Source organism: Bombus pascuorum, chromosome 10 (assembly GCF_905332965.1).
Source record: "Bombus pascuorum chromosome 10, iyBomPasc1.1, whole genome shotgun sequence".
In the NCBI taxonomy this organism is placed as follows: Eukaryota; Metazoa; Arthropoda; class Insecta; order Hymenoptera; family Apidae; genus Bombus; species Bombus pascuorum.
The window spans coordinates 1159377-1736092 of NC_083497.1; the positions used below are offsets into that span (position 1 = coordinate 1159377).

The window sequence follows — 576716 nt, forward strand, 5'->3', positions numbered from 1 at the left end:
GAACAAAAATTACTTGTTACCGAATGATCTTTTTCTAAAAAATGTTTAAAGCGACTGTTTCTTTGGATCTTTGTTATAAATTTCGTCGAAATAGACGAATTACATTCAGCAGTATGATCATTTAACGAATTTTAAGAATTTTAACTTTTGATTATTATGTTAAATAGCGAAGTAAACAGTTAGATAATTATAATTGAAATTGAATGATGTACTATGTCAGTTAGAGTACATTTTTATTAAATTTATTACTTTCAAAACTATTGATATATTTCAAGCTATGTATACATTTTTCTCGATATATATTTACATCTGTGGCCATTTATTTATATCTTTGTATTATTGTATATCTTCTCATATCTTTTTCTCATTAAGGAAATGGTAGTTTTGTAGAAATTGAACGTTTCCTGCTAGTGTAGCAGTGCAAAATGCGTATAAAAGTAGATATTTATTGAAAATGAACTTTATTTGTTTAAGAACTTCACATTACGAATTACGTAATTATTCCGTAACGGAATGTAGAAATACAAATACTTACTTACACAGGTACACAAAAATATGCGAACGGTTATATTTGTGACATTTAACAAATGGAATATACAGGATTATCTACGAAACGTGATCAGCTCAGATTATTCTGTTGTTAGTGGATCGCTCGGAAACTCTTTTGTCTGGTAGGCATAACACGGCTGAAAGAGAGCTATAAGATGATTATGTATAGTAAGATTTTCTTCCAGTAAAATCAAAGAAACATTAAAAGAAAATGACAATTTCCTGATAATGAAAAAAAAAAATTTAACAGTGATTAATTTGTCGTCTATGCAATTATATTGCAACCGATAAACATCATTTTTAATATTGTCTACATTAAGATACGTTGTCTTCTACTCTTATAGAATTTTTATTAAGTACATATATATATATATATATATATATATATACAAGATGAACCGCCTAAGAATTTAAGCTGAAATATTTTCCATACTATTAGTTATATCGAAAAATGTTTGAAATGAAATTTGAGTGATTTTAAGAAGAAATATTTCGATGCTATTGGCTTTTCTATAGCTGGACACGTAAACGTTATGCGGAGGTGAACTTTGTTTCTTCCGAATGGATTCATATACGTTTTATTAAAAAAAATTATTAACCTACTTATATCGAAAAACTGGTAGTTTAATAGATATATTAATTTTTATTTTGTAAAACTTATCGTATTTGTTTTCCTGTGTTTGCATGAAAACGATAAAAAAGTTTAAGTAATGAGAATCGGAAACTGTATTTGAGATTTTGTTCAAAATCAATTAAAGTACCCTCGAGGTTGGGCAAAGTTTCTTACACGAACGAATATACGTCAATCCAAGCGATGGAGGGTGCAGTAATTCTTACCTACAACCAATCCAACAAGACATGTAGCACGGTTTACCTTGTATAAGAAGAAACATTAAACCTGTCCATTCATAAATCTATAAAAAAATATTAAAACTCACTTTATGCAATTTCCAAATGGAAAAGATTAATGTCGATTCAAGAAATTTCTCACATAATAACAAAAAGATTAAGTAATAAACACAACGTACGTTATGCACACAACGCGTACAGTACACAAATCATTGAATATTAAACATTACATAGTATAGTATTTACACGTACACTCACTTGCACGAGATGTATTGTGTATTTGACGGAAGTGAATAATGTATTCCATGCACTCGCTTATCGATCGTTTTGAATGTTTGCATCGTCGACCACCGCGATCGATGATTGGTAGATGGCGCCCGTGATTCTACGCAAGTATCGGAAGGTCATGTTATTTTCTTTCGTTCCTTCTTAGTTGATAAATGCGTCTTAGGGCCATACAGTTAGCGTTAGCGAATGAGATCGAAGCGTCGTGGTTAGGTGTGCAAGTATTTCGCTTAACAAATTAAAACATAATGTACACATGACTCTACACATGCTTCTGACGTTTATCATGCAATTTTAATTTACCTTTTGATTCACGATCCAATCTCTTCAATCTGTTGCCGAATAGTCAGCTAGCCAGCTGTAGGTAATATGTAGATGCAATTAAAGAAATTCATTAAGTACTTGGGTTTTTTAAAATATAGAAATATAATATTAACACAGGTGGAATATGTAAGAAGGTATTAAAGTTATTGAGAAAATGTTTGTACAAGTGGTTTGGTACGATAGGAAGTAATATATTGCAGACTGAGGTAATAAGTCAGAAATCAAGATAAAAGTCGAACATTATAGAAGACGCAGTTTGGAAAAGATAAAATTTGGACTGTGTTTCTTATCAGTAGATATCGAGATGACGAGGATTTCTTCCGACGTCAATGCCTTTTGCGTTAACATTTTGGGCGGTCATTTCTTTGTGGGCTCGTCTCTCTTGATTTATTTCTTTAGTTCGAAATACTTTTCGTATCCTCTGTAGGATGCTGGTTGGGACGTTATTGCTATTTTTAATTACATTTTACTTAATTACATTTAATTACATTACAACACTACATTTCACACATTACACATGTCTATATCAGTGATTGCAGCGTGACGTTGAATGACGGACTTTTCGACAATTTTTACATTGTACGTTATTTTTATTTTTGAGGGATCCCCATGAGACAATAGAATGCATACAAAATTTAATATGTCGAAGATTAGAAATATTTTCTTTTTTTTCTAAGTTATATCTTTTATGAGGTCTATTGGGTGTTTCCTTTTTAGTCTTCTTGCGATATTTGTTGTGTTGCACGTTTCAGCTGCCAGCTGGTTCGGGTGTTTTTTTTTTTTTTTTTAAATAGTTTATTTAGCCAATATTTGATTTTTTGTACATTTTTGAGATTCACAATAAACAATGAATTTGAGTATAGTGTGTTTAGGCAAAAGTACCGATACGCGTCGGTACGACGTAGCCATGGTCTAATATGTGTCGTGGATTTTCGGTTTTTGCGTTTATTTTTTTGTTTTTTGGGTTTAAGTCGCATTGGAGCGTGATTTTTGTGTATTCTTGTGTGTGTTGTATTTTGTCCTGAAACTTGGCCGCAAAACAGGACTCCTCGGTGTATTACTTTTATGCGTTGTGGGATTTGGGGGGGGATGAGAGGGAAGGGGAGGGGGGTGTTAAATTATATTATTTACAATGATTACAGTATTTACATATTTACAGTACTTACATCTAGGTTACACGGTGGTAGGAATGGTTTTTTGTCGAATTGGTAGTTTTCACTTATATTTTCTTATGGGTTTGGAATCCACCAATATTTTTTTGTGTTTTTTCTGTGTTTGTCTTTAGTGTCTTTTTGGGGGAGGGCCATGTTGTACCTCCACCTGGTGTCTGCAGTCAGTCCGTTTAAGTTTTCCTCGTAGAGTATTGTCTTTATCCCTATTTTTCTTTTTATGTGGAAAATTATCGGGATATTGTTTTGGTCTTGGAGGTAATTTTTTTCGTCTAGGTATAGGAACGCTTCTGGGGGGATGTAGCCTGTTGTCATTGTATTTTTGTAATATAGTACGTTTGGGTATAAGCCGCTGAAGATTAGGCTGTTTTCTTTTATTTTTGACGCTTGTGCGAAATGATTTCTTGCTAGTTTTAGTATGTGACAGTCAATGCGGTGAATGTTGGCTAGGTCGTAAATTTTTTTGTTTTTTATATATTTTTTGTATCCGCTCTGTTCGGATCTGTACGCATTTTGGCAAGCTCTAATGCATTTTCTTTCGAAAACGCGAATTCTCTCCATTAGCGATGCTGGTATGTTGTACCAGATTGGGCAACCGTATGTTATAATTGGCCTAATTAGAGCTTGGTAGCATAATGTTTTTACATTGCTCTTGAGATGTTTCGAGTAAAATAGTCTTTTTGCTCTTCAGAATGCTTTATTGGCCTTGGCGAGTTGGGTTTCTATGTGTTGTTTGTAATTTAGTTTGTCATCTATGTTTATACCTAGGTACTTTACGCAGTTTTTGTGCGGTATGATTGACTCTTCGGATGCCTTTTCTTTTAATTGGAAATTTTTGCAGTGTTTTCTTTCTGCTGGGCCGATTTCGCTGGTTTTGGGTTTGAACAGTATGCTTTCGCATTTGTTTGCGTTGATTCTTAGTTTCCATGTGTGGTAGTAATCGTTGATTTTGTCGAATAGTTCTTGGAGGTCTGTGTTTATTGTTTTAGTTTTGCGGCCTGTTACGTAGATGATTAGGTCGTCTGCGAAGGCTATGGAGCGTTTGTGGGTAGATTTGTTCATGTCGAACAGGTTTAATATGTCAGCTTTGCTAATGTTGATTCGGCCTTGGTGAGCGCCAGCGGCACGGTTAAATGTCCGATAGGAAAATTAACGTCCAGTCAACGCCCATACCGCGTTGAAATTACTCGTTCTCGTCCGATCACGAAAGTCAAGCAGCGCTGGGCACGGGTAGTACTTAGATGGGTGACCGCTTGGGAACTCCGTGTGGTGTTGGCTTTTTTACTTTTTTTAACACTTGGTTCGGGTGTATTCCTATTCTTGTTCTGTATCTTGTTGCGAATCTGGTAATCTCCTCCTTGACCGTTGGTATTCCGAGGTCTTTCCGTATGTCCTCGTTTCTAACGTACCATGGGGCGTTTACTATTGTTCTAAGGATTTTGGCTTGCTGCATTGTTTCTATTTTGTTTATATGGCTCATTGCTGCTGTTCCCCATAGTGGAATTCCGTATGTCCAGATTGGTTTTATGATTATTTTGTATATTTTTAGTTTGTTTTCTGTGCTTAGTTTGGATTTTCAGCTTGTTAACCAGTGCATTTGTCTCCTTGCTGTCTGTATTTTGTCTATTATTGATTTGATATGCTGTTTCCATGTGAAGTGTGTATCTATGTGAAGTCCAAGGTATTTGACTTGCCTTGTTTGTGTTATTTGCGTGCCGTTCAGGAAGATGTTTGGTGTTATCTGTTTTCTCAATGTGAATGTGATGTGGTTGCATTTGTTAGGGTTAGCTTTGATTTGTTTGTCCTGTAGCCACTTTTCTATTTTTGTGATGTGCTCTTGTAGTATTGTGGCTGCTATTACAGGGTTAGTGTGCCTGACTAGCACGGCTGTGTCGTCCGCGAATGTCAGTATTATATTTTCTTTTGACACTAACTGCACAATATATTATGTTGGGAGAAGTCTACTTTCTCGTGCTAACCATTTTGTTGAAAAACGCTGAACAGAGGAGAATTATTTTGGCGTGGTACTGTAGCTTGGATGACAAAAATTTATAGTATGTTTGATTCTAGTTGAATCTAATGCTTCGATCTAAGGGGTATTGCCTTTTTAGTCTGCGGATCTGATCCGTCGTGTCAAGTAATTGGGTAACTAATGGTTTTTGATGATTGTTAACTCTTGTATTATATCTGTTACTGAATTTGGATATTTCTTCTTTAATGTGGCTATCTTAAGGTCACGGTGTATCGTTTCGTTGGTAACGTACCAAGGTGCATCAATTAAGGATCTTAGAGTTTTTGATTGAAATCGTTGGAGAATTTCTACGTGGGAATTACTCGCTGTTCCCCATAGTTGGATCCCATAGGTCCAGAGAGGAGAATCGAACACTACCGGGTTGTACTCTCTTTAATTCTTCAAACACTACTTCAGACTCGAAATAACCGTTAAGAGCTTTAAGTAACATTTTAATCTTCATTTTTGATCTGGTATAGTTGGTTCGCTTGCGCCATCCTCGCATCCGGTTCATTTACGAACCTCTTGTGTTTCTATTTTGCGTTAGCTTCGTCCGTGTATTATAACCGTACATTATTTGTAACTGTATTTCATAAAATACTCTTGTCGGCTACCCACGCCGCTCGAGCCTCGACACATACAGTACAGTAACATTTACTAATAGCAATTTGCAATATTTAAATTTAACTAGCTTTTAAATTAATACCTTTTTTATCATAACTATAGTAGGCTACTCTATTCGTCATATTGTTCGTGTAATGAAAAGTAATAAAAAGTTTAATGAAATGTACATTGCATGACGATGAACACTAAATTCGTATAAGTCGAAGTTTTGCGTACAATTGTGTTTACTGAACTCTGAAGATAGCTATACATACTTGCGCTTGCATATTGGAAAAAGGATTATGACAATCATATATTGTGATAAGTTTTATTCCTATTATCGCTATATATAATTATAGAAGTTTGGTTACTTAATTTATAAATAATTTAATATATAAATTAAATAAAAATTTGTATCGAATAGTATTATACGGACAAAATAATTAGTTTCAGTAATAGCAGGAAACACATTTCAGCATTATTATCGAAAATGAGCGGCAGATCACGTTAAAACACGTCTTTGTGGTTGCTTTAAATCTACTATAGTTTTAATAATCGCTGACAAATATCCTATCCATCCCAATAAATAAATCATAATATATAACATAACAAATATTCGTTGCTAGAAAATAATCAGAATCTTTGAAATGAGTTGACATATTTAACGTGTTTTTATTTAGTTTCATAATAGATAACGCAATGAATTAATGTTGATTAAAATCATTGAACGCACATTCGTGTTGCTATATATATAAAACACCACTCTTCTTTTAATATTTTCAGTATGATAAATGTCTACGTGTCAACGGTTAATTGACGGATATTTTTCATTTTAACAAGCATACTGAAAAGTTAATGAACATGTTTTACTTTCACCTACGCACTTCCATCACTGTCATATACTGTCATATACTGTCATATATTGATTCAGACTTGAAGTACTTGCAGAATAATTACGAGACATTAAACTGTAAACTTTCGAGTCTCATGGTTCGTGTCTCAAACATAGCTTCGGATGTTAAAACGTATTGTGAAAACTCAAGTACAAACAGTCAACTACAAACGAATAATTTGCACAGAAATTCGGAAGATTTTATTGTTAGCGGCGTAGCGTTATTATAAATGTTTAACTAATTTTTTAGAATACATTTAGTATAAAGTTAAAGCCAGCTGGATTACACTATTCTTTGTTGTAGGATTTAGATTCCTTCAACGAAAGAAAACGGAGAGAAAACCTTTATTTTTCATTAGCATAAAATATTCTATATTAAATCCATGCTATGAATTTTTCTAATCGCCACAGGTAATGAACATTTCTTTCTCATCACTTCGATATTAGAATATTTTAATCGTATTAGGTATAATTTTGGAAGTCACTTATATACAGCGTACATCAATTGGCAGACGTCGTATTTTGGGAGATGCAACACCATGACCTGCATTCTCTCGACTTCCTTGTATAGGGTTATCTTAAACGTAAAGCATATTCGCGTCGATCCATTTACTGGAAGACGGAAGAACAAATTAAACTACATTTTTCAAACATAAACAGCGACCACTTCAACTTCGTTACGAACGAATAAAGAAACGATCTATGAGAAGCGCTTACTAAATGCATAAAGGCAGGACACTCAAACATCATCTTTAATAAAGTAAAATAAAGTAAGTACGTGACTTTGTTGTTAAATATTATAATAAATAATACTTACATACGAGTAAGAAGAGTATGTAAATCCATTTTAGAAAAATGTGCCCTAAATTTTTCGTGCGCGTATTTGCACTTACAAATATTATTACCATATTTTTCTACTTTTGCTTAAACAATCTTTTTCTGTCTCTTATCAAATTCAAGATGTAATTCGTTTCAATTGCGTGACGCATCCTGTATACGATGTATCTTGTTATCTATTTTATAGTAATGGAGTTTTTAATTCGACTATTTGACGCAATAGGTTTCCTTATATTTTCATGGTTTAAAGTATCATTAGAGGATAATAAGTACTACAATAACCTAACATGGCACAACGTTTACAGCTTACAATTCCTTTGTAATATTGCAGACTAAGTTTTTAGGTGCTAAAAAAGCCTATTTTCACTCTAATTTTATTATCCACGCAAAATGTGAGAAATACGCGTTATACGTAAAATAAGTATTATCGTGGCCTATTATTATTCAACGTCTATTAAAATTTCACTAAAAGTTAGCACAATTTCTTCCAGTTTTACATTAGTAACAAAGCACAAAGAGAAAGAAAATCCCAATAAGATGTCGTCCAAGATACCCGTATTATTTTAAAATGAACTTTGGAGAAATATATTACACTGTGGATCTTGAGTTACGTCTGTACGTATTGGGTAACGATAGATCATACGGAGTTGATTCGAATCCTACGTATTTGTTATTTTTCTGATGGAGAAATCCACCAGTTTGCGGATCTGTTTTGAAATATATTACCCTTCTAATGCCAAATGGGTCGATGTAACCAAAAGAACCGACATTTGCTCCACTCGAATCTCGTTCCTCTTCGTGATACTGCCTTTTCAAATAATATTGGAATCCGTTAGCAGTGTTGTATGTTCCATCGAATTGAGGAAATGCCGTTGGATTACTTCGTGATGTAGCTGTTGGTAATTGAAAGCTTGGCTTCGGATGTTCATCTCGAGCAACAGGAAAATTCTGATAGGTATTTCGAGAATAGTTGTTTAAATTGCCAAGATCGGACGAAGAACTTGCTCGATTTGGATTGTAGTAGTAATTGTTAGAATTAGATACAGCAGAAGAATAATCAGCTTTAGGTTTAATGGTGGTGCTGGCATAATAGCCTGAATTTATATCGTTACCAACTAAAGGAACGACGTGTTCTCTCTCTGGTTGTCTGAAAAAAGACATTAACTGACATTAGTTTTTACGGTCGATTAATTTTGCAATTAAACATTTTACCTTTTATTGCACACATTATCAATAACATTAGAAAGTGAAATTAAACAATGTGACAAATTAAAATCAACATTTTCCATGTCAAAGAAGTTGAAAGCTTACTTTGAAATATGTTCACAAGGTAACTGAACAAAGCTATTATAGTTGGATCGGATTTAGGATTGAAAGTTGACCACGTAAGACAATCCTATAGGAATACAAATCGACGGTAGACGCATATTTAACGATGCCCATTTAACGGCAAATATAACCGGAGTTAATAAAGAACTTATTATTCCATTCTTTATATAATATTAATAGCTATTAATATCTATTAATATCTAATGAAATAGCATTTTCTGGCTATCGTCGAAACACTGTCGTACTATATATAAAACATTATAGTTAATAACTATATGCCGGTAACTGCGCATAAAATTTTAATGGACCACAAATAGTGGAAAAGTTACGAGTAGTCAAAAGTAGGCGAGTATTCAAACGAGTCCTTAGAATGCCGCGATAAAAATGCGAGATAATATCGGGGGCGCATGCGTAAAAGAAATCTTTGTTACATTCAAATACGGATCTTTTCTACCGCTTTTCTACTTTTATTCTAGTAGCTAAATAGGGAATTTCAAAGAACGAGAGAAGAAAGAAAATCCCAGAAGAAGTTAAACAATTGTTAATAACGACGGCAGATACAGACAGGGCTCTTCAGGCAGATATGGATAGAGAATTTTAGAAAGCTATAGACATGCAGACAGTTTCAAAAAGAAGATGACATACTTTTTATGTGATTTCTATAAGTCGTCTTTGAATATTATTTCGTTGGTCTTGAAATTGGGTACGTGTCGTATTTGGTGTACTAATGTTAACAAAATACATATCATACGTGATGTTCAATGCGCTGACTATCTAAATAAAAATTCATAATATGAATGTCGCGTCTCGCAACCCGCGCGATCCGTAGCGCGAAAGTAGAATTGATAAATTCTCCTAAACCGAGGTAATATAAAACTTTTATTCGAAACCGTGTTTACAGTGTTTGAAGTGAAAGGCAGTTAAAGCCGCTAAAAGCTAAAACTAAAAGCTAAAGTGCGAAAACTCACCTAACTATGTTTTTATATTATGTCTTTATAACGATATTATGACGATTTAAATTGTAAACAAAGTCGGCAGTTGAAAGAAAGACCCCGACGTTTATTCATTTCCGACGGATATAAGTGTAGCGACTCAGAGAAGTCAGCATGAGAATGAGAATATTTACCGTTCGGTTATCGAGTAAATAAACTATCGTTCGTCTGTCGAATATTATAGATTAATTATTCGTCTATCGAAGAATCAGTTATCATTTTGTCTGTCGAAGAATCATCACTTGTCAACCGAAGAATTTCAAATTCGTCAGTCAATTGTCAATACCGAAATTGAATAAGATCTCGATTTATATTGATAATCTACTTTCGCACAACTTTAATCCTCTCCCGTGCCAGTATTCCCGCACATAGCAGGTTAGCCGAAAGTGGAGCTTATTACCAGTTGCATTAAACGTCAGTTGACGCTACCTTCTCGTCGGCGACTAAATAGAACGTAAACCATTGTACTACAATACCGTACAATATCGCCTTCACTTTTTACTTTTTAAAAAAAAATAACATTTCAAATAAATATTTCAAATGAGCAGGTTGCAGTACGTAGAAAAAGGAGAAAATAATTTGTTTGCAGATTTTCGCGAAACGCGCTATTGTGCGACGTGCGGTTGACGCCGGGAGTTCAGGGAGCAGAGGAAGCTCATGATACGCGGGACCAGCATTTGTATGGTTAACGCTGGGAGTCGTAGAAAGAGAGCCTTAGTTATAAGCTTTGTAATATTATTAACAAATCGACACGTCTCAAGTGGCAAAGATGTACGTTGTGGGTTCTTTGGATTAGATATTGCAATTGAACAAACGCTATATGCCGAAGAATACGTAAACATGAAAGCGGACATCAAAGAGCAGTATCAAAAAAACATTAGTGTGACGTAGTGTGCGTCAGGCTCTTCTTCAAGTGAATTTATTTAACCACTACCCTTTTTATATCGAAAAATTTGAGGGAAAGGAGCATCGGCGTAGAAGAAAGTGTGGAGACTTTTGCTTCGCGATGTTCCCGATACTTTTAGGATCCATAAGATTCTAGCGAACACAAGAACAACGTAGATAGTAATATATATGTCGGAGATGAAAGGACACCGGGCCCCCGTTGGAGTTACTTGGAAAACCTCAATACCGTAATATTTAAGAAACAACCCAACACAGTCATTCGAAACTTGTGACAATAAGCTTTTAGGCTCGAGGCCACAATCGGTCGCCGAAGCGTAACCACGGTCGCGGGATGAACGTTCCGCCTAACAGAGATATGAAGTTACATAGCTTTCCTTTAAAGAATTGGCAGTACCGACACTTGACAATAAAACATTTTAACAGCCCCGCGGCTCGCCACACACAGACCGCATTCTTTGAGTAAGATGATCGCCAGATGCCGATGCATCATTCACAGTTTATGCTCGGATAGTCTGGGAGCCGCTACAAATCTTAGGACTTAGTTAACTAAAGTCCTTCCGATCGACAAACAGTCTTTATTCTATCCGCCCGTAAATCTGTCACCTATTGCGGAAAAATATGGGAGATCAGATTTCCTCACGTGCGACGCTTCCCGCCAGGGACTCTCTCTCAAGGGCGGCTAGCGTCTTTTGCTAACCGCCAATATAGAAATTAACCAATTAACAGCAACGCCCATTTCCCTCACCCTCCGTGTGAAGGCTTTCTTTGACGAATCCGATGATCTCGTGCCCTTAGGCACGTCCCATCATAGCCTTCCTCTGCAGCGTCGTCGTGAGGGAAAGTCATTCCCTTTCTGGCAGTCTCATTAGCCATATGCCTAGTGTGTTTGTACGATCGGTGAATAATCTACGTCTCAGCAAAGAGCTAATCAACCGATCCTTGTATCACGAGTAGTAAGTCGAGTTCGACTTAGACTTCGAAGCAAAGTATATTCGTTATCCCGTGGACCGTGGATTCGCCATATCGAACCTAGGGTCATTGTCATTAGCGTCTAGTTACCACTGCCGCTTGTCAATCTTGTACCAACTATATCTGTGTAATAAACGTTTGTGTAACAACAATGAACAACCCCGGCGAAGACTCATTACACGCCCCTAACGCCAACCCGACAGATTTAATTTATGAAAAGCGGAAACACATAAGAAAGCTATAGTTTATACAAAACGAAACGCAGGGAAATAATAAGAAACCTATTGGGATATTTGGTTAAATCCAAAGACTGAGATTAACCTAACTGAAAAAATAGAATCGGTAGTATGTGAGCGAGTAATAATGGAGTCGTATCAACGCGATGAAAGGAAAGTAACCATGGAAGAGGAACTTTGTAGTTTAGTTAGGTATAAACTAGCCAAAACGTGATGGTTCATCAACTGAATCAAGAAACGAGACAAAAAATACTTTAGCACCTTATCGTTGATTGATTCTCTGATGTACGTACGTGTGTAGTGCTAACAATGTAACCGAGTATAGCATTGTATGTTACGTCTAAACTACCACAATTCGTTTCAAATTCAGGAAAAATACATCGAACATACGACGAAAGAGTTTTTAAGTATTTAGAGCATTTTTACAGCAGAATGGTGGCGTCCTTCGGTGATAACGCGATTTCTTGAAAATCGGTGAAGGAAAAGTCGATGTCTATTTCCACCGAAATAAATAAATAAAGACCGATTACGTAGCTTTAGCGAACATCGTAAAGGAGATCACGAGTATCGATACGATGCGAATACAGCAGAGACTCACAGACTCTTTTTTATAATTATTGATATCGGATTAAGAGATAGGAGGAGAAAGAGTTTCATTGATGTTCGCTAAACGAAACAGAAAAACTCGAAGAAGAGGAAGAAGGAGCAAAACAAAGTTTTATTTCAAACGAGAACTACGTTTTCCTCTTTTACCTTTTTATTTGGGATATTAAACCATTGAAGCTAAGTGGAATTGTTGCGTGCAAAAATGGTGGAGAAAATCTTGGAAGAACGAGGAGACGGGAGTCAAGAAGTTACAAGAGAAGAAGCAAGTTGTAGAAGGAGTCGTGCAGAGGAGTTTGGTTCCAGCGGAAAAGATTCACCCGCTGACAAAACGTTTCATCAGTTCGTAAGTGATAGGCAAGACGATACAACTATTTATTCGTATACCTATAGTTCCGAAGACAGTGAAGAGGAAGAAATAGAAGAAAGGGAAGAAAAGGCGCACGGTGTTTGAGTCTGTGATAGTATTTATTCAAACGATTCAGCTACGACGCGTATCATCTATCATAGTAGTAACATCGTTTGTCACTTCTATAAGTCGTTAGAGCTACAGAAATAGAGAAATAGTCTTTATATATTTATTTATATCTGTGATACCGACGCTGATATACATCGAATTATCCCGAGACAGAAACATCGAGAACGAGCGAGATAGAGAGCGAAAGCAAAAACGGGAGTACGTCGGTAAAAAGAGAAGAAAGAGGATCGAAGAAAGCAACGTACAGTGGTTTGGGAAATTGAAATAGTGGAAAAGAAGATTATATCAGTAACTTAGTGGATACGATTGACTCTTTTTTTACAGCAGAGACTCTATTCGCGAGTATGTCTATTACTCTCTTATTGAAATAAGATAACGCCTAATTATTTTATAATAGTTGTAAGACAAACTAAAGATTTAGTTTGATTAAACATAAAATTCTTTAAATACATATATTTACATAATGTACAAACTCGATATGGTATGTATATTATTCGTTGCAAGCATTAAATTTTTCTTTTTGTTCAGAGTTTTATCATTTTAGCGACGATAATCCTTTAACTTAAAAATTGTATTATTTTATGAATAAAGACGATATTTCGACGACGATAATGCGATAATTCTAGTAAAATTGTATGTTTTCATAGCCATCCTATGTTTTTAAACTTGTATGACTGGCTAGAACTATACATTATAAAGTAGTAATACTACCTGAAAGGATTTGGTGGACGTGCTGGTTGTACAAGAATTCCAGTTTGAGGAGGCACTCTTTTTGCTTCCGTTACAGCATCGTAAATAGGTCTGTTTTTACCCACATAAATCATTTTCGACCTAATACAAACATAAAAATTTTCATATAATTAATTAGATATTTTGATCAATTCGCAGCAATAATAAAAATGGTATGGAATGGCCTCGAATAGGATTGGATGGAATAGAATGGAATTGAATTAAATAAATTCAATTATACATATATTCGATTTTGGGAGTTCCTCGTCTCTTTAATTAAAAACCTGATATTGTTTAATTGTGTAAAGAATTTTATTTCATTTTTATTTCATTTCATTATGAATACAATGGTACGTAAATAACTGTGTCGTCCAGGAAGCCTCGGAAGACCGTAGAAGAATAAAACTGTCTTCTTTTCGTCTTCTCTTTCTTCTTATTGTTCTAAATGACCACGTCTATAAATCATTGCGAATTTCAAAGCACTAACGTAAGCGTAGACTCACAATGTTAATTATTAATACGTATATTGTAAAAAAATGTTCACTAGACACAGCTTGATGAGATTCTTTCGATGGACACATCTAAATTCGACTTTGCGCAGATTGTCATTAAACTTAATTAAAAGAATTAGTTTGAATTTCATATTGTTTTAATTTGAAATTTTTTCGCTATTCATAATTGATTTAACGAGTATAAATAACGTATTAGATATAGTATATAATATACAGTATTGATTTAATAAGTATAATAATCGTGATTGAATAATCATCTTTCTAATCAAGTATCTTTAATAAAGTTGGGGATCATATATTATTCGGCTATTGAGATCGTACCCAATGTCAGCGTGTACAACGTAGAAATATTACAAGAACATTGGGTGGAGGTTAGAATAAGTATGCAGAATACTTGTTTCTCTTACGCGTATGTAATCTCAAGGTTTTCAGGTTTTCAGCCACGGATGATATCCTGACTTTGTTCTGCATTTATAGAGTCCTTGGCAGAAACATCAACATATTGCACCGTGTGTAAACTTTGTTAAAATGATGGACATGAAAACTTCTTATAGATCAGAACAGGTGACGATACACGGAGTTTTATTTTATGAACTTAGCAGGAAGTTAAATTACGAGCTGCTACATATAAAAAGGTACAAAAAGTGGATTGCATCGTGTCAGTGAGGGTAAAAGTCTCACCCACTCACTTATCATCCCGCGAGTCAACTTTAGGCGATTGATTCAGAAAAACTAGCCCTGAAACGATTGGAGTAAAACTGTAGAAGCATGATTGCCTCTGCTCAAACATTTCTCAAGTGTATCGGTTGTTGAGAAATTATATGTTGCCACCAGGATAGCGTGATTCCATATACTCGGTTTTCTGAAGATTGGTAGAAAAAACATGTCGTTAGATTAACCTTGAATTTCAAAATCAAGATCAAAAGGTGAAATCTTTTATTCTATCGTATTCTACTCGTAGCGAGGATTAACTTTCCAAAAGAAACCATGGGCTTCATGAAACTCAACCGTTTCGCAGTCAAATAAAATGCAAGTAGCATGATATTAACGAGGAAACAGGAAATTATTTCTTAGCGCGTGAAATAACCGATCACAAATAGAACGATGCCAAGAGTTAAATAGCATCGAGGAGGCCACGATTTCGTATTGCTAGTCTTTTCGGGGGCATATAAGGGTCAATTACGTTTCTCTTAGAGTTACGTAGAATAGATATGATAGGTAGATGACTTTTTCACTTGAAAAAACTAATGTACTTGGTAAATAAAGGCAACATTTTTGGAGCTACTAAATATTTCCTATACACCGTAGAATAGCAAATACATACGTCTTTTGCTTTGGCTGCAAAGTAAAATCAGGTCTCACAAAATAGATCTGATCCTCTTCTCAGATTCAGAACTACCTTGACCCTTGAGCGCAAAATATTCGTTCAGGAATGCAGGTATGCAGTAAAAAATATCCTACGCTGAGATTGAATCGAGGGGAGAAGAGGTTACCGACAACCGTTAGGTCGGACCATACAACTCTGCTCTTTTCACGACGTTTAGCTCTCATATCAACGTTGAACTCTGTAACTCTGTTAAATCGATCACATACGTATATGCGAATACATCAGCAAAGAAAGTGATCAAGCCATTTTCGGCATTAATGCTTAAAATGAAGCGGAGAATACTATCGTTTAGCATCCACGAGACGTCGCCTATCACTATGCATTTGACTGCCTATTTTGAGAACGGACTATCGCAATCGGAATATCGCAGCACATTCGCGAGATATTATATTGGTGGCATTTTTTAAGTTGTATGTCGTTGATCATTTTACCAAAACGCTACTCTGCAACGAGATATCTTCCTGTTATACTTAAAATTAAAATATGTTTTAACGTCGTAAGCAAGGTTCCTCGCTAGAAAAACGCAGTCAGTCGCGTGTACACCGCCCACGCCAATAACACGAATGTTACCCCACGTCGTTAAAAATCCTACGTCCTTTGAAAATCTATGCGCTGTAAATCGTGTGAGGCGCCCATTTCTTTATCCGGCCTGTGAAACAATCGATCTGTGAGAAAACGATTCCCATTAGGACAAGGTTCTCACAAGTTTTGCTTCGAACGTTGGATTTCTATTTTCTGTGATATTAGCATTTTGTCAAATATCTGATCTACTATTTTTGACGATGAAGCACAGAGATAGCGTGCCAGGCCATGCCTTACACCGCATCCGGACCAAGCATTCATTGCTAAACTTGGAATTCAACGATATGATTTTCACCTCAGCCCTTACTGAAATTGATAAAATCGTGCAGTCGATATTAGGGAAGAGCGAGAGAATCCTAAGCCTTCTTTTGTCGAACAGTGCACCCGATCTTATGATAAACAGGAGATATTTGCAACTGGATTAACCCTAAATAACGATCAAGAAATGCATGTAATGCGATTCTTACCAGTGGTCGAAACGAAACGTTCTTTGGACGCACCTGATAGAACAAGGAAAACTTTCATAATCAATTTACAATGTTTAACAATTTACGCTTCGAAGGTCGAATTGCGCTCGTAGTTGCCTCAGCTGGGATAGTTGCAACGTTGTTAGCACTGTCTAAATTATCATCGAATATATGTTCAGATGAAAACACCGTGTGCAACATTTCAAAGCAAAGCGTTAAATCCAAGATTCTTGTTGAGAATTTTGGATCTTAATAGCCGAAATAATGATATAGGAACACTAAATTTACACTTGGAATTTATATTAGACCAGTTATATATTTATTTGATAAATAAATTTGATTTCAAAGATATTCATCGATATACTCTTGCACGCGTCTCAGTACTTTCTTCCATATCCGACTGTTAACCGACTGAACAGTTTACATTCATTCGTTTTCGAGACGCCGGGTACGCACATACTTCCACACACTGATATTCACATACAAGTATACTACTACGCATCTAATCTAGTCTAGTCTATACATAAAATTATACATATCTCGACAATTCTTTTATCATGTTCTGTGATTGCGTGGGACGAAAGTTTAATGCCTCGTAAAAGTGGAATAGAAACTTTTGGTAAAACTTTGAAGGACATTGGACATAATAATAACAGAGAGATGATAGGAAAAGTCACTGTGTGCTAGAAGACTTGGTAAACCTTGCCCGTAATATTCAAAGGTACGTGAGCTGAGTCAACGCATGCCTTAAAAGATCTTACGCGTGCTCCTCGATCGAGGAGCTTTCTCTTACCATAAACGTCTCTATGGAAGGTTTTGCAAACTATAACGGAAAGGTTCCACTCGATAACCCACTTTTCTAATATTTTTTGTAATATGGCCAAGAGCACCGAATGAATTATTCCGACTCTCCTTTTAACGCATCTCTTTTCCGCTTTCAAGAGCGAGCAATATTAGCTCCAACAAAATAAATCGGATTTCATTTTAAATAATGTTGATGCTTCTTCTCAGATTTATATCTTGATCGATATAGTAGTGGATTATCGCGTAAAGTCTCTTCATTCGTTAAATTCTACGAGCATGTCAAATTATTCTTTAAAGTTGAAGATAGTAATAGATAATAGCAAAGTAAACCTATCAAAACGATACGATGGAAGACGATGTAAATACACAATATGAACAAGTATAGTATAATAGAGATGACAGTTTTGACAGATTGCTGCTGGAGCAAAAATCATGATACGTCGGATATCAATGACTTCATCGGATCTAGCATTCTAACTTAAACGGTGGTAGTTCCTTATTAGACTTTGTTACGCTATGACTATTAATAAGACACAAGGTCAAACATTCAAAGGTGGCAATTATACGTATCCTGTCCCCATGTAAGTTCCGATAACAACCTGTACTTGCTTGTTCCGAGTGACAACACTATTAACGTCGGATATAAAGAGGCTGTGGGTTAGGTGTGAATGAAACGTGTCAACGACTAGTTTTATATAAAATTAAGCCCATTATCGTATCGCGGGGAGTAATAGAAAAATTCCAACGAGATTTACTATTTACATACATATGTAACGTAATATACGTATGTTTAGACACGCACGTTTTATAATTATCCGCGTTACCTGAGAATTCGAAATCCGTTATCGTCAGCTATGTAATCTTTAAGTCGTAAATATCCAAGAGGGTCTAGCCAGCCTTCTGTGCCGATAACTGTACCATCCAATAATCTTTTCTCCTTCCTGTATTGTCCATTTAATGTTTGGAAACGAAAGTACCTTTCAGGTCCTTCGTCGGTTTGAATATGATATTGCGTATTTGGATCAACGTTCCAACCACTTTTTTCCGCTTCTATTTCACTCGTAGACAAACACAAGATGGAAACCTGAAACGATCAAAAAATAACAATTGTTTTCCCGTAAATTGTAAATTTTATTTCATGCTATGTCGGTAAGTAAACGGAGAAATACAATAAGGTAACATCTCTTATATAAAGAATATAAGAAACTTGTATAAGATGATTTCAATATTTTCAAGGTTTTATTAGAAAATGAAAAATATAGCGTTTTATTCTTCATCGGGATCATAAGGCGAGTGATGAATCGTTTAATCGTTAGTCGTTCAACGAACAACCTGCTGCACTGTTCGAACAAAAATTTAAGATATAATTGTAATTTGAGTCTACAAAATACTACAATGAATCAGGATTAATAAATTCAAAAGGCGCTTAAAGGATACGCACACAATCAACAATAGTATTGTCAATTGTCAATATTGGAATCTTCTCTGTCACATTTGGGATACATTTCGTTTACCGTGTAATTTATATAGTATTCTGAACAGTTTGGAAATTAGTGTCCATCATGAGCTTGAATGTTCTTCGAGTTAACACCATAAATATTGATTAAAAATATGGTACCTCGATTGCATACAGTCAACATCATTGTCAATATTCCTATTATATACTGGTATTGATACTTTGTTTAATTTCGACTTTGGCGTTTTGTATTTAATTTGCAACTAAAGGACTCTGTATTGCGAGAGCCTGCAGGGTACTTAATTAATAACGCGAAGTAATAAGATATTTAATTGTACTTTAATTTATGTAATATTAATATATGACGCAGATATAACGTTCAGATTGGCACAGTAGAATTTTATTTGTCTCGTTTCGAGTGTGCATTATTTGCGATTATGTTATTGTTGTTGGCGCGTTGATCACGTCGCAGAAAAAAGGATTTCAACGTACAGAACTGTGGCGCTTAGTCACCAAACCAGTAGACGATCGTTAACAATCCTCCAATATGAATCAATCCTTCCATATGAATTGCACGTGATTAATAATATTCTCATTACTGTGTGATCATCTTTAAAATGGTTAGAAATGGAAAAAAGAAGCATATTCTGGAATTTATTCTACACATTTTTATGCATCCGAGTATCAGATATTTTTCAAATTGCCATTTGCTACAAAAAGATACTAAGATTTTGATTGTTTTAATCGATAACCAGTAACGATGGTAATTCCATTCTTTACAAAATGGTATTAAAATATTTATTTGCATCTAGTTTTGATCGTAATGTAACATGAGAAATTGTATTCAATCTATTTCTATCGATACAAAATAAGAGTATTCGAGAGTTTAGTCTGAGATATAAAAGCTTACAAATTTTTTATTATATGTTATTACTTTAAAACAGCAAAGAAATTCAATGTCATAATACGAAAAGAGTAACTGAAAAATAAAAGAATCCAAGAATCCTATATTGCGAGTTGATATATCGATATAAATAGTAGACTAACACAGATAAAGCAGAATAAACGAAACGAATGATGGTACAACTGTCTATAGGAACTGTTATGATTATAATTATAAAATTATTAATTTACAAGTTATTGTAGTTTGAAATTTGCCAAGTTATTTCAATGTTGACGCTATAATAAGTATGCGAATCATCCGCTGGTGTGATCTAATCACCTTTCTTCGTGTCGCATAACTTATATTTCGTTTGTATTTGTAACAAAACACGTTGGTAGAAATCTACATATTTAAAAGCAAATTTAAATATGTTTTGTCGCATTATTACTACCTTGAATATACGAGATATGTAAGAAATATTACAAATTCGAAGAATATGAATAATGTATATATGTTTTGTTTGTGTAAAACAAAAGGCAGAGAGGTTAGCGTTTATATTTTATTTTTTTTTACTTAGTCCGTGCCTTTCGGCTTTGGACGAGTTTTCGGTTTTACATCTTTTTTTTACCTATCACGCTTTTTACATTTTCTCATTCTTATGGAGCTATCACCTTATTGCCTCCTCCCTTATATCTATCTCTCCTCTTTATATTATGTTATATTATATTATATTATATTATATTATATTATATCATATCATATCATATCATATTATATTATATCATATATTATATTCTATTATATTATATTATATCATATCATATCATATCATATTATATTATATTATATTATATTATATTATATCATATCATATCATATCATATCATATCATATTATATTATATTATATTATATTATATTATATTATATCATATCATATCATATGATATCATATCATATCATATCATATGATATCATATCATATCATATCATATTATATTATATTATATTATATTATATTATATTATATAGGTATTATATAGGATATATAGGTTTATAGTGTTTATACGGTTATTGTAATTCTGGGGACAAAGTAGCTTATGTAAACGAAGGTTATCTGAAAGTCAGATCTTCCGAGATTTTACCGATAATACAACTGTTTTAAACAGAATGATTTATTTTTTGCTCCTCGTTAGAAAGATAAGATCAAAACGTATCTACTCATGCTCCACGCCACAACCCTCAAATGACTTGGGTCGAAAATTTCGCAAACGAATGCTAGAAGTGGAAGGTCGTTCTAGAAGCGTATCGAGTTTGAGGACAATTCTTCCATATACAAGTAGGAGAACTTATGTTCATTATGTTCATACTATCGTTATTAATAAGTAATTAATATCAATCCCAAATGTTGAAATGGATTTCTGAATAAGAACATTTCCAAGTCCATGGTTTTCATCTTTAATTTTGATTCTTTCGTTTTCTTTCGCAACACCATTTTCTGTCCAGTGATTCCAAGAACGTTAAATTTATTTTTATGATTAAAAATTACATCATTTTAACAGATGTCACTTTTTAAGATGAATTTTCTAGACTGAGACATATTATGTCTATCCTTTCTATTAGTTTCGTTTGTAGTTTTATTCCTGTAACTTTGCTATAATTGATTTCTTCTAATGCCACCCGTGTAGTGAATGTTGCTACAGATTGACGGATAATTGTAATGTACTTGACGTACGATCTTGTTTTATATTTTTTATAGTCCTTTTTCTGTCATACGCGTCTAAAGTGTATGGTTGTTCTTTTCGGGGTATGAGTTCGTACTGTTGCACTACTATAGGCATTTTGTCTATTCGGCAAAAATAGTATCAGAGAAAAACCCGTTGCAATTCATTCAACTCTTGGTAGTTGCGAATTTGATAGGTAAGTGTATCGTTGATACACTTAGTTTAGCAATAAGTCTCGGTTCAAGTGGAGCTCCGGTTCGAGTATACACTCATTATCCTGGGACAGATATATATACAGTGCTGGACAAAAGTATTGGCACAGCAAGATTGTTATGATACAAATGCTTATAACTATTAAACAAATTGATTTAAACAAAAAACTTTTTGACGTATTTATTTATTATCTATCCTAGTTTATTACATAACAAGAGCAACAATATAAATAAAATAATACGCAAAATAATAACAAAAATATATTTTTTGAACATTTTATGGGTGGACAAAAGTATTGGCACAGTAGAATATTTACGCTTATAACTAATTACATAATAAACTTCTAATATTTTGTTGGCAGTCCTTTTCTTTTAAGGACTTCCTTTAATCTTCTGGGCATCGAGTGGACTAATTTTTTAGTGAATTCAGGTACAATATTGCTCCATTCCTGCAGAAGAACTTTCTTCAGTTCAGACTTGCTTGTGATATTATGTTTCCTAATTCTTTTTTCCAATTCGTTCCACACGTGCTCAATGGGATTCATATCGGGACTTTGAGGTGGTGTGTTTAATGTGTGGGCAGTATTATATATTATCCACTGACGAACAATATATTATCCACTGACGAACATAAAACGCTTTAAAAGTGAAGAAAATCTAGAGAATCAAATTAGGAGTGGTCGCCCTTCTAAGGTAACAATTCGAGAAAAAAGGAAAATCGTAAATATTGTAAAGAAGGATCCAAAAACTAATTCGACTGAAATTGCTTCGATGTTAAAAGCTGAGTGTGAAAAAGAAGTAAGTACCAAAACTGTACGTAGGGTATTGAAGGATGCCGGTTATTCTGCCCGTGCAGCACGAAGAAAGCCCTACATCAGTAAAATAAACCAAAAGAAAAGAGTGGAATTCGCGAAAGAGTTTGTTACGAAAGATACTGATTTTTGGGAAAAGATCATGTTTTCAGATGAAAGTAAGTTTAATATTTTTAAATCTGACGGCAGAATATTAGTATGGCGAAAACCCAACACAGAGATGGACGAACTGAATCTGCAAGCCACCATGAAACATGGGGGTGGTGGTTTAATGGTGTGGGGATGTATGGCATCATCGGGTGTAGGAGAACTTATATTCATTGATGAGATAATGGATAAATATGTATATTTAAATATACTCAAGCAAAATCTTTTGAAAAGTACTCAAAAATTAAACCTCCCCAGGGATTTCTATTTTCAGCAGGATCGAGATCCTAAACATATAGCGTATATTGTTCGTCAGTGGATAATATATAATACTGCCCACACATTAAACACACCACCTCAAAGTCCCGATATGAATCCCATTGAGCACGTGTGGAACGAATTGGAAAAAAGAATTAGGAAACATAATATCACAAGCAAGTCTGAACTGAAGAAAGTTCTTCTGCAGGAATGGAGCAATATTGTACCTGAATTCACTAAAAAATTAGTCCACTCGATGCCCAGAAGATTAAAGGAAGTCCTTAAAAGAAAAGGACTGCCAACAAAATATTAGAAGTTTATTATGTAATTAGTTATAAGCGTAAATATTCTACTGTGCCAATACTTTTGTCCACCCATAAAATGTTCAAAAAATATATTTTTGTTATTATTTTGCGTATTATTTTATTTATATTGTTGCTCTTGTTATGTAATAAACTAGAATAGATAATAAATAAATACGTCAAAAAGTTTTTTGTTTAAATCAATTTGTTTAGTAGTTATAAGCATTTCTATCATAACAATCATGCTGTGCCAATACTTTTGTCCAGCACTGTATGTGACGTCGTAAATCTCGGGATAATTCAGGTGATCGAGAATCGATTTTCAACGTCCTGAGCTACCGATCCTTCTCCGTCAATCTTCAATGTTTTAAATAATTATTCTTTCTTCTGTGATCTTGTCTATCTCTGATATTGCTCTCTGTCCGTCCGTTTGGGAAATGAGTGTCTCTCAAAGTTGTCCGTAAAACAAAAGAAAGTCGTTCATCTATCCGTGAAACAAAGAACGTCGTGCTATCCGTAAACAGAGAGAGTCTCTATCGCGCGTGAACTCTAGGGAGTTTACATATATATAAAGATATCTAAATATTCTACAGAGTCGTATTGTTTTAATCTTTTAATACTATTACCTACGCTTACTTATGTTAAAAAGGTAGTAATTTCTCTGTATGATTTATTGTTTGTGTCGTGGAGAATTAAAAATAGCTAGATATACATATGTTAAAACAAGTGTTACTCTTTCATCCCAAATGGATTCAATGGATCGATTTTCGATTTTCGGAAGCTTGACATAATACACACGAATTGCAATGCTTACAATGACGAAACTAAATAGGAAGAATTTGTGGCTCTCGGCCAATATGATTTTTCTTTCGGATGATTTAGGGAAATTATATTCTAATTTTATATTGATGTAATTGTATTATATTTTAGTTTCCTTTTAATATAGAAGGTAATTTCCAATGTTCCAATGGTCTATTTTTCAAAAGTTATGAATAAACTTTTAGTTTTCCGTATACTACATCTACTTTTTTAAAAAATGTGATACATGTACAGTGCTGGACAAAAGTATTGGCACAGCATGATTGTTATGATAGAAATGCTTATAACTACTAAACAAATTGATTTAAACAAAAAACTTTTTGACGTATTTATTTATTATCTATTCTAGTTTATTACATAACAAGAGCAACAATATAAATAAAATAATACGCAAAATAATAACAAAAATATATTTTTTGAACATTTTATGGGTGGACAAAACTATTGGCACAGTAGAATATTTACGCTTATAACTAATTACATAATAAACTTCTAATATTTTGTTGGCAGTCCTTTTCTTTTAAGGACTTCCTTTAATCTTCTGGGCATCGAGTGGACTAATTTTTTAGTGAATTCAGGTACAATATTGCTCCATTCCTGCAGAAGAACTTTCTTCAGTTCAGACTTGCTTGTGATATTATGTTTCCTAATTCTTTTTTCCAATTCGTTCCACACGTGCTCAATGGGATTCATATCGGGACTTTGAGGTGGTGTGTTTAATGTGTGGGCAGTATTATATATTATCCACTGACGAACAATATACAGTAGCGGACAAAAGTTTAAGACGATGATTTGTAAACCGGATTACAAACATCTTATACGCATATTGTTCTTCTATTCGGTTTGTCTCTTTGGAATAACGTAGCTGTATGTTTGACCTTCGTAACCTCAGACAGTCAGTTGTTAAATACAAACAATGTAGGAGTTACAACAGTTAGTTACCGCCTAGCACTTGGAAACAGTGGACATTAGTTTAAGACGATCTGTGTAAAACGTGAGTACGAGTACAGTTTTTGAACATTTTGATTCTGGAATGTCAAAATCATTGTTTAGTGTACCTTTTATTGCTTAAAATTCATTTAGGTAGGAACAGACTATGGGTAAATCAAAGAATTTACTTGAAAACGAAAGGGAACAAATCGTAAGGCTGCGAAAGCAAAGTAAAACCTTCACCGAAATAGCAAATATAGTGAACAGGTCAGAAACAGCTTGTAAACAAGCTTGGTATAAATGTTTAAAGACAGGCATGTATTGCGATCAACCGAAAAACGGAAGACCACGGAAAACAACACCGAAAATGGATCGCCGGATTCATCGATTGAGCGAAAAGGATCGTTTTCGTAGTGCAAATAATATTGCTGCGGAGATAAACTATGAAAACGATACACAAATTAGTGCTAGAACTGTTAGGAGAAGATTAGAAGACTTTAACTTAAGAGGACGAAAACCCCAAAAGAAACCACTGCTGAGTTCTAGGAATCGAAAAAGACGACTTGCATTTGCTAAAGCTCATAAGCATTGGACAAGTGAAGATTGGCAAAAGGTATTGTTTTCTGACGAATCGAAATTCAGTCGCGTCTGTTCTGACGGGATACGGTACGTTAGACGTCGAATTGGCGAAAGTTTGAAAACACAGTGCGTTTTAAAAACTCTTAAACATGGTGGTGGCAACGTTATGGTGTGGGCGTGTTTTTCTCGAAGCGGCCCTGGTCCGATATGTCGTATCAATGGAATTATGGACCGTTTTCAATACAAGGACATACTCAAGAACACAATGTTACCTTTTGCACGCAACAATATGAGTGATGATTTTATTTTTCAAAATGATAATGATCCGAAGCACACGGCTCGGGTTGTGAAACAGTTTTTTCAAGAAGAAAATATCACCGTGCTGCCGTGGCCGTCCCAATCACCAGATATTAATCCAATCGAGAACTTGTGGAGCATCATAAAAAAGACAGTACAAGGTTATAAACCGAAAAATTTGAATGAACTTTACTCTACAATTGAAACAGCTTGGAGTAATATTACGGTAGATCAATGTAAAAAATTAATAGATTCAATGCCAAGAAGATGTACCGAAGTGATAAGAAATAACGGATATTGGACAAAATATTGAATTTAAACAAAAATTGTGCATATTTTTTTACCAAAACTTAATATTTTTTGTGTAGTCTTAAACTTTTGACCGACAAAATATTATACAGATTTCGTTCCTTTTTTTGTAACTTCGCTACTGAGCAAAATATCAAAATGAAATTTTTTTTGTAAGTGTATAAACAAATGCCTAATTAGTTAATACCAAATGTAGAACACTGTATTTATATTTTTTATGGAAAGTAAATCAATTATTTATTTTTTCCATTTCGTCTTAATCTTTTGTCCGCTACTGTACGCCATATGTTTAGGATCTCGATCCTGCTGAAAATAGAAATCCCTGGGGAGGTTTAATTTTTGAGTACTTTTCAAAAGATTTTGCTTGAGTATATTTAAATATACATATTTATCCATTATCTCATCAATGAATATAAGTTCTCCTACACCCGATGATGCCATACATCCCCACACCATTAAACCACCACCCCCATGTTTCATGGTGGCTTGCAGATTCAGTTCGTCCATCTCTGTGTTGGGTTTTCGCCATACTAATATTCTGCCGTCAGATTTAAAAATATTAAACTTACTTTCATCTGAAAACATGATCTTTTCCCAAAAATCAGTATCTTTCGTAACAAACTCTTTCGCGAATTCCACTCTTTTCTTTTGGTTTATTTTACTGATGTAGGGCTTTCTTCGTGCTGCACGGGCAGAATAACCGGCATCCTTCAATACCCTACGTACAGTTTTGGTACTTACTTCTTTTTCACACTCAGCTTTTAACATCGAAGCAATTTCAGTCGAATTAGTTTTTGGATCCTTCTTTACAATATTTACGATTTTCCTTTTTTCTCGAATTGTTACCTTAGAAGGGCGACCACTCCTAATTTGATTCTCTAGATTTTCTTCACTTTTAAAGCGTTTTATGACTGAACGCACAGTAAAACGACTTCTGTTTATGATTTGTGCAATTTCGTTGTAAGATTTATTCATCTTATATAAATTTAATATTATTTTTCTTTCTTCAATTGTGGTTTCTTTCGTTTTTCTAGACATTATTACTCTTTCTTGGTTTTTTGTTGTTTAATAACTGAAGTCTCCAGTTTCACTGATCGAGTGTTATAATTAAGAAGATTAAAGGAAGTCCTTAAAAGAAAAGGACTGCCAACAAAATATTAGAAGTTTATTATGTAATTAGTTATAAGCGTAAATATTCTACTGTGCCAATAGTTTTGTCCACCCATAAAATGTTCAAAAAATATATTTTTGTTATTATTTTGCGTATTATTTTATTTATATTGTTGCTCTTGTTATGTAATAAACTAGAATAGATAATAAATAAATACGTCAAAAAGTTTTTTGTTTAAATCAATTTGTTTAGTAGTTATAAGCATTTCTATCATAACAATCATGCTGTGCCAATACTTTTGTCCAGCACTGTATATGTATCTCTTGTATTTCTCCATGTAATATTGCTACTGCATGCAATATTCCTACTATACATACGTTTGTTGATATTGTTTTGATAGCATATCAATCTTTTACTTGTCAATTATTTAGGTGTTGATATATATGTTGACAAGGATAAAAATCTCGGTTAGCCGAAAATTCCCATGCTTGGTTCACTGTATCTTTTATAGTTTTATTCAAATAATATTCGAAAATAAAATTGTAAATCAATTGAATACAGTTTAGAAAAAAAATACTTTATTTTACGTATAACGTATTTATTTAATGTATCTTTTGGCCAGCGATTTTCTTTTTTATTTTGCTTATCTGTGCTTACAATTTGAGAGGGACAAGCGTTATGCGTTGTTGGGACATTGTAGTACGTTATTTGTGACATTGCGATTGTCTTATAAGACGAAATTGTCAACAGAGATGTTTTATCGTAAATATTCTGTACAAGATAAAAGAGATACGAAAATTTGAGGGATTAGGGTAATATTTGAGTACGTATGAATTGGCAACTATGAATTACTTTTATACATCGATATCGAGGCCTTTAATAACGTAGAAATATATTCAACAATGGTGAGTTTACCAATATATAATTGAGAAAAGATTTTTAATTTGAACAAGTATAACTTATACCAACATGACGCAATGATCTACAGATTCAAAATTTTGTATTTAGATAATCTATCTTAGATTTTGAAGAAGTCGGACAAATCAAAGTAACATACATTTATGTTAAAAAGCTATCATTGCTTTATTCCTTCCCAACATGATGGATTTTATTTGTTTCATCACAAATATCTCTTAAATAATCTCTTCTCGAATATCAGACTATATAATTTTACTGAATAAGCGCTTTGCATAATTTTCAAAATTACAATTTTATCAGTATATATTATTATTAAGAAAATATGGAAGCTGCAAGTAACAATTAAGTGACATTACAACCATGGTATTATTCCAGTATTTAATTATACTTTTATAACTGCTCTATTATGTCTCGATTGAATGACTATTCTTCGTTTCTTATTCGTTATGTGGCGTTCACACTATTGCTTGCGAGCTGTTATGAACAGCTGTGTGGATACGATATCAGAGTGCGCAATATCACGTTGCGAAAGGATCATAATGAGATCTGCACATGCAGTGTAATATAATCGAAAGTAAAACAATTACAAAAGCTAGCTGAAATTGTTACATATATAGTTTACAAAATTGCTCTAACCATTACGAGATTTAAGATAAAATAGGGAATCATAATTTGTTCTCAATAATAAGAGAATATGTTTCAAATAAGAATTTCAAATCAATTTCTAACATTATTTTGCTGATGACGGTAACAAGATGCTTATAGGGATACCATTTTTTTTGATTGAACATATATTCTGTCGTTCAAAAAATAAATATAATAATATATCAATCATAATTTATAGTAAAAGACCATGTCTTTGTATACCAAGTAAAATATTTTATATTTATTTGTTGTGAATTATTAGAGATGGAAATAAATTTTCATTTTTCCGACGACACGTACAAATTAAATTATGGCACAACATTTCTTCTCTTCTTTGAAAATAATGTCGATTTGAATAACTCGTTGTCGTATTTTGTATCTTGCCTTATCGTATACTTACAAGATTAGAAGAAGCCTGCCTGCCTCTATTATTATAAAACTGAAATATAATAAAATATATTCACACTAAAAGAATTATTTTTATGCTTCATCTGAGATGTCGCTATAAAATACGATTGATTAAAATTGTAATTTACTTTCAGTGGGATGGAAGATATTTTCAATATGTAAACATTATGAGACAAATGTGAAGATGTGCGTGTAATTATATTCGTTTCTTTTTGTTGAAACTTACTTCTAACAGCAAAATTATCTTTAATGTCGTATACACAGATTGTTAATGATAAAAGAAGGCAGTACAAAGAATAGTGAGATCTGCAGTATTGGGGACAACGGAAGCAAGGGAAAGGTGACGGAGAAAACAACTGACAGGGATCGTACAGACAATGCTTTACTAACAGTAATTTAGCGGTTTCAACGCTTGCTTTAGGTGCCACCATAAGATATGATTGGTTAAAATTGTAATTTGCTTTTGGTCGAACGGAATATACATCCATTTATAATAAGGAAAATTGTTTAGTATCTGTGAAAAGTTTAAGACCAAGTTATATCGGTGAGACATCGACGGTATATTTTATGGGCCTAGTTAAGGAAAAATACGAAATACGAATTGGCGCCATGAATCTATTAAGAGAATCAGTAACGCGTTTACTGAAACAAGACGAAACATAAATGAGTTGCACAGAGTGATAAATTCTAATTTCAATCGCTGTGAATCTTGTATCGTCAAAGGCAATGAATATTTTGAGATACTGGGGACAACGTATCAGTTACCTCTGGAAGTGCTAAGAATGTTACGCTATCTTTGACGATCTTAGACAATACACATGGCTCATATATGCAAGTAGATTAGAGAAAAATATATATCGTTGATTTGTTGCTACATTGTATCGCAGAAACTGCAAGTCCGTTACTATTCCCATCGTATTTCGTGTTTTTGTCATAAGGTTTTAAATAATCTGCTTTACGTTTTTTTAATTCTTTTGCCCCACGAAGTTATCAACAAAGTTTTGCCGTTAAAATCTAAGACACTCTTGATTTCAACTATTTATTGACGAAGTTCCTCTTAATTTTTCAATATGATATAACCAAACACTTTTTACAGCTACTGTATGCAATTTGTAAATTTATGAAACTTTATATATAATATATACTTTGTACGTTTTGCAAGCATTGCTTAAGGATCTAAACATATGAAAATTAATATTTAGATAAAACGAATTAATGATTAATTTCCAAAAAAAAATATGACTAATAATTTGCTTTTAAGAATTTGCTTTACGTTAGAATATACATTACTTGCTAATAGTATTCATTGTGTATTATTGGACGTTGTATGTACGTAATTAGATCAATTTTAGTTCCATACTCAAATGTATGTCACAGCAATAATCCTATTCATTAATAAAATTGACATTCATCGAGAGTCCATTCGTTTTCCATATTCAATTACGACCTTCGCAATTTCAACTTGACATGCATAACACGTTGCATTAATTATTAGTGCATTTTACTCAACAACGTTTTACCATACGTCCTAAGAATATAAGCGCGCCAAGTTATCTCTTTTATACGTTACATATTAAATATGTGTGACTTTTAATACCAAAGTAATATTTTATTATGTTTATTTTATCGGAAAATACAAAAATATTAGGTATTAATTGCAAATATTTATATGTTTGCGCTTTCAATTACATTGCTGTATCACTTAATTTTATTAAATATTATCGTGATATAAATTTTTATAAATATATTTTCTTACACAACTGGTATAAATATTCTTTTTATATTAATTTTAATCAAAGATTAAGGAAAAAATCTGTCGATATATTAAACGTCTCAATTACAAGGAATTAAAAATAAAATATAAGAAACATTGAGGAACATGTTTTCCAAAATTCATGACATTCAAATTGTAAATACTATATATTAAGAACTAATACGAGAAGAAATATTATTGCAAACGCTATAATTGTTATTGTGTATTGAAATAACGAGTAATAGTTGATGCATGTAATATAATATTTAAAGGCTCAAGTTCAAAAGTATTTATTGCTTTTACTTATTCGCGGTTTATATAAGACAGGAGAATATGTATAATGAACGATAATACTTGTAAATTACAAGAAACCCTAAACGTTAGGAAAGAAGATATATATGTACGTAGATATACATATATCGTGTATATACAGGAGGCCGAATTTATCTCTGCCACACTTAATTTGTAATAATTCTCCTATTTGTCACGATGTAAAAACTTATTTCGAGAGGAAGTTATTAAGTATTTCAGGGGAGGAATTAAGCTCTGAAGGTAAAAATCATCTGAAAGTCGTATGTCCTGAGATTTTGTTAGTAATAATGTCTTTTTTAATCGAACGACCCATTTTTTCGTTTACCATTAAAAATATCAGAGCAAAACGTATGCAACCATGTCCCGTAACATTGAAATGACGAAGATTTCTTTCATTTTGTTTCGGTAATTCATCTTCCTTGAACTTGTACTTCAATTAATTGCTCGCGCAATTTTTGACTCAAATTATTTCAAATGATATGGTATGGGACATTGTTTGCTACTAGTAAAGTCTCAGAAAATATGATCTTGAAATGACATTCTTATGTCTAATTTTCCTCTTGAAATGCATGTACAATAACTTTCTCTTGAAACATTTTTCTGTATCGTGACAAATAAGAGAGTAATTAAGGTTGCCAGAGTTAGGTGAGATCCCCTGTATACATATGTATATGTATTTATAATGTCCTTTCTTCCTTGCTAGCCAGTTTTTCACGGTCTATAAACACATGTATGTTCAACCAAACTTTGTTTACATGGCAGCGAATGTTGTGTGAAAACTTGCGTTATGTAGATAATATTGGGTAATTAAGAGTGGGCATTTATGTCATACATGGCAATATATAATATGTATTAATATAATTAGAATAATTATAATAAGATTATTATAATCGTAAGATATCTTAACATTTTCTCGATGATAATATACTATAGTAATAAACATGAAGCACTGTGTTTATAGTACAATGCATTAGAACGCGGAATTAATTAGCCGATGTTTCATTTTTAAACGCATTTAGATTTATCAATTGTGTAAACAAGAATAACAACCGATGTACATATGTGAAGAAACACATAAAGATTAGTAGATAACTAAGGTATTTAAAAATTAATCAAATTCCAGTTGAAGTATATCGAAAAGTAATTTGTTTCAAGTAGAATATTTATATAAATACGAGGATTCTAGCATACGTATACGTATTAGAAACAGTGCATTTTCACCGTTTTTGTTATTAGATATGTTCTAATTATACAATGGTTGTTTCTATTTTTGCATGTATTTTGGATACAGGATCAGTCTAGTAACTGGGCATATATGCTGGACATATATCTTCCTATCCCAAATACAAAAAAATGTAAAAGAGAATCTTGCATTGTTTATCGGGTTCTACTGCAGCGTGTTCTTTCAGAACTGCACCGGTGCAGTTGCAAAGAGTAATTGCATTTTATTAGATGGAACCCTGTGATTTTTTTGCCTTAACCGACTCTTCTTGGCAATCTGAATAAACAAGTATTAGAATACAATTTCAAAGAAATTAATATTTTGTCAGATATGTCAAATTTTATACAACGTTCGTCGAAATGTTACGTCGCGTCGTTGTGTATGTTTATTGACAGTGATATTAATAAGAATTCTCGTGTCATTTATGACGCTTCATGTTCAGACTTATCTAGACTTACCATCTTATTCAGTTATTAACTAGTGCAATATCGAAAGTTATGTCAGATCGCGTCAGTATACAGTCGCAAAGATAGGTTTTGCAAGTAACGAGAAAGTGGATGTGTTTATTGTTCTCATCAAGCGCGATAAAAATCCAAATCCTGCAGCAGAGATCATCGTCGCGAATACGCCAGTCGTGTACAACCGCGGCGAACATATTTTAGGAGAAGAGAGCACAGTTGAAGAAAGTATGGTTCGTTTGAGCAAAGAAGAAAAGATTATACACAGCCTAGTTGTAGGTACAGAATGAGAAAAAGATCCGACGCTTTGGACACCACGTTTAAACTCAAATCTCCTTCGGTTATTCTTGTGGGACTTTTTAAAAAATAGGGGAAAATATAAGAAAAACGAGTGAAAAGATGTTTAAAGTGCGATGATTAGATATTTTGGAAAGTTAGATAAAAGTTATATGTTTTGAAGAGTACTGGCAAGAGGAATTAATCAATACAAATGCACTAGCGTTTTTTTTTGTAAAAAATCGCACTGCACGGCTATAGAGCTTGGTAAACAATGAAAAATTCTCCTTTACAGTTTTCCCTTACTGCAATAAAAAAACAGTTAAGTCCAGTTCAGTTACCGGACTCGTTCTGCATTTTAAATACACTGTTTATAAAGAAACATCATTATGCTTAATCATTTGTACATGAAATATAGTTTTCAACATTTTCTGTTGGTCAGAAATAAAAGTTTCGAATAATTGTTTTAATACTATTAAACTATACTATAAAAGCTTGTTAGGCTTGTCTTTCCTACGTGTTTTAATGCGAAGAGTGCAGCCAAGAGACGCATTTGAGACGCGTTATATCTAAGGCAATTAATTATAAAAGTCTCAGAATGCAGCTTACCGTTAACAGGTTCAGGCAGCTCAATATCCACAAAAGCATAGTCGTTGCAATGATTATAAAGCTACAGTAGAATTATATCACCATGCTGTTCTTTTTTCTTCCCCTTCTTTCTGTGTTTCTTCTTCTTTTTTATAAATCACGTATAAAATTGTTCAAAATTGTTGATACTTTTTGAAAGATTGCACGTTCTCAGAGTTCAGCAAAGAAAAGTGAAATGACACGAGACTCTACTATATTTGACCAAATCATATAAAGTATTTCATAGCTCATCTTTTCTCTGATACATAAAACTTACACGAAACGGACATTTGATTTCAAACATAAAGCGTTAAAATTTAAACAACATTTCCATTTTCCTTGCAGTGGAAAAATTAAAATGGAATTTTAGTACATTTTTTTATCTGAATTTTGTTGAATATATCTCCTACTTTAAATAGCTTGTGTGATCTATTCAGATGGTTTTTTACTATTTGTAAATGAATTTATAGATAAAAGTAAAAATGAAGTAGAAAAAGGAAATCGATATATGTGTACCACAGTGAATCATCCGCACGGATTTGAACGAAGTGAGCGGAGCAGACGCGATACGGGGACTGAGACGATGTGGATGCTTTGTATTTTCAAAGCTATCGCCGACCATTCTATGGATCTCCACTCTTTCCTTTACCGACATTCCCCTACTCTTTCGAGGAACTGGCGCGGTTTTTCCTGCATAAAATCATTTTCATCTCGTTTTTTATTTAAGTGCGATAGTTGATTTTTTACATTTTATACTTGTTACTTTTTACAAAGCAGCAAAAAGATATTGTCATGTTTCGTACGATCGAACGTTGATTTAGTTCTTTTATGTTCCTTTATATTTCATATCGCTTCTTTATATTTGCCCGTATGAAATTTAAGATTTTTTAAAATTATAACTATTTTATAACTTATGCTCGATATTTCGAATTTCGAAATACGTAGTTAATATAATTAATAAATACCTCGCTTTCATATCACATTATAGATTTGTAAGTACCGTAATGGCCACGTAACGCTATCCATATTTTTGAATAACTAATTTTCTATCCGTAAGTTGTTAAATATAGGAAATTGAACATCATATTACATACTTGTTACCCTGACACTGAATGACTCATTGTTGGTATCACAAGTGTAAATCGAGCAACGTATTTGTTCTCTTACGTGTTAATTTATATTGTTCAACTGTATATTGTATTGTGTAGTTTGCGTAATATTACCTTCGTATTATCATATTCATCTGTAATGTTCATTATAATATAAAGCGTCTATCAAGGTTTACTTCGCTATTATAAAATACTATTACACGGTCTGTATCGTAACTGTATAGAAACTCAAGTTTTAGATTATAATTTTGTGTTTGATGACGACAAAAAGTAATTGTACGATATATATCACAAGAATTGAAACGATGTACAAGTATGTATGTTGAAACGACATAGTTACGTGCATCCAGCTATTACACTATATGATTGCTTTAATAGCACTGCGTTTAGTTTAGTCAGGGTCAGATGAAGTACTATAAATATTTCTGTGCAGGAAGTTCGGATTGCTGTTGAATAAAGATCGATCATGACGTGTATAATCACCGACAAGCCTACCTGACATAGGTAAATAGTACTTATACTAATGTTACATTTGATTTGAAAGATAAAATGACACTATGGTCAAGTGCAGAGCCGTACATGAACAAAAAATGTTACAATCTCGTAATTACACGATACGGTACATATGCGACGAATCAGCTCCTATTGATCCTTTATTTCAAGAAAGTTCATTGCCAATGAACGCGTTAATGAATTTATCGCAGAAAATTTCATTTTCAAAATTGTAAATTTTCGATAATAAAACGAATAATGTACAGTTTTTTAAATTTACGTACAACGAAAGAAAAAGATTCTTTCGTTTATAAAATTTCCAATAATGAAAGTCGAACAAGGTTATCAGAGCTACATGCAGGAAAGCCCAATTTATCTTTTTATAGCGATCAATTGGTCGAGTTTCACGATCATATTTTCTCCTTCGTTTGCATCGCTTTCACTTTTACGAGTTAAGACTCTTGTACACGTTGAATTGGTGCAACTGTGTGCGTATATATGAAGCGTCATCTTTGTCAGTGAAACTTTTATACGTGTATCGTGTTAATGTTGCATATGTTCTAATTTTCTCTTTTTTTCTTCCATTTGAATTTTTGCTGCTACTTTTTTTTCTTTTTTTTTTTATGACGATGTATTATTCTATAGAAAGTACAGTATTCTAATTAGTCTGTTTTTCGTTTACAAATATTTATTAGCGAGTAATGTTGGTCGATATCAACTAAATAATAGGAATTTAAGAAATTTTAAATTACTCTATATTTTATTAAAATAATTCATTTACTAACAATGATCGAAAAAAATATTTCTTAAATTATGCACACATTTACGGAAAAAATAATAACAATACGATAAAACATATTTTAAAAGGTGAATGTATAATCGAATAACTTACATGAAAAAACTTTGATCAAATAACATATATGAAAGTCATTACGCGTGCAACGTGTATGTTCTACCTAATAACCACGGTAAATATTCATAAATATTCATTAACAAAGGAGATGATATCTTTACGAAAAAATCATAAATTTTACGTGATTTTAAAAGCTGTCATTTACAGAATTTTGCATTCTTTTTGGCTTGTAACATCGCGAAATTGTCTACACGAGAGAAAACAATAGCAAATTAAAAGTATAATTTAATGTTTATTTTATAAGCAATCTTTACGCTTCTTGATTCTTGATTCTTGATAAAAATTATTATTATCGACATAATAATCCTGTCAAGCTTTTCACGAGGCGTGTAAGGATCAGCGATCAGTATTCTTTCTATTCTGTATGCCGTCTATTTATAAAGAAAACAAAAGACAACATTGAGAAAACTTCTCATTACCAGTAAGAATAAACAATTGCCAGGAAATAGATAGAATCAGAAACATAATCTCGCAGTCGGTCTTTGTGCGAAAATACATATTGTACATATTGTCCAAGATTTTAATATCCATCTGCACGATAAATTTCAGTTTGTTAACTTTGAACATTTCATAGTAGTTAAAATAAATCCAATATATCGAATAAAGTTTCTTTATTTAAAACCTCGCTTTCTAGAAAATCGAGTTTAAACATATTTAATCAAGAATTAGTCCGATACACGCGCACTCGATGAATTTTCAAATTTGATTTTCTCGAAAACAAGGCCTTAAACGAAAAGATTTTCCTCCACGCTTTTGTCTTATTCTTCGTTATTTCCACGTAAATCTGTTTTCTGGTTGTACCACGCGTCCTGACACATACTTTATTCATTTTACGTATGTGTGTAAGCATCTCTTTATCAAAATTACGACAACCTCTATTAAACCTCTCTTATAATAATAACTTTTTCTTTTGTTTGCTAATTCGATTTATTTTATATTTTATCAACGATTTTAAGAGTAATAAGGGTAATTCTTTACGATAGATTATAAATCGCTTTAAAATCTGTATTAATCGAAACAAAGTTTACAAAATTGTGAAAATGTGAAATTTTTAATTATAAGCAGACGTAAAGTAAGATACTTGCGAATAGGCAAATTGACGATTTTAATACAACGTTTACATTTTAAAGTAATATCAGAATCGCTCACTCGTATAGAGTTTAGGATGTATCATACCGTTATTTTATTGAGCTCAACCGATAAAAGTATTATCTTTATACTGGCCGGATTGGAATATTTTAAAATGATTGAAAAAACAAATTTCGATATTAAGAAATAAGCATGTATAAATGAGTATACTTCCTAATGGATACACATTACTAAATCTCTAAATTTTTTATCATAATTCCAACGATATATGTATGTTCTAAAATTAATAGAGATGAAACGTGGTGAAACAACATGTCAATAAGCTTTTACTCAGTTTAATCAGGTTTAAACTATAGTATAATTTTCATAGATACAATACAAATGCTATGATCAGCTTAGAACCGAATGTTATTTCGATTATCGCTCGTGTTGTACAGAATGTCACAGAATTGGCGGTACGGGTCGAAAAGATCTACATGAAGAGATAGGACAGGATTGTAGAGTGACATTTATTCGTACAGAGCTCCATTTTCGAGACAATCGAGTTTGGAAATCAGGTATACTTGAATATGGCTAATTCCCAACTGGACAAGAGTAAAATAGTCAATAGGAGGTTGTTCTACGTGTGAAATAAGTTCTAAGCTAATTCTTAACTAAACATGTTCATATTCTACTTTTTTGAAAATGATGCCTTAAATGAAACAATTTTATTCCACATGCTTCGTTTATTTTCGCATTTAGAATAACCTGCTGATCGTTTGCTGGTATTTAGTCGATAATTAGCCATAATTAGCCATTAGTTTTAGTTCCTAAAACCTAGGACAAATATTTTTGTGACATATTTGTCACTCTAAATTTTCGACTTTGTTTTAGATTCAATTCCTTTCTGCTTGTACTACCAGCTTGGTGACACCCTGTATATCTAATTTATCGTAACTAAATAGTTAAAACTGGAAAAAAGTCGTTAAGTGAGAAATAACTTTTTACTTACAGTTTACAAGAAACGAGAAGAAATGATTTTCGTATATTAAAATTGAGGAAAGGATATTTAAATCTAAATTGAGAAAACGACAAAAATGAATGATTTTAAATCGATATTACTAAAGTAAGAGATGTATCTAACTTGAATGAATATATAAATAAGCATATTTTCTTAATACGAATTAACGTTAACAATAGGGATAATTGAATTACAGTAGCGTAGTGTATGTTAAATATTATATAGAAAGAAAAATATCAAATCTGAAACTATATTTACGTTATATTAATATTGAAATTATGATACTTAACAAATGTTTGATATGGAAAATACTTACCACAAGTAGCAATAACAGCAGCATCCTTTGTATTTTCACTGAATAGAATGGATATCAATGAAATATGTATTAAAAATGAAATACTAGTCTTAGTCGTTATAGGTAAAAGTATAGGAAACAATCCTTTCGAGTCTAATCACAACCACTTACTGATCCACCGCAGCCAAGTTGAAGTTGAATCACAGTTAAAGGCCTACGTAAATAAACCTACGTATCCGTACTTGGGAGAGCAGACCGGACCTACGCCTTCGCAATTCTCCTTTACGGATTACAATATGATTGTGTGCTTCACATATATTCGTATTACACCGCAATACATACACGTAGTCAAACGGTACTGTACAATAGAATTTTGTTTTATTTTGTTGACTCCAATGTTACGTCGCTTATGGAGACATTATACATTTTTACGTTACATTATACATGTACATTACACTACATCACACTATAAATTGATATGCTCATTACGTCAAAATCTTCTAGTAGAAAAATATTGTAAGGAGAAAGAACATTTATGTATAAGTTCTAAATTTATTTCTATTAAATGTGATCTATTAGTGTCATTTTGTGAGAATGTCACAACTCATACGCCATATTCTCATACTCTCGCAATTAAACATGTGACAAATGACAGTATATAAATAAATTTCTATTCTCTTCTTTTATACAAGCTTTTGAAATTATTTTCTTCGATAAATGAAATTTTATTTGTAAATTATGTAAATTTTATTTTCAAATCGGGGCTAAGAATTTCGAAGAAATGCAGCGAATCTATCGTTTGCGAGTGCGAGAAAGCGATTTAATTGGATTAATTTTTTTAAAACACTCGATTATGGAAAAATTCATTTAGGGGATTAAATACCAGATTGATTTCTACGAATTAATAATGTACTCGTAATAAAATTAATCTAAGAGTTACATTTACAACTCGAACGCAAAAGCAATTTAAGAAGCAAAAATCCGGATAATAATTTATAAACTTGCAAATACAACGTCCTATTTAAGCGACGATGTTCAGGAAGAATGCTATAAGCCCAGTTCTTAATAAATATTTTATTCTATAATTATATTTTATAATTGTTATTTAGAGAATAATTTATATGCAGAAAGATAATTATATGCAAATCTGAATTAGAATCTGAAGTAATACTGATACACGTGTATTGCACATATTTTTACAATTTCAAATGATTAACAAGTTAAATTAGTAAGTTTTCCGGAAAGTTTTGTCATCGTTATTTTTTTGAAAGAAAAAACATCAATCGTTTCAATTAAAATATCAACTTGCCTTCAATATTTCCACCTATCTGTCAATTAATTTATTCCATCTAAATTTCTCGTTCTTTCGTTAAAGTATCCCTCCACTGTCTCTATAATCTGTCAAACAGTTTTATAAAAATTTGATCCAACTAAAAAAAATTTGGTAAAGCAGCCTAGGATGCATTTCATTATGGAACAATTTATTGATCATATTTTTTAACACCAATTTTCTCATTTTCATCCAGCGATACTATACCATTTCTCCACATATAGTTTAATGTTTAACGATATGTATATAGCATAGTACTTCAATTTAATATCTTTTCTCTTTGTGTAATTCAAATTAGGTTGTATTTGAATTTCTTTTAATTTGGCAAATGTCAGTAATATTGATATAATGAAAATTAGAAAAATTTTGATTTCCATTAATCGACGATTCATTTAGTATGTACGTTAGAATATTACTTTGTTTTGCAACCGGTTTGCCACGCAGGATTCAAGTGTCTCTCATTACCAAAAGTGGATCGTTTCGTGTAACGAAACCTTAATCGAGAGAAAATCATGTTACTTTATCCTACAGCACTGTAATATTTACTTCTTACGATTGAAATATCGTTTGTTTAGTAGGCAAAAAGATTTAACTACATCGTTAAATAATGCAGTATATATGATTAGAAACAGAAATTAAAAATAATTGTAAATTTACCATGTGTATACAATTTTGATTTCACTTTATTCTGAACGTAAGATGTTTTAAAGATTGCAGTAACTTTAAGATTCCAGTTTGTAACGTATAAGTATCTTCTATAGCATCAGAATGTATTTTACAAATATAGATACCTACAATTTTCTTTTCACAACAGCATTAATTTTTCAAAGTAATAATTTAATTAAATTAATCTATATAGTATGCCATTATAATAACATATACATATATATATATATATAGTGACGGATACTTTATGTTTGCCACTATTTCTATTTCTATTTCTATTTCGCTATATGTGACATAAAATTTTTACTTACAACTTCAAGTTCTCTATTCTGAAAAAAATTTTATATCATATTTCGTTACATCATATTATATAAGATTTACTATGTGAAGTTCATTCTATTGTTAGTACATTTTATTATCATTGTATAATAGTAAATAGTAACATATAACCTGAATGAGATTACGTCATTCTTATTCCAAGCACAGTGAGAATTCCATTGCCACGTTGAACATTGCCTTCACTTTGTCCTTGCTCGCATTTTACATTTACCTAGGCCTGTGTAAATCGAGGAACCTATCACGTGTGTAGTAATTATATAATTGTGTGCGTAGACACATGCCCACTTACTGTCTTCAGAATATATAACGTCTTCTAAATTGTTTCATTAACATGCAAAATATAAATATTCTATTGATAGAGCACCGATGTTTACGCAGGTATTATACACCGAGAAACGAGGAGAATCTACACATTCTATGTACATGCATAATATAAGATCATGCATCATAATACAATATCAGTCATCTATGACTGGAACGTGAAATATTTTTAAGAACGTGTTATCTATACGCGGAAATGTTCCAGAGAAGAATTAAACGATTTTAAGGAGAATACAATTTAATGTAATCAATTTTTTTTAATCAATCAAATCAAATTTGATTTTTAGCAGGATTATATATAAAAATCTACATACACCTCTGAGATGTAAAACGTTATAGTAAAAACGTCAGTTATTCAGACATTTATTGTTAAAATATAACACAATTTATTCACTACAATTTTTGTTACGAAGAAGAAAGTTTTTTTTCTATTTGGATGAATTTTATAATCAATTCTCATTGAGAATTATAAGTAAAATGAAGAAGAAAGTGAAAGAATATAAAATACAATGTTACAAAAACTACATACATCTGTTACGTCTACATGAAATCGCAAAAGTAGTAGGATTATAATATTCTGCCACTCTCTTGGCGTTGAAAAAGTTTAAAATTTGATAATCCAAACTATTTTAATTTTTTAAATTTCTGTTAGATATAAATTAATAGTAATTATATCGATTACGCTCGTCAGGATCCAACAACGATTTGAGGATGTAATTAGGTTCGAGAACGTCTAAAGAGTATGGAAAGGAGAGCGAGGTGGTATTTTATCTAAACTGTGCTTGAAGGTGGTCGCTTCGTTGATTTCGTACCGAAGATTTTTGATGGTGAATTACAGGGTTTTTATCGAATCGCGTTAGTTTGATTGGAAGGTAGGGATGACCATATTTGGTCATTTGGCGATGCACTTCGCGGTGACCTCGTGCGGCATGTGTCCCTGATTCGGACGTTCCTATGTCGCACATCCGGGCACAACATATCCCCCACCCGCCGCCCTGGAGAAAGTGCACTTGTAATTTAATCTATTATGAAATATTTATTCTTCTCTTTCTTCTTCTCCTTTTTTTTTTTTTTTTTTTTGCTTATATATATAAGTATGATAATACGCAATACACAGGATCAGTCAGTAAGAATGACCATGCTAAATAACTGGTTACTTACTGACTTTATCGAATAATATTTGAAATAAGATTTACCGTGTTTAAGAAACATGGGATATAGTTTGATTTTTTAAATACTTTATATCTTTTGAGATATTAGGGTTGCCTAGTTTATCAAAGGGTATATTTATTATAACATTAGTCGATCTAGCTGGACATCCTTCTACAAAATAATATTAACCTGTTTATGCTGGAAAACCCTCATAGTTTAGCAGATATTTTAACTTCAATTTGTGACATTTAACGTATAAGAGACAAAGACAACGTAAACACAAGAATATCGCTTCACGTCTTTCCTGGTCTTTCGTACATAAAATTTGACAAATTGAAGATAAAATATCTGCTGAATTAATGGGTTTTCGATGCAAGCAGGTTGATACTTTCTCATAGAGAATGTGCAGTTGAATCGGTTAATATTATAAAAGATTCAACTCTAGATCAACTTATCTCCAGGAACGTAAGGTATTAAAAAGTCAAGCTATATTCACCCGGTTGGGTCTCTGAAATAGAATAAATTTTATTTCAAACATTTTTTGATAAAATCAATAGGTAACGAGTTGTTTCAGTTGATCGTTTTTACTGGCCCATTCTGTATAACGTAATACATCACTTTACAAAGATAATAATCAGTTTACATAATACGTCGGTAATATACAATAGTAATAACTAGACTGCAAAAATCCGCATATAGTACATAAAAATACATAAATGTTTGAAATCAGAGCAGCTTCTATAATTTTTAGTGGATGAAACAAATTTCTATATAGATTCTATTTTTTTAATTTTGTTCAGAAAAGTATGAAATTGCATAAAATCCGCAGTCATAACATAGGCAAGTTTAAATAATAATTTTTACATGGTTTGTTTTCCGCTTAGTCCTGTACGATTATAGTTAGTGTTTATTGTCTATGAAGAATTCTATTCCATCCTCTCGATTTACGAATTATTTATTCGCTGACTCCTTGATCTCGCATTTTAATTGTGAAACGTATTTATAACTAATTACTATAATTGCAGTAAGTATAAACGTTCCGCTTATGGACAGTAACAAGATAAGACTAGTTGCACTCTGCAGATATCATATTATTATTTGCGCTTAGATTGCACGTTCCTTATAAGCACGTGCGATGCATCTTTAATGATTTTTTGAAACTTTCAGTGTTTTTGGTAAAAGTTCCTAAAAGTAGGAAATGTTGAATCGCTCGTACGATTGCTAGTAACTCTCTACTTGCAAAAACTACCGGTAAATCGTTTCCCTTTTATTTGATGCGTCGTTAGCATAAATCGTTTTACAACATCACTTTGTTGTAACAGTGGTGCTGTTGTCAATTTTTCTTTTAATATGTCAAAGGCTTCTTGTTCCTCGTCAGGCCATCTGAATACCGAAGGTTTTGGATTTGGAACCCGAATAGGTTCCACAAATGTGAAAAATGTTCTACAAGTTTCCGATAATGTCAATTCCAGAAAGAAAATTATTAATTGCTTCTAATCTTGACGGGTCTGACTTTATACCATTTTTGGTAATTATATGGCCCAGATAAATTGTTTCTTCACGCAAAAATTGACATTTATTAGGTTGCAATTTTAATCCACTGTCTATTATTCTTCCAAAAATTTGCTATAATCTTTCTTGTTGTTCCTTAAGTAAATGTCCACGAATAATTATATTAAATATTTATATTAATTATATTATAGTTGTATATAGAATAATTATATTAAAGTTGAGAAAGCATCAAGCTTTCGTCAAGGTAATATCGTTCTAATATTTGTAAAATATATTGTTTATCTTCTTGGTCTTTTATTAATAAATTATTACATTCTGATATTGGCCTGGTTTACGCCTCACTCTGCGGTATCATTAACTGTTTTCAAATCTTCAGCTTTCTTCTAAAATGAAATTTTTGATAGAGACATAGTTTTTTATATTATCCAAAACAATTGTTTTTCAGAACTAAACACCTAATGTGTACTCGAGTACTTTCCACAATATCAGCTATACATTTTTTTATACGCAAAAATAATCTTGTATCAGGTATAGTTTCAAGTATTACAATCATTGACCTTAGTCTATTTAAGAGATCAAGTTATCTTCTTCAATTTTGATTATAGTTGACGTATCGTTATGAACGATATTAAAAAGATCGTCTAATGAGTTAACAAACTCCCTCTCTTTTCTTTTTTTGTACTTTCACTTCAACGTTTCTGAAATCGTCATCAATTTTAATATAACGTTAATAGTAAGACATTAACACGCAAAACTTATTAGGAGAAAGTTTTGAGCCAATAACTCGACTTTCATCATATTGCAACAAATATACATATTTTTTCATAACTTCCAGTTTCCATTTTTTTAAATTCACCAAACCTCAACTAAGAAGGAAGAACAGACGCTTGCTATTACTCACAAAGACCCAGGTAACGGCTTTCTAACTAGCTAAGTTTAAGAAGTTGATGTTTAAGTTTAAGTTTAAGTTTAGGTTTTTTTGATTTAGATTTGGACAGCAAGAGGCTAAAGAGAGCTTTCTCGACTCTCCAAACTTGCCTACAGATAGAGTGAAAAACCACGATGGTACTGATATCTCCTAAAAAAGATAAGTTTGGTTTAGATCCTATTTACCTGTCTTGGATGGGCGACTTCGGTAAAGTTGACAGTCCCTCTTTAGTCTAACGGTTCACTCACTACATCTCCGTGCGGATCCTCCTGAATCCTGCTCGCATGACTATGACTTTCCGAACAGGATGCAAAATAATAAGTGGTCAAGGAGTGTAGTAATGCGATGACGACAGGGCACGTTAAATGGCTTGCCCATGTTTTTATATAGAAATTATAGAAAGTCCAGACAGAGAGAAGAACATTACGGTGCAGGAAATTTCGGACCCCGTAGTATCCACTGGGAGGGGGGAGAGGGGGGTTGTTGCATGAACAAATTTCCCTGCGGCGGTCATCTGACGACTGTAAAATAACTGATACGGCGAGTGAACCCCAAATTCTTCCCCGCTGTATACTAGAAGGCTGCGGCAAGACTGCTTCTTAATCTTTTGTAGGAGTCCATGCTGAAAATATGTCTCTTAAATTTACAAATATAGAGAATAATCGACGATTCAGTGAAAGAAAAATAAGCTGGCATAGCCTGGAACCTATGCTGACGACGAAGGGCGCCAGATTGGTGCAGGTGGTGATAAATTGGAGAGGAATTACAAAGGAGAACAGACATATGTGAAGAGTGGAAATTCGGAAAGAGATGTCAGGGTGCAAGTTGACAAACTTCCTCGCTAAGATTACCTGAATATATTTAAATATATTAATATATTTAAGTACATATGCATAACATTACATGTTAATATATTTAAATATATTATTAATATTAATATTAATATTCATGTATTTAAATATATTTAAATTCTTTTCCCGTTAGAAACTAAAAAAACTGCCTTACCGATATGCATTTTCGCTAGTTTGTGCTGCTATCTAAGGGATAACGAGAATATTATTATCATTTCAGGTTATGCGTTTTCCATCTTAATTATTGAAATCTCTAATTGGTCCATAATTTAATAACCTTATTGATTCCGGTTATGAAAGTGTCAAATGCGCTTAGATTAATTAAAATTGTTTATCGGTTAATTTCTAGTATGATAAAATTAATTATTATTAAAGGCTGCATTTAATGCCATTCAATTATATCCATATTAAAGTATTATTATTAGGTTGTCCGAAATGTTTCTTTCGTTTTATAAGGAAATAATAGACGCACAGTGTTTCTTTGTTTTATATTAGTTTGTTGAATTATGCACGAAGATAATAATAGAAATAGAACGAAATGGACTAATTTAATAAAATAATATAAAGCAGAAATTGTTGCTCATCTATTATCACCTTATGAAACAAAAGAAACTTTTCAGACAACTAATACATTATCATTCACCAATTCTAATTAAGCGAAGTTCGCTGTATCTTGAAACCATGCAATACATATATAATATTTGTGCAATGATCCGTGAATAATTCAATACTTAAAATATGTCTAGAAGTATGAAGTACTGAGGAATTACATGTGAATATATACATCTGTCGTGGCAGCTTCTGAACAATTCCGTATACTTAATAGTATTTATGTCAGTTGAAAGCTAAAAACCAGAAAAGAAATTCAGATAAGTATTTTCTGTCTATGAAAAATAGACTTAAGAGGAATGGACACAATACTTTGTGGTCTTTTTGACTTATCTCTTGCAGGTGGTATAATTAGGTGATATAATTAGTGTTAAACAGTTATCTACTTCAACATTATGGAGATGGAAAACTATATTGTGGAAATTATGAGATGATTATTTTTTGTGTAAGTATACATCAAATACACGATACAAGTGAATTGTTTTAATTCAACCATCATCAGGTTTTGTCTATTACGAGGAAATATGTCAGCAGTAAATAACCTCAGATTGTTTGTCTTTAAAGCTATATACATAAATTATGAAAGCTTTGGTAACTTTCCCTTACACATTATATGAAGGATGTTGTTTTATGTTGTTTGATCTAAAATTGTTGATTTATGTAAAATATAATGATAGATTTTAGAACATTCAATTTAAATGAATGTTATGAATAAATATTTTCAGACCAAGACAGTTTATTTGATAATTTGTTTAGAAAATTTTATTATCGCTAGAAAATCATATTATGTGCATTACTTTGCATTCTCTAGTTAAAGATAACTTGTCTTATGTTTTGTGATATTAGTATGTAATAATTTCATTAAATGATACATTTTGACCTGGAACTTGCACCAATTTTATTCTTTGTTGGATGGATTCTCAACATTTATAAATATATGTTTCACAGATGCAGAAAAATCCTGAGAAAGGAGCAGATTTATTTGTGTATCTGCACAATGATTGTACATACAATATTGATTATCGAAACAATTGCTTATATTGTTGTAACAGTTGCAATCTACCAAAGTATATAACTGCTTTATATATGGATGGTGACAATATTATCATAATTATTGAACATAATTACTGTGGATAAAGATATCTTACATCATACATGGTATTTAATGATATAAGAAATGAGTGGGTTCAATCTGGATACAAATATTTGATGATGTTTGTGGAAAGTATGTTTATGCTTACACATTTTACATATTTCCATATATATTTTACACATATTCCTATATATACATATACATATATATTATACAAATATTTATTTATAGATTTCCAGAGGTTGCAGCTTAATGTCTTTTTAACAACTTAAGATCAGTATTACTAGGAAAATAAGCTGGTGTAACAAGCCATAAATTGTGCAATTGTTGGATATTTTGTACAAGCGGTTACAAACGAACCAGTCTCTAGAAAATATAAAAATACATTATACAGGTTAGTAATGGCAGAGGATGCAATAATATTGTCGACTGATATTTTATTAAAAGGTTTTTATCCAAAGGTAAGGAATTGTTCCTTGATGGCATGTAGCATATGGCATAATACTACTCCTAATATTGTTCTGTGTACAACAATGTCTTTGCTTTCACTACCTGAGACGAAATTTCAGGAAAGATTATTAATTATAGAAAAAGAGGCAAATATTGTATAAAACAATTTTTCTAATATTCAAAACCAATGTTTCAAAACCAAAGTCGAGTTGAATACCAAACCATTTGCTATTAAAGAAAGAAACCTGCTATGTGCGCATGAACGATTTACACACACTCCTCAGTATGAAGAGAGACTAAGGAAGTGTTTATTAAACAGTGTTTATTAAACAGAAACTACAGAACCTGATGTATACAATCGTGTGATATAACAACGTGTGCAAAAATTGTTGATTGTTGGCCAGTTACTTTCAGACTAGACTAGATAGTAACCCATAATCCCTTAAATACTTCTGAACCCCATTCTCTATACGTGAGTATGACCTGTGTGGGTGTCTGTGTATGGGTACTTATCTCTAAGCGTGAAATATCGTTGTATTCCAACATTGTATTTAATATTAACGTTTTCCCACATAACGCTTGCCACTAGCTTGCCTGTCTCGCTGTTAATACATTCGGATAAATTGCAGATTATAAGCCACAAAAAAAAGAAAAACAGCAATGAAATGACAATGATAAGTCGATATGGAGGGAATCGATGTCTTAATTTTATTAAAAGTTGGAACAAGGTATTAGTATTTCCTTTGTAACATAAAGTTTTCCGTACGGAAAAAAATAATTTTTCTCGTCATTATAATAGGCATTATATGAAGGTTTAAATACATTAAAGATGCAATATGCGAGATAAGCCACAGGATAGTGATTCTGATGATAGTCATGATACGTATTAAAAACAAAGTCTTTTTGTCTCAGATTCAGTTGCGTTAGATATCACATGTGGAAAAAAGAGTTTCTTTTCTTAGTTATTTGCTCTTTATTTAGTTGTATTATTAGTATATATTGTTCGCTTTCTACTTCGATATCGTATCTTTGCTTATGTTTTGTATGGTTTCTTTTCTGATGTAAGTATGCGTGTTTTGTATATCTGTAACAGTTAATGTGTTTAAAAGTTCTTTACAGCTATATTGCATATTAGTTCTTACTTGCATGATAGCCGATAATATAATTAATTGTTAAGTTCATTGTTGAAGACTATTTCTGAACAGATCAATAAACGTCGATCAACAAAAAAACTTTTTCAACATTTGTATTTGTTTCAAAAAGGCTCATTAAAAATTCGATAATTATTTTTCTATCTTTTAAAGGAATACATTGAATTTCAAAATACTAACATACAATTGATAATGATATTCTACTGATAATTCTAATAATAATTCTTCCCAAGTAGTACTAAATGCAGGATATAATCAGTACATAACAACTTTGCAGTACAATTGTTGAGAAAGCAGTACTGTACTGCAAAATGGGGTACGGATGGTCACTTTGTTTAAATGGAATATTTCACGCTAAAAAAGCAAAATCTTGTCAATTGATTTAAAATGTGATTTTGAACAAATGGTGCCAACTTTAACATTTGAATATTATACGTTTATATGTATGTATTGTTATACATAACTGCGCAAGGATCGCGCGCAGGTTCCATGTATTTAGAATTGTAGCCAATCAACAAGCAGTACTAACGCTATAATAGCAGAAAATCGTTATCGTACATTCGTCCTTTCGGTTCGGGTGTGGTAAGGTGTGCATCGTGTAGAAGATATAATTTCGTATCTGTTACGCGTATATCTGTTAGTAATAAGTACTAAGTGAAGAATTACGCGGTTAATTTGTTAAATTTTCGTTGAGCACAAATACGAAAAGATGCAAAAATCATTAATTGTTTTATTTAAGGTAAATATTTTATATATGTTTATGCAACTAAGGATTGTTCTTGTTTAAGTTATTCTAATTTGGATTATGTGATTTAATCTATACTATCACACTGTATCAAAGATATAAATAGTAATATGTAGATTATACATATAGATTTAAACGTGTAATAAAAATATATTCGCGTGTAATTAGGTAATTAAAGAATACGGAATTTACGTCCTTACTTTAATTATGTTTTTCGATAACTGCGTAAGTTAATGGATCTGTACATTTTTATCTGTGTGATATTAACCCCCTCGTCTACACACTGGGTCGTTTTACAGTAATTTTAAGTGATTCTTCATTTTATCCATATTTTTATGCAAATTTTGCTTTGCTTAAGAAAATGAAAGTAGCACGTAACGATAAAAACCATTGGATAATATTCTAGAAATTTTGAAAATGAATGTTTCAAAAATTTTTGAGGATTTTTTAAAAGAAAAAAATCTAAACAAAATCTGCATAGCCTCGAAAGACCCAGCATGCAAACAACATCAATAAGAATAAGGTTGCAGATGAGAGGTTAATACACGATTAGTTAGAAATATGTATAAAAATGAAAATTAACAAAATTAAGCATGAAAATATGTGTTTGTGACTATTGTATATGGGCCCACACGATCATCGCTAATGATTAACTTTTCATAATTCAGTTTGTGACGCAATATAGGAAATTTTGTTAATTTCTATCTTTATCAATACAAAGCAATATATTTCAAAAGTTTATTTTTAAATACATGCAAAATATTTTCTTTTTTCTTCTTTTTTATTAAAAGTTATAGACTTTTTACCACATTTCACTATCCTGCACATTTATTACTTAATATAAAAAATGAATATATTAGTACAACTCGCAACACGCTAAAATCTCAATATTAATATTACAAATTTCAAATATATATATTTATTTGTTTATAAATAAATAATTATATGTAATTTCAAATATATTCAAGTAACTTCTAATCCCACAAATCAGTACCATTAGCTCTTTGCTCATGTTACAGAATAAGTAAAAGAATACACGAATACTTTTTTAAATCCATTTTAGCAGCAGTTCATGTCCTTATTGTTCATATATTACGATTACACATGAAATAATAGACACGAAATCTCTAATTTCGATACACGTTATGAACATGTGTTAAGATCACAGTCTTTCAATGCCTTAATACATGTTAAAAATCATCTTTACATTTTATTAATTACAAGGTAATTTTGATATTTTCATTTAATTTATCTAATATGTTATAATTTCTTAGGGCTTCCAAAGTTTTTGGGTCTCCAGAAACGTGCGGATTTGAAACGAGTCAATTAAACCTATTCCTCTGTAAGGCATATCGTTATATACCTACTTCTATGCTGAAAAGGTGAGTCCCTTTTATATATTAAGATACTGCGCGCATTTACAAACGATTTACAAGTTACTGTGATACTGCTTGATGCGGTAATTGCCGTATTAAAAAGATAGTTAGAACGATTAGGGCGAGATCTGTATTGATAAGCGCCGTGTGCTTGTAGGAAAGCCCGCTGTGAATTTGTCACAGGCAGCAACTGGACACCGATTTAACATTGTTTATATCACGCATCGCGACCTTGCATTCGGAGGTTGATCGCGCCGTTACGTTTAGCGCATGTTTATGTTTTTTTCTTAGACATCGCCGCTACGAAGGAAATAGAATTTAGTGAAGTAAAAAATAAGAAAGTCAATATTATTGTGCCCTTGAATATGAATGTTGTTTGAATTACAAGGTCCAAAAATAAAAAGCTATAAGTAGATTTTTATTACTGTCTCTTGTAACTTTCAGTTAGAGTTACATACCAAGGTTAATTTTTTTGTAATGTCCTTTGTTGTAAGTATATCAACACGCTTGCTATCACCTTCACGCTCGAACAGAGAAAGTTAAGTAAAGCTTTGCAAATATCTCGACATCGCTTTTAAGAATATCAAAGAAATTGGCATTAACGGAATTAGGATTAACAGAAACAATTTCTATTTTTATCTTTTTCTTACGCAGTGTATCCTGCGGTGTAGATTTGATTTGTAGAACTTATGTTTCCATGGAGCAAGAGCTCTTTACACACCGAGATACCAAATCAAAGATACCAATCAAACATGAGTATACATAACTAATTGAACTGTTAATTATGGAATTCAGTTTCATAAATCCCGAATTAAAATCAGACGATTACGAGTTTACGCATCGATGTCAGGGTAAATGTTTCTGTTATAAATTTTACGAGAAAAGTGAAACAAAATGAGCTAGAATTGCACTTTTATTCGATGAAAAATTAACAATTCATTGTTGAAAGAGGTATTGCTATTAAAAACTTAAAAATTGCCAAAAAATAATAAAATTTATAAAGAAAAGTTCAAAAAAGAATTTTTAAGAAGCTCAGTTGATTTCATTGTGGTATTTTTCAAAGCAAGGTACCACACAAAGTGGAGTTTCGTAGTGTAGCTGGTATAAAGTTGAGGAAATGAAGATAATAGCCAATTCGACAGTAAAAATATAGTTTCCCTTATTTAGAAATAAATAATGTATATTTTATTCTTTTTCATAGGCTTCTCTATTGCACATTTTCCACATACATATTTTTTACATTTGTAACAGATCTTGTTAATCTTATTGTTCTTCATTCTTGTAAATCTGTACTTATATTTGTGACTGACTTTTCTGTATCTTCTTTGCCTAACTCTTTTTGATATTCGGTAGCAAGTTATTCTCCCAATCGAAGTAAAAATTCTTACCTCGGAATTCCTTCTTTCGTGGTTTCTTTATATAAAATTCATGCATTTATCTCGATTAAGCGTAAGCCACACCTACACAGAATTTGGTACTCTTATATAATCCAATTGTTTCTGGTATACAGGCATTTTTTTTTTCTACGATGTATGCATTGAATTAAGAATTAGTACTTTTTTATTTGATTCAGTTTTGTAAATTGTCAGAGTAGAATTATTTGAGCGATATAATTTTGTCGATAAGCGTGTCATATCGTCGTTTGACTGTTTTATTAATATTGGTAGCTCTTTATTTATTTAGTAGCTATTTATATGTTTATGCTAATTTCAGAGCGATATACTCCCCAAGTGGAACTGAAGGTTCTCTCCTTTTTCCAAATATGGAAAGCAGTTTATAATATATTTGCTATATACATCGGACGCTAATCAGAATTTGATACAAATTTGTCCGGTTTATTGAGCATGTACTGAGTAGATGATTTTGTTGAAAACAATTGTTCGTCGATAATAATATGTGGAATTTACAATTAACTTCAGAAATCACAGCAAATTTATCGGTTTGTAAGAAATAGCATCTGTTCATTTTTGTTATCAAACCGAATGAATTATAATTTCTGTAAAGTTATCTTTGGTCATAGTGGTTGAGAAAAATGCCGGATCCTATTTTTTGTTCCGTAAAAGTAATACGTCTACATTGCTGGCAATATATTCACTACGTGCATACAGTTTCAGAATCGAATTTTCGAGAAACTGTTATTACAAAAAAAGATACAAATCGTTCGATCGGTTAGATAACCGGTCGCAGTAGGCGAGAAGAGGCTACTTATTCTTCTTGATCGATGGCGGTAGGTTTAGTGTTAATAAAATTACTTATCGATACAAATATACATTTCAGGAATATAGAAGATTTTACATTTTTCTAAAATATTTTCTAAAACAGTTTGAATTTTAGCAATTTGATCTGTTGGCTTTATATAACCAAAACGTTCATTGTCTTCGAAATTAAGAAATTTACATATAAATAAAAATCTACTTGAAGATATTACTTTACTAAAGAAAGAAGTACTTACTCCTCTTCTACATATACTTTCTAGAATACTTTATAGAATACTTTCTCTTGTAGAAAAATACATCTATAAAGTTGCTTTTCTGACAATACCTTGTAAAGTGCGATAAAACATTTTATCTCATTGCTATTTATTTGGTACCATTTTCTTTCAAATTCGATTCCAAATTCTGCTGGCTTTGTAAGAATTGTTGAGTGTATAAATTCGTCTGTTCAACTATAATGTTTATCAGTCCATTATCTAAATATTTTTCCATATATAATGAACACTTATGTCTGGATGTTCTAGGTATATTGAACTGATGGCCAGATTTGGCAGAAAATTCAAAAGGTACTCTGTTACTCCCTCTAATATTCCACTCAATATTTATATTTTGATTTTCCGTATCACTTTCAATGTTCTCAGAGTCACTATCATCAAATTTCGTACCTTCGGAGTCACTATCATCAGACTCGATTTCTTCATTACTAGACTCACCAGAGGACGATGAAAGTATTTGCAAACGGTTTTGCTTCCTAGTAGATAAAATGTCACAGCCGTATTCATTCATTTTGGGGATAAAATGAACTAAAAAGGAGAAAATTGTTTTTTACAAACTTTTTCTGCACAATTTGTAACGTTTACGCATTTGAAATTCGTTCATTGTGCTATACTGTACTTGATAAGAACAGCTGACGGTTTGATACAGATTAATCACTTTGCTCAATGGTGAAATAATATTTTCTCATCAATCTCACATCAATCTCTTCATATAAACTGATAATATGTTATGAGGAAATCCCACAAGGAATTATAAAACTTGAGAAAATCCGCCGACACAATGCAATTGAGCTTACTCAAAACACCCCTTTTTTATACGTGGGGAAATCCACAAGGACGCTCCCCCGCTTGGAAACGGCGGGATAGTGTCGAACTATACCCACTAAAACTCCATGGCGGACCGCCCGACGCTCAGCTGGGATGTCCGGAACCCATTTTGACACACTGGCGGTGTGTTTCTGTATCTTCTCCTGTCTGAGGGAGTTGTTCCTTGGTTAGTTCACGCATTGCTAGCGACCACTCCATTCAACGCTATCCTCTGGGCCGTCGTGTAAGTCTGAGGAGGTCCAGATTCTCCTCGGCGCGTCGGCCTCTATGACGATATTGACAGGTAGATGTGCATAGCCCATTTCGTCGGCTTATAAGGACTCTACGTGATAAACGATATTCTGCCTTTAAATGTCACCACAGATTCATTAAAAGCAATTGCCTTATCTGGTATGAAAGATTGTCTAAATTTAGAATCTATATATTCCATATGATTGCTAGCCTTTTGAATACGAGATGTAATCGTGCTATCGCTTCGCGCAGGTTTCTTCAAACGAAGCGTCCAGAAAATTTGAGGAACTCTGCTCCTACTGAATTTTTTGAGAAACAAAGAAATTTTACTATTGGAAACAGTAGATGGAGATGCAATTTTTTTCTATTTCTTTTTATACGTGACAAAATCCTCAAGGACAGCTCCCCGCTTGGACGCGACGCGGTAGTGTCGGACTATGCCGACTAAACCCCACGGTGGACAGACGTACGCTCAGCTGGGATGTCCGGGACCCATTCTTGAAGTTAAATGTCAATCCCAGTGTCTTCTCTTATCTGAGGGGGTCGTTCCTTGGTTAGTTCGGGCATTGGGAGGGTCCATCCCTCTCAACGCTATCCCCTCGGCCGTCGTGCAAATCTGTGGAGGACAGGATCCTCCGCGGCGTGTCGGCCTCTATGACTATATAGAAATGTACATATATGTGCAGCCCATTTCGACGATTATTAGGATTCCACGTAATGAACGATATTCTGCCTTTAAATGCCACCACAGATTCGTTAAAAACAATTGCCTTATCGGGTATGAAAGATTATCTAAATTTAGAATCTATATATTCCTCATAATTGCTAACATTTTGAATACGAGTTCTAATCGTGCCATGGCTTGGCACAGGTTTCTTCAAACGAAGCGTCCAGAAAATTTGAGGAACTCTGCTCCTACTGAATTTTTCGAAAAAGAAAGAAATTTTACTATTGGAAACAGTAGATGGAGATGCAATTTTTTTCTTTTTTTTTATACGTGAAAAAATCCTCAAGGACAGCTCCCCGCTTGGTAGCGACACGGCAGTGTCGGACTATACCGACTAAACCCCACGGTTGAGACCACGTACAGACCTACGCTCAGCTGGGATGTCTGGGACATATTTTATTCATTCGTCGGAATCCGATTGTCTTCTCTTCTCTGAGGGTGTCGTTCCTTGGTTAGTTTGGGCATTGGGAGGGTCCATCCCTCTCAACGCTATCCCCTCGGCCGTCGTGCAAATCTGAGGAGGACAAGATCCTCCGCGGCGTGTCGGCCTCTGTGACTATATAGAAATGTAGATATATGTATAGCCCCTTTCGTCGGTTATTAGGATTCTACGTGAAGAACGATATTCTGCCTTTAAATGCCACCACAGATTTGTTAAAAACAATTGCCTTATCTGGTATGAAAGATTATCTAAATTTAGAATCTATATATTCCTCATAATTGCTAACATTTTGAATACGAGTTCTAATCGTGCCATCGCTTGGCGCAGGTTTCTTCAAACGAAGCGTCCAGAAAATTTGAGGAACTCTGTTCCTACTGAATTTTTCGAGAAAGAAAGAAATTTTACTATTGGAAACAGTAGATGGAGATGCAATTTTTTTCTTTTTTTTTTTATACGTGACAAAATCCTCAAGGACATCTCCCCGCTTGGAAGCGGCGCGGTATTGTCGGACTTTACGTACTAAACCAATCGGTGGACAGCCCTACGCTCAGCTGGGATGTCCGGGACCCATTTTTTATATTAGTTGCCAATCCGAGTGTCTTCTCTTATCTGAGGGTGTCGTTCTTTGGTTAGTTGGGGCATTGGCAGGGTCCACCTCTCTCAATGCTATCCCCTCGGCCGTCTTGCAAATCTGTGGAGGACAAGATCCTCCGCGGCGTGTCGGCCTCTATGACCATGTAGAAATGTAGATATATGTATAGCCCCTTTCGTCGGTTATTAGGATTCTACGTGAAGAACGATATTCTGCCTTTAAATGCCACCACAGATTTGTTAAAAACAATTGCCTTATCTGGTATGAAAGATTATCTAAATTTAGAATCTATATATTCCTCATAATTGCTAACATTTTGAATACGAGTTCTAATCGTGCCATCGCTTGGCGCAGGTTTCTTCAAACGAAGCGTCCAGAAAATTTGAGGAACTCTGTTCCTACTGAATTTTTCGAGAAAGAAAGAAATTTTACTATTGGAAACAGTAGATGGAGATGAAATTTTTTTCTTTTTTTTTTTATACGTGACAAAATCTTCAAGGACAGCTCCCCGCTTGGTAGCGACACGGTAGTGTCGGACTATACCGACTAAACCCCACGGTTGAGACCACGTACAGACCTACGCTCAGCTGGGATGTCTGGGACCCATTTTTAACAAGAGTTCGCACTCCGAGTGTCTTCTCTTATCTGAGGGTGTCGTTCCTTTTTTAGTTCGGGCATTGGGAGGGTCCACCCCTCTCAACGCTATCCCCTCGGCCTTCGTGCAAATCTGAGGAGGACAAGATCCTCTGCGGCGTGTCGGCCTCTGTGACTATATAGAAATGTAGATATATGTACAGCCCATTTCGTCGGTTATTAGGATTCTATGTGATGACCGATATTCTGCCTTTAAATGTCACCACAGATTCATTAAAAGCAATTGCCTTATCTGGTATGAAAGATTATCTAAATTTAGAATCTATATATTCTTCATAATTGCTAACATTTTGAATACGAGTTCCAATCGTGTCATCGCTTGGCGCAGGTTTCTTCAAACGAAGCGTCCAGAAAATTTGAGGAACTCTGTTCCTACTGAATTTTTCGAGAAAGAAAGAAATTTTACTATTGGAAACAGTAGATGGAGATGCAATTTTTTTCCTTTTTTTTATACGTGACAAAATCCTCAAGGACAGCTCCCCGCTTGGTAGAGACACGGTAGTGTCGGACTATACCGACTAAACCCCACGGTTGAGACCACGTACAGACCTACGCTCAGCTGGGATGTCTGGGACATATTTTATTCATTCGTCGGAATCCGATTGTCTTTTCTTCTCTGAGGGTATCGTTCCTTGGTTAGTTTGCGCATTGGGAGGGTCCACACCTCTCAACGCTATCCCCTCGGCCTTCGTGCAAATCTGAGGAGGACAAGATCCTCTGCGGCGTGTCGGCCTCTGTGACTATATAGGAATGTAGATATATGTACAGCCCATTTCGTCGGTTATTAGGATTCTATGTGATGACCGATATTCTGCCTTTAAATGTCACCACAGATTCATTAAAAGCAATTGCCTTATCTGGTATGAAAAATTGTCCAAATTTAAGAACTATATATTCCACATAATTACTAACATTTTGAATACGGGTTCTAATCGTGCCATCGCTTGGCACAGGTTTCTTCAAACGAAGCGTCCAGAAAATTTGAGGAACTCTGCTCCTACTGAATTTTTCGAAAAAGAAAGAAATTTTACTATTGGAAACAGTAGATGGAGATGCAATTTTTTTCTTTTTTTTTTATACGTGACAAAATCTTCAAGGACAGCTCCCCGCTTGGTAGCGACACGGTAGTGTCGGACTATACCGACTAAACCCCACGGTTGAGACCACGTACAGACCTACGCTCAGCTGGGATGTCCGGGACCCATCTTTGTTGTCGAATGTCAATCCGAGTGTCTTCTCTTATCTGATGGTATCGCTCCTTGGTTAGTTCGGGCATTGGGAGGGTCCACCTCTCTCAACACTATCCCCTCGGCCGTCGTGCAAATCTGAGGAGGACAAGATCCTCCGCGGCGTGTCGGCCTCTGTGACTATATAGAAATGTAGATATATGTATAGCCCCTTTCGTCGGTTATTAGGATTCTACGTGAAGAACGATATTCTGCCTTTAAATGCCACCACAGATTTGTTAAAAACAATTGCCTTATCTGGTATGAAAGATTATCTAAATTTAGAATCTATATATTCCTCATAATTGCTAACATTTTGAATACGAGTTCCAATCGTGTCATCGCTTGGCGCAGGTTTCTTCAAACGAAGCGTCCAGAAAATTTGAGGAACTCTGTTCCTACTGAATTTTTCGAGAAAGAAAGAAATTTTACTATTGGAAACAGTAGATGGAGATGCAATTTTTTTCCTTTTTTTTATACGTGACAAAATCCTCAAGGACAGCTCCCCGCTTGGTAGAGACACGGTAGTGTCGGACTATACCGACTAAACCCCACGGTTGAGACCACGTACAGACCTACGCTCAGCTGGGATGTCTGGGACATATTTTATTCATTCGTCGGAATCCGATTGTCTTTTCTTCTCTGAGGGTATCGTTCCTTGGTTAGTTTGCGCATTGGGAGGGTCCACACCTCTCAACGCTATCCCCTCGGCCTTCGTGCAAATCTGAGGAGGACAAGATCCTCTGCGGCGTGTCGGCCTCTGTGACTATATAGGAATGTAGATATATGTACAGCCCATTTCGTCGGTTATTAGGATTCTATGTGATGACCGATATTCTGCCTTTAAATGTCACCACAGATTCATTAAAAGCAATTGCCTTATCTGGTATGAAAAATTGTCCAAATTTAAGAACTATATATTCCACATAATTACTAACATTTTGAATACGGGTTCTAATCGTGCCATCGCTTGGCACAGGTTTCTTCAAACGAAGCGTCCAGAAAATTTGAGGAACTCTGCTCCTACTGAATTTTTCGAAAAAGAAAGAAATTTTACTATTGGAAACAGTAGATGGAGATGCAATTTTTTTCTTTTTTTTTTATACGTGACAAAATCTTCAAGGACAGCTCCCCGCTTGGTAGAGACACGGTAGTGTCGGACTATACCGACTAAACCCCACGGTTGAGACCACGTACAGACCTACGCTCAGCTGGGATGTCTGGGACATATTTTATTCATTCGTCGGAATCCGATTGTCTTCTCTTCTCTGAGGGTGTCGTTCCTTGGTTAGTTTGGGCATTGGGAGGGTCCATCCCTCTCAACGCTATCCCCTCGGCCGTCGTGCAAATCTGAGGAGGACAAGATCCTCCGCGGCGTGTCGGCCTCTGTGACTATATAGAAATGTAGATATATGTATAGCCCCTTTCGTCGGTTATTAGGATTCTACGTGAAGAACGATATTCTGCCTTTAAATGCCACCACAGATTTGTTAAAAACAATTGCCTTATCTGGTATGAAAGATTATCTAAATTTAGAATCTATATATTCCTCATAATTGCTAACATTTTGAATACGAGTTCTAATCGTGCCATCGCTTGGCGCAGGTTTCTTCAAACGAAGCGTCCAGAAAATTTGAGGAACTCTGTTCCTACTGAATTTTTCGAGAAAGAAAGAAATTTTACTATTGGAAACAGTAGATGGAGATGCAATTTTTTTCTTTTTTTTTTTATACGTGACAAAATCTTCAAGGACAGCTCCCCGCTTGGTAGTGACACGGTAGTGTCGGACTATACCGACTAAACCCCACGGTTGAGACCACGTACAGACCTAGGCTCAGCTGGGATGTCCGGGACCCATTTTACTCACGAGTACGGCATCCGAGTGTCTTCTCTTCTCTGAGGGTGTCGTTCCTTGGTTAGTTTGGGCATTGGGAGGGTCCATCCCTCTCAACGCTATCCCCTCGGCCGTCGTGCAAATCTGAGGAGGACAAGATCCTCCGCGGCGTGTCGGCCTCTGTGACTATATAGAAATGTAGATATATGTACAGCCCATTTCGTCGGTTATTAGGATTCTACGTAATGAACGATATTCTGCCTTTAAATGCCACCACAGATTCATTAAAAACAATTGCCTTATCTGGTATGAAAGATTATCTAAATTTAGAATCTATATATTACACATAATTGCTAAAATTTGGATACGAGTTCCAATCGTGTCATCGCTTGGCGCAGGTTTCTTCAAACGAAGCGTCCAGAAAATTTGAGGAACTCTGTTCCTACTGAATTTTTCGAGAAAGAAAGAAATTTTACTATTGGAAACAGTAGATGGAGATGCAATTTTTTTCTTTTTTTTTTTATACGTGACAAAATCTTCAAGGACAGCTCCCCGCTTGGTAGCGACACGGTAGTGTCGGACTATACCGACTAAACCCCACGGTTGAGACCACGTACAGACCTACGCTCAGCTGGGATGTCCGGGACCCATTTATGAATGAAGTCGGAATCCGAGTGTCTTCTCTTCTCTGAGGGTGTCGTTCCTTGGTTAGTTCGGGCATTGGGAGGGTCCACCTCTCTCAACGCTATCCCCTCGGCCTTCGTGCAAATCTGAGGAGGACAAGATCCTCTGCGGCGTGTCGGCCTCTGTGACTATATAGAAATGTAGATATATGTACAGCCCATTTCGTCGGTTATTAGGATTCTATGTGATGACCGATATTCTGCCTTTAAATGCCACCACAGATTTGTTAAAAACAATTGCCTTATCTGGTATGAAAAATTGTCCAAATTTATGATCTATATATTCCACATAATTACTAACATTTTGAATACGAGTTCTAATCGTGCCATCCCTTGGCGCAGGTTTCTTCAAACGAAGCGTCCAGAAAATTTGAGGAACTCTGTTCCTACTGAATTTTTCGAGAAAGAAAGAAATTTTACTATTGGAAACAGTAGATGGAGATGAAATTTTTTTCTTTTTTTTTTATACGTGACAAAATCCTCAAGGACAGCTCCCCGTTTGGAAGCGACGCGGCAGTGTCGGACTATACCGACTAAACCCCACGGTGGACAGGCCGACGCTCAGCTGGCATGTCCGGTACCCATTTCATGTATTTCAGCCTGCCCAGTGTCTTTTCCTGTCTGAGGAAGTCGTTCCTTGGTTAGTTCGCGCATTGGGAGCGACCACTCCTCTCAACGCTATTACCTGGGCCGTCGTGTAAGTCTGAGGCGGTCCAGATCCTCCTCGGTGTGTTGGCCTCTATGACTACTTAGGACGGCGTAGGGCCGTCCTTCGGCGCGGAATCCTGCAAGGGTGGGATGTTCTCATCCTCTCTGTCTCTGTTCGTTGCTTTACGAGCATTACGCCTTCGCAATATGAGCGTACTGCGTGGAGCTCTTGTCAGCATCGCTTTCACAACTGATGGGAGGTCTAATCTTTCGCTAGTTGTTGGTCCGGAGTACGGCTTGAAACCTCCCACGCCGGATAAAATTTTATCGTGTGCTGGACCGTGTCCTCGCCCTCACGCCTGTGTTGACAGGCGCTTGTCACCTTTCTTTCCATCTTCCTCAGTTAGTTGCCGAATACTCTATGTATTGCGAGTACCTGCGTCATCCGGGAGGGCAGCGGAAGCCGTCCGTGGTCCCTCCAAGCCTCCCAATTTAGCAGGATCGTTGTAACGGCCTGGTGGCCACGGTCCTGCTCTTCGGTGAGTAGATCGGAGCACCACCACTCCCACATCTCTCGTCCAACTTCCCTCCGGACGTCTTGGGCCACCATGGTAGAAATTTGTGGAAGTATAAAATTTTTTACGAAAATTAAATCATATATTTATAAAAGAAATCTTGTAATTGAGATATTGTATATTGTATAATCTTATATTGAGAGATCGTACGCTATGTTATAGACTACGCTATGCATAGCACTCTTTCAGTGTTTTTGAAGAAAATTAGATATGCAGTCACATTTCATGCAGTGCCACACGATACACGAAGGGAGGTGCAATACGTAAAAATTTGACTTGCGGCTTCGTTGATTCCAAAGAAGAAATGCATCGTGTCAAGTATAATCGAAAATGATTTTGAATTAACTGTAGAAAACAACTTTTCAAAGCGCCAGAGGTTTGTTCGCGATGGACGAACAAGTTCTCGCAATGCCTGTATCATTAAAACGCGCTGTTGCCACCGAATAATTGTGAATAAAAATAATTTTGTACAGAACGTAACGATGACAATGTCGTATTAAATTTGTAATTACAGTAAAAAAGTATTTCGCACCTTTTACTACGAAAAAGTAGTAAATGTAGTAGTGCAAAGAATTTACGCAAAGTGTGAATTTAACGCCCTAGTTTGGCCAATATGGATGTTCAGTTCATCATAGTCGTGTGTTTGCTATAGTTTGTTATAAACAACCATGACAAAATGAATATCATTAATCAACTATAGTATCACTGAAAAATTTATATTTCTATATTGCTGCTGCCTAGAGTGAGAAAGTTGATTGTCAATAAGCAATTGCATATAGTAAATACATATAGAGGTATATGAACGTCGCCGTGTGATTTTACAGTCGCGAAATTTCCATAGTGGAAATTAATAGCAACAACAGATTTCTACTAAAAACTACTGTTGACTGACGAAATCATTCTGAATGATCGTCACGGTCCAATTGCTAAACTTGTTAAAATTGTTAAATGGACATATATTTTCAAGAAATTCAATGTCCCAGTAATAAAAAGTATGTGGTTATGGAATTTCTACGGAATATTGTCAAATTACTATCTTTATATGTGAAATGAATAGAATATCTTGTAGTGACATTTGAATGTTATTACTTTTATATGTGCCACAGGTTCTTGATTTTATACCTAGCTAACAAACTGCAGAATAATGAATTTTCTTTCTTCCTATAGTATTTTTTACAATTCTCTTGCAACTGAGTTATTAACGTGCATGTGATAAAAACGAAATAAATCATTTATAGCAACTGCTTACGAAACGCTACCAGCGATCAAAGCGTATCTGCATATGGAAAATTTCCTATGTACGAGTTTTTTTTGTTAAAAATATAATTTTTCTAGAAAATACCAGACTACAAGGATCAAGTTATAGAGTCGTTTCTCGTGATATTTGTGTTCCATTATCAGTGCCGAAAGATACTGTCAAAGAGTACAACAACAAATGATGTCGAATTTCGGCCGTTTAAACGTGTTGCAAATGGTTTCTATCTTTCTGCATCGGTTTCTACGGACTGAACTGTCTTTAGGGAATTTAGCTATGCGAAAATTCTGATACGAATCCAAATCTCTGATTGAAACTGATGTTGACACGGTTTTAATTGCCGAATCGAAACTCAATTTTTGTGGTTCGGAATTTATGCGAATCGCGTTATATATAAATATGGTAACGCAAATACCGTGACTTGTCACAAAAATTATCATTGTATCATTATCGATTAAATTCAAATTCCTGTACAGACGTCCAAGAAGAAGATTTGGAGATTTCGTTTGGAGATTATCGTGGAAACTGTACAGCGTAAAGAACGAAGTAAGCTTGATATGATACTTCGAAACGTACGTGTTCACCATAATATTTTCTATCGAATATAACTAGTACGAAACAAGAATTTATTAACAATTTATAAAATCCTGTCGTACTTTTTTCTACAAGAGCACCCAAAATTAGACGATGCAGAAATTTCAACCATGATCTTTGCTTCTTTGATAATTTGAAATTGAATATCTCCCATCGAATTACGATCAAAGGCAATTACTTATTGTTTAGACGAAAAAAGATGTACGATGTGGAAGAATGACACTTTGGACAAGTTGTCTCGAACGAATAAAACTAATTTTTCATGGGGATTGTCTATATTTACCTTATCGCAGATTATCGGGCAAGAAACGAAAATCACGTTTACAATGACTCTAACGTAATAACGGTAAAATTACTACATGGATTAATTGAGAAAAAATCAAAAAAAGTGAAGATAAGAAATCGAAAAACGATATGCAGCCATCAAATGTACAGTACAAGAGAAAATTAAAATGCTACGATCGAAATTACTAAGAGCAACACCCTCTACGGTACGTGAGAAACGATAACGTGGAATGTCTTGGGTATCCCATGAGTTGGACAAATGCCCAATAATGAATTACTGTATACTTGCAATACTAACAAGATTGAGTAGATATAATGTAGAGATAACGGACTGACGGTTGATACAACTCTCTATATAGCGAGGTTTTTTATAGTGTTTTTAGAAATTACCATCGGTCAAGTAACGATCAGCTACCATTGTTTATCTGGTACCATACGTTAGCTAAATTGTAAATTTTGTAGAATTTCAAAAAATGATTACAACGAATTTCAATAAAATTATCAAGATATTCATGAAATCAAAATTCATGAACCTGTACATATCTCATTTGCTTCTTTATTCTTTATTCTTGCACTCGATGCTTTGTACAAGATGATTGTTAATGAATTTTGAATTATGACGTGGAAGAAAATTTGTAAACAGTTAATGAAATATACCGAACGAAGTAAAAAAAGGGCCATGATGTTTGTAAGAATGCGTATAATGATATTGCGCATACTTCATATTTTTCAGATAAACACTATACGTCACACTAAACTCGCTCTGTGTTCACGCTTATAACAGATTAATTCTAGCGGAAACTCGTAAATGACACATAATGTCATGTTTGATTGTAGTAACAAATATACATGTAGCTTATGTTGCTATCTTCCAAAGTTAGTTAAAATGAGCCAGAAATCTCGAAGGTGCGAAAATATTAATCAACTTCAAGAGTCACGGATAATGTATAAAGCAATTAATCAATTTGAAAAGACAGATTTAGTCCGCCACAGTCCTACGAGATTCAAGAGATTTCGAATTTAAACTATAGAAGATGAGTGCGTAGTTGTGGTCCAGCGTGCCGATTTGAAAGTGGAAAATCCGAGAAACCTGTGTTGCTCTCTCTCTCCAACAGTGGTCTGTACGTTACCTCGTCCGGAAATCGGATTAACAAAACGTATTCTGAAAGTACCCTAACAAACGATATTAAAGCAGCTTAATGGGCGTTAATTAATCTTGAACGTAGAGCAGTCATTACAACAGTCGTTACAATTTTACGCATGCCGCGAACATAACATAAGAATTAAGTATTAGAAGGATCGATAATCTTATGCTACTCGGTTCTAAAAATAATTCAGCAATGATTGTTGTTTGACAGTTTGACCCTATACAATTCTGACAGAACTCCGATATCTGTCTGTGTTTCCTAATAACAATAACGGGAAATTTGGCACACACATAAGCCTAAGTCTATTACTACATGTGATTCTATCAAGGTGACGGATGATAATACCGACGTTACGAGCATCAGGTTGGATGCTACTTAAAATACTCTTGATCGACGTTGCGTCAGAGATTGCATCACTCTTAGTCAAACCAAAGGATAAGATTTTTTAACGTACTGTTCCTTTTATCGACTAGCTCTAAGATATCGCATTTCAAATTACTTTCTACACTTTTGTCAATTCTAGCTTGACTACTTTACCGTTGATATCCATCAAGGTATTGTTTAACAATTCGAAATTCGATTTAACCTTTAGCTGACGTTCCAGTTCCCTAAATTTCGAATAAAACATGTCTCGAACCCTGTCAAGCAGCGCTTTGTCTATACGTACATCAGTCATTGAAGATGCCGGAGTACCAGTGGATGTCGAACCATATAAGTAGTCTATCAGATTGTCATGAATGAGAGTGTCTATCCAAACAGGAGAATCTCGGGTGTAATACCATTCCACTGGACGTGCAAGTAATCGGATTAGCTGTTGGTACAAAGTATCCTTTGCAGATCTGTTTCTTTGGAGCTGGCATAGTCCCAAGGGAGAAATAACATCTGCTGAATGAATCTGTTAAATTTAATGATTGATAGACATCTGAAGACCCAATACATCCAAACGAATTGATATATGACACATCAATATAACTAGTGGCGGTTATAAGAAAAATGTAGAAGAGTGGATTATGTAGAAAAACGCGAAGAAGAGATTGTGCCCGGAAGATGCGCGGATCACAAAGTAACGAATACTATGCAACACAACACAGACTGTATGCAGAGGGTGTGAAGACTCATAAACGGACCTCGAAATCAAACAAGGCTATCAAGTGTGGTAGTTGTGGTTATTTTCCACTTCCTTTCTTCGAGAAAGTTATTCCATTTATCGGACAACGGAATATCATCGTCAGACATACAAATTTCTGTACCAGCATTACTATCACCATCCTTAATCAGTTAGCCTTTTAATCGACGGACCATGATAGCTGTACACACGAAATGCTCCATGAAAACGAAGACAAAAACAGAATACAAAACTAAAGTTTGAAGGTAAAACAGACGCGCGATCACTTATCCAAAGAGTGACATTCAATTGTAAATATCAAGCGAAAGACGCAAAATATTTCCATCCATTTTTCCATACATGAATTTTAGTCTAATGTGGGTACAGTGCTGGCAGGTTCAGTTACCTTGAGTTTCAAGAAAGCACAAATTTGTTCAAAATTGCCGTGTATTTTGGTAGTCAAAGTTTCACCGAATTTTATAAACTTTTTGATAAAAAGGTGCAAAAAACCAAATGCAGACGTAATGTTAGTGAGATTCTAGATAAACATCTGAATCGAGTGAGCGATGAAATTCCACACAAGTCGTATGTAGTCGAATTTGCCATTAATTTACCACAGTCTTTACAAAAAATTAACGTAGCATTTTTTATTGCTTTAGACATTTCAAATAGGAATAAGCAAATACGATTTTGAGAAGCTTCAGATCTTAAAAATAACAATCTACACGTACGATCACCCAGAATCAAAACAAACAGAACTAGGGCAAAACACGCCTGACTCGCTCAGAAGAAAAATCAGATCCTTTCCTTTGTTTTTTTTAATTTTTTCGTATACGAAAATTTGTTCCGCCTCTCAAGGGCTTTTACTTGGCTAATACAAAATGCACTTTTATACCTTGAACGTGTGGTAGACTTTAAACGTGTTGCTTTAAATGACGAAACGAGATAATACTTGTGGTAGACGGCGATCAAAATAAGTTATTTGTAAGCAAAATAAAATATGTGTCATTGATAATGTTTACCAACAACTAAAAAGATCTAGATCATTTATTTATAACATTCGCAACCAACATTTTTACATTCAAGGCACCACCTCTTATACTATAGTTTTAAAAATTTGTCTTGTAATAATTATGATGTCTGGAATTAACTAATTGTTTTAGAAAACTGTGATTCTGTGTACTGGCAATGTCATACCAGTAGTAGTACTATCATTTTATCATGGTATATATACATCGAGTAACGCTAATGCCGGTGGCACATCGAATTTTAACTCTTTGCATTCCGAGACTTTTTCTCTCATCGTCTGCCGGCAATACGAACACATTTCTCGCGAAATAATAAAGAACGAAATTATATTCACACATTTTCTTTTACATGACACGATGTCACTATCATCATCTATACTTGTTTTTTGAAGCATATCCGTATAACCATCATCTCCACTGCTGCTTATATTGTAGCTTCTGTTTTTGTTTTGCCATTATTTTACAGGCATAATGAAAGAATAAGAAATAAAAGAATAAAAAAAAGTGCTATAATTTTCTTACTTTTCGCTAAAAACTTAAGATATTTATATATGAGATATATATAGATATATTATATATATTTATATACTTAAGGTATACATTTTTGCACATTTAAAAAAATGTACGTATTTTGCATTTGAAGACAAGCAGATTTTGTAGTGTTGCAATTATATGAAAAAAATAAGTCTACTCATACACACAAATTTTATAATACAAAGGTATAAAATTTGTATATTTTGTATGTATATTTAGATATGGAAAATATATAATATGATAATAAATAAATAATAATAAATTATTTCCTCCAAAACTTCGAAACAAGATGGACATTGCTATGAAGTTTTACGATCTGCTTGATAGCCGCACGGTCCATAACGTTTTCTCTTCGGTAGAAAAGACTCCTTCAGATTTTTGTGGAGAAGGGGGCAATATGAATCTCAAAAATCTAATAATTGTTTTGTTTACATTATTAATTTTTTGCATCTGTTCGAAGATAGTTGCTCGAGGCTCTCTTTCATCGTCAATTCTTCGCGATTCCCGTTTCTATTCAGCCACTGACGAGTTTGTAATTTACATGTGTCTGTAATTTACATGTGCTTGATTAAGTACTCCAGGAACAATTATACTTGCCGTGTAAGAATGGCACAGTTGGTAAAAGACATCCGTCTCGCCTGTAGTTTCGTTATAATGTTCAAATTATTTTAGATCTTTCCTTATTCCAGTAGTATTCAAACAAATTGATGTTAGTAGGACAATTTCATATTTGGGGACGGAATAGTATATTCCATTCTTTTAAAGGAGGGCTGATACAATCGTCTACTTCTTCGATTCATTGTCTTCAATCACTACAATTCTTTCTTCTATTTCGTAAATTCGGTCAGTAATAATAAAACCATCATCAGTGAAAACGTTTGAGTTGATTGTATAAATTCTTGTAGATCTGCAATCGGAAATGGTTATGATAGCTGCCCTTACATGTGCATTATTAAAAAGTTTGGCCAAATTATAAGACGAAAAGCAAATTTTGATAGCAAATAGGATGTGACACCAAATGGCTGCGTTGTACTTCCATTTTGTTTGCATATTTCCTGTGACTCTAGTAAAACATATATAACAAGGTTACCCAATAAACTTCTTTTAGAAAATTTGAGGAAATGTTCCAGTTATCCCACCAGAGATGGCTTATCTCCACTGTCAGCCCCGCTGGACCTTTTAGACAGCCGGTGGTGGAGCTAAACCCACCTGCTGAAGGTTTGGTCCGAACTCCTCGATCTTTCGGAGGGAGATTCTTCTCTTGAGATCTTTCCTCACCCGGCTCTCCTTTTTTCGCCTCCATCTGCCTCCTTCTCTTGTGGTCGGTGCCAGTTTCCTTTCTAATTCCCTGGTTAAGCCAGTGTGAGTTCAAACACGAGGAACAGTCCTGTAAAAGTCCTGTATACAGTACTTGAATCCCTGGTTGCTGCTAGCGCCCTCTCTTTCTCCACAGCTAGTTTCTCCATCGACCTTCAAGGTTGCGAGTGTAGGCCCCTTTCAGGTTCTAGGAGGCCATCCGCTCCACCTGCTCCATCCTTCTTATAGTCTCGACCTGAATATCGGCCGTAGTCTGATCGATCACGTATGTTCCTTGTCTCTGCCACAGAGTCCAAGGTGTCCTTTTGCGTGCATCCAGCAGTCTCCAGCGGCACTGGAATCCCAAGACTATCCATTATCGGCGCTCAGTGTCAGAATCCGCCTAGACCTGCGACCTTCTGATGAAAAGGGTTTAACGTCACCCGTTTCGAGGGGACACTTTGTTGCGGTTCTTTCGTGACCGTTTATTCGTCTCGTTCGATCACCTAAACACCTGTTTCTTGACATACCGTTCTTGTCCCGAATTTATTTTGAAAGAATTTTTAATAATCCTATTAACGTATAACGTTATAAACATATGTTACCGAACTCTGATCATTGTCATTCTCATTTTCTGTGTCTTCGGTTCCTTCTGGAAATTGTCATTATCTATGCTACTTGTACCGTCCACATCACGTTCTATTGCAGTATTATCATCTGAAAATAATAATTATACAGTATGTAATATCAAAATTTTGCGGATGTTTATACGGATTCCACGTGTAGTATGCAAACTGCGTATGTAAATATGCGTGAAAAGCATGCAAATATAAATAATAAAAATAGGTGGTGTGTGAATAATGTTCAACATAGATTTGTCGCATGTAGCATTATCTAAACTATTATATAAACATATTTGCCAGTTATGTTTTAAGGAATGATTTATTTATTTCGAAAAACCATAATTTCCATTACAATAAAATATTAAAAACGTTCGTCAGTTAGTACCAAGTTTTATGCTGGGAAAGGATATTCTACGTCTCGAGAAAAGTGATACATGATTAATAATTTTACTATTTTCATAGAAGAGAAAGATGATCACACCTCTTTACTTTTATCGAAATTTTCTACATAAATTGTTGCCGCTTTAAGCTATCTCATCTTGTTAAAATCAGTTCGCGTTCACCTATTAAATATATATAATAATATATATATATAAATAATAAAATAATATACCTAGATATTTGATCTTGTTCTTGGTTCTTATTTCCGATTGGTCCCGATTTCAAGGTTACAAACTTTTGGAGCGCGATTCCCTGTCAACAGTATAATTTCGGCCTTCTCTTGTGCCAGATGAAGACCCGCGTCCGCACACCATTCCGTGACGACTTCCATGTACGACCTCCCCTGTCGCCGATGTCTTCTAGCTTTCTTCATTTTGATGATCAGGGCCAAGTCATCAACGAAGGCTTTCTTTTTTTATAACGTTTATTAAGCAAGAAAATGGTATTACATGTGTATGTTATTCACAATAAACAATGAATTTCGATTGTGGGGTAAATTAGACAGAAGTACAACATAGCGACATAGCCATACAATATTCTTATTTTTTTTCTAGTTTATTTATTTAACTTTTTACAATTAGTGAATAAAGAACAAAAAAATAAATAAATAAAGAATAAAAAAGTAAAAATAAAAATATAGCATATGGGTGGTTTCCCCCAGCGGGATACCATCTTCGTGTTTGCTAGGTTATATCTTTTATGAGATCTGTTGGGTATTTCCTTTTTAATCTTCTTTCAATGCTTGTTGTGTTGATCGTTTCCGCTGCCAGCCGGTTCGGGTGCGTTGCTATTCTTTCTCTGTAGCTTCTTGCAAATCTGGTAATCTCCTCCTTGACCGTTGGTATCCCCAGGTCTTTCCGTATGTCCTCGTTTCTAACATACCACGGGGCGTTTACTATTGTTCTAAGGATTTTGGCTTGCATTGTTTCGATTTTGGTTATATGGCTCATTGCTACTGTTCCCCATAGTGGAATTCCGTATGTCCAGATTGGTTTTATGATTATTTTGTATATTTTTAGTTTGTTTTCTGTGCTTAGTTTGAATATTCGGCTTGTTAACCAATGCATTTGTCTCCTTGCTGTCTGTATTTTATCTATTATTGATTTGATATGCTGTTTCCATGTGAAATGTGTATCTATGTGAAGTCCAAGGTATTTGACTTGCCTTGTTTGTGTTATTTGCGTGCCGTTCAGGAAGATGTTTGGTGTTATCTGTTTTCTCAGTGTGAATGTGATGTGGTTGCATTTGTTAGGGTTAGCTTTAATTTGTTTGTCTTGTAGCCACTTTTCTATTTTTGTGATGTGTTTTTGTAGTATTGTGGCTGCTGTTACAGGGTTAGTGTGCCTGACTAGTACGGCTGTGTCGTCCGTGAATGTCGATATTTTGCTATTGGTAGTTGTTGGTATGTTGGCCGTGTATAGTGTGTATAATATGGATCCTAGGACGCTTTCTTGCGGAACCCCTGCTTTGATGTCTTTGACTTCGGATGATTGATTTTTATTGTGAAGGTTCTGTTGCTTATGTACGATTTTATTAGTTGGTACATTTGTTCCGGGAATTGTTTCTTGATTGTTTGTAGTAGGTTTTCGTGGTTTATTTTGTCGAATGCTTTCTCTATGTCCATGAATAGGGCCGTACAATATTGTTTGTTTTCTATTGTGTGTATTACTTCATTTTTTCTATGGTGGAGTGTTTGTTTCTGAATTCAAATTGATGGTCCGGTATTAATTTTTCCTCCTCTATTATTGGTTTTAGTTGGGCGTATATTACTTTTTCTAGTATTTTGGAGAGCACGGGAAGTAGTGATATTGGTCTGTAAGATGTTGTTTCGTGTGGGTCTTTGCCTGGTTTGGGTAACATTATGATCTGTGTTTGTTTCCATAATTTAGGATAGTATTGGAGTCTTAGTATTGCATTGAATATTATAGTGATTAGTCGTATCGCTTTTGGAGGAAGCTTTTTCAAGATTTTCCCATTGATTAGATCGATTGCTGGTGCTTTGTTGTTTTTTGTTTTTTCGATTATGTTTCTAATTTCCTATGCTGTTGTTTTAGGTATTGCTTGTCAGTTGCGGAAATAGTGGTTAGCGCATTTCTTATTATTACTGCGGTCCCTCCGTGTGCTTTTTCTGAGGGGTGCTTGGTATCGTATATGGTATAATACAGTATTTTTATGTAGCTTTTTGTTGTGAAGTGCGTTTCTGATACGAGTAATATATCGATGTTGTTCTGATACAGGAATGTTTTAGTTTCTAGGGCCCTTTGTTGTAGGCCGTTAGAGTTCCAGGCTACTATTTTAAGCATGTCTACTCCATTTCTACTCCAACGCCAACGACTACTCAGCTATTAGTCCAAATATTCCAGTCAAATTAGCCTTTTACGCAACGTTAAATGGTATCTCGAAAAATTGTTTGCACGAGTTTACAGAAAATTATATTCAGCAACAAAACCTATACGTTTGTCTCCAAATTTTTTGCATGTAACAAAGAATCTAATAAGCGAACTGTAAAAAGTTTCGAATAAAAATCGTGGGTATTAAAAATACGTATCAAACGAGGTGTCATAAATAAATGGAAACAATCCAAAATCGCACTATCTTTTATTATCATATTTTTGATCTGAAATATAATATACGAAGTTGAAACTTTGTGAGAATATAGTTTTTGTCATTCTGAGAAAGTGTTCAAAATTTACCCACAATATTTATTAGTACAGTGAATGTCATCGGTTATCGGTAATCAATATACAAGAAGCATATAACATTTATGCACGAAAAATGTGCATATATGCACAAGAAATATGCAAATATGTACGATATTAAGTAGATATTGTATTAAATGTTAAGTGTAATATTTAGTATGAACAAACAGTTATTCTGATGCGTTGTATTCAAAATCACAGTAAAATACAGGTATTGTTTCTAAATTTGATAACGTTAATTGATGGTGTTTCTGGGTAAAAAATATTCTATACCCCGAAAATGATCGCTCCAACCCATTGCTCCTGTTAAATCCGTATAAAATTCACCTTTTTTGAACTTGTTACTTGTTTTAAATTTCTTGCTTTGAGTGTATTATCTGTTTTATCACTTTTTCTTTTGTGGATAGAAGTATTTTCGTGTTGAACTAATTGCGATTTTCGATTGCAACTTATACTTTTATTGCTCGTTTGACAATAAATACATTTTCCATTATTTTCATCAATGATGAAATTGGGATCGTCTTCGAGCCAGCTCTTCATTAATGAAGTTCTACTCTTCCGAACTTTCGAAATCCGAACATTTTAGAATTGTTGAAACACATTCTCATAAAATTCACTTTGTCGTTCCAGTAGTAAAACTGAACTGTTCGAATCCGAAATACTAACAGCTACATCGAATGTTCAATTATCAATTCAATGTTTTGAAGATATATTATTGCATATGTTTTTAAACATAAATATGCAAAAAATATGCATAAGTATACAATATGCAAAATATGTAAACTAAAAATTATATTTTTAGAACCTCCTAGTGGCAAAACAAATTTTTGTTCAGGTTCCACAAATTTACCTATTTTCTGTGAAAATATACATGTGGCGGACGATGTGAAGAGATTGGATTTAAATTATAACGATGAATATGATTGCTATTGCAACCGTCAAGTGTATTTAGAATAGATATTAATATATAGGTTTATAAATTCCGTCGATAGACGTTCGTGCAATCGTAGTGTCTAAGTTAGATAATAAAATGTTCGCGGATAACTCAAAGACTCGCTCGTATACTCTGTTAATTCGCAAATAATGACTCGGTAATATCTCAGTAACAGTTCGATGATAATAGCTGCCTGATCGCGATCGTGTCTGTTTATTTATACTGGTCGGAGGGCAGTCGGAAGATTCAAATTCGTCTTAGAACGACGGTTGCCCTCAACGGCGACATTCTTGTGCCCGAAGATTATCTAACGTTATATTTCGTGTGTCAAGGCTGTGTCCGTATTCCGAGGCACAACAACATGAGTCGCTCTCGCTTTGCCTCGTCCTATGACTCATGTGTCGCTACATACATTTGCATAAAGACCCGTTGTGTAATGATCAGTTATTAAACGAAATATTTTTCATAATGTGGCGCTCTGAGAAATCTTGATGTGGCAAATGGTCAGGTACAGCGGTCGAACAAGTGTCAATAAAATCAATGAAAAGTCAAGGTGGCCTAACTTACGATCATGGAATAACAGAAAGCGTATCGACGAAATGGATTATTTCCATCATTTCATTTGTAGAAATATGCAACGAAATGAAAGATTTTTCTAACGCTCCTTATTCGACCTGCAAACAACGCGTCGATACAAGAATTTCAGGAGTTTCAAGAGAGGCCACGGTTTTGCAGAAATGGTTAAAAATGAAATTCGAAAGATAGTAGCAATTAATCCATTATAATATTTCGAAGGATTTCTTTTAATATAAAAAGAAAAAACGACGCGAAAGAATACTTAAGATTCAAACTTGCAGCTTTATTTCTTTCTCTTTTCGAAGAAGGTGATATGCCTAAACACCAAAGTTTGTATTTTTTGACAACTTTGACATCGATAGCAGTTTTCTTCTTCATAGAGTGTAATGCTACTTACATAAAAAGAACATTGTTCAAAAAACAGTTACGTAGTTTTTGATTATTATTTTGATTGCGTTATCTCTTCCGGTACAAAATCGATTGGACTTTACGCCGTAAAATAATAAATGTTGGCCGCGAAATGAATTTCGATAAAACCATGAAAATGGTGATATCGCAAGAAAAATTTTCATCTGATTATGACACAACTAAGAGAAGATAAATTGCTATATTACGACTAGACTTGCGAAAAACTGGGTTTTAAATTAGAGCGGCAAAAGAAGATACCGATGTTTTAATTGCTAAAACAGCAATCGAACGAAAGAAGAACGAAGATCTGTTAGTAATTTTAATACAATTAACGCTAGAAAAATCAATACGTGAAACCAAGCAAAGGAAGAGTATCAGAGGAAACTTATAATGCAAATAGTTTTAAATGCGATTTGTTGAAACATTTAATTGCTTTTTTACACATTTTTACTGACTGCGATACGGCATCGTGTTTTTGAAAAATAACTTAATTAACGCGTTTCTACCGCGATCCTAAAACTAGGATCCATTTTACATATCTCTTTCGTATTTTATCCAGCCTTTCTTCTATGTTCCAGCCCCACATTTCTGCTCCAAACAGTGCCACGCTCTCTATCAGTGCTCCGAACATTTTCATTCTCCTCTTGTAGTTTTGTTTGAAAAATCTGTCTCTCACGCTCCATGTTTTCTTCATTTCTATTGTTGCTCTCATTTTCTTGTCTTGTATGTGTTTCTCGTCGCTGCCGTTTTTCTGTAGTATGTACCCTAGGTGTCTTATCTTCTCAAAGCTATAGAATAAGCGAATAAAATAACCGAAGCTCACCACTTATTAGTCTCCATATACAGGGTTATCCACTTAATTCGTAACCCGCGCTCGCGAGAACATACGAAGTGTTGTTTTCCTTTTTCCAAGAGAAAAGAAAATTCGCCCGGCAGAACTTTTAAACAGTCGAAGAAAGTGGTTGAGTGAGAAGTGTAAAGAGTTAGCAAAAATATAGTATATATTTGTTATATAGACATCTGCACGAAAAGCCATTCATTACTCAAAAAGCTCCATCATCCGATTCGTAAAATTGTGTGCAACATATATTTGCAGCGACCGATAAGCGGTCTATTTTCTGATACACAGCCCGGCGCGTATTTTTGCCACAATCGCTACACAATTGTATGTCTTTTGATCGCTATCTATGAACTGAGGTTTGGTTGTCGCCAAAAGACATTCAATTTCACGTCACAGTAAGGAGAATACGATCACTAACCTTTTCGCTGCGGAGCGCTCAGAAACGGAGATCGGCCGTGCGGATTGCACGAAGCGCGGAGCAACGAAGCGTGGATTTTGCTGAGCTTCACCTTGAGACACGCTGGCCACACAATAATATCCATAATAGTAATTTTAATAATATTTAATAATCTTAAATCCTTTCGCTACGGCGGTTCAGTCCGCGCCGAAGTTTTGAGGTAAGCAAGGCCATCCAATTCTGTACCCATACATAGATCTTTTTTTTTTTTTTTTTAATAACTGATATCTTGTACTGTACTTACCTGAGGTGTGATTGCAATGTAATTTTTTTTATTTAAAATTGCATTCCACAGCCAAAGTTGCTGGCGAATTAAAATGAAATTGTTTACATTGTTGCAGATATCATGACCCTCTTTCAATATAATTCTCGTTTTCAGCGCATTAAACATTTTCTTTTAGATCGTACTTCAAAATTTACTAAAGATTATTTTTTACAAATTAACTAATGTTACTTGAGTTTGGATTGCTCTGCCATGAATAGGTCGAATGCAACAGTAACAAACAAGAAAATACAACAAGGCACCTCACAGAATTCATATTTAGATAGACAAGTTCGGATCGGAGCCCCGTAAAGAAGCTTCGACCGCATTATCCCGGCGTACAGCCAATCCGTTACGAAATGCTGCAGGACGGTACGAGGCGCTCGAAATGAACACCGAAGGCCCAGTGCCTGTGGAGGATGAGACCCAGATATTTTATCTTCATTCATTCTCACCTTGACCACCAGTTCCCCAGTTTCAGGTGGTACCCCGTGATCTGCCCTGCTACAAAACGTGTCATCTGCGTAACACGTCAGTGCCGATTCCGGGGGTACTGTAGCCCGAAGCACTGCGTCGTACGCGAGATACCACAGGAGTAGACCTAAGAGAGGCTACGGCCCTCCTAATCATACCTCCGCCCTGGCCGGTACAAATGATACTCTGGTCCCGGAGATATGCCCGAACTACGCCTTCCACATAGGGAGGCACGCGGCGGAACTCCAGGGCCTGCCTCCTCCATCTTGCCCCAGGGCAAGCTGTTGAAGGCGTTCATGATGTCCAGTGACACCATCAACGCCACCCCTCTCCGTCGCCCGGCCTCCTCAACGAGGGAGCGAAGCCGAACGATAGTATCGGTTGTAGATCGCACCATCCGGAAACCGTATTGGCCCTTCTGCAGTCCGGGTATAACCCTCCTCCAGGCGGGCAGCTATTACTCTCTCGGGCAACTTGCCCGCCTTATCCAGAAGACACACAAGACCTAAAGGCCGAGGGTGAATCCGGAGATGGCTTCGGCTTCGGAAGAAGGTTCATTCGTCCCTGCCTGCACATACAGGCTGGGACTCCGTCGGGGCGCAGAGCTCTACGCGTTCCGATCCTCTCTGCGGCTCCGCCAAATTTTTTGACACTCCCAGTTCCGGGTTCCAGTTCTCCGCAATGCACGGGGAACCTAAGGCTCGCGCCTTCTCTCTTATTCTGGGATACAGTATCGACGATCCTCTGCAGAAACTGAGGGTCCGACGCGGTAGTGTCGGACTATACCGACTAAACCCCACGGTTGAGACCACGTACAGACCTACGCTCAGCTGGGATGTCCGGGACCCATGTTGAAGTTAAATGTCAATCCCAGTGTCTTCTCTTATCTGAGGGTATCGTTCCTTGGTTAGTTCGGGCATTGGGAGGGTCCACCTCTCTCAATGCTATCCCCTCGGCCGTCGTGCAAATCTGTGGAGGACAAGATCCTCCGCGGCATGTCGGCCTCTGTGACTATATAGAAATGTAGATATATGTACAGCCCATTTCGTCGCTTATTAGGATTCTATGTGATGAACGATATTCTGCCTTTAAATGTCATCACAGATTCATTAAAAGCAATTGCCTTATCTGGTATGAAAGATTATCTAAATTTAGAATCTATATATTCCACGTAATTGCTAACATTTTGAATACGAGTTCTAGTCGTGCCATCGCTTGGCGCAGGTTTCTTCAAACGAAGCGTCCAGAAAATTTGAAGAACTCTGTTCCTACTGAATTTTTCGAAAAAGAAAAAAATTTTACTATTGGAAACAGTAGATGGAGATGCAATTTTTTTCTTTTTTTTTTTATACGTGACAAAATCCTCAAGGACATCTCCCCGCTTGGAAGCAACACGGTAGTGTCGGACTATACCGACTAAACCCCACGGTTGAGACCACGTACAGACCTACGCTCAGCTGGGATGTCCGGGACCCATCTTTGAAGCTGAACGTCAATCCCAGTGTCTTCTCTTATCCGAGGGTATCGTTCCTTGGTTAGTTCGGGCATTGGGAGGGTCCACCTCTCTCAATGCTATCCCCTCGGCCGTCGTGCAAATCTGAGGAGGACAAGATCCTCCGCGGCGTGTCGGCCTCTGTGACTATATAGAAATGTAGATATATGTACAGCCCATTTCGTCGCTTATTAGGATCCTATGTGATGACCGATATTCTGCCTTTAAATGTCATCACAGATTCATTAAAAGCAATTGCCTTATCTGGTATGAAAGATTATCTAAATTTAGAATCTATATATTCCACGTAATTGCTAACATTTTGAATACGAGTTCTAGTCGTGCCATCGCTTGGCGCAGGTTTCTTCAAACGAAGCGTCCAGAAAATTTGAAGAACTCTGTTCCTACTGAATTTTTCGAAAAAGAAAAAAATTTTACTATTGGAAACAGTAGATGGAGATGCAATTTTTTTCTTTTTTTTTTTATACGTGACAAAATCCTCAAGGACATCTCCCCGCTTGGAAGCAACACGGTAGTGTCGGACTATACCGACTAAACCCCACGGTTGAGACCACGTACAGACCTACGCTCAGCTGGGATGTCCGGGACCCATCTTTGAAGCTGAATGTCAATCCCAGTGTCTTCTCTTATCCGAGGGTATCGTTCCTTGGTTAGTTCGGGCATTGGGAGGGTCCACCTCTCTCAATGCTATCCCCTCGGCCGTCGTGCAAATCTGTGGAGGACAAGATCCTCCGCGGCATGTCGGCCTCTGTGACTATATAGAAATGTAGATATATGTACAGCCCATTTCGTCGCTTATTAGGATTCTATGTGATGACCGATATTCTGCCTTTAAATGTCATCACAGATTCATTAAAAGCAATTGCCTTATCTGGTATGAAAGATTATCTAAATTTAGAATCTATATATTCCACGTAATTGCTAACATTTTGAATACGAGTTCTAGTCGTGCCATCGCTTGGCGCAGGTTTCTTCAAACGAAGCGTCCAGAAAATTTGAGGAACTCTGCTCCTACTGAATTTCTCGAGAAAGTAAGAAATTTTACTATTGGAAACAGTAGATGGAGATGCAATTTTTTTCTTTTTTTTTTTTTATACGTGACAAAATCCTCAAGGACATCTCCCCGCTTGGAAGCGGCGCGGTATTGTCGGACTATACGTACTAAACCAAACGGTGGACAGCCCTACGCTCAGCTGGGATGTCCGGGACCCATTTCACTCACTAGTTCGCAATCCGATTGTCTTCTCTTATCCGAGGGTATCGTTCCTTGGTTAGTTCGGGCATTGGGAGGGTCCACCTCTCTCAATGATATCCCCTCGGCCGTCGTGCAAATCTGTGGAGGACAAGATCCTCCGCGGCGTGTCGGCCTCTATGGCCATGTAGAAATGTAGATATATGTATAGCCCCTTTCGTCGGTTATTAGGATTCAACGTGAAGAACGATATTCTGCCTTTAAGTGCCACCACAGATTTGTTAAAAACAATTGCCTTATCTGGTATGAAAAATTGTCCAAATTTACGATCTATATATTCCACATAATTACTAACATTTTGAATACGAGTTCTAATCGTGCCATCGCTTGGCGCAGGTTTCTTCAAACGAAGCGTCCAGAAAATTTGAAGAACTCTGTTCCTACTGAATTTTTGGAGAAAGAAAAAAATTTTACTATTGGAAACAGTAGATGGAGATGCAATTTTTTTCTTTTTTTTTTTATACGTGACAAAATCCTCAAGGACAGCTCCCCGTTTGGAAGCGACGCGGCAGTGTCGGACTATACCGACTAAACCCCACGGTTGAGACCACGTACAGACCTACGCTCAGCTGGGATGTCCGGGACACATTTTACTCATTCGTAGGAATCCGATTGTCTTCTCTTCTCTGAGGGTATCGTTCCTTGGTTAGTTTGGGCATTGGGAGGGTCCACACCTCTCAACGCTATCCCCTCGGCCTTCGTGCAAATCTGTGGAGGACAAGATCCTCCGCGGCATGTCGGCCTCTGTGACTATATAGGAATGTAGATATATGTACAGCACCTTTCGTCGGTTATTAGGATTCTACGTGAAGAACGATGTTCTGCCTTTAAATGCCACCACAGATTTGTTAAAAACAATTGCCTTATCTGGTATGAAAGATTATCTAAATTTAGAATCTATATATTACACATAATTGCTAAAATTTGGATACGAGTTCCAATCGTGTCATCGCTTGGCGCAGGTTTCTTCAAAAGAAGCGTCCAGAAAATTTGAGGAACTCTGCTCCTACTGAATTTTTCGAAAAAGAAAAAAATTTTACTATTGGAAACAGTAGATGGATATGCAATTTTTTTCTTTTTTTTTTATACGTGACAAAGTCCTCAAGGACATCTCCCCGCTTGGAAGCGACTCGGTAGTGTCGGACTATACCGACTAAACCCCACGGTTGAGACCACGTACAGACCTACGCTCAGCTGGGATGTCCGGGACCCATGTTGAAGCTGAATGTCGATCCGAGTGTCTTCTCTTATCTGATGGTATCGTTCCTTGGTTAGTTCGGGCATTGGGAGGGTCCACCTCTCTCAATGCTATCCCCTCGGCCGTCTTGCAAATCTGTGGAGGACAAGATCCTCCGCGGCGTGTCGGCCTCTATGACCATGTAGAAATTTAGTATATGTATAGCCCCTTTCGTCGGTTATTAGGATTCTACGTGTAGAACGATATTCTGCCTTTAAATGTTATCACAGATTCATTAAAAGCAATTGCCTTATCTGGTATGAAAAATTGTCCAAATTTAAGATCTATATATTCCACATAATTACTAACATTTTGAATACGAGTTCCAATCGTGCCATCGCTTGGCGCAGGTTTCTTCAAACGAAGCGTCCAGAAAATTTGAGGAACTCTGTTCCTACTGAATTTTTCGAGAAAGAAAGAAATTTTACTATTGGAAACAGTAGATGGAGATGCAATTTTTTTCTATTTCCTTTTATACGTGACAAAATCCTCATGGATACGCCCCCGCTTGCAAGCGGCGCGGAATTGTCAGACTATACGTACTAAACCAAACGGTGGACAGACCTACGCTCAGCTGGGATGTCCGGGACCCATTTCGTCGGTAACGAATGAACCCGAGTGTCTTCGCTTATCTGAAGGTATCGTTCCTTGGTTAGTTCGGGCATTGGGAGGGTCCACCCCTATCAACACTATACCCTCGGCCGTCGTGCAAATCTGTGGAGGACAAGATCCTCCGCGGCATGTCGGCCTCTGTGACTATATAGAAATGTAGATATATGTACAGCCCATTTCGTCGGTTATTAGGATTCTATGTGATGACCGATATTCTGCCTTTAAATGTCACCACAGATTCATTAAAAGCAATTGCCTTATCTGGTATGAAAAATTGTCCAAATTTAAGAACTATATATTCCACATAATTACTAACATTTTGAATACGGCTTCTAGTCGTGCCATCGCTTCGCGCAGGTTTCTTCAAACGAAGCGTCCAGAAAATTTGAGGAACTCTGCTCCTACTGAATTTTTCGAGAAAGTAAGAAATTTTACTATTGAAAACAGTAGATGGAGATGCAATTTTTTTCTTTTTTTTTTTATACGTGACAAAATCCTCAAGGACATCTCCCCGCTTGGAAGCGGCGCGGTATTGTCGGACTATACGTACTAAACCAATCAGTGGACAGCCCTACGCTCAGCTGGGATGTCCGGGACCCATTTTTATATTAGTTGCCAATCCGAGTGTCTTCTCTTATCTGTGGGTGTCGTTCCTTGGTTAGTTCGGGCATTGGGAGGGTCCACCTCTCTCAATGCTATCCCCTCGGCCGTCTTGCAAATCTGTGGAGGACAAGATCCTCCGCGGCGTGTCGGCCTCTATGACCATGTAGAAATTTAGTATATGTATAGCCCCTTTCGTCGGTTATTAGGATTCTACGTGTAGAACGATATTCTGCCTTTAAATGTCACCACAGATTCATTAAAAGCAATTGCCTTATCTGGTATGAAAAATTGTCCAAATTTAAGAACTATATATTCCACATAATTACTAACATTTTGAATACGGGTTCTAGTCGTGTCATCGCTTCGCGCAGGTTTCTTCAAACGAAGCGTCCAGAAAATTTGAGGAACTCTGTTCCTACTGAATTTTTCGAGAAAGAAAGAAATTTTACTATTGGAAACAGTAGATGGAGATGCAATTTTTTCTATTTCCTTTTATACGTGACAAAACCCTCATGGATACACCCCCGCTTGGAAGCGACGCGGAATTGTCAGACTATACGTACTAAACCAAACGGTGGACAGACCTACGCTCAGCTGGGATGTCCGGGACCCATCTTTTATGTTGAATGTCAATCCGAGTGTCTTCTCTTATCTGATGGTATCGTTCCTTGGTTAGTTCGGGCATTGGGAGGGTCCACCTCTCTCAATGCTATCCCCTCGGCCGTCGTGCAAATCTGTGGAGGACAAGATCCTCCGCGGCGTGTCGGCCTCTATGACCATGTAGAAATGTAGATATATGTATAGCCCCTTTCGTCGGTTATTAGGATTCTACGTGAAGAACGATATTCTGCCTTTAAATGCCACCACAGATATGTTAAAAACAATTGCCTTATCTGGTATGAAAGATTATCTAAATTTAGAATCTATATATTCCTCATAATTGCTAACATTGTGAATACGAGTTCTAATCGTGTCATCGCTTGGCGCAGGTTTCTTCAAACGAAGCGTCCAGAAAATTTGAGGAACTCTGCTCCTACTGAATTTTTCGAGAAAGTAAGAAATTTTACTATTGAAAACAGTAGATGGAGATGCAATTTTTTTCTTTTTTTTTTATACGTGACAAAATCCTCAAGGACATCTCCCCGCTTGGAAGCGGCGCGGTATTGTCGGACTATACGTACTAAACCAATCGGTGGACAGCCCTACGCTCAGCTGGGATGTCCGGGACCCATTTTTCATATTAGTTGCCAATCCGAGTGTCTTCTCTTATCTGAGGGTGTCGTTCTTTGGTTAGTTGGGGCATTGGCAGGGTCCACCTCTCTCAATGCTATCCCCTCGGCCGTCTTGCAAATCTGTGGAGGACAAGATCCTCCGCGGCGTGTCGGCCTCTGTGACTATATAGAAATGTAGATATATGTACAGCCCATTTCGTCGGTTATTAGGATTCTACGTAATGAACGATATTCTGCCTTTAAATGCCACCACAGATATGTTAAAAACAATTGCCTTATCTGGTATGAAAGATTATCTAAATTTAGAATCTATATATTCCTCATAATTGCTAACATTGTGAATACGAGTTCTAATCGTGTCATCGCTTGGCGCAGGTTTCTTCAAACGAAGCGTCCAGAAAATTTGTGGAACTCTGCTCCTACTGAATTTTTCGAGAAAGTAAGAAATTTTACTATTGAAAACAGTAGATGGAGATGCAATTTTTTCTATTTCCTTTTATACGTGACAAAACCCTCATGGATACACCCCCGCTTGGAAGCGGCGCGGAATTGTCAGACTATACGTACTAAACCAAACGGTGGACAGACCTACGCTCAGCTGGGATGTCCGGGACCCATCTTTTATGTTGAATGTCAATCCGAGTGTCTTCTCTTATCTGATGGTATCGTTCCTTGGTTAGTTCGGGCATTGGGAGTGTCCACCTCTCTCAATGCTATCCCCTCGGCCGTCGTGCAAATCTGTGGAGGACAAGATCCTCCGCGGCGTGTCGGCCTCTATGACCATGTAGAAATGTAGATATATGTATAGCCCCTTTCGTCGGTTATTAGGATTCTACGTGAAGAACGATATTCTGCCTTTAAATGCCACCACAGATATGTTAAAAACAATTGCCTTATCTGGTATGAAAGATTATCTAAATTTAGAATCTATATATTCCTCATAATTGCTAACATTGTGAATACGAGTTCTAATCGTGTCATCGCTTGGCGCAGGTTTCTTCAAACGAAGCGTCCAGAAAATTTGTGGAACTCTGCTCCTACTGAATTTTTCGAGAAAGTAAGAAATTTTACTATTGAAAACAGTAGATGGAGATGCAATTTTTTCTATTTCCTTTTATACGTGACAAAACCCTCATGGATACACCCCCGCTTGGAAGCGGCGCGGAATTGTCAGACTATACGTACTAAACCAAACGGTGGACAGACCTACGCTCAGCTGGGATGTCCGGGACCCATCTTTTATGTTGAATGTCAATCCGAGTGTCTTCTCTTATCTGATGGTATCGTTCCTTGGTTAGTTCGGGCATTGGGAGGGTCCACCTCTCTCAATGCTATCCCCTCGGCCGTCGTGCAAATCTGTGGAGGACAAGATCCTCCGCGGCGTGTCGGCTTCTATGACCATGTAGAAATGTAGATATATGTATAGCCCCTTTCGTCGGTTATTAGGATTCTACGTGAAGAACGATATTCTGCCTTTAAATGCCACCACAGATATGTTAAAAACAATTGCCTTATCTGGTATGAAAGATTATCTAAATTTAGAATCTATATATTCCTCATAATTGCTAACATTGTGAATACGAGTTCTAATCGTGTCATCGCTTGGCGCAGGTTTCTTCAAACGAAGCGTCCAGAAAATTTGAGGAACTCTGCTCCTACTGAATTTTTCGAGAAAGTAAGAAATTTTACTATTGAAAACAGTAGATGGAGATGCAATTTTTTTCTTTTTTTTTTATACGTGACAAAATCCTCAAGGACATCTCCCCGCTTGGAAGCGGCGCGGTATTGTCGGACTATACGTACTAAACCAATCGGTGGACAGCCCTACGCTCAGCTGGGATGTCCGGGACCCATTTTTCATATTAGTTGCCAATCCGAGTGTCTTCTCTTATCTGAGGGTGTCGTTCTTTGGTTAGTTGGGGCATTGGCAGGGTCCACCTCTCTCAATGCTATCCCCTCGGCCGTCTTGCAAATCTGTGGAGGACAAGATCCTCCGCGGCGTGTCGGCCTCTGTGACTATATAGAAATGTAGATATATGTACAGCCCATTTCGTCGGTTATTAGGATTCTACGTAATGAACGATATTCTGCCTTTAAATGCCACCACAGATTCATTAAAAACAATTGCCTTATCTGGTATGAAAGATTATCTAAATTTAGAATCTATATATTACACATAATTGCTAAAATTTGGATACGAGTTCCAATCGTGTCATCGCTTGGCGCAGGTTTCTTCAAACGAAGCGTCCAGAAAATTTGAGGAACTCTGTTCCTACTGAATTTTTCGAGAAAGAAAGAAATTTTACTATTGGAAACAGTAGATGGAGATGCAATTTTTTTCTTTTTTTTTTTATACGTGACAAAATCTTCAAGGACAGCTCCCCGCTTGGTAGCGACACGGTAGTGTCGGACTATACCGACTAAACCCCACGGTTGAGACCACGTACAGACCTACGCTCAGCTGGGATGTCCGGGACCCATTTATGAATGAATTCGGAATCCGAGTGTCTTCTCTTCTCTGAGGGTGTCGTTCCTTGGTTAGTTCGGGCATTGGGAGGGTCCACCTCTCTCAATGCTATCCCCTCGGCCGTCGTGCAAATCTGTGGAGGACAAGATCCTCCGCGGCGTGTCGGCCTCTATGACTATGTAGAAATGTAGATATATGTATAGCCCCTTTCGTCGGTTATTAGGATTCTACGTGAAGAACGATATTCTGCCTTTAAATGCCACCACAGATTCATTAAAAACAATTGCCTTATCTGGTATGAAAAATTGTCCAAATTTATGATCTATATATTCCACATAATTACTAACATTTTGAATACGAGTTCCAATCGTGCCATCGCTTGGCGCAGGTTTCTTCAAACGAAGCGTCCAGAAAATTTGAGGAACTCTGTTCCTACTGAATTTTTCGAGAAAGAAAGAAATTTTACTATTGGAAACAGTAGATGGAGATGCAATTTTTTTCTTTTTTTTTTATACGTGACAAAATCCTCAAGGACAGCTCCCCGCTTGGAAGCGACGCGGCAGTGTCGGACTATACCGACTAAACCCCACGGTGGACAGGCCGACGCTCAGCTGGCATGTCCGGGACCCATTTCATGTATGTCAGCCTGCCCAGTGTCTTTTCCTGTCTGAGGAAGTCGTTCCTTGGTTAGTTCGCGCATTGGGAGCGACCACTCCTCTCAACGCTATTACCTGGGCCGTCGTGTAAGTCTGAGGCGGTCCAGATCCTCCTCGGTGTGTTGGCCTCTATGACCACTTAGGACGGCGTAGGGCCGTCCTTCGGCGCGGAATCCTGCAAGGGTGGGATGTTCTCATCCTCTCTGTCTCTGTTCGTTGCTTTACGAGCATTACGCCTTCGCAATATGAGCGTACTGCGTGGAGCTCTTGTCAGCATCGCTTTCACAACTGATGGGAGGTCTAATCTTTCGCTAGTTGTTGGTCCGGAGTACGGCTTGAAACCTCCCACGCCGGATAAAATTTTATCGTGTGCTGGACCGTGTCCTCGCCCTCACGCCTGTGTTGACAGGCGCTTGCCACCTCTCTTTCCATTTTCCTCACTTTGCCGCCGAATACTCCATGTATTGCTAGCACCTGCGTCATCCGGGAGGACAGCGGGAGCCGTCCGTGGTCCCTCCAAGCCTCCCAATTTAGCAGGACCGATCTAACGGCTCGGTGGCCCCTGATCTGGTCTTCTGTTAGTAGTTCAGAGCGCCTCCACAAGGTAAAGTTGTCCTTGCTCCATCATCACATCGAATTCTGCCTTTGCCGTTTCAGAGGGTTGACATCGACGCATCCAGGTTTGATAAGGGCGGGAGGTCCGAACGTGGCACTGGAGTTGTGATGCGCGTCACGTAGAAGTCTTCCTCGTCCGAAAACAAACGGATGCGTTAGGTTCGAAATTTCGGCAAAGGTGTTGGTAAATGGATTCGGCTTATGTGGCACGTCGAGTCCTCTGTGACATCCGTGGCAGAGTATTTCGGAGGCAGGTTCGATTGGTTTAAAGAGGTATTTGTTTCGTGTGACCACCAGGTGTCCGTGGTACTGCAGTAAGTCCATACCGATGACAGACGAGATGACGTCTGCCACTGTAAATTGTCATTCGAACCGCCATTTACAACCCATAATCAGGTATACCTGGATTGGCCCATACGTATCGATCCTCGTCCCGTTGGCCGCAATCATATAATAATGTTCGTCTCTGGCTCGCGTAGCATACCGGGGTATTTTACTTCGCGGAAATGTGCATCATGCGGCACCCGTGTCCATGAGGAAAGAAAACTCAATGTCTTTCACATAAATGAGGTCCGATACACGGTCGATGTCGTACGTCGTGATCACGGACGGCTGTGTCGCGTTTCCTTGGTTCTGATTCCAGTTGCAGGAGTAATAGCACTTATTCGCGCAGTCACTGAGAGTTCTATGGCAGTAGCATAGGCCAGGCTGCTACAGTCTTCCTCTCGACCGCAATCTCTGACGTTTCGAGCGTGATCTTGGTAGACAGTCGAGGGCCAGCGCACTAGTTTGCGCTTCCAACCGACTTACCCGGTCGCGTAACGTGTCTGAGATGCGGTTCGATTGTTTGCTGACTGTCGTCGTTCGCCCTGCGCTTACCGCGGCTATTCGTCCTGTTTCGAACCGTATCTCGTGGATCCGATCTGCCATTTCAGTCAAGGCATTTGCACCCATTTTCTTCACGATGTTTAGGACCCGTTGCATACTTGGTGGAAGATGATTTTTCCAGAGTATCAGAACAAGGTCGTCGGAGATCAATGTGCTGGCCAATGATCCGGTCGTAGACTGAGGTCATGACTCTCCACCACGTGATCGAATCATACACATCTCGACTTTATCAGATTTTTATTGGCTCATTTTTGGTTCGATATGATTGAAACTATTTCTGCTATAAGTTCGACTGTATTTCCGTATACTGTATTTTCTTAGCTGTTGCTATTGAAAATTGAGACTGTAGCGATTTTTCCTAAAAAATTTATTTTGACTCCTAATTGGTGTAGAAGGAAAAATTTTCTTTCAATTCATAGAAAAACGTCAACTTTCCAATGGTCAACGTGGAAATTCAAACCGATTAAAATTGCAGAAACTATTACGTTTATTTATGACAAAAAATGGTATGCAAATTTTGGCATCATTTTTGAAAAGTTTACAATTACAGAATTGATTGGTTTCGAGTTGTACATGATAGTACAATTCTTCAAGAATAGATGAAGCTATCGCTAATTGCTGTATGAATTCCGAAAATTGTAGAAATTAAGACACAGTCTTAATTGCTAAATACTTTTTGCGAAAACTAATAAATATTTGGGGATAAATTTTACGCTTCTTAAGAGCAGAAAACTACACTCTCACGTAGTTTTAACTTTGTGTACTCAAGTTTATGTGGATAATTGACAATTAAAAATAGGACGATATTGGGCGGCATTTGTTCATTTACGGCCACATGACATTGAAACATCATGCGGCCGTTGTCCTTTTTGGGTCCTATCGGACCCTTCTATAAAGATTGCTATCTCTTGTTTCAAAGTTACTACGCACCGATTCTTTCTAAGGAACCCTCTTCACCAAAGATTCGGTTTCTTCGTCGCTTGTTCGCGCTACTTCTAGCCACGATTATTTACAAGCTACAATCACCCAGTAATTTTTGGAGGGGGGATTACGGTTAAAGTAGTCAATATGTCCAATGCAAGTTTTCTATATCCGAACCTGAACAAATGATCTTATAAGAAAAATCCTTTTGGAGGATATTACAAAGGTTATTCAAAGTTTAGTCTCTGGCGTTCAGAACTACCGAAGCTGGAAATTTTCCATCTTCTCAGCTAGCAGAGAACAACCCTGATGAATGCCGAACGGTTTTCCCGGGGTTGTCCGACCAAGAAGCAGAACTAGCAGAGAACAAGACAAAAGCTCTTCGAGAAACTCCGAGAACAAGGACGGACAACACTCTACAAAGTTGAACCATTCATTCAGAATCCAGACATAAGAACCACTAACATAATTAGTGACGTGTTAATGCAAGATAGCATTTATGTATAAATATGCAATCTAAAGTATACCTTACTGAGGCTGTGTGTTTAAACCAAAGTAACCTATACATGTAGATAATTTGTAGCTTAAATTTAATTGCAATTATGCGCCTGCAGAGTCTATTGATCTACTATGAGGTTCACAGTCTATTATTTAAAAAAAAAAAGCTAGGATTGCATTCCTTTCAGAAATATCCATGTAATCCTAAACCACAAGCGCTTATATATATATAATATTATATATATATTATTATATTATATATATATATATATAATATTATATATATATATATATATATATATATATATATATATATATATCCTACTGTATAAAGTATAACAGAATGTTGTTATGCTATTTATGTATAAAAAGAAATGGAATTATTCCATTTTGCAATTTACATATGCAGAAAACTTTCACCATTTTCAAACCTTCTATATGTTTCTTTAAATATCTTAGTATATCTTTCCTTTCTTTCTTTCCCCATAACTCTCATTCGAGAGAGAGAGAGAGAGAGAGAGAGAGAGAGAGAGAGAGAGAGAGAGAGAGAGAAATAAAGAGAGTGAGAGAGAGAGAGAGAGAGAGAGAGAAATAAAGAGAGTGAGAGAGAGAGAGAGAGAGAAAGGGAGAGGTTCACACGATACGATTCTATTATTTTACCGAAATTTATTCTGCTATTTGCAGTCAGACAAGATGTAAATACATTTTTCAGTATGTTTTAGTACTACTTAGCGTCGTAGAAAAAGTATCAGCAGAAAATATTAGGTAGATCCCAAGAAGGTAGAAAAGATAGACTGGGTTCTTGTTAAATTTTCATGTCTCAATTAAGAAGTAATATTTTTTTAATTATTTTCGTATGCCAATGTTTACTTTCGATGATGTTAAAAATTCTGTTAAAAATAGCGTTAAGAAATTTAGCAAAACTATGACATTAAGTATTAGTCTCAAAAAGATTAGTGATGGCATGGTTAAGACTAATTTTTGAATTGTTATCATTACGTACAATCATTATATGCATTTTACACTTTTTAAAAATCACATCAAACACTATGTTAAACATTAAATGCTAATTTTTAGAATTACATTAAAAGCAAATTTTTAAATTAGAAATTAGTTAGATTCCAAATTTTTAATTATTGTCGATATATATTAAATACATTGTATATGTTATAATCCGATCTAAATCTTAACTTCCGACAAAATCGTTGGATTCGCATTCGCGCACCAGTCAATTGTTTGGGTGACCCGCAAAGCAACCGGTAACTATCACCTCAGCCAATACTCTGATAAGATTGCCCTCTTCTCACTCTTATTGCTGACGTTATCAAGGCAACTCAACCTCATCAAATGATCGGCGGTCAAAAGGCAATTCGTCAACGATGAATTTTTAAAAATTGTATTTGCGAACTTTACGGCGAACTCGGTGTCGAACCCGCGACCCGAGCAATTATGCATCAGCTGCCTGGGGCAACATGCAATATCCAGCTACCAATCCACAAGGTAGTACTAACGGAAGGCACCGCACGTTGTTTCATGATACCATGAGAAAATTCGACGCGCAATCAGGTTCCTTGAGTATATCACTCAGACCATGCCGTGCTTTAATCCTTAGCGCTCCGCGGTATTCTTTGATAGCTTGGCTGGAACGTAAAAGGGGTGAACATCTACACGATGTGTGCCCTTATGGAGCTCTGCTTACAGGTCTCGCTTGTCATGGAAGTACTAATCCAGTTTCTTCAGTTTCAGCAGAAGGTGCAAACAAACAACGCTCGGAGCAAGCGAATAAGGTGGCAGTCACTACTCGAAGGCGACACCTCAAGTTTCCTCCTGCACCGACTCTTCCACAGGTTGCCGAGTGAGAGCTCATTGTGTCGAAATCGACCTCGGCACACTATGATCATGTAGTCATGTCCACAACTTCGCCTCTTCAGAAGGAATTCAGCTGCTACTAGGTACTGCTTCAAGTACAAGCGAGCGTATATCCCACGATCTTCTTGCACGGTGTACATAAGCGAGGGCTACATGTCTCTGTAACACAGCGGACTATTTTCGCCTGGATCTTACACAGTCCATGGTGCCATACACAACATACGACCAACACACCGGCTATACTATCCGCACATACTTGAAGAACGACCTCTTTTCAGTAGTAAGACATGTTGAGGATTGAGTCACATCAATCCGCATACTACTCTCACTTACTACGAGTGATATCTTGCGACTATGCTAATTGTATAATGTTTATCAGTAGCTATTAATGAATTATAATGATACAGTATTATAATTTACGTGCGGACGTCGATGATATTGATTTAGAATTGTAACCAATTTTATAATAGCATTGATGAAGACAAATGCAATGCAAGAAATATTTACTTAATTGTAAAGTACCGTTGAATTTTTTAAATCGTTTTCCTCGAAAACGCTAAAAATGGATGTGCAATAATGTATTTGAACAATACATTTTCGATATACAAATATACGAAATATTATGTTTAAAAATCCGAAAAAGTAATCTATTCCTTAAAATTTAAAGTGACTCGGTAGTATTACTTACAAAGTTTATTGAATCCAAATTGCATAACGATTTAAGACGGAGGGTGAAATTTACTAGTTCTTTTTGACATCGATTTTTAAACAACTTGTGTGTAGAAATTTGACATGTTGCTAAATAAATATCAAACAAAATAATAGTATATTTCTAGATTTAAAAAAATTTTCATTTGACAATCTACAAAATAAAACTGTATTTGGTAATTCATAATTTGTGAGGAATAGGAAGAACTTTTTGCATTAAATACATAATTATTTAAGAAACTTATATTTTTATGAGTAAGAAGAAAAGAAAACCATTAACAGTTTCGGAAACTAAAAATTGTTTTGACAGTCGAAATACATAAAAGCTCGAAAAAATTAAGAGCATGATGTATTCTATTTAAAATGGTTGGCTTAGAAGATCGTTTGAGAATGAACATATAAGTACATATTAACATATTAATTAAAGTATAAAATTCCAAACTAAGTTTACGCGTATACAGTGTTCTTCTGTCCTATGCTCTATTTGTAATTTCATATTAAAATTTAATTTTAATTTCCACCGCTATGAACGCTACGATCTTATTCTGTACTGAATCGGTAACATTGGGAATGACACTAAAATAGTAAGGGAACTCTAGAGCACGATTGTATACACAGGCCTGGACATTCCAGTGGGAAAGGTCGCGATTATATAAACTGGCACAAGAAGATTCTCGTTCTGCGTATGAGTGATATGTTATAAACGTCTCTGACAAAGCAAGAGACAAGACTGTAAGAAATGTGGATCTTTGGTGCCGAAATAATGTTGAAGGAACACTGAATATACACTGGGGTGTAATATTAGAATAATTATATAATAATTAGAATAATAATATAATAATTAGAATAATATTATAGTGGTAATGAACTTCAATATGTTTAGAATTTTTGTAAAATTTCCGTACCTTGCTATACTTATCGCTCCGGAGTTATCCTCATAAATTTTTACAGGGTTATCGTTTAGATTTACATTGAAGATTTTCATAATTTCTCTAATATACATTAATTCGCTCACCGCTTCCGACAAAGCTACATACTCTGCATACGTCGAAGCTTTTGTCACACACCTTTGTTTTTTAGACTCCCATCCAATTACATTTCCATACAATCTAATTACATATCCAGAAGTCGATTTCCTATCTAAATGATCTCCTGCCCAATCAGCATCTACATAACAATCTATCGTTTCACACCTCTCGTTCCTCTTATAATTTAAACTTAAATCTCTAGTCCGGTACAAATATTTCAATATTCGCAAAGCATATTTAAAATGTGTCTCGCTACAACAGTCTTGAAATCTACTCAGGTAATTTACACTATAACTTATATCAGGCCTGGTATTTACACTAATGTACAATAGTGCGCCAATTAAATTCTTGTATCCAATGTCCTCTCTATATATCTCAGCTTTTTCAATTTTTAAGTTGCTCTCCATAGGTGTACAGTACGATTTGCTATTTTGTAATTTATATTTGTCTGCTAATGATTCAATGTATTTCTTTTGGCTTAAACTCATTTCATTTTTGAAATAATCATACTCTATATTTATTCCAAGGTATTCTTTTACTTCATCTAAGTCTTTCATTTCAAATCTATCAGTTAATAACCCTTTTACACTTTGTATCTTTCTTTTATTTTTTCTACAAATTAGTACATCGTCTACATATAAACATATAACAGATAAACAACATCTTCTCCCTTTCCGTGAGTATATAAGCACAACTCTACGTTATTCTTCTTAAAACCTAATCTCGTCACATACCTATCAAAACACTCATACCAGTCTCTCGGACTTTCTTTTAACCCATAAAGCGCTTACGATAATCTACAAACTCTATTCGTTCCGTCTGCATACCACTTTGGTTGATTTATGTATACCTCCGAAGTTACTTCACCATTTAAAAAGGCAGTTTCTACATCCATTTGCTCAATGATTAATCCATTTTGACAACAATATGATAGCAATATCTTAAAGGTCTGATTACTCGCTACTGGGGAATATATGTCATCGGCTACGTTTCTTTATTGAAATCCTCTTACCACTAATCTAGCCTTATACCTGTCATCTGATTTTCTCGTATAAACCCATTTTACATCTAATACTTCTTTGCCCTTTACCCTTTCTACCAATTTCCAAGTTTTGTTTTTATAGAGACATTCTATTTCCTTATCCATAGCCTGTTTCCAATCTTCACTATTTTCGCAACAAGTCGCCTCCTCAAATGTACGAAGGATATCTACTCTACAATAATTTGCATGAATCTCACTAGTGTTTTCCTCTTTTGGATACCTTACTGGTGTTCTCTTATTACGCGTAGATCTCCTGGGGATGTTTAAACTTTCAGAACTGTTATCATTTTCATCTTCCCTACTTTCTGACCCTTCCTTATTCATGCCGTCCCATAAATAATTATCTTTGCTGTCATCGCTATCTACATCTGATGAATTCTCCTCAAAACCGATACATTTAGTGTCTGTCTCTATGATCTCTACATGTCTAGCTATTGTTATTTTCCCACCTAATAAAACTCTGTACCCTACTTCACTATATCCTAACAGAATTCTTTTTTTTTTTTTTTTTTTAACGTGGAGAAATCCTCATGGACACTCGCCGTTGCATCGCACCGGTCGAGTAGTGTCGGACTCTTACCGACTAAAAACTCCACGATGGCCAGCCTTACGTTTTGGAGGGGAGCCCCGGGTTCTCTCGCGAATTTCTACCAGGGGCACTCCTCGTCGTGTTCTCCCCTTTTTTATCAGGAGGAAGGCGTCCATATTTGTGTTGGTCCGCTAGGAGGGGACCACATCCCTTGTGTTCCGTTTTCCTAGTCTTGTCGCTCGGGCTGGGGCGGCGGCGGTGCCACCCCCCCTGTTGCGCCTGGGCATCCTTTGTCGCTCCACTCTTACTGGGTCGCGTTTCCTTTTCCTTTCTTTCTCCGCCCGCTTTTTCAAAACTCCTTCCTTCCATGTTTGTTGTTATCGGAGGAGCCGAAGTACGCAGTTTGTGCGTCACTACTTTATACGGCCGCCCCCATGGGTCAGACTCGACCGCGTCCACGAGTTCCGTCCAGGACCGCGCTTTGGCCATCTTGATCTCCCGTTGGAGGCTACGTCTTGCCTCCCTGTATTTCTCGTATGTGTGGGAGATCTCTTCCTCGTCGCGGGTTTGTCTGCGACGCTGTGCCTGTGCGAATCTTCTGCGGGCTCTGTTGCAGCTCTCTCGTAACTCCGCGATCTCTGGTGTCCACCAGTAGACTCCTTTGTTTAAATGTCCACTGCTCGGGTAGGATCGCGGCATCGAGGCGTTGCACGCCGCGTTCATGTATTTACGGAGGTCTTCCGCTTCCTCGTCGATACTACTGGTTGCGCTCGTGCATTGGGCGTCCCAGCTCCAGGCCGAGACGATGGCTGCCGCCTGTAGCATCTGTTTGTTCCTCTCCTTCAGGCGCCATCTGGGTGGCGTTGGGCCAGGGTGGTTCGTTCCTCTTCGAGGGCTGTTGGTGTCCCCCCTGTCGATGGCCAGTTCCATCCTTATGTAGAGGTGATCGGACAGAGTCTCGACCCCCTCGGCGACTCTCCAGTTGAGAATCTTCCGGTGTAACTCGGGGGTGGCCCATGTGAGATCCACCACGGAGGCTCCCCTCCACGCCACGCAGGTCTTTGCTGAGCCCCTGTTTGCCAGAAGGAGCCCATGACCCGCGGCCCATTCGGTCAGCCATCTTCCTCGGGTGTTCGTCATGCGGTTTCCCCATTGTGTTGAGTGGGCGTTGAAATCCCCGAGGACGAGCACTTGGCGGGGAAGGCATCGTCTGACGCATTCCCCGAGTCTCTCTAAATAGTCCTCGAACGCCGACAAGCCGCTGTTGGGGGAAATGTATACCCCTACTACCGCTATTCCGGCCCACTCGATCGCGACGTAGCCGTTTCCGCGGTCGAGCAGAACTCCGGGGGGGGGGGGCCCTGCGTTGAATCCCAGGTTATGGCCGACAATCCGTCCACGTCCCCGATCCAGTTGGGAGCGTCAGGGACGCGGTACGGCTCAGCCACTATCGCGAGGGCGGCCCTGTTCTCCCGTATGGTCTGGGTGAGTAGGTCTTGCGCTCGTCTCGCTCTTCCTATATTGCATTGGAGGAGGCCCTTGAATTTACTCGTTCAAATCCATGGCCTCCTCCTTGCCATTTACCGCTGTTTCGGCGGTGCTTCCTTGTGTCGTTCCCCTGGAGGCGACGGTCGGCTCGCGGATGTGACGCTTCCTCTTGATCTTCGGAGGAGTGCATGCTTTCCCGCCCATTCTGTGATTGGCGGGTGCTCCTAGTGACTCGCACAGGAGGCATTTAGGTGTGGCGGCGGGGCATCTTCTGGCATTATGTCCGCTTTCGCCACATCTGTAGCACATGTGTCCCCTGTCCACGGTCGACTTGCATACCGCGCGTACGTGCCCCAGCTCCAGACACCTGTAGCACTGTAGTGGTCTCATGGGGACTCCTGTTACCTTGGCCTTGGACCAGCCCAGTGCTACTTTCCCTTCCTGGGTTAGTTTTCGGGCTCCTGCCACCGAGCACTTGACCCACGCAGTCTCGAAACCGCTTCTGGTTGTGCCGATCTCCCCGACCTGCACCTCCGCGTTTCCGCATCCAGCTGCCGATGCCAGCGCTCGCCGCAATTCTTCCTTCCTCATCGAGATGTCGATCCCTGCCAGCCTCAGCTCCGCCGTCTTTATTGGAGCTGCTATTTTCACCACTGTTGGGTCCAACACCTCGTTGAGTTTTGCCGCTAGACGCGACGCCTTCCCTCTGTCTTTATCGCCGGGGACTCTGATTACTATTGCCCCGGTCATTGCTTTCCGCATTTCTACGGCCTCTACGCCGATCTCCTTCAACGGGATCTTCTCCCTCGCCGTTGCGAGCACGTCGGCGTACGACATGTTCGCTCCCTCCCTTATCGTTATAGTCACCGCCGACGTTCGCGGTGTGCGGGGTAGCTTAGTCGTCCTTTGTGTTTTGGCCGCTTCCTTCCTGGTAGCGGTCGTGGTGTTGGTGCTCTGTTTCGGTGCACCTGTGTTCCTGACCTGCGTAGCCGAGGTCGCCGCCCCTTTCTTTGTTTCATCGCCGGCAGGGGCGGGCGTTTTCTTCTCTTTCCTTTTCTTCCGCGACTCCACCACCTTCCATTCATCGTTCCCCTGTTCTTTCGGGGGTGCCGACTTCTGGATGGTCTTGGGGGTGGCAGAGTGGTCTGCCTTTCTTCTGGGTTCTGGGGTGCGCGGTCGTCCGCCCCCATTTCTTTCCTCGATGGCCTCTCGTATTTTTGGGCCGAGTTCCTTGAGCTCCTTCTCGAGTGCGTCTATGCGCGCGCTCTCGCTCTTGCTTTCCCGCGAGGTGGGGTCCGGCGCGGGCCTTCGTGCTAGTTCTTGACGAAGGGCCGCATTTTCCTCCTCCAGAGCTAGCAGTCTCTCTTCCACTGTCCTCATGGTTGCGGTGCCGCCATTTGGTGCTGGACCAGTCTCCTTCATTCCCCGGTCCTTCCATGCGATGGCGATATATGCCGCTGCATCCCTGAGGACTTTTACGTACGTCCCCTTGAGGTTAGACGACGTGTTTGCCACCCTCATTATTTCCGCTATCCGCCGAGTGACCTCGGCGCTAACGTCCGCCGCTGAACTTGTTCTAACCTCCAATGTTAGTTCATCGGAGATGTCTGGAGTCATCGATATCATCCTCCTTTTCTTTCCCTTTGTCGGAGCCAGCGACGGGTGTGGCTCGGATGTAGCGGTCGAGTCCTCGAAAACCTCCTCCGACTTGCCCGTGTTGTTCCGTCTGCTCCTCGTTATGCGGGCTGGAGTTTCCTCCATCGGCGTTCCATTATTTCCTGTCGTCTCGCTAGGCGTAGACACTCGTCCTGTGGTCTGGTTGTCCACTCTTGTGTTGCCGTGGTCTTGATACGACGACGCGGTAGGGCCCATTTGGTTATCCTCGGTTGCGTCTGTATTGGAATGTCCTCCAGATTGCGCTGCTGTCGGTGGGTTAGTGTTCCGTATCTCGTGTAGCCCCTGTGGTGGCGGCGCAGTGGTCGCTTGCCCCAACATGGCGTCTGCGTATACCTAATCTTCCAAACCTCACATGCACGTTCCACGAACTCACTTCCCCCCTCCACTGATCACAACGTGCATAACCTCAAAACTCGGCTCGAGATTTTCTTCTTCACTTTGTGATTTTTTTATTTATTTCACTCTGCCTGTCCAGTTTTCTTAATGTATCAGAAGGGTCAGCACTCCGCTCCGGCACATTATTCACACTCCTAATCCCGTTTTTCCGCGAGACTGTGATTCACTTGGACGGAGCGATCCACACACGTCCTCTCTGTTCCACTGTACCAATGCGACTCCCATATCCTAACAGAATTCTGTCAGCGTCTTTACTGTGGGTGGGAAGGATGATGACAACTTCCCCTCCCGACTACTACTTCTACTTCTACTTCCGTTCCTGCTTCTTATCTTTTCTTTTTCGGCTCGCTTCTCCTTGTCCCGTTCCTTCCTATCCGCCTTCGCGGTACCTTCCTTTGATGTAGCTTGCTCTATCGGAGCCTCTTTCATTTCAATGTCTCCTTCTTCCTCCTCACCAGTCGTGATAACATGAATGGTATCCCTCCCCTGCACAACTGCTCAAACTGCACAACACACCACGGCTCGACGCTCTGTCTCTGCCACAATACGGTCATCCTTGGTTTTTTTTGAAGGCGGCATTGAGAAATAATGCACAGTTATCTTTCCATAGCAACTTATTAGGAAAATCAATCTGAAGTATAATATCGCCTTCAAAAATAATTAAATAAATTTCCACTGTATGCTCAAATAAAAATGCAACTTTGATTAACTGCAATTAAAAAACGCATCATCTAGCAAAGTAATTCTTTAAACTTTTCAAAAAGCTTCAAATCTGTTTTTACGAGTGCTTGAATATTTTCGCGAGTCAGTGTGTATGCGAAATCACAGGAAACCAAATGTTTTCGACTTTCTAAATCCGAACAAAAAATTCTTCAATCGAGAAACAGATGATATTGCCTCGCATAAAACGGAGAACATTTCGTAAACATATTATGAAGATCGTGCAAAAGTATCGCAATTTTTTGCGCAATAAAAAAGTAACGTAAAAATGGAATTGTTATTGGTTTTACCTTATTATCTAATAACGAGCAGAAAAATTAAAGAAATCTCATTTGTAGCCCAAATCTTTCTCGCGTGTAGCAAAGCTGTAACAAATTTGTATTTTATTAAATATCTTTTAAGACCGAGTCTGATAAAAGGAATGTTCCATATAAAAATTCCATTATTTAGTTAATTGCATTTTAGCGTGTTCGTATAAACCGAAAACCAATTGGAGTAGGAGACCACTTTACGCGCCGCTTACAATAGCAAACAGTGCTAGGTATCACGGGTACCTGCACGAGTCGCCAATCTACTAAATGGACGTGATTGAACGACCCACTGATATCAGTATCACGTCTCGACCAGGTCTAGTCTACCAATTATAGTCGACTCGACCGTAGTTGCTCTGACGGGATAAACGTGACATTCGGTGATTTTTCGTGTCCCACGTTTTCGAGGCCATCCAACCTCCGATACCATTTTTGTATCACGTGCGACGTTATTGATTCGGCATAGTAGTGGTTTGAATTGACTAAACTAAATTTTCCTATGGAATTACAAATAAATTACAAAATAGGACATCTAGCAAATGAAGTATAGAATTCTATACTTCCGTAACATGTACGTACTTTGTACTATATTCAACCGTATTATGGTATAACTGTTTAAAATTCCAAGTTTAATGCTCCAATTTTTATTTTGATCTCCCAATTGCAATAACTGCTCGTTTTTCACTCGATTCTATAAATGAAAGTATAAGCTTGTTGAACAGTAATTTTTTAAATGCAAATTTTTTTACTAATAGAATACTACAAATCAAATTTTACTGCAAAATTTTCCAACTGAACATTTTTGAAAATTAAAAAGATATTATATGCCTTATTAAGCTTTGCAATTAAGCCTGCAATTTACTTGGAATTTAATATTACAATTAACTATACATCTGTATACTAAATCTTACGATATGTGTTAATTCAATTCTCGATGTTCTAATAAACTATGTAATGATTTATCTGATACATCGCAGCATTACGATCATTTCTGTGTCCTCTGTCAACCAACGGTAATTATGGTAAGAAGTTTGCCCTCCTCACTGATTTCCACGATTTTTGAATATTTTGTTGCCGATATGATTCTGAACAACTTTTTCCTATGCGTGTAACCACCGGACTCTCAGTTTTCGAGATATTGGCAAAAAATTATCGGTACCATTACAGTGGCGCCGTATGCATCAGTATTAATTACTGGTTGCATAAAATAAAAGGTAAGCCGAACCTAATTCTCATCTCTTGCTTATAGTATATATGTATAAATGAGAGTTGAGCGAGCTTGAGTATACCGCCGATCCTTCTGACAAAGACTCGGTTCATTACAGTCTGCAAAAAATATTTGTTATCAGCCAATGAAAAATAAATATCATCAATGCTTTGGATTTGGGTTTGAGTTATCTTTGTCGATTCAGCTAACGCTTGTGTGAAATGGTAACAGATTAATTGTAAAAGTAATTACAAATTTAATAATGAATAATGACAAATGTTGTCGCAGTTATACACACACGAGACTGTTAGTAGCGATAGTAACAAATATATAAAAACATAAAAAATGTATATTATTCATATACTATTTACCTTGCATTGCGTCACCAGTCGGAACACTTGCATGTGCAGTTGTGAACGAGATTTTCGTAGAAGCTGTTTATTTAGATTCGAAAAGTATAATATTTAGATAAGGAGATCGATGGTTGATGGATGATAACAGATCGCCAAGCTGCGAACGAAGCGACGAACGTGTTGGCTATGCTTGCGAATCTGTCACGGATACACACACATGGGCAGGATTTAATGTCTAGCAGGCTTTTACCAATATCTCGGCAAATAAAATTGACTGCCGTTTATCTGCGCAGGAAATAATTATTCAAAATGTAAAGCTTCGCAATATATTTCAAAATCATTGAAATCGAAGAGAAAGTGGCTTTTTACAAGTTCACCTTTATTTCTTATTTACTTAATTATTGATTTATTTAATAAACGGACATATAATTTTTGAAATACGAAACAAAATATTTGGTTATATTAATACGCTTCTTTTATAGTAATTTCCTATACTTATCATTTTAATCCTTTCGATACATATGTAACAGATAAATAAATAAATTAATAACTAATAAAATAGAAATTGTATTACATAGGTTTTAGCTAGGGCCTAAGCATTTCTTATTTCGAAGAAGAAAAAGAATCAAGTGGTCAATTTTTAGGTTTTTTAGTAGTCTAATAAAACTAACGATTACGATCATTATTTTTCAAACAGTATATGCACAGTTTTATGTTAGCAATACAGTTCTAAATTATTAGATAGGAAAATATTTCGAGCGAGAAATTTAGTAAATTTTATATATAATTTTTAATGCATCATGAGTTTTCGCAAGACATATTTCTGACTTTTAAAGCTAATTTGAATTTCAGATTAAAGATCACACTTTTCCAATACGTCAATTTCAAATAGTTCTCTATTTTTCTTTCCATACATTTATTTTAAAAACCTATTATATGAAATATTCTTTCGTTTCGCTTATATCGGCCCATGTCCGCATTGACGCATTGACGTATCTGCATGTGGCTGCTATCAGATTACTCCCTCTCCAACTGCATATATTCATATTAAAATACTTCTTTGTAACTACCAACTGACAGAACAGTCACAAAAATTGACGAAAATGGATTTGTAATTTTATTCTCTTCGTATGGTTGCCGTTAGGTTTTCACTTATTAAAAGCAAAGAAGGCTTTGAAGTTACCAGAATATAATACCGTTGGAATTTTATCAACAATTTTAATATAAGATGGCAGATTGTGTACCAAAGTGAATATAAATCGATATCGTATTCCAGTACGTCGTTTTTTTAGTAATATTAATACAACTTTAAGAAATCTATATTAAGGATGCTTAGCATTTTGGACGTATGAAAATCAGTAAATTTTCCTTGCAACTTTTTTCTTTTAAATAATTCGATAGAAAATATTTTTGTGAGATTTATCATGTAAATGTCAACATGTAGAAAAAGGTACCTTTCTTAATTTATTTTCAACAAAATAACGACGTCGAAGTAGCTGCACAATGAGTTTCCTGAAATTAAGCTGTAAATCGGTTTTCCCTGTATTTCTGAACTCGTATGAACAAAAATTTTCATTTCCTACATGACAAAAGCTACCGTAGTACATAGAGATTTTTCGATTGGTTGAAAATATTTTTTACAGACATTTTCATAACAAAATTTTTCGCCAAAAAGGCATATTTCTAAAAATTCCTGTGTAAGTAGGTCCTGTTAAGATAAACGTATTTTATGGGCTAGTATTTTAGTACTATAGTATTAATATTATGGTACTTCTTAAATTACAGGACGTCTTTTTAAGCCCTCTTTTGTATCTTAATATGATAATAAGTTTTAGTTTATTTGCTATTTGCCATTATTTAAATAATAATATGTTTAAAACATAAATTTTAGTAAAGGGATATACAATCTTAGAAGCTTAAAAAAAGTAGGGTAAATCTAACATCTTTTTCGCTTTCAAGTATTTGGTAAAGGATCAAGATTTTTATAGGAGTCTTTAAGCGACATCTTAACTCTATGTTTATATTTTTTCTATTACGCAAAATCACAAAATGGCACAGTAGCACAACATTATCTGACTCCATATCCAGTGGAACCTTGTTTGCGTACATCCAACGGCAAATATGACTGGATTGTAAAAGGTACAAAAATGATGTGCAAACTTATACAAAAATAGATTGTCTCCAATGTAGCGTGTGAGTTTTCTATAATTTTGAAAAGCAAGAAAGTCGCGGCTTGTTAAGAACAATATTTTGTTTATAAAAATTCAACTGATTAAGATATCAAAACAATTGTACGCTATATTGCAGATAATGTTACGCAGAATAATGTGTAAAAATATCAAGTTAATCGGATGAAAAGTTCGGGGATCTGCAAGACCGAAAAGCAAAGTTTCGAAAAAACGCGTTTAAAGCTTAAAGTGAAGCTTTCGCTAAAATAAAAGAATGCTGTCGTCTTCAATATTATAACGTTGCCATGCTTAAAAATTTCAAAATACCATTCTACCATAGTATTCTACACACATCGAACTTTAAAAAGATGCAGAAAGACAGAATTTCGACATTTTGAAGCCGACATGGTTGCATAGCCCCTTAATATTTGTTATCTTATTTGACATGTACAATTTCGGTGAAATTGTTTCAAAGACAAGCTTCGAGATATGTTTCCTTAAATATATGTTTCCAAATATATATATATATATATATATATATATATATATATATATATATATTTGCAATAGATGAAGAAAGTATTTTTGCGCTTTTTAAAGGAGAATATCTTTTTTAATATTGGACCAAACGACTTGAATCGTTTTGAGAGGTTAGTAGGATTTGTTTATTAGATGACGCAAAAAATTTTTTTTGAAAGAATTGCAATTCAGGGGATATTCTAGTCTAGAGGCACGAATTTCGGGCGTTTTTTCGAGCTCTGTAAAAAAAAAACAAAGAATATTTTTATTATCTATTTTTTATCATTCGTTATTTAATATAATAATTATCATATCATAATTATCATTCGTTTATTTATATTTTAAGAATACATAAAAAATAAAAAAAAAATAAAAACTCCAAAATTTATCGGCTGGTAAAGTGGGCGTTCCAAAAAAGGGATGTCCTGGCGTGCATGGTTCCAACCTTCTGGTCATCTGAAACAAAAGATCCAATGGATTCTTAATCAGTAAAGGTGTCGCTATCGCTCCTACGTCGGAAAAGTCCAAAAAATTTTTTTTACAAAATGGCAACCGTTTGGGAAAAAATTTTGTTCACTTTTTTTAAGAGTTTTAAATTTTTTAAAAATAGTTAAAAAAAATAGTTAAGCGACAGAGGGATGTGTAGAGAAGGTTCATGCAAAATTTCAAATAAATCGGTTCGGTAGAAATTGAGATATCGTGTACACCAGCTTGAAAAGAGTAGTTTCGAAAGAAACGCGTTTAAAGTTTTGAGTAAAGTTCCACGCAATTATACTCAGATAATGGTACGGTATACTTAGATTATTTCAATCGGCGATTCCCGCTCCATACAATGGACCTTCCTCCACTTCAAAATGTTCATTCTCTGAAGTTCGTTCGTGTAGACGAGCAGTCCTGGCTTCCTTTGAAGCATCCGAAGCTCGGATTTCAGAGCGTTCGATCCGAGTTTCGTCCCGTTTGACAGCGAACGCGTGGGCTTCTCGACCAATCGTGATTCCCATAACGTTCAGTACTTTTAAAATGGGTATAAAACCTTCATTAAATATACTAACAGCGAGAAAAGTAGCAATTTCAATGGTCCGCGTTCCTGTATGAATGTGTTTTGGAGCAAAGGTCCATATCAAAGAATTTAACGATTCGTTATTATTCTGAGTTTCAGAACCCAAACATCGTTCTAACAAGGTATTTGCAGATAAACTTTCAGAGATTGGCTTTATAACTTTCAATACATCGTCATTTGGAGGAGGATTTTCATGGACAAATTCATCGATAGCGCCCTCAGCCACAGCTTTTTGCTTTTTGGTCGATTTGTTCCGGTCGGACCAGTTTAGTTGCCGCGTCACCAAAATCGCTGTAACTCGGTAAATAATTGGAATTGTGAAAAATCCCTTTGATGACATACTTTTGAATGTCTAAACTTTGGAAATATAACAAAAATTTTCGATTTTTTTAAATTTCTAGACTAGAGTACCCTCTTTTAATCGGAATAGCGAAGAGAAAAGCAAAGGTCATGTTTTATAATTTTTTTTATCTACGCTGGTAATGGAAATTTAAACAGCACATTTTAAAGATTTATGCCAGTTATGTAAACGCCGAAAATTTCATCGAAATCTATCGACGCCGCTATAAACTACAAACGGATACAAATGCCAAAAATACAGTCTTTCACGACTTTCAGTATATATATTTTATGTATACATATTTCCAGCATGTACAAGGCGTGACTGCTAGAATGTTACAAGCTGTCTCCTCCACAGCTGCTGTTGATATCAACACTGAAATTTTCAGCTGTAAAATGGTGAGTTAAATGATGAGTAAATAATGATAAATAACCCCAACCTAACATTTTAGGGTGTAAGATATTGTGTGCGCGAGTTTCTTAGGGGCGGAAACGGTGCCACCCCTATTTTTTCAGAATGATATTAATATTAATATATATTAATTTACTAGTAGCAGGCGTATCATTTATTCAATATTTAGACAGATCTGTAGTAGCAATGGAGATGATATGTTAATTTCAGTATTTAAATCATTTTTTACAAAATTGCGCATTGTAACACACGTGATCCAGTTTAGTTCTAAGAGGAGACGACCTATATACGCTGCATTCGTCACTAGAAGCGGAGCTTAACGCGCTTTTAATTATCTATATATCTTCAATATTGGCAGAGATACGATAGTTTGAATATTTCAATATTATTTTACAAAATTACGCGTGTATTGCAGCGCAAAACGACTTGTTTGCGCTATATTTGTCACCAAAAATAAAGCTAACAATTTTTACCTTTTTTATTTCGGTATTTTTTTTTGTTTTTTTTTTTTTTTTTTTTTGCATAGTTAAGGAGTTATGGGAGAAAATAACTTACACAAGGGAACTCCACGGAGGCGTCGAAAGATATCTAAACAAATATATTTTACTTTGAAATTTATGTCGTCGAAGAGTTGTCCATCATCTTCCGAATATGCATTTATTCTAGTGATAATAGCTGTACGAGCATGATGACATTGTTGGAGTTACGGATTTATAGGCGGTGTGAATCTTTCTTTTCATAGTCCCCTTCATAGTTGGTAACGTTGCCATCACTTTTTACTTTACGTAGCTCCATAAAAAATTATGTGGTGTTAAATCAGGTGACCTATTTGAAAAATTATTTTCAAAGTAGAATACATTTCTTTTCATATCTTTGGCATCTTCGTGGAGCTCCCATTTCGTAGAGTAATTTCCGCTATAATTCTTTAACTATGCGAAATAAAAAGGATGTTTTAGGTAAAAATTGTTAGGTTCGATAATATTTGTCCGAATATAGAACAATTAATATGCCGTCCTATTCTTAAAAAATAGAGATATCAGCCTCTTCACCCTCAAAAATTCACCCCACAATATCGTACACCGTAAATTGATAGACCCTCTACTATTTAATAGTTTAAAATTTTAAGTTCCAGTTATCTATCTCACCATGTATAATACATAACTGTTTTAATTTTATAAAAAATTAAAGAATCTGAAGATAAAGAAATAAGATAGTTGTATAAAGTATGGCAATTACAAACGCCAGTTTCGTTATTGATATTGACTTGCGCGAATCAATTTAATCGGGTTATAATATATTATTTTACGTAGCTATGATGATTATGGCGAAGAAAATCGTTGCAGATTAATTTAATTTTAGTTTCGTACCTGAAATGTCTTGTCAAAAATAAGCAAATGTCCGAATACCTTCGAATGGTATTTCTCTTAAGCGTTAAAGATAATTATTTGTTGCGCTTTATCCTCTGATATTACCTGAGAGAATCTATTTTGGAAATAATTTATTTCTCACGTAGGAGTTTGTTTATTTGCAAGAATTTTTTTTTATTTTCTAATAAACTCGTTTGCTATTTCACTTTAAATAAATATTAACTATTTGACTTCTTTACTCGTTATTTTCGTTTCAAATTGAAAATGTCCAACCTTATCGTGGATGCACTTATCCTCTTGTATTTTTGTAACGCAGTTTGAAAGTTCAAGCCGAATGAAAGGAGCAAACACAGAACGAAGGTGTTTGGCGAGTGTAAGGTAGCGTAGATATCTATATCATTGGAGAGGATAGGACTTGCGCATTGGTTGGTATTCTGTTTAGCTTCCTCGTCGGCGACGTACACCTAGTTCCATCAGTCACGTGGAGAACTTCCGCGGCTTCGCTTCGTTTTCCTGGTTCCTTTTCTTCTGACTCGGTCGGTTTGCGTTCTTTTGTGTTATGTTTGGCGGCAAGTAACATCGATTGATTCAGGAAAAGAAGAATTTGCGATACCTAACGACTGGCAGAATCTGACAAAGGTAAGAGACGATTCAAATTCCACGGCTCGTAACACGTCCACGTTTGTATTTTTCCAAAAAGACCAGAGAATACTCCAATATCTTGAATTTCTTCGTTTGATACACGTTCTTTGATATTTTTTAATCAAATATTCGCCATACATATTCCGCTATCGCTACAAGCGTAATTACTTGTATTGCAGAGAAACAATGTTCAATTAAATTACAAAGTTGTGGATTTTGTGACAATAGTTGTTTTTATATACAGAACAAATTAATTTACATTCGATAATAAATCGATGGATTTCATCATATTGTGAGCTTCCCTCCTGACAACTAGAATCTCATCTTATTTTTACAAAAGTTGCATCTCATCATCGATATTGCGCATTTTTAACGTCATTTGTCGCGTAGTTCAAAGAAGTATTTGCTTCATTTCTACAATTTTAAAGTGCAGTGGTGTAAAGTTTCACGCGATAAGAGTGCTTTGCCATACTATTAAAATGTTTGAAGAACTACCGCAACTGAAATGTACCTTTATTTTCAAATTTGATGTAACTTTGAGCTAATAATAAGAGTAACACAAAATATTTTTATATGTCATTTTATGTGCCTTTGTTTGTATGCAAACGTGCAATTTGTATCTTGATACACGTCTGCATGATTACCTATGCGAGCGACGAAAGGCAAAGAAACCTTTGAAAGAAGAGGGAAAGGAGAGCTTAATAGGGAAGGAATACAACTTGCAAGAAACGCATTCGTCTGTACATATCCATCTATAGTTGGATACTTTTATTTTCTTTAAATATCGTTGCAAGAGTTACGCACTGAATTTGTACGTTTTGATCGAAGTATTGTAGAATAAATTGAATCGAGTGACTGTTTCGATACATAAATCGAAATCTACATTCTAGACATGAAGTATTTTTTAAAGATTCGTAGTAGCAAACATTTTATTTTATTAGTAATACTAATCTCATTCCTATAATAGAAATTCTAATGAAAAGGATGTCTTGGGTAGACAGACGGAAGCGTTGGAAAATATTTATTCGTATTAACGGGTTAAAACATTTATCACAGGGTTTGCATGAAATGCTGTTATTTCTTTACTTATGAGATGTAGACATAGAGTTTCTTCTGAAAACGCCTTTTTTTTTTATTGAGCTTCTAATCAATTTTGGAAGCAAAACACATGTTTTAGAGGATAGAAATAATACAAAGAATTGGACAATGAAATTGCAATGGCTCGCGTGTGTCTATAAATATTTGAAATTACTCATTTAAAATTATTATAAAATTAAAATGAAGAAATTGTTGAAAAATTTTCTTTTAATCCAAATAGGTGTTATTAAAAACATTCTGTATAAAATTAGTGTTGTGTGTACCACAGGTATTGTAAATTCCTATATTTAGTTTTCTTATTGAACATAATAAAAAGCACATTTTCGTTTTGAATTAATTGTTTGCAATCGCGTAGTATAATAAATTATAGCTCAACTGACATCATAGGTTGATCTTTATAGCTTTTGAAAAAGATTGGTTTGCTTTAAAAATTCTAGCCGTCGCATTATTTATCTTTCATAGAAGAAGAATATCACTATATTATTTATAAATATTACGAGACATCAATTTGTAATTAATTTATTCAACGCGAAGAACATTTAGTTTCGCAGCTTTTATCAGCGATTCAGGGTTTGAGCTTCAGGGTACAAAGTCGCATTAGGGAAAAGAAGGTGTAAGGACGGTTTTGTATTTCACTGATGCTGAGAAAGTTTTTATTTCCTTAGGGAATGAGCTTTATATTCGCGATACCTTTATATTCGAATATTCTAATCTTCGAGTTTCGAGAATGTTTTGTTATATTTACATATGAATCGTGCTGTTACACATCTGTTGTAACGAGAGAAACATTATCGTGAAATTTTTCCTAAGTACGATCATCGGTGAAGATATGACAATGGAATGGTTTGATACAAGAGATCATCTTTGTTGAGGGATAAGCGGGAATAATTTTATACCAAAAAGAGTTTGTGACTTAAAATCGCACGATGCTTTATCCTTAACTATCCTGTTTTATGTTTTTTACTCATTTCTGAATGTGCAAGAACATTTTGCAGCAGTTTAAGTAAGATTCAAAAAATAGATTCTCGAAATTTAGTTTAACAGAATTTTGTCATTTTAATGGAAGGAATACAGTAGTTTTTGCACATTTATATTACATTTCGCATGGTTATTGTGCACTTTGTACGAATGTGAGCAGTCGTAATAATAAATTCTAAATAAAATTACATTTTATCGCAATATCACCTTAGAAAGTAATAATTTTTTCGATTAAATTTCGAGATAATCATTTTAAATCTCGTTAAAAATTTTTTTATTTTTGCGATTTTATGGGTTTCGTTTGATTAAGTGTTCCATGGTTGGCGAGATCTGCGTAAATTCACTGTTACTGTTTATCATAAACCAGAATCCAATGGCTTCGTTGAGATGCGTTGCAAGTCGCTTGAATAAAAGTCAGATTAGTTGGTTTCATTACATTACATGCAATTTATCCCATGTACGTACAATATTAGATGCCCTATAACGGGAAATACGTTCCGCGTTATACGATTTCCGTATCGTAACGCGATACTCTTATAATACGATTATAAAATTGCTTAAAGAGACTCTACACCTGTACAGTGCTACGAATAATTATAAGCTCACACACATTTTCTCCATTATTCGTTCAATATTTGCAAGAAACCGCTGATCGTATCTGGATATGTTAAGTGAAACTGATCTCGTAAAGGATACATCGAACGCTATAGGATATCAGGAGATGTGAGATGACGAATTATTGCCTATCATAACGCGAAATAGAAGACAGAAGAAGAATTTTTCAACAAGACAATGCTGCTATTCATGCAGTCTTCACTAGGAAAAAGTGGTTTCAGCATTTTGGAATAGAATTATTTTACCATGGTCAGCATTACGTTCTGATCTGAGTCCGATCGAGAATCGAGAAAAGTTTACGATCGCTGGAAGGCCACCAACGGAAAACGTGGCTGAACTTGAAGAAGGAATAAAATCCGCGTGGTTGAATATTCAAAATAAGACTTTTATACGTTGGTGGATGGTGCAGATTAATAAAACAGATTAATAAAAGTAATCAAATATAATGAAAAATCCAGTAAATATCGAATGAAAAAGTGACAAAATTAACATTGAATTTATCTTTTTACAGCTAAAAACACAATTTTTAAGGAAATTTTAATTTTCTCCAGACTTTAAAAGAAGCAAATTTTTGTTTGTTGTATCCTTCTTTTTTTATATTATGATGCTATTTGATTTTTTGTATTACATGGATTATATAAACAATTTTGTCAATTTTTGTTTTAATATTATGAACAAATCAAAAAATAGGGTTCAATTTATAATTATTCACGCCACTCTACGAATATGTATGAGAGTAAATTTTAGAGATACAAAAGCATATTACTGTCCGAAATGTAACAACACGATCAGTACATATTTGTATGTAACTGATTTGCTACGGTTGTTTCCTGTTCATTAATTGTCTTATTTGTGACATATCGACAAATGTTTAAGTTTTTGAATTGACTCGAAAATCATAGGTTCGCATTATCTTTGGTATGATGAGGAGAATTTTATATATTATGTGACAATTATTTCTATGTAGAACTAGTGTAGAAAAAATATGTTTTAGTTCTTGCGCTATGGATCCCATCTAACGCAGAACGTGTAGTGAGAGTCAACTGAGCATGCACTTTGCAAACAAAGGGATCGTATGTTATCGACTTACTTACAGATTTACTAACGTCTTTTTATTATCAATTTGTTTTTCTACATACTTTATATCTTTTCCATCAATTTTCAATTTATGCAACATGTGTGTAAGAGTTCTCGAATACCGATAGCCTTCGAGTATACTCATTTTCCACTATTACCGTATCTTGTGTGTTATAGAGAATTTCACACAATACATTGTACGTCAAGAACAATATTTATTGTTGAGAAAAAAAGGAATACCATTCGGTGTAGAAATTTCACCTTTTTTTTTTTCTTTTCTTTTACTTATTATTAATATTTTTTTGTTTGTAGGAAGTATAAGAAATATACTGTGTAATTTTCAGGAAGGTAAAGGTATACGATTTTAATAACACGGTTTAAAACAAAATAAAACTGAATGGCATTCATTTCCCCCGAGATATGTACGTGTATTGCTATTTTATTGTTTTGAATTTTCAATACCGTTAAAAAATAGTCTCTCTAGCATTCTAACGTAAATCAGTATTGGATATCGGGCTAACGCACATGACAGGCACAAAGGTGCAGTTATGATTTGTAGTGTATATTCTACTGTGTAAAGTGCAAAGTATAAACTAGAAAGAATCAATTGGACAAGTTGGTCGCAATTGTGTTAGTCTTTTATGAATGCTTTATAATATAACAGAAGTCGTAAATTAGTTTTCGAAAACATTTTTGCGATAAACAACTTCCTTTAGCTCGAATATACGTACTATTATTCAAAATTTAACTTTACACTAACAATAAGTTATCTTTATTGCAAAATCTAACTTTTGGTTTTCTCGTTTTACATACATAATTCATAAATATTTGTATCCATTTCAAATTTAGGATTAATTGTTTTAGCTTCTAATATCGATATGTTTTAATATGTTTTACATTTTTAAATATAAAACAATGGTGTAATGATATAAATATAAATTATTGTGTAGATACAACAGGCACTAGCGTATACTAATATATAATATACGATACAATAATATTTGTATATCAATACATTGTATATCGACAAAATTTATATCAATAATATTTATAAATCTATTTTGATCATACACCTATTGTTTATTTGTATAATTATGAGCCGTGTCGTAAGAAAGCAGCTAGTAAAAGAGTAAGGTAAAAGAAAATTAATAATTAACGATCAGTTTTACACTTTAAAGTTTAAAGAAACATCAGAGTATGATCAATATTTTAAAGCAGATGACTAATTAATTATTACATGCTTTTCCGTAACTCGATTTATTTCTAACTATATTGTGCTTATTTCAACGCACTTTTACTGGCTCGGATTTCATCTAAAAATGTGAGTCCTATTTGGATAATCTAATGGAATATATTAAAAAAGAAACTGGAGATGTAATAGAATATATCAAATTTAATGGAATATATACAGTGACTCGCGGAAATATTTATACTCCTTTTACGAACATATTACGTGTATTGTAGGAAACATTTTAAAATTTCATTAGCGCTACTGACACGCAACTATCACGATTATAGTGATAAAATTTTTAACGATTCTGAAAATGTGTACACAAGCTACAAGATATTTAGTGCAAGTATATATTTTGCAGAGATTACAAGAATATTTAAACATGCAATCGTTTATAATATTAATAGATCTTTCAAAGTGATAACAATGATATTTTAGGTTGATCTAGATTTAGATAAAACAGCCGTAAGTATTTGAGTGTTAGTGATTTGTTCTGGAGAACTTGATGAGTTTCTCTATATCCTACTTTATAAACTCTCGTAATATTAATACTATGTACTTTTTTATTTTTACGATTTATTTTGATAAATTTTCGATTATTTTTATTTGTTATAGTGCTCCGGCATATTTTTACAATATTGCAGACAGAAATTGTAATAGAGACGTGTAAAAGCAAAGAAATTGCTGCATCAAGAAGAAAATTTCTCAATTAATTTTTCGAAAGCAAAGGGCCACATACTCAAATCCTTTGGAACTGTTTCATCATCAACTTAAAGCATCAAATGCACATACACCCAACTTATTCAAGATTTCGCAATTCTCGCCATTTCCTCGTTAGTATCCAATAGCACCATCAGTATTATAAGCTGGACTGTATATCTCTTTAGATTGGATCCAAATTTTATCAATGTAATCATGGTAATCGCGTCTTATCACAGTGTTAACAAAATTTCAAAATGTTTTGTGTAACACGCATGATATACAAATAAAAACTTTCGATGTGTAGTCGAAAAATTCAATGAGATACAATCTCCACTCTAGGAGATTATAGCGCTTCCCTTGAGATTGGAGTTACCAAGGTTCGACTCTGTTATCATCATCATCATCATCATCATCATCATCATCATCATCATCATCATCATCATCATCATCATCATCATCCTCACCACCACCACCATCATCATCATCATAGCTGGAAAGGGAAAGGGATATGAAATTGGTTGAAAAACGACGAAAGATGATAGAAAACGGAAGAAATTGGGCTCATCTAATCGATACTAATTACAGAAAGATGATCTAAATGCCAGTACTTCAGCGATAATGGCTGAGCTGCCGCGACGAAAATATATGTATAGATAAGAATGAATTTGAGTGCCAACGACAGACTGGCCAATTTTCATTACCGTTTCCACGGCAATAAGCCAATAAGTAAGACTTAAACAGTGTGAAAGCGACCTAGTATTTTGTGAGAATAATCCTCGAGGTTCTGAATTTACAATTGTTAGAAGCTGTAAATCGTACGTGCCGAATGTTTTGAAAAAAGTTTGTGAAATTATTCAAAATTTATAGGAAGAATTAAAGAATATTCTATAGAAAAATTATAATGCAACAATATTGATTATTTGAAAATAATTACTTTTAATATGCCACATTTATTGAAGAGATTAAAAAATATTATATTAGTTTTATGCGTTTAATTATATATCGCGTTCGATCATGTTTGACCGCAAAAATTCGCTATTCTTTCGTTTCTCTTTTATTATCTACACAAGCAGAAAATATAAAATCTTTTTGTATTTTAGTCACTTAGAAACTATGTTGTAGCACAGCATAACAGACCTTTGTATGCTTTGTATCCTTTGTATCCTTTGTACCCTTTGTACATTTATTTGAAATACAGAATTCTACAGTCAAATCTATTTATTGCGTTGATCGAATATTTTTGTGACAAGCTGTGTAATAAACAATATGTGTGAAAGCCACCGTTGCTTGATTCTGCACTTCTGGATTAGTGGAGATTTGTAAAAAAGGTTTGTAAAAAAGGTATTTGTAAAAAATTTTTAAGATTAAACTTTCTTTTATTGCACCGTGTTCTATTCATCGTGAGAATAACAAGTCTCTGAGGAATCATCTAAGGATCGTAACTTAACCGTTAAAATTTTAATTACTCTTAAATATAATTTACTCATTGTGTGTTTACATATACATATATTCACATTTAATGAAACAGTAGTGCGCTATTTGCGAAACAGCAGGAAATTACAGATTAGCTCGCGAAATATGTCAGAATACAGGAATAATGGAAGATTTCTACGTGCAAAAGATATTCCGTAACAATGCGATTTTCAGCGTCTATGTTAACAATTCGGTGATCGAGAATTAATATTGCGTTATCCGAAAGCAGGTCAACCCTGCATGAATTGGCGCGAAGAAGAGCAGATTAATTATCGCTTTGGTCCTGTTTATTCACTGTTGGGCTTAAAATAATTCTTTAAATAAAATAAAATAAAACTAAAATAATTCGCCAAGCGGAAATCAGTCGTATAACAATCCGACGAATACGATGAGAATATATGCAATTTCATAAAATTTGCCGCGGCCAAACACTCCAGTCGCACGACAATTCCGTTCGACAAAGCTTTTTACTTTGGATGCTGCACAAGCTGCATCGTGAACCGCGCTTTTCGAAACGTGTGTTATTTAGAAATGAGAACAGTTTCTTAAGTAGTATCGTCCTTAATGAACAAAATGCCAAAATGGGCTCAGAAAAATCCATATAAAATGGTTGAAAGATTCAATGAATAATTATTGGGAATCATATTACTAGTCTCATCGGTTTGTCTTCACCGATGACGTGTAATGCTACCTATTTCGTACGTGATGATACTCCATCTCACCGTAGTCAGCCTATTCGCCAACTTGCAGTGGATTTTTCTTTAGAACAATTACCACATCCGATTGAATGTGACTTTTATCATACAAGGCCAATATATAATCTTGGAGAAAAACTTGATGAAAATGTAGAAATGCGAGTTCGAGGTTAAATAGACAGAAGAGAAAAAGAAAAAAGAAGATAAAGGATATATAATGCTAGATCTGGGATATGTACGTGCAACAACAAATGCTATTTTCCCTGCATCTAACTGCAGAATGTAAGCACATTACAAACAAAGTGAGTTCAAAAACTAGTGGAACTTTAACCAACTTTAACATTTTGTTCGAAGAGAACGGTTGAGTTGTCCATGGTTCCTTAGAGATTTTTTTATCCACATGATGAGTAGAATAGGTAGGGATAAGAAAATTTTGGCCTCTTCAAAGTTAATTTTACATGAACTTTTTGAAAATTTCCACTGATCCAGAGGTGTAGAATCACGTGATGATGATTTTTACATTTACTTTTTATATGCCCTGTACAATGGTAATATACGCTGTTTTATGAAATTTTTGTGCCTATTCTATACTGTAAGCGAATAGGGCTGCGACATTTGAAAAATAAGAATCTGGAAAATCGCGGAAGACGTCACTGTATGCCTTACGAACACGCATATAGGAACAGATATCGTAAATTTTGAAAAGATCGCATTGCTAGAAAGGATAATAAGTATCGTAGCTTTTAAGTTTGAAAAATAGAGCGAAAGACGTTAGTATCTCAATAGTGTTTTGTAAACAAATAAACACAATTCTTGGTTTCTTATGTCGAAAGATTCTCAAAGTGTGAAGATAATAGGCGAAAAATATATAAAGTTCTATCAGTTTTACGTAATAGAAGTAAACAAGTTTTTAAAATATTTTCATTTAATCTCCGTGACTATATATGACGCATTTAAATAATACGAGTCTTTCATATTGACAGTTTACATCTTCCGGTGGAGAATCCAACGCGAACGAAATTACGATAACCACGAATCTATCAGTTAGCCGGATTCTGGATGATCTAGAGTTAGGAAAAAGATGACCATGATTCCATGCGACGGAAGGTGTTTCGACTGTTCGCGGAGAGACCCGATAGCACGAGATAGCACGTCAACGAGAGTCGTAAATTCCCGTTACGATTAAATAATCGGCGCCACGAACTGATCGATCCCCTGATTTCTGTTATGATAATAGGGGTGGTTCGATTGAGCATACACTGAATTACCAGCATAAATTAAAGTTTATTCAAACAACTTATTAACTAGAAATATATAAATTGATAAAGTACAGTTAGGTTTCGATTGCTAGACAAGGTTACAGTGTAGAATACGCGACGTAAGCTTAGATGACGACGGTTCAAAAAATGTCTAAGGACTAACTTTCTGTGAAGATGATGCTGCGGAGGAAAGCTTGCGATAGGTGGATCTAAGGACACGAGAAGAACTGATTTGTTAAGGATAAGTTTTCGTTGGGAGAGTGAGGGAAATAAACTTCGCTGTCAATTGGCTAATTTTCTAGGTTGGTGGGTGAGGAAGGGTGTTAACAGTCCCCGAGAGAAAGTGGCGAGTGGGAAGTATCATACGTGAGAAAACTAACTTTTCCGTATCTTCCCGTAGTAAGCAATAAGCTTTTAGAAAACGAATTACTAAAGAGATGTTTGCTCGGTCTGAAAGACCTTAGCTAGAAATTCCTGAGATTTATAGTAGGTCCTTAAGGCTATTGAGGGTACGCAGTAAAGATGTGCGGACATCTGGTTGCCATTTTGCCCGCGGTGTGTAGCCTGGTGTAGGTAGAGTGTCGCCAGACGTAACAGAAGGTAAAGAGACTTTTTATTCAATTGTGTGCGAAATAGATACCGCACAATAAATAAATAAAGATAATGGGTCGCGGGCATCGCAGCTGAGCGTCGGGCGGTCCACCGTGGGGTTTTAGTCGGTATAGTTCGACACTACCCCGCCGCTTTCAAGCAGGGTGGGCGGGGGTGTCCATGAGGATTTCCCCACGTATAGAAAAAAAAGAAAAAAAGAAATAAATAAAGAACGAACACGATTGTTTCACGATACAACGAACGATACAAGTGCAATTACTTTTACGAATAACGCTTCAAACTTATTCCAGTGGAAATTGGTAACTCGGGAATAGGTTATTTTCGTACGAGAGATTTACAGGATTATTTGCGATCGAATCAAACGAGGACTGCTTCGCTCAATAGCAATCACACGGAGGCATGGTACAAAGATTTCAAACTCGTCGCGCCGTTGCCGACAAACATAATAAATGTTCGATTACTTGTGATTTCTAGATTACTAGATTAGATTACTAGACTAGACACATAGACATACAGTAGTTTATGAAAATATTCGAACACGTACCATAGTATCATAAAAGATATAACTTAGAAAAAACGAAGCTGGCACCCCGCTGGGGGTAGCCACCCACATGCTATATTTATTTTTATTTTATTTTATTTTTTTTCACCAACAAGATATAACACTTTACCAAATGTCCATAGGACAAATTGTAAAAAAACCAAAATAAAATGAAAAAAAAAAAACGTACCATAGTATTTTTTTATGGATATATTATGAGCATTATTAAAAAATCTTTTGAAATTTGTTGAACTCTTTTGAACTTCTTGAAGTTTCGTTGACATTGGAATAAGACACGACTATCGTTTTTTTTTTTTTTTTTTTTATTTTTATTTTGGTTATTTTACAATTTATCCTTATGGACATTTGGTAAAGTGTTATATTTTATTGGTGAAGAAAAAAAATAAAATAAAAATAAATATAGCATGTGGATGGCTATCCCCAGCGGGGTGCCAACACGACTATCGTGATTGTAAAATTTGAAAGACATTCGAAAATGTATGTACAAATTACCAGGTTTATTGCAAATGTACGGTTAGTAAAAATTTAATATATAATAAATATACGATTTATCAAAAACGAGAGGCACTTCACGAAGTATCGGTTTTTTAAACATAGGACGCTAATAATTTTTCACGCAGAATTTTCTAAAGAATTGATACTAATAAAAAAATATGCGATTCCATTAAAAAAGAGTGCATCTGCATTTTTTGGATGTATCGTTGCACTTAGAAAGAAAGTGAAATTGCAGAAAAATAAACGTTGCTATATTCAACTTTCCTCTTAACAATTTTTCTCTATCTTTTACCAAATTCAAGACGTAACTCGTCCCAAGTATTTTTATGTAACGCACCCTGTATTTGCAAACATGAAAAAGATTTAGCATGTTCCGCTTTGTACGTGCTTCCAATAAGAACTCATAATGTAGTTTAGTCACGCACAACGCGTTTCCTGTTACATTTGACAACATCTGATGCGTAACATCCTCGTATGCAGAAATGAAAAAAATATTAGGAATCGTGGAATTGTATATTTTATCAAGTTTTTGATGTAACATTGAAACGCAATATTCGGTTGCGTGATGAGGTGTAAGATGTAATGGATATTTAAACACATGTACAAGGTATCCCATAGGAAATTCGTCCTAGTTATAATTTCGGAATGGTAAAAAATGGGAAGGAATTTCATTGGAGGAAATCAGACGCTTTCGAATAATGCATGATCTGATTCGTTTTTTGCGTAATTTATCAACTAACAGTTTGTTTATTAATAATTAATTAATTGGTAAGTTAACGTTATACATAGATTTGCCTCTTATAATTTTAGGTGAATTTGTCGAAAAGCTGCTTGATCATGAATTTGAACGAGACTTTTTAATTACTTTGTTTAATTTTACATTTAATTTATTGCTGATTCTATTACTATTCCGCAGGAAAATTTACTACCAGTGCTAATTTGTGACTCGTGACTTGTCCCGACTAATAATATTAGCTTAATTGTGCAAAAGGACTCTGACACACATCCACTTCAAAAGCGTCTCTACTTTTTTAAGCTCGATATACGTAAAGACAAGGATACTGCGTCGAGTCTCTGCCTTCCAGACGATAAGTTCCATAAATTTGAATTCGAAAAATCTTTCAAATCAATTAATTTCCGAGCTAAGTATTTAAAAAATTATTCTACGTATCTCGCTCTTCAGCTTTGCTTTATTAAAATCTAATTTTAAGGATTTTCATTTCAACGTCACGTACCATCCACAGAGTCGTTTATACATTCGATTACATTTTCTGTATTTTCATCCTAAAAAGTAATGTTTTTATATAGATAATTTATGGTTAAACATAATTGTTAATTGTGAAAAGTTAATTTATTTGAATAGTTGATTGTTCTTAGTTTAAAATATAATATTATAAAAGCACTCTAGAAATATTTTGTCAACTTCCAACTACAACAAAATGACTGGTTTCAATATCCTGAAGCTTTCTATCGTCGATGGAATCTTCCTTTCGTCGATGGAATCGTTGTTTAGGTGCTATAAATGGTAAACATATTGTAATGAAGTACCTAAAACATTCTGAAAGTCATTAGAACAACTATAATTGTTAGCTGTGGTTGATGCGGAAAATAAATTTATTTATATTTTACTGGAGAATTTTCCAGAATTGTTCATTAAGCGATGGATTGGAACAAAGCACTGTACATCTCCCTAATGCAGAATTCTTACTGTTTCGTATTGTTTTGTCATTGATATCGCGTTTACAACGTAGTCATATATAGTAAAACCTTGTCCATTTTGAAACGAACCCGTGCTAAACCGTATTTTTAACTACAGATTATCTACAGTACGTCGTATAGCGAAAATTCCTTTGAAATAATTGCTAACAAATATTGAGTTTTACGAAAATAAACGAATATGAATATGAACGTCGAGCCAGAAATTGTAACAAATATTGATCTAGCGATATGTACGTTTCATAACTTTTTATTGAACTCAAGTTCCTCGCATACACATTACTTGAATCCAACATTGATCGATTCTGAAGATCAACATTATCATGAAATAATACCAGGCTTTTGCGTAACGAAAGCATTTCTGAAAATGTTTCTCTTCTGTTGAATCGTGGAAACCGGAATAATTACACATATTCTTAAAAAGAGGTAAGAGATAATTCAAAGAATTTTTTATGACATCATACGGCAATATATACATATGTAATTGGCATTTCTTTATAATGCATCCAACAAACGAGTGAAAAAATAATGTATGAACTTTTTTTACTTACAATAGTCATCGATGCCTTTATGTACGACGATTCAGTTAAATTTATATTTAATATTAAAAATTTCAAGGCACCAAAGTAAGGCCAATTGGAAACCTATTCCGTTGTCATCTTTTCCTTCTTTTACACATTTTTAGTTTTTGTGACATCTGCAATTTTAATATTCAAATAACATTATGTATTTAACTTTATTTACTTTATAATATGTACTTTACCTGATTTCTTATATTATAAATTTTCCGCTGAATTTCTTTGACGGAACATAGAAAATCCTTTGCAGTTTTATTTCTTCTTCGTTCTTCGTATCTCATAACATTGATTGTTTTTCATAAACTTGCATTAAACCGTTCGCGGAGAGACGCGTTCGCGGTAGATGGCGTCAACGGGAGTCGTAAATTCTCTTTACGATAATCGACGCCACGAAATCATCGATCCCCTATTTCGTTTAGGATAATAGAGATGGTTGGACTGATTATAACACTGAAGTAACAGGTTAAAATATACACTTTAGTCCAACAACTTTATAGACATAGACAGTTACGCTCGATACGTATAGATATAAGTTACAGTAGCGGACAAAAGTTTAAGACGAAATGGAAGAAATAAATAATTGATTTACTTTCCATAAAAAATATAAATACGGTGTTCTACTTTTGGTATTAACTAATTGTACATTTGTTTGTACACTTAGAAAAAAAATTTCATTTTGATATTTTGCTCAATAGCTAAGTTATAAAAAAGGAACGAAATCTGTATAATATTTCGTCGGTCAAAAGTTTAAGACTATACAAAAAATATTAATTTTTGGTTAAAAAATATACACAATTTTTGTTTAAATTCAATATTTTGTTCAATATCCGTTATTTCTTATCCCTTCGGTACATCTTCTTGGCATAGAATCTATTAATTTTTTATATTAATCTACCGTAATATTATTCCAGGCTGTTTCAATCGTAGAGTAAAGTTCATTTAAATTTTTCGGTTTATAACCTTGTACTGTCTTTTTTATGATGCTTCACAAATTCTCGATTGGGTTAATGTCTGGTGATTGCGACGGCCACGGCAGCACGGTGATATTTTCTTCTTGAAAAAACTGTTTCACAACCCGAGCCGTGTGCTTCGGATCATTATCATTTTGAAAAATAAAATCATCACTCATATTGTTGCGTGCAAAAGGTAACATTGTGTTCTTGAGTATGTCCTTGTATTGAAAACGGTCCATAATTCCATTGATACGACATATCGGACCAGGGCCGCTTCGAGAAAAACACGCCCACACCATAACGTTGCCACCACCATGTTTAAGAGTTTTTAAAACGCACTGTGTTTTCAAACTTTCGCCAATTCGACGTCTAACGTACCGTATCCCGTCAGAACAGACGCGATTGAATTTCGATTCGTCAGAAAACAATACCTTTTGCCAATCTTCACTTGTCCAATGCTTATGAGCTTTAGCAAATGCAAGTCGTCTTTTTCGATTCCTAGAACTCAGCAGTGGTTTCTTTTGGGGTTTTCGTCCTCTTAAGTTAAAGTCTTCTAATCTTCTCCTAACAGTTCTAGCACTAATTTGTGTATCGTTTTCATAGTTTATCTCCGCAGCAATATTATTTGCACTACGAAAACGATCCTTTTCGCTCAATCGATGAATCCGGCGATCCATTTTCGGTGTTGTTTTCCGTGGTCTTCCGTTTTTCGGTTGATCGCAATACATGCCTGTCTTTAAACATTTATACCAAGCTTGTTTACAAGCTGTTTCTGACCTGTTCACTATATTTGCTATTTCGGTGAAGGTTTTACTTTGCTTTCGCAGCCTTACGATTTGTTCCCTTTCGTTTTCAAGTAAATTCTTTGATTTACCCATAGTCTGTTCCTACCTAAATGAATTTTAAGCAATAAAAGGTACACTAAACAATGATTTTGACATTCCAGAATCAAAATGTTCAAAAACTGTACTCGTACTCACGTTTTACACAGATCGTCTTAAACTAATGTCCACTGTTTCCAAGTGCTAGGCGGTAACTAACTGTTGTAACTCCTACATTGTTTGTATTTAACAACTGACTGTCTGAGGTTACGAAGGTCAAACATACAGCTACGTTATTCCAAAGAGACAAACCGAATAGAAGAACAATATGCGTATAAGATGTTTGTAATCCGGTTTACAAATCATCGTCTTAAACTTTTGTCCGCTACTGTAAATAGGTGACTGATTTAAGTGTGGAAAACCAGTCAAGAGATGTTGACTGATCTAAAGATGGAAAATCAGTGAAGGGATGTTGACTGATCCTCGGATAATAAAGTAAAGTTCGGTGACGATGACGTCGCAGAGGAAAGCTATTGCTGGGTGTTGGTCGCCCCACCACCGGTCGCTTACGGCTGGAAATGACCGTCGAACATGGAAAAAACTTGACCTCTCCATTTTTTACCCGATTGAACAATAACCCTAAGGAATGTCTCAACTTGAGATGTTTTGTAGCAATTAAGGGCCTTAACGGTAAAGTAAAAATACTTAGTTTTATGACAGTTCCTTAGGATTATTTCAGTCCGACTGATTATATTTCCACATCTAGCGACCGCCTCGACCGAGGGATGGATTTTGGGTTACGTAAAAGTCACCGGACGTAACAAAAACAAAGATGTCAACCTTCGACCATTCCTTCCTTGACAACATTTTGATGTTTCCTTCGCGGTGGCTATTTTCGGAATACGAAATTCGTGCGTATTCCCAGAAGGGTATTATTTTGTTTCCACTTGAAGGCAATATGGAAAGCTCTCGTTCTCTGACAATTGAACGATGCTGTTAGATAGTCACCCTCAAGACAGTATCCCCTTGTGAGAAATACTCTCAAAAGTAACTGTTACTCTCAAATTTTACTCTCAAACGAACACCTGACTTTATATAACATGCATCACATCCGTCGTATTTTACTTTCGTACATCGATGGTTCACATGGATCTACAGATGGTTGTTACGTTTCTTGTATCCTTTAGGTAGTTTCTAGACAAACCCTAAAATTCAAGACTACTCTCAAATTTAAAAAAAACTATTTTGGAGTACAGGAAACCTTCCCGTAATATTTGGAATCGATTTATCGCATCGTTATGAAGGAATTGTTAAAGAAAGTGGGTGTATTTCAACACAGTGGCGTGTGGCGGATTTGGAAAATGACAGTTGTTGCTGTACTCTTTTTCAGAAACTTACAGGAAAACTACGTTCAAGGATCGTACCGAAATAGATAGAAAGTGATATCGAAATGTCATAAAGTGAATTTATTAATTTTTCTAAAACTGGCCACATAGTTCTTTTTTAAATGCTAACGAAAGCATAGGTTTATGTGCAAATTTGTAAGAAATTACGAAGAGCAGCCGACCCGTGACAACCTCCCGCTATAAATTTGCTTAGAGAGTTGAATAACGGGCAACGATTCATTGACATACGCCAATTTCTCTAATTAAATAAGAGATGTAATGTACAACTGTTTTAAGTTCAGAGATGTAAGTTATTAATTATCTGACATTAAACAAAGCACTACGAATAGCTGCTTCAATTATCTACGCCAGTCAACTAATATTCTACCTTCGTATTGCAATTATTTATATTGCCATTTAACTTTTTAAAATAAATATAAAAAATTATTATTACTGTTGAAGTGGTCATCACTTCTAAGAAAACTCTACATCTGATCTTTTAGTTTTCTCAAGCACTGAAGTCATCGACAGCGTATAGACAAAAGACTGAGTCGAAGACAGACCATAAACAGTATACAGGCAACGTTGGCTTCAGGGTTTTCAGTTTTCAGTAGGGTAACACTGCTAGCTTGCGGATCTGGACCAGCTCAATTATATTCCTTCTTGTATTTACACTTCAGTATTAAAATATATTTTCTACCTTACAATTTATCCACGCGTTACTTTGTTCACATACATCTAATAACTTCAACAATTGCTATTCCCATAATATCATACTATCTTCATAGTCATCATTTATTAAGAAATTCCAATTTGACTAACATAGGTGGCTAAAAACTATCCTTAACGATCCGTGGTATTTTCGAAACTTTCGATATGCATTGATTTCCTCAGTCACTGTGATCAAGTCCTTGTCCTAGTATTTTTCCGCTCTGCTGTTTGATAAATATTTTCAGCAGTTAGCATAACGTATTTATATAGATGAATATACATTTACAAATGTACATATCCATCCATATTATATATATATATATATATATATATATTATTATATATTATATTATATATATATATAATATATATATATAAAATATATATTATTATATATAATATATATTATATTAATATATATTATATATATATATATATATATATTATATATTGGCTGTACACATGTGTATACAGGCTGATTCACATAAAATGTGCAAAGCAGATATGTACTAATATGCACCATTTTACTCAATGGCACGAGCGGATTGATTATTTGAGGAAGAAGAGGGCAAGCCCCTTTCACTTTTCTTTAGATGAAATGCGATATTAATGTCTGTTTATTTAGACGGTTTTTACGAATTTGGATAACATTTAAGCATTTTTCTTAAGCGTTATTCTACGTAATTAGCGAGATGTAAAGAGAGGTGGAATGCAAGCTAATGGACGTAAGTAAATATTGATCAACTGATCTTCGATTGATAAAGCAAGCTTATCTGCTTCTTATTTTTGAATAATATCTTGAAACGTATCCAATTCTGTTTTTCGCCGAGACCACGAGAGTGAAATATGCAAATTAGTTCGATTAATAAAAATACATATGTCAACTAAGTAATGAATTATAGTCGATACTTGGAAAAACATATTTTCTGTAAGATTATTCTCTTCGTCCATTTTTTTTTTTTTTTTTTTTTGCGATTTAAAGAAGTAAATATAACAGAAGTTTTGGCGACGAATCCTATGAAATTACCGAATACGCTGAATGAAAAGATTTGGAAAAACATGTTTACATTCGAAGACAGAAAATGATTAATGAATATTGTCTTAAAAGATATATAAAAATAGCCATGTGTATTTGTTTTCCTAGAGCACGCAATTAAAATTTGCGATTTTATACAGAGTGAGTTATAAATGCATGTTCGTACTTTAAGGAATGAATTTGTATATTGAAAGAGTAATAATTCTCCTATCGACATATATGTCTTCCATGCTTTAGTTTTCGAAGTATGGATGAGTAAAGAAGAATAAAAATTTCAAATCTGAAGTGACCGCTTCGGTCTCAATTTACTACGCGTCTTGTTATTGAGTTCTATATTCGCTCGAAATTACGTACCAGGCATTCTTCAAATAATCTCGAATCCATCTTGAAGCTGTAGCGGTTAGCTGCGTTAGCGAAGAAAAAGCTGTCGTGTAAACGGCTAACATGGTCTATGACGTGGAAACAGCAAAACTATTTTTGAGAAAGCCGTTATTTTCAATAAACAACTTTCTACGAGGCATGAATTCCCCATCAAATGCGCTGCCGAAAATACCCAAAGTTTCCACGGAAAAAATAGTCGGAGAGGGTAGAGTATCCATCGCGTATAGACCTAACCATTTTTGATAAAAATAAAGTGCTAGAAACTGACCTCGAAATTTATTGGATACGTTTCTAACCTGCCCTTTGTGCCCTTCCTCACAGATCGCGTGCATCGTTCACTTATGTTGAATGCACAATAGATTTCAAATGATCTTAAAAAACAAAAACGTAATAGATAAATCGTACAGAATTCGTCTAATTGTTAGTTGTAGATTTCTAATTTTATTCAATCTAATTTCTATTTAACTATTTTTTTCAACGATGTCTTCACCTTAAATATGACAGCATAGTATCCTTTAGCAGTACATTGTCTTCTTTTCGACTTATTTTACAGCATCGATTTACTTTTCGTGCTTACTAACAATGTTCTTTTGTGGAATATCTCTATACCTCTTTCAGTGCTGTGTAAATGTTCATTCGTTGAGTGCAATTGAGTTTTTCTAGTTTGATTCGAATTCATTTGTCAAGTTCAGTGGACGTTTCTCCGATTCTATATGTGTAACACAAATGCCAATATGTACCAATATGTTATGTCGTGTAAACGCAAAGGATTTTTTTTCTGGTTAATGAAAACAGGTCCAGTGAAAAACATATGTTATTGGTATTGATCTAGTATCGCATCAAATAACGTTGATGTTCTCTAGTTACAATAAAGAGCGATTTCAGGAATGAGTTATGAGCGACATCAATAGTAACAAAGCAGAATTCGGCAACATTTCATTTGGATAGCAGAAAACGGATATATATGAGGAATATAATATTATTTGTTACAATCAAATCATATGCAATATGTTATATCCAGGATCAAACAAGGATTTACTCGAATAAAATGTTATTCGTATACGAACAAATATCCGTGTAAAAATATTATCTGAATAAAAATTTATTCGAATTATTTATTCATATAAAAATTTGTTTGGATATATATTTATTTATGTTATATAATATCGCAGATGAACAAAGTAAAAATATACAAACTATATCAAATATGAAATATATTTTCAAACTTTATTATCTAATTGTTGTCATACTTTTTATATCATTATACTTTTGTAATTAACCTTTTTCAATTGTCAGCAAGTTTATTGCTCTTTGGTAAGCTAGTTGGTTGATACATTAATAGTATTATATTCATATTCGAGGATTGCACTTATTATTCTATTAAATTATTCGAATAAATAAACAGAGTAGTTTATTGCAAATTATGTAAAATGAATTTATTCTGATAATTATCACGTAAATGCTTCTTGGAAACAATTCCCATAATTCCTATTTCTACGAAAAGATAGGTAAATAATATGGTCTACCTAACACGATAGCAAACATTTAAAGAGGAACGAAGACGTATCAAAAGAAGAACGTGAATTTATTGAGAAAGAATTTATGTAATATCTGCAAGCATCGATAAATCAGTGACCGTTGCAGGAAATAGTTGAATCAAGTATAATTGATGTTCTGTATTATATCTTAATGGTTGAAGTGATATAAATGAGTTAGAATTTCATTTATTTCCTTCAAAATGATTTTAATCTGAACATCGCTATTTTTATCTCTCGTGATTATTTTCTTTCTGGCATTTTTAACCCAAATATATCTAACTCAAATTCAATACCTTATACCTTGTATAGACATATAGGGTCCATGAACTGATTCTGCAACTAAATAAAAAAGTATTTCGAGCAAAAATTCACATCAAATGAAAAATTTACTCATGCGAGGAGTACTTTCAAAACTATCATGTTTTTATGAAAAAATAGAACTCATTTTGTATTTTTTAAAAAGCGTCATCTATTTTTCTTGTCATATTCTCAAAGTAAAAAGAGACAAATTCAATGATATGGTAACATACATATGCAATTACATATATAATATATACATAATTCTAAATCATAACGCTAACAATCAGTAAACAAATGAATTTCCATAATCACGTACGCTTTTAACATGAGACAAGTCATAATACATACATTTTAATAAATTTGCATGTCTGGATTCAAGCAAAAAGCGGTACATTCGTTTGTTTTGCTAACGTCGATATCACAGACCGACGATGAAATCGTAAGTGAATATTCAGAAGCAAATTAAATTATTATAGAGTCAGATAATTGAAATGAACCCAACTGATTACCTTCACTTTTACATAATAGGATTCATAGACCATAGGTTTCAGAAACCATAGAATTTGTTTTCGAGAATTTATCTACCACACAGAGATAATATAAATAATCATAAGTTTCACGATATAGTTTGAAAAATAATGTCTGGAATTGTCATGATTTTTTGCATTTTAATTTGTGGAGTGAATCAGCATACATCGCAAAATTTGTCTTTCAACTAAGTATAGGAATATGCTTTAAATACTAATGTACTTCAGAAAACACAAAACACTTCTGTTTCTACTGAAAAAATGATAGTACGAGTACTTTTACGTAGGAAAATTCTTCGTTTGATATCAATGAACTTTTATTGGAAACATATTTCCGTTCAAATGTTGGATCCATTTTAGATATCGTGGCGACCGATATCACGCATGTTCGTGGCGAATGAACAGTCACATCCGTTCGCGGATACTTGTGCAAGATATTCGAGTAATTATAATACAATCGGAGCGATGATACAAGCAAGCGACTCTATGTTGAAAAAAATTAAAAATATACATCAAAATTTTTTCATATTACGCTCCGTTTTCGGGAAAATCGACCTCGAAGTTTGGACAAGAGCGAACAGTCGATTGGAACGAAAAATCGACAGGAAATTATTCTACACGCGAAACTAAATCAAAAAATGTAGGATAAAATGTTTTCATGCTACAGAATCATCACACACATTAGGCATTCTAGCTATGGACATCGTACAATCATTCGTCATCGATGATTCATTTGGTTTTGCGAGAGTCCAGAGGTATTCAAAAGGTGTTTAAATAATTCTTATATTGTCCGATTAATCAGTTTCTCAAATTTTGTCGACATGAAAATTTGCATAAAGTTAAATGAAACGAAAGGAATAGCAATGAATGTATAATTTTCAATTATATTTAAACGCGCTTTGGAAGAACTTAAACGCAATGTTATGCGCGAGACTGCATTTTTCAATGGATCCACCCAATCCACCGATACATTTCTGCGCCAAGTGTCGCCCAACGTGGTGAAAAAAGTTTCCACTTGCATTGAACATAAAAGATATAACTTAGAAAACACAAAGCTGGCACCCCACTGGGGGTAGCCGCCCACATGCTATATTTATTTATTTTATTTTATTTTTTTTTATTTACCATTGAGATATAACACTTTACCAAATGTCCTTCAGGACAAATTGTAAAAAAAAGAAAATAAAATAAAAAATAAGAAACTTGCATTGATGCTGACGGTTAACATTTTCAGCACCTATTGTAAAGGATATTGTATTCTATTAAAAAATTATACTCAATGTCATCTAACCCCTTATCGCTAATGCATTTATGAGAAATACAATGAACCAATCGGCCGTTTTTAAGATATTTTTTGTACTAATAGACGATCGCGTTTTCCCACTTAACACTGTTAAGTGTAATCGTAATGTTGTTCCGGTTAATCTTGCTGCGTTCCACGCTGCTTGAGACTTCCGGGAAATGTTAGGAATTTGTTCCTGTGAAACGCGTTTTACTCACTGAAACCTCAAACAATGTTGAACGCAACAAGGTTAGCCAAAACAATGCCATGTCTAACAGTTTTAAGTGTGACAATCCTAACCGCAAAAGCCACAGCATCTCCTTTCTCTAATCACGTTTTCGTATTTATAGAAAGCTAACAAATAGCTGACAAATAATTTTGCTGAAAGTATCGTGCATTTTTTCACCGGTTAGGCCGAAAAGTTCGTACGTTGGCGAGCTGGTCATTCGTTCTGTCATACTAATCTCAAATAATTTCACAAACCTTGTAACGATGGTTGTTTCGATGTTTGCGATGGTTGGATCGTCTTATATATGTATATTTATATGTACATACATTGTATAGCGATGGACATTATTTTATCACTACAAGTACATTGCAACATAATGTGCAAGAAACATTCGCTTGTCTATATTCGAGTTTAATGTTTTGTGGCATGCGATTCTCTTTCGTCATTTTCATTTTGCTCGAAATAGGAAATATCTTCATAGATTTTTACAACATATTTCTATGTACCGTAAAGATTAGCATTTTGACTGCCACGTTGGTCATATATGACCAGCCACGGTTTCTCCTGTGACGCCACAGTGGTCATTGGTGACCGAAACGCTTCAACTTCTTACAATTGTAAAAATTGAATGAAAATTGACAGTTAGGACATTTTGAATATAACCGATAAATAGAAGTACTTTGAAATAAGAAATACTCCATTGAACAATTAAACATTTTTATTAGAACATCAATAAAAAAATGAGTCCAAATTTTGCATCTAACGGTGCACTATGTTAAAACACTTTAAACATAAATGTGGCTGATCGATACAATCTAGACGATAGGTGGTTACCTTCTTGGTCAGATTCTTACCAATTTTTGACCTTAACTGTTTAATATTTTTTTATAGCACTTACATATAAAATTTTCGTGTCGCAGTTAGTAGTGTGCATATACCTTACTATCATATATAGAATGAGCAAATACTATTTACTGATATCTTCTACACGTTTCAACAATATATTGTGCACGTTTTGCTTACGATGAAATAACGAATGCGAATGGTTTGTTGAAATAAACAAAGCCTCGTTATAATATGTCGCTATCAACTGTTACCAAGGCGCCACGGTGATCACCCGTGACCACTAATAAGATAAACGGTCCATTGGGGAAGAATGTTGCCTTACATCATCAATTTATTATTATTTTGCCATTATATGCCTTGAATAATAAAAATACTCCCGTGGCGTTCTGAGTGAAACATGTGATTTCGGCGTGGTAGTCAAAGTGTTAGACGACCTGTTTGGATTAAGCTGTATGTCTTTTCTTGCTTTATTACAAGTATAAAAATATACAAAATCTTGATCTTCTTTCTTTTCTAACGTATGTTACAGCCAAAATTGTATTAATATCAATAGGATGAATTCCATCCCACTATTGTTCGATGCTTTTCTGCAATTCGTGAATATGTATCAAGACGGATTCATAAGAGTCTCGTATTTCTCATTTTTAAAATCTCGACAGGTTCTCAATAGGATTGAAATCGGAACGTTATGCGGGAACCTTACTTAAAAAACATTTTTGTGGACATTTCGGATCGAATCCAATTTTTCGTCCACTTTTTTGTACTTTTTGTTATGTTGTATCTAGAGCTCCGTGTCGAAATATAATCGAAGAAGCGTTTTGTGGTTTCAACCGTATCTAATAAGCTTTTCTGTAATATATTAATATATATATGTCGGAGATGAAAGGACATCGGGGCCTTTCTTTTGGAATTTTTGGGAAGATCCCCAATACTATGGTCTAGACTATTTATTATAACTGTACTTAAATAATAAAACTTGGAAGTAGTTGTTATGATTCAATCCGATTATGTTTGCCCGAGATTTGTGACGGTGGGCTTGGGCTCGAGGTGACACAACTGGTCGCTGAACGTAGCCACGGTCACGGGATGGACGTTTTTACCTAACAGAGAAGTGTCAATATTATGAGACACACGTTGTATTAGCAATCAAACCCCGGGCAGAAGCAATGTCGCCGCTACGCGGGTTTGCCTAGCAACGGCGGCTGAAATTTTGTTGGTATCCCCGGCCAATATTCAAAAAAACGAACGCGATCGTAAGAAGAGGAAAGTTTTCATCAGTCTTTTATTCTTGCGATCACCTTGGAGGGTTTTCACATCGTCTTTACGTCCAGTATATACCGAGCGTCAGAGCGAATGTTACTTTGTGCTTAAAAATATATTCTACGTTTAACGAAGAGTTACCCCGTTGATCGTGGATTCGTTATTGAACCTAAGAACATTGTCGTGAACATCTCGAGTGTCTAATCACCACGGTTATTTGTCAAACTTTGTAAAAATCATATTTATACCAGTAAATATAATCTCTATTGTACAACAACGATAGCTAGTCCGAATCAAGAAAATCTAACTAAATCCAATCTAAATCTAACTATAATCCGACATATATATATTATAGGTAGTAGTTCAGTCTATTATACAATGATGGTCAGAAGAGAGTTTGAAATTAGAATCTGAATAGTAGTATTAGTAATATCATATTATATATTTTTCACGATATTAATAATGATTATCTATTTTACTAAAATTATAATAAAATAACTTTTAACCTTCCTTTTGTCCATTACTTTTGTCTACGATATACAGTCTATTCGATTCAACGAGTTAAAGGTCATACAACGTTGAACAAAAGTAAATCAATAAATAGTTATTATTCCTTTAGTTATTGCAAGCAATTAAAAAAACATACACGACATTAAAAAGTTGTTTAGATTAGACCCGATTATACAAAATGTTTCTGCTATTTATTTTGTATATACTGTGGTTTGTATATTCATTGGTTGAGTTATGTTCTTCGCTGAGTCACATACGATTAAGTCAAATTAGATTAAATTAAATAAGGTTTTTACTATTAGATTAAATAAGACTTTCTTGAAAAGAACTTTGTTCGTGAATTCAAACTCGCGAAGCTTGAAAAATAGTAGTTTAAAATACGGGGAACGGATAGAAAGGAAATTACGTGACTCCTCTAACTTCATCATGAGAGAAACTCTTTTAGTTTCGTCTATTTGGTTGCTTTGACGACTTCTTTACTAAAATTCAAGGTATAAAATTTTAATGGCGACATCACTCGTACCTTCCAACACAATTAATTTGATTTTTAAATTTGAAACTTTCACGTTGATTCAATGACATACATTTCTTCGGGTTTCAATTGTGTTTTTATTAGTACGTTGTTGTTTCAAACCTCTCTGAAGAAGTAAACTGCTATGTTCACGAAAACTTACCAATAAAAATATAAACACTATTGAAACTCGAAGAATCACAAATATCTATGTTAGCTATCTGTCACTCTACTTCCTCTGTGACCCTTTGGTCGTTGTCTTTTCTTTTTCATGTCCTCTTTTCTTTACAAATTCTTCTAATTTAGATAAAAATATAAAGAAACTGTTCTCAATACACAGGGCATATCTTACACGGGATTGATACGCCATGCAAGACCAAGTCGAAAATGTAAAGTGACAATTTTCGATATTAGGCTCTGTTTTCCAAAAAAATCTACTATACAGTTTAGTTCGCGTGCGCTTGAAAGCCTATTTGGTGGGACAAGCCGAAAGGGTGTGATTACCTGCACAAAGCAATTTTTAATAAAAGTTTTTTCAGAAAATCAATTATGAAGCTCCGTTCATTTGACTCTCGTTACTTTTCAAGTGCACGCGTACCTAGATGATGGAACTTCATAATTCATTTTCAATTCATAAATTTTTTTTCTCGGTGTATACGATCATAGACTATCAAAAAAAAGTATAAAAAGTTGGGAAAATAAAAAAGCTAACACCACACGGAATTCCCAAGCGGTCACCCATCTAAGTACTATCCGTGCCCAGCGTTGCTTAACTTTCGTGATCGGACGAGAACGAGTGCTTTTTTTTTTTTTTTTTTTTTTTTTTTATAACGTTTATTGTCCAAGAAGATGAGTATTACATGTGTATGTTATTCACAATAAACAATGAATTTCGGTTGTAGGGTGGATTAGGCAAAAGTACCGATACGCGTCGGTACGACGTAGCCATGGTCTAATATGTGTCGTGGGTTTTAGGTTTTTGCGTTTATTTTTTTGTTTTTTTTGGGTTTAAGTCGCATTGGTGCGTGATTTTTGTGTATTCTTGTGTGTGTTGTATTTTGTCCTGAAACTTGGCCGCAAAACAGGACTCCTCGGTGTATTACTTTTATGCGTTGTGGGATTTTGGGGGGGGGGGGATGAGTGGGAAGGGGAGGGGGGTGTTAAATTATATTATTTACAATTGTTTATAGTATTTACATATTTACAGTATTTACATCTAGGTTATACGGTGGTAGAATGGTTTTTTTTTTTTTTTTTTTTTGTCAAATTGGTAGTTTTCACTTATATTTTCTTATGGGTTTGGAATCCACCAATATTTTTTTGTGTTTCTTCTGTGTTTGTCTTTAGTGTCTTTTTGGGGAGGGCCATGTTGTACCTCCACCTGGTGTCTGCAGTCAGTCCGTTTAGGTTTTCCTCGTAGAGTATCGTTTTTATCCCTATTTTTCTTTTTATGTGGAAAATTATCGGGATATTGTTTTGGTCTTGGAGGTAATTTTTTTCGTCTAGGTATAGGAACGCTTCTGGGGGGATGTAGCCTGTTTTCATTGTGTTTTTGTAATATTGTACGTTTGGGTATAAGCCGCTGAAGATTAGGCTGTTTTCTTTTATTTTTGACGCTTGTGCGAAATGATTTCTTGCTAGTTTTAGTATGTGACAGTCAATGCGGTGAATGTTGGCTAGGTCGTAGATTTTTTTGTTTTTTATATATTTTTTGTATCCGCTCTGTTCGGATCTGTACGCATTTTGGCAAGCTCTAATGCATTTTCTTTCGAAAACGCGGATTCTCTCCATTAGCGATGCTGGTATGTTGTACCAGATTGGGCAACCGTATGTTATAATTGGTCTAATTAGAGCTTGGTAGCATAATGTTTTTACATTATTCTTGAGCTGTTTCGAGTAAAATAGTCTCTTTGATCTCCAGAATGCTTTATTGGCCTTGGCGAGTTGGGTTTCTATGTGTTGTTTGTAATTTAGTTTGTCATCTATGTTTATGCCTAGGTACTTTACGCAGTTTTTGTGTGGTATGATTGTCTCTTCGGATGACTTTTCTTTTAATTGGAAATTTTTGCAGTGTTTTCTTTCTGCTGGGCCGATTTCGCTGGTTTTGGGTTTGAACAGTATGCTTTCGCATTTGTTTGCGTTAATTCTTAGTTTCCATGTGTGGTAGTAATCATTGATTTTGTCGAATAGTTCTTGGAGGTCTGTGTTTATTGTTTTAGTTTTGCGGCCTGTTACGTAGATGATTAGGTCGTCTGCGAAGGCTATGGAGCGTTTGTGGGTAGATTTGTTCATGTCGAACAGGTTTAATATGTCACTGTTGTATATGTTGAAGAGTAGCGGGGAGTTTACAGTTCCTTGTTGGAGTCCGTTTTTTATGGTGAATTCTTTGTTCGATGTATGGGAGTCCTCGGTCATTAGGAATGTTCTGTTTGTAATCATGTCCCATATTATTTTGATTAAGTATCTCGGGAAGTTTTTTTTTATTAATTTATAAATGAGGCCTGTGGTCCAGACTGTGTCGAAGGCTTTTTCGAGATCTATTAAGCAGGCGGCTACTCGTTGTTTTGCGTTTAGTGCCCAGCAGATGTCTGACGTGAGTTTGTTTGTCGCGTGTAGTGTGGAGTGTTTGTGTCGGAAGCCAAATTGGTTTTCTGGTATAATGTTTTTTTTTTTGCAGAATGTAGTTAGGGGGTTATTGATGACTACTTCAAATACTTTGCTTATGTTGGGGAGGAGACTTATTGGTCGTAGGTTTGTGAGTGATGAGCCGTCTTTATTTTTTTTTGTGATTGCTTTATTTTGGCTTTTTTCCACTTTTTCGGGAAGTATGCGTTGTTTAGCGCATTGTTGAATATTACTGTGTAGTACCATTTTATTTTGTTTGGTAGGTGCTTAAGTGAGATGTTCGGGATGCCGTCGAAGCCGGAGGATTTTTTATTATTTAGCTTGGCGAAGATTTTGTTTAGTTGGTTATAATTTGTAAAGTAATTTATTTCTGTTTCTGGTTGTTTGGGATTGTCTGAGGTGTTTTCGTTTGAGAACGTGCAGACTGTTTTGTTTAGCGTTATGTCTTGTTCTATTTCGTTTTTGAGTTTGTTCGTTTCTGCGATGATGATTCTGTTTAATTCTTCTCGGCCCATGTGTTCGTTTTGGGTATGTGTTTTGGAGAAGTGGGTGCCTATGATGTCTAGTTTTTCTGTTGTTTTAGTTATTATGAAGTTATTCTCGGTGTCTTTGCTGGTGTTGTGTATCTCTATACCTGCTTCTTGGATGAGGGGAGCTTTCTCTGGGGGCAATTTGAGCGGAGTGCTGGGGTTTTGTTCTTTCGGTCTGAAGATTTGATTATTTGTGGGAACATGTTGGCTGAGTCGTTTTTGGAGATATTTTTTATTTTGTTTGACCAGTAGAGGTTTATAGAGTTTGCGAATTCTTGTTTCTGTTGTAATTTTATTTTGTGTAGTAGGTATTTTAGGTATTCTAATTCCTCTCTTTTGTCGTAAGAGTAGTTGTGTTTTATATTGTTTATTTTGGAGAGTATGTAGCTTTTGTCTCGTTGTAGTTCTTTTATTTTGTTGTTGATATATAGATCGCAGGAGTTTTTTTGTTTGTAGGTTGGGACGGATTTTTGGAGTGCGCTTTGTATGTGTTTTTCGATTTCGTCTATGTATGTGTCGATTTGTCTGTTTGTTAGGTTGACGTTGTTGTAGATATTTAGGTCGCATTTCTGATCGAGTAGTTTTTGGAATTTTTTCCAGTTTGTCTTTTTGTAGTTGTACTTGGGGGTTTCGGTTTGTGTTTCAAGTGTTAGGTAGTCGGATGTGTTTTTGTTTATCTGTAAGAGTATGGCTTTATGGTCGCTGTCGTAGTCTAGGGTTTTGAGCGTGTTATTTGGTCGTAAGTTTTGGATTTTTAGTCGCGCATCTGTTAGGCATATGTCGAGGTATGAGCCTCCTTTTGGGTAGGAGGGTAGCTCGGAGCTGTAAAGGTTTGTTTTGTAGTGTATGCTTTTATTGTCTAGCCAGTTTCTGATGAAGTTTCCTCTCGTATTGTTTAGTGGGTTTTTCCAGCTTGTGTGTTTTGCGTTAAGGTCGCCGGCTATTATGTGGAAGTTTTCTTGTTTGTCGAGCTGTAAAAGTTCGAAGAGGTTATTGAATTCGTCGTTAAATTCTTTTTCGTTTCCGTAGGATGCGTAGGCTGCGGTGATGAGTAAGTTTTCCTTTTTGTTTATTTTTATTTTTATGGTTGTCGTCTCCAGGGTTTTAAAATTTGTTATTTTGTCGTTTTGGATTTCTTTGAATTTCAGGGGGTTTTTTATGAGGATTGCCGTTCCTCCTCCTTGGATAGCGTTTGGTCTGTCGTGTCTTATTATGGAGTAGTTTTTGAAGGATACTTTGTGTCTTTTGTTCAGTTTTGTTTCTGAGATGAGTACGATGTCGGGGGTTTCTTTGTTTATTAGGGTTAGCATACTGTATCTTTTTTGGTTTGAGATTAGAGAGTTTGCATTTATTGCAATTATTTTCAGGTGTTTTAAATCTAATTTGGATGTTTTATGTTGTGTTTGTTGGTTTGGTGTGTTTTGGTTAATTGTCGACTTCGATATCTAAGGAGTTGAAGATGGTGTTGAACCTGTCTTCGTGCGATGATATTGCATTTTTTAATTCGTTGAGTTGTATTTGTTGTTGATTTAGTGCTTGGATGATACATTTTTTAAAATCTTCGAAGGCGTTTAATATTATTTGTTGAGGGATGATCTCGGTTGTAATTGGGATTTGGTTTGCCCGCGAATCTAGTTTTGGGTTTATTGTGTGAGGGGGGTTTTCGATTTCCTGCTTTGGTCTTGCTTGTTGTTTCACTGCGTCCGAGAACTTTAGTTCTGGGGTGTATTTTCGGCTTATCTGTTCTAGTCGTTTGTTTTTTGTTTCTTTGTCTTTTTTAATTTTTTCTGAAAGTTTTTGTCGCAGCTCTATGATTTTGGGGCACCCTTTGTATGACGCGGGGTGTCCGTAGCTTTTGCAGTTGACGCAGAATATTTTATCCTTTGTGATTGTATCGTCTTTTTTTATTTTGCACTCGCCTGGGCCATGGGGCTCGGTGCATTTTACACAGCGGTAGATTAGGTTGCAGTTTTGTGCTGTGTGGCCTAATCGTTGGCATTTGTGGCATTGGGTAATGTCATTTTTTCTTATTTTTTCCCAAGTTATTTTATAGTAGCTTAGTCTATTTATTTTTTGTAATTTCACGACGTTGCTATTGGGGGATACCTGTACTATGTATATTGGGAGCAGTCTGTTACTTTCCCTTGACTTTCTTGTCGAGAAGCGCGATACTTTCGTAAACTGTATGTCGTCTATTTTTAATGCTTGTAAGTCTTCTAGTATTTCTGTCTCTGTAAGGTTAATGTCTAGTCCTTTTAATAGGAACGTGTGATGTTTTTGTGCTTTTGGTGTGTATGTGTAGAACGTTGTGTTTGTTGATATCAGTAATTCTTTTGCTTTAACGTAGTCGCTTAGATTATGTAGGTATAGAGCGTGTTTGTTCGCGTGTATTCTGTTAATGTGAAAGTTTTTGATTTTGAGCGCGTCTTGTAAGAGAGCAATGGTGTCTTTTGGGTCTTGATGAGTTATGTTGATTGGCGGGGGCCTGTTACCTTTTGTGGGTGAGGGGGCGTCCTGTTGTTCCTGTGTGGGGTGGTTGGTGGGCTGTACCTGTTGTGCTTGTTCCATCAGTGTCTTTGTCGGTGGGGGTTGCTCTTTTGGTTTGATCAGATGAGTGTGTTGATTTTGTGGTGTCGGCGGCCTCCTAGGTGGGGCGAGGGGGCTGTTTGTTCGTGTGTTGTTTGATTTTTCTTGGGTGTGTGGTGTTCCCAATGTGGACGTAGTCCTCCTGTTTGCTTTGATTCGCATTTCATTGTTCTTCTTTCTTATGGCTTCCACGATCGCATTTTGTATTGTTGATTCTTTTGTTGATGTTGTTTGAGTGTGATTCTGTTGTTGCGGTATGGTGGTTTCCTGTGTTTGTAACACTTCAAATCTGTTTTTTGTTGGTATCACTGGTGAGGGAGGGCTTCTTGTAGTTTTCATGGTTTTGCTTTCTTTGATGGTGGGATCTTGTGTATTGTTCTCTTTTTGGATTAGAACGAGATCTTCTTCTGTGTTTTCCGGGTTGTCTGGTAGTCTTTTGGACCTTCCCACTAGGTTTGGTTGTGGGTTGAGTTTCCGCGTTTTTTGCGCGGAAAGTCTTATGCTAATGTTGTTTTCTTTGTCCGTTTTTGGCGAGATTGCTTTTCTTTTACTTGTTTTTTTTGTTGGGATTACGGAGGGTTCCGTTTTTTTGCTTTCTGCTTCATTATCGATGTCGCCTATTTTTTTATTTATTTTGTTGTTATTATTTTTTTTCCCTATTTATAGCGATGGTGTCACTAATCAATTTTCCACTTTCTGTCACTTTTTTCTCTTTTTTTTTTTTTCCACTTAGACTTTCTCTACGCGAAAGATTGTCTAGTTGGCGCGCGCACTGTTCGGGTCTGGGTCAGCTGTCCCTTTTTTTTTTTTAGGGCTGAGAGGTCCGTTTGGCTCGGAGGTTCGCAGTCGACTGACGAGAACGAGTGCTCTCAACGCGGTATGAGCGTTAGCTGACATCGGTAGTTTTGTTATTTAACATGTTGACTGTCACGCGTGTTTTCAAGGAAATCTCCGTCACGTCAGTTGACCGTGAACCTCTGAACAAGACGGACCCCTCAGCCCAAAAAGGGACATCAGGCTTAGGCCCAAACTGTGCGCGCATCAAACTAGACAATCATTCACCGAAAGAGAAAGGAAAAGTGACAAAAAGTGGAAAATATAGCAGTGACACCATCGCTATAAATAAAAATAAAATAAAACAAAATAAATAAAAAAATAGAAGACATCGATAACGAAGCCGAAAGCAAGAAAACGGAATCCACCTTAAACTCAACAAAAAAAGCCATTAACCGAACAAATAACATACAACATAATCATAACATAATTAACAAACAAATAATCACGCAAAAGCGACCAAAGAAATCAACAATAGCGTAAGACTTTCCGCACAAAAGACGCGGTAACTCAACTCACAACCAAACCTGGTGACCAGGACCAAAGGACTAGCAGGCAACCTGGAGAACACAGAAGAAGATCACTCACTAAACCAAGAAGAAAATAACACACAAGACACCACCGTCAAAAAGAACGAAAATATGAAAAAAAACAAGCTCTCCCCCATCAGCAATTCCAACAAAAAACAGACTTGAAGTACTACAACCACAGGAAACCAGTTTATCACAACGGCAGGATCACCTACAATCAATTACAACAAAAGAACCAAGAATACAAAGTACGATCGTGGAAATCATGAGAAAGAAGAACGAAGAAATGCGAAACGAAGAAATGCGAAACAAAGCAAGCAAGAAGACTACGTCCTTGGTGGGAACATCACACATCCGAAACAAAACAAAGGACATACGGATAAACACCCCCCTCCCCCCCGCCCCACCGAGGAAGCCGACAATACCTCAAAAACAATTTACTCAACCGGTCAAATTAAAAAACCTACCTCCATCGACAAAGTCACCGAGGGAACAAGCACATCATGGTCAGCCCACCAGCCACCCTACAGAGGAGCAAGCGGATGCTCCCTCACCTGCAAAAGGTAACGGGCCCCCACCAATCAACATAACTCTCTAGGACCCGAAAGACACCGTAGCACTCCTACAAGATACTCTGAAAATCAGAAATTTCCAAATCAAAAGAATACACGCAGGTAAACACGTGCTATACCTACAAAATTTAAACGACTATAACAAAGCAAAAGAAATACTGATCACAACCAACACAGCATTTTACACATATACACCCAAATCACAAAAACACACATATTTGCTAAAAGGACTAGACAATAGCTTCACAGAGACAGAAATACTAGACGACTTACAAGCTTTACAAATAGACGACATACATTTCACGAAAGTGTCACGTTTCTCGACAAGAAATTCAAGGGAGAAAAACATATTGCTCCCAATCTACATAGTAAAAGTATCCCCCAATAGCAACATAGGAAAATTACTAAAAGTCAATAGACTAAATTATTTTAAAATATCATGGGAAAAAATAAGAAAAAACGACGTTACTCAATGCCACAAATACCAACGAATAGGTCACACAGCGCAAAACTGTAAGCTAAATTGCCGCTGTGTAAAATGCACTGAGCCCCATGGTCCAGGTAAATGCAAAATAAAAAAAAGAAAACGCAGTACCCAAGGACAAAATATTCTGCGTTAACTGCAAAACCTACGGACACCCCGCGTCATACAAGGGGTGTCCCAAACTCGTAGATCTGCGCAAAAAGCTAGCCGATAAAATTAAAAAAGACAAGGAAACAAAGATAAAAAGAATTGCCCAGATAAGCCGAAAATACACCCCAGAACTAAAGTTCTCGGACTGTATTCTTCAAAAACTACTCCATGATAAGACACGACAGACCAAACGCTAGCCAAGGAGGAGGAACGGCAATCCTCGTAAAAAACCCTCTGAAGTTCAAAAAAATCGATAACGACAAAATAACAAGTTTCAAAATCCTAGAAACGACGATCATAAAAATAAAAATAAGCAATAAGGAAAACTTACTTATCACTGCAGCCTACGCAACCTACAGAAACCAAAAAGAATTTAACGATGAATTCAATAAACTCTTCGAACTTTTACAGCTCGACAAACAGGAAAACTACTATATAATAGCTGGCGACCTTAACGCAAAACATACAAGCTGGAAAAACGTACTAAACGATACGAAAGGAAACTTCATTAGAAACTGGCTAGACAATAAAAGCATACACTACAAAACAAACCTTTACAGCTCCGAGCTACCCTCTTACCCAAAGGAGGCTCATATCTGGACATATGCCTAGCAGATGTGCGAATAAAATTCTATTTTACTAAACTATTTTACAAATTACAATCAACTAAACAAAATCTTCGCAAAAGTTTACGCATCTGAATGTACGTATACAAATATCGTCTATTTTCACACACATTAGCTATCGCTAACGCGATATCAGCTAACGCTCATACCGCGTTGGGAGCACTCGTTCTCGTTGAAGCGTCCTGTTTTGCGGCCAAGTTTTCAGGACCAAAATAACAACCAAAAACAAGAACACACAAAAGCTCCGCTCCCCAACGGCTTAAATCCAAAAAAACCAACACAAGAACGAAAACAAAAAATTGTAAAGATCACGACACACAATACAGTATGGCTACGTCGTACCGTCGCGTATCGGTACTGTACGTCGGAGACACAAAAGATCGCGGAATTAACGGATCGCCGGTGATCTCCTCGCGTCGCGGTTCGAACGAAACGATTCTTTCACAAACAGGGTGAAGAAAATAGACTTCGTATGCGACAATGAGATTTATTGCAGAAATCTGACAGAGTGACGGCTACAACAGCGTGGTTCAGAATATTAAGACAGACTGACTCGAGATGCTAGAACGGACTGGTTTTGCACTGGTTAGGAAGGTCCTTCTACCGAGGGTCTAGTCCCTTTGGAGGGGCCTTTTTAGTTATTGTTTCAAGATGTGGCATGCAGGGTGTTCGGTCTATCTGGTTACTGAGCGGATGGTTTCCTTGAGCGTGTGACAGTACCTTTGCCTAATACACCTTATTCTAATTCATAGTTTATTGTGAATTACTACAATGTATTAAAAAAAACAAATCTTGGCATAAATAAACACTATTAAAAAAAAAAAGCACTCGTTCTTGTCCGATCACGAAAGTTAAGCAACGCTGGGCACGGATAGTACTTACAGTGCTGGACAAAAGTATTGGCACAGCAAGATTGTTATGATACAAATGCTTATAACTATTAAACAAATTGATTTAAACAAAAAACTTTTTGACGTATTTATTTATTATCTATCCTAGTTTATTACATAACAAGAGCAACAATATAAATAAAATAATACGCAAAATAATAACAAAAATATATTTTTTGAACATTTTATGGGTGGACAAAAGTATTGGCACAGTAGAATATTTACGCTTATAACTAATTACATAATAAACTTCTAATATTTTGTTGGCAGTCCTTTTCTTTTAAGGACTTCCTTTAATCTTCTGGGCATCGAGTGGACTAATTTTTTAGTGAATTCAGGTACAATATTGCTCCATTCCTGCAGAAGAACTTTCTTCAGTTCAGACTTGCTTGTGATATTATGTTTCCTAATTCTTTAATATTAAATTTATATAAGATGAATAAATCTTACAACGAAATTGCACAAATCATAAACAGAAGTCGTTTTACTGTGCGTTCAGTCATAAAACGCTTTAAAAGTGAAGAAAATCTAGAGAATCAAATTAGGAGTGGTCGCCCTTCTAAGGTAACAATTCGAGAAAAAAGGAAAATCGTAAATATTGTAAAGAAGGATCCAAAAACTAATTCGACTGAAATTGCTTCGATGTTAAAAGCTGAGTGTGAAAAAGAAGTAAGTACCAAAACTGTACGTAGGGTATTGAAGGATGCCGGTTATTCTGCCCGTGCAGCACGAAGAAAGCCCTACATCAGTAAAATAAACCAAAAGAAAAGAGTGGAATTCGCGAAAGAGTTTGTTACGAAAGATACTGATTTTTGGGAAAAGATCATGTTTTCAGATGAAAGTAAGTTTAATATTTTTAAATCTGACGGCAGAATATTAGTATGGCGAAAACCCAACACAGAGATGGACGAACTGAATCTGCAAGCCACCATGAAACATGGGGGTGGTGGTTTAATGGTGTGGGGATGTATGGCATCATCGGGTGTAGGAGAACTTATATTCATTGATGAGATAATGGATAAATATGTATATTTAAATATACTCAAGCAAAATCTTTTGAAAAGTACTCAAAAATTAAACCTCCCCAGGGATTTCTATTTTCAGCAGGATCGAGATCCTAAACATATGGCGTATATTGTTCGTCAGTGGATAATATATAATACTGCCCACACATTAAACACACCACCTCAAAGTCCCGATATGAATCCCATTGAGCACGTGTGGAACGAATTGGAAAAAAGAATTAGGAAACATAATATCACAAGCAAGTCTGAACTGAAGAAAGTTCTTCTGCAGGAATGGAGCAATATTGTACCTGAATTCACTAAAAAATTAGTCCACTCGATGCCCAGAAGATTAAAGGAAGTCCTTAAAAGAAAAGGACTGCCAACAAAATATTAGAAGTTTATTATGTAATTAGTTATAAGCGTAAATATTCTACTGTGCCAATACTTTTGTCCACCCATAAAATGTTCAAAAAATATATTTTTGTTATTATTTTGCGTATTATTTTATTTATATTGTTGCTCTTGTTATGTAATAAACTAGGATAGATAATAAATAAATACGTCAAAAAGTTTTTTGTTTAAATCAATTTGTTTAATAGTTATAAGCATTTGTATCATAACAATCTTGCTGTGCCAATACTTTTGTCCAGCACTGTAGATGGGCGACCGCTTGGGAACTCCGTGTGGTGTTAGCTTTTTTATTTTTCCAATTTTCTATACTTTTTTTAAATAATTTATGATAGTATAGACCGAGAAAAAAATATATTTTTAGTATTACGCGACTATTACTATACGTTGTATCAAAGATAAGTTAGTACATGTTTTAAAACTGAAAAATGTCACGTTCCTTGACATGCAGAAATTTTATAATAACAGGCTAATGTCAACAATTATTATTCTACATTTTCGATTTTCGTAATATGGGGAATTACCCCCACTCTACTTGTACCACCGGACGCAGTACCTAAGTGCGAAGAAAAAAAGTCGATTGTCGTTACCTTTCAATCGCACGCGTACTTGTCGAAACTTCATCGTCGAGTTTCTTGAGAACCATGTCTTGCATCAAAAATTATTATTCTACATTTTCGACTTGTACCAAAATTATCTATACACCTTGCGTTTTCTCGTTTCGATTTTATATTAAAAGGTGGTTCAGAGGCTTATAAAAAGTAGAAACGGTGAGAAATTTATGCAATGTGATTTAGAACGGAGTTGAAACTTCTTTCTGCAAGAATTTGATCGAACATTCCATTTTCACTTTTGATTCGATTGAGTCGCTATTTTCGACTAATTTTTCTCGTTCCAAAATGTTCCGCATTCTGAAGAATTAAAGTTTTCTTCCCAATATGCTTCCAACGCGTAATCGTCAGAAGTGGAGTGGAAATATAACTGCTTTTCGTTTTTCCTTATATTTATGGTTTATGCACAGACGGAATTTGGCACAGCAGCAAAGCTTCCTTTCAGTCGCAAGATCTCACATCCATTCTAAAGAAACGTTAAAAACTTATTTCTGCGCAAAAACTCTGGAGTCTGTGACGCGTCGGTACGCTATAACAGCGAGGGAAACAAAAGTTTGAAATTCTGAGACTGTAGACTGCCTGTTTTATATGATTGCGGTACTCAGAAAAGAAACAGCGAAGAAATCGAACTTTTTGCCAGATCAAAACAATGTTTACAAATTTCCTAAAGTTAAATTCTAGAAAAATAATATTTTAGACACACCAACTTATTATTGTACAGAGTTTGCCTGGATTTAATAGCCAAACTCTGTCAGTATTATAGATACGTATATGAGGTGGATAGGTCGTGATAGGTGCGGAAGAAATACTATATTTAACAATATATATTTATTAACATATACTTTATATGTACACTTTACGTAGAACTCGCGATTACTATTAGCGGTTTGCGATTCGAGGTTACAAGTTCGACTTTTAGTCGACGCGTTGCGATGCGCGATACAAGTTCGGATGATGATTGCTTAATATTGCATCACGATAATGTCTATATATACGCGTGTTCGAATCGGCCTGTTAACTGACCGTATGTCCCGACGGGTGAGGATACGTGCCTGGTGACTTTACATACTATAAACTCTTATAATCCAAGTTACAGTACCACGCCAAAATAATTTACTTATAATTCTCAATGAGACGGCCAGACGAACCGCATCGTCACCAGTTTTTGAGTGGCGCGTATCCCTGGATGGGAAAGTCCGTGGAGCGAATTAAATACATCGCGCCGCAAGGATTTTGGTACGTACGGTCGTACATTTCTACGTCGTGATCAGAGAAACGTATCTTTTTTAACCGTAACACGCATGTACCGGAGTTGACGATGTCGCGTAGTTCGTTGTTTTCTTGCGCGGCGGCGAGAGTTTGATGATCCACAGACTTCCCTATCGCTTCGATGCGTGATGGAGCGTCGGCTACGTTATTATCTAGCCCTTTTATGTACCGGATGTCGGTGGTGAATTGTCCGATGTAATCAAGTTGTCGGAATTGTCGCGGCCAACACTTGTGGGGATTTTAATTGAACGCGTATGATAAGGGTTTATGGTCCGTAAAGATCATGAAATTTTTCCCTTCTATGGCGTGTCGAAATCGCTTGAGCGCGGTGTACATAGCGAGTAGTTTGCGATCGTACGCGCTATACTTTCGCTGCGCGCAGTTCAAAGGTTTAGTAAGAAAGCCAACGGCTGTCAAGTGTCGACGCGTTGCTGCACGACCGCACCCCTAATGCATAGTCGGATGCGTCTACCGCGAGGATAACGGGCGCACCAGCTATCGGATGCGTTAACATCGTGGCGTTAGCGAGGGCACGTTTCGATTCGCGGAAACTAGTTTCGCCCTAGTTGCCCTTTTTCGCTCCTTTTAACAGGTCATTGAGAGATTGAAAAATTTTTACGCCCCCCGGTATGAAACGTAGTGCTTTAACGGTCACGGGAAGCGGTACTTCCACAATGGCATCAACGCCATTTATTTATTTATTCCGTTCGCATTTACGCTGTGTCTCAAAAATGTGATTTCGTTCACACCAAATTCACACTTTGCGGGGTTGATAACTACACCGTATTCGTTTAACGTTCAAACAAAATCCGCAAGTGCCCGCGGAGTTGTTCTTCGGTTACAGAGGCTATTAAAAAGTCGTCTATATGTGCGTAAACGAAATCTAAACCACGCGTGACTTCGTCGACGAATCTTTGACACGTTTGGGCGGCGTTTCGAAGCCCAAACATCACATTGGCTGCTTCGAAAAGTCCGAAAGGTGTCGTGATCGCGGTTTTCTTGACGTCTTCGGGCGCGATCGGAATTTGGTGGTAAGCACGGACGAGATCGATTTTTGAAGAGATTCGCTTACCGTACAGATGTAAATTTTCGACATGTGGTTGGAAGTACCTGTTGGGTACAGTGCGGGCATTCAACGCACGATAGTCACCACATGGTCGTAGGCTTTCGTTCTTCTTCGGTACGTCGTGCTGCAGTGATGCCCATGGACCTTTCGATGGCCGCATCGCTCCTTGCTCAATCGTCATTTCAAACTCCGCCTTAACCTGTTTCAGCCGATCAGATGCGAGCGACGGGGTTTGCTGTAGACGGATGGGGTGGATGTGGTTTCAATGTGATGTACCACACAGTGTCGAGTTTTCTCTCGTCCGAAAACCGGTGGACGAGTTAGGTCCGGAAACTCCGCCAAAAGTCGATGATAGACCGATTGACCGATTATAGTTTTTATGGATACATCGTCGGTCGTGGCAGCGTATCCCCTTGATGACAATTGGATTGTCGTGTTGAGGAGTTGTTTATTTACGAGCAGATTTATATACGAGATTTGTATACGTGATTTATATACGAGCAACTCATAATGGCTCAAAAAGTCCACGCCAATGATGGGCGTTTGAACGTCAGCTACCACTAAATGCCATTTGAGGGCTCTTAGGAACAGGTTAAGGTTAATCGCAATGGCGTCGGATGTTGCGGTCCGCGTCCCATTGACCGCGAACAGTTCGTACTCGCTTTTGTTCGCGGGTCCATGTATTTTGCTGCGGGAATATACACTTATATCGGTTCTTTTGTCCGTGATCCGGCGGAATCCCAGGCAGTCGTCGTCTGCCACCTGTATAGACGGCTGATCCCGTTTTCCTGCATCCATTTGCAAGGGGACTGGTATTTTCGTGCGCGGTTCCGGTATGTTCGGTGGTAATAACAAAGGTCTGGGTCCTGCGATCTACTATGATCTACTATGATCTACTATGTCTTCTCGTTCTCGATCGCCGACGAAGATTATGATTGAAACTCAGCGAACTAATCTGGGCTTTTATTTGATTCATATCGTCTTTTAACGCGTTGAAAGAGGCGAGCCATTCGTTCGTTCCAACGTTTTGAGCTGGTGGATCAATTATCGTCGTTACTCGAGCAGTACTCAGGTGATCCTGTCCAAATTCCTTTGCAAAAAGGTACGCTTGCCACATTACCTTTTCCGGGTTAGCTTCGTCGATTGCGGCAAGGATGCGCCTGACGCGAGAGGGTAGTCGGTACCTCGACAGCGTGAGGATGAAATTATCGAGCGTGGAGGGGCTAGCGAGTTCTTTAAGGTGCTGATAAAACTGAGATGACTTCCTATCGCCCATCTCCTCGCTTTCCACCAACTTGTTTATCCGAGCACTGTCTGTATCGATTAATATGCGAATGAAGTCGCATTTCAGTCTCTCGTAGCGCCCCGTGGCTGGGGGATTCGTCAATAGGTCTTCGACATCCTGTACGTGCCGACCGTCGAGGCATTTAGCTAGAGTCCATGATCCGCGCTACCTTGAATTGCCTCTCCAACAGGGCGAATCATGCCGTGATGTTCGTGGGCAGCAGTGGAGGCATGCTGATCATCTGACTGGCTAAACTTCCTTGGTTATTATTTTCGATCTCACAAACACACTTTTAATCGCGATGATTGGAATCTCAGTGGCACTATCACGGTCACCTCTTTTACTGTAAATCACGTCCGGTGGATAGATGGAAGAAACATTTCAATATATTTAACAATAAATATTTATTAACATATACACTATATGTACACTATGCGTAGAACTCGCGATTACTAATAGCGTTTCGAGATTCGAGGTTACAAGTTCGACTTCTGGTCGACGCGTTGCGATGCACGATACAAGATAGGATGATGATTGCTTAAGATGTCGAGAAACTCGGATAAATTATTACTACTGACTACCAACTATCGACTCGGACAGGCGTCTAAAGACTAACTTTCCGTCACGATGATGCAGCAGAGGAAAAGTATGATGGGGTGTGTCTAAGGATACGAGATCATCGGATTCGTCGAGGAAAGCCTTCGTTCGGAAAGTGAGGGAAATGGACGTTGCTGTTAATTGGTTAATTTCTATGTTGGTGGTTGGAGAAGGATGCTAACGGCCCTTGAGAGAAAGTTGCTAGCGGGAAGCATCGTACGTGAGAAAAGCAGATTTCAGCAGAAGCAGACTATTTGTTCGTCAGAAGAACCTTAGCTAAATAAATACTAAGATTTATAGCGGATCCTTAAGCTAGCTGATAATATACTGTGAGGATGTATCGACATCTGGCAATCATCTTATCCGCAGAATAGGGTCTTTGTGTGACAAGCCACTGGACAGAAACCGTTGGAAAGTTTACTGTCGAGTGCCGCTACATATACATGTATATGTAATAACGGAATAACATGTACAAGCGGGCACGAGGTGATTCCTTGTGAAAAATAAGGACAAAATATGGAATACAATTTTTTTCATTCAAGGCTTAGTTTACGAGAAAATCAAGTTTGAAAATGTATCGAATATATTCGAACATGACCAATTCCGGACTAGACAAGACTAAATAATCGACAGGAGGTCATTCTACGTGTGAAAATAAATCGAAAATGCGGAATAAAATTTTTTTCTCAAGACGCTTTGTTTCTGAAAAAGAAAATTTGAAAATCATACGCATGTAAGTATTGAATCGATTCTTAACTAAACATGTTTGAACTCTATTCTTTTTTTTTTTTTTTTTAATAAAGCCTTAAAAATGACAAATTTTATTTTACATTTTTTACTTACTTTCGCTTCTACGATAACATCCTATTGATTGTTTACTCATATCCAGTCGGTAATTATTCAAAGTTTCAAGAGAAGTTACAGAATGGCGTCTGTTATTTGCAACTGCCCTCAGGCAAGCTTGGAATAAGTTACGCAACGATGTAGACGACAACGTCACCCCGTTTGAAACCGAGCATGTTGAATTACATAATTTGGCAGACGATATTATCTGGATTTGAGAATTGTGACCAGAACGATATTCAAGAATGGTTGGGATAAATAACAAAAATCCCAGAGATGAAGAAATTATTTCATTCAATCTTGATAAAAAACATGACGACATAGATGATGACTCGGCAGGACTCTGTGTCGTCCACTACATTGCGCAGCTAAAAGTGCACTAGGTACTCTATCAAGATGGGCAATAGAACGGAAAATAACAGATACGGTGCAAATATTTACAGTAGCGGACAAAAGTTTAAGACGAAATGGAAGAAATAAATAATTGATTTACTTTCCATAAAAAATATAAATACGGTGTTCTACTTTTGGTATTAACTAATTGTACATTTGTTTGTACACTTAGAAAAAAAATTTCATTTTGATATTTTGCTCAATAGCTAAGTTATAAAAAAGGAACGAAATCTGTATAATATTTCGTCGGTCAAAAGTTTAAGACTATACAAAAAATATTAATTTTTGGTTAAAAAATATACACAATTTTTGTTTAAATTCAATATTTTGTTCAATATCCGTTATTTCTTATCCCTTCGGTACATCTTCTTGGCATAGAATCTATTAATTTTTTATATTAATCTACCGTAATATTATTCCAGGCTGTTTCAATCGTAGAGTAAAGTTCATTTAAATTTTTCGGTTTATAACCTTGTACTGTCTTTTTTATGATGCTTCACAAATTCTCGATTGGGTTAATGTCTGGTGATTGCGACGGCCACGGCAGCACGGTGATATTTTCTTCTTGAAAAAACTGTTTCACAACCCGAGCCGTGTGCTTCGGATCATTATCATTTTGAAAAATAAAATCATCACTCATATTGTTGCGTGCAAAAGGTAACATTGTGTTCTTGAGTATGTCCTTGTATTGAAAACGGTCCATAATTCCATTGATACGACATATCGGACCAGGGCCGCTTCGAGAAAAACACGCCCACACCATAACGTTGCCACCACCATGTTTAAGAGTTTTTAAAACGCACTGTGTTTTCAAACTTTCGCCAATTCGACGTCTAACGTACCGTATCCCGTCAGAACAGACGCGATTGAATTTCGATTCGTCAGAAAACAATACCTTTTGCCAATCTTCACTTGTCCAATGCTTATGAGCTTTAGCAAATGCAAGTCGTCTTTTTCGATTCCTAGAACTCAGCAGTGGTTTCTTTTGGGGTTTTCGTCCTCTTAAGTTAAAGTCTTCTAATCTTCTCCTAACAGTTCTAGCACTAATTTGTGTATCGTTTTCATAGTTTATCTCCGCAGCAATATTATTTGCACTACGAAAACGATCCTTTTCGCTCAATCGATGAATCCGGCGATCCATTTTCGGTGTTGTTTTCCGTGGTCTTCCGTTTTTCGGTTGATCGCAATACATGCCTGTCTTTAAACATTTATACCAAGCTTGTTTACAAGCTGTTTCTGACCTGTTCACTATATTTGCTATTTCGGTGAAGGTTTTACTTTGCTTTCGCAGCCTTACGATTTGTTCCCTTTCGTTTTCAAGTAAATTCTTTGATTTACCCATAGTCTGTTCCTACCTAAATGAATTTTAAGCAATAAAAGGTACACTAAACAATGATTTTGACATTCCAGAATCAAAATGTTCAAAAACTGTACTCGTACTCACGTTTTACACAGATCGTCTTAAACTAATGTCCACTGTTTCCAAGTGCTAGGCGGTAACTAACTGTTGTAACTCCTACATTGTTTGTATTTAACAACTGACTGTCTGAGGTTACGAAGGTCAAACATACAGCTACGTTATTCCAAAGAGACAAACCGAATAGAAGAACAATATGCGTATAAGATGTTTGTAATCCGGTTTACAAATCATCGTCTTAAACTTTTGTCCGCTACTGTATCTTAGGAGGAATAAGACACGAACCAAATTGCAATATCAAAGCATGATTAATTTAGTTTTTATATTATGCTTTTTCTAATTTTTTCTTTAACTTAAAGTTAGTGTAAGTTTACGTTTATCATTGCGTTTTATTTTCAGTCGTTTTACGACATATCTGCAAATTTTGTTTCTCTAGTCCGATTATTCGAAAAATTGGTTACCGAAACCAGTTTGTCTTCCTATTAATATCGACGTTCTACGGTATAAAATGGTTCAGTATAAGAGGAGGCTTGATAATTAAATAAAAATGAGAAAGTATGGTACAATATACCCAGCGTGAAATAGTGCAATTGTAAAAAATCTAGAGCATTTATTTCACCCAGAATTTTTTTTGCAATAACATCTGATAAAACATTTAATAAAAAAAATATGAATCAAGTGGCTAATGTGCGAATTCTAGGCACGTGGCGAATGTTTTGGTGCAGAGCTCAACATTTCGATGTGTGACTGTTGCAAATAGCTATTTTTAAAAATGTGATTTTATATCTAAAATGCCATATTTAACTATATTTGCAGATTCCATATTAGGTAGAGAGTTTTTAATGTCAGTTGAATATTGAAAATTATTCATACCGTTAGAAATACGTTCAAGACTGCCGTTAAATTGTGCATAAATATATGATCGAATATCCATAAAAACCTTTATTTATTTCGACTGATTCTTTAAGAATAACATTTCAAAAACAAAATCTTACTGCATATTGCTACTTTGCATAAAACTAAATAATAAAAAATATGTATATATAAACAGTTTCTACCGAACATAAAATTTCAATTAGCGTAAAACTGATACAAAAATCGATTCTAGAACTGTTTTGAAATTGATAATATTTTGCAAATAAATGATCTGAAAGCGATATAAGAATCAATATCGAAATTGTAGCTTAAACAGAAACTTTGGTAAATTTCGGTTCCTTACAAGAACTGAATTTCATATCTTTTAAGGAGCGAAGATGATATCATAACCGTTTTCAACTTCTATTTTACATATGTGGACACATATATTTCTCCCTTTAGACTGAAGCATTAGATTCAACTAGAATCAAATATACTGTAAACTCTTATAATCCAAGTTACAGTACCACGCCAAAATAATTTACTTATAATTCTCTATGAGAATTGATTGTAAATAGTCTATTAAAAAAAAAACATATATTTCTGTTCTTATATCTATCTGAACAACGAAACACGAAATATGCCATATACGGAATAATTACATCATAATTTTTGCGTTATGGCGTTTCCAATTAATTAATGTTCTTAAATAAATAATATATGCCTGAAAAAAATGGAAATATTTCATTAAATATAACAAGTAAAGAATGAAATTTGTAAGTTATTAACACGTTGTATAGTGAATATTCATAGAGTACGTGGTGCGTGAAAAATTACGTAGAGCAAGATTATGAGAACTACGCACTCAAAAGATTAAGTGGAAAAAAGGATCTAAAAATGTTTTTCTAGCAGGTAGAATCAGAAGGAGGAATAGTATTTTTAGCATAATTAGTCGAAATTGCTTTGCTCGCAATTTTGAAATCTGAAATGCACTTAGCGAAGGTAAGTGCATTTCAAAGTGTAAAGTTAAACAGTCTAGATTGGAGCTTACAAGATTGTACGCAGTTCTGCCAAAGCTTCGTGTTTACACTTAGCGCAAGATATATACATATGTATTTACTTGCTACATAGTACGTGTTTCACTTCAATTTCAGCTGATTATCTACATTCTCTCCTGTGCACTCATTGTAAACGAAAGAATAGTGATGTTTGTATGATTTACATTGAAAGTGAGTCGAATCAATTTCTAATTTTTGGGAGTAGAGATTATCTTGGCGTAAGTACGTACTACGGTGAAACGAAAAAATCAAAATTAATTGAAAATTAATAACCAGATTGCGGATCTGTATTCATTTATAGGAAGTTTCAAAGCGCAAAATTGCTCAAAATGTACATGATATGGACTGTTTATCTCGAAAATGGTCTGTTTTAGTTTGATTTGAGATACTGAAGTGTTTGTACCGATTAAAAAATCCTGATAAAGCCTTGATTTGTCCATGTCGCTATGTGTTTGAGTAGATGTAAATTCGTTATACAATGTTTTTTAAGAATCAATTAGACCAATATCTTTTTTCAGCGTCATGAATGGACTTGTATCAATTTCAAAAATATAAATCATACAATTTATTAAATTTTAATTATTTAAAGCGTATGTTTTATGTTTTAATCCACTTTTCTTTGTAAGTAAGAACAGAGAAAACAGTATACTACTATTTCATTTCTTTTTGGATTGTTATCTGCAAGTGGTCTGAAATACTCATGATACACGGAAGGTATATTATGCCATAATCGCATCATATTTTATCACATCGTACATATATATTTCAATTATTGTAAAGCGTAAATATTGTAACAATTTTAACGTAATTCCTTGCGTCAAGATCAAGAATCTAAAGTACATAAAATTTACTGCAGATTCGCGTTAAAGCGTAAAATAAATAAATCTTCAATCTTAAGTTTACACTTTTATAACAATCCGATATTAATGTAAACCTAATATTAATTTAATAATATTAATATTATTACTAATAATTGTAATAATGTATTTTAAACGTAATAATAATTTACGAGTATATTATTGAGAGGGATTTAAACAACTTGTTCATAGCCGCACATACGATATTATATTTAATAGAGAGGATAGCATTACATTCATTATCATTTGTTTTTCGTTATTAGTAACCCGACTACAGATTACAGGAAATGTATCTACATCACTTTCTAAATAAATGATTATGCAATATCATTAATTAATGAAATTTCAATTGATTAAAACAGACAAATATTTTAAAATTTTAATTAGAAATTATGTGCAGATGAAAAGATAACACTAAAGTATATGTAAATTTAACGTTTTCTCAATTTCAGAACATCCAAAGATGTACTTGTACCACTTTCAAAATAAACGGATGAAAAAAATATATAAAAAATCCAAATTATAGTACCTTTTATAGCGTTTAACAGCTAAAGTAATTTTCTATCGACGTCTTATTTTTTTAATTATATTTTCAAAAATATAAATCTACACAAAAATTCGCAAACTATCAATAACGCGCTATGAAATTTCATAGAAATTGTAATTACGTTTTTTATTTATTACCTGAGCAGAATTTGGTATAAACTCAGGCCAAAGTTTGAAAAATACTAATTTGCATATCTCGGGAAGTAACACCAGTTATATTACGTATAAGTGTGTAGAGGACTTGTTTAGGATGTTTGATCGTGAGATTTATTAAATGTTATTGCTTGTTGTTGAAATCGTCGAATATATTTAAAATAATAAATTGGTATACAGGCCATATTCGCTGAGACGCTCGTACAGTGTATAAATCGTAAAATATCGCTAATGACTCGTTAATTAGATCGCTGATAATTCGTTGATAACTGATTGATAACTGAGCGTCCGCTTATTTATACTGGTCGGAGGAGAGTCGGAAAATTCAAATTCGTCTTTGTTCGACGGTTGTACGTAGCAGCAACATTGTTTTGCCCGGAGTTTATTTATCGTTACGTTTCGTGCGTCAAGGCGGTGTCAATGTCTCGAGGCAAAATAACAACATGAGTCGTTCTCGATTCGCATCGTCCTTTGACTCGTGTGCCGCTACGAGTGAAATTACATTACACGCAAAGGTTTCAAGTGTGCTATTATTTTGCCTCGCCCGATTTTAGCTTGTGTCTGTATTTCTTTCTATAATTCCTGTAAACCAAAAACTTTCGTCTTCAAACCGGGAAGGATGTTGAGTGGGCTATCATTTTATTGCACAGTCTATCGATTTCAATGAAATTGACCAGCTATGTTCCCTTTTACTCTTCTTTCAATTTTAACACACCTCAAATTCAAAGAATTCAATAGCTGCCAACATATAATTACAATATTTTAAAATTCTTGTAAATAATTTTCGCAACTGTTAGAAATATACAGTGGTTACTGTATGCGTATCGTTGTGTTTATTGTAGAATTTACATACTAATTAATTAGATCCTGTATAATAATTTCACTTGGCTGACTATAAAAGTTTAATATTACGAAAATGAAATATATAGATCTCTGTAAAAAACAAAATGTTTCATTGGAAGATATTTCCTGGATAATTTTAAGAGCTGTTCTCTTCCTGAACGAAAATGATGGTTGGTAAAAAAAATAAAAGTAGAATATTTTTAGCTGGATTATGAATTTTCAATGTTTTATTAAAAATCACATATAATTGGTTGATGTGTCTTATTGCTTAAAATGTATTATATACATGTATGTATATGTAAAATTTATAACCTAATATTTCTATTCTATAATACGTTTACTATGTTTTTTAATGAAGTTGACATATTTATTAGCGAATTACGAATGTTCTGCCTCTCACGTTTGATGTGTGAATATCTATGAATAGCATTCGTCAGATATATTCTTTAATCAACGCGATGTATCTACTTCAAGTACAACATCGAATCTGTAGAATAAATCAAAGTGTTTGTGTTTTTAGCGATTTTATTAAAGAATTAAATAAATCTAAATAAATCTAAATGTTTTGATAGATTAAACGTTAGATGAAAATACGCGAACAGTATCCTTAAGTAAAATTTTTAAAACGTTAAGGAAAGCAATTAAAATGTTTTGTATAATTATTTCAGAGCGTAAAGTGGAACCCAAAACTGGGTCCTTGGGTGGCTATAAAAATAATTTTCCTAATCTAACCTAAAGAAGTTTAAGGTAAATTTGATGTGATTTATTGGTATATCAAATACTAGTCAATGTTTTTCCCTTTGTGTATGTTAAATTTTGTTTGTGATTATTATTCGCGTTAAAATACTTTAACGTGACCGGCGATTTTCGAAAAGTTTTCCATCTTCTCGATGGTCTTTGCCATCGTCTGAACCACAGCTACGTTCTGAAAAACTGCCATCTCTTGAATCTCTAGCATATATATCGGGTGGACAATCAGACAAAATATCTGCATAAAATTCATGGGACAGTTCTTATTCACTAAAAAATTCGCGATGCTCCATTTTTAAAGTGACGCGAGTCTCCGTTATTTCTGTTCTGGATGGGTTGTGACATACGACCACCCGAAGTTTTTTAAAGCTGCGCATTTTCTATTATTCTGTCTTCGGTTTACGAGTTTTATCTCATTTCCTTCTCCTACAAAGCCATATTAAAACCTGTTTGGACCTATGGGATCCAACTATGGGGAACAGCGAGCAACTCCAACGTAGAAATTCTCCAACGATTCCAATCAAAAACTCTAAGATCCTTAATAGATGTACCTTGGTACGTTACCAACGAAGCGATACATCGCGACCTTAAGATACCCACAGTCAACGAAGAAATATCCAAGTTCGGAAACAGATATAATATAAGAATTAACAAAACCCATTAGTTACCCAATTACTTGACACGACGGATCAGATCCGCAGACTAAAAAGGCAATACTCCTTAAATTGAAGCATTAGATTCAACTAGAATCAAACATACTATAAACTTTTATAATCCAAGTTACAGTACCACGCCAAAATAATTTAATTAAAATTCTGTATGAGAATTTATTGTAAATAATCTACTAAATAAAAAAAAATTTCCTTCTCCTTTGTAGGTAGACCTTTATTTTTTACAGCATATCTTTTCGTGGCTACATTAGCCTTGAATGGTCGAAGGGACAAAGCGTAACTTTTACAGTTCCAACAACTTTCCTATATTTTTCCAAGTTACGTACATTACAGTATAGTTGATTGTTACTGTTGTGCGGCTTGTTATAATTACTTTAGTTTCCTCTGTTTATAATTTAGTTAACTTAGCATGTTGATGGGTCTCTCACCGGAATACCCTCATGCGCCAGAAAATTCCCTTTGGGAAGAAGCAAAATGTAAAAAGTAAAATAAATATAACGAAATAGAATGTGAATATGTACTTTTCATAATGAATATATTATCGATGTAACGCTCTAAAAATATTATACGGTGATTTTGATTACATTAGCTTCTAATAACGTGTAAACACGTCGCCGGTTAATAACGTTCAATTTACAACAGACGTCTTAAGACGTTCCCGGTCATTAAAGCTTCAACATTCTGAAAGTCTTATCGTACTTGCTTTGCATCGTACACGTTTGTTTAGAGGAAGTATGACACCATTTCTGATTAATGTTTAACAATAAACGGAAGGAGTTGTCGCAATATACATAAATATAAAATGCGTGTTAGTTTGTGGTGTACATATAACGCTTTGAAGTAGATTACTTGATTTATATAAGCTTGAACGCGCCACTATTCGTCCGTAGAAGTTGTGTGCTATCGATTTTATTGTGTGAGGTGATAGCTACTTGTTGTTGCTGACGGTAGGGGAGATCTATCGATAAAGCAGGCTCGTTGACATTTTGTAGCTACTTCCTGAATCGAGTACACTCGCAGAGATGAGCAAGCCAGACAATCAGTTCGAAAGTCTTTTATTACAAACGGACTAAACGATTTACGGGTGATAAATGAGACAATTGAAAATCCATTTACATGCAACGCTCTCAGAACAAAGTACCTGCAGACTTTTGACGTTACTTGCAGTTCACAAAATTATTGAAATTATTCTAGCACTTGCCACAGAAAATTTTTATGAATATATTGAGCGAAGTACACAAAACTTTTTGGAATTTCGTTAACATTATAATGGAACACGACTATCGCAAAATTTGAAACCGATTGGAAAATGTAAAAGTTACAATATGTTTATTGTAAAGATATATTGTAAACATATTGTAAACACTTAGTGAAAAACTAAACATTTTGCTAATTAATGCTAATTATATGCACAATTAATGTTAAAGATGTTCCCACAAATATTGTGACTTATTAATTTAATCTTTGGTGATCTTTGCCAATATAATTCCAATAAATATTCCGTAACTTCTATATACATCTCCAAATTCAAAGCTTGCCAATGTAATCATGATAGTCGTGTCTCGTTGCAGTACTAACAAAATTTCAAAATGTTTTATATAATATGTAGATAAAAAGTTTCCAAGGCTGTTTAAATATTTTCGTGAGCTGCTGTGTTATGTGTATTATATGAAATGTTTAAAAATTTCATTAGCACTGTAGCGAGTACCGACTATCATGACTAACATGATAAAGTTTGAAATAAATCTAAGAATGAATGTACATAGAAGTTACAATGTATTTAATGCAAGTACATATGATGATAGTTATTGATACAAATGTGATTGTTACAGAATTTAACAAGCAATAACAGTGATTAGATAATCGAGATGTTGATGACAGTGGATTTAGGTTCGATAACGAATCCACGGTCAACGGGATGAAGAATGCGATTTCTTTCACAGTCTAAGTAGACCTCAACTTACTGATCCACGATTCGGGTATGATTCAACGTACTTGTCCATGGTGAAAGTAGAACTTATCTGACTGACCCTCGGTCCAAGTGGAACTGCCCTTATATACTCCTCTCCGTACCTCTCTGCACCCGTCGGCACAATCTTTGTTTTTAAGGAGAGCTATTTAATTACTCCATACCTCTGTTAGGTAAACGTCCCTCCCATGACCGTGGCTACGTACAGTGACCCGTTATGTCACATCGAGTCCAAGTCCACTGTCATAAATCTCGGGCAAACATAATTGGATTAAATCGTAAACAGCTATTTCTCAATTTTATTATTTGAGTACGACTATAATAAAAAGTCTGGATTAAAGTATTGGGGACCTTCCTAAACATTCCAAAAGAAAGGCCCCGATGTCCTTTCATCTCCGACATTTAATAAGCATCGATACTGTATAAAACAATTTTTAACACTTACTATATGTTTAAGATGACTATTCATACCGTGTACTAATTTTGTAATAAATATTTGCACTAAATTTTGTAGCTACTATATGTATATATATTTTCAAATTGATTTCAAATGTTTGCGATGTAATCATGACAGTCGTACTTTATTACAGTGCGAACAAAATCTCCCTGCGAGCATAATATTATACACATATATGTAACACGAACAATAAATTCGTAAAATTTTTAGTAAAAGTTTGCACTATGAGTATTTTATTTACTTAATTACTTTTTACTTTATTTAAAGAGTAGATTGATCTCCGAGGATTAGTAAAAAGGTTATTAGCTTTTCATTTTGACTTGGATGAATATGAAGATCACAGGGAAAGAACAGGATATGTAAAATTTTGTTGACCTTTTTATTTCAATGTTACATTATAACTAAAAAGGAATATTGTAATATAAAGTGTACTAGCTAAAAATAGAAAGAAATTGTTAGGCGTAAAAGTATAATTAATGGAGTTTTTTAATTGTTATGACAGGCAGCTATTTGGAATAGAGAATATTTCTTTCGATGGCTTTGAAATATAGTGTCGACGCATTGAAATATGTTTGATAAATTACTTTTTACAATTTTTTCTTAGCACACATGTAACGTTCAGTTTACATATATAGAAAATCTTCTTCTCGTTTTCTTCGTACGATTTATATCAAAATCTTTACCTAGTCTTTTTAAGATCTTCCAAAATTATTTGTTTGCTTAAACTTTACTGCGATATACGAAAAATTGTTTAATATTAGCCTTTAGTAATTTATTTTTCACTCATCTTTCATTTATATCGAATTTTGACCTTATATCAGATAAAATTTATTTCAACGTCTTTTCACTGACAAAGGAACGCCTGTGACTGATTCACGCTGATTTTGATAAAATTTTGCACAACTATTCGTTAGAGCTACCTAATTCGTTCGAGCCCGTTTTTTATTTTAAGGGATAAATCAACCCTTTTATCCAAATGTGTCAAATCCTCTATGTAGTTGTTTATAAATCATAAATAACAAAAGATATCAAAAGTGTGCGAGACATTTTTTTAAAAAGTCACTTTTTTACGAGAATCAAATTGCCTTTCTTCTTTTTTCCAGAAATTTTAATCTTATTCTGATGTACGACGTCTATCTGAAAGGTAATGAGGATTATTTCTTAAAATAATATTTATTGAAAATATTCACAAAGTTATGTTATCTCCTTCAAAGTATGTTCCTTGAGGACACACGCGATTCTCTGCCATTCTTCGTAGCCGCAACCTTAAGATACCCACAGCCAAAGAAGAAATAGCCAAGTTCAGAAAAAGATATAATTTAAGAGTTAACAATCACCAAAACCCATTAGTTACTCAATTATTTAACACGACAGATCAGATCAGCAGACTAGAAAGGAAATACCCCTTAGATCGAAACATTAGATTCAACCAAACTCAAACATACTATAAACTTTTATAATCCAAGTTACAGTTACAAAAAAATTTACTTAAAATTCTGTATGAGAATTGATTGTAAATAGTCTACTAAAAAAAAAAAAAAAAAAAAAAAAAAAATATTCTTCGTAGCAACGCTTGAAGTCTTCCTCGGTTGTCATGTGCAGCACTTACGTCACACATTTTTGGACGTTTTCCACGGAACCGAAATGGCGACCTCTTAATTTAGTTTTTAATTTGGGGGACAAAAAGTAGTCGCACAATGCCAGGACGAGACTGTAGAGTGGGTGTGGAAGGACTGCAATGAATTTTTTAATCGGGGACTTTCTCAGAGTTATGGATGAATGGCTTGGTGTATTATCGTGATATTCACGACAATACTCGGTATTATTTTATTAAATTCTTTAAAAAGCGGAACTAACTTTCCGAGCGACCAATATTTTATCTAATATATTGATAACTGTTGAAGTGGTCACCACTTCTTTTTCTCAAACACTGAAGCCATCGATAGCGTATAGACAAAAGACTAGGACGAAGGCAGACCATAGACAGTAGACAGGCGACGATTGTGTCACGGATCGAGTTTCTGCCTGGCACGTGTTACGCCAAATGCGATGGTCCTTGCGAGGTTCTTCACGGTCTGGCCGCCAAGGCCTACACATTGTTACACCGACCCGCAACAAACCTAAGGAGATACCATAAACCGAATCTGTTTAGTTTCATTTCTCTTCACATAAGTATTTTCGGTTTACGGATAGTCCTTATGTTTGTTGTACGCTCTTACCTATTACGGAGAAAGCGGGTACCTGGCGAAATAGCAGGCTTTTCCCATGAACAAGGATGCCCATGAATCACATCTGCTTTTCTTTGTCTTCATAGTTTCATTTGTTAACCAATGGGCATCGCGGATCGTTACCCTTACTTTTCTACCGAAAAGTGTGAACGACGAATCCGCGTTCTAAGTTCAAAAGGGCACACCCACACCGCACTTTCCTGATGGTACGAGACGGGTCCAGGTCTTGTAATCTTTTTGTACGAAAAACTTAACTGTGCTACTAATAAAGCCAGCCATTTACTGAACTAATTTGTTATCATTTAAAATTACGTGACAATGTATTCGGGGCTTTCAGTTATAAGGTAACACTGCTGGCGTGTGGATCTGTACCAGCTCAAATTATATTCCTTCTTGTATTTACACTTCTGTATTAAAATATATTTTCTACTTTACAATTTATTCACGCGTTCCTCTGTTCACACATCTAATAACTTCAACAATAACGGTTTCGTACTATTCAAGTATGTAATGTTAAAACACATTTATAACATTTTGTTTGCAGCATCCATTGCACTTTTCACTGTTTTATTTAACAATGGTTAACATTTTCATAGGATAGCGCGTGAAGTATGTAAGTCACCACCAGTCGAAAAATGAAAGACATCCGAAAGGCGTCTCCAGTCCGGAAGGTGATGTTATAGGGGAGAATCGCGCAGTACCGACCGCTCCAAGTCTTTTTATTATATTAGGTTGTCCGAAAAATGTCTTTCTTTCGCAAACGTGTTTTTTACAACAGTGCACCTTCGTACAAACGTAAAACTAAGTCTGTGAAATGACGCGATGTTTATTTCAACAGAACAAAATGGATCGTAATTCTATAAAATAACATAAAACAATAAACGTTGTGCACCTATTATTTCCTCATAAAACGAAAGAAACTTTTCGGGCCAATGTCAGTAAACATCAAAATTTAAGAACTGAGTTCGCAGTACAAATAAAACTCGATAAAAGGAGAGAAATCAATTTGTGAAATTCAATAATAACAATTGATAATTTGCAAGGATAAAAATGCTGTAATTTGTAGTAACAAAAAGTTGCTGTCCAGCAGCGATCAATTATTTAATTAGTAGCTATTTCGGTGTAAATGATTAATAACGTAAAGAAAGGATTTAAATGTTATAACACACTTTTTTATTCAAATTTTATTTTTACATATATCACATAGAAAATAAATAATACATAGAAAATAAAAAATCTTGGTCTGTGCAAACGACGTGTGCCCGGCCTTCGATTCGTCGTTTTTGGAACATTGGAATGCCTCAGGCCTGTCTCTGAGACATTTTATTTTCGAGGAGTAGCTTCAAAGCCGCATTCTTGCTCTCCTGTGTCCATTTTCTCTTCTTCTGCTTTGGAATTTCAGAGGTTTCTTTGTGGGAAAAGGTAGAGGATAGGTTAAATGAACATTTTCTAACTTAATTTCAGTTGCCGACAAATTGAACTTAGAGATAAAAAAGTTTGATTTGTACTGGTCGACGGCAATCAGCTTGATTGCTACTGGATGTCTGGTATACAAAAAAATTGCAAAAATGGTAATTACTCTCAATAGACTATATATAGTATACATAATAGGAGAAAATCATTTACTTTGTTGAAAAACCAAATATCAGCTCTAGAAAATAACTTTTGACACTCGGAATATCAACCTGTACGTTTAACGTGTCAGTGAAATAAACAATGTGGATCCGAAATATGTTACATAGAACTGTTATATTCATTTGTTTATTTAAATAAAGCGCTAATATCTGGTGGAAAGAGCTAGGATTAATTTTGGTCAGTGCTTCACGACTCTCTTCTGATATTATGTATATGTATAGTATATATAGGAAAAGATTAAATTTCACCTTCTGCAACTTTTTAATCTGAGTATGTAATGAAAATTGAAGTACAGAAGTTTGAAAGCTTATGTCAATCATATGCTGGAAATTTCATCGAAATTGGTTAACGTTGCTATGATAGTGCAAACGATCAAACTGTAATAACTATCATTTTTCCATACGTTTTACGTAACACGTACATCACCATAAGATTAATTTCATCATAATGCAATGAAGTTCATTTACTTTGTTCGCTTTCTACGATATATGTATATGTACAAAAAGGGAAGCACTATGGAAATCATGATCGAGATATTATATTATAATATATGATATTGTAAATTAGTTGTGCAGCACATATCAAAATTAATTCTGGCTTTTAATTATAATAATTATATACATAATGTAATATAATATATAATGTTGTAAAACGTGTGGAAAAATGATTGTTATTACAGTTTGATCGTTTATAGTATCATAGCAAAGTTAACCAATTTCAATGAAATTTTCAGCATATGACTGGCACAAGTCTTCAAAAGATGTTTAAATTTTTATTATGGACCCAGATAAAAGGTTACAGAAAGTGACTTTTACTCTTTCCTAGGGATCGAAATAAGCAGATGTCCTCGGTATTTTTTAAATTTCTGCTCGAACTTACACGTTTCGTTTAAAAAAATATTTCTTCCTTTGGGATTATTAGAGAAAGGAATGTTACCTTTAGGAACTTCTTTGAAAAGTGTTCTCGTGGAACAGATATTCTAGAATTTCTATAATAAATGCTCCATGGAAATAAGTTATTTTAGAACGTGTATTAAAAAAGGTTTCACAGAATGAATAAACGTATCAAGTAGTAATATTATTTAACAATATAATGTCATATTGTTCTTACGTTTATTGATCAAAAGGTATGAAAACCATAAATAATTAATTGTTTTGTAAGAAATATTGAATAGAAAGGAAAATTTGTCAAGAATAATATCTAAATAACTTTTTTTATAATTTAAATTAACTGAGATACGTACCAATTCTACAATATAATATGTAGAATAATATAGACACATAAATATCATATGTGTATTCAGTAACGCCCTTACCTTCCTAACTAATCATTTCAAAGACAAATAAACAACATATTCAGAATATCAATTTAACTGCAATAATTATTTAATACTAGTAGTAGTACTATTCATTAAATACTATTGGGTATTTGCTAGAATAATTGAGAAAAGTTTTTATTTTTATATTTTATGAGTTCTATTCAAACTAAATTTTTTATTTTCCAGAACTTTCCTTCTCATCGAAAGTTATAATGTGAGAACGTTTTCTAAAAAAAATTGCACTTACCATGTTTTAAGTAGAACTCATTAAAAAGTTCCATAACTCTTTCGATCCTCGCTTCTTTCACGATTCTGACCAATTGCAATCTTTTCAAAATGTTTCTCACACGCCACCTAGTAAATTAATCCTTCTACGTAACTTCTTAGAAAGAATCAAATCGTTTCGTTGAATTTTCAGAAAGTTTTATTATAAAAGGTGTCCGAATATTAATGGGAGTAACTGTACATGCTGTATACACAAGGTGTTTCCATTTTATGCCGATCAACTACCATGAGAACATAATCTAAAAAGGAATTTTATATGAAATTTCGTTAGAGACTCTATTACAAAGCTATAGGTCTGTTACAAAGTATTGAACCTACAGGGCTCAAATTAACCCTTCTATACTGTAGCTGCAAGGTCATATACCATACTATCACTGACAATATGTTTTCAATTAAACGAATTTTTGAGATATAAAATGTTACGGTATACACAGGCTCACCAAAGTAGTCAAACACTATACTTGTATGTAACATATTGCGTGTGTCATACGAAACATTTTGAAATTTCATCGGCATTGTTATGGGAGTCGATTATAGTGATTGTATTGCTTTGGAACGAATCTGAAAATATATATAGAAATTACAATATATTTAGTATAAATATACGTGATAAAACAAATCGAAAACCGGGCGAATAGTCGATAGCAGGTTATTTTACGTGTAAAAATAAGTTAGAAATATAGAATAAACTTTTGTCGTAGGATGTTTCGTTTCTGAGAAAATGAAATTTAAAAATTGATCAACGTACACGTGTACCGAGCCAATTCTTAACTAAACCTTGTTTTCTTGAAAACGTGATCTTAAAAGGAAAAATATTATTCTACACTTTTCACTTATTTTCGTACATAGAGTACATAGAATAACTTTCTGCTGGCGGTTTACTTATACCCAATGGAAAACTCGTCAAATTCACATATACCGAAGAAAAGTCGGTTTTCTTCGAAGATAGCGACCCAACTGATAAAAGCTCTGTTGTTATTTCTATATTCAGAGGTAGAATCACAATAGTTATTACTATATTGTATGGATAAATCTATCACACCGTTCTGAGTCGAAAAACCTTTATTGCACACACTTACATGGACTAGGGAAAAAAAGAGAGAAACAAAAGAACATCCTAAAACTATCGATTGAGTCTATCGATTGTATCTAGAAGAATCTTCTAGTTACTGTTTTTTTCAACTAGCGCATCTGCATATGGCGGGCGAGCACGAACTCACGTTGTCATTTATATATATTTTCGACGTATATCTTCACGTAGAATCTCCTCGATTGTACCATGTTGCAAGATAACGCTGGAGCCAGTTCGCGAATGTAGATTCCAGCGGCAAAAGCCAGAGGACAAACGAACGGGTGAAAGTACACGAGATACAAATTCATAGATCGCTTTAAAATAAATATCCAAACTGGATATTGATTCCTTCTCTCCAAGAGAGGAGTTTAAGAAGAACAGAACAACGAATAAGTTAACACTTCCGACCTCGTTTCATAATTAGTATGAACACCTTTGCTGATGAGCGGATGGTCAAAATAGAATATTCTGATCATCCCTGGATTGTTGTAGATAACCAGAAACTAAGTTCTAGAAATTGATCCGAGATTGGACTGCCTTGATCCAAGTACCTTGATTGAGTTTGGTAATGAGATTTTCTTGAATGATACAAACTGAATAAATTAAAGCTGACAATGAATTTCTCGATAATTGAATGATTAAATTTGCACTAAGTAGACGATTCCATTAAATTAAATCCTTTCTGACTAAAGCTAAGCTGAATAAAAGCTAGTGACATCAATTTACGTCCCCCTTAAATCCATTTAATTTTTCTTGGAAACATCTTCCGATATCACGAATAGTTTCGAAAATCTTCGCAGGAATTGCGAAATCTTCGATGTGACACTCTGTATATTATAACTTATTGTTAATATATGGGAACGTGTTCACCATATTGTTTACTTTAAAATAGCTTATTACTAGTGTAAACAGACGAAAGTTACGGAAGAAGAGCAGTGGCCATGCAACAATATTAATATTAATAATGGAATTAAAATTAACAATTAATGATTAATGTTTTTTTTTTACACCATATATAAACCATATATATACATGGTTTATAAGGATAGAATCTATCAAAGACACGAGACTGATGAAATATTTTATGTCATACGGCGTAGCCCATGAATCGGCTGCCACGATATTTGAGCCGGCTCTGATAGTTTGACAATAATTATGCGAATAATTACCCGGACTTTGTTTTAGAAACAGCTCCATAAACTTGTTTAGAGGTATTAGTGGGCACATGCACTTGATTTAACGTACTTCATTGGTCGTAGCGTCCAACTGCTCGCTGCGGCCAGTTTCTCGTGCTTTCATGGTCGTTGACAACTCACTGGTTGCCATGACCACGCACGTGAGAGCTCATATATTCTCAGGAATCCAGTGGTCACTGACAACCTGGTTCCTGGCGACACTGCTGTTTTTCACTCAATGGGCAAAAATGAAACACTTGAGCGTAAGATCTAAAAGATTTTATATCCTGCTGTATTAATAATATTCGTAATATTACAAATTGTAATTCACAATTACTTTTATTGTGCATTGGAGTTTTTAATATTATAACTTTCATTGAATTTACCAATATGTTGTCAAAACTAAACCGTGAAATTCAATGCAAAAATCAATGCACTTTTTCAAACACGAGCCATTAGAGGAATATCTGTTTCTTATTTTAATTTTTAAAAGCCTAGTTCAATAATGCAAAGTCACTTTTAAAACTATCGAGTAACTTTAAAGTATAATAATAATGAATTTCTTTTTTTATATATTTATCAACTTGGAAGTTGATAAATATATAAAATATATAATACCAGAAATACCAAGAAATAGTTCTGGATATATTTAACTTTACGCTGTCAGTTTCTTCTTCTTCTGCGTTTTACGCTGCTTTACTCGATAAAATATCGATTGGGATTTGAATCCTCCCAGCCGATTTTCGACCGACACCTCTGCAACGAGATTTATTCGTAGTTGTATAGCGCTTATCTCAACGCGATTTCTAGTAATTCAGAAACCTCCTAAAATTATAGGTCAGTCATTTTCTCTCACGTTCATAGTCACAAAAACTAACTGTACCAATACCAATCGCCAATAACGCCGGCACTTGACGCGATTCAAAATAATTAAAGAGGATCAAACGATAAAAAATAGTCGAGATTCTTATTAACGTAAGTAATAGTCCTAATTCCTATGCCACTTGCAATGTACTCTGCGTACCAACGAAAGTGAAATAGATTCGCGAAAAAATACACGAAAGGATTCATGAACGAATAATATGATTATTGAGAATAATTTTAGGTCATGTTTGTGTGTAGGTTATTTTTTTTTATTAATTACAGATAATAGTTCGAATGTGATAAAGTTTGTTGTGCTCATATTATGTTACGTGTTGAAACGCGAACAAGATTGTTACAAATTTCCATTTTTTAAAGAAACAAATGAAAACTTAAAAATTTGTAACTTGTAACTTATTTCCAGAATAGCAAAGCGCAAAGAGATAATAATTACACGCTTGATTGAACGTTGAATGAGAACTGAAACTCTCTATTGATTTCTTTGGCGCTTTTATACATATGGTGTATCGGGCAGTTGCTATGTCAGAGAATCAATCGATTGGATTTGGACAGTTACCACGCTAATCATGAATATCGAGCTCTTGTGACAAAATACGGGTGGTCTGAATTGATACTGTGTGATCGCGGTTTCTATGCCGAATAAAAATGTTATGCTGCTATGCCAAAACTGACAAGACATTGATAATAATGAAATTAATATTCAAACAGATAAAACAATAAAAATCTTCTTTTTATAAATTAAACCTGGCCAAGCCTGAGCGTGCTTGAAGGTTAAGCAGATACGTAAACTAATTTATTATTTCTATTTTCAAAATAATTTGTGTGCAAAATAAATTGTATTTTATATAAAAATCAGATTAACTATTTTCAGATAATACCTCACGTTATTGATAAAATAATGGATAATTTTTGGGTTTTGGATGCTATATTTCGTATAAATTTTAATCGCAAACAGTGAAAGTACAATATTTGATATAATCGTACGAGAATAGTTGAATAAAATATTTGGCTCATATTCATTATCCCACTATTTTGAAATAATCATGCGTTAAATTACGTAAATACGGAAAATTATTTACCTCTGATTGTAAGTTATTGAAATACAGAAAATAAATAAATAGCGTCGCGATACGAGATATATGTTACGGGAATCGTATCTCACCTCATCCTAATGTGCAATCATTATCCACGTATCGTGATACACGTATCCGCGTGACGAATTAGTCTAATGGACTCTGCTCGCACGAGTATCTGTGTGTTAGGACGCGTATCATGATATATGTACTTATGTATATAGAGTGGCTAGAAAAAATATTTGCGCATAGCTTTATATTTCAGTGAAGCGTTTTTTGTCAGTTTCCATATTTCATTTTCATAGAAATTTGTTAACTCATATGAAAATACTATTGAGAGATACCGAATTTAATATACTTGGACCTAATTGATTAGTATATGCAGTGGCTCGTAAAAATATTCCTAGATGCACTTGCCACAGAAAACTTTTCCTTTATATGATGCATAGCATATAAAATATTTTGAACTGATATGAGCATATTTGCAAAATTGGAACTCAAACTGACAATATAACACAAGCTACAAGATAGTGCAAACTTATATTTAACAAAAAAATTAATGTACGGTATGAGCAGACATCTTAAGCATATAATAAATGTTAAAAATAGTCTTTTGTGATTCTTCTATAATTGCTCGTTTAGATATTTTTATGGTCTCTGCAAAGTATTATATGTACTTGTATTAAATATCTTGCAACTTTTGCATACACTTTCGAAATTGTTCAAAATTTTACCACTATAATTGTGATAGTTGAATGTCGTTACAGCGTTAATAAAATTTTTTAATGTTTCATATAATAATAATGTTTAATATAATTGCTTTCGCGAGCTACTGTAAACGCTACAATAAATATAATGGAATGAAAATATCTTTTGTAGCCATTGTATCTCTGTGTAAAACTAACCGTAGAAATTGAGACTTCGTAGGTTTATGATACGTCAATTACTATTGAGATACAGGAAAAATCTCGGAATTCTTTGTTTCCTTGAAAATTGAGATGCTCTCCTAATTTTCAATACAGTTTCATGCGTTTATTACATGCTCAAGGATAACTGAAATGAGAGCAATTTTGAGAATAAATGTTGGATAGGTAACTTTATTTTTTTACTCTTCGGTCTTGAAAAGTGGTTAACACGTCTATAGAGTCAGGATTCATATACATATTATTATAATTTACTTATTTAATCATTATAATTGCTGTACTTGAAATATTAAAAAGACTCCGAATACTTTTGATACTTTAGCGAACTTTCTTCTTTTTTCTATTTTCTTCACCCATCTCTTTCCTTCCTCTTGTGCTCACATGAGCATTCTTTTGCTTAATTCTTGTTCTCTTTCAATTTCTGCACTCTTCAATAAAAATTTCCATTGTCTCTTCTCCTGGTCCACGTAATCTACAGTTCTTCTCCTCTGATTTTAGCCTGAATTTATTGACTCTTTTCTCATTACCGCATTTGAATCTCGCTATCATAGCTTGATCCCTTTCCCTGTACTTCTTCTTTGGATACTCTGCACTGCTTCCCTCTCTTGATTCTCTGTTCTTCCTATTATATCTTTCTTTTATTATTCTTTCATATTGTGCTTGTCTCTGCTCTGCCTATCTGTACTAGGGCTTTTGCCAAGTTGATCTTCCGTACCCGATGTCCTGAATTCTCTTACGCGTATGCTCTTCGTAATTCATGCCCTTCGTTCTCTTTCCTCTTCCCATCTCCAAGTCCATTTCTTTCCAACATTCGGGCATGAGAATAAATGCCGTTAGGTTGTTAAATAATGCGGTTTTATTGTTCACGATTAGAATACATATACTTACAGGTATTTGCAAAATATAGCATTTAAAATTGATATTAATAAAAGTATTTTTATCTGAAATTTAGCTAAAATAGAATATTATTGGGGGATTTATTCGTCCTTGATATAAAATAAAATTACACAAGTTGCACGTACAGTTTATAAGCTGCTCTTAAAATAAAAACAAGAAATTAGTTCAAATTATTGTTACTTCATTTTTATTTCAAACAAAATTAGCCAATGTTTGATACAGAAGAATACTATTTGCTTACTGAATGGTCCCCACTTCAATTACGTTTGAATAATAAATGTGCAGGGCTGTGTATACATGAGGCAATCCGAGAAAATCTTTACTGCAGACGTAGTTGACGTAGTCGAAATAGAAGTTATTTCGGAGAATATTTATTCAAAAAACAAATAAAATGAAAAATGTATTATTACGGTGGAGTCTCGGTTCTCGTAGTCCCGTTTAACCAAAGTTCCATATTATCCGAGGTGCTTTGAACTTTATCATAACTTCGTTTTTTTTCGAAATTTTTCTCGGAAACGTAAATCGTCAGGTACTGTGAAGGCAATTAATCAAATTTTCAGCCGATTAAATAATGAATTAAACCTAGAAACATGTACAGTACATTACCAAATGTTTCTTATGATTTAGACCTTTCCGTATTATACGAGTTTTCGATTATAAGAATTGTGTTCTTATTTCTAGTTTTCTACACTATGTTAGATTCTTATATCGAATTCTTAATTCCATAAAATGAAAAATTATTTCATAATTAAGAAACAATTAAGAAAAAAAATCATTTTCTCGTTCATACAATACTACTACAAAATTAATATGATTACAAGATCCACTTAAAGCGATATATTACTGAAATAACCATTTCTTCAAATACTTTATTTAAGTGATGTCCACTTTTCCTCTGCAATGCTTCGCGAGGTTTCGCGAGGATGTGCTTTTTCTATTTAAAGCGAAAATGACGCACAAAAAAGATAAATAATTGCATCAAATGAAACAACAGATAAATTGAGAGAATCACGCACTGAAGAATCACAAATAATCTAATCTTCGAAAAGTTTAAAATCTAAGAAGCAAATTAATTTTTATTTTAAAATAAATTCCAAAACCTTATTTGATAATTTGAAAATAATTTGTTTGTCAAATATTTGATTATTTCAAACAGTAACAGAAAGACAACGGGATATCAAGTAATTGCTTTTTTTCTAGAAGAAATCGTAGATCTATCAGCCCTAGAAACAATTTATCAGGTCGGGAAGCAAAAAACTTAAGAGGTACGGAGAGGAAGATATGAAAATAATTCAGTAAATAAAGACCGACCTCTGTTGGGTAGTTTTGGGTGAGATCATCCACCCTATAATGCGGGCCTTGCTCCGAACGATCTTCATCTTTTCCATAAGAGCGGTTACAGGCGGGTCGACTAAATCGGTCGTCTAGAATTGGTCGAATCGACTAGTCGACCGTCGACAAACCTAGTCAACCATATTTTCGCCTTCACACACTGAGCGACTTACTAAAATATCTTGCTATATCGGCCCTTTAGTCGACCCGTCTCACAGTGAGAAATTTTGTCGAAATCCTGGTCGAAAGTAGTATCTTTAAATCTAAGATAGATTGTTGGAATAAATTGCAGATATGATTCTAAAATAACAATAATAATATACTTTTTAATGTTAAATATTAGGCTAATTTACTTAAAATTCTGCATGGGAATTGATTGTAGTCTACTAAATAAAAAAAAAAAGATATTAGGTATAATAATAATTTTGATAAAATATAAAAAATAGAAACGTTGATAATTACCTACAAGTATAAAAATGTAAAATACATTCTGATGTATATTTAATAGTTTCTCAATGTTTACTATATGATGTTAATTCTTCTTCTTCTTCTCGTTCTCATCCCCCTGCTACAAAATCAATTTTCGATAATTTTTGGCAAATTTGGCAAATTGAGGATGCCAAGTATTATATCAAAAAACTGAATGACATGTTTGGGATATTTTTTCGCCTTTGTGGGATATATTCCTCTTATACTGCTTGCATTATATCGATTCAAGGATACAAGAAAATTATGGAAAATAACTTCTATTGTTTTCTTTATCTTTCTTGCGGTTCTCTCGTGCTTTTCTTCTGCTTCTTCTCCCAGTTATCCAATTGGAAGAAATGAATCAATATTTTATGTACAGCCGTTGGCAGGTTATATCACCCATATAGCTTCATAAATTTCTTCGCAGTCTCTAAGCAGTGTATGTGAAAAAAGATCTATTTTTATTAGGTGGATGCTCATCATGAAGATTATGTGAACAATCAGCGAGCGATATTTCCATCATTACTTGTACCGAATCCTGCATTCAGATTTATCTACAAGCAAACCCATCTCAATTCCGAAAGATTTTTGTCTTCTTTACTTATTCTCCGCTACTTTCCTCTTTGTGTGTTACCTCGAACTAGCCACTGGCTATAAGATAGATGCAGTAAGCATTCGAAACATTTTATCTGCTCGTGTAATGGCGATATTCCAAATCTCAATTTTGATTCGTCCTCGATATTTTGTTTCATGGTCAAATCGATATTATCGAGGTCACTCGGCAAAGGTAACATCTTCAACATGTCGCGGAATTTTTCATATCGTATTACGTACCTTCCCATCGATCATCGTAAACATGCAGCAATGCGTAACTGGTGGTATATTGTGTATCCTCAATTTTCACTGTTGTCGAACTTCAAAGTTTTACATAATTTTCAATCTGTCGTACCTCTTGTATCATCAAATTTGCTGTCTCGTGTACGTAATGAATTCGAATACGTCTATAAAATCTTGGCGAGGATGTTTGGAAATTCTACCATAACAGGATTTGCTTTGCACTGTTTGGGTCATCTAATATAAACTGCAATGAAACAAATATGCTTTAGTCGCAAACAGCGGAGTTTACAAATCCTCGCTCAAACTCGCTTATTCCGGATGTTCCATCACGTCTCCATTTAACTATTGAATTAAGATTATTTAAATCATTAGCGTTCATGGTACTGATCTCCTCTTGAAATCGAACTATCCTCAGAACCGTGTGATCCAATAAGTTTTGTTACGCTTCAGTGATAATGTTATTTTTGGCATAACAGTCCTTTCAAGCTTCCATAATGATTTTAAGTTTCAAGATCCATAATGCGGGTACTGTTGTGCATTTTCGCTAAATCTCTTACAATATTATATCGATGTTTTGTTAATTTTGCCTTCGTTATTGCGTGAGTATAGCTTTATAGGGAGACTAACTTTCCTCTGTGCACTCTTATATTCGGTAACACGTTCTGACGGGAGAATTACGTCTTTTATAACGTTAACAATATCTAATTTATGGTGTTTTTGAACTGCGTTTAAACAGCGTAAGAGAGTTCCCTGGAATTAATACTTGCTCGTACATAGTTCTTCAGTCTTTCTTCTTTTGAATCATTTTTCACTGACTTTAGTAAAATCAATCGATGGTTTTCCAAAATTAAAACAATATGTTTTATAGCACATTCGTTTCACTTACAAAATGTCGTAAACATTGCGTGCTTTCCTTTGACAGCCAATAACCTTTTTACATAACAGTTACTCTTGCCTTTAAAACTGGTTGAAGGACAATTTTTGGGAGAACCTACAAGCTCATTTCTGGATAATGAAGTGTACGTTGCTTGAGAAGTTCAAGCTGCTGGCTTCATAATGTTTTTCAATGCACTATCATTCGATAAATAAAGTACAAAATGTCGCAACTGCACAAACTGCACAATCAAATCGTACAAGTTGCACGAACGAGCTGCACCACCGAAATGCTTTATAAAATCGTTTTGAAGATCTATGTAAATATAAAGTTTGAGAGATGTCTATCGTTTTAGTAATCCTTTGATACATAGAATGACTTTGGCCCGTTTTTATTGGCCAAGTTCATATTTAATATGAACTTGGATTTAATAAAATTTGGTTAATTGGTTCTAACAATGTGCAAAATTTGCAATTTCATACCTAACACTGACCAGAATGTATTCTTCTTCTTCAACGAATCCCCGGTTTATAATGGTCAACAAACGTTAAGATATAGAACTATAAAGATATAGAAGCATTAGATATAGAAATAGGCATACTAATCAAGCAAAACACAATATTCCGATCCTATGCCATAAATGTGCATCGCATAAACGATGCTTTTTTCTTTTTCTTTTTTTTTTTTTTTTTTTTTTTTTGTAGATTATTTACAATCAATTCTCATAGAGAATTATAAGTAAATTATTTTGGCGTGGTACTGTAACTTGGATTATAGGAGTTTATAGTATGTTTGATTCTAGTTGAATCTAATGCTTCAATCTAAAGGGTAACGAATATGTTAGGAAAGAATTTGGAGCGATTTAACTTAGGAATCAGATTTTAGGAAGAAATGTAGAACTGGAAAACCATGCTATTATAATAGCATATATATTATATATGTATATTTATATATATATATAAAACGTAGTGAGGGTAAAAAGAGTATGGAGCAACACAAATTCTTTTTTTATTTAGTAGATTATTTACAATCAATTCTCATACAGAATTTTAAGTAAATTTCTTTGGTACTGTAACTTGGATTATAAAAGTTTATAGTGTGTTTGATTCTAGTTGAATCTGATGCTTCAATCTAAAGGGTATTGTCTTTTTAGTCTGCGGATTTGATTCGTCGTATCAAGTAATTGGGTAACTAGTGGGTTGTGGTGGTTGTTAACTCTTATATTATATCTGTTTTTAAACTTGGATATTAATTCTTTGACTGTGGGTATCTTAAGGTCGCGATGTATTGGCATAAAATTGGTTCTGACGGCAAAGAAATAACAGCTCATAATATCGTAATTTATCTCAAGAAAATGCAACGGATCTTTTTTCAGTAAGCTTCAAAGTTTATTTTTTAGAAAATGGCTTCTGATCTCGCTTTATACATAATTATTTCCTTGGGACAAAGGAAAAAATATATGGATCTTGTATTCTCCTTTATCTCAAGTATAGATAGTGGAATAAAGAAAATAAATTAGATCAGAATATATATAAATTTAGAGCACGTCAGACAGCTACCAACATTGAAAGAAAAGGATTACAAATCGATACTGAAACAAAAAGTTCTTTTCAATTTTGGTTTAAAAATTTCACGTTATGAACCCAACAATTTTGATTTACCGTACCTCCGGGGATTGTACAAAGAAAGCTGATGCTAAGGAAAAATCATGCTTTGATAATTCATAAATGAAACGCAATGCAAAGATCTTTAAAATTAAAAAAAAAATTTGTTCCGTTTTGGCCAGCATTTCCGTAAAATTTGCCGTCTATAGCCGTCCTGAGCTTGAACAGTTCCTTTAATAGTAATAATATAACATAATGTTGTGCAAAAATTAAATGTTTATTTATTGCAGTTTCAATGGCAAAACATGTAATATTCGCGTAATACTCATCGTGTTAAATGGTCTGGCAGTGAACGACTACAGCAAGAGGATTTTAAAACTTGTGAACTATGATAAATGTTTAAATTTAAAGGGTAGTTATGTGGAGGGACAGACTAAGGTACTGTATGTTCAAAAAGATATAAAATTAAACAATAAAACGTTTTCATAATTTTTTAAAACTAAACAATCTTTACTATGTGTATTATCCTTATGCCTAAGCTTAAATATCACTTCTCAATAAAATTAAAGCAAATAAAAATTGTTGGGAATGTAATTGTACCATAGATATATATATGTATCTTTATATTTTACAATAAAATATTAAAATAATGTAAATATAGAACCTCATATAACAAAGCAAAAACTAAAATAAATACTTTTTTGAAGTAATGCAACTAACTCTGTGTGTATATATGTCGAGTTATCGTTGGAATTCGGGGCGCGTAACGAATCTGCATGCGAATTAGCCATCGTTGTTGTATACTATAGAAGATATTTATTGATACGAATGTGAGTATTACAGGATGTAACAAGTAATAGCGGCGATTGGATAATCGAGAAGTCGATGACAATGAGTTTAGGTTCGATAACGAATCCACGGTCAACGGGATGACGAATGCGACTTGATACACGATTCTGGTGTCACTCAACGTACTTGTCGCCATACGAGTAGAACTTATCAGACTGAATCTCAGTCCAACTGGAACTGCTCTTATATACTCCTCTCCGTACCTCCCTGTACCCCTCGATCTTTGTTTTCACGAAGAGCTATTTAATTACTCTATACCTCTGTTAGGTACACGTCCCTCCCATGACCGCGGCTACCTTCAGCGACCCGTTATGTCACTTCAAGCCCAAGTCCACTGTCATAAATCTCGGGCAAACATAATTGGATTAAATCATAAACAGCTACTTCTCTGTTTTATTATTTGAGTACAGCTATAATAAAAAGTCTGGATTAAAGTATTGGGGACCTTCCCAAATATTCCAAAAGAAAGGCCTCGATGTCCTTTCATCTCCGACATATATATGTTGTAGTATCGACGAAAGGCCTAAGAGATATCGAGCGAACAATAAACTATATCGCGAGGAAGCCGAAGTGCCGACAGGCCCAACAATGTATCGTCGATCCTTCAATCGAATAGTTTCGTGGAAGAGGTCTGCGTGACCCTGACCACGAGCGGTTGCGGAACACGTGCGTGGTGGGAGTAAGACAGAAGACATGGGGCTAAGACAAGAGACAAGGGGTTGCTAAGGGACAAAGACAAATTAACAATCAGTGTGAGTTGAGAAGCCAGAGATTGTGAGTTGAAAAGTCAGAGAGTGTGGTCCGCGTGAGAGAGAGCGTTGGATCCGTGGTGACGGGAGTTGCAAATTATCTATCTAGTTGTCTTAATTATAATACGTTATTGTGATTAGTTCACGTTAAATAATCATCGTTCCCTGTTTAACCAACATCTGTTTAATCCATTTATTGTAAATAAACTAATTGTAGTAAAGATCCTACAATATACATATGTCAGGTTATAGTTTTAGTATAGGTTTAGGGGCGTGTAACGAATCTTGATTCGGACTAGCCATCGTTCTTGTACAATAGAGATTATATTTACTCGTATAAATATGATTTTTACAAAGTTTGACAAATAACCGTGGTGATTAGACACTCGAGATGTTAACGATAATGTTCTTAGGTTCAATAACGAATCCACGGTCAACGGGGTAACTCTTCGTTAAACGTAGAATATATTTTTAAGCACAAAGTAACGTTCGCTGTGACGCTCGGTATATACTGGACGTAAAGACGATGTGAAAACCTTCCAAGATGATCGCAAGAATAAAAGACTGATGAAAACTTTCCTCTCTTTACGATCGCGTTCGTTTTGTTGTAAATTTGCCGGGGATACCAACAAAATTCCAGCCGCCGTTGCTAGGTAGACCCGAGTAGCAGCGACATTGCTCCTGCTGAGGGTTTGATTGGTAATACAACGTGTGTCTCATAATATTGACACTTATCTGTTAAGTAAAAACGTCCATCCCGTGATCGTAGCTACGTCATAAATAGTCTAGATTATAGTATTGGGGATCCTCCCAAAAACCCCAAAAGAAAGGCCCCGATGTCCTTTCATATATATTTCATATATATATGAAATAACTATCACATGATACATAAAATCCTTCTTATCGTACACAAGTTAATGCATAACTATAATGGTCGAATCAGTTTAGAAACGCTTACATACATTTGCATGTCATGAATGAGTCCAGCCTCCAACAAAACATAGGAAGCAAACGCGGCAACTCAATTACAAATATTGCTCTTGTTCGTTTACCTTGCATATTTAAGGCAATGATATGCTTTTGAAATAGAAAACTTTTATGTTCATATTATATGTTATATATAAAACATTTTGGAATTTCATTAGCATTATAATGAGACACGGTTATTATGATCACAATGATAAAATTTGAAACCAATCGAACAATATATTTCTAAACGATTTTGCAATCGAGTTATACGAGGAAGTGGTAACAACTTTCCGATCTCGTTATAGGCCGTACCATAGCCGTATATTATTATTTACATCATCATTTAAAATCAAGTAACAAAGCAAATAACAAATAAATAAAAATTTAAATAAATATTGATTTCTATAATGCTCGATCCTGACCTATCGATACATCAGATAGTTTTACATTGTAGTATCATTAGTTACCATTAATTACCAACTCACGAAGTAATGCTTCTATGAATTACTCTTTCTTGATTAATACTCTAAAAATGTCGTCATCGTAACGGCATATTATTGTTGATAACGTTATTGCCATTGTTACTGTTGCGATGTTCAGGAAAACTTTTACAATTAACACCTTAACACTCATGTCTCTGTGAGACATGTGAACAGTCATCCGCCCATTTGTTATACTAATAAACAGTCACGTTTTCGTATCTTCAAAAATACTTGCTTTCTTTCTCTTTAGGTTTTGCGTCTTATTGTATTAAAAACGAATATACAGCTTTAAAATTACGAAAAATATATTGTTATGTAGCCGAGAATCAATTATACTAAAAGCAAAATTGTGCGTTTAAGTTAGGACGGGAAAAAATTGTACGCTAAGGAGCCAAGCGTTTCGTCCTCGAGACTTCAATTTTTTTTATAATCTGGATCATCGACGTGAGAATGTCCCATCTTCTTCAAAGTTTTTCATCGACACAGACAAAAGGTAATTCGAAACTTAATACTTTAGTTTCTATTATTCGTAAGTAACTGTATTTTTACGACAGAGATTCGTGTGGAATATCGCCACACTTTCGATAATTATCACGAATCTTTTAACACGTACCAAAGCGCCAACAACTAGTATTTGGATAGGGACAACGATGCATCTACTCCATTGTTGGAGACCAAACACACACAGCTGACTACCGACCATTATTCACTTACTCTCCGTTTACAACCAGCTGCCCAATATTAGTTTGGCAGGCAACATTCGTGATAGAATTGTGTAGTAGCAAGGTCAGCTCGAGATTTACAACCTTGAGAAGGAAGCAATTTGCACGATTCGATCATGGAGGTCACAGATAACGGCAGAAGTTTAGCATTTCTGTAGGACAACGGCTATCAAGCAATCTAGTATATCAATGGAGACTCTGACTCGAGGTTTCTATACAATTATTAAGTCGTATACCGATACGCGAGTATGAATCAGACTTGGCAAATTGTATTTGGAATTAAAATAAGAAATTACTATCTGAAACGTTTCATCTTGTCCCGTATCATAGTATTTTTAATATTATTATTTGAAAATATAAATAATACCGATTCGTTTGAACAAACAGCAATTTAAAATAAGGAATTATTTTGGTATCTCTTTTTTTTTTATTACTATTTCAAATGTGGCATAAGAAATAATCGTCAAAATCATGCAAGAAGGAGAAACTGTGATATTTTATGGTATGAACAGTAAAAATGAGAATATATGTCAGACCGGGGCATCTCTGAAATATTACTTGAAATATACTTTCAAAGAATTTCATAATTATTTCAAATAGTTGACCCAGCATCGTTGCTAATGTCTCGCCTCGTTGTTGATGCGACGTAAAACGTAAAGGAAGAAGAAGAAGAAGTATGAAATAAAACAACACGTTTTAATTATTTGAAGTGATAATTCAAATAATGTAATTTAAAATTAAGAATACCTTTTTCTTGGCAAACGGAAAACGTGGAAAACTTTCCCACGTTTTTATTTTTTTTAATACGTTTTATACGTTTGTATAAACTTTTACGGAAAATTAGTATCATACATGCATACAACTTTCAGATTATAATATCGATTAATTTTGTGAGAAGAATAGGAGAAAGGTTAAGCGGAATGAAATGTGAGCTTTTTGCGCTACCGGGGGACCAATATTTTCATGTTAATTTCGTTAAATTTTTATTGACATTACTACACACGGTTTTTTCAAGAAAAGTTTACAAAAATTTCGTGCTGAATATTTTTTAGAACAATAATAAAAAATCTTCTTAAAAATATCTTCCTTTTATAGTTACTTTTTCTGTTCAAAATACTTTTTTAAAACAGTAAAATACCTTAAATACTTTTCATACAACCTTGCTGTATAGTATCTACTGTGTAATTTCTTTAATTGTATTGGCACGAAGTCAACTCTCCAATCGTTTTAATGAAAAGCCGATCGATCGGCTTTCTTTTTCAATTAAAGTAAGTAGTTAGTACTTATCACTAACCTTTAAGCAAAATAAGGATGATTAAAGATTATACGTGGATTACGGAAACTTTTAATTTACAGCTGGCAGAATAAATGACGTAAATTTTAGTTGGATAATAAATAAATAAAGTGATATTGCAAAGGCATTAAATGTATCAAAATTTATTATTTTAATTAACAACATTCAAAACTTTTTGCATATGAAAGCTATTTTTATGTGAAGCTCGTACATATTTTATAAGTTTTATATCTTAAATTTAAATACTTGAAAGTAGAATTTGCCATTTTTATTTAATTTAATTACTTATCTTGTATTATTTTCACAATAATGCACATTTGCAATAGCTTTTAAAAAATACTTCATGAATACGATATATTTGATTAATCTTTAATTAATTATTAAATGTAAGTTATTACTTACCGCAAGAAAAACATTAGTAAAATGTTCTGTGATCTACAACCTGCAATGTTCACTGATCCAAAAGCTCAAAAACACTAGATACCGCGGTATCAGCATCCGGACGCTTCTAACCTCGTTTCAAAGCTGCGTTAAGTAGCATTCCGCAAGCTTAGCAAAACCTCGCTTCTATTGCTAGCCACCGTTTCGAAACACATATTAAAGACTGACATAAAACCATCGCGTGACCGCTGGGAAAAGTTTGTTCATTCACGAACCATCGAACATCGTGTAATTCATACTCATCAAACATAGTAGAGTATATGTATAACTTGCATATTGTTTGTCAAGTACCAAATTTGTTAAGAATATACGTTTAATCTCTTAGGTATTTTTTGCTGAATTTTGCGCGGAGCTGTTTCTTTGCACGGCAGAGTTTGACGTGAATTACGTGTAAACGATACAGCACTGTAATGCGTGACGGATAATGCTGTTTTCCGCGCAAGCACACTGAGATAAAGTTTTTGATAATTAAATTATAATTTTTCTTAAAGATATGACGCATATACTTAAACTTTAATCATTTATTTTAATAATTAATAATACAATTGAGATATATTTTAAAGCACGGTACGACACGTACAATTTTCACACTCATAGTGCGATAGTGTTTTTCAAATTGCTCTTTGTTTTCTATTTTGAAGCGACATTTTGAGACTGAAGATTCTAAAAAATTAGAAGAATACGGATCGGCATGTTAAAAAGAGCATGTAACAATGACATATTTATATTAACGAAAAGCAACAATTGATACCTGACACTGGAGTATCAAAACAGAGACTATATATTCTGTCTGCATATTGTTAACACTGTTATAAAATGTTGTTACAGAAAAAGTCTGAAACAAGACAAATGGAAAAAGATCATTTAGTTCAAACGGTGAGCGAATGAGTCGGTAGAGTCAGCCACTATAGTGGCGCGTCGTACCTAAGAGGTTAAGAACTGAGATCGGAAATTCTCAACCATTGTTTTCGTTACTCTTAACCCATTTGCACCATGGCCCTACTTAAGAGGACTGGTCCCTATCACCGCGCGCAGTCGGTCGTAGGTGCGGTAAATGACATCCGAATTCTTCATGGAGTTTATCGAAAATTTACTGTTCAAAACGATTGGTAGACAATGTCACTTCGCAAACATCGCATCTTACATTCTTTACAACAGAGAAAAAAAGTAAAAATTATTTATTTAAAAAAAAATTATTTAGATTAAAATGGAAATAAGAGGAGCAGTCGCAGCGCGCCTAATAATCCGCGTTTGGATGCAAATGGGTTAAGATAAGGAATCTTCACATCTTCCGCTATTTCTGCTAATAAGCAATAACATAACAGTAAACTTGATAATAACACTGGTCTACAAAATTTTACTTCCTTTTATCACGTAAAATTTAATATGTGTTTCCAGTAGCAATTTGTATGCGGAACTCATACATGGAATCTCTGTTCCTATCACGTCTGATTTTTGTGTGCCATACAGCATCATTATTTAGTAACTCATATAATTCTACACATCTGAAAATCGCGGAACATTGCGTAAAATGTCGGAATTGCTGATTTCCCGGAATATGTTGCTCGAAAGACATCCCATTTGAGTATCCAGCTACAATCAACCAGCATAACAGCATCCACTTGATGTGGTATCGTTTCTCCATATATGAAATGTTCTGATGAAATCGCTCAACATGTTTGTCAGTTACAACACCAAGATTTTCCGGGAAAAACCCAGACGAGAGTCCGGGAAATGGATTTTTAAGGACATGTGAACACGGAATGCCCTCTTGGATTTTACACTGTCATATTATACGCGCGCAGACATCTCTCGAACGATCGCAAGATCAGTCCCGGGCAATTAAATAAAATTATTATTTGGGTTATTAGGATTTCATTCTTCTGAATATATTAAGCACAAATTAGATTCACCCTATATATTTATACTACTGTTGACAAGTAATACAAAGCATTATTACATAGAAGGTACGAGTGATGGAACAAACCTGATTGCATCATCGAAAAATACGTAAGAATCAATGTAAATGTTCCGTGTGACAAAAATCGTGTAATCATATTCGATGTACTTTATTTTACAGAAATACATTATAATATTGTATTTTTTAAAACTAATCTTAATTTTACTTTTAGATTATAGAAATGATGAAACTGCCATTACTGATTTTTTAAATTTACAATATAAAATGAATGAAATATGAAAAGAGCTATTTCTGTGCACTTGTTTAATATTTAGCACGATTTTAAAAATCTCAATTATTACGATATTTAATTTCGCTCCTTAATTTTTAAGCCGCAACGTACGCATGTGCTAGTAAATATTTCTTAAGTAGATCAACACACTAGCATAAATTTCCATGCGAATACCTTCCTATTATGTGCACATGTACTTTCCTACAGTCTTAAGCCTCGTCTACATTGATAGACATTGTCTGCAGATATTGTCCGCCAACAGTCGCCAGATGTTCTAGTAGACTGTCTGCAGGTAATGTCGTTTGTCCAGCAGGAGTAGTCTGAGTACCAGGCGTGTTATTGAGTTAGAGATGCGCTGGAGATGAAATTTATGAATGTTGAAATTTAGGAATCTTTGTAGGGTACATACCTTAAACTTCTTAAATCCTGATTTTTAAAGCATAAATACATACATTCGTTTGCGGAGTCGCATATCATATAAATAATTAACATTGTAATGACGAAAAAAATCTTTTACCATGAAATACTAGCCCAGGATTTAATGGCTTTTATTTATGTTTTTCAACCATCTCAAAGGTAACAGTTTTTCGACATAAATACATAGGAACATAAATACATATATAAATAAATACATAAATACTTTTTATAGGGAATGTCATGACTGATTAATGTATTAAAAAATAATTCTATTAAAAAGAAACGAAGTTGACCTTTGTATTTTGCAGTGATTTCGACGAACGACATGCGTTTTCAAACTTTTTACTTTCGCTTTTCCTTGTCTTGATAACAAATACCGTATCATAGATCTCACCACCGTACAACGAAATTTTTGCTTCCCAAACGGGATAAAAAGCACATTCCATTTACATTCCACCCGCAGACATTGTCTCGTGTTTTCCATTGGAATGAAAAACTAAATAAATGTGTTCACGGACTTTTCTTCGAATAACGTATGTCTGCCAACTTTTGTCTTTCAGTATGGACTCAGCATTTGTTATCACATGTAACGTCATCGAGTCGACGCAAGAAAGAAAATTGCACGGCTGGTCCCGTTTCCCTGCTTCCACTTGCACGGAGAACGACACTTTAGCGCGCGTTCGTGGAACTGCACGTGGTAAAAACGTAGTCCGTCTCGCCGTGGCGAATCTCTCGAGCTCGAACGGCGGAATTGTGTACGCGAGCGTGAGCGTGGTCGACGATGTTTGTCGCTTGCCAGCGCGTCTATTCGCATCTCCAAACGGTTAAACTGTTCGCTCAAACTGTTGATGGCGGCGGCCAACGGGTCGCTCATTGCCGAGTTTTGTACCAGCGGCTTGGTAATGGCAGTCATTCTGTTTGCGCGCTGTCTATTCTGCGAAAACGCCTCCTGTATCCTGTCCGCGGCCCGCGTTAACTTTTCTACGTTCGTGTCAACCATCACGATCAGGATTTCCCTGAGGCGATCCGGCAGACGATTCCTCCACAGGATGAGGATGAACTGCTCGGACGCGAATGGACTGGCGAGTATTTTTAGATCATGATAGAATTGAAACGGCTTCCGGTCGACCATCACCTCGTCTTCTATCAACCTCTGCACTCGATCGCTGTCTGATTCTGCCAGGATGCGAATTAGCTCGGCCTTCAGTTTTTCGTATTGACCCGTGGCCGGAGGGTTCATCACTATGTCCTCAATTCGCTCCAGATACTGAGGCTCGAGGCACGATATGAGAGCTGTGGATTTTTCTTCGTCGTCGGTGATGCCCACGATCGCGAATTGTCTCTCCAGTATGGAGAACCACAGCCTGATCTTCATGGGCATTAAGGGCGGTACGTAAAGCGCTTGATTGGCCTACTTCGTTTGCTATCGGTTGCCATTTCGTTTCAGATCACGTCGGGGTCACCAATGTGGCGGATAATGAGAGGATCGGTGTTACTAAATAATGAAAAAGATTGCTGCTGCAACCGTCAAGTATATTTAGAATAAATAATATAAATATAAACATAATAAATACCATCGATAGATGTTTGCATAGATAAAGTAAGAACGCTCGATAACTCGTAAGACTATGTTAATCGCAGATAATAGCGCGGATAAATAGCTTGTGTAATCACTCGTATAACTCGGATAATAACTCGGTAATCTGCCGATATTTACAATATGTTGTTTATCATAACACCATAAGTTTTTATTTCTTCAGATATTGCAGATTATCTTTGAAGTATGATACAAAAATAAACTTTTTAGATGCCAGTTTCTCGTGAAAAAAATGCTAGACAAAAATTCATTATCAATGACGAAGAAATTTGAGTATTTTTAGATTCCTGATTAACGAATTGTGAATGAAAAATTTACGATCACTTATAATTGCAATGCTTTTTATATTTGGGCAATTATTAATAAATTATAAAATTTGAATTATTTTCTAAGAAAGTAATTAAATCGTTTAATGGTAGAATGTTATTTTGGATCCACTTGAAGTTTGAAACACTCACTAAGAAAAAGATGGTGCGTTAATTTTAGAATATTAATATCGTTCTTTTAATATCGTTCCCAGAGGAGCAAACTAAAATTTTCATTTAGGATATTATTTAAATCTTTTTTAACAAACCTGAATTTTTAAGTAATTGGAAAAATGTTAATGTCATTCTAAAATCACTAACCACGATGAAATCTTTGCCAATTAAGAGTTGAAGTGTTTTCCTGTTTCCATGATTGGTCATAGTTAATGCTTTTTTATTTCGCCCTTTGTTTCTCGGTCTGGTTCGTTAAGAAGATCAGACTCATTTCCAATAAAAACTACGAAAGTAGCAGAACTTTTTGGTTCAGAGAAAGTTGACTGAAGTTGTTCTAATTCTGTAATACAAGATCAAAATTTATCTCAAATCTACAATACGTTAAAACAAGAACAGAGATATAAGTACGCAAGATCAGGTTGAATAACATATACAAGCGGGTATGAGGTAATTTCTTATGAAAAAATAAGAAGAAGATATACAATAAAATTGTCTCGTATAACGCTTCGTTTTCGAGAAAATCGAGTTCAAAAATTTGTCGAGTAGGTATATTTGAATATATCTAATTCCAGACTAAATAGAAGTAAACAGAAGTAAATAACCAACAGGAAGTTATATTATATACGAAAATAGATCGAAAATGTCGAATAAAATTTGTTCACAAGATTTGTTACCAAGAAAATCATGTTTAAAAATTTATCACATACGTGTACTAGTTTTATTCTTAATAAAAACATGTTCAAACTCTGTTCACGGCCAATCTTCTTTAAATGAAGCCTTAAACGGACAGAGTTTATTCCACATTTTTTACTTATTTTTGCATGTTAACTAACCTTTTGCTGATTGTTTATTCACCTTCAGTCCATAATTAGTCAGGTTCAAGTATACTTGACAAATTTTCAGACTCGATTGTTTTGATAACTAAGCGTCGAACAGAAAAATGTATTCCATAGGATGCCTTGAAATGTTTGGCACAAACTTTGGGAGTAGGTAATACTCATCAAAACAAGCAAAAAGTAAACTCTGAATAAACGTGGGTCGAAAAACTACTACTTCCGAAGTTACGTTCTTATTTACGGAAGCGTTGCTGGTGTCACATAGGAGACACAAGAAATCACGAAATTGACAGATCACCGACGATTTCTCGCATCACAGTTTAAACGTTTCACAAATAAGGTAAAAAATTGAACTTTAGATATTTTGTTTTTTTATTTAGTAGACTATTTACAATCAATTCTCATAGAGAATTTTATGTAAATTATTTTGGCGTGGTACTGTAACTTGGATTATAAGAGTTTAGAGTATGTTTGATTCTAGTTGAATCTAATGCTTCAATCTAAAGGGTGTTGTCTTTTTAGTCTGCGGATCGGATCCGTCGCGTCAAGTAATTGAGTAACTAATGGGTTTTGGTAGTTGTTAACTCTTGTATTATATCTATTACTGAATCTGAATATTTCTTCTTTGACTGTGGCTATCTTAAGGTCGCGGTGTATCGTTTCGTTGATAACATACCAAAGTGCATCTATTAAGGATCTTAGAGTTTCTGATTGGAATCGTTGGAGAATTTCTACGTTGGAGTTGCTCGTTGTTCCCCATAGTTGTTCCTCATAGGTTCAAACAGGTTTTAATATGGCTTTGCATAACATTATTTTATTCTGCATGTTTAAGCTGCAGCGTCTGCCAATGAGCCAATGGAATTTATTTAGTTTTGTTTTCAGTTCTTTGAATTTATCTGCGATGTGCCGTTTCCATGTCATTCTTCTGTCTAGAATCATATCCAGATATCTGACTGTATCTTTGTTTGGAATTGGAATATTATTTATGGTCATCTGTGGGCAGGATGCTTTAGATATAGTAGTAAAATTTATTGTACGAATCCAACAGAGTCACGGTTCAGAGTATTATAACAAAAGGGTTTGGATTTGGGAGGGTTCTTATACTGAGGTTTTAGTCCCTCTGGAGGGGTTATCGTCGAGTGTATATCAGAAGCGGTTATTTCGTTAATATCTGGTTATTGTTTCGATAGCTGTGGCATGCAGGATGTTTTGTCTACCCTATTACTGCTTCTGAGCGTATGACACTGGCCACCTCACGGCGGTTGGATTGGAAAAACTAGCCCAAACACAAGCCTGATACATCGACGATATTCACTTTTAATTGAATTATAACAGATATTTCTTACAATCGCGAATATGCACGTTGTGCATGGACCTTTAAGTTCGCCCGAATCTCCGTTTATAAACGGAAAATAAGCGGCCGGCAGTCAGTAGCCGATACTGATGTATACCCTGCCATAACCGCAAAACTATAGACACGATTCACTGTCCGGTATTAGCATTTCTTCGCGAATATCTCTACCTACCTATTAGTATAGGAAAATATTATTCAAAATGTTTATTTATAGTACATAGAAAAATCACCGAAATAGGAGCGTAGTTAGCTTTTCTACTGTTTCACGCTTTAAAATTTGTTAAATTTTGTATTTTTCAAAAGCGGCAGTATGTTTACATTGTCTTCATCTTTCATACATTAAATTCGACAAATTAAAATTAAAATGTCTGCTAAATTAACGGATTTTCGATACAGATAGGTTAATACTTGTTTGTAGAAAATATCCAGCTGGATCGACTAATATTATAAAAAATATTCATTTCAGGTAGCTGAGTCAGACGCTACGCTTTGCACGTAGAGTTCAACCGAATAACACGTACGGGCCAGCATAATGCGATTGCTTATGAAAACATAAGAAGAAAACATGGAATAATATTTGTTCACGCGAGGCTTAATTCTCGAGAAAATCGAGTTTGAAAATTGGTCAAGTATACTTGGCTAATTACCGACTAGATACGACCAGAAAATTAGCAGTATACAATTAGTGGTATACAATTTTTTCGTTGAAAACTTTATTTTCAAGAAAATAATGCCTGATCGTATTTAAATTGAGAATTGGCCCAGTACACAATTTTCAAATCTATTTCTTTCAGAAACGAAGGGTCTTTTTCTTGAAAAAATTTCAAGTGCGGGTAGACGTAATATTTTCTCTACCCGTTAGTTAATTACACAAATTTATAATTTTTGCAGTAAGATTAACTATGAATCAACAATCATTATTGCGTGTTAAATAAATATAAAATAGCGTAAGAATTATAAATTAATTATACTTTTATTATAATTATAATTGCATTCACAGCAGTTTGGAACTTTTCAGTTAATTGCTATAATTAAAAAAATTGTTGTCCACTAAGGATAATTTGTTGTTTCAAATTCACTTCTTATTGCATGTGCATATATATTATTTAAGCATAAATTCCTAAGGAAAAATGTTTTGCGAATGTTTTCATTTAAGATGGAAAAAGGTAGTTTTATGTAACAAAATTTGCACTCAACGTGTAGTTCAGTTTAAGCCTGTTTAAAATGCCCAACACAATATAATTTCCTAAATTGACTTCACCATTTTTCGCAAGAAAAGATATCAAGTAAAAAAGAAACGTTCCCATTCTGGTGGATAAAGAAGGATATAGGAGAGATGGAAGAAGCTGACGATGCCTTGATGTTAATTATCTTCGTTTTATCCTTCTTCTACACAGATTTCCAGCCTTTTATCCACTGTCTATCGAGCTTTTAGTGGTAAGCGAGCCCTCGTTCCAGAAATACGAGACTGTGATTCACTAGACGTTTCCTTTCTCACGGTTAAGTGGGTTGTCTAAACTCTTGTCGAAATAAAGAAACGAGTACGATTATTATATTATATTATAGATTATTATATAAGAGACGAAGATTCTAACAAAGAAGTTGTTATAAGATATTTGAAAAGAGTGTATTTTTTTTTCTTTCTCTCCAAGCAGACAGGCTGCAGATTTCGCTTCAGTAAGAACAATTACAGTGAATTATATGTTTACGATAGCTCGGAAAGGTACTCGTACGCTTACCGTAAAAATCTTTTACGTGTTACATAAACATTTTGAAATTTTATTTACATTATAATGACACGCGATTGCGATGGTTATACTGGCAAAATGCGAACCCGATCTGACAATATTGTTGAAGTGGTCACCACTTCTAGGAAAACTCTACATCTGGTCTTTTTAGTTTCCTCAAGCACTGAAGCCATCGACAGCGTATAGACAATCGACTGGGACGAAGGCAGATCATAAACAGTAGACAGGCGACGATGGCTTCAGGGCTTTCAGCTCAATTATATTCCGATTTGTATTTACACTTCCGTATTTAAAATTTATTTTCTACCCTACAAATTATCCACGCGTTCCTTTGTTCACACATCAAATAACCTCAACAAATATATATACCAGTTGCAAGATGTTTACTGCAAACTTACGACTAGTAAAAAAGTACCTTTTTAATATCATAATATCAGTACCTTTTTACATCATATATATTCATATTCTATAGTAATGATACTTTATTTTTATTTTCATTTTTCTATATTTTTCCTTCTGACTCTTTTCAACGATCCTAGTAGATGAGTGTGAACATATGTTTACTATTTTCCATTTATTTCATAAAAATGTTTTATTCTACGTACCCGTGTATTACATCATATTCGAAATACACTTGATAACGATCGTTAATATCAGAATTCATAAAAACATTAAAATTCATAGAAAACTATAAAAACATGGAAAAACATTTTCTTTATATTTTATGGTATTTTTTAATGTCAAGGACAGTTGCTAGATTTTGTTGAAAAAATAAACAAATTATTAAACACATTGTTCAGTCACGTTATTTAGTTCACTAAACTTTTGTATAAGCCCCTTACATTCATTAAGTCTTTTTTGCGGTTACAGAGAAACGTAGAAATCTCCCGATCGTCAGTGTGGAGGGAAGAAATCGATCTGAAGAACATGACACAGTATCATCTGACACGAATCTGGACGTTAATCGCAGTGGTATGTATACACATACAATTGAAAGTTGTAAATATAAAGAAATGAAATTGAAGTTTTTAATGAATTTAATTATAACTTTAACAACCTGTTAAATTTTGTTTTATCACATGCTTTATATCATTCTTTGTATAGTAGTTAGATGAATAAATTTAAACATTAATATTAACAATCACCCTCTTTATTCAATTGCGTTTCTTGCACGCTTCACAATCATAGTTTAACCAATTAGAAAGCACTCATGATGCGCGCACACACACACCCTTACTACTACCTCTGCAATAAATTTAATCGACATACTTGATAATAATTATCAATATCTTTCTACGCATTAAAATCTTCCTTAAAAATTGAATAATTATTTCAACAAAATTATCAACTTCATTTTTAAATTTATGTAATATCATTTTATGGTTTGTACTAAATCTTTATGAAACGAACAGTTATCACGAAAACTCTAACAATTGTATAACGTAATAAAAATGTCTTTTGTATTTTGAACAAGAATGAATGAATTTGAACAAGATAGAAATGCAAATTTAAAAATGAATAACATAGTGGTAAAGAGTATCTTAACTGCAAGTTTACATTGTAGCAACACGAAAAGTTCAATGCAGTGAAATAGAATACACTTACTTTGTAGTAGTTTCCACCACTGATAATTTTAGACAGGTATTTAAAAAGATATTTAAGACATGACAAGACATATAAAATGTAATAAGGAAAAGGAGAAATATCAGATCATTAGAAATACCTAATCATAGGAGAATTTTGTAAATACTTTTATGCAAAAACTCATGAGAGGGGTCGAAAATGTAAATAATAAGAGCCATAAAATATTGTTCAACAAATATTTATATTATGCTTATAAAATTTAATACTATTATTTATAGAGTTTACAATACTGATTGTTTATTTTTATTCAAGTATAGCAATCTTCTACATTTTCTCACAGCATTATTAACATTTAATCGGTTTAAGAACAAAATTTCGAAGAGGAGCAACGAAAGTAAATGAACGATGCTTGAAAAATATTCCAGTTTTCAAATTGATTAGTAAGTTCTTTCCTTTAACGTGTCGTCTCTAAACCAAAACCGTCTTCCTTCGTCTTCCTTCGTTCAATTAAAAATATTTAGTTATAATTTCATAATAGACTGCACATTATAACATTACTCTAAAGGTAAACAACAGTTCAAATATTTCAACGTATTTTGAAAAATGAGAAAATGATTGATGAGGACATTTAGATAGAACCTTTTTTAAGGGGGCGGGGGGCAGTTACGTGTTTCAATGGGGTCATCATACAAAGGATAATACCGCGACGAACTAAATAAAAAGCAAGAATACAAGCTAGAAAACAATAAATTAAATGAATTAATAATTGTACCTATATATACAGAGTGTTGCACGTAATTTGAACAATTCACTATCACTCTGAAACAGATGAAAAGATAAAAAGGAATTTCATTAGACGAAATTAAGGAGTATCATGTAATATATGGTTTAGTGTACGTGATAATTCCGTAAGTGCCTTTCGAATACCTTCAGATTATCTACATTCTTCAAATAGAATTGTTAAATTTTTATACACCAATCGATCTTTTGTTCTCCATAAGAAAAGAATGAAAGGCGATTAGTTTAAAAGATATCTCAATATAAATTTTATAAGACTTTGCACTATGGTGGTTACGAAAAGACGCGGAGAAATACTCTTGTGTTCATGTTTTCCTTGTCTTTCGTACACTAAATTTGACAAAATTAAAATTGCAATACTTCTTTAAACTAAGCGCCAACCGTGGATAATCAAAAAACCCATCGATTTACCTATAAAAAACATTAGAATTCTATTTAGAAAGGTATAAGCGACGTACAAATTTTTAAAACACTACATCTTTGGCATAAACACTTTGTCAACACATTTAATTCTGTTTTATGAAACCTTTTTCCATCTTTCATCGTTTCAGAATCTCGTGGTCACAATTGTGTAAGACACTCTGCATATCTAAAGAAGAAATTTAAATTATCGTTCTGAATATGTATAACTCTTTGAATATTTCATTCCTGTTGCATCATCAATAAAATAAATATAGGCGACAAGTTTAGAGACTATTTTGTTTGCTTAACGGTCTTCTTCGGGAAATACTGAAAACCTACGTTTATTGCAAACCATCTACGATAGTAAAATTCATGTAAAAAAATATTAACTCAATGTGTACCACTACCGTCCCATCTTTACGAATGTCACGTTGTACACACACGTCGCACCAGTCGTTAAGGGAATAATATAATTTTAATGCGAAGCATTTAAGCATTACTTGCAAACAAATTTTATTACGAGTCTTCTACTCGCTATTAACCATCGATGTCAACTATTTTGTGGTTACTTACAACATACTTTCATATGTATATTTTAGTATTTTTACACGTTCAGATTTTAATGCATTTTCTCTCTGTTCATTTTTTTAAATATAGCACGATGTTTTTATTAATGAAGCACGCTACATTTATCGGAAGAACATTTTATAAAAATAATATAACTGAATATTAGATTTCAAGCTTTTACGATGGTAGGATGTCATGTATTGAAACCAGTTTCAGGTCTGCTCCAAAGAAGTAGAGTGCAATGTTTACGAAACGTTGGCGCAAAGTGCAAGTGTAATATTGACACGACTGCTCCCGTGAAAGCAATAACATGACAATATGACTAAATAGGGTGCAAATTTTTCCAATATAATCATGACAGTCGCGCCAAATTATAGCGCTGATATAATGTCAAAGTGTTTTATATAACACGCGCAATATACACATTAAAGTTTCTTGCGGTCACTGTATGCAGTTCACTAGTCAGATAATAAAGTAAGTTGGAATGTTCATAAAAGCAATGTGCAATGTTCGGGCCAAAGCACAACATACTAATAAAAACATAATTGAAATCCGAACAACCTGAGAAATGTCACCCAAGAATCGTAAAAGTTTGATCTAAAAGCTTACTTCGTTAACGATTGTACACATATCTTATCGTGTTGGTTTGTTTAGGGCACGTGATAAAAATCGAACTAGAGCTGAAGGAAGCTCCGGACGACATGATCGTCGGATCGACACCATTCAAATTGGACGTGACCGATGAAATCAATTCGACCTATCCAGATGGTGAGTTCAAAAACCCAAGAGACAAACCCTCGTTATTTGTACATAATTCGAAAATCACGCTTGGTCCTCGATTCACTTCGCTATTTCAAATTGAGAAATTGCAGAAGATCGAAGAGACAAGCGTACATATCTTTAAATTTTACCGTGGGGAAATCGACTTTTTCACGTTTTATTGAACCAGCACATTTAAATAAGCGAATGTGTCCCTATACGTGAATGTGTAGACAGGTGTGTATCTATTGTACAGAAAATCTTAGCGATTGAAGTATCTTTTGTTTCTTTTTAACGCTTGATGCGCGTGTCCTCTTTCGTTTTATTCTATACCAGACACTAATGCGCACAGTATTGTTTTCATGCTAAAATAAATAAATAAAATAGGAAAAATATGAAATTACAGAAAGGACATGTCGACGTGTGTTAGAAAAACTAGCACATTTCATTTGTCTTGCGACGACTAGCAGATTTCAATTTACTACGAAGAAAAGTACGTGCCATCGTTTTCACCGATAATCAGCATGTGTGTAATGAATCGCTGTGCGATTCGGCAGATATACGTTTCTAATCATGCAATGCACACGAGTGACATTACACGATTAGAAACATATAAATACGTACGCTGCAATGTCGTTCATATGCATCGATTTCCAACACTCTTGACATCCACGATGATTATCGGTAACTCAAGTAATTTTTTTAGAATGGTTACCGTGAAATAAATTTCATGGGCTAAAAAATGTTCAACACTGGATAATTTAAATAATATCCGAAGAAAGAGATGTCCTGGTGTGCATGTTTCCAATCCTTCTGGTCATCTGAAACAAGGAATCCAACGGATTCTTAATCAGTAAAGATGTCGCTATCGCCCCTACGTCGGAGAAGTAAAAAAAATTTTTTTTACAAAATGGTGGCCGTTTTTTTTAACAGTTCCACAGTTTTTAAAAATAGTTAAAAATTAAAATTTTTGACTTTAATCTAGTAAGCGACAGAGGGACATATAGAGAAGATTCATGCAAAATTTCAAATAAATCGGTTCGGTAGAACTTGAGATATCGTGCACGCCAGCTTGAAAAAAGTAGTTTCCAGAAAAACGCGTTTAAAGTTTTGAGTATAGTTTCACGCAGTTTTACTCACATAATGGTATGGTATACTTAGATTATTTCAATCGGCGATTCCCGCTCCATACAATGGACCTTCCTCCACTTCAAAATGTTCATTCTTTGAAGTTCGTTCGTGTAGACGAGCAGTCCTGGCTTCCTTTGAAGCATCCGAAGCTCGGATTTCAGAGCGTTCGATCCGAGTTTCGTCCCGTTTGACAGCGAACGCGTGGGCTTCTCGACCAATCGTGATTCCCATAACGTTCAGTACTTTTAAAATGGATATAAAACCTTCATTAAATATACTAACAGCGAGAAAAGTAGCAATTTCAATGGTCCGCGTTCCTGCATGAATGTGTTTCGGAGCAAAAGTCCATATCAAGGAATTTAACGATTCGTTATTATTCTGAGTTTCAGAACACAAACATCGTTCTAACAAGGTATTTGCAGATAAACTTTCAGAGATTGGCTTTATAACTTTCAATACATCGTCATTTGGAGGAGGATTTTCATGGACAAATTCATCGATAGCGCCCTCAGCCACAGCTTTTTGCTTTTTGGTCGATTTGTTCCGGTCAGACCAGTTTAGTTGCCGCGTCACCAAAATCGCTGTAACTCGGTAAATAATTGGAATTGTGAAAAATCCCTTTGATGACATACTTTTGAATGTCTAAACTTTGGAAATATAAAAAGAAAAAAATTTCGATTTTATCAAATTTCTAGACTAGAATATCCCCTTAATTCTTCAAAGATTCGTCCTTCTGTGTGGCTACATTACGTTCGCATCACATAATTTTCTTTCTTAGCGTAGATTATGGAAAATTCAGGACCAATGCGAAGCAAAAATCTTTGGCACGAAAATTTCGCGCAGGACACAGGCTCCTTCTATCCGCCGGTTTTGCCATGAGAAATCGCTGCAAGGTCGGCTATCGAAATTCCTGTCGTGTTCGCTTGAGTAACCAGTACGTCGCATTACTGTCAGACATTCATTAGAATCTTAGATCTTGCTTCGTTAGAATTGAAATTTAATTAACTCAATTTGATATTCCACATAAGAAAACATTCGAAAAGCGTCAAGTTACGTACCTTAGCTTTCGAGTTATAGAAGCAAATTAAAGAAAATGTTTCGAGTTTTCGCCTCGTTTCCTTAAAGGAAGCCTGTTCCTTAAAGCACCATCGTAAATCGCTAGGATGGATCCATTGTATGATCACCATGATCTATATCCAAGTTTTTGTTTTTGGGGTCACTTGTAATCTACCGCGAACTCAACGTAAGCGAACAATATACACGACGGTGAGGAAAGATGCAAAATGGATTTGAGATTATTCGAAGAACACCTGGTATTTTCGAGTGAATACGTGCATGAATACGAAATTAAGGCATAGAGCAGCGTGTGTGAGGTACGAGATAGACACGTTGAACGTTTTCTTTAAACATTCATAACTTGAAGAGTGAATCATGCAAGACATATGTATATTCATAAGATGTTTCTTAGTTATTTATTATATAAACACTTTTTTCACGATCGCAGGATAATAGGAAGAAAGAAACTTGAAATGCAAATTCGAAAAGGATAAAAAATGGTAGAAAAAATGAAAATACGAATGTTCTAATAATCATTCTACAATATCTATATTTTTTTCGCGTGGAAATTCTTTAAATATACTTTTCGAAAAAAAGATGAAATATTAAAAGAAAAAAGGTAGGAAGTGGCACAAATGAACAAATATGAAGACAAAGTTAGTACATTTTTCAAGTAGCGTTATATCGTGCACGCTATATTCGAGCTCGAGTATTGTTGGAATTACAGGAAATAAGTAAGGCTCAAGTGTACAAAGTGTACAAAGTGTACAAAGAACCGAAGCTTACTGGATTTTGAGTGATTTAGCAAGTAGGTTTTTATTGCTGTCTCTTGCACCCTTCATGTGGATTCGCACACTACGATTCACTTTTGTATAGTCTCCCTTCGTAGACACTCTCCGTGCTTTCATTACCTTTGTGATTAGAAGAAGGAGTTTTACAGAGCTGGGTAAAATTTCGAGAAAAAATATTTTCAATAGTGTTTTAAGTAGTAATTATGCTATGATTCGAAGAAAATAGTATTTTAAATAGAAAGTGAGATATTGGTAAATAAAGTATATTCATTTTGTCGAGTTAAAGAATATGATAAAATATTTGAATATTTTATTATATTCTGAACGAGTATTTAAAATATATTTTATTCCTTGAAAATAAAAATAAATTGAGTACAGAAATAATAATATTAAGACGTATACATATATATAGACACTTTCCTTAGACTGCCCATTAATATACATACTTGTACGAAGAGCATTATATATGCACATATGGATACCTTCTCACACAACATTAGCATATGCGAAATTTTGCTGACAAAAACACATTAACAGTTTTACTAAATTGATACAAGGTGGGACAAAAATTCCTGGGTGTTTTCTATTGTAGTAACTATAATAACAGTGAAGTGGTCACTACTTCTGAGAAAACTCTACATCTGGTCTTTTTAGTTTTCTCAAACACTGAAGCCATCGACAGTATAAAACAGTATATTAACAGTACTATAAACAGTAGACAGGCAACGATGGTGTCGCGTAATTTTAAATGACAACCAATTAATTCAGTAAATGGCTGCCTTTATTGGTAACACAGTTAAGTTTTTCGTACGAAAAGATTACATGAACTGTCGCAGACCCGTCTCGTACCATCAAGGAGGAAAGCTCGGTGTGGGTGTGCCCTTTTGAACTAAGAACGTGGATTCGTCGTTCACACTTTTCGGTAGAAAAGTGAGGGTAATGATCCGCGATGCCCATTGGTTAATAAATGAAACTGTAAAGACAAAGAGGAGCCGATGCGGCTCGTGGGCATCCTTGTTCATGGGAAAAGCCTGTTATTTCGCTAGACACCCGCTTTCTCCGTAATTGGTAAAAGCGTGCAAAAACATAAGAACCATCCGTAAACCGAAAATACTTATATGAATAGAAATGAAACTGAACAGATTCGGTTTATGGTATTTCCTTAGGTTTGTTGCGGGTCGGTGTAACAATGCGTAGGTCTTGGCGGCCAGACCGCGAGGAACCTCGCAAGGACCATCGCATTTGGCGTAACACGTGGAAAGCAGAACTCGATCCGTAACAATAGCTTCGGGGCTTTCAGTCATAGGGTAACACTGTCAGCGTGCGGATCTGGACCAGCTCAAATTATATTCCTACGTGTACTTACACTTCTATATTCAAATATATTTTCTACTTTACAATTCATCCACGCGTTTTACGTTATACGTATGCGATAAAGTAACATAGCAGCAGTGAAATTGAGACTCAAATCGCGTTGACAAGTGTTGAAACAGTTTTCCATGTACAGTTATTTATTGGTTGCTATGTAACGTGTAAATAGCGTGACCAAATCCGATATCGATAACTTACCGCACAGATACCGTATGTTCACTTTTTGTAAAATTTGAGCTTCCATATACAACAAATAATTATTGACTGGCTTTTTATGGTATATAAAAGTCACATAAATTTGTGCAAAATAATATTTTTATTTATCATATGTTCCTCGATCTGTTAACAATTTACTGAATTTTTAAAACTGTTTTTCTCGAGAACACTGCAAGTGGACACACAATATTTGTGCATTTAGCCATCGATACGATCTTCTGTTAGAGCGAACCACGATTAAAAAGGATTAAAACGCACGCAGAAACTATAACATTTGTCAACTAAATGTATTTTCTTTTTAAATCTGGCTATCTCCTGCAAAGTTTGACAAATCTCTGAGAACCGCATAGATTCTCGATATTTGGTGTCGATTTTAGTGTTTGATTTCTACGTGTGACCATCGTCGCGCCGCTCAGATTATCCTCACAAACGCGCAATTTCAAACATAGCACTCGCTCTAACTCTACTTATCTACCTCTCAAGACACAGCAGCTGTATGCATTGACCAAATTAGATAGTTTGCCAATAGAGTCAGCAACATCGAAATTTACGATTTATTTGAAGTAATTCACAGTATTGCCGCTAGAATACTGCGTGTATTTGGACCAAGTTATAGCTTTCAAACGGTAGAAGATAAGAAGAAATTTATTAGGTAAAATTAGATGAGTTTAAATCACTCTGAAAGAGGAAGCACTTTGAAGATTTTAAAAACATCCCTATTTTTAGCGAATTATAAGCTTATTGTCTTCCTCGTTTCATACTATTTTTTATTGAGAAACGTTACTGTTTCTGATAACTTGGGATGGCTTTCATTGGATATATGACGTGTTTATGAAATATCTTTATTTATTTACAGAAAATATAGAAAACGATAAGTCCAATAATAATAATAAGCATGAAGATTATATTTTCGGCTATAACTTGATTTATTAAAGTTTATTGCTATGAAACGAAAGGGTATTATTTCATACATTTTGAAACTCGTTTTCGTATGCTGGAGAAGGTGGGAATGTACAAAATTGCAATCTTACAAAGATTCTCGAGTTATAGAGGTTCAATTTACTAAGGTCCAACTGTACCTTATACATTATACGTACGCGCTACTGATCAAAAATATGTGGACATATTATTATTTCAATATTAAAAATATGAAGACCTATTGTTGGGATTTTTTATCCAAATGGCACGATATTCGATTCAATTTTCTTTTAAAGATTAATACGCGATAAAAATATCGTCATCTTAATATCGGCGTCTGATTAAGTGTCAAATTATACATATATAGATACGATGAAGAAAATCTTTCCAAATTAGTCAAGAGTCTATCGTGATTCTGGCAATTATATCTGAGATTAGTCAGCATTTCAACGAATTATGTATTTTATTTTTGTTACGTCGAGTAACACTCTCCTCCACCGGATCGCGTGCCGCGGGCAGGCTGGCAAGCAGAAGTCCATACATTGTCACGGTGCGCCTTCAATGTCGTGTTTTTTAACCGTCGCCAGCGGCCCGCGGTATGTGATCCGGTGTCGTATATCAATACAATGCATCGACGAGCGTATGGTTACCGTCTGGCCGCGAGTTCCAGAAACTTCGATTCGGATCTGTTTGATTTTACGTGTTCATTGGCGCGTGCGGTGGCGTGATCCTAGGGTGGTGGGGGTTGTCTCCCCGAAAGACAAAGGAATCGGTCCAAGACAGTTTTTTCCTCTATCAAGCTTTCCAACTCATCAGTAGCATTCGAACAGTCAAACTCATCAGTCGCATTCGAACAGTCAAACTCATCATTAGCATTCGAACAGTCATACAAATCAGTCGTATTTCACAAGATCTCGCTAGAACATTCTATCCGTAACTTCAAACACGATTAGAACCAATACTTTCTGTATAAGTTATAAGTGTTAATCTGATACATATATATATATATATATATATATTAGAATAAGTTGCATTCATTGAATCACCCCTGTTATCCTAATCGAAACACGGGGAGCGACCAGTTCGCGGCGTCGATTAGCCGAATCGTAGCGAGAATTTACGCCTCTCGCTGACGCGTTCCTTCAAGACCGCGTCTCTCCGCGAACGGTCGTAACAATTTTAATATACCATCGATAAGATTTTAACTAAACAATTTATATTTCATATGACATTTACATTGACTCCAGAAGAAGATAAAAAGTAGTGCTATTAATTTATATATCTTAATGATATTCGTTATAAATGATAATATTGTTATTATAAACCGACCAAGGTTTCCACATACTTATAAGCAGCAGTATATATACTTAATGGTAGGTTAAGTGCTAATGTAAGTTCGTAAACTAGATCGTATCGTGACTGATACATTAATGAACATGCAAAGCTTTGGGGATGCTCTTCTAAGGTGCAAAACTATGCTGACCAGTTTAGTAATGCACTATCTGGTTCTGTGATGCAGAGATCAGATGGGAATTGAGACTTGCAAGAGAAGGTTATAACATAAATGAGCGCTTTCTAAATGAAATTAGAAATTTAAAGTTTATAGATCGGTTAACGTAATCACATCCTAAAATACTGTCATTTATTTTCATAAAGAAATAGCTTTTCTTGTGTTTTTAATCGTTCTATGAATATATACCCATAGCACACGAATTATTATTACACGGAGCCTGCACGACGTATCTTTTTGCCAAAAATTGCAAGTGTATTGCAACATAAAACAAAGCGTAACTCAAATCAAAGTTATATTCAGCATGTAGTTGTACATGAAAGTATTTGAACACTCCTAGAAACTTTTTATATATATTACACAAAACATTTTTGTTGAGGTTATTAGATGTATGAACAGAGGAACGCGTAGATAAATTGTAAAGTAGAAAATATATTTTAATACAGAAGTGTAAATACAAGTAATAATATAATTTGAGCTGGTCCAGATTCGCACGCTAGCAGTGTTACTCTTAAGGGCATCAACTATAAAAAATGCTAAAATTTATAATGGGTTTTCAAGATTATTGAGGAAACGTAATAAGGGTGTTTAGACATCTGGTGGCCATCTTACCCGAGGGATGGAATCTGGTTTATATAGAGAGTCACGGGACGTAACAATATCAAAGAGCTAAAGGAAAACCTTTCGATATTCTTCTTTTTTATTTAATTTGTACTCTATAATTTGTCCAGAGTTTGTCTATTTTATTCCTTTAGTGAGGTCAGTGGGGTGTTTTCTCTTTAGTCTTCTTTTTATGAGGGTTTTGCTCTTTTCACCTCAAGCTGGTTTAGATGTATTGCCATTCTATCCTTGCATTATTTTTTTTATTATTTGCGTTTATTTTACAATCAATTCTCGTTAGAGAATTTTAAGTAAATTTATCTGGCGTGGTACTATATGTTTGATTCTATTTGAATCTAGTGCTTAGGTTTAAGGTATAATGTCTTTTTAGTCTGCGGATCTGTTCCGACGTGTCGAGTAGTTGAGTAATTAGAGGGTTTTGGTGGTTGTTAACTCTTGTGCTGTGTCTGTTGCTGAATTTGGATAATTCTTCTTTGACTGTGGGCATCTTGAGGTCGTGATGTATCGTTTCGTTGGTGACGTACCAAGGTGCGTCTATTAGGGATCTTAAGGTTTTCGATTGGAATCGTTGAAGAATTTCTATGTTGGAATTACTTGCTGTTCCCCATAGTTGGGGAACAGCATATTCCATAGGTCCAAACAGGTTTTAATATGGCTTTGTATAGTGTAATTTTACTTTGTATGTTTAAGTTGGAACATCGGCCGATGAGCCAGTAGAATTTTTAAAATTTTGCTTTGAGTTGTTTGGTTTTATCTAAAATATGTTGTTTCCATATCAATCTTCTGTCCAGAATCATGTTCAGATATCTGACTGATTCTTTATCTGGAATAGGTATATTATTTATTTTGCGTATCTCCCGATTTCTTCTTTGACCGCTGGTATTTTTAGGTCTTTGCATATATCCTCGTTTCTAACATACCATAGGGCTGATACCACGGGGATATTTTCCATGCTGAGTTTAGAGTTTCGACTTCTTAGCCTAGTTACCCAGTACCTTCTTTTTATCGGTATTCTGTATACGCTGTCGATGGCTTCAGTGCTTGAGAAAACTAAAAAGACCAGATGTAGAATTTTCTTAAAAGTGGTGACCACTTGAACAATTGTGAAGTTCATTAGCATTGTAACGATTATTGTCGTTATATTGGAAAATTTGTAATGGATCTGAAAATATATATAGAAGTTACATGATAGTTATTTGGAGCATTCATTCTGCAAAGAGCACCAACGAATTTGCACAGTCAATTATTTACTATATTAATAAACCACAAAGTATACCTAGTAATACCACCTTTGGCACTAATTGTATACTTAAAACTGTTATTCATATAAAAAAAACATACAAAAATATACAACAAAAGTTTTTCCTCCGAATCTTACTTTTCGAGAAATTCAAGTTCGCAAGTATGTTAAGTATATTTGAATTTGTCTGATTACGGACTGGGTATGAGTAAATCATCAATGGGGTGTTATAATAGATGCGAAAATAACTAAGAAACGAAGAATAAAATTTTTCTGTTTAAAGTTTCATTTTCAAGAAAATAGAGTTTGAACATGTTTTGTTACGAATCGGCCTGATACACGCGTATGATAAATTTTCAAAATTATTTTTCTCATAAACACACCGTCTTATGAAAAATTTTTATTCCACATTTGCAACTTATTTTCACGTAGAATAACCTCCTGTCGATTATTTAGTCCTGCCCAGTTCGAAATTAACCATGTTCAAGTATATTTGATAAATTTTTAAACTCGATTTTTTTCAAATACTAAGCTCCGAACGAAGATATTCTCTTCCCGCTTGTACATAATTTTCGGCCACACCTTGTATATTTTTTCGGACACGGTTATATAAGACCATATACACATGTAATTCGAAATTTTTGCTGTTATAATTACGAGAGACGTGTTTCATTACAGTGCTAAGCTAACACCGCTAATGAAATTTTAACAAGTTTCATATAATGCACAAAATACCTATTCATAAAAAATTCTGTGATAAGTCTATAAATATTTTCATGAGCCACTGTACATTTAAAATATGGATATATCCTGTTTAAATTGTCAATGTGTAAAAAATGTATACAGAACTTGTGAATTTTACGAATCGACATGACGAGAAAGCTTGTTACATTTTAGACTGATTTTCTTAAAAAGTTATTGAAGATATACAACTTTGTGCGATGTGCTCAAATTTGTCTCGTTACTGCCTTTAACAGCAAATAAGATCATATGATCTCATTTAGAAAAGTTATGATCACCTTGATCGTTAGTGTCCCATCAATTAATTGTCAGCTGCCACAATAGTTCCTTTTTCTCTAAAATAACAATAACTGCTTATAAGTTAGCTAAAATTATGTTCTAAAGATCTATCCTTTCTCTAAAATTTGTTTACTCTAATTTTAAATCAGCAGCAGAAACGTTGTGTGTGTAGCATAGTTTATATTGTAACATGAAGCTGCATACTGATTGCTGCTTGACTGGAATATTATCTATACTAATACGTATTTAAATATATGTATGTATATGATAACCAGATTGCAAATGTTTATGCAAACTCATATTTCTATGAACATGACAAAATGTAAACAATAGAACCTAAGCAGAAAATTCTCTCATTTATTAAATCTTGTTATAAATATTATACTTTGGATATTTTATACATTTTTGCATATTTAGTGCATTCTTTAAATTTTCTATAAATGCATAAACAGTCTAATAACCTTATCGTTTGAATCGTATATAAATGAAAACTGCAAAACTATAATAAATCATTGCGAAATAAATATAATAACCTTTCCATATAAGGTTTTCATTACCAATTGTAATCAACTAAATATCATTGTTATCTTTAATTTGTATCGATCGTCTAACGATAAATTAGTTTACCATCGGAAGTTGAATTATTCAGGGAAGCACAGATGTTCTATACAGTACACCTTTGTTATCTCCTGTGCCATGAAATTACATGCTGATTTAGCAAGGTCTTTGTTAACAGAAGCATCACGGCGCACCACGGTACATACTACAATATATATGAAGATATACCATTTCAAACCACTGCATGTAATTCGATAGTATTTTCCATGATGAGAAGAAATATTTATTTCCTTTGGTATCAAGTATTTGTGAATAAACCTCGTGTGAGGTTTGTTTCGGTTTAAGCATCGAAAGAATTATGGAATTTTTTAATAGGTGTTTCGACCGTTCGCGAAGAGACGCGATCACTTGGTAGCACGTCAACGAGAGTCGTAAATTCCCGTTACGATTAAACAATCGACGCCACGAACTGATCGATCCTCTTATTTCTATCAGGATAATAAGGGTGGTTCAATAGAATATACACTGAATTAACAGCATAAATTAAAGTTTATTCAACAACTTATTGACTAGAGATATATAAATTGATAAAGCATAGTTAAGTTTCGATTACTAGACAAAATTACAATGTTGAGTATGCGACGTAAGCTTAGATGACGACGGTTCAAAAAATTCAGTCTTTCAATGATATTGTTAGACGAATCAGCAAGCTTTTTACATATTTTATATATTTTTTATAATACCTTATACACGATGTCTAAAAAGTCCAGGAAGGACATGTTCGATAGTGATAGTAGTAGTGAAGAATATTATTTTGAACCTGACAAGATAGAAGACGACGACAGTGCTTCAAACAGTGGAAGCGAACTCCGTTCAACAAGGAATCGGCTCAGACGTTTCAATATTTCTAGCGATAGTGATAGTGATTATGAACTGAATATCGATGAAAATAATACAAGAATCGACGATGAATAACGCAAACGTTCAACGTGTATATTTTCTCAACTACGCGCGCCAGTACGTTTCGTCCGCAGCGACGCTGCATTTGGTTGATTTATTTATCTTATGAAATCCTTCTTACACGTTCTAAAGTACCTTATTTTCATGCAACTTTTATTATACAGATTCTAAAAATTCTGTTCCATGAGAACACTTTTTAAAGAAATCCCTAAAGATAAACGATATTTTTTTAATTGAAACATATAAATTCGAACAGAACTCTTTTAAAATCCAGAGAGAATTCCTTTTCTCAATCCCCCTTTCAGTTATATAAATGTTTACAATAGGATAAACTCAGGAGAGACGCCACTGGCGTAAAGGCGTCTCACTCGTAATATCTTTTGATCGAAGAAAGAGAGCTGTACATATTACGTTTTGTCATAACCTTGTTTCTGTGCTTGAGAAAAATACTGCCTTATATACACAGGGTGAAATAACGGAAGGTTGACTTCACGTTACATAATACTTGCTAAATGATGAAAAAAGTCTTAATAAACATGGGTTACTTAGACGCTATAACCGCAACATTCCCAATAGAAGCCGGCATACCCCAAGGCAGTGTTTTCAGACCTCTGCTGTTCACCATCTACACTGCCGATTTACCAACGTTAACAGAGGTAACCACAGCGACATTTGCTGATGACACAGCTTTATTAGCATCCCACTTAGACCCGATAATTGCCTCCAGCGAGGTCTCGACTCTATGGAAAAATGGTTCCACAAATGGCGCTTCAAAATAAATAAAAATAAATCCAGTCGTATAACTTTCACGCTACGAGAACAATCCTGCCCACAGGTGACCATAAATAATATTACAATTCTAAACAAAGATACAATCAGATATCTGGGCATGATACTAGACAGAAAAATGACATGGAAACGGCACATCCTAGATAAATCCAAAGAATTAAAAACAAAACTAAAAAAATTCTACTGGCTCATTGGCAGACGCTCCAACTAAAACATGCAGAGTAAAATGCTATATAAAGCCATATTAAAACCTGTTTGGACTTATGGGATCCAACTATGGGGAACAGCGAGCAACTTCAACGTAGAAATTCTCCAACGATTCCAATCAAAAACTTTAAGGTTCTTAATAGATGCACCTTGGTACGTTACCAACGAAACAATATATCGCCACCTTAAGATACCCACAGTCAAAGAAAAAATAGTTCAGAAACAGACATAATATAAGAGTTAACAGCCACCAAAATCCATTAGTTACCCAATTACTTGACACGACAGATCAGATCCGCAGACTAAAAAGACAATACCCCTTAAATTGAAGCATTAGATTCAACTAGAATCAAACATGCTATAAACTTTTATAATTCAAGTTACAGTACCACGCCAAAATAATTTACTTAAAATTCTGTATGAGAATTGATTGTAAATAGTCTACCAAATAAAAATAAATAAATAAATAAACATGGATCGAGAACTTAATAGTTCCAAAGTTATGAACAATATTTTGTTTCGACTTGAGCGGGTAAATTTCTCGCCTTGGAAGCTATCATATGGAAACGCTGGATTTTCTGTCTTAATATAAAATGCGAGTGAAATAGTTAGCGCACGTCTATACAATTCTCTGATACGAGAGAGCCAAGCGTGCGTGGAAATGGAAGGAGGACGTGTAGAAAACCTTCTGCAACCAGGAAAAAAAATGACAATAGAAGGTAGTCCATTGTTTCCATATTCCATTTCTGATAGTTTCCGAAGTGAGAAATTTACTCGCTTCAACTGAAACGAAAAAATATTTATAACTTTGCAGTTAATAATTTTTTGATTTATGTTAGTAAGGACATATTTTCTTCACTTAGCAAGTACTATCTACCCTAAAAGTTATAAATTCTTCTTCTGTGTCGCTCCGTATATTACAGAAAACATTTTAAAGTTCATCGCAACGGGCATTGTAACACGGCCCGTATCGAGACACGGCTATCGTCGTTGGTGCTTTTCCGTTAGTATATTAAATTTTTAAAGTTTGCAACTTTTTAGAAATTTGTCAATATATGGATAAAGTTAAAGCAATATATTTGGTTGGATGATTACAGTTTCATAGTTATACAGATAAAAAATAGATAAATTTTGTCTGTAATATCTTCAATAGTTGGAGAGATTGCAGTTTTTGAAAAAATTATAAATACATAAACATGGCAATGTATTTGATCGGACGATTAAAGGGTCTATACAGGATATTTAGCTATGGATTTTCCACGATTTAAAATGCGGTTCTTGACGCCGAAATAAGACGAAAATTAAGAATAAAAAAAATTGCGTTTTCAGCTTCGTTTTTTAGTTATTGATAATTAAACATCGGCCAAAGTACCCCGCCACGCGAGCAAACCTCCTTACGAACATAAAGAGGTCAGTCTAAGCAGCGGGGCGCACAGCGATCCTCAATTCGAACGACGCATGGGTGGCAGCTTACCTCGTACAAGTTGTAGAGAAAAAAGCCATGGTATTCAGAGACGTAAACTACCCCGAGCATTGTTTTGCAGAACAAATGGTATGTTAAAGATTAAACCTGCTTATTCGTGGAAATCCATAAGAGCATATGGAAAACCCCGCCCTGTGAAATTTCCGAGTAGAGAGGATTAATGTTTCCTCTGATCCTTTGTCTCTGCGAGTGTCCACAGCAAAATCACACACGTACCGCAATTGTCCCGACCGCGAATGTCCACCTGTTTCCAAAACAGTCAAATTGGTTAAGTGCTTTTGCACCGCGTTGATAGAATGTGGTGGTGCACATTTTCTTGAATACGATGCAGTATTATATCTCCCAGGATCGTCGTACTGAACTCGTCTGCCAAATTTCGCAGGTTTTAACGCACCGGTATCCCGTGATCGTTGGTCCATTTTGCAAAATATCTTTGCGCTGGGTATAGTCCTATTGGGATATTTTTTGGCATATAAACTTTGTGCTTTTGTGCTACTGCCATCCGCCGCATCGTAGCAAAGGCGCTTGTCCGAAAGTTCTCCAAATGTATACTTATTGTAATAAATATGACCACAGTATAAATACTGCTGCACTGCATATAACACTCGCTACGCACACTGCACACTCAACACACCCAAGTAACATTATCTTAATATTTTCAGTTCTTTGAAAGTTCCTCGTCGACCATCGGAATTATTCTGTTCTTCCAAAACTGTTCCAGTCTGTTGCTTCAAAACGTCTAAAACATGGCAATGTAGGGTTGGAGTGATCGTTCCGAAAGAAAAATTTACGATACAAGGGTATAGTATTGAAGAAGAGAGCAGGCTGTGCACCAGATAATATTTAAAAAAGCCCAAAACTATTTTGCACAATCTTCGAACTTTATATAGCTAGATATTTATTAGAGATGGTTATTTAAAAAATGGACTTTCTGTTCACCAGATAAATTTCGGAAATATCTCAATTCTTCAAGCCTTATTATCTTCACTTTTGTGACCGAAACGTGCTTCAAGCGTGGAAAGAAAAAGATTAGAAGAATGCTTTAAGAAAACTCTAACATGGAAAAAAGAAGCACAATTATCGCATTTATTATTTATTTTGAAGCACACACTTTGACTATATTCGTGGAATAATATAAAATATTGATTTGACATTTTGTAGGAATCGTTGAAAGACAGACTATAAGTTTTTCGGTAAATATTCACTTTTCATCACAAAATGGTTTCACCACTGTCTATTTCTTACATCACTATATTTAGAGGCAAGTAATATTTAATTTCAAAGGGTTGCCTAATTAACTTTGATCGCTGTGAGTTATATGAGCGAGTCAAATAATATTATTTCTATCTTAAACTGCATTTTGACATTCGCATTTTGAGTCGTTGATAAAATTTATAAGAAAAAATGATATGGTTAGGTTATAATGACGTTTTACTATAATTGTTAGTAATAATAAACATACGAGAAAGTCTTTTACGTATATCAAACGCTATTGATTTATCACTACGACACTTGCGAAATTAATATTGGACTTTATTAAGTCTCTGTTGATAGAAGTAAATCCTTTCCTTAATCATAGTGCTGCAGTGTTTCGTCTTGGATATATAGTGGAACTTTCAATATACACAGGTTTTACTATCGGAATATTCTATTATATAAACGTTCTATCAAGCAAAGGAAATACACTTTCCTTCTGTGTTTTGCTGTTGTATTGTTTGAAAGAACAAAAAACATGAAGATTTTCGTAGGCAATTTTACGACACACGCTTTCGAAGACACGAGGCAATTTTTGAGTCAGGACGTTAGCACTTAAAACAATTTCTTTCGAGAACCGTAACAATGCTTGCAATTTTCCATAGCCACAGTGTTCCCAACAGCCGAACGTGTCATAAATGCGGTTATTTTCGAAAGGTCGTTAGCGTATTGTAATGGCCTGATTCGTCGAGGGTCATTCGCAGGAATTTCCGTGACACTTACCTAATTGTTTCGAATTGAAGCCTCACATTCGTCCAGGTATCGATTATCCGCTTCCCGCCGTGAGCTTCCCGCCGTGAGCTTCCCGCCGCGAGCCTCGCCAACAGTTGTCCACGCTTCGGACGCATAGACATCAACTGTATGTGTGGCATTTAACGAGTATGCCGATTGGACCTTTCTCGTGTAACCAATCAATCAACATACATGTTTTTTGGGATTTCACTCCGGCCTTGCCGAACTATCGGTCAAATCGAGCAACGCAGGATCGCTCGGGTTTCTGAGCCGTCCGCATCTCTCAGTTTTTGGAGAAAATTTAGAATCGCTTCGACAGTCAACTTGTTAACATCGCTTTATCATTCGGAGAATACAGTATTCAGCAACGCTTATATTATATTTGAGCATCATCAACAAAAGCAATCGGTTCGTACTTCCGTTTCTTTGTTACGACGCTCGAGTCAAGAGCTTTTCCGGAGCGACATCGCTTTCAATCGGACACATCGCACGATCTTCGTAGATAATCCATCGCTTCGGGGCTAATCCACTTCTTTTAATCTGTTGGTAAATATTAATTTGGCAGATAACAGGTGTAATGTAACGAGCAAACAACACAAACACGCACACATACTATAATTATCAAGATAAATACAAATGTATGTATGTAGTATATAGTAAGTACATAGATTATAGTACACCCTTCGGTGAAACTGTAAAAAAGGCACAACTTCGTCGATTTGGATATCGACGGTCGTTGGATATAATGTAGAAATTAATATTTTGAACAACTCCTTCCTTAGTTTTCCAAATATTTGCAACAAACTAACTATGTAACTACGATATGCGTTAGTTTGGTTACCAGCTGTCTTATCTTTTGTTTGTGGTACATATAAACGAAACTCGGGCGAGATTGGGTAAAGCTCCGTACATAACAGCATACGCAAGATTATATTTAACAAATATCTGTTATAATTTAATTAAAAATGAATATCATCGATGCATTGGGTTTCACAATTATTCTTTTCGTAAAATAATACCAATTATTCATTCACCTATTATTTTTGTAACTAACCTCTTAGACACGATGCGCCACTATAGTGGCTAACTCTACTGACTCATTCGCTCACCGTTTGAACTAAATGATCTTTTTCATTTGTCTTGCACCAACCTTAACAGAGATAATCACAGCAACATTTGCTGATGACACAGCTTTATTAGCATCCCACTCAAACCCGATAATTGCCACCTCAACTCTCCAGCGAGGTCTCGACTCTATGGAAGAATGATTCTACAAATGGCGCTTCAAAATATATGAAAACAAATCCAGTCATATAACTTTAACACTGCGAAAACAATCCTGCCCTCAGGTGACCATAAATAATATTCCAATACCAAAGATTCAGTCAGACATCTGGGCATGATTCTAGACAGAAGAATGACATGGAAACGGCACATCCTAGATAAATCCAAAGAACTAAAAACAAAACTAAAAAAATTCTACTTACAACTTAAACATGCAGAGTAAAATAATGCTATACAAAGCCATATTAAAACCTGTTTGGACTTATGGGATCCAACTATGGGGAACAGCGAGCAACTCCAATGTAGAAATTCTCCAACAATTCCAATCAAAAACTTTAAGGTCCTTAATATATGCACCTTGGTACGTTACCAACGAAACAATATATCGCGACCTTAAGATACCCACAGTCAAAGAAGAAATAGTTTAGAAACAGACATAATATAAGAGTTAACAACCACCAAAATCCATTAGTTACCCAATTACTTGACACGACGGATCAGATCCGCAGACTAAAAAGACAATACCCTTTAGATTGAAGCATTAGAGTCAACTAGAATCAAACACACTATAAACTTTTATAATCCAAGTCACAGTACCAAAGAAATTTACTTAAATTTCTGTATGAGAATTGATTGTAAATAATCTACTAAATAAAAAAAGAATTTGTGTTGCTCCATACTCTTTTTGCCCTCACTACGTTTTATAACATTGTTAACAATATACAGACAGAATATATAGTCTGTGTTTTTGATATGCCAGTGTCGGCTTTTCGTTAAAATAAATATATCATTATTCGATGCTTTTTTTTAACATGCTGATCCGTATCCTCATAATTTCTTAGAATCCTCAAACTCAAAATGTCGCTTCAAAATAGAAAACAAAGAGCAATTTGACAGACACTAATGCCCTATGGGTGTGAAAATTGTAACATGGGTCTATGTATCGTACTGTGCTTTAAAATATATCATACTTAATTGCATTATTAATTATTAAAGTGAATTATTAATCATATTTTTAAGAAAAATTATAATTTAGTTATCAAAAACTTCATTCCAATGTGCTTGTGTAGAGAACAGGAATGCAGTGCTATATCGTTTACGCGTAATTCGCGTCAAACTCTGCCGTACATAAAAACAGCCTCGTGCAAAATTCAGCCGTTCCTAAGGGATTAATTTATTAGGAAAAAGGGTAGTAGCATGGTTTTCCAGTTCTACATTTCTTCCTAAAATCTGATTCCTAAGTTAAATCGCTCCAAATTCTTTCCTAACATATTCGTTACCCTTTAGATTGAAGCATTAGATTCAATTAGAATCAAAGATACTATAAACTCTCATAACCCAAGTTACAGTACCACCCCAAAATAATTTACTTATAATTCTCAATGAGAATTGATTGTAAAAAGTCTACCAAATAAAAAAAAAAGAAAACATATTCGTAAACTAATAAGGGTATCTGTGATGAAAGGCGAAAGCAAAAGAAAAACAATTTAATTGAGTTTCACATATTTTATAAAAATAAAATTATTTTTGGAACTTATACAAAAGTAATGGTAATATGGTCTGACGAAAATCATAAAAATCATTTTTTGGTAACATTTTGAGATCGAAAGTAAACAGATAAAACAAATTCTTCTGTTTATACACAAAAATGACACGCATTCTTTCTTTTCGCACTTCGTGCACTCACTATGAGTTCGCTGTGAGGCAAACTGACGTCGCCTTACGACCTTCTTTCCGTTTCCTTCTCTCAGACTGTAAAACCATAATTTTCTTTGATCTCGGATAAATATTTCTCCGAAGCATGTCTATACGATTATAACTGTTACGGCGCGCTAGACGGTCAGTGCGACGTACCTTTCGGTCTGACCGCCGACGCCTATCTCTCGTCAAAACTGACCTGCAGTAACCTAAGGAACCACCATAAACCGAATCTTTTCAACTCAATTTCGATTCATACAAATATTATTCGGTTTATGGATGGTCATTTGAACAGTCATTAGGTTTATTGCACTCTCTTGCTAATTACGAGGAAAGCAGATGTGTCCCGCTAAATGGCGGGTTTTTCCCAAGACCAAGGCCACCCATGAGCCAAATATGCAGGAGACTTTCTCCTCGCATTATGTTTATTAACTTCGGCTATAACCAATGGGCATCGCGGATCGTGTGAACAACAAATCCGGGTCCTTGGTTCAGCAAGGGTACACCCACACCGAGCTTTCCTCCTGAATAAGACGAGATGGGTCACTCACTGCTCTTCTACTAAGCAGACAGTCAAGTACAATTCTAGCCACCGAGGCAGTAACTTCAATTCACGCCAACGAGACAGTCGATTCTTGGCGTCAACATACTTCGGACGGTTCTTGCACTCATTCGGCAAGCTAGTCTAATAGTTTCACACGATATCGGGATTCATCGCGTTAACCGATATCAATTTCAACATATTTCTATATACGTCCCAAGTGTTGTGAAAAGTGCGGAATAAATAAAAATATATAACTGGAGACTACAGTTATTTCAATATAACCACCCCTATTGTCGTAACTGAAATCAGGGGATCGCCCTGCTCGCGGTGTCGATTCTTAGATCGTAACGGGAATTTACGACTCCCGTTGACGCGCCTAACGGAGACGCGTCTCCCCGCGACTGGACGAACTTAACATTGGTCCTTCGAGCCGGATACACGTGCCAGCAAAAAGTGCTCCAAACAGTGAACATACAGTGCCACGTGATCCCACCGCCATTCTACCTCACGCTTGGACGTCAGAAAGCAAAACGTGAGAAGTTTCAATTTTAACTACGTCAATAATAATGCCGACCATCGCCAAAACCAATAACGTAAGAAAAAGGCGCGATAAGCAGTTTGAAGTTGCCCTCAAGCACCTAAGGGAAAGCATCGAGGATTCTGATCAACCCACCGCATCACACATCACGTCTGTGAGTGTACTTCAATCCCAGCTTCAGTATGCGTGGCAGAGATTTCAATCCTGCCAACAAGAATTAGACGATCTGGATGACGAGGACCTCGCGCAGGAAGCGCAGGCCTGGAAGGATTACACTGAGCTGGGCTTGCGACTCCAAAACATCGCAGACAAAAGGCAACTATCAACATGTCGGATGCCATCTAATCATGAATTAGATAACAAGTCATCCACTACCGCCGAGCCGGTGACGACTAAGCTGTCAGAGTCTCAACGACCAAATTCAACGGCACCAAACGCCTTGAATCCGAAAACTTCGAATACCCGAGACTCATCGTCTACACGTAATTTGAAGACTAACTCTCACGAGCCTCTGGATCAGAAGGAACTGAATCCCGTCCAGGACAACTATGGTCATACTCCGCCGACGGAGAATATCTTATCAAATCCAGTGACGATTCCGTTGCATGATACACGGAACTCAACGCACGACACTCTTCAGGAAAAGTATAACTGCCACCGCCAGGTGTGCATGCGACATTGGGAATTAATTCTCAATTGTCCAAAAGTAAACGAAGAAACACCCGACGCATTGGACGATTTATTAGAAACGTTCAAAATAAATCTTAAGGTCTTAGAAAAACTAGGTCAACCAGTCACCTCAGACGTAGTTCTGATCAGCTTGATTACATCGAAGCTACCAGCACATACCATACGCAAATGGCACGGCACCCTGCTTGATAAAAAAATGCCGTCGTATACACACCTTATGGACTTTTTAAAGACAAAGGTGAACGGCGATCGAGCAATTTCAACAACAAACGGGAGAAAAAATCGGGCGTACGAGAAACACAATCGTCAGCGACAAAGGGCGCCGCGAACACACACATTTACCACTACAAATAGGACGTTGGTGTGTCCAGCTTGCCGAGGATCACACGAACTTTGGCATTGCAAGGTTTTCAAGTCGATGTCGGTCAAGAATCGCCTTGAAACCGTCAAAAGGGGTGCCCTCTGCACTAATTGTTTAGGTCAAGGGCATTCTGTGGCTCAATGTACCGCCGGTTCCTGTCGCGTATGTGAACGACGACATCATACGAACCTACATCAAGCTCAATATCACGGCAAATCACGACCATCGAGCGGTCAATCACCAAGCAATTGATCATCAAGCAGCCGATCATCGAACGATCGGTCTTCGAGCGACCGATCATCAGGTAGACGATCGATACCTAGTTCACCGACACCGCAGGCACCACCTCACGCGAGACGATCAGACACGTCTCGTACATCACCTCGCCGATCATCTCCTCGAGCATCTCAACAATCATCACGCCAATCATCTCGCCGGGCATATCACCAAACGTCTCGCCGAACGTCTCCCAAACGCGAGGCTCACTCGACACGAACAAATGTACACGAATCAGATCTATCGATGAGTCCTCAACGACAAGGAAAACAATGACTATCTCAAACGACGTTATTCGGGACCGAACCACATACAACAGATTCAAGCAACTCACGTCCTGCCAAACCATCGTATCACGATCTGTTAGTGACAGCACAGGTACACATTTTGAATGCTCAAAATCAACCATTCCGTTGTAGAGCGCTGCTAGACACGGGCTCTAGCATGAACTTCATCACCGAGAAACTTACCAAATCGTTGAAACTCGATCAACGGAAATGTTCGGTCCCAATCGGAGCTCTAAACGCGTTATCGACTTCATCGAAACGTTATATTACGGCTACAATCACCTCAATCGACGGCACATACGAAACACTTTAACTGTATTTTTGAAAATATGAAAGATCAAGTGATCGCTCTTGTGCATATCGATTCTACGTACCTTTTATCAAATATATTCCACGCACAGCACTAAAACTCGCTTAATTTGTAAGAAATATTTTGGTAAATGTACAGGTCCAACTCAATCTCTCCGATTTTTATGATTTTTTAATTTCTGCTCAAGGGCATTATTTCAAATAACTTTTTCTCAGACATACGACCAGTCTCGCGTAGTTTTCGACATATTTGCAAAAAACTACAATGTATTTTTGCCTATCTTGTTTTGTGGTTGTGTATCTGTGAAAACGCGTGTGTCAGTATTGCTTGCCAATCGCTGGCCGCTCATCTTTTGTTTATAAACAAGGGTCAGACAAGCAAGGCACAACGTGCGAGACTGCAAGAAATGTTTGTTATAACTCAATTAAAAGCGGGTATCGTCAATATATTGGCCTTGGGTTTGGGTGAGACTCGTCAAACTCAGTCGCCGTGATATAAAGACAATAAACAAGAACACAGTTTGTTATCACTTCACGGATGCGTTGTCGACCGGATTTGAGGAAGCTAACTCAAACCCATACGCAATACATTGGCGATATTCGCTCTCCGTTGAATTATAAGTTGTAACAGACGTTTCTTGCAGCTTCGCATTGTGCACGAGGCCTTTAAGTTCGCCCAATTCTCGTTTGTAAACAGAAAATCAGCAGCCGGCAGCCTTATGTATACCCTGGTACAGTTGCACAACTATAGGCAGAATTCATTTTAGTGGTATCGACAGTTTTATCTATATTTATCGATAGTTTAGATAGTTGGATGTACAGGAAAAAGATGTTCCAGAATGTTGATCTTTACGACACATTTAAAAATTATCAAGACCGAAGAAGACATATGTTTTCTATAGTTTCGCTCACCCTTCTTTTTTTTTTTCATCCAGATACAGTTGCGTACATTTGGATACGCGCATACAGATATTGTTCATCTTGGCATGAATTCGTGTTTCTTAAATATTTGTCTGTAATATCAGCAATATGAAATAATAAAATTACTTAGATACTTAGATGACTGACCGCTTGGCTTCTCTTTTATCTTTTTCATTTCTTTTACTTTTCTTAATGATCTATGGTCATATACATCGAATCAGAAATATATTTTTAGTATTACACGATAATTATCATACATTATATCATTTTCTTATACATTACGGTTCTTGATACACAGAAACCTTATGATAATACACTGAATGAAATTTTGTTTAAATTTAGTGAAATTTGATATTGTTTAAATTTTCATTAAACAGTCAGATAGAAACATTGTAAAAAGTTTTATTATTATTTCTTTCGGAATTACGAACAATTGCAATTTTCTCAAAATTTCTTACGCATCATCCAGTAAACTAATCTTTCTAACTTCTCAAAAAAAGAAAAAAAAAAGAAAACTGTCTTTTGCTTCAATTTCAAAAAAGTTATTCTCAAAGGGTGTTTAAATACTTTCGTGAACCATTACATCTCTTTCATCACTAGTACATCTAATTTTGGAAGATTTTCCATTCTATTTGTCATGCATGAGTTTTAGAAATAAGTTTGCAAGTGAGATTCGACATTTTTAAGATTTTACCGAGTTTTCTGACGCGTTAATAATTTTCTTAATAATGTTTAGAGAAGCTTTAAAACTTATGAAGGAAAGTTTTGGAATGGTGGATGACCTTGTGTATACATTGTATTCGAATATACTTGAAAAATTTTTACGTCGCTATGATCACAAAAATATTCAGACACTTGTGGAAACGTTTTATGCACAGGATATAAAGAGGATCGCAACGTGATTCTACATCTTTGAAAGATGTTTCACTCCCTTTACACAATAGGATATCTTTGTCGTAAATGTAGTAGGTGTGTTCGTGCGTGCGTGCATGCGTGCGTGATGAATTGCGAGTGAAATGATCGTGAAGCGTGCGTCTAGAACGAGTAATAAAGAGCGTAACTGGAAATATCAAAATCTACGTTTATTTCTGCAATCCATCTGCAAAAAGCGAGCGAAAGGACATGGTGGAATATGGAGCGGTCGGTGAAAGGCAGAAATTAACGTATTTCAGAAAAATAATTACAACATAATAAATGCATAAAAACATACGTGCATAAACGTGTGCTAATAAGAAAACAAACAGTAATATAGAAGAAGAGAAGAATAATAATAAGGAAAAAGTAAATAAAAGGGATAGAAAAGGAAGAGAAAATAAATAAATGAATACTGCTGCCGGAAAAAGCAAAGAAAAGCCGAAATAAGGCAAACCTAATCGCAAAATAGGAAACATAGAAAGCATAGTGACCATTAAGGAATAAGAGGGTGTACTCGTCACAGAAGTAGCCGTGGATGATATAAATAAACCTGAACACTCCTCTAAGGAGGAAATATAGCAGAAAGCTGGGGAAAATTTGAAAGAGATTTTGACTTATTCAGGATAGTGAGAGGGAGGCGAACAAAAGCCATAACGACACAGGCAGCAACATTGCTCTACCTAATAGAGTGCGAGTAAATGGAAGCATTTGAAATCTTTAACCTACAAGAAAGTGACAAAGAAGAACCTGAGAAAATAAAAGCTTTCTCTAATAAGAGATTTCTCTTTAATAGCGAAGAAATAGAAAAAGGATAGTTACTGCAGCACTATATGTGACTTAACCAAAAAAGGTGGGGATAACTATAATTATGGCATGCTAATAAACTCGATGATAAGAGACAATATAATTTATCACACGACAGACAGCGCTGCAACAGCCGGTATTAAAATGTCAGGGTCTAAAACTGGGAACCTTAATTAAGTACATTGAAATGTAAAAAAAAAGAGGAGGTAACTCGCAGAAGATATACGCAACACAAAAAAATCACTACACAAATGAGAGATGTAATAAAAGAAGAAAAGAGGAAGAGATCAGTTACGGAAGAGGAAGCTTTAGAGAGCAACGAGTAAGCAGTAGGTTAGAGACACGAGTTCGAGATAAAACAGATGCAATGGGATACATGGCCGCGGCAGTGTCCAACATATGGAGAAAAAGTGGAAAATGTGGAAAATACAACCATTCCGCGCAGGCATGCAGAACAAGCGTGACAACAGTAAAGATAAACAATAGAAATCAAGCGAGCAGTGACAGCGAAAGTAACTTTACCATAAGCAGTTTAAACATAAATAATGTAAAGTAGAAGACTGATTAGAAGAAATACAAATAAAAGACAGACAGATTACATTTAGGATAGATACCAAACAAATAAGTGCACATTGGAATTTACAGTAACAAAAGAGAAAGTAGAACACTTGTTAGGATTAGGAACATACAAACAGCTAGGTATACTAAATGCAGTGCATAACATAAAGGGAAGAAACAGTGGTATAGAACAATTTATTTAAAAAACGAACACGTTTTCATAGACATAGGAGAATTTCCACGGACCTATTTTAACGCAAGGCAGGGAGCGTATCTTAAAACTACGAGCAAAGGTATCAAAAGTTATAAAAGATAAACTTCGACAGCATTTAAAAGAGCTAGAAAATAAGAAAGTACTACGCGCATACGACAATGGAAGTAGCAAGGGAAGCAATCTAATTATTAGGAAAAAATCAGATGGAAGTCTGAAAATTTGACAAGAGATTCCAAGAATCTAAATGAAGAAATACACCGTCCATATTATGAAATAATCACAACAGAAGCAGTAGATGAAAAGTTAACTAGGAAGAATTATTGTGCTATACCTGGTATCAAAAATGGGTTTTGACAAATCAAGTAATCAGAAAAGAGCCAAAAAGTCAAATATGTACTTTTTCAACGCCAGTGGGTTGCTACAGATTAAATAGACTTCTATTTGAGCTGAACCGTGCACCAGAAGTATTTCAAGGAAAAAATGAAGAAATACATTTGGTCACATACCTGGTATCGTAATATATTTTGATGATGTACTGATGCTAGACACAGTCGTAGAAGAACATGACAAAAGTTTGCAACGGGTAATTGAAGCAGCGCAAAGGAGTAATATAAAATTCGATAAAACAAAAGTCCAATATAGAAAAGATGTAGTAGCTTATGTAGGTTATATATCTTCAAAGAAGAGTAAAACCATCGCTAAGGATAAAATACAGGCGACAAAAACGCCTAAGATCGCAGATAATAAAAAAGAATTGCAAAGTTATATTAGTCGCAGTTAATTATCTAAGAGAGTACATCAGACAGAGTTTAATAATATAAAAGAAGAAATAAGTAAATTTTCCTTATTGCAAACATCTAATGACAAAAAACAAACTACAATACTGAGAGATGCATCATTCAGAGGATTAGGGTGTTGCCTGTTACAGAAAAATAAATAGCATTCGTATCCAAAAGTCTGACAGAGATAGAGAAAAACTAAGCACAGGTAGAGAAGAAGCTACTTTACATAGTCTTTGCAACTAGAAAATTCCATTATGATATCTACGCCAGGAAAGGAAGAATTCACACAGATCCTAATATACATAAACCGTTACATAAACTGTTAACTTATATGTTAATAGCTGATACATTGTCAAGAGGCTATTTAGACTTGACTCATAGTGTATGTAGCATTTACAAACAAATGACAGGAAGTGGAAGACAAATAGAATACAACAAAACATTAATAATGACAAAATGTGAAAGGACAATCTATATGCAGTCAATGATTTAATATTGAATGGAGCCAAAGTAGTCATATCAAATAATTTAAGAAAAGAGGTGTTAAACAGATTACAAGGAGATCATTTAGGAATAAGCGAAATGAAAATAAGAGACAGTAAGCTATTTTACTGACCGGGTATAAATAAAGATATTGAAAATACTGGGGCGAAATGTGAAGCATGTAGAAATATGCAAATGAGAAAACCAAGAAACATCGATACTTCACTCTCTTTCTCAGTTATCGTGTAAGAAGGTAGTCACAGATATTTTACTCTAGAGAGGGAAAAATTACCTACACTTCTCTAAGTAAATTGACATTGAGCGATTAAAGTCTAAAACTATGAATAGTGTAATGAATATATTAAAACCTATATTTGCGATACATAAAATACCAGAAGATTTAATTGCGGACGACATGCCATTCTCGTCATGTAAAATGCAGAATTTCGTGCAAAAATAGAATTGGAATTGTTAGCATGTAAAACGCGCCAATTTGTAGTTACAAAACATCTGACACCAGGGATACTTGTTGATATTTATAAAAGACTACAAGAGCGAAACAAAATTGTAAAACAATATTATAATAAGAGCGCAAACAAGTGTCATTTTTAAGTTCCACTTTTATACGAGCGGAAAATTTGGGAAAAATTGTAGAAATGTTGCAGACTCCAACGTCTTACATGATGGAAGACGAGATAAGTAGTCAAGTAAGACAACACACAAAGACTGCTTTACAATCGATGAATAAAAGGATTGGTGTTTAGAGATAGTATAAGGCGCGTGTGTGTGTGCGCGTGATAAGTGTCTTCTAGCTGCGAGTGATAGTGGAGTGCGATTGCGAATACCTAAATATATATTTATCTATCCATTTCATTTAAAGAAAGACCGATCAAAAGAATCTAATAAAACAATAATTACGTTCGGAAAAAGTTTCGTGGGAATACAGCTCTCAGCGACTAAGTTTTTTTGGTAATCAGGAATTAATATTACGACATTTAAATCCATGTTCATGCTATATATATTTTTATTTTATTTTTTTTTCTTCACCAATAAGATATAACACTTTACCAAATGTCCATAAGGACAAATTGTAAAATAACCAAAATAAAAAAAAAAAAAAAAAAAATTTAAATCCATGTTGAAGATGAAATGGGTCCCGTGTTCCTAGAGAAAAACAGCCCTTAATTATTGCCCTTGTCATGTATGTTTACTAACGAGCTTACATAGAACGTAACTTTGGGGAGAAACTTGACTGAAGCGAGAAGTGCGAGTTCGGAATTGTTGACATAGCGAGAAAAAAAAAAAGAAAGAAAATGTCAGAGAGAAAACAAAGAAGAAAAGAGAATATCCGATTTGGAAATTTCAAAAAGTTTCATAATATATTCATACAAATTTTCTGTGATAAATGTTCGAATACTTTCGTAACGCATTGTACATTTATAACTTGAATACATTCTGTTTAAATAGACAGTATATATAAAAACAATGATAAACTTAAAATAATACTATATAATATTGCAACAGGCATTCCGGAAGCAAACGCTGTTATAGTCAGAGCTGAAGAGGCTTTGATTGTCGTTTTGGTCCTCCTCCTTTGGGCTGCTGCGATTGCGCTATTTTTCAATCGATGGGGCAAGATTAGAATGTTGGAGCCGTATCAACCGAAATTTCAGCAACACAGACAAAGTTGCACTACGATTGAACAAAATCAACTCCAGGTAACACATATTTTACTTGTAAACTATAAGGGAAGGGTATTATAAGTTACAGCTTATCATTATCTTATTAACCAATTACATATTACCAAAATTTAGTTTTATTCGAATTTTTTTGCGACGTACTCTTGGAAATTATCTACGTGAAAAGTATTTTATTTGAAATAAAATAAAAAGCAGTAATTATTATGAACAATTTCAACCAATTTATTATTTCTATCTTAGAAATAACATAGAGGAAGCAATTTTGTTTTGTGTAAAATTCCAATAAATCGCTTTCAAATAATTCCTTATTTGAGATAATTAAATCATTTAAATAAAGTAATAAATAACTTGACATAAGAGATTGTTATGGCATTTCCTCGTATTTTATTTGAACGAACTATCCTCTACTTGGTCACAATAAATCCTTATACGTAGAATTTCCTTACACGAGTCGCACACAGTAGCATAATATTACATTTAACAAAAATTTTGATAGTTTTGCAACATTTCTATTTTCCTACTTTCTATTTATAATTTTTTAAATTGTTTAAATATTAAATGATTTGTGTGAGTTGTTGCAACAAAATCTATATTTGTAACGCAGTCCGAAATATTCATATATAAAAGGATCAGAAAATATTTAGAAAAGTATTTAGTTAAAAATTTATTCAAGTACAAAATTAAAAAAAGATAATTATTTCATTTGATAGCCAAGTGATGAAATAATCTAGGGAAAATTACTTCATATTTAAATAAACTAACGCACAATTATTTGAAAATAACAACTAACCAAATAAGATAATATATCTATTATTCAAATAATCATTGTTCAGATATATTATTTGAATAATATCCAAATTTTATTTTAACTCTCTGGAAAAATACTGATTTCATCCGGGTTTGAGTACTTTTTATTTGAGAAAATGTAACAAACACGAAACTAAAGTTATTAATAAATTTCAAAATCTTATTTGAGAAATGGTTTATTATCAAATAATTTGTTTGTCAAGTATTTCATTATTTTAAATAATAGGAGAAGATGAAGGATAACAAATGTTTCTCCTGTGTAACCCCTTGGCCTATAACCACGAGCGAGACTCGTGGTAAGGGATTTGTGCCATAAGCGAAAACCACGAGTCTGACTCGTGGTAATTTACAAATTGCTAGTGATTCATTATCCACTTTGAAATAATAAATTGTTTTTATTAACTGATCAATTGATCATGATTACGCCCTAAACGTCTTAAAAACAGTATTTGTCCTCAAACGTTTATTCCTTTTGTAGCACCTTAATATACATGTCATAAGAAGTATGCATTTTGCGCCAGTTCGGCCACACGGCTGAACAGATGAATGGCACGGCGCGCGACCGAACTTCTTGGTTACTATGGCTCGCGTGATCGGCAGATAGCGTGTAGGCCAAGGGGTTAATAAATATATTAATGTGAACTTTGGTGAACTTAGGTCAGTAGAATCATTAAGATCGCGTCAGAAATGACTAGGATCAGTAGGAGTCGTATAAACACTCGTTGCACTGCATAAATCGTTTTAAAAAACGTCTTACGTATACTTGCATTCACAAGTATTAAGGCACTTATAGAAAACAAGACACACTGAAAAAGTCATTAGAAATTCATTAGAGCCTCTGTAATTATTATCTTATTTAAAACATTGTAATATAAAAAATATAGCATATTTTGTATTACGATAAAAATCGCATTTCATTAATTATAAATAATACAATTAAAATTTTGTCGTATCTGCTTTCCTCTATCTATTGGTGATACATTTTGATAACTATATTGTTAGATCTCTCACTGTACTTGTCATTTTTTAATATTTCATAAATGAACTTACGAATCTTCTACCAATTCCATCTAACTCATCTAAAACTTCCTCAGTGATATGTAAATCAAAGGACTGTAAAAATCTTTAGGCTTTCATGGCTCGGATTGTCACATCTAACGCTAACATGTTTCAATACGACCTTCGATGGACACAACTGCAATTTCAGCGAAACGTCGAGAATTTTTTCCTCTTGAACACGGCTCATTTCCAGATGTCTAAATGTTCAACACGTCAATATTAACCACAACAATACTAACGTTTTCTCAATAACGTCACTAATTCCTAATAACAACACTACGTTTCATGGCGTTAAGTGCAAACAATTATGAACATTAACATACGTGCAATTGCTAATCCATTATTTTCCTATAGCAGTATTTTGAATAGTTATTTTGTATGATTATATAATTTTAACCTATTCGTCGGTTGCTTGAGATTCTGGATCATTTATCATGTTTACTATAAAGTCAGAATTATCCAATAAACGTCAATAGAATAAAGATTTGAATAAGCGTAAGAAAGCAATCGCTTCCCGTGGCAAAGTGATTTTCGAAGAAGCAAAATGTTTTGCTGAGGGAATATGTCAAAGTTCAGAGTGCGCTGCTTTTAAAGTGCGTTGGGAGCACTTTAGATTTTAGACCAAGCAAGCAAATGCTTCTCCCTATTTTAGTCAAATTTAGCAAAATGAAGGCATAGACAAGTATTCTTTCGCCGTTTGACGATTGCTCGTCGAATCTAAAATCGAATATTCGAATGCTTTAAGAACGCTTAAAATATGCTCTGCCTCTTTCTTGTAACATTAGAAAGAGTAAGCGAATGATTGCAAACGAGCGTTCTTGCAAATATTCCGTTCAGTTTAACACTTTAGCTACCATGCAAATTTTATTTTGTCTAAAGAAGAAAGAGAAAGAGTATCATTTAATGCTTGAAGAAGATATATTGTATTTGCTCACTTTTTTTTTTGTCTACGTTAACTAAATCATTCACATTCTTAACAATTTTTTAATCCATAAAATTTATCCTATTTTAATAATTCTACAAAATTTAGCATAGATCGCCGTGGATCGCCGATGATCGCCGTGGCAGTCAACGTGTAACACGAGGGAAAGATTACATTTCTGCGTAAATATAAATTAATTCGTTTTATTCTTACTTTATCACTAGACTAGGAGCTTTCATGCATTTTTATATTTTTACGAATATAGCTAACGAGATGGAATCTGAATAAAAATTAGTTTCATCTACTAAATATCGCAATAAATACTCTTCTCGAAATATTTTATGTATTTTCGCAGACTGTGTACATTACGTTGATCTTTACGTCTTCGAATTTCTCATAAATGCATAAAAATCCACTTATCATTAACAACTTATCATTAGCCTCTTTGATTGATCGCTACAAAATGAAACATTCCATGTCCATAATAACAATGTACCAGCTATGTCGGGTTAGGATTAAACGATGAATCCTTTATGAAGCCCTTGTGTGCGTGTTACCATATTGGCATTTATGATTAATCAATTAACTTGATACAGTTCATACAGCTTGAATTATATCCGAGATTACGATCTCTTATTCGTTATAGGCAGAAGTAAAGCCAAATCAATCAGTTATATTAAATTATGCAAGCGATTTGGTGATTAGTTGTGCCTAATTGGTGAGATATTTATATTTGTTAAATATTTATATTATTTCAATATTTATTAAATATCAATTTAAAGCTTGAATGATCGATGTTTTGTAAATGGGCAAGTAACTAGTAGAAATCATAGCCAGATTCACGTTTATTCAAGCAAAAGATCAGAGATCACATCTTTAAATACAATAGAACTTCTTATTACGCAGGAGATACGCTTCGCGTTATATGAATTCCGTGTTATCGAGACTGATGACGAAGAAATTAAAATAAATTTTTTTTCGAAGCAATAAAATTAATTAATTAATTCTGTGTATCATACATAAGATAATGCATAACTATGATTTCCGGATTAATTGAGGAACTCATACATTTGCATGTTACGAATGAGGCAAGCTTGCGACAAAAGCATCGGACGTGTGCGAATTTGTGAAATTGGTAATTGTTGGGAAAAGAGGGGACCTCGTCGGTTTCAATAGCCTTGGATTATGTTATCAAAGTGAACAATTTTTTCCTACACATATGTACGTATAACAGTCGCTCTTACATATTTCTTTCCCAAAGTATTTGAAATATGCATATGTATATATGAATTTAGACTACAAATAAGAACAGAACTATCACCTAATACGATGAAATGGGAAACTTTTAGTAGAAATGAAAAAGCATATATGCATACAAAATTAACTTATTTAATTTTGGATATTATCTATACTTTATACTCGCATATATTATATTATATGCCGATAAAAAAAAGTAAGTCAAAATCTTCGCTCAAATTCAACGCAAATAGGAATTGATACATTCTCGGTCTTTAGATTTGGCAATGGTATATTTTATCGTATAGATTGTTCTTTAGATTTGTCGTCTTTTTTTTTACGTGTTTCATTTTCAATAGATGCATGCTTCCGGAATATTTTTGTTGCTACTATCTTCGATACAACCACCAAAAAGTGCAAGCAAGAAGTATTACGCAGTAACATAGGGGCGGTCACCTGATTCTATTTCACGCTAGAAAAGGCAGGATCATTTTAGACAATCCCGAAAGAATTGAGACATCATATAGCTACATTGAGGCATCATAGGCTGCAACGATACAGCTGGGCAAAGAGTGATTCCTCGTGAAAAATAAATCGGGAATATTACAGAATAACATTTTTTCACATGTTGCTCTGTTTTCTAAAAAAATCATTTTGTCCTATACACGTTCAGTGGCTCGCGAAAGTATAACGCTTGGCACAAAATTTTTCATGAATATATAATGTGCAATGTATGAAACTTTTTAAAATTTCCTTAGTACTATAATGAAATACGACTATCCTGATTATAATATTAAAATTTGAGGCCATTCAGTAAATGTATGTGGAAGTGACAAGACGTTTATTGCGAGCATACACTGAGTGAAAAATTAATATACAGCATGAATAATAGTCTTAAACATAGAATTAGTACTAACGACTAGTCTCGCTACAAATTGTGGCTTATTAATATAGTAAATAATCGGTTATTCGTATAATATTCAATAAATGATATCTTGTAACTTCTATTATATTTCTATGTCCATTTCAAATTTTACTAATCGCAATTACAGTTGTGTTTCGTTGCGGTGTTAATGAGATTCCAAAATGTTTTGCAATATATATATATATATAGATAAAATAATAATATATATTGTCAATTAATATAATACATCTATTTAACTATAGAAGTTACAAAATATTTAGTAGAAGTATATATTTTAGAAAGAGAATAAAAATACTTAAACAGAAAATTAATAATTTTCGGTGCTCAGTAGGACCATCTTCGACACTTATCGTATGCTTAAAGTGACTATTCATACTACATTTTAATTTTTTACTTTTTATATATATATATCTTCAAATTTTTGCTAATATAGTTGTTGCAATCGCATTCGTTATGGTGCTAGTGAGGTTTCAAAATATTTTATGTAACACGTACAATACATACACATAAATGTTTCCTACGAAATAGCTGCGAATACTTTTGCGAGCCTCTGTATATTAATTGCAAGTTTCGATTATACGACCTTTGTTTCTGATTGTGTTTGTACTCAAAAACATGGCCAATTATTATTTCTTCTTGCCGTTATTACTGTCATACTTTCTGTTGATCTATACTATTAGGCTCTTTTCATAAATGAAAGCATAAGATTATTACTTTTTAATATCAATTTTCATAATATAGGAAATATGGATCATACTATTGCATGCACAGTTGCTCCAACTAAATTGTTAAATTGTACTAAGTCGTCGCAGCGTATTATTTGCATTTTCTAATTTTTCGAAGAGAAAAACGATATTCCTCGATATTCCTATCAACTCTAAAATAAGCCCTTGATTTATTAGAATCCTGTAAACAGAAGTCCTTCAAGTTGAAATTTAAGGTCAACATACGTATATCGTGCTAGGTTTTCAAAGACATTTTTCTCTTCGACTTATTTTTTCGTGAGAAATCACTTCTTCCCGGTAGCATCACGATTGCGGAGACACCTTATATAAGAAGGTCAGTTCCTCGCAACCTCCGCAATCTCCAATCAGGTGTACGTGGTAGTGGTAGCTTTATCCAATATAACCTCGGATAGAAAAGACTAGTGGGCTATTTCTGAAATTGGCGGCTCCAAGAAACTGGATTCTACAGATTTCGTCAATGACACACGTCGAAGTAACGGAAACCTACGATCGCACCATCGCATTTTCCTTCTTCAGTCTACGCTTTGCTTTTGGTATGGGTTTTCGATCATACGATCGATAACCACTCACGAGCATTCGAAAGCTTCAATCAATCAAAGTAAATAATATGTGAATATTACCAATGTGTATAAACTAATGACGAATTAAATATTAAAAAACAGCAGTTGTACTTCTCTGTTGGAGATCTCTGTTTTACGTATATCGGAATTGTACATACGATTATATATAATGATATTAAATTATGTTGTATCATATAGGGGATATAAAGTGATTAACATATCCGTGTTCTTAATACACAGGTACACGTGTATTAACATATTTATATTTCATTTCGAGTGATTATTAACGTATAACAAAATTCCCGAATATTTATGAAAGTATAATAATTTGCGAAACAAATACACAGCGGTTCACGATAATATTCGAACGCTTGCTATAGAATTCTTTTATGAATACATTATGTGCATGATACGAAGCTTTCTGATATTTCATTAGCACTGTAATGAGACACGATGATCGTTATTATAATAATAAAATTTGAAACCAATCAGAAAATGTATATTGGAGTTACATGACTGACATTTGTAAACAGTCACTCGCAATAAAATGTTAATACACGGCATGAATATTAGTTTTAAACATTCAATTGATACCAAATGTGTTAGAATTTAATTTTAAAGTTAAGATAAATAATCTGTGGAAGACACAATGTTTATGTTAAAATAATATTAGGTGATATTTATTAAACAGAACTATAGAACCAAATGTATTTAAAATATAAGTGAGTGATATGGTATAATTAACAAAGTATGCAGGTAAAGAATTTATGGATTGTAAACAGTTGGCCAGTTACTCTCAGACTAACTGTAGGTAATGACCCATGATCCCTTAAATATTTTGAACCTTACTCTCTACACAGTAATGAATATTACTGTGTAAGTGTAAGGTTCAAATGCCTGTGTAGGTGTTGTAAAAAGTCCTGTCACTACTATACATTGTGGCTTATTAATGTAGCGAATAATTGAATGTCCAAATAATTTGGTCACCTTTGCAATAAATATTTTGCAAATTCTATATTTATTTTCAGATTCGTTTCTAATTTTACCAATACAGTGACGATAGTCGTGTCCTGTTACAGTGCTAGTGAAATTTCAAAATGTTTTGTATAGTATATATTGCTTTGGTGAGCCACTGTATCATGCAAATGTTAGTTTGAAACACAAATGGTTAAGCTAGAATTACGCTTCGATTTGTATCTGTATAAGTAGCGAAAGGCAAAATAAATATTCAGCAATTTCAGAACTTGCTAAAAAGTATCTAACTTTACTAACAACGTAGGTTATGATAGAATGATGTGTTCCAAGTGGGTAAATATCGTTACGACGAAAAGGAACCATTTACACTTGTTGCCAGAAGATGTAAATACACTAGTCTTTTTCATAGCAAAACAGATTACTTGATTAGTCTTTTTTTAACCGAAATGATATATTTTTTACTATTATTTACAATCTTATATTACATCATATAAATATTCGTTTCTTATATATTGCTACTTGCGTAAATGTATTTAAATATACGGGTATTTCGTTGCGCAGTACTAATCACACGAAATACATAAAATATAAATATATTAGGAATTACTCGGATTAAAACCGATATTCTTAATACACGTTTAAAGCCATAGCTTCAATTTTCTATGTTTCCTATGGAGCTACTAATTTATACATCTATAGTAGTGTCTATTTAAGTCTACATTTAAACATTTAAACTACTATAATCTGCTATTTTTAAATATGACTTATGATTTATAAATAGTATACTAAGAATCAAATATCAAATAATAAATATTGCTAACATTAACATCCAAAGTCTCTCTATAAATTTGTAAGAACTTTTTAATTTGCTATAGTTATGCAATCAGTTAACACAAATATTCTATTTTTTTGTCAGACGGTTTCTCCTGACGGTGGGCTTGCGTCAAAGCCGGCTTGCAGTAATCGCGTCGGCGTTATCGTGCGTAATAGTCCAGTTAAAACTAGCATGCTTCACGATTTCTACACGTTCATATTTTCAGAAGCATAACTAGACCAAACAAATGTTAAATAAATCCTTTTAACCTTTAAATATTGTAACATATCGTCAAAAACTGAGTTTAAAGTTTATGAAGTTTGCGTAGTTACAACTTAAAAGGTTTGAATATTTGTTGCTTTGCGAGTGATTTTCATCATTATCATGAATTTCTATTCTATATGATTATTTAATTATATCCTTTTTTAAAATAGAGTTAGGACAGTCAAGAATATATGTATATTTTACTTTCGATATTTTGTATATATATATTAGATACATTTTGTATTTTTTATACATTTAGAATTCGTAGAAGCACATGTATAGTAGAGTGTATATACCGTGCATAATCGCTGGAATAGTAGTACTTAACAAAGAAATGTTTAAGACGTAAAGATTTCTTGCACCATCCACATTTAATTGTAGCTGTTTTGACAGGATAATAGTAGTGGTATAAATAATATAACAATAATATAAAATGACATGGTATAAGAAGCGAACCCTACAGGATTTTCAATGCACCTGATCTTTTGTTTACGCATCCGCTTTCGTATCACCAGTACTCGATGAAATCTTGGAACCTAGTATGAAAACTGTTTATGAACAAGGGATTATAATTTTCCTAGTGCAAGGTGAACCAGACCGGAAAATTATGGGACATTTTCGTATAACTTTCAAACCATACAAGATATTGAAATAAAATTTCATTTAAAAAGTGTTGAAAAATAATCCGCAGTAAATTGAATATGATGTAAATAGTATATTTTATGATTAACAATCCCTTTTTTAATTTATCGAATTGAATAGTTTTAAATAAATATGAAAACCTGCTTATTTCACATTGTATCTATACTTTTTAGTTAATTTAAACGCAAGTTCAAAAAAGTAAAAAATATTGGATAGTACTAAAAATTGTGGCAGTTTTCAATTGAAATGTATTGCCTAAGTGAAGAATAGGACTAAAATTGTATAATATATTATGCATATATATAATACAATAATAATAATATATAATAATTATACAAGATAATATAATGTTGTAGTATCGTAAAAATGTATTATTGGTGATTTATTTACAAATGAATGGATTGTACAGATATTGATTAAATAGGAAACAATGGTTGTTTAACATGAACTAATCACAATAACGTGCTATACTTTAGACAACTCAATTTGCAACTCTCGTCACAACGGATCCAACGCTCTCTCTCTCTCTCTCTCTCTCTCTCTCTATCTCTCTCTCACGCGGACCACACTCTCTCGGCAACGCTAGTGTCACATCAGAGACAAGAAATCGCGAAATTAACAGATCATCGGTGATCTCGCGTCGCAGTTCGATCGTTTCACGAATAAGGTGAAGAAATTGAACTTCGTATATGGTAATGGAATTTATTATATAAATCCAACAGAGTGACGGTTCAAAGTGTTACAACAAAATAATGTGTCGAGCGCTAATTTTTATATCGAAGTTTTAGTCCCTTTGGAGGGGTTATCGTCGGGTGTGGATCAGAGGCGGCTATTTCGTTACTGTCTCGTTATTGTTTCGATAGCTGTGGTATGCAGAATATTTCATCTACCTGATTACTGAGCGGGTAGCCTTCTTGAGCGTGTGACACTAGCAACACTATCTCGACAACGCAACTCGCACTCTCTGACTTCTCTACTAACACTGCCTGTTAATTTGTCTTTCTGCCTTAGCATCCCTTTTGTCCCTTTGTCTTTGTACGCACGTGTTCCGCAACCGCTCGTGGCCAGGGTAACGTAAACCTTTTCTACGAAACTCTTCAACCGAAGGACTGATGATCATTGATAAGCCTGTCGGCACTTCAGCTCTCTCGCGACAATGTTTATGGTTTATCCGATATCTTTTAGACCTTTTGTCCACGATACTACAATATATAATCATCTGAAGAAATATGAAATGGAATATGAAGAAAGCAGTTATCAGAAATATTATGCAATATGAATTTACATAGTATATGGGGACTGATGAATCGTGAAATTCCATCATTTTATTTATGTATGAGTTCTATAGCTTCAGCATTTAGTATTTTATGATTCTTGTTATATGATTTTAGTCTTAATGCTGACATATACGGATCAGAAGCTAAGAATATTGCATAAAATGTATCTTTATTAGCAGCGATCCTTGAAACTTGTCTGCTGTTCTTATTCCTACAGTTCTTGAAATTCTTGTGTCTCGCTGTTTGCGCCTCTTCTGAAAATTAGCCGATCGAAAGTAAAGCATGTTGTATTATATCTGTCCCATGTATAAAAATAAGGATAACTGAATTAGGATCATTGAAATCTAATTCCAAACATTCTTCACTACGCTTAAAGGGTAACGATTCTGTATAGTGGGATTGAATCAACTTGCAAGCAAATTTTTTCAAATTTATTCTCAACAATTCAAAATTTTCAGACAAAATATCCATTCTTCTTTTTTCTTTTTCCGCGTATTTTGTTCGAATTTTCGCAATATCGAAGAATCTTAAATTTTTACTGTCAAGTATAGGTTACTTTACCGTATTCTTGCAATGACCACTCCAAAAATCGAGAAGCAGAACGGTTCCATTGCGGACCCAATATTGGAAAAATAAATTTCCCGTAGCCACGTTTTCAGTCTTTCTGGTACAATTTTTTTAAGGTAATTGATAATTTGAAAATTTTATACAGAAATGTACTACTGGAAAAACTACGAATAATAACTCCGATAGTAAAATGTAGGGCAGTTCTTGAGTTTAAATAAGCATTTTCTTTTTGTTGAATACCATTTTTTTAGGAAATTCACTAAAAATATCATAATAAATAACTAAATAAATTTTAATACTGCACAAATTTATGAGCATTACGAACCTTCTTACAAAAAACAAAAAACAAAAAACTGAACTTGAACTTGATAAAAAACAAAAATTTGTTATGTTAGAAATGTGAACGTAATGAAGATCTGTGTATAGACAATTCTCACGAGAAATGTCAACAAGATTAATAATGAATTAAAGAAAATATACGAATAAACTGAGTTTATCGATGTATTGATTGATGGATTTGTACTGTCTTAGAATTTCATCATTTCCCACAATTTAAAGACGCTTTAATCTTTAAACAAAATAGCTTGAAGATACAATACAGTTTGCCATATCCGAACCTCCATTCTCAGTTATCTAAACGAATGGTAAAAGATGTCTCCTTCTGTTACAAATACTCCTGTTTAGACGATATATTATTGATAATGTAAATAGTTTTGTCTATAGAAATTAGAGAGAAATAATATTTTAAGAGTCGTTTTAATAAAGCGGCGAGTGAAAGGCGAATCAGACGACTGCGTTGATAGAACTTGGAAGTAGTTGTTATGATTCAATCTGATTATGCTTGCCCGAGATTTGTGACGGTGGGCTTGAGCTCGAGGTGACATAATTGGTCGCTGAACGTAGCCACGGTCTCGCGATGAACGTTTTTACCTAACAGAGAAGTGTCAATATTATGAGACACACGTTGTATTAACAATCAAACCCCGGGCAGGAGCAATGTCGCTGCTACGCGGGTCTGTCTAGCAACAGCGGCTGGAATTTTGTTGGTATTCCCGACCAATTTACAACAAAACGAACGCGATCGTAAAGAGAGGAAAGTTTTTATCAGTCTTTTATTTTTGCGATCATCTTGGAAGGTTTTCACATCGTCTTTACGTGCAGTATATATCGATCGTCACAACGAACGTTACTTTGTGCTTCAAAATATATTCTACGTTTAACAAAGAGTTACACCGTTGACCGTGGATTCGTTATTGAACCTAAGAACATTGTCGTTAACATCTCGAGTGTCTAATCACCACGGTTATTTGTCAAACTTTGTAAAAATCATATTTATACCAGTAAATATAATCTTTATTGTACAACAACGATGGCTAGTCCGAATGAAGATTCGTTACACGCCCCCAAATCTATCTATAATCCGACACATATATAGGAAATAAGAATTAGTGTACTAATAGGTTTGATAACGGTATGATTTATTTCAATATCGTTCACCCCAACACAAAATCAAGCACGATGCTCCGTCAGTCAGTATGCACGCAGTTATCATTCGTCAATAACTCCTCTCATCACAACGACTCTCTTTCACGCTGACAACACTCCTTGACAACGCTGACAACACTCTCTGATCACGCCGGTGTCACGTAATTTTTAAGTAATTATACAAATGTTGAGTTCAGTATAGTCTTTATTCTTTAGACTTAGTGTTTTATTACAGAGGCCAATATTGTAACTGGATTGAAATTAGAAATAGAACTAGTTAAACGGACTCGTACCATCAAAGAAGAAAGCTCGGTGTAGGTGTTCCCTTTGGAACTCAGAACGCGGATTCGTTGTCCACACTTTTTGGTGGAAAAGTGAGGGTAACGATCCGCGATGCCCATTGGTAAATGAATTAGGTAGTAAAGACAAGGAGAGCTAGATATGGCTCATGGGCATCCTTGTTTATGGGAAAAGTCTTATCTTGCCAGACACCCGCTTTCTCCGTATTAGGTAAGAGTCGAGTGCAATAAACATAAACCGAAAATGTTTACGTGAAGAAAACAAACTGAACAGATTCGGTTTATGGCGTCTTCTTAGGCCTGCTGCGAGTTAATGGAACAATAGATAGGTCTTGGCGTTCGGACTACGTGGAATTTTACAAGGGCCGTCACATCTGGCGTACCACATGGCAAAAAGGAAAGTTGGTTCGTGACATTCCCCCCTCCTTAGATTGAACTTGGTCCCTCAAGTTTTCTTCAGGAGGCCCTTTGTGAAATCGCACTCGATGTGATTTGAAATTGCAGCTGATTCCTCTTCTCTTTGGGGGTGGCATGTATTGGTTGAGGTACAGGTGTTGGGTGTTGGTGGGACTGTTAACTAAGATTTCATTTCGGCGAAAAGAAAAAGTTAGATTGATACATGAATAGTTATTCTGGCAAAGAGAAGTGTCAACCTGGAAAGTAGGGTTTTAAACGATTGCCGTGTATATATATAATATTTTTTTTTTTTTTTTTTTTTTTTTGAATTAGATAGTGGATTACATACTTTATCAATCGTGTACGGTCCCAACCATTCCACATCAAGTTTGTGTCTTTTATGATCGTTATAAAAAAAACGGAATTTAAAATAAATAAAGTACTAATATTACTGTGGCAGTATAGTACTCAACTCATTAATAGAATGTATCTTCTTTGAGAATATATGATCATTATCTTATGATAATCTATCAATTAAAATTTTGTTATTTCTATGTTGACATTGAAATTGTATAAATAATATGTTACCAACTTATAATTGTTCCCCCAAAATAACTAATTAACAATGATTTAAACTATACAGTTTGTCTTAGAATGATGGATAATATAAAAATTCAAATTTATTAAGAATATCTGACAACTTTAGTTGATTTTATGCTAAATAATATTAAATATTTTGATATAAAACACAAATTTCTGTTGTGTGATTGCATCTAGAATATACAACTCTTAAAGATTTGAGTGAAAATAAAATTCTAAAACAATGTCCTTGTAATGTTAACTTATCTGTAAATACTAAAAGAATAAATATCCATCAATATCCATAATGTAAAATTATTTGCTTGTTAAATGCTTCTAGAGTATGGAACTTTATGTATACTCTTTTTATACAACACCAATGTAATGTACATAATGTATCAATAGCTCTAGAAATTTTTCGAGAAATATACGCAATATTGAAAATATAATAATCGTTATTCAACGGATTTTATATGTTCATAGTAACAAAAATATCCTTTTTTTTTCTAGTATTACATTTTAAATAATTCGTGTTTGACTTTTCGATAAAATTGGTTATTTTGGCTGGGCACTCACCACGATTGATAAAGCATATCGTTGTCCGTCGGATCGTAAAAGTACTGTGGGTAGTCTTCCTGTTGTGGCGTTAATTCGTATGTCTGGTCTATTTGTTCCTCTGTTTCTTCCTTGTGTGTCTCGAGATTGTGGACTGCCGGTGGTCTCGGAAATTGACTGGGTGTTTGATAATTTCTACATTGACTAGAGAAACGTCCGATTCGGTTACACTTTAAACATTTCATTTGAGTCCTTTGGGCGAGTGGCATTCGTTCGGCTTGCTGGAAGTTCCTTGGCGTCGGATAAGGTGTTGGAATTGGTTTCCTTTTGGCTGGGTTAGGATAATTGGTCGTCGGTTGTTGCTGTTCGATCTCCTCTATGACTAACTCCGTCTCGAAAGCTGCATCTTGCGCTTCTTGAAGATTCTTCGGCCTTGTAGCTGATGTGCGTATCTCTATTTCGGGTTTTAGCCCTCGGATGAAGTCTGTTACGGAGTCTCTTAAGATTCTGTCGTTCATTGTATGCCTACTGATTTCGTCATAGTACTCGTTCGTTACACTACACTGTAGTTTATTAAGCACTCTGCGGAACCTGATAATGTAGCTCTGAACGCTTTCGTCGTGTCCCTGTATCGTTTCGCGTAGCTGATCTTGTTGTTCCCTAATGGAGGCTTGGGTGGCTACGTTTCGTCTTAGGGCATCGTACAGGTGTTCGTATTCGCGGATTGGTACATTGCAAATGGCCATTGCGGCTTTACCAGTAATTTTACCGAACTTGATCATCTTGAGCGATACTGTCGGTTCACAACACAATGCTCGCACTTCACGCACTTCACGTATGAACTCTTTCACTCCGATATCGTCTTCGCCGTTTAGCTGTGGTAAACATGCGACCGCGTCTTTGGCCCGTAACCTCGGAGAGGCGAACTGCGGTGAACGATCTTCGTAGGAGAGGTAGTTATCTGCTTCTGATTGAATTGGAGCGGACGGTGGTGGAAAATTTTGACACTTGTTGGCAATATGTCCCAGCTTTCCGCACTTGAAGCACTTCATCTGCGCGCGTTCAGCAGGTGGTCTATTTTCTATTTGGTTAAATGTAGCAGGTTTCTGAGCTGCTGGCGTGTTAGGCGATCTTGATGGTACATTAGATCGTCTTACCTGCATTGGCTGGTTGTTTGCACGATTACTAGCGGAAGGTAAGCGATTACATGACCAATTAGGTTGTCGTTCTTCTCGCAAGTAGCGTTCTACATCGGCTGCCTTTTTTTCAGCTTCCGGAAGATTCAAGGGTTCACTGCTTAATAATATTCGCCCTATGTCGCGTCTGAGTCCCTTTAGGTACACACGAACAGTCTTCTTCGTGATTTCTTCGGTCATAATTTTACGTGTCAGTGGTTGTGGGTACTCATTGGTTACTGCGTACAGCAAACGGTTGAGTATTCTTCTAAACCGAATATTAAAACTTTGCACTGATTCCTCGCGCCCCTGTCTCAACTCTCGTAATTGTTCTTGGTACTCATCCGAAGTCACTTGTGCTGCTAAGTTATTTCTCAGTGCGTCGTACAGATCACTGTAACACTCAATAGGAATGTTGCGAATACTTTGGGCTGCTTTTCCCACGATTTTTTCCACTTTTATTGCTTTTAGCAACAGATCTTGCTCCATACAGCGATCCTTCATACTTCTCACTTCTTTGATGAAGTCTTCAACTCCTACATCATCATCTCCGTTGAGCGTTGGGATGTAGCGTATTGCATCCTTAGCTCGTAGAGTGGGAGAAGCGGGCGGAAAATAGCCTCTTTCTTCCACCTCGGGTTGTTCGATGTTGAGGTGAACAGGTGGTCGCTTTATCTGAGTACTGCTGGTATTAATTTCATCTATCGTAACATAGGAGTCTAATTCGGTAGTAGCGTCACGTCCTGAATTTATTTTAAAGATATGTTTTCCCAACAGTTCTATCTCCGCTGCAAGTTTTTTGTTTTCACTATCGGTTATTCGTTGCGCCTCTTCCATTCGTAGCGTAAGAAGTTCGAATCGTTGAATAAGGTTCTCGTTTTGCTTTTGCATCGTGTCGAATATGCTACGAATCGAATTATCCATAACTCCGGTTGCGGAAACGGTCTCGGTTTCGTCTTTTCGCGATGTAGACATGATTCTAATTAAGTTTACTGAGTCTGAACTATTTATTTGAGCTCGAAACGCTCGAAACGCTTGAGAAACTTGATTTTCTCGTACGGTAATGTACAAATGAATCCAGATTTCCAGCTTACCGTAGTAGCTATGGCCGTTGAGGAGTCTCTGGGATGTTTCCTCTCTGGTTGGTTCTAGATTCCGAATCTTATTTGTAGGCTTGCTCTGCGCTGACCGTAGTCCTCTCGTCTAGTTTCACCGTAGTGGAACGTTGAAAGTTGCTGCAGGGCTTCGTAGTAGCAAAGATTCGCAGTGATCCGCTGATCCTTCAATCTTCAATGATGCGCGTACGCCGAAATCGTAATTTCGTTTTCACTGAAGCGAATGGATCCTGGCAGGATCGCCAAAATGTCACGTAAAATAATAATGAATTTAAGGAGAAAAGAAACTTTTATTTTTCTCTTTTGTTTACAATACACTTCCGATCTCTAGACGTGACCGTTCAAGACTATCTGACTGCTCTACTGCTCTTACTGAGGAAAACTCGGTGTGGGTGTTCCCTTTGGAACTCAGAACGCGGATTCGTTGTCCACACTTTTTGGTGGAAAAGTGAGGGTAACGATCCGCGATGCCCATTGGTAAATGAATTAGGTAGTAAAGACAAGGAGAGCTAGATATGGCTCATGGGCATCCTTGTTTATGGGAAAAGTCTTATCTTGCCAGACACCCGCTTTCTCCGTATTAGGTAAGAGTCGAGTGCAATAAACATAAACCGAAAATGTTTACGTGAAGAAAACAAACTGAACAGATTCGGTTTATGGAAGATAATGGAACAATAGATAGGTCTTGGCGTTCGGACTACGTGGAATTTTACAAGGGCCGTCACATCTGGCGTACCACATGGCAAAAAGGAAAGTTGGTTCGTGACACCGGCAACACTAAAGCCCGACAACGCCGGCAACATTAAAGCTCTTCAATTCACTAACGGCTACCTTTTATAATTTTTAAATAAACCTTCCTAATTACTCGGGGTTTTCTCCGATACTACACATATTATTAGTAGACTGTAGATTTTTATGCATTTATGGGAAATTCGAAGGCACAGAGAAATAAAATGTCTGTACTTAGTATGCGAGAATATATAAAATATTCAAAGTGTAATACTCCTTGCAATATTTGATAAGTGAGACAAATTTCTACCTGGGATATATTTTTTTAATTATATTAATAAAAACATGAATTTGTATAAATGATGATGTACTTGTTCGCGATGAAAATTTATATAGTTCACTAGCCAAAAGATATGAACCCCTTAGATATTAAAACGAGGTGACAATTTTCTTGATCTGAAAGTACCAGAAAAGCGATTGTTCTATTATTCGAAAGTCTCGTTATTCAAAAATTGTTTTCTTCCTACTGATTCGGATGTGGGTGGTTTTACTCTATTTTACATAAATAATTCACAATTAAAAATACAATTTTTTTTTTTTTCAAAAAAAATATTATTTTAAATACTGAACAAGGCTTTTTACGGGCTATCTTTAACTTGGACTTGGTGTATCCGAGTTGCGATAGAGCAAGAACATTCGTCTTTTTTTTCAATCGATATGGTGGAATGTAAATTATTGATATCTAGTTTCAACGGAAGGTTCGTTCGACACGTCCGAAGAAATTTCCATATTATACGCCCTATTCGTGTTCCGTGAAGCTTGTATGGTATATTACTCCTATGGACAAGTAGCATCAACTGAGTTACGTAGCATACATCCTCTTCTCAGTTGAATAGTACGTTCAAATGATATCGTAGCGTAGCGGATGCTCCAGATTTGTCAGCGCTGGTTTTTCACTTTTTGCAGCAGGAATATCTTACGAGATGCCCCAGATACTATCAATTCGTATGAAAGCATATTATGCTTTCTTACGATACTCTATGTTATACTCGTGTAATAAGGTACGCTATAATTTTGGTTACAGTAGAATCTCCAGTATCAGATTTAATAGGGAAACATGATCGTTGAGGGAATTTCTGGACAGTAGGACACGCGTCTTCTCGTATAATTAATATTCCATGTATCATATAAGAACAATTACAAAGAACACTGTAATATAATACAAATGTATTTTTTGTTTTAATTATTTAGGGATTTTTTATATATTTTTTATTGCTAAATTAAATACATCTGTAGCTGTGGTATAGTGTCCGGATTGCAAAAGGTTCGACTGGGATGAACATTTTAGGGGTTTTGAGGTGACTGAAGCCAAAAACGAAGATTGTTTTTCACGAAAATAAGGCATAAAAAACTTCGATCAACGTGTTGACGTGTGACCTTCTCGTGAGTTCTTACGTTATCTTTTTTAAAATGTCGTTCTCCTAACTTACGGTATGGCTTACTTTGAATGCATTTGAATCATGAGTATTGGATTAGTTTTGGGGTATTTTTTATCTTCCGTGACCACACAGAAAGTAGAAAACGGTAAGCGAAAAAATTGGCATTTGGCGCATTGACACTGTCTGTGCCACTACTTGCTTTAACCGCATACCGCTTACCTCTCTGTACGATCACGCTCCTACGCAGATTTCTACAATTAAGATCTTGGTCGAGCAATTGTTCATACAGCTGAATTTTCAAAAGCGTTTATTTTCGCGAAAAAGATAACTCTCATTTTTGACCTAAGATACAGCCGGAAAGATACATTGAAATCAGATTTACAGTCCAGATACTATACTTTATCCAAATTTGTTAATACATTGAGCTGCGTTGAGTTGTATTCTGTTTGACATCAAACCGCCTAAGTCATCTTTCTAATATCACAAACGCTTCAAAATAAGAAGGCATCGTTACTTTCACTCTAATCTTTCCTTTCAGCACGAGAACTTAAAATATCGATAACGATATTCATTGAAGTTTCAAAACTTTATGTCACGTAATATGAATATAATATCACACGTAGATAATATTATCGGTTTATTGCTGATTTATGGAAACCACTACTATACATCAGAACCTAGATATTTATCTTTCAATTTCATTAAAGTTTTTCTACTTCTCGAAACACCTGAATAATTTTCAATTAAATGTTTCTGTGTTTTAGTGTTATTAATCGTACATCTTCAAACGTAGCAAGTTTTTCCACTTTTGCAAACACTCACACTTCTTTCTTAGCTTTCCAAGTATCTTTTATTTCTTTTCAATATTTACAAGGTTATTCAAGGTAAACTAGCATGGAAAATAAATTGATTTGAGACGCTAAAATAAGCTGGCCTATGCAATTGTAATTCTTATAGGGATAGAATACTCTCTCAACATCAATTTATTTATAATGAAATGAAAGTCAATTAAAATTAAGAACAATTCTTCCAAGGAGGGCCAAACATCTCATCCTGTACAGTCCACATACGTACAACGTATCTACACTACAGATAGGCGATATTTATTTCTTGGCGGTCCGCGAAATTTCTAGACTATCCATTAACTTCAAAGTTACATTATGAAAAAGGTGGTAAAAATTGAATTGAATAAACTAAAATTTGGTAGTGAACAACTGCAGTAAAAAATAAGTTACTTTTGAGTTCGTTTATTCAAAACTCGAATAAACACTTGGAAAGCCTGCAATTTTATTTACACAAAACATGAAAAATATTCAGAGATAAAAAGGTATTGAAAAATAAAAAATCCATTAAACGCACAATCATTAAACGTTAATGTCAACGAGAAATGTGAACCGTAAAACGGCATTTTTGAAAACAGTAACGATTACACATTATTGTGCAAGAATTATCCTGTTAAAATAGTGTCTGTAGACAATATACGACCTTTCAATAAAGTTGTACATGACCTACGATCGTATAATACTTTTGCTTGATTATGCTCATAGAATATACCGACAAAATCTTGCTACAAAATTGGTAATTGGTAATTATTTTCACCAGGACACACCACACCAAGTTTGATGATCTTGAAATATGTTATCAAGGTCATCATTCCGAACAGCTTATCCCTATACTTATAATCCAACCTAAACTTAATTCATTGCTGACAGAGATAAGCATTTTTAATGTTGTATAAATAAAAACAGAAAAGTACTGTCTTATGCGTAGCGTGAAATGATTTTCGATGAATTTATTGATATATAGAATAGGACACTTTATTTTCATCATCAATTGACCAAAGTAATGCGTACGAAGCATGTACACCACACGCACTCTAGTGATTACCACGCACGGTCTCAGTTTTTGAATTATATACAAAGATATAGTTAGTTAGTATATATAAGCAATAATAAATTGTAGTAATCGAATTTATGATAAAATCGAGTGAAATGAAAATGAAATGATGCTAGCTAGATATTAAACTAACCCAACCTATAACCCTACAACCCAAATATAAATCTATATATTTTTATTTATATTAGAGATGATTAGCATCAATGAATCAAGTTTAGGTTGTGCTATATAAAAATGGGACCATAGCGTAGTGGGGAGTAAATTTAATTGAAGCTTTCTGTGAATATCTCGGAAACTGAGGTTGAGCGGTGGTAACATGCACAGGGAAACGTTGTCCAGAGTTATGACCTTGACAACATATTTCAAGGTCTCCCAAAATCTAAGCAAACGCAGAATACACAAATACGATGGTTAATTAAAGCGATTTATAAATCATTGGTTCGTTTGTTCGCAGAATCGACGCACGTTCTCGAAATGTAACATACCCTGCGGGGACTATCCGGCGGGACACGAATTAAATTACGCTTCGGGTCAAGTACGACCAAGGCAAAACAGTGTGTTCATTGGATCTAATACGTCCTTGCTCCCTGGCGCTCAAGGTATTCCACGTCGCACGAGAAGCGCGTTCGATCTTCAATTCTTGATGTTTTCGGAGAACAACTCGTGCAGTGAACAGGATACGTTAAAAAACTTGAAGTCAGCCAACGAGTCCACGAAATTGTTGCAACGCGAACGAAAAACCAGTATCTGTCAGTTAGACAGAATCGAAACGTCCAAGCCTGTCTTTCGAGACAGAGGAATGAGTGTCTGTCAATTCGATACTTCCTCGAAATTATGGCAACGAGATCGCGGAATGAGTGTCTGCCACTTCGACAGGATGGAGGTACTTGCCAGACCGTTGCAAAGAGACCGTGGCGGAAGAATCTGGCAGTTCGACAGAATGGACGTGTTGGCCAATCCGCTGCAGAGAGATCGCACAGGCAGCGCCTACCATTTTGACAGAATGGACGTTTTGGCCAGGCCAAATTGTTCTTTTGGCAAATCCTTGTCGAGGGAGAGGCGCGTCAGCATGTGTAACTTTCTGGAGAAAGACGAGGAAGCAGCGAAAGGTAGTCAAATGGTACGGCGTTTAAGCAGCAACAACATTGAGAAAATCGTGAAGGAGGAGGTGTCCGTCGAAGAAGCGGAGTGTGAAACGGCGATGCAGCAGATATTTCCCAAATGCACACCCAAAGGAAATAAAAATGCTTCCTATCAATTGGACCAACCGTCTTGCAGCAAAACTCCTGACGTTGTGTTCGGATACAAGGCTACTTGCGTGTAATGTGAGAAGGTTAAATGTATGACTTATCAAGGGAGAATATGTATGCTATACTTGAAATTTATGGAGTTAATCATCGTTTCAATTTCAAGGTATCGAAGGGTACTTGAATGCATATGACATATATTCAATCACTATATGGTAATAAATAGAAATTCTTATATAAAATCGTATCTAAGTGTAACACTTATACCGACTGTATAATGTTCCAGAAATGAAATTAAAAAATACTCCTTCCTTTTAAACGTACGACTCGTAAAGTTCCGAAAGAACCAAACTCCGTGTACATAATGATTCAAAGGCGTCCGATTCCGAGAATAATTCTACGACGAAAAATATATTTTATTAATGTTATACTTGGCTCTTTCGGTCATGTTATTCTGAGTGAAGGAATCGTCCGAATAAATTTACACCGTGTAACAAAATAACCACAACAGAATTTGAAAGTGTACACGTTGTCAACGCTACGAGAATTTTAGAAATGAATAATATCACATACTTTTCGGGCTAAAAACAACGATTTTCACATTGAAACACCGAAAGAGTTGAAGTTGTAATAATCAGTTGTAATAATCTAAGAAAGTAGTAAAAGAAATTTATAAAGGAAGATGCAAACTATTTTTTCAGGAATTGTAATTTTTTAGACGACTGTTGAAAAGATATAAATTTATTAACACGTATTACAATTTTGGACTTATTATGATATTAAAATTTACCAAGCATTCTGGCAAAAACGGCGTTGAAGAGAACCCGAAACAGGGACAATTATCTCCGTTACAAGGTTTGTGCCACCTTGTGATGGTATATAACGTTCGATATATACTTGAAATCCTAAGTTAAATCCACTATCCAACGTCCACTTCGTAGGTTTTGAATACTACAATACATATTTAATCGTTCATTCATGCTACTTGTCAAATATGTATTCACCAAGTAAGGTCTTTGCAAACTGATTTCGAATCCCAGTAAAAACACTTGCAATCACTTAATAGAATTATGAGAGTCAAGAAAGCAGTTCCACTTCACTGAATTTCTATAATAATGCGAGGAAGATTTTACAGAATTGTAAACGATAAACAGGATTCCTGTTTAATTGATTTAATTAGATTTAATTAGATTAATTCTTGTAAAATTTTATTTTAATGTTAAACGTGTGAATATTTCATTTTTCTTTCATTTCTAAGGTTTTGTAATGTTTAAAGAAGATTTCCAACATAAAATTGAAACAGAAAATCGTGTATACCAATATTTTGTTCAGACTTGGCACATTTTCTAACATTAGAAAATTACAATTGGATCGAAAATGACCGAAAGGACGTACCAAGGTTAAGAATGATATCCAAACAAACTGTGTTAGTTAATGGAGAATTGCTAGTAAGTTTTAAACTTTCTGTTATTTCGGTTACGAATATAAAAGCTTACAGTCAACTCCATTTAGATTAGCTACGTGTATAAATGAAATCTTTTCTTTTAATGACTACACCACATTTACAACTGGCTCTGTTGAGCCAACCAGCAAATTTGATAGCGTCGATATCATGTGCGTGTGAATAATGTTCAATAGCGTTTCCACTCCATTTCCTTACTTTTCATTCCAGTAACTTATATGGCTTCGTTCTCTTCTGACTCCTGAAGTTTGTGTCACGTTTTTAGCTAGTTCGTTAAAACGTATATAGTTTATTATTGTGTGCTGTTGCAATTAAATGAAATCTTAAAAGGAAAATATATTCCAGTTTAACTGCACGTGCCAAGAGAACAGACGTATTTCAGTTTTGCAGACTACGCGCGCCTGTGCAGTATTCGCCGACAATATAAACTGGTTGCCGTAAATACTTTTGAAAATTCATTGCCAATTTAGTTGCTATGTATCCATTATCACGATCGCGGATTACGAGAATGCATTAAATGTTCAGATAAGTCAATGCAATTTTCATGTCAACTATGTTTTATGTCCCATAAGAACAGATATTTACATCCTCTATCGTTCCAAAATGTTCTCATAAATGAGATTCTGTGTAATTACGATTCGTATCGTCAATATACCCGATCGCAATTTATTCGGTTATCTGTTTTTGCTAAAACGATTATTATTTATTCGCTTAAAATTTACAATTATCGTCGAGATAAATTATTATTCGCTTTAAGTTAACGTCAATTTAAATTAAACGTATAACTCTTCCCAAATGTGTTGCGAAAATTATGCATATATAAATCAAATGTACTATGAATTTTTACCGGAAAATATACAAATTGAAATCTCCGTTATCGAATGACAATGTCAGAGAACACTTCCATGACATATGAGTCGGAGGAAAATGCCATCATTTGTCCAGAAAGTACTGTATTATTATGAAAATCATAACACTTGGGAGAAAAGTTGAACTGTAAAAGGAAGGTTTTTAGATTATGTTTTCAAATTGTTTTCAATAAATATTCTATTAATCCTTCAAATCTTCGTAACATTCAACGTGTAACCTAATTTCTATTAGGTTGTCCGAGAAGTTTCTTTCGTTCTATAAAGAAATAATAGACGCACAATGTTTTCTATTTTATATTACTTTATTGAATTATGAACGAACATAGTAATAGAAATAGAACGAAATGGAACATATCTAATTCAATAAAATAATATAAAACAGAAATTGCTGTTCATCTATGTTGAGGTTATTAGATGTATGACCAGAGGAACACGTGGACAAATTGTAAAGTAGAAAATATATTTTAATATAGAAGTAAGTACAAGTAGGAATATAATTTGAGCTGGTCCTGATCCGCACGCCAGTGTCACGTCGGAGACACAAGAAATCGCGAAATCGATAGATCGCCGGTAATCTCCTCGCGTCGCAATTCGAACGTTTCACGAATAAAGTGAAGAAATTAAACTTCGTTTATGATAATGGAATTTATTATATAAATCCAACAGAGTGACGGTTCAAAGTGTTACAACAGAATAATGTGTCGAGCGCTAATTTTTATATCGAGGTTTTAGCCCCTTTGGAGGGATTATAGCTTTCGATAGCTGTGGTATGCAGGATGTTTCGTCTATCTGATTACTGAGCGGGTGGTCTTCTTGAGCGTGTGACACCAGCAATGTTACCCTATGACTGAAAGCCCCGAAGCCATCGTCGCCTGTCTACTGTTTATGGTCTGCCTTCGTCCCAATCTTTTGTCTATACGCTGTCGATGGCTTCGGTGCTTGAGAAAACTAAAAAGACCAGATGTAGAGTTTTCTTAGAAGTTTTTTTTTTATTTTTTTTTATTTTATTTTGGTTATTTTACAATTTGTCCTTATGGACATTTGGTAAAGTGTTATATCTTGTTGGCGAAGAAAAAGAAAATAAAAATAAAAAATAAATATAGCATGTGGGCGGCTACCCCCAGCGGGGTGTTTTCTTAGAAGTGGTGAGCACTTCAATAGTCTATTATCATCTTATGAAACGAAAGAAACTTTTCGAACAACTGAATATTTTTGTACTATAATTAGACGTTTGATACACTATAGTATTTCTTACAATTTTCACTTTGTTTATTTGAAACCATAACCAGAGACAACGCAGTACAGGAAAAATAATGAGACAAATAATTCGGACAAATGATGACATCTATCACCCTTTAGTGTTCGCGTCTGAGCCATTCTGTCATGCAATGACTCTCTGCGCCAAGTAAACTATATTTGGATTTGAAAATTTCGTTTTACGTAAAGTTTACAAATTTCTCGTTATTTTTAAATTGAAAAACAATAGTTTAAATGATAATTATAAAAAAAATTTACATGTACACTGCCGGTCTTAAGTAACATATGAAGAATTTGATCGATTTGTATTAACAATACAAGAATATTATTATTTGTAATACTATTTTTTCGTGGAATCAAGAGATATATATTATATAAAATTTTAATTGTTTATTTAAAACCTTATCAGTAGTATATGAAAATTAAATGTACGATTCGTTGAAATGTCAATCAGTTTTGAATATTATTGCTCGAATTAATCAGAATAATCTTTCTGTCAACTTGGAAAAATCTTCTCCATCTTATTTATAACTCAGACAACCTGAGAATAATAACATGAATAATAAATAAATAACAAAACTATTGTATGCATAACACATGACACTTACACATGTCAATATTTTTCTTACGTATTTAACTCTTAAACATAAATTTTATCGTATCATAATATTCCAATATCTTCTAATAAACGGTAAATTCATTCTTGATTTTTCTATTTGTAGTCTCGTAACTAAATTACGTTTCGTCAAGAATAAGCAAGCATCCACCTACTTTTGAGTAATGATACACCTACAATCCATTTGTAATCCATTATTTTCTTTGATGAACACAGGAAAAGTTTATGTAGACTGAACAATATATATTGGTATGACATTTCATATTGAAAAAATGAAAATAAAATTGTTTGGTCGTTTATTACTTTTGCGTGTCAACTTCTAGGCGAATAAAAAAAATCTGTAGAGAAAATTAAATAGGTGCATTAAGTACGTTTTCAGTGATTATTGTTATGGAAATTTGTGGCGAAAGAAACTCAAGAACTTATCATTCTAACAAGCTTTCCTTGTAAGAATAATTATTTGAAGTTTATTCATTATATGTATATAGTCCTGCGACACTTATAAAATTACTTTATTAGTTTGAATACATTTGTAACACACGTTTTATATCTTTTTATAATGAGAAAATTTCAACTAATTGGAAGATAATCGCATATACAGTATTGTAAGTTATAAACTATTTACTAACTGTTTAATATAAATAATTATAACATCATTCAGTTTGAATATATTTCAGTTATTGGTCATATCATAGCTAGTCAAAATGCGAATCCAACTATGGGGAACAGCAATTGCAAGATAGAAATTCTTCAACGATTTCATTCGAAAACCTTAAGATCCCTAATAGATGCACCTTGGTACGTCACTAACGAAACGATACATCACGACCTCAAGATACCCACAGTCAAAGAAGAATTATCCAAAAACTATTCGACACGTCGGAACAGATCCGCAGGCTAAAAAGACATTAGCACTAGATTCAAGTAGAATTAAACATACTATAAACACTTCTAATCATGTCATAGTACCACCCAAGATAAATTTACTTAAAATTCTCTACGAGAGTTGGCTGTAAATTAAACGCAAATAAAAAAAAAAAAAAAAATGCGAATGTTCATACAACTTTATATTTTTATGAACGCAATTTAAAAAATAGAATCTAACCAGAGATTTATATGATCCGTCAAATATTATAATGGATACTATACTTTGAATATATTATATATTTGTATATATTATGTGCAACGTTCACGGTTTAATTACAGTTTCTTTTCGCAATAAAGATTATATCTCGCAATGATAGTTTGTTGAAATTTGATGATTTGTATATCAAAAGTCTCAAATATTTATCAGTACACTGCAAATTTTTATGTATTTATATTCAAAGACTGGAAAATATACAGAACGCACATGACATACACAAATATATAAAATAAATCTTTTAACTATATTCATAAGAATATGAGTTTGCATACCTAAATGCTATTATGCTATACTTTTTTTTTTATTTTATTTTGGTTTTTACAATTTGTCCTGAAGGACATTTGGTAAAGTGTTATATCTCATTGGTAAATAAAAAAATAAAATAAAATAAATATAGCATGTGGGTGGCTACCCCCAGCGGGGTGCCAGCTTCGTTTTTTCTAAGTTATATCTTTTATGAATCATGCTATACGTACACAATAACATGTATTACAAACACAGTGAACTGCAGCATCGTTTAAACACTTGAGTATTAACAAAAATCTGTGCAAAAGTTTAATATGAAAGTTTCTTTGCTTACATCGAATGCATTTTGTACATTCATTTTACATATTCGGTTAGCTTAATGTCCCTTCATGAATGATACATGTGCTTTTTACGGTGAATACAAATCGGTGCTTGATTTCGTCCCCATTCTATTCTCGGCAACGCTTCGTTAACAATGCATTTTAAATTTATCGACTATTCGAAGCTGCAAAATGGACGATACACACGTTTCAACGACTTATGACACTCTTTAACCGGGAAATTTTATTTTTTAAATAATCTTTTCTACTGTTCATGAAATTATTGTTTAATAATCATTAAAAACTGTTCCAAAAATATGAAAATCTTAAGAAATTATAATTATAATTATTATAATATAAATTATGTTGACAGATTACTATTTATTACTTGTCTTTTCCGACACATGCGAGATAACTTTGCTGTTTCGAAGCTCTGGGCTAAGTGCTATGCAGTCATTCTGTACGTGGCGAGTTACTTTAAACCAAGTCTCTTTCTTTGGCAATGCAACGCAGAGTCGTTTGCCATTAGTGAACTATTTCACATATTGACACCTCATAGGGTCTTTTCCATTTGCGACTGGCAGCCGCGCGCGACTCTGCAACTTCTGATAAACAAATTCTTTGATCATGAAATACTGTTGCAAATGGATTTTTATCAGTGGTGAGATTTGTCGCGCTATTTCCTAATTTTCTATCGAAGCAAAAAAAAGCGAAAATATATACTGTTTGTCGAAATTACATCAAAGTTTAGTGCCATTTCAGTGGTAAAAAGTTAAAGCTTTCTCTCAAAAATAAACAATCGTATCCGACCGTGTCGTAAATCTCGTACCAGTTTGAATTTTCGTGAATTAACGAAACCGAACAAACATCAACTTTATTCTTTTGAGTGGAATCATACATTTCTTAACACAGTAATCGATCTGTTATAGCATTTCCTACAACAATCTATGAATCTATTTATGCCTAAAATGTATTAGTGCCGAACGAACAAACTTTTGGAAAAGCTGAAGAATATAAATAAAATCATTAAATTTTGTATTTCTGTCAAATATTAACACCTAAACATACGTATAGAATTACGATAGAAACTTTCCCCTCATTATAATATTAATTATTTATATTAAAATCATTTATAAATTATAACATTATATATTATTAAAGTATTATACTATTATATATTATTATATAACACTATATAGCATTATAAGTTAATAGCATTATATCGACAAAAATGCGATTACACGCATGTTTTATTTAGTACCATTTATATTATTATTAAAGTACAGTATCATTACTAGAGTTCAGATTGAGACAATGGAAGTTCTTATCATCGAAGTTTTAAAAAATTGGAATCAAAATGTTAATAGGAAAGTACGGAAAGATACATCACCGATCGATTACGAGCAGGTAATTTTTTATTTTTATCTGATATATGAAAAACAACGACTACGGGATGATCTAATATTTCATTTGATTAAAGCTTATAAACTAATGATAAGTTAATAATTGAAAGCAATATTTCATACTTTTCTTATGGAACCTGCAGACTCTTAAAAAACTGAACAATAAACAAAAGATACAAGTTTCCAGTATAAATCATTACCTATTATCACGAACAGTAAAGAATATAAAAATTAACATTCCATTATTATAAACCCTGGATAATGCATAAAATCCTATCCAATATACGTCGTTTTTGAAAGAAGCGCTCAACATACTTGTAGAAAAGAAAAGCTTATCTTTGAATCAGTATTAGGTAAATTTTTATTCCGATAACAGATAACGGATAAGAATAAAGAATAAAGTTCTATTTGCAACTAAGAAATAAATACCCAATCGAATAAGAATTTATTCGTATAAGTATTTATCACCACATGAAAACGTATTTCTGTAATAATTCATTCGGACAAATGTTTATTTTTATCACATCGTGAATGAACAAAGTACCAATATACATATCGTAAACTTGCCTCAGAAGTGACAAAACTAAAAAATCGCATTTTTTGTGTTATCGCTATAAGAAGTGATTATGATGCTGTTTTTCCTACTTTAAATAAGATTTTAGATTTTATGAGACAAAAATAAGTAGTTGGAATGAATAATTTTTTACGATCAGATTTTCAGTTTCTAGTTTATAGAAATAGCTGAAATACGCGCAATGATATCGATAATAATATTGTAAATTCTCTTCGATTTTTCTGAACGAACAAATTATTATTAATGATATATAAAATTGAAAGCATCGTACCGCGTTTGAGATACATTTTGATTATTATTTCTTGTGACTTGGTCGGTTTTAAAAAGATAATGATTTGGTCTTAAAAGTTAGTTACATTTAAGACAAAGACAAGATTAAAAGAAATTTTCATGAAGAAACAAAGAAATTTTGTAAAGATGGCATGTCTTTGCTAAAAGAATAGAAAAATATTATGGAGCGAAGGATGATTCCACTTTTTGTAGAATTTAAAAATCTAAATAAATGTCTATTCAAAGTACAAACTTATTGCACGGTCTAACGCGTCCGCGTTGATATAATTTTTTTCCTTTAAAAATTATATTATCTAGCATTACGTCGTTTCCTTAGATTTCAGTTAGATGTAGATGAAGCAATTCCATTTCGATTATTGTCATTTCAGTTGAATGTAAACGCAAGTGCAAGCTATCGATATATTTGGAATTATGCTACTTTTGAAAAATGATTTTAGTATATTTTGGGCATGCTATCTTTGGTAAATAAATCTAAATATGTATTCAATTTTTGTGGCTAAAAACGAGCAATAAAAAGAATATTAAAATAAGGAGCACACTCTAGGTGATGATGCAAGGTGTGTCACGATTGTTAACTTTTTGTTCACATTTTAAGTTGTGCCATTTTAGACGATATATTTTTGATAATGATGCCATTTATGCTACTTCCGAAAAATTTCCATTATACGAAAATAAAAAAAACGACATTTAGGATCTCATTGATAAAAATATAGAAACCAAGAAATTATTATGATTTCTGTTATAAAAGTACTTTCAATCTTGACGGATATTTTGTATAAAATACAATTCTTAAAATGTTAAGTTCCATCTTCATTTTTGTAATATAACAAATGATTATTTGCACAATCATTACTTGTATAATTTTAACACGATGAATACTTCTGTTACTCACTGTATAGATCAAGATTTCCAGAATTTGAATTTAATCATGTATTTCAACCTGTAAATGTATCATTCCCTCATTTTCGCAAGTAACTATGTTTTACGATTAAATAACTTTATTCTCTTGCACAATACGTTTTCATAGCTTGAAAGAATATAACGAATTTGTTGTAATAGTAGATCCAAACCATTATTTTATGAAGACTAGTAGTAGACTAACTTACACTACTATGATTTTCAGGCCTTTAAAAAATAATACGTAAATATTGTTCGGATGAATTGCTCGATTAAAGGAAACTGATTCGGATAATTATGTTGGATAAATATTTATTCGAAAAATTCGAATAATACCTAACTCTCCCTTGGATAATGTCTATTTCGTCTATCATCTTAACCAACTTTTATCGTCCCTTCTACTTTTTAACCTTATACAGGGTTATATGTGTATAGCAAATTGTAAGCGTGTTTAGCTATTTCATCCCTCTCTTCTAGAAACGGGCGTGAAATGATTCCTTATAAAAAAGTAAAAAGAAAAGATAAAATAAGAAGTTTTCATACATCGTTTGGTTTTCAAGAAAGTCGTTAAAAAATTTGTTGAGTGTACTTAAACTGGGCTAATTACCAACTGGATATGAGGAAACAATTAACAGGATGTTATTCTAAGTAGGAAAATAAGTAGAAATTGTAGATGTTACGTTCTATTTAGTTGCCGATGAGAAGATAGCGTCAACTGACGTTTAATGCAACTGGCAATAAGCTCCACTTTTGGCTAACCTGCTATGTGCGAGAATATTGGCACGGGAGAGGATTAAAGTTGTTCGAAAGTAAATTGACAATATGTAATGATTTATTCGAATCTTACTCGATTTCGATATTGACAATTGACTGACAGACTGACGGATATAAAATTCATCGGTTGACAAAATGATAACTAACTCTTCGATAGACAATGGTAATTATTCGGTTGGCGAATGGTAATAATTAATTAATTCGATAGACGAACGGTAATTATTGTTACTGACTTTCTGCGTCGCTACATTTATTTATATCCGTCAGAGATGAAAAAACGTCGGGCTCTTTCTTTTGAAAATGTTTGGGAAGATCCCCAACGTTTGTTCAAACTGTCCACTTTGTTTGCAATTTAAATTGTCTTAATATCGTTATAAAAACATAGTTGGCTAAATTTATCTCAAGATATAGCTTTTAGCATCTCTAACTGCCTTTCACTTCAAATACTGTAAACACGGTTTCAAATAAACGTTTTAAATTACCTTGATTTGAAAGAAATTATCAATTTTACTTTCGCGCTACGGATCGTGCGGGTCGTGGGACGTGACAGTAGAATCAAATATCTCCGCTTAAGGCTTCATTTTCAAGGCAATAAAGTTTGAATGTGTTTAGTTAAGAATTGACTTATTGTTAAGACACCCGCGTAACAAATTTTGAAATTTATTTCCATCGGAAACAAAGCGTCTTCTGAAAAAATGTTATTCTACGTTTTAAACTTATCTTCACGCGTAGAATATCCTCCTGTCGATTATTTAACCCTGTCCAGTTCGAAATTAACCATAATTAAAATATACTTGATAAATTTTCCAACTCAATCTTCTCGAAAACTCAGGCTCGGACGAAAAAATGTTGTTCTATGTTTTATTCTTATTTTTTGGCCACTCCTCGTATATGTTATTCGGCCACGCCCTTATAAGTGAACTTTACAAACTGTTTTATTCTTCCAAAACGACCACTTGATAGTATAGATGATATATTCCTGTAAATTTAGGAATAGCTCAAATACTCCACAAGATGTCGCATTGTGATTGAATCAAATATCATTATTTATGAAGCGGGCGATCCTGTCGCGTCGGAGACACAAGAAATCACGAATCCGATAGATCGCCGGTGATCGCAGTTCGAACGTTTTACGAATAAGGCGAAGAAGTTGAACTTCGTGTATGATAATGGAATTTTTATGCTATAAATCCAACAGAGTGACGGTTCAAAAGTGTTACAACAGAATAATGTGACGAACGCTAATTTAGCAGAGTTTTTATATCGAGGTTTTAGTTTTAGGTTTTAGTCGGATGTGTCTCAGAGGCGGCTATTCCGTTACCGTTCGGCTACTATTTTGATAGCTGTGGCATGCAGCACGTTTCGTCTACCTGGTTACTGTTTCCCAGTGAGTAGCCTTCTTGAGCGTGTGACAACCTCGCCGATTTCAATGATCTTGGAATGTATTGTCAAGGTCAACATATTACCATCGCTCGGCTTTAATTTTCGAGATATTCGCAAAGTTTCTGTTTCGACAACGGTACGATTTTGATAATCGAATAGTTGCATTTTTCAATATCGTGGCTGGAGTGTTTCCAATTTCGAATGATGATAATGTAATATAAAGCTTAATATGAATTATATCATTTGATACCTTAATTTATTTCACAGTAGCGTTATCTAATCGATAAGGTTAGCGAGTAATTATGTAAACCAAATCTAACTCGTTGGTTTCTCTATTTTACGTGAGTAGACATGATCATTGAAAATGACTTAGGTTGGGGAATATAAAAGTAACGTAAATTGGTCAAACGACACTAACGCGTATAGGGAAAATTGTTCAAAAGTTTTTCCTTGACAATATATTTCGATGAAATGCATTGAATACTGAGCTCTCTATTGAAATCGTCGATATTTTCAACATATAGTGATTAAATGTGTTTGTACACCACTGCTTTTATTATTGCTTTTATATATTTATTAATTATATCCAATTGTAATAAATTTCGTATCATTTAGTAGGACTTATATGATTACAAAAATCTGATATTGTGGAAATGGAATCCGAAAATACGGCTATGTAAATATACCTTTTGCAGCCATTGTATTTAACGACAGAGATGATAGCGTGCATTATCAATATAGTCCAGGTTCATACGAATGGAAAGTTATGCAAAAGCGTAATGTTAATGATATTAACCGAGATAATTTATGGACAGATTTATTTGTTTGACCTCGATTGTAAGCTTTATCGATATTGGGATATGAATTCACGAAGGAAATAAAAAAAAGGAAGAGAGAACGCGTGCTCAGGGATTATTCAAATATTTGGTAGTCAAGATTTCGTAGCACTGTTGTATTGCGTTCATACGTTTTTCGAAGAAACTATGAATGGTTGTATGGAGAAATAAAGAATATTAAAAAGTTTCAGTGTTAATTACGTACCTACATACACTCCCAACAACACTTGATTTGTGTTGTATAAATGTAATCCATAAGTAGTATTCCTAATAGCAGTATCTTGTAATCTTACAATCGTATCACGCTCTTTCAACCTAAATCTCCTTTTTATGCGGTTACTTCAAAGGTAAAGTATATTCGCATATCTGAATTTTTCACACTGCTTCTATGCAAAATTCTTTTTACCAAGATCAATTATAGCCCTGTTTAGCGTAGTCCCTTGTAATGCATATGCGGTTACTGCCCAACTTAGGATAATGGGTAACCTATAACCTTTCGTTGCCTGAAATGTTGCTACTACCAGAAATACTGGAGCCATCTGCTGCCATAGTAGCTAGTTTACTGAATTAATAATGTACATACAACGTGATCTCGTTAATTCATCGAATATTTTCGTGTTATATCTGTCCACTAATTTTTCTTTCGGGAATGTACATACTGTTGCACTATCCTCAAACTCTACGGTTAGGGCAACTCGCCTTCGCTCGTATAGTGTTCCTAGTTGAGAAGTTGTATCGTCACAAAAGCGTGAATTATTTAATAGGTCGATAAACTTTGTATCGTCCGTTTGCCTCATATTAATGATGAGTTTGCAGCGTAAAAATTTATGTCGTAAATTAATTTCTATAGCACATCACTGTGATTACACGAAACACCAAAGTCCTTTTGTCATTGAACACTGAGTGTAGTTGCATGATGTTACTAAAAAGAAATACATTTATGCCACCAAATAAATTTTGAGTTCTTAAATGAATTATTCGCCAATTCTCGTGGGATACCATCGATAATCAACCAGCTTACATGACGCCACTTTCGTCCCTCCTTCAATTCCTTTTTTCTCTCAATGGCTGATGGGTCACGTAGAGCTTTTCTCAACGGACAAGGAACGCAAGTCGTTCGACGGACGGTAACGCAAGTCTTCGTATGAATCATCTTGGTCATCGTATTATACTTTCATCGGCATAAATCATAACTGGACCTTTCGAACATTCGTTATTAATTGCTTCTTTGTATATTACATTCAAATCAACAGCCTGGGCAAGTGTTGCTTGAATAATTTGCATAAGCAAACTGTTCGACGGTTGTATTTCTCAATATAAGATTCAACTAGCGATTCCGTCACAGGAAACTTTGTTCTGCGAATTCGGACATCTACTTTTATTGCGAATGTAACATGCTATAAAGTTATAGAAATATCCTTCTGTATCACTGTGCAAAGCATAATGTCGGTGGTCCAATGCAACAGGTTTGTTTCTTGTGTGCGTGTGTCACGGTGATCTTGGAATATAGCGATAGGATAATCATATTTTGCATACCAGTTCGCATACCATAGCTATTAAAATTATAACTAAACAGTAACAGCATACCTGTGTGACGGCATCCAGCGATAACCCTTCCACAGGAACCAAATCTTTGATACAAAAAACTCTCCCAAGTCAGCACTCGACATTCCATTCCTATTCTGTTCTGTTAACGTAACACTCTGTATTGTTACTCTGTCAGTTTATAATAAATTTGGAAATAATTATCATAATTGGAGTACGAATCTCTCACCTTACGTGCGGAACGTGAAATAATCTCGAACCGACGCGACACATGCGAGGTTGCACAGCCCAAACAATCTTTTATTTATTGCTAAGAATTAAGAATTGAAATAAATAAGAAATAAATCGAAATAAATTGCCGCCTTTTGATCGCTACGCTAAAAAATGTGAAATAAAAAATATTTCCGACTCAGAAATATGTTAAAATATGTTGTATTTTATTTATATCTTATCTAGACACATATGCAACGACGGTTAGAATAATTCATTGTTGTTATTTTTATATTCAAAGGTAGGATCACAATAGCTATTATTTTATTCTTTGAATAAATCTATCAGACCGTTCTGAGCCGAAAAATCTTTATTGCACATTCTCACATGGATTAGGGATAAAAAACAAAAGAACATCTTAAACCCATCGGTTACATCTATCGATTGTATCTAGAACAATCTTCTAGCTACTATTTAGTGTAACTAGCACATCTGTGTATGAATGGCGAGCACGAACTCACGTTGTCATTTTCAACATTCATTCGCTTACTAAACGGCATATTAAATATATTGCAACCTTTTCAACATATCACTCAACAATTTGATATTTGATCGCATTACATTGCAAGTACGTGTTTTAGTAACGGTGAAATCAAAAAACGTTGTTTGTATTCGTGTGGATACAAATTACGCTCAATGTATTAATAGCGCGTAAATTAATGGAATTATGCGTACATAAACTTGTCAGAAATTGAAGGTATAGTCGTTACACTTACTGATGTTGTATAATTAGAAATGGAAATAAATTACAGTGTAGCAGTATTTTTAATTTTGCGCCGCCCTCAAAAAAGCTGCAATATGTTTAATATGTCGTTTAGTAAGATGATGAATGAATCATTCTAACCGTTGTTGCATGTACGTCTAAATAAAATAGAAATAAACTAGAAATTATTCAATAATTCAGTGGAGGAGAAAGAAGGTACCAATTTAAAATGTCTCACGAATTGTTAATTTCTTTAATATCGTTTCTTAAACCTTACTATGCGAAAGTGGAACGAAATATTGTTTTTTAAAAATTGTACTATAATATTTTAACACGCGGAACGACGAATTGATGCGAGTAAAAAAGTATGCAATTCTGTTTAAAAAGAACTAGATTTACATTTTTGTGGAGCACCGGGTCGTACGAAAAAGGTATCGTTACGGTATCGTTCAATTTTTCTCTGGACAATTGTTTTTCATATCTCTCACCAAATATAATCCGTTCCAATTTGGTGACACATTCTGTATAATATCTCTTCACCATAAGGTTACTGGAATCATTTTTTCGTTTTTCATATTCTTTCTTAACTCTGTCTCTCTGTCTGTCTGTCTGTCTGTCTCTCTCTTTCTCTCTCCCTTGGCTTAAATTACATAATATTTTTTTATTCGTTCGTTGTTACGTTAAAGATTAATGCTGTTTCGTAATATACGAATTTATTACTCCGCGCAAAGTTCAACATTGAATTTGAAAATGTTACGCGACACAAATCTAGTATCGTGGAATAATTATAAAAAGAATCATTTGTTAGGAGCACGAACTATAGTGCAGATAAAAAGCTTTTTTTTTATTATTTAATTTGTACTTTGCAATTTATCCAGCTGCACATTCGGTAAATGCAGATAGGAAGTGAAAATACTAACGAGCCAGAAAGAATGGGAAATTCCAATGGGCTATGTGGGCCACCGATATGTCCATGTCCTGTTTAGCGGCCAAATTTCAGGACAAAATACAACACAAACAAGAATACACAAAAGCCACGCTCCACTGTGACTTAAATCCAAAAAACAAAAATAAACACAAAAACCGAAAAACCACGACACATAATATAGCATAGCTACGCCGTACCGACGCGTATCGGTACTTTTGCCTAACACACTATACTCAAATTCATTGTTTATTGTGAATCTCAAAAATGTATAAAAAAAAACAAATCTTGGCAAAATAAACTATTTAAAAAAAAAAAAAAAAAAAAACCCACCGATATGTCCGTAGTCCTTCAGAACTGAAGAAAGAGGCGTATGTTGTGAATACGAAAACTGTTTTCTTTTTTTTTTATTTTATTTGCCTTTATTTTACAATCAATTCTCGCTAGAGAATTTTAAGTAAATTTATCTGGCGTGGTACTATGACATGGTTAATAAGTGTTTGCAGTATGTTTGATTCTATTTGAATCTAGTGCTTAGGTCTAAGGTGTAATGTCTTTTTAGCCTGCGGATCTGTTCCGACGTGTCGAGTAGCTGAGTAATTAGAGGGTTTTGGTGGTTGTTAACTCTTGTGTTATGTCTATTGCTGAATTTTGATACTTCTTCTTTGACTGTGGGTATCTTGAGCTCGTGATGTATCGTTTCGTTGGTGACGTACTAAGGTGCGTCTATTAGGAATCTTAAGGTTTTCGATTGGAATCGTTGGAGAATTTCTATGTTGAAATTACTTGCTGTTCCCCATAGTTGGATTCCATAGGTCCAAACAGGTTTTAATATGGCTTCGTATAGTGTAATTTTACTTTGCGTATTTAAGCTGGAACGTCGGCCGATGAGCCAGTAGAATTTTTTAAATTTTGCTTCGAGTTGTTTGGTTTTATCTAAGATATGTTGTTTCCATGTCAATCTTCTGTCCAGAGTCATGCCCAGATAGCTGACTCACTCTTTATCTGGAATAGGTATATTGTTTATCGTCACCTGTGGGCAAGCTTGTTTTCGTAGCGTGAAATTTATGTGGCTAGATTTGTTTTCGTTGACTTTAAAGCGCCATTTGTGGAACGAAAACTATGATAAAGGAATTTTTTGGCGAAGAAAGTTAGTTGCGAGTTACTTGGGAGTTAGTTACGAGTCGTGAGTTGTTAGTTGCGAGTTGTGAGTTGTTAGTTGCCACTCAGAAATTGACTAGTTGTACCAATTTAATTGTTTTAGTTGTATTACACTACTGCATTAAGAAATAGCTCTAAGTTAAAATCATAGTTTTCTGTATCAATCATTGTAAATAAATCTATTAAATAAATAAGTCACTATACAAATAACTTTACATTGCTATATACCCTCATTTTAAAAAATAGAAATGATCTGAAGAGTTTTCATGCTGTTTAGCGGCCTGGATTATCATATTTGATATTACAGTTAAATGTTGTATCAACATTCCAGTTAGCTTCATCGTCAGTGATGATACTGACGAGAGTATAAACTCTCGACTACACCCATAAAGTACAATGCCAAATTTTGGCTTTAGAATGATTCAGAAGAAGATGAACAAACTGAAAATACAATTACAGTTTGTATCACTTCTACGTCGGATAATTGAAAAGCGGGATAACCAAGATAGCAGTTAATTAAAATCGTTGATAATCGGATTCCGATTAATGGAGGCTCCATTGTATTCTGACTTCTCCTTATCAAATGCAGGAATTTATAGCATAGAGTTCCGTCCATCAGAAACGTAAGTACTGGCGGTAAATTCATGATAGTTGAAATATGACCATTACAACATTTATTGTAAGTATAATTATATTATACATTGCTCTCGAAAATTGTAATTACAGTGACGGATGAAAGAAAGTTTCATTATTTTATTATAATTTTATTATATTTTAGAAAACGGAATTTTACTTTATTATATGTCTCAAACTAAATTATTATTACTAACATGCTGGAAAGTATTTAATATAAAATTAATGTGTGTTGTCGGCCAGTTTCTGGTCGCAAATTCATTATAAAAAAATGTGGCATCTTTCTTGCAGGCTACAACGGAAGGCGGCTACGGCTGGATGTGTAAGATATGATCCCTGTTGACCTAATTCTACGATCTGTCTTAATAGTTAATACATTGCTCTTCATGTGATACACAACGTGATGGACGGAGAATCTACAATAGCCGCAAGTATGAATAATACTGTGTATAATACGGTGCGAAAAAATGCACTTTTGGAGAAAGAATATATTCATTAATACGTAAACGATCTTATCACTATTCTATCAAAAAAAAAAAAGCAGTTCCGATCAGAAAGAACCGGATATTTGTGGGTATTGCTACAGTCAACGTGTTAAGCTATACCTGAAAAACATCCAGACGTATTTTAGTTGAAAGATAAGATTTTGTTAAGTAGAACAAGAAATGTCATCGTCAACAGGTTAGTATCAACTGTTAGTATCGACTGGATAAATTATTACGTATTTCAAATAATAAATAGTATATTTTATTTTAGATCATCATCATTACTTACTAAAAATATTCTGTTATAACATAACATAAACAATAAAACAACGCTCATATCACGTTGGGAGCACTCGTTCTCGTATCCAAACATCTGAACAACAATGTAAAAATCCCTTGTTACCAAACACGAATTAGACCGATCATAACCTACGGTTGTCCGATCTGGTATAACAGAACAGCATCGTTAATGGAACGAATCCGAATGTTTGAAAAAAAATTTATCAGGGCTTGTTTGACTATATATAGATCCGAACATAGTGGTTTCAAAAAATACGTTAAAAATAAAAATATCTGGGATTTAGTCAACATACACCGCATCGATTGTCACATCCTAAAACTGGTAAAAAATCATTTCGCTCAAACTGCAAAGATAGAAAAAGATAGCGTAATTTTCAGTTGTCTATTTCCAAACGAACTATACCACAAAGGTACGCTCAGAACGGGCTATATCCCCCCAGAAGCGTTCTTATACCTAGATGAGAAAAATTACCTCCAAGATTAAAACAATATACCCATAATTTACCACATAAAAAGAAAAGTAGGAATTAAAACAATACTTTACGAAAAAAATTTAAATGGACAGACCACAGATACTAGGTGGTACAATACGGCTCTCCCGCACAAAGGCACAAAAACACAGAAAAAACATAAAAAAGTATTGGTGGATATCGAAATCATAAAAAGAAAAAGAAATGAGAGAACCGCAAAACGTCAGCAACACTCAATCTCTCTCCTTGTAAAATAAGTGTAAATATTATAAATAAATCTAAATGGCATCCCCTTACCTTCCCTACTCCTCCGGTAGTTCCTCCTCAGGTAGTTGAATGCGATTTTAAATATAAAAAAGTTACTTTGTAATTACATTTCAGGTAAGTATAATCCAAGATACCAGTTATTAAAACAAAAAAAAAAAAATTGAGCTCGATTGTGATGTCAAATTTAAAGTGTTTCGACGACAAACAAATCTTTCTGAGGTATAGAACGTTTTTTTTTTTTATTTAGTAGATTACTTACAATCAATTCTCATACAGAATTATAAGTAAATTATTTTGGCGTGGTACTGTAACTTGGATTATAAGAGTTTATAGTATGTTTGATTCTAGTTGAATCTGATGCTTCAATCTAAGGGGTATTGCCATTTTAGTCTGCGGATCTGATCCATCGTGTCAAGTAGTTCGGTAATTAATGGGTTTTGGTGATTGTTAACTTTTATATTATAACTGTTTCTGAACTTGGATATTTCTTCTTTGACTGTGAGTATCTTAAGGTCGCGATGTATCGTTTCGTTGGTAATGTACCAAGGTGCATCTATTAAGGATCTTAGAGTTTTTGATTGGAATCGTTGGAGAATTTCTACGTTGGAGTTGCTCGCTGTTCCCCATAGTTGGACCCCATAAGTCCAAACAGGTTTTAATATGGCTTTGTTTAGCATTATTTTATTCTGCATGTTTAAGTTGTAAGTAGAATTTTTTTAGTTTTGTTTTCAGTTTTTTGGATTTATCTAGGATGTGCCGTTTTCATGTCATTCTTCTGTCTAGAATCATGCCCAGATATCTGACTGAATTTTTGTTTGGTATTGGAATATTATTTATTAGGTATAGAACGTGAAAGGTGCCAAATGAATACTCGGTGTTTTATTCAACAGTTTGTTTATTAACTCGCGATTCTACTGACGACTGCTTGCTGACAACTCCTCTGTTAATCCACTTTCTTCCCTTTGTCATCTTTCGATATCTCCCCACTACGAACGTGTTGGTTACCGTTTGCGATCGTGATCACGTACGCCTTCTTCCGAGTATTTGATGGAAGGACGAAAAGGATATCGATAGCCCATTAGGCCTGTCGACACTTACGCTTTATCACGACATTGTATATGTTCCGTCAATCTTTCATAAACAGTCTTCCAGCGATGGTATACTGTGTACCGAAGAAACCGTTGAAAAGAGAATTGCTCTTTGCGGCCTAATGCCGCTATAGCTCTATGTTCTCGCTTAATTATACTTCTATCAACGGTTCATATATGGTTCGCGACATTTGACTGCAATCGCAAGCATATATGTTACATTATTGCATTCCCAATGTTGGTGCGAGCACAGTTCCAAGTTAACACTAAACCTACCAGCGGCGGTCAAATTGATCGCTCTCGAACTTATACACAAATTTAACCATATTTAAACTTTATCATGTCGCTTCATAATTTCTGACTTTTTCTAAAACATGCATACAATATATTTTTTGGTATTTATTTTTAGTTTGCTTTTTTATTTTCTAAGAAATATTTGTATTTTGCCTTGCCTACCGCGAGCTGTCAATTTAACCGTCCGACAAAATATTTTCGTTATTCTTAAAATAAATGCAATCAGTACAAAGAAAAGAATATCTCAAAGTCAGATGATAAACAAAATAATAACAGCTGTTACATCCGTAATCTAGTCATAAAACATAATCCATCCCTCGATCAAGATCAAGCTGTCAAGACATATCAACTCGGGTTCATAATAATCCTAAGGAACCACCATAAAATTTAGCATTTTTTACAGCCCATTGTTGCAAACATTTTAAAAATCGAGAAGTTTCTTAGGGTTATTGCTCATTGCGATAAAACAGGGAAAAGCTTTCCCAACTCCACCCTCGAATAATCGTTGGTGGAGAACGGTCAGTACTCATCAATATTTTCGTGTAAACATCGCCGTCACAGACCATATTCTTACTTGCTATTGTCTTTTCGACTAGAATACATATCATTTTATTATTTATTCAGTCGACATCTAAACTTGTTATCTCTAAAACTCAGGTAGAAAGCATCTCAGAGCGTTTTGTATAAAGTTGTTATAAAAGGAAAAGTAAAACATATCAAATTTGATAATAATTTTGTATTCCGTACATGGTATTATTCTGTGATAAATATTTATAAGGTGGTTGGTGAAGGTGCCCACAAGAAATATTCTTCATGTTCAATAAAAAAGGTTTATTAGACTATTAACAATCAACAGTCAACAATTTATGATCAACAATTAACGATTAACGATTAACTATCAACGATCAACGATTAACAATCAAGAGTTAATAATCATTTAGTTATAAATTAACCTTTATCTAAGTTAAATCATAAAAATTATTACTTCTTTAATCACCGGTCATTTTGACCGAATATGGTAGAAATAGGTGTACACGAAGTATCGGTAGGTTTAGTGTTAAGTGGATGACCCTATATATGGGATATAGAAGCAGCGGCCTACAAAGGCAACGAACTAAAAACGGAGAAGCCTCGAAACGGATTTGCAGAAAAGCACGGAATCCGTGGATTACGTTCTAATTCTGTTAATAACGAACGACAGAACGTTCGTCGGGCGGTATAACGAAACCTATAAATTTCTTGCCTCTCGAAGGTTTTGGGATAAGTATCGTGTCGTCCCTTTATTTCCTTCAAATGTGTCAACTCCGGTGAGAGGGAACAGGAGTATTACCAATTGATCCTCCCGGAAAAGGCGCAACATACAATTATAGTTGAATTCTACTTGGGTTCGTTTAATTATCTAATTATATTTCGCGCCTTCTCCTCAGATCAATTGGTGGACGTTTAAAGCATCTAACGAGAACCAGAAATTCAGAAAAATGAGCATAAACTCAAGTATTGCAAGAGAAGAAAAATTGCGATTTATTTGTTATGCTTAATCTATAACATTAAAACGAAATGTAGTAATTACATAAAAAGAGAAGTTAACCTCTTAGGTACGATACGCCAGTACAGTGGCTTTCGCGGATGCCGTCTTATATTACGACGTGCCACTAAAAGCGTTCTAACTTATCATCCTAAAAGTGGTTCCACAAATGGCGCTTCGAAATAAATGAAAATAAATCGAGTCATATAACCTTCACGCTGCGAAAACAATCCTGTCCACAGGTGACCATAAATAATATTCCAATTCCAAGCAAAGATACAATCAGATATCTGAGCGTGATCCTGGACAGAAGAATGACATGGAAGCGGCACATCGTAGATAAATCCAAACAACTGAAATCAAAATTAACAAAATTCTACTTACAACTTAAACATGCAGAGTAAAATAATGCTACATAAAGCCATATTAAAACCAGTTTGGACCTGTGGGATCTAACTATGGGGAACAACGAGCAACTCCAACATAGAAATTCTCCAGCGATTCCAATCAAAAACTCTAAGATCCATATAGATGCACCTTAGTATGTTACCAACGAAACAATGTATCGCGACTTTGAGATACCCACAGTTAAAGAAGAAATATCCAAATTCAGTAACAGAGATTACCAGATTCGCAACAAGATACAGAACAAGAATAGAAACACACCCGAACCAGCTGGCAGCTGAAACGTGCAACACAACGAACATCGCAAGAAGACTAAAAAGGACCCAATAGACCTCATAAAAGATATAACTTAGAAAAAACGAAGCTGGCACCCCGCTGGGGGTAGCCGCCCACATGCTATATTATTTTTTATTTATATTTTTTTTTCTTCACCAACAAGATATAACACTTTACCAAATGTCCGCAAGGACAAATTGTAAAATAACCAAAATAAAATAAAAAAAAAAAAAAATTCAGTAACAGATATAATACAAGAGTTAACAACCACCAAAACCCATTAGTTACCCAATCACTTGACACGACGGATCAGATCCGCAGACTAAAAAGACAATACCCTTTAGATTTAAGCATTAGATTCAACTTACTTAGTTACTTAGATTCAAACATACTTACGAGGCTGTCCGCCTCTTCTGCGAGCGAGTCATACTCGCAAAGGAACGGGCAAAATGGGAGAGAAAGAGAAAGTCTCACCCTTGTAGGATAACGCGATGGAAGGGGATGGCGGTCAGGCGACCCAGTATTGCTCCACCATCACCCTCAACCGGACGCGACTAGCAGGGGAATGACACTAGAAGCAATGGCCCCCACTGGTGCCAATACATTAGGATCGACTCGATTAAGGGATCGCGGGGAATGCGCCGATAACAATTCGCAAAGAACGGGATCACGGAGCATTCCTATCATACGCGTAGGCAGGCCATCGTGAAGTTTTAGTCGGTAAAAAGTCCGACACTGTTCTGCTGTTGCTCGCAGTGGCGGAGCGTCCATGAGGATTTCTCCACGTAAAAAAAAAAAAAAAAAAAAAAGAATCGAACATACTATAAACTCTTACAATCCAAGTTACAGAACCATGCCAAAATAATTTACTTACAATTTTCAACGAGAATTGTTTGTAAAAAGTCTACTAAATACTTATCATCCTATGTTGTATAAAGTAAGTTTCCAAATCGCATTTACAAACATATCTGCCAGCATCATATATGGTTTCTAGGTCATAAAATTGGACGAATGTCTTTGAATCTTCCATTCACTGCGCTGCCCTACAAACAACATCAATATTAATATCTTTGTTCTTGGTAGTAAAAGTCGAAGTATATCGACTGTCTTGAGCAGAGAACCCTTTATGTCAATATTATCATAAACAATGCAAGCCAAAATCCTTAGAACAATAGTAAACACCCCATGGTACGTTAGAAACGAGGACATACGGAAAGACCTGGGAATACCAACGGTCAAGGAGGAGATTACCAGATTCGCAACAAGATACAGAAGAATAGAAAGTCACCCGAACCAGCTGGCAGCTAAAACGTGCAACACAACAAATATCGCAAGAAGACTAAAAAGGAAACACCCAATAGACCTCATAAAAGATATAACTTAGAAAAAACGAAGCTGGCACCCCGCTGGGGGTAGCCGGCCACATGCTATATTTATTTTTTTATTTATATTTTTTTTCTTCACCAACAAGATATAACACTTTACCAAATGTCCACAAGGACAAATTGTAAAATAACCAAAATAAAATAAAAAAAATATTATCATGTACTCTCCAAGGCGCATTTGATTTAGACAAAATGGTTCTCTCTTGAATTTCTAAGTTGTTGCGCTCGAAATAAATAACTATATCAAATTAAAATAGCGTAAATGTTTCTTTCTTTCTTATATGGAGCTATAGTGAATAAAGATCGAGCTTTATAAGTCTTTGTAAACTGATAAAATCTGAATACCGTGATCAGTGATCAAGGCAAGTAGAGTAATTGTTTTCAAGGACAATATTTCTAAAGATAAAGGATCATTTGAATTAGCTAAAAGAGCTAGAAAATTAAGGATTATTTTTGGACTTTATACCTGGTTATATACCTGGTTTGCATTCCATAGTCTTATCTTTGTCTACACACAATGTATACCTTTGAAAAATCTTCTTATTTTTTCATCATATTCTGCTTCTACTAATAAAAGAGAGATTTTGGCGTGGCAGTCAAAGTGCTAATCAAGTTCAGTCCACTGACACGAGAAGCGCCTATGGGCGCCCGGAAAATTTGATCGATCACAATTCCGGCAGGTCTTATTTCAATCAGACATAAGTGAATTCTAATTACATATTCCGTTAGTCATATATTATTTAAATATGTTAATTTATATTTTTCAGTTAATTTTTGTTTTATCTTTAAAATAACAAATTGAAACAAGAAAATGGTCAGAAAAAGTGCATGCAAACATGATGCAACAGATGATTCTGAAACAAGTGGTTTTGAAATAGCTCTTCCTTTTCACAAGCGCATGATTAAAAAACGTCTTTTAACCAGAATCAGAAGAGTAATGCAGAGTATTGCACGAAAGCTACACCAAAGCAAAAGAATGTAAAAATAAATTTTCCAGGACACAAGGAGATTTCCAATCTATAAATCACGAATTTGATGACGAGAATGGTGGAATCAAAGTAAGTGGAAAGAGCAATCATCTATTCTCGATATATTTCAAATTCTCTTTTTGGAAGAACTCGTAGAATTCATTCTTAAGCAAATTAACAAATATTCTGAAAATAGTACAAGAAGCGATGTATATAATTCTAATGCAACTACTGTGCCCAAAATGCATAATTTTTTGGCCATTACCATGCTCGTGGCACGAATACATAAAATATCTATATCAGAATATTGGTGCAAGGATAAACTGATAAGAATAGTATCGTTTGGAAAAATAATGTCAAGGGTTCGATATACATTACTACGAAACAACCTGCATTTTTGTGATAGCAACATTAAAAATCACGATCCAATTATGAAAATACGCTATATTCCTGAACAATTAAGAACATCCTTTAAAACTGCATTTTATCCATATGAAAAATTATGTATAGACAAAAGTTTCTTATTTTTCAAACAACATATACCGTAAAAAAAAAACAGGTTTGAGATTAAATCCTTCGTCTTGTGTGATAGCGTGACAAGCTATATTCAAGATTTAATTGTATATTCCGGGGCAAACATGATAATATCTGAAGATATACCAGCAAAATCGATAGGAAAGTCTAGACAAATAGTAATGACACTTTTTGAACCATCTCTTGGAAAAGGTCACACACTCGTGACCGATAATTGATACAGCAGTCCCAGTTTATTCCTCGAGTTACATAAAAACTTAACCAACGCATATGGAACGATAAGAAGAAACAGATTGGATATACCGGAATTGAATAAAAACATACACAAAGAAGAATGTGTATTTCGTTCAACAAAAAATATATTAGCGTTGAAATGGATGGACAAAAGGAAAGTGTGGATAATTTCCACCTATTATTGTTCCAATATGATTGATACAAACAAGATACATTACCTAACAGAAGAAAACATAATCAAACTACAATGAACAGATGATTCTGAAACAAGTGGTTTTGAAATAGCTCTTCCTTTTCACAAGCGCATGATTAAAAAACGTCTTTTAACCTCTTCATCAGAATCAGAAAAGTAATGCAGAGTATTGCACGAAAGCTACACCAAAGCAAAAGAATGTAAAAATAAATTTTCCAGGATAAATAAATTTTTCAATGAGGTTGACAAAGTTGATCAGATTTTTTATAGTCTCAATTGTAGCAGAAAAAGTTTAAAATGATACATAATACATTTATTTTATTATAAATTTCATTTATATTTAATAAAACAAGTTTTACAAAAATGCAGCTCAAGTAGAATACCAATTACTTGATACGACGGGTCAGAAGCATTAGATTCAATTAGAATGAAACATACTATAAACTCTTATAATCCCAGTTACAGTACCACGCCAAAATAATTTATTTAAAATTTTCTATGAGAATTGATTGGAAATAGTCTACCAAGAAAAAAAAAAAAAAAAAAGAAGTAGAATACATGAATGCAAATCAAACGGTAGAAGTGCTGATAATGAGTCTTTTCGTTCGACACAAAGGCATTTTACGTCTGCATACGTAAAACATGCAGCAATTCGGAAATATGCACGGCGCAAATGTGTAGTGTGTAGAAAACATAACAGGAGAAGTGATACACGTTACAAATGTTTCAAATTGTACCACACTTTACTCAATTATTAAACATATCGTGAAAAAAGCTTAATGCTAGCGTTAAATTTTTCGTATATACACGAACAATTGAACGCAAAATGCAAACAAGTAAATAATATTGTTTTAATGTAGTGGAATTCTGTATTTCGATTATTTGAATATACTTGCTTAAAAATGCACGCCTTGCGACTGATTCGTAGTCAAAGCTTAAGGCTTCATCATACTGCTTGATTGAAGAATCATTCAAAGAAGATATAATTTCTAATGTTTTTTTGAAGCACTGCTTAGATCGAATAAATAACATTGTGGAAACCAGAGAAAGTTTTCGCCATAATGAATGGAGATTTCTACTCGAAAAGATTAATTTACTGCTTGGCGTAAAAATTAACGGTTCTTTCATGCCAGCCCGAGATTACTATAATCCCCGTCGCCCTTAAAATCATAAGAAATGGAGAAATCGCGTAAAAAAGTTACTTCAATTTAATGCGAGAGCGTTTATCGCACAACTATTCGGATTTTTAAACCACGAGATACAGCGCTTACATTTTGTATTTGTACAATTAGTAAATAGATTTGTTAAAACTTTATCTAGTCTATGAGATTCTCTATCAACTTCTGTGTCTTCTCCGGATCTTATATATGAAGCGTAAATGCAAATATCTCTCTTCGTACCAAGACTAAATTAAACGCGATAAATTATTGATATTCTGAAAATGAACTCGCCCCATTCTATTAACATAGTAATGTAATGATGGCTACCGTATTATCAAGCCGTAGTAAAGTATCGCAGTTTCTCAAGTCATTAATAAAACATTGTGACCCAAAACAGGCTGCCTTTAAACCGAGATCACTTCTTGGCAATTCACGCCCCTCTTCCGTTCAAAAAGCATGAGATCTCTCATATCTCTATAAATTTTTGAAAATTCTGCAAATTTCGAGGATCTATATGCACAAGAAATATTTCGAAACCAACATTGTAAATCCGAATTCAAATCGAACAATTTCATACTTCTATCATAGTTATTATCGATCAACTCTAGAGTTAAATATTTTTCTCGTTTCAACCTTTTTCTGCGCACGTGACTATATTTCTCAGCGGGTCAACATGATACCAAATATCCAATAAATTCCGCAAAGTCCCGAATCTTGTAGGTTTTAATATTTAAAAATCTCTTTACTAATTTTTGCACATATACACTTTTCTCTAAATTTATGGTCAAACCTAGTCGCTTTGAACTATTACACGCCAACTCAACAAATCTTTTACATTGCTCGAACGAATCGACTAAAATTAAAAATTCGTCTAAATATATCACGAAACGAATACCTTCATTTCTTAAGTATGACCTGAAATATTTCAGTATTTTCGTAAAAGCGAAAGATGCCATGCTTAATCGAAACGGTAGACGGTTGAACTCATAACATGTTATTAAAATTAAATCTGAAGAATTTAGTTTTTTAATAGAACTTTGTTATGGGAATTGTGGTGGCACTCGACAGCAAAATACCACCACTTGACACTAACTAATGCCGGGCTCAAATCCCGGCGACCGGAGTCGGATTGTTCTTCCGCGGCATCAAAAATGAAAAAAAAAATGCAGTAGTACCTCAGCGGCGACACCGGCGACCGGCAGCAGAACCTGTCTCACTCCACACACTAGCAGTAGCACACTATCACCACAACTAATCACGACAAGCGGCTACTACAAACAAATAATACTACACCTCAAATTGGTGACCCCGACGTGATCGACAGCGAAAGGAGGTGTGTGACCGTGATAGTGCTACAGAGACTTCTCCATCATCGCAAATCCTACGACTGCGGCAAGCTGGACCTACACCGCTACGACCAAGACGGAACGGCCCTTCCATCTTCAACAAACCTCGATGCCTCATCTCCGGTCGATGCGCAAAACAGGTGACAGGATACGAAACGATGACCAAGCCAGGAATGAGTGATGAGACCAGTGCAGAGTCCATGGGCAATCACCACCAGCACATCATACCTAAGAGGAACAGAGGCCTACAACCGCACGCGGAATGCTCCGCACCGTACCGACGATATCCACCGGCACATCGAAGTCTTCGCGCAACATCTGCATGAGTTTGACAATGAACAGCTGACGCTTTACAACACATAGGAAAAGAAACATTATCACTGGTAAGGGGGTACTGTGACGGCACTCGACAGCAAAATACTCGTCTCGACACTAAGTAGTGTCGGACAGCAGCACAGTGGTTAACACCTTAGGTTACGAACATTCGGAAGCCGGGCTCAAATCCTGGCGACCGGAGTCCGATTTTTCTTCCGCGGCATCAAAAATGAGAAGAAAAATGCAGCAGTACCCTCCAGCAGCGACACCAGCGACCCGCAGCAGAACCTGTCTCACTCTACACACAGGCTAACGCGCACTAAGGAGACTACAACAAACACATCAGCAACTACAACTATCACGGTCTATTCACCTCAGAATTAATATTAATAGACGTGTTTAAGGCCAACTGTACTCATAAAATACTCAGCACCTTTGATGAGAATTTTGATGCTACTCGCTAGACCTCTAATTTGATATTAATGAACTCGTTTAACTTTTTTCGGTTTAAAATTAGTCGGTAACCTCTCGCAGATTTAGGTGTTAAAAATATATCCGCAATAAATTGACTCTGGGAAATAGTACGTTCAAAAATAGCACCTTGGCTTGCTAATTGACTAATAATATCTATACGTATATTAAATTTTTTATTTGAACAATTTCTATTTGACTATCTGTAATTTCGAAGAACCTGAGAATGAAAAGGTATTTCGTAACCGCTTAATTACACTGAAATCGTCGGATTTTGTGCCAATTTTTTCCATGCGTGAATATAATTTTTAAGTCGACCGGATGCAGAATTTACTGGAGTTATGTGCAACTCTTCTTTAATGTTCACATGTTCGCGAAAAGACGGTACCAAGGGGATGTCGAATCAGCGAGGGGCGTAAATCTTCTGGATTTATGTCGATATCGAAAGGTAGCGTGGTTGCCTAGAACATTTTATGGCGATACGAGGCATAGCTACGTTGAAATGTTCATGATTACAGCGAAAACGGAATATGTGCACTAATAGATAATATATATAAATATATAAAAATAATGATAACTATAATTTGAGAAAAAATAGGTAACGCGTAACGGACGTGAGTTGCGTGTGAATGTAAAAGTACATGTGAACGTTTATATGAAATTGAAACTTTTTGATAGATGATGAGTTTGTTTGCAAAATAACTTCGAAGTGAGTCATCTTCACATTGCAAAAATCTATCAATTTGGAAGTAATAATGGAGACCGCTTTATTCTTATTTTACTGAATTTTGTAAGGAAGAGAATTACACTGTAATCAATACTTCATTAAAGTCGCGTAATAAATTCTAATAAGCTTGGAAAGCATACCGATTCTAATAATATGTACATACATACATGTTGACAGTAAAGGAACAGAGTCTAGAAACGTACTAATCCTTGGTAATGTATAAAGGCAAACTCGATGAGAATATTAATTTTCGAAAATGACAGTGACAGTGTCACGAATCAACTTTCCTTTTTGCCATGTGGTACGCCAGATGTGACGGTCCTTGTGAAATTCCCCGTAGTCCGAACGCCAAGACCTATCTATTGTTCCATTAACTCGCAGCAGGCCTAAGAAGACGACATAAACCGAATCTGTTCAGTTTCAGTTTTCTTCACGTAAACATTTTCGGTTTATGTTTGTTGCACTCGACTCTTACCTAATACGGAGAAAGCGGGTGCCTGGCAAGATAAGACTTTTCCCATGAACAAGGATGCCCACGAGCCATATCTAGCTCTCCTTGTCTTTACTACCTAATTCATTTACCAATGGGCATCGCGGATCGTTACCCTCACTTTTCCACCAAAAAGTGTGGACAACGAATTCGCGTTCTGAGTTCCAAAGGGAACACCCACACCGAGCTTTCTTCTTTGATGGTACGAGACCGTTCAAACAGTTCCATTTTTAATTCCAATTCAGTTACAATATTGACCTTTGTAATAAAACTCTAAGTCTAAAAAATAAAGACTATTCTACAAATCAACAGTTGTGTAATTATTCAGAAATTACGCGACAACAGCGTCCGATAGATTCATAAACTTAATATTAGTGCTACTGACCAACTTACATTTATTAGCAGAGGGAGTGTATTGTTGTTCGATATCAATATATCAATAGAAAAACAGGAAGCAGAAAAGTCAATCAAATGTGATCGATGTGACTGAACGTAGAAGTAATGAAAAATATTATATAATCGAATTATAACAGATTTTTATTGATCGAAAGTTGGTCGAGGTACATTTTAACGTGACCTAGAATAATTTATCGTTATTCATAGTAATTTATCAGAAATTTGTTGCGAGCGCAATTCTAGCGACCCCATTTTCTTATTAAACATTCCCGTTCAAAAGTTGAATTCCGTAACGAGCTGTCGACCACTCGCTAATTCAAACAGCAAATTGTTGTCGAACGTTGCGTAAACCATAAGCTGTTTTAACAGTAGCATCTGTTCGACCTTTCATCTGTTAAGAGTAAAAAATTTATCGGAAATTTTTCCGGAACGAAACTGTTGAATTACATACAGTCTAAACGTGTAGACTATTTGTTGAGAATTCCATCATCCCATCCTCCAGCGTATCGCGAAAAGTCAATAACGTTACATAGGAGGTTTTTATTAAATATGAGATCGTGTATACTAGCAGCATCTGCTTCCGTCAGGAGAATTTTTTTATTTACTACAATGATAAACTTACCACGATATAGATGTCTCTCTGACGAAATGTTTAAAGCAGAAACAATTTTGGGAGCGAGCGTGATTACATTATAAAAATTCACAAATTTCAAGTTTAAAAATTTATTATGCCCAAATAGAAGTATAATTAAATTAAATAACAAATTATTTGAAAATGATTTATTTGTATTTCTCACATAAATGTTAATATAATATAACAAATCGTATATTGATATAGTATAATGATATAACACACTATAGTACACTTAATATATGTCGGAGATGAAAGGACACCGGGCCCCCGTTGGAATTACTTGGAAAACCTCAATACTGTAGCATTTAAGAAATAACCCAATACAGTCATTCGAAATTTGTGACAATGAGCTTTTAGGCTCGAGGCGACAATCGGTCACCGAAGCGTAACCACGGTCGCGGGATGAACGTTCCGCCTAACAGAGATATGAAGTTACATAGCTTTCCTTTAAATAATTGGCAGTATCGACACTTGGCAATAAAACATTTTAACAGCCCCGCGGCTCGCCACACACAGACCGCATTCTTTGAGTAAGATGATCGCCAGATGCCGATGCATCATTCACAGTTTATGCTCGGATAGTCTGAGGAGCCGCTACAAATCTTAGGACTTAGTTAACTGAAGTCCTTCCGATTTACAAACAGTCTTTATTCTATCCGCCCGTAAATTTGTCACCTACTGCGGAAAGATATAGGAGATTAGATTTCCTCACGTGCGACGCTTCCCGCCAGGAACTCTCTCTCAAGGGCGGCTAGCATCTTTTGCTAACCGCCAATATAGGAATTAACCAATTAACAGCAACGCTTATTTCCCTCACCCTCCGTGTGGAGGCTTTCTTTGACGAATCCGATGATCTCGTGCCCTTAGGCACATCCCATCATAGTCTTCCTCTGCAGCGTCGTCGTGACGGAAAGTCATTCTTTTCTGGCAGTCTCATTAGCCATATGCCTAGTGTGTTTGTACGATCGATGAATAATCTACGTCTTAGCAAAGAGCTAATCAAGCGATCCTTGTATCATGAGTAGTAAGACGAGTCCGACTTAGGCTACGAAGCAAAGTGTATATTCGTTATCCCGTGGACCGTGGATTCGCCATATCGAACCTAGGGTCATTGTCATTAGCGTCTAGTTACCGCGGCCGCTTGCCAATCTTGTACCAACTATATCTGTCGGGTCTAACTATAACTGTCCAACTATATATATGTCGGGTCGTCCTTGGAAAACGGGGCGTGTAATGATTCTTGCTGCGAGTTGTCCATCGTTGTTTTATACCAGATGATATTTATCGAAGTGAATGTATTACGAAGATTAATAAGCGATATTGGTGAGTGAATAATTGAGATGTCGGTGATGATGAATTTAGGTGCGATAACGAATACACGGTCAACGGGATGACGATTGCGACTAGGAACTCGATGTACGTGTTCACTGGGCTAGTCGAACTTATCGGATTGAGACTCAGTCCAAGTGGAACTGAACTCAGATCAATCTCTATTTTTAAGAAGTTATTTAATTACTTTATACCTCTGTTAGATACACGTCCCTCCCGTGACTGTGGCTACGTTCAGTGACCCGTTATGTTACTTCGGACCCAAGCCCACTGTCATAAATCTCGGATAATCATAGTTGACTTAACTCATAAACAGGTATTTCTCAGTATTATTGTTTAACTACGGCTATAATAAAAAGTCTGGGCTAAAGTATTGGGGACTTTCCCAAACATTCCGAAAGAAAGGCTCCGGTGTCCTTTCATCTCCGACATATACTTAATACTATAGTACACTTAATAATATAGTAGTATAATAATAATCTAATAATTATAGTAATATTGGTCATTTCCTAATCAGTTTTCCAATTTTTTTTAAGTTTTTATAAGTGCCCTCATGAATGTAGGTACATGTATTGCGTTATCACGATTTGTTCTCGAACATAGAATTGGAAAAATGTCTACTAAACGTGACAAAGGATACCAATCAACCTGTAATTAACTGAATTGCATTCGCCGAATGAACATTAGAGACAGAACATGAGGCACAAGAGACGCATATCGAGATTCCAAAGAAAACTGCCAGTAAACATAAAAAGTGAGTACATTGTATTATGCGATAAGTCAGAGAGAAAGCAATGAATTTCTCGTGAAGAAACTCCATATGAGACACCTACGAGTTTAAATCGAAATATTTTCTATACTATTAACTATATCGAAAAATGTTTCAAAGAACAGTTGAATGGCTTCAAGGGAAGCATATTCTGATGTTATTAGTTTTTCTGTGGGTGCACGCGTGAAAGTAGTGTAAAGGTCGACTTTGCTTATTTGAATTTTTTGAAAATCATGTACCCTTAACACGTTTTGGGCCGCACGCTGCCGCACGTACGTGACCGCGTTTCCCGCACGATATCAGGAAGTGAACACATTGTAGATTCGCATGATTCTGCATACGTGTACCCTCGATTCTGAAACTGCATCGAAAGGTACTTCATAAGTGTAACGAGTATTTTTAGGAATATTATTGTTATATACTGTTGAAGTGGTCACCACTTCTAACACGTTGACTGCCACGCGTGTTTTCAAGGAAATCTCCGTCAGGTCACGCGTGCCACAGTACCAAGCGTTCTCTGCTAGGTACTCCCATCGATATTTTAGTAATGCGAGTCGCTCAAGTGGTGGTCTCAAGAATGATCTCTCGTTTCGTTTGTTCGCAATATTAAAACCACTAGCTGTTGACGAATATAACGAAGGAAAGTGTGGTATAAATTATTCCGACCAAATGGTGTCTTATGCCACCAAAATTAGAAAAGGAATCAAATGGTACAGAAAATTTGGGGTCCAACTCCTTCTGGGAATTTCTGTTGAAAACGCTTTTACAGTTTACAAAATTGTAATAAGAAAGGATATAAATATTAGAATATTTAGAGAGTTATTAGCTGCAAAATTATTAGGGTTGTCTGAAAATACAAAAAACCCTTGTCTTCGACGGAGTCAGCATAATATCGCCGTTCGGAAAAATGATTCCGGAAGAAGCATTACACGCGCATACAAATAAAAGACGTTGAATGGACCGAACAGAGACACAAAAAATTTAAAGAAAAGAACAACTTATTGTCCAAATTGTCCCGACCAACCTCAGCTATGTATAGAATGCTTTAAAGTTTTACATTCTAAATAATTTTTTTAATAAACCATTTTCGTATTACTTTTATAACAATTCAACAGTTTTATTATTATGGAATATCTTTTCAAATACCTACGACGATCCTTCGCAAGTAGTCAAATAAGCGACACCCGAATATGGGTTATACGGCCTGACCAGAAACTTTGTTGACACCCAAATACGAGTGTCGTGGCAGTCAACGTGCTAAGAGAACTCTACATCTGGTCTTTTAGTTTTCTCAAGCACTGAAGCCATCGACAGCGTATAGACAAAAGACTGGGACGAGGGTACACCATAAACAGTACACAGGCGACGATGGCTTCAGGGCTTTCAGCTCAATTATATTCAGATTTGTATTTACACTTCTGTATTAAAGTATATTTTCTACCTTACAATTTATCCACGCGTTCCTTTGTTCATAGGTCAAATAACCTCAACATATACGATAACGAAAACAATTTATGAAAGACGTTTATCACCCTTAACGATGCTCGATACAACTGAAAACTCTATGAACAAGAAGGGTGAATTCACGTTTCATAAACAAAAGACGATGATTCGTACTTCTTGTTGACACTTCATAACAAAAAGGCGACGATTCACAACCACGAACATTCATGTTTGGTAAACACAAGCGGACATTCAGGTCTTCTGTCCAAAAAATGATAATGCATTAATGATTAATCGACGCGGCTCGACGTCTATGAATAATTATTAGTCTACTTATGTATGTCGGAAAACAACTAGTTTGATAGGTACTTTAACTTTTATTTCATTCAGCTTATCGCATGAAAGACAGGGAAAGATGTAAGGCACTATCTGTGTATCTGTTTTAGCGTAAACGAACATTAATTTGGATTTGGTAACTTGTAATAGTATACAACATTTAATCTAAATTTATCGTGTTTGATACGTAGTAGGAGATTGCTAATTTCACGACTCTCATTATTAAAGTCATTATTTTTAATACTAATTTATTATTGCAATAATTTAAGTTATTATTTACACGTATAATTGTAAAATAAAAAAGATGGTATCTCGCTGGGGGTAGCTATCCACATGTTATTTAGCAATTAAACTATAAAAATTTACCGAATGTCCAGCTGGACAAGTTATGAAGTACAAATTGAATAATAATAAATGTATATTAAGAAAAATGAGACAGATTGTATTGCTACAGCGTTCGAATCGTTTTTAGCATAATCATCCGCGCTTTATAATTATTATAATTTCAGTACAAAGAAACAGAAGAAAAAAAAGGAAAAAAAGACAATTTTTGAGATTTTGAAACAATTTAATCCGAAACCTTCTTAAAAAAAAACAGAATTATTTTTCATCTTATTTAATTAATTAATTTTGAAGAAACAAATTAAATATGTACTTTGATTTTCCAATTTTTTGTTATATAATACATTTTTTGTTTTTGATTACTTGATTTATCGAATGATTAATAAAATGTAATTTCCTATGAATGGAATGTTGCAACAAACTAAGCATTAAACATTTGTTTTATTATATTCTAACACAAGTTTCTAACTCAAGTACCTTTATATTTCACAGCACGTGTAGAGCTTAAAATATCCGAGACATAGATTAATAAGCCTGAATTCGTGTTTCTGACAGATAAGATTGAACGGGCGATTCTTCTCTTTCTTTATTCCTCCCTTGTTTTAGCGCATAGGTACATTTCTCTTTTATTCAAACTTAATCCAAGCTGTATCCATTGCAAGATTACGAAGGAAATTGTAACAAACATTCTTAATGTTTCAATTTTTTATTAATATTAAAGAAGATATTTTTATTTCTATAAAATGGTATAGATAAATTTTATATGAAAATTAGAAATTGAAACAACATATGTATGAATATTGTAGAACACATATAAAACTCTTTTTCATTTATATAAGTACCTGTTATTAAGACATTATTTACACAGGGCAAGCATAGCAAATAATATTAAACTGAAGGAAATAAGGAAATAAGAAGGAAATATTTCCACATTATTATTCCCTAACTTTTGCTAACCATATTCGTGATTTACTATATTTTCATATATAATACATATCGTATTTATGTAGAGAAATTAAAATAGAAGAGAAAATCTTGATCTTATTTTTACTCACCTAAGAAATAATGGAAGCTAATAGAAAATACTTGTTTCATTCATGAAGTAAAGATGAATTATTCAATGTTACATTAATCTAAATCACAAATTACATTTAACAATTATATTTTGAAATATGAATATTTACACTACAGTAGCTCGTATCCACATCAACTTACCGTTACAATAAAAACAACGATGTAATTACCATGTGGAAAATAACTATAACCGAAACGCTATAAATAGTGTTACACTTCTCGATCGATTATAGCTAAATTGTTATAATGAATATTTTCGATTAACTGGTTGCACGCGATATACTTGTGCGTACTCTGAGGAGCTTTGAAGATTAAAGACCAAGAAAAGTATTGCTGATAATGAATAAAAGAGAATGACAACTCGAGTTCATACTCGAGTATATGTATAAAATATTAGATTGTGCGTTATATAAGAAACAAAAAAAGTGTGTTTACTCAACACAGTTTGCATGTTATGAAATTACATTGTTATAATAAACATTTTGTTTATTGAATAGACCAATGCTTATCATATTCTATAAATATAATTTGCAATCGGTTTAGAATTCGTTTTGGATACATGCATTATACAGAGTGATTCAGAAATGCAAGTTCCATACTTCCGGGTTTAAATTTACTGAATCCGTTCTTACTATAATGAGAAAACAGAGCAAGAACTTTGAATATTTTCTTTAATCATCAACAATTTGGAAATTAAGGTATGTAAAACATATGTTCATGTTGGAATACAACGATATTTCACGCATAGGTACAAATATTCTTACACAGGCACCCACACAGGCATTTGAACAGGACACTTACACAGGTCATGCTCATTACTGTATAGAGAGAGGGGCTCAAAGTATTTAAGGGATCATGGATCACTACCTAAGTCTAGTCTGAGAGTAACTGGCCAACAATCAACAATCTCTATACGTTGTTAATTATATCAGTCGCTTATATACATCAGGTTCTGTAGTTCTGTTTAATAAACACTGAATATTATTTCAACATAAACATTGTGTCTTCTACAGATTATTAATCTTAACTTCAAGATTAAATTCTAACAGTTTATATGTCATTTTTTATTTGTTTTAGTATGTAGGTACGATGAATTATTTATGACTCAGCTTTATATATTGTTATGTAAATTTGTTATATAAACAGAAATTTCAAGAACATACTGGGAATAAATTTTCATCATTTCTTACTTTTAGACATTCATGAATTCATTATATACTCTTCTTTTTATGAAATTAGAATATGATTTTTACGCAGGTAATTTTCTCACTTGAAACACTTTGCTGTAGTCATTTATGCGAAAGTGAATTTTATGGAGAAATTAGTCAGGCGAACCTCGAATTATTACTCGAAACCTTTGCATTATTCGATATATTAAATCACAATATTCGATGAAATATCTTTGACACTAATGATATGTTTAGATCACTATGCATGTCTTATAGTATTTTTTCACTATGCTTGCAACAAATATCGTGTAATTTCGACAACGATTACAAAACGTATTTGCACGCTACTGTTTTCATTTTAACTTGCATATCTATTAATCAAGTCCATGTGCACCAAATTTCGCATTATTTTGTAGTACTTTCATATGAGTATACAAATTTGACGATATGGAAACGAAGATACACATACACATTATACACTACCGTACATCAATATTTAAAAACTTGATGCAATACAATCAAAGCATTGATATTTTTATTATACTTTTAACGCTATGATAGAAGACTTTTTGCCATAACTGGGGTCCAGTGTTCTGCTAAACTGATGTTGGAACAAGGAATATAAATAGCTTTTTTTACACGAGGAGGGAAAAATGGCTTTATGCATATCCACTAGCCACACTGCCAGGTTGTATGGGATTCAAAATGGTAATGCTCATATGATGGATATTCGTCACTCCACGGTACGGCAAACGTAATACTTTGGGAATCTAATAAATAGCTGGTACTACATAAAATCAATAGAAATTTTAAGAATGAAATCGAGAACACACTTTAATCAGTCTAAAATCTTAACATTTAACAGGTTACATTTGACATTTAAATCAGATATTTGTGGATGCAATTTTCATTCACTTTCAATTGTGGCTCTTTTATTTATACTAAATATCAATTATTGTTTTTATCCTATATATAAGGTATCTATCCTATATATAAGATATCCTCTAACTATATATAGTTGCTTAAGATAGGATCAGAAGCGAAAATTATATTAAAGGGTTGTATTTGAGGTGTATCTTATTTATATATTTGCAATTGTTTGGAAATATCCAAACACTTATGCACGATGGTATATTGTAAATAAAACTTGATAAAAAGACGCATCATTAAGAAATAAAGATATGTACTAATACCTTTTGTTGTTACGGTAGTGTGTTACGGTTTTTCAAATTCATTTTAGATTTTATCAATATAATCACGATAATCTTATCTCATAACAGTCTTAATAAAATTTCAAAAAGTTTTGTATAACCCACAAAGATATATTTATACAAATTTTCTACGCTTAGAGTGCGGATACCCTCGTGGGCCACTATTACATATAGTAAAATGCTATGACGCGATTATGTTGATATTTAAAAGCCAATATGCAAGATATGAATGAATTTATAGTGAATTTGTCAAGCCTTGTAAGGCTATTATGTTTTCCTACAAGCTATATATTTTTAGATTCATTGATGTCGAAATTATAAACTACTAACCTGCATGTTTATTTGTCCTGCCTCGAGAATTCTACGCATGCTTACATAAACAATTAATGATCAACAACTTCACGTACACTACATGGATTAAATATAATACAGCAGCGGATAAAATTTTAACACGTTGATTTGTAAACCGGATTACAAGCATCTTATACGGATATTCTTCTTCTATTCGGTTTGTCTCTTTGGAATAACATAGCTATATATTTGACCTTCGTAATCGCAGACCGTCAGTCGTTAAATACCAACCATGTAGAAGTTACCTCAGTTAGTTACCGCTTAGCACTTGTAAACGGTGGACATTAGTTTAAGACGATCTGTGTAAAACCTGTGTGTGAGTACATTTTTTGAACATTTTTGATTCTGGAATGTCAAAATCATTGTTCGGTGTACCTTTTATTGCTTAAAATTCAATTAAGTTGAAACAGACTATAGGTGTAAATCAAAGAATTTACTTGAAAACGAAAGGGAAGAAATCGTAAACGCTGTGAAAGCAAAGTAAAACCTTCACCGAAATAGCAAATATAGAGAACAGGTCAGAAACGGCTTGTAACCAAGCTTGGTATAAATTGTTAAAGGTAAGCATGTATTGCGATCAACCGAAAAACGGAAGACCACGGAAAACAACGCCGAAAATGGATCACCGGATTCATTGATCGAGCGAAAAGGATCGTTTTTGTAGTGCAAATAATATCGCTGTGGAGATAAACTACAAAAACGATACACAAATTAGTGCTAAAACTGTTAGGAGAAAATTAGAAGACTTTAATCTAAGAGGACGAAAACCCCAAAAGAAACCACTGCTGAGTTCTAGGAACCGAAAAAGACGACTTGCATTTGCTAAAGCTCGTAAGCATTGGATAAGGGAAGATTGGCAAAATTCAGTCGCGTCTCTTCTGACGGGATACAGTACGTTAGACGCCGAATTGGCGAAAGTTTGAAAACACAGTGCTTTTTAAAAACTCTTAAACATGATGGTGGAAACGTAGTGGTGTGTGTGTGTTTTTCTCGAGACGGCTGTCGCGTAATTTTAAATGATAATCAATTAATTCAGTAAATGGCTGCCTTTATTGGTAACACAGTTAAGTTTTTCGTACGAAAAGATTACATGAACTGTCGCAGACCCGTCTCGTACCATCAAGGAGGAAAGCTCGGTGTGGGTGTACCCTTTTGAACTAAGAACGCGGATTCGTCGTTCACACTTATGGTATTTCCTTAGGTTTATTGCGGGTCAGTGTAACAATGTTTAGGTCTTGGCGCCATGACCATGGGGAACCTCGCAAGGACCATCGCATCTGGCGTCACACACGACAGACAAAAATTCGATCCGTGACACTGCCGTGGCCGTCGCAATCACCAGACATTAATCCAATCGAGAATTTGTAGAGCATCATAGAAAAGACAGTAAAGGTTATAAATCGAAAAATTTGAATGAACTTTACTCTACCATTGAAACAACTTGGAGTAATATTACGGTAGATCAATGTAAAAAATTAATAGATTCTATGCCAAGATAAGAAACAACGGATATTGGACAAAATATTAAATTGAAACAAAAATTGTGTATATTTTCTTACCAAAAATTAATATTTTTTGTGTAGTCTTAAACTTGTGACCGACGAAATATTATACAAATTTCGTTCCTTTTTTATAATTTAGCTACTGAGCAAAATATCAAAATGAAATTTTTTTTGTAAGTGTACAAACAAATGTCTAATTTGTTAATACCAAAAGTAGAACACTGTATTTTTTATGGGAAGTAAATCAATTATTTATTTCTTCCATTTTGGTCTTAAACTTTTGTCCGCTGTTTGTCTACTGTATATGAAACGAATCATGTATAACTATAATAAGAACAATCTGCAATCTGAAGAGATTATAAACACGTACAAATTACGTAAAATCAGTAGCGTAAGAAAAATATATTGGATCTCGAAATTAATATGAAATTGGGTGTTGAATATCAAACAAATTGGTTAAATGAAATTTTATGTTTAATCGGTTAATAGCCGTATCAACTATTATCATATATTAATGGCGACTTAATAATTATATTTTATTAAAATTTCTTCAGTTATGTTTTATAGAAGAAGAATTAATATAACTCAGTGTAGGAATGAAATTTATTTGTACTATTACAAGGGGGTTGTTACATTTTTACTTCTAGTTTCTTACATTTTATTTCTTACACTTATATATATTCTCATATTGAGTTCTTAATTTCTATATTACATTGCTATGAAGAGAAATTAATATTAAAGTATGATCTAGTAATAAAACATTTGTTTCAGATAAGATGAAGTGATGCACAATTTTTTTCGTATTACACGTATGACATAATGGACCTTTTTCTTCAAGAAGCATGAGTGAGCTAATTTTGTGTGATTTATCCTGATTCTTGAAATTACCTGCACCTGACTTAAAAGGGAATTAAATGTTAACTTGTTTTCATGAAAATTATATGTTATGGTTAATAAACGTAGGACATTTATCGTTACAATAATCCTTTCAAATTGCTTTTTTTTAACTGGCAAATTTCATATCTAGTTATCCTACATTTTGATACATTTATTTAAAACATCGATACTTACAATCATGATTAAATCAATCGTTTCAAATTTATCAGAAATTTACAAAATACATAGTATTGACACTGTAAATCATAACTACACTTCTATACCTATCACGTACGTTAGCCTGGTAACAAATATTGATTTACGCTCTAGAATGCTAAAGGGAGGCTATTGTTTAAATTTATTGTATAGAAAACTCGAAACAATTGAAATAAAACAGAGATATACATACATATATATTTAAAAAAACGGACGCCGTTCAGTTTTATTCCGTTATAAGCAAACAAAATCGTATATTTTTACCTTTCAAAAAATTGGAATTTTTACAGTATGAATAAAGAAAATATTAACAAAAAATATATTTATAATATTTATCGCAAATACAAACTTAAAAAAATGAATAGTGGTTAAATGTACAATTAATGTCAATAAATACTAAGACTTATTAGTATAACGAATAATTGATTGTTTAAATGGTATAATGACCTTTGCAATACTATTGCAACGCTATTGAAGTTTCAAAATATTCTGTATTACTTATGTACATAATATCGGTGGCTTGCTGTACAAATATTGTGTGTCCAATGTAATGTTTTCGCGATACAAACAATCCTAAAAATTCAACGATATTTCATAATTAAATAAATACTTCTTGCATTGTATTTATTTTTATCAATGCTATTATAAAATTAATTGGAATTAATTAATTATTATAAAATTAGGAACATAAAATGTCAAAGGTGGACGATTCTTGAAAATATTTCTATACATACACATTAAATGCAGTAAACTGAAATATTATTTTTGACAAATTTTTTGAAATAGACATACATAAGTATAATTTTTATACATCATAAAGAAGCCGTCAAGACTTATTTGCTGCATAGTAAAACTGAAATTTTACAAAAACTGGATATACAACGTTTGTGTCATAAACCATCGATATTACGTAATATATATTCATCGTTCGAGTATATTTTCGTGAATCACTATAAGTTTGGATATTATTTATTCGTTTCATCAGCTTTATCTATGTAATGTTTCTAACGAATTATTTCCATCATTTCATCAATGTCCTGCATTTCATGTGCCAACACAATCAAGTACTCCTTTTGGAAAGCTACCATAGGCTGAAAACATCTATCTTACTACTACCATCTGTAAGGAAAACTGACGGCTTTTGGACAAAAAGTTCACGGGAAGAAGCCACTACCTTCGCCGAATATCTACATAAAATATTTCAAACCAAGGAATCAAATACGCTCGCAAATAGTATCATTACGACCCTACTCGCAGAAACAACCCTAAAAGATTCACAAGACATGAAAAGTACTAGAGTAAAAGAAGTTAAAATTAGAAACATCTTCGCTTGGACTTAATTAACGATAAAATTATTAAAGAACTTTCTTCGAAAGCAATTAGGATGCTTATAATATAATCAAATTTAACGCTATATTTGGAATTAAGTACTTCCCTACCTACCCTACGTTGCCCTATATTATATACGCAACATAAAAAGAATTACTTCCAATAATGTCAAAAGTGCTTGAGAGGATAATATTATCTAGAATACTGGATATCATTTCATGAAAAGGTCTTTTTACTCACCAATTTGGCTTCTAGAGAAATCATTCTACGATCAAACAAGGTAGGTAATAGAAACAAGATTACTGAAGCTACAGAACAGAAACAATATTCCACCGCTATATTTCTCGACATCGAAAAAGCGTTTGATAAAGTATGACATGGAGGTCTGCTATATAAAATAAAACTAAACCTTCTTATCGCCTTTTATCATGTAATAAAGTCTTATCTCAAGACCAGAACATTTTTGGTGAAAATACAAGGCAATATTTCTGACATTCACAAAATCAGACCTGGCGTTCCCCAGGGTAGCGTCTTAGGCTTATTCTGTATACCTCCCTATACCAACCGATAACTCTAGTGGTCCAGATAGCGCACTATTCACATTTGCAAACGACACAGCCATAATAACCACTCACGATAATCCCGTGGCAGCTTCTCATTTACTTCACAAACACATCGAAACTTTGAACTTCGGCTAAACCAACGGAGAACAATATTAATCCTGAACAAATGCAATCATATTACTTTCACGTTAAGGAAAGCTAGTATATTTCCCATTATGCTCAATCATACTACGTACCATACTACAAACTAAAATAGTCATTTAGGTCCACATCTGAACTCCAAATTTATCTGGAAGAAACACATTCACGAAAAGATAGGACAAACTCGGACTAAAAAGGAAAGTATGCGCTGGTTCACCAGTAAACATTTCAAACTCGACTAAGCATTCCACACACGAAAACACACTGTTGCTATACAAATCAATCATTATTACGCCACGAGGCTTACTAGAGGCCGTATTCCTAACTGTCGCTCGCGGTACTACAGTGTCGCAGACAGATCGTCTTATCTGCCCGACGGAAAAATATACAATGTAGCGACGAGCGTGTCACGGATCGAATTTGTGTTTGGCACGTGCTACGCCAGATGCGATGGTCCTTGCGAGGATCCTCATGATCTGGGCGCCAAGACCTACGCATTGTTACACCGACCCGCAACAAATCTAAGGAGATACCATAAACCGAATCTGTTTAGTTTCATTTCTCTTCACATAAACATTTTCGGTTTACAGATAGTCCTTATGTTTATTGTACGCTCTTACCAATTACGCAGAAAGCGGGTGTCTAGCGAAATAGCAGGCTTTTTCCATGAACAAAGATGCCCACGAGCCACATCTGCTTTTCTTTGTCTTCACAGTTTCATTTATTAACCAATAGGCACCGTGGATCGTTACCCTCACTTTTCTACCGAAAAGCGTGGACGACGAATCCGGGTTCTAAATTCAAAAGGGCACACCTACACCGAGCTTTTCTCCTTGATGATACGAGACGGGTCCAGTCAGTTCTTCTTGTGATCTTTTGTAATAAAAAACATAACTGTGACCAATAAACTCAATTTTCTATTGAATCTTTTGGCAATCACTTAAAAATTACGCGACAAGCGCATAATTATCACCAAGCAGCGAGTTCCAGAAACGTCGATTTCAGTCCGTTATTTCATCCACATAAAGAAGGTGGCATAAGTGATCATTGGCGCGAATGGTGGCGTGACCCGAGCGTAGTCGAGGTCGTCACCCGAGAAGACAAAGAAAAGATCGAAGGGCAATCAGTCTCATTTGAAGATTCTAATAGCATACATCGAGAGGTCTGACAAATAAAATTAAAGTCGCTAAGTCTAACGAATATATCGAGAGGTTTCAGAAAATTGAATCGAATTTCTGTAACACATTAACTGTATTTATCGCTAAATAATTTGTCGTTTTTATTATTATATTCATTATTGTTAAATATATAAGCTATATTAACCTGTTAATACAGTGTTAAATTCATTGAACTACCTCTGTTATCTTAACCGAAATAGGGGAATGACTAATTCGTTTTTTTTTTTTTTTTTTATTTTGGTTATTTTACAATTTGTCCTTATGGACATTTGGTAAAGTGTTATATCTTGTTGGCGAAGAAAAAAAAATAAAAATAAAAAATAAATATAGCATGTGGGCGGCTACCCCCAGCGGGGTGCCAGCTTCGTTTTTTCTAAGTTATATCTTTTATGAGGTCTATTGGGTGTTTCCTTTTTAGTCTTCTTGCGATATTTGTTGTGTTGCACGTTTCAGCTGCCAGCTGGTTTGGGTGTGTTTATATTCTTACTCTGTATCTTGTTGCGAATCTGGTAATCTCTTCCTTGACCGTTGGTATTCCCAGGTCTTTCCGTATGTCTTCGTTTCTAACGTACCACGGGACGTTTACCATTGTTCTAAGGATTTTGGCTTGGATTGTTTCTATTTTGTTTATATGGCTCATTGCTGCTGTTCCCCATAGTGGAATTCCGTATGTCCAGATTGGATTTATGATTATTTTGTATATGACTAATTCGTGGCGTCGATTATCCGAATCGTAGCGAGAATTTACGCCTCTTCCTGACGCTTTTCCTCGCGATCGCGTCTCTCCGCAAACAGTCGTAACAATCATAAAGCCTTCAATCTGTAATTCTTAAAACAGTAGTCAATGCTCCATGGTATATTCGCAAAGACCTACATAATAAAATTTGTTTTCGAAAAAATAAGGCGATTATGTAGTCATACAAGAATCAGTCTGGAAAATCACTACAATACGATAACCAAGGAACTTCATGTATCTGGTTAACCCAGGTGATTATAGAAAAGAAACTCGATTGATATTCTCCGATTACGCACTAAATCTTTACAAATTCCACAATGTTTAATTACAACAATGCGGTAACACAATTGATATTGATTTTTTTTTAAATGGGATAACGTGTCCGTCTATGTGTTAAATGAACCTACGCCAATAAGCCAATTTACCGAATGTCTGAAACAAGTTATAAAACTTTTACGGGGAAAAGGAAAGAAAAATATACCAACGTTGGTTCATTAAACTTTACGATTCTCATTTTTTTAATGGCTAACAATTCCGTAGAAATACTATCTCCATTTGTCAAGTGTACACGATAGATTGAAATTCTGAAATCAGACCGGAATTTATCGGTGCGAAACGTAACTTGATCCACTAATTCCTGGAAACACAAACACGATCCCTTATATACCGTTTATGTAATTAAATTGCTTGAAAATCCGTTGACTCGTAAAGTACGAGAGAGTTTAGTTTCGCAAAACTATACACAAACATTCGTTTCCTATAAATCGAGAATTAAACAGATTTATAAATTATAACATGAACTTTTGTTCGTTAGAACATGTGTATATGTGTGTATATCGAGTAGATGTGATCAAATTTTATAAAAATATAAAAATTTATTTACAGATACTACTTTATATAACACGTTTTTATATATATTTATATATTTAATAAATATTATATGAATACATATGAGAATCATACGAGAAAATTATAAGATCACTTTTGTTGATTTCCTAACTTCTTATGAAATAATTGAAGAGAATTATGTGATAGATAAAAAGATACATATATGTAAACCTTCTGAAAATATGTGATACGAATAGAAATTTTGGAACAATGTTTTTGTTTGTAACAGAAATAGTTATCAGAGTATATGTTCGGTTGCATTAGTTGAATATTTGCGACAGACCAGAAAAATCAAAACATTCATAAGTTTTATATTTTTTTATAGAACATAAATAAATTCTCCTCGGACTTCCATCAGTCAAATAGGTATATATTCCAGTAATGTTTTATGTATTTGTTTACTATTTTCTATTGGAAAATCTTTCTCCTTATGTTTATTTTGTATAAGACCGATTTCAATTTTCCATGTTATTTACAAATATGTATATCGTTGCGTCGGTGCCATTCAATGCACGACGTGGTTTTTATACATTATTTATTTATTTACAGACTTTAATATGGTACAGTAATGAAATCGTAATGTATACGCTTTTAAAAATATACATTTTTGTATAGAACGAGACGGGCTCCTTGAAGCTCGGGAATCAATTCTCTTTTTTAAATATTCATAATCGTTAGCGAAACGACTGCTTGATCAAACAATCGATCTATTTCGCTTCCAGAGCTATCTTCAGTACGATTGAAGTTGTACGCAGCAACTTCGTACCATTGCAACAGTATCATAGCATTTCATATCTCAAAATTTTATATCTCAAAAACTGTAATATCTTTAGTTAACTTATAGTACTATTGCGTTTGGTTATAAACTCTTTATCGGAGGTGAAATCTACCTGTGAAAATCTTCGTGTTGGTGTTTCTTTCATACCTGCAGCTTCGACATGAGCATAACAGGGCCTACTCTATGTAAGTACATCATTCTTTAAGATCATGATATCTAAGGGAACTGTGAAAATAACATTCTTACTTGCTACTACTTGCTACTACCTACTTACTTAGGAAAATAGGAATGTTTTTAAAATCAGTGATATACGTTGATACACCAGTACATATGTAGTTAGGCAGATATGGAATCCCTTTCACACTTCATTCCTTCCATAGCGATGGAATCTTTTCATATCGCGATGCTTTCATATAGCCATTATTCTGTTATTCAAACGCATAATTCTCAATCGCTGTTACGAAGTGTAAAGGTAAACGCTTTTAATTTTAGATACAGTGCTGGACAAAAGTATTGGCACAGCAAGATTGTTATGATACAAATGCTTATAACTATTAAACAAATTGATTTAAACAAAAAACTTTTTGACGTATTTATTTATTATCTATCCTAGTTTATTACATAACAAGAGCAACAATATAAATAAAATAATACGCAAAATAATAACAAAAATATATTTTTTGAACATTTTATGGGTGGACAAAAGTATTGGCACAGTAGAATATTTACGCTTATAACTAATTACATAATAAACTTCTAATATTTTGTTGGCAGTCCTTTTCTTTTAAGGACTTCCCGTTAGTCTTTTATTATAACACTCGATCAGTGAAACTGGAGACTTCAGTTATTAAACAACAAAAAACCAAGAAAGAGTAATAATGTCTAGAAAAACGAAAGAAACCACAATTGAAGAAAGAAAAATAATATTAAATTTATATAAGATGAATAAATCTTACAACGAAATTGCACAAATCATAAACAGAAGTCGTTTTACTGTGCGTTCAGTCATAAAACGCTTTAAAAGTGAAGAAAATCTAGAGAATCAAATTAGGAGTGGTCGCCCTTCTAAGGTAACTGTTACGTCGGCCGACTCTCTACCTGAGCCGGACCTCACATCGCGGACGGATGGCAGCCAGATGCCCGCACATCCTTATCGCATACTCTTGAAAACACTCGCAGCCTGACTATAAATCTCAGAAAACTCTGGCGAAAGTCTTTCATCGCAAACAAGGACTTTTCCACGAAAGCGTTTTCTAAGGTTTCTGGTTAACGTCTGGAAAACACGTGAACGCTAAGTGTTCACACGTGCGATGCCTCCTACTCCCAACTTTCCATCGAGGGTGGCTAATACCCTTCCTAGTCTATCGATAGTCTTACTAACCAATAGAAACAATTTCTATTACCCTCACTTCTCCAACCAAAAACTGTCATCAACAAATCAGATGATTCCGTGCGTTAGACACACCCTTCCTTAGCTCACCTCCGACACAGCATCGTCACGATCAAGTCAGTTCGTCTTCGTCGTCAATTCAATCAACACGTCTACCACGATCGCTCAGTCCAACGAACTCACTGAGAAGCATCGTAAAGTCGCAATCTAACATTCTAACCGATCAGTCACAGTCGAAAACTCTCTGTACGGTCGCGTCCAAATCAGTCACATTGTATAAGATATAACTCGAACATTCTAGTGGTAACTTCCGATACTATTTAAACCGACACCTTATATATACTGTAAGTGTTATTGTGATACAAATATATATTTATTCTACAATCGTAGAATAAGTTGCATTCAGTAAATCACCCCGGTTATCCTAAACGAAACGCGGGGAGCGACCATTTCGCGGCGTCGATTAGCCGAATCGTAGCGAGAATTTACGACTCTCGCTGACGCGTTTCCTCGCGACCGCGTCTCTCCGCGAACGGTCGCAACATTTGGTCGCGTGTTGGTGATGAGAGAGAGGCAAGTCGTTTCATTGCCATTGTCTTAGATGATCTGCGTGAAGGCAGTTTTTCGTTGAAGGGGAGTGCGACGATGGATCGCCCTTCGTTGATGCGTTGGACGTGATTTTGAATGTGTTCCTCGTATTGTTGATTCGCCTCTGATGTGGGTTTTGTTCGTGGTTTATCGTCGAGTTCCCCAAGGCGAGTGATGTCCGCTTCGAGATCTGCTGTGGAGGTGTGAAAGACCCTTGCGGTTAATGGGAAGAATGAGCTCCCCCCGTTGACCCTTCCGAATTGTGTTTTCTGCAGGCGTCGGTCGGGGCCTGTTGGTAGAGTATCGTTTGGATGTTTCAAGGTATTTCTACTTTTGCCAGGTAGTGTCGTCGCGGGTGCCCCGTTGCTGGAAATGGTTCGATTCGTAATCTGAGCGTCGGATCTATGTAGAAGAGTATGATGACGTTGTCCGCAAATGCGACAGGACCCGGCGGAACACTGTGGGAGTGTATGTCCTGTCGTCAGACAGTTAGTGCATGCCGATATTTCTTCGGCGGCCCTGATGCGCTCTTCGATGGTTTTCGTTCTAAAGGTTCTACAAGTCCAGATCTTGTGCGGTCCGCTACACATTGGACAAATTGATGACGATCGTGATGTGACAAACGCTTGCCCGCGTGGCTGGCGCGTCGTCCTTGAGGGTTCGATGATTAGACACCGATCGTTCAAGAAATTGAGGAATTCCGTGAATGTGGGGAACGGTGTGTGTTGTGTTTTATCCTTGCAGATGAGATCGGTATCCCGGTCTAATCTAAAGGTGCATAGATATAATAGCACGGAGTCTGCCGTCAAATGTCCGAGCGATTCTAATGCCTTGTAATGCCATTCTAGTTTGGTCGCGTAGGATTGCAAGTCTAGGTGTGCTGTGCGCGATGCGAGGCCTGTGTTGAATATCTCTTGCAGGTGTCTCTGCACGATCTTCTCTGGCCTGTTATACCTTTTCTCTAGTATTGCCCACGCGGCGGAATAATTGGTTGTTACGTTATTCAAAGATGGTATGGTTAGCGCCGCCGCGCCCGTTAAGCAGGATCGAAGATATGTCAAACGTTTGCAGTCGTCGATTCGCGGGTTGTCGTGAACCGTGTTACGAAATTGATCCGCGAAACCTGGCCAGTCCTCGTAAGCACCCGAAAACGTGGGTAACTGAATTTTTGGCAACTCGATGGGTTCCGGCGAGGAAATGTTCGAAGTCGGACCTCGGATCGTCGGCTCTGATTGTTTCGTTGCGGTGTCAATGATGGCCGACGCGTCCCCGAAGATAGTATAGAATGTCCGTTGTAAATTCACGCGATCCTGCTGTGTCGGGCCTTCTTCCCTATCGTCTAGGTCACACTGATTCTTTTTGAATGATGCGAATTCTATCTCTAACTCTTTCAAACTACGTTGGATGGTGTGGATAGGGGCCCCTTCCTCATAACTGTCGAGTATTGCGCGAACTGCCTCTAATTCTTTTCTGAACCCCTCTCGTTTTAGTATCAACTGTTTTGTGCGCTCTTCCAGATTGGGAGCCATGACTGATTTCGATATTTTGAAAGAGCTTACCTTAGAGTTGCGGTATGAGACCGAAGTTGTTCCGGCTGCAAGATATCGCTTGTCACTGTGCAGCGGAATGTGGTTGATGTGCGCTTCGCGAGGAAGGTGATCCTTCCCGAAGGTGACACATTGGTAGTGAAGTCGAAATGGTTGTACTTGCGATGTCGATGATTGTCCCGCTGCGGCGGGGAGGTTGCGTGGTTGCGTTCCTCGACCAACGGGTTGTATCTCTTCGAAGGTGATGCACCTGACTTCGCTGGAGTGGTAACGTTTCCGCCAATTATGTTGGATTCACGTGGCACTATATGGTCACTGATAAGTCCACTTTTTCACTGACACGTGATCCGGCTCGAAGGACCAAATGTTGCGACCGTTCGCGGAGAGACGCGGTCGCGAGGAAACGCGTCAGCGAGAGTCGTAAATTCTCGCTACGATTCGGCTAATCGACGCCGCGAAATGGTCGCTCCCCGCGTTTCGTTTAGGATAACCGGGGTGATTTACTGAATGCAACTTATTCTACGATTGTAGAATAAATATATATTTGTATCACAATAACACTTACAGTATATATAAGGTGTCGGTTTAAATAGTATCGGAAGTTACCACTAGAATGTTCGAGTTATATCTTATACAATGTGACTGATTTGGACGCGACCGTACAGAGAGTTTTCGACTGCGACTGATCGGTTAGAATGTTAGATTGCGACTTTACGATGCTTCTCAGTGAGTTCGTTGGACTGAGCGATCGTGGTAGACGTGTTGATTGAATTGACGACGACGACCAAGTACGCGACATTATTATCGGAACAATCTGATTCAACGCTAGCAAACTCCTTGAATCAGACAATCTCTAACACTCGCAACTCTTCGCCTACACGCGAATTGAGGACAACCTCTCACGATCCTCCGGACCGGAAAAAACTGAATCCCGTCCAGGACAACTATGGTCATACTCCGCCGATGGAGAATATCTTATCAAATCCAGTGACGATTCCGTTGCATGATACACGGAACTCAACGCACGACACTCGCACCGCGTCACCGACACGCGACCTGACGACAACCACGTTCGCATCGTCAGCACCACAACACTCTGATTCAACGCCACCAGACGCATTGAATCAGACAATCCTTCACGATCGGCGGGATCGCGAAGAAGAGAGAATCTCATCAGACGACAATTCGGCTCCGCCATTGATCTCTACGAATCCGTCACAGAATGTCTCATGCCTTATCACGGCAATTCATAAAGTAGAGAACAACGTGTTAAACTTCGTCAATGACACCGAGGTCTATCCGAAGTCGAAATCAACGACAAACTCTCCGGAATCCACGACGTTCGATTTATCCAGGAACAGGTTCTCCTCGATCATCACTTCGACGGCTAACAATCTATCCTGCATCACGGCATTTGTAACACATGAAACAAATATCATGCCGGAAACTCAATCTCCAAAAAATAACCTAAAGACTCCGTCTTCGCCACGGCCGAAAGAGTCCACACGCGCGAGTGATCCGAATCGGAATGATCACCACCTTATTGCCTACATCGCTACATCGGGCAACTCTTTGTGCACCACGTTCAATCTGGCGTCGACCTTGGCTCCAACGAAACCAGGACGGTCTCCAATGCCCAAACCATCAGAATACGAAGAACCTTTGAAGCAATCAAAATGGTTCATCTGGCCTACCTCTAATGAACTCACTAGTAAGGCCGCATCATCGCATTTCCTGCCAAATCACTGCCCTCAGACACTGAGATTTAGGTATACCCCGGGTTATGCGGAACCATCGGGCGCTCTACCCCACAATACTACGATGCCAAACGGACAACTCCAGAAGGATACAGAACTGATTAATCATCAACGCAATAACGCAGAGTGGCTACAGATGTCTGCAACTGTTCATTCTAACTCACTGTATCCAATCAGGTGGAAGGAGTTGAACCAAAAAGACGGTAAGTCGTCACTTATGTTGTCTTTTATAGATCGTGGGGCCACGCCGGCACAACCATCAAATATCATCAAGAAGACGCGCTACGGGTGGGACAGCGGGGGGAGCCCGGCCACCCAGTCATTTGTAGATCGCCTTCCAGCTTCTCCAAATCAGCTACATGTCAATCGCATTTGCCGCGATGAAAACGGTGAAATGTATGACGACACCTCCTGGGCCGAGGTGTTCCACGATAATTCAGGGACCGAGCTATATCACGACACTTCATGGATCGTGAACTTCAACGGCAAAGATCCTGGCAATACCGAGGATCACAACGATCCCAAATCCAAGGCTGGCCACGCACCTTCAACGCAACGGTCCTTCGGCCGTACAATCGAATTCGCCCTGATGACGACGCCATCATCGAACCAGCCAACATTTCTACGGCAGCAGGCTTTTTGGATCCAAGTGCCACTTAGTTTATACTACTATCGAATCACTCAGATTCAACAAAACTCAAAACGCCAACACACCCGCCAATACCAAGGCAAGTCACAGTCACAACGTCCAACGCCGCGACGCCCAACGCAGCGACATCCAACGCTCGTTAATTACCAAGGAACATCACTGGGAGAACTCGAGTCGGGCGGCTCATCGGGGGGAGCCCAGCCTCCCAATCAACTACCGAACCCCGCATCGTGTCAGACGAATCAGCATCAAGCAACACTGGAATTCCGTTCAACGCTACCTCTTGGATCAAGCTGGTCCACTACATTCCAGGACCGAGACGGTCCACGATCATCCAAGGACACTTCCTGGGTCAATAATCACAACCGCAAGTTTCCGTACAACCACAAGGATCACGACGGTCGAGACTCCAACGACTCCCGAACAGGACATAAACAACATACTTGTCAAATTATCATAACTCTGTTATTTTTCCAGATATAATCTGGACTCTCCGAATGGAACAGCATCCATTCATCAGCCTCGGAATCAACCACTGCAAAGCATTTTATGTCAACGAGCAAAAGGATCGCATCCGCCACAAAATCCAGAGTCATCGCTCTTGGACAGGGATACCCCATCCAACGGTCTTCAACTGGCATCATGCGGATGGCACCACTACCGAGCAGATCAACACCAGATGACTCCGACCTGATCAGCAGCAACGCGGCCTAATGCGAGATCCACCTCTTCAAATCAATCACATCATTTGATCGGTACCCTCTCAACGGGGGGAGGATGTTACGTCGGCCGACTCTCTACCTGAGCCGGACCTCACATCGCGGACGGATGGCAGCCAGATGCCCGCACATCCTTATCGCATACTCTTGAAAACACTCGCAGCCTGACTATAAATCTCAGAAAACTCTGGCGAAAGTCTTTCATCGCAAACAAGGACTTTTCCACGAAAGCGTTTTCTAAGGTTTCTGGTTAACGTCTGGAAAACACGTGAACGCTAAGTGTTCACACGTGCGATGCCTCCTACTCCCAACTTTCCATCGAGGGTGGCTAATACCCTTCCTAGTCTATCGATAGTCTTACTAACCAATAGAAACAATTTCTATTACCCTCACTTCTCCAACCAAAAACTGTCATCAACAAATCAGATGATTCCGTGCGTTAGACACACCCTTCCTTAGCTCACCTCCGACACAGCATCGTCACGATCAAGTCAGTTCGTCTTCGTCGTCAATTCAATCAACACGTCTACCACGATCGCTCAGTCCAACGAACTCACTGAGAAGCATCGTAAAGTCGCAATCTAACATTCTAACCGATCAGTCGCAGTCGAAAACTCTCTGTACGGTCGCGTCCAAATCAGTCACATTGTATAAGATATAACTCGAACATTCTAGTGGTAACTTCCGATACTATTTAAACCGACACCTTATATATACTGTAAGTGTTATTGTGATACAAATATATATTTATTCTACAATCGTAGAATAAGTTGCATTCAGTAAATCACCCCGGTTATCCTAAACGAAACGCGGGGAGCGACCATTTCGCGGCGTCGATTAGCCGAATCGTAGCGAGAATTTACGACTCTCGCTGACGCGTTTCCTCGCGACCGCGTCTCTCCGCGAACGGTCGCAACAGTAACAATTCGAGAAAAAAGGAAAATCGTAAATATTGTAAAGAAGGATCCAAAAACTAATTCGACTGAAATTGCTTCGATGTTAAAAGCTGAGTGTGAAAAAGAAGTAAGTACCAAAACTGTACGTAGGGTATTGAAGGATGCCGGTTATTCTGCCCGTGCAGCACGAAGAAAGCCCTACATCAGTAAAATAAACCAAAAGAAAAGAGTGGAATTCGCGAAAGAGTTTGTTACGAAAGATACTGATTTTTGGGAAAAGATCATGTTTTCAGATGAAAGTAAGTTTAATATTTTTAAATCTGACGGCAGAATATTAGTATGGCGAAAACCCAACACAGAGATGGACGAACTGAATCTGCAAGCCATCATGAAACATGGGGGTGGTGGTTTAATGGTGTGGGGATGTATGGCATCATCGGGTGTAGGAGAACTTATATTCATTGATGAGATAATGGATAAATATGTATATTTAAATATACTCAAGCAAAATCTTTTGAAAAGTACTCAAAAATTAAACCTCCCCAGGGATTTCTATTTTCAGCAGGATCGAGATCCTAAACATATGGCGTATATTGTTCGTCAGTGGATAATATATAATACTGCCCACACATTAAACACACCACCTCAAAGTCCCGATATGAATCCCATTGAGCACGTGTGGAACGAATTGGAAAAAAGAATTAGGAAACATAATATCACAAGCAAGTCTGAACTGAAGAAAGTTCTTCTGCAGGAATGGAGCAATATTGTACCTGAATTCACTAAAAAATTAGTCCACTCGATGCCCAGAAGATTAAAGGAAGTCCTTAAAAGAAAAGGACTGCCAACAAAATATTAGAAGTTTATTATGTAATTAGTTATAAGCGTAAATATTCTACTGTGCCAATAGTTTTGTCCACCCATAAAATGTTCAAAAAATATATTTTTGTTATTATTTTGCGTATTATTTTATTTATATTGTTGCTCTTGTTATGTAATAAACTAGAATAGATAATAAATAAATACGTCAAAAAGTTTTTTGTTTAAATCAATTTGTTTAGTAGTTATAAGCATTTCTATCATAACAATCATGCTGTGCCAATACTTTTGTCCAGCACTGTAAGTCGGTTTTCAAATTGATGTTCTATAGATAAGTAAATAAATTGGAAACTGTCTATGTTTAACACTAGGTTTACGGAACCCGCCAATTTTTTTTTCTAAGTTATATCTTTTATGAGATCTGTTAGGTGTTTCCTTTTTAGTCTTCTTTCAATGCTTGTTGTGTTGATCGTTTCCGCTGCCGGTTCGGGTGCGTTGCTATTCTTTCTGTGTACCTTCTTGCAAATCTGCCAATCTCCTCCTTGACCGTTGGCGTTTACTATCGTTCTAAGAATTTTAGCTTGTATTGTCTCAATTTTGGTTATATGGCTCATTGCTGCTGTTCTCCATAGTGGAATTCCGTACGTCCAGATTGGTTTTGTGATTGTTTTGTATATTTTTAATTTGATTTCTGTGCTTAATTTGGATTTTCGACTTGTTAGCCAGTGCATTTGTCTTCTCGCTGTCTGTATTTTGTCTATTATTGATTTGATATGCTGTTTCCATGTGAATTGTGTATCTATGCGGAGTCCTAGGTATTTGACTTGCCTTGTTTGTATTATTTGCGTGCCGTTCAGAAAGATGTTTGGTGGTATCTGTTACGTCGAGTAGCACTCTCCTCCACCGGCTCGCGTGTCGCGGGCAGGCTGGCAAGCAGAAGTCTATACATTGTTGCGGCGCGCCTTTAATATCGTGTTTTTAACCGTCGCCGGCGGCCCGCGGTAGGTGATCCGGTGTCGTATATCAACACAAGGCGTCGACGAGCGTGCGGTTGCCGTCTGGCCGCGAGTTCCGGAAACTTCGATTCGGATCGGTTTGATTTTACGTGTTCATTGGCGCGTGCGGTGGCGTGATCCTAGGGTGGTGGGGGTTGTCTCCCCGAAAGACAAAAGAATCGGTTCAAGACAGTCTTTTCTCCATCAAGCATTCTAACTCATCAGTCGCATTCGGACAATCAAACACATCAGTCACATCAGTAGCATTTCGAACAGTCTTACAATTCATTCGTATTTCACACGATCTCGCGAGAACATAATATCCGTAACCTCAATCACGATTAGAATCTATACTTTTTGTATAAGTTATTGTTATAAGTTATGTTATAAGTTGTTATAGTGTTAATGAGATACAAATATACAATTCTACAACAGTGGAATAAAGCGCATTCATTGAATCACCCCTGTTATCCTAAACGAAACACGGGGAGCGATCAGTTCGCGGCGTCGATTAGCCTAATCGTAGCGGGAATTTACGCCTCTCGCTGACGCGCTCCTTCAAGACCGCGTTTCTCCGCGAACGGTCGTAACAGTATCTGTTTTCGCAGTGTGAATGTAATATGGTTGCATTTATTAGGGTTAGCTTTAATTTGTTTAGCTTGTAGTCACTTTTCTATTTTTGTGATAGCAGTGACAGTATAAGAATGTTTTTTAATGACAGTGTAAGAATGTTTTTTAAAGACAGTGTGCAAAAGCTTCAATTACTGTAGACAGTCTCCGCTTATTGTAAGTATTTATAATAGGGTAATTGAATTTGGGCTCAGTATTTTTTTATTTTGACCAATCTCTTTTATCTAGCAATCATAAGTAAATACAGGAGATATAATAAGATATTCAACAAAATTGTCAACATCAATGAAGATTGTTCTGAGGATATCTCCGAAGAAGATCAGTATGAATTAGGCCAAAACGTAGCTGACAGTAAAAGTTCTAAATATATTGAAAGTGAAGAGATAGAAGGATCTTCGGATAGTGAAGAGGAAAACTTCTTGAAAGTGTGTCGTAACAAAAAAAGGATGCGTATTCTTTCTAATTCTGACTCCGAGGATGAGAGGACGAGCATTCCAAGCACATCCCAAAACGTAACGGGTGAAATTGAAATTGCAGTTGAAGGGACACAGTATATAAAACTGAAAGCAGGCGGATCTAGGAGTAGGACGTCCGTTCATATAATATTCAAGGATATCGCAGGGCCCACTAGCTGCGCTAAGAGAAATATTATGCGGGTTGTGTAACTAGTGCTTTCGAATTGATAAGTGACAGACGCATAATGGAACACATAAAAGATTGCACTGAAACCGAGGCACATCGAGTTTTGAAAAAAGACTGGACAATCACAGTTGCTGAGTTATGTAGTTTTCTAGGAATTCCATATGCCCGGGGCGCATATGAAGCGAGATCATTGAAAGCTTCTTATCTATGGTCGAAAAAATAAGGACCCGCTTTCTTCGCGAACATAATGTTCAGAGAAAAATCTACAGACATTCTGAGATTCATACGCTTTGACAAAAAAGACCAATGATCCGAAAGATTACAAACAGATAAATTTGCGCTGATATCCGAAATATGGAACAGATTTATAAGTAATAGCCAGGCTTTTTATAAGCCATATGAGAATATCTCAATAGATGAATCATTATTTCCAATGAACGCAATATACGCTGAATAAGCCTCATAAGTTTGGCATTAAGTTTTGGTTAGCAATTGACGTTCAAACAAAATATATTTTTAATGGTTTCCCTTACATGGGAAAAGATGAAATTCGATACTCAAAATCGTTGGACGAGTTTGTAATATTAAAATTAGCCGAATCATATTTACAACGAGAAAAAACAACCGTGGTTAGGATCATCCGGTCGAACAAAAGAACTGCCAAAACCAGCGAAGGAAAAAAAGGACAAAGTCAAAACAATGTTTGATGTAAACGTCATTGACCAGATGGCACGCAAATATAGTGTGAAAGCAGGGAGTTTCAGATGGCCCCTTCAAGTTTTTTTCAATATTCTAGATTTGGCAGCGGTAAACCTGTGGATATTATATAAAGAGTGCACCGGATCGAAAATATTCAGAAAGGAGTTTATACTTTGTTTAGCCGAGGTATTAGTTGGAGAAAACAAGAAGAACATTTGCCAAAGATCAGACGCTTCATTTGTGTCACCTTCAACGTTTGGAGTGCGAAAAAGTTGCCAAGTGGGCTTCTGCAAAAAAAAATAGAAGCAATAATTGTTGTATATATTGCAAAAAGATCATATGCGAAAAATGCACAACCAAAATTCAGTATATTTGCAAAAAATGTGCTCAATAAATATGATTACCCTCTACTGTTAATATTATTGTTATCATTTCCGTGATAATTTTGAAAAAAAAGACTTTACTTTTTAATAATTTATTTAAACCTGAAGCCTAATATTGTTCGATTTAGACTTAATTTGAATAAATCGATTTTTTAAAGAAAATGCGTATTTTCGTTTACCCGTCAGTTTGACGGGTGCTCGTAGAGACAGGTATATAAGTAACGCGTGTAAACCCAGTGTTAATAAAGAGGTTAAATATACACAAACTTACAGTAGTTACGATATGGACGGCTACAATTAGATACATATAGCGGTTCATAAAAGAGTTTTATCGTGTATTATATAACAACAGCAACAATGATAATAAAATATTTTACTATTTATTATATATGCTACTTTATACGTTTACTATTTTTGGTAAACATTCATAAAAAAAAGTCACGTGCAAAGCTCAATATTTTGAATAATTGCTTCCTATACATATAACCAGCGATCGGCCTTAGTTATCGGGTTATATCCAAAATTATTCTGCTGCTTGGCCTCAAGTTTTCAGGCTGGGTTTGGTTAGTAATAATATTAATCCAGCGCTTTGTGCATCTTATCGATATTATTGATATTAATTATAATAAGTTGATGTCACTGGCAAAGGGTTAATATAAAAACGATCGCATAAACAGGTCTCGACACTTGCTAGGGAAAATCGTTCGAAAATTGGGTTGTGTAAGATCAACATAGAGATCAATAAAGTTCTCATTCTGCGAGACAGACAGACATGAATAGAGTATCTCTGTCTGTATCTGAGACATTCATAACACATCACGTATACGCATCCCTTGTCTTCTATGCAGATCTTTTACGATCCATCTTTCTGACTGTTTCTTCTATGCTTTCGATATAAGTCTCGAGATCTGTTTATATGATCATGAATATAAATAATGTTGGCCGGATTAACATTACTACTGACCCAAATCAGCTTGGAAACTAACACCGAGCGATATTTTTGCATATAACTGGAAATCGAAGAAGAGTCTTCTCTTATCAGCTTGCAAGAAAATTCTTAGGTTATAATTTAAGAAATGACATAATTTAGAAATTAGTAAATCTGAAAATATAGAAGTTGTCAAATAAAACAGTTTTACAAAGTTTGACAATTCTATTGTCGATTCATTAGTGTTTCATATTTACTTCTAAGAGTCAATTTAATTGCATCGTAGCATTCTACTCTACGGATTGTGGTCCGCGATTGGCCTTGTTGCGTATGAGCTTTCAGTCAGTGTCACTGATCATTAAGCATAACAAGAAAGACAGGAATGCTATATTCTGCATTGATGCAGATATCCATACACAGCAAAACACTTCCTTCATTCTTCCTTTACCTCTTCCATTCCGTTCAAACTTCAAAATTGTGCTATAAAAATAGAAGAAGATAAATGCTTCCACAATTTTATACTCTGATCATCACTCATCTTTTATGTAATCAACACATATTTTTAACTTTAACCCATTAAAGCATAATGAGTGCAGGTTGAATAATACATTGCAGCAGTGCACTATAAATTGAAGATAGAAAAGAAGTATTGTAATTTGAAAAAAATTTCAATATTTTCAAACTTTATAAGGTTATAGCATCTAGATGAAAGAAGCGATAGTAACGAGAAAAGGATCAGATTTTCTTTTTATAATCACAATATAAATTCAATAGAATTCAATTATGTGATTTAATTAAAAAGAAATTGCAAATAAAATGTTTATCCTAAAAATCTTTGTTACCTTGAACAGATCCTTATTCCTAATTATAATTGAGACAGTATTAAATAATAAGGCACCTATTAACTTTCTTTTTAACGACTCATATTATATCTCATTCCGGCTGAACTATAGTATACTATAGTATATATATACTCTCCAATGTGATAAATATCACTATCTCAACATAACTAAAACATTTTCTTTGTCCTTTCTTTACCTGTTCGATTCAATTCGAATTCTGTTACGAATATAAAAGATTGTTTTTTAATTATTTAATTTGTACTTTACAATTTGTCCAGCTGGGCATTTAGTAAATTTTTCCAACTTAAGTGCTAAATAACATGTGGATGGCTACACCCTCAGCGGGATACTATCTTCGAGTTTGACTATTTTATTTCTTTAGTGATGATCAGTGGGCTGTTTTTTCTTCAGTCTTCTTTTTATGAGCGAGGTGTACATGTTTGTTTGTTGCTGTCTGGCTTGTATAGTTGTGGTGAAAATGCGCTACTGCTCGTGTGTAGAGTGAGACGGGCTCTGCTGCGGGTCGCCGGTGTCGCTGCTGGGGTACTGCTGCATTTTCTTCTCATTTTCAATGCCGCGGAAGAAAAATCGGTCTACGGTCGCCGGGATTTGAAACCCGGGTTCCCGAACGTTCGTAATCTAAGGCGCTAACAACTGCGCTGCCGCCGTCCAACACTAGTTAGTGTCGAGTGGTGGTATTTTGCTGTCGAGTGCCGCCACATTTTTGCTCGCTTCAGCAGCCAGTTGGTTTGTATCTGTTGCCGTTCTTCCCTTGTATTTTTCTGTGTACCTGCCGATTTTTTCTTTGACCGTTGAATTTTTATGTCTTTGCGTATATCTTCGTTTCTGACATAACATGGAGATTAATTGTTCTATTGTTCTCAGTATCGATTTGATTGTAGCAACTTTACTTTATTTATGTGGCTCATTGCTGCTGTCCCTCAAAGCGGTATTCCGTACGTCCAAATTGGTTTTATTACCGCTTTGTTGATTTTTAGTTTATTTTCTATGCTGAGTTTAGAGTTTCGACTAGTTAGCCAGTACATCTGTCTTCTTTTTATCCGCTGAAAAAGATGAGTACTTCCATCACTTTTTTCATATTCATTCACTTTCAGTGCGATTTATCAACTGATATTGGATTTTTAATTACTGAATCCTAGTGTGCGGGACTTCCTATGTCAAGTTTGATAACTTTGGTACAATAGGACACTCTACTCTACAATGTGAGAGTTCCATATTATATCAATTCAGTGTTATACATAAAATAAACTGTGCAAACTATTTTGAAATTTTATTAACACTGCAACGAGACGTGATTATCGTGATTATATTGGTGAAATTTGAAACGAACCTATCACTGTATATACAAGGAAGATACAAGATACTTATTCGAAATATCGCAGACTTAGCAAATATCATGGAAGTGTTTGAACAATCAACTATTACATATTATGCATATATGGTTTGCACATGTGAAGAAACTATGTACGTAAAGAACGTTTACCTACAATTATCGCCGATCTCGTGGTATTATTTAACTATGATGTTGATTTACATGCACGAAATAATGTCATTAATCTTTCTTCTTTTTCTTGTAATACTAGGTCGTTCGTTAAATTCTGCGGATCACTCATAAATGATTCTGGCTTACCTTTTATTTATATTTTGCTGCAATTGTCTTTCGTTTTTCATAGCTCAGCCATTCTGTAACAACGAAATGTTCTGACATTCGCCGTTTTTCAGTGCAAACTATTTGATTGTTCTGATTTAAAAGGATACTTCAAAATTAGCATATCCGGCATATGCTAATTGGCAACAGAGGCGTTTGAGGGCATTGTTAATCACGCACATCAAACTTTAGATTTATTAATTTTCAAGAATATTTCACTCCGAAAAGTATCTTTTTATAAGAAATGTTGAGGAAGACTTTTTAAGGATAAGTCAACGCTTTTAAGAGGTAACAAGAACTGAATGCTACTGCTACTAAGAGCAATTATTAACGTAATACATTGGAGATTAAAGTATACCATACTACATCATAACATTTTTCTCGAGGCGAGCTGGTTTCCCATGAGAACCACTTATAAGAGATAGTATGGACGTCTTTTAAGCAATGAAATACATTTGAATGCGAAAAGAGATGCAATTTTTTAAGTATAACAGTAAATATGTATGTTGGAAAGCAAAAGATACTGATTACTAATATAATAATATCGTGTTTCGTCTCATTTTAATCAAGAAAATTTTAACAATTAACGGAATGTTTATTAACGAAGAAATTTTAAATAAAAAAATTTCGTCGTTGTATTAGTTTTTTATTTCACTGATACAAGGGCGAAATGTACGACTCTGCCGTGTGACCCCTTCAAGTGAGATAAAGTCACGGGAACAGGGATGATACAATGACACAATGGTACAATAGTGAAGACTGATGATATTCACAAAACAGTCTTATCGTATCCTGCCGGAGACGGGAGACCGAAAGTATCCACGAGGCCAGATAGTATCTCGCCGACAAATAAACAAAAGATAGCCGACCTGTCGCAACGCAACCTGCCGTTCTAATCCAGCAACGTTCGACCCGCTTTCACGGGTTTATGCGAGGTCCGTGCGAGAAATAATGAGAATGAAATAACTACACTCCTCTGGGTTAAATAGTGGAGCGAATGAACAATTCTTAGATGTGCTCTGATCTTTACCCAATCCATATGGGTAAAGATTTAAGGTAATTTTGTGTGTTTCTTTTTTCAGTACTTCGTCGCGAATTCCACGATAGTTAGATAGAATTCCAAGCTCTTCATGCATAGTTATAATATAAGAGATTTCCCTGTTAAAAAATCCATTGCAATCCTCCAACGCCTTGCGACTCTTCTTTGTCCCCAAAATTAAAATCTGAATTAAGAGATCGCCATTTCGGCACCGTGGTAAACGCCCAAAGAGCTGTGACGAAAGATCTGAACATGATAACACGGGAAAACTTCAAACATTGTTACGAAGAATGATAGAACATTGTGGTCGTTCTCAAGGAACATACTTAGAAGGGAATAACGTAGCTTTGTGAATATTTTTAATAAATGTTGTTTTGTGCTGGATTATTTAACGTATTGATTTAAATAATGACGAGACAAGTTGATATTTGATATCGTCAGATGTATTTAAAATTATTTTAAGTACAGAGTTAATAGTCATTCGCTCAATGACGCTCCATATACGTATATTAGGTAACGCTTACGTTCGCTCGATACTGACTGCCCTAGAGAGCATGTTCGTTTATTTATACTGGTCGGGGGAGTATCGGAAAGTTTAAAATCGACTTCGGTTGACGGTTGCACGTAGCGGCGATATTGTTTTGTCCGGAGTTTGTTTATCGTTACGTTTCGTAGGTCAAGACGGCGTCAATGACCCGAGGCAAAACAATACGAGTCACTCTCGATTCGCCTCGTCCTATGACTCATGTGCCGCTACAATTTTATAAAATAATCCTTACTGCTTTCCAGACAGACCTTGTATCCATAATTAGTATTAAGAAATTTATCTTGATCTGCTCGACGTCATTTAGCTATGACTTCCCGAAAGACCATAAACAAATTGACATTTTACGGGCAGCTATCTACATCGTCGAGTACAAGGTCATAATTTAGGTTTAAATTAGAATTTATGATTCTCATTTTTCGAGCGAAAAGCTCTGCTTTACCTCCGACTGCCGCAAACACGTGACAGACCAGTTTAAGGTGGTGTTTAGAGTAAGGTGACCAAGAAATACTCGGCGTTGTTCAACAATATAATTTATTTTACAATCAATTGGTTTCGTACAATCATCGATTACCACTTACTTTCTCGCTTCTCGATTATTCTTGCTTCGCTGTTAAAACTCGATTCTCCTCACTTCGCTGTTCAAACTCGAATGAATCTTTGAACAGATTTTATTGCCTGTTGGAATAAACGATATTACACGCATAGGCACAAAATTCTTACACAGGCACCCACATAGGCATTTGAACAGGACACTTAACAGGTCATACTCATTACTGTATAGAGAGTGAGGTTCAAAATATTTAAGGGATCATGGGTCACTACCTACAGTTAGTCTGAGAGTAACTGGCCAACTGTCTACAATTCTTGCGTACGCTGTTAATTATATCATTCGCTTATATACATTTGGTTCTGTAGTTCTGTTTAATAAATATCACTGAATATTATTTTAACATAAAATTTTAACATATTATTTTAACATTGTGTCTTCCACAGATTATTAATCTTAACTTTAAAATTAAATTCTAACATTGCCCCTCGATATCCCCACTACGCCCACGTTCGTTAGACGTCCGCGACCATTTCCGTGTCACGTAAAATAATAAAAAAATAATAAAATATTTCTTAACGCTTTGTTTACACCGATTACAATTCACTTTCGAACTCCAACCGCAACTTTTCAAGACTGAAGCTTTTACAATTTGACTTTCGGTGGAATCCGATTCTTTTTCTTTGTCACCCCTCAATATCCCTACTATCTACGCGTTTGTTAGGCGTCCGCGACCTTTGTCACGCACGCCTTCTTTTCGAACATTCGGCGAAAGAACCGTTAAGGTTTATTAGGCACCTGGATATACATTGTCGCCGAGTGCCGCCACATCTTTATTTCCGTCATCAATCCATCGATTGCGAAGCGCGGCCTGGTCTCTGACGTGGATTGAGATGTGGTTGATATTACAGCCGCGTACGCTTCCTTCCAAATATTCGGTGGAAGGACCATAGGGATATCGATGGCTCATTAGGCATGTCGACCTTACGCTTCGGTGATGCTTTGTGTCGCGAAGCCGTCGGAAAGTTTCGTCATCGAGTGACGTTACAAGTTCTTCAATATGCACGAAACTTGGCCTATATGCATACTTTGACTAAAAATGATCGTTAATGTATTTTACACTATTATAAACATATTATATGTGTATATACATATATTTCTTTTTATTAATATCTCTTTTGAATAAATTTTAGAATTTGCATTCAAAATGCGCCAAAATATCTGTACATTTTCTAAAATGCGCCGTGACTAAAAATAATTTAGAAACTATTGTTACAGATTCAGTGCTCGCAATTTGTCGGAGAAGCCTGGAACACCCTGTATAAAAACATTATATTTCTCCTACTCTTGTAATTCATTTCCAGTCAAAAAACCTGATTCTTCGAGTTCCTGGTTGATGGTGCGTTATTAATTATTGGCCTACACGCTATCTGCCGATTGCGCGAGCCATATTAAGCAAGAAGTTCGGTCGCGCGCCGTGCCATTCATCTGTTTATCCTTGTGCCCGAACTGGCGCAAAATGTATACTTCTTACGACATGTATATTTAGGGACTATAAAAGGAATTACGAAATAATAAATAACGTTTGAGGACAAATACTGTTTTTAAGACATCTAGGGCGTAATCACGATCAATTGATCAGTTAACAAAAGCAATTTATTATTTCAAAGTGGATAATGAATCACTAGCAATTTGTAAATTACCACGAGTCAGACTCGTGGTTTTCGCTTATGGTACAAATCCCTTACCACGAGTCTCGCTCGTGGTTATAGGCCAAGGGGTTAAGGGATTCAGACCAAAGTACGAAGATTTAAAGACTTTACTCTGAACAACTAATTACTGCTGATAATATGAAATCAAGAAAAGGGACGTTACACCCAAAAACTAATTATTCCAATAACTATGCCGATACGCAGAGGAAAGTTTCAGCCTTCGTAATTTTGTCTAGTACCTAAATACCCCAGTGTAATTATCAAGCGTTCTTCAGCACTTACACTTTTTCTATTCGGACATAATTTAACAATCTCGTTGGCTCGTTTTGTCCGAGTTCTTTTAATAATGCTACGTACGAAAATGTATTTATTGCCATCAGCCAATTTTTCGACCAGTTTCTCTTTTTACATAGAACTTAGTTTCCTTTAATATACGTAGCTACCGCTATACCAATCGCAATCATTTTTTTTTTTTTTTTCAGAAATTAATTTTCTAACGCCATTTCATTTCGAAGTAAGAACAGATACTGGCTGTGAATAAGTTTCGCGAGGTCTCAGTAGGTCTCGTGAGAATTGGCTCGCTTCGTATAAAATCTTGTCTCGAGGCACGTCTCAAGAAAAATCTTACCGTGCAGGGACCGCTTTAACAGTAGCAATAATAAAAGGAAAAAATAATGGAAGAAATGCATAAAATTTCTGTGTTTTGAGTATATTTTATACGTGTTTTGCATTCTTTGATACATTAAAAATGCACTGAATCTGATTACGCGGAATCGTTTATGTAAGCTTAGTTTATACTTGGATGGTATCCCATTTAAAACGGTCCCAGAAAACATCTTTGAAACTGTTTATGATACTGGAAAATCTTTCGAACGAAAGTTAAACGATTTAAAATGGAACATAATTTGATGTCAATAGCTTCTTCGTAGGTAGATATCAACTTATCTTTTCTTTTGATGCAACCATACACGTACATTTATTAAAATATTAATCAATTAATCTTGGAATTTCTTATAAAAAATTAATTACGTTGCAAAACCATTAGTTTACAGCGGATATTTTAACTGTTATTTTATAAAATCTATTCTATCGAAGGTAAGGAAAACGAATATAAAAGCAGTCCCTTTCGTGTCTTCTTGTGATTTTCATATATGTACATACATATTGCATAATAACTCCTGTTAATATTCGGATTAGTTTACTAAATGAGACGTAAAAAAATGTGCAAAAAATTGCAATTTTACTTTCTTCTTCGCAATTCTTTCAAAACTGTTTTTATGCGTCATCTAATAAAGTAATTTTTCTATTATAATTCTTAAGAAGCTCAACAAGTCAAACAAGTCGTTTGATTCAAGTTTAAAGATGTCATCTGTTTTAAAGGGTCATAACGTGGATCTACACCTCTGGATCGGTAAAGATTTGCTTTAAAAAGGTACCGCAAAATTGATCTCGGCCCCGAAATTCAAGGACCAATTTTTTTGCTTGCATCGCATTCTACTCGCCACGAAGACCAACTTTTTCAAAGGAACCGTGAGTTGGAACACAACCGTTCTCTTAACAAATGATAAAGTTTCAATAATTTTTGCAGTTATTTTATTTACAATACAAATATATTTATGAACAAGATATACAATGTATATAATGTGTGATTGACGAAGCAACAAAATAGTAGGCATTAGATCTGCAAATTCATGGCAATTCAATGAGGAGTAATGGACCGATGGAAGGCCACTATCAAATAGAAATTCCAGATTGGCGCGGTTTTCAGCGGCGAAACCAACAATTTGGTGATCAAGTATTAATATTGTGTACGTAATTTCATTGCATGACGGGTGCACATCGACCTCGCGTCCATTAGCGTAAACGAAAACGTGTTATCGTGCTCGCTCTTGCTGTTCCATCAATGGGCACGCATAATACAATTCGATGAGTAGGCAGACTAGTGAAATTACATTATTCCTTACTGAATTTCTATAGTTTGTAGAGGTTTATGTGTAGAGGATGGTTGGTCGGTGAGGTTTAAGGGACGAGATACTCGAATATACAGGGTGCGCCGTTAGAATCCGGACAAAAGAAGTTTTGTGCAGAAAGTTGTTTATTTAAGTCAATACACAAAAACACATGAAAATGTTGTTATATCTCATTTAAAGGGTCCTTGCTGAGAACTTTTATTCTATGTAACCACCCTCTGCCTCTATGACCTGCTCTATTCTTGCTCTAAAGCGCGAGCACGCTGACTTCAACTGGTCGCGTTTAATTGTCGCGAATTCTGACTCGATAGCAGCTCGTAGGGAGTTGACGTTGGGGTGCCTGCATTTATTAGTTTGTCTCTCGATAACGCCCCACACGTAATAGTCCAATGGGTTTAGGTCGGGACTGTTAGGAGGCCAGAAATCTTTCGACCAAAACATGTCCACATTGTCAGAGAGCCAATTTTGAACAAGATGACTTGTGTGAGCAGGTGCGCCATCTTGTTGAAATAAATACGGCCTTCCAGAAGCCGTAATTTCCATCCACGGCTTTATTACTGTCTTCAGGACCTCCAAATAAACCTCCTTTGTGATTCTTTCGCCTTTTTGGAAGAAGTGCGGAGGCATGACGTCGCCCTCACTTGAGACAACGCTGAACTTTTCTCGCCGGAGAAGGAGAACCCTTCTCGAACCACTCTGAGGCTGCGTATCTCTTAGCAATGTCGTATACCGTCGATCTTGGGTAGCTAAAGAATTTTATAATTTCGACCGGCGTTCTCCCGGCGCGAAGACTTTCTATAATCGCCGCTCTTCTATCGTATTCCGGGTTTTGCTTAACGAGTTCTGTCATTTTGAGGTTATAGAAGACTTATTGACATATTTAACTAACTTCAGAGTCAATCAGCACAAACATCTGAATTCTAATATGGTGGGAACTACAAATTGAATTCTGTCCGAATTCTAACGGCGCACCCTGTATTTAAAATGATAAATTAGTATACAGATAATGTTCGCAAAGACGCTCGTACTAACCGATTCGCTAAGACAGTGTATAAATCGTAAAATAGGATCGCTGATAATTCGTTGATAACTGATCGACAACTGACTGCAACTCATTTCTTTGCGATCGAGTCCGCTTATTTATACTATTATTATTATTATTTATACTATAATTCAAATTCGTCTTTGTTTGACGGTTGCACGTAGCGGCGACATTGTTTTACTCGGAGTTTATTTATTCTTACATTACGTGTATCCTAACGATCTTGATACTCCGAGGCAAAACAACAATATTAGTTGAATTGTCCTCTAACTCATATGTCGCTACAAGATTACCCGAAGTAATGTGTAATTTCCTGCTGTTTCATAGCACGAAACATGTGACAAATGTTCTTATATTTCACCATGTTGTCAGCTGCTCGCGTATCGATGAGGAACAAAAATTTCATTACCGCGTGTGACAGCGAACCGAGAAGAAAGCTATTAGCTATTTGCGTCACGTCGTTTAATTGTAAACAATTCGCATTATAACACTACACGGTTGATAGCGCGGTTATCAGCAACAGAACGACATATGACTACCGGGGTATTATCTACGAGATGCAACAAGTTATCAGAGAAACGACGCGGCTATTTACCTTGCATCTGGCTATGAAAGAAGGCACACTGTAAATAAAATAGCCGCAAGAAATATTGAAAATTTAACATCATTTGTCAAGAGAACGGTCGAGTTCCGATCCACGGTTTCTCTGATAAAGTTGGTCCTCGTGCGAGTAGAATACGACGCAGGCAAAAAAATTTTGCTTTGAATTTCAGAGCTGAGATCAATTCTGCGGTATCTTTTTTAAACAAATCCTCATCGATCCACACTATGATGGCTGCGACGTATAATTTTCTTCCACGTCCAATTTGATGAACGAAAATTGTATTGTATATATACATAAATATTCAATTCTACTAATTTTACTGTGTTACAAAATATTTATCATATAAATTGAATTCATTAAATTACGTATACTTATGATATTTAAAAATTGTTTTACGCCTTTTGGTAATTGTGCAGAATAGAGGTCCTCAATTCCAATTTAAAAAAATTTTGAACACGTTGCAGAGAGAAGGGTCTTGAATAACATGTACTTTGCCCGAGGCGCGGGATGTCCGTGGTTCAAAAGTTATAAAACGATGTCACTGAGAACCTTCCCCTGTATAATACACCTCAAGGCGATCTTACCCCTTTTCCGCATAATTATTCGACTTTTGATGGAATTCGTATAAAATATACCGAGATCAAATCCTTCGTTTCATTTACTGTTCCTTTGGAAGAAACGAAAACGTAAGGATTTTCCTATGTAATTTTATGACATACGCTTTCGAAGACAAGAAGTTATTTTTTAATCAACACATTAGCATTCAGAACGATTTCTTTTCAATAATTGTAATCATGCCCTTTATTTCCTATCCATCGTTTCTACCCATCTGTCCATCGTGTGCTCAATAACGGATCATGTCACGAACGCGAGCACTTCCGGAGAATCGACTTCCGTCTTTTAGTGTTGTTGGACGCTCGGTAGAGTTCAGCTAAGCCACTTCCATTTGAATTCTGGAATAGAACGCATTTCTCAGCAGTCGGAGAGTAAAGACCTGTTTAAACCTTTCATTCGATAATATTTTTCAACATTTGGAAAGAATAAACGTTTGAAAATTGCTTATCTTTCGGAGGAGAACACTCCTTTGTGTAGTTGATAGTTCATCAGTCGGAACATCTGCTATTCTCACTCGTGAAACAGTTGGTTGAGGTAAATTCGGCAGCTAACGAGTTCAATGTTAATTCAACGTGCAGAGGTGGAAAGAAGTCCTCTGGAAGAAGTACCGGTATGGTTGCTTATTTTTAACAAACCTAATACGATTGTAAAGTCAAGCACGCGTATTGGTTGGAAGTCAAATATAGATACCAAACAATGTAGCAGTGCATGTCGGTGAGAGAAAGAGAATACAATTTGGTCATAACTTTCCATCTGCAAATAGTTAGCTTTCGCATGAAACATTTCTTTTATAGAACTGATATAACTAAATAAATAAATAATGATATAAATAAATAATGAAAACACTAACCGAAAAGGAACTTTATTCCATTTATTTATTACATTATTTATTCGCTTATTTTCGCGCTTACCTTGAAAAGCTTTGCTTTTCACCTCAAATGTTCACTTTGTTTATTCTCTTACGATTTGCTTCCTGAGATTCCTTCAAATGTATCGTGTTAATTATTTGTAATAGTACGCAGAATCGCAAGTTCCAGTTCCCCTATCTAAAACCATCGTTGAATCAATAGATTTGGTACGCAATGTAATCAATCATTAATGATGTTGTAAACCCCAGAGATTTCTGTTGAGGAGAATTGTTTCCTCCAATTCATGCAAAAGGTAGCATTTGGTTCTTTTATTTCCACACTTTGACTTTGTACGTTTCACGAGAGTAGAAAAATAATTTTTATTGCCATCATCGTAGCGTTTTGATATACAAATATTATTATCAATATTAGCGAACTATTCAATTTTTCTTATAATTAATTGAAATACTGTATTTACAGTAGCGGACAAAAATTTAAGACGATGATTTGTAAACCGGATTACAAGCACCTTATACGCATATTCTTCTTTTATTCAGTTTGTCTCTTGGGAATAACATAGCTGTATGTTTGACCTTCGTAATCGCAGACCGTCAGTCGTTAAATACCAACCATGTAGAAGTTACCTCAGTTAGTTACCGCTTAGCACTTGTAAACGGTGGACATTAGTTTAAGACGATCTGTGTAAAACGTGAGTGTGAGTACAATTTTTGAACATTTTTGATTCTGGAATGTCAAAATCATTGTTTGGTGTACCTTTTATTGCTTAAAATTCAATTAAGTAGAAACAGACTATAGATATATCAAAGAATTTACTTGAAAACGAAAGGGAAGAAATCGTAAACGCTGTGAAAGCAAAGTAAAACCTTCACCGAAATAGCAAATATAGAGAACAGGTCAGAAACGGCTTGTAAGCAAGCTTGGTATAAATTTTTAAAAGCAAGCATGTATTGAGGTCAACCAAAAAACGGAAGACCACGGAAAACAACGCCGAAAATGGATCACCGGATTCATCGATCGAGATAAAGGGATCGTTTTCGTAGTGCAAATAATATCGCTGTGGATATAAACTACAAAAATGATACACAAATTAGTGCTAAAACTATTAGGAGAAGATTAGAAGACTTTAACCTATGAGGACGAAAACCCCAAAAGAAACCACTGCCGAGTTCTAGGAATCGAAAAAGACGACTTGCATTTGCTAAAGCTCGTAAGCATTGGATAAGGGAAGATTGGCAAAATTCAGTCGCGTCTCTTCTGACAGGATACGGTACGTTAGACGTCGAGGTGGCGAAAGTTTGAAAACACAGTGAGTTTTAAAAACTCTTAAACACGGTGGTGGAAACGTGTGGTGTGTGTGTGTGTTTTTCTCGAGGCAGCCCTGGTCCGATATATCGTATCAATGGAATTATACAATGTTGCCTTTTGCACGCAACAATATGAGTGGTAATTTTATTTTTCAAAATGATAATGATCCGAAGCACACGGCTCGGGTTGTGAAACAGTTTTTTTAAGAAAAAAATATTACCGTGCTGCCGTGGCCGTCGCAATCACCGGACATTAATCCAATCGAGAATTTGTAGAGCATCATAAAAAAGACAGTACAAGGTTATAAACCGAAAAATTTAAATGAACTTTACAATTGAAACAGCTTGGAGTAATATTACGGTAGATCAATGTAAAAAATTAATAGATTCTATGCCAAGAAGATGCACCGAAGTGATAAGAAACAACGGATATTGGACAAAATATTGAATTGAAAAAAAAATTGTGTATATTTTCTTACCAAAAATTAATATTTTTTGTGTAGTCTTAAACTTGTGACCGACGAAATATTATACAAATTTCGTTCCTTTTTTATAACTTAGCTACTGAGCAAAATATCAAAATGAAATTTTTTCGTAAGTGTACAAACAAATGTCTAATTTGTTAATACCAAATGTAGAACACTGTATTTTTTATGGGAAGTAAATCAATTATTTATTTCGTCCATTTCGTCTTAAACTTTTGTCCGCTACTGTATCATTTCTATTCATTTCTTAAAATATGTTGAAATATTTAAAGTTCCGTTTTATCTCTCAAAAATCATAATGAATTTTTCGAACTTTTACTTTTATTCTCTCGCTATTTCTCTCTCACTTTTTCGTAAGTCTGCTTGAACATTCTTCGAATAGGAAAGCTAAGGTGTTTGATTTGTATGTTTTTGAATTTACTGTTCAAGAAAAGTGCAAAATACAAATTTGTGAAATGAATATTAACTTATATACGATTATACTTCTCAATATAAATTTTAATAAAGTTCTTCTATATCCATCTTTATGATTTTGTGTTTGAATTTGTATCTAAGGATTAGTATCTAAGGATGCAAAAAATCCCAAAATATAAAAATAATTGTTCTACTGATTGTAAAGGATTAAATTTTTTTAATGGAGATGTATTTAAAGATCAATTACCAAAACCAATGAATTCCAATGGAAAAAAGAGAAAACTTAATTACGAAATTGAAGTAAATCATCTTGTCTCATGAGAATCATTAAAAGTGTCTAATAATAATAACTTATTACGTTTATAAATTGTCTGAAATTGTTATATAATTATAGGATTAGGTTGTTGTAATGAGAAAAGATATATTGCTACGAAAATAAGCTGTTTTCGACATTTTTATTATCATCATTTATTGTGCACTCGATAGCGAAAAATTTTGGCTCAAATCCTTTTTTCGTTACGCCACCACAAGTGGTTGAAAAACTGCGTCGCATTAGACGGAACACCCTGTATATTAATTGTTATAAAACTAATACCAGAATAAGTGTCAAAATAACTATAGAAAAGGCTACTGAACTGCTATAACTTTTCTGACGCCATGTCCCATTTTCTTTCTCCCGAATCTTCATTATATCTTTTTAAACATGAGTATTATAATTTGATATATAATGTTATTAAGATTTCTGAGAGTATCAGGTATGTGCCAATGTAGCTATGGCGTAACGCTTCATGCGTTTATAGTTTCATTTACGTGTTCTATTATTTATTATTATTATTATTACGTGTTCCTTTTCCTTTGCTTCTACATGAGTCAATAATAAATTCGTTTTTTACCAAGTTTATCGTTAATAAAAAAATTCAGCGCCAAAGCATCGAACAGTTTTGTCATAAGAATTTATACTTGAAATCGTTTGAATGTTTGTAAAAATATTAAGCGGAAGAATAAAATGAATATTGCTGATACACAGATTTCCAAAGTTTATACTACAATACTTATTCGCAATTGAATCTAAGACACTTTGAAAAATTCTTTACAACAGTAACAAATTGTTCCATTGTTTTCTGGCGAACAAAGGCAACTGCTCGTGCTTCACACAGTCAACATTTAGCAACCTTCGAGAGATGAGAATTTAGTGGAATTACAGTACAGCACAAAGCAAACCAGTTTTACTATGCTATCTCATAGGATTACGTTGAGCATGTTCATATATTGTACATACAGCCATTATATGGTTTATGCCATATAGAGATTATGATTTTGACGGCCTCATAAATATTGGAAAGACAAGGAACAAAATGTAGAATGAACCAATTTATTTATAAAATTAAAGAAAAGACTGCTATTACGAAACAAAGTGTTTAATTGCTTCCTAAGATGTCATAAATGACGATAATAGGAGAAAAACATAATAACTACATTTTTGTTCATTTCTTAATTTTAATGTCATTTTATGATGAAACAGGATATGATATAATTGAAAATGAATGTAACTTGATAGATATAACGACGTAACTCTTAAAAATAGCTGGTGAGTCGATGAAATTTTATGGAAATTAAGATCACAATTTTTAAGAGAAGAAATATTTTAACATTTTCGATATCGTAATATTATGCCTGGGAATATTTGTAAAAGTAGATAAAAAACACATGTTTAGTGTCAAAATTAAATATTAAGATAATATGGAATTAATTGTCGACATAGTGAATTCTAAAACTGCTTATAAAATGTAGAAAATGTGACTTATCATGTTTGTCCGTTCAAAGGAATAAAAATTTGATTATGTCCATCATAGTTTCAATTGCCGAGAAACGGCTATTGCTATTTATAAATAATGGCTACTTAGTTGATTGAACGTCACCCGGACGAAGCACCGCGACCCAATAACGTCGAAGTCTTACGCTCTTTCAGCTATCGCTAACGCTCATTCCTCCTAGGATCTGTGGCGGATAATGGATGGATCGGAATAACGAAATGACGAGAATGATTGCAACCGTCAAATGTATTTAAAATAAATAATTAAATAGGTTGATACCGTCGATAGACATTCGTACAAAGTGTTTAACAAAATAGAATAGGTCGCTCGCGGAGAACTTGATAATGACTCGTATGTCTCGATAATCGCTCACAATTGATTACTGGTAATTGCTTTGCTCGCGATCGTGTCCGCTTATTTATACTGGTCGGGGAGGAGTCGAAAGATTCAAATTCGACTTAGAACGACGGTTGCCCTCAACGGCGACATTGTTTTTGCCTGGAGATGATTTCGCGCTAATTTCGTATATCGAGGCGGTATCCGTAATCCGAGGTACAACAACAACACGAGTCGCTCTCGTCCTATGACTCATGTGTCGCCACAGATCTTCAGCGTTTCTAGTGCACAAAAGTGCAGTGACCTACATGCTTTGCGAGCAAGCATGTAGATTGGCCATTTTTTTGCGTTCGGTAAAAAGCAATCAGCGATCAGCAGAATCTCGGGCCTTGTTGGACGCTCGATCGAAACCCACGTGGCGTCGGACAGTCTGGTACGAATCGCCCAACCCTGAACATCAATCAGAGAATTAGCGTCGCATGAATTATTCAATACGACTAACTCCGCCTCGTCCATGCCTTCGAATCGCTAACATCTCCTCCACTGGATGCGAAGCGAAGAAACATTACGATCTTTCGGTATTTGGAAGGAGCAGATCCATCTGTATTCCTTGACTCGTGGAGATATAATTGTCCTATCAACCGACACTTCTGTGCGAGCTCTTCAATTGTAAACATTATCTCCGAGCATTTGTGAAACGAAGCATCGCTTTAAAGTGAACGGTCTCGTGCGAGTCATCGATACGCGTTCACGGTAGAGTATCGTTAACCATTCGTAACGTTCAGTCGTATATCGCATCGCAGCATCTTATCGTACAATCATTCGTAGTAAGCATTCGTAAATCTCGTCTCGGTAATCAGAGATAATTTGAAACCTTCTGATCGGTCAGAGACGTACAACGCTTGATTGTTCATCGCGCATTCAATCACTACTCTCTCTCGTGAATCAGTCATTCAGGGTTATTAATTCGACGGATGACAAGTTACAGCGCACTGTTGTCATCGATATCGGAAACACGCGCACGAAATACGCACACGAAACATGTTCTTTCCTTGTAATCTTCAGATATATTAGCAATTTAGGTGACAACTGCAAAATACAGGTAGATGAAAATGAAAAAAAGTTATGTCTGTAAAGTTTTTAACACTACAACCACCGATAGTTAACACGAAGCTATTTCTACCAAAACCAGTCAAAATGACTGGTCTTTAAAAAATACCTAATAATTTTTATATTTATTGATTTATTACTTTCTTACAGAAAAAATTCTATATTATGTAATATATTTTTGGTATTATTAATCCATCTGGGACCATAATCGACCTAAACAAGGGTTGACGCGTTTATAAAATTATAGAAACAGTCATTTTGACTGCTGTGATATTTCTAGTGTTAGCGTCTAGCGATCTAGCGATCGATTCGGAAATTCCTGGTAACTGATATCGTCATATTGAATGATACGCAGTACAAATTTTAAAAACACGTGGGAAGTTGTACGAAACGAGGAAACTGGTTAATTGGGGTTCGATAAACAGATTGCAGTACCCTTTTACAGTTTGACACGTATCAGTCAGTTTGACTGGTATTGGTATAAGTAGCCTTGATACAAAGTTATTTTCAGTTTGAATACATAAAAAACAAAATAAAATTCGTTATATTATTCTTTTAGTTATCGTTGCCAAAGTCATTACATCATTGTGCAAAAAAATATAACATCAAGTAGGAATTTTAAAATAAAATTGTAAAACCAGTCAGTTTGACTGGTGTGGTAGTTCTAGTGTTAAATGGCAGATTATATAAAGTATTTGTAATAAAACTATTCGTTTAAATTTCAACGGTTGCCCAATTTTCAAATCAATTTTTACGAAAGTCTGCATCAAAGATTTTATTCAACGCTTTTGATCTATTCTTGTATAGGATATCAACCCCTATGTTACGTCGAGTAACACTCTCCTCCACCGGATCGCGTGCCGCGGGCAGGCTGGCAACCAGAAGTCCATACATTGTCGCAGCGCGCCTTCAATGTCGTGTTTTTAACCGTCGCCAGCGGTCCGCGGTATGTGATCCGGTGTCGTATATCAATACAATGCATCGACGAGCGTATGGTTGCCGTTTGGCCGCGAGTTCCAGAAACTTCGATTCGAATCTGTTTGATTTTACGTGTTCACTGGCGCGTGCGGTGGCGTGATCCTAGGGTGGTGGGGGTTGTCTCCTCGAAAGACAAAGGAATCGGTCCAAGACAGTTTTTTCTCCATCAAGCTTTCCAACTCTTCAGTAACATTCGAACAGTCATACAAATCAGTCGTATTTCACAAGATCTCGCTAGAACATTCTATCCGTAACTTCAAACACGATTAGAACCAATACTTTCTGTATAAGTTGTAAGTGTTAATCTGATACAAATATATATATATATATATATATATATATATATATATATATATATATATTCTACAACTGTAGAATAAGTTGCATTCATTGAATCACCCCTGTTATCCTAATCGAAACACGGGGAGCGACCAGTTCGCGGCGTCGATTAGCCGAATCGTAGCGAGAATTTACGCCTCTCGCTGACGCGTTCCTTCAAGACCGCGTCTCTCCGCGAACGGTCGTAACACCCTATATGCTGCTTACAGAACAATTCTAGTAATCCCCTATCTAATATTAATTATTTTACACAGGATCTGATCAAATAGTATGTACAGGGTGTCAATAAATTATTTGTTGACTTTTAGAGGTGATTCTACACTTTCTTCGGGTTGGTGGAAATCTGTCTAAAAAGTGAATCGTAAGATTTTCAATGTCAATATTTTTTATCGCATCTCATAGCACTCATCACAAGAAACAAAAATCTCAAATGATCCATGGATCACAAATCAATCGCTCTTCTGGAAAAAGAGTATTGAAATTCTATTAGTATTCGAATTCACTTTATTTGTAATATGCTTACAGTTTGCAGTCAGATGGATGAAAAATAGCATCTATTGTCGCACGTAGTTAGCCTAGATTCATATTATAATATTCCCTTTCTTTCTTTCAGTTTTTCTTCTTCGCTATTTAAGCAATTCCGGTCTCGCAATTTAAGCAATTCCAGCTATGTTTCTTCCCAAGATTGCGCGTTGACTTTACATGATGGAGAGATTGGTAGACCGGTCGATGATGGTGCTTCAGCTTACGGTAGTTGATCAACTGCAGATCTGCTCCTTACTTGTGGCCTCCTTGTTCAGTAGTTTCGACATCAGCGGATTTCTTCCTTTGGACATAAAAGCAATTATTCGTAAGTCGGATAGATACATTACATCCGTATAGCAATTAAAAGATCGGGTTGAATATGGTTTTTATCGTCTAAAATCAACATGAAATCTTTTTTTATTTCGAGTAGAAATCTCCATTCATCATGGCGGAAACTTTCTCTGGTTTCCACAATGTTATTTATTCGATCTAAGCAGTGCTTCGAAAAAACATTAGAAATTATATCTTCTTTGAGTGATTCTTCGATCAAGCAGTATGATGAAGCCTTAAGCTTTGACTACGAATCAGTCGCAAGGCGTGCATTTTTAAGCAAGTATATTCAAATAATCGAAATACAGAATTCCACTACATTAAAACAATATTATTTACTTGTTTGCATTTTGCGTTCAATTGTTGGTGTATATACGAAAAATTTAACGCTAACATTAAGCTTTTTTCACGATATGTTTAATAATTGAGTAAAGTGTGGTACAATTTGAAACATTTGTAACGTGTATCACTTCTCCTGTTATGTTTTCTACACACTACACATTTGCGCCGTGCGTTTTTCCGAATTGCTGCATGTTTTACGTATGCAGACGTAAAATGCCTTTGTGTCGAACGAAAAGACTCATTATTAGCACTTCTACCGTTTGATTTGCATTCATGTATTCTACTTCTTCTTTTTTTTTTTTTTTTTTTTTTTTTTTTGGTAGACTATTTACAATCAATTCTCATAGAAAATTTGAAGTAAATTATTTTGTCGTGGTACTGTAACTTGGATTATAAAAGTTTATGGTATGTTTGATTCTAGTTGAATCTAATGCTTCAATTTAAGGGGTATTGTCTTTTAGTCTGCGGATCTGATCCCTCGTGTCGAGTAATTGGGTAAGTAATGGGTTTTGGTGGTTGTTAACTCTCATATTATATCTGTCACTGAACAATATGTAATCTTGGTGAGAAACTTGACTAGAACGTATTGTAGTAATGCGAGTTCGGGGCTGTTTAAATAGCGAAGACGAAAGGAAGAAAGATATGGGTTATAATGGTGCTATTTTCAAGCATCTGACTGCAAAATCTAAGCACACTACAGGTAGAACCAGTTTGAAAATTATTAGAATGTAAAGATGTTTTTTTAAGAGAACGTTAAATTGCAACCCATGGCTCCTTTGAAACTTTTGATTCTCATAATAGAAAATTTCAAGGCTACGGATTCTTTAATTAGTGAACACTCAGCTTTAGAATTGAAGTAAAATGGGAACGACTCACCCAGATGACAATCCATCAGTTGGAGACTCCACCACGCAGAAGTCGACTCGACGTTCATTATTGGAATCATAGTTTCTTTTCCGCGATAATGGACAATGAGGCTCGATATGGCCCTTCTCATGACACTCGGGACAAGACACCTTGGACGATGCAGCTGGTCCGCTTCCTCCTAGGCGTTGTATATTCTTCTGTTTCTCGATCTTTATTTCTTTATTTATCTTTATTTATTTTTATTTGTCTTTATTCTCTTACGACACTTCGTTATTTTATGTCCGAGGACACCACAGTAAAAGCACTTATTCCGGGAACCAAATAGCTTGTGTCGTTTATTTTCAGGGCCCGCTGATAGATCATCTGACGAAGGCGCCAGCCTGTTCTTTCCGTAAGATAAAGCATTCATTTCAATTAGAAATTGGTCCAGGGTCTTGATATCAGTTGTAAGCGCTATTCGTTTAATACGTTGGTCGTATGAAGAAAGTTGAAAAAGAACGCAGGCGTTGATTATTTCAGCCGTAGTTAAATTTTCCCACCTCGCCTCCAGGAGGCAATGGGGACGAATACCGTAGGCTCTTGTGCTTTCATCCTTCAGTGGTAGTTCATTAAACATCCTCATTAGCGCTGCGGTTGCCGTCTCTTTGCCACAAAAACGCGTAAGAAAAAGTTCCTTGACCATTGGCCAAGTAATGTCTTCATCGATCGGTACTTGCACAAGCCAATTTGCGGCAGGACCCTTTAGAGCACAATTTAAGGCAGAAAACAACTCGTTGCCTCGTAAAGGATTTCTTTTCATCATCAGGTCGACAGTTGAGCACCATACAGGTAGGTCGGCGCCCGGGGTTTCGGGGTTAAAACGTGGTAGCGCTAACTTTCTACGTTCCGCACTCGATTTCTGCACTAGCGGCTGGAGTATCTCGCGCATGATGGTTACAAGCCCTTGCATTGTTATATTCAGCTCTTCTGATGTCGGGCTCTCATTATGATTAGGGTTAGGGGCGTGTAATGAATCTTCGCTGGAATTAGCCATGGTTTTTATACAATCGAGGTAATGTTTATTAGCACAAGTGTGGATATTACAGAATTCACAAGTAACCGCGGTGATTAGACACTAATGGCAATGGTCTCAGGTTCGATAACGAATCCGCGGTCAACGGGATAGCAAATGCATTTTCCTCCAAAATCTAAGTCGGACTCTTTGTTAAAAGAAACGTGAAGTATTCACTGATCGTAAAGACGTTGTTTTACTCCCTGACGAGGTCTCACGAGAGTGTTTTCCGTCGCGATGATGCTGCAGAGGAAAACTATGATGAGGTGTGTCTATCGGCACGAGATCATCGGATTCGTCGAGGAAAACCTTCGTTCGGAAAGTGAAGGAAATGGACGTTGCTGTTAATTGGTTAGAGAAGGATGCTAACGGCCCTTGAGAGAAAGTCAGTAGCAGGAAGCGCCGTTCGTGAAAAAAGCAGATTTCCCGTATCTCCCGTAGTAAGTGACAGATTTAGGGACTGTTAGAATAAAGACTGTTTGTCCGTAGTTAAGGTCCTTAGGTAACTAATTCCTAAGATTTATAGCGGGTCCTTAGGCTAGCTGGAAATATACTGTGGAGATGCATCGACATCTGGTAATCATCTTGTTTGAAGAATAGGATCTGTGTGTGGTGAGCCACGGGCCAGAAACCATTGGAATGTTTACTGTTTACTGTCGAGTGCCGCTACAATTATTTCTTTCTAATGAGAGCTATACAATTACTCTATACCTCTATTAGGTACAAACGTCCATCCCGTGACTGTGGCTACGTTCAACGACCAGTTGCGTCACCTCACATATAACATAAAAGATGTAACTTAAAAAAAACGAAGCTGGCACCCCGCTGGGGGTAGCCACCCACATGCTATATTTATTTTTATTTTATTTTTTTTTCTTCACCAATAAGATATAACACTTTACCAAATGTCCATAAGGACAAATTGTAAAATAACCAAAATAAAATAAAAAAAAAACCTCACATATGTCGGAGATGAAGGGACGCCGGTGCCTTTCTTTCGGAATATTTGAGAAGGTCCCCGATACTTTAGTCCAGACTTTTTATTATAGTTGTACGTAAACAATAAAACTAAGAAGTAGCTGTTTATGAGTTAAGTAAATTATGATTATCCGAGATTTATGACAGTGGGCTTGGGCTCGAAGTGACATAATGGGTCACTGAACGTAGCCACGGTCACGGGAGGGACGTGTACCTAACAGAGGTATAAAGTAATTAAATAACTCTCCTTAAAAACAGAGATTGACCTGAGGAATACGGAGAGGAGTATATAAGGGCAGTTCCACTTGGACTGACGTGCAATCCGATAAGTTCAAGTAGCCCAGTGAACACGTACATCGAGTTCCTAATCACAATTGTCATCCCGTTGACCGTGTATTCGTTATCGAACCTAAATTCATCGTCATAGACATCTCGATCACTCAGTCATCGATATCATTTGTTAACTTTTGTAATACATTCCCATAAGCAAACATCATCTGGTGTAAGACAACTATGGACAACTCGCAGCAACACTCGTCACACGCCCCGTTCTCCAAAGATGATCCGACATATATATAGGGTATTCCACGTATTTGGGACAAGCTACGGTCCTAAAGCTGTAGCAAATGGAAAAGAATTTCATTAGACAAAATTAAGCGGTTCTGAGTGATCCAGCGTATTAAATGCGTTTAAATGCCCATTGAGAAAGTGGTGTTGTTTCGAATATTATAAAACCTGGATCTTCGTATTTTTTATAAGAAAAAAGTATTAAGATACTTATTGAAAATTGATTGGTTTACAAGATTTTTTAATCTTGTAAATCTTGCTATACGAGTTGTATATAAAACGTATAAAGAGACGTTAATTTTATCAAAGACATATTTTATTAAAGACAACGTTCTGAATAATTTCACTTATAAATTAATCGCTGCTTGATTTTAGTATAGAACACATTTCTGACAAAATAGATGCTTGGAAATCCGATACAAAAGACGGAGTCCGATTTGGAGCACTTCTCGTGCGCTAGTCTATATTTGTATATTACTTGTACGTTATGAAAGCTAATTTTTACACAATATCAGTAAATAAGTAAATAAATAGATATATTAAAATTAAAAAATTTTTAATAAACTTTTTAAAAGTTAGTTTGCTAATAAATTAAAGAGAAGATTGTAGAGTATCAGTTGTGACATAAATTATTACAAAGAATTGTCGAGGAAATTGCTAGAAGAATATCAAAAACTCTACAATTTTTAAATTAAAGGAAACGGCACAAAAGAGAACGGTATAATTACTGATAGCCAATAAGACAAACCAGTATTAATATTAAATAGGATAATGCACAAAGTGGATTCCATGGTCAAATAAAAAGTCGAGAAATGAAAAGTACTCGGGAAAAGTACGTTGGCAAAAGCAAGGAAGAACCTCAAAGGAAGGATTAAACTATTACAAGGGATAGAACACGGAAAGAGGAGAAAGGAAAAATAATGTAACGTCATTATCAAAGGCATTGTTACGTTCCGAATAAAATTCTTCCTTCATCCGTAATTGTTCAAACTTACGAATACGATTCGAGGATGCAATTTCGTCGGAAGCTTTCTTATCGATCGTAAATTTTGCTTTTAACATTTAAGACAATCTCTTCGTATAAGATCCCTCAATTATCGTTTATATAAAGTGTCCCGTAATACGTGGAGCTCGCTTTAAGAATTGACCGGACATTTGAAGAACACCGAAGAAAGTTTACATAAATATATTTTCTGGCCGGTGGGCAAAAATGTGTAAGTCATATTTTGGGCAAAATAGGTACGCTACTATATCCTACATTGGCGTCTTTTGCTTGTTGCTTGTATAGTACAAGTCAATTTTACTTCCTCCCCGCTTTTTTATCTGTGATCCTAATAATATATACCAGAAACAAATTTACAAATTTTGGGAAAAGTATAAGTCATCGTCTTCGAAAAAGGAAATATCCTTTTAAATCGAGTACGATGTACATTTTGTAAGTATAATGGGATATATATGTCAGAGATGAAGGGACATCCTTTTGGAATGTTTCTTTTGGGAAGATTCCCAATATTTTAGCCCAGACTTTTTATTATAGCTGTACTTAAATAATGAAATTGAGAAATAGCTGTTTATGATTTAATCCAATTATGTTTACCCGAGATTTATGCAGTGGGCTTGGGCTCGAAGTGATATAACGGGTCGCTGAACGTAGCCACGGTCACGGGAGAGACGTGTACCTAACAGAGGCATGGAGTAATTAAATAACTCCCCTTAAAAACAAAGATTGATCCGAGGGATACAGAGAGACACGGAGAAGAGTATATAAGGACAGTTCCACTTGGACTGTTCTACTTGTACGGTGGACAAGTACGTTGAATGACATCAGAATCGTGTATCAAATCGCATTCGTCATCCCGTTCACCGTGGATTCGTTATCGAACCTAAATTCATTGTCATCGACATCTCGATTATTCAATCACCGCTCTCTTCTTAAACTTTGTAATAATCACATTTGTATCAATAATTATCATCGATAATACATAACAACGATGGCCAATTCACGTGAATATTCATTATACGCCCCGAACTCCAACGATAATTTCAACTTTCACGTTCAAAGTCTAACACCTGATCTCTTACATCGCGTTTTAAATACTGTAAGTGCTTCTTTGCAAAGTTAATAATAATCCCGGCTTATGCTCTTTTCCCTGCCCGTCAAAGATAAGATATTTTTTATTTGTTTTTGTTCGTGACGTAATGAGTTCCATGTTCTGTTATTTGTTATTAAATATACAGTGGCTCATGAAGGTACTGGAACATTAATTATAGAAAATTTTTATGAATACATTGTTTGCATTATGCGGAACTTTTTCAAATTTCATTAGCATTATAACGAAACACAACTATCGTGATCGTCGCGATAATAAAACTCGAAAATATTTATGAAAGGTACAAGACATTTATTTTAAATATACACTTACAATTACTGAACAATTAACATACAGCATAAGTAGTAGTTGCAAACATACAATATGTACTAAAGATAGTTCCATTAAATATTGTGCCTTATTAATACAGCGAATAATTAATATATGAATAATTAACTGTTGTAAAATATTTTGGCAGTCTCTGCAAAGTGTATGCTTTTAATAAATATCTTGAAACTTCTATATACATTTTTAAAACCGTTTCAAATTTTACTAACACAGATATAATATAAGAGTTAACAACAGCCAAAACCCATTGGTTACCTAATTACTTGACACGGCGGATCAGATCCGCAGACTAAAAAGACAATACCCTTTAAATTGAAGCAGTAGATTCAATTATAATCAAACATATTATAAACTCTTATAATCCAAGTTACAGTACCACGCCAAAATAACTTATTTATAATTGTCTATGAGCCACTGTATATTGTATAATCGTCGTTCGACCTTATGTTTGAGTTATACAGTCGGGAACGAAAATAAATGGACACGTAGTGGAAATATGTATCACTGAAATTTCATTAAGTATGGCTCATTTATGCATAAATGAAAGTATTAATTTTAATTACTTATTAAATAATCCATGTATTCTAAGGATATATAATAAATTAAAATATTTAAAACCAATATTAGTTTGATTATATTTCTACTTCCATTATCTGCCCACATATCTTTGTCCCAACTGTACATTTTTTTTTTTCTTTTTTCTTTTATTTGCGTTTGATTTACAATCAATTCTCGTAGATAATTTTAAGTAAATTTATCTGGCGTGGTACTATGACATGATTAATAAGTGTTTATAGTATGTTTGATTCTACTTGAATCTAGTGCTTAGGTCTAAGGTGTAATGTCTTTTCAGCCTGCGGATCTGTTCCGAGCAACTGTACATGAAAGTATTTTTGACACGCACCTTTTTTATGGTAAAAAGGCAGGATGGTAACTTCGGAGGTAACTTCGGCTAGTCGAGCAAAATTCGTGTGCAAAAAAACTACTTGAACTCGATTCGCTGGAGGAGTTTTTCAGTACGGTGATCATCTCTGTCGGAGTCGATAAAACGTAATGGTTTCCGACCCATCTGACCGCTTATATGCATCATCCATCACTCATTGTCAGCCACGCGCTACTACATATATACAAATATATCAAATGGACTGAGGATTCGCACTAAGACCCATGGGCAAAGTCCTGATAAATTATCTCGACGACTTGGGAATGTACCTTTGACCGGTGCTATCTATCTTGAGATTTTGTCAGATGATGTTTGAGGCTGGAGCTTTGTCTTTCGAAGAAATCTTGTGCTATTATAAGCTACACACTCGTCTTTGGAAGATTATCCATTAAGTTTTTTATGTCACATAATTTGGCTATTGGTAGATTTTATGCGTATAATAAATTTACCGTATTGTTGTTGTATCTGATGGTTATGTAAAGTAACAGATATAAATCCGTTATTTCCTAGGGTTATTCCACCACTTTGGAAACTTTTCTATTGCACCTTTATATGAAAAGACAGGTTTTGATTGAAAAAAGAGAACTAAATTTTTTACGTTCTTTCCATTCAAGTAATTTTACAACGACCGAAAAATGCAGGAATTAGGTACTTTAACTTTATCTTCATTGTCTCTTTAACATGGAAGTAAATATTCGCTTAAACCATAAAGGAAATAGTGGGTTAAATTATGTAGTAAACATTTGTTATCAAGTTCGGTATATGTTGATAAATTTACCATGTCATCATCTACGGAATACAAATTGGAATAAAAATGATAAATTATCTTTTGTGTAAACTTTGACTAGAAAATGTTGAAAGTTAAAATTACCGCAATAGGCAATAGACAAGTAGATGAACGACGCGATAAATCTGTTGTGCAATTCATGAATTATAGCGCAGAACACGGTATTCAATATACTCGCAATCATGCTCGTATACTAGACAACGATTTATGAGAAGTATGTAATTCAGCAATACACGACTGGAATTCAAATAAGCATAATCAAAAGCGTGAAGAAGGCGGTGAATGACCATTAAATTAAAAATGACTATTAATATTGAAAATAAATTTTTATCGCGATATATATGACTACAAATTTTGAACAAAAGTAAAAAAGTACTGAAAAATAGAAAAGAAAAGGTCACCATCACACAGAGTTCCCAAGTGGCACCTATCTTAGTATTATCCGCGCCCAGTATTGCTTAACTTTCGTGAAAGACCGAGAACGAGTACTTTTTTTTATCTATATATATAACGTTTATTGTCCAAAAAAGTATATATTACATATGTATATTCTCAATAAACAAGGAATTTCTATTAGAAAGTGGTTTTGGCAGAAGTACCGTTACGCGACGGTACGACGTAGCCATACGATATTTCCTATCCGATTTACATTTTCAACATTACAGTTTATAATTGAATTCAAGCCGCTCAAAAGCGATACTTTTATACGATATTGTCTTTTCATTCATCTTCTATCCTGAAAATTTGGTCGCAAAGCAGGACAGATCGGTAACCTACTTTTGGTTCCTGTGAAGCTAAGGCACTGAGGGAACTACCGAAAGTTATCAGCGAATTATAATGAAATTCTTCGGGTTTTCACACACATCGAGGCTCTTTTTAAATACTTTCTTTCACGTCGTACTTTAAAATTTGCTAACGGTCACTTTCTAGAAATTATAGTTGTTGTCAGCTAGTATCTGATTTTAGATCGTTCTGCCGTGAACACGTCGAATATAAGAATAAGGAACAAAGAAAGCAATTTAAAAACAACAAGGTACTTAACAAAATTTATATTTAGACACAGCAGTTCAATAAACTCATTTAACTCTTATATCAAAGAAGAAATTGGCAGGTATGCAAAAAAATACAAGAGAAAAACGGCAACACGTCCAAACCAGCTGGCTGCTGAAGCGAGTGTTACGTAATAAATAACGAAGTGTTATAAAAAGGCGAATGAGCAATAGCCCATTCGTATGCATTATTAATTGCAGAGTACAGACTGACTTATTGACTAAAGGACTGGGGTTTTTATCTACTCATTATGATTCACATATCTTATGGGTGGGAGTCCGGCTATTGTCTTTTCTTATCGCTATCGCATGACTAAGTGTTATTGACATGTACGATGTTCCCAGATGTCTGGATTTTGGGTGGCGTCACACGAGCAAAACTCTCATAGAAGGAAGACAAAAAGAAAGCACCCTACTGGCCTCACTAAAGAAATAAAATAGTCAAACTCGAAGATGGTATCCCGCTGGAGGTAACCACTCACATGTTATTTAGCAATTGAGTTAAAAAAATTTACCAAATGTCCAGCTGGACAAATTGTAAAGTACAAATTAAATAATAATAAAAAAAAAAAGAAAACAAAATTTAACTCTTGTACTGCAATGTTTGGGTTCGTTCGTACTACTTGGCAAACAGCGGATGTTATTTGTGCTAAAACGATAAGAAGCCGAACGTATTTCCAAACTAAACGTCCGATTTAACATGAGTAATCAGTATTCAGCTCATAGATGGCTCGCAACATTTGCTTCTAGTAGTAAGCGTTCATGTTACACTGTTGCCATTCTTAAGCCGGGTACACACTTGTTACTTAATCTTGTTACGGGCACTCGTTGCTCTTGTCACATGACCAAGAAGACCACCCATTCAGAAACCCATAGTAGGATAGGCTAGACACCCTGCATACTACAGCCATCGAAACAATAACCAAATAGTAACGGAATAAGCGCCTCTAAGATACACCAGAGGACAACTCCTCCAGAGGGACTAAAACCTCAGTATAAAAACCCTCCAAAATAAGCGCTCGCCCTAGTCTGTTAAAACATCTTTGTTGAGGTTATTAGATGTGTGAACAAAGGAACGCATGGATAAATTGTAAGATAGAAAATATATTTTAAATACAGAAGTGTAAATACAAATCGGAATATAATTGAACTGAAACCCCTGAAGCCATAGTCGCCTGTGTACTGTTTATGGTGTACCCTCGTCCCAGTCTTTTGTCTGTACGCTGTCGATGGCTTCAGTGCTTGAGAAAACTAAAAAGGCCAGATGTAAAGTTTTCTTAAAAGTGGTGATCACTACAACAACCTTGAATCAGTTTCTTGTAATACTTTGAATCATTCTGTAACACTTTGTACCGTCAATCGGTTGTATTTGCATAATTAATTCTATTATCATATACAAAGTTCAATTTCTTCACCTTATTCGTGGAACGTTCGAACTGTGACGCGAGGAGATTGTCGCGTAATTTTAAATGATAACCAATTCAGTAAATGGCTGCCTTTATTGGTAACACAGTTAAGTTTTTCGTACAAAAAGATTACATGAACTGTCGCAGACCCGTCTCGTACCATCAAGGAGGAAATCTCGGTGTGGATGTACCTTTTTGAACTAAGAACGCGGATTCGTCGTTCACACTTTTCGGCAGAAAAGTGGGGGTAACGATTCGCGATGCCCATTGGTTAATAAATGAAACTATGAAGACAAAGGAAAGCATATGTGGCTCATGAGCATCCTTGTTCATGGGGAAGCCTGCTATTTCGCTAGACACCCGCTTTCTCCGTAATTGGTAAGAGCGTGCAAAAACATAAGGACCATCCGTAAACCGAAAATACTTATGTGAATAGAAATGAAACTAATCAGATTCGGTTTATGGTATTTCCTTAGGTTTGTTGCGGGTCGGTATAACAATGTGTAGGTCTTGGCGGCCAGACTGTGAGGAACCTCGCAAGGTCCATCGCATTTGACGTAATACGTGGCAAGCAGAACTCGATCCGTGACACCCTCAACGGCGACATTGTTTTTGCTCGGATGTTGTGTTCCGAGGCACAACGACATGAATCGCTTTCGCTTCGCCTCGTCCTATGACTCATGTGCTGCTACATATATATTTGCCAAGAATTTGTGCAACTAGACGAAATTCAGAGCATTTTGACAAGAGGCTGTAGTGAGTGTCACTATCATTCATGATACGATTTGTAACTACCTCGTGCGAAGTTAAACCTTGTTAAACTGCAAAATGTTGTATCCGGAGTTGTAAATTCGAAATAGTGGAAATATGCTTTATACTTTAAACCGCTATTTTTCGTTTATCATCCGATTTTCAACAATACGATGGTATGCAGGAACTGTAAAAAAGGAAACTGGAAATATTCTAAATCTATAATTATTATTAATTGTTAAAGTACCGGAATTAATTAATTATATTTATTTAATTTAATTGATTAAAACTATTAATTATATAAATACTTAACTTGATTGTTCTATTATTTTATAAAGTATGTTATATTTAATTTTTTAAAATAATGCTTAATTACATTAATTAAATAATTAATCACTTGATTATCGAAATAACTGATCAATTTATGAATGTAAAATTGAAAATCGAAATGTTACATGTACAATCAATATGAAATTTACTTGTCAAAATTACGAAGAAGCTGACATGAAAATTGTGTATCATACCAGCAACATGGATTAGAATGCACTATCATTAAGTGCTTAGATACTGGCATTTTTGTTATAATGTTGAACAACACGACCAATCTCAAAAGTAAATGAAAAATTTGGATCCAAATGATCAAAGATTTATTAATGTGAATAAACTGTATGAATCACAAGGAGATCTGCTCTGCAGATTGTACCCCTTTGCTGGCGACATTACAATCCAGCACTTTATCGAGAAGGAGAAGAAGCACCCAATAAAACTGTTATTGGAATCTCAAGAATTCCAAAAAGCATTTTCAGATCTAGACGATGTGCCAGGCGATAAAAATGCAGTATCTGAAGTAATGGAAAAATTTGTTTTTCACTTATACGTATCCGATCAGTTCGAATTGATAAATTAAAGCAGCAGCATTAAACACTACGGCCGCTCGTTTATTAGTTCTCTATCCACTTTTGTCAAGCTTCTATTCGCCGCTTCATGATTGCTATATTGCATATTTATTTCTAAATGTTTAAACAATATGTAAACCAAATTTCAGCATCCGAAGTTTTCTCTCTGTAGCGGCACATGAGTTATAGGACGATTCGAATCGAGAGTGATTCATGTTATTGTTTTGCCTCGGGGTATTGACACCGTTACGATGTACGAGATTTGAAAGTAAAGAAACTCCGGACAAAACAATATCACCGTTACGTGCAACCGTCAGTCGGTGTCAAATTCAAACTTTCCAGTACTCCCCCGACCAGTATAAATAAACGAACACGCTCTCTAGGACAATCACTATCTATAGTATCCTTATATTGAGTAGCATTGAACGAGCAACGTATTATACAAACTCGGTATTCTGTACTTAGAATGATTTTAAATATATCTGATTATCACAAGTATTCACTTGTTTCATCATTTAAAATAACACGCTTAATATCCACCACAACTCTTTCTGCCACCGCTTTATCTCTCACCTAGCACGAAAATTTTTCTGTTTCACTGTTTGACCCGACAAACGCCTTTTTCGGTGTGTCGCTGCAGAAATGCCTTTTCGCGAATGGCAATACCAGAGAAGAAACGACAATATTCATGTTCGTAGGTTGAGTTGTACTATGGTACAAGAGCTGCATCAAGCGGCTTCGTGTTGCAAAAGAAGGAAATTTACCCTGTTTTGTACCACACTAGCATAGATAAGAACCCAGTTCCACTCTAGCATAGACAAGAACCTAGTTTCACCCTAGCATAGACAAGAACCTACTTTCACCGTAGCGCAGACAAGAACTTAGTTTGTCACAGGCGGGAAGGTCTACGGCCGATAAGCATACTCCCAGCCATGAGCAAGATATGGGAGAAATGCTTAAAAAGAACGATCGAAAGATGCATCGGAGTGGATCCATACCATCCAAGACAGTACGGGTTCAGGAAGAAAAGGAGCACCGTAAATGCCATGCTACGCAGAACGCAACAACTACGCGGAGCAGTGGAAGCGGAGCTGCAAGACAGCCACGTGCCGCAGAAGGGCGACAATCCAGCATACTGAATTGGCTAAGGAAAGGACTAGAGTAGGAGCAGTACGTAAAAGGAGATAACTCGGGCCAATACAAGGACAACCCTGATGAATGCCGAACGGTTTTGCCGGGGTTGTCCGACCAGGAAGCAGTGATGAAGGAGGAGGGGTTTTTAGTGGGTATGGCAACGACATCTGCCCGAGTCCCACATAACCCAGCGACAAGGGTCGCCGGGTATGCGTAACAGCATTTTCCTCTCCTCGCGCGCAAGAAAAAAAAAAAGGCGGGAAGTTCTAAGGCCCTTTATCATGTAAGTGTCATTCTCAATGTTACCGATGCAGCTTACAATGAGATTAATATAATTACTGAGTATAGGACAAAACATTGTATAACCGTAAACAAAGTATGGGTTATCGCACGCTCGTGTATAAAATGAAATTTTTCGCTGTGTTCATTAGTAAAAATAATTTAATATTTTTACAATGAAAATGGATACTGTATGGTGAGTATACAGGGTGTGAAGTGTGGAAACTGCTTACAGGATCGATTCTAGACTGCAAGACAATAGTAAGAGTTCACGATATATTTATATACATGATATCTTGGATTATGCTCACCTAAAATGCAATTACAACGTAATATTTCTTTAATTTACTTTTGTACCTTTTTCCAATTGAAAATCTTATTCAACAACCAGAGTTATTAGCGAATTACAGTGTAATTATTCGCATTCTAACAAACACAAACATTGTGGACTATTTTCTTCGCTAATTTTCATTTTTAAGGTACATCTTTGGACTTCGCGGCTTTAACTCTCGCACAAAATCGAATTGCTCTGTGGGCAGCCGGCGCGATAGTGGGAGATCGGTCGTACGGATGGCACGATGCCCGTATCACGTAGCAGACATAAGAAATCACGAAAATGATAGATCGCCGGTGATCTCCTCGCGTCGCAATTTGAACGTATCACAAATAAGGTGAAGAAATTAAACTTTGTATATGGCAATAAAATTTATTATGAAAATCAAACAAAGTGGGACAAACAAAGTACATCAAGTGGGAGCCGAGACCGAGCTCCATACCGATGCTTGCAAAGTAGGGTTGAGCGCTGTACTGCGTTTGTAGAAAAATGCCAGTGACGAGAAGTTTCACCCCATATACTATGCTAACTGGAATACGTCTCCTACAGAGGAAAAATATACCAACTACGAAAGCATTGAAAAAATTCCGTGTCTACTTACTGAATATACCGTTTAAAATAGTGCCCGACTGCAGTGCGTTTATTTAGACATCGAAAAAGAAAGATTTATGTTTGCGAGTGTTACATTGGGCACTCTTAATTGAACATTTTTTTTTTTTTTTCTTTCTTTTTTTTTTTTTTTTTTTTTACAATTTGTCCTTGCGGACATTTGGTAAAGTGTTATATCTTGTTGGTGAAGAAAAAAAAAAATATAAATAAAAAATAATATAGCATGTGGGCGGCTACCCCTAGCGGGGTGCCAGATTGAACAGTTTGACTACACAATTGAACATAAGCCAGGCACGGCGATGCGACATGCGGATGCTCTCAGTCGGAGTGCAGTAAAAGAGTTGTTAGCGCAGGAAGGCCGAAGCGGCTTGATCTATCGAGTGCGCAAGACGCAAGAAGAAGATCAGAAGGCTAAAAAAGATAATCGATACAGTGTATGCCGAGAAGAAAAAGAACTTTACATTAACGAAAAGCGGGTGTTATATCGCGAAGTCGATGCAGTGGGACGTCACTGCGTAGTGTAGTGGTAGTAGGAATCTCCAACATAAAAAGACTTAGTAGAAAAATATAAAATCACGAACCAATAAAGATAATGAAGAATAATGAAAATATAGAAAATATAGTTTGCCTGTCTTATAAAATACGTAAGAAACTTTTTATATGTAGGAACAGTGCGAAACAGCTCTTCATTCAGGCGAATGTTATTATTTATACAATTTAAAAACGAAATATTGACTTTATTCCGTAATACATATAGTTTTACTTTGTGTCCAATTAAGTACTGTTATTGTTAAGTACTATACATGTTTCTATTTGTGGAAATACGTAAAAAGATGTAGAATAACTGTTTCGTTTGTTGCTTGAATTGTCTATATTTACAACACAAGATATCGAGAATCAATGATAATTAGGTACGGTTTAAAAAGAACAAATTAATTAACAGATTACCAACTGATTATATAATCACGACATTTTTTGTCAAACATAATTTTTTCCCATAATTCATTAATATAATAAATTTTATTTCAAATTAATTATATATTTCAGATATTGTGCGTATCTACCTGAAAAATAAATTTTGCAACACTAATACTATAATTTCATTCATATAAGAAATTTTAACGATTAGAATTTCTTATCATATGTATCATGTGAAAAGATTTGATATATTTTTCTATTGCTATTTTCTAATAGTAGCTTGAAATATTTTTAATTAGAAAAATTTAGCTTTATTTCGCAACAATCAGTTTCGTTTGTATCAGTATGTAATTATGGTTTCCTTGAAGGTGTAAGATGAGTTTCAAGAGATTTCTTGAAAAGTATGTTACAAAAATAGTTTTCTATATGCTTAGAAATAAAATATTAATCGTTCGAATTGGTGTACGCATCCGACTTATAAATTGCATTTCTATTTAACTTGCTTTTTGTTTCACTCGTATTTGTCTTGTCGTATTTCACTTGGTTGTATTCTTTTTTTCATTGTTTATTATTATCAGTTATATCTCGCTCACTCCTTTCCTTCTTCTTTAACAATTTTCTGTCTACCTGCATACATACACACACCTTTCGTCTTCAATTTGTCCCTTCTTTCTGTCTACAACTTAATTTTCTCTCCCTGGTATCGTTCATTAATTCGCTTAGCCTTTATCCTTTGTCTTTGATACTTTCTCTTTCTCTCTCTTTCTTACTTTTCTTCTATCATTTATTTACGTACACAATGCTCTTAGCGAGAGATTAGAAACGTGTGCGATGAAGCGAATAAAAAATTTTAAATAAACTTAAAGCGAAGCTATCACGTCCCACGCCCCGCGCAATCCGTAGCGCGAAAGTAAAATTGGTAATTTCTTTCGAATCAAGATAATTTAAAACGTTTATTTAAACCGTGTTTACAGTATTTGAAGTAAAAAGCATTTAAAGCCACTAAAAGCTATATCTTGCGAAGACTCATCTAACTATATTTTTATATTTACCTAAATATGTTTCTATAACGATATGAAGGCAATTTAAACAATGTTGGCAATTTGAACAATCGTTGGGGATCTTCCAAAAAACATTTTCAAAAGGAAGACCCCGACATTTTTTCATCTCGGACAGATATAAATAAATGTAGCGACTCAGAGAAGTCAGTAACAATAATTACCGTTCGTCTATCGAATTAATTAATTATTACCATTCGTTAACCGAATAATTACCATTGTCTATCGAACAGTTAGTTATCATTTTGTCAACCGAAAAATTTTATATCCGTCAGTCTGTCAGTCAATTGTCGATATCGAAATCGAGTAAGATTTGAATAAATCATTACATATTGTTAATTTACTTTCGAACAACTTTAATCCTCTCCCGTGCCAATATTCTCGCACATAGCAGGTTAGCCAAAAGTGGAGCTTATTGCCAGTTGTATTAAACGTCAGTTAACGCTACCGAACGCGGCAACTAAATAGAACGTAACAGAAGCTGCATAAGAAATTGTTTGTTATCAATATATCTAGTATAATTAATTCGTTGAAGCGAATAATTAAAATATTTAACGTTATTTGTTTCGTATCAGTTACCGTTTGCTAGTTGTCTCAAACGGCAGAAATTTCTATAAATAAATCACAATTAATTATTGTGACAACAAAATAATATTGGTTGCGTAGTACATATTCAAAAATATTTTAGAATTTATATATTATTTATATATTAATTTATGTATATTAATAATAACTTTTAGCATAAAAGAAGACAGTAATTGTAAATAATATTGAGACATTCACATAACCTATAAAAGTAATAAAATATCCATATGAAAATAATGCATCACAGAAGTAATAAGATTTTAAGTAAAAATAAAAACAATGCATAAAGCATTTTGATAGCATGAATACAATTTAAATTTACGACGGTAATCCATTTGGAGGAGACCATACGCCTGTCGCGTAAAAATTAAGATAAAACAAGAAACTTGTCAATTTCCGAACAGGAGATCGAGTTCTTTATTTTTTACTCAATTTGTACAGTATTATTTTCGGTTCGCGATGATACAATTTTGATACTTGGGTTAGTTGAGAATTTTTTCAGACTGGCTGGATTATTTTGAAGGGAGCATTTATATTCTTTTATTCGTTGGAATGGGAGAAGTCTTTGGTCGTACTTATCATATATTTCGGAGAAGGGCTAGAGTGACCGAATGCCACCCAGGCGGCTGAGAACGAATGCTGACCGGACGGTCACACGTGATAAGGCGCTCGGAATTTTGGTTTATCATATAGCTGCTCGAATTTTATCTGTGACACGCGCATAGTTGCTGTACAAGTTATTCCCTTTTCCCAATTTGAAGTTCTTCCTAGCTCATTCTCTGAATAGTTCGAGCCACATTCATAGAGATAGGTCTCGATACTCGCAGGGAAAAACCGTCCGAAAATTGAATCGTGAAAAATCAACATAGAAGACAACAAAGTTCTCGTTCTTGCGAGACAGACAGAGATGAGTAGACCGACTCTGTCTCTGTTTGCAACATTCATAGCATATCACGTATACGCAGGACGAGAATCTTCTTGACTTTCATGTTGATTTTTCACGACTTAATCTTCGGACGGTTTCTTCTATGCTTTCGGTATATAACTGTATATTCGATATATAAATCTTTGTGATAGTTATGCGTTTGTTAAGTACGAAGTATTACTTAATTCTTCAATGCTTCGGAAATGCAATTTGCCGATATTTATTATCAATTAACTCTATAAAACTTATATTCATTCCTTTTTATATTTACACAATATTAAAAATAATTATATCTTTCATCAATGAGCTAAGTTTAAATTGGACCATATAAAAATACAACTGCCTCTCGATAATAAAGTGTAATCGCGCCAACGCCCTAGCCACGTTGCACTCGTTCCCGTCCGATCACGAAAGTTAAGCAGCGCTGGGCATGGATAGTACTAAGATGATGGGTGACCACTTTGGGAACTCCGTGTGGTGTTTGGTGTTTTCTCAGAAGGAGATCAGCCACACCCGTCGCTGGCTCCGACAAAGGGAAAGAAAAGGAGGGAAAACGAGGATGATATTATCGATGACTCCAGACATCTCCGATGAACTAACATTGGAGGGTTAGAACAAGTTCAGCGGCGGACGTTAGCGCCGAGGTCACTCGGCGGATAGCGGAAATAATGAGGGTGGCAAAACACGTCGTCTAACCTCAAGGGGACGTACGTAAAAGCCCTCAGGGATGCAGCGGCATATATCGCCATCGCATGGAAGGACCGGGGAATGAAGGAGACTGGTCCAGCACCAAATGGCGGCACCGCAACCATGAGGACAGTGGAAGAGAGACTGCTAGCTCCGGAGGAGGAAAATGCGGCCCTTCGTCAAGAACTAGCACGAAGGCCCGCGCCGGACCCCACCTCGCGGGAAAGCAAGAGCGAGAGCGCGCGCATAGACGCACTCGAGAAGGAGCTCAAGGAACTCGGCCCAAAAATACGAGAGGCCATCGAGGAAAGAAATGGGGGCGGACGACCGCGCACCCCAGAACCCAGAAGAAAGGCAGACCACTCTGCCACCCCCAAGACCATCCAGAAGTCGGCACCCCCGAAAGAACAGGGGAACGATGAATGGAAGGTGGTGGAGTCGCGGAAGAAAAGGAAAGAGAAGAAAACGCCCGCCCCTGCCGGCGATGAAACAAAGAAAGGGGCGGCGACCTCGGCTACGCAGGTCAGGAACACAGGTGCACCGAAACAGAGCACCAACACCACGACCGCTACCAGGAAGGAAGCGGCCAAAACACAAAGGACGACTACTAAGCTACCCCGCACACCGCGAACGTCGGCGGTGACTATAACGATAAGGGAGGGAGCGAACATGTCGTACGCCGACGTGCTCGCAACGGCGAGGGAGAAGATCCCGTTGAAGGAGATCGGCGTAGAGGCCGTAGAAATGCGGAAAGCAATGACCGGGGCAATAGTAATCAGAGTCCCCGGCGATAAAGACAGAGGGAAGGCGTCGCGTCTAGCGGCAAAACTCAACGAGGTGTTGGACCCAACAGTGGTGAAAATAGCAGCTCCAATAAAGACAGCGGAGCTGAGGCTGGCAGGGATCGACATCTCGATGAGGAAGGAAGAATTGCGGCGAGCGCTGGCATCGGCAGCTGGATGCGGAAACGCGGAGGTGCAGGTCGGGGAGATCGGCACAACCAGAAGCGGTTTCGAGACTGCGTGGGTCAAGTGGCCCGGTGGCAGGAGCCCGAAAACTAACCCAGGAAGGGAAAGTAGCACTGGGCTGGTCCAAGGCCAAGGTAACAGGAGTCCCCATGAGACCACTACAGTGCTACAGGTGTCTGGAGCTGGGGCACGTACGCGCGGTATGCAAGTCGACCGTGGATAGGGGACACATGTGCTACAGATGTGGCGAAAGCGGACATAATGCCAGAAGATGCCCCGCCGCCACACCTAAATGCCTCCTGTGCGAGTCACTAGGAGCACCCGCCAATCACAGAATGGGCGGGAAAGCATGCACTCCTCCGAAGATCAAGAGGAAGCGTCACATCCGCGAGCCGACCGTCGCCTCCAGGGGAACGACACAAGGAAGCACCGCCGAAACAGCGGTAAATGGCAAGGAGGAGGCCATGGATTTGAACGAGTAAATTCACAAGGGCCTCCTCCAATGCAATATAGGAAGAGCGAGACGAGCGCAAGACCTACTCACCCAGACCATACGGGAGAACAGGGCCGCCCTCGCGATATAGTGGCTGAGCCGTACCGCGTCCCTGACGCTCCCAACTGGATCGGGGACGTGGACGGATTGTCGGCCATAACCTGGGATTCAACGCAGGGCTCTCCACGTTAAAAAAAAAAGGGCATGAAAGGACACCCAACCTTTTGATGACTGCCGACAGGTATTACCGGGGTTGTCTGCCCTCAAAGCAGAGAAAAGAAGGTGGAGGGAGGGAGGGGTTTTTAGTGGGTATGGCAACCAACATCCGCCCGAGTCCCACATAATCCAGTGATATGCGGGTCATTGGGCATGCGTAACAGCATTTTCCCCTCCTCACGCGCAAAAAAAAAAAAGTGTAATCGTAATATAAATTGTACTGAAGCTTTTGCGTATATCTCGGAAGACCTAGTAGCGGTAATATGTATAGGATAATGTATAATTATGCAGGATATTCGGTTATAGGCGTAAATAAATTTAAGGGGTGAATCTTCAAGCTAAAATAAAATGAAAATCAAGAACAAAATATTGCGTTTCCGGCTTTGCTTTTTAGTTATTTACAATTCAATATACCACTGTACGCGAGCAAATCTCCTTACACGAACGAAAGTATATCTGCCTAAGCAGCGGTATGCACGGGGATCCTCAAATCGTACGGTACATGGGCAGCAGCTTACCTCGTAAAAGTCGTAGAGAAGAAGATTGACATTTGAAGACGTAAACCATCCTGTGCGACGTTTTGTAAGAAAAATCATAGATTAAACATTATACCTGCCTATTAGATAAACTCCATAACAGCATATCGAAAACCACTTCATAGGATTTCCAAGTAAAAAGGTTAATGTTTTTTCTAATCCTTTGCCTCCATAAATAATCAATAAATAATAGCACATATAAACAATGTTTATACAAATTTCATACACTCACTGCGACCGTCCCGTCCGCGAGTGTCCAGACTGTTAACAGAAAAATCGTAACGAAAATAGCAATCGTTTTATATTACAGTAAATGTTCAACGTGGCCTCTGTTTTTTTGTAAACAAAGTACATAATAATCGCGATAAATACAACGCGCATTATACACATTATACACGCTACATACTCAAATCACTTGCGTTGGAACTAAATAAAAAAGATTTAGAAAATAACAGAAAATGCAAAAATACAGGAAATAACTTGTATATACTAGAGTTGAACAGTTGGCCACTAGAGGCAGTACTTTGAGGGAGATCAATGCAATATACAGGCGTGAGCATTCTCATATACTCTTTGATATAAGATATATATACTCCTTGATCATGTACAGGATAAATTTATTGTATCACCACAGGCAAGGAACAGGATAAACCTATCACCCAATGTCTTTTTATGTTCTAGGATAACTGGAATATAGAGTCCCTTACCATCGCAGTGTCATTCCAAACGTTATCGGTTGAGCATAGAATAAGATTACAGCGTTTGTAATGGTCGGAATTAGAATTAAATTTTAATATGAAATTACAACTGAAGTATAGGTCAGAACATCATATTATTGATTAAGGATAGAATAAATCGTACATGCACTGCGAAAAAGGTGCCCCACGGCTCAGCAGCTACTTAATCTCCCATACTATTTTGGTATTGCACGCGACATTATCGATTCAGTATAAAATAAGATACCAGCGTTGTTGGAATGGTAGGAATTATAATTAAGTCAATGATCGATCTTTTAGGTTGTTTCAAAAGTTTCTTTCGTTTTATAAGGAAATTGTGGCGGATGATGAGAGGAGATTGAATTTAAATTATAACACCGAAAAGATTGCTATTGCAACCGTCAAGTGTATTTAGAATAGATATTATTATAAATGATATAAGTACCGTCGATAGACGTTCGTGCAATGGTAGTCGCTAAGGTAGACAACGAAATGCTCGATGATAATTCAAAGACTCGTATACTCTGTTAATTCGTAAATAATGATTCGGTAAAATTCGATGATATTAACTGCCCGCTCGCGATCGTGTCTGTTTATTTATACTGATCGGGGGGAGTTGGAAGATTCAAATTAGTCTTGGAACGACGGTTGCCCTCCCGGCGACATTGTTTTTGCCTTTTTTTTTTTTTCGTGGAGGAAATCCGCACGGACACCCGTCGCATCTAGGGGGAAAAGCGGCGTGGTAGTGTCGGACTCCAACCGATTAAAACCTCCTTAAAAAACAATGACCCAGCGAACCGCTGGGGCGATATACCAGCCTTCCCCCCCCCCCCCCCCCCCGCGCACAATAACCTGTCCGTAAATGGCGCGGTGTGCTGCCATGTCACATAGCGTTCCATCCCTGGGGGCTGTCCGGACCCCCAACCGGACTACTTGGTGGCCTCCGGGCGCTGGATAGTCCAGCACCTAAGTTTAACCCCTATCACTCATTGTACTCGGTCGCTGTCTGATTCGGCCAGGATGCGAATTAGCTCGCCCTTCAGTTTACCATATCGACCCGTGGTCGGAAGATTCATCACTATGTTTTTAATTCGCTCCAGGTAATGAGGCTCGAGGCATGTTATGAGAGCCGCGGATTTTTCTTCGTTGTCCTGTCTCTCTCTCTTTCTTTTTTTTTTTGTTGTTATTTTCAGTTATTGTTTACCTGGAATTGTTCCCAATTAATAGCGCCACATTTTCTGCTTTTATAAAGTACAATATTATAATAAGATACATCAATTTAGTGATGTTAAAATTAATTAAGATGTTACACTATCAATTATGACTAAATAAAGTTATAATCAAACGATACCACACTGTAAAAAAATATTAAAATGCATTATGAATTTTTAATTTATATATTTTTTATATACTTTTTTTATATATATTCTTTATATACTTATATTTTTGTATACCTTTAATATGTACTTTTAATTTCATGTTTTGTATAAACAATATGCAAGTCGTTTAATAAAATCATTACCGGAAAATATAATTGACTTATATTTTATAAAAATAATTGTATAAATAATTTTTGGACTTCTTTGTGTTTTAAGTAGCGAATATTAGTCCTCGATACTTGGAAAAATGAGCGGTGGTCAGCGTATAAGTAGCTTAAGTGTTAAAAAGGCTCGCCTTGTGGAAACAGGAGGGAGGGTGGAATCGTTAGTTGTCACGAGCTGTCATGAATTGTGAGTTGTCGTTAGTTGTTGCGAGTTAATTAATTGTATTGTTTTAGTTGCTTTAGTCGTAATTTATTAGTTTATTAAGAAATAATTTTAGTTGATTAGTTATAGTTTTTCTGTTCTATCATTTGTAAATAAATATATATATGTCGGGTTGGCGTTAGGGGCGTTTAATGAATCTTCACCAATGTTGTTCATGGTTGTCGCACCGATATTTATTACACAAGTATGGCTGATACAAGATTGACAATCGGACGCGGTAGCTGGACGCTAATGACAATGGCCCTAGGTTCGATAAAGCGAATCCACGGTCCACGGGATAACGAATATACTTTGCTTCGAAGTCTAAGTCGGATTCGACTCGTAGATTATTCACCGATCGTACAAGCACACTAGGCGTATAGCTAATGAGACTGCCAGAAAGGGAATGACTTTCCGTCACGACGACGCTGCAGAGGAAGACTATGATGGGATGTGCCTAAGGGCACGAGATCATCGGATTCGTCAAAGAAAGCCTCCACACGGAGGGTGAGGGAAATGGGCGTTGCTGTTAATTGGTTAATTTCTATATCGGCGGTTAGCAAAAGATGCTAACCGCCTTTGAGAGAGAGTTCCTGGCGGGAAGCGTCGCACGTGAGGAAATCTGATCTCCCATATCTTTCCGCAATAGGTGACAGATTTACGGGCGGATAGAACAAAGACTGTTTGTCAATCGGAAGGACTAAGTCCTAAGATTTGTAGCGGCTCCTCAGACTATCTGAGCATAAACTGTGAATGATGCATCGGCATCTGGCGATCATCTTACTCAAAGAATGCGGTCTCTGTGTGACGAGCCGCGGAACTGTTACAATGTTTTATTGTCAAGTGTCGGTACTGCCAATTCTTTAAAGGAAAGCTATGTAACTTCATATCTCTGTTAAGCGGAACGTTCATCCCGCGACCGTGGCCACGCTTCGGCGACCGATGGTCGCCTCGAGCCCAAAGGCTCATTGTCACAAATTTCGAATGACTGTGTTGGGTTATTTCTTAAATGTTACGGTATTGAGGTTTTCCAAGCAACTCCAACGGAAACCCGGTGTCCTTTCATCTCCGACACGGCCATCCTGACTATCACACGTCCTCGGGTGTATCTAGAATATTGGGTTTCCCCAATGTTAGATTCGATATAACTGTCGTTATTTACAATTTAGTTAAGTGTCAAAATAGGTCAAGGGTCCAGTTTGACAGCAAAAATTCTGGTCGGACGTTTGATAAAGAAAGAGTTAAAAGAGAGTGGAAATCCGTAACGTTACGATTGATATTCGAAGTGCTAGTCGCATTTTGTGAATCATCAGTCTGGGCGTAATGACATGATGGACCATTCTCGATCTCGCACCTGGACGACCCTCAGTTCTCTGGATCATGATACCACACTGAGCTTTTGTTCAAACACTATGTTAGATGTTATCTCCGTAGTGTTAACGATACTTGAATTGAATTCGGTAACGGTGTGTTGATCCCACACTTACTTTGTTTGGGCCGTATGCCCCCCGTAAGCGTGTGTGTGCCACTATGTTCGATCCGACACCTGATTACTGCACTGGACATGTATGAAGACATTGTCCTTTGCCATATCGCCACACTACGTTAGATGTTATTTCCATGATACTTGAATCGAATTCGGTAACGGTGTGTTGATCCCGCACTTACTTTGTTTGGGCCGTATGCCCCCCGTAAGGCGTATGTGAGCCACTATGTTTGATCCAACACCTGATTACCGCACTGGACATGTATGAAGACATTGTCCTTTGCCATATCGCCACACTGGCATATGCAAACTCTTTCTGCTAAGTGCTGTGGTCAGCATGATCCTCTGGGACCGAGGTACTCGCATCGTCATGGTCACTGTTCTCGTCATCACCGCAGACGTCCAACTCAATAGGAACGCGACTATCTGGCATTTTCTTTAACCTATCATGGCTGTATTTATATGACCGTTTGCCGTCTAGTGTTTTTAAAATGTACCTATCTCCTTCCAAAATTTCCGCTATCACAAATGGACCGCTAAATTTCGGATCTAGTTTCGTTTGGTTCCTTTCCTCGTTTTTCTTTAATACAAAGTCACCGAGATTGAATTTAACTACTTTGGCTTTCGTTTTATCGAATCTTTCCTTATCATACTTAGCGCTATCTTCCATATTTCGTATGGCCTGTTGTCTTACGTTGCAGATATCTATTTCCTTTTCTTCGGTATTTTCAGATAGTAGTAACCCGTAGGGTCTCGCTGTTTTACCAATTAATAATTCTAGCGGACTCGATTTAGTCACACGATGAGTGGTGCAATTTAAAGCTAACTGTATTTCGCCGATCGCGTCTTGCCATGATCGCCCGGTCGTTTCTACCGTTGTAAACATATTCTTTAATGTACCCATAGTACGCTCTACTTGTCCATTCGCTCTACTAGCACCGGTTGCTATTAGGTGGAGTTTAATTTGTCTATCCTTACAAAAATCTTGAAATTCTTTGCCGGTAAAACATCGCCCTTGATCTGCTATTATCCGAGAGGGACTGCCGAATAGAAATATGGCGGACTTAAGTGCCTTAACGGTGCTAAGTGAGTCTATTTTACGAGTGTGGTGTAAGTATACAAATTTGGTAAAGGCATCGATCAGGACAATGACGTATTCTTTCGAGTCGTTCTTGCCGCTCAGCTTTCCCGTTATGTCTACGTGAATGGTATGCCAAGGTATGCTGGTCTTAGGTATGGGATGTAATTCAACTTGCACTTTGCCTGAATTCGCCTTAGAAATCTGACAAGCATGACAGTTCTCTACGAATTTGCGAACATATTTCGCCATCCCTTCGAACCAGTAATACTCGTACAGTTTCTCGAGCGTTTTATCCCAACCTAAGTGCATAATTGACTGGTGTATGTGGTTAATGACGGACCACCTAAACCCTCTTGGTACGATGGGCAGGCAGAGGGTCTTGCCTCTCCTTTGTATTTTACGGTAAAGGGTACCGGATCGTAACTCATACGTACTCGCAATGTCTTCCGCGAGCTCGTCGTTTCGCAGTTTGTTGACGATTTCAGAAATTTGAGGGTCGCGACGTTGTTCCGCTAGTAGCCAATCTTCCGAGATTTCGGCCAGATTAATTTTCTTTTCTTCGATCTTGTTGGTGGGGGCGCGGTCGGTGTCCACAAGATTACGCGAGAAGAAATCCACGCGGGCCATTCGCCCGCCCTCCCGATACATAACGTCGAAAGTGAAAGTTTGCAAGTAAGCCCACCACCTATGAACCCCGTCACTTAGACTTACTTTATTACGAGCTGCCTTCAACGAGTTACAATCAGCGACAACGAGAAACTCCCGTCCGTGTAAATAGTGGCGAAACTGTTTAACGGCGCTTACGACTGCCAGGGTCTCTAGTTCATATGAATGATATCTGGATTCCGCGGGGCTCGTTCTCTTACTGTAATATTCCATTACTCGGTTTCTGCCGTCGATTTTGTGCATTAAAATAGCGCCGTATCCGTCCGAACCAGCGTCAGTATGCAATTCCATCGGGTAATTCGGGTCAAATATCATCAACACCGGCTCGTTGGTCAGGACGGAAATTACCTTTTGCCCTATGGTTTCGTGTCTATCTGTCCAAGTTAGGTTTTTAATACCGGAGGTAAGTGCGTACAATGGTTTCATTACCTGCGAAAATTTAGGGACGAATTTTCGGAAATAGGAGGCTAAACCTATGAACTGCCTAAGTTGAGCGACGGTCGTTGGTGCCGGTAGAGAACTCAAGGCTTGTATTTTACCCGGATTTGGGCGAACTTCTCCGTTATGAACTACGTACCCGAGATAAAGTACAGACGTCTTGAGAAAGGAACACTTCGAAAAATTGAAGGAGAACCCGGCGTTTACGAGGGTACCTAGTACGATGCGTAATCTTTCTAGAGCCTGATCTACCGATTCAGCGATGATTAGGACGTCATCCAGGTAGACAACGACGTACGAGTGGGCGAGGCCGCCCAAGGCATTGAGGATAGCCCTCTGGAAAACGGACGGTGCGTTTTTCAATCCAAACGGCATCGTCGTATACTCGCACTGCCCGTCGGGGGCGACAAACGCCGCACATTCCGTCGAACTGGGATGAATGGGGACTTGATGGAACCCGCCGGCCATGTCGAGGCTAATGAAGTACTTCGCCCTTTGCAATCTCGCGATTTGATCCGCGATAAGAGGTAGAGGACATCGGTCCGCGACCGTACCCCTGTTTAGCTCTCGAAAATCTACGCACAACCTATCCGAGCCGTCCTTCCCCCTTACGAGTAACATAGGGCTCGCGAACGGTGAGTTACCAGGCCCTACAATTTCTGCCTTAATTAATTCGCCCATTCGTTCGCGCACTATGCTTCGCTCTGCCTCGCTAAGCCCGTAGGGGCTTCTTTGTACGGTGATATTAGGATCGATCAGACGCATCTCCAACTGTCCCGTATTTACTCGTGCACGCGGGAAACCCGTAATAAATGAACCCCTGAATTCCTCGAGGATGGAGATCAATCGGTCTTTGTCTTTGTCGAACACCTCGGTGTCGACCCCATTAATATCGATTTTACTCTCGGCGGTTACATTGTAAACATTGGCAGCTTTTGCCCTGCAGATACTGAGGCTATTTTGGGTAATATCCACGTTAAAACCTTGGCTCAAAATTTCGCGGCCCATCATGATGTCGTAATTTAGGTAGCCGTCGGCAAGGATGTGAAAAATTACTTCCAACGCAAAACCATTAATACGTACTATGGATGCAATTTGAGACGTGCAACCAATACGGTGATTTCCCATCCCTCGCATTACTACCACTTCGGTCGTTCCCCTGCCGGAAAATTTCGAGGCCACGGACTCTCTGACCAGCGAACATTCGGCTCCAGAATCGAAACAAAACGAGAACGACTCACCCAGATGGCCCAATCCACCAGTTGAAGACTCCACCACGCAGGAGTTGACTCGACGTTCGTTATCGGGGTTGCGATTTGTTTTCTGCTGCAGCGGGCAGTTGGGTGCGATGTGGCCCTCTCCGCGACACCTGAAGCACGACACCTTGGACGATCCAGCCGGTCGGCTTTTCTCCTGTCTCTCGGTTCTCATTCTCGTACGACACTCCGCTATCTTATGCCCGGGAATACCACAGTGACGATACTTGATCCGGGGGTCAGGTAGCTTCTGCCGTTTAACTTCGGGGCCCGTTGATGGATTTCCTGACGAAGGCGCCAGCCTCTTCTTCGCGCAGTGGAAAGCATTCATTTCCGTCCAAAATTGGTCCAGAGTCTTGATGTCACTTGTAAGCGCTAATTTCTCGATACGTTCGTCGCGCAGACTCAGGTGATGAAGAACGGCGGCGTTGATCGTCTCGTCCACGTTCAGATGACCCCACCTTGCCCCGAGGAGGGAACGGAGACGAACACCATAGGCTCCTATGGATTCGTCCTCCTGCTGAGGTTCGGCCACCATCTTTATTAGCGCTGAGGTTGCCGTCTCTTTACCACCATAGCGCATAAAGAAAAATTCCTTAAATTTGGTCCAGGTGAAGCCCTTACCGAACGGTAACCGCGCGAACCATGGTGCGGCACTACCGCCCATTGTACGGCTTAGAATGAAAAATAGCTCGTCGCTACGGATGGGCCTTTCGTCCATGAACTGACTAACAAGTGAGCACCACGCGAGCGGATCGGCGCCCTCGACTTCGGGATTGAAATGCGGCAATGATATTTCCTTAGGATCCGCACTCACCCTTTGCTCTCTCAATTGGCACTTGATGTCCCGAAGCTCCCCCATAATTGTAGGCGGTGGTGATACTCCCTTAGGTTCCGCACTGACCCCTGGCTCCTTCCATTGACTCAAGACAGCCAGAAGCCGCTTCGAAATTGTAGACGGTGGTGATACTTCCTTAGGTTCCGCACCCGCCTCTTGCTCTTTCAATTCACTCGCGATGGCCAGAAGCTGCTCCTTAATTGTAGACGGTGGTGATCCCACTTCTGATGTCGGGTTGGCGTTAGGGGCGTTTAATGAATCTTCACCAATGTTGTTCATGGTTGTCGCACAGATATTTATTACACAAGTATGGCTGATACAAGACTGACAATCGGACGCGGTAGCTGGACGCTAATGACAATGGCCCTAGGTTCGATAAAGCGAATCCACGGTCAACGGGATAACGAATATACTTTGCTTCAAAGTCTAAGTCGGACTCGACTTACTACTCGTGATACAAGGATCGCTTGATTAGCTCTTTGCTAAGACGTAGATTATTCACCGATCGTACAAACACACTAGGCGTATGGCTAGTGAGACTGCTAGAAAGAGAATGACTTTCCGTCACGACGACGCTGCAGAGGAAGACTATGATGGGATGTGCCTAAGGGCACGAGATCATCGGATTCGTCAAAGAAAGCCTCCACACGGAGGGTGAGGGAAATGGGCGTTGCTGTTAATTGGTTAATTTCTATATCGGCGGTTAGCAAAAGATGTTAACCGCCTTTGAGAGAGAGTTCCTGGCGGGAAGCGTCGCACGTGAGGAAATCTGATCTCCCATATCTTTCCGCAATAGGTGACAGATTTACGGGCGGATAGAACAAAGACTGTTTGTCAATCGGAAGGACTAAGTCCTAAGATTTGTAGCGGCTCCTCAGACTATCTGAGCATAAACTGTGAATGATGCATCGGCATCTGGCGATCATCTTACTCAAAGAATGCGGTCTCTGTGTGACGAGCCGCGGAACTGTTACAATGTTTTATTGTCAAGTGTCGGTACTGCCAATTCTTTAAAGGAAAGCTATGTAACTTCATATCTCTGTTAAGCGGAACGTTCATCCCGCGACCGTGACCACGCTTCGGCGACCGATGGTCGCCTCGAGCCCAAAGGCTCATTGTCACAAATTTCGAATGACTGTGTTGGGTTATTTCTTAAATGTTACGGTATTGAGGTTTTCCAAGCAACTCCGACGGAAACCCGGTGTCCTTTCATCTCCGACATATATATATGTCGGAGATGAAAGGACACCGGGTCCCCCCCGTTGGAATTATTTGGAAAAGCCTCAATACTGTAGCATTTACGAAATAACCCAGACACAGTCATTCGAAACTTGAGACAATGAGTTTAGGCTCGAGGCGACAACCGGTCGCCGAGCGTAGCCACGGTCACGGGATGAACGTTTCACCTAACAGAGATATAAAGTAACATAGCTTTCCTTTAAAGAATTGGCAGTACAGACACTTGACAATAATACATTCCAACAGCCACGCAGCTCGCCACACACAGACCCCATTCTTTGGGCCAGATGATCGCCAGATGCCGATGCATCGTTTACAGTTTATGTTCAGATAACCTGAGGAACCGTTACAAATCTTAGGACTTAGTTAACTAAAGTCCTTCAGATTGACAAACAGTCTTTATTCTATCAGCCTGTAAATCTGTCGCCTATTGCGGGAAGTTATGGGAAAGCCTGATTTGGTCACGTACGACGTTACCTGCTAGGAACTCTCTCTCTAGGGCGGCTAGCATCCTTTTCTAACCGCCAACATAGAAATTGACCAATTAACAGCAGCGTCTATTTCCCTCACCCTCCGAGTGGAGGCTTTCTTTGACGAATCCGATGATCTCGTGCCCTTAGGCACACCCCATCATAGTTTTCCTCTGCAGCGTCGTCGCGACGGAAAGTCATTCTTTTCTGGTAACCTGATTAGCTAAGAGTCAATCAAGCGTTCCTAGTATCACGAGTAGTAAGTTGAGTCCGACTTAGACTTTGAAGCAAAGTATATTCGTTATCCCGTTGACCGTGGATTCGCTATATCGAACTTAGGGCCATTGTCATTAGCGTCCAGCTACCGCGTCCGTTTGTCAATCTTGTATCAGCCATACTTGTGTAATAAATATCTGTGCGACAACCATGAACAACACTGGTGAAGATTCATTATACGCCCCTAACGTCAACCCGACATATATATATATATCTTTATATTTTACAATAAAATATTAAAATAATGTAAATATAGAACCTCATATAACAAAGCAAAAACTAAAATAAATACTTTTTTGAAGTAATGCAACTAACTCTGTGTGTATATATGTCGAGTTATCGTTGGAATTCGGGGCGCGTAACGAATCTGCATGCGAGTTAGCCATCGTTGTTGTATACTATAGAAGATATTTATTGATACGAATGTGAGTATTACAGGATGTAACAAGTAATAGCGGCGATTGGATAATCGAGAAGTCGATGACAATGAGTTTAGGTTCGATAACGAATCCACGGTCAACGGGATGGCGAATGCGATTTGATACACGATTCTGGTATCACTCAACGTACTTGTCGCCATACGAGTAGAACTTATCAGACTGAATCTCAGTCCAACTGGAACTGCTCTTATATACTCCTCTCCGTACCTCCCTGTACCCCTCGATCTTTGTTTTTACGAAGAGCTATTTAATTACTCCATACCTCTGTTAGGTACACGTCCCTCCCATGACCGCGGCTACCTTCAGCGACCCGTTATGTCACTTCAAGCCCAAGTCCACTGTCATAAATCTCAGGCAAACATAATTGGATTAAATCATAAACAGCTACTTCTCTGTTTTATTATTTGAGTACAGCTATAATAAAAAGTCTGGATTAAAGTATTGGGGACCTTCCCAAATATTCCAAAAGAAAGGCCTCGATGTCCTTTCATCTCCGACATATATATGTTGTAGTATCGACGAAAGGCCTAAGAGATATCGAGCGAACAATAAACAATATCGCGAGGAAGCCGAAGTGCCGACAGGCCCAACAATGTATCGTCGATCCTTCGATCGAATAGTTTCGTAGAAGAGGTCTGCGTGACCCTGACCACGAGCGGTTGCGGAACACGTGCGTGGTGGGAGTAAGACAGAAGACATGGGGCTAAGACAAGAGACAAGGGGTTGCTAAGGGACAAAGACAAATTAACAATCAGTGTGAGTTGAGAAGCCAGAGATTGTGAGTTGAAAAGTCAGAGAGTGTGGTCCGCGTGAGAGAGAGCGTTGGATCCGTGGTGACGGGAGTTGCAAATTATCTATCTAGTTGTCTTAATTATAATACGTTATTGTGATTAGTTCACGTTAAATAATCATCGTTCCCTATTTGACCAACATCTGTTTAATCCATTTATTGTAAATAAACTAATTGTAGTAAAGATCCTACAATATACATATGTCAGGTTATAGTTTTAGTATAGGTTTAGGGGCGTGTAACGAATCTTGATTCGGACTAGCCATCGTTCTTATACAATAGAGATTATATTTACTGGTATAAATATGATTTTTACAAAGTTTGACAAATAACCGTGGTGATTAGACACTCGAGATGTTAACGATAATGTTCTTAGGTTCAATAACGAATCCACGGTCAACGGGGTAACTCTTCGTTAAACGTAGAATATATTTTTAAGCACAAAGTAACGTTCGCTGTGACGCTCGGTATATACTGGACGTAAAGACGATGTGAAAACCTTCCAAGATGATCGCAAGAATAAAAGACTGATGAAAACTTTCCTCTCTTTACGATCGCGTTCGTTTTGTTGTAAATTTGCCGGGGATACCAACAAAATTCCAGCCGCCGTTGCTAGGCAGACCCGAGTAGCAGCGACATTGCTCCTGCCGGGGGTTTGATTGGTAATACAACGTGTGTCTCATAATATTGACACTTATCTGTTAAGTAAAAACGTCCATCCCGTGACCGTGGCTACGTCATAAATAGTCTAGATTATAGTATTGGGGATCCTCCCAAAAACCCCAAAAGAAAGGCCCCGATGTCCTTTCATATATATTTCATATATATATGAAATAACTATCACATGATACATAAAATCCTTCTTATCGTACACAAGTTAATGCATAACTATAATGGTCGAATCAGTTTAGAAACGCTTACATACATTTGCATGTCATGAATGAGTCCAGCCTCCAACAAAACATAGGAAGCAAACGCGGCAACTCAATTACAAATATTGCTCTTGTTCGTTTACCTTGCATATTTAAGGCAATGATATGCTTTTGAAATAGAAAACTTTTATGTTCATATTATATGTTATATATAAAACATTTTGGAATTTCATTAGCATTATAATGAGACACGGTTATTCTGATCACAATGATAAAATTTGAAACCAATCTAACAATATATTTTTAAACGATTTTGCAATCGAGTTATACGAGGAAGTGGTAACAACTTTCCGATCTCGTTATAGGCCGTACCATAGCCGTATATTATTATTTACATCATCATTTAAAATCAAGTAACAAAGCAAATAACAAATAAATAAAAATTTAAATAAATATTGATTTCTATAATGCTCGATCCTGACCTATCGATACATCAGATAGTTTTACATTGTAGTATCATTAGTTACCATTAATTACCAACTCACGAAGTAATGCTTCTATGAATTACTCTTTCTTGATTAATACTCTAAAAATGTCGTCATCGTAACGGCATATTATTGTTGATAACGTTATTGCCATTGTTACTGTTGCGATGTTCAGGAAAACTTTTACAATTAACACCTTAACACTCATGTCTCTGTGAGACATGTGAACAGTCATCCGCCCATTTGTTATACTAATAAACAATCACGTTTTCGTATCTTCAAAAATACTTGCTTTCTTTCTCTTTAGGTTTTGCGTCTTATTGTATTAAAAACGAATATACAGCTTTAAAATTACGAAAAATATATTGTTATATAGCCGAGAATCAATTATACTAAAAGCAAAATTGTGCGTTTAAGTTAGGACGGGAAAAAATTGTACGCTAAGGAGCCAAGCGTTTCGTCCTCGAGACTTCAATTTTTTTTATAATCTGGATCATCGACGTGAGAATGTCCCATCTTCTTCAAAGTTTTTCATCGACACAGACAAAAGGTAATTCGAAACTTAATACTTTAGTTTCTATTATTCGTAAGTAACTGTATTTTTACGACAGAAATTCGTGTGGAATATCGCCACACTTTCGATAATTATCACGAATCTTTTAACACGTACCAAAGCGCCAACAACTAGTATTTGGATAGGGACAACGATGCATCTACTCCATTGTTGGAGACCAAACACACACAGCTGACTACCGACCATTATTCACTTACTCTCCGTTTACAACCAGCTGCCCAATATTAGTTTGGCAGGCAACATTCGTGATAGAATTGTGTAGTAGCAAGGTCAGCTCGAGATTTACAACCTTGAGAAGGAAGCAATTTGCACGATTCGATCATGGAGGTCACAGATAACGGCAGAAGTTTAGCATTTCTGTAGGACAACGGCTATCAAGCAATCTAGTATATCAATGGAGACTCTGACTCGAGGTTTCTATACAATTATTAAGTCGTATACCGATACGCGAGTATGAATCAGACTTGGCAAATTGTATTTGGAATTAAAATAAGAAATTACTATCTGAAACGTTTCATCTTGTCCCGTATCATAGTATTTTTAATATTATTATTTGAAAATATAAATAATACCGATTCGTTTGAACAAACAGCAATTTAAAATAAGGAATTATTTTGGTATCTCTTTTTTTTTTTATTACTATTTCAAATGTGGCATAAGAAATAATCGTCAAAATCATACAAGAAGGAGAAACTGTGATATTTTATGGTATGAACAGTAAAAATGAGAATATACGTCAGACCGGGGCATCTCTGAAATATTACTTGAAATATACTTTCAAAGAATTTCATAATTATTTCAAATAGTTGACCCAGCATCGTTGCTAATGTCTCGCCTCGTTGTTGATGCGACGTAAAACGTAAAGGAAGAAGAAGAAGAAGTATGAAATAAAACAACACGTTTTAATTATTTGAAGTGATAATTCAAATAATGTAATTTAAAATTAAGAATACCTTTTTCTTGGCAAACGGAAAACGTGGAAAACTTTCCCACGTTTTTATTTTTTTTAATACGTTTTATACGTTTGTATAAACTTTTACGGAAAATTAGTATCATACATGCATACAACTTTCAGATTATAATATCGATTAATTTTGTGAGAAGAATAGGAGAAAGGTTAAGCGGAATGAAATGTGAGCTTTTTGCGCTACCGGGGGACCAATATTTTCATGTTAATTTCGTTAAATTTTTATTGACATTACTACACACGGTTTTTTCAAGAAAAGTTTACAAAAATTTCGTGCTGAATATTTTTTAGAACAATAATAAAAAATCTTCTTAAAAATATCTTCCTTTTATAGTTACTTTTTCTGTTCAAAATACTTTTTTAAAACAGTAAAATACCTTAAATACTTTTCATACAACCTTGCTGTATAGTATCTACTGTGTAATTTCTTTAATTGTATTGGCACGAAGTCAACTCTCCAATCGTTTTAATGAAAAGCCGATCGATCGGCTTTCTTTTTCAATTAAAGTAAGTAGTTAGTACTTATCACTAACCTTTAAGCAAAATAAGGATGATTAAAGATTATACGTGGATTACGGAAACTTTTAATTTACAGCTGGCAGAATAAATGACGTAAATTTTAGTTGGATAATAAATAAATAAAGTGGTATTGCAAAGGCATTAAATGTATCAAAATTTATTATTTTAATTAACAACATTCAAAACTTTTTGCATATGAAAGCTATTTTTATGTGAAGCTCGTACATATTTTATAAGTTTTATATCTTAAATTTAAATACTTGAAAGTAGAATTTGCCATTTTTATTTAATTTAATTACTTATCTTGTATTATTTTCACAATAATGCACATTTGCAATAGCTTTTAAAAAATACTTCATGAATACGATATATTTGATTAATCTTTAATTAATTATTAAATGTAAGTTATTACTTACCGCAAGAAAAACATTAGTAAAATGTTCTGTGATCTACAACCTGCAATGTTCACTGATCCAAAAGCTCAAAAACACTAGATACCGCGGTATCAGCATCCGGACGCTTCTAACCTCGTTTCAAAGCTGCGTTAAGTAGCATTCCGCAAGCTTAGCAAAACCTCGCTTCTATTGCTAGCCACCGTTTCGAAACACATATTAAAGACTGACATAAAACCATCGCGTGACCGCTGGGAAAAGTTCGTTCATTCACGAACCATCGAACATCGTGTAATTCATACTCATCAAACATAGTAGAGTATATGTATAACTTGCATATTGTTTGTCAAGTACCAAATTTGTTAAGAATATACGTTTAATCTCTTAGGTATTTTTTGCTGAATTTTGCGCGGAGCTGTTTCTTTGCACGGCAGAGTTTGACGTGAATTACGTGTAAACGATACAGCACTGTAATGCGTGACGGATAATGCTGTTTTTCGCACAAGCACACTGAGATAAAGTTTTTGATAATTAAATTATAATTTTTCTTAAAGATATGACACATATACTTAAACTTTAATAATTTATTTTAATAATTAATAATACAATTGAGATATATTTTAAAGCACGGTACGACACGTACAATTTTCACACTCATAGTGCGATAGTGTTTTTCAAATTGCTCTTTGTTTTCTATTTTGAAGCGACATTTTGAGGCTGAAGATTCTAAAAAATTAGAAGAATACGGATCGGCATGTTAAAAAGAGCATGACATGTTTATATTAACGAAAAGCAACAATTGATACCTGACACTGGAGTATCAAAACAGAGACTATATATTCTGTCTGCATATTGTTAACACTGTTATAAAATGTTGTTACAGAAAAAGTCTGAAACAAGACAAATGGAAAAAGATCATTTAGTTCAAACGGTGAGCGAATGAGTCGGTAGAGTCAGCCACTATAGTGGCGCGTCGTACCTAAGAGGTTAAGAACTGAGATCGGAAATTCTCAACCATTGTTTTCGTTACTCTTAACCCATTTGCACCATGGCCCTACTTAAGAGGACTGGTCCCTATCACCGCGCGCAGTCGGTCGTAGGTGCGGTAAATGACATCCGAATTCTTCATGGAGTTTATCGAAAATTTACTGTTCAAAACGATTGGTAGACAATGTCACTTCGCAAACATCGCATCTTACATTCTTTACAACAGAGAAAAAAAGTAAAAATTATTTATTTAAAAAAAAATTATTTAGATTAAAATGGAAATAAGAGGAGCAGTCGCAGCGCGCCTAATAATCCGCGTTTGGATGCAAATGGGTTAAGATAAGGAATCTTCACATCTTCCGCTATTTCTGCTAATAAGCAATAACATAACAGTAAACTTGATAATAACACTGGTCTACAAAATTTTACTTCCTTTTATCACGTAAAATTTAATATGTGTTTCCAGTAGCAATTTGTATGCGGAACTCATACATGGAATCTCTGTTCCTATCACGTCTGATTTTTGTGTGCCATACAGCATCATTATTTAGTAACTCATATAATTCTACACATCTGAAAATCGCGGAACATTGCGTAAAATGTCGGAATTGCTGATTTCCCGGAATATGTTGCTCGAAAGACATCCCATTTGAGTATCCAGCTACAATCAACCAGCATAACAGCATCCACTTGATGTGGTATCGTTTCTCCATATATGAAATGTTCTGATGAAATCGCTCAACATGTTTGTCAGTTACAACACCAAGATTTTCCGGGAAAAACCCAGACGAGAGTCCGGGAAATGGATTTTTAAGGACATGTGAACACGGAATGCCCTCTTGGATTTTACACTGTCATATTATACGCGCGCAGACATCTCTCGAACGATCGCAAGATCAGTCCCGGGCAATTAAATAAAATTATTATTTGGGTTATTAGGATTTCATTCTTCTGAATATATTAAGCACAAATTAGATTCACCCTATATATTTATACTACTGTTGACAAGTAATACAAAGCATTATTACATAGAAGGTACGATGGAACAAACCTGATTGCATCATCGAAAAATACGTAAGAATCAATGTAAATATTCCGTGTGACAAAAATCGTGTAATCATATTCGATGTGCTTTATTTTACAGAAATACATTATAATATTGTATTTTTTTAAAACTAATCTTAATTTTACTTTTAGATTATAGAAATGATGAAACTGCCATTACTGATTTTTTAAATTTACAATATAAAATGAATGAAATATGAAAAGAGCTATTTCTGTGCACTTGTTTAATATTTAGCACGATTTTAAAAATTTCAATTATTACGATATTTAATTTCGCTCCTTAATTTTTAAGCCGCAACGTACGCATGTGCTAGTAAATATTTCTTAAGTAGATCAACACACTAGCATAAATTTCCATGTGAATACCTTCCTATTATGTGCACATGTACTTTCCTACAGTCTTAAGCCTCGTCTACATTGATAGACATTGTCTGCAGATATTGTCCGCCAACAGTCGCCAGATGTTCTAGTAGACTGTCTGCAGGTAATGTCGTTTGTCCAGCAGGAGTAGTCTGAGTACCAGGCGTGTTATTGAGTTAGGGATGCGCTGGAGATGAAATTTATGAATGTTGAAATTTAGGAATCTTTGTAGGGTACATACCTTAAACTTCTTAAATCCTGATTTTTAAAGCATAAATACATACGTTCGTTTGCGGAGTCGCATATCATATAAATAATTAACATTGTAATGACGAAAAAAATCTTTTACCATGAAATACTAGCCCAGGATTTAATGGCTTTTATTTATGTTTTTCAACCATCTCAAAAGTAACAGTTTTTCGACATAAATACATACAGTGCTGGACAAAAGTATTGGCACAGCAAGATTGTTATGATACAAATGCTTATAACTATTAAACAAATTGATTTAAACAAAAAACTTTTTGACGTATTTATTTATTATCTATCCTAGTTTATTACATAACAAGAGCAACAATATAAATAAAATAATACGCAAAATAATAACAAAAATATATTTTTTGAACATTTTATGGGTGGACAAAAGTATTGGCACAGTAGAATATTTACGCTTATAACTAATTACATAATAAACTTCTAATATTTTGTTGGCAGTCCTTTTCTTTTAAGGACTTCCCGTTAGTCTTTTATTATAACACTCGATCAGTGAAACTGGAGACTTCAGTTATTAAACAACAAAAAACCAAGAAAGAGTAATAATGTCTAGAAAAACGAAAGAAACCACAATTGAAGAAAGAAAAATAATATTAAATTTATATAAGATGAATAAATCTTACAACGAAATTGCACAAATCATAAACAGAAGTCGTTTTACTGTGCGTTCAGTCATAAAACGCTTTAAAAGTGAAGAAAATCTAGAGAATCAAATTAGGAGTGGTCGCCCTTCTAAGGTAACAATTCGAGAAAAAAGGAAAATCGTAAATATTGTAAAGAAGGATCCAAAAACTAATTCGACTGAAATTGCTTCGATGTTAAAAGCTGAGTGTGAAAAAGAAGTAAGTACCAAAACTGTACGTAGGGTATTGAAGGATGCCGGTTATTCTGCCCGTGCAGCACGAAGAAAGCCCTACATCAGTAAAATAAACCAAAAGAAAAGAGTGGAATTCGCGAAAGAGTTTGTTACGAAAGATACTGATTTTTGGGAAAAGATCATGTTTTCAGATGAAAGTAAGTTTAATATTTTTAAATCTGACGGCAGAATATTAGTATGGCGAAAACCCAACACAGAGATGGACGAACTGAATCTGCAAGCCACCATGAAACATGGGGGTGGTGGTTTAATGGTGTGGGGATGTATGGCATCATCGGGTGTAGGAGAACTTATATTCATTGATGAGATAATGGATAAATATGTATATTTAAATATACTCAAGCAAAATCTTTTGAAAAGTACTCAAAAATTAAACCTCCCCAGGGATTTCTATTTTCAGCAGGATCGAGATCCTAAACATATGGCGTATATTGTTCGTCAGTGGATAATATATAATACTGCCCACACATTAAACACACCACCTCAAAGTCCCGATATGAATCCCATTGAGCACGTGTGGAACGAATTGGAAAAAAGAATTAGGAAACATAATATCACAAGCAAGTCTGAACTGAAGAAAGTTCTTCTGCAGGAATGGAGCAATATTGTACCTGAATTCACTAAAAAATTAGTCCACTCGATGCCCAGAAGATTAAAGGAAGTCCTTAAAAGAAAAGGACTGCCAACAAAATATTAGAAGTTTATTATGTAATTAGTTATAAGCGTAAATATTCTACTGTGCCAATAGTTTTGTCCACCCATAAAATGTTCAAAAAATATATTTTTGTTATTATTTTGCGTATTATTTTATTTATATTGTTGCTCTTGTTATGTAATAAACTAGAATAGATAATAAATAAATACGTCAAAAAGTTTTTTGTTTAAATCAATTTGTTTAGTAGTTATAAGCATTTCTATCATAACAATCATGCTGTGCCAATACTTTTGTCCAGCACTGTATATAAATAAATACATAAATACTTTTTATAGGTAATGTCATGACTGATTAATGTATTAAAAAATAATTCTATTAAAAAGAAACGAAGTTGACCTTTGTATTTTGCAGTGATTTTGACGAACGACATGCGTTTTCAAACTTTTTACTTTCGCTTTTCCTTGTCTTGATAACAAATACCGTATCATAGATCTCACCACCGTACAACGAAATTTTTGCTTCCCAAACGGGATAAAAAGCACATTCCATTTACATTCCACCCGCAGACATTGTCTCGTGTTTTCCATTGGAATGAAAAACTAAATAAATGTGTTCACGGACTTTTCTTCGAATAACGTATGTCTGCCAACTTTTGTCTTTCAGTATGGACTCAGCATTTGTTATCACATGTAACGTCATCGAGTCGACGCAAGAAAGAAAATTGCACGGCTGGTCCCGTTTCCCTGCTTCCACTTGCACGGAGAACGACACTTTAGCGCGCGTTCGTGGAACTGCGCGTGGTAAAAACATAGTCCGTCTCGCCGTGGCGAATCTCTCGAGCTCGAACGGCGGAATTGTGTACGCGAGCGTGAGCGTGGTCGACGATGTTTGTCGCTTGCCAGCGCGTCTATTCGCATCTCCAAACGGTTAAACTGTTCGCTCAAACTGTTGATGGCGGCGGCCAACGGGTCGCTCGTTGCCGAGTTTTGTACCGGCGGCTTGGTAATGGCAGTCATTCTGTTTGCGCGCTGTCTATTCTGCGAAAACGCCTCCTGTATCCTGTCCGCGGCCCGCGTTAACTTTTCTACGTTCGTGTCAACCATCACGACCAGGATTTCCCTGAGGCGATCCGGCAGACGATTCCTCCACAGGATGAGGATGAACTGCTCGGACGCGAATGGACTGGCGAGTATTTTTAGATCATGATAGAATTGAGACGGCTTCCGGTCGATCATCACCTCGTCTTCTATCAACCTCTGCACTCGATCGCTGTCTGATTCTGCCAGGATGCGAATTAGCTCGGCCTTCAGTTTTTCGTATTGACCCGTGGCCGGAGGGTTCATCACTATGTCCTCAATTCGCTCCAGATACTGAGGCTCGAGGCACGATATGAGAGCTGTGGATTTTTCTTCGTCGTCGGTGATGCCCACGATCGCGAATTGTCTCTCCAGTATGGAGAACCACAGCCTGATCTTCATGGGCATTAAGGGCGGTACGCAAAGCGCTTGATTGGCCGTACTTCGTTTGCTATCGATTGCCATTTCGTTTCAGATCACGTCGGGGTCACCAATGTGGCGGATAATGAGAGGATCGGTGTTACTAAATAATGAAAAAGATTGCTGCTGCAACCGTCAAGTATATTTAGAATAAATAATATAAATATAAACATAATAAATACCATCGATAGATGTTTGCATAGATAAAGTAAGAACGCTCGATAACACGTAAGACTCTGTTAATCGCAGATAATAGCGCGGATAAATAGCTTGTGTAATCACTTGTATAACTCGGATAATAACTCGGTAATCTGCCGATATTTACAACATGTTGTTTATCATAACACCATAAGTTTTTATTTCTTCAGATATTGCAGATTATCTTTGAAGTATGATACAAAAATAAACTTTTTAGGTGCCAGTTTCTCATGAAAAAGATGCTAGACAAAAATTCATTATCAATGACGAAGAAATTTGAGTATTTTTAGATTCCTGATTAACGAACTGTGAATGAAAAATTTACGATCACTTATAATTGCAATGCTTTTTATATTTGGGCAATTATTAATAAATTATAAAATTTGAATTATTTTCTATGAAAGTAATTAAATCGTTTAATCGCAGAATGTTATTTTGCATCCACTTGAAGTTTGAAACACTCACTAAGAAAAAGATGGTGCGTTAATTTTAGAATATTAATATCGTTCTTTTAATATCGTTCTCAGAGAAGCAAACTAAAATTTTCATTTAGGATATTATTTAAATCTTTTTTAACAAACCTGAATTTTTAAGTAATTGGAAAAATGTTAATGTCATTCTAAAATCACTAACCACGACAAAATCTTTGCCAATTAAGAGTTGAAGTGTTTTCCTGTTTCCATGATTGGTCATAGTTAATGCTTTTTTATTTCGCCCTTTGTTTCTCGGTCTGGTTCGTTAAGAAGATCAGACTCATTTCCAATAAAAACTACGAAAGTAGCAGAACTTTTTGGTTCAGAGAAAGTTGACTGAAGTTGTTCTAATTCTGTAATACAAGATCAAAATTTATCTCAAATCTACAATACGTTAAAACAAGCACAGAGATATAAGTAAGCAAGATCAGGTTGAATAACATATACAAGCGGGTATGAGGTAATTTCTTATGAAAAAATAAGAAGAAGATATACAATAAAATTGTCTCGTATAACGCTTTGTTTTCGAGAAAATCGAGTTCAAAAATTTGTCGAGTAAGTATATTTGAATATATCTAATTCCAGACTAAATAGAAGTAAACAAAAGTAAATAATTAACAGGAATTTATATTATATACGAAAATAGATCGAAAATGTCGAATAAAATTTGTTCACAAGATTTGTTACCAAGAAAATCATGTTTAAAAATTTATCACATACGTGTACTAGTTTTATTCTTAATAAAAATATGTTCAAACTCTGTTCACGGCCAATCTTCTTTAAATGAAGCCTTAAACGGACAGATTTTATTCCACATTTTTTACTTATTTTTGCATGTTAACTAACCTTTTGTTGATTGTTTATTCACCTTCAGTCCATAATTAGTCAGGTTCAAGTATACTTGACAAATTTTCAGACTCGATTGTTTTGATAACTAAGCGTCGAACAGAAAAATGTATTCCATAGGATGCCTTGAAATGTTTGGCACAAACTTTGGGAGTAGGTAATACTCATCAAAACAAGCAAAAAGTAAACTCTGAATAAACGTGGGTCGAAAAACTACTACTTCCGAAGTTACGTTCTTATTTACGGAAGCGTTGCTGGTGTCACATAGGAGACACAAGAAATCACGAAATTGACAGATCACCGGCGATTTCCTCGCATCACAGTTTAAACGTTTCACAAATAAGGTAAAAAATTGAACTTTAGATATTTTGTTTTTTTATTTAGTAGGCTATTTACAATCAATTCTCATAGAGAATTTTATGTAAATTATTTTGGCGTGGTACTGTAACTTGGATTATAAGAGTTTAGAGTATGTTTGATTCTAGTTGAATCTAATGCTTCAATCTAAGGGGTATTTCCTTTCTAGTCTGCTGATCTGATTCGTCGTATCAAGTAATTGGGTAACTAGTGGGTTGTGGTAGTTGTTAACTCTTGTATTATATCTATTACTGAATCTAAATATTTCTTCTTTGACTGTGGCTATTTTAAGGTCGCGGTGTATCGTTTCGTTGGTAACATACCAAAGTGCATCTATTAAGGATCTTAGAGTTTCTGATTGGAATCGTTGGAGAATTTCTACTTTGGAGTTGCTCGTTGTTCCCCATAGTTGGATCTCATAGGTTTAAACAGGTTTTAATATGGCTTTGCATAACATTATTTTACTCTGCATGTTTAAGTTGCAGCGTCTGCCAATGAGCCAATGGAATTTTTTTAGTTTTGTTTTCAGTTCTTTGAATTTATCTACGATGTGCCGTTTCCATGTCATTCTTCTGTCTAGAATCATACCCAGATATCTGACTGTATCTTTGTTTGGAATTGGAATATTATTTATGGTCACCTGTGGGCAGGATGCTTTAGATATAGTAGTAAAATTTATTGTACGAATCCAACAGAGTCACGGTTCAGAGTATTATAACAAAAGGGTTTGGATTTGGTAGGGTTCTTATACTGAGGTTTTAGTCCCTCTGGAGGGGTTATCGTCGAGTGTATATCAGAAGCGGTTATTTCGTTAATATCTGGTTATTGTTTCGATAGCTGTGGCATGCAGGATGTTTTGTCTACCCTATTACTGCTTCTGAGCGTGTGACACTGGCCACCTCACGGCGGTTGGATTGGAAAGACTAGCCCAAACACAAGCCTGATACATCGACGATATTCACTTTTAATTGAATTATAACAGACATTTCTTACAATCGCGAATATGCACGTTGTGCATGGACCTTTAAGTTCGCCCGAATCTCCGTTTATAAACGGAAAATAAGCGGCCGGCAGTCGGTAGCCGATACTGACGCATACCCTGCCATAACCGCAAAACTATAGACACGATTCACTGTCCGGTATCAGCATTTCTTCGCGAATATCTCTACCTACCTATTAGTATAGGAAAATATTATTCAAAATGTTTATTTATAGTACATAGAAAAATCACCGAAATAGGAGCGTAGTTAGCTTTTCTACTGTTTCACGCTTTAAAATTTGTTAAATTTTGTATTTTTCAAAAGCGGCAGTATGTTTACATTGTCTTCATCTTTCATACATTAAATTCGACAAATTAAAATTAAAATGTCTGCTAAATTAACGGGTTTTCGATACAGATAGGTTAATACTTGTTTGTAGAAAATATCCAGCTGGATCGACTAATATTATAAAAAATATTCATTTCAGGTAGCTGAGTCAGACGCTACGCTTTGCACGTACAGTTCAACCGAATAACACGTACGGGCCAGCATAATGCGATTGCTTATGAAAACATAAGAAGAAAACATGGAATAATATTTGTTCACGCGAGGCTTAATTCTCGAGAAAATCGAGTTTGAAAATTGGTCAAGTATACTTGGCTAATTACCGACTAGATACGACCAGAAAATTAGCAGTATACAATTAGTGGTATACAATTTTTTCGTTGAAAACTTTATTTTCAAGAAAATAATGCCTGATCGTATTTAAATTGAGAATTGGCCCAGTACACAATTTTCAAATCTATTTCTCTCAGAAACGAAGGGTCTTTTTCTTGAAAAAATTTCAAGTGCGGGTAGACGTAATATTTTCTCTACCCGTTAGTTAATTACACAAATTTATAATTTTTGCAGTAAGATTAACTATGAATCAACAATCATTATTGCGTATTAAATAAATATAAAATAGCGTAAGAATTATAAATTAATTATACTTTTATTATAATTATAATTGCATTCACAGCAGTTTGGAACTTTTCAGTTAATTGCTATAATTAAAAAAATTGTTGTCCACTAAGGATAATTTGTTGTTTCAAATTCACTTCTTATTGCATGTGCATATATATTATTTAAGCATAAATTCCTAAGGAAAAATGTTTTGCGAATGTTTTCATTTAAGATGGAAAAAGGTAGTTTTATGTAACAAAATTTGCACTCAACGTGTAGTTCAGTTTAAGCCTGTTTAAAATGCCCAACACAATATAATTTCCTAAATTGACTTCACCATTTTTCGCAAGAAAAGATATCAAGTAAAAAAGAAACGTTCCCATTCTGGTGGATAAAGAAGGATATAGGAGAGATGGAAGAAGCTGACGATGCCTTGATGTTAATTATCTTCGTTTTATCCTTCTTCTACACAGATTTCCAGCCTTTTATCCACTGTCTATCGAGCTTTTAGTGGTAAGCGAGCCCTCGTTCCAGAAATACGAGACTGTGATTCACTAGACGTTTCCTTTCTCACGGTTAAGTGGGTTGTCTAAACTCTTGTCGAAATAAAGAAACGAGTACGATTATTATATTATATTATAGATTATTATATAAGAGACGAAGATTCTAACAAAGAAGTTGTTATAAGATATTTGAAAAGAGTGTATTTTTTTTTCTTTCTCTCCAAGCAGACAGGCTGCAGATTTCGCTTCAGTAAGAACAATTACAGTGAATTATATGTTTACGATAGCTCGGAAAGGTACTCGTACGCTTACCGTAAAAATCTTTTACGTGTTACATAAACATTTTGAAATTTTATTTACATTATAATGACACGCGATTGCGATGGTTATACTGGCAAAATGCGAACCCGATCTGACAATATTGTTGAAGTGGTCACCACTTCTAGGAAAACTCTACATCTGGTCTTTTTAGTTTCCTCAAGCACTGAAGCCATCGACAGCGTATAGACAATCGACTGGGACGAAGGCAGATCATAAACAGTAGACAGGCGACGATGGCTTCAGGGCTTTCAGCTCAATTATATTCCGATTTGTATTTACACTTCCGTATTTAAAATTTATTTTCTACCCTACAAATTATCCACGCGTTCCTTTGTTCACACATCAAATAACCTCAACAAATATATATACCAGTTGCAAGATGTTTACTGCAAATTTACGACTAGTAAAAAATTGCTGTGATATACATATACTATGAAATACACTGTGATAGCCACAGCATACAATAAGTATAGCTCATTTATTTTTTGTGATTTCTGCAAGATATGTACTTGTAGTAAATGTATCTTGTAACTTTTGTATACATTTCTAGAATCGTTTCGAATTTTATCAATATACCCATGGCAGTTGCGTGTCATTTTAATACTAATGAAATTATAAAATGTTTTACAATGTTCATAAAAAGTATTGAGTCAACTTTCACGAGCCACTGTATTCGAAGAATACAGGGAAAAACACAAGAAATCCAACGTACTATTTTCCATAGGGAGCAGTTTTAACATTAGATGATTATATTATTTTAAGATGATTATATTATTTTATAGATTAGATTATTTTAACATAACATGTTGCTAATTGTCTTTACAAATCTTTTATCTTTTACAAATTTTATAACCAATTTATTATTAAAGATACAACAAAATTTTAAAGACGTCAAAATATCGCTTAATTAATATAATATAAATGTTGCTTAATAATTATATCTTTGATTTTTACAAAACTTTATTGATGCGCTGAATTTTGATATCATCTATTTTTCAAAAACTTACATCCTTGAATTTAATTGGTTGTTTTTGTTTACAATTGTACCAGTTATTATTAAAATCTTTCTGTTTAAGCATGAAGTTGCAGTAAAATTATAAAAAACTACAACACGGTACTTGTCATGTTTTTCTTCTACGATCTTTATTTATATCCTTGAAAATGTATAGAGAAAGTAATCGTTCGCGGTATAAATAAGAATTTTCTTTAACGGGAAGATGATTGGAAGTATGTTTAATTAGATGAAATCATTATACTGAAGCATTATTTGAAATCGTTATACGTCAGAATTTTGTAAATTTTAAATTAAAAGTGGGTAGATAATTAATACAATTCAACCTCGGTTATTCGGAAGTTTAAAACGAGAGCTAAAATCCTCTGAGAGGGTTGTGGAGATTTTATCTCGTCGAATTTTTCAAGAGAAGTTTAGTAACTGTGTATAATAATCAATCGTGTAATCATTTATATAATTTCTGAAGAACTCGTAAGAGTTTTTGATTCTTTTGTAGATTTTTATGTCATTAATAATACTTATCGATCAATAGTTGTACTTCTATTCAAAAGTCGTATAAGAAACATTATACTTCTAATATATCTCTAATACTTGATATATATTATGAATTTCAAATTACTTTTTTTAATGAGAACTTTTTTCGATATAACAACACCCGAACCTTTTTAACCATATAAAATATTACATTAATCCCTTAATATCTTTTAATGGCTACCTAATTTATTGTATTTTGGTGCATATGTAATAAATACGCTGAGAACGATAAATTTAAATTACGGCTATAATACTTTTAGCTGTTTTCAATCAAAACAGATCATGTTTGCCAAAATGAATAAATTACAAATTTATTAAACTTAACCCTAATCCTAACTTAACGCCACTTGAATTTTACTATATATAAATGTATAATAAATAAAAGAGAACTGTGTAAAAAATATAATACGGAAACATTTTTCCACGTTATTCAAGAAAATATCGTACATTTTTAATTCATAATATCGATTCAATTTAATTCAGTACCTTTTTAATATCATAATATCAGTACCTTTTTACATCATATATATTTATATTCTACAGTAATGATACTTTATTTTTATTTTCATTTTTCTATATTTTTCTTTGTAACTCTTTTCAACGATCCTAGTAGATGAGTGTGAACATATGATTACTATTTTTCATTTATTTCATAAAAATGTTTTATTCTACGTACCCGTGTATTACATCATATTCGAAATACACTTGATAACGATCGTTAATATCAGAATTCATAGAAACATTAAAATTCATAGAAAACTATAAAAACATGGAAAAACATGTTCTTTATATTTTATGGTATTTTTTAATGTCAAGGACAGTTGCTAGATTTTGTTGAAAAAATAAACAAATTATTAAACACATTGTTCAGTCACGTTATTTAGTTCACTAAACTTTTGTATAAGCCCCTTACATTCATTAAGTCTTTTTTGCGGTTACAGAGAAACGTAGAAATCTCTCGATCGTCAGTGTGGAGGGAAGAAATCGATCTGAAGAACATGACACAGTATCATCTGACACGAATCTGGACGTTAATCGCAGTGGTATGTATACACATACAATTAAAAGTTGTAAATATAAAGAAATGAAATTGAAGTTTTTAATGAATTTAATTATAACTTTAATAACCTGTTGAATTTTGTTTTATCACATTCTTTATATCATTCTTCGTATAGTAGTTAGATGAATAAATTTAAACATTAACATTAACAATCACCCTCTTTATTCAATTGCGTTTCTTGCACGCTTCACAATCATAGTTTAACCAATTAGAAAGCACTCATGATGCGCGCACACACACACCCTTACTACTACCTCTGCAATAAATTTAATCGTTATACTTGATAATAATTATCAATATCTTTCTACGCATTAAAATCTACCTTAAAAATTGAATAATTATTTCAACAAAATTATCAACTTCATTTTTAAATTTACGTAATATCATTTTATGGTTTGTACTAAATCTTTATGAAACGAACAGTTATCACGAAAACTCTAACAATTGTATAACGTAATAAAAATGTCTTTTGTATTTTGAACAAGAATGAATGAATTTAAACAAGATAGAAATGCAAATTTAAAAATGAATAACACAGTGGTCAAGAGTATCTTAACTGCAAGTTTACATTGTAGCAACACGAAAAGTTCAATGCAGTGAAATAGAATACACTTACTTTGTAGTAGTTTCCACCACTGATAATTTTAGACAGGTATTTAAAAAAATATTTAAGACATGACAAGACATATAAAATGTAATAAGGAAAAGGAGAAATATCAGATCATTAGAAATACCTAATTATAGGAGAATTTCGTAAATACTTTTATGCAAAAACTCATGAGAGGGGTCGAAAATGTAAATAATAAGAGCCATAAAATATTGTTCAACAAATATTTATATTATGCTTATAAAATTTAATACTATTATTTATAGAGTTTACAATACTGATTGTTTATTTTTATTCAAGTATAGCAATCTTCTACATTTTCTCACAGCATTATTAACATTTAATCGGTTTAAGAACAAAATTTCGAAGAGGAGCAACGAAAGTAAATGAACGATGCTTGAAAAATATTCCAGTTTTCAAATTGATTAGTAAGTTCTTTCCTTTAACATGTCGTCTCTAAACCAAAACCGTCTTCCTTCGTCTTCCTTCGTTCAATTAAAAATATTTAGTTATAATTTCATAATAGACTGCACATTATAACATTACTCTAAAGGTAAACAACAGTTCAAACATTTCAACGTATTTTGAAAAATGAGAAAATGATTGATGAGGACATTTAGATAGAACCTTATTTAAGGGGGCGGGGGGCAGTTACGTGTTTCAATGGGGTCATCATACAAAGGATAATACCGCGACGAACTAAATAAAAAGCAAGAATACAAGCTAGAAAACAATAAATTAAATGAATTAATAATTGTACCTATATATACAGAGTGTTGCGCGTAATTTGAACAATTCACTATCACTATGAAACAGATGAAAAGATAAAAAGGAATTTCATTAAACGAAATTAAGGAGTATCATGTAATATATGGTTTAGTGTACGTGATAATTCCGTAAGTGCCTTTCAAATACCTTCAGATTATCTACATTCTTCAAATAGAATTGTTAAATTTTTATACACCAATTGATCTTTTGTTCTCCATAAGAAAAGAATGAAAGGCGATTAGTTTAAAAGATATCTCAATATAAATTTTATAAGACTTTGCACTATGGTGGTTACGAAAAGACGCGGAGAAATACTCTTGTGTTCATGTTTTCCTTGTCTTTCGTACACTAAATTTGACAAAATTAAAATTGCAATACTTCTTTAAACTAAGCGCCAACCGTGGAGAATCAAAAAACCCATCGATTTACCTATAAAAAACATTAGAATTCTATTTAGAAAGGTATAAGCGACGTACAAATTTTTAAAACACTACATCTTTGGCATAAACACTTTGTCAACACATTTAATTCCGTTTTATGAAACCTTTTTCCATCTTTCATCGTTTCAGAATCGCGTGGTCACAATTGTGTAAGACACTCTGCATATCTAAAGAAGAAATTTAAATTATCGTTCTGAATATGTATAACTCTTTGAATATTTCATTCTTGTTGCATCATCAATAAAATAAATATAGGCGACAAGTTTAGAGACTATTTTGTTTGCTTAACGGTCTTCTTCGGGAAATACTGAAAACCTACGTTTATTGCAAACCATCTACGATAGTAAAATTCATGTAAAAAAATATTAACTCACTGTGTACCATTACCGTCCCATCTTTACGAATGTCACGTTGTACACACACGTCGCACCAGTCGTTAAGGGAATAATATAATTTTAATGCGAAGCATTTAAGCATTACTTGCAAACAAATTTTATTACGAGTCTTCTACTCGCTATTAACCATCGATGTCAACTATTTTGTGGTTACTTACAACATACTTTCATATGTATATTTTAGTATTTTTACACGTTCAGATTTTAATGCATTTTCTCTCTGTTCATTTTTTTAAATATAGCACGATGTTTTTATTAATGAAGCACGCTACATTTATCGGAAGAACATTTTATAAAAATAATATAACTGAATATTAGATTTCAAGCTTTTACGATGGTAGGATGTCATGTATTGAAACCAGTTTCAGGTCTGCTCCAAAGAAGTAGACTGCAATGTTTACGAAACGTTGGCGCAAAGTGCAAGTGTAATATTGACACGACTGTTCCCGTGAAAGCAATAACATGACAATATGACTAAATAGGGTGCAAATTTTTCCAATATAATCATGACAGTCGCGCCAAATTATAGCGCTAATATAATTTCAAAGTGTTTTATATAACACGCACAATATACACATTGAAGTTTCTTGCGGTCACTGTATGCAGTTCACTAGTCAGATAATAAAGTAAGTTGGAATGTTCATAAAAGCAATGTGCAATGTTCGGGCCAAAGCACAACATACTAATAAAAACATAATTGAAATCCGAACAACCTGAGAAATGTCACCCAAGAATCGTAAAAGTTTGATCTAAAAGCTTACTTCGTTAACGATTGTACACATATCTTATCGTGTTGGTTTGTTTAGGGCACGTGATAAAAATCGAACTAGAGCTGAAGGAAGCTCCGGACGACATGATCGTCGGATCGACACCATTCAAATTGGACGTGACCGATGAAATCAATTCGACCTATCCAGATGGTGAGTTCAAAAACCCAAGAGACAAACCCTCGTTATTTGTACATAATTCGAAAATCACGCTTGGTCCTCGATTCACTTTGCTATTTCAAATTGAGAAATTGCAGAAGATCGAAGAGACAAGCGTACATATCTTTAAATTTTACCGTGGGGAAATCGACTTTTTCACGTTTTATTGAACCAGCACGTTTAAATAAGCGAATGTGTCCCTATACGTGAATGTGTAGACAGGTGTGTATCTATTGTACAGAAAATCTTAGCGATTGAAGTATCTTTTGTTTCTTTTTAACGCTTGATGCGCGTGTCCTCTTTCGTTTTATTCTATACCAGACACTAATGCGCACAGTATTGTTTTCATGCTAAAATAAATAAATAAAATAGGAAAAATATGAAATTACAGAAAGGACATGTCGACGTGTATTAGAAAAACTAGCACATTTCATTTGTCTTGCGACGACTAGCAGATTTCAATTTACTACGAAGAAAAGTACGTGCCATCGTTTTCACCGATAATCAGCATGTGTGTAATGAATCGCTGTGCGATTCGGCAGATATACGTTTCTAATCATGCAATGCACACGAGTGACATTACACGATTAGAAACATATAAATACGTACGCTGCAATGTCGTTCATATGCATCGATTTCCAACACTCTTGATATCCACGATTATTATCGGTAACTCAAGTAATTTTTTTAGAATGGTTACCGTGAAATAAATTTCATGGGCTAAAAAATGTTCAACACTGGATAATTTAAATAACATCCGAAGAAAGAGATGTCCTGGTGTGCATGTTTCCAATCCTTCTGGTCATCTGAAACAAGGAATCCAACGGATTCTTAATCAGTAAAGATGTCGCTATCGCCCCTACGTCGGAGAAGTAAAAAAAATTTTTTTTACAAAATGGTGGCCGTTTTTTTTTAACAGTTCCACAGTTTTTAAAAATAGTTAAAAATTAAAATTTTTGACTTTAATCTAGTAAGCGACAGAGGGACATATAGAGAAGATTCATGCAAAATTTCAAATAAATCGGTTCGGTAGAACTTGAGATATCGTGCATGCCAGCTTGAAAAGAGTAGTTTCCAGAAAAACGCGTTTAAAGTTTTGAGTATAGTTTCACGCAGTTTTACTCACATAATGGTACGGTATACTTAGATTATTTCAATCGGCGATTCCCGTTCCATACAATGGACCTTCCTCCACTTCAAAATGTTCATTCTCTGAAGTTCGTTCGTGTAGACGAGCAGTCCTGGCTTCCTTTGAAGCATCCGAAGCTCGGATTTCAGAGCGTTCGATCGGAGTTTCGTCCCGTTTGACAGCGAACGCGTAGTCTTCTCGACCAATCGTGATTCCCATAACGTTGAGTATTTTTAAAATGGGTATAAAACCTTCATTAAAAATACTAACAGCGAGAAAAGTAGCAATTTCAATGGTCCGCGTTCCTGCATGAGTGTGTTTCGGAGCAAAAGTCCATATCAAGGAATTTAACGATTCGTTATTATTCTGAGTTTCAGAACACAAACATCGTTCTAACAAGGTATTTGCAGATAAACTTTCAGAGATTGGCTTTATAACTTTCAATACATCGTCATTTGGAGGAGGATTTTCATGGACAAATTCATCGATAGCGCCCTCAGCCACAGCTTTTTGCTTTTTGGTCGATTTGTTCCGGTCAGACCAGTTTAGTTGCCGCGTCACCAAAATCGCTGTAACGCGGTAAATAATGGGAATTTTGAAAAATCCTTTTGAGGACATACTCTTGAATGTCTAAACTTTGGAAATATAAAAAGAAAAAAATTTCGATTTTATCAAATTTCTAGACTAGAATATCCCCTTAATTCTTCAAAGATTCGTCCTTCTGTGTGGCTACATTACGTTCGCATCATATAATTTTCTTTCTTAGCGTAGATTATGGAAAATTCAGGACCAATGTGAAGCAAAAATCTTTGGCACGAAAATTTCGCGCAGGGCACAGGCTCCTTCTATCCGCCGTTTTTGCCATGAGAAATCGCTGAAAGGTCGGCTATCGAAATTCCTGTCGTGTTCGCTTGAGTAACCAGTACGTCGCATTACTGTCAGACATTCATTAGAATCTTAGATCTTGCTTCGTTAGAATTGAAATTTAATTAACTCAATTTGATATTCCACATAAGGAAACAAATGAAAAGCGTCAAGTTACGTACCTTAGCTTTCGAGTTATAGAAGCAAATTAAAGAAAATGTTTCGAGTTTTCGCCTCGTTTCCTTAAAGGAAGCCTGTTCCTTAAAGCACCATCGTAAATCGCTAGGATGGATCCATTGTATGATCACCATGATCTATATCCAAGTTTTTGTTTTTGGGGTCACTTATAATCTACCGTGAACTCAACGTAAGCGAACAATATACACGACGGTGAGGAAAGATGCAAAATGGATTTGAGATTATTCGAAGAACACCTGGTATTTTCGAGTGAATACGTGCATGAATACGAAATTAAGGCATAGAGCAGCGTGTGTGAGGTACGAGATAGACACGTTGAACGTTTTCTTTAAACATTCATAACTTGAAGAGTGAAGCATGCAAGACATATGTATATTCATAAGATGTTTCTTAGTTATTTATTATATAAACACTTTTTTCACGATCGCAGGATAATAGGAAGAAAGAAACTTGAAATGCAAATTCGAAAAGGATAAAAAATGGTAGAAAAAATGAAAATACGAATGTTCTAATAATCATTCTACAATATCTATCTTTTTTTACGCGTGGAAATTCTTTAAATATACTTTTCGAAAAAAAGATGAAATATTAAAAGAAAAAAGGTAGGAAGTGGTACAAATGAACAAATATGAAGACAAAGTTAGTACATTTTTCAAGTAGCGTTATATCGTGCACGCTATATTCGAGCTCGAGTATTGTTGGAATTACAGGAAATAAGTAAGGCTCAGGAGTGTACAAAGAACCGAAGCTTACTGGATTTTGAGTGATTTAGCAAGTAGGTTTTTATTGCTGTCTCTTGCACCCTTTGTGTGGATTCGCACACTACGATTCACTTTTGCATAGTCTCCCTTCGTAGACACTCTCCGTGCTTTCATTACCTTTGTGATTAGAAGAAGGAGTTTTACAGAGCTGGGTAAAATTTCGAGAAAAAATATTTTCAATAGTGTTTTAAGTAGTAGTTATTCTATGATTCGAAGAAAATAGTATTTTAAATAGAAAGTGAGATATTGGCAAATAAAGTATATTCATTTTGTCGAGTTAAAGAATATGATAAAATATTTGAATATTTTATTATATTCTGAATGAGTATTTAAAATATATTTTATTCCTTGAAAATAAAAATAAATTGAGTACAGAAATAATAATATTAAGACGTATACATATATATAGACACTTTCCTTAGACTGCCCATTAATATACATACTTGTACGAAGAGCATTATATATGCACATATGGATACCTTCTCACACAACATTAGCATATGCGAAATTTTGCTGACAAAAACACATTAACAGTTTTACTAAATTGATACAAGGTGGGACAAAAATTCCTGGGTGTTTTCTATTGTAGTAACTATAATAACAGTGAAGTGGTCACCACTTCTAAGAAAACTCTACATCTGGTCTTTTTAGTTTTCTCAAGCACTGAAGCCATCGACAGTATAAAACAGTATATTAACAGTACTATAAACAGTAGACAGGCAACGATGGTGTCGCGTAATTTTAAATGATAACCAATTAATTCAGTAAATGGCTGCCTTTATTGGTAACACAGTTAAGTTTTTCGTACGAAAAGATTACATGAACTGTCGCAGACCCGTCTCGTACCATCAAGGAGGAAAGCTCGGTGTGGTTGTGCCCTTTTGAACTAAGAACGTGGATTCGTCGTTCATATTTTTCTGTAGAAAAGTGAGGGTAACGATCCGCGATGCCCATTTGTTAATAAATGAAACTATGAAGACAAAGAAAAGCATATGTGGCTCATGGGCATCCTTGTTCATGGGAAAAGCCTGTTATTTCGCTAGACACCCGCTTTCTCCGTAATTGGTAAAAGCGTGCAAAAACATAAGAACCATCCGTAAACCGAAAATACTTATATGAATAGAAATGAAACTGAACAGATTCGGTTTATGGTATTTCCTTAGGTTTGTTGCGGGTCGGTGTAACAATGCGTAGGTCTTGGCGGCCAGACCGTGAGGAACCTCGCAAGGACCATCGCATTTGGCGTAACACGTGGAAAGCAGAACTCGATCCGTAACAATAGCTTCGGGGCTTTCAGTCATAGGGTAACACTGCCAGCGTGCGGATCTGGACCAGCTCAAATTATATTCCTACGTGTACTTACACTTCTATATTCAAATATATTTTCTACTTTACAATTCATCCACGCGTTTTACGTTATACGTATGCGATAAAGTAACATGTCGACAAAATGTCAATTTTAAACTCACTGTACGATCGTAACAGCAGTGAAATTGAGACTCAAATCGCGTTGACAAGTGTTGAAACAGTTTTCCATGTACAGTTATTTATTGGTTGCTATGTAACGTGTAAATAGCGTGACCAAATCCGATATCGATAACTTACCGCACAAATATCGTATGTTCACTTTTTGTAAAATTTGAGCTTTCATATACAACAAATAATTATTGACTGGCTTTTTATGGTATATAAAAGTCACATAAATTTGTTCAAAATAATATTTTTATTTATTATATGTTCCTCGATCTGTTAACAATTTACTGAATTTTTAAAACTGTTTTTCTCAAGAACACTGCAAGTGGACACACAATATTTGTGCATTTAGCCATCGATACGATCTTCTGTTAGAGCGAACAGGATTAAAAAGGATTAAAATGCACGCAGAAACTATAACATTTGTCAACTAAATGTATTTTCTTTTTAAATCTGGCTATCTCCTGCAAAGTTTGACAAATCTCTGAGAACCGCATAGATTCTCGATATTTGGTGTCGATTTTAGTGTTTGATTTCTACGTGTGACCATCGTCGCGCCGCTCAGATTATCCTCACAAACGCGCAATTTCAAACATAGCACTCGCTCTAACTCTACTTATCTACCTCTCAAGACACAGCAGCTGTATGCATTGACCAAATTAGATAGTTTGCCAATAGAGTCAGCAACATCGAAATTTACGATTTATTTGAAGTAATTCACAATATTGCTAGAATACTGCATGTATTTGGACCAAGTTATAGCTTTCAAACGGTAGAAGATAAGAAGAAATTTATTAGGTAAAATTAGATGAGTTTAAATCACTCTGAAAGAGGAGGCACTTTGAAGATTTTAAAAACATCCCTATTTTTAGCGAATTATAAGCTTATTGTCTTCCTCGTTTCATACTATTTTTTATTGAGAAACGTTACTGTTTCTGATAACTTGGGATGGCTTTCATTGGATATATGACGTGTTTATGAAATATCTTTATTTATTTACAGAAAATATAGAAAACGATAAGTCTAATAATAATAATAATAATAAGCATGAAGATTACATTTTCGGCTATAACTTGATTTATTAAAGTTTATTACTATGAAACGAAAGGGTATTATTTCATACATTTTGAAACTCGTTTTCGTATGCTGGAGAGGGTGAGAATGTACAAAATTGCAATCTTACAATGATTCTCGAGTTATAGAGGTTCAATTTACTAAGGTCCAACTGTATAAAAATATGTGGACATATTATTATTTCAATATTAAAAATATGAAGACCTATTGTTGGGATTTTTTATCCAAATGGCACGATATTCGATTCAATTTTCTTTTAAAGATTAATACGCGATAAAAATATCGTCATCTTAATATCGGCGTCTGTTTAAGTGTCAAATTATACATATATAGATACGATCAGCAATGAGTCATATAACCAAAATAGAAACAATACAAGCCAAAATCCTTAGAACAATAGTAAACGCCCCATGGTACGTTAGAAACGAGGGCATACGGAAAGACCTCGGAATACCAACGGTCAAGGAGGAGATTACCAGATTCGCAACAAGATACAGAACAAGAATAGAAATACACCCGAACCAGCTAGCAGCTGAAACGTGCAACACAACAAATATCGCAAGAAGACTAAAAAGCAAACACCCAATAGACCTCATAAAAGATATAACTTAGAAAAAAAAAAAAAAAATATAGATACGATGAAGAAAATCTTTCCAAATTAGTCAAGAGTCTATCGTGATTCTGGCAATTATATCTGAAATTAGTTAGCATTTCAACGAATTATGTATTTTATTTTAATATACCATCGATAAGATTTTAACTAAACAGTTTATATTTCATATGACATTTACATTGACTCCAGAAGAAGATAAAAAGTAGTGCTATTAATTTATATATCTTAATGATATTCATTATAAATGATGATATTGTTATTATAAACCGACCAAGGTTTCCACATACTTATAAGCAGTAGTATATATACTTAATGGTAGGTTAAGTGCTAATGTAAGTTCGTAAACTAGATCATATCGTGACTGATACATTAATGAACATGCAAAGCTTTGGGGATGCTCTTCTAAGGTGCAAAACTATGCTGACCAGTTTAGTAATGCACTATCTGGTTCTGTGATGCAGAGATCAGATGGGAATTGAGACTTGCAAGAGAAGGTTATAACATAAATGAGCGCTTTCTAAATGAAATTAGAAATTTAAAGTTTATAGATCGGTTAACGTAATCACATCCTAAAATACTGTCATTTATTTTCATAAAGAAATAGCTTTTCTTGTGTTTTTAATCGTTCTATGAATATATACCCATAGCACACGAATTATTATTACACGGAGCCTGCACGACGTATCTTTTTGCCAAAAATTGCAAGTGTATTGCAACATAAAACAAAGCGTAACTCAAATCAAAGTTATATTCAGCATGTAGTTGTACATGAAAGTATTTGAACACTCCTAGAAACTTTTTATATATATTACACAAAACATTTTTGTTGAGGTTATTAGATGTATGAACAGAGGAACGCGTAGATAAATTGTAAAGTAGAAAATATATTTTAATACAGAAGTGTAAATACAAGTAATAATATAATTTGAGCTGGTCCAGATTCGCACGCTAGCAGTGTTACCCTTAAGGGCATCAACTATAAAAAATGCTAAAATTTATAATGGGTTTTCAAGATTATTGAGGAAACGTAATAAGGGTGTTTAGACATCTGGTGGCCATCTTACCCGAGGGATGGAATCTGGTTTATATAGAGAGTCACGGGACGTAACAATATCAAAGAGCTAAAGGAAAACCTTTCGGTATTCTTCTTTTTTATTTAATTTGTACTCTATAATTTGTCCAGAGTTTGTCTATTTTATTCCTTTAGTGAGGTCAGTGGGGTGTTTTCTCTTTAGTCTTCTTTTTATGAGGGTTTTGCTCTTTTCACCTCAAGCTGGTTTAGATGTGTTGCCATTCTATCCTTGCATTATTTTTTTTATTATTTGCGTTTATTTTACAATCAATTCTCGTTAGAGAATTTTAAGTAAATTTATCTGGCGTGGTACTATGACATGGTTAATAAGTGTTTATAGTATGTTTGATTCTATTTGAATCTAGTGCTTAGGTTTAAGGTATAATGTCTTTTTAGTCTGCGGATCTGTTCCGACGTGTCGAGTAGTTGAATAATTAGAGGGTTTTGGTGGTTGTTAGCTCTTGTGCTGTGTCTGTTGCTAAATTTGGATAATTCTTCTTTAACTGTGGGCATCTTGAGGTCGTGATGTATCGTTTCGTTGGTGACGTACCAAGGTGCGTCTATTAGGGATCTTAAGGTTTTCGATTGGAATCGTTGAAGAATTTCTATGTTGGAATTACTTGCTGTTCCCCATAGTTGGGGAACAGCATATTCCATAGGTCCAAACAGGTTTTAATATGGCTTTGTATAGTGTAATTTTACTTTGCATGTTTAAGTTGGAACGTCGGCCGATGAGCCAGTAGAATTTTTAAAATTTTGCTTTGATTTGTTTGGTTTTATCTAAAATATGTTGTTTCCATATCAATCTTCTGTCCAAAATCATGCCCAGATATCTGACTGATTCTTTATCTGGAATAGGTATATTATTTATTTTGCGTATCTCCCGATTTCTTCTTTGACCGCTGGTATTTTTAGGTCTTTGCATATATCCTCGTTTCTGACATACCATAGGGCTGATACCACGGGGATATTTTCCATGCTGAGTTTAGAGTTTCGACTTCTTAGCCTAGTTACCCAGTAGCTTCTTTTTATCGATATTCTGTATACGCTGTCGATGGCTTCAGTGCTTGAGAAAACTAAAAAGACCAGATGTAGAGTTTTCTTAGAAGTGGTGACCACTTGAACAATCGTGAAGTTCATTAGCATTGTAACGATTATTGTCGTTATATTGGAAAATTCGTAATGGATCTGAAAATATATATAGAAGTTACATGATACTTATTTGGAGCATTCATTCTGCAAAGAGCACCAAAGAATTTGCACAGTCAATTATTTACTATAAACCACAAAATATACCTAGTAATACCACCTTTAGCACTAATTGTATACTTAAAACTGTTATTCATATAAAAAAAACATACAAAAATATACAACAAAAGTTTTTCCTCCGAAGCTTACTTTTCGAGAAATTCAAGTTCGCAAATATGTTAAGTATATTTGAATTTGTCTGATTACGGACTGGGTATGAGTAAATCATCAATGGGGTGTTATAATAGATGCGAAAATAACTAAGAAACGAAGAATAAAATTTTTCTGTTTAAAGTTTCATTTTCAAGAAAATAGAGCTTGAACGTGTTTTGTTACGAATCGGCCTGATACACGCGTATGATAAATTTTCAAAATTATTTTTCTCGTAAACACACCGTCTTATGAAAAATTTTTATTCCACATTTGCAACTTATTTTCACGTAGAATAACCTCCTGTCGATTATTTAGTCCTGCCCAGTTCGAAATTAACCATGTTCAAGTATATTTGATAAATTTTTAAACTCGATTTTTTTCAAATACTAAGCTTCGAACGAAGATATTCTCTTCCCGCTTGTACATAACTTTCGGCCACACCTTGTATATTTTTTCGGACACGGTTATATAAGACCATATACAAATGTAATTCGAAATTTTTGCTGTTATAATTACGAGAGACGTGTTTCATTACAGTGCTAAGCTAACACCGCTAATGAAATTTTAACAAGTTTCATATAATGCACAAAATACCTATTCATAAAAAATTCTGTGATAAGTCTATAAATATTTTCATGAGCCACTGTACATTTAAAATATGGATATATCCTGTTTAAATTGTCAATGTGTAAAAAATGTATACAGAACTTGTGAATTTTACGAATCGACATGACGAGAAAGCTTGTTACATTTTAGACTGATTTTCTTAAAAAGTTATTGAAGATATACAACTTTGTGCGATGTGCTCAAATTTGTCTCGTTACTGCCTTTAACAGCAGATAAGATCATATGATCTCATTTAGAAAAGTTATGATCACCTTGATCGTTAGTGTCCCATCAACTAATTGTCAGCTGCCACAATAGTTCCTTTTTCTTTAAAATAACAATAACTGCTTATAAGTTAGCTAAAATTATGTTCTAAAGATCTATCCATTCTCTAAAATTTGTTTACTCTAATTTTAAATCAGCAGCAGAAACGTTGTGTGTGTAGCGTAGTTTATATTGTAACATGAAGCTGCATACTGATTGCTGCTTGACTGGAATATTATCTATATTAATACGTATTTAAATATATGTATGTATATGATAACCAGATTGCAAATGTTTATGCAAACTTATATTTCTATGAATATGACTAAATGTAAACAATAGAACCTAAGCAGAAATTTCTCTCATCTATTAAATCTTGTTATAAATATTATGCTTTGGATATTTTATACATTTTTGCATATTTAGTGCATTCTTTAAATTTTCTATAAATGCATAAACAGTCTAATAACCTTATCGTTTGAATCGTATATAAATGAAAACTGCAAAACTATAATAAATCATTGCGAAATAAATATAATAACCTTTCCATATAAGGTTTTCATTACCAATTGTAATCAACTAAATATCATTGTTATCTTTAATTTGTATCGATCGTCTAACGATAAATTAGTTTACCATCGGAAGTTGAATTATTCAGGGAAGCACAGATGTTCTATACAGTACACCTTTGTTATCTCCTGTGCCATGAAATTACATGCTGATTTAGCAAGGTCTTTGTTAACAGAAGCATCACGGCGCACCACGGTACATACTACAATATATATGAAGATATACCATTTCAAACCACTGCATGTAATTCGATAGTATTTTCCATGATGAGAAGAAATATTTATTTCCTTTGGTATCAAGTATTTGTGAATAAACCTCGTGTGAGGTTTGTTTCGGTTTAAGCATCGAAAGAATTATGGACTTTTTTAATAGGTGTTTCGACCGTTCGCGAAGAGACGCGATCACTTGGTAGCACGTCGTCGTAAATTCCCGTTACGATTAAACAATCGACGCCACGAACTGATCGATCCTCTTATTTCTATTAGGATAATAAGGGTGGTTCAATAGAGTATACACTGAATTAACAGCATAAATTAAAGTTTATTCAACAACTTATTGACTAGAGATATATAAATTGATAAAGCATAGTTAAGTTTCGATTACTAGACAAAATTACAATGTTGAGTATGCGACGTAAGCTTAGATGACGACGGTTCAAAAAATTCAGTCTTTCAATGATACTGTTAGACGAATCAGCAAGCTTTTTACATATTTTATATATTTTTTATAATACCTTATACACGATGTCTAAAAAGTCCAGGAAGGACATGTTCGATAGTGATAGTAGTAGTGAAGAATATTATTTTGAACCTGACAAGATAGAAGACGACGACAGTGCTTCAAACAGTGGAAGCGAACTTCGTTCAACAAGGAATCGGCTCAGACGTTTCAATATTTCTAGCGATAGTGATAGTGATTATGAACTGAATATCGATGAAAATAATACAAGCCTCGACGATGAATAACGCAAACGTTCAACGTGTATATTTTCTCAACTACGCGCGCCAGTACGTTTCGTCCGCAGCGACGCTGCATTTGGTTGATTTATTTATCTTATGAAATCCTTCTTACACGTTCTAAAGTACCTTATTTTCATGCAACTTTTATTATACAGATTCTAAAAATTCTGTTCCATGAGAACACTTTTTAAAGAAATCCCTAAAGATAAACGATATTTTTTTAATTGAAACATATAAATTCGAACAGAACTCTTTTAAAATCCAGAGAGAATTCCTTTTCTCAATCCCCCTTTCAGTTATATAAATGTTTACAATAGGATAAACTCAGGAGAGACGCCACTGGCGTAAAGGCGTCTCACTCGTAATATCTTTTGATCGAAGAAAGAGAGCTGTACATATTACGTTTTGTCATAACCTTGTTTCTGTGCTTGAGAAAAATACTGCCTTATATACACAGGGTGAAATAACGGAAGGTTGACTTCACGTTACATAATACTTGCTAAATGATGAAAAAAGTCTTAATAAACATGGGTTACTTAGACACTATAACCGCAACATTCCCAATAGAAGCCGGCATACCCCAAGGCAGTGTTTTCAGACCTCTGCTGGTCACCATCTACACTGCCGATTTACCAACGTTAACAGAGATAACCACAGCGACATTTGCTGATGACACAGCTTTATTAGCATCCCATTTAGACCCGATAATTGCCTCCAGCGAGGTCTCGACTCTATGGAAAAATGGTTCCACAAATGGCGCTTCAAAATAAATAAAAATAAATCCAGTCGTATAACTTTCACGCTACGAAAACAATCCTGCCCACAGGTGACCATAAATAATATTACAATTCTAAACAAAGATACAATCAGATATCTGGGCATGATACTAGACAGAAAAATGACATGGAAACGGCACATCCTAGATAAATCCAAACAACTGAAATAAAAACTAAAAAAATTCTACTTACAACTAAAACATGCAGAGTAAAATAATGCTATACAAAGCCATATTAAAACCTGTTTGGACCTATGGGATCCAACTATGGGGAACAACGAGCAACTCCAACGTAGAAATTCTCCAACGATTCCAATCAGAAACTCTAAGATCCTTAATAGATGCACCTTGGTACGTTACCAACGAAACAATATATCGCCACCTTAAGATACCCACAATCAAAGAAGAAATAGTTCAGAAACAGACATAATATAAGAGTTAACAACCACCAAAATCCATTAGTTACCCAATTACTTGACACGACAGATCAGATCCGCAGACTAAAAAGACAATATCCCTTAAATTGAAGCATTAGATTCAACTAGAATCAAACATACTATAAACTTTTATAATCCAAGTTACAGTACCACGCCAAAATAATTTACTTAAAATTCTGTATGAGAATTGATTGTAAATAGTCTACCAAATAAAAATAAATAAATAAATAAACATGGATCGAGAACTTAATAGTTCCAAAGTTATGAACAATATTTTGTTTCGACTTGAGCGGGTAAATTTCTCGCCTCGGAAGCTATCATATGGGAATGCTGGATTTTCTGTCTTAATATAAAATGCGAGTGAAATAGTTAGCGCACGTCTGTACAATTCTCTGATACGAGAGAGCCAAGCTTGCGTGGAAATGGAAGGAGGACGTGTAGAAAACCTTCTGCGACCAGGAAAAAAAATGACAATAGAAGTCCATTGTTTCCATATTCCATTTCTGATAGTTTCCGAAGTGAGAAATTTACTCGCTTCAACTGAAACGAAAAAATATTTATAACTTTGCAGTTAATAATTTTTTGACTTATGTTAGTAAGGACATATTTTCATCACTTAGCAAGTACTATCTAAAAGTTATAAATTCTTCTGTGTCGCTCCGTATATTACAGAAAATATTTTAAAGTTCATCGCAACGGGCATTGTAACATGGCCCGTATCGAGACACGGCTATCGTCGTTGGTGCTTTTCCGTTAGTATATTAAATTTTTAAAGTTTGCAACTTTTTAGAAATTTGTCAATATATGGATAAAGTTAAAGCAATATATTTGGTTGGATGATTACAGTTTCATAGTTATACAGATAAAAAATAGATAAATTTTGTCTGTAATATCTTCAATAGTTGGAGAGATTGCAGTTTTTGAAAAAATTATAAATACATAAACATGGCAATGTATTTGATCGGACGATTAAAGGGTCTATACAGGATATTTAGCTATGGATTTTCCACGATTTAAAAAGCGGTTCTTGACGCCGAAATAAGACGAAAATTAAGAATAAAAAAAATTGCGTTTTCAGCTTCGTTTTTTAGTTATTGATAATTAAACATCGGCCAAAGCACCCCGCCACGCGAGCAAACCTCCTTACGAACATAAGGTCAGTCTAAGCAGCGGGGCGCACAGCGATCCTCAATTCGAACGACGCATGTGTCACGTAATTTTTAAGTAATTACACGACTGTTGATTTTTTTGTATAATCTTTATTCTTTAGACTCAGAGTTTTTATTACAAAGGTCAATATTGTGACTGAATTGGAATTAGAAATAGAACCGGATTGAAATTAGAAATAGAACTGTCTAAACGGTCTCGTACCATCAAAGAAGAAAGCTCGGTGTGGGTGTTCCCTTTGGAACTCAGAACGCGGATTCGTTGTCCACACTTTTTGGTGGAAAAGTGAGGGTAACGATCCGCGATGCCCATTGGTAAATGAATTAGGTAGTAAAGACAAGGAGAGCTAGATATGGCTCGTGGGCATCCTTGTTTATGGGAAAAGTTTTATCTTGCCAGGCACCCGCTTTCTCCGTATTAGGTAAGAGTCGAGTGCAACAAACATAAGGACCATCTGTAAACCGAAAATGTTTAAGTGAAGAAAACTGAAACTGAACAGATTCGGTTTATGTCGTCTTCTTAGGCCTGCTGCGAGTTACTAGAACAATGGATAGGTCTTGGCGTCCGGACTACGTGGAATTTTACAAGGACCGTCACATCTGGCGTACCATATGGCAAAAGGAAAGTTGGTACGTGACATTCCCCCCTCCTTAGATTGAACTTGGTCCCTCAAGTTTTCTTCAGGAGGCCCTTTGTGAAATCGCACTGGATGTGATTTGAAATTGCAGCTGATTCCTCTTCTCTTTGGGGGTGGCATGTATTGGTTGAGGTACAGGTGTTGGGTGTTGGTGGAACTGTTAACTAAGATTTCATTTCGGCGAAAAGAAAAGGTTAGATTGATACATAAATGGTTATTCTGGCAAAGAGAAGTGTCGACCTGGAAAGTAGGGTTTTAAACGATTCCCATGTATTTTTTTTTCTTGAATTAAATAGTATGGAGTACATACTTTATCAATCGTGTACGGTCCCAACCATTCCACATCGAGTTTGTGTCTTTTATGGTCGTTATGTATTAATACGGAGTCTCCTTCTTTGAATACTGATTGCGGCTTTATGATTTTTCGTTTCTGATCGCGCTGATATCGCTGTTTGCTTTTAATTAATGTTTTACGCGCGCGTTGGAGTCTGGAGTCCCATTCCTTTTTACGGAACGTGACTTCGTCTGCGTATGTGCGTTGGGGATTCTTGGATATTGTGGAAGGGAGATTGGCTTGGTGTCCGAATGTGAGTTCGAATGGCGTGTAACCAGTGGAATCATGTATCATGGTATTGTATGCGAGGCATACAAAATTAAGCTGATCGTCCCATTCTTCATCTGAATTTCGCTGTATAGATTTCAACATGTCCGTTACTACTGCGTGTGTTCGTTCTAAAGATCCGTTACTCTGTGGGTGGAAGGATGTCGTTTTGATGTGTTTAATTTTAAACGCGTCTTCGTACTGTTGCATTAAACTAGATATAAAATTCTGTCCGCGGTCGGTTAGTATTTTCTTTGGAGCGGAAAAGATATAAATGTAGTGGTTCAAGAGTGCGTTCCAAATTGTCTCCGTTTGTTGAGTCTTTAGTGGCACGAGTATTAAATATTTTGTCAGTTCGTCATGTATGGACAAAATGTACTGATTGCCTTTCTTTGTCTTTTTCAATGGCCCTAGTAAATCCATAGCAATTTTATCGTTCGGTTCGAGGGGTGTGTCAGTGATACAGGGTTCTTCGCGCGGTCTGATGCGCGTGGTTTTAGATATTTGGCAGGTGTCGCATGATTCTACGTGTTGTTGTACGCGTTTCATCAAATCTGGTACTCGGTGCCGTTCACGAATGCGGTCGTATGTTTTTTGTATGCCGGGGTGTCCTACTAAGTCGTGATTTTCCTTCAATAGTTCCTCTATTTCCTCGTCGCGGTATGTTTTAATTGGTTCCCACGCGAAATTTAATTCTCTCACGGTGTCGTTCAGGAATAATAAAATTTGTTTGATCGCGTTCTTTTCTGTTTCTGTGAAACTGTCGTCGCCTATACCTATCTTTTCGTTTGCATGGATAATCTCGTTTAACTTGTTCAACCATTTAGTTTCGTCGTAATTCCCTAGCTCTGTCTTGTATAATTGATAGAAAGATTTATGGTTCGGAGGCATTTTGAGAATTTTGGGTAACGCGTCGGTAGATTTTTTCCAATCGTGATATTTTTTTTCGAGTTCTATGTTCAAATTTCTGTTTCGTCTAGTTAAAACATGTATCCTAGATAGTGCGTCGGCTGCGGTATTATCTTTTCCTTTAGTGTACTCTATATCGTATTCGTATTCCTCTAGTTTTAGTCTCCACCTCATCAGGCGTGACGAGGGGTCTTTGCAATTTTGTAGCCATTTTAGCGCTTGGTGATCGGTTCGAATAAGGAATTTCCGGCCTAACAGATATTGTCGGAGGCGTTTCACGGCCCATACGATTGCCAAGAGTTCTTTTTCGGTTGTGGAATAATTCTGTTCGGGTGGGTTCAAAGTTCGTGAGATGTAACAACAGGGGTGTCCGTCTTGTGATAAGATAGCACCTAAACCTTCGTTACTAGCGTCAGTCGTTACTATGAATTGTTTTGTAAAATCTGGGAATTTTAACACGGGTGATGAGCAGAGTTTGTCTTTTAGTGTTTGGAATGCTTCTTGGGTTTTATCTGTCCAATGAAATGGTGCGTCCTTTTTCGTAAGTTCGGTCAATGGTTTCGCGATTTTGGAAAAATTTTTGATGAACTTGCGGTAATAACCCGCTAGTCCTAAGAAACTTTTGATGTCTGTGGGATTGCGTGGCTGTCTGAAATTACTAACGGCTTCTAATTTCTTGGGATTTGGTTTTACACCTTCGGCGGTTACCAAATGCCCGAGATATTCCAGTTCGGGTTTAAGGAATTCGCATTTATCAGGCTGTATCTTGAGTCCGACTTCGCGTAAACGTTGCAATACTATCGCGAGATTGTTATTGTGTTCCTCGATTGACTGTCCGAATATTATGATATCATCCAAGTAAACAAAGCAATGTTTATTTACGAGTCCTCTTAAAGCGGTGTCCATCATCCGTTGGAATGTGGCAGGTGCGTTTTTTAAACCAAATGGCATTCTATTGTAATGGTAATGTCCTTGTGGCGTTGAGAATGCTGTGTATTTTTTAGAGTCTGTGTCCATTGGGATTTGGTGGAATCCAGAGGATAGATCGAGGGCCGAGAAGAATTTTGCGTTGCCTAGTTGGGATAGTATGTCGTCTATGTCGGGTAATGGGTATGCGTCTTGGTCAGTTAGTTCGTTTATTTTCCTAAAGTCTATTACAATTCGCCATTTCTGTTTCCCTGAGGCGTCTGCCTTTTTTGGTACTACCCAGACTGGTGAATTGTAAGGGGAGTCAGATGGTTCTATTATGTTCTTTCGTAGCATTTCGTCCGTTTGTCGTTTGATTTCCTCTTTGTGGCATTCGGGTGGTCGGTAAGATTTTGTGTTAATGACTTTGTCTTCTTTTAGCGTTATTCTGTGTTTAGCAAGGTTAGTGCACGGTAAAAGTTCGGTTTCTAGGTTAAATACGTCGAGGTAAAACAGCAATATCTTTTCGATTGGTTCACGGAGAGTTTTCTCTATATGCGAGAGTCTGACTAGATCTTTAAATGTGGAGACTTGACCGTATGTATTTGAATTTTCAATGAGATTAGTTATTCTGGTTGGGTACTTACCACCATTGATAAAGCATATCCTCGTCGGTTTTCCTTCCAGATAGACCATTTTTGACAATGCTTGTTTAGGGGGTACGTTGTTTTCCTGTTGCAACAGGAGAATGTTATCGTCCAGTTTGAGCTGTTGGTTTGAAAGTTCGAATTTGAATTTAGATAGCGCCGGCACACCGAGTATGCCGTCCTCTATAATCGGAAAGTTATCGTCTACCACGAAGAATTCTATGACCTTACCGAATAGTTTTATTAACGCGTGTTCATTAGTCCTAAACTTAGAATGTCCCATCGAGAATTTTTGTTCTTTCACTATTGTTGGTCGTAATACACATCGTCTTTTGAGCACATTAATTCCTGCTCCGCTGTCAACGAGGAGTTCATGTCGTCGTCCGTCGGATCGTAGAATCACTGTGGGTAGTCTTCCTGTTGTGGCGTTAATTCGAAGGTCTGGTCTATTGGTTCCTTTGTTTCCTCCTTGTGTGTCTCGAGATTGTGGACTGCCGGTGGTCTCGGGTGTTGGCTGGGTGTTCAAAAATTTTTTACACTGATTGGAGACATGTCCGATTTGGCTGCATTTGAAGCACTTCAGTTGAGTTCTTTGGGTAAGTGGCGTTCGCTCAGCTTGCTGGAAGTTTCTTGGCATTGGTTTAGGTGTTCCTTGGAATCGGGTTTTAGCTCTATCAATTGGTTGATACATTGTTCTTCCTAATCTTTTGTTGCGTTCGATCTCCCCTATGACTAATTCCGCCTCGAAAGCTGCATCTTGCGCTTCTTGAAGATTCTTCGGCCTTGTAGCTGATGTGCGTATCTCTATTTCGGGTTTTAAATTCAGCACGAAAACTTTGGTTGCTCGTTCAGTTTCAAGATCTATGGCGACTGCTCGGCGTACTGGATCGCGAATTTCATGTTGAAGCGCGTATATCAGTTCGTTGAGGTTGTGTCGGAATCTCTTCACATAATTGTGTACCGATTCGGTTTGTCGCGTACGTTGCAACTTATCACGAGCTCCATTGGAAGTAATACTTACGGATACAAATTTTCTGAGGCTTTCAAATAGGTCCTCGTAGTTCTCGATTTCAGAGTGGCGGATACTACGTTCCGCTTCTCCAATGATTCTTTGTGTTAAAATTAGTCGTAGTAATATGCGTTTTTCTCTACATTCGGCTCGAGCTTCCCTTACCCGTTTAATAAACCCTTCTACTCCTATATCATCTTGTCCGTTGAGTATGGGGATAAAGTCTAAGCAGGTTTTTGCGCTGTACATGGGGTTGTCAACACTTATTACTTCTTCTTCACTGTCCATATCGTCCGTTTTGTCAGATTTTACAGGTGGTCGCTTTATCTGAGTACTGCTGGTATTAATTTCATCTATCGTAACATAGGAGTCTAATTCGGTAGTAGCGTCACGTCCTGAATTTATTTTAGACATATGTTTTCCCAATAATTCTACCTCCGCTGCAAGTTTTTTTTTTTCATTGTCCGCTTCTTCCAGACGTTGCATAATAAGTGCGTTTTGTTTTAATATCGCGTCGAGTGTGGCACGAATCGGATTATCCGTAACTCCGGTTGCGGAAACGGTCTCGGTTTCGTCTTTTCGCGATGTAGACATGATTCTAATTAAATTTACTGAGTCTGAACTATTTATTTGAGCTCGAAACGCTCGAAACGCTTGAGAAACTTGATTTTCTCGTACGGTAATGTACAAATGAATCCAGATTTCCAGCTTACCGTAGTAGCTATGGCCGTTGAGGAGTCTCTGGGATGTTTCCTCTCTGGTTGGTTCTAGATTCCGAATCTTATTCGTAGGCTTGCTCTGCGCTGACCGTAGTCCTCTCGTCTAGTTTCACCGTAGTGGAACGTTGAAAGTTGCTGCAGGGCTTCGTAGTAGCAAAGATTCGCAGTGGTCCGCTGATCCTTCAATCTTCAATGATGCGCGTACGCCGAAATCGTAATTTCGTTTTCACTGAAGCGAATGGATCCTGGCAGTGGATCGCCAAAATGTCACGTAATTTTTAAGTAATTACACGACTGTTGATTTTTTTGTATAATCTTTATTCTTTAGACTCAGAGTTTTTATTACAAAGGTCAATATTGTGACTGAATTGGAATTAGAAATAGAACCGGATTGAAATTAGAAATAGAACTGTCTAAACGGTCTCGTACCATCAAAGAAGAAAGCTCGGTGTGGGTGTTCCCTTTGGAACTCAGAACGCGGATTCGTTGTCCACACTTTTTGGTGGAAAAGTGAGGGTAACGATCCGCGATGCCCATTGGTAAATGAATTAGGTAGTAAAGACAAGGAGAGCTAGATATGGCTCGTGGGCATCCTTGTTTATGGGAAAAGTTTTATCTTGCCAGGCACCCGCTTTCTCCGTATTAGGTAAGAGTCGAGTGCAACAAACATAAGGACCATCTGTAAACCGAAAATGTTTAAGTGAAGAAAACTGAAACTGAACAGATTCGGTTTATGTCGTCTTCTTAGGCCTGCTGCGAGTTACTAGAACAATGGATAGGTCTTGGCGTCCGGACTACGTGGAATTTTACAAGGACCGTCACATCTGGCGTACCATATGGCAAAAGGAAAGTTGGTACGTGACACATGGGTGGCAGCTTACCTCGTACAAGTTGTAGAGAAAAAAGCCATGGTATTCAGAGACGTAAACTACCCCGAGCATTGTTTTGCAGAACAAATGGTATGTTGAAGATTAAACCTGCTTATTCGTGGAAATCCATAAGAGCATATGGAAAACCCCGCCCTGTGAAATTTCCGAGTAGAGAGGATTAATGTTTCCTCTGATCCTTTGTCTCTGCGAGTGTCCACAGCAAAATCACACACGTACCGCAATTGTCCCGACCGCGAGTGTCCACCTGTTTCCAAAACAGTCAAATTGGTTAAGTGCTTTTGCACCGCGTTGATAGAATGTGGTGGTGCACATTTTCTTGAATACGATGCAGTATTATATCTCCCAGGATCGTCGTACTGAACTCGTCTGCCAAATTTCGCAGGTTTTAACGCACCGGTATCCCGTGATCGTTGGTCCATTTTGCAAAATATCTTTGCGCTGGATATAGTCCTATTGGGATATTTTTTGGCATATAAACTTTGCGTTTTTGTGCTACTGCCATCCGTCGCATCGTAGCAAAGGCGCTTGCCCGAAAGTTCTCCAAATGTATACTTATTGTAATAAATATGACCACAATATAAATACTGCTGCGCTGTATACAATACTAACATTAACTTAATATTTTCAGTTCTTTGAAAGTTCCTCGTCGACCATCGGAATTATTCTGTTCTTCCAAAACTGTTCCAGTCTGTTGCTTCAAAACGTCTAAAACATGGCAATGTAGGGTTGGAATGATCGTTCCGGAAGAAAAATTTACGATACAAGGGTATAGTATTGAAGAAGAGAGCAGGCTGTGCACCAGATAATATTTAAAAAAGCCCAAAATTATTTTGCACAATCTTCGAACTTTATATAGCTAGATATTTATTAGAGATGGTTATTTAAAAAATGGACTTTCTGTTCACCAGATAAATTTCGGAAATATCTCAATTCTTCAAGCCTTATTATCTTCACTTTTGTGACCGAAACGTGCTTCAAGCGTGGAAAGAAAAAGATTAAAAGAATGCTTTAAGAAAACTCTAACATGGAAAAAAGAAGCACAATTATCGCATTTATTATTTATTTTGAAGCACACACTTTGACTATATTCGTGGAATAATATAAAATATTGATTTGACATTTTGTAGGAATCGTTGAAAGACAGGCTACAAGTTTTTCGGTAAATATTCACTTTTCATCACAAAATGGTTTCACCACTGTCTATTTCTTACATCACTATATTTAGAGGCAAGTAATATTTAATTTCAAAGGGTTGCCTAATTAACTTTGATCGCTGTGAGTTATATGAGCGAGTCAAATAATATTATTTGTATCTTAAACTGCATTTTGACATTCGCATTTTGAGTCGTTGATAAAATTTATAAGAAAAAATGATATGGTTAGGTTATAATGACGTTTTACTATAATTGTTAGTAATAATAAACATACGAGAAAGTCTTTTACGTATATCAAACGCTATTGATTTATCACTACGACACTTGCGAAATTAATATTGGACTTTATTAAGTCTCTGTTGATAGAAGTAAATCCTTTCCTTAATCATAGTGCTGCAGTGTTTCGTCTTAGAAATATAATGGAACTTTCAATATACACAGATTTACTATCGGAATATTCTATTATATAAACGTTCTATCAAGCAAAGGAAATACACTTTCCTTCTGTGTTTTGCTGTTGTATTGTTTGAAAGAACAAAAAACATGAAGATTTTCGTAGGCAATTTTACGACACACGCTTTCGAAGACACGAGGCAATTTTTGAGTCAGGACGTTAGCACTTAAAATAATTTCTTTCGAGAACCGTAACAATGCTTGCAATTTTCCATAGCCACAGTGTTCCCAACAGCCGAACGTGTCATAAATGCGGTTATTTTCGAAAGGTCGTTAGCGTATTGTAATGGCCTGATTCGTCGAGGGTCATTCGCAGGAATTTCCGTGACACTTACCTAATTGTTTCGAATTGAAGCCTCACATTCGTCCAGGTATCGATTATCCGCTTCCCGCCGTGAGCTTCCCGCCGTGAGCTTCCCGCCGCGAGCCTCGCCAACAGTTGTCCACGCTTCGGACGCATAGACATCAACTGTATGTGTGGCATTTAACGAGTATGCCGATTGGACCTTTCTCGTGTAACCAATCAATCAACATACATGTTTTTTTGGATTTGACTCGGGCCTTGCCCAACTATCGGTCGAATCGAACAACGCAGGATCGCTCGGGTTTCTGAGCCGTCCGCATCTCTCAGTTTTTGGAGAAAATTTAGAATCGCTTCGACAGTCAACTTGTTAACATCGCTTTATCATTCGGAGAATACAGTATTCAGCAACGCTTATATTATATTTGAGCATCATCAACAAAAGCAATCGGTTCGTACTTCCGTTTCTTTGTTACGACGCTCGAGTCAAGAGCTTTTCCGGAGCGACATCGCTTTCAATCGGACACATCGCACGATCTTCGTAGATAATCCATCGCTTCGGGGCTAATCCACTTCTTTTAATCTGTTGGTAAATATTAATTTGGCAGATAACAGGTGTAATGTAACGAGCAAACAACACAAACACGCACACATACTATAATTATCAAGATAAATACAAATGTATGTATGTAGTATATAGTAAGTACATAGATTATAGTACACCCTTCGGTGAAACTGTAAAAAAGGCACAACTTCGTCGATTTGGATATCGACGGTCGTTGAATATAATGTAGAAATTAATATTTTGAACAACTTCTTCCTTAGTTTTCCAAATATTTGCAACAAACTAACTATGTAACTACGATATGCGTTAGTTTGGTTACCAGCTGTCTTATCTTTTGTTTGTGGTACATATAAACGAAACTCGGGCGAGATTGGGTAAAGCTCCGTACATAACAGCATACGCAAGATTATATTTAACAAATATCTGTTATAATTTAATTAAAAATGAATATCATCGATGCATTGGGTTTCACAATTATTCTTTTCGTAAAATAATACCAATTATTCATTCACCTATTATTTTTGTAACTAACCTCTTAGACATGATGCGCCACTATAGTGGCTAACTCTACTGACTCATTCGCTCACCGTTTGAACTAAATGATCTTTTTCATTTGTCTTGCACCAACCTTAACAGAGATAATCACAGCGACATTTGCTGATGACACAGCTTTATTAGCATCCCACTCAAACCCGATAATTGCCACCTCAACTCTCCAGCGAGGTCTCGACTCTATGGAAGAATGATTCCACAAATGGCGCTTCAAAATATATGAAAACAAATCCAGTCATATAACTTTAACACTGCGAAAACAATCCTGCCCTCAGGTGACCATAAATAATATTCCAATACCAAAGATTCAGTCAGACATCTGGGCATGATTCTAGACAGAAGAATGACATGGAAACGGCACATCCTAGATAAATCCAAAGAACTAAAAACAAAACTAAAAAAATTTTACTTACAACTTAAACATGCAGAGTAAAATAATGCTATACAAAGCCATATTAAAACCTGTTTGGACTTATGGGATCCAACTATGGGGAACAGCGAGCAACTCCAATGTAGAAATTCTCCAACAATTCCAATCAAAAACTTTAAGGTCCTTAATATATGCACCTTGGTACGTTACCAACGAAACAATATATCGCGACCTTAAGATACCCACAGTCAAAGAAGAAATAGTTTAGAAACAGACATAATATAAGAGTTAACAACCACCAAAATCCATTAGTTACCCAATTACTTGACACGACGGATCAGATCCGCAGACTAAAAAGACAATACCCTTTAGATTGAAGCATTAGAGTCAACTAGAATCAAACACACTATAAACTTTTATAATCCAAGTCACAGTACCAAAGAAATTTACTTAAAATTCTGTATGAGAATTGATTGTAAATAATCTACTAAATAAAAAAAGAATTTGTGTTGCTCCATACTCTTTTTGCCCTCACTACGTTTTATAACATTGTTAACAATATACAGACAGAATATATAGTCTGTGTTTTTGATATGCCAGTGTCGGCTTTTCGTTAAAATAAATATATCATTATTCGATGCTTTTTTTTAACATGCTGATCCGTATCCTCATAATTTCTTAGAATCCTCAAACTCAAAATGTCGCTTCAAAATAGAAAACAAAGAGCAATTTGACAGACACTAATGCCCTATGGGTGTGAAAATTGTAACGTGGGTCTATGTATCATACTGTGCTTTAAAATATATTATACTTAATTGCATTATTAATTATTAAAGTGAATTATTAATCATATTTTTAAGAAAAATTATAATTTAGTTATCAAAAACTTCATTCCAATGTGCTTGTGTAGAGAACAGGAATGCAGTGCTATATCGTTTACGCGTAATTCGCGTCAAACTCTGCCGTACATAAAAACAGCCTCGTGCAAAATTCAGCCGTTCCTAAGGGATTAATTTATTAGAAAAAAGGGTAGTAGCATGGTTTTCCAGTTCTACATTTCTTCCTAAAATCTGATTCCTAAGTTAAATCGCTCCAAATTCTTTCCTAACATATTCGTTACCCTTTAGATTGAAGCATTAGATTCAATTAGAATCAAAGATACTATAAACTCTCATAACCCAAGTTACAGTACCACCCCAAAATAATTTACTTATAATTCTCAATGAGAATTGATTGTAAAAAGTCTACCAAATAAAAAAAAAAGAAAACATATTCGTAAACTAATAAGGGTATCTGTGATGAAAGGCGAAAGCAAAAGAAAAACAATTTAATTGAGTTTCACATATTTTATAAAAATAAAATTATTTTTGGAACTTATACAAAAGTAAGGGTAATATGGTCTGCTGACGAAAATCATAAAAATCATTTTTTGGTAACATTTTGAGATCGAAAGTAAACAGATAAAACAAGTTCTTCTGTTTATACACAAAAATGACACGCATTCTTTCTTTTCGCACTTCGTGCACTCACTATGAGTTCGCTGTGAGGCAAACTGACGTCGCCTTACGACCTTCTTTCCGTTTCCTTCTCTCAGACTGTAAAACCATAATTTTCTTTGATCTCGGATAAATATTTCTCCGAAACATGTCTATACGATTATAACTGTTACGGCGCGCTAGACGGTCAGTGCGACGTACCTTTCGGTCTGACCGCCGACGCCTATCTCTCGTCAAAACTGACCTGCAGTAACCTAAGGAACCACCATAAACCGAATCTTTTCAACTCAATTTCGATTCATACAAATATTATTCGGTTTATGGATGGTCATTTGAACAGTCATTAGGTTTATTGCACTCTCTTGCTAATTACGAGGAAAGCAGATGTGTCCCGCTAAATGGCGGGTTTTTCCCAAGACCAAGGCCACCCATGAGCCAAATATGCAGGAGACTTTCTCCTCGCATTATGTTTATTAACTTCGGCTATAACCAATGGGCATCGCGGATCGTGTGAACAACAAATCCGGGTCCTTGGTTCAGCAAGGGTACACCCACACCGAGCTTTCCTCCTGAATAAGACGAGATGGGTCACTCACTGCTCTTCTACTAAGCAGACAGTCAAGTACAATTCTAGCCACCGAGGCAGTAACTTCAATTCACGCCAACGAGACAGTCGATTCTTGGCGTCAACATACTTCGGACGGTTCTTGCACTCATTCGGCAAGCTAGTCTAATAGTTTCACACGATATCGGGATTCATCGCGTTAACCGATATCAATTTCAACATATTTCTATATACGTCCCAAGTGTTGTGAAAAGTGCGGAATAAATAAAAATATATAACTGGAGACTACAGTTATTTCAATATAACCACCCCTATTGTCGTAACTGAAATCAGGGGATCGCCCTGCTCGCGGTGTCGATTCTTAGATCGTAACGGGAATTTACGACTCCCGTTGACGCGCCTAACGGAGACGCGTCTCCCCGCGACTGGACGAACTTAACATTGGTCCTTCGAGCCGGATACACGTGCCAGCAAAAAGTGCTCCAAACAGTGAACATACAGTGCCACGTGATCCCACCGCCATTCTACCTCACGCTTGGACGTCAGAAAGCAAAACGTGAGAAGTTTCAATTTTAACTACGTCAATAATAATGCCGACCAGCGCCAAAGCCAATAACGTCAGAAGAAGGCGCGATAAGCAGTTTGAAGTTGCCCTCAACCACCTAAGGGAAAACATCAAGGATTATGATCAACCCACCGCATCACACATCACGTCTGTGAATGTACTTCAATCCCAGCTTCAGTATGCGTGGCAGAGATTTCAATCCTGCCAAGAAGAATTAGACGATCTGGATGACGAGGACCTCGCGCAGGAAGCGCAGGCCTGGAAGGATTACACTGAGCTGGGCTTGCGACTCCAAAACATCGCAGACAAAAGGCAACTATCAACATGTCGGATGCCATCTAATCATGAATTAGATAACAAGTCATCCACTACCGCCGAGCCGGTGACGACTAAGCTGTCAGAGTCTCAACGACCAAATTCAACGGCACCAAACGCCTTGAATCCGAAAACTTCGAATACCCGAGACTCATCGTCTACACGTAATTTGAAGACTAACTCTCACGAGCCTCTGGATCAGAAGGAACTGAATCCCGTCCAGGACAACTATGGTCATACTCCGCCGACGGAGAATATCTTATCAAATCCAGTGACGATTCCGTTGCATGATACACGGAACTCAACGCACGACACTCTTCAGGAAAAGTATAACTGCCACCGCCAGGTGTGCATGCGACATTGGGAATTAATTCTCAATTGTCCAAAAGTAAACGAAGAAACACCCGACGCATTGGACGATTTATTAGAAACGTTCAAAATAAATCTTAAGGTCTTAGAAAAACTAGGTCAACCAGTCACCTCAGACGTAGTTCTGATCAGCTTGATTACATCGAAGCTACCAGCACATACCATACGCAAATGGCACGGCACCCTGCTTGATAAAAAAATGCCGTCGTATACACACCTTATGGACTTTTTAAAGACAAAGGTGAACGGCGATCGAGCAATTTCAACAACAAACGGGAGAAAAAATCGGGCGTACGAGAAACACAATCGTCAGCGACAAAGGGCGCCGCGAACACACACATTTACCACTACAAATAGGACGTTGGTGTGTCCAGCTTGCCGAGGATCACACGAACTTTGGCATTGCAAGGTTTTCAAGTCGATGTCGGTCAAGAATCGCCTTGAAACCGTCAAAAGGGGTGCCCTCTGCACTAATTGTTTAGGTCAAGGGCATTCTGTGGCTCAATGTACCGCCGGTTCCTGTCGCGTATGTGAACGACGACATCATACGAACCTACATCAAGCTCAATATCACGGCAAATCACGACCATCGAGCGGTCAATCACCAAGCAATTGATCATCAAGCAGCCGATCATCGAACGATCGGTCTTCGAGCGACCGATCATCAGGTAGACGATCGATACCTAGTTCACCGACACCGCAGGCACCACCTCACGCGAGACGATCAGACACGTCTCGTACATCACCTCGCCGATCATCTCCTCGAGCATCTCAACAATCATCACGCCAATCATCTCGCCGGGCATATCACCAAACGTCTCGCCGAACGTCTCCCAAACGCGAGGCTCACTCGACACGAACAAATGTACACGAATCAGATCTATCGATGAGTCCTCAACGACAAGGAAAACAATGACTATCTCAAACGACGTTATTCGGGACCGAACCACATACAACGGATTCAAGCAACTCACGTCCTGCCAAACCATCGTATCACGATCTGTTAGTGACAGCACAGGTACACATTTTGAATGCTCAAAATCAACCATTCCGTTGTAGAGCGCTGCTAGACACGGGCTCTAGCATGAACTTCATCACCGAGAAACTTACCAAATCGTTGAAACTCGATCAACGGAAATGTTCGGTCCCAATCGGAGCTCTAAACGCGTTATCGACTTCATCGAAACGTTATATTACAGCTACAATCACCTCAATCGACGGCACATACGAAACACTTTAACTGTATTTTTGAAAATATGAAAGATCAAGTGATCGCTCTTGTGCATATCGATTCTACGTACCTTTTATCAAATATATTCCACGCACAGCACTAAAACTCGCTTAATTTGTAAGAAATATTTTGGTAAATGTACAGATCCAACTCAATCTCTCCGATTTTTATGATTTTTTAATTTCTGCTCAAGGGCATTATTTCAAATAACTTTTTCTCAGACATACGACCAGTCTCGCGTAGTTTTCGACATATTTGCAAAAAACTACAATGTATTTTTGCCTATCTTGTTTTGTGGTTGTGTATCTGTGAAAACGCGTGTGTCAGTATTGCTTGCCAATCGCTGGCCGCTCATCTTTTGTTTATAAACAAGGGTCAGACAAGCAAGGCACAACGTGCGAGACTGCAAGAAATGTTTGTTATAACTCAATTAAAAGCGGGTATCGTCAATATATTGGCCATGGGTTTGGGTGAGACTCGTCAAACTCAGTCGCCGTGATATAAAGACAATAAACAAGAACACAGTTTGTTATCACTTCACGGATGCGTTGTCGACCGGATTTGAGGAAGCTAACTCAAACCCATACGCAATACATTGGCGATATTCGCTCTCCGTTGAATTATAAGTTGTAACAGACGTTTCTTGCAGCTTCGCATTGTGCACGAAGCCTTTAAGTTCGCCCAATTCTCGTTTGTAAACAGAAAATCAGCAGCCGGCAGCCTTATGTATACCCTGGTACAGTTGCACAACTATAGGCAGAATTCATTTTAGTGGTATCGACAGTTTTATCTATATTTATCGATAGTTTAGATAGTTGGATGTACAGGAAAAAGATGTTCCAGAATGTTGATCTTTACGACACATTTAAAAATTATCAAGACCGAAGAAGACATATGTTTTCTATAGTTTCGCTCACCCTTCTTTTTTTTTTTCATCCAGATACAGTTGCGTACATTTGGATACGCGCATACAGATATTGTTCATCTTGGCATGAATTCGTGTTTCTTAAATATTTGTCTGTAATATCAGCAATATGAAATAATAAAATTACTTAGATACTTAGATGACTGACCGCTTGGCTTCTCTTTTATCTTTTTCATTTCTTTTACTTTTCTTAATGATCTATGGTCATATACATCGAATCAGAAATATATTTTTAGTATTACACGATAATTATCATACATTATATCATTTTCTTATACATTACGGTTCTTGATACACAGAAACCTTATGATAATACACTGAATGAAATTTTGTTTAAATTTAGTGAAATTTGATATTGTTTAAATTTTCATTAAACAGTCAGATAGAAACATTGTAAAAAGTTACCTTTACTATTTCTTTCGGAATTACGAACAATTGCAATTTTCTCAAAATTTCTTACACGTCATCCAGTAAACTAATCTTTCTAACTTCTCAAAAAAAAAAAAAAAAAAAAAAAAAAAAACAGCCTTTTGCTTCAATTTTAAAAAAGTTATTCTCAAAGGGTGTTTAAATACTTTCGTGAACCACTACATCTCTTTCATCACTAGTACATCTAATTTTGGAAGATTTTCCATTCTATTTGTCATGCATGAGTTTTAGAAATAAGTTTGCAAGTGAGATTCGACATTTTTAAGACTTTACCGAGTTTTCTGACGCGTTAATAATTTTCTTAATAATGTTTAGAGAAGCTTTAAAGCTTATGAAGGAAAGTTTTTGAATGATGGATGATTTTGTGTATACATTGTATTCGAATATACTTGAAAAATTTTTACGTCGCTATGATCACAAAAATATTTAGACACTTGTGGAAACTTTTTATGCACAGGATATAAAGAGGATCGCAACGTGATTCTACATCTTTGAAAGATGTTTCACTCTCTTTACACAATAGGATATCTTTGTCGTAAATGTAGTAGGTGTGTTCGTGCGTGCGTGCATGCGTGCGTGATGAATTGCGAGTGAAATGATCGTGAAGCGTGCGTCTAGAACGAGTAATAAAGAGCGTAACTGGAAATATCAAAATCTACGTTTATTTCTGCAATCCATCTGCAAAAAGCGAGCTAAAGGACATGGTGGAATATGGAGCGGTCGGTGAAAGGTAGAAATTAACGTATTTCAGAAAAATAATTACAACATAATAAATGCATAAAAAAATACGTGCATAAACGTGTGCTAATAAGAAAACAAACAGTAATATAGAAGAAGAGAGAAATAATAAAAAGGAAAAAGTAAATAAAAGGGATAGAAAAGGAAGAGAAAATAAATAAATGAATACTGCTGCCGGAAAAAGCAAAGAAAAGCCGAAATAAGGCAAACCTAATCGCAAAATAGGAAACATAGAAAGCATAGTGACCATTAAGGAATAAGAGGGTGTACTCGTCACAGAAGTAGCCGTGGATGATATAAATAAACCTGAAACACTCCTCTAAGGAGGAAATATAGCAGAAAGCTGGGGAAAATTTGAAAGAGATTTTGACTTATTCAGGATAGTGAGAGGGAGGCGAACAAAAGCCATAACGACACAGGCAGCAACATTGCTCTATCTAATAGAGTGCGAGTAAATGGAAGCATTTGAAATCTTTAACCTACAAGAAAGTGACAAAGAAGAACCTGAGAAAATAAAAGCTTTCTCTAATAAGAGATTTCTCTTTAATAGCGAAGAAATAGAAAAAGGACAGTTACTGCAGCACTATGTGACTTAACCAAAAAAGGTGGGGATAACTATAATTATGGCATGCTAATAAACTCGATGATAAGAGACAATATAATTTATCACACGACAGACAGCGCTGCAACAGCCGGTATTAAAATGTCAGGGTCTAAAACTGGGAACCTTAATTAAGTACATTGAAATGTAAAAAAAAAGAGGAAGTAACTCGCAGAAGATATACGCAACACAAAAAAATCACTACACAAATGAGAGATGTAATAAAAGAAGAAAAGAGGAAGAGATCAGTTACGGAAGAGGAAGCTTTAGAGAGCAACGAGTAAGCAGTAGGTTAGAGACACGAGTTCGAGATAAAACAGATGCAATGGGATACATGGCCGCGGCAGTGTCCAACATATGGAGAAAAAGTGGAAAATGTGGAAAATACAACCATTCCGCGCAGGCATGCAGAACAAGCGTGACAACAGTAAAGATAAACAATAGAAATCAAGCGAGCAGTGACGGCGAAAGTAACTTTACCATAAGCAGTTTAAACATAAATAATGTAAAGTAGAAGACTGATTAGAAGAAATACAAATAAAAGACAGACAGATTACATTTAGGATAGATACCAAACAAATAAGTGCACATTGGAATTTACAGTAACAAAAGAGAAAGTAGAACACTTGTTAGGATTAGGAACATACAAACAGCTAGGTATACTAAATGCAGTGCATAACATAAAGGGAAGAAACAGTGGTATAGAACAATTTATTTAAAAAACGAACACGTTTTCATAGACATAGGAGAATTTCCACGGACCTATTTTAACGCAAGGCAGGGAGCGTATCTTAAAACTACGAGCAAAAGTACCAGAAGTTATAAAAGATAAACTTCGACAGCATTTAAAAGAGCTAGAAAATAAGAAAGTACTACGCGCATACGACAATGGAAGTAGCAAGGGAAGCAATCTAATTATTAGGAAAAAATCAGATGGAAGTCTGAAAATTTGACAAGAGATTCCAAGAATCTAAATGAAGAAATACACCGTCCATATTATGAAATAATCACAACAGAAGCAGTAGATGAAAAGTTAACTAGGAAGAATTATTGTGCTATACCTGGTATCAAAAATGGGTTTTGACAAATCAAGTAATCAGAAAAGAGCCAAAAAGTCAAATATGTACTTTTTCAACGCCAGTGGGTTGCTACAGATTAAATAGACTTCTATTTGAGCTGAACCGTGCACCAGAAGTATTTCAAGGAAAAAATGAAGAAATACATTTGGTCACATACCTGGTATCGTAATATATTTTGATGATGTACTGATGCTAGACACAGTCGTAGAAGAACATGACAAAAGTTTGCAACGGGTAATTGAAGCAGCGCAAAGGAGTAATATAAAATTCGATAAAACAAAAGTCCAATATAGAAAAGATGTAGTGGCTTATGTAGGTTATATATCTTCAAAGAAGAGTAAAACCATCGCTAAGGATAAAATACAGGCGACAAAAACGCCTAAGATCGCAGATAAAAAAAGAGAATTGCAAAGTTATATTAGTCGCAGTTAATTATCTAAGAGAGTACATCAGACAGAGTTTAATAATATAAAAGAAGAAATAAGTAAATCTTCCTTATTGCAAACATCTAATGACAAAAAACAAACTACAATACTGAGAGATGCATCATTCAGAGGATTAGGGTGTTGCCTGTTACAGAAAAATAAATAGCATTCGTATCCAAAAGTCTGACAGAGATAGAGAAAAACTAAGCACAGGTAGAGAAGAAGCTACTTTACATAGTCTTTGCAACTAGAAAATTCCATTATGATATCTACGCCAGGAAAGGAAGAATTCACACAGATCCTAATATACATAAACCGTTACATAAACTGTTAACTTATATGTTAATAGCTGATACATTGTCAAGAGGCTATTTAGACTTGGCTCATAGTGTATGTAGCATTTACAAACAAATGACAGGAAGTGGAAGACAAATAGAATACAACAAAACATTAATAATGACAAAATGTGAAAGGACAATCTATATGCAGTCAATGATTTAATATTGAATGGAGCCAAAGTAGTCATATCAAGTAATTTAAGAAAAGAGGTGTTAAACAGATTACAAGCAGATCATTTAGGAATAAGCGAAATGAAAATAAGAGACAGTAAGCTATTTTACTGACCGGGTATAAATAAAGATATTGAAAATACTGGGGCGAAATGTGAAGCATGTAGAAATATGCAAATGAGAAAACCAAGAAACATCGATACTTCACTCTCTTCCTCAGCTATCGTGTAAAAAGGTAGTCACAGATATTTTACGTTAGAGAGGGAAAAATTACCTACACTTCTCTAAGTAAATTGACATTGAGCGATTAAAGTCTAAAACTATGAATAGTGTAATGAATATATTAAAATCTATATTTGCGATACATAGAATACCAGAAGATTTAATTGCGGACGACATGCCATTCTCGTCATGTGAAATGCAGAATTTCGTGCAAAAATAGAATTGGAATTGTTAGCATGTAAAACGCGCCAATTTGTAGTTACAAAACATCTGACACCAGGGATACTTGTTGATATTTATAAAAGACTACAAGAGCGAAACAAAATTGTAAAACAATATTATAATAAGAGCGCAAACAAGTGTCATTTTTAAGTTCCACTTTTATACGAGCGGAAAATTTGGGAAAAATTGTAAAAATGTTGCAGACTCCAACGTCTTACATGATGGAAGACGAGATAAGTAGTCAAGTAAGACAACACACAAAGACTGCTTTACAATCGATGAATAAAAGAATTGGTGTTTAGAGATAGTATAAGGCGCGTGTGTGTGTGCGCGTGATAAGTGTCTTCTAGCTGCGAGTGATAGTGGAGTGCGATTGCGAATACCTAAATATATATTTATCTATCCATTTCATTTAAAGAAAGACCGATCAAAAGAATGTAATAAAACAATAATTACGTTCGGAAAAAGTTTCGTGGGAATACAGCTCTCAGCGACTAAGTTTTTTTGGTAATCAGGAATTAATATTGCGACATTTAAATCCATGTTCATGCTATATTTATTTTTATTTTATTTTTTTTTCTTCACCAATAAGATATAACACTTTACCAAATGTCCATAAGGACAAATTGTAAAATAACCAAAATAAAAAAAAAAAAAAAATTTAAATCCATGTTGAAGATGAAATGGGTCCCGTGTTCCTAGAGAAAAACAGCCCTTAATTATTGCCCTTGTCATGTATGTTTACTAACGAGCTTACATAGAACGTAACTTTGGGGAGAAACTTGACTGAAGCGAGAAGTGCGAGTTCGGAATTGTTTACATAGCGAGAAAAAAAAAAAAGAAAGAAAATGTCAGAGAGAAAACAAAGAAGAAAAGAGAATATCCGATTTGGAAATTTCAAAAAGTTTCATAATATATTCATACAAATTTTCTGTGATAAATATTCGAATACTTTCGTAACGCATTGTACATTTATAACTTGAATACATTCTGTTTAAATAGACAGTATATATAAAAACAATGATAAACTTAAAATAATACTATATAATATTGCAACAGGCATTCCGGAAGCAAACGCTGTTATAGTCAGAGCTGAAGAGGCTTTGATTGTCGTTTTGGTCCTCCTCCTTTGGGCTGCTGCGATTGCGCTATTTTTCAATCGATGGGGCAAGATTAGAATGTTGGAGCCGTATCAACCGAAATTTCAGCAACACAGACAAAGTTGCACTACGATTGAACAAAATCAACTCCAGGTAACACATATTTTACTTGTAAACTATAAGGGAAGGGTATTATAAGTTACAGCTTATCATTATCTTATTAACCAATTACATATTACCAAAATTTAGTTTTATTCGAATCTTTTTGCGACGTACTCTTGGAAATTATCTACGTGAAAAGTATTTTATTTGAAATAAAATAAAAAGCAGTAATTATTATGAACAATTTCAACCAATTTATTATTTCTATCTTAGAAATAACATAGAGGAAGCAATTTTGTTTTGTGTAAAATTCCAATAAATCGCTTTCAAATAATTCCTTATTTGAGATAATTAAATCATTTAAATAAAGTAATAAATAACTTGACATAAGAGATTGTCATGGCATTTCCTCGTATTTTATTTGAACGAACTATCCTCTACTTGGTCACAATAAATCCTTATACGTAGAATTTCCTTACACGAGTCGCACACAGTAGCATAATATTACATTTAACAAAAATTTTGATAGTTTTGCAGCATTTCTATTTTCCTACTTTCTATTTATAATTTTTTAAATTGTTTAAATATTAAATGATTTGTGTGAGTTGTTGCAACAAAATCTATATTTGTAACGCAGTCCGAAATATTCATATATAAAAGGATCAGAAAATATTTAGAAAAGTATTTAGTTAAAAATTTATTCAAGTACAAAATTAAAAAAAGATAATTATTTCATTTGATAGCCAAGTGATGAAATAATCTAGGGAAAATTACTTCATATTTAAATAAACTAACGCACAATTATTTGAAAATAACAACTAACCAAATAAGATAATATATCTATTATTCAAGTAATCATTGTTCAGATATATTATTTAAATAATATCCAAATTTTATTTTAACTCTCTGGAAAAATACTGATTTCATCCGGGTTTGAGTACTTTTTATTTGAGAAAATGTAACAAACACGAAACTAAAGTTATTAATAAATTCCAAAATCTTATTTGAGAAATGGTTTATTATCAAATAATTTGTTTGTCAAGTATTTCATTATTTTAAATAATAGGAGAAGATGAAGGATAACAAATGTTTCTCCTGTGTAACCCCTTGGCCTATAACCACGAGCGAGACTCGTGGTAAGGGATTTGTGCCATAAGCGAAAACCACGAGTCTAACTCGTGGTAATTTACAAATTGCTAGTGATTCATTATCCACTTTGAAATAATAAATTGTTTTTATTAACTGATCAATTGATCATGATTACGCCCTAAACGTCTTAAAAACAGTATTTGTCCTCAAACGTTTATTCCTTTTGTAGCACCTTAATGTACATGTCATAAGAAGTATGCATTTTGCGCCAGTTCGGCCACACGGCTGAACAGATGAATGGCACGGCGCGCGACCGAACTTCTTGGTTACTATGGCTCGCGTGATCGGCAGATAGCGTGTAGGCCAAGGGGTTAATAAATATATTAATGTGAACTTTGGTGAACTTAGGTCAGTAGAATCATTAAGATCGCGTCAGAAATGACTAGGATCAGTAGGAGTCGTATAAAAACTCGTTGCACTGCATAAATCGTTTTAAAAAACGTCTTACGTATACTTGCATTCACAAGTATTAAGGCACTTATAGAAAACAAGACACACTGAAAAAGTCATTAGAAATTCATTAGAGCCTCTGTAATTATTATCTTATTTAAAACATTGTAATATAAAAAATATAGCATATTTTGTATTACGATAAAAATCGCATTTCATTAATTATAAATAATACAATTAAAATTTTGTCGTATCTGCTTTCCTCTATCTATTGGTGATACATTTTGATAACTATATTGTTAGATCTCTCACTGTACTTGTCATTTTTTAATATTTCATAAATGAACTTACGAATCTTCTACCAATTCCATCTAACTCATCTAAAACTTCCTCAGTGATATGTAAAAATCTTTAGGCTTTCATGGCTCGGATTGTCACATCTAACGCTAACATGTTTCAATACGACCTTCGATGGACAAAACTGCAATTTCAGCGAAACGTCGAGAATTTTTTCCTCTTGAACACGGCTCATTTCCAGATGTCTAAATGTTCAACACGTCAATATTAACCACAACAATACTAACGTTTTCTCAATAACGTCACTAATTCCTAATAACAACACTACGTTTCATAATTGCACGTTAAGTGCAAACAATTATGAACATTAACATACGTGCAATTGCTAATCCATTATTTTCCTATAGCAGTATTTTGAATAGTTATTTTGTATGATTATATAATTTTAACCTATTCGTCGGTTGCTTGAGATTCTGGATCATTTATCATGTTTACTATAAAGTCAGAATTATCCAATAAACGTCAATAGAATAAAGATTTGAATAAGCGTAAGAAAGCAATCGCTTCCCGTGGCAAAGTGATTTTCGAAGAAGCAAAATGTTTTGCTGAGGGAATATGTCAAAGTTCAGAGTGCGCTGCTTTTAAAGTGCGTTGGGAGCACTTTAGATTTTAGACCAAGCAAGCAAATGCTTCTCCCTATTTTAGTCAAATTTAGCAAAATGAAGGCATAGACAAGTATTCTTTCGCCGTTTGACGATTGCTCGTCGAATCTAAAATCGAATATTCGAATGCTTTAAGAACGCTTAAAATATGCTCTGCCTCTTTCTTGTAACATTAGAAAGAGTAAGCGAATGATTGCAAACGAGCGTTCTTGCAAATATTCCGTTCAGTTTAACACTTTAGCTACCATGCAAATTTTATTTTGTCTAAAGAAGAAAGAGAAAGAGTATCATTTAATGCTTGAAGAAGATATATTGTATTTGCTCACTTTTTTTTTTGTCTACGTTAACTAAATCATTCACATTCTTAACAATTTTTTAATCCATAAAATTTATCCTATTTTAATAATTCTACAAAATTTAGCATAGATCGCCGTGGATCGCCGATGATCGCCGTGGCAGTCAACGTGTAACACGAGGGAAAGATTACATTTCTGCGTAAATATAAATTAATTCGTTTTATTCTTACTTTATCACTAGACTAGGAGCTTTCATGCATTTTTATATTTTTACGAATATAGCTAACGAGATGGAATCTGAATAAAAATTAGTTTCATCTACTAAATATCGCAATAAATACTCTTCTCGAAATATTTTATGTATTTTCGCAGACTGTGTACATTACGTTGATCTTTACGTCTTCGAATTTCTCATAAATGCATAAAAATCCACTTATCATTAACAACTTATCATTAGCCTCTTTGATTGATCGCTACAAAATGAAACATTCCATGTCCATAATAACAATGTACCAGCTATGTCGGGTTAGGATTAAACGATGAATCCTTTATGAAGCCCTTGTGTGCGTGTTACCATATTGGCATTTATGATTAATCAATTAACTTGATACAGTTCATACAGCTTGAATTATATCCGAGATTACGATCTCTTATTCGTTATAGGCAGAAGTAAAGCCAAATCAATCAGTTATATTAAATTATGCAAGCGATTTGGTGATTAGTTGTGCCTAATTGGTGAGATATTTATATTTGTTAAATATTTATATTATTTCAATATTTATTAAATATCAATTTAAAGCTTGAATGATCGATGTTTTGTAAATGGGCAAGTAACTAGTAGAAATCATAGCCAGATTCACGTTTATTCAAGCAAGAGATCAGAGATCACATCTTTAAATACAATAGAACTTCTTATTACGCAGGAGATACGCTTCGCGTTATATGAATTCCGTGTCATCGAGACTGACGACGAAGAAATTAAAATAAATTTTTTTTCGAAGCAATAAAATTAATTAATTAATTCTGTGTATCATACATAAGATAATGCATAACTATGATTTCCGGATTAATTGAGGAACTCATACATTTGCATGTTACGAATGAGGCAAGCTTGCGACAAAAGCATCGGACGTGTGCGAATTTGTGAAATTGGTAATTGTTGGGAAAAGAGGGGACCTCGTCGGTTTCAATAGCCTTGGATTATGTTATCAAAGTGAACAATTTTTTCCTACACATATGTACGTATAACAGTCGCTCTTACATATTTCTTTCCCAAAGTATTTGAAATATACATATGTATATATGAATTTAGACTACAAATAAGAACAGAACTATCACCTAATACGATGAAATGGGAAACTTTTAGTAGAAATGAAAAAGCATATATGCATACAAAATTAACTTATTTAATTTTGGATATTATCTATACTTTATACTCGCATATATCATATTATATGCCGATAAAAAGAAGTAAGTCAAAATCTTCGCTCAAATTCAGCGCAAATAGGAATTGATACATTCTCGGTCTTTAGATTTGGCAATGGTATATTTTATCGTATAGATTGTTCTTTAGATTTGTCGTCTTTTTTTTTACGTGTTGCATTTTCAATAGATGCATGCTTCCGGAATATTTTTGTTGCTACTATCTTCGATACAACCACCAAAAAGTGCAAGCAAGAAGTATTACGCAGTAACATAGAGGCGGTCACCTGATTCTATTTCACGCTAGAAAAGGCAGGATCATTTTAGACAATCCCGAAAGAATTGAGACATCATATAGCTACATTGAGACATCATAGGCTGCAACGATACAGCTGGGCAAAGAGTGATTCCTCGTGAAAAATAAATCGGGAATATTACAGAATAACATTTTTTCACATGTTGCTCTGTTTTCTAAAAAAATCATTTTGTCCTATACACGTTCAGTGGCTCGCGAAAGTATAACGCTTGGCACAAAATTTTTCATGAATATATAATGTGCAATGTATGAAACTTTTTAAAATTTCCTTAGTACTATAATGAAATACGACTATCCTGATTATAATATTAAAATTTGAGGCCATTCAGTAAATGTATGTGGAAGTGACAAGACGTTTATTGCGAGCATACACTGAGTGAAAAATTAATGTACAGCATGAATAATAGTCTTAAACATAGAATTAGTACTAAAGACTAGTCTCGCTACAAATTGTGGCTTATTAATATAATAAATAATCGGTTATTCGTATAATATTCAATAAATGATATCTTGTAACTTCTATTATATTTCTATGTCCATTTCAAATTTTACTAATCGCAATTACAGTTGTGTTTCGTTGCGGTGTTAATGAGATTCCAAAATGTTTTGCAATATATATATATATAGATAAAATAATAATATATATTGTCAATTAATATAATACATCTATTTAACTATAGAAGTTACAAAATATTTAGTAGAAGTATATATTTTAGAAAGAGAATAAAAATACTTAAACAGAAAATTAATAATTTTCGGTGCTCAGTAGGACCATCTTCGACACTTATCGTATGCTTAAAGTGACTATTCATACTACATTTTAATTTTTTACTTTTTATATATATATATCTTCAAATTTTTGCTAATATAGTTGTTGCAATCGCATTCGTTATGGTGCTAGTGAGGTTTCAAAATATTTTATGTAACACGTACAATACATACACATAAATGTTTCCTACGAAATAGCTGCGAATACTTTTGCGAGCCTCTGTATATTAATTGCAAGTTTCGATTAGACGACCTTCGTTTCTGATTGTGTTTGTACTCAAAAACATGGCCAATTATTATTTCTTCTTGCCGTTATTACTGTCATACTTTCTGTTGATCTATACTATTAGGCTCTTTTCATAAATGAAAGCATAAGATTATTACTTTTTAATATCAATTTTCATAATATAGGAAATATGGATCATGCTATTGCATGCACAGTTGCTCCAACTAAATTGTTAAATTGTACTAAGTCGTCGCAGCGTATTATTTGCATTTTCTAATTTTTCGAAGAGAAAAACGATATTCCTCGATATTCCTGTCAACTCTAAAATAAGCCCTTGATTTATTAGAATCCTGTAAACAGAAGTCCTTCAAGCTGAAACTTAAGGTCAACAAACGTATATCGTGCTAGGTTTTCAAAGACATTTTCCTCAAAAGCTTTACTCGACATCTTCGACTTATTTTTTCGTGAGAAATCACTTCTTCCCGGTAGCATCACGATTGCGGAGACACCTTATATAAGAAGGTCAGTTCCTCGCAACCTCCGCAATCTCCAATCAGGTGTACGTGGTAGTGGTAGCTTTATCCAATATAACCTCGGATAGAAAAGACTAGTGGGCTATTTCTGAAATTGGCGGCTCCAAGAAACTGGATTCTACAGATTTCGTCAATGACACACGTCGAAGTAACGGAAACCTACGATCGCACCATCGCATTTTCTTTCTTCAGTCTACGCTTTGCTTTTGGTATGGGTTTTCGATCATACGATCGATAACCACTCACGAGCATTCGAAAGCTTCAATCAATCAAAGTAAATAATATGTGAATATTACCAATGTGTATAAACTAATGACGAATTAAATATTAAAAAACAGCAGTTGTACTTCTCTGTTGGAGATCTCTGTTTTACGTATATCGGAATTGTACATACGATTATATATAATGATATTAAATTATGTTGTATCATATAGGGGATATAAAGTGATTAACATATCCGTGTTCTTAATACACAGGTACACGTGTATTAACATATTTATATTTCATTTCGAGTGATTATTAACGTATAACAAAATTCCCGAATATTTATGAAAGTATAATAATTTGCGAAACAAATACACAGCGGTTCACGATAATATTCGAACGCTTGCTATAGAATTCTTTTATGAATACATTATGTGCATGATACGAAGCTTTCTGATATTTCATTAGCACTGTAATGAGACACGATGATCGTTATTATAATAATAAAATTTGAAACCAATCAGAAAATGTATATTGGAGTTACATGACTGACATTTGTAAACAGTCACTCGCAATAAAATGTTAATACACGGCATGAATATTAGTTTTAAACATTCAATTGATACCAAATGTGTTAGAATTTAATTTTAAAGTTAAGATAAATAATCTGTGGAAGACACAATGTTTATGTTAAAATAATATTAGGTGATATTTATTAAACAGAACTATAGAACCAAATGTATTTAAAATATAAGTGAGTGATATGGTATAATTAACAAAGTATGCAGGTAAAGAATTTATGGATTGTAGACAGTTGGCCAGTTACTCTCAGACTAACTGTAGGTAGTGACCCATGATCCCTTAAATATTTTGAACCTTACTCTCTACACAGTAATGAATATTACTGTGTAAGTGTAAGATTCAAATGCCGGTGTAGGTGTTGTAAAAAGTCCTGTCACTACTATACATTGTGGCTTATTAATGTAGCGAATAATTGAATGTCCAAATAATTTGGTCACCTTTGCAATAAATATTTTGCAAATTCTATATTTATTTTCAGATTCGTTTCTAATTTTACCAATACAGTGACGATAGTCGTGTCCTGTTACAGTGCTAATGAAATTTCAAAATGTTTTGTATAGTATATATTGCTTTGGTGAGCCACTGTATCATGCAAATGTTAGTTTGAAACACAAATGGTTAAGCTAGAATTACGCTTCGATTTGTATCTGTATAAGTAGCGAAAGGCAAAATAAATATTCAGCAATTTCAGAACTTGCTAAAAAGTATCTAACTTTACTAACAACGTAGGTTATGATAGAATGATGTGTTCCAAGTGGGTAAATATCGTTACGACGAAAAGGAACCATTTACGCTTGTTGCCAGAAGATGTAAATACACTAGTCTTTTTTATAGCAAAACAGATTACTTGATTAGTCTTTTTTTAACCGAAATGATATATTTTTTACTATTATTTACAATCTTATATTACATCATATAAATATTCGTTTCTTATATATTGCTACTTGCGTAAATGTATTTAAATATACGGGTATTTCGTTGCGCAGTACTAATCACACGAAATACATAAAATATAAATATGTTAGGAATTACCCGGATTAAAACCGATATTCTTAATACACGTTTAAAGCCATAGCTTCAATTTTCTATGTTTCCTATGGAACTACTAATTTATACATCTATAGTAGTGTCTATTTAAGTCTACATTTAAACATTTAAACTACTATAATCTGCTATTTTTAAATATGACTTATGATTTATAAATAGTATACTAAGAATCAAATATCAAATAATAAATATTGCTAACATTAACATCCAAAGTCTCTCTATAAATTTCGAAGAACTTTTTAATTTGCTATAGTTATGCAATCAGTTAACACAAATATTCTATTTTTTTGTCAGACGGTTTCTCCTGACGGTGGGCTTGCGTCAAAGCCGGCTTGCAGTAATCGCGTCGGCGTTATCGTGCGTAATAGTCCAGTTAAAACTAGCATGCTTCACGATTTCTACACGTTCATATTTTCAGAAGCATAACTAGACCAAACAAATGTTAAATAAATCCTTTTAACCTTTAAATATTGTAACATATCGTCAAAAACTGAGTTTAAAGTTTATGAAGTTTGCGTAGTTACAACTTAAAAGGTTTGAATATTTGTTGCTTTGCGAGTGATTTTCATCATTATCATGAATTTCTATTCTATATGATTATTTAATTATATCCTTTTTTAAAATAGAGTTAGGACAGTCAAGAATATATGTATATTTTACTTTCGATATTTTGTATATATATATTAGATACATTTTGTATTTTTTATACATTTAGAATTCGTAGAAGCACATGTATAGTAGAGTGTATATACCGTGCATAATCGCTGGAATAGTAGTATTTAGCAAAGAAATGTTTAAGACGTAAAGATTTCTTGCACCATCCACATTTAATTGTAGCTGTTTTGACAGGATAATAGTAGCGGTATAAATAATATAACAATAATATAAAATGACATGGTATAAGAAGCGAACCCTACAGGATTTTCAATGCACCTGATCTTTTGTTTACGCATCCGCTTTCGTATCACCAGTACTCGATGAAATCTTGGAACCTAGTATGAAAACTGTTTATGAACAAGGGATTGTAATTTTCCTAGCGTACGATGAACCAGACCGGAAAATTATGGGACATTTTCGTATAACTTTCAAACCATACAAGATATTGAAATAAAATTTCATTTAAAAAGTGTTGAAAAATAATCCGCAGTAAATTGAATATGATGTAAATAGTATATTTTATGATTAACAATCCCTTTTTTAATTTATCGAATTGAATAGTTTTAAATAAATTTGAAAACCTGCTTATTTCACACTGTATCTATACTTTTTAGTTAATTTAAACGCAAGTTCAAAAAAGTAAAAAATATTGGATAGTACTAAAAATTGTGGCAGTTTTCAATTGAAATGTATTGCCTAAGTGAAGAATAGAATAATTACACAAGATAATATAATGTTGTAGTATCGTAAAAATATATTGTTGGTGATTTATTTACAAATGAATGGATTGTACAGATATTGATTAAATAGGAAACAATGGTTGTTTAACATGAACTAATCACAATAACGTGCTACACTTTAGACAACTCAATTTGCAACTCTCGTCACAACGGATCCAACGCTCTCTCTCTCTCTCTCTCTCTCTCTCACGCGGACCACACTCTCTCGACAACGCTAGTGTCACATCAGAGACAAGAAATCGCGAAATTAACAGATCATCGGTGATCTCGCGTCGCAGTTCGATCGTTTCACGAATAAGGTGAAGAAATTGAACTTCGTATATGATAATGGAATTTATTATATAAATCCAACAGAGTGACGGTTCAAAGTGTTACAACAAAATAATGTGTCGAGCGCTAATTTTTATATCGAAGTTTTAGTCCCTTTGGAGGGGTTATCGTCGGGTGTGGATCAGAGGCGGCTATTTCGTTACTGTCTCGTTATTGTTTCAATAGCTGTGGTATGCAGAATATTTCATCTACCTGATTACTGAGCGGGTAGCCTTCTTGAGCGTGTGACACTAGCAACACTATCTCGACAACGCAACTCGCACTCTCTGACTTCTCTACTAACACTGCCTGTTAATTTGTCTTTCTGCCTTAGCATCCCTTTTGTCCCTTTGTCTTAGCCCTACGCACGTGTTCCGCAACCGCTCGTGGCCAGGGTAACGTAGACCTTTTCTACGAAACTCTTCAACCGAAGGACCGATGATCATTGATAAGCCTGTCGGCACTTCAGTTCTCTCGCGACGATGTTTATGGTTTACCCGATATCTTTTAGACCTTTTGTCCACGATACTACAATATATAATCATCTGAAGAAATATGAAATGGAATATGAAGAAAGCAGTTATCAGAAATATTATGCAATATGAATTTACATAGTATATGGGGACTGATGAATCGTGAAATTCCATCATTTTATTTATGTATGAGTTCTATAGCTTCAGCATTTAGTATTTTATGATTCTTGTTATATGATTTTAGTCTTAATGCTGACATATACGGATCAGAAGCTAAGAATATTGCATAAAATGTATCTTTATTAGCAGCGATCCTTGAAACTTGTCTGCTGTTCTTATTCCTACAGTTCTTGAAATTCTTGTGTCTCGCTGTTTGCGCCTCTTCTGAAAATTAGCCGATCGAAAGTAAAGCATGTTGTATTATATCTGTCCCATGTATAAAAATAAGGATAACTGAATTAGGATCATTGAAATCTAATTCCAAACATTCTTCACTACGCTTAAAGGGTAACGATTCTGTATAGTGGGATTGAATCAACTTGCAAGCAAATTTTTTCAAATTTATTCTCAACAATTCAAAATTTTCAGACAAAATATCCATTCTTCTTTTTTCTTTTTCCGCGTATTTTGTTCGAATTTTCGCAATATCGAAGAATCTTAAATTTTTACTGTCAAGTATAGGTTACTTTACCGTATTCTTGCAATGACCACTCCAAAAATCGAGAAGCAGAACGGTTCCATTGCGGACCCAATATTGGAAAAATAAATTTCCCGTAGCCACGTTTTCAGTCTTTCTGGTACAATTTTTTAAGGTAATTGATAATTTGAAAATTTTATACAGAAATGTACTACTGGAAAAACTACGAATAATAACTCCGATAGTAAAATGTAGGGCAGTTCTTGAGTTTAAATAAGCATTTTCTTTTTGTTGAATACCATTTTTTTAGGAAATTCACTAAAAATATCATAATAAATAACTAAATAAATTTTAATACTGCACAAATTTATGAGCATTACGAACCTTCTTACAAAAAACAAAAAACAAAAAACTGAACTTGAACTTGATAAAAAACAAAAATTTGTTATGTTAGAAATGTGAACGTAATGAAGATCTGTGTATAGACAATTCTCACGAGAAATGTCAACAAGATTAATAATGAATTAAAGAAAATATACGAATAAACTGAGTTTATCGATGTATTGATTGATGGATTTGTACTGTCTTAGAATTTCATCATTTCCCACAATTTAAAGACGCTTTAATCTTTAAACAAAATAGCTTGAAGATACAATACAGTTTGCCATATCCGAACCTCCATTCTCAGTTATCTAAACGAATGGTAAAAGATGTCTCCTTCTGTTACAAATACTCCTGTTTAGACGATATATTATTGATAATGTAAATAGTTTTGTCTATAGAAATTAGAGAGAAATAATATTTTAAGAGCCGTTTTAATAAAACGGCGAGTGAAAGGCGAATCAGACGACTGCGTTGATAGAACTTGGAAGTAGTTGTTATGATTCAATCTGATTATGCTTGCCCGAGATTTGTGACGGTGGGCTTGAGCTCGAGGTGACATAATTGGTCGCTGAACGTAGCCACGGTCTCGCGATGAACGTTTTTACCTAACAGAGAAGTGTCAATATTATGAGACACACGTTGTATTAACAATCAAACCCCGGGCAGGAGCAATGTCGCTGCTACGCGGGTCTGTCTAGCAACGGCGGCTGGAATTTTGTTGGTATTCCCGACCAATTTACAACAAAACGAACGCGATCGTAAAGAGAGGAAAGTTTTTATCAGTCTTTTATTTTTGCGATCATCTTGGAAGGTTTTCACATCGTCTTTACGTGCAGTATATATCGATCGTCACAACGAACGTTACTTTGTGCTTCAAAATATATTCTACGTTTAACAAAGAGTTGCACCGTTGACCGTGGATTCGTTATTGAACCTAAGAACATTGTCGTTAACATCTCGAGTGTCTAATCACCACGGTTATTTGTCAAACTTTGTAAAAATCATATTTATACCAGTAAATATAATCTTTATTGTACAACAACGATGGCTAGTCCGAATGAAGATTCGTTACACGCCCCCAAATCTATCTATAATCCGACACATATATAGGAAATAAGAATTAGTGTACTAATAGGTTTGATAACGGTATGATTTATTTCAATATCGTTCACCCCAACACAAAATCAAGCACGATGCTCCGTCAGTCAGTATACACGCAGTTATCATTCGTCAATAACTCCTCTCATCACAACGACTCTCTTTCACGCTGACAACACTCCTTGACAACGCTGACAACACTCTCTGATCACGCCGGTGTCACGTAATTTTTAAGTAATTATACAAATGTTGAGTTCAGTATAGTCTTTATTCTTTAGACTTAGTGTTTTATTACAGAGGCCAATATTGTAACTGGATTGAAATTAGAAATAGAACTATTTGAACGGACTCGTACCATCAAAGAAGAAAGCTCGGTGTGGGTGTTCCCTTTGGAACTCAGAACGCGGATTCGTTGTCCACACTTTTTGGTGGAAAAGTGAGGGTAACGATCCGCGATGCCCATTGGTAAATGAATTAGGTAGTAAAGACAAGGAGAGCTAGATATGGCTCGTGGGCATCCTTGTTCATGGGAAAAGTCTTATCTTGCCAGGCACCCGCTTTCTCCGTATTAAGTAAGAGTCGAGTGCAACAAACATAAACCGAAAATGTTTACGTGAAGAAAACTGAAACTGAACAGATTCGGTTTATGTCGTCTTCTTAGGCCTGCTGCGAGTTAATGGAACAATAGATAGGTCTTGGCGTTCGGACTACGTGGAATTTTACAAGGGCCGTCACATCTGGCGTACCACATGGCAAAAAGGAAAGTTGGTTCGTGACATTCCCCCCTCCTTAGATTGAACTTGGTCCCTCAAGTTTTCTTCAGGAGGCCCTTTGTGAAATCGCACTCGATGTGATTTGAAATTGCAGCTGATTCCTCTTCTCTTTGGGGGTGGCATGTATTGGTTGAGGTACAGGTGTTGGGTGTTGGTGGGACTGTTAACTAAGATTTCATTTCGGCGAAAAGAAAAAGTTAGATTGATACATGAATAGTTATTCTGGCAAAGAGAAGTGTCAACCTGGAAAGTAGGGTTTTAAACGATTGCCATGTATATATATAATATTTTTTTTTTTTTTTTTTTTTTTTTTTGAATTAGATAGTGGATTACATACTTTATCAATCGTGTACGGTCCCAACCATTCCACATCAAGTTTGTGTCTTTTATGATCGTTATAAAAAAAACGGAATTTAAAATAAATAAAGTACTAATATTACTGTGGCAGTATAGTACTCAACTCATTAATAGAATGTATCTTCTTTGAGAATATATGATCATTATCTTATGATAATCTATCAACTAAAATTTTGTTATTTCTATGTTGACATTGAAATTGTACAAATAATATGTTACCAACTTATAATTGTTCCCAAAATAACTAATTAACAATGATTTAAACTATACAGTTTGTCTTAGAATGATGGATAATATAAAAATTCAAATTTATTAACAATACCTGACAACTTTAGTTGATTTTATGCTAAATAATATTAAATATTTTGATGTAAAACACAAATTTCTGTTGTATGATTGCATCAACTAACAATAATCTAGAATATACAACGCTTAAAGATTTGAGTGAAAATAAAATTCTAAAACAATGTCCTTGTAATGTTAACTTATTTGTAAATACTAAAAGAATAAATTTTTTTTTATTTTATTTTGGTTATTTTACAATTTGTCCTTGCGGACATTTGGTAAAGTGTTATATCTTGTTGGTGAAGAAAAAAAATATAAATAAAAAATAATATAGCATGTCGGCGGTTACCCCCAGCGGGGTACCAGCTTCGTTTTTTTTTTCTAAGTTATATCTTTTATGAGGTCTATTGGGTGTTTCCTTTTTAGTCTTCTTGCGATGTTTGTTGTGTTGCACGTTTCAACTGCCAGCTGGTTCGGGTGCGTTTCTATTCTTGTTCTGTATCTTGTTGCGAATCTGGTAATCTCCTCCTTGACCGTTGGTATTCCGAGGTCTTAAAAGAATAAATATCCATCAATATCTATAATGTAAAATTATTTGCTTGTTAAATGCTTCTAGAGTATGGAACTTTATGTATACTCTTTTTATACCACACCAATGTAATGTACATAATGTATCAATAGCTCTAGAAATTTTTTGAGAAATATACGCAATATTGAAAATATAATAATCGTTATTCAACGGATTTTATATGTTCATAGTAGCAAAAATATCCTTTTTTTTTTTCTAGTATTACATTTTAAATAATTCGTGTTTGACTTTTCGATAAAATTGGTTATTTTGGCTGGGCACTCACCACCATTGATAAAGCATATCGTTGTCCGTCGGATCGTAAAAGTACTGTGGGTAGTCTTCCTGTTGTGGCGTTAATTCGTATGTCTGGTCTATTTGTTCCTCTGTTTCTTCCTTGTGTGTCTCGAGATTGTGGACTGCCGGTGGTCTCGGAAATTGACTGGGTGTTTGATAATTTCTACATTGACTAGAGAAACGTCCGATTCGGTTACACTTTAAACATTTCATTTGAGTCCTTTGGGCGAGTGGCATTCGTTCGGCTTGCTGGAAGTTCCTTGGCGTCGGATAAGGTGTTGGAATTGGTTTCCTTATGGCTGGGTTAGGATAATTGGTCGTCGGTTGTTGCTGTTCGGGGAATCGTGATCGTTCCATTGGTCTTGATCGTTCCATTGGTCTTGGTCGTCCCATTGGTCTTGGTTGTCGATTTTGATCTTCCCTGAAGTATCGCTCGATCTCGGAGGCTCTCTTTTCGGCTTCGGCGATGTTGTACGGTGGATAACCGAGTAATATCCGTCCTATTTCGGGTTTTAGCCCTCGGATGAAGTCTGTTACGGAGTCTCTTAAGATTCTGTCGTTCATTGTACGCCTACTGATTTCGTCATAGTACTCGTTCGTTACACTACACTGTAGTTTATTAAGCACTCTGCGGAACCTGATAATGTAGCTCTGAACGCTTTCGTCGTGTCCCTGTATCGTTTCGCGTAGCTGATCTTGTTGTTCCCTAATGGAGGCTTGGGTGGCTACGTTTCGTCTTAGGGCATCGTACAGGTGTCCGTATTCGCGGATTGGTACATTGCAAATGGCCATTGCGGCTTTACCAGTAATTTTACCGAACTTGATCATCTTGAGCGATACTGTCGGTTCACAACACAATGCTCGCACTTCGCGCACTTCACGTATGAACTCTTTCACTCCGATATCGTCTTCGCCGTTTAGCTGTGGTAAACATGCGACCGCGTCTTTGGCCCGTAACCTCGGAGAGGCGAACTGCGGTGAACGATCTTCGTAGGAGAGGTAGTTATCTGCTTCTGATTGAATTGGAGCGGACGGTGGTGGAAAATTTTGACACTTGTTGGCAATATGTCCCAGCTTTCCGCACTTGAAGCACTTCATCTGCGCGCGTTCAGCAGGTGGTCTATTTTCTATTTGGTTAAATGTAGCAGGTTTCTGAGCTGCTGGCGTGTTAGGCGATCTTGATGGTACATTAGATCGTCTTACCTGCATTGGCTGGTTGTTTGCGCGATTACTAGCGGAAGGTAAGCGATTACATGACCAATTAGGTTGTCGTTCTTCTCGCAAGTAGCGTTCTACATCGGCTGCCTTTTTTTCAGCTTCCGGAAGATTCAAGGGTTCACTGCTTAATAATATTCGCCCTATGTCGCGTCTGAGTCCCTTTAGGTACACACGAACAGTCTTCTTCGTGATTTCTTCGGTCATAATTTTACGTGTCAGTGGTTGTGGGTACTCATTGGTTACTGCGTACAGCAAACGGTTGAGTATTCTTCTAAACCGAATATTAAAACTTTGCACTGATTCCTCGCGCCCCTGTCTCAACTCTCGTAATTGTTCTTGGTACTCATCCGAAGTCACTTGTGCTGCTAAGTTATTTCTCAGTGCGTCGTACAGATCACTGTAACACTCAATAGGAATGTTGCGAATACTTTGGGCTGCTTTTCCCACGATTTTTTCCACTTTTATTGCTTTTAGCAACAGATCTTGCTCCATACAGCGATCCTTCATACTTCTCACTTCTTTGATGAAGTCTTCAACTCCTACATCATCATCTCCGTTGAGCGTTGGGATGTAGCGTATTGCATCCTTAGCTCGTAGAGTGGGAGAAGCGGGCGGAAAATAGCCTCTTTCTTCCACCTCGGGTTGTTCGATGTTGAGGTGAACAGGTGGTCGCTTTATCTGAGTACTGCTGGTATTAATTTCATCTATCGTAACATAGGAGTCTAATTCGGTAGTAGCGTCACGTCTTGAATTTATTTTAAAGATATGTTTTCCCAACAGTTCTATCTCCGCTGCAAGTTTTTTGTTTTCACTATCGGTTATTCGTTGCGCCTCTTCCATTCGTAGCGTAAGAAGTTCGAATCGTTGAATAAGGTTCTCGTTTTGCTTTTGCATCGTGTCGAATATGCTACGAATCGAATTATCCATAACTCCGGTTGCGGAAACGGTCTCGGTTTCGTCTTTTCGCGATGTAGACATGATTCTAATTAAGTTTACTGAGTCTGAACTATTTATTTGAGCTCGAAACGCTCGAAACGCTTGAGAAACTTGATTTTCTCGTACGGTAATGTACAAATGAATCCAGATTTCCAGCTTACCGTAGTAGCTATGGCCGTTGAGGAGTCTCTGGGATGTTTCCTCTCTGGTTGGTTCTAGATTCCGAATCTTATTTGTAGGCTTGCTCTGCGCTGACCGTAGTCCTCTCGTCTAGTTTCACCGTAGTGGAACGTTGAAAGTTGCTGCAGGGCTTCGTAGTAGCAAAGATTCGCAGTGATCCGCTGATCCTTCAATCTTCAATGATGCGCGTACGCCGAAATCGTAATTTCGTTTTCACTGAAGCGAATGGATCCTGGCAGAATCGCCAAAATGTCACGTAAAATAATAATGAATTTAAGAAGAAAAGAAACTTTTATTTTTCTCTTTTGTTTACAATACACTTCCGAGCTCTAGACGTGACCGTTCAAGACTATCTGACTGCTCTACTGCTCTTACTGAGGAAAACTCGGTGTGGGTGTTCCCTTTGGAATTCAAAACGCGGATTCGTTGTCCACACTTTTTGGTGGAAAAGTGAGGGTAATGATCCGCGATGCCCATTGGTAAATGAATTAGGTAGTAAAGACAAGGAGAGCTAGATATGGCTCTAACACGAAATGTTAGGGTATAAAAGTCGCTAAACCTTCTAAACGAGTTCAAATGGCATATATGTCGATATCAACATTTTTTTCTTTTTTTTTTTTTTTAGTAGTTAGATTCGTTCCCTTAAATATTTTCTGCTTATCATGAAACAGCCTGTACAATATACGATATACAGAGTGTACCGAAAATCGTGATAAAAGTCGAACTGGAGTGATTCCCCATGTAAAACGAGATTAGAAATGTTGTATCGGCACTCAACAGCAAAGAACTTTCCAATGGTTTCGTCGGTACATAGAGTACCACTGTTGATAGACTGTTTACGAGAGACCGACAATACATAAGCAAGGCTGCTTCGAAACGTAAGTGCCGAGAGACCTAATGAGTCAACCATATGCCTACGGTCTTCCCGCCAAATACTCGGTAGAAGGGGTACGTGACCACGGTAGGGGATGTGTACCGAACGCGTGCGTAGTGGGGATATTGAGAGGTGACAGAAGAAACGAAAACAATTCTCCGAATAGAGATCAGTTATGAACTAGAAGCGTGTTTTGTTTTTGACAAAACCTATTATTTGAAAACGGAAGCAGATAAAATTTTACACATCTGGATTCAAATAGGTTCATCACACATTCGTATGTCCTATTAGATAGTTTCTGCATATTAATGTTGAGTAACAAAATTATTTCTTTCAGCCAACGCTCATACCGCGTTGAGAGCACTCGTTCTCGTCCGATCACGAAAGTTAAGCAACGCTGGGCACGGGTAGTACTTAGATGGGTGACCGCTTGGGAACTCCGTGTGGTGTTGGCTTTTTCTTTTCTTGCCATTTTTTTTTTTTTTTTTTTTTTTTTTTTAATGATCCTATGCACAGAGAAAAAGATATTAGGTTGGGATCAGTGCCAATTTTTCGGCCGGCGTGGGACGGCCAATCAAACTAGTACGTACTAATTTTTGACGAATTCAATTGTAGCTCGTGATGACAAGCATGCGCAAAATACAGAATCCACTTGGCGGTCAACTAAGGAACTGGATGAGGGGGAGAAATCGTATTCATGACGATGACTTTGTCACGTAAAATAATAACGAATTTAAGGAGAAAAGAAACTTTTATTTTTCTCTTCTGTTTACAATACACTTCCGAGCTCTAGACGTGACCGTTCAAGACTATCTGACTGCTCTACTGCTCTTACTGAGGAAAACTCGGTGTGGGTGTTCCCTTTGGAATTCAAAACGCGGATTCGTTGTCCACACTTTTTGGTGGAAAAGTGAGGGTAATGATCCGCGATGCCCATTGGTAAATGAATTAGGTAGTAAAGACAAGGAGAGCTAGATATGGCTCATGGGCATCCTTGTTTATGGGAAAAGTCTTATCTTGCCAGACACCCGCTTTCTCCGTATTAGGTAAGAGTCGAGTGCAATAAACATAAACCGAAAATGTTTACGTGAAGAAAACAAACTGAACAGATTCGGTTTATGGAAGTTAATGGAACAATAGATAGGTCTTGGCGTTCGGACTACGTGGAATTTTACAAGGGCCGTCACATCTGGCGTACCACATGGCAAAAAGGAAAGTTGGTTCGTGACACCGGCAACACTAAAGCCCGACAACGCCGGCAACATTAAAGCTCTTCAATTCACTAACGGCTACCTTTTATAATTTTTAAATAAACCTTCCTAATTACTCGGGGTTTTCTCCGATACTACACATATTATTAGTAGACTGTAGATTTTTATGCATTTATGGGAAATTCGAAGGCACAGAGAAATAAAATGTCTGTACTTAGTATGCGAGAATATATAAAATATTCAAAGTGTAATACTTCTTGCAATATTTGATAAGTGAGACAAATTTCTACCTGGGATATATTTTTTTAATTATATTAATAAAAACATGAATTTGTATAAATGATGATGTACTTGTTCGCGATGAAAATTTATATAGTTCACTAGCCAAAAGATATGAACCCCTTAGATATTAAAACGAGGTGACAATTTTCTTGATCTGAAAGTACCAGGAAAGCGATTGTTCTATTATTCGAAAGTCTCGTTATTCAAAAATTGTTTTCTTCCTACTGATTCGGATGTGGGTGGTTTTACTCTATTTTACATAAATAATTCACAATTAAAAATACAATTTTTTTTTTTTTTTTTTTCAAAAAAAATATTATTTTAAATCCTGAACAAGGCTTTTTACGGGCTATCTTTAACTTGGACTTGGTGTATCCGAGTTGCGATAGAGCAAGAACATTCGTCTTTTTTTTTCAATCGATATGGTGGAATGTAAATTATTGATATCTAGTTTCAACGGAAGGTTCGTTCGACACGTCCGAAGAAATTTCCATATTATACGCCCTATTCGTGTTCCGTGAAGCTTGTATGGTATATTACTCCTATGGACAAGTAGCATCAACTGAGTTACGTAGCATACATCCTCTTCTCAGTTGAATAGTACGTTCAAATGATATCGTAGCGTAGCGGATGCTCCAGATTTGTCAGCGCTGGTTTTTCACTTTTTGCAGCAGGAATATCTTACGAGATGCCCCAGATACTATCAATTCGTATGAAAGCATATTATGCTTTCTTACGATACTCTATGTTATACTCGTGTAATAAGGTACGCTATAATTTTGGTTACAGTAGAATCTCCAGTATCAGATTTAATAGGGAAACATGATCGTTGAGGGAATTTCTGGACAGTAGGACACGCGTCTTCTCGTATAATTAATATTCCATGTATCATATAAGAACAATTACAAAGAACACTGTAATATAATACAAATGTATTTTTTGTTTTAATTATTTAGAGATTTTTTACATATTTTTTATTGCTAAATTAAATACATCTGTAGCTGTGGTATAGTGTCCGGATTGCAAAAGGTTCGGCTGGGATGAACATTTTAGGGGTTTTGAGGTGACTGAAGCCAAAAACGAAGATTGTTTTTCACGAAAATAAGGCATAAAAAACTTCGATCAACGTGTTGACGTGTGACCTTCTCGTGAGTTCTTACGTTATCTTTTTTAAAATGTCGTTCTCCTAACTTACGGTATGGCTTACTTTGAATGCATTTGAATCATGAGTATTGGATTAGTTTTGGGGTATTTTTTATCTTCCGTGACCACACAGAAAGTAGAAAACGGTAAGCGAAAAAATTGGCATTTGGCGCATTGACACTGTCTGTGCCACTACTTGCTTTAACCGCATACCGCTTACCTCTCTGTACGATCACGCTCCTACGCAGATTTCTACAATTAAGATCTTGGTCGAGCAAATGTTCATACAGCTGAATTTTCAAAAGCGTTTATTTTCGCGAAAAAGATAACTCTCATTTTTGACCTAAGATACACCCGGAAAGATACATTGAAATCAGATTTACAGTCCAGATACTATACTTTATCCAAATTTGTTAATACATTGAGCTGCGTTGAATTGTATTCTGTTTGACATCAAACCGCCTAAGTCATCTTTCTAATATCACAAACGCTTCAAAATAAGAAGGCATCGTTACTTTCACTCTAATCTTTCCTTTCAGCACGAGAACTTAAAATATCGATAACGATATTCATTGAAGTTTCAAAACTTTATGTCACGTAATATGAATATAATATCACACGTAGATAATATTATCGGTTTATTGCTGATTTATGGAAACCACTACTATACATCAGAACCTAGATATTTATCTTTCAATTTCATTAAAGTTTTTCTACTTCTCGAAACACCTGAATAATTTTCAATTAAATGTTTCTGTGTTTTAGTGTTATTAATCGTACATCTTTAAACGTAGCAAGTTTTTCCACTTTTGCTTAGCTTTCCAAGTATCTTTTATTTCTTTTCAATATTTACAAGGTTATTCAAGGTAAACTAGCATGGAAAATAAATTGATTTGAGACGCTAAAATAAGCCGGCCTATGCAATTGTAATTCTTATAGGGATAGAATACTCTCTCAACATCAATTTATTTATAATGAAATGAAAGTCAATTAAAATTAAGAACAATTCTTCCAAGGAGGGCCAAACATCTCATCCTGTACAGTCCACATACGTACAACGTATCTACACTACAGATAGGCGATATTTATTTCTTGGCGGTCCGCGAAATTTCTAGACTATCCATTAACTTCAAAGTTACATTATGAAAAAGGTGGTAAAAATTGAATTGAATAAACTAAAATTTGGTAGTGAACAACTGCAGTAAAAAATAAGTTACTTTTGAGTTCGTTTATTCAAAACTCGAATAAACACTTGGAAAGCCTGCAATTTTATTTACACAAAACATGAAAAATATTCAGAGATAAAAAGGTATGGAAAAATAAAAAATCCATTAAACGCACAATCATTAAACGTTAATGTCAACGAGAAATGTGAACCGTGAAACGGCATTTTTGAAAACAGTAACGATTACAGATTATTGTGCAAGAATTATCCTGTTAAAATAGTGTCTGTAGACAATATACGACCTTTCAATAAAGTTGTACATGACCTACGATCATATAATACTTTTGCTTGATTATGCTCATAGAATATACCGACAAAATCTTGCTACAAAATTGGTAATTGGTAATTATTTTCACCAGGACACACCACACCAAGTTTGATGATCTTGAAATATGTTATCAAGGTCATCATTCCGCACAGCTTATCCCTATGCTTATAATCCAACCTAAACTTAATTCATTGCTGAGAGAGATAACTATTTTTAATGTTGTATAAATAAAAACAGAAAAGTACTGTCTTATGCGTAGCGTGAAATCATTTTCGATGAATTTATTGATATATAGAATAGGACACTTTATTTTCATCATCAATTGACCAAAGTAATGCGTACGAAGCAAGTACACCACACGCACTCTAGTGATTACCACGCACGGTCTCAGTTTTTGAATTATATACAAAGATATAGTTAATTAGTATATATAAGCAATAATAAATTGTAGTAATCGAATTTATGATAAAATCGAGTGAAATGAAAATGAAATGATGCTAGCTAGATATTAAACTAACCCAACCTATAACCCTACAACCCAAATATAAATCTATATATTTTTATTTATATTAGAGATGATTAGCATCAATGAATCAAGTTTAGGTTGTGCTATATAAAAATGGGACCATAGCGTAGTGGGGAGTAAATTTAATTGAAGCTTTCTGTGAATATCTCGGAAACTGAGGTTGAGCGGTGGTAACATGCACAGGGAAACGTTGTCCAGAGTTATGACCTTGACAACATATTTCAAGGTCTCCCAAAATCTAAGCAAACGCAGAATACACAAATACGATGGTTAATTAAAGCGATTTATAAATCATTGGTTCGTTTGTTCGCAGAATCGACGCACGTTCTCGAAATGTAACATACCCTGCGGGGACTATCCGGCGGGACACGAATTAAATTACGCTTCGGGTCAAGTACGACCAAGGCAAAACAGTGTGTTCATTGGATCTAATACGTCCTTGCTCCCTGGCGCTCAAGGTATTCCACGTCGCACGAGAAGCGCGTTCGATCTTCAATTCTTGATGTTTTCGGAGAACAACTCGTGCAGTGAACAGGATACGTTAAAAAACTTGAAGTCAGCCAACGAGTCCACGAAATTGTTGCAACGCGAACGAAAAACCAGTATCTGTCAGTTAGACAGAATCGAAACGTCCAAGCCTGTCTTTCGAGACAGAGGAATGAGTGTCTGTCAATTCGATACTTCCTCGAAATTATGGCAACGAGATCGCGGAATGAGTGTCTGCCACTTCGACAGGATGGAGGTACTTGCCAGACCGTTGCAAAGAGACCGTGGCGGAAGAATCTGGCAGTTCGACAGAATGGACGTGTTGGCCAATCCGCTGCAGAGAGATCGCACAGGCAGCGCCTACCATTTTGACAGAATGGACGTTTTGGCCAGGCCAAATTGTTCTTTTGGCAAATCCTTGTCGAGGGAGAGGCGCGTCAGCATGTGTAACTTTCTGGAGAAAGACGAGGAAGCAGCGAAAGGTAGTCAAATGGTACGGCGTTTAAGCAGCAACAACATTGAGAAAATCGTGAAGGAGGAGGTGTCCGTCGAAGAAGCGGAGTGTGAAACGGCGATGCAGCAGATATTTCCCAAATGCACACCCAAAGGAAATAAAAATGCTTCCTATCAATTGGACCAACCGTCTTGCAGCAAAACTCCTGACGTTGTGTTCGGATACAAGGCTACTTGCGTGTAATGTGAGAAGGTTAAACGTATGACTTATCAAGGGAGAATATGTATGCTATACTTGAAATTTATGGAGTTAATCATCGTTTCAATTTCAAGGTATCGAAGGGTACTTGAATGCATATGACATATATTCAATCACTATATGGTAATAAATAGAAATTCTTATATAAAATCGTATCTAAGTGTAACACTTATACCGACTGTATAATGTTCCAGAAATGAAATTAAAAAATACTCCTTCCTTTTAAACGTACGACTCGTAAAGTTCCGAAAGAACCAAACTCCGTGTACATAATGATTCAAAGGCGTCCGATTCCGAGAATAATTCTACGACGAAAAATATATTTTATTAATGTTATACTTGGCTCTTTCGGTCATGTTATTCTGAGTGAAGGAATCGTCCGAATAAATTTACACCGTGTAACAAAATAACCACAACAGAATTTGAAAGTGTACACGTTGTCAACGCTACGAGAATTTTAGAAATGAATAATATCACATACTTTTCGGGCTAAAAACAACGATTTTCACATTGAAACACCGAAAGAGTTAAAGTTGTAATAATCAGTTGTAATAATCTAAGAAAGTAGTAAAAGAAATTTATAAAGGAAGATGCAAACTATTTTTTCAGGAATTGTAATTTTTTAGACGACTGTTGAAAAGATATAAATTTATTAACACGTATTACAATTTTGGACTTATTATGATATTAAAATTTACCAAGCATTCTGGCAAAAACGGCGTTGAAGAGAACCCGAAACAGGGACAATTATCTCCGTTACAAGGTTTGTGCCACCTTGTGATGGTATATAACGTTCGATATATACTTGAAATCCTAAGTTAAATCCACTATCCAACGTCCACTTCGTAGGTTTTGAATACTACAATACATATTTAATCGTTCATTCATGCTACTTGTCAAATATGTATTCACCAAGTAAGGTCTTTGCAAACTGATTTCGAATCCCAGAAAAAACACTTGCAATCACTTAATAGAATTATGAGAGTCAAGAAAGCAGTTCCACTTCACTGAATTTCTATAATAATGCGAGGAAGATTTTACAGAATTGTAAACGATAAACAGGATTCCTGTTTAATTGATTTAATTAGATTTAATTAGATTAATTCTTGTAAAATTTTATTTTAATGTTAAACGTGTGAATATTTCATTTTTCTTTCATTTCTAAGGTTTTGTAATGTTTAAAGAAGATTTCCAACATAAAATTGAAACAGAAAATCGTGTATACCAATATTTTGTTCAGACTTGGCACATTTTCTAACATTAGAAAATTACAATTGGATCGAAAATGACCGAAAGGACGTACCAAGGTTAAGAATGATATCCAAACAAACTGTGTTAGTTAATGGAGAATTGCTAGTAAGTTTTAAACTTTCTGTTATTTCGGTTACGAATATAAAAGCTTACAGTCAACTCCATTTAGATTAGCTACGTGTATAAATGAAATCTTTTCTTTTAATGACTACACCACATTTACAACTGGCTCTGTTGAGCCAACCAGCAAATTTGATAGTGTCGATATCATGTGCGTGTGAATAATGTTCAATAGCGTTTCCACTCCATTTCCTTACTTTTCATTCCAGTAACTTATATGGCTTCGTTCTCTTCTGACTCCTGAAGTTTGTGTCACGTTTTTAGCTAGTTCGTTAAAACGTATATAGTTTATTATTGTGTGCTGTTGCAATTAAATGAAATCTTAAAAGGAAAATATATTCCAGTTTAACTGCACGTGCCAAGAGAACAGACGTATTTCAGTTTTGCAGACTACGCGCGCCTGTGCAGTATTCGCCGACAATATAAATTGGTTGCCGTAAATACTTTTGAAAATTCATTGCCAATTTAGTTGCTATGTATCCATTATCACGATCGCGGATTACGAGAATGCATTAAATGTTCAGATAAGTCAATGCAATTTTCATGTCAACTATGTTTTATGTCCCATAAGAACAGATATTTACATCCTCTATCGTTCCAAAATGTTCTCATAAATGAGATTCTGTGTAATTACGATTCGTATCGTCAATATACCCGAACGCAATTTATTCGGTTATCTGTTTTTGCTAAAACGATTATTATTTATTCGCTTAAAATTTACAATTATCGTCGAGATAAATTATTATTCGCTTTAAGTTAACGTCAATTTAAATTAAACGTATAACTCCTCCCAAATGTGTTGCGAAAATTATGCATATATAAATCAAATGTACTATGAATTTTTACCGGAAAATATACAAATTGAAATCTCCGTTATCGAATGACAATGTCAGAGAACACTTCCATGACATATGAGTCGGAGGAAAATGCCATCATTTGTCCAGAAAGTACTGTATTATTATGAAAATCATAACACTTGGGAGAAAAGTTGAACTGTAAAAGGAAGGTTTACACCTGCACGTATTGTTAGCTACTCTTTTTTAGATTATGTTTTCAAATTGTTTTCAATAAATATTCTATTAATCCTTTAAATCTTCGTAATATTCAACGTGTAACCTAATTTCTATTAGGTTGTCCGAGAAGTTTCTTTCGTTCTATAAGGAAATAATAGACGCACAATGTTTTCTATTTTATATTACTTTATTGAATTATGAACGAACATAGTAATAGAAATAGAACGAAATGGAACATATCTAATTCGATAAAATAATATAAAACAGAAATTGCTGTTCATCTATGTTGAGGTTATTAGATGTATGACCAGAGGAACGCGTGGACAAATTGTAAAGTAGAAAATATATTTTAATATAGAAGTAAGTACAAGTAGGAATATAATTTGAGCTGGTCCCGATCCGCACGCCAGTGTCACGTCGGAGACACAAGAAATCGCGAAATCGATAGATCGCCGGTAATCTCCTCGCGTCGCAATTCGAACGTTTCACAAATAAAGTGAAGAAATTAAACTTCGTATATGATAATGGAATTTATTATATAAATCCAACAGAGTGACGGTTCAAAGTGTTACAACAGAATAATGTGTCGAGCGCTAATTTTTATATCGAGGTTTTAGCCCCTTTGGAGGGATTATCGTCGGGTGTGTATCAGAGGCGCCTATTTCGTTGCTATTTGGTTATTGTTTCGATAGCTGTGGTATGCAGGATGTTTTGTCTATCTGATTACTGAGCGGGTGGTCTTCTTGAGCGTGTGACACCAGCAATGTTACCCAATGAATGAAAGCTCCGAAGCCATCGTCGCCTGTCTACTGTTTATGGTCTGCCTTCGTCCCAGTCTTTTGTCTATACACTGTCGATGGCTTCGGTGCTTGAGAAAACTAAAAAGACCAGATGTAGAGTTTTCTTAGAAGTTTTTTTTTTATTTTTTTTTTATTTTATTTTGGTTATTTTACAATTTGTCCTTATGGACATTTGGTAAAGTGTTATATCTTATTGGTGAAGAAAAAGAAAATAAAAATAAAAAATAAATATAGCATGTGGGCGGCTACCCCCAGCGGGGTGTTTTCTTAGAAGTGGTGAGCACTTCAATAGTCTATTATCATCTTATGAAACGAAAGAAACTTTTCGAACAACTGAATATTTTTGTACTATAATTAGACGTTTGATACACTATAGTATTTCTTACAATTTTCACTTTGTTTATTTGATACCATAACCAGAGACAACGCAGTACAGGAAAAATAATGAGACAAATAATTCGGACAAATGATGACATCTATCACCCTTTAGTGTTAGCGTCTGAGCCATTCTGTCATGCAATGACTCTCTGCGCCAAGTAAACTATATTTGGATTTGAAAATTTCGTTTTACGTAAAGTTTACAAATTTCTCGTTATTTTTAAATTGAAAAACAATAGTTTAAATGATAATTATAAAAAAAATTTACATGTACACTGCCGGTCTTAAGTAACATATGAAGAATTTGATCGATTTGTATTAACAATACAAGAATATTATTATTTGTAATACTATTTTTTCGTGGAATCAAGAGATATATATTATATAAAATTTTAATTGTTTATTTAAAACCTTATCAGTAGTATATGAAAATTAAATGTACGATTCGTTGAAATGTCAATCAGTTTTGAATATTATTGCTCGAATTAATCAGAATAATCTTTCTGTCAACTTGGAAAAATCTTCTCCATCTTATTTATAACTCAGACAACCTGAGAATAATAACATGAATAATAAATAAATAACAAAACTATTGTATGCATAACACATGACACTTACACATGTCAATATTTTTCTTACGTATTTAACTCTTAAACATAAATTTTATCGTATCATAATATTCCAATATCTTCTAATAAACGGTAAATTCATTCTTGATTTTTCTATTTGTAGTCTCGTAACTAAATTACGTTTCGTCAAAAATAAGCAAGCATCCACCTACTTTTGAATAATGATACACCTACAATCCATTTGTAATCCATTGTTTTCTCTGATGAACACAGGAAAAGTTTATGTAGACTGAACAATATATATTGGTATGACATTTCATATTGAAAAAATGAAAATAAAATTGTTTGGTCGTTTATTACTTTTGCGTGTCAACTTCTAGGCGAATAAAAAAAATCTGTAGAGAAAATTAAATAGGTGCATTAAGTACGTTTTCAGTGATTATTGTTATGGAAATTTGTGGCGAAAGAAACTCAAGAACTTATCATTCTAACAAGCTTTCCTTGTAAGAATAACTATTTGAAGTTTATTCATTATATGTATATAGTCCTGCGACACTTATAAAATTACTTTATTAGTTTGAATACATTTGTAACACACGTTTTATATCTTTTTATAATGAGAAAATTTCAACTAATTCAAAGATAATCGCATATACAGTATTGTAAGTTATAAACTATTTACTGTTTAATATAAATAATTATAACATCATTCAGTTTGAATATATTTCAGTTATTGGTCATATCATAGCTAGTCAAAATACGAATCCAACTATGGGGAACAGCAATTGCAAGATAGAAATTCTTCAACGATTCCATTCGAAAACCTTAAGATCCCTAATAGATGCACCTTGGTACGTCACTAACGAAACGATACATCACGACCTCAAGATACCCACAGTCAAAGAAGAATTATCCAAAAACTACTCGACACGTCGGAACAGATCCGCAGGCTAAAAAGACATTAGCACTAGATTCAAGTAGAATCAAACATACTATAAACACTTATTAATGATGTTATAGTACCACCCCAGATAAATTTACTTAAAATTCTCTACAAGAGTTGACTGTAAATTAAACGCAAATAAAAAAAAAAATGCGAATGTTCATACAACTATATTTTTATGAACGCAATTTAAAAAATAGAATCTAACTAGAGATTTATATGATCCGTCAAATATTATAATGGATACTATGCTTTGAATATATTATATATTTGTATATATTATGTGCAACGTTCACGGTTTAATTACAGTTTCTTTTCGCAATAAAGATTATATCTCGCAATGATATTTTGTTGAAATTTGATGATTTGTACATCAAAAGTCTCAAATATTTATCAGTACACTGCAAATTTTTATGTATTTATATTCAAAGACTGGAAAATATACAGAACGCACATGACATACACAAATATATAAAATAAATCTTTTAACTATATTCATAAGAATATGAGTTTGCATACCTAAATGCTATCATGCTATACTTTTTTTTTTATTTTATTTTGGTTTTTACAATTTGTCCTGAAGGACATTTGGTAAAGTGTTATATCTCATTGGTAAATAAAAAAATAAAATAAAATAAATATAGCATGTGGGTGGCTACCCCCAGCGGGGTGCCAGCTTCGTTTTTTCTAAGTTATATCTTTTATGAATCATGCTATACGTACACAATAACATGTATTACAAACACAGTGAACTGCAGCATCGTTTAAACACTTGAGTATTAACAAAAATCTGTGCAAAAGTTTAATATGAAAGTTTCTTTGCTTACATCGAATGCATTTTGTACATTCATTTTACATATTCGGTTAGCTTAATGTCCCTTCATGAATGATACATGTGCTTTTTACGGTGAATACAAATCGGTGCTTGATTTCGTCCCCATTCTATTCTCGGCAACGCTTCGTTAACAATGCATTTTAAATTTATCGACTATTCGAAGCTGCAAAATGGACGATACACACGTTTCAACGACTTATGACACTCTTTAACCGGGAAATTTTATTTTTTAAATAATGTTTTCTACTGTTCATGAAATTATTGTTTAATAATCATTAAAAACTGTTCCAAAAATATGAAAATCTTAAGAAATTATAACTTCTGTGATGTTGACAGATTACTATTTATTACTTGTCTTTTCCGACACATGCGAGATAACTTTGCTGTTTCGAAGCTCTGGGCTAAGTGCCATGCAGTTATTCTGTACGTGGCCAGTTACTTTAAACCAAGTCTCTTTCTTTGGCAATGCAACGCAGAGTCGTTTGCTATTAGTGAACTATTTCACATATTGACACCTCATAGGGTCTTTTCCATTTGCGACTGGCAGCCGCGCGCGACTCTGCAACTTCTGAGAGACAAATTCTTTGATCATGAAATACTGTTGCAAATGGATTTTTATCAGTGGTGAGATTTGTCGCGCTATTTTCTAATTTTCTATCGAAGCAAAAAAAAGCGAAAATATATGCTGTTTGTCGAAATTACTTCAAAGTTTAGTGCCATTTCAGTGGTAAAAAGTTAAAGCTTTCTCTCAAAAATAAACAATCGTATCCGACCGTGTCGTAAATCTCGTGCCAGTTTGAATTTTCGTGAATTAATGAAACCGAACAAACATCAACTTTATTCTTTTGAATGGAATCATACATTTCTTAACACAGTAATCGATCTGTTATAGCATTTCCTACAACAATCTATGAACTTATTTATGCCTAAAATGTATTAGTGCCGAACGAACAAACTTTTGGAAAAGCTGAAGAATATAAATAAAATCATTAAATTTTGTATTTCTGTCAAATATTAACTCCCAAACATACGTATACAATTACGATAGAAACTTTTCCCTCATTATAATATTAATTATTTATATTAAAATCATTTATGAATTATAACATTATATATTATTAAAGTATTATACTATTACATATTATTATATAACACTATATAGCATTATAAGTTAATAGCATTATATCGACAAAAATGCGATTACACGCATGTTTTATTTAGTACCATTTATATTATTATTAAAGTACAGTATCATTAATAGAGTTCAGATTGAGACAATGGAAGTTCTTATTATCGAAGTTTTAAAAAATTGGAATCAAAATGTTAATAGGAAAGTACGGAAAGATTCATCACCGATCGATTACGAGCAGGTAATTTTTTATTTTTATCTGATATATGAAAAACAACGACTACGGGATGATCTAATATTTCATTTGATTAAAGCTTATAAACTAATGATAAGTTAATAATTGAAAGCAATATTTCATATTTTTCTTATGGAACCTGCAGACTCTTAAAAAACTGAACAATAAACAAAAGATACAAGTTTCCAGTATAAATCATTACCTATTATCACGAACAGTAAAGAATATAAAAATTAATATTCCATTATTATCAGCCCTGAATAATGCATAAAATCCTATCCAATATACGTCGTTTTTGAAAGAAGCGCTCAACATACTTGTAGAAAAGAAAAGCTTATCTTTGAATCAGTATTAGGTAAATTTTTATTCCGATAACAGATAACGGATAAGAATAAAGAATAAAGTTCTATTTGCAACTAAGAAATAAATACCCAATCGAATAAGAATTTATTCGTATAAGTATTTATCACCACATGAAAACGTATTTCTGTAATAATTCATTCGGACAAATGTTTATTTTTATCACATCGTGAATGAACAAAGTACCAATATACATATCGTAAACTTGCCTCAGAAGTGACAAAACTAAAAAATCGCATTTTTTGTGTTATCGCTATAAGAAGTGATTATGATGCTGTTTTTCCTACTTTAAATAAGATTTTAGATTTTATGAGACAAAAATAAGTAGTTGGAATGAATAATTTCTTACGATCAGATTTTCAGTTTCTAGTTTATAGAAATAGCTGAAATACGCGCAATGATATCGATAATAATATTGTAAATTCTCTTCGATTTTTCTGAACGAACAAATTATTATTAATGATATATAAAATTGAAAGCATCGTACCGCGTTTGAGATACATTTTGATTATTGTTTCTTGTGACTTGGTCGGTTTTAAAAAGATAATGATTTGGTCTTAAAAGTTAGTTACATTTAAGACAAAGACAAGATTAAAAGAAATTTTCATGAAGAAACAAAGAAATTTTGTAAAGATGGCATGTCTTTGCTAAAAGAATAGAAAAATATTATGGAGCGAAGGATGATTCCACTTTTTGTAGAATTTAAAGATCTAAATAAATGTCTACTCAAGGTACAAACTTATTGCACGGTCTAACGCGTCCGCGTTGATATAATTTTTTACTTTAAAAATTATATTACCTAGCATTACATCGTTTCCTTAGATTTCAGTTAGATGTAGATGAGGCAATTCCATTTCGATTATTGTCACTTCAGTTGAATGTAAACGCAAGTGCAAGCTATCGATATATTTGGAATTATGCTACTTTTGAAAAATGATTTTAGTATATTTTGGGCATGCTATCTTTGGTAAATAAATCTAAATATGTATTCAATTTTTGTGGCTAAAAACGAGCAATAAAAAGAATATTAAAATAAGGAGCACACTCTAGGTGATGATGCAAGGTGTGTCACGATTGTTAACTTTTTGTTCACATTTTAAGTTGTGCCATTTTAGACGATATATTTTTGATAATGATGCCATTTATGCTACTTCCGAAAAATTTCCATTATACGAAAATAAAAAAAACGACATTTAGGATCTCATTGATAAAAATATAGAAACCAAGAAATTATTATGATTTCTGTTATAAAAGTACTTTCAATCTTGACGGATATTTTGTATAAAATACAATTCTTAAAATGTTAAGTTCCATCTTCATTTTTGTAATATAACAAATGATTATTTGCACAATCATTACTTGTATAATTTTAACACGATGAATACTTCTGTTACTCGCTGTATAGATCAAGATTTCCAGAATTTGAATTTAATCATGTATTTCAACCTGTAAATGTATCATTCCCTCATTTTCGCAAGTAACTATGTTTTACGATTAAATAACTTTATTCTCTTGCACAATACGTTTTCATAGCTTGAAAGAATATAACGAATTTGTTGTAATAGTAGATCCAAACCATTATTTTATGAAGACTAGTAGTAGACTAACTTACACTACTATGACTTTCAGGCCTTTAAAAAATAATACGTAAATATTGTTCGGATGAATTGCTCGATTAAAGAAAACTGATTCGGATAATTATGTTGGATAAATATTTATTCGAAAAATTCGAATAGTACCTAACTCTCCCTTGGATAATGTCTATTTCGTCTATCATCTTAACCAACTTTTATCGTCCCTTCTACTTTTTAACCTTATACAGGGTTATATGTGTATAGCAAATTGTAAGCGTGTTTAGCTATTTCACCCCTCTCTTCTAGAAACGGGCGTGAAATGATTCCTTATAAAAAAGTAAAAAGAAAAGATAAAATAAGATGTTTTCATACATCGTTTAGTTTTCAAGAAAGTCGTTAAAAAATTTGTTGAGTGTACTTAAACTGGGCTAATTACCAACTGGATATGAGGAAACAATTAACAGGATGTTATTCTAGGTACGAAAATAAGTAGAAATTGTAGATGTTACGTTCTATTTAGTTGCAGATGAGAAGATAGCGTCAACTGACGTTTAATGCAACTGACAATAAGCTCCACTTTTGGCTAACCTGCTATGTGCGAGAATATTGGCACGGGAGAGGATTAAAGTTGTTCGAAAGTAAATTGACAATATGTAATGATTTATTCGAATCTTACTCGATTTCGATGTTGACAATTGACTGACAGACTGACGGATATAAAATTCTTCGGTTGACAAAATGATAACTAACTCTTCGATAGACAATGGTAACTATTCGGTTGGCGAATGGTAATAATTAATTAATTCGATAGACGAATGGTAATTATTGTTACTGACTTTCTGCGTCGCTACATTTATTTATATCCGTCAGAGATGAAAAAACGTCGGGCTCTTTCTTTTGAAAATGTTTGGGAAGATCCCCAACGTTTGTTCAAACTGTCCACTTTGTTTGCAATTTAAATTGTCTTAATATCGTTATAAAAACATAGTTGGCTAAATTTATCTCAAGATATAGCTTTTAGCATCTCTAACTGCCTTTCACTTCAAATACTGTAAACACGGTTTCAAATAAACGTTTTAAATTACCTTGATTTGAAAGAAATTATCAATTTTACTTTCGCGCTACGGATCGTGCGGGTCGTGGGACGTGACAGTAGAATCAAATATCTCCGCTTAAGGCTTCATTTTCAAGGCAATAAAGTTTGAATGTGTTTAGTTAAGAATTGACTTATTGTTAAGACACCCGCGTAACAAATTTTGAAATTTATTTCCATCGGAAACAAAGCGTCTTCTGAAAAAATGTTATTCTACGTTTTAAACTTATCTTCACGCGTAGAATATCCTCCTGCCGATTATTTAACCCTGTCCAGTTCGAAATTAACCATAATTAAAATATACTTGATAAATTTTCCAACTCAATCTTCTCGAAAACTCAGGCTCGGACGAAAAAATGTTGTTCTATGTTTTATTCTTATTTTTTGGCCACTCCTCGTATATGTTATTCGGCCACGCCCTTATAAGTGAACTTTACAAACTGTTTTATTCTTCCAAAACGACCACTTGATAGTATAGATGATATATTCCTGTAAATTTAGGAATAGCTCAAATACTCCACAAGATGTCGCATTGTGATTGAATCAAATATAATTATTTATGAAGCGGGCGATCCTGTCGCGTCGGAGACACAAGAAATCACGAATCCGATAGATCGCCGGTGATCGCAGTTCGAACGTTTTACGAATAAGGCGAAGAAGTTGAACTTCGTGTATGATAATGGAATTTTTATGCTATAAATCCAACAGAGTGACGGTTCAAAAGTGTTACAACAGAATAATGTGTCGAACGCTAATTTAGCAGAGTTTTTATATCGAGGTTTTAGTTTTAGGTTTTAGTCGGATGTGTCTCAGAGGCGGCTATTCCGTTACCGTTCGGCCACTATTTTGATAGCTGTGGCATGCAGCACGTTTCGTCTACCTGGTTACTGTTTCCCAGTGAGTAGCCTTCTTGAGCGTGTGACAACCTTGATTTCAATGATCTTGGAATGTATTGTCAAGGTGAACATATTACCATCGCTCGGCTTTAATTTTCGAGATATTCGCAAAGTTTCTGTTTCGACAACGGTACGATTTTGATAATCGAATAGTTGCATTTTTCAATATCGTGGCTGGAGTGTTTCCAATTTCGAATGATGATAATGTAATATAAAGCTTAATATGAATTATATCATTTGATACCTTAATTTATTTCACAGTAGCGTTATCTAATCGATAAGGTTAGCGAGTAATTATGTAAACCAAATCTAACTCGTTGGTTTCTCTATTTTACGTGAGTAGACATGATCATTGAAAATGACTTAGGTTGGGGAATATAAAAGTAACGTAAATTGGTCAAACGACACTAACGCGTATAGGGAAAATTGTTCAAAACTTTTTCCTTGACAATATATTTCGATGAAATGCATTGAATACTGAACTCTCTATTGAAATCGTCGATATTTTCAACATATAGTGATTAAATGTGTTTGTACACCACTGCTTTTATTATTGCTTTTATATATTTATTAATTATATCCAATTGTAATAAATTTCGTATCATTTAGTAGGACTTATATGATTACAAAAATCTGATATTGTGGAAACGGAATCCGAAAATACGGCTATGTAAATATACCTTTTGCAGCCACTGTATTTAACGACAGAGATGATAGCGTGCATTATCAATATAGTCCAGGTTCATACGAATGGAAAGTTATGCAAAAGCGTAATGTTAATGATATTAACCGAGATAATTTATGGACAGATTTATTTGTTTGACCTCGATTGTAAGCTTTATCGATATTGGGATATGAATTCACGAAGGAAATAAAAAAAAGGAAGAGAGAACGCGTGCTCAGGGATTATTCAAATATTTGGTAGTCAAGATTTCGTAGCACTGTTGTATTGCGTTCATACGTTTTTCGAAGAAACTATGAATGGTTGTATGGAAAAATAAAGAATATTAAAAAGTTTCAGTGTTAATTACATACCTACATACACTCCCAAAAACACTTGATTTGTGTTGTATAAATGTAATCCATAAGTAGTATTCCTAATAGCAGTATCTTGTAATCTTACAATCGTATCACGCTCTTTCAACCTAAATCTCCTTTTTATGCGGTTACTTCAAAGGTAAAGTATATTCGCATATCTGAACTTTTCACACTGGTTCTATGCAAAATTCTTTTTACCAAGATCAATTATAGCCCTGTTTAGCGTAGTCCCTTGTAATGCATATGCGGTTACTGCCCAACTTAGGATAATGGGTAACCTATAACCTTTCGTTGCCTGAAATGTTACTACTACCAGAAATACTGGAGCCATCTGCTGCCATAGTAGCCAGTTTACTGAATTAATAATGTACATACGACGTGATCTCGTTAATTCATCGAATATTTTCGTGTTATATCTGTCCACTAATTTTTCTTTCGGGAATGTACATACTGTTGCACTATCCTCAAACTCTACGGTTAGGGCAACTCGCCTTCGCTCGTATAGTGTTCCTAGTTGAGAAGTTGTATCGTCACAAAAGCATGAATTATTTAATAGGTCGATAAACTTTGTATCGTCCGTTTGCCTCATATTAATGATGAGTTTGCAGCGTAAAAATTGATGTCGTAAATTAATTTCTATAGCACATCACTGTGATTACACGAAACACCAAAGTCCTTTTGTCATTGAACACTGAGTGTAGTTGCATGATGTTACTAAAAAGAAATACATTTATGCCACCAAATAAATTTTGAGTTCTTAAATGAATTATTCGCCAATTCTCGTGGGATACCATCGATAATCAACCAGCTTACATGACGCCACTTTCGTCCCTCCTTCAATTCCTTTTTTCTTTCAATGGCTGATGGGTCACGTAGAGCTTTTCTCAACGGACAAGGAACGCAAATCGTTCGACGGACGGTAACGCAAGTCTTCGTATGAATCATCTTGGTCATCGTATTATACTTTCATCGGCATAAATCATAACTGGACCTTTCGAACATTCGTTATTAATTGCTTCTTTGTATATTACATTCAAATCAACAGCCTGGGCAAGTGTTGCTTGAATAATTTGCATAAGCAAACTGTTCGACGGTTGTATTTCTCAATATAAGATTCAACTAGCGATTCCGTCACAGGAAACTTTGTTCTGCTAATTCGGACATCTACTTTTATTGCGAATGTAACATGCTATTAAGTTATAGAAATATCCTTCTGTATCACTGTGCAAAGCATAATGTCGGTAGTCCAATGCAACAGGTTTGTTTCTTGTGTGCGTGTGTCACGGTGATCTTGGAATATAGCGATAGGATAATCATATTTTGCATACCAGTTCGCATACCATAGCCATTAAAACTATAACTAAACAGTAACAGCATACCTGTGTGACGGCATCCAGCGATAACCCTTCCACAGGAACCAAATCTTTGATATAAAAAACTGTCCAAAGTCAGCACTCGACATTCCATTCCTATTCTGTTCTGTTAACGTAACACTCTGTATCGTTACTCTGTCAGTTTATAATAAATTTGGAAATAACTATCATAATTGGAGTACGAATCTCTCACCTTACGTGCGGAACGTGAAATAATCTCGAACCGACGCGACACATACAAGGTTGCACAGCCCAAACAATCTTTTATTTATTGCTAAGAATTAAGAATTGAAATAAATAAGAAATAAATCGAAATAAATTGCCGCCTTTTGATTGCTACGCTAAAAAATGTGAAATAAAAAATATTTCCGACTCAGAAATATGTTAAAATATGTTGTATTTTATTTATATCTTATCTAGACACATATGCAACGACGGTTAGAATAATTCATTGTTGTTATTTTTATATTCAAAGGTAGGATCACAATAGCTATTATTTTATTCTTTGAATAAATCTATCACACCGTTCTGAGCCGAAAAATCTTCATTGCACATTCTCATATGGATTAGGGATAAAAAACAAAAGAACATCTTAAACCCATCGGTTACATCTATCGATTGTATCTAGAACAATCTTCTAGCTACTATTTAGTGTAACTAGCACATCTGTGTATGAATGGCGAGCACGAACTCACGTTGTCATTTTCAACATTCATTCGCTTACTAAACGGCATATTAAATATATTGCAACCTTTTCAACATATCACTCAACAATTTGATATTTGATCGCATTACATTGCAAGTACGTGTTTTAGTAACGGTGAAATCAAAAAACGTTGTTTGTATTCGTGTGGATACAAATTACGCTCAATGTATTAATAGCGCGTAAATTAATGGAATTATGCGTACATAAACTTGTCAGAAATTGAAGGTATAGTCGTTACACTTACTGATGTTGTATAATTAGAAATGGAAATAAATTACAGTGTAGCAGTATTTTTAATTTTGCGCCGCCCTCAAAAAAGCTGCAATATGTTTAATATGTCGTTTAGTAAGATGATGAATGAATCATTCTAACCGTTGTTGCATGTACGTCTAAATAAAATAGAAATAAACTAGAAATTATTCAATAATTCAGTGGAGGAGAAAGAAGGTACCAATTTAAAATGTCTCACGAATTGTTAATTTCTTTAATATCGTTTCTTAAACCTTACTATGCGAAAGTGGAACGAAATATTGTTTTTTAAAAATTGTACTATAATATTTTAACACGCGGAACGACGAATTGATGCGAGTAAAAAAGTATGCAATTCTGTTTAAAAAGAACTAGATTTACATTTTTGTGGAGCACCGGGTCGTACGAAAAAGGTATCGTTACGGTATCGTTCAATTTTTCTCTGGACAATTGTTTTTCATATCTCTCACCAAATATAATCCGTTCCAATTTGGTGACACATTCTGTATAATATCTCTTCACCATAAGGTTACTGGAATCATTTTTTCGTTTTTCATATTCTTTCTTAACTCTGTCTCTCTGTCTGTCTGTCTGTCTGTCTCTCTCTTTCTCTCTCCCTTGGCTTAAATTACATAATATTTTTTTATTCGTTCGTTGTTACGTTAAAGATTAATGCTGTTTCGTAATATACGAATTTATTACTCCGCGCAAAGTTCAACATTGAATTTGAAAATGTTACGCGACACAAATCTAGTATCGTGGAATAATTATAAAAAGAATCATTTGTTAGAAGCACGAACTATAGTGCAGATAAAAAGCTTTTTTTTTATTATTTAATTTGTACTTTGCAATTTATCCAGCTGCACATTCGGTAAATGCAGATAGGAAGTGAAAATACTAACGAGCCAGAAAGAATGGGAAATTCCAATGGGCTATGTGGGCCACCGATATGTCCATGTCCTGTTTAGCGGCCAAATTTCAGGACAAAATACAACACAAACAAGAATACACAAAAGCCACGCTCCACTGTGACTTAAATCCAAAAAACAAAAATAAACACAAAAACCGAAAAACCACGACACATAATATAGCATAGCTACGCCGTACCGACGCGTATCGGTACTTTTGCCTAACACACTATACTCAAATTCATTGTTTATTGTGAATCTCAAAAATGTATAAAAAAAAACAAATCTTGGCAAAATAAACTATTTAAAAAAAAAAAAAAAAAAAACCCACCGATATGTCCGTAGTCCTTCAGAACTGAAGAAAGAGGCGTATGTTGTGAATACGAAAACTGTTTTCTTTTTTTTTTATTTTATTTGCCTTTATTTTACAATCAATTCTCGCTAGAGAATTTTAAGTAAATTTATCTGGCGTGGTACTATGACATGGTTAATAAGTGTTTGCAGTATGTTTGATTCTATTTGAATCTAGTGCTTAGGTCTAAGGTGTAATGTCTTTTTAGCCTGCGGATCTGTTCCGACGTGTCGAGTAGCTGAGTAATTAGAGGGTTTTGGTGGTTGTTAACTCTTGTGTTATGTCTATTGCTGAATTTTGATACTTCTTCTTTGACTGTGGGTATCTTGAGCTCGTGATGTATCGTTTCGTTGGTGACGTACCAAGGTGCGTCTATTAGGAATCTTAAGGTTTTCGATTGGAATCGTTAGAGAATTTCTATGTTGAAATTACTTGCTGTTCCCCATAGTTGGATTCCATAGGTCCAAACAGGTTTTAATATGGCTTCGTATAGTGTAATTTTACTTTGCGTATTTAAGCTGGAACGTCGGCCGATGAGCCAGTAGAATTTTTTAAATTTTGCTTCGAGTTGTTTGGTTTTATCTAAGATATGTTGTTTCCATGTCAATCTTCTGTCCAGAGTCATGCCCAGATAGCTGACTCACTCTTTATCTGGAATAGGTATATTGTTTATCGTCACCTGTGGGCAAGCTTGTTTTCGTAGCGTGAAATTTATGTGGCTAGATTTGTTTTCGTTGACTTTAAAGCGCCATTTGTGGAACGAAAACTATGATAAAGGAATTTTTTGACGAAGAAAGTTAGTTGCGAGTTACTTGGGAGTTAGTTACGAGTCGTGAGTTGTTAGTTGCGAGTTGTGAGTTGTTAGTTGCCACTCAGAAATTGACTAGTTGTACCAATTTAATTGTTTTAGTTGTATTACACTACTGCATTAAGAAATAGCTCTAAGTTAAAATCATAGTTTTCTGTATCAATCATTGTAAATAAATCTATTAAATAAATAAGTCACTATACAAATAACTTTACATTGCTATATACCCTCATTTTAAAAAATAGAAATGATCTGAAGAGTTTTCATGCTGTTTAGCGGCCTGGATTATCATATTTGATATTACAGTTAAATGTTGTATCAACATTCCAGTTAGCTTCATCGTCAGTGATGATACTAACGAGAGTATAAACTCTCGACTACACCCATAAAGTACAATGCCAAATTTTGGCTTCAGAATGATTCAGAAGAAGATGAACAAACTGAAAATACAATTACAGTTTGTATCACTTCTACGTCGGATAATTGAAAGGCGGGATAATCAAGATAGCAGTTAATTAAAATCGTTGATAATCGGATTCCGATTAATGGAGGCTCCATTGTATTCTGACTTCTCCTTATCAAATGCAGGAATTTATGGCATAGAGTTCCGTCCATCAGAAACGTAAGTACTGGCGGTAAATTCATGATAGTTGAAATATGACCATTACAACATTTATTGTAAGTATAATTATATTATACATTGCTCTCGAAAATTGTAATTACAGTGACGGATGAAAGAAAGTTTCATTATTTTATTATAATTTTATTATATTTTAGAAAACGGAATTTTACTTTATTATATGTCTCAAACTAAATTATTATTACTAACATGCTGGAAAGTATTTAATATAAAATTAATGTGTGTTGTCGGCCAGTTTCTGGTCGCAAATTCATTATAAAAAAATGTGGCAACTTTCTTGCAGGCTACAACGGAAGGTGGCTACGGCTGGATGTGTAAGATATGATCCCTGTTGACCTAATTCTATGATCTGTCTTAATAGTTAATACATTGCTTTTCATGTGATACACAACGTGATGGACGGAGAATCTACAATAGCCGCAAGTATGAATAATACTGTGTATAATACGGTGCGAAAAAATGCACTTTTGGAGAAAGAATATATTCATTAATACGTAAACGATCTTATCACTATTCTATCAAAAAAAAAAGCAGTTCCGATCAGAAAGGACCGGATATTTGTAGGTATTGCTACAGTCAACGTGTTAAGCTATACCTGAAAAACATCCAGACGTATTTTAGTTGAAAGATAAGATTTTGTTAAGTAGAACAAGAAATGTCATCGTCAACAGGTTAGTATCAACTGTTAGTATCGACTGGATAAATTATTACGTATTTCAAATAATAAATAGTATATTTTATTTTAGATCATCATCATTACTTACTAAAAATATTCTGTGTTATAACATTAAATAATAAAAGAACGCTCATATCACGTTGGGAGCACTCGTTCTCGCATCCAAACATCTGAACAACAATGTAAAAATCCCTTGTTACCAAACACGAATTAAACCGATCATAACCTACGGCTGTCCGATCTGGTATAACAGAACAGCATCGTTAATGGAACGAATCCGAATGTTTGAAAAAAAATTTATCAGGGCTTGTTTGACTACATATAGATCCGAACATAGTGGTTTCAAAAAATACGTTAAAAATAAAAATATCTGGGATTTAGTCAACATACACCGCATCGATTGTCACATCCTAAAACTGGTAAAAAATCATTTCGCTCAAACTGCAAAGATAAAAAAAGATAGCGTAATTTTCAGTTGTCTATTTCCAAACGAACTATACCACAAAGGTACGCTCAGAACAGGCTATATCCCCCTAGAAGCGTTCTTATACCTAGATGAGAAAAATTACCTCCAAGATTAAAACAATATACCCATAATTTACCACATAAAAAGAAAAATAGGAATTAGAACAATACTTTACGAAAAAAATTTAAATGGACAGACCACAGATACTAGGTGGTACAATACGGCTCTCCCGCACAAAGGCACAAAAACACAGAAAAAACATAAAAAAGTATTGGTGGATATCGAAATCATAAAAAGGAAAAGAAATGAGAGAACCGCAAAACATCAGCAACACTCAATCTCTCTCCTTGTAAAATAAGTGTAAATATTATAAATAAATCTAAATGGCATCCCCTTACCTTCCCTACTCCTCCGGTAGTTCCTCCTCAGGTAGTTGAATGCGATTTTAAATATAAAAAAGTTACTTTGTAATTACATTTCAGGTAAGTATAATCCAAGATACCAGTTATTAAAACAAAAAAAAAAATTGAGCTCGATTGTGATGTCAAATTTAAAGTGTTTCGACGACAAACAAATCTTTCTGAGGTATAGAACGTTTTTTTTTTTATTTAGTAGATTACTTACAAACAATTCTCATACAGAATTATAAGTAAATTATTTTGGCGTGGTACTGTAACTTGGATTATAAGAGTTTATAGTATGTTTGATTCTAGTTGAATCTAATGCTTCAATCTAAGGGGTATTGCCATTTTAGTCTGCGGATCTGATCCATCGTGTCAAGTAGTTCGGTAATTAATGGGTTTTGGTGGTTGTTAACTTTTATATTATAACTGTTTCTGAACTTGGATATTTCTTCTTTGACTGTGAGTATCTTAAGGTCGCGATGTATCGTTTCGTTGGTAATGTACCAAGGTGCATCTATTAAGGATCTTAGAGTTTTTGATTGGAATCGTTGGAGAATTTCTACGTTGGAGTTGCTCGCTGTTCCCCATAGTTGGACCCCATAAGTCCAAACAGGTTTTAATATGGCTTTGTTTAGCATTATTTTATTCTGCATGTTTAAGTTGTAAGTAGAATTTTTTTAGTTTTGTTTTCAGTTTTTTGGATTTATCTAGGATGTGCCGTTTTCATGTCATTCTTCTGTCTAGAATCATGCCCAGATATCTGATTGAATTTTTGTTTGATATTGGAATATTATTTATTAGGTATAGAACGTGAAAGGTGCCAAATGAATACTAGGTGTTTTATTCAACAGTTTGTTTATTAACTCGCGATTCTACTGACGACTGCTTGCTGACAACTCCTCTGTTAATCCACTTTCTTCCCTTTGTCATCTTTCGATATCTCCCCACTACGAACGTGTTGGTTACCGTTTGCGATCGTGATCACGTACGCCTTCTTCCGAGTATTTGATAGAAGGACGAAAAGGATATCGATAGCCCATTAGGCCTGTCGACACTTACGCTTTATCACGACATTGTATATGTTCCGTCAATCTTTCATAAACAGTCTTCCAGCGATGGTATACTGTGTACCGAAGAAACCGTTGAAAAGAGAATTGCTCTTTGCGGCCTAATGCCGCTATAGCTCTATGTTCTCGCTTAATTATACTTCTATCAACGGTTCATATATGGTTCGCGACATTTGACTGCAATCGCAAGCATATATGTTACATTATTGCATTCCCAATGTTGGTGCGAGCACAGTTCCAAGTTAACACTAAACCTACCAGCGGCGGTCAAATTGATCGCTCTCGAACTTATACACAAATTTAACCATATTTAAACTTTATCATGTCGCTTCATAATTTCTGACTTTTTCTAAAACATGCATACAATATATTTTTTGGTATTTACTTTTAGTTCGCTTTTTTATTTTCTAAGAAATATTTGTATTTTGCCTTGCCTACCGCGAGCTGTCAATTTAACCGTCCGACAAAATATTTTCGTTATTCTTAAAATAAATGCAATCAGTACAAAGAAAAGGATATCTCAAAGTCAGATGATAAACAAAATAATAACAGCTGTTACATCCGTAATCTAGTCATAAAACATAATCCATCCCTCGATCAAGATCAAGCTGTCAAGACATATCAACTCGGGTTCATAATAATCCTAAGGAACCACCATAAAATTTAGCATTTTTTACAGTCCATTGTTGCAAACATTTTAAAAATCGAGAAGTTTCTTAGGGTTATTGCTCATTGCGATGAAACACGGGAAAAGCTTTCCCAACTCTACCCTCGAATAATCGTTGGTGGAGAACGGTCAGTACTCATCAATATTTTCGTGTAAACATCGCCGTCACAGACCATATTCTTACTTGCTATTGTCTTTTCGACTAGAATACATATCATTTTATTATTTATTCAGTCGACATCTAAACTTGTTATCTCTAAAACTCAGGTAGAAAGCATCTCAGAGCGTTTTGTATAAAGTTGTTATAAAAGGAAAAGTAAAACATATCAAATTTGATAATAATTTTGTATTCCGTACATGGTATTATTCTGTGATAAATATTTATAAGGTGGTTGGTGAAGGTGCCCACAAGAAATATTCTTCATGTTCAATAAAAAAGGTTTATTAGACTATTAACAATCAACAGTCAACAATTTATGATCAACAATTAACGATTAACGATTAACTATCAACGATCAACGATTAACAATCAAGAGTTAATAATCATTTAGTTATAAATTAACCTTTATCTAAGTTAAATCATAAAAATTATTACTTCTTTAATCACCGGTCATTTTGACCGAATATGGTAGAAATAGGTGTACACGAAGTATCGGTAGGTTTAGTGTTAAGTGGATGACCCTATATATGGGATATAGAAGCAGCGGCCTACAAAGGCAACGAACTAAAAACGGAGAAGCCTCGAAACGGATTTGCAGAAAAGCACGGAATCCGTGGATTACGTTCTAATTCTGTTAATAACGAACGACAGAACGTTCGTCGGGCGGTATAACGAAACCTATAAATTTCTTGCCTCTCGAAGGTTTTGGGATAAGTATCGTGTCGTCCCTTTATTTCCTTCAAATGTGTCAACTCCGGTGAGAGGGAACAGGAGTATTACCAATTGATCCTCCCGGAAAAGGCGCAACATACAATTATAGTTGAATTCTACTTGGGTTCGTTTAATTATCTAATTATATTTCGCGCCTTCTCCTCAGATCAATTGGTGGACGTTTAAAGCATCTAACGAGAACCAGAAATTCAGAAAAATGAGCATAAACTCAAGTATTGCAAGAGAAGAAAAATTGCGATTTATTTGTTATGCTTAATCTATAACATTAAAACGAAATGTAGTAATTACATAAAAAGAGAAGTTAACCTCTTAGGTACGATACGCCAGTACAGTGGCTTTCGCGGATGCCGTCTTATATTACGACGTGCCACTAAAAGCGTTCTAACTTATCATCCTAAAAGTGGTTCCACAAATGGCGCTTCGAAATAAATGAAAATAAATCGAGTCATATAACCTTCACGCTGCGAAAACAATCCTGTCCACAGGTGACCATAAATAATATTCCAATTCCAAGCAAAGATACAATCAGATATCTGAGCGTGATCCTGGACAGAAGAATGACATGGAAGCGGCACATCGTAGATAAATCCAAACAACTGAAATCAAAATTAACAAAATTCTACTTACAACTTAAACATGCAGAGTAAAATAATGCTACATAAAGCCATATTAAAACCAGTTTGGACCTGTGGGATCTAACTATGGGGAACAACGAGCAACTCCAACATAGAAATTCTCCAGCGATTCCAATCAAAAACTCTAAGATCCATATAGATGCACCTTAGTATGTTACCAACGAAACAATGTATCGCGACTTTGAGATACCCACAGTTAAAGAAGAAATATCCAAATTCAGTAACAGATATAATACAAGAGTTAACAACCACCAAAACCCATTAGTTACCCAATCACTTGACACGACGGATCAGATCCGCAGACTAAAAAGACAATACCCCTTAGATTTAAGCATTAGATTCAACTTACTTAGTTACTTAGATTCAAACATACTTACGAGGCTGTCCGCCTCTTCTGCGAGCGAGTCATACTCGCAAAGGAACGGGCAAAATGGGAGAGAAAGAGAAAGTCTCACCCTTGTAGGATAACGCGATGGAAGGGGATGGCGGTCAGGCGACCCAGGATTGCTCCACCATCACCCTCAACCGGACGCGACTAGCAGGGGAATGACAGTAGAAGCAATGGCCCCCACTGGTGCCAATACATTAGGATCGACTCGATTAAGGGATCGCGGGGAATGCGCCGATAGCAATTCGCAAAGAACGGGATCACGGAGCATTCCTATCATACGCGTAGGCAGGCCATCGTGAAGTTTTAGTCGGTAAAAAGTCCGACACTGTTCTGCTGTTGCTCGCAGTGGCGGAGCGTCCATGAGGATTTCTCCACGTGAAAAAAAAAAAAAAAAAAAAAAAAGAATCGAACATACTATAAACTCTTACAATCCAAGTTACAGAACCATGCCAAAATAATTTACTTATAATTTTCAACGAGAATTGATTGTAAAAAGTCTACTAAATACTTATCATCCTATGTTGTATAAAGTAAGTTTCCAAATCGCATTTGCAAACATATCTGCCAGCATCATATATGGTTTCTAGGTCATAAAATTGGACGAATGTCTTTGAATCTTCCATTCACTGCGCTGCCCTACAAACAACATCAATATTAATATCTTTGTTCTTGGTAGTAAAAGTCGAAGTATATCGACTGTCTTGAGCAGAGAACCCTTTATGTCAATATTATCATAAACAATGCAAGCCAAAATCCTTAGAACAATAGTAAACACCCCATGGTACGTTAGAAACGAGGACATACGGAAAGACCTCGGAATACCAACGGTCAAGGAGGAGATTACCAGATTCGCAACAAGATACAGAAGAATAGAAAGTCACCCGAACCAGCTGGCAGCTGAAACGTGCAACACAACAAATATCGCAAGAAGACTAAAAAGGAAACACCCAATAGACCTCATAAAAGATATAACTTAGAAAAAACGAAGCTGGCACCCCGCTGGGGGTAGCCGGCCACATGCTATATTTATTTTTTTATTTATATTTTTTTTCTTCACCAACAAGATATAACACTTTACCAAATGTCCACAAGGACAAATTGTAAAATAACCAACATAAAATAAAAAAAATATTATCATGTACTCTCCAAGGCGCATTTGATTTAGACAAAATGGTTCTCTCTTGAATTTCTAAGTTGTTGCGCTCGAAATAAATAACTATATCAAATTAAAATAGCGTAAATGTTTCTTTCTTTCTTATATGGAGCTATAGTGAATAAAGATTGATAAATCTCGAGCTTTATAAGTCTTTGTAAACTGATAAAATCTGAATACCGTGATCAGTGATCGAGGCAAGTAGAGTAATTGTTTTCAAGGACAATATTTCTAAAGATAAAGGATCATTTGAATTAGCTAAAAGAGCTAGAAAATTAAGGATTATTTTTGGACTTTATACCTGGTTATATACCTGGTTTGGATTCCATAGTCTTATCTTTGTCTACACACAATCTACACCTTTGAAAAATCTTCTTATTTTTTCATCATATTCTGCTTCTACTAATAAAAGAGAGATTATCGACCGAAGACTATTGAGTGAGTCGTATTTAGCACCTCTCTCAAACTTTTAATACAGACATTCAAGAACGTCCGAGTTGGAACTTCCAAACTGATCTATAGATTTTCCTGACAAAAGTTCCACCATTAACCCTTTGACTACTGTTAACGCCTAAGACGTTTAGAAAACTTGCGCTTGTGACGCTGTAGGCGTCTGTAGGCATTAACACTTTGACTGTCACCTTGGTCATATATGGAATTGTATGAAAATTGACAGTTAGGATTATGACAGTTATTTTGAATATAACCGATAAATAGAAGATACTTTGAAATAAGAAGTGCCCCATTGAACAATTAAACATTTTAATTAGAACATCAATAAAGAAAATGAGAACAAATCTTACATCTAACGGTGCACTGTGTTTGCATCCATATCTTTGAGGGGTAATCTACGAATATTATTATAAACACAGCTTAAAAAATAATCGTAAATGCTGTTTTATAATCATATAATTGAAGTTAGAAATGTGCACGTGCCTTACTATTATATATAGAACGAGCAAATACTGTTTACTAATATCTTCTAGACGTTTTACTTACGACGAAATAACGACTGCGAATGGTTTGTTGAAATAAACGAAACCTTGTTACAATATGTCGCTATCAACTGTTACCAAACCGTCACGATGGTCACCCGTGACCACCAATAAGATAAACGGTCCATTGGGGAAGAATGTTGTTTTACACCATCAATTTATTATTATTTTGCCATTATATGCTTTAAAAAATAAAAGTACTCCCGTAGCGTCCTGAACGAAACAGTGATTTTGGCGTGGCAGTCAAAGTGCTAATCAAGTTCAGTCCACTGACACGAGAAGCGCCTATGGGCGCCCGGAAAATTTGATCGATCACAATTCCGGCAGGTCTTATTTCAATCAGACATAAGTGAATTCTAATTACATATTCCGTTAGTCATATATTATTTAAATATGTTAATTTATATTTTTCAGTTATTTTTTGTTTTATCTTTAAAATAACAAATTGAAACAAGAAAATAGTCAGAAAAAGTGCATGCAAACATGATACAACAGATGATTCTGAAACAAGTGGTTTTGAAATAGCTCTTCCTTTTCACAAGCGCATGATTAAAAAACGTCTTTTAACCTCTTCATCAGAATCAGAAGAGTAATACAGAGTATTGCACGAAAGCTACACCAAAGCAAAAGAATGTAAAAATAAATTTTCCAGGACACAAGGAGATTTCCAATCTATAAATCACGAATTTGATGACGAGAATGGTGGAATTAAAGTAAGTGGAAAGAGCAATCATCTATTCTCGATATATTTCAAATTCTCTTTTTGGAAGAACTCGTAGAATTCATTCTTAAGCAAATTAACAAATATTCTGAAAATAGTACAAGAAGCGATGTATATAATTCTAATGCAACTACTGTGCCCAAAATGCATAATTTTTTGGCCATTACCATGCTCGTGGCACGAATACATAAAATATCTATATCAGAATATTGGTGCAAGGATAAACTGATAAGAACAGTATCGTTTGGAGAAATAATGTCAAGGGTTCGATATACATTACTACGAAACAACCTGCATTTTTGTGATAGCAACATTAAAAATCACGATCCAATTATGAAAATACGCTATATTCCTGAACAATTAAGAACATCCTTTAAAACTGCATTTTATCCATATGAAAAATTATGTATCGACAAAAGTTTCTTATTTTTCAAACAACATATACCGTAAAAAAAAGCAGGTTTGAGATTAAATCCTTCGTCTTGTGTGATAGCGTGACAAGCTACATTCAAGATTTAATTGTATATTCCGGGGCAAACATGATAATATCTGAAGATATACCAGCAAAATCGATAGGAAAGTCTAGACAAATAGTAATGACACTTTTTGAACCATCTCTTGGAAAAGGTCACACACTCGTGACCGATAATTGATACAGCAGTCCCAGTTTATTCCTCGAGTTACATAAAAACTTAACCAACGTATATGGAACGATAAGAAGAAACAGATTGGATATACCGGAATTGAATAAAAACATACACAAAGAAGAATGTGTATTTCGTTCAACAAAAAATATATTAGCGTTGAAATGGATGGACAAAAGGAAAGTATGGATGATTTCCACCTATCATTGTTCCAATATGATTGATACAAACAAGATACATTACCTAACAGAAGAAAACATAATCAAACTACAATGAACAGATGATTCTGAAACAAGTGGTTTTGAAATAGCTCTTCCTTTTCACAAGCGCATGATTAAAAAACGTCTTTTAACCTCTTCATCAGAATCAGAAAAGTAATGCAGAGTATTGCACGAAAGCTACACCAAAGCAAAAGAATGTAAAAATAAATTTTCCAGGATAAATAAATTTTTCAATGAGGTTGACAAAGTTGATCAGATTTTTTATAGTCTCAATTGTAGCAGAAAAAGTTTAAAATGATACATATACATTTATTTTATTATAAATTTCATTTATATTTAATAAAACAAGTTTTACAAAAATACAGCTCAAGTAGAATACCAATTACTTGATACGACGGGTCAGAAGCATTAGATTCAATTAGAATGAAACATACTATAAACTCTTATAATCCAAATTACAGTACCACGCCAAAATAATTTATTTAAAATTTTCTATGAGAATTGATTGGAAATAGTCTACCAAGAAAAAAAAAAAAGAAGTAGAATACATGAATGCAAATCAAACGGTAGAAGTGCTGATAATGAGTCTTTTCGTTCGACACAAAGGCATTTTACGTCTGTGTACGTAAAACATGCAGCAATTCGGAAATACGCACGGCGCAAATGTGTAGTGTGTAGAAAACATAACAGGAGAAGTGATACACGTTACGAATGTTTCAAATTGTACCACACTTTACTCAATTATTAAACATATCGTGAAAAAAGCTTAATGTTAGCGTTAAATTTTTCGTATATACACGAACAATTGAACGCAAAATGCAAACAAGTAAATAATATTGTTTTAATGTAGTGGAATTCTGTATTTCGATTATTTGAATATACTTGCTTAAAAATGCACGCCTTGCGACTGATTCGTAGTCAAAGCTTAAGGCTTCATCATACTGCTTGATTGAAGAATCACTCAAAGAAGATATAATTTCTAATGTTTTTTCGAAGCACTGCTTAGATCGAATAAATAACATTGTGGAAACCAGAGAAAGTTTTCGCCATGATGAATGGAGATTTCTACTCGAAAAGATTAATTTACTGCTTGGCGTAAAAATTAACGGTTCTTTCATGCCAGCCCGAGATTACTATAATCCCCGTCGCCCTTAAAATCATAAGAAATGGAGAAATCGCGTAAAAAAGTTACTTCAATTTAATGCGAGAGCGTTTATCGCACAACTATTCGGATTTTTAAACCACGAGATACAGCGCTTACATTTTGTATTTGTACAATTAGTAAATAGATTTGTTAAAACTTTATCTAGTCTATGAGATTCTCTATCAACTTCTGTGTCTTCTCCGGATCTTATATATGAAGCGTAAATGCAAATATCTCTCTTCGTACCAAGACTAAATTAAACGCGATAAATTATTGATATTCTGAAAATGAACTCGCCCCATTCTATTAACATAGTAATGTAATGATGGCTACCGTATTATCAAGCCGTAGTAAAGTATCGCAGTTTCTCAAGTCATTAATAAAACATTGTGACCCAAAACAGGCTGCCTTTAACCCGAGATCACTTCTTGGCAATTCACGCCCCTCTTCCGTTCAAAAAGCATGAGATCTCTCATGTCTCTATAAATTTTTGAAAATTCTGCAAATTTCGAGGATCTATATGCACAAGAAATATTTCGAAACCAACATTGTAAGTCCGAATTCAAATCGGACAATTTCATACTTCTATCATAGTTATTATCGATCAACTCTAGAGTTAAATATTTTTCTCGTTTCAACCTTTTTCTGCGCACGTGACTATATTTCTCAGCGGGTCAACACGATACCAAATATCTAATAAATTCCGCAAAGTCCCGAATCGTTATTTACGTAGGTTTTAATATTTAAAAATCTCTTTACTAATTTTTGCGCATATACACTTTTCTCTAAATTTATGGTCAAACCTAGTCGCTTTGAACTATTACACGCCAACTCAACAAATCTTTTACATTGCTCGAACGAATCGACTAAAATTAAAAATTCGTCTAAATATATCACGAAACGAATACCTTCATTTCTTAAGTATGACCTGAAATATTTCAGTATTTTCGTAAAAACGAAAGATGCCATGCTTAATCGAAACGGTAGACGGTTGAACTCATAACATGTTATTAAAATTAAATCTGAAGAATTTAGTTTTTTAATAGAACTTTGTTATGGGAATTGTGGTGGCACTCGACAGCAAAATACCACCACTTGACACTAATTAATGCCGGGCTCAAATCCCGGCGACCGGAGTAGGATTGTTCTTCCGCGGCATCAAAAATGAAAAAAAAATGCAGTAGTACCTCAGCGGCGACACCGGCGACCGGCAGCAGAACCTGTCTCACTCCACACACTAGCAGTAGCACACTATCACCACAACTAATCACGACAAGCGGCTACTACAAACAAATAAGACTACACCTCGAATTGGTGACCCCGACGTGATCGACAGCGAAAGGTGTGTAACCGTGATAGTGCTACAGAGACTTCTCCATCATCGCAAATCCTACGACTGCGGCAAGCTGGACCTACACCGCTACGACCAAGACGGAACGGCCCTTCCATCTTCAACAAACCTCGATGCCTCATCTCCGGTCGATGCGCAAAACAAGCCAGGAATGAGTGATGAGACCAGTGCAGAGTCCATGGGCAATCACCACCAGCACATCATACCTAAGAGGAACAGAGGCCTACAACCGCACGCGGAATGCTCCGCACCGTACCGACGATATCCACCGGCACATCGAAGTCTTCGCGCAACATCTGCATGGGTTTGACAGTGAACAGCTGACGCTTTACAACACATAGGAAAAGAAACATTATCACTGGTAAGGGGGTACTGTGACGGCACTCGACAGCAAAATACTCGTCTCGACACTAAGTAGTGTCGGACGGCAGCACAGTGGTTAACGCCTTAGGTTACAAACATTCGGAAGCCGGGCTCAAATCCTGGCGACCGGAGTCCGATTTTTCTTCCGCGGCATCAAAAATGAGAAGAAAAATGCAGCAGTACCCTCCAGCAGCGACACCAGCGACCCGCAGCAGGACCTGTCTCACTCTACACACAGGCTAACGCGCACTAAGGAGACAACAACAAACACATCAGCAACTACAACTATCACGGTCTATTCACCTCAGAATTAATATTAATAGACGTGTTTAAGGCCAACTGTACTCATAAAATACTCAGCACCTTTGATGAGAATTTTGATGCTACTCGCTAGACCTCTAATTCGATATTAATGAACTCGTTTAACTTTTTTCGGTTTAAAATTAGTCGGTAACCTCTCGCAGATTTAGGTGTTAAAAATATATCCGCAATAAATTTACTCTGGGAAATAGTACGTTCAAAAATAGCACCTTGGCTTGCTAATTGACTAATAATATGTATACGTATATTAAATTTTTTATTTGAACAATTTCTATTTGGCTATCTGTAATTTCGAAGAACCTGAGAATGAAAAGGTATTTCGTAACCGCTTAATTACACTGAAATCGTCGGATTTTGTGCCAATTTTTTCCATTCGTGAATATAATTTTTAAGTCGACCGGATGCAGAATTTACTGGAGTTATGTGCAAACCTTTTTTAATGTTCACATGTTCGCGAAAAGACGGTACCAAGAGGATGTCGAATCAGCGAGGGGCGTAAATCTTCTGGATTTATGTCGATATCGAAAGGTAGCGTGGTTGCCTAGAACATTTTATGGCGATACGAGGCATAGCTACGTTGAAATGTTCATGATTACAGCGAAAACGGAATATGTGCACTAATAGATAATATATATAAATATATAAAAATAATGATAACTATAATTTGAGAAAAAATAGGTAACGCGTAACGGACGTGAGTTGCGTGTGAATGTAAAAGTACGTGTGAACGTTTATATGAAATTGAAACTTTTTGATAGATGATGAGTTTGTTTGCAAAATAACTTCGAAGTGAGTCATCTTCACATTGCAAAAATCTATCAATTTGGAAGTAATAATGGAGACCGCTTTATTCTTATTTTACTGAAGTTTGTAAGGAAGAGAATTACACTGTAATCAATACTTCATTAAAGTCGCGTAATAAATTCTAATAAGCTTGGAAAGCATACCGATTCTAATAATATGTACATACATACATGTTGACAGTAAAGGAACAGAGTCTAGAAACGTACTAATCCTTGGTAATGTATAAAGGCAAACTCGATGAGAATATTAATTTTCGAAAATGACAGTGACAGTGTCACGAATCAACTTTCCTTTTTGCCATGTGGTACGCCGGATGTGACGGTCCTTGTGAAATTCCCCGTAGTCCGAACGCCAAGACCTATCTATTGTTCCGTTAACTCGCAGCAGGCCTAAGAAGACGGCCATAAACCGAATCTGTTCAGTTTGTTTTCTTCACGTAAACATTTTCGGTTTATGTTTGTTGCACTCGACTCTTACCTAATACGGAGAAAGCGGGTGTCTGGCAAGATAAGACTTTTCCCATAAACAAGGATGTCCACGAGCCATATCTAGCTCTCCTTGTCTTTACTACCTAATTCATTTACCAATGGGCATCGCGGATCGTTACCCTCACTTTTCCACCAAAAAGTGTGGACAACGAATCCGCGTTCTGAGTTCCAAAGGGAACACCCACACCGAGCTTTCTTCTTTGATGGTACGAGACCGTTCAAATAGTTCTATTTCTAATTTCAATCCAGTTACAATATTGGCCTCTGTAATAAAACACTAAGTCTAAAGAATAAAGACTATACTAAACTCAACAGTTGTGTAATTATTCAGAAATTACGCGACATTTTGGCGATCCACTGCCAAGATCCATTCGCTTCAGTGAAAACGAAATTACGATTTCGGCGTACGCGCATCATTGAAGATCGAAGGATCAGCGGACCATTGCGAATCTTTGGTACCACGGAGCCCTGCAGCAACTTTCAACGTTCCACTACGGTGAAACTAGACGAGAGGACTACGGTCAGCGCAGAGCAAGCCGAATAAGATTCGGAAAAGAACAACCAGAGAGGAAACATCCCAGAGACTTCTCGACGGCAATAGCTACTACGGTAAGCTACAAAAAGAAAAAATAAATTCATTTTCGCGTTACCGTGCGAGAAAACCAAGCGTTTCGAACTCGAATAATTCAGACTCGATAAGCTTGATTGGAATCATGTCCGTGCCGCAAAAGAACAAAAAGGAAACCGCTCCGGTAACCGAAGTTACGGACAATTCGATTCGTGCCACACTCGACGCGATATTGAAACAAAACGCACTTATTATACAACGTCTGGAAGAAGCGAACAATGAAAAGAAGAAGCGTGCGGCAGAGATTGAAGTGCTAAACGACAAAATCTCGAAAATTATGACAGGACACAACGTTAGTACGGAACCAAGCTCTCTGATTACCGTGGACGAAGTTACTACCGCGAGAGACAGAACTCCACCACCGTCCGCTCCAATTCAGTCAGAAGCAGATAACTACCTCTCCTACGAAGATCGTTCACCGCAATTCGCCTCTCCGAGGTTACGGGCCAAAGACGCGGTAGCATGTTTACCACAGCTAAACGGCGAAGACGATATCGGAGTGGAAGAGTTCATACGTGAAGTGCGCGAAGTGCGAGCATTGTGTTGTGAACCGACAGTATTGCTCAAGATGATCAAGTTCGGTAAAATTACTGGTAAAGCCGCAATGGCCATTTGCAATGTACCAATCCGCGAATACGGACACCTGTACGATGCCCTAAGACGAAACGTAGCCACCCAAGCCTCCATTAGGGAACAGCAAGATCAGCTACGCGAAACGATACAGGGACACGACGAAAGCGTTCAGAGCTACATTATCAGGTTCCGCAGAGTGCTTAATAAACTACAGTGTAGTGTAACGAACGAGTACTATGACGAAATCAGTAGGCATACAATGAACGACAGAATCTTAAGAGACTCCGTAACAGACTTCATCCGAGGGCTAAAACCCGAAATAGAGATACGCACATCAGCTACAAGGCCGAAGAATCTTCAAGAAGCGCAAGATGCAGCTTTCGAGGCGGAGTTAGTCATAGAGGAGATCGAACAGCAACAACCGACGACCAATTATCCTAACCCAGCCATAAGGAAACCAATTCCAACACCTTATCCGACGCCAAGGAACTTCCAGCAAGCCGAACGAATGCCACTCGCCCAAAGGACTCAAATGAAATGTTTAAAGTGTAACCGAATCGGACGTTTCTCTAGTCAATGTAGAAATTATCAAACACCCAGTCAATTTCCGAGACCACCGGCAGTCCACAATCTCGAGACACACAAGGAAGAAACAGAGGAACAAATAGACCAGACATACGAATTAACGCCACAACAGGAAGACTACCCACAGTACTTTTACGATCCGACGGACAACGATATGCTTTATCAATGGTGGTGAGTGCCCAGCCAAAATAACCAATTTTATCGAAAAGTCAAACACGAATTATTTAAAATGTATAATAGAGAATTATCATTTTCAATACATGTATATTATTCCTAATCAAACGATCAACGATATTTTAAATAATGAAATTATATCTATATAACTTATCGCATAATTCTAAAGATAACTGCATAATATTCGTCATACATTCAAGTTATACTTCGAAGAACAATAAGATGATGGAACTTTATGCAGAAGGATAACGAATTATATACTAACATTATTTGTAATATTTGGTAGATATTTGAAAGAAAATTTTGAACTATTATATGATGATTAATACGAATGTAAGACATTACAACAGCAAAGCAAATAGGTATGTAAACTTTTAGCGTAATGTATAGATAATTTTTAAAGTATATGTTTTTAAATTCCTCCCTCTGACGAACAGGATATACAAGATATTTTGGGGTATAATAAAAAATTGGCCATCATACATACGTATAAAAATATGAGTCAATTTTCCATAGTAAATGTAATACTAGAAAAAAAGATTTTTGTTACTATGAACATATAAAATCCGTTGAATAACGATTATTATATTTTCAATATTGCGTATATTTCTCGGAAAATTTCCAGAACTATTGATACATTATGTACATTACATTGGTGCGGTATAAAAAGAGTATAAATAAAGTTCCATACTCTAGAAGTATTTAACAAGCAAATAATTTTACATTATAGATATTGATGGATATTTATTCTTTTAAGACCTCGGAATACCAACGGTCAAGGAGGAGATTACCAGATTCGCAACAAGATACAGAACAAGAATAGAAACGCACCCGAACCAGCTGGCAGTTGAAACGTGCAACACAACAAACATCGCAAGAAGACTAAAAAGGAAACACCCAATAGACCTCATAAAAGATATAACTTAGAAAAAAAAAACGAAGCTGGTACCCCGCTGGGGGTAACCGCCCACATGCTATATTATTTTTTATTTATATTTTTTTTCTTCACCAACAAGATATAACACTTTACCAAATGTCCGCAAGGACAAATTGTAAAATAACCAAAATAAAATAAAAAAAAAAAAAATTTATTCTTTTAGTATTTACAAATAAGTTAACATTACAAGGACATTGTTTTAGAATTTTATTTTCACTCAAATCTTTAAGCGTTGTATATTCTAGATTATTATTAGTTGATGCAATCATACAACAGAAATTTGTGTTTTATATCAAAATATTTAATATTATTTAGCATAAAATCAACTAAAGTTGTCAGGTATTGTTAATAAATTTGAATTTTTATATTATCCATCATTCTAAGACAAACTGTATAGTTTAAATCATTGTTAATTAGTTATTTTGGGAACAATTATAAGTTGGTAACATATTATTTGTACAATTTCAATGTCAACATAGAAATAACAAAATTTTAGTTGATAGATTATCATAAGATAATGATCATATATTCTCAAAGAAGATACATTCTATTAATGAGTTAAGTACTATACTGCCACAGTAATATGAGTACTTTATTTATTTTAAGTTCCGTTTTTTTATAACGATCAATGATATATGTAGTGTTGTACATACGTAGTATTTAAAGAAGGAAAAAGGGGAATTTTTCATTACGCAGTACTTGAAATAGATTCCTGAATGAAAAAAACTTACAAGGTATTTGTTAGAACTTTTGCCAAGGAATGTGAATACTGAACAGTTTTTCTGATATGCCACATATTTATTGTTTAAATGTACAAAGACATAATTTAGATTAAAGTAACTACAATCGAAAAACGTGCTTCATACTTAATTGGTTCTGTAAAACATTCCTGGACATACAGTATTCCACCATGTATATAGAGTATGAAACTTATTAATTATTGTCGTGATAATATAAACCTGATAGCAATCACTTGTTATATTTACTAGCATAAGGTAATATTTGTTAAATAAATATTAAATGTTAATGGTTCGAATCTTTATTGCATTGTAAAAAAAAAGATCAACCAAACTATGTACAGTTCTATAGTGATACTGTCTTGTGGTTGCATAATATTAAATTTTCAGGAAAATTGAACGAAGTAAAACAGAACGATTACCTTATATACAAAATATTAAAAGACATGGAATTGCATAGATGCAGAAAGATCTAGTAGTAAATAAAATGAAAGGAAAAAAGAAAAGAAGTTACGTAAATTTACCTTGGGAAAATACATTCCTTTAACTTGCATTAAAATTAAGAAATACAATTCTTCGTCAATTTTTAGGCTTATTCATACTTAAATTGCCATGCTTATACATAAATATTCTTATACATTAAGTTAAAAATAAGTAATGAATATATTCGCCGATCGAAAAACGTCACAAATGCCTTTTATTCTTTAATGTTAATAATGCGAGTTGTAACATTAATAAATTGTTCAAACTTCAATATTTTACCTTCGTGAAGGTTTTAGATATGTAATATATCATTTCAGATTGACTAAATTAATTTTCTCAGATTTATTTTTTCATGGATGTATTCATTAAAGTACTTTAGAAACGAATCAATTTAATACTCAAACAGATTTATATAACAAAAAACAATGAAGTATACCATATAATTTTATTCGCAAGTAAATGTATAAATAATATGTTTAAACCAAAAATGATTAATAATAATAATATTTAATATAAAGGAATTAGAGTAGAAATTTGAGACAAGGATCTTATAATGCCTAGAGATTATAACTATAATATGTACCAAGTATTAAGCTCAGTAAGTGATGTTTCTTCTACTATTGAAACTGATTTCACATTATTATTACAGTAAAAATTACAATGCCCTTATTATTGAATAACACAAAGTTTCAATACAAGTTTGTTTTACTTAAGTAGAATTTAAAATGGACAAATATATGTTAAAAAGGTGTATTCATGGCTTTGTTCAATATTCACATTCATATTAATGCATTACAGAGATAGATTAAAGTTGAAATGAAATATTTGATGAAACATGTGTATGTATTTAAAGTTGCACTCCGAATCGATATTTTTTTTTTTTTTTTTTTTATACAAGAGTCGGAAAGGCGTACTATATAATGTAGGCTTCAGTATAGTATTTGTAGGATGCTTAAAAAAAAAAAAAAAAAAAAAAAAGAACAAATACAATTCGATGATCCAATATGTAAACTTCTTGATGCCTGATGACATAATCACGTTGTAAATTGATTGAAATTATCAAAATAATAAATAATAAAAATCATAAAGCCGCAATCAGTCTTCAAAGAAGGAGACTCCGTATTAGTACACAACGATCATAAAAGACACAAACTTGATGTGGAATGGTTGGGACCGTACACGATTGATAAAGTCGACACTTCTCTTTGCCAGAATAACAATTTATGTATCAATCTAACCTTTTCTTTTCGCCGAAATGAAATCTTAGTTAACGGTCCCACCAACACCCAACACCTATACCTCAACCAATACATGCCACCCCAAAGAGAAGAGGAATCAGCTGCAATTTCAAACCACATCGAGTGCGATTTCACAAAGGGCCTCCTGAAGAAAACTTGAGGGACCAAGTTCAATCTAAAGAGGGGGAATGTCACGAATCAACTTTCCTTTTTGCCACGTGGTACGCCAGATGTGACGGTCCTTGCGAGATTCCCCGTAGTCCGGACGCCAAGACCTATCCATTGTTCTAGTAACTCGCAGCAGGCCTAAGAAGACGACATAAACCGAATCTGTTCAGTTTCAGTTTTCTTCACTTAAACATTTTCGGTTTACAGGTGGTCCTTATGTTTGTTGCACTCGACTCTTACCTAATACGGAGAAAGCGGGTGCCTGGCAAGATAAGACTTTTCCCATGAACAAGGATGCCCACGAGCCATATCTAGCTCTCCTTGTCTTTACTACCTAATTCATTTACCAATGGGCATCGCGGATCGTTACCCTCACTTTTCCACCAAAAAGTGTGGACAACGAATTCGCGTTCTGAGTTCCAAAGGGAATACCCACACCGAGCTTTCTTCTTTGATGGTACGAGACCGTTCAAACAGTTCCATTTTTAATTCCAATTCAGTTACAATATTGACCTTTGTAATAAAACTCTAAGTCTAAAAAATAAAAACTATTCTACAAATCAACAGTTGTGTAATTATTCAGAAATTACGCGACAACAGCGTCCGATAGATTCATAAACTTAATATTAGTGCTACTGACCGACTTACATTTATGAGCAGAGGGAGTGTATTGTTGTTCGATATCAATATATCAATAGAAAAACAGGAAGCAGAAAAGTCAATCAAATGTGATCGATGTGACTGAACGTAGAAGTAATGAAAAATATTATATAATCGAATTATAACAGATTTTTATTGATCGAAAGTTGGTCGAGGTACATTTTAACGTGACCTAGAATAATTTATCGTTATTCATAGTAATTTATCAGAAATTTGTTGCGAGCGCAATTCTAGCGACCTCATTTTTTTATTAAACATTCCCGTTCAAAAGTTGAATTCCGTAACGAGCTGTCGACCACTCGCTAATTCAAACAGCAAATTGTTGTCGAACGTTGCGTAAACCATAAGCTGTTTTAACAGTAGTATCTGTTCGACCTTTCATCTGTTAAGAGTAAAAAATTTATCGGAAATTTTTCCGGAACGAAACTGTTGAATTACATACAGTCTAAACGTGTAGACTATTTGTTGAGAATTCCATCATCCCATCCTCCAGCGTATCGCGAAAAGTCAATAACGTTACATAGGAGGTTTTTATTAAATATGAGATCGTGTATACTAGCAGCATCTGCTTCCGTCAGGAGAATTTTTTTATTTACTACAATGATAAACTTACCACGATATAGATGTCTCTCTGACGAAATGTTTAAAGCAGAAACAATTTTGGGAGCGAGCGTGATTACATTATAAAAATTCACAAATTTCAAGTTTAAAAATTTATTATGCCCAAATAGAAGTATAATTAAATTAAATAACAAATTATTTGAAAATGATTTATTTGTATTTCTCACATAAATGTTAATATAATATAACAAATCGTATATTGATATAGTATAATGATATAACACACTATAGTACACTTAATATATGTCGGAGATGAAAGGACACCGGGCCCCCGTTGGAATTACTTGGAAAACCTCAATACTGTAGCATTTAAGAAATAACCCAATACAGTCATTCGAAATTTGTGACAATGAGCTTTTAGGCTCGAGGCGACAATCGGTCACCGAAGCGTAACCACGGTCGCGGGATGAACGTTCCGCCTAACAGAGATATGAAGTTACATAGCTTTCCTTTAAATAATTGGCAGTATCGACACTTGGCAATAAAACATTTTAACAGCCCCGCGGCTCGTCACACAGAGACCGCATTCTTTGAGTAAGATGATCGCCAGATGCCGATGCATCATTCACAGTTTATGCTCGGATAGTCTGAGGAGCCGCTACAAATCTTAGGACTTAGTTAACTGAAGTCCTTCCGATTTACAAACAGTCTTTATTCTATCCGCCCGTAAATTTGTCACCTACTGCGGAAAGATATAGGAGATTAGATTTCCTCACGTGCGACGCTTCCCGCCAGGAACTCTCTCTCAAGGGCGGCTAGCATCTTTTGCTAACCGCCAATATAGGAATTAACCAATTAACAGCAACGCTTATTTCCCTCAACCTCCGTGTGGAGGCTTTCTTTGACGAATCCGATGATCTCGTGCCCTTAGGCACATCCCATCATAGTCTTCCTCTGCAGCGTCGTCGTGACGGAAAGTCATTCTTTTCTGGCAGTCTCATTAGCCATATGCCTAGTGTGTTTGTACGATCGATGAATAATCTACGTCTTAGCAAAGAGCTAATCAACCGATCCTTGTATCACGAGTAGTAAGTCGAGTTCGACTTAGGCTACGAAGCAAAGTGTATATTCGTTATCCCGTGGACCGTGGATTCGCCATATCGAACCTAGGGTCATTGTCATTAGCGTCTAGTTACCGCGGCCGCTTGCCAATCTTGTACCAACTATATCTGTCGGGTCTAACTATAACTGTCCAACTATATATATGTCGGGTCGTCCTTGGAAAACGGGGCGTGTAATGATTCTTGCTGCGAGTTGTCCATCGTTGTTTTATACCAGATGATATTTATCGAAGTGAATGTATTACGAAGATTAATAAGCGATATTGGTGAGTGAATAATTGAGATGTCGGTGATGATGAATTTAGGTGCGATAACGAATACACGGTCAACGGGATGACGATTGCGACTAGGAACTCGATGTACGTGTTCACTGGGCTAGTCGAACTTATCGGATTGAGACTCAGTCCAAGTGGAACTGAACTCAGATCAATCTCTATTTTTAAGAAGTTATTTAATTACTTTATACCTCTGTTAGATACACGTCCCTCCCGTGACTGTGGCTACGTTCAGTGACCCGTTATGATACTTCGGACCCAAGCCCACTGTCATAAATCTCGGATAATCATAGTTGACTTAACTCATAAACAGGTATTTTTCAGTATTATTGTTTAACTACGGCTATAATAAAAAGTCTGGGCTAAAGTATTGGGGACCTTCCCAAACATTCCGAAAGAAAGGCTCCGGTGTCCTTTCATCTCCGACATATACTTAATACTATAGTACACTTAATAATATAGTAGTATAATAATAATCTAATAATTATAGTAATATTGGTCATTTCCTAATCAGTTTTCCAATTTTTTTTAAGTTTTTATAAGTGCCCTCATGAATGTAGGTACATGTAGTGCGTTATCACGATTTGTCCTCGAACATAGAATTGGAAAAATGTCTACTAAACGTGACAAAGGATACCAATCAACCTGTAATTAACTGAATTGCATTCGCCGAATGAACATTAGAGACAGAACATGAGGCACAAGAGACGCATATCGAGATTCCAAAGAAAACTGCCAGTAAACATAAAAAGTGAGTACATTGTATTATGTGATAAGTCAGAGAGAAAGCAATGAATTTCTCGTGAAGAAACTCCATATGAGACACCTACGAGTTTAAATCGAAATATTTTCTATACTATTAACTATATCGAAAAATGTTTCAAAGAACAGTTGAATGGCTTCAAGGGAAGCATATTCTGATGTTATTAGTTTTTCTGTGGGTGCACGCGTGAAAGTCGTGTAAAGGTCGACTTTGCTTATTTGAATTTTTTGAAAATCATGTACCCTTAACACGTTTTGGGCCGCACGCTGCCGCACGTACGTGGCCGCGTTTCCCGCACGATATCAGGAAGTGAACACATTGTAGATTCGCATGATTCTGCATACGTGTACCCTCGATTCTGAAACTGCATCGAAAGGTACTTCATAAGTGTAACGAGTATTTTTAGGAATATTATTGTTATGTACTGTTGAAGTGGTCACCACTTCTAACACGTTCACTGCCACGCGTTTTTTCAAGGAAATCTCCGTCAGGCCACGCGTGCCACAGTACCAAGCGTTCTCTGCTAGGTACTCCCATCGATATTTTAGTAATGCGAGTCGCTCAAGTAGTGGTCTCAAGAATGATCTCTCGTTTTGTTTGTTCGCAATATTAAAACCACTAGCTGTTGATGAATATAACGAAGGAAAGTGTGGTATAGATTATTCCGACCAAATGGTGTCTTATGCCACCAAAATTAGAAAAGGAATCAAATGGTACAGAAAATTTGGGGTCCAACTCCTTCTGGGAATTTCTGTTGAAAACGCTTTGACAGTTTACAAAATTGTAATAAGGAAGGATATAAATATTAGAATATTTAGAGAGTTATTAGCTGCAAAATTATTAGGGTTGTCTGAAAATACAAAAAACCCTTGTCTTCGACGGAGTCAGCATAATATCGCCGTTCGGAAAAATGATTCCGGAAGAAGCATTACACGCGCATACAAATAAAAGACGTTGAATGGACCGAACAAAGACACAAAAAATTTAAAGAAAACAACAACTTATTGTCCAAATTGTCCCGACCAACCTCAGCTATGTATAGAATGCTTTAAAGTTTTACATTCTAAATAATTTTTTTAATAAACCATTTTCGTATTACTTTTATAACAATTCAACAGTTTTATTATTATGGAATATCTTTTCAAATACCTACGACGATCCTTCGCAAGTAGTCAAATAAGCGACACCCGAATATGGGTTATACGGCCTGACCAGAAACTTTGTTGACACCCAAATACGAGTGTCGTGGCAGTCAACGTGCTAAGAGAACTCTACATCTGGTCTTTTAGTTTTCTCAAGCACTGAAGCCATCGACAGCGTATAGACAAAAGACTGGGACGAGGGTACACCATAAACAGTACACAGGCGACGATGGCTTCAGGGCTTTCAGCTCAATTATATTCAGATTTGTATTTACACTTCTGTATTAAAGTATATTTTCTACCTTACAATTTATCCACGCGTTCCTTTGTTCATAGGTCAAATAACCTCAACATATACGATAACGAAAACAATTTATGAAAGATGTTTATCACCCTTAACGATGCTCGATACAACTGAAAACTCTATGAACAAGAAGGGTGAATTCACGTTTCATAAACAAAAGACGACGATTCGTACTTCTTGTTGACACTTCATAACAAAAAGACGACGATTCACAACCACGAACATTCATGTTTGGTAAACACAAGCGGACATTCAGGTCTTCTGTCCAAAAAATGATAATGCATTAATGATTAATCGACGCGGCTCGACGTCTATGAATAATTATTAGTCTACTTATGTATGTCGGAAAACAACTAGTTTGATAGGTACTTTAACTTTTATTTCATTCAGTTTATCGCATGAAAGACAGGGAAAGATGTAAGGCACTATCTGTGTATCTGTTTTAGCGTAAACGAACATTAATTTGGATTTGGTAACTTGTAATAGTATACAACATTTAATCTAAATTTATCGTGTTTGATACGTAGTAGGAGATTGCTAATTTCACGACTCTCATTATTAAAGTCATTATTTTTAATACTAATTTATTATTGCAATAATTCAAGTTATTATTTACACGTATAATTGTAAAATAAAAAAGATGGTATCTCGCTGGGGGTAGCTATCCACATGTTATTTAGCAATTAAACTATAAAAATTTACCGAATGTCCAGCTGGACAAGTTATGAAGTACAAATTGAATAATAATAAATGTATATTAAGAAAAATGAGACAGATTGTATTGCTACAGCGTTCGAATCGTTTTTAGCATAATCATCCGCGCTTTATAATTATTATAATTTCAGTACAAAGAAAGAGAAGAAAAAAAAGGAAAAAAAGACAATTTTTGAGATTTTGAAACAATTTAATCCGAAACCTTCTTAAAAAAAAACAGAATTATTTTTCATCTTATTTAATTAATTAATTTTGAAGAAACAAATTAAATATGTACTTTGATTTTCCAATTTTTTGTTATATAATACATTTTATTGTTTTTGATTACTTGATTTATCGAATGATTAATAAAATGTAATTTCCTATGAATGGAATGTTGCAACAAACTAAGCATTAAACATTTGTTTTATTATATTCTAACACAAGTTTCTAACTCAAGTACCTTTATATTTCACAGCACGTGTAGAGCTTAAAATATCCGAGACATAGATTAATAAGCCTGAATTCGTGTTTCTGACAGATAAGATTGAACGGGCGATTCTTCTCTTTCTTTATTCCTCCCTTGTTTTAGCGCATAGGTACATTTCTCTTTTATTCAAACTTAATCCAAGCTGTATCCATTGCAAGATTACGAAGGAAATTGTAACAAACATTCTTAATGTTTCAATTTTTTATTAATATTAAAGAAGATATTTTTATTTCTATAAAATGGTATAGATAAATTTTATATGAAAATTAGAAATTGAAACAACATATGTATGAATATTGTAGAACACATATAAAACTCTTTTTCATTTATATAAGTACCTGTTATTAAGACATTATTTACACAGGGCAAGCATAGCAAATAATATTAAACTGAAGGAAATAAGGAAATAAGAAGGAAATATTTCCACATTATTATTCCCTAATTTTTGCTAACCATATTCGTGATTTACTATATTTTCATATATAATACATATCGTATTTATGTAGAGAAATTAAATTAGAAGAGAAAATCTTGATCTTATTTTTACTCACCTAAGAAATAATGGAAGCTAGTAGAAAATACTTGTTTCATTCATGAAGTAAAGATGAATTATTCAATGTTACATTAATCTAAATCACAAATTACATTTAACAATTATATTTTGAAATATGAATATTTACACTACGGTAGCTCGTATCCACATCAACTTACCGTTACAATAAAAACAACGATGTAATTACCATGTGGAAAATAACTATAACCGAAACGCTATAAATAGTGTTACACTTCTCGATCGATTATAGCTAAATTGTTATAATGAATATTTTCGATTAACTGGTTGCACGCGATATACTTCTGCGTACTCTGAGGAGCTTTGAAGATTAAAGACCAAGAAAAGTATTGCTGATAATGAATAAAAGAGAATGACAACTCGAGTTCATACTCGAGTATATGTATAAAATATTAGATTGTGCGTTATATAAGAAACAAAAAAAGTGTGTTTACTCAACACAGTTTGCATGTTATGAAATTACATTGTTATAATAAACATTTTGTTTATTGAATAGACCAATGCTTATCATATTCTATAAATATAATTTGCAATCAGTTTAGAATTCGTTTTGGATACATGCATTATACAGAGTGATTCAGAAATGCAAGTTCCATACTTCCGGGTTTAAATTTACTGAATCCGTTCTTACTATAATGAGGAAACAGAGCAAGAACTTTGAATATTTTCTTTAATCATCAACAATTTGGAAATTAAGGTATGTAAAACATATGTTCATGTTGGAATACAACGATATTTCACGCATAGGTACAAATATTCTTACACAGGCACCCACACAGGCATTTGAACAGGACACTCACACAGGTCATGCTCATTACTGTATAGAGAGAGGGGCTCAAAGTATTTAAGGGATCATGGATCACTACCTAAGTCTAGTCTGAGAGTAACTGGCCAACAATCAACAATCTCTATACGTTGTTAATTATATCAGTCGCTTATATACATCAGGTTCTGTAGTTCTGTTTAATAAACACTGAATATTATTTCAACATAAACATTGTGTCTTCTACAGATTATTAATCTTAACTTCAAGATTAAATTCTAACAGTTTATATGTCATTTTTTATTTGTTTTAGTATGTAGGTACGATGAATTATTTATGACTCAGTTTTATATATTGTTATGTAAATTTGTTATATAAACAGAAATTTCAAGAACATACTGGGAATAAATTTTCATCATTTCTTACTTTTAGACATTCATGAATTCATTATATACTCTTCTTTTTATGAAATTAGAATATGATTTTTACGCAGGTAATTTTCTCACTTGAAACACTTTGCTGTAGTCATTTATGCGAAAGTGAATTTTATGGAGAAATTAGTCAGGCGAACCTCGAATTATTACTCGAAACCTTTGCATTATTCGATATATTAAATCACAATATTCGATGAAATATCTTTGACACTAATGATATGTTTAGATCACTATGCATGTCTTATAGTATTTTTTCACTATGCTTGCAACAAATATCGTGTAATTTCGACAACGATTACAAAACGTATTTGCACGCTACTGTTTTCATTTTAACTTGCATATCTATTAATCAAGTCCATGTGCACCAAATTTCGCATTATTTTGTAGTACTTTCATATGAGTATACAAATTTGACAATATGGAAACGAAGATACACATACGCATTATACACTACCGTACATCAATATTTAAAAACTTGATGCAATACAATCAAAGCATTGATATTTTTATTATACTTTTAACGCTATGATAGAAGACTTTTTGCCATAACTCTGGGGTCCAGTGTTCTGCTAAACTGATGTTGGAACAAGGAATATAAATAGCTTTTTTTACACGAGGAGGGAAAAATGGCTTTATGCATATCCACTAGCCACACTGCCAGGTTGTATGGGATTCAAAATGGTAATGCTCATATGATGGATATTCGTCACTCCACGGTACGGCAAACGTAATACTTTGGGAATCTAATAAATAGCTGGTACTACATAAAATCAATAGAAATTTTAAGAATGAAATCGAGAGCACACTTTAATCAGTCTAAAATCTTAACATTTAACAGGTTACATTTGACATTTAAATCAGATATTTGTGGATGCAATTTTCATTCACTTTCAATTGTGGCTCTTTTATTTATACTAAATATCAATTATTGTTTTTATCCTATATATAAGGTATCTATCCTATATATAGGATATCCTCTAACTATATATAGTTGCTTAAGATAGGATCAGAAGCGAAAATTATATTAAAGAGTTGTATTTGAAGTGTATCTTATTTATATATTTGCAATTGTTTGGAAGTATCCAAACACTTATGCACGATGGTATATTGTAAATAAAACTTGATAAAAAGACGCATCATTAGGAGATCAAGATATGTACTAATACCTTTTGTTGTTACGGTAGTGTGTTACAAATTCATTTTAGATTTTATCAATATAATCACGATAATCTTATCTCATAACAGTCTTAATAAAATTTCAAAAAGTTTTGTATAACCCACAAAGATATATTTATACAAATTTTCTACGCTTAGAGTGCGGATACCCTCGTGGGCCACTATTACATATAGTAAAATGCTATGACGCGATTACGTTGATATTTAAAAGCCAATATGCAAGATATGAATGAATTTATAGTGAATTTGTCAAGCCTTGTAAGGCTATTATGTTTTCCTACAAGCTATATATTTTTAAATTCATTGATGTCAAAATTATAAACTACTAACCTGCATGTTTATTTGTCCTGCCTCGAGAATTCTACGCATGCTTACATAACCAATTAATGATCAACAACTTCACGTACACTACATGGATTAAATATAATACAGCAGCGGATAAAATTTTAACACGTTGATTTGTAAACCGGATTACAAGCATCTTATACGGATATTCTTCTTCTATTCGGTTTGTCTCTTTGGAATAACATAGCTATATGTTTGACCTTCGTAATCGCAGACCGTCAGTCGTTAAATACCAACCATGTAGAAGTTACTACAGTTAGTTACCGCTTAGCACTTGTAAACAGTGGACATTAGTTTAAGACGATCTGTGTAAAACCTGTGTGTGAGTACATTTTTTGAACATTTTTGATTCTGGAATGTCAAAATCATTGTTTGGTGTACCTTTTATTGTTTAAAATTCAATTAAGTAGGAACAGATTATAGGTAAATCAAAGAATTTACTTGAAAACGAAAGGGAAGAAATCGTAAACGCTGCGAAAGCAAAGTAAAACCACCGAAATAGCAAATAAAGAGAACAGGTCAGAAACGGCTTGTAACCAAGCTTGGTATAAATTTTTAAAAGCAAGCATGTATTGAGGTCAACCGAAAAACGGAAGACCACGGAAAACAACGCCGAAAATGGATCACCGGATTCATCGATCGAGATAAAGGGATCGTCTTCGTAGTGCAAATAATATCGCTGCGGAGATAAACTACAAAAACGATACACAAATTAGTGCTAAAACTGTTAGGAGAAGATTAGAAGACTTTAATCTAAGAGGACGAAAACCCCAAAAGAAACCACTGCTGAGTTCTACGAACCGAAAAAGACGACTTGCATTTGCTAAAGCTCGTAAGCATTGGATAAGGGAAGATTGGCAAAATTCAGTCGCGTCTCTTCTGACAGGATACGGTACGTTAGACGTCGAGGTGGCGAAAGTTTGAAAACACAGTGAGTTTTAAAAACTCTTAAACACGGTGGTGGAAACGTGTGGTGTGTGTGTGTGTTTTTCTCGAGGCGGCTGTCGCGTAATTTTAAATGATAATCAATTAATTCAGTAAATGGCTGCCTTTATTGGTAATACAGTTAAGTTTTTCGTACGAAAAGATTACATGAACTGTCGCAGACCCGTCTCGTACCATCAAGGAGGAAAGCTCGGTGTGGGTGTACCCTTTTGAACTAAGAACGCGGATTCTTCGTTCACACTTTTCGGTAGAAAAGTAAGGGTAACGATCCACGATGCCCACAGAATTGAAATGAAACTAAACAGATTTGATTTATGGTATTTCCTTAGGTTTGTTGCGGGTCAGTGTAACAATGTGTAGGTCTTGGCGCCATGACCATGGGGAACCTCGCAAGGACCATCGCATCTGGCGTCACACACGACAGACAAAAATTCGATCCGTGACACTGCCGTGGCCGTCGCAATCACCAGACATTAATACAATCGAGAATTTGTAGAGCATCATAAAAAAGACAGTAAAGGTTATAAATTGAAAAATTTGAATGAACTTTACTCTACCATTGAAACAACTTGGAGTAATATTACGGTAGATCAATGTAAAAAATTAATAGATTCTATGCCAAGAAGATGCACCGAAGTGATAAGAAACAACGGATATTGGACAAAATATTGAATTGAAACAAAAATTGTGTATATTTTCTTACCAAAAATTAATATTTTTTGTGTAGTCTTAAACTTGTGACCGACGAAATATTATACAAATTTCGTTCCTTTTTTATAATTTAGCTACTGAGCAAAATATCAAAATGAAATTTTTTTTGTAAGTGTACAAACAAATGTCTAATTTGTTAATACCAAAAGTAGAACACTGTATTTTTTATGGGAAGTAAATCAATTATTTATTTCTTCCATTTTGGTCTTAAACTTTTGTCCGCTGTTTGTCTACTGTATATGAAACGAATCATGTATAACTATAATAAGAACAATCTGCAATCTGAAGAGATTATAAACACGTACAAATTACGTAAAATCAGTAGCGTAAGAAAAATATATTGGATCTCGAAATTAATATGAAATTGGGTGTTGAATATCAAACAAATTGGTTAAATGAAATTTTATGTTTAATCGGTTAATAGCCGTATCAACTATTATCATATATTAATGGCGACTTAATAATTATATTTTATTAAAATTTCTTCAGTTATGTTTTATAGAAGAAGAATTAATATAACTCAGTGTAGGAATGAAATTTATTTGTACTATTACAAGGGGGTTGTTACATTTTTACTTCTAGTTTCTTACATTTTATTTCTTACACTTATATATATTCTCATATTGAGTTCTTAATTTCTATATTACATTGCTATGAAGAGAAATTAATATTAAAGTATGATCTAGTAATAAAACATTTGTTTCAGATAAGATGAAGTGATGCACAATTTTTTTCGTATTACACGTATGACATAATAGACCTTTTTCTTCAAGAAGCATGAGTGAGCTAATTTTGTGTGATTTATCCTGATTCTTGAAATTACCTGCACCTGACTTAAAAGGGAATTAAATGTTAACTTGTTTTCATGAAAATTATATGTTATGGTTAATAAACGTAGGACATTTATCGTTACAATAATCCTTTCAAATTGCTTTTTTTTAACTGGCAAATTTCATATCTAGTTATCCTACATTTTGATACATTTATTTAAAACATCGATACTTACAATCATGATTAAATCAATCGTTTCAAATTTATCAGAAATTTACAAAATACATAGTATTGACACTGTAAATCATAACTACACTTCTATACCTATCACGTACGTTAGCCTGGTAACAAATATTGATTTACGCTCTAGAATGCTAAAGGGAGGCTATTGTTTAAATTTATTGTATAGAAAACTCGAAACAATTGAAATAAAACAGAGATATACATACATATATATTTAAAAAAACGGACGCCGTTCAGTTTTATTCCGTTATAAGCAAACAAAATCGTATATTTTTACCTTTCAAAAAATTGGAATTTTTACAGTATGAATAAAGAAAATATTAGCAAAAAATATATTTATAATATTTATCGCAAATACAAACTTAAAAAAATGAATAGTGGTTAAATGTACAATTAATGTCAATAAATACTAAGACTTATTAGTATAACGAATAATTGATTGTTTAAATGGTATAATGACCTTTGCAATACTATTGCAACGCTATTGAAGTTTCAAAATATTCTGTATTACTTATGTACATAATATCGGTGGCTTGCTGTACAAATATTGTGTGTCCAATGTAATGTTTTCGCGATACAAACAATCCTAAAAATTCAACGATATTTCATAATTAAATAAATACTTCTTGCATTGTATTTATTTTTATCAATGCTATTATAAAATTAATTGGAATTAATTAATTATTATAAAATTAGGAACATAAAATGTCAAAGGTGGACGATTCTTGAAAATATTTCTATACATACACATTAAATGCAGTAAACTGAAATATTATTTTTGACAAATTTTTTGAAATAGACATACATAAGTATAATTTTTATACATCATAAAGAAGCCGTCAAGACTTATTTGCTGCATAGTAAAACTGAAATTTTACAAAAACTGGATATACAACGTTTGTGTCATAAACCATCGATATTACGTAATATATATTCATCGTTCGAGTATATTTTCGTGAATCACTATAAGTTTGGATATTATTTATTCGTTTCATCAGCTTTATCTATGTAATGTTTCTAACGAATTATTTCCATCATTTCATCAATGTCCTGCATTTCATGTGCCAACACAATCAAGTACTCCTTTTGGAAAGCTACCACAAGCTGAAAACATCTATCTTACTACTACCATCTGTAAGGAAAACTGACGGCTTTTGGGCAAAAAGTTCACGGGAAGAAGCCACTATCTTCGCCGAATATCTACATAAAACATTTCAAACCAAGGAATCAAATACGCTCGCAAATAGTATAATTACGACCCTACTCGCAGAAACAACCCTAAAAGATTCACAAGACATGAAAAGTACTACAGTAAAAGAAGTTAAAATTAGAAACATCTTCGCTTGGACTTAATTAACGATAAAATTATTAAAGAACTTTCTTCGAAAGCAATTAGGATGCTTATAATATAATCAAATTTAACGCTATATTTGGAATTAAGTACTTCCGTACCTACCCTACGTTGCCCTATATTATATACGCAACATAAAAAGAATTACTTCCAATAATGTCAAAAGTGCTTGAGAGGATAATATTATCTAGAATACTGGATATCATTTCATGAAAAGGTCTTTTTACTCACCAATTTGGCTTCTAGAGAAATCATTCTACGATCAAACAAGGTAGGCAATAGAAACAAGATTACTGAAGCTACAGAACAGAAACAATATTCCACCGCTATATTTCTCGACATCGAAAAAGCGTTTGATAAAGTATGACATGGAGGTCTGCTATATAAAATAAAACTAAACCTTCTTATCGCCTTTTATCATGTAATAAAGTCTTATCTCAAGACCAGAACATTTTTGGTGAAAATACAAGGCAATATTTCTGACATTCACAAAATCAGACCTGGCGTTCCCCAGGGTAGCGTCTTAGGCTTATTCTGTATACCTCCCTATACCAACCGATAACTCTAGTGGTCCAGATAGCGCACTATTCACATTTGCAAACGACACAGCCATAATAACCACTCACGATAATCCCGTGGCAGCTTCTCATTTACTTCACAAACACATCGAAACTTTGAACTTCGGCTAAACCAACGGAGAACAATATTAATCCTGAACAAATGCAATCATATTACTTTCACGTTAAGGAAAGCTAGTATATTTCCCATTATGCTCAATCATACTACGTACCATACTACAAACTAAAATAGTCATTTAGGTCCACATCTGAACTCCAAATTTATCTGGAAGAAACACATTCACGAAAAGATAGGACAAACTCGGACTAAAAAGGAAAGTATGCGCTGGTTCACCAGTAAACATTTCAAACTCAACTAAGCATTCCACACACGAAAACACACTGTTGCTATACAAATCAATCATTATTACGCCACAAGGCTTACTAGAGGCCGTATTCCTAACTGTCGCTCGCGGTACTACAGTGTCGCAGACAGATCGTCTTATCTGCCCGACGGAAAAATATACAATGTAGCGACGAGCGTGTCACGGATCGAATTTGTGTTTGGCACGTGCTACGCCAGATGCGATGGTCCTTGCGAGGATCCTCATGATCTGGGCGCCAAGACCTACGCATTGTTACACCGACCCGCAACAAACCTAAGGAGATACCATAAACCGAATCTGTTTAGTTTCATTTCTCTTCACATAAACATTTTCGGTTTACAGATAGTCCTTATGTTTATTGTACGCTCTTACCAATTACGGAGAAAGCGGGTGTCTAGCGAAATAGCAGGCTTTTTCCATGAACAAAGATGCCCACGAGCCACATCTGCTTTTCTTTGTCTTCACAGTTTCATTTATTAACCAATAGGCACCGTGGATCGTTACCCTCACTTTTCTACCGAAAAGCGTGGACGACGAATCCGGGTTCTAAATTCAAAAGGGCACACCTACACCGAGCTTTTCTCCTTGATGGTACGAGACGGGTCCAGTCAGTTCTTCTTGTGATCTTTTGTAATAAAAAACATAACTGTGACCAATAAACTCAATTTTCTATTGAATCTTTTGGCAATCACTTAAAAATTACGCGACAAGCGCATAATTATCACCAAGCAGCGAGTTCCAGAAACGTCGATTTCAGTCCGTTATTTCATCCACATAAAGAAGGTGGCATAAGTGATCATTGGCGCGAATGGTGGCGTGACCCGAGCGTAGTCGAGGTCGTCACCCGAGAAGACAAAGAAAAGATCGAAGGGCAATCAGTCTCATTTGAAGATTCTAATAGCATACATCGAGAGGTCTGACAAATAAAATTAAAGTCGCTAAGTCTAACGAATATATCGAGAGGTTTCAGAAAATTGAATCGAATTTCTGTAACACATTAACTGTATTTATCGCTAAATAATTTGTCGTTTTTATTATTATATTCATTATTGTTAAATATATAAGCTATATTAACCTGTTAATACAGTGTTAAATTCATTGAACTACCTCTGTTATCTTAACCGAAATAGGGGAATGACTAATTCGTTTTTTTTTTTTTTTTTTATTTTGGTTATTTTACAATTTGTCCTTATGGACATTTGGTAAAGTGTTATATCTTGTTGGTGAAGAAAAAAAAATAAAAATAAAAAATAAATATAGCATGTGGGCGGCTACCCCCAGCGGGGTGCCAGCTTCGTTTTTTCTAAGTTATATCTTTTATGAGGTCTATTGGGTGTTTCCTTTTTAGTCTTCTTGCGATATTTGTTGTGTTGCACGTTTCAGCTGCCAGCTGGTTTGGGTGTGTTTATATTCTTACTCTGTATCTTGTTGCGAATCTGGTAATCTCTTCCTTGACCGTTGGTATTCCCAGGTCTTTCCGTATGTCTTCGTTTCTAACGTACCACGGGGCGTTTACCATTGTTCTAAGGATTTTGGTTTGGATTGTTTCTATTTTGTTTATATGGCTCATTGCTGCTGTTCCCCATAGTGGAATTCCGTATGTCCAGATTGGATTTATGATTATTTTGTATATGACTAATTCGTGGCGTCGATTATCCGAATCGTAGCGAGAATTTACGCCTCTTCCTGACGCTTTTCCTCGCGATCGCGTCTCTCCGCAAACAGTCATAACAATCATAAAGCCTTCAATCTGTAATTCTTAAAACAGTAGTCAATGCTCCATGGTATATTCGCAAAGACCTACATAATAAAATTTGTTTTCGAAAAAATAAGGCGATTATGTAGTCATACAAGAATCAGTCTGGAAAATCATTACAATACGATAACCAAGGAACTTCATGTATCTGGTTAACCCAGGTGATTATAGAAAAGAAACTCGATTGATATTCTCCGATTACGCACTAAATCTTTACAAATTCCACAATGTTTAATTACAACAATGCGGTAACACAATTGATATTGATTTTTTTTTAAATGGGATAACGTGTCCGTCTATGTGTTAAATGAACCTACGCCAATAAGCCAATTTACCGAATGTCTGAAACAAGTTATAAAACTTTTACGGGGAAAAGGAAAGAAAAATATACCAACGTTGGTTCATTAAACTTTACGATTCTCATTTTTTTAATGGCTAACAATTCCGTAGAAATACTATCTCCATTTGTCAAGTGTACACGATAGATTGAAATTCTGAAATCAGACCGGAATTTATCGGTGCGAAACGTAACTTGATCCACTAATTCCTGGAAACACAAACACGATCCCTTATATACCGTTTACGTAATTAAATTGCTTGAAAATCCGTTGACTCGTAAAGTACGAGAGAGTTTAGTTTCGCAAAACTATACACAAACATTCGTTTCCTATAAATCGAGAATTAAACAGATTTATAAATTATAACATGAACTTTTGTTCGTTAGAACATGTGTATATGTGTGTATATCGAGTAGATGTGATCAAATTTTATAAAAATATAAAAATTTATTTACAGATACTACTTCATATAACACGTTTTTATATATATTTATATATTTAATAAATATTATATGAATACATATGAGAATCATACGAGAAAATTATAAGATCACTTTTGTTGATTTCCTAACTTCTTATGAAATAATTGAAGAGAATTATGTGATAGATAAAAAGATACATATATGTAAACCTTCTGAAAATATGTGATACGAATAGAAATTTTGGAACAATGTTTTTGTTTGTAACAGAAATAGTTATTAGAGTATATGTTCGGTTGCATTAGTTGAATATTTGCGACAGACTAGAAAAATCAAAACATTCATAAGTTTTATATTTTTTTATAGAACATAAATAAATTCTCCTCGGACTTCCATCGGTTAAATAGGTATATATTCCAGTAATGTTTTATGTATTTGTTTACTATTTTCTATTGGAAAATCTTTCTCCTTATATTTATTTTGTATAAGACCGATTTCAATTTTCCATGTTATTTACAAATATGTATATCGTTGCGTCGGTGCCATTCAATGCACGACGTGGTTTTTATACATTATTTATTTATTTACAGACTTTAATATGGTACAGTAATGAAATCGTAATGTATACGCTTTTAAAAATATACATTTTTGTATAGAACGAGACGGGCTCCTTGAAGCTCGGGAATCAATTCTCTTTTTTAAATATTCATAATCGTTAGCGAAACGACTGCTTGATCAAACAATCGATCTATTTCGCTTCCAGAGCTATCTTCAGTACGATTGAAGTTGTACGCAGCAACTTCGTACCATTGCAACAGTATCATAGCATTTCATATCTCAAAATTTTATATCTCAAAAACTGTAATATCTTTAGTTAACTTATAGTACTATTGCGTTTGGTTATAAACTCTTTATCGGAGGTGAAATCTACCTGTGAAAATCTTCGTGTTGGTGTTTCTTTCATACCTGCAGCTTCGACATGAGCATAACAGGGCCTACTCTATGTAAGTACATCATTCTTTAAGATCATGATATCTAAGGGAACTGTGAAAATAACATTCTTACTTGCTACTACTTGCTACTACCTACTTACTTAGGAAAATAGGAATGTTTTTAAAATCAGTGATATACGTTGATACACCAGTACATATGTAGTTAGGCAGATATGGAATCCCTTTCACACTTCATTCCTTCCATAGCGATGGAATCTTTTCATATCGCGATGCTTTCATATAGCCATTATTCTGTTATTCAAACGCATAATTCTCAATCGCTGTTACGAAGTGTAAAGGTAAACGCTTTTAATTTTAGATACAGTGCTGGACAAAAGTATTGGCACAGCAAGATTGTTATGATACAAATGCTTATAACTATTAAACAAATTGATTTAAACAAAAAACTTTTTGACGTATTTATTTATTATCTATCCTAGTTTATTACATAACAAGAGCAACAATATAAATAAAATAATACGCAAAATAATAACAAAAATATATTTTTTGAACATTTTATGGGTGGACAAAAGTATTGGCACAGTAGAATATTTACGCTTATAACTAATTACATAATAAACTTCTAATATTTTGTTGGCAGTCCTTTTCTTTTAAGGACTTCCCGTTAGTCTTTTATTATAACACTCGATCAGTGAAACTGGAGACTTCAGTTATTAAACAACAAAAAACCAAGAAAGAGTAATAATGTCTAGAAAAACGAAAGAAACCACAATTGAAGAAAGAAAAATAATATTAAATTTATATAAGATGAATAAATCTTACAACGAAATTGCACAAATCATAAACAGAAGTCGTTTTACTGTGCGTTCAGTCATAAAACGCTTTAAAAGTGAAGAAAATCTAGAGAATCAAATTAGGAGTGGTCGCCCTTCTAAGGTAACTGTTACGTCGGCCGACTCTCTACCTGAGCCGGACCTCACATCGCGGACGGATGGCAGCCAGATGCCCGCACATCCTTATCGCATACTCTTGAAAACACTCGCAGCCTGACTATAAATCTCAGAAAACTCTGGCGAAAGTCTTTCATCGCAAACAAGGACTTTTCCACGAAAGCGTTTTCTAAGGTTTCTGGTTAACGTCTGGAAAACACGTGAACGCTAAGTGTTCACACGTGCGATGCCTCCTACTCCCAACTTTCCATCGAGGGTGGCTAATACCCTTCCTAGTCTATCGATAGTCTTACTAACCAATAGAAACAATTTCTATTACCCTCACTTCTCCAACCAAAAACTGTCATCAACAAATCAGATGATTCCGTGCGTTAGACACACCCTTCCTTAGCTCACCTCCGACACAGCATCGTCACGATCAAGTCAGTTCGTCTTCGTCGTCAATTCAATCAACACGTCTACCACGATCGCTCAGTCCAACGAACTCACTGAGAAGCATCGTAAAGTCGCAATCTAACATTCTAACCGATCAGTCGCAGTCGAAAACTCTCTGTACGGTCGCGTCCAAATCAGTCACATTGTATAAGATATAACTCGAACATTCTAGTGGTAACTTCCGATACTATTTAAACCGACACCTTATATATACTGTAAGTGTTATTGTGATACAAATATATATTTATTCTACAATCGTAGAATAAGTTGCATTCAGTAAATCACCCCGGTTATCCTAAACGAAACGCGGGGAGCGACCATTTCGCGGCGTCGATTAGCCGAATCGTAGCGAGAATTTACGACTCTCGCTGACGCGTTTCCTCGCGACCGCGTCTCTCCGCGAACGGTCGCAACATTTGGTCGCGTGTTGGTGATGAGAGAGAGGCAAGTCGTTTCATTGCCATTGTCTTAGATGATCTGCGTGAAGGCAGTTTTTCGTTGAAGGGGAGTGCGACGATGGATCGCCCTTCGTTGATGCGTTGGACGTGATTTTGAATGTGTTCCTCGTATTGTTGATTCGCCTCTGATGTGGGTTTTGTTCGTGGTTTATCGTCGAGTTCCCCAAGGCGAGTGATGTCCGCTTCGAGATCTGCTGTGGAGGTGTGAAAGACCCTTGCGGTTAATGGGAAGAATGAGCTCCCCCCGTTGACCCTTCCGAATTGTGTTTTCTGCAGGCGTCGGTCGGGGCCTGTTGGTAGAGTATCGTTTGGATGTTTCAAGGTATTTCTACTTTTGCCAGGGAGTGTCGTCGCGGGTGCCCCGTTGCTGGAAATGGTTCGATTCGTAATCTGAGCGTCGGATCTATGTAGAAGAGTATGATGACGTTGTCCGCAAATGCGACAGGACCCGGCGGAACACTGTGGGAGTGTATGTCCTGTCGTCAGACAGTTAGTGCATGCCGATATTTCTTCGGCGGCCCTGATGCGCTCTTCGATGGTTTTCGTTCTAAAGGTTCTACAAGTCCAGATCTTGTGCGGTCCGCTACACATTGGACAAATTGATGACGATCGTGATGTGACAAACGCTTGCCCGCGTGGCTGGCGCGTCGTCCTTGAGGGTTCGATGATTAGACACCGATCGTTCAAGAAATTGAGGAATTCCGTGAATGTGGGGAACGGTGTGTGTTGTGTTTTATCCTTCCAGATGAGATCGGTATCCCGGTCTAATCTAAAGGTGCATAGATATAATAGCACGGAGTCTGCCGTCAAATGTCCGAGCGATTCTAATGCCTTGTAATGCCATTCTAGTTTGGTCGCGTAGGATTGCAAGTCTAGGTGTGCTGTGCGCGATGCGAGGCCTGTGTTGAATATCTCTTGCAGGTGTCTCTGCACGATCTTCTCTGGCCTGTTATACCTTTTCTCTAGTATTGCCCACGCGGCGGAATAATTGGTTGTTACGTTATTCAAAGATGGTATGGTTAGCGCCGCCGCGCCCGTTAAGCAGGATCGAAGATATGTCAAACGTTTGCAGTCGTCGATTCGCGGGTTGTCGTGAACCGTGTTACGAAATTGATCCGCGAAACCTGGCCAGTCCTCGTAAGCACCCGAAAACGTGGGTAACTGAATTTTTGGCAACTCGATGGGTTCCGGCGAGGAAATGTTCGAAGTCGGACCTCGGATCGTCGGCTCTGATTGTTTCGTTGCGGTGTCAATGATGGCCGACGCGTCCCCGAAGATAGTATAGAATGTCCGTTGTAAATTCACGCGATTCTGCTGTGTCGGGCCTTCTTCCCTATCGTCTAGGTCACACTGATTCTTTTTGAATGATGCGAATTCTATCTCTAACTCTTTCAAACTACGTTGGATGGTGTGGATAGGGGCCCCTTCCTCATAACTGTCGAGTATTGCGCGAACTGCCTCTAATTCTTTTCTGAACCCCTCTCGTTTTAGTATCAACTGTTTTGTGCGCTCTTCCAGATTGGGAGCCATGACTGATTTCGATATTTTGAAAGAGCTTACCTTAGAGTTGCGGTATGAGACCGAAGTTGTTCCGGCTGCAAGATATCGCTTGTCACTGTGCAGCGGAATGTGGTTGATGTGCGCTTCGCGAGGAAGGTGATCCTTCCCGAAGGTGACACATTGGTAGTGAAGTCGAAATGGTTGTACTTGCGATGTCGATGATTGTCCCGCTGCGGCGGGGAGGTTGCGTGGTTGCGTTCCTCGACCAACGGGTTGTATCTCTTCGAAGGTGATGCACCTGACTTCGCTGGAGTGGTAACGTTTCCGCCAATTATGTTGGATTCACGTGGCACTATATGGTCACTGATAAGTCCACTTTTTCACTGACACGTGATCCGGCTCGAAGGACCAAATGTTGCGACCGTTCGCGGAGAGACGCGGTCGCGAGGAAACGCGTCAGCGAGAGTCGTAAATTCTCGCTACGATTCGGCTAATCGACGCCGCGAAATGGTCGCTCCCCGCGTTTCGTTTAGGATAACCGGGGTGATTTACTGAATGCAACTTATTCTACGATTGTAGAATAAATATATATTTGTATCACAATAACACTTACAGTATATATAAGGTGTCGGTTTAAATAGTATCGGAAGTTACCACTAGAATGTTCGAGTTATATCTTATACAATGTGACTGATTTGGACGCGACCGTACAGAGAGTTTTCGACTGCGACTGATCGGTTAGAATGTTAGATTGCGACTTTACGATGCTTCTCAGTGAGTTCGTTGGACTGAGCGATCGTGGTAGACGTGTTGATTGAATTGACGACGACGACCAAGTACGCGACATTATTATCGGAACAATCTGATTCAACGCTAGCAAACTCCTTGAATCAGACAATCTCTAACACTCGCAACTCTTCGCCTACACGCGAATTGAGGACAACCTCTCACGATCCTCCGGACCGGAAAAAACTGAATCCCGTCCAGGACAACTATGGTCATACTCCGCCGATGGAGAATATCTTATCAAATCCAGTGACGATTCCGTTGCATGATACACGGAACTCAACGCACGACACTCGCACCGCGTCACCGACACGCGACCTGACGACAACCACGTTCGCATCGTCAGCACCACAACACTCTGATTCAACGCCACCAGACGCATTGAATCAGACAATCCTTCACGATCGGCGGGATCGCGAAGAAGAGAGAATCTCATCAGACGACAATTCGGCTCCGCCATTGATCTCTACGAATCCGTCACAGAATGTCTCATGCCTTATCACGGCAATTCATAAAGTAGAGAACAACGTGTTAAACTTCGTCAATGACACCGAGGTCTATCCGAAGTCGAAATCAACGACAAACTCTCCGGAATCCACGACGTTCGATTTATCCAGGAACAGGTTCTCCTCGATCATCACTTCGACGGCTAACAATCTATCCTGCATCACGGCATTTGTAACACATGAAACAAATATCATGCCGGAAACTCAATCTCCAAAAAATAACCTAAAGACTCCGTCTTCGCCACGGCCGAAAGAGTCCACACGCGCGAGTGATCCGAATCGGAATGATCACCACCTTATTGCCTACATCGCTACATCGGGCAACTCTTTGTGCACCACGTTCAATCTGGCGTCGACCTTGGCTCCAACGAAACCAGGACGGTCTCCAATGCCCAAACCATCAGAATACGAAGAACCTTTGAAGCAATCAAAATGGTTCATCTGGCCTACCTCTAATGAACTCACTAGTAAGGCCGCATCATCGCATTTCCTGCCAAATCACTGCCCTCAGACACTGAGATTTAGGTATACCCCGGGTTATGCGGAACCATCGGGCGCTCTACCCCACAATACTACGATGCCAAACGGACAACTCCAGAAGGATACAGAACTGATTAATCATCAACGCAATAACGCAGAGTGGCTACAGATGTCTGCAACTGTTCATTCTAACTCACTGTATCCAATCAGGTGGAAGGAGTTGAACCAAAAAGACGGTAAGTCGTCACTTATGTTGTCTTTTATAGATCGTGGGGCCACGCCGGCACAACCATCAAATATCATCAAGAAGACGCGCTACGGGTGGGACAGCGGGGGGAGCCCGGCCACCCAGTCATTTGTAGATCGCCTTCCAGCTTCTCCAAATCAGCTACATGTCAATCGCATTTGCCGCGATGAAAACGGTGAAATGTATGACGACACCTCCTGGGCCGAGGTGTTCCACGATAATTCAGGGACCGAGCTATATCACGACACTTCATGGATCGTGAACTTCAACGGCAAAGATCCTGGCAATACCGAGGATCACAACGATCCCAAATCCAAGGCTGGCCACGCACCTTCAACGCAACGGTCCTTCGGCCGTACAATCGAATTCGCCCTGATGACGACGCCATCATCGAACCAGCCAACATTTCTACGGCAGCAGGCTTTTTGGATCCAAGTGCCACTTAGTTTATACTACTATCGAATCACTCAGATTCAACAAAACTCAAAACGCCAACACACCCGCCAATACCAAGGCAAGTCACAGTCACAACGTCCAACGCCGCGACGCCCAACGCAGCGACATCCAACGCTCGTTAATTACCAAGGAACATCACTGGGAGAACTCGAGTCGGGCGGCTCATCGGGGGGAGCCCAGCCTCCCAATCAACTACCGAACCCCGCATCGTGTCAGACGAATCAGCATCAAGCAACACTGGAATTCCGTTCAACGCTACCTCTTGGATCAAGCTGGTCCACTACATTCCAGGACCGAGACGGTCCACGATCATCCAAGGACACTTCCTGGGTCAATAATCACAACCGCAAGTTTCCGTACAACCACAAGGATCACGACGGTCGAGACTCCAACGACTCCCGAACAGGACATAAACAACATACTTGTCAAATTATCATAACTCTGTTATTTTTCCAGATATAATCTGGACTCTCCGAATGGAACAGCATCCATTCATCAGCCTCGGAATCAACCACTGCAAAGCATTTTATGTCAACGAGCAAAAGGATCGCATCCGCCACAAAATCCAGAGTCATCGCTCTTGGACAGGGATACCCCATCCAACGGTCTTCAACTGGCATCATGCGGATGGCACCACTACCGAGCAGATCAACACCAGATGACTCCGACCTGATCAGCAGCAACGCGGCCTAATGCGAGATCCACCTCTTCAAATCAATCACATCATTTGATCGGTACCCTCTCAACGGGGGGAGGATGTTACGTCGGCCGACTCTCTACCTGAGCCGGACCTCACATCGCGGACGGATGGCAGCCAGATGCCCGCACATCCTTATCGCATACTCTTGAAAACACTCGCAGCCTGACTATAAATCTCAGAAAACTCTGGCGAAAGTCTTTCATCGCAAACAAGGACTTTTCCACGAAAGCGTTTTCTAAGGTTTCTGGTTAACGTCTGGAAAACACGTGAACGCTAAGTGTTCACACGTGCGATGCCTCCTACTCCCAACTTTCCATCGAGGGTGGCTAATACCCTTCCTAGTCTATCGATAGTCTTACTAACCAATAGAAACAATTTCTATTACCCTCACTTCTCCAACCAAAAACTGTCATCAACAAATCAGATGATTCCGTGCGTTAGACACACCCTTCCTTAGCTCACCTCCGACACAGCATCGTCACGATCAAGTCAGTTCGTCTTCGTCGTCAATTCAATCAACACGTCTACCACGATCGCTCAGTCCAACGAACTCACTGAGAAGCATCGTAAAGTCGCAATCTAACATTCTAACCGATCAGTCGCAGTCGAAAACTCTCTGTACGGTCGCGTCCAAATCAGTCACATTGTATAAGATATAACTCGAACATTCTAGTGGTAACTTCCGATACTATTTAAACCGACACCTTATATATACTGTAAGTGTTATTGTGATACAAATATATATTTATTCTACAATCGTAGAATAAGTTGCATTCAGTAAATCACCCCGGTTATCCTAAACGAAACGCGGGGAGCGACCATTTCGCGGCGTCGATTAGCCGAATCGTAGCGAGAATTTACGACTCTCGCTGACGCGTTTCCTCGCGACCGCGTCTCTCCGCGAACGGTCGCAACAGTAACAATTCGAGAAAAAAGGAAAATCGTAAATATTGTAAAGAAGGATCCAAAAACTAATTCGACTGAAATTGCTTCGATGTTAAAAGCTGAGTGTGAAAAAGAAGTAAGTACCAAAACTGTACGTAGGGTATTGAAGGATGCCGGTTATTCTGCCCGTGCAGCACGAAGAAAGCCCTACATCAGTAAAATAAACCAAAAGAAAAGAGTGGAATTCGCGAAAGAGTTTGTTACGAAAGATACTGATTTTTGGGAAAAGATCATGTTTTCAGATGAAAGTAAGTTTAATATTTTTAAATCTGACGGCAGAATATTAGTATGGCGAAAACCCAACACAGAGATGGACGAACTGAATCTGCAAGCCATCATGAAACATGGGGGTGGTGGTTTAATGGTGTGGGGATGTATGGCATCATCGGGTGTAGGAGAACTTATATTCATTGATGAGATAATGGATAAATATGTATATTTAAATATACTCAAGCAAAATCTTTTGAAAAGTACTCAAAAATTAAACCTCCCCAGGGATTTCTATTTTCAGCAGGATCGAGATCCTAAACATATGGCGTATATTGTTCGTCAGTGGATAATATATAATACTGCCCACACATTAAACACACCACCTCAAAGTCCCGATATGAATCCCATTGAGCACGTGTGGAACGAATTGGAAAAAAGAATTAGGAAACATAATATCACAAGCAAGTCTGAACTGAAGAAAGTTCTTCTGCAGGAATGGAGCAATATTGTACCTGAATTCACTAAAAAATTAGTCCACTCGATGCCCAGAAGATTAAAGGAAGTCCTTAAAAGAAAAGGACTGCCAACAAAATATTAGAAGTTTATTATGTAATTAGTTATAAGCGTAAATATTCTACTGTGCCAATAGTTTTGTCCACCCATAAAATGTTCAAAAAATATATTTTTGTTATTATTTTGCGTATTATTTTATTTATATTGTTGCTCTTGTTATGTAATAAACTAGAATAGATAATAAATAAATACGTCAAAAAGTTTTTTGTTTAAATCAATTTGTTTAGTAGTTATAAGCATTTCTATCATAACAATCATGCTGTGCCAATACTTTTGTCCAGCACTGTAAGTCGGTTTTCAAATTGATGTTCTATAGATAAGTAAATAAATTGGAAACTGTCTATGTTTAACACTAGGTTTACGGAACCCGCCAATTTTTTTTTCTAAGTTATATCTTTTATGAGATCTGTTAGGTGTTTCCTTTTTAGTCTTCTTTCAATGCTTGTTGTGTTGATCGTTTCCGCTGCCGGTTCGGGTGCGTTGCTATTCTTTCTGTGTACCTTCTTGCAAATCTGCCAATCTCCTCCTTGACCGTTGGCGTTTACTATCGTTCTAAGAATTTTAGCTTGTATTGTCTCAATTTTGGTTATATGGCTCATTGCTGCTGTTCTCCATAGTGGAATTCCGTACGTCCAGATTGGTTTTGTGATTGTTTTGTATATTTTTAATTTGATTTCTGTGCTTAATTTGGATTTTCGACTTGTTAGCCAGTGCATTTGTCTTCTCGCTGTCTGTATTTTGTCTATTATTGATTTGATATGCTGTTTCCATGTGAATTGTGTATCTATGCGGAGTCCTAGGTATTTGACTTGCCTTGTTTGTATTATTTGCGTGCCGTTCAGAAAGATGTTTGGTGGTATCTGTTACGTCGAGTAGCACTCTCCTCCACCGGCTCGCGTGTCGCGGGCAGGCTGGCAAGCAGAAGTCTATACATTGTTGCGGCGCGCCTTTAATATCGTGTTTTTAACCGTCGCCGGCGGCCCGCGGTAGGTGATCCGGTGTCGTATATCAACACAAGGCGTCGACGAGCGTGCGGTTGCCGTCTGGCCGCGAGTTCCGGAAACTTCGATTCGGATCGGTTTGATTTTACGTGTTCATTGGCGCGTGCGGTGGCGTGATCCTAGGGTGGTGGGGGTTGTCTCCCCGAAAGACAAAAGAATCGGTTCAAGACAGTCTTTTCTCCATCAAGCATTCTAACTCATCAGTCGCATTCGGACAATCAAACACATCAGTCACATCAGTAGCATTTCGAACAGTCTTACAATTCATTCGTATTTCACACGATCTCGCGAGAACATAATATCCGTAACCTCAATCACGATTAGAATCTATACTTTCTGTATAAGTTATTGTTATAAGTTATGTTATAAGTTGTTATAGTGTTAATGAGATACAAATATACATATATATATATATATATATTCTACAACAGTGGAATAAAGCGCATTCATTGAATCACCCCTGTTATCCTAAACGAAACACGGGGAGCGATCAGTTCGCGGCGTCGATTAGCCTAATCGTAGCGGGAATTTACGCCTCTCGCTGACGCGCTCCTTCAAGACCGCGTTTCTCCGCGAACGGTCGTAACAGTATCTGTTTTCGCAGTGTGAATGTAATATGGTTGCATTTATTAGGGTTAGCTTTAATTTGTTTAGCTTGTAGTCACTTTTCTATTTTTGTGATAGCAGTGACAGTATAAGAATGTTTTTTAATGACAGTGTAAGAATGTTTTTTAAAGACAGTGTGCAAAAGCTTCAATTACTGTAGACAGTCTCCGCTTATTGTAAGTATTTATAATAGGGTAATTGAATTTGGGCTCAGTATTTTTTTATTTTGACCAATCTCTTTTATCTAGCAATCATAAGTAAATACAGGAGATATAATAAGATATTCAACAAAATTGTCAACATCAATGAAGATTGTTCTGAGGATATCTCCGAAGAAGATCAGTATGAATTAGGCCAAAACGTAGCTGACAGTAAAAGTTCTAAATATATTGAAAGTGAAGAGATAGAAGGATCTTCGGATAGTGAAGAGGAAAACTTCTTGAAAGTGTGTCGTAACAAAAAAAGGATGCGTATTCTTTCTAATTCTGACTCCGAGGATGAGAGGACGAGCATTCCAAGCACATCCCAAAACGTAACGGGTGAAATTGAAATTGCAGTTGAAGGGACACAGTATATAAAACTGAAAGCAGGCGGATCTAGGAGTAGGACGTCCGTTCATATAATATTCAAGGATATCGCAGGGCCCACTAGCTGCGTTAAGAGAAATATTATGCGGGTTGTGTAACTAGTGCTTTCGAATTGATAAGTGACAGACGCATAATGGAACACATAAAAGATTGCACTGAAACCGAGGCACATCGAGTTTTGAAAAAAGACTGGACAATCACAGTTGCTGAGTTATGTAGTTTTCTAGGAATTCCATATGCCCGGGGCGCATATGAAGCGAGATCATTGAAAGCTTCTTATCTATGGTCGAAAAAATAAGGACCCGCTTTCTTCGCGAACATAATGTTCAGAGAAAAATCTACAGACATTCTAAGATTCATACGCTTTGACAAAAAAGACCAATGATCCGAAAGATTACAAACAGATAAATTTGCGCTGATATCCGAAATATGGAACAGATTTATAAGTAATAGCCAGGCTTTTTATAAGCCATATGAGAATATCTCAATAGATGAATAATTATTTCCAATGAAAGCCCGATGCAGGTTTACGCAATATACGCCGAATAAGCCTCATAAGTTTGGCATTAAGTTTTGGTTAGCAATTGACGTTCAAACAAAATATATTTTTAATGGTTTCCCTTACATGGGAAAAGATGAAATTCGATACTCAAAATCGTTGGACGAGTTTGTAATATTAAAATTAGCCGAACCATATTTACAACGAGAAAAAACAACCGTGGTTAGGATCATCCGGTCGAACTGCCAAAACCAGCGAAGGAAAAAAAGGACAAAGTCAAAACAATGTTTGATGTAAACGTCGTTGACCAGATGGCACGCAAATATAGTGTGAAAGCAGGGAGTTTCAGATGGCCCCTTCAAGTTTTTTTCAATATTCTAGATTTGGCAGCGATAAACCTGTGGATATTATATAAAGAGTGCACCGGATCGAAAATATTCAGAAAGGAGTTTATACTTTGTTTAGCCGAGGTATTAGTTGGAGAAAACAAGAAGAACATTTGCCAAAGATCAGACGCTTCATTTGTGTCACCTTCAACGTTTGGAGTGCGAAAAAGTTGCCAAGTGGGCTTCTGCAAAAAAAAATAGAAGCAATAATTGTTGTATATATTGCAAAAAGATCATATGCGAAAAATGCACAACCAAAATTCAGTATATTTGCAAAAAATGTGCTCAATAAATATGATTACCCTCTACTGTTAATATTATTGTTATCATTTCCGTGATAATTTTAAAAAAAAAGACTTCTTACTTTTTAATAATTTATTTAAACCTGAAGCCTAATATTGTTCGATTTAGACTTAATTTGAATAAATCGATTTTTTAAAGAAAATGCGTATTTTCGTTTACCCGTCAGTTTGACGGGTGCTCGTAGAGACAGGTATATAAGTAACGCGTGTAAACCCAGTGTTAATAAAGAGGTTAAATATACACAAACTTACAATAGTTACGATATGGACGGCTACAATTAGGTATATAGCGGTTCATAAAAGAGTTTTATCGTGTATTATATAACAACAGCAACAATGATAATAAAATATTTTACTATTTATTATATATGCTACTTTATACGTTTACCATTTTTGGTAAACATTCATAAAAAAAAGTCACGTGCAAAGCTCAATATTTTGAATAATTGTTTCCTATACATATAACCAGCGATCGGCCTTAGTTATCGGGTTATATCCAAAATTATTCTGCTGCTTGGCCTCAAGTTTTCAGGCTGGGTTTGGTTAGTAATAATATTAATCCAGCGCTTTGTGCATCTTATCGATATTATTGATATTAATTATAATAAGTTGATGTCACTGGCAAAGGGTTAATATAAAAACGATCGCATAAACAGGTCTCGACACTTGCTAGGGAAAATCGTTCGAAAATTGGGTTGTGTAAGATCAACATAGAGATCAATAAAGTTCTCATTCTGCGAGACAGACAGACATGAATAGAGTATCTCTGTCTGTATCTGAGACATTCATAACACATCACGTATACGCATCCCTTGTCTTCTATGCAGATCTTTTACGATCCATCTTTCTGACTGTTTCTTCTATGCTTTCGATATAAGTCTCGAGATCTGTTTATATGATCATGAATATAAATAATGTTGGCCGGATTAACATTACTACTGACCCAAATCAGCTTGGAAACTAACACTGAGCGATATTTTTGCATATAACTGGAAATCGAAGAAGAGTCTTCTCTTATCAGCTTGCAAGAAAGTTCTTAGGTTATAATTTAAGAAATGACATAATTTAGAAATTAGTAAATCTGAAAATATAGAAGTTGTCAAATAAAACAGTTTTACAAAGTTTGACAATTCTATTGTCGATTCATTAGTGTTTCATATTTACTTCTAAGAGTCAATTTAATTGCATCGTAGCATTCTACTCTACGGATTGTGGTCCGCGATTGGCCTTGTTGCGTATGAGCTTTCAGTCAGTGTCACTGATCATTAAGCATAACAAGAAAGAAAGGAATGCTATATTCTGCATTGATGCAGATATCCATACACAGCAAAACACTTTCTTCATTCTTCCTTTACCTCTTCCATTCCGTTCAAACTTCCAAATTGTGCTATAAAAATAGAAGAAGATAAATGCTTCCACAATTTTATACTCTGATCATCACTCATCTTTTATGTAATCAACACATATTTTTAACTTTAACCCATTAAAGCATAATGAGTGCAGGTTGAACAATACATTGCAGCAGTGCACTATAAATTGAAGATAGAAAAAAAGTATTGTAATTTGAAAAAAATTTCAATATTTTCAAACTTTATAAGGTTATAGCATCTAGATGAAAGAAGCGATAGTAACGAAAAAAAGATCAGATTTTCTTTTTATAATCACAATATAAATTCAATAGAATTCAATTATGTGATTTAATTAAAAAGAAATTGCAAATAAAATGTTTATCCTAAAAATCTTTGTTACCTTGAACAGATCCTTATTCCTAATTATAATTGAGACAGTATTAAATAATAAGGCACCTATTGACTTTCTTTTTAACGACTCATATTATATCTCATTCCGGCTGAACTATAGTATACTATAGTATATATATACTCTCCAATGTGATAAATATCACTATCTCAAAATAACTAAAACATTTTATTTGTCCTTTCTTTACCTGTTCCATTCAATTCGAATTCTGTTACGAATATAAAAGATTTTTTTTTAATTATTTAATTTGTACTTTAAAATTTGTCTAGCTAAGCATTTAGTAAATTTTTCTAACTTAAGTGCTAAATAACATGTGGATGGCTACACCCTCAGCGGGATACTATCTTCGAGTTTGACTATTTTATTTCTTTAGTGATGATCAGTGGGCTGTTTTTTCTTCAGTCTTCTTTTTATGAGCGAGGTGTACATGTTTGTTTGTTGCTGTCTGGCTTGTATAGTTGTGGTGAAAATGCGCTACTGCTCGTGTGTAGAGTGAGACGGGTTCTGCTGCGGGTCGCCGGTGTCGCTGCTGGGGTACTGCTGCATTTTCTTCTCATTTTCGATGCCGCGGAAGAAAAATCGGACTACGGTCGCCGGGATTTGAAACCCGGGCTCCCGAACGTTCATAATCTAAGGCGCCGTCCAACACTAGTTAGTGTCGAGTGGTGGTATTTTGCTGTCGACTGCCGCCACATTTTTGCTCGCTTCAGCAGCCAGCTGGTTTGTATGTGTTGCCGTTCTTCCCTTGTATTTTTCTGTGTACCTGCCGATTTTTTCTTTGACCGTTGAATTTTTATGTCTTTGCGTATATCTTCGTTTCTGACATAACATGGAGATTAATTGTTCTATTGTTCTCAGTATCGATTCGATTGTAGCAACTTTACTTTATTTATGTGGCTCATTGCTGCTGTCCCCCAAAGCGGTATTCCGTACGTCCAAATTGGTTTTATTACCGCTTTGTTGATTTTTAGTTTATTTTCTATGCTGAGTTTAGAGTTTCGACTAGTTAGCCAGTACATCTGTCTTCTTTTTATCCGCTGAAAAAGATGAGTACTTCCATCACTTTTTTCATATTCATTCACTTTCAGTGCGATTTATCAACTGATATTGGATTTTTAATTACTGAATCCTAGTGTGCGGGACTTCCTATGTCAAGTTTGATAACTTTGGTACAATAGGACACTCTACTCTACAATGTGAGAGTTCCATATTATATCAATTCAGTGTTATACATAAAATAAACTGTGCAAACTATTTTGAAATTTTATTAACACTGTAACGAGACGTGATTATCGTGATTATATTGGTGAAATTTGAAACGAACCTATCACTGTATATGCAAGGAAGATACAAGATACTTATTCGAAATATCGCAGGCTTAGCAAATATCATGGAAGTGTTTGAACAATCAACTATTACATATTATGCATATATGGTTTGCACATGTGAAGAAACTATGTACGTAAAGAACGTTTACCTACAATTATCGCCGATCTCGTGGTATTATTTAACTATGATGTTGATTTACATGCACGAAATAATGTCATTAATCTTTCTTCTTTTTCTTGTAATACTAGGTCGTTCGTTAAATTCTGCGGATCACTCATAAATGATTCTGGCTTACCTTTTATTTATATTTTGCTGCAATTGTCTTTCGTTTTTCATAGCTCAGCCATTCTGTAACAACGAAATGTTCTGACATTCGCCGTTTTTCAGTGTAAACTATTTGATTGTTCTGATTTAAAAGGATACTTCAAAATTAGCATATCCGGCATATGCTAATTGGCAACAGAGGCGTTTGAGGGCATTGTTAATCACGCACACCAAACTTTAGATTTATTAATTTTCAAGAATATTTCACTCCGAAAAGTATCTTTTTATAAGAAATGTTGAGGAAGACTTTTTAAGGATAAGTCAACGCTTTTAAGAGGTAACAAGAACTGAATGCTACTGCTACTAAGAGCAATTATTAACGTAATACATTGGAGATTAAAGTATACCATACTACATCATAACATTTTTCTCGAGGCGAGCTGGTTTCCCATGAGAACCACTTATAAGAGATAGTATGGACATCTTTTAAGCAATGAAATACATTTGAATGCGAAAAGAGATGCAATTTTTTAAGTAAATATGTATGTTGGAAAGCAAAAGATACTGATTACTAATATAATAATATCGTGTTTCGTCTCATTTTAATCAAGAAAATTTTAACAATTAACGGAATGTTTATTAACGAAGAAATTTTAAATAAAAAAATTTCGTCGTTGTATTAGTTTTTTATTTCACTGATACAAGGGCGAAATGTACGACTCTGCCGTGTGACCCCTTCAAGTGAGATAAAGTCACGGGAACAGGGATGATACAATGACACAATGGTACAATAGTGAAGACTGATGATATTCACAAAACAGTCTTATCGTATCCTGCCGGAGACGGGAGACCGAAAGTATCCACGAGGCCAGATAGTATCTCGCCGACAAATAAACAAAAGATAGCCGACCTGTCGCAACGCAACCTGCCGCTCTAATCCAGCAACGTTCGACCCGCTTTCACGGGTTTATGCGAGGTCCGTGCGAGAAATAATGAGAATGAAATAACTACACTCCTCTGGGTTAAATAGTGGAGCGAATGAACAATTCTTAGATGTGCTCTGATCTTTACCCAATCCATATGGGTGTTTTTGTGTGTTTCTTTTTTCAGTACTTCGTCGCGAATTCCACGATAGTTAGATAGAATTCCAAGCTCTTCATGCATAGTTATAATATAAGAGATTTCCCTGTTAAAAAATCCATTGCAATCCTCCAACGCCTTGCGACTCTTCTTTGTCCCCAAAATTAAAATCTGAATTAAGAGATCGCCATTTCGGCACCGTGGTAAACGCCCAAAGAGTTGTGACGAAAGATCTGAACATGATAACACGGGAAAACTTCAAACATTGTTACGAAGAATGATGGAACATTGTGGTCGTTCTCAAGGAACATACTTAGAAGGGAATAACGTAGCTTTGTGAATATTTTTAATAAATGTTGTTTTGTGCTGGATTATTTAACGTATTGATTTAAATAATGACGAGACAAGTTGATATTTGATATCGTCAGATGTATTTAAAATTATTTTAAGTACAGAGTTAATAGTCATTCGCTCAATGACGCTCCATATACGTATATTAGGTAACGCTTACGTTCGCTCGATACTGACTGCCCTAGAGAGCATGTTCGTTTATTTATACTGGTCGGGGGAGTATCGGAAAGTTTAAAATCGACTTCGGTTGACGTTTGCACGTAGCGGCGATATTGTTTTGTCCGGAGTTTGTTTATCGTTACGTTTCGTAGGTCAAGACGGCGTCAATGACCCGAGGCAAAACAATACGAGTCACTCTCGATTCGCCTCGTCCTATGACTCATGTGCCGCTACAATTTTATAAAATAATCCTTACTGCTTTCCAGACAGACCTTGTATCCATAATTAGTATTAAGAAATTTATCTTGATCTGCTCGACGTCATTTAGCTATGACTTCCCGAAAGACCATAAACAAATTGACATTTTACGGGCAGCTATCTACATCGTCGAGTACAAGGTCATAATTTAGGTTTAAATTAGAATTTATGATTCTCATTTTTCGAGCGAAAAGCTCTGCTTTACCTCCGACTGCCGCAAACACGTGACAGACCAGTTTAAGGTGGTGTTTAGAGTAAGGTGCCCAAGAAATACTCGGCGTTGTTCAACAATATAATTTATTTTACAATCAATTGGTTTCGTACAATCATCGATTACCACTTACTTTCTCGCTTCTCGACTATTCTTGCTTCGCTGTTAAAACTCGATTCTCCTCACTTCGCTGTTCAAACTCGAATGAATCTTTGAACAGATTTTATTGCCTGTTGGAATAAACGATATTACACGCATAGGCACAAAATTCTTACACAGGCACCCACATAGGCATTTGAACAGGACACTTAACAGGTCATACTCATTACTGTATAGAGAGTGAGGTTCAAAATATTTAAGGGATCATGGGTCACTACCTACAGTTAGTCTGAGAGTAACTGGCCAACTGTCTACAATTCTTGCGTACGCTGTTAATTATATCATTCGCTTATATACATTTGGTTCTGTAGTTCTGTTTAATAAATATCACTGAATATTATTTTAACATAAAATTTTAACATATTATTTTAACATTGTGTCTTCCACAGATTATTAATCTTAACTTTAAAATTAAATTCTAACATTGCCCCTCGATATCCCCACTACGCCCACGTTCGTTAGACGTCCGCGACCATTGCCGTGTCACTTAAAATAATAAAAAAATAATAAAATATTTCTTAACGCTTTGTTTACACCGATTACAATTCACTTTCGAACTCCAACCGCAACTTTTCAAGACTGAAGCTTTTACAATTTGACTTTCGGTGGAATCCGATTCTTTTTCTTTGTCACCCCTCAATATCCCCACTATCTACGCGTTTGTCAGGCGTCCCCGACCTTTGTCACGCACGCCTTCTTTTCGAACATTCGACGAAAGAACCGTTAGGTTTATTAGGCACCTGGATATACATTGTCGCCGAGTGCCGCCACATCTTTATTTCCGTCATCAATCCATCGATTGCGAAGCGCGGCCTGGTCTCTGACGTGGATTGAGATGTGGTTGATATTACAGCCGCGTACGCTTCCTTCCAAATATTCGGTGGAAGGACCATAGGGATATCGATGGCTCATTAGGCATGTCGACCTTACGCTTCGGTGATGCTTTGTGTCGCGAAGCCGTCGGAAAGTTTCGTCATCGAGTGACGTTACAAGTTCTTCAATATGCACGAAACTTGGCCTATATGCATACTTTGACTAAAAATGATCGTTAATGTATTTTACACTATTATAAACATATTATATGTGTATATACATATATTTCTTTTTATTAATATCTCTTTTGAATAAATTTTAGAATTTGCATTCAAAATGCGCCAAAATATCTGTACATTTTCTAAAATGCGCCGTGACTAAAAATAATTTAGAAACTATTGTTACAGATTCAGTGCTCGCAATTTGTCGGAGAAGCCTGGAACACCCTGTATAAAAACATTATATTTCTCCTACTCTCGTAATTCATTTCCAGTCAAAACACCTGATTCTTCGAGTTCCTAGTTGATGGTGCGTTATTAATTATTGGCCTACACGCTATCTGCCGATTGCGCGAGCCATATTAAGCAAGAAGTTCGGTCGCGCGCCGTGCCATTCATCTGTTTATCCTTGTGCCCGAACTGGTGCAAAATGTATACTTCTTACGACATGTATATTTAGGGACTATAAAAGGAATTACGAAATAATAAATAACGTTTGAGGACAAATACTGTTTTTAAGACATCTAGGGCGTAATCACGATCAATTGATCAGTTAACAAAAGCAATTTATTATTTCAAAGTGGATAATGAATCACTAGCAATTTGTAAATTACCACGAGTCAGACTCGTGGTTTTCGCTTATGGCACAAATCCCTTACCACGAGTCTCGCTCGTGGTTATAGGCCAAGGGGTTAAGGGATTCAGACCAAAGTACGAAGATTTAAAGACTTTACTCTGAACAACTAATTACTGCTGATAATATGAAATCAAGAAAAGGGACGTTACACCCAAAAACTAATTATTCCAATAACTATGCCGATACGCAGAGGAAAGTTTCAGCCTTCGTAATTTTGTCTAGTACCTAAATACCCCAGTGTAATTATCAAGCGTTCTTCAGCACTTACACTTTTTCTATTCGGACATAATTTAACAATCTCGTTGGCTCGTTTTGTCCGAGTTCTTTTAATAATGCTACGTACGAAAATGTATCTATTGCCATCAGTCAATTTTTCGACCAGTTTCTCTTTTTACATAGAACTTAGTTTCCTTTAATATACAGTGCTGGACAAAAGTATTGGCACAGCATGATTGTTATGATAGAAATGCTTATAACTACTAAACAAATTGATTTAAACAAAAAACTTTTTGACGTATTTATTTATTATCTATTCTAGTTTATTACATAACAAGAGCAACAATATAAATAAAATAATACGCAAAATAATAACAAAAATATATTTTTTGAACATTTTATGGGTGGACAAAACTATTGGCACAGTAGAATATTTACGCTTATAACTAATTACATAATAAACTTCTAATATTTTGTTGGCAGTCCTTTTCTTTTAAGGACTTCCTTTAATCTTCTGGGCATCGAGTGGACTAATTTTTTAGTGAATTCAGGTACAATATTGCTCCATTCCTGCAGAAGAACTTTCTTCAGTTCAGACTTGCTTGTGATATTATGTTTCCTAATTCTTTTTTCCAATTCGTTCCACACGTGCTCAATGGGATTCATATCGGGACTTTGAGGTGGTGTGTTTAATGTGTGGGCAGTATTATATATTATCCACTGACGAACAATATACGCCATATGTTTAGGATCTCGATCCTGCTGAAAATAGAAATCCCTGGGGAGGTTTAATTTTTGAGTACTTTTCAAAAGATTTTGCTTGAGTATATTTAAATATACATATTTATCCATTATCTCATCAATGAATATAAGTTCTCCTACACCCGATGATGCCATACATCCCCACACCATTAAACCACCACCCCCATGTTTCATGGTGGCTTGCAGATTCAGTTCGTCCATCTCTGTGTTGGGTTTTCGCCATACTAATATTCTGCCGTCAGATTTAAAAATATTAAACTTACTTTCATCTGAAAACATGATCTTTTCCCAAAAATCAGTATCTTTCGTAACAAACTCTTTCGCGAATTCCACTCTTTTCTTTTGGTTTATTTTACTGATGTAGGGCTTTCTTCGTGCTGCACGGGCAGAATAACCGGCATCCTTCAATACCCTACGTACAGTTTTGGTACTTACTTCTTTTTCACACTCAGCTTTTAACATCGAAGCAATTTCAGTCGAATTAGTTTTTGGATCCTTCTTTACAATATTTACGATTTTCCTTTTTTCTCGAATTGTTACCTTAGAAGGGCGACCACTCCTAATTTGATTCTCTAGGTTTTCTTCACTTTTAAAGCGTTTTATGACTGAACGCACAGTAAAACGACTTCTGTTTATGATTTGTGCAATTTCGTTGTAAGATTTATTCATCTTATATAAATTTAATATTATTTTTCTTTCTTCAATTGTGGTTTCTTTCGTTTTTCTAGACATTATTACTCTTTCTTGGTTTTTTGTTGTTTAATAACTGAAGTCTCCAGTTTCACTGATCGAGTGTTATAATAAAAGACTAACGGGGGATTTCCCTTCGCTACTTCCAAATGACGATCGGAAATCGTTGAAAACGGCGACGATACATTGTTTGTTCCATGCTGTGCCAATACTTTTGTCCACCCATAAAATGTTCAAAAAATATATTTTTGTTATTATTTTGCGTATTATTTTATTTATATTGTTGCTCTTGTTATGTAATAAACTAGGATAGATAATAAATAAATACGTCAAAAAGTTTTTTGTTTAAATCAATTTGTTTAATAGTTATAAGCATTTGTATCATAACAATCTTGCTGTGCCAATACTTTTGTCCAGCACTGTAAGTAGCTACCTCTATAACAATCGCAATCATTTTTTTTTTTTTTTTTTCAGAAATTAATTTTCTAACGCCATTTCATTTCGAAGTAAGAACAGATACTGGCTGTGAATAAGTTTCGTGAGGTCTCAGTAGGTCTCGTGAGAATTGGCTCGCTTCGTATAAAATCTTGTCTCGAGGCACGTCTCAAGAAAAATCTTACCGTGTAGGGACCGCTTTAACATTAGCAATAATAAAAGGAAAAAATAGTGGAAGAAATGCATAAAATTTCTGTGTTTTGAGTATATTTTATACGTGTTTTGCATTCTTTGATACATTAAAAATGCACTGAATCTGATTACGCGGAATCGTTTATGTAAGCTTAGTTTATACTTGGATGGTATCCCATTTAAAACGGTCCCAGAAAACATCTTTGAAACTGTTTATGATACTGGAAAATCTTTCGAACGAAAGTTAAACGATTAAAAATGGAACATAATTTGATGTCAATAGCTTCTTCGTAGGTAGGTATCAACTTATCTTTTCTTTTGATGCAACCATACACGTACATTTATTAAAATATTAATCAATTAATCTTGGCATTTCTTATAAAAAATTAATTACGTTGCAAAACCATTAGTTTACAGCGGATATTTTAACTGTTATTTTATAAAATCTATTCTATCGAAGGTAAGGAAAACGAATATAAAAGCAGTCCCTTTCTTGTCTTCTTGTGATTTTCATATATGTACATACATATTGCATAATAACTCCTGTTAATATTCGGATTAGTTTACTAAATGAGACGTAAAAAAATGTGCAAAAAATTGCAATTTTACTTTCTTCTTCGCAATTCTTTCAAAACTGTTTTTATGCGTCATCTAATAAAGTCATTTTTCTATTATAATTCTTAAGAAGCTCAACAAGTCAAACAAGTCGTTTGATTCAAGTTTAAAGATGTCATCTGTTTTAAAGAGTCATAACGTGGATCTACACCTCTGGATCGGTAAAGATTTGCTTAAAAAAGGTACCGCAAAATTGATCTCGGCCCCGAAATTCAAGGACCAATTTTTTTGCTTGCATCGCATTCTACTCGCCACGAAGACCAACTTTTTCAAAGGAACCGTGAGTTGGAACACAACCGTTCTCTTGACAAATGATAAAGTTTCAATAATTTTTGCAGTTATTTTATTTACAATACAAATATATTTATGAACAAGATATACAATGTATATAATGTGTGATTGACGAAGCAACAAAATAGTAGGCATTAGATCTGCAAATTCATGGCAATTCAATGAGGAGTAATGGACCGATGGAAGGCCACTATCAAATAGAAATTCCAGATTGGCGCGGTTTTCAGCGGCGAAACCAACAATTTGGTGATCAAGTATTAATATTGTGTACGTAATTTCATTGCATGACGGGTGCACATCGACCTCGCGTCCATTAGCGTAAACGAAAACGTGTTATCGTGCTCGCTCTTGCTGTTCCATCAATGGGCACGCATAATACAATTCGATGAGTAGGCAGACTAGTGAAATTACATTATTCCTTACTGAATTTCTATAGATTGTAGAGGTTTATGTGTAGAGGATGGTTGGTCGGTGAGGTTTAAGGGACGAGATACTCGAATATATTTAAAATGATAAATTAGTATACAGATAATGTTCGCAAAGACGCTCGTACTAACCGATTCGCTAAGACAGTGTATAAATCGTAAAATAGGATCGCTGATAATTCGTTGATAACTGATCGACAACTGACTGCAACTCATTTCTTTGCGATCGCGTCCGCTTATTTATACTATTATTATTATTATTTATACTATAATTCAAATTCGTCTTTGTTTGACGGTTGCACGTAGCGGCGACATTGTTTTACTCGGAGTTTATTTATTCTTACATTACGTGTATCCTAACGATCTTGATACTCCGAGGCAAAACAACAATATTAGTTGAATTGTCCTCTAACTCATATGTCGCTACAAGATTACCCGAAGTAATGTGTAATTTCCTGCTGTTTCATAGCACGAAACATGTGACAAATGTTCTTATATTTCACCATGTTGTCAGCTGCTCGCGTATCGATGAGGAACAAAAATTTCATTACCGCGTGTGACAGCGAACCGAGAAGAAAGCTATTAGCTATTTGCGTCACGTCGTTTAAATGTAAACAATTCGCATTATAACACTACACGGTTGATAGCGCGGTTATCAGCAACAGAACAACATATGACTACCGGGGTATTATCTACGAGATGCAACAAGTTATCAGAGAAACGACGCGGCTATTTACCTTGCATCTGGCTATGAAAGAAGGCACACTGTAAATAAAATAGCCGCAAGAAATATTGAAAATTTAACATCATTTGTCAAGAAAACGGTCGAGTTCCAACCCACGGTTTCTCTGATAAAGTCGGTCCTCGTGCGAGTAGAATACGACGCAGGCAAAAAAATTTTACTTTGAATTTCAGAGCTGAGATCAATTCTGCGGTATCTTTTTTAAACAAATCCTCATCGATCCACACTATGATGGCTGCGACGTATAATTTTCTTCCACGTCCAATTTGATGAACGAAAATTGCATTGTATATATACATAAATATTCAATTCTACTAATTTTACTGTGTTACAAAATATTTATCATATAAATTGAATTCATTAAATTGTATACTTATGATATTTAAAAATTGTTTTACGCCTTTTGGTAATTGTGCAGAATAGAGGTCCTCAATTCCAATTTAAAAAAATTTTGAACACGTTGCAGAGAGAAGGGTCTTGAATAACATGTACTTTGCCCGAGGCGCGGGATGTCCGTGGTTCAAAAGTTATAAAACGATGTCACTGAGAACCTTCCCCTGTATAATACACCTCAAGGCGATCTTGCTCCTTTTCCGCATAATTATTCGACTTTTGATGGAATTCGTATAAAATATACCGAGATCAAATCCTTCGTTTCATTTACTGTTCCTTTGGAAGAAACGAAAACGTAAGGATTTTCCTATGTAATTTTATGACATACGCTTTCGAAGACAAGAAGTTATTTTTTAATCAACACATTAGCATTCAGAACGATTTCTTTTCAATAATTGTAATCATGCCCTTTATTTCCTATCCATCGTTTCTACCCATCTGTCCATCGTGTGCTCAATAACGGATCGTGTCACGAACGCGAGCACTTCCGGAGAATTGACTTCCGTCTTTTAGTGTTGTTGGACGCTCGGTAGAGTTCAGCAAAGCCACTTCCATTTGAATTCTGGAATAGAACGCATTTCTCAGCAGTCGGAGAGTAAAGTCTTGTTTAAACCTTTCATTCGATAATATTTTTCAACATTTGGAAAGAACAAACGTTTGAAAACTGCTTATCTTTCGGAGGAGAACACTCCTTTGTGTAGTTGATAGTTCATCAGTCGGAACATCTGCTATTCTCACTCGTGAAACAGTTGGTTGAGGTAAATTCGGCAGCTAACGAGTTCAATGTTAATTCAACGTGCAGAGGTGGAAAGAAGTCCTCTGGAAGAAGTACCGGTATGGTTGATTATTTTTAACAAACCTAATACGATTGTAAAGTCAAGCACGCGTATTGTTTGGAAGTCAAATATAGATACCAAACAATGTAGCAGTGCATGTCGGTGAGAGAAAGAGAATACAATTTGGTCATAACTTTCCATCTGCAGATAGTTAGCTTTCGCATGAAACATTTCTTTTATAGAACTGATATAACTAAATAAATAAATAATGATATAAATAAATAATGAAAACACTAACCGAAAAGGAACTTTATTCCATTTATTTATTACATTATTTATTCGCTTATTTTCGCGCTTACCTTGAAAAGCTTTGCTTTTCACCTCAAATGTTCACTTTGTTTATTCTCTTACGATTTGCTTCCTGAGATTCCTTCAAATGTATCGTGTTAATTATTTGTAATAGTACGCAGAATCGCAAGTTCCAGTTCCCCTATCTAAAACCATCGTTGAATCAATAGATTTGGTACGCAATGTAATCAATCATTAATGATGTTGTAAACCCCAGAGATTTCTGTTGAGGAGAATTGTTTCCTCCAATTCATGCAAAAGGTAGCATTTGGTTCTTTTATTTCCACACTTTGACTTTGTACGTTTCACGAGAGTAGAAAAATAATTTTTATTGCCATCATCGTAGCGTTTTGATATACAAATATTATTATCAATATTAGCGAACTATTCAATTTTTCTTATAATTAATTGAAATACTGTATTTACAGTAGCGGACAAAAATTTAAGACGATGATTTGTAAACCGGATTACAAGCACCTTATACGCATATTCTTCTTTTATTCAGTTTGTCTCTTGGGAATAACATAGCTGTATGTTTGACCTTCGTAATCGCAGACCGTCAGTCGTTAAATACCAACCATGTAGAAGTTACCTCAGTTAGTTACCGCTTAGCACTTGTAAACGGTGGACATTAGTTTAAGACGATCTGTGTAAAACGTGAGTGTGAGTACAATTTTTGAACATTTTTGATTCTGGAATGTCAAAATCATTGTTTGGTGTACCTTTTATTGCTTAAAATTCAATTAAGTAGAAACAGACTATAGATATATCAAAGAATTTACTTGAAAACGAAAGGGAAGAAATCGTAAACGCTGTGAAAGCAAAGTAAAACCTTCACCGAAATAGCAAATATAGAGAACAGGTCAGAAACGGCTTGTAAGCAAGCTTGGTATAAATTTTTAAAAGCAAGCATGTATTGAGGTCAACCAAAAAACGGAAGACCACGGAAAACAACGCCGAAAATGGATCACCGGATTCATCGATCGAGATAAAGGGATCGTTTTCGTAGTGCAAATAATATCGCTGTGGATATAAACTACAAAAATGATACACAAATTAGTGCTAAAACTATTAGGAGAAGATTAGAAGACTTTAACCTATGAGGACGAAAACCCCAAAAGAAACCACTGCCGAGTTCTAGGAATCGAAAAAGACGACTTGCATTTGCTAAAGCTCGTAAGCATTGGATAAGGGAAGATTGGCAAAATTCAGTCGCGTCTCTTCTGACAGGATACGGTACGTTAGACGTCGAGGTGGCGAAAGTTTGAAAACACAGTGAGTTTTAAAAACTCTTAAACACGGTGGTGGAAACGTGTGGTGTGTGTGTGTGTTTTTCTCGAGGCAGCCCTGGTCCGATATATCGTATCAATGGAATTATACAATGTTGCCTTTTGCACGCAACAATATGAGTGGTAATTTTATTTTTCAAAATGATAATGATCCGAAGCACACGGCTCGGGTTGTGAAACAGTTTTTTTAAGAAAAAAATATTACCGTGCTGCCGTGGCCGTCGCAATCACCGGACATTAATCCAATCGAGAATTTGTAGAGCATCACAAAAAAGACAGTACAAGGTTATAAACCGAAAAATTTAAATGAACTTTACAATTGAAACAGCTTGGAGTAATATCACGGTAGATCAATGTAAAAAATTAATAGATTCTATGCCAAGAAGATGCACCGAAGTGATAAGAAACAACGGATATTGGACAAAATATTGAATTGAAAAAAAAATTGTGTATATTTTCTTACCAAAAATTAATATTTTTTGTGTAGTCTTAAACTTGTGACCGACGAAATATTATACAAATTTCGTTCCTTTTTTATAACTTAGCTACTGAGCAAAATATCAAAATGAAATTTTTTCGTAAGTGTACAAACAAATGTCTAATTTGTTAATACCAAATGTAGAACACTGTATTTTTTATGGGAAGTAAATCAATTATTTATTTCGTCCATTTCGTCTTAAACTTTTGTCCGCTACTGTATCATTTCTATTCATTTCTTAAAATATGTTGAAATATTTAAAGTTCCGTTTTATCTCTCAAAAATCATAATAATGAATTTTTCGAACTTTTACTTTTATTCTCTCGCTATTTCTCTCTCACTTTTTCGTAAGTCTGCTTGAACATTCTTCGAATAGGAAAGCTAAGGTGTTTGTTTTGTATGTTTTTGAATTTACTGTTCAAGAAAAGTGCAAAATACAAATTTGTGAAATGAATATTAACTTATATACGATTATACTTCTCCATATAAATTTTAATAAAGTTCTTCTATATCCATCTTTATGATTTTGTGTTTGAATTTGTATCTAAGGATTAGTATCTAAGGATGCAAAAAATCCCAAAATATAAAAATAATTGTTCTACTGATTGTAAAGGATTAAATTTTTTTAATGGAGGTGTATTTAAAGATCAATTACCAAAACCAATGAATTCCAATGGAAAAAAGAGAAAACTTAATTACGAAATTGAAGTAAATCATCTTGTCTCATGAGAATCATTAAAAGTGTCTAATAATAATAACTTATTACGTTTATAAATTGTCTGAAATTGTTATATAATTATAGGATTAGGTTGTTGTAATGAGAAAAGATATATTGCTACGAAAATAAGCTGTTTTCGACATTTTTATTATCATCTTTTATTGTGCACTCGATAGCGAAAAATTTTGGCTCAAATCCTTTTTTCGTTACGCCACCACAAGTGGTTGAAAAACTGCGTCGCATTAGACGGAACACCCTGTATATTAATTGTTATAAAACTAATACCAGAATAAGTGTCAAAATAACTATAGAAAAGGCTACTGAACTGCTATAACTTTTCTGACGCCATGTCCCATTTTCTTTCTCCCGAATCTTCATTATATCTTTTTAAACATGAGTATTATAATTTGATATATAATGTTATTAAGATTTCTGAGAGTATCAGGTATGTGCCAATGTAGCTATGGCGTAACGCTTCATGCGTTTATAGTTTCATTTACGTGTTCTATTATTTATTATTATTATTATTACGTGTTCCTTTTCCTTTGCTTCTACATGAGTCAATAATAAATTCGTTTTTTACCAAGTTTATCGTTAATAAAAAAATTCAGCGCCAAAGCATCGAACAGTTTTGTCATAAGAATTTATACTTGAAATCGTTTGAATGTTTGTAAAAATATTAAGCGGAAGAATAAAATGAATATTGCTGATACACAGATTTCCAAAGTTTATACTACAATACTTATTCGCAATTGAATGTAAGACACTTTGAAAAATTCTTTACAACAGTAACAAATTGTTCCATTGTTTTCTGGCGAACAAAGGCAACTGCTCGTGCTTCACACAGTCAACATTTAGCAACCTTCGAGAGATGAGAATTTAGTGGAATTACAGTACAGCACAAAGCAAACCAGTTTTACTATGCTATCTCATAGGATTACGTTGAGCATGTTCATATATTGTACATACAGCCATTATATGGTTTATGCCATATAGAGATTATGATTTTGACGGCCTCATAAATATTGGAAAGACAAGGAACAAAATGTAGAATGAACCAATTTATTTATAAAATTAAAGAAAAGACTGCTATTACGAAACAAAGTGTTTAATTGCTTCCTAAGATGTCATAAATGACGATAATAGGAGAAAAACATAATAACTACATTTTTGTTCATTTCTTAATTTTAATGTCATTTTATGATGAAACAGGATATGATATAATTGAAAATGAATGTAACTTGATAGATATAACGACGTAACTCTTAAAAATAGCTGGTGAGTCGATGAAATTTTATGGAAATTAAGATCACAATTTTTAAGAGAAGAAATATTTTAACATTTTCGATATCGTAATATTATGCCTGGGAATATTTGTAAAAGTAGATAAAAAACACATGTTTAGTGTCAAAATTAAATATTAAGATAATATGGAATTAATTGTCGACATAGTGAATTCTAAAACTGCTTATAAAATGTAGAAAATGTGACTTATCATGTTTGTCCGTTCAAAGGAATAAAAATTTGATTATGTCCATCATAGTTTCAATTGCCGAGAAACGGCTATTGCTATTTATAAATAATGGCTACTTAGTTGATTGAACGTCACCCGGACGAAGCACCGCGACCCAATAACGTCGAAGTCTTACGCTCTTTCAGCTATCGCTAACGCTCATTCCTCCTAGGATCTGTGGCGGATAATGGATGGATCGGAATAACGAAATGACGAGAATGATTGCAACCGTCAAATGTATTTAGAATAAATAATTAAATAGGTTGATACCGTCGATAGACGTTCGTACAAAGTGTTTAACAAAATAGAATAGGCCGCTCGCGGAGAACTTGATAATGACTCGCATGTCTCGATAATCGCTCACAATTGATTACTGGTAATTGCTTTGCTCGCGATCGTGTCCGCTTATTTATACTGGTCGGGGAGGAGTCGAAAGATTCAAATTCGACTTAGAACGACGGTTGCCCTCAACGGCGACATTGTTTTTGTCTGGAGATGATTTCGCGCTAATTTCGTATATCGAGGCGGTATCCGTAATCCGAGGTACAACAACACGAGTCGCCCTCGTCCTATGACTCATGTGTCGCCACAGATCTTCAGCGTTTCTAGTGCACAAAAGTGCAGTGACCTACATGCTTTGCGAGCAAGCATGTAGATTGGCCATTTTTTTGTGTTCGGTAAAAAGCAATCAGCGATCAGCAGAATCTCGGGCCTTGTTGGACGCTCGATCAAAACCCACGTGGCGTCGGACAGTCTGGTACGAATCGCTCAACCCTGAACATCAATCAGAGAATTAGCGTCGCATGAATTATTCAATACGACTAACTCCGCCTCGTCCATGCCTTCGAATCGCTAACATCTCCTCCACTGGATGCGAAGCGAAGAAACATTACGATCTTTCGGTATTTGGAAGGAGCAGATCCATCTGTATTCCTTGACTCGTGGAGATATAATTGTCCTATCAACCGACACTTCTGTGCGAGCTCTTCAATTGTAAACATTATCTCCGAGCATTTGTGAAACGAAGCATCGCTTTAAAGTGAACGGTCTCGTGCGAGCCATCCATACGCGTTCACGGTAGAGTATCGTTAACCATTAGTAACGTTCAGTCGTATATCGCATCGCAGCATCTTATCGTACAATCATTCGTAGTAAGCATTCGTAAATCTCGTCTCGGTAATCAGAGATAATTTGAAACCTTCTGATCGGTCAGAGGCGTACAACGCTTGATTGTTCATCGCGCATTCAATCACTACTCTCTCTCTCGTGAATCAGTCATTCAGGGTTATTAATTCGACGGATGACAAGTTACAGCGCACTGTTGTCATCGATATCGGAAACACGCGCACGAAATACGCACACGAAACATGTTCTTTCCTTGTAATCTTCAGATATATTAGCAATTTAGGTGACAACTGCAAAATACAGGTAGATGAAAATGAAAAAAAGTTATGTCTGTAAAGTTTTTAACACTACAACTACCGATAGTTAACACGAAGCTATTTCTACCAAAACCAGTCAAAATGATTGGTCTTTAAAAAATACGTAATAATTTTTATATTTATTGATTTATTACTTTCTTACAGAAAAAATTCTATATTATGTAATATATTTTTGGTATTATTAATCCATCTGGGACCATAATCGACCTAAACAAGGGTTGACGCGTTTATAAAATTATAGAAACAGTCATTTTGACTGCTGTGATATTTCTAGTGTTAGCGTCTAGCGATCTAGCGATCGATTCGGAAATTCCTGGTAATTGACATCGTCATATTGAATGATACGCAGTACAAATTTTAAAAACACGTGGGAAGTTGTACGAAACGAGGAAACTGGTTAATTGGGGTTCGATAAACAGATTGCAGTACCCTTTTACAGTTTGACACGTATCAGTCAGTTTGACTGGTATTGGTATAAGTAGCCTTGATACAAAGTTATTTTCAGTTTGAATACATAAAAAACAAAATAAAATTCGTTATATTATTCTTTTAGTTATCGTTGCCAAAGTCATTACATCATTGTGCAAAAAAATATAACATCAAGTAGGAATTTTAAAATAAAATTGTAAAACCAGTCAGTTTGACTGGTGTGGTAGTTCTAGTGTTAAATGGCAGATTATATAAAGTATTTGTAATAAAACTATTCGTTTAAATTTCAACGGTTGCCCAATTTTCAAATCAATTTTTACGAAAGTCTGCATCAAAGATTTTATTCAACGCTTTTGATCTATTCTTGTATAGGATATCAACCCCTATGTTACGTCGAGTAACACTCTCCTCCACCGGATCGCGTGCCGCGGGCAGGCTGGCAACCAGAAGTCCATACATTGTCGCAGCGCGCCTTCAATGTCGTGTTTTTAACCGTCGCCAGCGGTCCGCGGTATGTGATCCGGTGTCGTATATCAATACAATGCATCGACGAGCGTATGGTTGCCGTCTGGCCGCGAGTTCCAGAAACTTCGATTCGAATCTGTTTGATTTTACGTGTTCATTGGCGCGTGCGGTGGCGTGATCCTAGGGTGGTGGGGGTTGTCTCCTCGAAAGACAAAGGAATCGGTCCAAGACAGTTTTTTCTCCATCAAGCTTTCCAACTCTTCAGTAACATTCGAACAGTCATACAAATCAGTCGTATTTCACAAGATCTCACTAGACATTCTATCCGTAACTTCAAACACGATTAGAACCAATACTTTCTGTATAAGTTGTAAGTGTTAATCTGATACAAATATATATATATATGTCGGAGATGAAAGGACACCGGGTCCCCCCCGTTGGAATTATTTGGAAAAGCCTCAATACTGTAGCATTTACGAAATAACCCAGACACAGTCATTCGAAACTTGAGACAATGAGTTTAGGCTCGAGGCGACAACCGGTCGCCGAGCGTAGCCACGGTCACGGGATGAACGTTTCACCTAACAGAGATATAAAGTAACATAGCTTTCCTTTAAAGAATTGGCAGCACAGACACTTGACAATAATACATTCCAACAGCCCCGCAGCTCGCCACACACAGACCCCATTCTTTGGGCCAGATGATCGCCAGATGCCGATGCATCGTTTACAGTTTATGTTCAGATAACCTGAGGAACCGTTACAAATCTTAGGACTTAGTTAACTAAAGTCCTTCAGATTGACAAACAGTCTTTATTCTATCAGCCTGTAAATCTGTCGCCTATTGCGGGAAGTTATGGGAAAGCCTGATTTGGTCACGTACGACGTTACCTGCTAGGAACTCTCTCTCTAGGGCGGCTAGCATCCTTTTCTAACCGCCAACATAGAAATTGACCAATTAACAGCAGCGTCTATTTCCCTCACCCTCCGAGTGGAGGCTTTCTTTGACGAATCCGATGATCTCGTGCCCTTAGGCACACCCCATCATAGTTTTCCTCTGCAGCGTCGTCGCGACGGAAAGTCATTCTTTTCTGGTAACCTGATTAGCTAAGAGTCAATCAAGCGTTCCTAGTATCACGAGTAGTAAGTTGAGTCCGACTTAGACTTTGAAGCAAAGTATATTCGTTATCCCGTTGACCGTGGATTCGCTATATCGAACTTAGGGCCATTGGCATTAGCGTCCAGCTACCGCGTCCGTTTGTCAATCTTGTATCAGCCATACTTGTGTAATAAATATCTGTGCGACAACCATGAACAACACTGGTGAAGATTCATTATACGCCCCTAACGTCAACCCGACATCAGAAGTGGGATCACCACCGTCTACAATTACCGAGCAGCTTCTGGCCATCGTGAGTCAATTGAAAGAGCAAGAGGCGGTGTGCGGAACCTAAGGAAGTATCACCACCGTTCTTCATCACCTGAGTCTGCGCGACGAACGTGTCGAGAAATTAGCGCTTACAAGCGACATCAAGACTCTGGACCAATTTTTGACGGAAATGAATGCTTTCCACTACGCGAAGAAGAGGCTGGCGCCTTCGTCAGGAAATCCATCAACGGGCCCCGAAGTTAAACGGCAGAAGCTACCTGGCCCCCGGATCAAGTGTCGTCACTGTGGTATTCCCGGGGATAAGATAGCGGAGTGTCGTACGAGAATGAGAACCGAGAGACAGGAGAAAAGCCGACCGGCTGGATCGTCCAAGGTGTCATGCTTCAAGTGTCGCGGAGAGGGCCACATCGCACCCAACTGCCCGCTGCAGCAGGAAACAAATCGCAACCCCGTTAACGAACGTCGAGTCAACTCCTGCGTGGTGGAGTCTTCAACTGGTAACTTAAGCCATCTGGGTGAGTCGTTCTCGTTTTATTTCGATTCTGGAGCCGAATGTTCGCTAATCAAAGAGTCCGTAGCCTCGAAATTTTCCGGCAAAAGAACGACCGAAGTAGTAGTAATGCGAGGGATAGGAAATCACCGTATTAATTGCACGTCTCAAATTGCATCCATAGTACGTATTAATGGTTTTGCGTTGGAAATAATTTTTCACATCCTTGCCGACGGCTACCTAAATTACGACATCATGATAGGCCGCGAAATTTTGAGCCAAGGTTTTAACGTAAATATTACCCAAAATAGCCTCAGTATCTGCAGGGCAAAAGCTGCCAATGTTTACAATGTAACCGCCGAAAGTAAAATCGATATTAATGGGGTCGACACCGAGGTGTTCGGCAAAGACAAAGACCGATTGATCTCCATTCTCGAAGAATTCAAAAGTTCATTTATTACGGGTTTCCCGCGTGCACGAGTAAATACGGGACAGTTAGAGATACGTCTGATCGATCCTAATATCACCGTACAAAGAAGCCCCTACAGGCTTAGCGAGGCAGAGCGAAGCATAGTGCGCGAACGAATAAGCGAATTAATTAAGGCAGAAATTATAAGGCCTAGTAACTCACCGTTCGCGAGCCCTATGTTACTCGTAAAGAAGAAGGACGGCTCGGATAGGTTGTGCGTAGATTTTCGAGAGCTAAACAAAAATACGGTCGCGGACCGATATCCTCTACCTCTTATCGCGGACCAAATCGCGAGATTGCAAAGGGCGAAGTACTTCATTAGCCTCGACATGGCCAGCGGGTTCCATCAAATCCCCATTCATCCCAATTCGACAGAATATACAGCGTTTGTCACCCCCGACGGGCAATACGAGTATACGACGATGCCGTTTGGGTTGAGAAACGCACCGTCCGTTTTCCAGAGGGCTATTCTCAATGCCTTGGGCGGCCTCGCCCACTCGTACGTCGTTGTCTACCTGGATGACGTCCTAATCATCGCTGAATCGGTAGATCAGGCCCTAGAAAGATTACGCATCGTACTAGGTACCCTCGTAAACGCCGGGTTCTCCTTCAATTTTTCGAAGTGTTCCTTTCTCAAGACGTCTGTACTTTATCTCGGGTACGTAGTTCATAACGGAGAAGTTCGCCCAAATCCGGGTAAAATACAAGCCTTGAGTTCTCTACCGGCACCAACGACCGTCGCTCAACTTAGGCAGTTCATAGGTTTAGCCTCCTATTTCCGAAAATTCGTCCCTAAATTTTCGCAGGTAATGAAACCATTGTACGCACTTACCTCCGGTATTAAAAACCTAACTTGGACAGATAGACACGAAACCATAAGGCAAAAGATAATTTCCATCCTGACCAACGAGCCGGTGTTGATGATATTTGACCCGAATTACCCGATAGAATTACATACTGACGCTAGTTCGGACGGATACGGCGCTATTTTAATGCACAAAATCGACGGCAGAAACCGAGTAATAGAATATTACAGTAAGAGAACGAGCCCCGCGGAATCCAGATATCATTCATATGAACTAGAGACCCTGGCAGTTGTAAACGCCGTTAAACAGTTTCGCCACTATTTACACGGACGGGAATTTCTCGTTGTCACTGATTGTAACTCGTTAAAAGCAGCTCGTAATAAAGTAAGTCTAAGTGACAGGGTTCATAGGTGGTGGGCTTACTTGCAAACTTTCACTTTCGACATTATGTATCGAGAAGGCAAACGAATGGCCCACGTAGATTTCTTCTCGCGTAATCTTGTAGACACCGACCGCGCCCCCACCAACAAGATCGAAGAAAAGAAAATTAATCTGGCCGAAATCTCGGAAGATTGGCTACTAGCGGAACAACGTCGCGACCCTCAAATTTCTGAAATCGTCAACAAACTGCGAAACGACGAGCTCGCGGAAGACATTGCGAGTACGTATGAGTTACGATCCGGTACCCTTTACCGTAAAATACAAAGGAGAGGCAAGACCCTCTGCCTGCCCATCGTACCAAGAGGGTTTAGGTGGTCCGTCATTAACCACATACACCAGTCAATTATGCACTTAGGTTGGGATAAAACGCTCGAGAAACTGTACGAGTATTACTGGTTCGAAGGGATGGCGAAATATGTTCGCAAATTCGTAGAGAACTGTCATGCTTGTCAGATTTCTAAGGCGAATTCAGGCAAAGTGCAAGTTGAATTACATCCCATACCTAAGACCAGCATACCTTGGCATACCATTCACGTAGACATAACGGGAAAGCTGAGCGGCAAGAACGACTCGAAAGAATACGTCATTGTCCTGATCGATGCCTTTACCAAATTTGTATACTTACACCACACTCGTAAAATAGACTCACTTAGCACCGTTAAGGCACTTAAGTCCGCCATATTTCTATTCGGCAGTCCCTCTCGGATAATAGCGGATCAAGGGCGATGTTTTACCGGCAAAGAATTTCAAGATTTTTGTCAGGATAAACAAATTAAACTCCACCTAATAGCAACCGGTGCTAGTAGAGCGAATGGACAAGTAGAGCGTACTATGGGTACATTAAAGAATATGTTTACAACGGTAGAAACGACCGGGCGATCATGGCAAGACGCGATCGGCGAAATACAGTTAGCTTTAAATTGCACCACTCATCGTGTGACTAAATCGAGTCCGCTAGAATTATTAATTGGTAAAACAGCGAGACCCTACGGGTTACTACTATCTGAAAATACCGAAGAAAAGGAAATAGATATCTGCAACGTAAGACAACAGGCCATACGAAATATGGAAGATAGCGCTAAGTACGATAAGGAAAGATTCGATAAAACGAAAGCCAAAGTAGTTAAATTCAATCTCGGTGACTTTGTATTAAAGAAAAACGAGGAAAGGAACCAAACGAAACTAGATCCGAAATTTAGCGGTCCATTTGTGATAGCGGAAATTTTGGAAGGAGATAGGTACATTTTAAAAACACTAGACGGCAAACGGTCATATAAATACAGTCATGATAGGTTAAAGAAAATGCCAGATAGTCGCGTTCCTACTGAGTTGGACGTCTGCGGTGATGACGAGAACAGTGACCATGACGATGCGAGTACCTTGGTCTCAGAGGATCATTCTGACCACAGCACTTAGCAGAAAGAGTTTGCATATGCCAGTGTGGCGATATGGCAAAGGACAATGTCTTCATACATGTCCAGTGCGGTAATCAGGTGTCGGATCGAACATAGTGGCTCACATACGCCTTACGGGGGGCATACGGCTCAAACAAAGTAAGTGCGGGATCAACACACCGTTACCGAATTCGATTCAAGTATCATGGAAATAACATCTAACGTAGTGTGGCGATACGGCAAAGGACAATGTCTTCATACATGTCCAGTGTGGTAATCAGGTGTCGGATCGAACATAGTGGCACACACACGCTTACGGGGGGCATACGGCTCAAACAAAGTAAGTGTGGGATCAACACACCGTTACCGAATTCAATTCAAGTATCGTTAACACTACGGAGATAACATCTAACATAGTGTTTGAATAAAAGCTCAGTGTGGTATCATGATCCAGAGAACTGAGGGTCGTCCAGGTGCGAGATCGAGAATGGTCCATCATGTCATTACGCCCAGACTGATGATTCACAAAATGCGACTAGCGCTTCAAATATCAATCGTAACGTTACGGGTTTCCACTCTCTTTTAACTCTTTCGTTATCAAACGTCCGACCAGAATTTTTGCTGTCAAACTGGACCCTTGACCTATTTTGACACTTAACTAAATTGTAAATAACGACAGTTATATCGAATCTAACATTGGGGAAACCCAATATTCTAGATACACCCGAGGACGTGTGATAGTCAGGATGGCCGTGTCGGAGATGAAAGGACACCGGGTCCCCCCCGTTGGAATTATTTGGAAAAGCCTCAATACTGTAGCATTTACGAAATAACCCAGACACAGTCATTCGAAACTTGAGACAATGAGTTTAGGCTCGAGGCGACAACCGGTCGCCGAGCGTAGCCACGGTCACGGGATGAACGTTTCACCTAACAGAGATATAAAGTAACATAGCTTTCCTTTAAAGAATTGGCAGCACAGACACTTGACAATAATACATTCCAACAGCCCCGCAGCTCGCCACACACAGACCCCATTCTTTGGGCCAGATGATCGCCAGATGCCGATGCATCGTTTACAGTTTATGTTCAGATAACCTGAGGAACCGTTACAAATCTTAGGACTTAGTTAACTAAAGTCCTTCAGATTGACAAACAGTCTTTATTCTATCAGCCTGTAAATCTGTCGCCTATTGCGGGAAGTTATGGGAAAGCCTGATTTGGTCACGTACGACGTTACCTGCTAGGAACTCTCTCTCTAGGGCGGCTAGCATCCTTTTCTAACCGCCAACATAGAAATTGACCAATTAACAGCAGCGTCTATTTCCCTCACCCTCCGAGTGGAGGCTTTCTTTGACGAATCCGATGATCTCGTGCCCTTAGGCACACCCCATCATAGTTTTCCTCTGCAGCGTCGTCGCGACGGAAAGTCATTCTTTTCTGGTAACCTGATTAGCTAAGAGTCAATCAAGCGTTCCTAGTATCACGAGTAGTAAGTTGAGTCCGACTTAGACTTTGAAGCAAAGTATATTCGTTATCCCGTTGACCGTGGATTCGCTATATCGAACTTAGGGCCATTGGCATTAGCGTCCAGCTACCGCGTCCGTTTGTCAATCTTGTATCAGCCATACTTGTGTAATAAATATCTGTGCGACAACCATGAACAACACTGGTGAAGATTCATTATACGCCCCTAACGTCAACCCGACATATATATATATATTCTACAACTGTAGAATACAATTGCATTCATTGAATCACCCCTGTTATCCTAATCGAAACACGGGGAGCGACCAGTTCGCGGCGTCGATTAGCCGAATCGTAGCGAGAATTTACGCCTCTCGCTGACGCATTCCTTCAAGACCGCGTCTCTCCGCGAACGGTCGTAACACCCTATATGCTGCTTACAGAACAATTCTAGTAATCCCCTATCTAATATTAATTATTTTACACAGGATCTGATCAAATAGTATGTACAGGGTGTCAATAAATTATTTGTTGGCTTTTAGAGGTGATTCTACACTTTCTTCGGGTTGGTGGAAATCTGTCTAAAAAGTGAATCGTAAGATTTTCAATGTCAATATTTTTTATCGTATCTCATAGCACTCATCACAAGAAACAAAAATCTCAAAGGATCCATGGATCACAAATCAATCGCTCTTCTGGAAAAAGAGTATTGAAATTCTATTAGTATTCGAATTCACTTTATTTGTAATATGCTTACAGTTTGCAGTCAGATGGATGAAAAATAGCATCTATTGTCGCACGTAGTTAGCCTAGATTCATATTATAATATTCCCTTTCTTTCTTTCAGTTTTTCTTCTTCGCTATTTAAGCAATTCCGGTCTCGCAATTTAAGCAATTCCAGCTATGTTTCTTCCCAAGATTGCGCGTTGACTTTACATGATGGAGAGATTGGTAGACCGGTCGATGATGGTGCTTCAGCTTACGGTAGTTGATCAACTGCAGATCTGCTCCTTACTTGTGGCCTCCTTGTTCAGTAGTTTCGACATCAGCGGATTTCTTCCTTTGGACATAAAAGCAATTATTCGTAAGTCGGATAGATACATTACATCCGTATAGCAATTAAAAGATCGGGTTGAATATGGTTTTTATCGTCTAAAATCAACATGAAATCTTTTTTTATTTCGAGTAGAAATCTCCATTCATCATGGCGGAAACTTTCTCTGGTTTCCACAATGTTATTTATTCGATCTAAGCAGTGCTTCGAAAAAACATTAGAAATTATATCTTCTTTGAGTGATTCTTCGATCAAGCAGTATGATGAAGCCTTAAGCTTTGACTACGAATCAGTCGCAAGGCGTGCATTTTTAAGCAAGTATATTCAAATAATCGAAATACAGAATTCCACTACATTAAAACAATATTATTTACTTGTTTGCATTTTGCGTTCAATTGTTGGTGTATATACGAAAAATTTAACGCTAACATTAAGCTTTTTTCACGATATGTTTAATAATTGAGTAAAGTGTGGTACAATTTGAAACATTTGTAACGTGTATCACTTCTCCTGTTATGTTTTCTACACACTACACATTTGCGCCGTGCGTTTTTCCGAATTGCTGCATGTTTTACGTATGCAGACGTAAAATGCCTTTGTGTCGAACGAAAAGACTCATTATTAGCACTTCTACCGTTTGATTTGCATTCATGTATTCTACTTCTTTTTTTTTTTTTTTTTTTTTTTTTTTTTTGGTAGACTATTTACAATCAATTCTCATAGAAAATTTGAAGTAAATTATTTTGTCGTGGTACTGTAACTTGGATTATAAAAGTTTATGGTATGTTTGATTCTAGTTGAATCTAATGCTTCAATTTAAGGGGTATTGTCTTTTAGTCTGCGGATCTGATCCCTCGTGTCGAGTAATTGGGTAAGTAATGGGTTTTGGTGGTTGTTAACTCTCATATTATATCTGTCACTGAACAATATGTAATCTTGGTGAGAAACTTGACTAGAACGTATTGTAGTAATGCGAGTTCGGGGCTGTTTAAATAGCGAAGACGAAAGGAAGAAAGATATGGGTTATAATGGTGCTATTTTCAAGCATCTGACTGCAAAATCTAAGCACACTACAGGTAGAACCAGTTTGAAAATTATTAGAATGTAAAGATGTTTTTTTAAGAGAACGTTAAATTGCAACCCATGGCTCCTTTGAAACTTTTGATTCTCATAATAGAAAATTTCAAGGCTACGGATTCTTTAATTAGTGAACACTCAGCTTTAGAATTGAAGTAAAATGGGAACGACTCACCCAGATGACAATCCATCAGTTGGAGACTCCACCACGCAGAAGTCGACTCGACGTTCATTATTGGAATCATAGTTTCTTTTCCGCGATAATGGACAATGAGGCTCGATATGGCCCTTCTCATGACACTCGGGACAAGACACCTTGGACGATGCAGCTGGTCCGCTTCCTCCTAGGCGTTGTATATTCTTCTGTTTCTCGATCTTTATTTCTTTATTTATCTTTATTTATTTTTATTTGTCTTTATTCTCTTACGACACTTCGTTATTTTATGTCCGAGGACACCACAGTAAAAGCACTTATTCCGGGAACCAAATAGCTTGTGTCGTTTATTTTCAGGGCCCGCTGATAGATCATCTGACGAAGGCGCCAGCCTGTTCTTTCCGTAAGATAAAGCATTCATTTCAATTAGAAATTGGTCCAGGGTCTTGATATCAGTTGTAAGCGCTATTCGTTTAATACGTTGGTCGTATGAAGAAAGTTGAAAAAGGACGCAGGCGTTGATTATTTCAGCCGTAGTTAAATTTTCCCACCTCGCCTCCAGGAGGCAATGGGGACGAATACCGTAGGCTCTTGTGCTTTCATCCTTCAGTGGTAGTTCATTAAACATCCTCATTAGCGCTGCGGTTGCCGTCTCTTTGCCACAAAAACGCGTAAGAAAAAGTTCCTTGACCATTGGCCAAGTAATGTCTTCATCGATCGGTACTTGCACAAGCCAATTTGCGGCAGGACCCTTTAGAGCACAATTTAAGGCAGAAAACAACTCGTTGCCTCGTAAAGGATTTCTTTTCATCATCAGGTCGACAGTTGAGCACCATACAGGTAGGTCGGCGCCCGGGGTTTCGGGGTTAAAACGTGGTAGCGCTAACTTTCTACGTTCCGCACTCGATTTCTGCACTAGCGGCTGGAGTATCTCGCGCATGATGGTTACAAGCCCTTGCATTGTTATATTCAGCTCTTCTGATGTCGGGCTCTCATTATGATTAGGGTTAGGGGCGTGTAATGAATCTTCGCTGGAATTAGCCATGGTTTTTATACAATCGAGGTAATGTTTATTAGCACAAGTGTGGATATTACAGAATTCACAAGTAACCGCGGTGATTAGACACTAATGGCAATGGTCTCAGGTTCGATAACGAATCCGCGGTCAACGGGATAGCAAATGCATTTTCCTCCAAAATCTAAGTCGGACTCTTTGTTAAAAGAAACGTGAAGTATTCACTGATCGTAAAGACGTTGTTTTACTCCCTGACGAGGTCTCACGAGAGTGTTTTCCGTCGCGATGATGCTGCAGAGGAAAACTATGATGAGGTGTGTCTATCGGCACGAGATCATCGGATTCGTCGAGGAAAACCTTCGTTCGGAAAGTGAAGGAAATGGACGTTGCTGTTAATTGGTTAGAGAAGGATGCTAACGGCCCTTGAGAGAAAGTCAGTAGCAGGAAGCGCCGTTCGTGAAAAAAGCAGATTTCCCGTATCTCCCGTAGTAAGTGACAGATTTAGGGACTGTTAGAATAAAGACTGTTTGTCCGTAGTTAAGGTCCTTAGGTAACTAATTCCTAAGATTTATAGCGGGTCCTTAGGCTAGCTGGAAATATACTGTGGAGATGCATCGACATCTGGTAATCATCTTGTTTGAAGAATAGGATCTGTGTGTGGTGAGCCACGGGCCAGAAACCATTGGAATGTTTACTGTTTACTGTCGAGTGCCGCTACAATTATTTCTTTCTAATGAGAGCTATACAATTACTCTATACCTCTATTAGGTACAAACGTCCATCCCGTGACTGTGGCTACGTTCAACGACCAGTTGCGTCACCTCACATATAACATAAAAGATGTAACTTAAAAAAAACGAAGCTGGCACCCCGCTGGGGGTAGCCACCCACATGCTATATTTATTTTTATTTTATTTTTTTTTCTTCACCAATAAGATATAACACTTTACCAAATGTCCATAAGGACAAATTGTAAAATAACCAAAATAAAATAAAAAAAAAACCTCACATATATGTCGGAGATGAAGGGACGCCGGTGCCTTTCTTTCGGAATATTTGAGAAGGTCCCCAATACTTTAGTCCAGACTTTTTATTATAGTTGTACGTAAACAATAAAACTAAGAAGTAGCTGTTTATGAGTTAAGTAAATTATGATTATCCGAGATTTATGACAGTGGGCTTGGGCTCGAAGTGACATAATGGGTCACTGAACGTAGCCACGGTCACGGGAGGGACGTGTACCTAACAGAGGTATAAAGTAATTAAATAACTCTCCTTAAAAACAGAGATTGACCTGAGGAATACGGAGAGGAGTATAGAAGGGCAGTTCCACTTGGATTGACGTGCAATCTGATAAGTTCGAGTAGCCCAGTGAACACGTACATCGAGTTCCTAATCGCAATTGTCATCCCGTTGACCGTATATTCTTTATCGAACCTAAATTCATCGTCATAGACATCTCGATCACTCAGTCATCGATATCATTTGTTAACTTTTCTAATACATTCCCATAAGCAAACATCATCTGGTATAAGACAACTATGGACAACTCGCAGCAACACTCGTCACACGCCCCGTTCTCCAAAGATGATCCGACATATATATAGGGTATTCCACGTATTTGGGACAAGCTACGGTCCTAAAGCTGTAGCAAATGGAAAAGAATTTCATTAGACAAAATTAAGCGGTTCTGAGTGATCCAGCGTATTAAATGCGTTTAAATGCCCATTGAGAAAGTGGTGTTGTTTCGAATATTATAAAACCTGGATCTTCGTATTCTTTATAAGAAAAAAATATTAAGATACTTATTGAAAATTGATTAATTAATTAAAATTAAATTAAATTAAAATTAATTAATTTAATTAATTAAATTAAAATTTTTTAATCTTGTAAATCTTTCTATACGAGTTGTATATAAAACGTATAAAGAGACGTTAATTTTATCAAAGATATATTTTATTAAAGACAACGTTCTGAATAATTTCACTTATAAATTAATCGCTGCTTGATTTTAGTATAGAACACATTTCTGACAAAATAGATGCTTGGAAATCCGATACAAAAGACGGAGTCCGATTTGGAGCACTTCTCGTGCGCTAGTCTATATTTGTATATTACTTGTACGTTATGAAAGCTAATTTTTACACAATATCAGTAAATAAGTAAATAAATAGATATATTAAAATTAAAAATTTTTAATAAACTTTTTAAAAGTTAGTTTGCTAATAAATTAAAGAGAAGATTGTAGAGTATCAGTTGTGACATAAATTATTACAAAGAATTGTCGAGGAAATTGCTAGAAGAATATCAAAAACTCTACAATTTTTAAATTAAAGGAAACGGCACAAAAGAGAACGGTATAATTACTGATAGCCAATAAGACAAACCAGTATTAATATTAAATAGGATAATGCACAAAGTGGATTCCATGGTCAAATAAAAAGTCGAGAAATGAAAAGTACTCGGGAAAAGTACGTTGGCAAAAGCAAGGAAGAACCTCAAAGGAAGGATTAAACTATTACAAGGGATAGAACACGGAAAGAGGAGAAAGGAAAAATAATGTAACGTCATTATCAAAGGCATTGTTACGTTCCGAATAAAATTCTTCCTTCATCCGTAATTGTTCAAACTTACGAATACGATTCGAGGATGCAATTTCGTCGGAAGCTTTCTTATCGATCGTAAATTTTGCTTTTAACATTTAAGACAATCTCTTCGTATAAGATCCCTCAATTATCGTTTATATATATTGTCCCGTAATACGTGGAGCTCGCTTTAAGAATTGACCGGACATTTGAAGAACACCGAAGAAAGTTTACATAAATATATTTTCTAGTCGGTGGGCAAAAATGTGTAAGTCATATTTTGGGCAAAATAGGTACGCTACTATATCCTACATTGGCGTCTTTTGCTTGTTGCTTGTATAGTACAAGTCAATTTTACTTCCTCCCCGCTTTTTTATCTGTGATCCTAATAATATATACCAGAAACAAATTTACAAATTTTGGGAAAAGTATAAGTCATCGTTTTCGAAAAAGGAAATATCCTTTTAAATCGAGTACGATGTACATTTTGTAAGTATAATGGGATATATATGTCAGAGATGAAAGGACATCCTTTTGGAATGTTTCTTTTGGGAAGATTCCCAATATTTTAGCCCAGACTTTTTATTATAGCTGTACTTAAATAATGAAATTGAGAAATAGCTGTTTATGATTTAATCCAATTATGTTTACCCGAGATTTATGCAGTGGGCTTGGGCTCGAAGTGACATAACGGGTCGCTGAACGTAGCCACGGTCACGGGAGAGACGTGTACCTAACAGAGGCATGGAGTAATTAAATAACTCCCCTTAAAAACAAAGATTGATCCGAGGGATACAGAGAGACACGGAGAAGAGTATATAAGGACAGTTCCTCTTGGACTGTTCTACTTGTACGGTGGACAAGTACGTTGAATGACATCAGAATCGTGTATCAAATCGCATTCGTCATCCTGTTCACCGTGGATTCGTTATCGAACCTAAATTCATTGTCATCGACATCTCGATTATTCAATCACCGCTCTCTTCTTAAACTTTGTAATAATCACATTTGTATCAATAATTATCATCGATAATACATAACAACGATGGCCAATTCACGTGAATATTCATTATACGCCCCGAACTCCAACGATAATTTCAACTTTCACGTTCAAAGTCTAACACCTCAAAATCCTTAGAACAATGGTAAACGCCCCGTGGTACGTTAGAAACGAGGACATAAGGAAAGACCTCGGAATACCAACGGTCAAGGAGGAGATTACCAGATTCGCAACAAGATACAGAACAAGAATAGAAAGACACCCGAACCATCTGGCAGCTGAAACGTGCAACACAACAAACATCGCAAGAAGACTAAAAAGGAAACACCCAATAGACCTCATAAAAGATATAACTTAGAAAAAAATGAAGCTGGCACCCCGCTGGGGGTAGCCGCCCACATGCTATATTATTTTTTATTTATATTTTTTTTTTCTTCACCAACAAGATATAACACTTTACCAAATGTCCGCAAGGACAAATTGTAAAATAACCAAAATAAAATAATAAAAAAAAAAAAAAAAAAAAGTCTAACACCTGATCTCTTACATCGCGTTTTAAATACTGTAAGTGCTTCTTTGCAAAGTTAATAATAATCCCGGCTTATGCTCTTTTCCCTGCCCGTCAAAGATAAGATATTTTTTATTTGTTTTTGTTCGTGACGTAATGAGTTCCATGTTCTGTTATTTGTTATTAAATATACAGTGGCTCATGAAGGTACTGGAACATTAATTATAGAAAATTTTTATGAATACATTGTTTGCATTATGCGGAACTTTTTCAAATTTCATTAGCATTATAACGAAATACAACTATCGTGATCGTCGCGATAATAAAACTCGAAAATATTTATGAAAGGTACAAGACATTTATTTTAAATATACACTTACAATTACTGAACAATTAACATACAGCATAAGTAGTAGTTGCAAACATACAATATGTACTAAAGATAGTTCCATTAAATATTGTGCCTTATTAATACAGCGAATAATTAATATATGAATAATTAACTGTTGTAAAATATTTTGGCAGTCTCTGCAAAGTGTATGCTTTTAATAAATATCTTGAAACTTCTATATACATTTTTAAAACCGTTTCAAATTTTACTAACACAGATATAATATAAGAGTTAACAACAGCCAAAACCCATTGGTTACCTAATTACTTGACACGGCGGATCAGATCCGCAGACTAAAAAGACAATACCCTTTAAATTGAAGCAGTAGATTCAACTATAATCAAACATATTATAAACTCTTATAATCCAAGTTACAGTACCACGCCAAAATAACTTATTTATAATTGTCTATGAGAATTGATTGTAAATAGTCTACCAAATAAAAAAAACAAAAATTTACTAATGGATTCGCGTCTCGTTACAATATTAATGAGATTTCAAAATGTTTTGTATAACATATACAAAATTTCTAATAGTGTTTGAATACTTTTGTGAGCCACTGTATATTGTATAATCGTCGTTCGACCTTATGTTCGAGTTATACAGTCGGGAACGAAAATAAATGGACACGTAGTGGAAATAAGTATCACTGAAATTTCATTAAGTACGGCCCATTTATGCATAAATGAAAGTATTAATTTTAATTACTTATTAAATAATCCATGTATTCTAAGGATATATAATAAATTAAAATATGTAAAACCAATATTAGTTTGATTATATTTCTACTTCCATTATCTGCCCACATATCTTTGTCCCAACTTACATTTTTTTTTCTTTTTTCTTTTATTTGCGTTTGATTTACAATCAATTCTCATAGATAATTTTAAGTAAATTTATCTGGCGTGGTACTATGACATGATTAATAAGTGTTTATAGTATGTTTGATTCTACTTGAATCTAGTGCTTAGGTCTAAGGTGTAATGTCTTTTCAGCCTGCGGATCTGTTCCGAGCAACTGTACATGAAAGTATTTTTGACACGCACCTTTTTCATGGTAAAAAGGCAAGATGGTAACTCCGGAGGTAACTTCGGCTAGTCGAGCAAAATTCGTGTGCAAAAAAACTACTTGAACTCGATTCGCTGGAGGAGTTTTTCAGTACGGTGATCATCTCTGTCGGAGTCGATAAAACGTAATGGTTTCCGACCCATCTGACCGCTTATATGCATCATCCATCACTCATTGTCAGCCACGCGCTACTACATATATACAAATATATCAAATGGACTGAGGATTCGCACTAAGACCCATGGGCAAAGTCCTGATAAATTATCTCGACGACTTGGGAATGTACCTTTGACCGGTGCTATCTATCTTGAGATTTTGTCAGATGATGTTTGAGGCTGGAGCTTTGTCTTTCGAAGAAATCTTGTGCTATTATAAGCTACACACTCGTCTTTGGAAGATTATCCATTAAGTTTTTTATGTCACATAATTTGGCTATTGGTAGATTTTATGCGTATAATAAATTTACCGTATTGTTGTTGTATCTGATGGTTATGTAAAGTAACAGATATAAATCCGTTATTTCCTAGGGTTATTCCACCACTTTGGAAACTTTTCTATTGCACCTTTATATGAAAAGACAGGTTTTGATTGAAAAAAGAGAACTAAATTTTTTACGTTCTTTCCATTCAAGTAATTTTACAACGACCGAAAAATGCAGGAATTAGGTACTTTAACTTTATCTTCATTGTCTCTTTAACATGGAAGTAAATATTCGCTTAAACCATAAAGGAAATAGTGGGTTAAATTATGTAGTAAACATTTGTTATCAAGTTCGGTATATGTTGATAAATTTACCATGTCATCATCTACGGAATACAAATTGGAATAAAAATGATAAATTATCTTTTGTGTAAACTTTGACTAGAAAATGTTGAAAGTTAAAATTACCACAACAGGCAATAGACAAGTAGATGAACGACGCGATAAATCTGTTGTGCAATTCATGAATTATAGCGCAGAACACGGTATTCAATATACTCGCGATCATGCTCGTATACTAGACAACGATTTATGAGAAGTATGTAATTCAGCAATACACGACTGGAATTCAAATAAGCATAATCAAAAGCGTGAAGAAGGCGGTGAATGACCATTAAATTAAAAATGACTATTAATATTGAAAATAAATTTTTATCGCGATATATATGACCACAAATTTTGAACAAAAGTAAAAAAGGACTGAAAAATAGAAAAGAAAAGGTCACCATCACACAGAGTTCCCAAGTGGCACCTATCTTAGTATTATCCGCGCCCAGTATTGCTTAACTTTCGTGAAAGAACGAGAACGAGTACTTTTTTTTATCTATATATATAACGTTTATTGTCCAAGAAAGTATATATTACATATGTATATTCTCAATAAACAGGGAATTTCTATTAGAAACTGGTTTTGGCAGAAGTACCGTTACGCGACGGTACGACGTGGCCATACGATATTTCCTATCCGATTTACATTTTCAACATTACAGTTTATAATTGAATTCAAGCCGCTCAAAAGCGATACTTTTATACGATATTGTCTTTTCATTCATCTTCTATCCTGAAAATTTGGTCGCAAAGCAGGACAGATCGGTAACCTACTTTTGGTTCCTGTGAAGCTAAGGCACTGAGGGAACTACCAAAAGTTATCAGCGAATTATAATGAAATTGTTCAGGTTTTTACACACATCGAGGCTCTTTTTAAATACTTTCTTTCACGTCGTACTTTAAAATTTGCTAACGGTCACTTTCTAGAAATTATAGTTGTTGTCAGCTAGTATCTGATTTTAAATCGTTCTGCCGTGAACACGTCGAATATAAGAATAAGGAACAAAGAAAGCAATTTAAAAACAACAAGGTACTTAACAAAATTTATATTTAGACATAGCAGTTCAATAAACTCATTTAACTCTTATATCAAAGAAGAAATTGGCAGGTATGCAAAAAAATACAAGAGAAAAACGGCAACACGTCCAAACCAGCTGGCTGCTGAAGCGAGTGTTACGTAATAAATAACGAAGTGTTATAAAAAGGCGAATGAGCAATAGCCCATTCGTATGCATTATTAATTGCAGAGTACAGACTGACTTATTGACTAAAGGACTGGGGTTTTTATCTACTCATTATGATTCACATATCTTATGGGTGGGAGTCCGGCTATTGTCTTTTCTTATCGCTATCGCATGACTAAGTGTTATTGACATGTACGATGTTCCCAGATGTCTGGATTTTGGGTGGCGTCACACGAGCAAAACTCTCATAGAAGGAAGACAAAAAGAAAGCACCCCACTGGCCTCACTAAAGAAATAAAATAGTCAAACTCGAAGATGGTATCCCGCTGGAGGTAACCACTCACATGTTATTTAGCAATTGAGTTAAAAAAATTTACCAAATGTCCAGCTGGACAAATTGTAAAGTACAAATTAAATAATAATAAAAAAAAAGAAAACAAAATTTAACTCTTGTACTGCAATGTTTGGGTTCGTTCGTACTACTTGGCAAACAGCGGATGTTATTTGTGCTAAAACGATAAGAAGCCGAACGTATTTCCAAACTGAACGTCGGATTTAACATGAGTAATCAGTATTCAGCTCATAGATGGCTCGCAACATTTGCTTCTAGTAGTAAGCGTTCATGTTACACTGTTGCCATTCTTAAGCCGGGTACACACTTGTTACTAAATTTTGTTATGGGCACTCGTTACTCTTGTCACATGCTCAAGAAGACCACCCATTCAGAAACAGTAATAGGATAGGCTAGACATCCTGCATACTACAGCCATCGAAACAATAACCAAATAGTAACGGAATAAGCGCCTCTAAGATACACCGGACGACAACTCTTCCAGAGGGACTAAAACCTCAGTATAAAAACCCTCCAAAATAAGCGCTCGCCCTAGTCTGTTAAAACATCTTTGTTGAGGTTATTAGATGTGTGAACAAAGGAACGCATGGATAAATTGTAAGATAGAAAATATATTTTAAATACAGAAGTGTAAATACAAATCGGAATATAATTGAACTGAAACCCCTAAAGCCATAGTCGCCTGTGTACTGTTTATGGTGTACCCTCGTCCCAGTCTTTTGTCTGTACGCTGTCGATGGCTTCAGTGCTTGAGAAAACTAAGAAGGCCAGATGTAAAGTTTTCTTAAAAGTGGTGATCACTACAACAACCTTGAATCAGTTTCTTGTAATACTTTGAATCATTCTGTAACACTTTGTACCATCACTCGGTTGAATTTGCATAATTAACTCTATTATCGTATACAAAGTTCAATTTCTTCACCTTATTCGTGGAACGTTCGAACTGTGACGCGAGGAGATTGTCGCGTAATTTTAAATGATAATCAATTCAGTAAATGGCTGCCTTTATTGGTAACACAGTTAAGTTTTTCGTACAAAAAGATTACATGAATTGTCGCAGACCCCTCTCGTATCATCAAGGAGAAAAGCTCGGTGTGGGTGTGCCCTTTTGAACTAAGAACGCGGATTCGTCGTTCACACGTTTCTACCGAAAAGTGAAGGTAATGATCCGCGATGCCCATTGGTTAATAAATGAAACTATGAAGACAAAGGAAAGCATATGTGGCTCATGAGCATCCTTGTTCATGGGGAAGCCTGCTATTTCGCTAGACACCCGCTTTCTCCGTAATTGGTAAGAGCGTGCAAAAACATAAGGACCATCCGTAAACCGAAAATACTTATGTGAATAGAAATGAAACTAATCAGATTCGGTTTATGGTATTTCCTTAGGTTTGTTGCGGGTCGGTATAACAATGTGTAGGTCTTGGCGGCCAGACTGTGAGGAACCTCGCAAGGTCCATCGCATTTGACGTAATACGTGGCAAACAGAACTCGATCCGTGACACCCTCAACGGCGACATTGTTTTTGCTCGGATGTTGTGTTCCGAGGCACAACAACGACATGAATCGCTTTCGCTTCGCCTCGTCCTATGACTCGTGTGCTGCTACATATATATTTGCCAAGAATTTGTGCAACTAGACGAAATTCAGAGCATTTTGAAAAGAGGCTGTAGTGAGTGTCGCTATCATTCATGATACGATTTGTAATTACCTCTTGCGAAGTTAAACCTTGTTAAACTGCAAAATGTTGTATCCGGAGTTGTAAATTCGAAATAGTGGAAATATGCTTTATACTTTAAACCGCTATTTTTCGTTTATCATCCGATTTTCAACAATACGATGGTATGCAGGAACTGTAAAAAAGGAAACTGGAAATATTCTAAATCTATAATTATTATTAATTGTTAAAGTACCGGAATTAATTAATTATATTTATTTAATTTAATTGATTAAAACTATTAATTATATAAATACTTAACTTGATTGTTCTATTATTTTATAAAGTATGTTATATTTAATTTTTTAAAATAATGCTTAATTACATTAATTAAATAATTAATCACTTGATTATATTAAATTACATTAAATAACTGATCAATTTATGAATGTAAAATTGAAGATCGAAATGTTACATGTACAATCAATACGGAATTTACTTGTCAAAATTACGAAGAAGCTGACATGAAAATTGTGTATCATACCAGCAACATGGATTAGAATGCACTATCATTAAGTGCTTAGATACTGGCATTTTTGTTATAATGTTGAACAACACGACCAATCTCAAAAGTAAATGAAAAATTTGGATCCAAATGATCAAAGATTTATTAATGTGAATAAACTCTATAAATCACAAGGAGATCTGCTCTGTAAAGGATTGCACCCCTTTGCTGGCGACATTACAATCCAGCACTTTATCGAAAAGGAGAAGAAGCACCCAATAAAACTGTTATTGGAATCTCAAGAATTCCAAAAAGCATTTTCAGATCTAGACGATGTGCCAAGCGATAAAAATGCAGTATCTGAAGTAATGGAAAAATTTGTTTTTCACTTATACGTATCCGATCAGTTCGAATTGATAAATTAAAGCAGCAGCATTAAACACTACGGCCGCTCGTTTATTAGTTCTCTATCTACTTCTGTCAAGCTTCTATTCGCCGCTTCATGATTGCTATATTGCATATTTATTTCTAAATGTTTAAACAATATGTAAACCAAATTTCAGCATCCGAAGTTTTCTCTCTGTAGCGGCACATGAGTTATAGGACGATTCGAATCGAGAGTGATTCATGTTATTGTTTTGCCTCGGGGTATTGACACCGTTACGATGTACGAGATTTGAAAGTAAAGAAACTCCGGACAAAACAATATCACCGTTACGTGCAACCGTCAGTCGGTGTCAAATTCAAACTTTCCAGTACTCCCCCGACCAGTATAAATAAACGAACACGCTCTCTAGGACAATCACTATCTATAGTATCCTTATATTGAGTAGCATTGAACGAGCAACGTATTATACAAACTCGGTATTCTGTACTTAGAATGATTTTAAATATATCTGATTATCACAAGTATTCACTTGTTTCGTCATTTAAAATAACACGCTTAATATCCACCACAACTCTTTCTGCCACCGCTTTATCTCTCACCTAGCACGAAAATTTTTCTGTTTCACTGTTTGACCCGACAAACGCCTTTTCCGGTGTGTCGCTGCAGAAATGCCTTTTCGCGAATGGCAATACCAGAGAAAAAACGACAATACTCACGTTCGTAGGTTGAGTTGTACTATGGTACAAGAGCTTCACCAAGCGGCTTCGTGTTGCAAAAGAAGGAAATTTACCCTGTTTTGTACCACACTAGCATAGATAAGAACCCAGTTCCACCCTAGCATAGACAAGAACCTAGTTTCACCCTAGCATAGACAAGAACCTACTTTCACCGTAGCGCAGACAAGAACTTAGTTTGTCACAGGCGGGAAGGTCTACGGCCGATAAGCATACTCCCAGCCATGAGCAAGATATGGGAGAAATGCTTAAAAAGAACGATCGAAAGATGCATCGGAGTGGATCCATACCATCCAAGACAGTACGGGTTCAGGAAGAAGAGGAGCACCGTAAATGCCATGCTACGCAGAACGCAACAACTACGCGGAGCAGTGGAAGCGAAGCTGCAAGACAGCCACGTGCCGCAGAAGGGCGACAATCCAGCATACTGAATTGGCTAAGGAAAGGACTAGAGTAGGAGCAGTACGTAGAAGGAGATAACTCGGGCCAATACAAGGACAACCCTGATGAATGCCGAACGGTTTTGCCGGGGTTGTCCGACCAGGAAGCAGTGATGAAGGAGGAGGGGTTTTTAGTGGGTATGGCAACGACATCTGCCCGAGTCCCACATAACCCAGCGACAGGGGTCGCCGGGTATGCGTAACAGCATTTTCCTCTCCTCGCGCACAAGAAAAAAAAAAAGGCGGGAAGTTCTAAGGCCCTTTATCATGTAAGTGTCATTCTCAATGTTACCGATGCAGCTTACAATGAGATTAATATAATTACTGAGTATAGGACAAAACATTGTATAACCGTAAACAAAGTATGGGTTATCGCACGCTCGTGTATACAGGTTTGCAAATTTCTATAGTGGGCGTACGGACTTAATGACCGAAAGATGTTGATCAATTTGTCCGTAGTAACATGCTTCAATTGGAAAGTTAGGATTCCTTGTATAGCGTCATCGTGTAAAAATAACCAAAACCATTTGTCTCTGCTTCTTTCTTTTCTTACTTAACTCAGGACGCGATAGACCAACTTTTGTTTTACTTATATGATTATTACGATCATATTATTGATATTATTTTGTATGTAACTGATGTTTAATAAATGTTATATAATATAAATAATTTTTTCATTATTAAGAAGCTTTGTAAACTCTAACATTATACTACTATTTTGCTTTTCCAATAAAAAATTTAATAACACTGAAATGTTTCAATTATGAATAATATTTTGGATATGATGTTATTTATATACATTATAGATAGTGTTAATAGTTACTCAATTTTTTTAAGGGATCAGAGGAGACTTAAAAGAGTGTTACTTTCCAACATACGCGTCAAATATAAGTTATTTGATTTGAAAATTGTAATTTTGTTCAACATTTTTATTGAAAATAAGTCATAGGACGATTGTTTTGCCTCGGAGTATCAACGCCGTTTCGATGTCGAGATTTAAAAGTAAACAAACTCCGGACAAAACAATATCGCTGCTACATGTAACCGTCAACGGGTAACGAATTCAAACTTTCCGATACCCTCGATCAATATAAATAGACGAACATGCTCTCTAGGACGATTATTGACTAGTGTTATTATAGCGAGTAGCATTGACCGAGGGACGATTACGATGCAATACACTAACTCTGTATTCTGTACTTAGAGCGATTTTTAAATATATCTGATTATCACAAGTATTCACTCGTCTGGTCATTAAATAAATCAACACGTTAGATATCCACCACACATTCAATGATGATACATAATTAATATTCGTTTAAATAATATTTTTCTGTATAAAATGTGATACTGTATATATGTTTACCTGAAATAAATGGTGAAATATTATTACGTTGACTGCCACGCGTGTTTTCAAGGAAATTTCCGTCAGGCCACGCGTGTTGCAGTACCAAACGCTCTCTGCTAGATACTCCCATCGATATTTTAGTAATGCGAGTCGCTCAAGTAGTGATCTCAAGAATGATCTCTCGTTTCGTTTGTTCGCAATATTAAAACCACTAGCTGTTGCTGAATATAACAAAGGAAAGTGTGGTATGGATTATTCCGACCAAATGGTTTCTTATGCCACCAAAATTAGAAAAGGAATCAAATGGTACAGAAAACTTGGCGTCCAACTCCTTGTGGAAATTTCTGTTATAAACGCTTTGACGGTTTACAAAATTGTAACAAGGAAGGATATAAATATTAGAATATTTAGAGAGTTATTAGCTGCAAAATTATTAGGGTTGTCTGAAAATACAAAAAATCCTTGTCTTCGACGGAGTCAGCATAATATCGCGGTTCGGAAAAATGATTCCGCGCGTGTAATGATTTGCATTACACGCGCATACAAATAAAAGACGTTGAATGGACCGAACAAAGACACAACAAATTTAAAGAAAACAACAACTTATTGTCCAAATTGTCCCGACCAACCTTAGCTATGTATAGAATGCTTTAAAGTTTTACATTCTAAATAATTTTTTTAATAAACCATTTTCGTATTACTTTTATAACAATTCAACAGTTTTATTATTATGGAATATCTTTTCAAATACCTACGACGATCCTTCGCAAGTAGTCAAATAAGCGACACCCGAATACGGGTTACGCGGCCCGACCAGAAACTTTGCTGACACCCGAATACGGGTGTCGTGGCAGTCAACGTGTTATGAAAGGTAGTTTAGTTTATTCATTGAGCAAGCTCAATGGTTTAGTTTATATTTTTTACCTTCAATGCTTTCAGCGAAGAATGCCATTATATACAAAATTCTAACTTCTCGATCGCAGCCTTTCACAGTGGTCGATTCGCAAAGCACAACTCTCGAAATTACAAGCCTCACCTCCTCCACTGGACGCAAACCTATTTACACAGTGTCTGAAGGAGGGAGCCTATCCCCGAATATGGCGAATGGCGAGGTTGGTCTTTCTTCGAAAAGAAGCTCGACCGATAGATTCACCATCTGCGTATCGGCCGGTGAGCCTATTAAACGAGGTGGACAAACACTTTGAAAGACTTATAGCTGCCCGTCTGGAGGTCCACAAGTCGGATCCCTTTGGACATAGTCGAGTTGTAACTTCGGCCGACTGAAAAGTCCTTGAGCACAAAGGATTGATATAATATTTCGATACATTATCTTCGACTCGATCGCGGCAAGTTATCAACTTCCGTGGTACGCCAGAGAAACCTCTGTTCTTCGGATTGCGATTATGGAATACATACATGCAAATATCGAATGTTACTGTAATTAGGTAACAAAAAATTTAAAATATGTAAATGGTCAGTTCGTAATAACCGTAATATATCCGTGTTTTTCTACGAGCCAGACTTTACGTCATTAACTTTGGCTGAAAAAACAGATTTAAATTTGCTTAAAGGTACAGTTATCTAGATTATCAGTTCTAATCAGTATTCACTCATAACGATGTTTACTAAGTACCTTATTTTCATTATTATTATTTCTCTCACTCTCTCACTCTCAATAGAATATTTAACTCGTTCTAAACCAACGCGTGTTAAAAATCCTGCGTTTCATACAAATAAGTGTGCAATCTCGGAGAAAGGACACGAAATTGATTGAACGATCAAACGAACTTACCTGTAACTAAAATTCGATCGCAATTATATGTAGAACCTCGTTCGAAGAGATTACAGCCCTTCCAAACAACGGTATCCCTCTGCCTTATAAATTATTCTACTGCAATTGTAAAATATTTTTTTTTATTTAGTAGATTACTTACAATCAATTCCCATAGACAATTATAATTAGAAGATGTACATTTAATCTTTTTCTACTCTTTATTGATTGAATAATTTCATCATAACAATTTTATATAACTTTATATCCTTTTGTTAAAAAATGTTTCAATACGTTCCTAGAATATCTTTTTGTTTTCGAAGGCTTTTCCTGAATAAACAGAAGCTTGTTAAAATAACGATCAGTGTGTAATTCTATAAAATAATTAAATATTGGATAAAATAACTGTTATTCATTAATGGATGATGAATTCCTTCATCTATTTAGGGAAAATTTTACAAACAATCCGCAAGGATTGTTCATAACCAGAACGATATTCGATAACAATAATAGGCGAGGTTTTTTTTTATTTGGTAGACTTTTTACAATCAATTCTCATTGAGAATTATAAATAAATTATTTTGGCGTGGTACTGTAACTTGGATTATAAAAGTTTATAGTATGTTTGATTCTAGTTGAATCTAATGCTTCGATCTAAGACCTATTGCCTTTTTAGTATGCGGATCTGATTCGTCGTGTTAAGTAATTGGATAACTAATGGGTTTTGGCTGTTGCTAACTCTGGTATTATATCTGTTTCTGAACTTTGATATTTCTTCTTTGACTGTGGGTATCTCAGGGTCGCGATGTATCGTTTGGTTGGTAACGTACCAAGGTGTATCTATTAAGGATCTTAGAGTTTTTGATTGGAGTCGTTGGAGAATTTCTACGTTGAAATTACTCGCTGTTCTCCATAGTTGAACCCCATAGGTCCAAACAGGTTTTAATATAGTCTTATATAGCATTATTTTATTTTGCATGTTTAAGTTGGAGCGTCTGTCAATGAGCCAGTAGAATTTTTTTAGTTTCGATTTCAGTTGTTTGGATTTATCTACGATGTGCCGTTTCCATATCATTCTTCTGTCCAGGATCATTCCCGAATATCTGACTGTATCTTTGCTTGGAATTGGAATATTATTTATGGTCACCTGTGGGTAGGATTGTTTTCGCAGCGTAAAAGTTATACAACTGGATTTATTTTCATTTATTTTGAAGCGCCATTTGTGGAACTTGAGTGGGATGCTAATAAAGCTGTGTCATCAGCAAATATTCTTGTTTTGTGTCGCTCTAAAGCGCTTTGATTTTTAGTAAGCGAAGGAATATTACATGTGTAATTTCTTCGAACGAGACTTTTGATGTAATTGCGGAAGATAAGAATTAAGTTACATATGCATGAAATATGCAATATGTTTGTACATATTTTGTAACATGACTGCGCAAATCATAAGCAATGTAGAATTTATGTACAGTACGAAACACGTTTTCAGGATCTCTTAATGACAAAAGTCTATTCAGGTTTCGCATTTTCGTCTACGTTTTATCAACATACGGCTTTAATAACGACCTAGACAAGTATGCATATATAGTACATCTCATATACAGTGCATTTATTTGAGTAGAGTAGAAACTCGATTATCCGAGCTGGTTCTGTTTCGAATTTTCGGATAATCAAACGATTAGAAACATATTACACGGGAAAAGTTATAACTTATTATACAATATATGCATTATATAAATATTGTTTACTCATCTTTGTGCTGACAGTTCTCCTGTGCTGCCAAATTTCATATTTCTTTCAAAGTTAATAATTCCGCAGGGCTACTTTCTCCTTGTGATTCATATTATCTTAGGACTTTCTCCGACGCCGTAAAAGCTTCACAATGCGTTGGAATGTCATTCCTATCTTTGTCTTTATTGAACTAGAACTGCATTGACATTGTCACGGTGATCTCGGAATATAGGATAATCATATTTTACACATCAGTTCGCATACCATAGTCATCAAAAGTACAATTAAGCAGTAACAGCATACCTGTGTAACGGCAACCAGCGATAACCCCTCCACAGGAACCAAAACCAAAACCAAAACCAAGTCAGCACTCGACATTCCATTCCTATTCTGTTCTGTTAATGTGACATTCTGTATCGTTACTCTGTCAGTTTTATAATAAATTTTAAAATAACTATCATAATTGGAGTACGAATCTCTCGCCTTACGTGTGAAATAATCTCGAACGTGACAAAATTGGCGATCCATTCATCGTATCAAGAGGAAACTACAACGGGAACTCTACGGATTCTACAGCGAAGGACTACGGTCACCTCCTTGATCAAAAGAAGAATCCACAAAGAACTTCGGTAAGTTGGCTTTCTTATATTATCCAAAAAGTAGAACCGAAATACGACCTGAAGATAGTAACTCTTCTTCCGCTGAAAGTGTCATATCTCTCAGCATGAACCCAACTGACAAAAATACCGCTAAACAAAACGAGCTAATCGCTACCCTGATTGAACAATTTCAAAGCCTAACTCACGAGTTTAAAAGCTTTAGAAATAGCACCCACCAAAACATTAAAAATATAAAAGAATTCACGGAAACTAGTGATAGAAATCGGGCCAAAGAAATATCCAAAATCGGGACCTTGCAAAAGCTATAGAAGTGAAATACGACAATGAAACTGATAAGTCATATACGAGCACCCATTTAGAAACCGGTGTCGACAACATGACAGACGACGAAACCGACGGACCAACCACTTCACAAATGCAACGAATTAGTCACGTTGCGACTAGACAGGAAAACAACTGTAACGAAGATCAAGGCCTCCAAACAGATAAGACGATACGAACTATCGAGACACTACGGGATCGAGATTTTTTTTTTTTTTTTTTTTATTTTATTTTGGTTATTTTACAATTTGTCCTTGCGGACATTTGGTAAAGTGTTATATCTTGTTGGTGAAGAAAAAAAAAAATATAAATAAAAAATAATATAGCATGTGGGCGGCTACCCCCAGCGGGGTGCCAGCTTCGTTTTTTTCTAAGTTATATCTTTTATGCGGGATCGAGATGACGAAGATTTCATCTCATCGGTCCGGAAAGCAAGAGCAAGGTGCAAGGAAAGTGACAGAGAGCTACTATTAGATCTCATACTGATCGAAAAGATTACCGACAACGCGAAACGAAACATACGATATTTAAAAATTAACTCGTTCGCAGATTTATATTCATGCTTAAGACAACACGTATTAACACCAACAATTATCAGCAATTGTAGGGACAAATTAAAGAATTTAAAACAAGGGGCAACAGAAAGTGTACAATCTTTCAACTCCAGATTCCGACAACAGCTCAACGAATTAAATTACGCAGTTCAAAACGAAAACCGCACATCAATTGAACGACGCGTAGCTATAGATATTGAAGAACGCGAAGCACTTAAACATATTTACTCAACTTACGATACGAAATAGGGCAGATGGTAGTAGCTAGCGACCCGAAGAACCTGAATCTTGCCCAACAACTAGCAGCTGATAGAGAACAATGGTTACGAGAAGCAAATCGAGTTGCCAACCGTCCAAAGAACATATCTCACAACACTATATTAGTATCCAAGCGAAATATTACCGATCCACGACTACAAACTTTTGCTCAGTCACCTAGCCGACCATTAGACGACCGCATGAAACCGAAGTATCCCAAGTGTTTACGAATCGAACACACAGCCGAAAACTGCTACTCTCGAAATTTTGCATTCGCCAACCAAGGAAAGATTCCACCCCGAATAAACCAAAGAACGGAGAATCCAGGGGGAAGTTTACCTAGAGTCAACTGCACCACCACCGGAAGATTACTATCAATCGTACTGCAACGAGGAGACAGAGAAAGAGCCGGATTCCTCATCAATACCGGAGTAGCAATCAACCTTATAAAAGAAAAAGATTTACTAAACGTCCAAACCCAAAGACCTTCCTAATGGGAAGTGACAAACATACCACTAACAAAATTTGCAATTTAACAATGCTCAAGAAAAATCACCAATTCTACGTAATCCCTAACAACTTTCCCCTAATCGAAGATGGAATAATCGGACACCCATTCCTTACGAAGTACCGATATAACGTCACTAACGATAAACTGACCTTAGGCGAGATCATATTACATTCCAGACACCGATAACGAGATAGGACCAAGCGAAACTTTAACTTCAACCCAATACATCGAAGGAAAGCCCACAACAATATGCTTTATCAACACTGGTAAGCAAATCTGACATGTTACAAACGAACTAGAAAAACCCGATAGACTAACACAAATTAATAAATTTGCAAGAGTAACGTAATAAACATATTGATCCAGAACTTCGAGCACCTCTTGAAAAAATCCTTATCAATTACCTAGACGTTTCTAACTTGGAAACAGACTCACTACCATACACTAACTTAACATACGATCACACTCGAAACAGACAAACCTATAAACATCAAATCGTACAGACCGCCCGAATGTCATAAAAAAGAAATTGAGACTCGCATCAACGACATGCTAGACAAACGCATCATAGAACCATCGGGCAGTTCATATAACGCACCGATTTGGGTAGTTCCAAAGAAATTAGACGCAAACGGATCAAGACGCGTATCCTTTACCGAATTCGGACGAAATACTCGATCATTTAGGCAAAGCTAAATTTTTCTCAGCCTTAGACCTCTCGTCAGGATTTCACCAGATACCTATGGAACAAAAATCAATAAAATATACTGCATTTTCAACTCCACAAGGTCACTTGCACTATAATCGCATGCCTTTCGGACTCAAAAACGCACCGGCAACGTTCCAACGCATGATAGATACCGCGCTAAGAGGATTAGTAGGAATACTGTTTCGTATACTTAGACGACATCATAATATTCGGAAGCACCATCAAAGAACACAACCGAAATCTAGCTATTGTATTAGACAGATTACAAAATTTAGGATTAAAGATACAACCGGACAAATGCGAATTTTTAAAACCAGAATTAGAATATTTAGGACACGTAGTAACAAAAGAAGGAATAAAGCCTAACCCCAAAAAGATCCAGGTCGTGAAGGATTTTAAAATACCAAAAACCACGACTCACGTAAAATCATTCTTAGGACTCGTTGGGTACTATAAAAAATTTATACGCAATTTTTCCAAAATCGTGAAACCACCGACAGACATCACAAAGAAAGACACTCCATTCCATTGGACCGATAAACAACAGCTTGCATTTGACGCTTGCACTGAAACAAAAACTCTGTGAAGCTCCTGTACTGCAATACCCGGACTTTGAAAAAAAATTCACGTTAATAACAGACGCAAATAACGAAGGATTAGGACCAATAATCTGCCAAGACGGACATCCATGCTGTTACATATCCCGAATCTTGAACCCTCCTGAGAAAAACTATTCCACAACCGAAAAAGAGTTACTAGCAATAGTATGGTCGATCAAAAGACTAAGGCAATATTTACTTGGTAGAAAATTTAAGATTCAACGCGATCATCAAGCTTTGAAATGGCTAAAAAATGTTAAGGATCCCTCATCGAGACTCATGCGATGGCGCTTGAGACTCGAGGAGTATGATTATGAAATGGAATACAAAAAGGGAAAAGAAAATGAAGCTGCAGACTCTCTGTCCCGATTGTAACCTATCACCAATGAAGAAATCCAATCCGATTTAGAAAACCCGAACTATTACGAAGAATATATCGACTGGAAAACAAATATCACCCCACGTTCAATAACTCAAAAACCTAGCAGACCACACTTTAAACAAATTACAAGGACCGAATTAGGAGACTTTAACGAACAGCACTGGTTGCATCAATTAATTAAACACTTTATTAACCAGACTGGACATTTGCATATAGGAATAAATGACAATAGCTTCAGCACATTCGATAAAGTAAACATTCAACTCGTGTTAAGGTTTCTAACAAACAGATTCCCTCAAATTAAACTGGTATTTGGACAAAATCCGCCTGTAGACGAACGAAAACAAACTATACTACGCGAAAATCATAACGAAATAGTAGGACACTTAGGTATACACCGTACCGTGAAACGAGTACAAGAACACCATCACTGGACAAACCTAGAGCAAGACGTCATAGAATTTATACAAAACTGCGAAACCTGCCAACGAGAAAAATTAAACCGTATCAGGGCCAAAGAACAACCTATAATAACTGACACAGCCCTTAATCCTAATGACAAAATCGCAATAGACATATTTGGACCTCTCGCCAAAACCAAACGAGGCAATCAATTTATCCCGTCTATCCAAGATCAATTAACCAAATATCTCATCCTCATACCCTTGAAAGACCAAACAGCCAACTCAACCATTAACAAACTTTTGGATCACTATGTATACATATTTTCTACACCGAAAAGTATCCTCTCGGACATGAGACGAAATTTCGTATGTAAACTGATGGATACATTTGAAGAGGCTTTCAAGATTCGATACATAAAAACTACTTCTTTTCACCCGCGATCTAGCGGATCTCTCGAACGAACACATGCTGTAGTAAAAGATCTTATTCGAACTTGTACGACCGACCGACAAAACGATTGGGACGCAAATTTAGAATTAATATGTATGGGATATAATACTTCAGTACATGAAACGACCGGACATACCCCATTTGAACTAACATTATAGTTATCCTCAATATCAAACACCCCCATCCTAACTAATGATCAATTATTTAAACTCTGGAAAGTCGACATAACGCCTACATAGCAAAAGCAAGAGAAATCACTGAATCAAACGAAAGGCGGTATCAAAGAGATCAGATTCGAAAAATTATCAAAACACAAACTGTATTCCAAGTAAAGGACAAAGTATTGGTACATAACGATCACAAAACCAACAAACTAGACCACGAATGGCTAGGACCTGCAGAAATCCTCTCCTCCAATCCACCCACCTATCGTATCGAATATTCCAACAGTCAAACGCAAAGAATCCACGGTAACAGATTAAAACTTTATTTTTCAGGAAGGCGACTATGACATGAATAATTCTAACTCTCGAACACATTCAAAGCGATCTAGTAGTAAGACCATTAAATTATGTCAACGTTTTCTTAGAACACATAAATGATTGCTATTTGTACAATGAACAAGTAGTATCACTTTTATAGTGGACCTTAGCGACCCAGTCGATCAAACCAATAAATTACAACATGTAATCGAGCTGATAGACCGTTAACGCAAACCACCTTGCGCTTACATACCAGAGATAAACAATCTAAAAATCCAGTATAGAAATCCCCAAAACCTAACGCATCAATTAAAATTGTTATTACATTATAGAAGCAAACGCGGACTACTAACTAACTCAGAACAATACACCTCTGTCGATAGCCACTTAGACAAATATTGTAAACGAACGGCAATCATCCACATTTGTAAAAGAACACAACCAAGCCACAATAGAATCAATTCACCTGAATGTATAATCAAATTAATTAATAATCAACAGTCAGTCAAAACTTGCCCAACTGCTGTATTCAAATTGGAAGAATTGACGTTCGTACCTTTACAGACTGAAAATCATTGTAAGTCGAGTAATTCCTAAAAATTTATGTATCAGAATACTTTGCCCTACCGCTCATTTAAATAATATGCATCAAGTACCAGCAGCACCAATTCTTCCATCAGCCCATGGAAAGGTCACTTTCCAAAACATTACAAAAAATGAAGATAACGGGATCATTCAACTTAAAAGCTCCACCAGAGCTTTACGCTTTAACGGAGTAGAGCGAAGCTAAGGAGGGGGGTGGGGGAGATGTCACGGTGATCTCTTTTCGTTGGCTTCACGGTTTTCAGCTTAATTATATTCCGATTTGTATTTACACTTTAGTTTTAAGATATATATTTTCTACCTTACAATTTATTCATGTGTTCCTCTATATTCACATACATCTACTAACTTCAACAGAAGATATCTCAATACATAGCGTCATAGTCGACTAATCAAAATGTTAATACATTCAAATGAGTAATGTTAAATTCATGTTCGTAACTCGCAATTCGAATAATCGAGTTTTTGCGATATTTCAAGTTGTGTCTGCGCTATAGTGATAAGTTACATAACAATATTATGTAACACATTGTGAAAATAAATAAAAGGATGTTATACTTATGTACATTCTTTTTCAAGAATATTAAGTCTCTGTTAAGTGCAACATTTATTATCCATATTTGCTCAAGTTTAAAGATTGAATACACACTATTATCATCTAGGATGCACCCAGGCAATTAAAATATAAGCAGTAATAAGCGTAAAAGGTAATTCAGTGTGAAAAAAAAGTTGCAAGTATCGGTAGTGAAGCAATAAAATAAATTAACATCTTGTTTTATGACGTATATACTTCTCGTTATTCGCATCTCTGCATATATTTCTAATTCGTGTTTCTACGAGTTCCACGTACGAAACATTATTTATATCTATAGAAGCGTCTTCGAGAATGCCTTTATTGTACTTTGCACATCCAGAATTGATTGTTAGAAGATACGTAAGAAATTATACGTAATAATTATGTATCGTCCCTAAGATGTTACGATAAGCACAATTAGATTGCAAATTAGTAGAAAGTGCAAAAAAGTCCGTGTTTTATGTATAACTTTGGTTATACATCCCAAAATAATGTGCCAATCTTGAATTAATCCGTTTAATTTTCGCACGATCAATTTATCAACTTATGAGTATCTCAACTTATCCTCCGAACTTGTACGCTTTTTGAAAGATCTAGATTTTGACGTTGAAGTGAAAAAAATTGTTCATTTAGACGCTTGGTTGAAATACAGCAGTAGTCATTTTGATTAACTGTAAAATACAAAATTCTATAAAATGCAATGAAATGCAAAAGTGGAACTTAAGTTTCAATTAATTTCAGGAATCAATCAGGAAATTTAAAAAGAGAAAATGCTTCTCTAGAACCAATTCGTTCTAATATGGATTTCTTCGTCAAAAAATTGCCAACGATAAACTATTAAATATTCAGAAGTTCAGCAATCGTCGTTTTACAGTTTATCACCTGTGTTATATGTGGATGCTCATGAAAGATGGAGAAATGATTACAGAATTGTATAATTTTTGCATTCAGAGCATTCGCGTGCGACAGCGTGCAGACTCGACCGCGCGATAAAACTTATGTAACGTTGGGACTACATGAAAAAAACACGGAAACGATTGGTAAAATCTATTTTCTTATTAGAGAAAATTTAGAGGCTGATCTAATATCGTTATTGACAAAACTACATTTATTGTTACAAAATCACATTTCTGTGAATAACAAATTATATCTTTGCTGCTTTCGTTCACCTTCGCTACTTTCTCAATTAGAATTTTTTTTTTTAAACGTACCCGTGATACGCAAAATTTATACTCTACACCAAATGTGTCGAAATAATTTCTGTGCAAAGTCCTCTGTCTTCTCTCCGTTCTGAATAACAGAGGTGTCATAGCTAGAGAGAAGCTTTTTCACAAAATATGTAATTACATTGACTAATTAGTCAGCAATTAGATCAATATGCATAAGTAACGTCCTTAGCGACGTAATAAGTGATTATATAAACGCAACATGGAAAAATTTTACGTAGCGAACTTGAATCATAGAAGAATTATAGATTCATTCTATATATAAGTGTGTTTTACGTATTTAATACTCCGTGTTGCAACTAGCTACTCTTAATTCAGTATCCAAGCGATTATCACCAAGGAAGCATCTACCGCTTTACCTTACATCGCATTTAATGTTATCGCGCCTGACCATATCATTGTTTACGCGTGTGTAGTCTTGTATTCTCTAAATTGTCATATTTTCGCTAATATTTGAATTTTCATCAGTTTCAATCGTTTTCATCTTGAGACGAAATTATTGCGACCATGTAGTCTACTACATAAATAAAAAGTTAATCTACATGTTAGTATTTCAAGTAACTTTTTGTTCTTCTTCTTTTGCTGCTAGCTGAATCATATTGCGATTCTAATCTTTCCGATCTTCTATTTCTGTATCATTCTATATCGTTGTACGTCTTCTGCACGTCTACATTGTTGCAACTTCCAGGTTTCCCGAATTTCTTCGTTTCTGTTTATAGTTTCACCTATATCGTCTCACTTGTCGTGACTTCATCTACAATGTGAATATTCTCTAGAATGCTATATCATGTGTCCACATATACAAGCATTGCTACGACGGTCATATTAATTTCTATTTTGTAAACTGGTCTATTTAAATGAATTTTGTGAAGTGTCTTGTTATATCCTCATTGCTCTCCTTGTTTTGAGATTCGATATATTCACAACAGAGCGATCCAGAATCAGATAATAGTGATCAATTTGTAGAAAGTGTTTGTTAATAGATTTTGCAGTACGACATAGAAGAAAACGTTCAATACGTTAAAAATGAAAATTATCGAACGGAATAGAAAAAGGGGCCTCCATGTTTGGAAGAACGTGAACAATTTCACTGCAATTCGCTAATAATTCTGGCAGTTGACTGTATTCTGAATAAAGAAGAACTGCATTTCTAATTAAATTTCAGGTAAGCATAATCCAAGATATCAGTTATTAAAAAAAAAAAAAAAAAACAAAAGAGTTAAAACATGGGTTATGTAGTGGCAAGCGTTTGTATTGGAATATTTCTATTTTCGTGAGCGTAGGTTGCGAGGAACTGAGCCTTAAGAGTTTGTAACTGTCCAATATAGCATACTTTGTCAAACGTTTTTTCTATATTCGTAAACAATTTATTTTCTATATATTTACATATATTTCATTGATTATTCTGTGTGTTTGTCCAATGTTTACATGTTCGTTCTTCAATCCACACTGATGATCTGTTATTATTACTATTAATTATCTGTTATTATAGTTATTATTATATTAGTTATTATAGTTATTATTATTATTATTATATTATATTAGTTATTATAGTTATTATTATTATATTAAATATTATATTATTATATTAGTTTCTTATCTTCTATGATAGATTTCAGGCGATTGCAGATTACTTTCCTCGTGATTTTTGCTATTACTGGAAGAAGCGAGTTTGATCTGTAAGACGCTGTCTGCAGATCCTTACCCTGCTTGGATATTAGCACTGCGTTCTATGATCACTTTTGTTTATAATTATTTTAGGATTTTCCCATTAATAAGGTGAACACCATGTGATATTTTTATATATAGAGATAATACCTCTAACTACTTTTGTGATTGTACGTGGCACAGAATAACTATTATCGGCTGTGACAGTGTTATCTCTGTGACAGTGGTTGTCTCTCTGAATCATATTTATTATCTCTATATGAGAAGGATATTCCGTATGAGTGATTTGCAAATATTTCGACACGGTTCTGGTACACCTTGACCAGGTCCTATCCGGTTTTTTGCCTGCTACAGTCGATTCTATTTTAATTCGTTTCGTCTTTTTTTGCAATGTATAATTGATTTTCACGTGGGATAAAAGTGAGTGTAGCCTTTTGCGAACGAGCAGCCCGAGATTTTTTACTGTTGCGTGCTTTTACTGACGCGTGTCTGTATATAGTCGCCCGAATCTGTTCACAGTTGCAGACACTTACAACTAAATGGTTCGTGTACGTTTATTTTTCCGAGTGATAATCTTATGCGTATTTATATGCGCATGGGTATAGTTAACTGAACAGTTTTTGTTTCCGACGAAAAAAAATTAGTCCTCCGTTTAAAGTAAACTCGCGATGTAGGATGATAGACGAGTCAGAGCGAATTTCAATCTTCCAATGTCAATGTCGGACGAATAAGCAAGTTTTTTATATATTTTATATACTTTTTATAATACATTATACACGATGCCTAGAAAATCCAGAGAAGACATGTTTGATAGTGATAGTAGTGATAACGAATATTACTTTGAACCTGACAAGATAGAAAACGACGGCAGTGTTTCAGACAGTGGACATGGCTCGAACGTTTCGATATTTCTAGTGATAGTGACAGTGATGAACTAAATATTGAAGAAAATAATAGAAGCCTCGACAATGAATAACGCAAACGTTCAACGTGTATATTTTCTCGACTGCGCGTGCCAATGCTTCTCGTCTGCTCCCGGTCGCAAAGGGCTAAATATTTCGAAGATTTCATATCATTGTTATCTTGCATAGCATTTTTCACGTCTTTTGTTATTTTGTTAGTACTTTTTTATTTGCCAATGTTTTGAATTTCTACCAAATTGCTTTCGCTTTTAATCTTTGCATACGATTCTTTTTCTTATTTTTTCTCGTCAGATCATCACCTGCTCGGTTCTACTACATTTACCGCACTACCCTGTATAATCACCACTCGGTTTTAGTTTTCGAAATATACATCAGCGAAAATATATCCCATAATATACTGTATTCTACTCCTGACAGAAGGTGTTACACAATACACACACACAGAGTTATTTACGCCCGTGTTGTTGTATGTACATTATAACAAATTATTAGATTTCTTGGTTTGTCTGTGGCATCGGCTACCTAACCAATACTAATCTGTGCAAAGGCGAAACAGAAAATTTCAATGTAGATCTTGGATCATCTTTTTAGTAAATCGGTGTTAGTTAAGGTGGATCAACCCTTAACGCTCCCACTTTTAATTATGAATATCGATCGACAACTCCAACTTATTCTCACCGTACTTCGACTTGCAAGTTTTTAAATGTCAAATTTTAAATGCTACAATGTAAATAATATTATTAAAGTGATTCGAAACAATCTTCATTCATCTGAGAAGTAATATAATTTTGATTACAATGTTTATATTAATTATAATTGAGTAATGTATGGAACTTTTTGTTACATTCACACGTCTCACAGTAAAGAACTGTTTGTTTTTTTACCGCGTTACTTCCTTTTGATGAACAAACAAGACACTTTTTTCTTTTCTGCTTTCGGCAAATGATTTATTATATGGAGTTTCCCATCTAAACGTTGTTCCTTATCTGTTCCGGAAGGCCTGCCATACACAATGTTGTTCCGAAAGTTACTTACGAGCTGACTTACTAATAATTTGACAAACTTATAGTGTGACAAGGCGCCTTCTCTCCTTTCTTGAAAAACCTTGCAAAGTATATAAGCATTTATTACGCTTGTTTCTAGTCTTCAAAAGAACAATTTCCGCCACCATTTCAACGATTTTCTCAGGAAACAATATGTTGATGCATATTGATCGGCTTTATCTACAGTGCTTGAGAGACACACTTGTAGCAGATCGCCGTACATCGATGATTACACATTTGGAGCTTTAAGTGTTAAAATTGCGACTTCCGTAAAGCAGCCGTATATGCCAGAATCGAACAAAGAAATTTAACAACTTGTCGTAATTACCACATATGTTGATAACGCCAGCGTGAAATAAATTTAGATAATAAATAATAAGACAATATTAAACTCTATATTATATTATCGTTATTAAACAATGTTAGAGCCGTATGGTGTGTACTGTAGAATACCTCAGACTAATAACGTACATGTTATAAACAGCAAAATACCACATGTAGAGTGTCGAGTATATATTTGCAAATATCTCGGAAACTAAAGCCAGCAAAGCTCGGAAATTAAAGACTGCATTTATATGTACAGAGGAAGTTGTTTACAACATCGATTTTGGATATATACCAGGTATGTAAATATGAAACCGGAATTTTTATATAGAAAATACACGTTTATTGTATGAAAATGATTAAAAATATTTTATTCGAAGTATTGCCCATCGCTAACTATACATTTTTCACACCTGTCTGGCAATTGGTGGATGCCACGCCAAAAATACTGTCTCTCTTTCAAGGCAAACCTGTCATCGAGCTATTTTCGTACATTTTCGTAAGAAGTGAAGTGCTGGTGAGAAAGTGCATGTCCCATCGATGCAAATAAATAGCAATCGGGCGGAGCCAAGTCTGGTGAGTAAGCCGCGTGCGAAAATATTTCCCAACTGAACGCTTCAATCGTTTCCTTGACCGGTTTTGCTGTATGCAATGGTGCAACTTTGTGTTGCCTTTTTTGATATTCTGGTCGTTTTTCACGCAAAGCTTGATTCAAATCGATCATTTGTTGTCGGTAACGCTCAGTATTAACGGTTTCACCAGGTTTTAACAGCTCATAATAGATCACACCCTTCTGATCCCAGCAAACACAGAGCATTGTCTTCCGTCCATAGCGATTTGGTCTTGTAGTCGATGTCGGTGGTTCGCCTGGAGCTACCCATGATCTTTTACGCTTAGGATTCTCAAAATATATCCACTTTTCATCGCCAGTCACAATTCGGTGGAGAAATGACTTTCTTCTGTATCTGGCGAGCAGCATTTCGCAAGTGGTTTTTCGGTTTTCCTGCTGTCTTTCATTCAGTTCCTGTTGAACCCATTTTCCCACCTTCTGGATCTTTCCCATGGCTTTCAAACGTATGGAGACGGCTTCTCGTGTCACGTTTAATCGATCAGCGAGTTGTTGTTGCGTTTGAGCGTCATCCTTATCCAACAATGCTTGCAATTCGCTGTCTTGAAACTTTTTCAGTGGTCTTCCACGTCCTTCGTTCCTCTCGTCAAAATTGCCACTTCTGAATTTTTTAAATCACTCAAAGCACTGTGCTCACCGCAAGCTTCGACAAGCATTCGATGCGATTCTGCAGCAGTTTTCTTCAAATGGTAACAGAAAATCAATGCTGTCCGCAAATCGTAGTTTCCAGACACAAAATTCGACATGTTCAACGCTATTACAAATTATGCTCTTGTATGAAACTTGTATTGTTGTAAGTCGAAAATGTTTGTGAGATGTCAACAAAGACTTTTGGTATCAATAACGCAGTTTAGTGATAACTACATTATCAGCTAGGGCATCTATAGGCAAATTCCGGTTTCATACTTACAGACCTGATATATATCTATTAAATGTAAACAAAAGACGATTACAGTTACATTAGCGTCAGATAAATATGTTCATTAAAAACTGTTTGTTACTTGATGTTATCTTGTGAATAAGATTGCAAACTAAGGCATCATATAAAATAAGATGGCAAAACATGTTATTACAGATCGATGAGAAAGAAATCGCAAGAATAGAAGTAAAATGGATATAGCAAGCATTGCTTTGGGGGGGATGACATCAGGACTGACCCAATCGGTGTTCTGGATAATCCTAACTACGTTTCTATATATCAAGTATACGATTGACAATTACGCTGCGAAGAATGTTCCTTCCGAAGCACTAATGTCGTCTTACGATTTCATAATTGTGGGCGGTGGTTCTGCAGGTATGTTTTCAATTATAAATCTAATAAAAATATAACGAAGACGAGTGTATCTGTGCGTTATCTACGAACGAGAATAAGCGTGTTGTTGCTCGTATGATCAATTGTCACAAAAATTTGACAATTTCTTTCTTTCGACAAATCTGTCGATGAAACGTATATTAGGTTTGTGGCAAATTCTGTAATTTCAACAAATTTCATCTCTTCCTTGACCTTTTCGAAATGAATCTTCAAATTTTTGATTTCAAAGTATTTGTAAGTTTTTGTGTGCTACGCGTATTAATAATGGCAATTTACACGGCTATAGGATCCGTCCTAGCGAATCGCTTGTCCGAGATAGAAGATTGGAACGTGCTCCTTCTGGAAGCAGGTGGTGATGGATCAGAAATCTATGACATTCCTGTTCTTGCTGCTAATCTGCAGTTAACCCAAATCGATTGGAAATACAAGACGGAACCTAATAAGAATTTCTGTCGAGGTAAATAACATTTAATAATGCCTTGTTATCGCGATAATAAGCATTTATCTAACTATAGAAGAAATAGTTAAAAACAATGTTTTACTTTTTATGTCGAAGTAAGTAAATTCAAATAACACGAGATACATAATGTTGTCACGCTTGGAACGCATTATAGTGGATTTCGATTATTTGGAACACACTGGAACTAGCATCCTTTGGTCCGATTAAGCGACTGTCCCAATTATGTAAAATACCGCACATATGCTAATCTCTATAAATTAATACATTCAACGAGGAGGTAATTAATTTTTACAGTAAATGTATAAAGTTTCAGTTAGACTGACGATAAGAGAAAAAAACAAAGGACGAACATTGAGACGGACGCGGTACACACAAAAACCATAGGCGTGAAATCGTTGAAACTATTTGATATCCCTGCTCAACGACAAAACTGTTATGATAGACATTAGCGATGATTCATGCGGTGAATGAAAGTTTTACTGCAAATCATTTTTAAACAACTCTGATTGTTCTCGTATATAATCGTTGGTAATGACAAGACAATACAAAGTTGTCTTCTAAAGCTCACGGAACCTATGAAAAACTGGAAAAGATATCCACTTTAGATTTTCTATTGTCTTTGTCCTCTGTTCATTCTACGTCTGCAAATCCAATTAACGTCGAGGTTTCATTTTATCGTCCATGTAATTATTTTCCATTTGTTGCCCTCTTGAAATATCGAGCAACTCTTTCCTCTTCTTTCCTCCTCCTCTTCTACAACTTACGATTTTTCTCATTATTCAATATGCAATATATTTCCTCGTCCATTTCCTTGTATCTTGTCGACACAAAAGTTGCTTTCTATTTTTGGGTTCCTCTTTTGCGTCAGTTACCATTCTCAAAGTGCCTATATATCTGTTCGCTCATACTCCCCCCTTTTAGTCTTTTCGAAATCTTTTGGGTACTGGACACTGCGTTTGATTTGAGGTGATATGGACCGTGTTAGTTGTAGTTGCTAGTGTTTATGTCGCTGCTGGGGTACTGCTGGATTTTTCTTCTCATTTCTTGGGTCGTGGAAAAAAAGTCCGACTCTAGTTAGTGTCAAGTGGTGGTATTTGCTGCGCTCGCTGGTGGCGAGTCTGCTCATTTTTCAAACATCTTGCCGTAATCCTTTCGTAGGTTCGAAGAAAATGTCTTCGCACGATTGCCTTCCTGCGGGTGTTTCTTTCTCATCCTGCTTTTTTCTTTTCTCTGCCAGAATATACGCGTTTGAACTGAAATAAGTGTATATGTAGAATGCAAGTAAATCGATTCCAATCGGAAAATGAATCTATTGACAATGTCTTCGCTCTATTTCACCTTAAATTATGCCCACAGCTATGGAAGGAGGTCAATGCAACTGGCCACGTGGCAAAGTCATCGGGGGGACTAGCATGCTAAACTACATGCTGTACGTTCGTGGTAACAAAAAAGACTACGACATGTGGGAACAGCTAGGCAATACCGGATGGTCCTACGACGATGTGCTACAATATTTCAAAAAATCTGAAGACAATCAAAATACTCTCCACGCCGAGACGCCGTATCATTCGACCGGAGGTTACCTATCCGTTGATGAACCGCCATGGCACACTCCCTTAGTCACTGCGTGGCTTGAGGCAGGTCTAGAAATGGGTTACGAAAACATAGATATTAACGGAAAACAACACGCTGGATTCATGGTTGCTCAAGGGACGATCAAGCGTGGCAGTCGATGTTCCGCGGCGAAGGCTTTTCTACAACCAATCAGGACGCGGAAAAATTTACACGTCGTCATGGAAGCGCATGTTACGAAAATTTTAATAGATCCGTCGTCGAAAAGTGCTTATGGCGTAGAGTTTATTAGAGACGGAAAAATGTTGCGCGTTCGTGCGGAAAAGGAGGTGATCGTTTCCGCGGGATCTATCAATAGCCCTCAATTGCTGATGTTGTCGGGAATCGGACCTAAAGAACAATTATCGAAACACGGCATACCAGTGATTCAGGATTTAAGAGTGGGTCATAATCTTCAAGATCACGTAAGTGTGGGAGGTGTTTCGTTCTTGGTGGACAAAGAAATTGCGTTGGTGGAGAGCAGGATATATAATATTCAGGATATGCTAGGATATGCGATTTTCGGAGACGGTCCTTTGACATTGCCAGGAGGTATCGAAGGAGTAGCTTTTATCAATAGTAAATTCGTGAACGTTTCTGACGATTTCCCAGACATAGAACTGATTTTGGCGGCAGGAGCGACGTGCTCCGATGGCGGTAGAAGTATTTGGAAGGCTCATGGCCTGACCAACAAATTCTACGATGCCGTGTATGGGGAAATTAATAATAAAGACTTATGGACCGCGCTTCCTATACTTCTAAGACCAAAGAGTAAAGGTTTTATCGCACTTCGAAGCAGCAATCCTTTCGATTATCCGTTGATTTATCCAAACTACTTCGAGCAACCGGAAGATATGGCGACGCTGGTCGAAGGAGTCAAATTTGTGTTCGAAATGAGTAAAACTAGCGCGTTTCAACGTTACAGCAGCAAAATGAATCCTAAACCATTTCCTGGTTGCAAGAATATTTCCATGTATACCGACCCATATTGGGAATGCATGATTAGAGAGTACTCCATGACTATATATCATCCCACGGGTACCTGTAAAATGGGGCCCATTTGGGACCCAGAAGCTGTGGTAGATCCTCGGCTTCGAGTTTACGGAGTTGCTCGACTCCGAGTCATAGATGGCTCGATTATGCCAAATATAATTAGTGGTAATACCAATGCGCCGATTATAATGATCGCAGAGAAAGGTTCGGATATGATAAAAGAGGAATGGCTGAAGAATAAGGTCTGATATCAATAGTTCTTGTCGTAAATTAATTTAAAGCGAGTGCTGGTAGTGCATTAAATACTAGAATCTTATAGTCTTCGACACAACATAAGTTTTCACTATTAATTTTTATTACGTAATACAGTGCGTAACGTACAAATCAGAACGTAGGCAATTTTTTTATAAAATAAATATTACATGATGTAAATGTTAAACATATCGTTATGCTATAGGCTGTTAAGAAATGTTTCAAAGCGGCTATCATAGTTGCAGTCTACAGCTTTGACCCAGCAAAAGAGTTGACCGCAACATTGACCTTGACGCGTGCAACAGCGAGCTATACGTTTCCAACGCGCAATTTTCTAAGTATCGAGGACTAATATTCACTGCTTAAAACACAAAGAAATCTAGAAATTATTTAAGTGGTTAATCATATTTTGCGGTAATGATTTTATTTAACGATTTCACACATTGTTTATGTTACGTCGGCCGACTCTCTACCTAACTCAGGTCACTCACTGCGGGCAAAATGGCATCCAGATATCCATACATCCTTATTGCGTACCCTCGATATTCTTAAGGACTTGTACCGACCATAAATCTCAGGAATTTTCTAGCTAAAGTCCTTCAGACCTAACAAAGATCTTTTTACTAAAGCGTTTTCTAAGGTTTATTGTTTATTACGAGAAGACACGAGGAAGTTAGTTTTTCTCACGCACGATGCTTCCCACTATCAACTTTCTATCGAGGGCAGCTAAGACCCTCCCTAATCCATCAACCTTCTTATTATCCAATCAGAAACAATGTTTACTGTCCTCACTTTCCTAACCAAAAATGTCATCAACAAATCCGATGGTGCCGTGCGCTAGACACGCCCATCAGTAGCTTTTCTCCGACACAGCATCGTCATTAAACTTCACTTATTCTTCATCGTTAGAATAGTCAACAAATATCTGTAGCGGGTCTCTACCCTTAAATCAATCACTTACTTAACTTGTACATACGCATCAGCATGACTATTCATCGTTACAAAGTTGTTGGAATAAATGTTATTTTATACGTGTTAATTCAGTATAAACTCAATTGAACCACCCTTATTATCCTAATAGAAATAAGGGGTCGATCATTTCGTGGCGTCGACTCCCGTTGACGTGCTTTCTCGTCTTTCGCGTCTCTCCACGAATGGTCGATTAAACAGTTTATACAAAACATGAAATTAAAAGTATATATTAAAAGTATAAAAATATATAGATAAAATTAAAAACATCAAAGATGACTAAAGATAAATAACACGACTTGAAATTAAAAATTCATAATGCATTTTAATATCTTTATAAAATGTGGTATCGTTCGATGACAAGTTTATTTAGTCATAATAGTTTGAATTAATTTTAACATTACTAGGTTCGTGTATTTTATTATATATTGTACTTTATAAAAGAAGAAACAGCGGCGCAATTAATTGGGAACAATTCCAGGTAAACAATAACTGATAGTAACAGCAAGAAAAAACACTTAGAATCGATTTTCATGGTCTTCGTGGTCGTTAATTCCTTGTTATGCTTTAACCAATCTGAATCGTGATGAGAATTTTGAGCCAAAATTGAATATCACGAATCAGGCTCGTGGTCTAATTTCATATCAAACATGAATATCACGAGTCTCGTTCGTGGTCTTAATCTCGATACGATTGTATCGAATGGTGTCTTTTTTCTAAACACGGGCGCGGCTATCTACGCACTCGGTCGCACTTCGGCTCTTTTCCTGACCATTCGGGCGCAACGTTTGGGCCCGGATTCTTCCGAGTTAAATGGTGTGGCAAGAGGTTAAAACGATTTTAATTACATAAGTTTTACATTTTCTTCGAAGTATGTAACGAGGTTTTATTTGTTTGGCTTCTGACGTACACTGATGCTACAATTCTAACAGTACTAAGCATTTCGATGCGTTTCATACTTCTGATGAGCAAAATGTGCAACTTTTGCTCCTTTTTCCGAGCCAATGAATAGTACCATCTTTATTACCATTATTTTATAGACATACTCGCAATCTGGTTTCTATAGTATCTCGAATTCGTTGCAGTAGACTTCGAAGATTTTGCAAGTAGCCGAGAGCTTCTTCCGTTCGTGTTTTCAGTTATTATCTTATTAGCTCGCTACAAAAAAAAAATTGAACTTCCAAACTATCCATCGTGACCCGAACATAGAATTTCAGAACCATCGAACAAATAAACCAAAATGTGGTGGAGCACCACCGTCTATAAAGTAAATATTGTGTTACGTCGAGTAACACTCTCCTCCACCGGATCGCATGCCGCGGGCAGGCTGGCAACCAGAAATCCATACATTGTCGCGGCGCGCCTTCAATGTCGTGTTTTTTAACCGTCGCCAGCGGCCCGCGGTATGTGATCCGGTGTCGTATATCAATAAAATGTATCGACGAGCGTATGGTTGCCGTCTGGCCGCGAGTTCCAGAAACTTCGATTGAGATCTGTTTGATTTTACGTGTTCACTGGCGCGTGCGGTGGCGTGATCCTAGGGTGGTGGGGGTTGTCTCCCCGAAAGACAAAAGCATCGGTCCAAGACAGTTTTTTTTCTCCATCAAGCTTTCCAACTCATCAGTAGCATTCGAACAGTCATACAAATTAGTCGTATTTCACAAGATCTCGCTAGAACATTCTATCCGTAACTTCAAACACGATTAGAACCAATACTTTCTGTATAAGTTGTAAGTGTTAATCTGATACAAATATATATATATATATATATATATTCTACAACTGTAGAATAAGTTGCATTCATTGAATCACCCCTGTTATCCTAATCGAAACACGGGGACCGACCAGTTCGCGGCGTCGATTAGCCGAATCGTAGCGAGAATTTACGCCTCTCGCTGATGCGTTCCTTCAAGACCGCGTCTCTCCGCGAGCGGTCGTAACATATTGTATCACTCTATGTAGGTATAATAAGTCGCAGTTCGTTTCATACGCGTAAACGTAAAAATCAAAGATAGATGGAATTAGTTAGACAATTTGATCAACGAAAAAGTTCAATTATATTGTCTGCCGTAATGCCACAAACGTACATGATTAACATGTTACATTACCAAATTCTAGTATTTCATCTGTTTTTTTTTCAACGCATGACTTGAGAAACTGCTCTCGTCAGTAAACAGGACATTTTTTTGAAAAAGTTCGATTCCATCGCAACTTCCGGAGCATCCAGCGATGATAATTTCCTCTGTGAACGTAATCACTGTTTACGAGTATCTGCACCTGTTGATTACGGGACGATCAGAGTTCCTGCTCACGAAACATATGATGCGCTGTCACATGTGACATACCAGCATTATGTGTTATACGTAATTACGTAACTTAGACTCATTAATGGGTTAACAAGAGGGGACACTAGCAATTGCTAGAGCAATTATTTGTTCTTCCACACTCCAATGTACACTGTCGCGTTCTCAAGCTGCTTCACCAAGCTGCTTTCTCCAAAGCGTTCGTCCAAGCATAGAAAATATCGCTGATTTGGAAGTTCTCTTGGATAATATCGGCGTCGTATAAGCCACGCCAGAGCATAATTGCACGAAGCACTTGCCACATATTTATATATTCTTGTAATATTATCAAGACTCGATATGAACACTCCGAGCAACAGCTAGTTGCAGTGCAACAGCTAGTTGCAGTGCAACAGCATGGACGCTAACGAAGTATCGTTACAAAGTAACGTTATATAAGAAGAATTATATGTCGGGCTATCGTTAAGATTAGGGTTAGGGGCGTGTAATGAATCTTCACCGGAATTATTCATCGTTGTCACACAATCGAGGTAATGTTTATTAACACGAGTATGGATGTTACAAGGTTGTAACATCCGATACAAATAGACGATCAGTATAACCGATCGTTATAGCGAGTTAGTATAGAGAATCAGTATAACGAATCAGTATAGCGAGTTATTATAGCGAGTCATATAGTCGAATAGCTAGTCGAATAGCGTCGGTTCGAAATTATTTTACGTTCCGCACGTAAGGTGAGAGATTCGTACTCCAATTAATAACAATTGATAGTTGTTTCAAAATTTATTATAAAACGACAGAGTAACGGTACAGAATGTCACATGAACAGAACAGAAATAGGAATGGAATCTCGAGTGCTGACTTGGCAGGATTTTTATATCAAGGTTGTGGCTCCTGTGGAGGGGTATCGCAGGATGCCGGCACACGAGTATGTTGTTACTGCTTAATTGTAGTTTTGATGGCTATGTAAAACATGATTATTCTATATTCCAAGATCACCGTGACACGAGCCACGATTACGACTGGCATACACTATCTCTGTACTTGTACTTAAAGTGATTTTAATATACACTGACTATTACAATTTTATCATTCGTCTCTTTAATAAACCACCATGTATAACAATCCACCTCACGTTCTTCCATTTATACAATTTTGAGCACGTTTAATGTCTCATCTTCCCGTAAAAGACATACAGTGCTGGACAAAAGTATTGGCACAGCAAGATTGTTATGATACAAATGCTTATAACTATTAAACAAATTGATTTAAACAAAAAACTTTTTGACGTATTTATTTATTATCTATCCTAGTTTATTACATAACAAGAGCAACAATATAAATAAAATAATACGCAAAATAATAACAAAAATATATTTTTTGAACATTTTATGGGTGGACAAAAGTATTGGCACAGTAGAATATTTACGCTTATAACTAATTACATAATAAACTTCTAATATTTTGTTGGCAGTCCTTTTCTTTTAAGGACTTCCTTTAATCTTCTGGGCATCGAGTGGACTAATTTTTTAGTGAATTCAGGTACAATATTGCTCCATTCCTGCAGAAGAACTTTCTTCAGTTCAGACTTGCTTGTGATATTATGTTTCCTAATTCTTTAATATTAAATTTATATAAGATGAATAAATCTTACAACGAAATTGCACAAATCATAAACAGAAGTCGTTTTACTGTGCGTTCAGTCATAAAACGCTTTAAAAGTGAAGAAAATCTAGAGAATCAAATTAGGAGTGGTCGCCCTTCTAAGGTAACAATTCGAGAAAAAAGGAAAATCGTAAATATTGTAAAGAAGGATCCAAAAACTAATTCGACTGAAATTGCTTCGATGTTAAAAGCTGAGTGTGAAAAAGAAGTAAGTACCAAAACTGTACGTAGGGTATTGAAGGATGCCGGTTATTCTGCCCGTGCAGCACGAAGAAAGCCCTACATCAGTAAAATAAACCAAAAGAAAAGAGTGGAATTCGCGAAAGAGTTTGTTACGAAAGATACTGATTTTTGGGAAAAGATCATGTTTTCAGATGAAAGTAAGTTTAATATTTTTAAATCTGACGGCAGAATATTAGTATGGCGAAAACCCAACACAGAGATGGACGAACTGAATCTGCAAGCCACCATGAAACATGGGGGTGGTGGTTTAATGGTGTGGGGATGTATGGCATCATCGGGTGTAGGAGAACTTATATTCATTGATGAGATAATGGATAAATATGTATATTTAAATATACTCAAGCAAAATCTTTTGAAAAGTACTCAAAAATTAAACCTCCCCAGGGATTTCTATTTTCAGCAGGATCGAGATCCTAAACATATGGCGTATATTGTTCGTCAGTGGATAATATATAATACTGCCCACACATTAAACACACCACCTCAAAGTCCCGATATGAATCCCATTGAGCACGTGTGGAACGAATTGGAAAAAAGAATTAGGAAACATAATATCACAAGCAAGTCTGAACTGAAGAAAGTTCTTCTGCAGGAATGGAGCAATATTGTACCTGAATTCACTAAAAAATTAGTCCACTCGATGCCCAGAAGATTAAAGGAAGTCCTTAAAAGAAAAGGACTGCCAACAAAATATTAGAAGTTTATTATGTAATTAGTTATAAGCGTAAATATTCTACTGTGCCAATACTTTTGTCCACCCATAAAATGTTCAAAAAATATATTTTTGTTATTATTTTGCGTATTATTTTATTTATATTGTTGCTCTTGTTATGTAATAAACTAGGATAGATAATAAATAAATACGTCAAAAAGTTTTTTGTTTAAATCAATTTGTTTAATAGTTATAAGCATTTGTATCATAACAATCTTGCTGTGCCAATACTTTTGTCCAGCACTGTATATATGTAATGTCGTAAATGTCGGGGTAATTCAGGTGATCGATTCTGAAGTCTGAAAATCGTGTTTATTGTGAAAATACTTAAATGAAATACAGGAGTAAACAACAATTAATATCAATCTATAACAGTAAACAGTAAATAACAAGTTCTGTGCAATGTCTATCTGAAAATCGAGAATCGATTTTCAACGTCCTGAGCTACCGATCTTTCTCCGTCAATCCTCAATATTTTAAATAATTATTCTGTGATCTTGTCTGTCTCTGATATTGCTGTCTGTCCGTCCGTTTGGGAAATGAGTGTCTCTCAAAAATGGCTGTCCGTAAAACAAAAGAAAGTCGCTCTGTCCGTGAAACAAAGAAAGTCATGCTGTCCGTAAACAAAGAGAGTCCCTATCACACGTGAACTTTAGGGAGTTTACATATATTTTTTTCTCCCAACTGTACGATACATGTAACTTTTTTCTCTTTTTTCTCTTTCCTATTTATAATCCATTAAATAAATCAACACGTTTGATACCCACTACAAACGTAAGCGAAAAAACAACACGGTACACATATACACATGTTGCAAAATAACAAAGCAAATGTAAATTTACAAGCATGTGGAGTTATTATTTAAATAGGTAAAACCGGTTATAGGCTCTACAAATACGATAATCTTGAACGCGTTTTTATACTTAAACTTAATTAATAGATAGAGCTAAATATACCATATTCTTACGGTAAGCAACGCATTTCATCGTAGTTAAATCACTTTAGATATTTCTCTTCCACAGATTGGGAAATAATCGAGAACGGTTTATCCAATATCAATGTTTCGTTGCGTAATGGCGGATAATAAATATGAAAAATTTTATTAATAATCTGGTCGATCCAAAAGTTCTTTACTTGGAACATACGGATGTCCAAAATCCACATCACCGTCGACAATACGCTGCGGAAAGATATTTAATAGTATTTGCTCGTTACGACAGAAAGTACGATATGCAGACATAAATATATCGTAACATTTTTTACGTCGCGTTTTTTCAACGCATCTTTTTACGATATACCTTGCAAAATATTCAGTGGCATGCATTTCTAAAAAGTATACTGATGTTGACAATTTCTTAATACAGGGATTTTATAATATATATATATATATATTTATTTACAAATGATAGAACAGAAAAACTATAACTAATCAACTAAAATTATTTCTTAATAAACTAATAAATTACGACTAAAGCAACTAAAACAATACAATTAATTAACTCGCAACAACTAACGACAACTCACAACTCATGACAGCTCGTGACAACTAACGATTCCACCCTCCCTCCTGTTTCCACAAGGCGAGCCTTTTTAACACTTAAGCTACTTATACGCTGGCCACCGCTCATTTTTCCAAGTATCGAGGACTAATATTCGCTACTTAAAACACAAAGAAGTCCAAAAATTATTTATACAATTATTTTTATAAAATATAAGTCAATTATATTTTCCGGTAATGATTTTATTAAACGACTTGCATATTGTTTATACAAAACATGAAATTAAAAGTACATATTAAAGGTATACAAAAATATAAGTATATAAAGAATATATATAAAAAAAGTATATAAAAAATATATAAATTAAAAATTCATAATGCATTTTAATATTTTTTTACAGTGTGGTATCGTTTGATTATAACTTTATTTAGTCATAATTGATAGTGTAACATCTTAATTAATTTTAACATCACTAAATTGATGTATCTTATTATATATTGTACTTTATAAAAGCAGAAAATGTGGCGCTATTAATTGGGAACAATTCCAGGTAAACAATAACTGAAAATAACAACAAAAAAAAAAAAGAAAGAGAGAGAGACAGGACAACGAAGAAAAATCCGCGGCTCTCATAACATGCCTCGAGCCTCATTACCTGGAGCGAATTAAAAACATAGTGATGAATCTTCCGACCACGGGTCGATATGGTAAACTGAAGGGCGAGCTAATTCGCATCCTGGCCGAATCAGACAGCGACCGAGTACAATGAGTGATAGGGGTTAAACTTAGGTGCTGGACTATCCAGCGCCCGGAGGCCACCAAGTAGTCCGGTTGGGGGTCCGGACAGCCCCCAGGGATGAAACGCTATGTGACATGGCAGCACACCGCGCCATTTACGGACAGGTTATTGTGCGCGGGGGGGGGGGGGAAGGCTGGTATATCGCCCCAGCGGTTCGCTGGGTCATTGTTTTTTAAGGAGGTTTTAATCGGTTGGAGTCCGACACTACCACGCCGCTTTTCCCCCTAGATGCGACGGGTGTCCGTGCGGATTTCCTCCACGAAAAAAAAAAAAAGGCAAAAACAATGTCGCCGGGAGGGCAACCGTCGTTCCAAGACTAATTTGAATCTTCCAACTCCCCCCGATCAGTATAAATAAACAGACACGATCGCGAGCGGGCAGTTAATATCATCGAATTTTACCGAATCATTATTTACGAATTAACAGAGTATACGAGTCTTTGAATTATCATCGAGCATTTCGTTGTCTACCTTAGCGACTACCATTGCACGAACGTCTATCGACGGTACTTATATCATTTATAATAATATCTATTCTAAATACACTTGACGGTTGCAATAGCAATCTTTTCGGTGTTATAATTTAAATTCAATCTCCTCTCATCATCCGCCACAATTTCCTTATAAAACGAAAGAAACTTTTGAAACAACCTAAAAGATCGATCATTGACTTAATTATAATTCCTACCATTCCAACAACGCTGGTATCTTATTTTATACTGAATCGATAATGTCGCGTGCAATACCAAAATAGTATGGGAGATTAAGTAGCTGCTGAGCCGTGGGGCACCTTTTTCGCAGTGCATGTACGATTTATTCTATCCTTAATCAATAATATGATGTTCTGACCTATACTTCAGTTGTAATTTCATATTAAAATTTAATTCTAATTCCGACCATTACAAACGCTGTAATCTTATTCTATGCTCAACCGATAACGTTTGGAATGACACTGCGATGGTAAGGGACTCTATATTCCAGTTATCCTAGAACATAAAAAGACATTGGGTGATAGGTTTATCCTGTTCCTTGCCTGTGGTGATACAATAAATTTATCCTGTACATGATCAAGGAGTATATATATCTTATATCAAAGAGTATATGAGAATGCTCACGCCTGTATATTGCATTGATCTCCCTCAAAGTACTGCCTCTAGTGGCCAACTGTTCAACTCTAGTATATACAAGTTATTTCCTGTATTTTTGCATTTTCTGTTATTTTCTAAATCTTTTTTATTTAGTTCCAACGCAAGTGATTTGAGTATGTAGCGTGTATAATGTGTATAATGCGCGTTGTATTTATCGCGATTATTATGTACTTTGTTTACAAAAAAACAGAGGCCACGTTGAACATTTACTGTAATATAAAACGATTGCTATTTTCGTTACGATTTTTCTGTTAACAGTCTGGACACTCGCGGACGGGACGGTCGCAGTGAGTGTATGAAATTTGTATAAACATTGTTTATATGTGCTATTATTTATTGATTATTTATGGAGGCAAAGGATTAGAAAAAACATTAACCTTTTTACTTGGAAATCCTATGAAGTGGTTTTCGATATGCTGTTATGGAGTTTATCTAATAGGCAGGTATAATGTTTAATCTATGATTTTTCTTACAAAACGTCGCACAGGATGGTTTACGTCTTCAAATGTCAATCTTCTTCTCTACGACTTTTACGAGGTAAGCTGCTGCCCATGTACCGTACGATTTGAGGATCCCCGTGCATACCGCTGCTTAGGCAGATATACTTTCGTTCGTGTAAGGAGATTTGCTCGCGTACAGTGGTATATTGAATTGTAAATAACTAAAAAGCAAAGCTGGAAACGCAATATTTTGTTCTTGATTTTCATTTTATTTTAGCTTGAAGATTCACCCCTTAAATTTATTTACGCCTATAACCGAATATCCTGCATAATTATACATTATCCTATACATATTACCGCTACTAGGTCTTCCGAGATATACGCAAAAGCTTCAGTACAATTTATATTACGATTACACTTTTTTTTTTTTTTTGCGCGTGAGGAGGGGAAAATGCTGTTACGCATGCCCAATGACCCGCATATCACTGGATTATGTGGGACTCGGGCGGATGTTGGTTGCCATACCCACTAAAAACCCCTCCCTCCCTCCACCTTCTTTTCTCTGCTTTGAGGGCAGACAACCCCGGTAATACCTGTCGGCAGTCATCAAAAGGTTGGGTGTCCTTTCATGCCCTTTTTTTTTTAACGTGGAGAGCCCTGCGTTGAATCCCAGGTTATGGCCGACAATCCGTCCACGTCCCCGATCCAGTTGGGAGCGTCAGGGACGCGGTACGGCTCAGCCACTATATCGCGAGGGCGGCCCTGTTCTCCCGTATGGTCTGGGTGAGTAGGTCTTGCGCTCGTCTCGCTCTTCCTATATTGCATTGGAGGAGGCCCTTGTGAATTTACTCGTTCAAATCCATGGCCTCCTCCTTGCCATTTACCGCTGTTTCGGCGGTGCTTCCTTGTGTCGTTCCCCTGGAGGCGACGGTCGGCTCGCGGATGTGACGCTTCCTCTTGATCTTCGGAGGAGTGCATGCTTTCCCGCCCATTCTGTGATTGGCGGGTGCTCCTAGTGACTCGCACAGGAGGCATTTAGGTGTGGCGGCGGGGCATCTTCTGGCATTATGTCCGCTTTCGCCACATCTGTAGCACATGTGTCCCCTATCCACGGTCGACTTGCATACCGCGCGTACGTGCCCCAGCTCCAGACACCTGTAGCACTGTAGTGGTCTCATGGGGACTCCTGTTACCTTGGCCTTGGACCAGCCCAGTGCTACTTTCCCTTCCTGGGTTAGTTTTCGGGCTCCTGCCACCGGGCCACTTGACCCACGCAGTCTCGAAACCGCTTCTGGTTGTGCCGATCTCCCCGACCTGCACCTCCGCGTTTCCGCATCCAGCTGCCGATGCCAGCGCTCGCCGCAATTCTTCCTTCCTCATCGAGATGTCGATCCCTGCCAGCCTCAGCTCCGCTGTCTTTATTGGAGCTGCTATTTTCACCACTGTTGGGTCCAACACCTCGTTGAGTTTTGCCGCTAGACGCGACGCCTTCCCTCTGTCTTTATCGCCGGGGACTCTGATTACTATTGCCCCGGTCATTGCTTTCCGCATTTCTACGGCCTCTACGCCGATCTCCTTCAACGGGATCTTCTCCCTCGCCGTTGCGAGCACGTCGGCGTACGACATGTTCGCTCCCTCCCTTATCGTTATAGTCACCGCCGACGTTCGCGGTGTGCGGGGTAGCTTAGTCGTCCTTTGTGTTTTGGCCGCTTCCTTCCTGGTAGCGGTCGTGGTGTTGGTGCTCTGTTTCGGTGCACCTGTGTTCCTGACCTGCGTAGCCGAGGTCGCCGCCCCTTTCTTTGTTTCATCGCCGGCAGGGGCGGGCGTTTTCTTCTCTTTCCTTTTCTTCCGCGACTCCACCACCTTCCATTCATCGTTCCCCTGTTCTTTCGGGGGTGCCGACTTCTGGATGGTCTTGGGGGTGGCAGAGTGGTCTGCCTTTCTTCTGGGTTCTGGGGTGCGCGGTCGTCCGCCCCCATTTCTTTCCTCGATGGCCTCTCGTATTTTTGGGCCGAGTTCCTTGAGCTCCTTCTCGAGTGCGTCTATGCGCGCGCTCTCGCTCTTGCTTTCCCGCGAGGTGGGGTCCGGCGCGGGCCTTCGTGCTAGTTCTTGACGAAGGGCCGCATTTTCCTCCTCCGGAGCTAGCAGTCTCTCTTCCACTGTCCTCATGGTTGCGGTGCCGCCATTTGGTGCTGGACCAGTCTCCTTCATTCCCCGGTCCTTCCATGCGATGGCGATATATGCCGCTGCATCCCTGAGGGCTTTTACGTACGTCCCCTTGAGGTTAGACGACGTGTTTTGCCACCCTCATTATTTCCGCTATCCGCCGAGTGACCTCGGCGCTAACGTCCGCCGCTGAACTTGTTCTAACCCTCCAATGTTAGTTCATCGGAGATGTCTGGAGTCATCGATAATATCATCCTCGTTTTCCCTCCTTTTCTTTCCCTTTGTCGGAGCCAGCGACGGGTGTGGCTGATCTCCTTCTGAGAAAACACCAAACACCACACGGAGTTCCCAAAGTGGTCACCCATCATCTTAGTACTATCCATGCCCAGCGCTGCTTAACTTTCGTGATCGGACGGGAACGAGTGCAACGTGGCTAGGGCGTTGGCGCGATTACACTTTATTATCGAGAGGCAGTTGTATTTTTATATGGTCCAATTTAAACTTAGCTCATTGATGAAAGATATAATTATTTTTAATATTGTGTAAATATAAAAAGGAATGAATATAAGTTTTATAGAGTTAATTGATAATAAATATCGGCAAATTGCATTTCCGAAGCATTGAAGAATTAAGTAATACTTCGTACTTAACAAACGCATAACTATCACAAAGATTTATATATCGAATATACAGTTATATACCGAAAGCATAGAAGAAACCGTCCGAAGATTAAGTCGTGAAAAATCAACATGAAAGTCAAGAAGATTCTCGTCCTGCGTATACGTGATATGCTATGAATGTTGCAAACAGAGACAGAGTCGGTCTACTCATCTCTGTCTGTCTCGCAAGAACGAGAACTTTGTTGTCTTCTATGTTGATTTTTCACGATTCAATTTTCGGACGGTTTTTCCCTGCGAGTATCGAGACCTATCTCTATGAATGTGGCTCGAACTATTCAGAGAATGAGCTAGGAAGAACTTCAAATTGGGAAAAGGGAATAACTTGTACAGCAACTATGCGCGTGTCACAGATAAAATTCGAGCAGCTATATGATAAACCAAAATTCCGAGCGCCTTATCACGTGTGACCGTCCGGTCAGCATTCGTTCTCAGCCGCCTGGGTGGCATTCGGTCACTCTAGCCCTTCTCCGAAATATATGATAAGTACGACCAAAGACTTCTCCCATTCCAACGAATAAAAGAATATAAATGCTCCCTTCAAAATAATCCAGCCAGTCTGAAAAAATTCTCAACTAACCCAAGTATCAAAATTGTATCATCGCGAACCGAAAATAATACTGTACAAATTGAGTAAAAAATAAAGAACTCGATCTCCTGTTCGGAAATTGACAAGTTTCTTGTTTTATCTTAATTTTTACGCGACAGGCGTATATGGTCTCCTCCAAATGGATTACCGTCGTAAATTTAAATTGTATTCATGCTATCAAAATGCTTTATGCATTGTTTTTATTTTTACTTAAAATCTTATTACTTCTGTGATGCATTATTTTCATATGGATATTTTATTACTTTTATAGGTTATGTGAATGTCTCAATATTATTTACAATTACTGTCTTCTTTTATGCTAAAAGTTATTATTAATATACATAAATTAATATATAAATAATATATAAATTCTAAAATATTTTTGAATATGTACTACGCAACCAATATTATTTTGTTGTCACAATAATTAATTGTGATTTATTTATAGAAATTTCTGCCGTTTGAGACAACTAGCAAACGGTAACTGATACGAAACAAATAACGTTAAATATTTTAATTATTCGCTTCAACGAATTAATTATACTAGATATATTGATAACAAACAATTTCTTATGCAGCTTCTGTTACGTTCTATTTAGTTGCCGCGTTCGGTAGCGTTAACTGACGTTTAATACAACTGGCAATAAGCTCCACTTTTGGCTAACCTGCTATGTGCGAGAATATTGGCACGGGAGAGGATTAAAGTTGTTCGAAAGTAAATTAACAATATGTAATGATTTATTCAAATCTTACTCGATTTCGATATCGACAATTGACTGACAGACTGACGGATATAAAATTTTTCGGTTGACAAAATGATAACTAACTGTTCGATAGACAATGGTAATTATTCGGTTAACGAATGGTAATAATTAATTAATTCGATAGACGAACGGTAATTATTGTTACTGACTTCTCTGAGTCGCTACATTTATTTATATCTGTCCGAGATGAAAAAATGTCGGGGTCTTCCTTTTGAAAATGTTTTTTGGAAGATCCCCAACGATTGTTCAAATTGCCAACATTGTTTAAATTGCCTTCATATCGTTATAGAAACATATTTAGGTAAATATAAAAATATAGTTAGATGAGTCTTCGCAAGATATAGCTTTTAGTGGCTTTAAATGCTTTTTACTTCAAATACTGTAAACACGGTTTAAATAAACGTTTTAAATTATCTTGATTCGAAAGAAATTACCAATTTTACTTTCGCGCTACGGATTGCGCGGGGCGTGGGACGTGATAGCTTCGCTTTAAGTTTATTTAAAATTTTTTATTCGCTTCATCGCACACGTTTCTAATCTCTCGCTAAGAGCATTGTGTACGTAAATAAATGATAGAAGGAAAGTAAGAAAGAGAGAGAAAGAGAAAGTATCAAAGACAAAGGATAAAGGCTAAGCGAATTAATGAACGATACCAGGGAGAGAAAATTAAGTTGTAGACAGAAAGAAGGGACAAATTGAAGACGAAAGGTGTGTGTATGTATGCAGGTAGACAGAAAATTGTTAAAGAAGAAGGAAAGGAGTGAGCGAGATATAACTGATAATAATAAACAATGAAAAAAAGAATACAACCAAGTGAAATACGACAAGACAAATACGAGTGAAACAAAAAGCAAGTTAAATAGAAATGCAATTTATAAGTCGGATGCGTACACCAATTCGAACGATTAATATTTTATTTCTAAGCATATAGAAAACTATTTTTGTAACATACTTTTCAAGAAATCTCTTGAAACTCATCTTACACCTTCAAGGAAACCATAATTACATACTGATACAAACGAAACTGATTGTTGCGAAATAAAGCTAAATTTTTCTAATTAAAAATATTTCAAGCTACTATT

The 576716-nt window shown here is 35.7% G+C and overlaps 6 protein-coding genes, 2 long non-coding RNA genes and 2 other non-coding genes across 16 annotated transcripts; 6 read left to right on the top strand and 4 right to left on the bottom strand.

Moving 5' to 3' along the window:
- The first annotated feature begins 4335 nt into the window (after positions 1–4335).
- Positions 4336–4454, top strand: LOC132911555 (5S ribosomal RNA). Its single transcript, XR_009659033.1, has one exon. It is a non-coding gene; the product is annotated as a 5S ribosomal RNA (ribosomal RNA).
- Positions 4455–6105: 1651 nt separating this feature from the next.
- Positions 6106–39041, bottom strand: LOC132911161 (uncharacterized). 2 transcript variants are annotated; one of them, XM_060967573.1, is made up of 4 exons: positions 38890–39041; positions 18338–18597; positions 13744–13863; positions 6106–8666 (listed from the first exon to the last, which is right to left on the bottom strand). In XM_060967573.1, the coding sequence occupies exons 1-4, from the start codon at positions 38911–38913 to the stop codon at positions 8108–8110; spliced, it is 963 nt and encodes a 320-aa protein (XP_060823556.1). In that variant the 5' UTR covers positions 38914–39041; the 3' UTR covers positions 6106–8107. The 2 variants fall into 2 exon arrangements, with proteins under 2 accessions (XP_060823556.1, XP_060823555.1); XM_060967572.1 differs by lacking the exon at positions 38890–39041 and adding an exon at positions 33953–34559.
- LOC132911164 (uncharacterized) lies at positions 24887–26341 on the top strand. The gene is made up of 2 exons (XM_060967580.1): positions 24887–25651; positions 26059–26341. Exons 1-2 carry the CDS (start codon positions 25222–25224, stop codon positions 26097–26099), a joined length of 471 nt encoding a protein of 156 aa, XP_060823563.1. The 5' UTR covers positions 24887–25221; the 3' UTR covers positions 26100–26341.
- A 7774-nt stretch (positions 39042–46815) lies between the features above and the next one.
- LOC132911416 (uncharacterized) lies at positions 46816–48425 on the top strand. Its single transcript, XR_009658990.1, has 4 exons — positions 46816–47021; positions 47525–47801; positions 47901–48130; positions 48239–48425. It is a non-coding gene; the product is annotated as an uncharacterized LOC132911416 (long non-coding RNA).
- A 58996-nt stretch (positions 48426–107421) lies between these two features.
- LOC132911159 (uncharacterized) lies at positions 107422–433750 on the top strand. Of its 2 annotated transcripts, none has more exons than XM_060967569.1 (5): positions 107422–107605; positions 372769–372870; positions 375904–376017; positions 409850–410043; positions 432639–433750. In XM_060967569.1, the coding sequence occupies exons 3-5, from the start codon at positions 375951–375953 to the stop codon at positions 433506–433508; spliced, it is 1131 nt and encodes a 376-aa protein (XP_060823552.1). In that variant the 5' UTR covers positions 107422–107605; positions 372769–372870; positions 375904–375950; the 3' UTR covers positions 433509–433750. The 2 variants fall into 2 exon arrangements, with proteins under 2 accessions (XP_060823552.1, XP_060823551.1); XM_060967568.1 differs by lacking the exons at positions 372769–372870; positions 375904–376017; positions 409850–410043; positions 432639–433750 and adding exons at positions 191474–191575; positions 194609–194722; positions 222759–222952; positions 243851–246987.
- Positions 170637–173929, bottom strand: LOC132911536 (uncharacterized). 2 transcript variants are annotated; one of them, XR_009659024.1, is made up of 4 exons: positions 173794–173929; positions 173154–173713; positions 172671–172991; positions 170637–171027 (listed from the first exon to the last, which is right to left on the bottom strand). It is a non-coding gene; the product is annotated as an uncharacterized LOC132911536 (long non-coding RNA). The 2 variants fall into 2 exon arrangements; XR_009659023.1 differs by having other exon boundaries at positions 170643–171027; positions 173154–173929.
- Positions 362399–365703, bottom strand: LOC132911368 (uncharacterized). The gene is made up of 2 exons (XM_060967988.1): positions 365062–365703; positions 362399–362509 (listed from the first exon to the last, which is right to left on the bottom strand). The coding sequence occupies exons 1-2, from the start codon at positions 365701–365703 to the stop codon at positions 362399–362401; spliced, it is 753 nt and encodes a 250-aa protein (XP_060823971.1).
- Positions 428007–428125, top strand: LOC132911549 (5S ribosomal RNA). Its single transcript, XR_009659027.1, has one exon. It is a non-coding gene; the product is annotated as a 5S ribosomal RNA (ribosomal RNA).
- A 53618-nt stretch (positions 433751–487368) lies between the features above and the next one.
- On the bottom strand, positions 487369–490820 carry LOC132911370 (uncharacterized). The gene is made up of 2 exons (XM_060967992.1): positions 489378–490820; positions 487369–487494 (listed from the first exon to the last, which is right to left on the bottom strand). Exons 1-2 carry the CDS (start codon positions 490818–490820, stop codon positions 487369–487371), a joined length of 1569 nt encoding a protein of 522 aa, XP_060823975.1.
- Positions 490821–552764: 61944 nt separating this feature from the next.
- LOC132911152 (glucose dehydrogenase [FAD, quinone]-like) lies at positions 552765–562682 on the top strand. Of its 4 annotated transcripts, none has more exons than XM_060967555.1 (4): positions 552765–553004; positions 558109–558327; positions 558632–558802; positions 560162–562682. In XM_060967555.1, exons 2-4 carry the CDS (start codon positions 558144–558146, stop codon positions 561655–561657), a joined length of 1851 nt encoding a protein of 616 aa, XP_060823538.1. In that variant the 5' UTR covers positions 552765–553004; positions 558109–558143; the 3' UTR covers positions 561658–562682. The 4 variants fall into 4 exon arrangements, with proteins under 4 accessions (XP_060823538.1, XP_060823540.1, XP_060823541.1 ...); XM_060967557.1 differs by having other exon boundaries at positions 552765–552979; XM_060967558.1 differs by lacking the exon at positions 552765–553004 and adding an exon at positions 553126–553612.
- Positions 562683–576716: the final 14034 nt, after the last annotated feature.

What these genes read in the sequence shown, in the direction of transcription:
- LOC132911164 (XM_060967580.1), top strand. Translation starts at nt 25,222, where the DNA reads ATGGGTAAATCAAAGAATTTACTTGAAAACGAAAGGGAACAAATCGTA. An exon ending in AGCTCATAAGCATTGGACAA is followed by an intron (nt 25,652 to 26,058) that starts GTGAAGATTGGC and finishes AATCCAATCGAG; the next exon opens with AACTTGTGGAGCATCATAAA.
- LOC132911161 (XM_060967572.1), bottom strand. Translation starts at nt 33,991, where the DNA reads ATGCTTTTGTGGATATTGAGCTGCCTGAACCTGTTAACG. An exon ending in AACGGATTTCGAATTCTCAG is followed by an intron (nt 13,864 to 18,337) that starts GTAACGCGGATA and finishes TGTTTGTATTAG; the next exon opens with GTCGAAAATGATTTATGTGG. An exon ending in CGTCCACCAAATCCTTTCAG is followed by an intron (nt 8,667 to 13,743) that starts GTAGTATTACTA and finishes GTCTTTTTTCAG; the next exon opens with ACAACCAGAGAGAGAACACG.
- LOC132911368 (XM_060967988.1), bottom strand. Translation starts at nt 365,703, where the DNA reads ATGGCAATCGATAGCAAACGAAGTACGGCCAATCAAGCGCTTTGCGTA. An exon ending in AGATGCGAATAGACGCGCTG is followed by an intron (nt 362,510 to 365,061) that starts GCAAGCGACAAA and finishes CCTGGTACTCAG; the next exon opens with ACTACTCCTGCTGGACAAAC.
- LOC132911159 (XM_060967569.1), top strand. Translation starts at nt 375,951, where the DNA reads ATGATCGTCGGATCGACACCATTCAAATTGGACGTGACCGATGAAATC. An exon ending in CAATTCGACCTATCCAGATG is followed by an intron (nt 376,018 to 409,849) that starts GTGAGTTCAAAA and finishes ATATTGCAACAG; the next exon opens with GCATTCCGGAAGCAAACGCT. An exon ending in TTGAACAAAATCAACTCCAG is followed by an intron (nt 410,044 to 432,638) that starts GTAACACATATT and finishes GTTTGTTCGCAG; the next exon opens with AATCGACGCACGTTCTCGAA.
- LOC132911370 (XM_060967992.1), bottom strand. Translation starts at nt 490,820, where the DNA reads ATGGCTCCCAATCTGGAAGAGCGCACAAAACAGTTGATACTAAAACGA. An exon ending in AGGAACACATTCAAAATCAC is followed by an intron (nt 487,495 to 489,377) that starts GTCCAACGCATC and finishes GTACTTACATAG; the next exon opens with AGTAGGCCCTGTTATGCTCA.
- LOC132911152 (XM_060967555.1), top strand. Translation starts at nt 558,144, where the DNA reads ATGGATATAGCAAGCATTGCTTTGGGGGGGATGACATCAGGACTGACC. An exon ending in TGTGGGCGGTGGTTCTGCAG is followed by an intron (nt 558,328 to 558,631) that starts GTATGTTTTCAA and finishes ACACGGCTATAG; the next exon opens with GATCCGTCCTAGCGAATCGC. An exon ending in TAATAAGAATTTCTGTCGAG is followed by an intron (nt 558,803 to 560,161) that starts GTAAATAACATT and finishes TTATGCCCACAG; the next exon opens with CTATGGAAGGAGGTCAATGC.